Source organism: Lepisosteus oculatus, chromosome 7 (assembly GCF_040954835.1).
Source record: "Lepisosteus oculatus isolate fLepOcu1 chromosome 7, fLepOcu1.hap2, whole genome shotgun sequence".
Taxonomy (NCBI): Eukaryota; Metazoa; Chordata; class Actinopteri; order Semionotiformes; family Lepisosteidae; genus Lepisosteus; species Lepisosteus oculatus.
In genome coordinates this window covers 51,140,338-51,700,007 of record NC_090702.1, presented here as the reverse complement: position 1 = coordinate 51,700,007, position 559,670 = coordinate 51,140,338, and the positions used below count along the sequence as shown (strand labels likewise).

The window sequence follows — 559,670 nt, the reverse complement described above, 5'->3', positions numbered from 1 at the left end:
GCATGATAAACTCATTGTTAAGTCATATACTGTATAATACTGACGCAGTTACCCACCTGAACTGCTTTATATATAATACTGTACAGCTTATAAATTTAAACTTAGAATGCACGGAATATACCACCTACTGCCAAGTCAATTAACTAAATTGTTAACTCTAAATTAATATAAATATGTGGGAAATATTGTTTGTTTAATCAACATTGAATACATTTATATTTTTCCTGTTTTGATTATTGCATGACAAAGAACTAAGTGTCATTATTATGTTATTATTACTGATATATGGTGTCCGGAACAATTATTTCCTCTTTCCTCCTTCACAATGTAACTATCTTCTTAGTAATCAGAAAATCCTGTACAATGTGTGTTCTGGTCTGGTCTGTTTCAGGGCCTGCGCAAGGTCCAGATACATGTGTTTGTGTGATCTCCATTGACTGCTTGGTGTTTTGTCAAAGTTTACTGTAACATGTGGTCGGGTTTTGCTCATTTTAATCTGGAGGTGCTCTGTACATCCCTGATGTCTAGTTAATAAGCCTGTCATACCTTATTTAAGTAAATAGCTTTATGAGACAGCAGTGTTAGCACCTTTGAGCCTGAGTTAGTCAGATTTCAGAAGCAAGGCAAGCTAGACTTGGTCAGTACTGGGATTTGAGACCTCCAAGGAAATCTACATTTCTACTGTAAGTGTTGGTATACAAGTTAAATTTCTGGCCCAATACCTTAGTATGATCATTAGTGGAAGCTATGCTGTAGGAGACACTGTTCTGCAGATGAGATGTTAAAGCAAAGTCCAACTTGGAGATTTAAGATAAGAGTAAATGTGTTAACCCCAGTGTTCTAGCTTAATTCCACTGTGAGCTTGCACAATATGTCCTCCCCAAAGTTCCCATTGAATTAATTTGGAATAGCAGATTCTTTCTTCTCCACCTGATTTGCTGTATACCAGGGCTGCTGGAGTCTACTGGCTGCCAAGGTTTCATCTAGGTGGATAGAACACTTCCATGACCCTCTCCTATAGCGCCGACAAATATGGAAATTTCTTAGTTTTAACATGATAGCGTACTTGAATCAAAACCAGTCTTTATGTAAATATTCAAATCCTAAGGGGTTCCTAAAATTTTTTCAGCGCTCTATTGTCATCCTCTGCCTAGCTGGAGAGCCACGGAGGGAGCTAGCATTGCCATGGCACATGGCGCCGTCTCTTTTCCCTGTCTGTTTTGCCCATTGCCATGGAATTACAATCAGACAGGAGCTCTGTATAACCTGGGGCAATTTATGAACACGCCGGCATCAGGTGGTTCAGGTTGCTCAAAGTCTGCTTGGACTAAGATCAGTTCTCTGGTGTATTGTTTGCATGGATTACTGGGTTCCTGTCACGATCGTAAACCCCTCCTCTTAAGGACGCTCCAGCCCTTCCTTGTTTTATACTCATCTCCCACACCTGCCTCCGGTTCCAACCCCCCGAGCTATATAAGCCAGACGTTCCTGCCTATCGGGGCTCAGTTTGGAAGATGGACGCCCGGAAGCCTGCCTATCCACGAGTCCCGGAGCGTCTCGACAGCACAGGCTTCATCACGATGTCCTGACCTACTGAGTCCGGGATTAGGGAGTGTCTGGTCCTGTTACCCCCCCTTTTTAATTCCCCCGACCCTCCGCCGGATCCCGCTCCGGCTTTTATCTCTGTTTGTCTGTCAGGATGGATTACCCGGTCTTGGACATTTGCTACACTCTTGGATTTGCCTTGGACTCCCTTGGACTGTTTGCCTCGGCCACACCTCCCCCGAACACCAGTGCACGATGGACACGCCCCCTGTTTTCCTTCCAGCACCTTGCGTGTCTTTTTTCCCACGTTTTCTTCACTCCCCCCGGATTGTGTTGTCTGCATAGGGTCCTGAAAGAACGCTTCGTGACAGTTCCCCAGAATCTGTTTTCCCGACCGTGTGCTTCTCTTGGATTCCTGACCTCACATTTGGTATTTACTATGCCTTTGGATTTCTCTAGCACTCTATTTCTGGCTATGGACTTGGCTTGTGTTTTGACCCTGGCTTTGGATTTCCTTGGTGCTTTGCTTCCAGTTCCTTATTGGTTTTGGACTCTGATTTCTATGCCCTTTGACTGTGTTTGCCTGCCTGTGTACTTTGCTTAGCAATTCCTTTGCTTACTGGCCACACTACGCTGCCTGCTCATGCCTGCTTGCTTAGTTCTGACTGCCCTGCTTCATTACTCATCTTCCCCTGGGTTTACCTCTCGCACAACAGACTGGTGCTTAATTCCATCTTAAGCAGAAGACATTACGTCTAGACAGTATGTGAAAGCACTATGGGACTCTTTAGGATGAAAAGGGCTTTACCAGAGCAAAGAATTATCATTATCATTTGGCAATAGATCTTCCATCCCGGTTCTACCTTCCCTGGCTTTTAAATCAGCAATGCTGAGCAATAGTCACCACTCATTGGTATTCATTTTTGTGGAGGTAGATTCATGTCTTTCCATCCAGCTCATTCCAGTTTATATTTTGGGTATGTTTTTTCAAATCAGATCCATATCCAATCTATCCGTATCAAGCAAGAGGAAAATGGGCTGCCAGCTCTTAATGTAGAAGTACTGTGTTGACCTAAGATGAAGGCCCAAAGCATCCACACAGATCTTTCCTTAAGTTATTGGGAGCCCCCTACAGATTCAGAACATTTTAAAATTGAAAATAAGTAACAGGTAGACATTAACTGCTCAGTGCTTGTGTTTATTGTATTTAATATTTGACATTTTTGACACTCTTTATTCCTTGTTTGCCTGAAAATGGAAATAAAATAAACACTGACTTAATTACTTGTGCGCCTTTATAACATTAGAAGCGCATTCAGAGGATGATTTCATCTACGGAACGTGTAAAACGTTTTAGGTCTATCTTTTCATTCCAGATTGAAATAAGCAGCCTGCAGAAAATAACAATAGCAAGCATTCTTAGGGGCCTGATGAAAATGACAATAGTAGGCATTCTTAGTAGCCTGATGAAAATGACGATATCCTTTGTGATTGCTTCTTTATGAATGCTGCACTTCTTTTAAATCGCTGGCAGTGATTTTGTAAGATATGCAATGAAAACAGTATATGTAGTGAAGTTTTTACAACTGTATTTCTACACTTCTAACCTTTAGTATAAAACAATGGAATTATCATTTTATATCGTTAATAATTTATTTGCATTGATACATTTTAATTTGTAAAATGTAACATTACCATACAATGCACTCATAAGACCTCTTTAAGAATGTATTACAAAAAACATATTGCTGCTCTGACATCAGCAAAGAGATAAGTAATTGATCACTCAAATGCACTCATGAGAGACCAAAAGAACTTTGCAGTCTTGAGCTGAGAAGACTATAGACCTGATTGAAGTATTCAAGGTCCTCAAAGCATTTCAAGACCCAGTAGTAAAACACAAACCAGAGGACATACAGTACGCAGAAACTAGAGGGATGTGCATTTAACAGGAGGCATGTTTTAAAAAAGTCTGGAACAAGCTACCCAGTCATGCTGTCAAAGATGGGATGCTCGTGTTTCATTGAAGATATGTGGAATAAGATACAGCATCGAATGTATCTATAGTTGTGAATGCATTATTTGCCATCTGATGAAGATCTAGTGGGCTTATTTTTACCCACCCATCCATTTTTTATTTGGTTGCCTAGTAAGGTTTTTGGTGGCCTATTTTATAAAAAACGATCAGCATATAAAATTACAATTAAAGTCCCCTACCTCATTAGATAAAGTACAATTCTCCTGTCTAAATGAAGTCAAAGAGTAAATGCATTTGCATTAACAGTATGTTAATAACTTACATTAAAGTCAAGATTAGGGCACAGGGAATCTCCTCTATGGTGTTTTGGAGGTGGTGTACCATAGAAGCTGCCAGGTTTTGGAAGAGATGTTTGATTATATCAACAGGAGTCTATAGACTCCTCTGCACACTGCAGTGTACTGTGGTAAACAGGTTAGTCTAGTACTATGATGCCACTACTGCAGTTGATTTAAATGGGATTATTGCCACCATGGTTTCAAAATTAGGTGTCCTGTCAAACTCTCAAAGACACCAGTGTGAAGTGATGTGATGGTTCTGGTTTGAAAGCTTGCAAAGACAGATTCAACATCATCACCTTGGTGACCATGAGGTCAGGCCTGTGGGAGCACTGTCGCTCTGCCTTTAGTGTTAAACCTGTCCTCCTTCATGTAATTTGTTCATACACCTTTACTGACGTGATAAATTCATATTCACACACTTATTCCTATTTGCCTTTCCCTCTCCAGTATGGATTTTGCCTTGTGGAAGATATGAATGAACTTTATGGACCCCACCTGTTCAAATAGAAGATGTGGAGTCCGCAGTAGCAGGAATCGAGCTAGGTGTCTCATGCTCATCAACCTTATTTTGTGTGGAAATAATCTTTTGAAAAAATATAATCGGTTACAAAGAATGAATTAACTCATTTAAAATGGAAAAAGTACAAACTGTAATTCTTTATGGATTACATAATCACTACATCAAGTGGGGAAAAAAGGACATTGGATAAACTCGATGAAAACATACAGTTTGAGTAAACTGGGCGTTTATTTTCACACGGGCTTCCCAAACGTTAAATGTCAGGGGGAAAAGGATACAAAACGCATTTTACACACACATTTATTCGTAAATTGTTTCGGTGACCCAAATCGCATTTTAGAAATCGTTCCTAGACCTAGCTCTTCCTTTATATTGCTAATGTGAACGTCCAAATACATATTTTATTGATATATCTGTTGAAATGCAACTTCAGTTTATTTCCTCCGATAGCAATGTGCAATGTTGTTGATAATGTTTAATCTTTAAGCACCTTAATCCTCTGTGACAGGGAGCGCAGCCTGTATTCCATATTCATCATGGCGAGTTCAGAAGCCGCTCCAGCACCGGCAGCCTCCGCGGCGACGCACAAGGTAAAGCAATTAATCTAACAGAAGATCTGTACATTTACCGGCAATTATATTCCGTCACGCCTTGTTCCGCTATGGAATTTATTGAATTCTTGGCATAGGTCAAGTAAAATCGTAGCCGATACATAAATCTACAAGGTCATGTGTGCACAGTGGGGATTAAGTGCATTTTAATCTGTTTTATGAGCTTGGTATCTGCAAGGATAGAATTTGTGTTTAGAGCAGTAGGTAACAGTTTTGCGCTGAAGGATTTTGTCGTTTTATATTTTGTAAGAAAAAAAAAGAACGGTTCTCTAAAATACCTCAGTTTGTAGACCAAGCATCGAATTAAAGGTGTTATTTGTCTTTCCATTTAGTGACAGTGTTCTGCACCACAGCCTATGTTGATTTTATTTTATTTTTTGCGATTTACCGATTAAGTATAGGGTTTCATATTTTATAGGTTCATATGTGATTATGTAATGTGACTGTGCCGCACTGAGCATGCATAGATACCAAAATAGATCGCAGCTGCTGGGTCAGATGTCCTGTCTGTATGTTCATTTTTGCATTGAATTCTCAGCTCATGCAATGCTTTTGCACATTGAAATAACAATCTTCCACTGCAATATTCGTACTGCGGTACACCAGTAACCCAGCAATTATTACACATATATTTAATAATAAGTGCATCCACTGTGTATGAGCCTGCTGTTCTGTATTTATTTGCAATAGTACTTTTGAAGTTCCTTGCTGCAATGTTAATATTCAACTAATCTTTTATCCGAAAATGCAAAATACTTATTACAATTATAATTAATCTCACTTTTAATATAAGTTTTGATATATATAATATATATATTTTAAATCTTTGTAAAATAGTATTGGTTTTCCTCTGCCTTGGATTGTTGTTGGACAATGGTAAATCTTTCTTCTAGAAAACCTAACATACAGCAATATCACTGAGGTGCACAAATTCCTTGGGATTAAAGGTTTTAAAGAGAGAAAAACCATATCAGTCACGTATTGAAAAAAGCCTGTTTCTTTTCTGTTATAAAGTGCTCAACCCCAGAATGGGATCACAGTGGGAACGTCCTTCCAGATGCTCTGAATTAGACAGATGAGACTCCATGCTGCTAGGACACTTGATTTCATTAGTATTTATCCAGCAGCTCCTTCTCCCTTCCTTCTTAAACTGTAGTTATGATTTTCCAATTACCGATATGAATTAAGGTTGCCAGTGCCCTTTTGCACAAAACTCAATATGGGTTAAATCACTCTTTGATTTTGTTTTGAATACATTGTGAATATTTAATCTTGATTTTCTCTTTTTCCAGGGGTGCACCAAAAACTGTTGTGCTAATGATGCCCCAGGGTGCAGTATGAGTGAGACCAACAGCTTCAAGGTACACTTAGTGATCAACTAAGCTGTATGGAGTTCACTAACATGCTGTACATGCTTTCACAGGAATTCTGTGTCTGGTTTCACTTCCATCTAGTGTATGTCTGCCATAGGAGCTCCGTAAAAACTATTTAAAATGTAAGCACCTGCAGATCAACAATTCGAATATAGAGGGTTTGAAGTACAGGTAATATACAGGTCACTTTCAGCGAACAGTGCTTTGTAGACATTCATTGAGGTAGTTTTTCATCTAGAAGTTTATATTCTGTACACACTTTGTGAGCTAGTTTAATTTCTAGATGTGTATACCAGTTGAAGGCCACAGTGCCACAGAGTTCAGCTCTATTATCATTCTCTGTAAATGCGGAAACATGTTTCAGGTCAAATGTGGGATGGAGAGTAGACTATTTAATTAAGTCTTCTTGAATAGATAGTGTAATTGAAAGTTATAGCCTATTATTACTTGAAGTTGTATTACTAATAGCAGAATGCGGTCTGATTTGATGTTCCATTTCCAAACACTTAATATTAGGAACTCACAACAATGGAAATTTCTCCCGTTCATTTTCATGGAACGCAGCTCTCATTAAAGTGCAGTGGGTGCAGATTATGTTATGAGCTGTAATGGTAGAAAGGTCACTCTTCCCCACTTTGGCTTACATAACCAATTCTCTCAATGGCAGCTGTTTTCTATCTTTTGTATGACAGATGATTATGAATTTTTGCATGATTAGAATCTATTTCCACACTATAAGGAAAACAAACTAATAATTTCTGACGTTTTGTGTTAATGACATTAATCAATCTAGATATTTATTCATAAAATCTGTGATTTGGTATTATTATATATCAGTAATGGTCATTACAACCTGCAAAGCAAAGATGTACTTGCCTTTGGTCTTAGATGCAGGTGTTGCATTTTGCAAGTGCTCAGGTGAGGCTTGCCTGGTATGAAATCAACAGCTTCCCCGAAAATGGATCCAAATTCATCTAGATGGCTCATAGGATGTAGCTTACTGGGGTGTTCCCAACTGCACAGTCAGAAAACGAAACTTGGGAAAAGTCAAATAAGAGCGTCTAAGTGAAAAACTGCAAAGCTGGACAATTTGCTTCTTCAGGAACGCCGATGCACTGCTCGTGGATTGTAATCCATAATCACCCCCTGAAAATCTGCACAAAACGGGATATGTGAAAGTAAAATTGATATGGAAGCAGTGCTTATCAGTTGTCCTTGCGTCTCCTGTAGTTGACAGTGGATTTGAACAGGCTTCCTTGAGGGGGAATCCACCTTCTCTGATCTCCATAAGCCGGTGCCAATCAGGATTGGAGTGTTCCTGTTGCTTTTTTTCTCATTGACTATACTGTGGGCTAAGATTAAGATAATGCTGCTGGCATGCAACAAGTTGTTGATTAATGAACATGAATTTAATATTTTTGCAAGGCATTTTGTGTATGGACTGTGTTCAGTCACATGCAGTGTAGACTTGAACAACATTCTTTCACATCTTAGTATAATTCTAATATTTACCAGAATAGGAGCTTACTAGGAGCTGTAGAGTGCTTATTCTGCTGAACTGTCTTGCCTAGAGAGCAGTATTACACACTCACTGTTGGCTTTGGGGAAATTCTATACCGTAATAGACACTTCAAAGGACAAAGCTTCCCCTGAGGGTGAATAGTTTAAATCCAGTCAGAGGTGCCTGTGGTGTCTAGCTCTGCTTTCTCGTAATTGTAAGACATGTGCAACCACAAAAAATGTGTGGAGCAACACACTAAGCAAAACAAAGAACATCTGTTAGCACATTTTGAGTTTTTATTATCTTGAACACCTTTGTCCTAATCTAACAAGCTATCAAATGTCTATCTGACAAGTATGGTGCAGGTCACTTAGCTACTGCTGTAACTCATTGCCAGTTCACTGAAAACATAACCTGTGTGCATAGATGTGAAATGACCATCTGTCTGATAATAATGGTGCTAAATTGATGTCAATTACTAAGGTTGCCTGTGTCACAAAAGACTTACTCCCACAGCACAATTGGATGTAATGTATTTATATCTTAAGCAGCAGGTGTTACCCACTGTGCGGGTGTGCTAGAGAGGATGAAGAAATCTTGATCTTTAATGATGTTGAAACATTGTGTCACCATAACTTTGTTAGTGGCTGTCGCTTCAATGTAGATGACAACGAAGGTGGCTGGAAATCATTGTCCCAAAGGTGGCTGGAAATCATTAAACATCTCTTGTTTCCTGTAGCCTTTATATGCTCTTCTTAGAGATGCAATGAAGCCATCTGTCGGCTAACTGAAATCGTCTTGGCCAGAATGTGTTGACAGAGGATTTGTGTCATCTAATGTACTGTTAGTCTGAGTGGACAAAGTTCACTCTGACAAAAGACAACTGGTCTGTGGAGTCTTGGGGATCAACTGGTCACCACATTCAATCAAGTAATTCAAGACAGCGTTATTACTAGAGTAACGGCAATCTCCACAGGAAAAGATATTTGACTAGAGCTACTTTTTGTGCAGATGGCTAAATTCCATCGAATCAAATTGATCATAAAACAGGACAACATGATTTAGCATGGAATTCCTCATTGGAAACCCACATACTATATCTATAAAAAAAATATCTTTGCACACCGCTTGCGCTGAATTGTATTTAAGTTGTCTGTTATTTAACTTTGTTGTTGTTGCTGCTGCACTGTGTTTAGGTTTTGGTGTTTCCTGTGTAGGACTTTGTATTGGAGCATACATGCAAATAAGAATTTCACATTTCATTGCACTTGTGCATTTGACCAATAAACTGAACTGAAATATTGTTCATTTATTGAATCCCCACCTGGTACTTATTATGTAGCTGTTATTTAATTATTTTTCTAAAACAGTAAAGTGGATGTTAAACTACAAAGAAAACTAGAAGTGGCAGATTTATTCATTTTTTTTATAACATTATTGGAAGGAATGTGTGATATTAAAGTAAAACATTCTTGCTGCATACAAAATGTAACCGTGTTTTCCTGTAGCTTGTGAACATGTAGTAGCTGTGTCTGTTTAGGAAGTAGAGTGGAATAGTGATTAGAGCTCTGGACCACAAAGCTGGGGGTTCAAAGTCTCTCTGCTGTTGTACCCTCAAACAAGACACTTCAGTCAGATTGTTATTGCAGAGCTGTCCTGATGTACAAATGGATCTCCAGTGTGTCATAGTAAATGAGAATGAACTTAGTTAACTTACTTACTTAAGGTAAAAACACTAGTCATTCCTCTATTCCTCAATCCTTTGTTTTAAAATTAAGGACAAACAAGGTAGAACAGTATGCAGGCACTTGAGGATACAGGTAAATTAATTATCCTGTAACTATAATACATGTGTGTTACAGGCAAATTGGAGTCAAACATAAAATATGAAGTTATACATAAATTACTGTAACCAAACATGTAATAACAAGAATCTTATTTAAGAAGAAAACCTACATGTTCCTGTCTTGTGTTGTAAATACGTTTGTTAATTGCATATTAAATTAATTGTAAAATACATTATTTTTGCTGTGAACTTGCTGTATCTGTATTATGAAGAATTTCCCACATTATTAATTCACTAAGAGAAGCACAGGAAAAATAACTAGTGGGTAACTGGCTGAATTAGCAGTGACATTTGAGAAATATGTGGGCCGAATCTGAAATGGTAGTTGGAGAATTGGAGAATTGGAGAGTTGGAGAGTTGGAGAATTGGAGAATTGGAGAATTCCATTGTTTAAGTCATGACGACTGGTTGGATTTGGTGCACTTGAATGTTTTCACAGAAAAAGTTTCAGTCTTGCATCCTCCTATGTGTGACTTTGAAAACGTCCCAGGAGTTGCCTCAGTATTTGGAGCGCTCTCAGCACTGCTTAGACAGGGATGGTGGGCCACCTGCAGCAAAGTGCTTGACTCAGCGAGACACATCTATCGTGAGATGTGAAGAGCAGCACGCTTTAATGTTATGCAAAATGTTCTTGCTAAAGGTAAAACACTTTTATTTGAACAGACGTGCTTTATAATTTCGCCTGGGTGTAAACACAGAGCAAATCCCATGCCAGAGTTGTTGTTTGATGTAGCTGCTACAGCCAAGTCGCCCTGCATTAGTGTCATTTAGTTCTGGCTGAAGGAACAGAGTTGAAGAAAAGATGCATTAATACTGTACAAACAGCTGAAGTGTATAGAAACTGGCATGGCTCTGTACAGAGGAAAGCATATCAGTCTAGACAGACCAAGAGTTTGTATTTTCATAGACATTAAAGACAATTAACAGACCAGAGTCAATGATCTGAGCTGCAGAAGTCTGAATGAGGGAATATATCAGAGATTCACTGCATAAGCATCCCGATCTGACTTACAGTATCTACATTTTAAAAATGATAAAGAACTTGAAGATAATTCATTTTGGTAGTCATGGAATTTCTATCCACTGCGCCAATTTTCTCCACACATCTTTTTTTGTGAGATGAAAAAAGATGTTTCTCTTTTACACACAGACAAGCACTCAGACACCTACATGTGTATGTATAACAGGTAGTATTTAAGGATTGGGTCTTCTTTAAATGTGCTTCATAATGTACAGTACATGTCTAAAATGCATTTTATAGCAGGGGAAAATAATTGTATATAACTTTCAAATATGGATATAAAATACAAAAAAATAACATAGTTGGACAAATGCTATATTTTGCTCTATATTTTTATGTATCATACATTTTGCTGGAGGCTGTCTCAGAGCCATTGGGCACTAGTTAGGAAACAAGAGCAGCTGAAAATCCAATGATTTTGGGATTGTCTCTGGGGTCTAATGCACAACGGATGCATAAATTCTAAAGTGTAAAAAAGGTTTAGGTATGTACTGTATTTGTTTTAATATGTAAGGTGACTGTAGTATATATTTTTAGTTAGTTTTGGACTTGAACATGACAGTTCCCAAAACGAATCCACAGTCACACAATTTTATAGTTCAGGTGCGTCGCTGCGTCAGCATGCGTAGGCTGCAAAGGAACAAGTGATAGGTTTATTCCCTGCTGAAAAAAGAAGAAAGAAAGAAGAAAAAAAACACAGCTCACACCTACAGAAGGCTCCACGGCCGAAACGTTGTGTTTTCTTCTTTTTTTTCAGCATGGAATAAACCTATTACTTGTTCCCACACAATTGTATTTCTCCTCTGTTAGAAAGCATGTACAGGGATCACTGCCTACAAAAAAGCAGTTATTTTTCTCTCCCCACAAGGCAGCGGACACTGTCATTGACTTGGCACCAACGATGAAGGAAAAGCCCAACCCATCAAATCTAGTGTTCGGAACAGTCTTTACTGACCACATGCTCACAATCGAATGGACATGCTCTGGAGGGTGGCAGAAACCTCACATCCGGCCGTTCCAGAACCTGTCTCTGCACCCAGCGTCCTCCAGTTTACATTACGCTGTGGAAGTGAGTATGAGCTCCAAAGGGAATTTATTTCTGTCCAGCTGTGGCAGTCAGAGTCACAGGTTATTAAAAACAGTCCTATGTTATAGTGAGTAATGAATATAATTGTGTTATTGTTCAAAGGTCACTGATATATGATATTGTAACAGTATTCCATTTGAGAGCTAGAACACATTCTTTGTTTTACTGGTTAGATGGTTAAACTATACGACCAACTGAACTTGGAAGCATAAGAAAAATACAATGCCGTTTTACCCCATCATTTAGACAGTACAATGACAAATGCAGCATTTTACAAATGTAATTATTAGATATTTACGGAGCTTCACAATGTATTTAAATCAGTTATATACAGTAGCAGCTGTAAATAGCATGAAGAGTTAATCAACTCAGCCTAGTGAAGATGAACTTGCACCACATTATACGTGTTTGATCTGTGTCCAGTATAATTTTGGAAATTAGAATATTAATCTCAACAAATCAATCAATAAATAGTTTTCTGTGATAATTATGTCCTTGATAATTCCAGCACCCATCCCAATGTGATACGAGTGAATCAGCCATTCATTCTTTTCTTACATAATCATAAAGAGTGACTTACTTCTACTGCTGCTGGAGTACAAATATCTTTTCTAAACGTATTTTTCCAACAAATAATTCTGTAATATTTTCAAGAGTGTCCTGGAGTTTGTTTTTAGGTCTGTTTTAGGGAACTCATACTGTTTTATGTCGAATACTGTACAGTAGATGTATTTTATAAGTGCTTAATCATCTTTCTTTTTCAGATTTTCAATGCTGAAAGGCACATAGAAGAAACAAAAGAAAGCATTTGTATACAACTCTATTATTTGTCATTCATTTTAAAACATCTTTAACTTTAAAGGAGTTTAATGGAGGAACAGAAATTAGCTGTGAGTCAAATTAGCTGTAAGTCATTTTAAATCAAAAGCATGAGGTTGCTTTTAAGTTATTGTAATATTTATATTGGACTAAAAAATCTTTTTAAGGGTCTTTTTAAACTTTTTCTGTTGAGTTGTTATTTGTTTCTGTTTCCTGAACTGCCTATCTCCTCCCTCCACATATACTGTAGGTGGCAGTTCAGTGTGATTGATTATTACTCGGTCTAGACAATGGCAAAATGGGCGATACAGGCCAGAGCAGAAGTGACAGTACTGAAACAGGTATATTTGCACATTTAGGTATCACTTAAAAGATAAGCAGCTTTCTTAGCAGCAAATTACAGAACAAAAAGGACACATAATGTTAACAGTGGTAATTCGTTTTTTGGTAACTGTAACGCCTATGAGTTTCAGCTGAAGTACATACTGTATTTGAGCTGAGTCTTGCAATCCCCTGGTCAGCCACAGGAGGGCCATGTGTCCTGCCGTGCCTAGTGCCACAGGACTTCAGATGTGTTCTGTAACACCACAGCAGTGAAGTTATAAATGAAACATAAAGGTTTATACATCTGCATTAATGCTGCTCTAACTGCAAGCCATTTTTTCCTACTGTTCAGTTATTTGAAGGTTTGAAAGCCTACAGGGGACCTGATAATAATATTCGACTCTTCAGGCCACTGCTGAACATGGAGAGAATGCTGAAATCTGCTCAAAGAGCATGCTTACCTGTAAGCAAAAGAAACTATTTAATAAGTATTTTATGTTTGTGTTTTTTAATCAGTTCTATAAAAGCTTTAAAGTTGCAATTGCATACCTGTAGCAATATGTTAAAATTTATTAAATAATTAGAACTCTTATCTTGAACAGCCCAGCACATCTCTGTGTTTACACATAAAGCCATAATACTTTAGAAGACACTGACATCGTCCAGCAAGTCAAAAATGCAAGGCACATCCTTTCATTCAACGTCAAATTCCCTTCTTATTTCTCCATGAAATGAATGGAAATGACGAAGGCAGAGCTTCAAAAATCTAATTACTGCAGTTATTTACTGTGCTTCACAATAGATCTCAAACAATTTCTTGTTTCCGGGTTATTGTTTTAGCTAGTGTATAAATGAGTGCCTATATAATTTATGTATCATTCATAAGGACAGAACATCCTAATGAAATATAACCACAATTAGTTCTGGAAAGCAGGAGCAGGAATTTTGCCTAACTCAGTTTCTTGCTCCACCTCAGAGCTTTGAGAAGGAGGAGCTGCTGGAGTGCATCAGGAAGCTTGTTGAAATCGATAAGGAGTGGGTGCCTTATTCTGATTCTGATAGCCTCTACGTCCGCCCGACCTTCATTGGAACTGAGGTAAGGAAACGGATACTGCATCTTATGCCTGCCCTCATACGGGGTTATCCCATCGTTAACTTGATAGAGCTCATTAATAAAACAAAATAGAATCCTTGTAAGTCACAATAAACCTCTATACCCATGAAACATTGAAATCAGAAAGCTCTACTACATTAATCCAATGATTTTTTTTAGCCCTGTACATGTAAAAACACATTTTTATAATAGCAGGTGGAGTTTTAAGATAAATGTTTAACTTAGCAGTTCAGAATTCAGAAGTAACTATTTAGGAGCTACTGTTCACTTTTGGAATAGCCTGTGCTCCAGACAAATGTTAAGATAAGATTAGCCATATACAGTTTCTTGTAATAGGAATTTGTCTTTTTTCACATACCCCAATTTGGTCTCCATGAGACACACAGACAGGGAGAAAAGCTGGGGGTCAGAGCACAGGGTCAGCCATTTATACAGCACCCCTGGAGCAGTTGGGGTTAAGGGCTTTGCTCAGGGGCCCAACGGAGCAGGATTCCTCTGCTAGCTGCAGGATATGAACCGGCATCCTTCCAGCCACAGGCACGGATCCTTAACCACAGAGCCACCGCACTGCCCAATAACTATATTTAATTCAGATCATGATTATAACGCGAATATTTATGTCATTGTTTTCTTAACCCTTTGCCATTCAGCCTTCACTGGGTGTAAAGAAACCTTCTAAAGCCCTGCTGTATGTGATCCTCTGTCCGGTTGGACCTTACTTTTCAACTGGGAGTTTTAACCCTGTGTCCTTGTGGGCGGATCCAACATACATCCGAGCCTGGAAAGGAGGGACTGGAGACTGCAAAATGGGAGGGTAAGAAAGAAAAAAAAGAGTAACAGCCTGAAAGACCAACTGATTAGACTGATAATACATAAATAGCTCACTTTCATGTTAATAGGCAATTCATGCAAGCAGATAGGAAAGATTGCTGATGACCTCTCCCACCCAGGTTACCACCTGTTTCTTAAATGTCCCTCAGGAAGATGCTACCGGCCTATTAAAACCAGAAACACCTGGTATTTGAACAGTTTCTTTTCTAGAGCTGTGTTTGTGCTTCACCTGTATTCCTAGTTGTATGAGCACTGTCTTAATGATGTCTATTGCCTCTAATGTGCATGGTATACAGTGCAGTATACAGAACAGTTTTGCAATACCAAGCACACCAGAGTAAATTTCCTGTACATTAAATGTACTTGGCGAACAAAGGTGATTCCGATTCTGATTCACAGTCAAGTTCTGGAAGTGTCAGGTAGGCTTTCTCACTTGGAGATCTTTGTGGTTTCCCACATCTTCCTGGGGGAGAGCCAAGGAGCTATGTAATGAATTGGTGTGAAGTTGGTTCCTCTCACCACAACAACTGCGCAATATGATTTATTACGCAACAACATGTATCTTTTAGAGAGTCTGGCATTTCTTCAGAACGTTCAGCCTTTTAAAATCCAAAACTGGGTAGACAAACAGCTTTTGAATTTTAACTTTGCAAATGCTATTAAATGGAAAAAACAGTGGTAAATAGCTCCAGAAATCATCATTGCAAGTTTTTTTGGACCTTCATTCTACTATAATATTCTTTCAAAAGTTCCCTGGAAAATATAAGCATGTTCTAAGCCTGTAGGGATATCGTATTTCCATGGCAAAAAACAAATAGTTGTTTTTTGATTAAGCACACAAAGTTAATAAACTGTAGACGTACAATCGTAGTCTTTTGACATGTGGCGTTTTTCTGGGACAGGTGTAGTGAAAGCATCAAGGCTTATTCATGCAGACTCTTGTATGTATGGAGCACAGCCATTGATACTACATGACCTGATTATTTAACCATGGCCTTGAAAAGAGTCAGCACTTGATAAATGTAGTAAAAGTGCTGTGCCCAAGTATTATGGAGCAGAATGTGAACTTTAAAGTAAATGCAATTATGCAGTTCTAATCCTGTGATATATTACATAATTTTAATTCTCTTTGTTAAAAAAACATAAGTGTTCAGTGAAATTAAAACAATTCATATCACTGTCAGTCCTCAGCAGGGGTCTCATTTCCCGGAAATATAATACTTGCTTGTTGAAAACTCAAGTACTGTAATTCAGTGGTCTGAGTGGTTTTATTTCACCGGGCAGTTTTGTAAACCAGCTGTGAAATTGAAGTGTACAGTATGTATTTCTAAATCCAACATAAACATGTTATGACACTGTTCTGCCCTGGGGAACATTGTGGCTGCGAGACAGACTGAGGAATCCGATTGATTGGTGTGGGTGAAGATGAGCAGAGGTGAGGAGGAGGTGTTGGACAGACCGACAGAGCAGGGAATGTGCTGCACAGCAAGGCAGAGCAGTGGATGTACTGGACTGACAGGCACAGTAGGGGATGTGCTGGACTGACAGGTAGAGCACAGGAAAGGCTGCACAGTCAGGCAGATCAGGGAGATTGCTCCCTGACCTGATTGTACATCAAGTCTTGATTCAGATGTGGGATCAAAAGGCTATGACATTTTCAGACAGATTGCAGGATAACTTTCAGGAGCACTTCAATTCCCTATGGGTGAAGGGTGAGTGTCCGCTGGAGGAAAGAACAGGGCTGATAAATATCCAGCCCTGATAAAATAATCACCTGTTACCCGAGGGCAGGTGGCATGGACAGCTTTCCTGACCGTATTCTCACGACACCAGGTGCTGTTTGACTCCACCGATGAACAAGGCCAGTTGCTATGGAGACCAGAAACTGTGAGCTTGGCATTGCCCGGGTGTAACAATATCCCAGAAATATTTCATAAGCAGGTCATTTGTAAGACTGGAGTTTTTCTTAAACTTTTTAAAATATATTCCTCTGTTCCCTCCCTGAATCACGTTGTATACTGTAATATATGGAGAGACATTAAAAACAAATGTTATTTGTACTAAAACTCATCTGCATTTGTGAGGCCTCTCAGTATGTAAAGAACAACTTTTATAAGATAATTAGATATAATTAGTATTTGTGCAGGGGCAAATGGGATGAAGATAGCTGAAGTGGTTTGGTAAGAGACTCTTGGTGCCCTTTCTGGCTAAATCTTGATGAGGGACTGTGGATATCCAATCCTGATCCAGAGAGCTGGTGTGTCTGTAGGTCTACTGTGTCTCTTTAAATCAGCTGCAGGTCTGCTGTGTCTCTTTAAATCTGAAGAACCTGACAAATAAACCTGATAACGAGCTGATTTAGGTGATTAAGAGGCAAAATTAAATGGAAACCTGTAAACTCACAGTCTCTGCAGGACCAGGAGTCAAGCCTTGCTTGGGGTGGTCTTCATACAGATGTGAATTGATGAAGTCTGAAGATGACAATAATATTATGAATATGGGCACATCCCATATAGCTGCATCAGCATTGGTAACGTGTATTTGGTCAATGGATAGGAAACAGACGACAGACAAGGGATGTATGCTTAACTTGGGGATATGTAATTAGTGGAGTACCACAGGGATCTGTACTAGGACAAATGTTCTACCTAATATATACAGTTTATCAATGATCAAGATACTGATGTAATTATTAAACTATTCCAGTTCGCATATACATATACATATACAAAAATAATGATTACCAAGCAATTTAAGAGCAGCAAATTAAATTTAAAAAGATTTATATAATTGTTGTGTGCAAAAAGTGGCAAACATCTGGCCAATGACCCGTAATACAGACTAGTACAGAGTATTATGTACATGTAGCATATAATAAACCATAGATGCACTGAGCTTGACAAGGGTACTTATGAGAAAGACATAGGTGTTTACATTTGACATTTACATCTTCTATCTAGACAATGTGGGGAAGGAATACAAAAGACAGGATTTTATATAGTAATATATAAAGTTACTACTGTATATAGTGTAGGTTAAACTTTAAATGGGATGTTGTATTAAAAATATACACTGCATTTAATTAGAATATGGTGTGAATTTTTGGTCATCATGTTACAGAACGATAATGTAGCTCCAGGCAAGAACAGCCATGTCCAGGTTTAATGAAGGTCCAGCTTCAATGGGCTAAAAGATGGCACCTCTTGTTTGTAATTGTTCTTATGTTCTTACTGTCAATTAGAATGTATTTGAAGAAACTGTGAGAACAGTTTAAAGACATCTAATAGAGCCAGTGAATTTGTGGACAATAGCACAAGAATAAATTGTTCTGTCATTGTATGTTTATTATCCAGTAATTTGCTCATCACATGATCCAATACACATGCGACACAGAGCTCTATTTTTCGGATTCTGATTTTACTTTTAAAGGAATTATGGCGCTTCCCTGTACGCGCAGTATGAAGCAATGGAACGTGGATGCCAGCAAGTCCTCTGGCTTTATGGAGAGGACCATCAGATAACTGAAGTGGGAACCATGAACCTCTTTCTTTACTGGATAAATGAGAATGGAGGTAATAATATTTGTTTTCCTAAACTCAAGAGAGAACTGAAAGCATATTGGACATTCAAAAACATTGACGGCCATGTACAGTAGTCATGAAAGTACCTTGTCACATTCTGATTAAACAGTTCACATTTCTTTATAGTTTCCTGCCACAGGCAGAGCCCCCGCTTTCCCATTTTACAAAGAGTATTTGTTAGAATGAAAATGAAAGAAATCAAAAGCTATATAATGTATATAACATGAGCTACATGATCCAGTTTAAGGGTAGCTCACATGTAAGAACCAATGCTACAATGTGAACCGTGATATCTACTGAATCATTAACAGTTTCTAATTAACATCAACCATTAAAATTATTTGCTGCAATGGCTGTTAATCTGTTAACTCTTCTATGGTAAGATTATAAGCAACAACATTGGCCTAAATATATTTAGCTGATTTCTTGCCTCTATATTGTGGATAAATCCCACTAAGCCTCCTACAGATTCAAAGTGTAGTTGAGAAGAGTTTGCAAGCAGTTGTAAGCTGATACAACAGAGTGTACTGCCAAAACTGAAACGTGATGAGAAAGGCTTGGGTACAGAATTCCAAGGCACAGCTTCATCTCCACCTGTTGAGTGGGACAAGCCAGTCAAAAAGACAGGGCCCATCAGACGATACTATCGGCATACAAGAAGATTAGTCTGAACGCCTTTTCATATAATCTTCCAAGAGTGATTACAATTAAAAGGAAAGATCTTTAAAATAACAAAATGGTCTTCATTCACTTTTTATGTAAAGATCTTTAAATCAAATGTGAATTGTAGCTTCTTTTTTTGGTTCTATTCGAGTTTGGCTTTGTATAAGGTCATGTGCATTGTATATTCCTTCCAGTATGGAATTGGCAGCCAGTAATTGAATTCACGACTAACCCCTGCGTGCTTTCTCATACAAGAAAGCTTGCATCATGGAGCCATCTGCTTCTTATTCACACTCACAGTGGCTTCAGGGGAGTGGGCATCCACAGCTGAGGGCTTCAGCTTTCTCTTAGAGAAGCCAGGGGCATCCTGTCAGACTGACAACAGTCAGATGCTCAGAACAGCTCTACGTAATGGAGTTTTAAACGAATGATGGGGAGGAGATCCTCCACTAAAATTTCTCACTTCCATTCACCAAAGTATCACGACTCCAGTGCACCTGCTGGTTCGTTTTTCATCCCTCTCTCTGTCTTCTGCTGGCCCTCCATGACTCATCCCCTGTAAATCGATGGGGCACTCCAAAAGCCTTGTCCTTACAGTCAGGGTACTGTTCCCTCAGCCAGGTTAAGCCAATAAATCAGTTTAATTCAAATTATGTCAGCTTAATTAAGGTTTAGCTGAATGATTGAATAAAGATTTGAAGGCTCACAAACGTGTCCTTACAAGTGACTCGGACGTGTCATTCCAGGCCAGAGAAATCCAGTGAAAAATATCCATCTATCCATTCACAGCGCTAACCACTGCGCCAATGTGCCACCCAAAAATAAACATTTGAAATAAAACGTATTCCTGGTTGAAAATGAAAAACGCTCAAATTATTTTTGTCATTACTCTGACTCTCAGCTAAATTATGAGTCTAAAGTATATGCTGGTTCCCTAAACTCTGCCCTGTTTAGAGAAGGCATCCGCAGGGAAAGATGTTTCAGTCACGCCGCTTCAGAATTTCACTGTTCGCAAGGTACTGTGTAGTTTCCGGCATTCAGAATAATTTTTTATTTTTCGTTAGAGGAAGAGCTGGCGACTCCACCATTGGACGGGGTCATTTTACCTGGTGTTACTCGACAGAGTATTATCGAGCTCTGCCAAAAGTGGGTAAGGAATGGTTTTCTTCACTGAACAAGTCCGAACTTCGTGACCTGGGGGAGAAAATGTCTCCTACTGGAGAACTAGCGTTATGCACTGTGATGTAATCAACTTCTGCATTCACATTGCCTTCAGGAATTAAAAAAAAACACATTTTAGACTGAAATATCATAAACATAGCCTTGCCTTTCACGTACAGTCTTGTGGAATGTTTTTATAAAAACGTGAGTCTCGGTTACAGTTGTATTCATTGACAGAATGAAATTTCCCCTTTTGCTGTGACACATTAAAACAAAATGTAGAACTCTGAGCATTGCGTCTGTAGTTAAGGTGACAGCTAAGGACATGGAAACTCAGCGATAACATGTATTTGATAGAATCGTGGGCTGGAGTGGTGCATTGATTCCCCATTTGTCCATATGAGTGGTGAGTGGAAGATGGACTCGCTTCCTTGACTTCCTTCCCTGCCAGATACACATATAGCACAGAAGATACTAGATGCCTGTCTTTTGTTGAAGCAAAGCTTTATTAATTTGGAAGAACGCAAATTTTGTACACCTCACTGTTCAAGAACAAAGACATATGACTTTTTTGTGAGAAGTGTGTGACAGTGGGGATGCAGAAGCTTTCTGCTGCTAAGCCATGAATTACCTGGATATGATCAGCATAGAATTAGAGGAGTTCTTTATTGTTGGAGATTATACAGTATATTCAGGGCTAGGTCATTGGTTGACTTCATTAGTATTTCACTGATGAGCTCTTCTGTTAAAACTTCTATGGTGGACATAAGGTGTTGTTGGATTTTTAAATGTGGTCTTTTCAGGGTATAGTGAATATGTAATATATCTAACATCTACTGTCGAGAGATATCCCATGTATTAGAATAAGAATAACGCCATGGTTCTGGTTAAATATGACTGAATCCGTTGGTGGACCTTTTTTTCTTTAAATTATTGCAGAGCTGTTAAAAGTGTTTGTCTAGGACAATGGTGTATCATATAAGCTGTAGGTGGAAAGATATGTGCTTTTAACACTACAATCTGATGCTTCATAGCAGAGGTTGAGATACAGTGGGGGTGTATAGAAAAATTGGATCAACTACTTGCAAGATATGTTTGCTTAAATGCTTAATGTTGCTCTTTGTGAAGGCACTAAAATTTAAAATATGAAGGAAACTGTTTTTTCTTTTTTTTTCTTATAGTATACGTAAGCCTTATCATGAGAGTATTTAAAAAACGTACAAGGAGTTTATGGAAAGATTGGGGATGGCAGATATGCCAAAAGTATTTTTCTGAGGAAGGAGCAGCCGTCACTGACAGAATGAAACTCCTGCCCATGTGGCTGATACATAAAGTCTAGTGAGATGAACTGTAACATCACATTTCTGGAGATATTTCAGTCTTATACACTATTTGTGTAGTGTGCAGAACAGATCAGCACCATGGATAGTACCATAAATATATTCTACCATTCAATACAAAAGTACATTACTAAATAGTAATCATTCTGTTTTCCTACAGGATATCCTACAGTGGATGCAATTCTTAATTTTCTTATATTTCAAAATGCACATATGCGCCCATTGGAAACAGAGACCATGCTAATTGGGAAATGTGCAACACCATGCTGTTGTGATCAATGCTGCACAGCATATTGAGAACGCGGTGACCTCTTTTGTCACTCTCCTTCCCAGGGTGAATTTAAAGTGTCAGAGCGTTACCTAACCATGGCAGACCTGTTGACTGCTTTGAGAGAGGAGCGAGTGAAGGAGATGTTCGGCTCTGGAACGGCCTGTGTAGTGTGCCCAGTGGGACGCATACTGTACCAGGAAGAAGTAAGACATGGATTTATCGCTGCACTGAAGATCAGAGCAAAGGGCAAAAGTCAGATTATTTGTCATAGAAATATCAAAGACGTTCCGAATTCCTGAAGATAGCCTGTTACAAATCTCATAGAGCACATCAGAAGAGGCTACAGACTCAATTAGCACGTAACATACTGCAGTGGTTCAGACAGATCTAAGTAAGATGTTATCATAGAAGCAATTGATTAGATTTAGATTTTTCTCACCTACCTCACTGAGGGATCAATACGCTGGCCGTGGGGAGCAGGTTGCCAGAATCCCTCTGGTAGGTACTTCTACCAGGGTATGGAGGGGTGTGAGGCAGTGAACATCGGGACCTGATGGATGAGAAGGGGCAAGGTTATGGCAGTTCGAGTGGGGATCTGCTTCAGAAAGCTTTGGCTGCAAAGAAACAAGTCAGGCTTATTTCCGTGCTGCAAAATAGAAAGGAGAAACGCAACATTTCGCTATTTAACCTTCTTCGGCGTGAACTGAAGGAGTTTCAGCAGCTGAAATGTTGTGTTTCTCCTTTCTATTTTTTAAGGTTAGGGCTGCTCTCCATTTTGAACTGTCAAGAAAAACTCCTTGAAGTATGTCACTAGAATTTCGTTCATGTTGAAATGCCAGCAAAAACAAAAAAACACCATACAAGTACATTGGACTTCCTCATGCCACATTAGAGTAAAATACTCACCATAAAGATGAAAGTAATTCTCCCCATTCTTATTTCTAGAATTTGCATATCCCTACTATGGATAATGGACCAAAGTTGGCAACAAGAATACTGAAGCAGCTCACAGACATCCAAGTAAGAGTCATGTTCAAGATTTTTTAAATTCTTTTCCAAGGTTTGAATAATTATTTAATCTAGAATTTTTTTTTTCCGTTTAAAGGGACTCCTTCTGTGATTTATAATTATTCATGACAGTATACTCATTACATTGATGGCATTGCAAAGGTGCCGTTTACTACCTGACAATTGCATATGTATTGACAGCTGGCCTGTTGCTGCCAGTTTGCTGTCCACATCTGAAGGAGAAACAGTCCATAGAGCTGTCAATAGTAATGCAAAGTGTTAATGCAGAAAATGTGCTTTAAACTAAATTAATAAAACTGTTGAGGCATATGTGCTTCAGGATCTAAACAAAAAACTGTCAGGTCTATAAGTGCACATCTTCTTGAAGACAAGTTAAGAGTCTGATATCTGTGCTTGTTCTTTCATGCTTTCATGATAAATGAAAGTGAGGGCAGATATGCCAAACAACATACGACAAACAAAGAGCCCTAGTAATTATCATATCTTTTCTTCTAAATCACTCTGTTGTTGGGCTCTGGATTTATTGATGCAATCTCTAAGCCTCATGCTCCAGCTTTTTACCTCCTCATCAGGCTGACTTTGAAAGGTTAATGTTGTATTAATAGTTGCCATGGGATATCAGAGAAGAGATAACGGCAAACATTGCTCTTGAAAGCCGATATTAAGCACTAGATGTAATTACAAAAAGTAATTATTGTTTCAGCTTTTGTGAACTTCAAAGCAAAGATGTTTCAAATGAAGGCATCGAGAACAAAGCCGCATGAAAGGCTAATGAACAATAAAATTAGTAAATCACAGAAAAGAGTGGGATAATGTTAAATCTGTTGACATTTAATTTTTGATGGAAACAGAATTCATCCCTTCCGAAGACAAAGCGTTGTGCAAATAAATTCTGTTTCTCAGGAAAGACGGTTGATGAAGGATTGTTTTCCAAATGCGGCTTTTTGTTTTGCTTATGGTGCTTTCATGTTAATTGGAAAATTGGATTTTTGCAGACAATTATTTAGTTTTTCTTTCATTATGTAGAACTAATTTACCATATCCAGCAGAAATAATTTCCACAGAGTCTTTAATATTTGCAATGTTTATATTTCTCTATCCCTACCTTGTATCAGCAAAAATGCTGTAAGAAAAATAGTTTTTTTTCAGAGACTTAATAATCTCATTTATTTATATTTTTAGTGAAAAGCTGTTCTCACACTTGTACAGTCGCTCTAAATAGAAAACCTCAAGATTGAATTTACAGTGACTAAATTGTAGATTTAAAATCGAGGCAAGATGACTCAAAACAATAGAATTTGGAGTCTGAGTTTTGTGTTTAACAGTATTCAGCTCTGTAACCAGTATGTACTCATAGTATTTTGTGGTCCTTGGCTGCATTATGCTTCTATTTCCAGGTACACCCTTCTGTTGCTTGGGATAAAGTGTATGAAGCCCTCTAACATGTAACTCTGAGAATGTTTTTGTTCATACTTTGTTTATAAAAGTATATGTTTTCTTTTATTTTAGTATGGTAGAGTTCCGAGTGACTGGACAAACATGGTGTAGTGAAGATGGAGGAGGCTGGGCTGAGTTCTCTCACACGTGTACTGTATGCACTTCTGCTGAGCACAGTGCTGAAACATTCAGCCAAAAGCACAATGCTACATACTACACACAGTAGGGTAGTTTTGTTAACTTTAACCTGAAAATACAGTGGATTTCCTCAAAGTGATGTTACAGTAGATGTAGTTTGGTATATAATAGTTGTAACATGAAGGCCATATGCAGTTCCTCCAATTTTACCTGTTTAAGACACATGTAGAATGAGATTACCTGGTGAAACTGATTAAAAGTAGATTTAACATGAAACAAAATCAAAAACGAAATCTGAAAAGTATCATGGGTAAAAGGAATAAGTGCTGAGAATCAGTTTACATTTTTTGTAGAGTATCAGACATCTTGTGTATCATAAAAGTTTATAACAATAAGTAATAATTTTATTCTGCCAGAATTCTGTGTACTTGTTTCATCCCTGGTCTTAGGCAGTGGGGAGCCAGTTAAGTAAAGGCTCTTCTAAAGATGGATTTGAAGGAGTTTAGAGAAGGTGACTCTCTGATATCCTTGGGCAGAGAGTTTCAGAGCTTTTGGGCATAACAGGAGAAGGTTTTGTCACCCATACAATGTACAGTAGATGGGCTTGGGGGACTACCAGAATTAGAGAATACCAGAATTAGAAGAGCGAAGGTTGCGAGGTGTAGAGTAGGGTGATAAAAGCTCAGACAGGTACCAAGCCATGCAGAGTGTCACAAAGCAGTTCCTTCCGGGCCCTATGTGGACGACGCGATCCAGAATAGTGAAGATACACGAGGGAAAATGTCATGCAGGAAAGGGTCAGGATACATAGGGGCGTGTTCAAGGTGAGCTGGTGTCCTAGGGAAGTGAGTCCGGGTGAACAAACAAAGCCGAAGTCCAAACGGGGAATCCAAACGGGAGAGAAGAGTCCAAAGCCAGGAGATCCATCCAGGGGTTAAAACCATGAGCCGGGTCGGGACCAGCGGGGCAGGGGATCAGGAACAGAAAGTTAAAACCATAACGGAGCCAGATGTAGCAGGACCCCGGGTCTGGCTTTTAAGGGGGAGCGGGAATAGGGAACAGGTGCAGACAATGGGAGGGAACAAGGAAGGGCTGGAGCGCCCTTAAGAGGAGGGGTTAGCTATCGTGACACAGAGCCTTAAAGGTGAGCAGGAGGATTTTGAAGTCAACACGAAACTTGACAGGAAGCCAGTGCAAGGACTCCAGGATAGGAGTAATGTGATCACTTGCACTAGAAATGGTCAGGATTCTGGCGGCCACATTTTGGACATGCTGGAGTTTGTTCAATTTGGATTTAGACACCTCAGTGAGTAGAGCAGTACAGTAGTCAATTCGGGAGAAGACAAATGTGTTGATCAGCTTTTCAGCCACAGTTAGTGATAGCGATATTTCTGAGGTGAAAGAAGATTGTTTTAACAATATGCTGCACATGTGGGTCAAATGTTAATCCTGAATTAAGTATCACCCCAAGGTTTTTCAATTTAGACTAAAGCTCAAGTACAGAACCATCCACAGACAGGGTTACAGGATTGGCTTTACAAAGTTGCTGGGGTTGCAAATAAGCATAACTTTTTGTCACAGTTAAGATGAAGGAAATTTTGAGTCACCCAGGTGTTTATGTCAGAGATGCAATTATATAGAATTGACACAGCCACATCAGTGTCAGGTTTGGTATGGATGCATATTTTAGTATCATCAGCATAGAAATGATAGTTGAGGCCATCTGATCTTGAAAGCTGACTAAGTGGAAACATGTGAATGCTGAAGAGCAAGGGGTCCAGTATTGAGCCCTGAGGAACACCAGACTTAAGACCAAATTCTGACCTAAGTCCGCCAAGAGAGACAAAGTGACAGCGATCAGTGAGGTAAGACTTGAACCATTTGAAAGCATTGTCAGAAACTCCAAAACACAGTCTCAAGGCGAGAAAGTAAGATGTCATGTTAACAATGTCAAAACCAGGACTGAGATCAAGAAGAATAAGGATAGAGAGAGAACCAGAATCAGAAGCTATTAGAAGATCTTTAGTGACTATGACCAGGGCAATTTTGTTGCTTGAAGTTGACAGATTGAAGGGGTTCGAAAAGATTATTTACAGTGAGGTGGTTGTGTAATTGAAATGTGACAGCATGTTCTACAATTTTTGCAAGAAAGGGTCAGTTGGAGATGGGGTAAAAATTGTTTAGATTGTCCAGAGCCATGCTAGGCTTTTTTGGCACGGGGGTAATGGCAGCAGTTTTGAGGACTGTTGGTACTGTACAAGGGGTTGGTTGGTACCAGTGCTCAAGGATTCATTTATTATATTGAGGACAATGGGGCAGAGAGAAGAGAAACAGGACTGAAATAAAGTGGTGGGAATGGGATCTAAACTAGAATCAGTGGTTTTCATGTGTGAAACTAGTTTACTAAGGGATGCAGTCAAGAAGAGAGAAGTTGGAGAGAAGGGAACCAGAAAAGTTCGATAAGCAGGGAGGAAGTGTGGGAATTATACTGTATGTGTTGTGAAGAGAATGTGATGCTGGATGTTTGATCTTGGAGCTAAACAAAATCTATTGTATTCTTATATTCAGACAAGCGATCTTTCCAAGCCTGATAATATACATTTAGGCCAGAAAGACGCCCCCTACGCTCAAGTTTCTGGGAGGCTGCCTTCATAGATCACAGATGGTCAGTGTACCAGGGGGCAGGGCGAGAGAAGGAGATGGTTCGAGTTTTTAGAGGAGCAAAGGTGTCAAGGGTAGATAAAAGAGCGCTATTAAGGAAATGTATTTTGTCCTCTAGAGGGTCAGAGGAAGAGAACCAAGATAAGGAGGACAGAGCAGAATTTGCAAACCTTGAGTGATCAATTGATCGCCAGTTGCAGAAATTTACAGAGTGTGAAGGGATAGTGTTAGAAACAGGTAATTCCAGATTGAAAAGAATGGCTAAGTGGCCAAAGAGGCCTAGTTCAAGAGAAAAGCAGTGGGAAACAAGAGTCATTTGCGATGATTAAGTCTAGAGTGTGTCTTTTGTTATGTGTAGGGCTACGAACAAGCTGGGTTAGATCAAAGCATCCCAACAGAGCTAGAAAATCCTTAGCCAAATTGGAAGACCTTGAGTCAATGTGTACATTAAAGTCCCCAAGAATAAGGATTCTCTTCAATCTGAGGCATAACAATGAAAGTAAATCAGCAGACTCACGTAAAATGGCTTCTTTAGGTTTGGGTGGTCTATACACTGTGGCAATGATAGTAGACTGGAGGATAGAGACATTTAAAACAAGACACTCAAAAGAAGAAGGAAGAGGTACAGTAATGGGACTTAGATTGTAAAGGAGATTATAAATAACAATGATGTCCCCACCTCTGCCTGAGAGGTCAAACAACCTGTACCCAGGAGGGACTACTTGGTTAAACAGAAGACCATCTTTTTGTCTGTGGCAGGTTTCGGTTAAGCACAGAAAGTCCAGTTTTTTATCTGTAATAAAGTCACATATAAAAAGAGCCTTATTGTTCACGGAGCGGGTGTTTAGTAGCGCTGGACTGGCTAGTCTCGATGATCTGGGGGGCAGCGGAGTGGGAGGAGATTTTGGAGGTCGGTGCCGGTGCGGGATGGACTTGCAGTCTTGCGCCAAGAGGCAGGGACACAGACTCCGCAGGTAGACGAAAGAAAGAAACGGTGTCCTGTGCCGCGATCGATGTTACGCAACGGTCGTAAGATCCCAACGTTTACGGCAAAAATCAAATATGTCTTTTACCAGGAAATAATTCAGTTTCAGTTGCAGCAGTTGCAGTGAGGTGTACCTTAGAAGCATGTTCGATGAATCCTCAATGATGCAACAAGACGGGAAGGAAATCCTGAATCAATGCAGTGGTAAAAGTCCTCAGTTGAACCATTCCATCAGGGAGTAGTCGGCAGTAGAAGCAGCAGTCACAATGCAAGTGGAAACTGCATTTGTAAATTGCAACCTGAAGCGGATAAAAATAAATGCTGCATTAAGGTATTTTGCCTCCAAGATTTGGAGGACAAAAAACTTCTTGCTACTTCTTGTTCATCCCCATCCGGTTAGTTTAAAATTGAAATTCATATAGCTGATTTTCATAAATAACAGGTCTGAATACACGTTGTGGAACTTATTAAATTATTTTTGCAGTGCCACATAATGATTTACTGGACTCCCATTGCTTATTACACTGATGTATCTGGAAAGTACTGTACAGTACATTGAAGAGTTTTCTCCTTGATGTTTTGTCCTCTCTGACCTATTTCCCTCGTGGAGAATACTCTGGGCTATAATCTTTCTTCTCTTCAATTGAATTGTTCTGTCTGCTCTGATTAGTTGATGAGATGCAATATGGTTTGTAAAACAATGCAGCAAATTAAATAAAATTGCAACTCATACAGTCCTGTTCCGGCATCATTGAGGTCCAGGTCTCTGGTTTGGAGTGTCACAGCTTGGAATGAACACTAGAAACTCGGTTTGTGTCTGTAATGACAAATATATCCAGTATATTTTATATTTGTGTACAGTAGGAGATGGATGTGTTCAGGGCAAGGCAGTTGATGGACTACATACTATTACTTGCTATTTAATTTTGACACAAACAGCAGAGCTTTTACCAACTTCCCAGATACTCACACAGACTCTTCTGTGTTGTTTATAAAAACTTAATGAAAGCTCTTTAGTCCAACTCTCAGTTTCCTATCCCTTACAGCTGTTAGTTGTTCTATCTGTTCTTGATTCCTAACACACAGGATACTGATACAGAATGCAATCCTGCACTCCTTGTCCAGTGTTTCCAAAGTAGCACGTATTCATTGGTTTGGCTTTAGCATCAGTGAGTAGTGTTATTGCACACCAGGTCGATGAAACGTGCCATGAAAAAATATACTTATGTTTACAGCGCAAATGCTGGAATTCATATTCTGATATTAATATCAGTTAATATATTAATATCGGGTGGAGTGGTTGCTCTGTGGCTAAGGATCTGCGCCTGTGGCTGGAAGGTTGCTGGTTCAAATCCTGCAGCTGGCAGAGGAATCCTACTTCGTTGGGTCCCTGAGCAAGGCCCTTAACCCCAACTGCTCCAGGGGTGCTGTACAATGGCAGACCCTGCGCTCTGACCCCAAGCTTCTCTCCCTGTCTGTGTGTCTGTGTCTCATGGAAAGCAACCTGGGGTAGGCAAAAAAATGAATTCCTAATGCAAGAAATTGTAGAGGGCTAATAAAGTGATGTTATGTTAGGGATAATGGATAGTGCCAGGCTTTACACAGAAATTGCCGAACCCCTGTAATTTACATTTATCCCAAGAAGTATTGTGGTAAAACATTCAAATCTGATATTATGAAATATGAATGTCAAGAAAAGAATCTGAAACATAACATTTAAAAAAGCAAAAAAATGAATTAGTGACCTATATGTATGCTTTAGAAATGAAAGAAATATAAAGCTTTTTTAAAATATTTCTTAGCATATTTCTGCTTAATTTCAGAGGTTTTACATGTTGGCTCTTAATAGTTTTGAGAAGCCATTTCTATTATGAAAAAATAATATTTTTTAAATGTATGTAGAAGTACTTACCTACCATTATTTCCAAAGTGTTATTAAGCACAAATTAAATTATTTGTAAGTTTTAATTATTATTATTGTTGTTGTTTTTTTACACCTTGTTAAAGGCAATTGCATAATTAAACATTAAGATTATAGTACATAAGGAGTGAAAGGAAAAAATGAGAAAATTGCATATGGCCTTTTAGTATTGTTTGTTTAATGTTGTGGAAAGCAATAAACGTAAATACAGTTTTGGAAGTTTCTTAATAATGCCTCTCCATCCTGTTGTGCCTGTACTTTCAGATATCTACATTGGCTAGCTGTGTATCATGTTTTATGGTATACTGAACACTTTGTAAGACTAAACCACTAACAGTAGTTAAAGGGATGGTTTACTGTTTAATCTGTTTAATTATGTATGCAGATTTTATAAGATCAAAACGCAAGATGGTTAAGAGTTTGTTCTATACCTAATATAATATCTAAAATATCATTTTTGCAACTACTGTAACATGAATGAACAATTAATTTTTTTAATCAGATTTCCATTAAACAGCAACAGCAAATAGATTGAAGCACAATATACAGTATACACACTGCATAATTTGTAGTGATTTTCATTTTCAATAATATAATATTTCACAGTATGTTTTTGGAATGTTTAGTTTTACAGAAACATTAAATCAAGGTACTAGCAATGAATAGTGGTTTGGGCTTTTTATACATACAAATACAAATCTGTTGATTTGAATTGTCAGTGGGGCTCTAGTATTGTACCCTTGAGTAAGGTACTTCACCCAGAATGATTAAGTAAATGTCCTGCTATAAGTGATTATAATTTTCAGTGGTAATTTGTTCTGTTTGATTAAACAAAGGCCTATTATTATTTTTAGATTTGGATGTTTGAACAAGTTTCCTGGAGATGTACCCAACAATAATATAAATAATATTTTTGTAATTTTCAGTCATACAGTAGCTACACACACAGGGAAATCTCTGATGACTATCAAATTATGGGCATGATTCTACAGCAACCCTTTATCTGATAATCATACAAATTCCACAGATAATTATAGAAGTCATCTGAAGACTTAATTATCTTTAAATATATTTTTTTAAATAGTGAGGATTTACAGACAGCAGCACACAGCTTTAATCTAAAAGATACCCCAGCTTTCATTTGGAATATATACAGTAAAGTGCTGCTTTGTGTGTGGAGTTTTCCCTGATTCAACAGGACCATTTTGACATAAGGACCATAATAAAACCATAAACTTTCTGATGCAAACTGAGAGAATAAAGTAATGTACAGTAATTGTAGCACACTTTCCATTTAAGGTGGAAACAAGGGATGGCTGTATTTCTCCTTAAAAAGCAACAGTTTAAAGGTTTTTTGAAAATTTAAACTGTCTTACTGAATGATTATAACATTTGTTTCTATGATGGGTTCTATATACATTGAGACATGTGATTCACTATGTGCTTCATGAAGGTTCTGAGCACGTGAAAGCTCAATGCATTTGAAACCTATCACACCTTTTTTCATCACACGGTTTCACCTCCTGTCATTGTCTTTATATGTGATTTTAGTAGGGACCCAGTACAAAACAAGGCAAGAACAAGAAGCACCTTCCTGTGTTTGTTGTAGTGGTGTCTGACTGACAGACTATAGGTTTACCACACTATCAATGGTATAGAGTGTATTCCCACAGTTCACACAGCAACTGTCCAACCGGGCCGTGCTACTTTCTATTCTCTTGCTTTTGGAGATATTGGAACTTCGCATTTGAATTTCTCTTTTTGCATAGTGCACAAGGGACATGAAATAAACACATTTAGAAGCAGGGATGACACGTTTGTCTTCGTCTTAGGTGCTATTTGCATAACTTCACATCTGGACTGATGTGAAAAGCAGTTTATTTTACCTTTATTGGCCACAAACAGATGATTTAAATCAAATTATTTCCCTTTTTGCAGTTTAGTAATATTAGATACAGACTTTTGCTTGCCTGAATTCCAACACAAGGGCAGATGGAGACAGCTTGCCAGTGGGCTATGGTAAGAATGCAAAAAATTCAATTCCAATCTTAAACGCAGTAAAAAGCACTTATGAGCATAATTAAATCACAAGCAGTGTCTCTTCTTTGTGCAAGCTGTTTAGCCAGCATATTTCTTTGTTATATAGGAAATTATTGTCTTTGGAGGCCAAGAATATGCAGGTTTCCAATATGATTTGTGTGCTGTTGCATTAGCAGTAATGCTTGAGGGAGTTTTCAGGCAGCACACACAAATGTCTATTAATAAATGGATATAAAGCACCCTACAATGTTGATTTAAATAACAAAATTCTTTTTAATATGAAATATGATTGGTATGTGAATTACAATAAAACCCTAGAAAAATGAAAATGGAAATTCTCCAAATCTATACAGGAATTCTGAAGATATTTTCTAGGAACAATATGGAAATCTGTATATTGTTTGCCTACAAAATCCCGGATGCCTTGATATGCATTTGTATTGCATATGCATTTGATATGCATTTGTATTGCATATGTTCCCAAAACACAAGGCTAACGTAGAGCTTTCGGAGAGCCTTGAATTTATGTACCTTTGTGTGAGTACAATAGTAGCCAACAATACTGTTTTGCTTGTGATGTTCATCTAATAAATAAAACATTCAAGACCCCGTGTGTTTTACACTGTTTTAAACATTGTTCTGCACTGCAGTCTGAGACTTTGTAGAGTTGTTTGTTATTAAATACCAATGGATACAATAAAAAGGTTTGAATTAGAGTCTGCTTTGCATTTGTATGAGTGGTGTTCTTCTCATACATTTCCCGCTACGCTGCAGTTGACATTGGTGCATTACAGAAGTATAAAATGGAGAGTGTTTTTCCACCTTCCAGGCTTGATATAATTCTCTAAAATGAAGAAAGCCTTCTCTTACAGTAGTCTCATGTCTTTGCTGTTTTAAACTGAAAGCTATCAACAGGGTTGCCTCCTCATAGGACTAAAATCTCCCTTACTTCATGGGATGTCTCCACAACCTTGGTTCCCTGGAATAGGATGCAGGCACAACCCCGTTACTGATGTAATACTGTAAAACTGAAACCTTATACCAAATTAGTCAGAAAGGACCAAACCATGTAATTCTGGGTGTCTGCTTGTTCTCCTGACCATGGGATGGCGATGTCTGCTCTGTGCCATATTAGCCAAAGAGCAGGCAGGCTGGCTGCTGAGAGAGACCAGGTTGATGACTGCAGTCCTGTGCAGGAAACCAAGGCTGTGGTTGAATGAAAGAGGGAATGAATGATGACATGAATGCTGTCATCACCACATGGTGAGTGATGACATAACGAAGCAACCATGCGCAGGCAGCTTGGTTAATGTAGGGAGGCTTTGAGGACTCTGACTCCAAAAGAAGGATGGGTAGCATTTTGCACATTGTGTTTGCTGAGTGAGGATGGAGAAGAGCATGTACCTGCCATGCAGATGGTCACTAGGGCGGTGTCATGGAAGAGAGACCAGGCGAAGGCCAGGGCCCTGGAGAAATAAGCCTGGAGGGATACTCAATTTTCCATATGAGAGGAGATACACAGGATTGAGAATGAGATCCTCAGTTTTAAGGTTAATGTTCATGTCATCAACAGCCATTCACTAAGAATAAGAACACCAAAGAATTGAATCTACTGAAAGGATTATGCAGTGTATTAAGCAGAGCAGTGGGTCTGTGGCAAAGGATCTGTGCCTGTGGCTGGAAGGTTGCCGGTTTGTATCCCGCGGCCGGCAGAGGAATCGTACTCTGTTGGGCCCCTGAGCAAGGCCCGTAACCCCAACTGCTCCAGGGGCGCTGTATAAATGGCTGACCCTGTGCTCTGACCCCAAGCTTCTCTCTCCCTGTCTGTGTGTGTCTCATGGAGAGCATGCTGGTGTATGCAAAAAGAAATTGTGCTGTGTGGAGTCAAAATTTGTCTTAACCCACTTGGCTGAAGTTAACCTCCTGGTCAGAGGACGAGGAGGCTGGGACCCCCCTGCAGAGTGAGGAGTGACCAAGGGGCAGCTGCAGAGGTGGAGATGGGGTGGAAGTGGGATACAAAAAGACATACGTGAGGGAGAGAAGGTGATCACATATGAACACTGTATTTACAGTGTTTTAGGAGAGAACATTATGTCAAGAGTGATTGTGAATTACTGACAGCCAAGTCTGATTGAACCTGGTTGTTGTCATCCCTCCCGATCTTTCGTTATAAACTCTGTTGATCTCTGGGTCTGAGGGCATCTGAGCTATTGTCAGTGTCGGGGATGGCTAGCCTCAAGAGGCCTTGCAAATTCATTGGGACCACAGTGAAGTTCGAGGATGGAGGGGCAGTAAGACCAAGGTAGATATCTTTGAGGTTCAAGGTGGAGACCAAGCAAGTGTTCTTGAAGTTGAAACTACTGTACACAATAATAAAGTGAAACGTGCTTATCTTCAGGGTTGAAGTTCTTGAGGTTAGCATCTGGAACCCTTACAGGGGCCACGAAACCAAAGATCGCTAAAAGAACTAAAACACAAGTATTATATTAGAGGTTTGTAAAACCTAAGATAAACCCAGTTTTGCCTACAGGGAGCCCCTCTCAGAAGGCTTAAAGTTAAATTATGGCAATTTCCACTTAAGGAGCGTGGATTTGAAGGGCAAAGTTGTCTTGACAACACTGAGGCAGAAAGAGCATAAAGTAACCCCTGCTGTCCAGCCTTACAGGAAAGGGCCAACACATGGAATGATGTGGCTGGGTTGTTTTTCATTCATTTGATGCAAGGTCTCAGTATTACTGTAGTGACAAGGTACATCGTCATCCTGCACTTTGCACCTTAATCAATAAGGTGCATCTCTACCAATATAAATGACGATAGCAAGCATTGTTACTCAGCTGACAAGTAATATTTGACAAAAATAGCTAAAAAAAGAGGTTTCCTCTAATGTGTAACACTTCAAACACTTCAAACACAGAAGTATTTTCCTACTCAGTGGGGTTTATATAATAATGCTTCTCACATTGATATGTAAAAAGTATACTGCCATTGCCACCAAGTTTTCACAAGCACTAATGTTTGGGTCTTTTTGTCTTTGTGAAGAGACGGCCTATTTGTATACACTGTATACAGGATCAGGCAATCCAGATAATGTTTACAGTCCAGTTAATGCTTTAATATGATAATAAAATTACATCCAAGTAGACTTATTGCATGCATAGAATTCAAGCAAAGGATTACAGGTTTTGAAGACTACTTTCAGTACTGAAGTATTCTATACATATACATTTCAGAACTTTATTTTTTATTGCCTGCAACTTATAAATGTAAGTCATTTTTGGACATTTCAATGTTTGTCCTGGAAGCCGTTTTAAATAGACATTGCTGACCACTGCTTAAAAGCGGGTCTGCCTGCATGCTAATTTACTGAGCTGATTGAGGATTTCTAGAGGCATGAAAACCAGTGGAGAATTAAAATCAAGGTTAAGAAGTTGGAGACAAAAGAACTGAAATGTAGTGTAGGGCCCACCAGACAGATGCTAATGGGAATCCTAATGCTCTGCTGGAAAAAAAAGCAGCCCATTGAAAATGAAACAATTCCCACAAACAGAAATCCATTCAATCCAGAGGGAAAAATACCCAGTCTAAAAATACAGGAATCTGCTGCCACAGGGTAAATATAGACTTTCCACAACCATGATTAAAACATGGCCTATTTTAATTAGACATAATTAATTAATTTGCCTTGATTCTAAAACAAAGTTTAAGGTACCTTGAGAGTTTTAGAAAAGTACATAAATATTCCAGTGCTTGTGTTATAAATGCAAATATAAAACTTGAGCACTGTATAACCTATATTCTAATTATGCCGAAGAAGAACAATCACTGAAAACTGGATATTGGATATTTTAGATTGATCCCCATACCAATAATATCTTTAATTTCCACTCGTATTTTGAACTGGTTAATTCTTTAAAGATGAATCAAAGGTTTGGCCACAATTTGAAGAGTCTTTAATTTATTTTTGACAATACTTCTCAATGTGGGATTATGTTTAGAAAGTGCTGTGTAAATGTAGTGTTTTCATTCTAATGACTACATATACAAAATATGTTTCAGGACTTTGCTAGTTTACCAGTTTTTCAAAACTTTTTTTATTTTCAGAGATTTAACACAATAAGGTATTGGTGATCATTTAATAGGGTTTATTTCTGAACTGAAGACTAATGTTAAACTTGAAAAAATATATAAAATTATATTTTGATTTTGGAATGTATGCATTCATGTGCACATCTTGCTCTGAATCATGACATTTGGTTCGAATGATTTTTGTCACATGTTCTTAATCAAACTACTGTAAACAATCAACAGACTAATAGGGGGAAAGAGTGTCTGTTATTGTTGAATGTCCGTTAAATCACGAATGATGTATTTTCAACCCCAAAACACACTATTACATGAGACGAAATCTATCAACTATAGTATATATATACTTTATGAATCGTCTGACTTATTTTGTCAACAGTTACAATCAACATAGTCAATGAAAAATGTTCAATTTTTGTCATAAACACGAAAGCTCTTTGTACGTGTCATGAATGTACAGTATAAAATATATCATATATTGTATAAAATTTGCCGAAACATAAACACAAGCAACACTCATTGTAAGCACTTGACTTACACCATTTATATTGATATGCTGTATTTATTTTTGCTTTGTTTTATTATTTGTACATTTCATAGTTAGTGCAGGGAAAGTTTGGTATTACCGGATTTTGTCTATTAAATTAAAGTGAAGTACGGTGAACCGATAATCCGTTATGTTCAAACATCATTACAGCCTGTCTTTTTTGTTTTTAACTTTAGAAATAGTTGAGCAGTGGTTCATTTAATCTGTCACTTGAAATTCAGTTGATGCAATTAAGGGATGGCAGTAGACACAGTCACACCAGACTGTATCTTTCTGGAGGGCTTAGACAATCAATCAACACAAAAATTACCTTTTTTCTGGATAGAATTTAAAAACTTGTTTTGTTCATTATGGGCTTTAGTTGGCTTCCTTATGGCAGGAACTTTAAGCTAATCCAGCCCAGAATATGTTGTCTTAAATTCAATATATCAGCCCAAGGGCACTGCTGTCCACACATAAATGAGTTGCCTAGAAACATATCTGCACACAAAGTTACCCCTAAAGATAATAATTTTATTGTCACTTTTCATTAGGAAGTGAGTAATGCTCTTAAAGACTGTAAAGATAGAGATAACACTGAAAAAGAGAACATCAAGTCATCAAGAAGATATTACAATTCTAGCATTTTACTGGAAGCCCTTTGTATTTTGGTATTTCCTGTTGAAAAGAGCTTGATCTAATTTGACAAGCGCTATGCTGTCATCTTAAGTTTGTCCAATTTTAAATTAAAATTAATTAACTCGTGGCACTTCACATTTTCTTTCTTTCTTTCCACGCATCATTATGGTATCATTACGAATTCAAGATCTATGTTTTTTTCCATCGTGTTTGCTAAATTGGGCTCATCTGTTGCAAAATTCAATCAATAGAGCCTTAATTTAATCCTCGAAAACAAGTGTATTAAGTTCGTTCTCATAACTGCCAGGGAAAAAATAAGAACTTCATTAATTTTTTTTTCACTCAAGCCATTGAGTTTAATTTACCACAGAAAGGTCACTTCTAAGTAAACAACAGTACGTGTCTAATTTTGAACCTAAAAAGCATCATTCTATTCTCCACCACATTTTAACATTCCTCTGTTAGCTCTTAGATGTAAATATGGCACTGGAGCATTTCCATACAGCATTAGAGAAAGGTTTTACTTTTAGAAGACACCTCTTAATCTTTTATGTACCTCGATTTCTGTGTATTTCTAATAAATTTCTATGTATTATGTATTTATGAGTTTTGTCTTCCCCAGCTTTGAAAGAAACAATTGGTTACATACAGTACAAAATGTGTGATGTGTGATTTCTGACGTGTAGCATTGATAATTGTAGTTGCTGAACACAGAAGTCTAATAAAGCACCTGAAGGAGTATCTGTGAGCGCATTAGGATTAAAATACCACCATGTTCCTAAATATCTAAACTGAAAACCTGCACTTTAGGGGATAATTTGCTGCAGTCAAGTATAGTATGTCACAGGTTTTCAAAGTTTCTTTTATTATAATTCATACCCTTTAACTCATCTGATTTCAGTGCAGTAATCCAGAGTACAACTAGACAATGAGAAATCAATATGATGTAGGTCAATAACCAAAATTCTATGTGGATGCCTGTAGGATTGGTATGTAATGACTCTGTATGGGTTGATGTCTTTTATGTAATGTTATACTTATTTTGAATGTGTTGTTTATTGCATGATTTTTGTAAGTGTCTGTGTGTTAAACATAGCTGCTTGGATGCAAAACAAATTTCTGATAAATCAGACATTAAAGTACTGTTACAAATGGAGGGCTACGAAAATGGAGAAGCTCAGGAACTGACCGAATGGACTAGTCAATTCTAAAATAAATATAACCCTTAGTTGTAGATATTTTTTTCCGAGAATATACCTGAGCAGGTGGTGTAGTTGGAGCCACATGAATCATTTTTTCTCTGGCACAGCTTTGGTGAAAAGAGTAATAATCCAGACAAACTTGGTTAAACAAACAACAGTGACACACACTACACACAACATAAACTATACAACACACTATACAACACATAAAGTTTCTGTACTTACAGGTTGACAGACAAGATGTTTCAGAGACCTAAGTCAAGTCTACCCAGAAAACCCCAGGCTGTTACCAAGTACAGTACTTGACTCTTAAATAATGCCTACCGAGGCCAAAGAAGAGATAAGCTGCCTTCTAAAACTATAGAGAAAACAAACAACTATTAAATCTCTGTCTCTGTCTCCATTAAAAATAAATGGGAGCCTATCTCCTTATTCTAAAATGCACCCACTTGTAATGAAGCGTTGGTCAGGACCCTATGCAGACGATAGAATCTGGAAGTAAGTGAAACGGACATGGGGAGGAGACGACGAGGAACTGGACTGGTTGACAAACAGGGGGGCGTGACGACTGTGCACTGGTGCTCGGGGGGGGCGTGGCCAGGGCGAAGCAGTCCAGAGGAGTCCAGGGGGTAATCCAGAGAGAAGTCCAAAAGTCCAGAGCCAGGTGACCCATCCAAGACAAAATGAGACAAGGTTTAAAAACCGGAGCGGGATCCGGTGCGGGGACGGGGAATAAAAACGGGTTAACGAGGCCAGGCGCTCTGAACCCTGGATCCAGATGGTCATGACGCCGTGGTGAAGCCTACGCCGTCGGGTCACTCCAGGACCCGCTGGTAGGCGGTATTCCGGGCGTCCATCTTCCAATGCTGAGCCCAGAACAGAGTGAGCGTCTGGTTTAAATAAGGAGAGGCTGGATAGGAGGCAGGTACACATAATCAACTATAAAGTTAAAGATCCGGAGTCTGGAGGAGGGATTACGATCATGACACACTAAACTGGAGAGGCAGTGTTCTTCACTCCAGAACTTCAATTTCCCTAAAAGCTACAGAATAGCAAGCTCACTTAGCTCCAATCTGTTTTTGTGTCGGATGATCATGAAGAGGAACTCATAAGCTGCAAGTTCCACCTGTTTCTGTCTCTTTTCTTTTGTGTGATCTGACCTTCTTTTTCCTTTTTGTTTCTCCTCCTGATCTGATCTCATATGGTGTGTCAGGACTGTTGACTGACACTTAATCATTTACCCAGAGCTTAAGTAAACTAAGGTAAACTTAATGCTTGGTATGGGCAAAGACTTTGGACCTCCTACTGTACATCTCAGCAAACATTCCCTCTGTTTGACTCTTAAAATGTTTGCACTGCCAGGTGTTACACACTTATCTAGATTCTTAGACACCTCCTTCGTCATCTACTACCTACCTACAGTAGCTTGTAACGGTATTATCAAATCATATCATATTTTATTGTAAAATCAACCCCTAGGGGACACTTAAGACAAAGGAGGTCATTCAAGGGGTGATGAGAAACAATAGATTAAAATTCCCATTCTTAATCCTTTTAAGAATGCTCAAACTCTTTACCACACCTCAGTAATTTAATCAACTCCATCAGGGTTAATACTCCCCTGGATGCTGCTGCTTACTGTATGTATGTCTATCATGTAAATTATATATGTAAACCAGTCTGCTTTTCCACAGCTTTAAAAAAATGTCTACACATTCACCATTTGTTTCTTGTAAATCCTTTCCAGTGTGACACAAGATGCTCCTTTCAAGCTATTTTATTCAACTGAACAGATTGTACCCAAAAGCTAAACTTTTCGGTTACCTGCTTCCTGAGTCATTATTTATCAATGAGAGATCAAATTTTGCCTTTCAAAGGAAATCGTGCAAGGCAGTATCACCAGATTTAAACTGATTGGTGGACAGCAGTCATTTTGAACTTGGGGTGTAGAATCTCAATATCCTATGACTTCGCGATTAGTGGTTTCAGTTAAGGCAGGCAAGCCCATTGTTTTATTTTCACTTGATATGGAAATACTAGGTTACATTATCTTCTGTCATTATATTTAATTTCAAAAACAGATATCTGATTGATGGATAGGGCAAACATGACACAGGATGAAAATACCGCTGAGCTGAGCATCAGCTGTGCTAGGCAAGATGATCAATAAGAATGCTGGATGGCCTTGTTTCAAAACAATTCATACTGGTCAAACCAAACCAAGGCAGGTCCTTCCTTCATTGGAAACATACCCTAAAATATACAATTAAAGGCTGATCCTCCTAGCCCCGGGCAGCAGGAAGTCGTACCACAGAAGGCAGGCTGGAAGAGAAGAGGTGTACAGTACATACTGTAGGTATGACTAAACCACCAGGTAGTCCAGCTGTGGTCACAGAAGTCAGGAAAAATAGGATGGGTGCACAAATACAGTGACTATTTCCTGAGGTGCTCTTGTGCACTGAAAAAAAAATATTTACAAAAGAGCAAAGACAAATCAATCAATTTAAACAAAGATAATCTGCAGTTTCTCTGCAAACTTTTAACAGTTTAACTTGATTCGCTTCCTATAGACCAAGCTGTGTCACAGCAGAGAAATGAGTATACAACCACCACTAAGAGTAGACCCGATTCATTTCTACATCAAAAGTTCCACATTAAATACCCTAAGCTCCACCTCTGGCTCTTCTTGATGGACAGGTAAGCCTCTATTCCAGCCTGTAACCCAACACAATGTGATAGAACAGTCAGGAGACAAGGAAAGCACTGTGGATCCACAACAGGTAAGACAAATACAAACAATAACCAATTTACATATGAAATTAACAACAACAACTATTTATAATAACAAGCAAAATATAAATACAAAGACATGATGTACTCTGTTTCTTATATCCCAGGATGACAAAGATGACACAGGTAAATAAATATGAATGAGTGCTTACAACAGGCATCATTATCATTGGGATATACTGTACCTGAATACTCCTGAATCACAAAGACAACAGTTTTTCAAATAAAGACATAAGAGTAAACAGTCAAACATTGTCTCAATGATAGTATTTCATTTCAAAAAGTGGTCACCACAATGCGGCTGCAACAGGATATTACCTATAGATGACAGATGTTTTAATTATTTTCCCAATATTCTTTTTCTGTTCGATTCTTTGTTCAATCAAAGATTTAAATTAATGCGATTGCACATTCCATTTTAAGGGAAACCAGATTCAAGTATTTGTATTGCTTGGCAATACAAATGAGAATTATGAGGGAAATGGCTCAGATTATTCTCCTAGGAGTTATTTTGTTCGTGTTCACCTCATCCTGGCAAGACAATGACTGCGTGATGGCGATATCAAAAAGGTACAGATGTGGTCAATGGTCAAGGTGTCCTGTCAGACAGAGGAAGGTAGATTTTCACTGTGCATTAGAAAACACTTTTGTGTTTAAATTCAGAACAGTCCTGTGTTGGGTCATGAAGCACACCTGTCAAATTAATGTGCCTGGAGCATTAGTGGTTTGCAAAACATAGTAATCACAGCCAGAAACTCTTCCAGTGGTTTCCTTATTAACCACAACAGTGTAACTGCCCAGTATTGAATTTGTCGAAGGAATTAAAGTGTTTCAGTTCACCAGGTGATTTGCTTGCAGCCTTTTAAAACATAATTTATGGGGGCTAGCACTAAAAAGAAGATCACTGGTGAAGTATTTATGCAGAGAAAGGATTAGTTTAGGAAATAATTTTGAATGGGTAACAACTGTCATTGCATTTTCAATTTGCTCTTGGAAACATACGTATGCAAAGTTTTTAAATAATAATAATAACAATAATAATAATTCCTTATAATTATAACGGGGTAATGGGGATCCCGTCCTCCACCACCAGTGTGCAGCCCCCACCTGGATAATGAAATGGCAGCCATGGTGCACCAGTATGCTCCCCACACACCAGTTACTGTATCAGTGGGGAGGAGAACAGAGTGATGAAGCCAGTTCAGAGATGGGGATTATTAGGAGGCCATGATTGGTAAATGCCAATGGGAAATTTGGCCAGGACACCAGCTTAACTTCCCTGCTCTTTTCCAGAAAAGCCCTGGGATTTTTAATGACTACAGAGTCATAACCTCAGTTTTATCTGAAGGACAGTGCCTTTTTACAGTATAATGTCCCTGTCAATATACTGGGGCATTAAGACCCCCACAGACCACAGGGTGAGCACCCCCCTACTGACCCCACTAACACCTCTTCCAGCAGCAACCTTAGTTTTTCCCAAGAGGTCTTCTATCCAAATACTGACTAGGCTCACACTGCTGAGCTTCAGTGGGCTGCCAGGTGTGAGTTACAGGGTGAGTTACAGCAGGTAGCTGCTGGCATTTTGTTGGAATAACAAAAAGTCACTAGATTTCCATGGCAGTGCGGTGAATTGGAATTGTTGAATTTTTTGTGAAAAAAAAACTGTTGGTTTATGAACTGGTCCTGTGGAGATATTGTATATCTTGTGGTTTTAACCAGTCTTTGAGCAGGGAGCAGCATCATTGTGTACATTGTAGGGTAGCAAGCAGAGGTTGTTAATCATTTTCCAAAAGGTTTCATACAGTTTTAAATTGCTAACAATTCACTGCATTAAACTAATTGCAAGCCTGAGCTTTTCTTGCAACCATTTATACAGAAATTTAAAGTGACCATCTTTAAACAAGACCACGGTGCTGGGAATTAAATGTTATTTTTGGCATATTTGTTAAACCACAACCTTCTGGTGCCGTTCTGTCACAATATTTTGGAATCCTAAGTAGTTGTTAATGGCTTCTGTCTTGTAGCATTGCATTATAATTGTAATCTGGTTTTTAGATTGTAAATGCAGATTAAGCTGAAAACACTGCAGATGGACGGCTTTACTGGGGCTATCAGGCGTTCTCTACTCTTGTGTTAAGAAACGGAATCGAAGTGAATGTGCTGAAAGGAGGTCAGAGAATGTATTCTTTTTTCTAAACCAGAAGGTGGCACCAGTGTTAAAGAACTATACAGTAATGGCAGAAAGTGGTCAAACTGCTGTACGAGGAGGAACGGTTCTAACTTCTCCTTTTGATTCATTGTGTCTGGATCAGAAATTTACTGTACATGTTTGAATCGTTTAATTATTATATCATATTATAATATATCATTCAGTTAAATAAAAGCAGATAGCGAAATGCCAATATAATTTATAAGAGCCTGTCATCAGTGTAATTGCATTATTTAACATATTGGTACTGTACGCTTAGTTTATATAGTCATTTCGTGTAACTGAAAGATTTACATATTATTGTCTGTAGTCATATGATACCTTATTTAAGAAAGTTTAAATGTAAAAGTATATTCCTCTGGTGACCTGTAATTGCTGGACACAGCAATTTAAGTGATCTCAGAACACAGTTTTGTACAAACCAATTGCACTTTATCAATCACTTATGTATATCTGATGTTGATGAAACAAAATTACATAAAATATGACAAAACTTTGCTGATAAGCAGTGTTACTGTACATTAAAAATATATAACACAATCAGGGAGAGAACATCTTAAAAACTGATTTAATAATGTTCTCCAATAGAAGCGCAGGAAATAAAAACAGAAACATGGCAAATTGTTCAAGGTTTTCTACAACGATTCAAAAGATGTCTGAAGGGGATTGTGATTACATGAAAGAGGAGTTGTGGCTCATTGATTAGGTGTTAAAGAACAGAAATCAAAATGGCTAACACATTCTCTGCCCCACCTCTTCATGTTACAAATTTATTTGCACAGAAAAACAAAAGTTACTCATAGTTTCAAGAGTCACATCCTAAAAGAGAGCAATTAGCTCCAAGGTCTTTTCAACTCTTGCCTTAAGTGGAGAATGAGTCATGAAAAAAAGCTTGCTTGTGTAACCATGCAACACTGCCTCAGATGTGAATAATTACAGGGAAAAAGAATTTAACTGTAACAGCCTAACCATTATGTGAAAATTTCCCCTCTTTTAAGTAAAATATTATTGAGCCATTAATAACTTAACAGGTGTCTAGACATGAATATATAAGGTTTTGATTAATCTAATTTTGACTCACACTCTGCAACTTCCTTGACACAAATTCAGATTTATACATCATGCCACTGGATTTATACTGAGGTTGGTTTTCCACTGTCTAGATCAGGACCTACAGGGGTGGTGTGTCTGTGGGGATTCATTCCAACTCAGCTCTAAATGACCTACCTGTAAACCAGCTGGTTACTGTCTTAACACCAACGTACAGAGCTGCTGTTTTGAAGACACCTTGGAAACACACCTGCCCTCCTGACCAGAACTGGACACCCCTGGTCTACATGACATTTTTACATTCTTGGCACTGGGCCCCAACTGAGTGTGCCTCAATAAAATGGTATTTGGCAGATTAGTGTGTGGATTTTACAGGCTCTCTAGTGCCCACTTAACTGAGTGAAGTCTGAATTGATATTGGAATAACAGTGTTTCATTATTTATAATTTTCACTGTGAAATCAAGTAATCTTAATATGATCGCCTCCTGGCTCCAAAGGAAATGTGTGAAAATGGTATTCTTTGGACGTTTATACAAAAATTAACAAGTAAGTTAACAACTCAGTGGAGATCACTGGAAGATATAAGACAGGGATACAATCAGGATGGCTGCATTTGTTTTAAAGGCTTTATAATTAATGAATTCAAAAACTTTTGAAAAAAAAGAATTGCAAGATCATACTGCTGCTTGGAGTATTTAAGTATTTAAATAACCTCTAACTGGTAACAGATTTCTCACTGCTTTTGTATCTGTTTTGAAACTGCAAAGGCAATATTGCTATGGAGAAATGCAAGTATCATCCACAGAGATACAACATCTAAAACATATGTTCAATGTGTGACTAATTGCTATTTACAGTAAAATAACTTAATTTGATACATTCAGTAAACAACCCAGACATAATAGCATAGAGAAAATTAATGAATTATATGAATAGAAAAAATATATAATTTAAACCATTAGAATTGACACTTCCTTAAAGAAATGTTAGTGAAGGAGGATGATTCAATGGCTTTACAGAAATACTGTATATGCAGTACAATACACTGTATACACTGTTTTTCAAAAAGCTAGGAAATCTTAGGCACAGTTGGGCAGTACAGTATATGTACATTATAAGTATCAACAAGATACACAATGCCTCCGCTGATGTTTTCTACTATTTTAACAACTTTCTCATTAATACAGCTTAGCATGTGATGAGAAAAGAAAAGCAGGCTTGGCAGTCTTTAATTCACATAAACCATATCACAGTCTTCAATAACTTGATCATGACACCTCCACAAAAAGTATACATGAGCAACCAGTGTCAGATGTTGTAGTAATTCATCCCTAAAACTCACTCTTCTAATTGACTCACAGTCAGGTTTTGCTAGACATAAAATATATGTTCCTCTATTCACATCAACGAAGCTGAAGGGCTATCTTTTTGCAACAAAATACAGATATAAGAGAATTAACTTCAAAGTTTAAAACAAAATTGCAATTTTAACAGAAAAGGATTGATATGGAATTGTGGTTCTGCAAAAACTGAAGAAGTGCAGAACAATGCAAAATATCGTACAGTAAGACTTTTGAGCAGCCTTGTGTATATTATATAGCATTTAAGAACATACTTTACTATTTGTATCAATTTTCTGTTGAACTCTGCGTGTTATGGAGTTTACAAGAAAAGTTCTGGGGGAGGTCAAGCCCTAATCTTGCCCACGTCCACCTATCAGTGTTCTAAAAATAGAACGCTTCTTGTTTACTTACTAACACATTTTCACATTCGCTGCTTGATCTCGCAAGAGACGAAACACAACATGGAGCTCCCGGTGGTTCCCCCTTTATCTTCCACCTGCTCAAAGGAAACCCATCTCCCAGCGGCCCCTCCGCCTCAGCGAGATCCTGAACTCCAGCCTGATATCGGAGCAAATTTCTCCTCTGGCCTTCCTGCAGATCTCCCGGCAGTCGATTTCTTCACTCTGCACTCCGTCTCCCTATCCAGTCACACCAGCTGCTTGCAACTCTCCCAGGAGCTTAACCCACCTCCAGTCCAGTGCATTCTTTTCCCAGTCCTCTAACATTTAGCATCAAATACACATCCTTGCCGCTCCTCCATTACCCACCTGCTCTGCTTCCCTTTTCCTTTCTCTTTTCACCTTCTCTTTCACTGCTGGGTATCGTACCCATCCACACACAAGGCACTGTCTTGTCTGCTTCCCTTCCCCCATCCACCTCTTTCCTCCACCTGGCCCCTGCTACGTGCTCTGTCTCCGAGTGGACGTGTCAGGTCTGGGCCCTACTTTGTCCACCCTTGGTGCCTCTGGGGGCAATGACCCCCCTGTTCACTCCATTTCATTCATGGAGAGCAAGCTGGGGTGTGCAAAAAGAGAAATTCCTGATGCAAGAAATTGTATATGGCCAATAAAGTGATCTTCTCTTATCTTATTCCATCCTGGCATCTAAGATCGTTTGGTGTCGGCCCCCTGGATCTCTCGCTGCATCTTAAAGTCCAAGCCTGCATCACGTCTGGCCTTCTTTTCTATCCTGTTCTTGGGAATACTGGAAGAGACGGGCTTGGTTTAACCCGCCTAGATAACGTGCAGCATCTTGGCCATAGGACAAGATGTATCTAACCTCATTCAAAAGGAATGAACTAAGGAGTAGCTGCAAGCTGGAGGTGGGATGGAGGAGGGATGCTTAAGACACATGCAAGGGGAAGCATTTATATTTGATATACTGTATATACAGTGCCTTGCGAAAGTATTCGGCCCCCTTGAACTTTTCAACCTTTTGCCACATTTCAGGCTTCAAACATAAAGATATAATTTTTTTATTTTATGTGAAGAATCACCAACAAGTGGGACACAATTGTGAAGTGGAACGAAATCTATTGGATTTTTGAAACTTTTTTAACTAATAAAAAAATGAAAAGTGGGGCGTGCAAAATTATTCGGCCCCCTTGCGTTAATACTTTGTAGAGCCACCTTTTGCTGCGATTACAGCTGCAAGTCGCTTGGGGTATGTCTCTATCAGTTTTGCACATCGAGAGACTGAAATTCTTGCCCATTCTTCCTTGCAAAACAGCTCGAGCTCAGTGAGGTTGGATGGAGAGCGTTTGTGAACAGCAGTTTTCAGCTCTTTCCACAGATTCTCGATTGGATTCAGGTCTGGACTTTGACTTGGCCATTCAAACACCTGGATACGTTTATTTGTGAACCATTCCTTTGTAGATTTTGCTGTATGTTTGGGATCATTGTCTTGTTGGAAGATAAATCTCCGTCCCAGTTTCAGGTCTTTTGCAGACTCCAACAGGTTTTCATCCAGAATGGTCCTGTATTTGGCTGCATCCATCTTCCCCTCAATTTTAACCATCTTCCCTGTCCCTGCTGAAGAAAAGCAGGCCCAAACCATGATGCTGCCACCACCATGTTTGACAGTGGGGATGGTGTGTTGAGGGTGATGAGCTGTGTTCCTTTTACGCCAAACATATCGTTTTGCATTGTGGCCAAAAAGTTCGATTTTGGTTTCATCTAACCAGAGCACCTTCTTCCACATGTTTGGGGTGTCTCCCAGGTGGCTTGTGGAAACTTTAGACGAGACTTTTTATGGATATCTTTGAGAAATGGCTTTCTTCTTGCCACTCTTCCATAAAGGCCAGATTTGTGCAGTGTAAGACTTATTGTTGTCCTATGGACAGACTCTCCCACCTCAGCTGTAGTTCTCTGCAGTTCATCCAGAGTGATCATGGGCCTCTTGGCTGCATCTCTGATCAGTCTTCTCCTTGTCTGAGCTGAAAGTTTAGAGGGATGGCCAGGTCTTGGTAGATTTGCAGTGGTCTGATACTCCTTCCATTTCAAGATGATCGCTTGCACAGTGCTCCTTGGGATGTTTGAAGCTTGGGAAATCTTTTTGTATCCAAATCCGGCTTTAAACTTCTCCACAACAGTATTACGGACCTGCCTGGTGTGTTCCTTGGTCTTCATGATGCTCTCTGAGCTTTCAACAGAACCTTGAGACTATCACAGAGCAGGTGCATTTATACAGAGACTTGATTACACACAGGTGGATTCTATTTATCACCATCAGTCATTTAGGACAACATTGGATCATTCAGAGATCCTCGCTGAACTTCTGGAGTGAGTTTGCTGCACTGAAAGTAAAGGGGCCGAATAATTTTGCACGCCCCACTTTTCATTTTTTTATTACTTAAAAAAGTTTCAAAAATCCAATAGATTTCGTTCCACTTCACAATTGTGTCCCACTTGTTGGTGATTCTTCACATAAAATAAAAAATTTATATCTTTATGTTTGAAGCCTGAAATGTGCCAAAAGGTTGAAAAGTTCAAGGGGGCCGAATACTTTCGCAAGGCACTGTAGATGCTTTCATAATGATGGGATTAATAACTTCCATTTAAGGTTTTGGTGTTTCTAAAGGATTTTTTTTTCATCCTAATTCAGAGCCTAATCTCTTCCACTCTGTTTTTTTTTTTGTTTAATGAATATACTTTCCTAAATGCATTTTGTTTGCTTTGTGGAATATGTGGCTTTTTTGCATTTTCTGAATTGTTTGTGAATGCTAACTTTTGTGTAGACAGTTGGTAATGTGGTTTTCAATTGGATTTTGCTACCCCATAATTCTACGCTTTCTTTTTACTTTGTTATGTTTCATGACAGTTCAAAGTTTTTTTTAATCAGTCTATTTAGTTTATACGGCTGGATAGGTTGGGATTATTCTAACATTTTCAGATTTTTATGCTACATTTAATGTATTTATTGACAGTGATTGCAACTGTTTGTTCAGATTTGTAAAAATGTTCTTTTTAAATCATCCTTCCTTTGGTGTTGCCTGTCTGTGTGTATTGGAAGTGTGTGAGCTTGAAGGTGTGAAAGTAAACATTTTTCTCTTAATTTTTACCCTCATCTTTTTCTCTCTCTCTCTAAGATTTTATCTGTGTTGACACATTAGTGTTTTCTTTAGGTTAGGCTGGGTCAGGTTCCTTTTTTAGGATGGCATGGTCAGAGATGGGAGACCCACTCTGTGATTACACATCATTTTAGAAGGCCTAACACACAGGTGTAGTGTGTGGCAAAATTGTAGTTGATGCCCTGGTTTCTGCAAAACAACTCATAATGGCATTAGGGGCTGAATAACCATCACATTTGCCCCTATTATACATGAGGTAATGGTGCATTTTCTAAATAGAGAGGGAAAGATGAAATTAAAGATTAAAAGATTAAAATTTTGCTGAAAGGGATGGTACTTAATTGCACATTAGTGTGAGTTTTGTCCCAGCAAAAAAGGTAGCATTCCACAATTTCCTCCTTTTCTGAAAAAAAATATCTTCTTGTGCAGAAACTCAGCCATCTACAATGTTGGATATCTCTCTGATTCCTCTAGCTGCAAATCTTCACTGTTGAAACATGTTGTCTTCTTTCGGAGACTAGTGTACCTGTTCCTCAATGATCCTAATCTGATCATTAACTGAACTCTGAACATCACTGCTGGGTTTCAGAGTGAGGGCTGTGACTGTCGTTTTTGCTTCTTCTGAAAAACTATAATGTTTTAACTGTGGCTGGGAGGGACATATTGCCAGGAATTGTAAAATGATTTCCAACAGCAGTGAGAATGAGAATGAGAAAGAGGAGATTTCAGCAGCAGATTTGAACTTGTGGTGAAAGAGTCTGGAGAGCATTCTGAGACAGAACGCCAATCTATCGAGAAGAGTACTTGGGTTTTGGGTTTCAATAAGTAAAATCCTGAAAGTCATTTACCAAGTCAATTTAGGGGAGTCCTAACACAAGACGCAAGAGGATATTCAAATTTAAGACCAAAAATGGGAGACCCTCTTCCAGGAGAAGTGACTGATTCAGCTGGACTCTTTATAAAAGAGATAGAATTTAATAACATAAAGCTACTAACATAAAAACAAGCAAAGAGTGGTTGAATACCCCCTCTTGTTTGTCTTGTGTTCTGTGTAGATTTTTGTGTAAGAAACATACAAATAGGTGACTGAACAAGAAAATTAAGTTTATATGTTGTAGATCAGGTTTAAATGATGAAAAACATGTGTTTCAGAACATTTTAAACAAAAGTCGTTCTTTAGTTTAATAGGAAATAAAATAGCCACAGTGCTGTTTAGTAAGTTTTTTGGTTATTTTTCCCCAGTCATAGTTTGTCTCTTTATCTCTTATTTCTTTTAGAATTATTTTATCCAAATCTGAAGTAATGGTACTTTTTTTTCTATAACTGCATTTCTTCAGTACGTTATTGTTACTTAAAGAAGTGGAATTCATTGTATTTCTCTGAGGGAAAAGGTCTTGACCTCGGTTTCCTTTTTTCCTTGTCTTCACTGAGGGTCTCCTGAGCTCAGCATGAATAATAGACATGGATGCCTCTAGGCTGAAGCTAGCTCCACAAAGACATTACAAAGGAAATGATTTTCTGTTAAGACCATGAGGTGCCATGAGAAATACAATCAAGAATGATTGATTAATTGATGGGCTGATGAATTTATTCATATATGCATTTGCTTCACTCTACAAACAAAGCCATCTTAAAATTTGCATAAATGTAATTACTTCATGAGAACATATGAACAATATCAAACAAGACAAGACCATTTGCCCCATCAAACCTGTTTGGTACTTAGCGGCTAATTGAGCTAAGGATCTGATCCAACCATTTCTTGGAAGAAGCTGAGTACTGGCTGAAACAATACTGTACGCCTGAGCAGTTTGTTCCACATTTCCACAACCTGGACCAAGGACTGAACCACAAGGCTTATTCAGTATAAGTTTGATTAACTCTAATGATCACACTACAGCTTTCTTGCTATTGCTGTAAAGACGCAGTTCCAAGATCATTAAAACAGGTGGGCTGTCATTGTTGTAATAACTAGTGCTTTTTTTTTTGAAATACTGGAAGGCATTTAAAGTTTGTACACAACATGTCTCCACATAATATAAAAGCACTCTGAATGATACCCAACTGTTCCTTAACAGGCTCAGTAAAACATGCAGATGTAAAGTAATGATTTCTTGTTTTGCTACAGTGTGCTCCAAGTAGATCTCAGAACACTCTTTCAAAACTTGACAACTGATGTTGGTCATAAAAGTGAAAATGATTGCGATTTCACTGTTAAAGATGCATCTAATTTTCTATATAATGCACTATGTTTTTTTTCCAAAGCACTTACTGGCTTACAATTTATGCCATCCCATAATCCAGATAACAAGTCCAGATCAAAGTTGTTACAAAGCATCATTTTATTAATAAACAGTGTTTCTTTTTATGTTCCAGACATTAGAGCTATCATCTTGAGTTGAAACGTGATTTAATTTTTAATATGCAGTCAGCCTATAAAAACCCCTCTGGAAAGGGCTGGTGTCATAATTCTCTTGTTTTACGTTTATGATGAAAAAGTGAGTAAATTACAGTTTTACATTCAGAATTGTTGTGTTTTGAAATATTAGAGCTTATAAAATGTTACATAACTGTCATTTACTCTTTGCATAGGGTACAGTTCATTCATTCAGAACCACTTTGAGTGGGTGATTTTCAGAGCTTTTTGCTACAAAAGTTTCTATTCTGTTTGAATACAGACAGTCGTTTCTGTCCTTAGTCATTGTGTTCAAGGTTCAGCTTTTGGGGACTTTATTTAATCTCTTTGGCAGAATACAGTCTAGTCTCCAAAGTCTGGACCACCTCTGTAGCTTTTCAGCATCTGTGATGTGCACGATTTGAACTTCCTTGTCTCTTGATAAAGTCTAAAGAAAAGCTCGAAGATGTCTAATTGAAATGTCTTTAGTTCGCTAACCCTGAATGGCACACACAAGAAAAAGTTCAGATCCAATTTTGCTACACCAATAAGAAAATGGGCTTGATCATTGTGTTTTATTTCTTTTCACACAAAGATAAAGATACCCATGGAATTTTACAATTCCATGTCTTGGGTGAGTGTTGAATTTTTGTTTTAGATCCTAGTTCATACAGTATATACTGAATTTCCCACAGTTTGTTGGAGCAAAAGGGTAAGTATTTCATGTAGGTGGAACTAGAACTTGTTTTGCAAAATCATCCAAAGTCAGTTATTTTGCAAATAATAGAGTAAATTATTTTCTTGTTATTATTAATAATATAAAATAATATATTAATACTTTTATTTAAATCTTAGTACAAACATCATATCATAAATACTACACATTTTTTTCTTCCTTTAATATTCTGAGTTTATCATAGTATAAGAATAGTTTATGGATTTTTTAAACATGTTGCCTGTGAATGGGCAATGTGAATATATAAACTAATCCGTATGTCAGGACATATTATGCAGAGATCTTTTGATAACTAATAAAATAGGCATATTGAGTTAATGGATACTTATTTGGGTATAGTTTAAAAGAAAATAAAAGTGTATATGGTGACAGATACAAACTTGTAATCACAAGTTTTGAGACCTTCAGCAACCTGTCAGTTTTATCATTCTCTGAAGCTTTTTTAGACTGTAAGTGGAAGCCCATAGTGAATGTATTTTCTAGTGTATTTTACATGCTGGTTAAGTATTATTCTGTTGAATAAACCATTAATTGACATACTATTGTTTCTGAATGTACCACATTGCCCCATATAACTGCCAATTATGTTCTATCAATAATAATAATGCTTATTTTATATGGCATGTTTCATGGTACATCATCTCAAGGCTCTGTACAATAAAACAGTCAGTAAAAGAGACAAAAAAGTGAAAGATAGCAAATTAAATTAAACAGAATTAAAAGCTTGAGGACAAAAGAATGGTTTAAGATGAGGTTTGAAATGCTAACTGACTTGCAAGATCTGATGTGGGATGGGAGATCATTCCACAGTCTTGGAGCAACAGAACAGAAAGTACAGGAACTCCCAGTGTTTCCCTAGGAACTTCTTGTGTTCAGAGCCTCAGTTTGGGATCTGAAGGAAAGTCAGAATCCGATGAGTGCAAACAGCATGTTGCAGAGGGAGTCAGTCAGTCAGGAGTGAAACCATTCAAGACATTCAAAGGTAGGCAGCAGTATTTTAAATCCTCTTCAGAAATCCTCAGGGAGTTGATGCAAAGGAAACTTGAACAGGTGATATACAGTTTGTTCATGCATTTTAGTTTTAGTTAAGCTTCAGGCATCTGAGTTCTGAAAGTGCTGCAACTTATTTAGAATCCTATTTATATAATACAATACAATAATCAAGGCTGGGAAAACCAAAAGCATGTGTAACTGTCTAAGTAAGTATTAATGCCAGCAATAGTTAATACTTAATGCTGCCTGCCAAGACTTATGGGTTAACATCAACCATAAGGGATACGGACACAAAATGATTGATCACAGATGCAGCTTTGGCTAAAGAACTAAGGTCCCCACAAAACCCACTGGGGAACTTCCTGAAGGCATCTACGAATATGTCACGAGTCCCTGTGTTGCCTGACTTTGGTGATGCCCAGTGTGTACCTCCCAGTACTGGCAGCTTCACTGTTGGTCATTTGTTTACATTGGCATTTTTTAAAAGTTTATTTTCTAAAAAAATAGGAGGGTTTCCAGAGGTATTCACAAGTCAAGAGTACTGCAAGCTTGTAGTGTGGATCTAATTACCCACTTGTGGGAGGATGCTACTGACTTCTGTGCTGCCATTTCTTCACCTGGTTACACATGCATTAGCTTTTTTGCATTAGACAGATATGAGATATACATAAATAATGTCATGAAAATCAACAAAATACATATACTGTACACGGCACTGAGCTTCAAATGCATTACTCAAGTCAAAATTGAACCCTAGACTCATCACCTTAGTCCACTGACACATTTGTGGTCTTGGTAAGGAGAGTCAACTAACATAACTTCAAGCTTGTCACAGTTCAGATGCAAAATGTTTTGTTACATCCATTTATAACATCATCTAAGCAGTGTGACAAAGCATTCAGTGCTTGGCTAATGGTTTTTCTTGAACAGAAATTTCATTGTCATAGAAATGAAAGCCAACACCACACCTATGAAGAATCTGGCCCAACAGTCACATAGAGATACTAAGAAGAACTTGACCAAGAACAGAGCCTTCACAATACCAGATGCGACTAACTGATTAATTGTTGAAAAAGAGCAGTGACTTGAACAAATAATTTTCTTTCCAGTTGCAGGAATACCAACAATCTTTTCTTATCTATTCATCAAGATGGTATAATCAACAGTGTCAAAGTCAGGCCTAAGGTTGGTAAGACAAAAATGCATGGAAACAATAAGTCAGTAGTCATCAGCAGATCATTGGAACTTTTAACAAGAGCTGTTTCTGTACTATGGGCTGTTCTGAATGCAGACCAAAGAGGCTCATAGAACTTTGTAGACTTAAGTGGGTGTGTAATTTAACAGCAACTGTCTGCTCTTTGCTAGAAATGTTAAGTTATGTATTGGCTAAAAGTTAGCAGGCTGCAGTCTAAATTCTGCTTTTTTAACAGAGGGTACTAACGCCAAATGCAAGGCCTGTGGGAGCAATTCCAGATTTTAATGATTAATTTAGAACATACAGTATGTAGGACAGTTGGAACAGTGAGAAAGAGAGTTGCAAAATTTGAATAGAGCAGGCCAGTGGGGTCAGGATCCAATGAACATGTAGTAGTTTTCATTTTAGTGATTTCATTTAAGTAAATGAGGAAGAGGGACAACATGAAACTCTACAAGAAGAGTTGCACAGAGAATTGGATCCATTCTTAATTGTACAGTCACAAATTTTTAATCTGACTCCAGATGTTGCAAATTCAGAAGAACAATTGCAAATGATTAGAAACTCTTCTGGAGTCCTGGATTTAAGAGATAATGAAAACTATAATGATCTAGGACTACTCATCTCTTTTCTTCAATTACAGTAACTTCCCAAAAATGATGACCTTGTGAAAGTAAGTACATTATTGTAAGATAGCTGGCGCTACTTGTAAAGAAGTAAATTAACAAATAGGCCTATGTCCCTCAATGTACATTCACATTGGCACCCACGCGATCTCGTGGAGCAAAGATTATTGTTGTACCTGTAGTGTGTAAATTATTTCACTTTAGATTTTGCATTCAAATTGTAAAACATAATGGAGCTCCTGTCTAACTGGTTGAATGAAACTGATAGATGAAATTAACATGGATTGAGAAAGCAAAACTGAATAGATAGATTTTGTGAAACGTAATAGCAGTCTTAAGTTTATGAATGGACAGAAGGCCCTCCAGATCAAAACCAATGGCTAGATGATTCAAAATTCCCAGTTCAAGAACATACTGGACACTGACGAGCGGACTCCATGTGATAAAAAGGTATGTTATACTGTATGTCCTTTATCACAAGCGGACATATTAACATGCTGACTGAAGTTAAAACAATTTACAGTAGGAGTGTTCAGACTTCTACTGAAAATGAGCAGTGTGGAGAGTCAATGTGGATATCAAAGTGCATCAAAAGTGAAGCATTATGAAGGACAAAAGAGTTAAAAGACGTCAATATATGCTGTCATATTTTTCCCGTATGTATTATCAATTACTTGGCAAAATACATTCACCCTACTGATGATACGATTAACATATGGCAAAATGTAGTTTCTGTATAAACCATGATGGTCACCTGACCTGCATTTGGATTTCAAAATTCAAGCTACTGTTGTCTTGGGAATCGTTGCACCAACTAGAAACTTTCATTACCCACACACCAGTTTCAGACTTGTACCTTAGAGGTTGCAAAAATACACTTCATGGTTTGCATTATAACTACGAAGCTCCGTACCATCTCCAAGCTGCATCTGGGAGTGTTTTGCCAAATAGGTGATGGCCCAGTGAAGACATTATGGCTCATACCTACCCTGGGCCATTATAGGCTTGGCAAAGTGCAAGCCTCATCACTCTTTTTCACAAAACATTGGATCACTTAACGCCCAAGTTAGTAGGTATCATTTTTGTGAGGATACAATTCCGATATCATGATGCTGGACTTGTGTGTACACCAAGACAGTTTGACCACCATTTATTTTGAAATTTTCAAAGCTATCCCTGTCCCAGGTACATCAGCATGAATGCTTGTCAGTTTCATCAATACTCAAACCTGCTTCAGACTTTCAGTTAAAATGTTTTTATGCCCATACAATGCTGTCACCTGCTTGGTGATACAAGGCTTACAAAACAAGTTGGTCTGCAAGGTGTTTCAGCATTTACATTTATTTTTGCTCATGTTAGTTCTTGCGTTGCCTCAGTGCTTGGGTTAGGGACAATCTAAGAAGCCTGAAAATCATCTTGCAGTTTATTTATCTACTTTTATTAGTCTACATTATTAACTTCTGTAAGCAGTATTGCTACTTACTGTGGCATGCTTTACGTGAATGCTAGTTTAAATGTTAAATTGTGATTAGAATACAGATTAATATTGTATGATTTGTAAAGCACCATCAGTTATCTTTTAGTATATCTGTATGTTGGATGTGATCCTCAGTATACAGTCCACATAGAAGACTTCCAGGACACCCATGAAAATGACAGGTTCCAGATGAGGTATTAAAAAGAAACACATAAATAAAGTAATAAGAGAAGCAGTTTCTCAAGAAATCTTTTTTTCTTTCAAAGATCCTTTCTATGCCCTGCTACAGCAATTGCATGTGAAAGCATATAGTACATACTACATTCTATTATAAAAGCATAAAATGAGAAGACTATTGCTTAGGTTGCATAGATTTAAGGTTTAGTTTTATCACTGCATTTTGATATTTTAAAGTAAGGAACACCATCGCGTTTATCTTTTCTTAGACAATTAATCAAACACAGGGGTCTCATGGTGCATTAGTCACAGTGAGGGGCTTGTTCTGCTTATGTTATTTTTAAATTAAATTTAGCCAGTAGATATATGTTACATGTTTTATCCCACAAAATACACAGGATTGAGAAGGCAAACACTGGGCCTATATGATGCATATTAATGCCAAAGAAAAAAAATCTACCTGGCCTTAAGGAAAGTTTTATGGTCAAAAGTTCTTTGTCATTGCCAATGATCTACTTGCATTTTATTCAGAAGGCTGCCACAAACCTATCAATATTTCAGAGGGCCCTGGGGCAATAGGTGTGTTTGTGTGGGACTCCCCTCGTAAAGGGAATATATTTTAAAAAGTCAGTGCCCCTGCTGAGATGCAGCTTTATGCAGGAAATCTTTACATTAAATATTTTCTACATCCTTTCTCTAAGTAACACACTTTATTTCAACATAAATGGTGATTTAAAAAGAGTGAATAAGACATCAAGAGTTCTGCATGTCAAAACAACTGTTGTAGCATTAAAGGATGCTTACGAAGTCTAAAGACCAAAAATGAGCAGAAGGAATGAAAATATTTCAAAACCACCTCTCTCCCGTTAGAGAAAGCTCTGTTGTGAAACAAAGGCCTGTGGTTTCAGGGTTATCAAAGCTACAGTAACACAAAAGAATAGGCATCTGGTATACAGCAATTGTTATACCTTTCCCAAGTATTTGAGTAAGTGTTTTGGAATTATGTCACACTAATATAAAAATAAATGTTTGAAATATACCTGTTCCAGAATGATCAGATATCATGTTTGGATCTGCATATTGCGAGCTATGCATTTTTGAGTAGAACATTGCTTTGAGGAAACAAGAAGCCGTCTCTCATACTCGCTGTTGCTAGACTTATCTTTGTTGCTCCTGCCCCTCTCCTACACTCCCTGCCTGTCTCCCACCTCATCATCTCCTTGATCTCGCTCCTGTTCCTAGCACAGCCTGACACAGTGATCCAACCACTCTTCGCCTCTTCCATGGTAGGATGGAAGTAATGTTCTTGCCATATTGGACAACTTGGAAGAAAACAGTTCCCCTTTCACCTCCCACAATGTCTGCTCATTCTTCCAGTTCTCTTGATGTCACCTCTCTCCTGGAGCTCCAAAAGAATCATGGCTCCCCTTCTTTCCCCACCCTCTATCTCTTCTGCAATCTCTGCCCTCATAACACCCCTTACACAATCTCTGCTTGCTTTCCTCTCGCCTGCCTCCTCTTTCCTATAGTCCGCTCACTCTCTCCTTTTCCTTTCTTTTCTGTTTGAGAGTCCAACTAACTGCACCTACGGTCCTTGCCTGTTTTTAATTTTTTCCCCTTCCCCAATTCACCCTTCTGCTTCCTTCAGTCATGTGAGCACATGGCATCAGTCTGTTCTGGGTCCAGTTCACCTTGTTTACAGCCCTCACTGTCCCTGTTCACAGCCTGGTGTGACAACAACAGGTTCCGTCCTACCCCTGACCCACCTGCTGATGTCCAACTGGTGCGGTGTCAGTCCTTGACTCTTTCTCCTCACCTAAACAGTACCACTCTGCTGCATATTCCTTCATTGATAAGTTGGATCTTTCTTGATTTTTTTATTAATTGTTGCTTTCCCTTCTAGAACTCTTTCAGTCTTGTCAGAGTCCTTTTCAGCATGGAAAAAAATCAGTCTTCCTCTTTGCATCTCTAGGGTTCATCCTCAGTTCTACCTTTAGCCATCATCCAAGTTTGGGTGCTTTAAGTCAATTTCTATGAATTTCTTATTCAATGTGAGCTTTTAAACTACACTGTGCTATATGTCTCTTAAGGTCTGCCAACTATCCTCTCAACCATGCCTCCAATATACAGTAACATCTTTGTACTACTAAGTTTACTTGGAAAAGAAAATGTTTGTGACTCCCTGACCTCATGAATCTCTTCAGTTTCCTCTGTAGCATTTTGAAATCTGTACTTTATAGTAATCTCCATTGTTCCTTATTAAGGGGTTATCCTTGGAGCCAAAATGTGTTCTGATCCACTCTTTCATAGCTATACAGTGTACAACACATTAAATAAGAGTGCTTTAAATCTCTGTGTATTACAAACCTTCCCAGATGTCTCACTTGGTCTCTATCTGCAACCAAATCTTACTGCACACTGCAATTTTTCTATAATTCAGTCAAGACCATAGGCTTCCCCCTTTAGAAACATAGGATTTCTGATACCACAGTCCAATATCTCTTCCTCTGTATGTTGCATGACCTTCTTAGGTCAGGGAATTCTTTGTATAACGCATTTACGTAAACAGTCTTTTAAACCTCACTATTTCCACTACCAGTTACATGCATCTCGTAAAGGCATTGTTACGGACGTCCAAAGGGACTAACCGTGGGGAGTAGGAGAGTGGAAAAAGACCCATATGCGTAGCGGCGAGATTGGAAAAAGGCCCGGGCTCGTTAGTGCAAAGAGTTCAGGAATGCCGTATAGAAACCTATGCCCTCAGGGAGCGGACGTGGGGCGACCTGGTGCTAGGCGGGTCTCAGGACATCCGAACGTCAATGCTGAGCGAGGACAGAGTGCAAGACCTGGAAATATATAGCCCAAGGGAAAGAGAGGGACAGGAAGGACAGCAGACCAGAAACTAGGGACAGGACAGAGAAGGAGCGCCCTCTGGCTGCAGAGGGCGTGACAGGCATCCCTTCCAACCCTCTACACTTCGACAATCAATGGTGAATACACTCTATTGCACTTGTCGTGCCAGCTAAAGGTGGCTTAAGTCCTTGTCATTGGCGCAGCATCTTCTACAGCCCATATCCAAATATTGATCTCCACTTTCAAACTCTGGGTTGGAGGTCTTCGGAAGCCTCTAATACCCCTAATATGCAAACCAATCCAGCCAGTTTAAGATGGTGCACATTGAACCGTGTTATAAAGAATTCTGCATTTGTGCTTCTGGGGGTTCCGGTTGGTGGTACAGGCATCGTTGTGCCACACAAAGCTCTCATAAATTTCGTCTCTATTATATGCAGTATCTATTTTATGATCTGACAGGACTATTGAATCCTGGTTCAGGGCACAAAGGTGTTTTGTGAAAAACATAGGAAGGACCTTTGTTGGATGACATATAATTATTACACAACATACAGTTGTTACACTACGAATGAAGACATTCGTAGAGACATTACTAAAATAGAACACACAATCGTACTCTCCAGATTCTACAACAAGGGAAATCCAATTTTCCAAACGAATAAGACAGAAAGCTCTCTTCTATCATTTGTTTTACCAAGATTCTTAGAAACCTTTTGATCATCTATGTCTTAATTTATTCCTTCATTCTTACTTGACTCTTGGCCCAAGGACAACTTCATAAGTACAAGAACTACTGTACATAAATACAATAAGTATAATACAATTGTTCCAAACCTTAAGAATAAAGCTGTCTAGACAAGAAGTGTAAACAACCTAATGCCAGATGAAGCAGAGATACCAACCCAGTCAAAATTGTATTTTTGTTAATAATTTGTACATTACCAATATAGGAAAATTTGAAAGCTTTGACTTGTCATTTTCTTTTATGATTGTTTTTTAATGCATTAGTGCTGCAGACTCCTTAAACAAGTTTTTTTTTTTGCTATTGTATAGCCACAATTTACAGTTCTTACATACGGTAAAAGCAGAGCCTGAAAAAAAAAATTCTTAGTTGTTAAAAACAACACAAATCAGATTTATTACAAGGAAAACTCTTTTTTTTCTTTTTCAACCATATTATGCCCTTCTATTCTCTATGTACATTTCTTGCTTAAATTCACCAAGGCCTAAAAGTTATCTGCTGAGTAGAAGCAGATGTCCTCACCCAGTTTTTCATAAACATTTTAATGTCTGTATTGAATGTTCCCAATCTCCACGGCCTGGAAGTCACGGCGTACACAATGTTTTGTAATTGAACACAGAAGAGGTCAGGCTGCCTTCCTTGAAGCCTCATATTTTTTTCTCATGAAAGAGAAGAAGTGAGTAAAAGCAAGGCACAAATAAAATTCTCAGACAGGGCACTGAAGAATACTGAAGTGTCACAAATAATATTTTTCACTGTTTCTATATTACTATAGAAAAGTTTTAAAAAAGGTTACCGAGTATGAATTTAAATATGTATTTGTGCTGTACCAAAAGGTAGAAATACCAGTATTGCAAGTTCATACATTTATTTAAGTTTTATATTTTTATCTTCACTCTACCCTTTTGTTAAAAGATGTATTTACAGTTTACTGTACATTACCTATATTAGTTATGACCAAATGTACTGCCTTCATTCCAGAATGAATGGGGAGTATAAAAATGGAAATCTAAAAAATTAATTTATCAAATACCTTTTTTCACATTTGTCTTTGCTAAACAACGTTAGAACATTCCTAAATGCCTGTCTGGAAAATTGTAGATCCTTTAGCTTATGCCTACTTCTGGTATAAAAGGGGTTTTACTCAAGGAGCCAAACTGGTAGTGAAGGATTACAGAAAAGCCTATTTATACGGATTGCATGCAATCAAAACTTAATCTGCTACTGCACAGTGAGTTACTGCTGCATAGCAACATGAAGTTCCCCACAGCTAAACCACATCATTGTGGGTCTACCTGTATTTCACATGAAATATTCCAGATTTTTTCATCAGGTACTCTAAGACAAGGTGTGGTCTCTGTGAATAGTACTAAATAAAAATCAGGATTTTTCATAAGACAAACCCTACTAAGCAATGACAAAATATTTTAAAAAAAATGTTTTTTTCTTATATTTCTCTGCCTTATAGGCTAATTCAAATCTAAACATTCCACAGTGGATTTATGGCCTCTGTATCAAAATATTTCAGGCTTAAGGTGTACTGAAGGACCTGCTATCATATTTGGAAAATGTACTGCTAATATGTGCAGCGTCTGGCTCCCATAGTGCCCTTATGTACTTGAAAAGCACCAGGAATCTGGGATGTGTTGCATATGGTTTGCAAAATCAGAGGTAATGAAATGAGTATACTGTAGGTGGTGACATCAGATGTACATCTGTTAATTGAGCGCTGTCACCTTTGCTGAAAAACGTGGCTTGTTTTGTTTCTTACCAAAAGTCTTCTCCGTAATATTTCCTGATATAAAAATTAGTTCACATACTGGTGCACACTGTCATTGAAAACAACAGACTGTTGTAATTTTAAGATTTATGATTTAGAAAGGCAGTAAATTAACCTTTATGTAGATATGTTTTTCTTAGCAGGCTCATGGAATTTCAGACTGTTGGATTAACTGGTCTCCTTTGCATTCACCAGTCTGTTTGATTAGGTGAGCACAGTTTTATATTCCCTCTTGGAGACCTAAATAGCAACTATTTCCTAACAAAACAGTGTTGGAAACAAAGGCTCCTTTCACGGGCTGTGGACATTTCTCAGTGGTCTTTTGTGTTGTATAACAGAGCTACTAACTGAAGGTACAGCTAAAGAGCAGAATAAGTTAAGAGACCTGAGTTTACTACACAATTCTTTACTACTGAACCTAAAACATACTGTACTAGAGAACTAGAGAAAATGAATACATCCACTTTAAATTCTCTAATGTTTTACAAGTTGATCAAGAACGTGCTTTGTATTTTGCAAGATAGCATAGTCATACACTTGCTGATAAGGGTCCTTTTTCCATTACAGGGGGACTGGACACCGCTAAATGATTCTGTATTAATTTATACATAATAAGGACATTTCTACTTGCTAGTTACCAGATGCACTCCAAGTGAAATATTCCAAAAGAGGTATTTTTTTTCTGTAAAAAAATAATACTGCATTTCCTTTTGATAGAAAAGACAATTACGAACAAGATGCAAGCTAAATTAAAGATTTTGAGACAATTTTCATTTCTACGAAAAAGGACCAATTTTGTGTTTCGCTTTAAGAAATAAGAATTTGTCAGAAAGTTAGCACAGATAAGTGTAACCCAAACACAAAATAAGGTGAAGCAGAAATGAAAATGTGATATTATTTGTGAGAAAAAATCTTTTCAAACATTTTTAATATTTTTGCACTTGCATGGATTGCATAGGCATTGCTATGGGTTCTTCTATGAATTTTGACATTTCAGTACAGCTGGTAAGAGAAAGCTGCTTGTGACTCTTGTGAATGTGAAGTGTTGATTAGCCTGACGCGAGAAGAAACAGGACTGGGATCACGCAAAAGTTGTCTAAGATCCTGTGGGAGTTACTGAAGTGCAGTTTCACCTGGACAAGGTGGCTGGGTATGAGTCTGCCAATAAAACAGTTTGACCTAGAAACCATCAATTGATTTCACTACAGTCCTTGCACTGATAGGACACCTGGCTTCAACATTGTTTTTTATTTTGCTATTCGTATTCCTGAAAGTAAATAGTTTTAGTATTTGAATTAAAAAACCCTTAGAAATAAAGTAAGCTGTGTTGAACAGATTAGGAGATTATGCCACACTTTGCTCTGTGTTATGTATTATATATTCTAAATATCTTGGCCTCAGCTATACTGGGCATCTAGTGTATATCCTAACAAAAAATGGCGGTCATCAAAACAAAGATGTACTCATCAGTTGGCAGTCTTTTTAAAGATGGGACAGAGCTGAAAACTGCAGCAGAGATGCAAAGCACTTTTCTGAGTGTGTGTCACCACTGAGGTCTGTGATGGTCTGACAATTTGGACAATATGGAATGAGAAACTCAGCTCCAAAGCAACGGAATTGTTTTTGGAATTATTACATTCCTTGTTCCTATTTTAAACAGGGATGGAGATACATTTTGGGATAAAAAAAGCTTTGTGTTTTTCAGGTTCTGTATGGCTGCATATCTGATGTTATTTGTCGTGGAATAATCTGGTTCTTGGTTTCACTGTCTCGCCCTCTGCAGCCAGAGGGTGCTCCTACTCTGTCCTGTCCCTAGTTTCCTGCCTGCTGTCCTTCCGGTCCCTCTCTTTCCCTTGGGCTATATATTTCCGGGTCTTACACTCTGCCCTCACTCAGCATTGACGTTCGGATGTCCTGAAACCCGCCTAACCACCCAGGTCGCCCATGTCCGCTGCCTGAGGGCATTGGTTTCTACCTGACTCCTGAACTGCTGAGCCCGGGCCTTTTTCCCGGTCTGCCGCTACGCATGTGGGTCTTTTTCCACTCTCCTGCTCTCCACGGTTAGCCCCTTTGGATGTCCGTGACATTCACTGGGTGACGTTAAAGATCATTCTTTCCTGGAATGACCCAGGCTCTTAGCAGACCCTTAGACTTAAATTATTGGTATTAACCCAAAACTAGGACATTTACAGTATTTGGTACTGTGAGGTCCAGGAGGCTATTGGATCTTTCTGTAACTCAGGGCTACACAGGGCTTTGTATGAAAATGTGACAGTAGAGTTGGTGTTTTGCTCTGCCCGCCCCGGAGGTTTTTATGGAACTGGGACAAAACTGAGTCAGCATTTCAAAAGGAAGGGCAAAATGTTTTTCAGAACCACTGTGAGAACACCAAGACCAGAAGGACAGTCCAGGGAAAACAGGACCGTTGGTATCCTGAACCAGAGCAGATGATTAATTTGACTTGCAGAAGACAAAAGATTAAACTGTTTATTCTTGTGGAATTTTAGATGATATAGTACATTTTTTAAACATTTTCCTCCAAATGTAATCTTGAATAATATGTAAATATCCTGATTGATGTCTTGATCATCTGAATGTCTATACAAGTTTTAGAAAACATATATAGGAGCCATATGCCATCAGGCTGTACAGGAATGCTGAATTATTTGGTAAAGCCCCCAAAAAAATAAACATACCTTGAAATAGCCTTTATAATACTCTTTTGTAGAATAGCTAAATAATAGCCAAAACACACACTAGCGAAATCAGATTCATGTTCAATCCAAGACTTCAGAGGAACCTAAAGTAGGGGGTTATTTTAGGTAATTTTTAGCCATTTTTCTCAAGAGATGTATGATACCGTAAATGTTAGTTGGAGGACAATAATCTCTGAGGAAAACTATATTTTACTGGCGAATGCGACACAGTTTGAATGAAAGCTCTAGATTGATGTTATTATAGGAAAGCTGTAGAAATCTCACCTCTTTATGCAATGCTTTAATTTTCCATTTGGTTAAACTACTCTTAATCTGATGGGGTTTTTGTGTCAGTGAGTAGTCAGCAAGTGTTAAATATTTGGATGCATGTGGTGGCCGAGGTTTAAATAAATTGTAAAAAAAAATCTATGCTACGAAAAAGAAAGTTTCAACAGAAATTTGTCGGAACTGCAATGAATTAACAAAGGTAGTAGCAGAAATAACAAAACATTTTTGCAGCATGTGTAGGCTGCAAAGGAACAAGTAAAGGTTTATTCCATGCTGAAAAAAAAAGTGACACAACGTTTCGGCTGTGGAACCTTCTTCAGGTGTCAGCTGATATTCATCTTCAGGTGTATTTTTGCAGCAGGTAAACAGACTTTGTATTAAAAAGACATCACAGAAAGACAAGATCATAATGCATGTTAACATTGATCACAACAGAGTTGATGAGTGCTACAGTGATGAGCTCTACAGTGTGAACTACAATAGGAAGCATTGCAATGTGTATATTTTGTAGCAGGCAGCATAATTCTATCCTACTCCTCTTGTACAGCCTGGAAATGCATGTTGTTGGTCACTGGTATCTGAGCTTCAGATACCATATGTCATCCCAGCTTATCCTACAAATGTTCAAAAGAGCTCAAGATTATCCAACAGGGCATCCATAGCATCACTGCTACATTTGTATCTTACAAGACAGCTGCTGTTACAAGAGCAGCACTAGGCCCTGTTTGTACTGTGGGAATGTTGTCACAGCAGTATGAGCACACAGGAAGGTGAGAATGTAAGGTTCCCAGGACACACCAACACATCTATCTTCCAGCACGGCCCTTGTTTAGAGTTATTCTCCTGATCTTGATCTCTGGGCATGATATAGGAAGAGTCATAGCTAGTGTTCACTTGTTGATTGGAAATGGTGGCACCTTCTCCTATTGAACAGGTGAGCTGAGCTGTTAGAAGGTCAGAAAAATGTGCTGCTGCCAGTGTTATAGCAGCTGAAAAAATGAGGTCTATCTTCAGCTGTCTTTACCACATTTTACAGGTGTGCTATTGAGAGTGTGCTCACGTCTGGTATTACAGTGCAGTTTGGCAGCAGCTCGTTGTCTGACTTGGAGGCATTACAGGGTGTGATCAGGTCAGCCCAGTCCATCACTGGAGTACAGATCCCCTCTACTGTGGACTTTTTTAAAACGTGCTCTCTCAGGAAAGCTGGAAGTATTGCTAAGGATACCATTCATCCTGGTTTCTCACCTTTGTTCCTGTATTCCCTCTGGTAAGTGTTATAGGGGTATACAGGCATGGATTTCCTGATTCAGAGATTTCTTCCCACAAAACTGTCAGATTACTGAACTCCACTGAACTTTACTGAATTTTGATCCTTTTCTGTTTCACACCATATAAAATTACTGTATGAGTGTGTCTGTGACAGTAATTCTCTATCTCCTTTAGTTCTAGCTAGATTCTTATAATTCCCCTAAATGAAACTGTACACACAGACTGCATGGCACTGGTAGTTCCTGTGCTCTTTACTAAACTCTAAATTAAGGCTGTGGGATTATTACTAGATTTGTCTGACTCTGGGAAAGCAAATGTCCTTAGGGGATTGCTTGAGTGGTACTTTCTACCTGAAACAATATGAAACACCTCGTTCTGTGTGTTTTAGTTTACATATCAGCTGCAGGAAGCAGAATTTTAGCTACTTCAAACAATAACCATTGTTAAGCATTGGGATGGAGTGACCTCATATCCAGGATACAGTTGGGGGAACTTGGACAGCAATAAAGTCTGTACCTTTAAGCTGCAATAGTGATGAAAGATTTGTGATTTTAGAGCTGAAAGCAAAAAAGATATAAATAGGCCTTGTACTGGGCTTTTCTTTTCTTGGTGAAAATTCTGATATAGAATGCAAGGCCCTTGTAATTCTCCTCAGAATCGTTTTAATTTTTGGCCATGCTGGGTATATTTAAAAAAGATTGTTGACGTTGCTTGGCTTTAGATGATAAGGAATAATACGTGAAAGATCTAGTTTTCACTCAAAAATACTAGAATTACAAGGTCAAATAAATATGAATCGTACAACCTAATGTCAGGTATAATCAGAAAGTGATCTGTTTTAGTACCCTGTGATGCTCTTTCATTCTGTGCTAGTGACTTTGTGGAGGTGTACTAGCCTGATTATTGGACGGGTAATAGGAATGGAATAACAGGAAGTTAGAAGTCTTCCTGGCTGCAAAATTAATATCAAAACATTAAATTAGCAATACTTACTCTTTGATTCTGAATAGCCAAATGGTTTCCTGATTTTTGCCCTACCTGAACTCAATTAATGACTCAATTAATGGTCTACATTTCCATTTCTTCCTTGTGCCTAAAATGTCCATGACACTCCAGGTCCAAGACTGAGTGCCCCTGCCTTCACACCAACAAAAGAAAGTAGCTTACATTATTACCACTTTGTGCCATATCCTGCAGGAGAATACATTCATACAGTACACAAGAAACATGAAGAGAGGGTGAATAGCAAACAGTTTTGTGCTTTCAAATGTAACAAATCAGAGATGAATAAACATTTTGCTCTCAATATTATTATATAGCCAATTCTGTTTTTTTTTCACAGAGCAGGAGAAATTCCTATAAAGGAAGTATTCATCCATTCTTGCATTGAAAAATACAATTTTTAAGCTTTTCAGTCTTAAGTATTGCAAAATAGGTATTTTTCCAAATGTGATGTACTGTATGTTAAACTGATGTCACCGTGCTTACAGGGGGGCTAAAGATTTTTCAGACAATCGGTGTGTGATTTTGATAGCCACTGACATTTAGTAGCTTCGATTCTCACACTGTGGCACTAAGCAAATTGAAGAAATTGTACTTGTTGTAGGACTGTGACACTGGGCAGATGTAAGAAATTAGTGAAGTCAGACATGATCTTTGCATATGGGAGAAATAATGTAACACTCACTCCATTGCAGCTCTCTTACTTGATGTAAGCTGATCACACGCAGTATTTGAACGGGATTTAAACTACCATGGGGGAAAATCTGAGATTTATCTGTCTGCCAACATGACTTTGTTCAGTGCCTCAACTTTTCTTTCGCCCATGGTCATTTTGTCAGACTTCCTAGAAGCTGGGTTGTAAAGCCATGTTTATGTCATCTTTAATGATTAGTCATTTATTCTGTGAAGAGGTGACTTTTTGGTGAAGTAACTAAATCATTTAAAGGTAATAAACCTTCAATGATACTGACATACGCTTTTAAAAAAAATCTATGTATAATCTCCTGGGACAATGGGATTTTTTCCATTTGTTGACGAAGATAAAATGAAGTTCACAGCGTGCCATCAATGCAAGTAAAATAATTAATATATTCCTCTGGCTGAGATAAAGCTGATGATTGATCTACGAGTAGTTAAAAGGGGATACCTAAGGCAGGGGCTACTAATCATTATCCTGGTGACTGCACACCTGCTGGAGCTCTTTATTTAAACGAATCTCTACTTGAGCCAACAAGATTCCGGGTTTAAACCATTGCAAGTATTTTTTGTCCGCTCGCAGTTTGGAGATCTTACGTTTCTTATGTAAAAACAATGTAAAAAGAAAAATACAGTATAGTAATTCAAAACATTTAAAGAGTTCAACTTATTATAAGGGGTCAATGCAGCTGTGCGGGTTCCCAGGACCTGGACGGGGAACTCTTGACCAAAGGAAAAGGTCTTTTTCTTCTAATAACTGAATATTATTACTGAATATATATCCTAAAATTTATTGTGGTGGGCATACAGTATCACTACACTACAGTAGCTGTCCTTTTACCTTAGGGTAGGAGATTCCCCATTTTTATAAGCAACCTAAGATCTCTGATCTTTGAATGCAAATTAAGATTACAATTACAATTGCAAGACTCCAACCAGGCAACTTGTGAGTTCAGTTAAAGATTATTTTTCATATGAAATTAAACATTCATTTCAGTTGAGCTCTGCTGCAGTAAAAATCTTTGGGTTTAATGCCTTATTGTCATTAGCTAGGAACCTAGTTGCTCAGGTATGATTGATTGGCCTAAAACCTCTTTGGACCCCACCAGTGCACTATGTTACTTACAGATTTGGTGGCTGAGAGTTGCCAGCACTCTTATCTTTCGCATCATTTTCAATTAGCGTTCCAATAATGAGAAACACTGAAATGGCTTGCACTTCATTCAGTCTCTCCTCAGCAAGAATTCCTTCATGGTGGAAAAAAAGTGATTTTCTCAGAGCACTGCTTTTCTTCTGAGGAATTGGAACACTTTATTTTATCTTCCTGAAGGTCAAAACAAATGTAATACAGATTTTTACAGGATGCAGGACATCTGATTAGGCAGTTTTTCTTCTTTGGTGGAATGTTACTGAACTCTACAAGCTACAACAGGCAAATCTGAAACCCCAAAGTGTCATTTCACATAAACAAAGCAGTCTGGGAAAGCAGCAGTATGTTATCGTGGTGATGAAAAGTGCTACTGTACAAATATCTGATGTTGGCACAATAACTGCCTCAGACGGGACAGGAAGAAAGTTTTGTTGTCAAATCCAAAGGCCGAAGCTGTGAAAAATAACATCTGATTTGTTTCTAGTTCCTGTACTTTATTTTAGTCAGAATTGTATTTCACTCTCCCGCCTCTGTCCCTTAGAATTAGAAACACACTGTTCTAATTTTAAAATGCTGCCATAATCCGTCTGATGGGAAGTTAGATTTAAGGAAAGAGTCCTCAAAACACATCAAAAAGACATCACCCCTTTCAAAACCAGTGAAGCCCATCAGCAGATACTGCCAAGCTACTAAACCAAGGCAGAGGCTGCACTGTCTTAGCCAAGCCGTCTTTTAACACAGTATAGGCTAAGCAATACTGTAAGTTTCTTGAGCGTCTTGTCAGGAAAATGTTAACTTTGGATTTACACGAACCAAAGCTGTTTTATTTCTGACTTCTATGATATTGTGTTGGCCAGACGAATAATTTCTGAGATCCTCAATTCATCTGTACGGTAGGTTAAGTTCCTGTGCCTGAAAGCTCTGTACGATGTATTTTGCTACCTCTTCCCCTCTTCCATCATTCCTTTTTTCCAGACTGCAGTGTTCACTAATATTGTATTTTTCACTCTCACAGGCTCTGTAGATGTGACTTTGGAAGGATTTGATACAGGTGTCTTGTCCTCATCTTTTCATGGTGAATCTTTTCATCTTTTCACCAAACCTCATCAGTTTGGTTGCGGTTTTGCTAGAACCACGCAGATTGTGCACCTAGCATGGAACAAATGAACAAATGAAAAGCATGCATGACTTAGTCTTCATCTAGTTTGATCGAATAGATTCAGATATGCAGTGAATGAGAATCATGAAAGGTGCACGTGACAGTATGGAGGCCAGCGAACAGGTGGCAGCACTAGAATCTAGCAGCAGACTGGCTACCTTAAACTGAGACTTTGTGGTGTGCAGCTGTTGCGACCTGGAAGAATACCTTCACATGAAAACATAAAGAGAGCTACTGCTGAGGTGCTAGCCACCGTCTACCTTGAGATTGAAACTAGACTGTGGTGGCCAGCGGAAGACGTGGCAGTGACCTGGTAGAGTGCCCTGATGTGGAAATAGGAAAGAGCTATTGCTTGAAGTTTGCTGGATAGAATGGATAAGAACATACATGAGAAGAGGCCCCAAAAGAAGAAAGAATTTGCAGTTGGAAGCTTTTGGAGGGAGAAGAGTCGAGGGCCAGACCACACCAGTTGGACGCAACCCCCTAAAAAATGTAGATGGAAAGTGGATGCAGCGCCATTTGTTTTCAGTGGAGGGTTGTGGCCTGAAGAGAAAGCAACTCCAGTCCTGGATGAACACGATGAAGATAAAGTCCCAGAAACACCAACACCAAATGAGAAACGTCTTTGTGCAAAGAAGCTAAACGTCAAGTTCTTAAAAAGATGTGTGCAGCATTGCATGCATCCATTTGCATTTGCAACCACTGCATCTTATCTGTATTGAAGCAGAAGGGGGAGACCGGAATTTGACATGCAGCGGAATTTCTGTTCAATAGCACCATATTGTGAAATTTATTATAGTAGTATTTTTTATGAATCAGGCAAAACACCGTCTCTGCATTAAAATGACAATATTATAATACTAAATTTTTATATTCTGTCCCCTGCTGCAATCCTTTTTGCGTACTCCAAAGATGAGCCTCTTGATACAATTATTCAATACAGCAAAGCGATATAGTTAAAACAATAAGTAGTTTTCCAAAACACATTGATCTTATTAAACTTATGAAATGTGTTCCATTAATTTAAAATGTTTTTTTAGACTTTTTTTGTGGATCTGAATACTGAATATCAATCTGGGTGAAATCTGACTGGTTTTATTGCCATGTCATTAGTTTGTCTAGAAAAAAAACCCTGAAGAGTATAGAGTGGAAATTGTTACATTATGAGATGTATTAAAAGGGGAACTACAAGGCTATATTTGTAGAAGGAATTGGCATTAATGTGCATTTCAAACCACAATGAAAGTAAAATGTACAGAGTAATGTGTAAAATCTCCAAATCATCACAAAAGAGGTTAAATTGCCAGGTATGTGCAGAGCCATATTGTGCAATGGAGAACGAGGCAACCAAACTTCTGGTGAGGTGAAACGGCCCTACGACACTATAAGCAAGCAGGCTTGTGAATACTTAATCCAATAAAAATATTGCAGGCAAAACCATCTCAAAGTCGATATGCTGAATTCAATTCATTTGCACTCATTCAAGTCAGCAGTCTAGATAAACCATCTTAAAAGCTTTGCCTGTGGCAAACGGAACAGAGATTATACCTCATGTTGCAACAAAATGCAAGGAAAGGTACAACTCCATACCAGAACCACAGCAGCTCATTAAAACAGAGGCCATCCTGGTGTCTGTATAAGTATTCAGAATTGAGAGCACACGGCTCCCTAGACTGGACTCTGGTCTATCGCTGGAATACCCCCAGCAATGCTGGTCCATACTTGTTTTTAGTTAGGTGGACAGGAGCAACAGGGGTAAAATACCTTGCTCAAGGGTATGACAGCAGTGACTGCGGTAACCCAGTACATCAGTTGTTAGTTATAAGTTCAAAGGCTTACCCATTGCACTATGCCAGCTGCCCCCAAAAGGCAAAAATCCTTAAATTAATTAGGTTGCTCTTGATTTCAAAAGTGAATTAAAATCATTTTTGTAGCCAAATGACCTTATCTCAGCTCATTTACGTATTTTATTTTATTTAAATTTATTTTAATTACAGTTCATTGTATTCAGGTGAAAGGTAATGCTGTATACAAAAAATATGATTGAAATGTATATACAGTATAAATTAATTATTATAATATATATAGAAAACATGAAGAAGAGCTTTATTCGGTGTTCACATGCAACCTTTACATTCCCCTTCATTACACCAATAATCAGAAAGAGCTACGTCTGTCACACCAAGAATTTCCATAGCAAATATTGGTCTCCTTGCAATGCTGAACACTATCTGAAATGCTTTCTGCTCTGGAAATCAGATAACCTTACACTGATATTACTGTCAAAGGAATATTGCTTCTCCCAGCACATGTGACTTAATGGATATAATCAGATCTGTTTTCTCAGATAAAAAGCACTGTTTTGCATGTAAGAAAAGAATATGTTGTGAAGTCTTAACAACTTAACTTGCAATGACTTGTGTTATATTCTATTAATCTGAACAAATCATGCAGAGTTTTGCATTCAGTCCTGGTCTAGTTTTTATTTTAATGTCAGTCTTTCTGGATGCTTTCTGTGAAATTATCGTATTATGTGATAACATATAATTATGTTATCGTATTCTTTCAGGAGAACAGGATTCACAGGAAAAGGTACCGTCAGGCAAAGCAAGTGACTACACCAAAGTGCCTGAAAGGGAAGATCTTAAAGTTTTGAAGACCCATGGAACTCGGTCCCCAGCCCCAGTCAGCGACTGCATTTCACAAAAATGAGGAATGAGTGCTGCCGAGGATGATGTCCTTGGAGTTTAACACTTACACTGCTAATGATTTAAAACAGTCCAAAAACTTCAAACCCCCTCCACTTACAGTACTCGCTGGTGTTGTGCCCAGTCACATTTCTCTGATTAAACAGAAGTTGGAATCCCTGTCTTTTGCAACCTTCCTTGCCAGATGTCTAATTTTGTTCCACTGGGACTTCACTGTCCTGTCTTCGCCAATGAATGGGTTAGGGACAGAATGCAATTCCTCCAACTTGGAAAGATCGTTTGCAACTCGAAGGCGGACAGATATTTTTTATTCAGCATATCCACCGTTATTGCTTTTTAAAATCTCTTTTCTTTTTAAATCTACAGCTCTCGATGGACCTCTAACAATCAGTCTCTTTCCCAAGTTTAATTGTCTATGTATTTGTTATTCTGTTCTTATATGTTTTCTGGTTGTTGCTGTTTTCTATTCTTTCTTATTGTTTTGCAAACACACTCTTTACTGTGAATCATTTTTTTTCATATGGATTAATCATCCTGTAATGATGATTGCTATCTATACATAGCTAATAAAAACTATAATAAAAATAGTTTACAAAACTGTGAAGTGTACAGTTGCCCGATCAAATGTCACTGTAAGTTTAGTTTCTATTTGTAAGCAGAAATATATATGAACTGTATTAAATATTATGAAGGAAAATAATCCAATTATAATCATAACACATTGAAGTCCAATTAAACCATCCTTCATATTCTAAAGTTCATCTGGTAAGGCAGACTCAACAGTTAAGAAAAACTCTGTATTTCAGAAATTCTTCGGGAAGAATGACACTATGTTACATCAGAAATCAATGCAAATTTTGAAACTGAGCTGTGCATGCAAATAGACATTAGGCAGACAGTTAAACCCCAGAGCACATTTGCTTCCTAAGCAGTGGCTTTGTTAAAGCGTTTAGGACATATCAATAACTGCTTCAGTTTATGTAATTTCTTACTTAGACGACACATTAACCTTAAAGTATAAATATTCGTGTCTATGGTTTTGTTAGCCAGCTGATAATGAAAGTGCAAGACATAAGCTCATTGCTATGATGTACTATTTCATTCTCAAAGTCTACCTCTTTGCTGCAAAACCGCGTTGAGGTCTACAGAACCACTTCTATCAGAATTCTCTTGTGCCTTGTTTCTTGTCTCTCAAGTGTTGAGTGCTGTGAAGGGTGGAACATGCCGACAATATTGCAGAAGCTGAACAGGATGCACTGCCTGAACTACATTTCCTTCATTGCGCTTTGTTTAACTCCAAGTGCTTTTCCCCATCCTCTAACAAGAAGTATGAGTGACACATCCTCATTTCCGACACCAGCCACTTCTGGTGATTTAGTGCTTCCAAAATAAAATTCATCAGACGGGTTGTGATTGCAGAGTAGGAGCTAATGCAGCACTGTCATTGCAATTGAAAAACATGCTTCTGATCTGCTTGCATCTTCTGGACACTAGAGGGCGACTTTTACCCTCGCCTTAGTGTGCAATAGTGAAAGGCTCTTTTGAATAGTTGTAATTTGAACACGGGCCGAGTGAAGCTTTAGAAGATGTAACATTTTCAGAAATAATGTAAAAATATGTTTGTTAATGTTATTGATAATGTTGTTGTTGTTGTTTTTTGGAGTAATTTTAAAAAACAAAGTCTTTTTGGATTCTGTCTGAGCTCAGCCTGAGTTGATCACACCAATGCTTAGCTTACATTTACTCGGGATTTCCACATAATATCATTCCTTACTGTATTCTTACTAATACATCAGTTAAACCTGTTTCTTAAATATATTTCCAATTCAGGAGATGCAGCTTAAAATAAACTGAGTGAAACAATACCACCCCTGTTACAGATGTACTTGTGCAAGTGGAAAAAAAAGGCTTGTTGGTTTAACTTAAACTTTTCCTCCTGAACTGTTATGACTGGTTCCTTGAAGACGTCCACATTAATTTACAATACAAATACAACTCTCCCCTCATATATCTTTATATAGAAACTATGTAAGAAGCTATCATGCCAAACATTACATTTGCTTTACAGACTTAAAAAACTAGACAATTGGTTTAGAAACCAGTCATATAAAAAGCACAGTCAAAAAATATATTTACTGTATATTTTAGCCTTAAAAAGAATAAAGAGCATTTCTAATAACTGGAATGGAGCTACACAACTGGGGAATACAACAATTAACAACTCTAGCCCCAGAATTTTGAAGACAATGGAAAAATCCAACAAGTTTGTATTTTTTTATCTCAGGGAACAATCTGGAATGCATGCAGTTATTAGATCTTGGATACAGGAAGGCCCAGACCCACATAGGCCTTTAGCTTGGTCAGATGTACAAATGTACAAATTGGAACCTTCAAGCTAATTTAGAGCCCTTTGTAATATTTAATATTACTAATATGTTCAGAGATGTAGATGTGAGGGAGTAATCTGGAAACTGCATTATGTACAAGGTAAGGGATATCTCTAGAATCAAGAAAACAATTGCTCGAAAATGCCATTTTGATTGCAGAATGCACATTCAGAACATACAAGTTCTTCCTTCTCGCGAGTGGTAAAATTATAGTTATCAAAAGCAATTGTAACAGGCCTGAATAATATACAGTTATTTCTCATTTAAGAGCCGAATTACTGAACTTCCACTGTCAGGATATTTTATAGCTGTTGTTTTACCTACCCAGGACTAAAAGTGATACAAAAAATGTGTCTACAGCAGAAATATGAAAATTATGTGTGTCCTTATAGTATAACAAAGTCTGAGGTTATTCACTAAACAGCACGAGGCAAAACCCAGAACAGAACACCAGTGTTTCCAGAACCGTATACGGGTCATATCTTTTTTAGTCAATTGACATATGACTGCAATTTTCTTTTATCAAGAACAATTTCACTTTACAACTTGAGTTTTTATCTTTACATGTGCCACCTTCACCCTACTTACACCTCACTATTGCTTATAATAGTATATTTTTGGCCATTGTCCAATGATATTTCAAACTAAATATTCGACTTCTAAAGCATAGAGTATCACCTTGAAGTACAGTAATTTCTATTCATTCATCTTTACATTCATTGGTATGCTTTCAGACAGTAAGGTGCAAAAATCACATATCACCTATATTTCAAAGATTAATTATGTGTTAAGATGTTAATGGAACAGGCATGCTTTTTAATAAATCAAATACAATTGTCTGCAAGTAGCCTATATACACTGTGTGCTCTTCTGTTTAGTAAAAGTAAAAGGTTTCCTGACTTTGCCTTATGAATCTTGCAGTGCTGTACTGCAGCTAAAATGACACTGGAAATCTTACTGCTGCCCACATTCTAGGTTAAACCACATTACATCACAGAGATGGAATCACAGATTTTTGAGGACTGTCCTGGAAAGAGACTGTGGGTCTAAACTGGTCTTCATGGCAGCCAAATATGTTGCTGCTGAGCTGTGTCGTTCCAAAACAGATGAGCCAGTTTTGCCACTACAGAATGAAATAAAAATGCAGAGCAGTGATATATTATACATTATATACAGTATATATAATATACTGTATATATTGGGGAGCTGTGACAGTGTACAAGCAGCGAAAGGAACAAGTGGAGGTTAATTCCCCACTGAAAAATTCATTTTATATGGTGTAGATTTTATCTCATATACTGTAGTTTGAAAGGAAGACTGTGACTGTGACTGTAGCACTGGGACTACAGTATCTAAATAAAATCATTTGCTGCTGTAAGTCTTGTTGGACAAGCAGTAGGTGTTCTTTTCTGCTCCCTCTGGACTAGAATTTCCAGACCAGTTCCACAGTGGTGACGACGCTGTCCTGTAGGAGATGTTGTCCTTCAGATGAGACATAAAATGAGGTAAAATAAGGTTCTGGACTACCTGGTCATTAAACATCCCTTTGTTTCAGTCAGGGTGTTAACCAAGGTGTCCTGTCTAAATACCTCTCTGGGCCGGAACAATTTAATCTTCCCAAAGCTCCCCTAGTAAACCAATTTCTCACTTTTCCATCTCAAATTGAATGTAATGAGGCCGCTGAAGCAAAATGTGTATACTGGCTGTTTTGTGTCACCCAGGCAGGCACTGCTCTATATCTTTTGTTGTGAATAGCACTATTTAAATTCAAGTGAAAGTCAGAGTATTTATTTAACCACTTGTCTATTTATTAATGTAGACTTTAACTACAGTACTTGCCTATATTTATCCATCTATTTCCGAACCGCTTTGCCGAATACAGGGTTGTGCAGGAGCTGGAGCCAATCCCAGCAACCAACAAAAAGGCAGGCTACACCCTGGACAGGATGCCAGTCTACTGCAGGGCACACACAGACACACACACTCACCCCACACCCCACAGCCAGTTTTCCTGGAAGCCAATTAACCTACCTTATGTCTTTGGACTGTGAGAGGAAACTGGAGCACCTGTAGAAAGCCCTTGTGAACATGCAGAGAACATGCAGACTCCACACAGACAGCACCTCGGGTCCAGGATTAAACCCAGGGCTTCTGAGGTGTAAGGCAGCAATACTATGCTAACCACTATATGATAATTACATTTTGATTTCAGTTTTCTTAGTTATTTTTATTTAAACATTTTTTGGTAACATTATTTTTCTTACACACCAATTTCATTGAAAATACATATTGCTATGAAATGATAATTACTTACAGCCTCAGGGGACACTACAGCCTAAAGGATTACAGTTTAGCACCATATCATGTATTTTGTGTTAGCTAATGCTAATAAGATCAGTGACTCAAATGTATATTTTCTTTTCTTTGTGTAAACATAAAAAATTAAAATAATTAATAACTAAGAATATCCTTAGGGTTTAACCCTATATACTATTAGTTTTAATATGCAATAGAATTCATACACAGTATTAACTTTTGTATTTTAATAATTTGTGGCAAATTACTTTATTCTCTGTAAAATATGGCCTTTTGTTCCTATGTTCCAAATACAGTATATAAGATTATTAATATATATATAGTGTATATGTCATACATCATTTATTATATACAGTACTTTTTTGTGGTAAAACGAACCATTTGCCAAAGCAACATTCATTAACCACAATGTTTTATATTATAGTATTAATTATACTTTCTTAGGAATTATTTAAATGATATTATGCCATATTATCTGAATCCCTTTCAAACTTTAGAGCCTCTTGTCATAAATGTATCAATCAATGAACTAGATAAAAATAAGTCAGTTGCAGATTAAAACAATTTTTTAAGGGAGAAATGATTGAGGATCTCAAACACTGATATTTTCACAGAATATTAAAAGCAGATCATAGACTCAAACAAAGAAACTAAAAAGCAAGTATGCGTCATGTCTTTGTTACAAATTATTGCAAAAGACTGAACATTATTGAAGCGGATTTCCTCAAAGCTAGTGTAAAGCAAGGCACAATGGAAAGAAGAATCAAAAGAATAGTGAAGAATGCTTCACCACTTGAATGAAAGGGAAACTTCAGGCAGGCCATGTTGTTGAAACCCTAACTTGAGTAACGTGAACTATGGGAGTTGACAGCTCTAGTACTAGCAGTGCCATCCTTTAACATCTCATGTTCAGAAAGGTAACTCTTACGACTGGTGTTCCTGGTCTCCAGACTGTTTTGGGGGGAATTCTGGTGCAGTGGAAACGAACCACCAGCATTTACTGCAGCAACCTAGTTTTCCAATGCAGTAGTGATAGGGCCCAAACCTGATCAGCTGAGATCTCACTCAGATTAGGCCAGATGAAAACTCCACTGTCATAAGAAACATGTTATACTAAGCCGTGAACATGATCCTTTTTAATGCAAAAATAAATAAATGTGGAATTATTGTGATGGACTTGTTTCCCATTCAGGGTGTGTCCTACCATGTGCCTGTTGCTTGCCAGGTAAGGCTCCAGCACCCTTGTGACTCTGTATTGCATAAAATGATTAGAAAATAGATGGAGGGAAATAACTATAAAATACCCAAAATCCTAAAATTAAAAATGTACAGTATGTCATTTTACTGTGTGCCCTCTCTCAAAAAGTATACTTTTCACAATCATTATTGTCCACAGTCCGAAAAAGCTTTTGCAAACTCTGTGATGTAAATAATATACCATATTTAGCATGTACTGCATGACCAACATCAGGGATTCATCTGTGTGTAATAGAATTCATTTGTCTGATAACACACAAAGCTTTTAAAACGCAGTGGAAAAGCTTGACATGTTGGAAGAAATTAGATTCAATAATAAAAAAAAATCTGCAATGAATAGCAGTGAAGAGATTCTAGACAAATCTGCACTTTGTCTTAGCTGAAACTATGATCCACAGGTTTGGGGCATGTTTTCAAAAGCCTCAAAGTAAGTTTAGACATTGATGACAAAATAGGCTACCGTCCCACTGTGGTATGCGGTCCTTGTGGCAATACAATTTTGCCAGGCGGACACTATAGAGTTGCATTAGGTGTTTTTTATTAATACTAATGGAACGGGTGATTCAGTTCAATTCAGACACTCAAGAATTGGCTACACAGGTATGGAATCTACTCCAGGCAAATGGTTGTTTGTGTGCCCTTACAGCCAGAACATTTAAGGAGATGTTGACAATAAAGAACTTTCCATGCATCTTGGACTCGGACCATGGAGCAATGACGTTTTCTTCTTTTCACTGATGAGTCATAGACTGCAGTCTGCAGAGCAAATGCAGAAACATAATGAGATGATTGCCACATAAAACATGATTCAATGACAGTACAGCACATATTCTACATAAAAGCCTGCAAGTTGAATACATACTGTATATCAATATGAAGTATAATACATACATCAATCTTTTGTACAGGTGAGGTGCAGATTTATTATCATTGTATGGAGATCATGTGACCATTCATAATACTGTGATCTCTAAAAGACATTGTCACACGAATTTTTGTAATTTGTAAAATTGTACTTGAAGAACCTGTCAATATTGAATCTATAAGAGCTCTAACATGCAGGGGAAGCATGATTATCATTCTTCATATCTTTTGTGATGGAGAATAATGCTGACCATGACCTATGCTGGCTACTGTCTTTCTTGGAGCTGCAGAAAGCAGCAGGAGGAACAGTCGTGTGATGTCACCCGGTTTTCAACAGATTGGTCTGGGGTGGTACCGGGAAACGTGAGGCACTCAGCGACACCCCTGAACCATTTTACTCCTGCACCTGTTCCGGCTGAGAGGGGCATGGTTGAAAATCGCACGTCTTTGTCATTACAATGGGAATTTGCCTGGATGCTGTCAGGAATGTGCTGTAATTTTGCATGGCCACACCACACTGACTTATTAACTGATGTTCAGGAGGGATAACAACAACAAGTCAATCTCGCCCAGGTGATTCCAATAGTGATCATTAATAATAATTAATAATTGCTTACACTTATATAGCGCTTTTCTGGACACTCCACTCAAAGTGTTTTACAGGTAATGGGGGATCCCCAGCACCACCACCACCACCAATGTGCAGTCCCACCCGGATGATGCCACAGCAGCCATAGTGCGCCAGAACGCTCATCACACACCAGCTATCAGTAGGGAGGAGAGCAGAGTAATGAAGCCAATTCATAGAGAGGGACTATAATTGGTAAGGACCAATGGGAAATTTAGCCAGGACGCCGGGGTTACACCCCTAATCTTTTCGAGAAACACCCTGGGATTTTTAATGACCACAGAGAGTCAGGACTTCGGTTTTACATCTCATCTGAAAGACAGCACCTGTTTACAGTATAGTGTCCCCGTCATAGGACCCACATGGACTGCAGGGTGAGCGCCCCTGCTGGCCCCACTAACACCTCTTCCAGCAGCAACCTTAGTTTTTCCCAGGAGGTCTCCCATCCAGGTACTGGTCAGGGTCACACCTGCCTAGCTTCAGTGGGCTGCCAGTTGTGAGTTGCAGGGTGATATGGATGCTGGCCATATCATTTCACTTCATTACTGAAATGAGCTACAGTATACCGTACACCAAACACAAACACCTCTTTTTAAATTTGCCTCATGTATCCCTCTTACCCCAAATTGCCACCTTGCTGCTACTCCTTGGTTAACTCCTCTCTCTGAAAGGGATCATGTCTCCTCGCCCTGTAGCCAGGTGGCTACCCTCCTATCCAGGCAGTTTGAGCCAAGTCTGCCGTACCTAAAATTCTCTGATAGTCACAAAGCTTCTGATTCTTGGATAATGTCGTCCCTCGGGGTGGTCCTTACTTTTTAATTTTTTACAACACATTTTCAATTTTTCTTGCGTGATAATTTTTATTTTGAGTGTGTTACCAGCCACATTTCAGATCCGGTTGAGTACTGGACTTCAGTGGTGAACGAAGTGGGTCAAGCACTTTGGGATGAGAGGTGCTACACAAATGTGACGGAATTATAATTTTTTTTTTGCGAAAGTGTAAAAATAGTAAATATAAACCAATGATTCAGTCCCTAAAATGCTGATCATAGGAAAAAAACTAACCTTTTTCTACAACAAGGTAAAGTCGATAGAAAAAAGTTTCATTTTAGAGACCTATTGTCACTTCTGAAATAGTAAAGGTATCTGGATGAAAGAAAGCCAAAGGCAACAGATGTAGGGCACGTAAGTGAATACTATTTTTACAAACTGAAAGGTGAGAAAATCTTGCACTTCCAATAAAAGATAAAAAGTAGAATAAGAATGTGTTCAAGCCAAGCTGATGAATTTGAATGTCCACTCCTCTCTTCTGGTCTTATTTGGTTGTCCATCCTGTTGTGAGCAGTGTACGGAGCAGACGTATACAGTTTGCCCTTTTCTGGGTCAAATCCTCATCTGTTTGACCCCGATATTTTCAATGCGGACTTAGATGGGCTGTTTGCTGGCTACTATGGTTCCTTGGTTTAGGGGTGAAATATTACCAGAGAAGTTTGTCGTGTTAAACTGCCACAGTAAAAAAGCCAGTATATCTGGCAAGCTGAAACACAATCTGCTGACATCAACAAGAGTGGTCAAATAACAGACCTTCCTGTCCATTCTTTGGTATAACCAGTGATGTAATTATGGAAGTAGCTATGAATTACTTGAGCAATCAACAAGCTGACTGGGCCAAATGTAAAATGTGGAATGGAGTGAGATCTCTGGTGTTTGATGTTGCCTGGCCTTCAGTATCCACGTACTGGGCTGAGCAGGAGAAGTGACGTTTGGGGTCCTTCATCAGATTTTCCATGCAGGGCTTCATGCACTTGTGGGTTTTTCCACACTGCAGCAGTCTATAAGTTGGGCTTTGCAGTGAAAAACGAAACAGAGGAAATTAAAGCCACCGAGTTTGCAGTTAACACTTCCCTCGAAAACGAGACCCATCATGAAGCTTTTCTGAATCCCAGGATGATTACTTGAGGATTTCAGCATTACGGTTTAGTTTTATTTTGGGTAATTTAACAAAGGACATTTTGAAATAATGATCATAAACAACAGATACAAAATGAAAAAAACCCTGGAGGATTTCAACATTTCACAGTTTGATGTGGGCCTAAAGATAATTGTGTCTTTGTTGTAAGATAACAAGTGGGATTTTCGATTTCTCCAACAAGTCACTGTTGTTTTGACAACCATAAGTGACATCCTTTACATAAATATACCCTGACAGGGTACAGATGCTGGGTTTCATGTCAGATTAATCTATTGTAACTAATACAACTCAGAAATTTTACAGATGTGTTTTAAAAGCCAACACGAGCATAAAGACGCTTCATGTCTATGTTATATTATTGGCCTTGGAAGAAGCAGAAATTAGGTTTTGTAGGTGAGAACAATTATTTTACCATAGTGGGGAAAAAAACTGAAGTGTTAAATGTGATACAACTGTTGTTGCTCACTTACAAACAAACAAGTCAATTGGTACAAAATGAAAAGGCGTTTTAAATTTCTCCAAAGCCTGAACAGAACACAATTATAATAAAAGTAATTTTGAAACTGCTAAAGTTAAAAAAATGATAGATGCACTCGAGTCTCATAACTGCTGAATTCTTCTTTTGTGGAAAATTTGTGAAGAACCTGACTTTTCCTACAATATTAGAGATTCCGCCCCAGGATAGACATGTAAGGTGACTAAGGGTCTGCACAATAGTATTCATTCTAGCGCACTTTATAAATATACTAACAACAGGGAGCAGGGTGTTGTCCCTGAAGTTAAGTGATATGCCATCGCAAAAAAATTATTTGAGATAACATCTTTTTTTACTGTACAGACATCACATTAAAAAGCAAAATTTATATTGTGTAATCGAGTTTTACAGCAGGAAATATCCAGAAGGGGGGAGATCTCAGTTTATATACTGAATATATATTTAGTTTGATCATTTATTTTAAAAAATAACTTGGTATGAAGAGTTATTTTAAAGCTTAATGTCAGTTTATTTTTAACTTCATTTGGTCTGTTAAACATTTCACGCGGTGACATTTTTCTTTTCCTTCCAATATACTCCCACAAAACATTTAAATAACTGTGTACAGTGCTACTAAAACAAAAAAAATGTATTTTTGAATTGGCTAACCCACATACCAGGTTACTGGGTGTAACCATCCATCCAGCTGTATGTACAGATTAATATAATAAGTATTTTGCGTGCTTCTCAGGACCGTTTTAATTTTTTTTGTACAAATTAACGTTTCACTAATTGTATGCTGTAACTTTAACTAAATAAACCAATTTCGCACATCTTTGCCGTTAACTGTAACAGCTTATTCTATTTGCTATTTCTGCAGTTGGTAAACCGTCTCAACCTGCAAAAGAAGACAAAAAAAAAAAGGAACTTAACAGTGGAGTTGAAACGAGCCCACTGCCACGTTCACAGGCGTCTACGAGGAAGTCCAGATGAGATACGGAGAAATTAGCGCTACACTGCAATGATAGCTTGTGCAACTCAACAGATGTGACGAGTAAATTAGAACAAATAAGCCATCATAAGCATTCGGGAAAACATTCATGAATGCCCCGATCCAATTATAGAGACAGGAGCGTGCGAGTACACATTAACACCTGGGGCTGTCTCGTACTCCACGACCAGGTACAGCCAGCACTTTCACACAGTTCGCTTCTCACTTATTTAAACCTAAAGTCCATGCGAAATCATGAGCATACCGCAAACTGCATTTTTAAACAGAGGGTTTTCAACGCCGAAAAGGGAAAGGGAATTTGGAGTGACATCCCAGTAATTGGTCTTGACATTTAAGAGGCGCAGCATTTCATGGGCACTGTATTAACACATGAGGGCTATCCACTCCGGACATCGCAATGAGTGTATTTTAAGAGAGGGACGTACAAGAGCATCTAAGGACGATGAAGAGCGGAAAATAAAGTGGGTCCTCGGTTCTTTCAAATACTGACATATGTGGCCAGTTTATTTCTACGTGCCACCCGCGGTCGCGTTTCTCTTTCTCCTTTTAGGTTAGCTACTGAAACCTGCACATACATGACAAAGTCTCAAGAGATGTTGCCCTCCCGTACGGGAGGGGAGACTCGCAGAGATTCCTGTATTGGTATAGCGCTTCCGAGGTAATCTGCGAACTGTGTAACAGAAAAGGACAAGGAAAACCTCCTCCCCCCCTCTCGTTTCACATCTTTAGAGCCTTGTTTACTGTGTCCTGTTACCTATCGCCTTTGACTCGTGTTGCACCACGCACTCTGCTATATAATAGAAAAAAAAATCTTCTTTTGGACTCACAAACACCCAAGTTCCAGGAAGGAAATATACAGTAGGTTGTCCTAAAAAGGGTCTCTGACAAGAACTAAATAAGTCCGGGACTCTTTGGATGCTAGGGTTACTGGTCTCCAGAGAAAGGTTTTTATTTTTATTGTCCTTCTCCTCCCCCATTGTTTCCAGTCTCTTTGCCTTTTGTTATTTGCTCTCATATTGTTTGTCTCTGAAGCCGCCTGATGACCAGCAAAGGGATTTCACCTCGTCCTTGAGAGCAACAGAAATAAACAGAAAAAAAAAAACACCCGATCATTTTCCCCCTCTCGTTTCGTATTGGTTCTTGTCCTATGCACCACGTAGAAGAAGCCATCAAGAAGATTCGGTAAGTGTCTCGAAACATTTTAACTTAATATGCACTAACATTTTCAGAGGAAAAAAATAAACATACAGAGGCGATAGCATGTATTATTTCTCGCACCGCCACTGCACTGCAAATATGAACGGGTACTCGCTCCGCACACTATCCGCTATAGTCTGCCTTTGCAAACGGAGCTCCGTGATTCTGAACTCGCAGTGCCCATCTGGGGTTTTAAGAAGCACCCTGCCAATAAATCAGTAACTTCAAAAGCAGGGCTGTGTGATCTGGCGAAAGGAGAAGATCAATTTCAAAGGCAAGAATTCGTTAAACAGGGATAGGGAGTTCGCTCAATGTGAACAAGAAAGTTGCCTACTCTCAAATAATATTGCACGGGCTTTTCCCCCCCCACACACAAAACTAGCATATGGCATTCTTAATTAGAAGGGTGGGTAGTTATTTAAGCATCACAGTTCTTGTTTTTAAGCAGTCACTTTTTAAAGAAATATTTTTTTTTCGGGGCTGAAGCATTTAATTGTCAATTGTGGAGGTGGAAGATAATTTTTACCTGCAATGCGTCCGCTAATTTAGGGCGATTATTTCACATTTGTGAACAGATGGAAAGTAAAGAAGAAGTAGCATGAAACAACACCCAACAATAACATTTAGAAGAATGCAGGTGTGCACGTTCTTGAACAAGTCCTTATTGGCGTGGAGTAGATGTTGTTCTTTTTAAAGCTGTAGAAGTTTTTTTTTTGTAGCTAACACGGCCTCGCTTATGTCTTAGTTTATAACTTGTGCGTTACTGTGCCTTTGTGTAGTTTGTATATTTGTGCAGCTCTGATCTTCAGCCCTTTTGTTTTACAAAAAAAAAAACAAAGTCATTCTAGCAGCAAGGCTATGAAGCACGTAAGAATTCCTATCATTAATTGGTGTGGGTAAACTGTCAGCTGTACCTATAGTAATTTACCTTAGGTGATGAATGCAGTGTGTACTGTGAGAACTGAACAGAGAGATAGGAAACAGGAAAGGGTCAGGCACATGGTGAATTGTCTTTGCTAATGAACACACATTTAGTCATCACATGGCAGGTGTTTATCTGAAAACCCACAGGTCCAGGTTCATTTGCTTACTGTTTCTTCTTAATTTTACAAAACAATGCACTGGAAAGAAGTAGTGACACCATGAGTACTACTATAAATTAAAAAAAAAAACACTGGAGGGATGAATTTTCCTACATGTTTAAACACGTAAAATATGTTTATATGAGTATGTCACTTCTTTTTTTTTTCACCTGAAGAAACATGTTCATAGAACCAAATATTTTTTATTCAACATGTATGCTTGAATGCGTGAGTATGGAGTTCTGTTAGACTCACTGCTATATATTCTCTGAGTTTTGTGGTCATTTAAATGCCACAGTATATGTGAATGCTATTTTTTTATGTGTTCTTTCATATCTGTTTGAACCCTTATCTGTATACAGTACATACAATATATATAAAGAGCTCTATTGGGAATCTCTATTTTAGAAAGCAACTATTTTATATTAATACAGAATTTTAGATGAAAATATAAACAAAAATAATACCCTTTCAATTAACTTCTTCAGCATTTTTGTTATTTTCTTAGTCTAATGTTAACTGCATTTCTGTTTTATCCTGGGTGGTTTAACATTATATATTTGGTTTATTGGAAACCAAGATGTGTTTACAACAACAGAGAGACAAGGTGTAGGAAAAAGAAATGATTAATACAACTGGAGAATTCATAAGAGAGTAATTAAATTTGCAGCTGGTAATGTTTTATGAATGCAAAATGGGAGAATTTATCCTTTTTATGGATGTGCATTTATTGTATTACTGGCTGCTAACTAAAATCTAACATGGCTTGGTATTTTAAGATCCATTTTGTGAAGGACCAGCTTGTTAGATTGTTTTTTGCGCTTTAAAAACTTGTTTTTTGTTTCAAAAGTGTGTATGGTGCTAGATTATTCTGAGAAGGCCTTTATGAACTGACACAACAAAGAAATGTTCACATGTACATGATTTCTTAATCAGTTAAAATAGCAGAGAATTGTTATTTTAATTATAACATTAGTTTCTATGGCTTGGGTGTTGTCAGTTACAGTCCACTTTCTAAGCAATTCTTACATTAGAAACTAGTTCATAAGTGTAAAAATATTTTTTTGATATATTAAATCAAAAATTGTCCTCGGCACCATGCACGGAAATGCATCAAACAAGACACTACAGATTACATTGTTTAATTTCCTTGCAATTTTACAAGAGACATGGGTTTATTTGGCTCAGAATGAATGACAAGAGATAACCAGCAATCCCAGGTACCATGCTGAAATTCCTCTTAAATGATATGCTTGGGTAAAGGTTCATTTGTACTGTAATTTTTCTCTTGCAATCTAAACATACTTTTATACTGAGTGTGCACTGAAACATGTGATACATTTCTTAGAGGATGTCACTGTCAAGCACAGAGATTTGTAGAGAAGCTGTTCCCAGTAACAGTCGAAAAGAAAAAAGATAATACAGAAGCCCATTAGAAAGTTCGTGGAGTTTGGTCTTGATGGATATGTTTACAGCTTATTTTCTTCAGGCAATTAAACTGGGTGTTCATCACAGGACAGGAACCAATAAACAAATTCTGTACATGTGGCCACTTGCTGGGTCATACTTTCATTTTAAAAATGTTTTCCTGCTGTGAGCATTTAGTGGAGCTTAAAGCAACACCCACTATTTGCTTGGCAGCCAAACCCGCTTTGTGATTTCTGACAGTGTTAAATAATATTTGCCAAGATGTATGAATTATAAGGCTAATGGGCTTAAGAGGCTTGTCTTAACATTGTCTCTTTTTTTTTTCTAGAAAACTAAAGCAGGCTTAAACTAATATCTAAATGTGAGGTCAAGATAGGAACTCAAGATCTATTTTGCAAGTATTTAACAGTCTCAAAAAATGGACTTTAATGGGTAGCCAAGTTTAGAATACCGTATTTTTAGTTTTATTGTATACTCTACTTGTATGTGTAATGCTCGTACATAATCCAGATTATACCTTAAAGATGGAATATTTGACACTGAGCTGAAGATCATAATGGGGTTTGTTCTGAATCATTTTTTTTTATTTATAGTTTTCACACGTGCTGAACAATGCAAAAAATTGAAATGTTGGAACTGGAATATGCATTGCAGTTTTTCAGCAGCTATACCTTATTACCATTGTACTGTATGTCAACTTTCTCTGAGCTGTTGTTTGAAAGACATGCTGTATTAAAGAAAGCTCAGGACTGAGTGGGGTACTGTAGCTGCACTGCACTCAGTGCTGTCCCTTTGTGAATACACAATAGATTCATTTGATATTTGTGCTTCATAGGAGTCAAGCATCATATTTGCTATAGAAAACGGCGATTTTAATAGGATTTAATGTAGCAGGGAGACAGGGTAAAGAAGCTTAATATTAGAAAAAGCATTGTAACAAAGTGCTTTGTAATTAGGAATACGTTTCCCCAGCCTGAGCCCAGGTTTCTCTCACCACGCTCCCAGGGAGAAAAAATAACACAGTGGTGGGTCTAATAGCATGTGAACAATGACTTTAGCAGTTTTCATTTACTCACTGTCCCTGCACAAATAAAAGCTGTGACAAAAGCTCTCCAGCCTGAATTCTGAGTGATTCGTATTCTCCACTGTAATGCGAGTGGATTGTACTGATTTGTTCTTTCCGACTTTTGATTACAAACCCCCCCCCCCGAAAGAAACATAGCTTTGGTCAGAGGGCTGTTCAAATCTAGAGCAATTCGCCTACTAGAGTCTACTTTTAACCAACTGTAGATGCCACTGTTAAGGGTATGGACATTTGGTGTTTAAACAGAGATCTATAGTTTTTATTCTAAACCATTTATATAATACCATTTCTGTACTTTAATGGGTACCAGGAAGGATTTCATGAAAGTCCAGATTACTTTATGAAGCTGGGCATATTGATCATTGACTGTATTTTCATGGAAAGTGGTTATCGGAAATGAGAGTTTTGGCATGCTTACTGTAGGTAAGTACATGTTGAGCTAGATTGGACAAAACACACTGAATTGGTACTCTTCAAGCTTGTATTGTGACCTAGAGGCACGTGAAGTGTTAGGGAACTACATTGTTCCAGTGGAATGATGCACTGATGCCCTGTGTTTCATACATTTTGTTTGGCTTGTTGGTCCAGAACACTTATATTCAATTCAATTCAATAAAATTCATCTTTATTTGTCATTATACTTACACAGGTGCATAGTGTAGTGAAAAGTGTTTCTCATTAGTCTCTCAGGTGCAATATATAAATATAAGAGCTGACAAGACAATAGACAGAAATACAATAACAATAACAGTATAAACAACAGTATGGTGCCAGTGCACAATTGTCAGAAATTGTGCAAATGCACAAACAGAGAAAAGCATACAAACAGGACAAAAACAGTGCAAAAGTAATTCAGCAAACAGTGCAAAAATAATATGGTGATTAATAAATAGTACAACTAGTACAGTTTTAGGTACAATTTCGGCTTACACTCAGTTGTCGTGTATGTAGTGGTGTTGGAGTACAGTCATTGTGGGTACAGGAAGAAGTGAGGAGAGATCATAGAATGATGGGAGGGAGTGGGGGCGTCACCAGCTTGACGGCTCTGGGGAAGAAGCTATTTTGGAGTCTTGTTGTGTGCGACTGGAGCGTCCGGAACCTTCTACCAGATGGTAGGGGGACAAACAAGTTATGACTAGGGTGAGTGGGATCAGACATAATTTTGGTGGCTTTTTTCAGACTTCTGGTGTTATAGATTTTATGGATGGATGGTAAGGCACTGCCGATGATGTGTTGGGCAGTTTTGACCACGCTCTGCAGGGCCTTACGGCCGGATGCGGTGCAGTTGCCGTACCAGACTGTGATGCAGCTGGTCAGTATGCTCTCCATCATACATTTGTAGAAGTTGGTGACGATCCATGGATGCAGGTGTATTTTCTTCAGCCTCCACAGGAAGTACAACCGTAGTTGTGCCTTCTTGATGAGACTGGAGGTGCTGAGTGCCCATGATTATATGAGTAAACTATATTATTAATTCAAAGCTCTATGTCCCTGTTGTTGAATATCCAAGCCCTTGTGGAGATATTACGATGTTCTGGTGACTTGCAATAAGTTTTGAATTTTTTTTTATCCTATTCTTTTGGTGCAAAAAGTCTGTTCAATTTTGGCTGATGCGTTACTTCCACTCTCTTAGTGATTGCATCAGCTTACCTGACTTGTGCATTATTAGCATGACTCACCTTTTGGCCATCAGCAAATGAAACTGTTTTTGGATTGTATCAGTAGTCCTTTGGTACATAAACTTGAATCATATTTTTCCTTGTTTCTATAACAGTGCACAATGTAGTTTTTCGTACCATGATAAAACACATAATTCCCTCTCTATCTGATTAATTTTAAATGGTTTGAGCTGGAAAGGGGAAGTACACGGTGATGTCATTCCAATTCTAATAACCAAGAAAGAATTTAAAGCGGTAATTATGAGAGCACAATGTTTTGGAGTTCTCTTTATGGATGGATTTGCTATAACTGGGCGACAAACATTCCAGTTAAAACGAAATAGTATAAGATTGGGAATGTCTATATACACATTTACCGTTGCGAAATAAAATCTAAATGTAAAAAAAAAGTTCTATTTTTATTTTAAGTTTTTGTTGAGACTTAAAATAGGAACTGTGGTGTTATATCAAGCAGACTAATGACCTCAGATAGTTCCTCCTTCTGGTTTTATTTTAATGTTTTTATGCTGTTCTTGTCAACTCAAACCACACGGGCAGAGTGAAAAAACAATTTTGCGCTTTGTAGAATGCAGGTATTTAACTGTGATCGCACAGCCATGAAGTGCGTCTCCAAAGGAATCTACAATGGGCATAGATGCTGTCTAATGGGTTTCTGCCCCATTCCTCTCATCAAGCCTGGACCGATGTTTGTCTGGTTACTGGGCTCTGAGCCTTAGATGCCACACGTTGTCCCAGCTGGTGACAAGAAAGCCCTGCTTCTTACACAAGCAGCGTGAGTAGGTGTGTTGTCCTGCTGTGATGCTGGCAGCTCAGAATCAGCCCACAGGAAGGGCAGCAGGTGAGGCCCCTGGATTTGATGAATGTAGCAACGTGCTGTCAGCCTGCCATCAATCACTCCAAGTGGAGTTCTGGAGTGACTAGGCATTCCTGCCCAAGCCATCACACTTGGAGCTCCCCATCGATTCGTCTGCAGTGCACAAGAGTTAGTGTATTGATCTGCGAGTCTGCACCCTACGTGCATTGATGTCCATCAGGATGGTCTATGCAAATCCTTGATTCATTGCTAAAAGGGACTTGGCTCGACTGCTGATGAGCCCATCTGAGGTGTAGAGCCAGCATGAAGATATTATTCTGTTGACAAGTGTGGCATATTGACTTCATTCTGTCTTCGTCTTCGCCAGGTTTGACTTTCAACAGGTTGAAATCGCCCTATCCTCTGTGCCCAATCAACTCTTTAACTAATGAGGTGATTTAGTGCTTGTGCAACAAGTCACTCAAGCGTATCACTGTTACTTATGAATTATTTTTTATCAGTCAAAATAACACAAAAATGGTTAATCGGCATCCACGGACTTTACACTTTATTGTTCTAAAAACATACATATAGAAATAGAGCGCTCAAGGTTGTTTTGATGCACAGTATATATTTAATAACAGGGATGGTATGGTGGCCTGGTGGTTAGCACTGCTGCCATGTGGTTCTTGTGCCCTGGGTTTGATTCTGACCAGAATCACCTCCAGTGTGGAGTTTGCACGTTCCAGCCCACGTCTGTGGGGGCTTTCTCTTGAATGCTCCAGTTTCCACTCACAGTCCAAAGACCTGCTGTAGAGGCTAGCTGGCATCTCCTAATTGCCACCTCTGAATTGCTAAATTATGAATGTGTACATACAGTATGTGACTGCCACACAATTCACTATTGAGCAATTCAGCTTCTAAGATAAATTGAACTCTCTAAGGATAAAGCGGTTACTGAAAATGGCCGGGTGGATGGTTGGATACTAGCAATAATTCGTGATTTAGCACATGTATTTACGCCAGCCTACCAACAGAGACTAGGGCGTTACCTGTGAATCGCCATTTCCTTCTGCAGTGGTGGATGCTGTTGGACCTTGGTTTAATTTCTCACTTGAAGAGTCAAGCCATGTGGAGATAATTCACAGTAAATTGGTGGCAGACTGTGGATTTGAACTGGCAACCTCATATAACAAGACCTCTCGTTTGGACACCAGGCCAGGTAATCTCCATAAATAATTTAGAATTTGTAGTGTTTCCAAGCATTTCTTCACATGTACACCAAGAATTATTGCCTCTGTTGAGGATGAGACTGAATTTTGGAATAAGACAGAATAAAAAGGCTGACAGGTTTAGGGAGTTGTGTGGGAGTTTGCAGATAGTATGTCTCGCTGTGATACATATAGACTGTTATGACATGTAGTGTCATTCACTGTTTATTTTTTGTCTTGTCAGTTAATCACTAGGTAGCAATGCCATTTGTTCCCCACACAAATATCTCATTATTTCAAGAGTCCACAAATGTTACAGTATTTACTAGGAGACCCATCTGTAACAACTCATTTGAGAAGTATGGTACTGTGCTCTTATTTGTTTTTTCTCTTTTGTATAATAAATAATTCTCTTGAAGACAAGAAACATGGTAAATTTATTTCCCATCAGAGAGTTAACAATTAATAAACTGTCAATGTTTCACTGCTTCATGATGACAGTTACTAGGTATTCCTGAGTGATAAGCAAACGACTAGGAATGGGCACTTTTAACATTAAAGCTCCAAATTGGTGGTTTAAAAAATTCAAATGTGCAAATATGCAGGCACCTTTTCTCTCTCAAATTATTTTTATTTGTCACAAAGCCCTATGACTAAAAAAACATTGAAGACACATTACGTTAAGGAATTTCTGCACTTCCTCATTGTCCTTTAAATTCTTATCCCACAATCTGGAAATAATCATATTTATGGCTTTATTCCTGTAAGGGACAAATCAGGTCAGTACTCAGTATGTAGAACCAGGAGACAGCATTTCTCATCACATTTGTATGTATTGGGCACGTGTACACCACGATCACAATTTCTGAAACACAACAAGGAATAGCTGTGTGAAGTCAGCTAGGCCTCTTAGAAATACAAAGAATGCAAATCCGTAATTATCTTTTTATGGAGTTTGTATTTTTATGGAGGTCAAAGTGTTATCTTACGATCAATATCATATCTCCTGAGCAAGTTTTGCGCACATCTTTTCTTGCACAAGGCATGTCCTCTTTCCTGACACAGTCCCGGTTCTCCATCTCTGACTTTTCTTCCTCCATTGTTTCCGTAGCATTTGGCCCCATTGCTCATCTCCCACCCCTTATTTTCTCATGCTTCCAGCTTTTCTTGCACAGTTGGATCCAAGTTGCCTTCTTCTTCCACCTCGAACAAGCAGTTCTTTGACTTCTGCTTCTCCACAGCTCTTCACATTTACCATGACGTCCACCCTTCTTTGCTGGCTTCTCCAGAACAGCTAGTCACTTCCCCACTTTCTTTCCCCTTCTTTCCATCTTTTCGGAAATGTCCCACTTTGTCTTTCTCATCTCACTGTCAGGCGTCCAACCCAGGTGTTCCACCCACTGCAGGCGTCCAACCCACCACACCTTCGGGACCAGCTTATCTCCAGTGTTCATCTCTTCCTCTTCCCCGATCGTCATTTCCTGCTACCCCACAAGGAGACTTCCCAGCCCCGATGCTCACTCCGTCCTGTGGATGCAAATGCACAACATTATTGTGCATTACATCTGGACTCCCCATGTGTATGACCCAGGCAGTGGCAGCAACAGATTCTCTCTTCCAGCCCCCCAGCTGGCATCCTGGGTGGGGTGTTGACCCCTGACTTCTCCCCCTGCTCCCAAAGCTTTCACTCACATCCCTGACAGAGGGCCTCTCAAGCTTACCCAACTCCTGCTTGCCCTCAAGGATCATCTCTTTAACCACTTTTTTGGGGGGTTCCCTCTGATACCTCTCCTCATTCTTTCAATTATAGGAAACAGACAGACAGACCAAGATGGCTATATTCAGTACAACAATCTTGATTGTGCCATTAGCCCTACAAGTCACTTTATTGTTATTACTCCCTTTGCTGTTTTCAGTCTGCCATTCCAACCGTTCACTGCCGAACATCAGCAAGCTGTCTGCTCACTACTCGATCCTAGACCACTTCTGCATATGGCAGCCCAAAGACAGCCACAGTGCTGTTGGCTGTGGGTTACTTGTTCTGGCTAAGTGCAGAAACTGCAGTCTTTGTCTCTACCAATCAAACTCTAAGCTGTGTTCCTCCAAAACCTTTGATATCTGAACCAATCTCGACCAAACAAAACCTTGTGCACCACAATTTCCGCCATAGCAGAACTCTGCATTAGCGTTTGATCTCTTTTGGGGATCTTGTCAGCCTTGGTCAAACTGCTATTTCCCTCTGCCAGGCATGTTGCACCAAATTTTATGAACCCGTCCCTATAAATTCCCATCATCTTGTTACCTTCATTAGAATTTGAATTACTGAAAATGAATTAGTACACAGAAAATTGGGCTTCCCTTTTCCACCCCATCTTTGCTCATTGGCTCAATCCTCACGAGCAAGAGGGGTCCTGTCAGCCTTGACCTTACAGTCAGGCTACCATTACTTCTGCCAGGCAGGTCATGCCAAATTTGAACACTCTGTCCCTATACAGCCTGTCACCTCGTCACATTAATTAGAATTTGACTCAGCTATTGAACCTGCACTATGGGGAAGTGACCACTGCTTAATCGAAGAGTATATATAAATTTAAAAAATCAATATAAGCACACTGGTGCTTCAAAACACTGTCTCTGTTTAAACTTCTTACTATCAGCGTTCTAATGACTTTGCTCAGCATGGTAAGCTTTCTAGTGCATAGTTTGGTTGAAATAGATTGGTTGCATAGATTTGTGTCTGTTATTTACTACATATTGTCTTGGTGTGTCATATCAAAAATAGTTTAAAGATTCCTGACGTTCTCAATGTGGTGTGGCCATGTTTGTCACAATATGTAACCCACAATGTGTAAACCTCTTCTTGAGTTGCTCGCGTGTTACTGTATCACAACTACAACAAAACATAAATAAAGAACATGACGTAATTGGCCATTGGGATTTAACCTCATTTGGTCCTATATGAATAGAACAAAACCTCATGAGGTGTGTTCAGTGAGTCATTTGACTACAAAAATAAGCCTTCACTTGAATTAAAGTATCCTATAATCTGAGAAAAGTGTCGACCTCTCCTAAACAAATACCTGGAATAATTTGTATCTTTTTAAAATGTTTTTGTTCAGGAGGTATAACAACATCCTATCAGGAAAGGTGTTATGAATGTTCCTGCACAAAGTTGGGATCAAAGCAAAAAGACTTAACCTGCTTGGCTGTGGGCCAGTCGCTTGGCATTGGTCAGGGAAGATAGGACCCCCATTCAGAGTGAAATTAACTCTGGGGAGCGGCAAAGGGGGAGAGGAGAGATGCAATGCAAAATGAATCTGAGGAAGAGAGGGGTTTACTGCGATTTTTATAGCATTTCGGGAAGTGACATCATAAAGGATTACAAGTTAGAGCAGCAGAGTTGAAGGGGATTTTGCCATCATTCCTTCTGAACTTTCATTACAGCCTTTATTAGTCAGTTTTACTAATTGTATTTGCCTTGTATTGTGTTTTGCTGTGTTTCGGGTGGTTGTCCCTTCACAACTCCAAAGAAGTGAGGCGGTAGTATTGATCCGTTGCTCACTTTGTTAATAATTGATAAGCTGTCCAGTTTGTCATTCTTGGACTTCTGTGGTGGAATAATAACCCCGAGCAGTAGAACAAGGCAGGTCACAGGAAGCAGCAGGGATGTGCAGAGATTTGAGGCAAAGTCAAGGACATTACTCTGCACATCTGCAGGGTTGTTAGCAATCTTACTATATACTATATAGTATATACTATATAGTATATATTATACTATATAATACTATAAATTGGAATGAAATGGACATTGTGATTGCCACTTCAGTGGAGGACCTTTAGGTGACACGTTTCAATGTTTTATGGCTCTGGGGATTCGGCATGGTCCATCGGTCACTCGAGGTTGACATAGATGCTCCGTGATTGTACAGAACCTGTTTTTAGCTGGCCATAGCTGGACAGTGGAAAAAAATGTACCATCACGGCAGAAAGTTTGCTCACTTTGCTATCTTAAGAAGAAAAAATGCCTGCAAATCATGACAATTATATTTAGAAGAAATCAAAAGTATAGATGAACATACAGCAGCAATTTTTCGGGTCAAAAGAGTTACAATGTAAAACAGTTAAATAATAATAAATGCTTTACTCTGTTGCATTCTTTGAGCTGCCTTATTATATTTTTAATTACATTTTCATAGGTGTAAAACATTAAGCAAGCAATTTCATTTCTTAATAATATTTTTTATTTCTTATTAAGATCTAAGATTAACTGTAACAAGGCAGCACTGTGGCACAGTCAAAAGTCAGAAAAGAAGATATTTTCCTATTCCATAATATGAACAATCAATATATCAATATATAATATACAGTCATGCAGGTTTCAGGTATGCACTGCTGTTATGCATGACAAATTGGGAGATATTGCGTTCTGGCGCACTATGGCTGCCGTCGCATCATCCAGGTGGATGCTGCACATTGGTGGTGGTGGAGGGGAGACCCCATTACCTGTAAAGCGCTTTGAGTGGAGTGTCCAGAAAAGCGCTATATAAGTGTAAGCAATTATTATTATTATTATTATTATTATTATTCAAGAAAGTGGGAGTGACTTTATACTGTCATTGATATACTCCTGTACTATCAGGGATTCCCTAAGAGAATATAGATTTGAATGATATATCTACAGTATATATCACTGCACCTCACAATTGACTAAATACACACAGGAATTAATGAATGAAAAACTGATGCTTGAATATAATTTCATTTCTCCTACTGAATCTGTTTTCTTTTACTTTGTGAGAGAATACAGATTCCTTGTAAACTTTGTATTACTATCACAAAGGCCACGGATTAGAAATACAGAGAAGCCTGATTTTGTGATAAGTATTTAGATCCTTTGTTTTGTTACATGAAAACAGTGTATGATCTTTATTTAAAGTAATGATATACAGCATATTTTATTTTTAACACGTTCCAAATGAGCCCTTTGTTATTGCTTGTATAGACTATATATGCAAATTTATATATATATATTTAAATGTAGTCTATATTCTAAAACTGCTTCCTTTATCAGAACCTGGCAGAAATAAAATATAAATCAGGTTATCAACCCTTTGTCCTTTGTTACAGCTTAAATATTTAACCTGGGGGTGTTTATACTGTACATCATAAGAGGGATTGCAGATTCAACCACTAAAAAACACACTTGGCGATCATTAAACAATCAATAAAATGAAAGAATTACACAACCTAAAACATCTCTTTTAGTGTTTCAGAGGAACAAAGTACATGCTAATGCTGTGAAATGAACTGTCACAACACATCAGTCATTTGTGGCTTTATTTTAGCTGGCAGTGTGACTCCTTTTTTGAATCATCTTGGGTACCTCTCAGAAGAAAGGGTAAGCACCTACAGTCATCCTGCCTTTTATGACCACTAAATCCAAAATAATTGATAAACATAAATTAAACTATATCAATGTTATTCATCAGAACTGACTTGAACAACATTGCTTAAGTTATAACAGTCAGAAGAATGCGATTCTTAAAAAGGCGAGAATCATGGACATAGAAATTTGTATGGCATTCAGGCAGGCTTTAAAAGAGTGATTACTTTGCTGTCCAGCATTTAATCTAAATTGCCAAAGCATTCAAGTTTTTCTAAAAAACCTTTTGATCGGCTAGGTCATGTTTCCCCTGCCACGTGTACAGACTGTACAAGAAAAGTTTGAAGCCAACTGCAAAAGTGCTCTGTGTTGTTAAATAATCTGAATGTGAAAATTAATAAATTCTATCTGACCTCCTCTTTTCATTATTTTCCATGATGCATATTTTAGTTCCTTCCCTGGTTTTTGCTAATTGGTGGCTATACTGGTTCAACACCAATTGTCTTTGATCATCTCAGATCATTACATTTACCTCATTAATTTACTCGATGGGATTTTCTCCAAATTTAAGGGTTCACATAAAATTGGATTAATAATACATCATATGAGCCAGGAAAAAATTCCTTTGTGATTTTTCTCCCTCTCTTCCTTTATATATAGCTCACATTAATGCCAGACTTGGCGATGCAATTCCTGATTGTATTTCTCGTCAAAGTGTCCAAATCATGTGATTAAAGGCTTTTCTGAATTTATGTCAACACTGACCTGAATCCATACAGAAAACAAACAAAGCACTTTAGTGCACATTATCTGTGAAAATAAAAATATCCTTAGGTGATTCACATCCTTCTATTTTTAATCTTCAGTATTTGAAGTTCACAATGTTTATAAGTTGTCAAGAAAAGCAGAAATGCTGGCTGAATACTCAAACCCAACTTTTTCAAGAACTAATTAAGTTTTTTAATATTTATCCTTCACAATATTATTTACTTTTATGTTCTAATAGTGAATAATTTGGTATAGCAAAATGCAGTATGCTCTCCTATGTTACTCATTTTTTATTGATTCTGCTTTTCTTTTTTTCGTGGCTTTGTCTTAATTGTAAGTTACTGTGTCTTTGCCAGGTTGTCATTAGAAAAGTTCTCAAGTGACTAATCCTATATAGTAAAGGATTGTTATTGTATTAAACAGTAAATATCTGTCATTACCCGACAAACTTGTCGTGAAGTGGTTTTTGTGTTTGGAACAGAAACATCCCAAAATGAGTCAGTTATAAAAGAAAGTATGTTTTCCACACCTTGGACTAGTGTTTGGAAATAAAATAGGAAATCATCCAGTGGTGTCATTTTATGATGATCAGCCTCACATATAGTAATGAGTTCTGCAGTGTATGTCGACGGTTACTTCCTGAAAATGCCAGCTGGCCATGCCCTGTGTTTTTTCAGGCCCTGTGTGAGGTCATCAGAAGCATACATTTCAAGCCACACAATAGAGCTCTGTGAACTCCTGGCTTCAGTTGGGGTGGCAAGCCTGCCTCAAAAATAACACAGACAGTCTTAGTTTAGCATTGCCTGTGTCAGACCAGGGGAGGGTGTGTGTGTTTTTTTCAAAAAGGGGAGCTTTGTTGTTTTTTTAAAACTTCCTGTAATATTTGCTGGCGCTACTGAATATCATGCAGTTACCAGTGTTATTTTCTTCCTTTATTGTTTTTGTGTGAACAGTAGCTGCACATTAGGCTGTGCTCTAGCTGGTAGTGAAACATAACTAAATGCTGAGCTCGAACTTATAGTACTTTTTTACAACTGGATGCATTTATTATTAAACTGCCTTAAGTAGTCAATTTCATTTGAGTTTTCTTATGAGCCATAAATGATAGTTATTAGAGTGTTGGTATGTTTCTTAGGTAGCCAAATGTGCTTGTTTTGAGCACTGAAGACCACAGTTTACATCTGGCAAAGGTGATGATAAAATCAGTCTGATTGTTCCCTGGGCCTCAGTCAACAGCAACAATCTGCCACTCAGCTGGGACTGACATTCTTGAGGAAAGATAAGATCACTTTATTGGCCATATACAATTTCTTGTGTTAGGAGTTTGTGTTTTCATATACGCAACCTTCTCTCCATGAGACACACAGACAGGGAGAGAAGCTTGGGGTCAGAGCGCTGGGTCACCCATTTATATGGGGCCCCTGGAGCAGCTGGGGTGAAGGGCCTTGCTCAGGGGCCCAACAGAGTAGGATTCCTCTGCCGGCCGTGGGATACAAACCGGCAACCTTCCAGCCACAGGTGCAGATCCTTGTGCTACAGCCAGAAAGCTAGTTAACTTTCCTTAGATTTTGGTCAGGCTAAACAGGTAACAGGAAGCCATTTATAATTTTGATACTCCTGGCACTCTCAAGCTTTGTTTCCACAACATTGATAAGACTTGTTTTTTAAAACCTTTGTTGCCTAGGATTTTGAAAGGATGTTAGCTTACCAAACCAGCGGTTTTTGCTAGTCTTTACATGTACTCCAATGCCCTAAATTACCTGCTTTAGTTAGATCCCATTAGCTACTAATCCTCTTGTATTGTCTGTCTGAGTTCTGAAAAATCGTTGGAGGATTTACAGCTCTGCACTGGGATTCACATGGATAGACTGATATTGTCTGTGAGGATTGGGTGTACTGTTCTCCTTTGGCTTTGATATGCAGTACTCCACCATCAAAAAGACAAGGAACCGAATCTCTGTAGGGTAATACAAGGTAACATGCAAGATCATCAACTTATGCAGATCACTGGTGTATGTACTGTAGGGAATAAACATTCCTCTGCCATGCAAAGAACCAGCAAAGAAAATACTTCAAATCTTTGAACAGCATGTTGAAGTGCAACAGATGTGTATGTTTTTGTTAGCAGTACTGTATATTAATACTAAAGTACTGTTTCAATCCCTGTCTTAAGTGTCACAGAAATAACAGTACTGACCTGCGTCTTACAGGCTTTTGTTAGAAGGGACTGTACTGGTGTTTGACATATTTTGTCTATTCATTTTTACTCCCTTATTTAACCAGATAAATAAATCCAAAACAAATGTTGATTTACAACAACTACCCGGATAGTACCCGTTTATACATTTACAGCAGCAATTTGAGTGAAGTACCTTGCTCAAGAGGACAACACAGGATTTGAACCATCTTCATCAATCAATCAATCATTTTCATTCTCATATACTGTCTTTCAATATAGATCATTCTTAAGGCACTTTATTATACTATAAAAACCATTCTGTATACAGAATATACAATAAAACCAGATATACTGCAACTGAAAATTGAAATAAAGAAAGCAAGAGTAATTGGAGAAATATGTTCAGATTTGTTACTCTTAGTCCACACAGTTCTGGACTTCTGGTCCAGAGCTCCTTTATCATTACTTCACACTCCTGTCAAATGCAGTTGGAGTCAATTGTATTGCATATCACAGAAATCAAAGGACAATTGTTTAACAGGTCTCAGTGCAGTGCAAAATGGAGAACCTGAAGCATGTTTTGGTGTATATTTAATTACATATTTTGAACGCAATAATGTCGGAAGTATTCTTGGTGTCAGTATTATTTATTTGGATTTCTTAGTAAATTCACATGTGGAGAGGAAGAGGGGAAAATGCTTTCAATTAGTGGCCCTCTAAACATGGATCTGTTTCTTCACTTGCTGCTGCACACCATGGTAGTTAAGGGCTGTTCCAATGTTTTCTGTAGGCATTCATCATATACTGTACTGTATATAGGGTTTTGCCTCCTATTGCCAAATATGTAAATTCCCATACAGCCAGCACCATTCCTTCTTTTGTAATGTCCCGCTAGTGTAACGAAACGTTCTTTCGGGACCCTATGCATCCGGGGATGAGTGAGGAAAACACGGGGAAAAAAGCATGCGGGAGTTGGGAATGAAAACAGGGGGCGTGTCCATAGTGTGCAGGTATTCTGGGGGGGTGAGTCCGGGGCAAACAATCCAAAACAGAGTCCAATGGGAAATCCAAGACGAAGGCAAAAAGTCCAAAGCCGGGCGATCCATCCGACACAAGGACAAATAGGAATAGAACCCGGAGCGGGATCCGGTGGAGGGTCAGGGGGAAAAAGGGGGAATGGGACCAGAGGCTCAGATCCCGGACTCGCCTGGTGCGGAAACCAATGCAGAGCCCGGAACAGAGTGAAAGAGCCAGAGCGCCTTTAAGGGGGAGGGACTACAATCATGACAGCTAGATCACTCTTGGATTCTTCCTTTGACTTTTTTATTTAGCTGGGAATATAGCATTCACCTTTGCTCTGCACAGATGGCCACTCTGTCCCATTGTGCCCATTCTGGATTCTTCAAACCCAGCGGAGGCTGGATCTCCAGACTTCCATGCCTGTAACTGTCAGTGTAGCTGCAGGGCCATTTCATATATTCTGCAAATTGCACACAGATGAATGCATAAGACAATGTCTGTTATATTTTTTCTCATCAAAAAGTTGAGTTTGTGGTTTGCTTTCACAGCTCTAAATTAAAAATGGTAAAATAACACCATGTGCAAACAAAAGATTTCAATCAATTGGGTTAGTGTAAAGTGTAAACAGCACATACTTCTTGCAATGTGTACTATAATATGTGTCTTACCAGCAACGAAACCAGAGGAGTCATAGATGGCAGCTTTTCCTTAAGGGGGTCTAACAGTCAACTCAAGAATTATTGGCACCCTTCATGAAATTGAGCAAAAATTATTGTATAAAATAAACAACACACATAATGATTCAAATGTTCTGCTCAAACATTTTGGGAAACTACTTACCTTTAATAAAAGTTATTCTCATTAAAAAAAGTTTTTAGTAATATTAATTTTTCTCAAATGCATATTAGTCAAAATTATCTGCATCCCTAGAGAATATTAAAAATTAAACCAAAGTGGCATATTTTATGAAATTATATGCTTTTTAGTTGTTCTCAGTCTCCAGGAACTGTATTGCTGCCTTTTTGCCAGTTCCTGTTTCCCTGGGGTATAAATATAAGGTGCACGCATGTAAAATCCCTTTGTCATCCATCACCATGGGTAAAACCAAGGAGCTTTCAGCTGAAAAGAGACAGATGGTTGTTGATCTACACAGATCAGGTAAAAGATATAAAAAATATATTAACAGTTGAAAATACAACTCTTTGATCAAGTCAATAATAAAAAAATGTCAAAAGTCTGGAACAGGAAGAGGACGCATGTGCATATTGCCCACAAGCGCAGTGAGGAAGATGGCGAAGGCAAAGAAGAATCCAAAGATCACAGTTTCAGAACTGAACAGTTTAGTGGGATCTTGGGGTTATGAAGTTTCAAAATCAACTGTTAGACACCACCTCCATGTCAACAAGCTTTTTGGAAGGGTTGCACGAAAGAAGCCCTTACTGAGCGCAACCCACAAATTGCAGCTTCCTGTACTTTGGCAAGCACTATTGTAACTACAATTGGAATTGTGTGTTGTGGTCAGATGAGGCCAAAATTGAACATTTTGGCCATGCACATCATCGGCATGTTTGGCGACAAAAGAGGACTGCATACAAGGAGAAGCACCTGATACCCACAGTAAAATATGGTGGTGGGTCAGTCATGCTTTGGGGCTGTTTCAGGGGCTCTTGTTAAGAATGATGGCATAATGAATTCCACTAAGTACCAGCCCAAGCCCAAAACCTGGTTGCCTTCAGCCAGGAGGTTGAGACTTGTCTGTAGGTGGACCTTTCAACAAGACAGTGACCCCAAACATACATCAAAATCAACACAGAAATGGTTGCGGGAACACAAAATCAATGTTTTGCAATGGCAATCTCAGTCTCCGGCCTTGAATCCTATTGGAAACCTGTGGCCTGAATTGAAGAGGGCAGTCCACAAGCACAAACCTAAGACTCTCAAGGATCTTGAAATGTTCTGCATGGAGGAGAGGTCCAAGATCCCTCCAAAAGTGTGCTGCAACCTCAGTGCTGTTATCCTCTCCAGGGGAGGCTTCGACAAATATTAATTGTAGGGGTGCCAATAATTTTGAAACCAATGTTTAGCAGAAAAAAATGATACTACTCAATAAAATGTTTTGTTTTTGAAAAATTATTGTATTAAAATGAACGTTTACAGCTTCCCCATATGTTTGAGCTCAAAATATGATTTATTGTACAGTATGTGTTGTTTAATTTATACATTCATTTTTGCTCAGTTTCATGAAGGGTGCCAATAATTATTGAGTTGACTGTATATGAACATTATAGTTCATTTTAGAAAGAAGTGTCTTACAAGCTGAGTTTGCACTTAATATAGAGATCTAGAGATCTATTGATCTAGAGATCAGGGGTGATAGACCTTGTGGTGGATGGAGGGATATTTTAGTTTTAGCACGCAGTACTATTGGTACAGAGGAAGCTGTTTTAATCACTTTTTTTGTGATGGATTGCTTATTTGATTTATATTCTGTATATATGTAATTCAAATCAAGAGATGTTATGTGAAAATTGTACAATGTAATAGTTAGGCCTCATTTAGAATATTGCATACAGTTTTGGTAACCATGTTACAAAAAATGTATTGCTCCTCTGGAATCAGTCCTGTGAAGAACAACCACATCCATTCTGGGACTTAAAATAATTTTCTACACGATCATGCTGAAAGAACTGAATCGTTTTAGCCTTGAACAGAGAAGAGTAAGAGGGGACCTGATACAAGCATTCAGAATCCTCAAAAGCCCTGACTGGGGCAACCCTGCAAATTTATTCCGATTAAACAGTGAAATGCAAGTGGGACCAAGGGGAAACTACATGGAACTTAGGTTCAAAGGGGTGTGGGAGCCTTGAACAACCTATCCAGCCATGTGGCTGAAGCCCACAAGTTTGGCTTGAACAGCTGCATAAGACTCTAGGAACTGAAAGCTACTGACTTCCAACTTGACTAGACGGACTGAGAAACCTTCTTTCTTATGCTATTAATGTTATTAATATTAATGTTATTAAGATGAAATCTCACTCAGATCATTTAGTTCATGTTTTAATTGTAATTATGATCCGTGTCAATAAGTATTGAAAAGCAAGCTACAGTATGTACAGTAAATAAAGGAATAGTCCACAATATAGTTAGACTCCGGTCCTTTCTGGTCAAAACCTTTAAAACATCTTATAGCTATTCTTTTCTATTATATGCTATTTAAAGTCATGTCTAAGAAATTAAGTGAATAATTGTTTAATATAATTTATTATATAGAGTAGTATGTGTTAATTGATACATAGTAGTATTTCTTTGCCAAATAGTAACCAAGTTATGTTTTTGAGTGTGTGACTGCATTAATCTTTCTGTACTTTGTAATATAATATCAGTGTACCGAGACATGCAATGCTAGTCCCAAGTCATTTTTGATTATTTTCTTCTCAATGCCTAATTTAGTTTTTTTTTTGCCATCCACAGTTAAGTCCACTGTCTCCCATTTTCTTATAGAAAACATCTTAATCATATTTCAAGTGAAGGTATTGTTAAACTCTCAGCTGAGGATTCCCTGCTGATGTTATAGGCAGTTATCAGTTGATCTGCATGTTTTTAGCCTAAGCTTCCCAGTTGATGAACTAAAGTACCAGTACCTGCCCTTTGGTTTCAGAGTGGCACTTTCCTTTTTCCTGTCAGTATTATTTATTAATTGCAGTCACTTTTGTGAAACAGCAAAATAACTTAGTGTGAGCTGTTAAATATTAAATATGCATGAATAATTTAATGTAAATGACATACAATCTGAAAAGGGGTTGATGTGGCAAGTAAAGTAGTTTATTAGCCCATCTTGGTACAGAATGCCCAAAATGCTTAATAAACATCTTAGCTATATTTTTCCCTCTAGGTGTGCCATGCAAGAGTTTTAGGCAGCACAACTCTTCTAGAATTCCATCTGAGTCACAGTATCACACAAGAATTGCGGTAAGTCGTTTATATCCACGCACTAGAGTGCAAACAGCATTGTCTTTATACTGAGCAAATCCACATCCATCTCTCAAAAGGGGCTGAAATGAACGAACAACTGCCTTTGCTTTTTTGGCAACCTCAATTTTGTCCAAAATGTTGTACTTTACACTTAGGTGAGAAAACTTTTATCAGCCGCGCAGAAATGGGAGCTTTCCTATGAAAACGGTAGGCTAGACTCTGTAAAAATAACGCATTTAATAAACCAAGTGAAACCAAGTGTTTTCTATGCCAAAGAGCTTTCATTGGGTAGCATGTAGTAGAGAATTACAGCCATTAAAAATCTCTTTGCGTGACGACAATGGCACACTTGCAGTAGGCTGTCAACCTCTGTACTAGTAGTGAAGCAAAGTTAGTGGTTTTAGTGCCTGTTGGCTATGAATCGCAGCTAAAAATGAGATTATGAAGCTGGTTTACTATATATTTAATGGAAAGTTCAATATTCTTGTTTGCAGTTTAAAATGTTTAACCAGTCTTTATTATGTACCCCTATTGTTTCAATATCATTAGCTCTCATTGTCTTTTGTTGGTTTTGATTTGATTGCTTTTTTGATAGGCAACCTAAATCATATTTCTCCTTTTGCATTAAGGTGTCTCCTCTTCACATAGACAGAGGAGAGTAATGATTCACTAGGGAGCTTTAGGGCGCTCTGCAATGATAACGTACTTTTACTGAAATCATTAGCATGACATAAAACAATTTAAAGAGAAAAAAATAACATGTAATCACACAAATTAAGACTTATAACAAAAGAGCAATAAATGAGATTTTTTCAGCTATGCCTTCAACAATGTTTTTTTTTAGCAATTCATTGCTGAATTGTTTTACCCTCATACACAAAGATCGTATTGCAATAAAGATCTCTTTCAATTCCTGTTAAAATTCATAGTAAATCAGATGTCCTATCTAATATATTAATTCGTATTTATTTATTCCACGCTTCATACAAATCTCTGCTCTAATAACTCTGAAAAATGTTCTTTGTAATATCTATATAAGCCAATTTCACTGGACAAAGTACAGCTATACCACAATGATGTATTCCAACATCTCTTTAGAAGTGATGCAAGTTGGAGATTATTTTCCTATATGCTGTGATATCTATGCCTACATTATTCTTGTCCTGAAGTGTCATCATTGAGAAAAGCGAGCAGGAATTTGCAGGCTCAAGTCCAGGACAGTGAAGAATTATGAAATTTTAAAAATGGAACTGTAAGTTTAAATACTATGAGCAGGTTTACTGGAATTGCGATACCAGATATGAGCATTTTGAGGTCTTAGAAAGTTGCATCACTGAATACGTTATGCATGTAAAGGAAATATACATTCTGTATGTTTTTTTCCATTACATTGTTTCTCTTATTTAATAGAAAACCTCTAATGAGGACTTTGCATTATTGAATATAATAGTTGTAGCAAGCTGCAGTTTTTTAAATTGTTATAACAAACTGACATGGAGGTTGAATATCTGTCTGATATCTAATAGTGTAACCAATAGATATTCAAGCAAGCAATGATGTGGAGAATTTGTATCTTGTAAGCTGTTGTACAGACATGAACGTTAAGATGGAGACAATGAGTCTTTATCACATAACCAATCGCCACTTATTTGGAAGACTGTGTTTGTCTTAACTTCCTCATTTTTTAGCACTTATGGCAACAGCAAACTTTAACTCAAAAAAGGAAAAGAGAACCTCATGTCAGAACATCTTTTGTAAAACCCCAGTTATGCGTCCCTAAGCTGAATCAGACGTACATGGCCTGAAAGTCACTGTTTTCTTTTCAATGATGATAATTTAAATAAAAGAGAGAAAAATGTCAATTTTTAAAAAGAAATATGTCACTAAATAAATCACCCACTCATTTTAGTTCTGTTACCAGTAAGGGAACTCATTCTGCTTAGTTACAGTTTTATTGACTCAAAAAAACAAGAAATAAGAAAAATATGAATACTGGGGAAATCCCCGAACATGTAATGTACAGTATTATTTTCATCTGGTAGCAGATCCCAGAATAGCCCTGAGGGACTTGCGTCAAACAGGAAGACAGTACTTAAAGCTGTAAATTGTAAAATGTGACTGGTCTAGTCAGGCTAACTGGAAGTGCAGCATCCATCTTTTCTGTTACAGCACTTTGGTGGTTTTGAGCTGGTATTTGAATTAAAGCATAAATAATATATTTTGGTTTCGAGAGGAAGGGCCCAATGTGTGTTAAAGGAGGTAGAGCTGTTATAATGTTGAAGAGTCCTGATTGTATGGGAAAGGACCCATTGGTAGAGTTGTATTAAGCATTTGCTAGATGATGTGTTTATTCGACCGTATGGCTATGACATTTCAGGCACATGAAGTAAAGACACTGGGATGTGTCACAGCAGTCGATTATTTTGGCTTTTATGCAAAAGTCTGCTCTCTGGTCCTTTATTATTAAAAATGACCTCTTACATTAAACCTTCCTATTTACATTGTTACATGAAGACATGGTATTTAGAAGTACAAGGGATTAATAAACTTCTGCGGCCTCATTATTGCCGAACACCCCCCCCCCAAAAAAAAAAAATATCCAGGTTATCCCTTTTAACCTCGTGAATTGTATAAAGGGAGCTGCAGCAACTTTAAGTTTGTGGTTGGTATTTTGAGGGGAAGCTCTAGGTTTTTTTTTCCCTGCCATTTACAGGAGTGTTCCAGGCCTTCATCTGGCCCATTTCACACTGAGCGTGCTTATCTGCCTGAAAGGCGTCTGTCTGATCTTCCCTTTGCGTGCTTTCACTTTTAAGATCTTCCCTTTCTTATGTAAAAAAGGCAATTAGAGTTGTGTCTGTTTGTTTAAAACAAAATGGCTTTTAATTAGTGTGATCAAAAACCTCGCCTTTGTAGGCCCGGGGTTTCACTTTGTAGTTTCTCCCTGGATTGCATATGGTTTTGATGCCGACTGATAGAACAGGAAGACAATCTGATAGGTTTTAATGAATATACTTACTTTTCCTGCATTGCTGTCATCCCTTTTCTTTTCTTTTTTGCTCCACAGATTTTCAAATTAGAGTGTTATATTGTCCCACCGCTGAATGTTAGGATGCAGCTGCATTGGTGATACATATTTTGTGTCCCCCTGTAAATAATTTTGAAAGAGGCAAATATTCCAGGAGTAAGATGCTGGCCTTTATTGCAAGAGCTTAGCAATGCTGTTGGCAGGCAGCCAAAATCTCTAATTCTCTAAGTTAGGGAAGTTAGGGTTAACCATGAAATGATTTTGGGAGATAGTGATGTTAGAATAATTCTAAAATTACCCATTCCATCAGTGCATTTTCACACAGTCAGTAGTGTGACATTATGGCCAGAACTTTTTACTGGGCCTTAGCAATCTGTAGGTGATAATAAACAGTATAGTAATTAAACATCTTCAAACTGGACGCCTAGCAAGATCAGTTAGATTAACAAATGTATCACTAGATTTCTGTCAAGTGCTTGTGTGCAGTCATTTTAATGCTACTGGTTGGCAGTATCTTACAGATTTAGTAAAGTAGGGATCAGTTATGCATGTTCTCGGGCTGAAAGTGCAAAACATGCTTTGAAAATATCACAACTCTCTTCCCACCCCTAGAGGGCGCTCCACCTTTCTGTCCTGTTCCTTGCTTCCCCGTGCCTGTTCTTGTGCTTCCAGTGTATCTGGTGGAGGTGTGCTGTTTACTTCCAGTCTGTCCTCTCCTCCTCGCTTGCCTCACCAGGCCCCCCCACGCCCGCTGCCTGAGGGCTCATGTCTCGTCCCTGACTCGTTTTTTCTGGTTTCCTGGCCACCCCGGCTTCTGGTTCCGTCTCCCTGGTCTTTTTATGTGTCATTTGTCCCCATGGATTTCGTGGTTTTATCGGCTGTGCATTATTTTTTTTATGTGTTGTTTGTTCCCCTGTTCCGTCAGGGTTTATTTATGTTGTGGGTAATTTTTTTTCATGTGTTGTTTGTTGCCTCGGATTCCCGGGTTATTTTTGTTTACGTTATTTTTTACATGTTTTGGCTGGTTTTTGTCTCTGTCCTTGGGAGGCCCGCCCGGTTCCCCCTTCCTCTACTAATGAAGGTTTACCCCGGTGGAGGGGGTAGCTCTCAGCTGTGGACTCCTGGAGGTTTCCTTTCAGTTCAATTAGGTTTTTCCTTCCCCCAGTGCAGCTTACTACGTTATGGGGGTCCGGAGTCGCCCTTGAAGGGAGTGGTACGGTCACGACCCTCTTCCTACCCTAGAGGGCGCTCCACCTTACTGTCCTGTTCCTTGCTTCCCTGTGCCTGTTCATGTGCTTCCGGTGTATCTGGTGGAGGTGTGCTGTTTACTTCCGGTCTGTCCTCTCCTCCTCGCTCGCCTCACCAGGTCGCCCCACGTCTGCTGCCTGGGGGCTCATGTCTCATCCCCAATTCTGCCCAATACCTTGAGCCATTCCTGCCGCATTGCATAGGGTCTCGCTGGTCTCTCTCCACAGCTTCCGTGACAGAAAATGCACATTTCTAACAGCTTGATTCTGGATAGAGAGAGAAAATAGTAGTAGCAGAAAAAAAAACGACAGTAAAAATTTAAGTAAATCCTTAAGAGCATGCTATAAATCACAAAAGTGCCTTTTTAAACAGAACTGCTTTATGCACCAATCATGCAACCTGCTACCAAACCAGGTATATGGTTTCAGTGTGGTATAGACGTTAACCTGGGTCGCTGTGGACGGGTCAGAGTGCCAACAGGAAATGGCCTTCAAAAAGAAACCATGGCGTTCATGCCCATGGTTTTCTTTTGCTAATCAAGATCACTGGACTATTCTAGTAGTTGCTCACATCCTTTTTATTTCAACATATTGAATTATGTTTACAGACACTAAGTGTGAATGTCTTAGTCAAAAAGCTATTGGTCAGTAATCCAAAGAAATAACCCATCTAGACATGTTAGACACTAATTGGCATGGGAAAAGAGAAATAAAAAAAGAAATGGAAGGCTGACATTAAATGACATGGCTCACGGACATTGGAGCAGAACATAGAGGCTCAGCTAAGCTGGATGTGTGAGTCTGGATTGCTATTAACCTTGAAAGCAGACTGCACTGGTATGTCATCTATGTGCAAAGCCTTTTAAGCCATGCAAGCAGTAAACATTGAATATCATATTCAAAAGGTGGCATATATCAAGGAGTACCTTTGAGCTAAAATAGTGGAAGCCAAAACTATGCACCCTGCGATTCACTCCTCTGATTTGATCAGATAATGGATACACGGACATGCTGTAACTAAAGTCCTGTGAAATTCAGGGGGCACATTTAGATGACTAAGTGACACTGTTTTCTATTTTAAAACCAAATTGTCAGTCACAGCGCTGCAATAAAACCTACCTAAAGAATAGGAAATTGCTGACTTATCAGCCGATAGTCAATCATAAAATATTCCCTATCAGCAGCTGGTGATCTTGTAATCGTAATCATAAGCAAATGAACAAGCAGAATAAATTAAAGGGTGGAAATAAAAGAAAGAAAGTGTTCGGTTTTGATTTGACTGTTATTTTTCTGTGCTAAATATCTGCCTCTCTCCCAGGTACAGCACTAATAAAACTGTTTACCTGACAAATTTCCCGAGGAGTTCCTGAGAGAGACAAAGATAATAGATATTTGATGGTCATCTCTAACAGAACTGAGAGCTGAGGACATACAGTAGGAAAGGTTACAAACAAGAGGAAGCCATTTGCTCTATCTAGCCCATTTGGTAGTTAGTAGATAATTGACCCAAAGATCCAGGTTTTGTTCCATCAATTTTTTTTCTTAAAGGGAGTCAGAGTCACTTCAATATGCCCGAGTATCTTGTTCCATTCCCTCACAATTCTTTAAGTGAAGAAGTGCTTCCTGTTATCTCCTGTAACATGAGAATTCTCTTCCTTGAAGTCTGTGTTAATTAGAATCATCTTGCCCTGTGAATTGAAGTCATGCTCTTATCGAATGCCCTTTCCTGACATTTTTAATTTGTTTTACAAATTAGCCATGACCCATGACCTGTATTACTGCGAATAAATAATTTACTGTTAAAACAGTAAAGAATAGGAAATATAAAGATCTGGTTCAAAAATGTTTCCATATTCCTTTTAATTATCAGTGGTACACGTGGAAAGTGTAAAAGTATGTGACTCTAGCACAATGATTCCCAATCCACGTCCTGGAAGAACGCTGTTTATTCTGTTGTTTTTTTTTGCCCCAGCCAAATTCTCTATCATAGAATAGTTGATTTCAGTTCTCAGTTTCAAGGTCATGTTTGTAAAAATTTTGTCAGCTCTTAAGCGATCGAGAAGGATTTGTAATTGGTACCAACCCTGTGTTTCAGATCTGACCTCCTGCAGAAGTGTTGCCTGAAATGTAACCAACTGGACCTCTGCAGAAGAAAAAAAAAAAACCGCTCGTTGGGGGTGTGTCTGACACAGTGTCCTTCCCACCTGTGCCTGTTTTTTTGTCATCAATTGATCGAGTAATAATAGTCGTTATGTCAGAAAATAACGCGAAACAAGGTGAGGAGAGACATTGTAAAGTTGTTGCAAACAGTCCCCTTGAAGTTGAGTAGCACTGACACTCTGGACAGACTGAAGAAGCATGTTAGATAAAAGTCTAAACAAGCAAGCAGATCAATCCAGTCCTCAATTAGCACTGGAATGTTAGAGCCCAGCAGGGATGAAAACCAGCAGGCATATACTACATAGTGCTCAACAGTCGTGCGCTTCTATGTTTATGTTCTTTTGAGCAGCAGTGGTCTAAACTTTGACAATCGTTTCCACAGAATTTCTTAATTTTACACTTGCACGTGTTCACTCCATCAGAAGTTGCAGCTGGGTGCAGGGTGCTTTGGTTTCCTTTTTATCTCAATGAGTTTCATTCAATCAAAATATTTTAAGAACCACAACAATGATAAAAGACGTCCCTTTAAACTGAAACAGGCACCGAAAAAGAAGTGGAGAATATGGTACCTGTACATCAGGTGAAGCAAACCCTATGAGGGTATTGAATGGGTTTTTCTGTGAGAGAAACCTCTCAGAAGTGACTGTTTCTACTTCAGTGGCCATTTTCCCTTTGGTATTTTCACCTTGCTGGGGTGACTCACTATACCATACTTAACAGTGTGTATTTTGTGATTAATAATAATCAGGAATATTCAAAAAGTGCTATTTTCTGTAGATCCACTTATGGGTCTCTGTGCAAATACAGCCTTATAAACTCATTTGCAGTCAAAGAGATGTGCCCTGTAAGTACAATTTTTCAAACTTATGTGTGTCTATACCTGGCATCTAACCATAGCAGAGATGTTTTGTTAAATGCATCAAATTCCAGAAGATTCCATGTATCAAAATAACAGTGGGTTATATCACCAGGATCATTCAATAAAACACAATAAACAATAAGCACGTTCTGGCTGCCACAAAACAATTTTTTTTTTTGGCAAACAACTATCATCTTTCTGGCAGCCAACAAGTTGCAAGAAAGAAGAAAGATTTCCACCTGCATTTATTGAGGGACAGTCCAAGACGCTTTGTAGTATTTCTGTTGGCATGGCAATGACCTCTGTGTTAATATGAGCAGCACTTAGTGTAGACCTTAGATTTGCCTTCATTTCCATATAATTTGATTTACTCTGAAATGTCACTTCCATTCCATTGATTAAGCTTCATAGCTGCCACGGAGCCTGTTCAAAAGGTTAAAGGGACAGGATGGTAGCTGTCACTGTAACAACCCTTTGATATCAATACAGACAGCAGCGGCCTTTTGAAAGGATAGCCTTCACGATGCTGCTGCTATCTACAGAGAAAAGGACTCTGTGCATGAGTTTTCAGTAAAATGCAAACGCAAATTTTTTTTTCCGTTTCGTGCAGTAATTAAAACTGGGAGGGTTAGTTACTGAAGAGATGATTGAAAATTATACAGAAGCGTTATCCAAAAGCTTAATTAGAAACCAAGAAAAAAGTGTACCAAAGCATTTAATATTGTGTTAAAGCAACAGCTTATTTTTCCACTGTTTTGCCAAAATGTTATCTACCTTTTTCCAGTAATGCCTGGCCATGAGTGTTTGATAGCAGTTCTGATTCTGGCGTAAAATAAAATTGTGCTGTCTGCTCTAGAGAAATTGAGCCTTGAATAGTACTCTACAATCTCAGTTTGATACTGAGGTACTGTGTTTCTTTCATGTGGTGAGGAGGAGGGCAAACTTACTGCTGGGGCCTGTGAGTACTTTCCATGCATCACCTAAAAAATGCAGGCTATATCAAAGTTTGCCCCCTCCCACCAACTTACCAAGCCCGTGATTGCATTTTGTAGTTGAAGGAAACCTGTGGCAGCCAAAAACCCACTATCAAGATTTCAGTTTTGCAATTAGGGGGTCCAGGTTTTGATTTAATCTGGGCCTTAGCATCACCAATAATAATAATAATAATCTGATTTGGACAGATGGATATCTTCTAGATGGATTTATTTAGAAACAAACCTGACTTTGACACAGCAGCACAGAAAATAGTGTCCATTTTGAAAGGACAAGCAAATGTCCACGTGACACGAGAACAAACTGCTCTTTCAAAGGGGCTTAACTATTGGCAGTTATATGCCAGGGTAGGGTCTGGGGCACCCTTCTCTTCTGTTCATTATCCCCCTTCCTTCCTCCTCTTTCTCCCCTGTCTGCCTGGGTCTCTTTGTCGCTCTGGTGTAAGTTTTCAGTATTCAAAATGCTTGTTAGATGAATAAAGAGAGCAGTGTGCCTTTAAATGCAACGAGTTAAATATTTCATTTGCCTGCTTAGTTGTCTGTTCCAATTGCGTTCCCTACTAAAAAGGAGATGTAATGCGAACTGACAGCAACATCAGTTTTATGTGCTGCAGTCAAACTGAACACGACTCCTTTAACATAAACACCATTTATATGGTCAGGCTTAATATACAAGTGAATCAGTATTTTCATTTCAGTGCAGGAACACAGGCCAGGTGTGCAGCGGTCAGCACACAGACTCAAATATTTAGTTTGGGACCCAGACTCGCCTGGCTGAAAAATCTGTGGAGACCAGATTTTTGCATAAGCTCAAATCGCTGGGAGGAAAATCTTTTATTTTGCTGTTTCGCGGGGGCAAAATGCTCTTCACTTGTAAAACTGCTGGCAGATGACAGAAAAATTAGAAACATTTCGTTACTGACAAATTGTTTTTTTCCGTCATGAATGCTTTGTCGGTCTATTTTCAGCTGCCTATCCTTTGTGTGTAATAAGTATTGGATACATACTGTATTTATGAAGTGTGTATAGAGTGTACCGGGATCACTTTTTGCAGTAAGGGTTAAAAATGGAAAAGAATGCTAAAAGAAGACTTGAAAGCCACGAAGCATCTGCTTTCTGCTAATTGCCTCCCTCATCTTATTTCAATAAGATAAAATAGTTGTATAATCCAGTTTGAGTGTGCTGACATCTTGCTTCTTGACATACAGTGTGTAGTGAGTCTGAACACAACTTACTTTGAAAACACTCGAGTGGGGTTTTTCTGAGCTGTTTTAAAGTAAGTAGGAGAAAACTACAGTGTATAGGTAAACTACTATATGCCTACCCTAATTATTCTAACGTAAAAAGTCAGATTCTTACTTTAAATGTTTTCATTAACATCAGTGAAAAATAATACATGCTATTTTTTTATAATTAATTGTATATACACTCTCACTATATAAGTATGAGGAAAATCTATGTACTTAATTGTAGGTATGAATAAAAGATTTGTACTATATTTCACTGACTTTTAAGTGCTACATGTTATTGTTTCTGTATTGTTGTGGCTATTAATAGCTTTATGCTGAAAGTTTTTGGCATTGAGAAAGTTTACTGATAGAAGCACACAACATGTGACTTGAAACTGGCCATTAATGTGTAACTTGACTCTATTTTATTCTTCCTGTTTGCCAAACACATTTAGCTGTGGTATTCATTCATCCAAGGACGAATGGATTGAGCTGGTGACCAGTGACAAGTGGCAAGAAGATTTACATTTTTCAGTTTTCAGCTATCCTGTTATAAATAGTGCGACATGCCATGAGTTTTCATTCATTTTTAAAATGGATTATACAATGGCAAGAAGCAGTGTTGATCTAGATACTGTATGGGCTGTGATGTTGTCCTGTCATGACATCACAGATAAAGTTATGATAGGTCTAAAGTGCTTACAATACATAGTTATACACTACACCTACTGTACAAAACAACTACAAGTACTACAACACCTACAACAAGACAAATTTCCAATTGTATTCAGTAGATTACATTTGAAAACGCACAAAAAGCTTGTACTCAAACAAACCATTGTACAATAAGAATACTGCACTTAGGGTATGTGTCATACTGGGACAACAACATTTCTGGGCTCTAGACACAGTGCACCTGTGGCCACATGCATTGTCACATCAGTTGTGATCTTATTTAAGTCCAAATGTAATGATGTATAATTCAATTAGATTTGTTTTTTAAAGCTACAAATGTTTCTCAATAATATACTCCTGTCTTCACAAATGACTTAACCTATAAAAGACTGATCTGCTCATAGATATTAAACTGTACAGTGTCATTAACAGGTCATTTCTCTGCCCTTGGGACTCACATAGAATGGGTTTGTGAGATATCTATGATATGTACGAGCTCCCAAGGCTATACTGTATTGTAAAATAAGCTATCTAGCTATTTGAGGGACAAAAGTGTATCATTAAAAATGTAGGCTATTCCTGAATGTAACTGTCTCAGAGAGAACTTAGGTACATCTGTAAGACTATGAAAATATTTCAGTTGTTAAATTTGATTTAAACTTTGTTCAAGTATAACCCAGGATGTTTTACTGAAACAACCGCATGGAAGGACATTAACTATGATTTTCTGTTTTTTTTTCATCCCAACAAACCTCAGAACTGTAGACACATGCACATTGTCAGTTCCTCCTTACAAGAGTCAGAAATAATTTTTAGTTAAAGTTAGTTTTCTGCTTTAACAGACCTCTGTTCATGGACTGCATTTATCCCTTCATAAAAGGTTTTGTTTTTGACTGTGCTAAAGGACGGCTTTGGTTTTGTGTCTTAATTACTCTTTTTAGTTGGCTTCAGGAATGTCTGAAGGTGCCTCCTCTCACGTGTGGTGGATCGCTGAGACAGGTGATGAGGCTGTCTTGAGATGACACAGAACAGTGACTGAACTCTGTAAGAGCGCTCACAGCTCTTACACAAACAAGGTGTTCCAAAGTGAAAGGCTAGCTTCACCAGCAAAGTGTTTTTTTTTTTTGTGGTCATAGCCTTATTTTCACTGGCTAGGAGGTTATTCCCTTTGTCTCGCGAAACAATTTGGTGAACGGTGAGTTCAACAAAGAAGAAAGAAATGAAAGAGCAGTCCAAAAAGGCCTTTTATTAAGCAGGCAGACCTCATGAAGGCATACAGCACAGAGCTTTCTTTTACTGGGTCAGCACACATGCACACAAACAAAAAAAGAGATCAGCACTTGCAGTTTCTAGGCTTTTCTAGTCACTGTGTTGGAGTTACTGAGATTGGCTTTTAAGGGATCCCAACATGTTGGGTACCCAAATCAAGCCCCCAAAATACAGCAGCCCAATAATGATGTCCAATCAGTAATTGTTGAACTGCCAGTCTCTTCTACAGTCTGCCTACAGTATTCTTTCCCAGCAATATTGTCAAGTTTTTTAATCCTTCAGAAGAAAATATCAATACTGATTTTAGAGGCAAAAACACTTTTTTTGTGTGAAGTTTATTTTGTCTAAACCTGATTGTAAGTATGAGTTATTCTTCTCACAAATGTTTAATTCAAACACTGTATATCACTAATGTAGTGGGGGGAAATGGTTAAATTATCTAATGGTAAACGATGTGTTGTACTGTTAGGATAGGGCTGTGAGGCTCAAAATCCAGGATTTTCTGATCTAGCCGCCTGGTTATCATTTACTGCTACTTGTCTATTATAAGTGTAATAAAACAGTCATCAGAAGTGAGTGTCTGGATGTAACGTTTCAATACTTAGTTCAGACTCTGGTTTAGTTTCCCTGGCCTGTGATACGCATTGTCCTTTTAAGCTTACAGGACGCAGCAATCTGCATAAAGGACTTCTTTTCAGTTGGCTTTTACGCTGTGAAGAAACTTTAGAACAGTTAAGAAATAGTCTTAGCAGTCCACCATCACAAAAACCTATGTTGTCATAGCAGCAGAATTACCCCTCCTATAATATTGGTGGAAAATGAAAAAGTACCCTTATTACTGGTAGTCAAGGTGATCAGGTTTATCTCACAAATATGTAGTACGTACAGTAGTAAATTGCGGCAGCACTGTGAAGAATACACTCATATAAAAACTTCAATGGAAATATTTTCTAGGAAAGCAGTTTTGTATATTACAAATTAAAATGCCTTTTCATGAGTGCAGTGACACTCTTCAGGATTCCTGAAGCTCTGAACATGAACAAAGCACTCAGTGATCTTTTTGTAACTCATACTGTGTGTCATGTGGAATTGCTTAAGTGTTCCAACAGACCTCATCTCAGAAGCCACCTTTATCCAAATCACATATTCCATAAGCAGAGTTCATTGTTCTTTTCATTGAACCCTTGCAAAAAGCACGTAGAGTTTAGACATTTTCAGACTTGACAATGAATATGTATGTCTTTTTACACATTAAGTAGATTATTATTTCAGACTTTAGATGTCAAGGGAAAGAAAATACGCTGTAAAATTGTTCTAAAGGACTCCCAGCATGCATAATTGTGCATTTGCTGGGGTAATAGGGTGACTGGATATATATAAAGTAACCGATAACTGGAAAAATAATAAAAATAGAAATAAAATAAATCCTCAAACCAAACTTAGATTTATTCTAAAAGATATTTCTGAGATCAGATTTAAGGGATTAACTCTTTTGTGGCATTTTTTCATCTGTACTATATTTCCTTTTCTTCACAAAATACGAAGATTAATCCTCTTGCAGAATTAATGTGGTTTAACTAGAATTTGTTACCATGCTGTGAAAGAATTAAAACGATTAGAATAGTGTATCCATGCCAGAAGTACCCACAGAATGCCTGTGTTTTCTTCATGCATTGTCACTATTTTGTCAACTTGTTTCTTTTAAAAATGTGACTTTTTTCTGCTGGATGTCTTATTTTTACCGAGTCTGAGGTTTTGTTCCTTTCATGAGACTTCAGTGAGGCTGGAGTAAAGGGGACCATTTTGGTAGGCAGTAGAATGTACCATCTCCTGGACCAAAATTAACATGAAAAAGAAGTGGCCCTGATTTGGGTAGGCGCTTTCAAGAGCAGGCACATAACCAGCAAGGCTGGAAAGCCTTGCAATAATTTGCCTTTTTTAAGCTTCAGTTTTGTTCCCTCTTCTTTCAGGTCAAAAAGTGGAACCCTCAGCATGATTTTAGATATCCGTAGTAGAAGAAACAGCGCAGATCAGATGAAAATGAAAGATTTGTAAAGATCTTGTTGACCTAGTGTGGCAAAGATATTTATTTTTCCTTCAATATGAAATATATTGTAGCTTGTAGCTGTCAAGTCTGGAAAACCTTGGCAAGAGCCTGCTCACTGCCGAGCTGCCCCTCTGCACTCAGGCATACACCAAGTGTCTCACCGGGCCCAGCCTTCGTCTTCTCTTTCCATTGTGTGACCTTTTAAAACCACACATGCAGACTGTGCTCCAAGAACATCCATGAAATTGAGTTCTGTGATTATGAACGGAATGAACAGTGAAACACGAACCACAGGGCACTAGTGGGAACTACGGGAAAGCTCATTGAAAAGCATGAACAGGGGGCACTTGTTTACCCAAAAGGGAACAGGCTTTCCAGCCATGCTGTTGAAGCCAATACTTTCAAGAAACAGCTAAAGATCCTCAGACCAACTACCAAATGGGCTAGATGGACTGAGAGGCCTCCTCAGATTTGGAATCTTGAGTATCCCGGGTTCGTATCCCGTGGCCGGCAGAGGAATCCTACTCTGTTGGGCCCCTGAGCAAGGCCCTTAACCCCAACTGCTCCAAGGGTGCCGTATAAATGGCTGACCCTGGGCTCTGACCCCAAGCTTCTCTCCCTGTTTGTGTGTCTCATGGAGAGCAAGTTGGGGTATGTGAAAAGACAAATTCCTAATGCAAGAAATTGTATATGGCCAATAAAGTGATCTTATCTTTTTAAATGAAAGTTATTATTTTTACATGCACAAGGCAGTAAAAACTTGGAGGGGGGACACTGTAGGCATGTCACCACCTCCTATAAAAACGCATTGTCTAGGTTAATTGGTACCTTGAAATTGCAGCCTGTGTTTGCATGCCCTGTGATGGACTGGCATCCTGACCAAGGTGTGGTCTCTTCTTGCACTCTGTGCCTTCTTGAGAATAAAGAATAAGAATAAAGTCATAATGGATGATTGGAAATCACCAGGTGAGCGTAGTCCTCTCTCACTCAACATGATTTCAAGGTAAGGAGTCAGAATACAGTATAACTTACCAGTAAATAGGACTATAAAAAGGTTTACAAAGCGACTTTTATGAATGGGCCAGTGACTCGATTTCTTGGATCCAACTGTTTTTGGATGATGTTATACTGTGTATTGCTTGAAGTAACAATAGAAAAAACCCTTGATAAAGAGAAAGTCTCATTGATGCTATAATATTTAGTAATAGTGAATTTGGTTGTTGTACAGTATGTTAGGTGGGAACAGCTGACTGAATGTATTTTCCTATGCTAATTATTCTACAAATTTGTTTTTACAGATTTTTTTTTGCAGAAGTGAGCAAATCTCACAGATGTACATGTAGCACAGCTGTCCATTGTTTGTATAAAAGTGCAATAAGGGAAGGTTTCTATCGTGAGATGACACAGCTCCAGAATACTCATACATTTCCTCTAAACTTTATTATAGAGCTTACTTGTATGCAAACTTAGACAGTTCTGGCCTTTAAATAGAAAGGCAGACAGAGTAGGTAGGCTTTTTCACCAGCTGAGTAACTGAGGCTGAAAAGCCTGTGTGTCACATAAGAATCTAATATCTAATACATTTTCATTTAATTGTACAAGAAGACAAACAAAACATTTGGAGTCGTTGGGATAAGTCATGCTTTTGTTACAGGAATGACTTCATCATGTATTTCCTTAATGAATGTGACCTTACATTTCAGTGATTTTGGTATTGCTTTATTACTCAGCAGTATGAAGATAATAAACGGTATTTCCCTAATTATATTGCCAGCTAATACACTTTCATTTACTCAGAGTTACAATCATTTAAAAATAATCCAGATGATTCAGCCATTCCTACATTCAGGATCATTACGCTAAAGCTATAGTAGTTTTCTTTTCAGCTGCGTTTTAAATCTGTTATTTCCCCAATAAATCAATTACAGTTAGACTTAAAAGTAAAGCCTACTGCATCATCCCATTGCAAATACTGTTTTCTTTATTTGTGTATTTGTGTGTTTCGGGATTTGTGGATATATGTTATCAAAAACAATACCAGGGCTCCTCTCAAGAGACAGATGAGATCCTTAGATCACTTAGCTGCTGTATGCCACTCCAGCAGCTATATCAAACTGGCAATCCACTAAAGCCAAGCAGGTGTGAGCCTGGCCAGTACCTGAATGGGAGACCTCCTGGGAAAGCTGGAAGAGGTGTTAGTGGGGCCAGCAGGGGGCACTCACCCTGTTGTCTGCATGGGTTCTAATGCCGCTGTATAGTGAGGGGGACACTATACTGTAAAAAGGCACCATCCTTCAGATGAGACATAAGACCGAGGTCCTGATTCTCTGTGCTCATTTAAAATCGCAGGGTGTTTTTCGAAAAGAGTAGGGGTGTTACCCTGGCGTCCTGGCCAAATTTCCCATTGGCCCTTACCAATTGTGGCCTCCTAATAATCCCCACCTAAGAACTGGCTTCATCACTCTGTTCTCCTCCCCACTGACAGCTGATGTGTGTGGTGAGCGTTACTGGTGCACTTAGGACACAGCTAGTCATTTTTCCAAGAAAAAATATTTTCCAGTTATTATTATATGTGTACCCATTTATATTATTAGAGTTGGGGTGTCAGAAAGCCAGTCTGTAGAGGGCCTGTTGTTGCTCCATCCTGAATAATCAATTAAACACTTAATTGTGTTACTTGGATATATATGTGTCTTCACGTCTCTTACAGTTACTTGAAAATTCATTTAATTAAATGCACAGTTACCTATAAAATGCCTCAGAGGCCCATCAGAAGTATTAGAACAATGAAGTAATTAATTAGATCAACAGTGGTCTGGAGAATTTGGGTAGAATGTAAAACAGATGATACTTGCTCCTCAGGAATTTAGTCTCAACACTCCTGTACTTAAGACCTTTATGTCTACCAGTCCCTGAGGTCAAAGGGAAAAATGTTAATTCAGATTCTGCCCTGGGAATTGTTGGCTGTAGCCTTTTAACATTAACTTATGTACAGTGTGCAGTGTCCAGTCACATCCTGTCCTGCTCCAGAGGGCATGTTATTTGCAGATAAAACTCTGTGAAAAGCCTTATGTCTTCACTTTGATTTCTCTGTCTGTTAAGAAGACCAGGCAGAAGAAATAAAAAACAGAAACCTGTGTGATGGTGCCAGGAGTATAGGAATTTTTATGGCATAATTCTTAGACAAGGAGCATAATTAACTACCAAATGGTTACACTGTTTAAAGTATAACAGATTTATAGCTCTTGCTATGTACACAAACCTAGTGGCTTTTATAAATCAGGTTGTTTTAAAGAGTAAAATGATACACAAATGTTAGTGCTGCAGATCTCAGTACACTATGCAGCCTTCAGTACTTCACCTCTAGCGCATTAACCCTTTAGTACATACTGTATGACATGTTACATTAGTGAAAATACTGCTTATCACCTATGGTGCAATTTTAAATTACATGAAGGATGGTATCTCACATGGATGCCCTTGATTCCATTCACCAGATCTAATTGTTGTTTTATTATTACCACTTCTTAACATTTTAAACACGTTTAAATCAAGGGTAGTTAAAATGTCACAGGGTTAATGTAACAAGGAAGTCAGTGGGATAACTTCAAATGTAAATTCTTCGGTACAGCTGTCAAGAAAACAAAACAATCTGAAAAACAGTTTTCAATCTCCACATTTCAGGGTGGCTAAGAGCACTAGGGACTAATCTCTGAAAACTATAATAAAAGCTTGGAAAAACGTTTGAGAAGGCTTTATATGACAAGTGGTTTATTACTGCACAGATATTTTCACTTGATTTTGTTAACAATGACAGAGGACACTTCTGCTTTGCTACAGTAGGTCTGTTCTGTAAGAAGCACAATTGATGTGTTCTGTAATGTAAGCCGTTTTACATTATTGTTTCAGTGCTTTACTTTCGTTTCATTTGGTTTTACCCGTCTTCTGTATTTCTCATGTAACTCGTTGTATCATGGTTCATCGGTCTCCATTTGCGCTATTGGTTTTTGATTGCTGAAAAGGTTGCAGTAGCTGTGATAAAGAGCGGCAAGTGAAGTAAAATAGCGAATCAACGAAACGATAATCAGACAATAGCTGGTTGTTTCTGATATTAAACATGCAAGCAGGCGGCTAGCCTATTAAAGAACATTTAGCCTCCTGTTCCTAATGTTGTGAGAACCACACCGAGGGAGAAGATGTGAAACGCTAGATACTGGGACGGGGCAAAACTGAACTGAGGATGAGAAGACGGGCTATACTGTATATAACATAACGCATACACGATATGGAGAGCAGGAAGTGTTCGAGCTGAAAACAAGGGGTACATGCTATGGTTGAAGAATCAACCAACTTCTATTTGGTATATTGTAACGCAACGTGGTCGGCCGTAAGCGTTACAATATCATTAATCAACTACTGAAGAACATACGGGCCTGTCAGTGTATTGTTCATGGTTTAAGTGACAATTAACTTGGCGTCTCGACTTCGTTTATTGCCATTTGATGCATCTCCCGTTTTCTAGTTAAATAAAGGCTATGAATGGATGATGAAGTTTGTCAGCACAAGAAGAGTGGGTGACACCACACATGCCTCTGTAAAGGTGCATGACGAAAATCTTAAGTGGCACCATTTAGTGGAAACTCCTGGAAACCAGAAGTGGAGCTGTAATGTCCGTTTTTTGTCCGTTCGGCTTATGCAGGCAATATGAAGAATAACTGAGGTAAACGTTTGAAAAACAGATTAATGAGATTTCTTGCAAAATGGATTGCGAAAAGTGCCTGGTGTTCATTATTCTCATGCAACTACCAGGACAGAATTCCTGTCCTCGGTCGCATTGGCTCTATTGCTAAGAGTAATTTCTGGTGTTACCCTTAAGCATGTATAATGTTATACAACCTATATGTCCCTATGGGGGAAATAGGTATTATCCCTTGGTATTATCGTTAATAGGTGTCTGTCTAGGGTGCCCTGCAGTTTAGCGGGTGATACACTGTATTAAAAATACGAACTCCTGTATGCATATCATGTGGATTCGCTTAGCAATCCGTTAATATGCAGCTTTTTGCGACGAAAGCACTCCGGCGCCGCAAACTGAAAGTTGTTCTCCAAAATGTGGGGAAGTGTCACTGACATGTTGAGGAGGGTGTGCGTAAAAATAAAGGAAGGTTTGGGACGTTTTTTGTCACTAAATTTGTAGACACCATTATGTTGTTTTCAAGTCAGATCCAGGTTGCTGGCTCTTAAATAACTGTCTTTTATCTGTAAATAACGGAAAAAACAGAAGTCTTTAAAACCTCCTGGATTTCAGTTTCTAGAAAGCCGAACGGGAAGGCGATTCATTTTTTAAACCAATTACGGATACGGAATTAGTTTAGCTAAAAGCACAAGGAATGTTTAAAGACGTGTTTTAGGATCAAAAGCTACACAAGATCTGTACAGTACTACTGTACCCGAGGAAACACACAGATACTGTACGCGTTGAAAGACCAAAGTTAGAATAAAATGCAGCGCCTCAATTGGAGTGTAATCCTTAACGTTAGACATTAACATTTGTCGAAAGACCAATAATAATTCCACCCCAGAAACGCTGTTGTAAAACCACCATTTAAAGTTACTTTTAATTTAAGCTTCCAAACAATCGGTAACCAAATTTCAAGCGTGCTATTGGCTAAATACAGGAGCATGAGAATTATGTTCCTATAATCTTAATACCAGTTGTCTGCCTTTGTCGCAGGGTGCTGGTTCGAAATACTGAAAAGTTTTGTTGCAAATTTATGATGGTAAAGTCACTTTAAAGAATACCAAAGTGCTAAATACGATTACGTTGTAATTAATCAAATCTGCACCTTCGTCTTTAAGTGGAGTTCAGCTCAATTGAACAGTTCATTACTTCTGGGTTTTTGGAGAGTTGCCGTTCTCCATCTCATTTCTAATGCATCTTCTTTGAAGTCTGTGCATTCTTAGAAAGGAATGTGATCCCCCTTGCTGTATAATTTGTGTCCTGCAAACAATGTGTGATGTATTAAGACCCACGGCTTCTGCCCACAGGTATGGTTTGCTGGAACCTACAGTAAGTTATGCTAAAAAAGCCAGACAGCTCCATCCATCTCTGCAAGTCTACTTGCACTCCAGCACAGATGTGTTTCTTTAATTGCTTTTATGAGAATAGCAACATGAATGAGAATCATGCTATTGTGTGTTTACTTTACAAACTCTCAACTGTCATTTTTTAAGAAGTAATCTTTTAACAGTATTTGTGAGTTAAACTCTTAAACACCTGGCTTAGAATGATCCCATCTATCTTATCTTATCTTATCTTAGAAATGCCTTACTTTTTAGAGCCTGTGGTATTTTTAAATTTAATTTATTTTAATTAATTTCAATGGTTAACAGCCTACAGCCGTGACTGTGAAGGTAAACATATACGTTAAAGAAATCCTCAGTGCCTGGCTGGAACAGCGACATTTATTTTAGTTTTCACAGGAAGAAACAGGAGTTTGGATAATCACCTCATTATCAACCGAACTGAAGCTGCAGTCATTCACACATTTCGTCACCTTCACAAACCCTCCTACTGTGTAGCAAGTACTTGTAATCTTTAATGCTTCATTTTCAATTGGACATACTGTATGAGTAGCCAAGGTATCTGTTATCAGAATTGTGGGCATAGGATGAGAGATCTGCTTACTTTGTAAACCTTTCCATGGCTGCAAACGTTCAGTTTAAACATTATACATAGACAAATTTATTTAAGCATTTTTAATTTATCGTGGCATTTTCAGGACAACTTGTAGAATAGGGGAGCAGTCTTGATATGCAGTGAAAAAATGGTTTACTAATGCTCTCATTAAAATGGTCAATTCTTAAGCAAATTCTTATCAAAGCAATCTATTAGTATCATACTATAGACTTTTTTTTTAGTTCAGTCATTCTTTTCATCAAGAGGATTTCTTGGCCATATCACCCTGCAACTCACAACTGGCAGCCCACTGAAGCTAAGCAGGTGTGAGCCTGGTCAGTACCTGGATGCGAGACCTCCTGGGAAAAACTAAGGTTACTGCTATAAGAGGTGTTAGTAGGGCCAGCAGGGGGCGCTCACCCTGTAGTCTGTGTGGATCCTAATGCCCCAGTATAGTGATGAGGACACTATACTGTAGACAGGCGCCATCTTTCGGATGATATGTAAAACCGAGGTCCTGACTCTCTGTGGTCATTAAAAATCCCAGGGCATTTCCCGAAAAGAGTAGGGGTGTAACCCCGGCATCCTGGCCAAATTTCCCATTGACCCTTACCAATCATGGCCTCCCAATATACAGTATCCCCATCTATGAATTGGCTTCATTAGTCTGCTCTCCTCCCCACTGATAGCTGATGTGTGGTGAGTGTACTGGCATACTCTGGCTGCCGTCACATCATCCAGGTGGGGCTGCACACTGGTGGTGGTGGAGGGGATCCCCATTACCTGTAAAGCACTTTTTGTGGAGTGTCCAGAAAAGTGCTATATAAGTGTAAGTATTATTATTATTATTATTTGTTTTTATTATTATTATTATATGGTAACCTGTTAGATGAAAACCACTGTGCAAATGCAAGAAACTATTATCAGACAAACAACTGACCACATAATGATGGACACAAGGAGGTTTGATGTTGTACTACAGGTCTATGGAGAAAGAAAATTACGTTTTATTTTTAATTATATTCTGGACTTTTTTGCCTGTCGCAGAATTACTCTTTGCACAATATGCTCTATAAAAGCAGCTGGCTCTAACAGCTGTAACCAGTTATCTGGTAGCATGGAGTCACCACAAACATCTTAAGTGGGCGTAAACCCACAGGCATAGACTTTTAAGTACGAAAGGTTGATGTCATTGATTCATCCATCATTTTCTAACCGCTTCATCCTATTCAGGGTTGCGGGGGAACTAGAGCCTATCTCAGCAAGCAATATTGGCAAAGTGGGGTACACCCTGGATGTGACACCCTGTCACAAGGCACACACACACAAACACAGATACACTCATACCAGGGACATTCTTCCCAGAAGCCAGTTCACCTACCAGCATGTCTCTGGACTGTGGGAGGAAACCGGAACACCCAGAAAAAACTCACACAAACACAGGGAGAACTTACAAATTCCATGCAGATAGCAGCTCAAGTCCAGAATTGAACCCATGGCCAAAGTGCTGTGAGGCAGCAGTGCTGACCACTGTGCCACCCTGATGTCAGTTACATTTATTTTTTTAATTGGAATTTGTGTGTTTTTCACAGTCTGGCTCATCGCTACAAGCCCTGTGACCACACAAAGGGGAGAATGAGGAAATGTTGGCATCGTCCTCTGACGTGCCCACATTTTTGCCACCCATGTTTTAATATATCACAATCATACAGCACCTTGCAGGTGGCTTATCAATACCTGGAGCAGAGGCACATCACTTGCTGACAGCATCAGAAACCTGCAAGAATTTAGGAATCTACAGAAGTCGCTGCGTCAAGTTTATTTTAAAGCCAACATACTGTAAGAAAAACAAATGACTCTGGCTCATAACTCAATGTTAGTTTGTAGATCATTGCTAAAGAAGCTTTTTTTTCACAAATGCCTTTTCTGTAAAAAGAAATCCTAGGAAATGCTGACGAAAACAAGTATATAGCAGAAGATTAAGACAGATATTGCAGTGAAAATTGGAAACAAGAGGACAGAATTCTTTACCCAAGGTCATGGGGTGAGACAGCTGCAGCCTGAACCCAACACTGTTCAATATCTACAGTATATCAATGAGTTACCAGGAATTTTGGAACAGTCTGCAGCTCCTGGTCTCACACTACATGACACACAGATCAAGTTCCTGCTCTATGCAGATGACCTGGTTCTGCTGTCACCCACAGAACAGGGGCGGCAGCAGAGCCTGGCACTGCTGGAGCAGTACTGTCAGACTTGGGTGCTGACAGTCAATCTGGACAAGACCAGAGTCATGGTTTTCCAGAAAAAAGCCAGATCTCAGGAAAACAAGTACCAATTCACACTCAACAGCAACACATTGGAGCACACATCCAGCTACACATACTGTACCTCAGTCTGACTATAAGCACATCTGGGAGTTTTGACCTGGCAGTGAAGGCACTGAGAGAGAGGTGGCACTCAGGGTTTTCTTCGCAATTAGGAGGCTTTCCAACCCACCGACAAGAATCTGGCTCCAAATATTTGAAACTGTAATCCAACCCATTGCCCTATACGGCAGTGAAGTGTGGGGTCCACTCACAGACCAGGATTACACTCAATGGGACAAACACCCCATAGAAACTGCACATGGAGATCCTCTGTGTGCAGAGAAAAACATCTAACAACGCGTGCAGGGCCGAACTAGGCCAATACCCACTATTAATAAACATACAAAAGAGAGTATTAAAGTATTGGCTACACCTAAAAAACAGCGACCAAAACTCCTACCACCACAAAGCCCTACTGAGAGCTGAGCCCAACAAAGAGCCCTCTGAGCCAGCTGATCTTGAGGCTCACTGGCCCGTGCAACACCGACACTAGCCAGCCTCAGGACAGCACTGCTAGAGCACCACAACACAGACTCAGCCACATCACAGCACAGTTCAAACACCAATATCTCACACACTGGGACACACACACACACAACATAAACTGCTACAGAACCCTAAAAAGACAATACACACTAGCCGAATATTTTGACAAAGATAAGAAACAGCAAAAAAAAACAGACCCTAACTAAATACAGGCTCAGTGACCACAGCCTGGCCATAGAAACTGGGCGACACAGGCAGACCTGGCTGACCAGAGAGGACAGGCTGTGCTCCCACTGCCAGCGGGGAGAAATAGAGACAGAGGTACACTTCCTACCGCACTGTGACAAATGTTCTGGGATTAGAGAAACATTCTTCCCTAAATTTACAAATCTAATCCCAGAATTTCCACAGCTGCCAGAATCACAAGTCCCAATCCTACTGGGAGAGGGAGGAGGGAACTCAGCTGAACTGGCAGCCCAGTGTGTGATCTCCTGTCACAGCCTGAGGAACAGCGAGCCTCTCTCCCAATAATGCTCCATATGTCTATACAGTATGGAAATATCTTATAATTGTATCTTTATTGTAAACGTGTGTAGATTTTTGTTTTATGTTAATTGTATTTGTTTTGCTTTGGCAACACTGATTTTACTAATTGTGCATGCCAATAAAGCACCTTGAATTAAATTGAAATGGAAAATATTGGCTCAGAAAAATGTAGGGCCAGTTTATTCAAACTCAGCTCTTTAAATGTGGAAAGAGAGCAGCAGTTACCACACTTGTGTTCTAAGATATTCTGTTAAAGGGAAGTTGAAATGATTGAGGCTATTTGAAGACAAGAGAGTTGCCTTGCTGTGTGAGCGGGGGTATAATTTAGCAAGCTGACAGTGGGAGTGAAATATCTCCTCAATATCTGTGTTTGGCAGACGAGATGAATGTATACATCAGGAAACAATGTTTAAGTGTTTTATTTCCTTATTCCCGCCTGTCAAGCTGTCAGAGTAGCTAATGGGCATGAAGAGAACGAGAGAGACAGCAGAGCACGAAGGGCAACAGTTGGGAGAAAAAGAGCTGGCGTTTTCTATTTTTCTCAGTGAGAAGCTGTTGCCCTTTTTAAAGAAACATGTTTACCCCCTTTTTCAAGTGCAAAGCTTTACAAAAAGGGTTAAATATGAACAGGCAAATCCCAGGAAAACATGACATGACACATTTGGGCAATTGGTAAAAAAAAAGCAGCACTGTACAGTATGCTGCTATAATATGGTGTCAAGTCTAAAGATCCCAGAAGCTGTGGTTTGATGAACACTTTTTGTTTTATTCATCCACTTTTGTCCTGTATACTGTGGACAACCCACTGTTTCTCATCTTTCCTCTTCACTTAGCATTTCCTTTAGTAGGCACTGTGGATGTGCCTTTCAATAAATAAGATGTATATGGCAATCCAGATTAATCAACCAATTGAGATGGTGTGTATAAGAGATTTCATTTTGTGAGTACATTTCTACTGACATTTTCACAACTTTTCAAGGAACGCTTAGAAATCTCACAAGAAAAGAGATTTAAAAAAAGAATAATGTTCAATAGTAAAAACAGCTGAGAATGTGTTCTGGCATCTCCTGGAAAATTGAAAAATGTCATTCCCAGGCAGTGACGTGAGAAAATCATGTGAAATCACAAGATAATTGGTTTAGAAGATTGACTTTTGTCTACAGCAAGTTACTAAGAAAGTTAGAAAAGGCTGTTGAGATCTGAAATAAATTAATGAAAGAAAAAATGGAGGAAGAGGATTAGGTGTTTGTAAGTGATAAGGAAAATGCTATGATTTTTCACAGAGAATATAATAACAAATTTGAATATGTTTGCATCTTTTCAGATACCATTTAGAATTATGAATCATATAATGATCTGACATTTGCAATGTCTCCAAAATGTGTAGATAGTTACTCCATCGTGCTGCCATTTTGTAGCATAAATTGAACATTTCTGAGGACAGAAGCACAATGTGTTTTAACTTAATGGAGTCCAGACTTGTTCAATGTCTCAATGATGAAAAGCAGTACAATGAAGTTCTGTATCCTGAGGTCAGACAAGGCTACTGTGTAAATAAAGCCCTTAAAATAAAATTAAAAGAAAACAAAACGGCGACTGTGATTTCTGTGCAGCGTGACTTGGACTGGCATGCAATGCCTGATTTAGGTTCTCAGTTCCTCCATCAATGGGGTGTTATGTAGTTGTATCACTTACCATTCAAGTGAAAGCCAGTTAATATAAAAGGAGAAGATTATCTTGATAGGAATACAACTATCAATATATATGAGGATAGGATCTTTCTTTCTTATTATCTCTACATTTTCTAATATACTGGCATCCTTAAGCAGCCGTCTTCTCTTTTATAATATACAGTACAAAAGGTACTGAAGAAAAAGCTCTGCAGTGGCAGCCTAACACATACTCTTGTTATTGTTGATGGTGTATGTATTGTGTGGTGACTCATCTTGGTAGGCATGAGGGTTGTACATATTAGTTTACCTGAACAGTTTCCTTTACCTTAACATTATTGTGAAGGGTTAGAAACAATACGATAACTGTCCTGTACAGTATTTAGATGAAACAACACATTAAAAATTGAAGTCCGGTTAGGCAGTGCACACACACTCCTGCTGTGACTTTGACGTCCACAGGCTTGTTACTAAAAGGTAAAAAGAGGCACATAAATGTAGGGCAGAAATCAGACCTACTGTATATCAGTGGCTTTGTTTAAATGTGATTTGGAAAATCCAGAATTATCCACCATTATCTTAAGAATGCGTCATATAGAATAAATGTCAAATCACAGGGAATACACTTGCCAAGGTTTAGTGATTCTAAAATCCTGTTTTCCCACAACACTAAACATATACAGTACAGTATATGGCAACACGTGTGTATATTCATACACAGATTGCGTAAGCATGCTTACCTAGTAACGTTAATCCACTTCAATTGTAAAGTGATCGGGACCAGATGACAATCAGAATCAAGTCAGATTAGAGATAAGGGTGTATCTGTTCACAACAAGCTTACACCATGTTATAAAAGTAATGTGGCTCAGGGTTAGGATTATGGTTAGATACAGCAGTAATCTGTCCTAGGCCATTTTAAAAGCGGACTTGATTTTTCTCTCTTGCTGTGACATGTTATAAAATCCTTTAATGGCCATCTTTTCATTGAAAAAAATACAGCCTCCCTTGCTGATGTGTTGCGTCTTTAATGACCCCCCTCAGTAGCTTTCTGCTTATACTGTACCTGTTTGCCTGGAATGTGTTCTTCACAAAATGGAATAATTAAAAAAATAAAGCCACAATCACACAACACTTCACTTTGTAACTGAAAAAGTAACAGCACCAAAAGTCTATTCATTAATTTTTACAAGCGATGCAGTTGATTAATTTCTCCTTCTTCTCTATGGAAACAGACTTTAATATGTTTGTTACATGGCTTAATGAAACGTCTGGTGGTTGTTTATGCATTTAGTATAAAACAGCAAATTTACTTTTGTTTCACAAATAAAAACTACATCTAGCAGTATTGTTATCAGCACCTGTCACATCACTTGACTCATGCTAATCTTTCCTCATGTCTTTTTATGTGTTTAGCAGCCTGATGATAAGGGGGGGCAGCAGCCATGTCACCCTACAACTTACAACTGGCAGCCCACTGAAGCTCAGCAGGTGTGAGCCTAGTCAGTACCTGGGTGGGAGACCTCCTGGGAAAAACTAAGGTTGCTGCTGGAAGAGGTGTTAGTGAGGCCAGCAAGGGGCGCTTACCCTGCGGTCCATGTGGGTCCTAATGCCCCAGTATAGTGACGGGGACACTATACTGTAAACAAGCGCCGTCTTACGGCTGAGACGTAAAACTACGGTCCTGACTCTCTGTGGTCATTAAAAATCCCAGGGTGTTTCTCGAAAAGAGGTATAATCTCGGCGTCCTGGCCAAATTTCCCATGTCTCCTAATAATCCCCCTCTATGAATTGGCTACATTACTTTGTTCTCCCCCCCCCCCCACCCTGACGGCAGGCGGTTGGAGTATTCTTGGTCACATTTAATGTCAGCTCAAAGATTTGGTTCAAACCACCAAATGGAGACGGGCATGCCGACAAGCGGACCCTGCTGATGCGGGATTAACGCTAGGATGAGAGAGAGCAGCCTGATGATAAGGAGACTGTGCTCTTAGTCCGTGAGGGAATTTCTCATTAACTCTCAACTGGTCTCCTCTGGGATCTTAACTTTCCTGTTGGTCCCCTTCTGGGTAAGAGAGGGTCTTTTCCTTCTCTCAGGTACAGACCCTCCCCTGCTAGTTCAGATCTCTCGCGATCTCTTAACACATTCTATGTCTTCTCACTGATCGTCTTTGCTGCGTAGTGTATTTTCCAACTCACTTTCTTTCTCTCGTTCTTTTCACTAGTACTTCAAGTCTTTCAACTCATTCTCTCAAATATTATAACTCGCAAGATTTTCCTCTCTTTCACCCCTTTGTTTTCCTTTAGAGCGTCCTTGAATGTATCTACGCAAGCTGACACACAGTTTAGTGAGTCTCTCAGGTGTGTTAGTCGGCTCAACCCAGCTCTCTCCCTTCCAGATGATCCGCTTTGGTCACTTTCTTCATAATGGCACCCCAGACAGGTGGAGCAGTGGCTCTGTGGCTAAGGATCTGTGCCTGTGGCTGGAAGGTTGCCAGTTCAAATCCTGCAGTTGGCAGAGGAATCCTACTCCGTTGGGCCCCTGAGCAAGGCCCTTAACCCAGCTGCTCCAGGGGTGCTGTACAGTGGCTGACCCTGCGCTCTGACCCCAAGCTTCTCTCCCTGTCTGTGTGTCTGTGTCTCATGGAGAGAAAGTTGGGGTCTGCAAAAAGATGAATTCGTAATGCAAGAAATTGTATAGGGCTAATAAAGCAACATTGCATTACATTGCAGCAGTGGTTTGATAAGTTGTTTAGTTTTTGCTTGTGTCTAAACACAGACCCAATGGCTGTCTTTAGGCTGCTGCCTTATATCCCTCTTCCTCATCCTCAGGGAAATGACCAGCTCCTCAGCTCCTTTCACTCACATGGAATTCCAGTCTGTAGCCTCTTCCAATTACTGGTCCGGTAGCCATCTTGGCTCAAGGCCACACTATGGGTTTAAGCCAAGATGGTCATTTGCCTAGGAAGCCCCCTCTCAGTCCATGATATACCCCTAACAAAGGGCTGTAAGGTTGCCTGACCGGAGTTGCACACACATCCCTTGTTAAACGAGCACTTTACTTCAGAGTTCTCACTAAATCAAGCAATACATACAGAGACCTATTTTTGCTAGAAGAATGAACTTCCCCCACTAATATGAGCTAATATGAGTGTAGCTGGTTCTTCCCCAGTTATTTTTCACACCAGTTGGTGGTTGTGATCTTATCTATTTTAACATATATCGCCAGGGTATTATACTAGTTATGTGTAGAATAATATTTTAAATGCATAAAATAAATAATAATGATGAACTGATTAACACATTTTAACAATTTATACCATGAAATGTTTTTTTTAATTATGTGCACTACGAAAGCACGTTTTGATATGACTGGTGAGAGACAGTTTGATGCTCTATCTTACTTTTACAGATATGGATTTTATTCTGTCTTTGACTGAACAGACTTATTAACTAACAGATTAAACAGTTTTTGTTTAGTAAGAGATTTGAGTAGTTCATGTCATATTTCTGGTTCATGCGTACTATGATGATCATGCAGATTTTATTTCTGCACATTACTGCTTTACAATGCATTTAAACATAATAGCTTGAATAAAAAAGAAGTGTTGGTAAATTATACTTTAAGTAACATGCTGTATTCTTAACAACATATGGTGTCAAACATTTCAAATGCATTAAAAAGTACCCTTACTCAGCTGGTTTAAGTCCATTTATTAACACTTGGGATGAAATGGAGAGTTTTACATGAATTTTAATGAAAATGCAGTGTTGCTTTTACATGTTTTCACCTAGAAGCAAACGTTGACGAACCACTTGTGCTGATATAGTGAGGGATGAGTGTATTAGATGAGCCTGAAAGTACTGAACACCTATAGCATGTGATGTTTAGTCAAAGTCCAAGATGTGTGCAGTTGTTAGTTCATAGTTCATACTTCAGGCTGGCCATAGCAAGGCTGACACAGTAAAACCCCTTCTGCATGCTAACCAAAGAACTTGTTTAAACATTTTCAAAGATGCTCCTAGATGCAGTGTCTCTGAAACTGTCAAACTACTTCAGTTCGTACTTCACCAACTCTAAAAACTTAAGTACATGAGTATAGAATATAGTACCCATCACCCTCCTCTCCTTACATCTGTTTCGAGTTGGAAATGACCAGACCAGAGCACAGAGACCAGAGCAGGGTCCTGCCTGTCTGGGAGGTGGGGGGGGTGCATTTAATTCTGTGTTAGTTGTGTGATAGGGAAATCGTCCCTCAGCCAGTATTCTGGGGTCAGAAGGTGAGATTCTTTATGAAAATCATGTTCTGTCAAGTGAGACGTTTCTTAATTAAAATGATCGGGTACTTTTAGTATTGTAAAAAGCCAATATCATGCAAAATGGTGCCCTAGTCTATTTTTAGTGTACATAACAACACATTATACATTAATATGCTGAGAAATTCATAAGAGCAGAAATAAAATGTACAGATGCGAGGAGGCTTTATTTAAAACATTACGCCTGCTTAGCTGCTAGTGATTAACTGATCCAAGTATCATATTCAGCTGTTTCTTGATAGATCCCAGGAACCATCCTCAACAACATGGCTGGATAGTTGTTCCAGACACCCAGAGCCCTTTTCTAAGTCCTAAATTCAGTGCCTTATAGCCACCACGTGTGCTCTTATCTGCTTGTTTCCATGCTAAACTTAAAATATTGAATGCGCACACTTGGTTTACTTCATCCGTGACTTTCAAGTTTTGTACATACAGTACTTGGATTCAATGGCCTTATCACCTGTTCTGCTCAGAGCTGAAGAGGTTTAGTTCCTTTAGCCTTTTTCTGAATGACATTTCTAATACAACTGGAAAGACCCGTGCTGCTCGTCTTTGAACTTTATGCTTAACTGTTTATTGAGCTTGTTGCTAGATTTGTACTTTTACTGTATAGAGACTGTCTAAAACTCAAATTTGTGTTATAGCCAAGTATGTCATTTGTTCCCATTTTGACCTGGGACTAAATTATGTGCTAATTAGAAATCCTTGTCTTGGAAACATTGTATCCTGATACTGCTGGAGTTTTTTTAATTGTTTCCAACTCTTTTCCCAATTGTTGGCCTAGGTTGTTAGTTAGCATCCCACACTACTTTTCTAATTGCACTTGGGTTAAATGTTCTTCTATTGTCCCCTTGCCATGGCAGCAGAATTGCAATAGACTTGTTGATAGACACCATAGCTGATACTTGTCTGAAATATTTATTTATAACCATTATTGAGGTTAATATTATAATACATTACCTAAAACGTTTTGGACAGTTCTCCGACGTTCCCCAAACACAATGTTCTATGCTGTATTATGTTTCTGTCTTCAACATGTTTTGATACTTGGTGATGATCTAGGTGACTTCCAGAAGGTGGATATCATGCTTTCATATTCACATGATTAGACTATTTCACTGTTATGCTGGCTATAATTACGTAATAAATAAAAATGGAATTAAGATTTCCTATTTTATTACATTTTAATTCATGTTTAAAATGTTTTATATGACACTGCATTTTCTGTGCTTTTTGCAGTAGTTCCTTCAGGGTATGCAATACTCTTGTGAGCTGCAATATGTACTAAGACAATATTGTTCGTACATGTACAGTATGTATACATTAGTTTTATTTGTGATTGCATTTAAGAAATCAAAAGCTAAGCGGTATTTCTAAAAGTCTTAAAGTGCACAAGTACAGACTGTCTGTCCCTTTATCTGCCACAGCCTGACCACGTGGGTCATGTATTTTTTCACTGTTTTATGAAGTTTCACTTTTATTGCTCTTACCATGTCTGTTTAGTATGATATGCACTCTTAAACGATATGTATAATACAATCTGCAGTATTGGACAAAACCATACGTTGAAGTTCATAATTAAATGAATTTCCAGCGGGCTATTAAAGTGCCTGGTCAAACAAGAGTATGAGTACCTGGTTCCCATCGAGTTCAGAACAGAAGTAACATGAGTGTGCAAAAATAGTGAGTGACATTCACTGACATGCCGGAAATCATACTGCAATGGTTTGGTGCATATGTGTCCTTCTGTGTACTAATACCACTCTTCAACATTTTGAACATGCCAGGATTACTTCAAAAGCAATTCACAGGGTACATACAGTATATAGACATCAAGTGAATATTTTCAATGCATCTTTGTTCCTGACACTTGTTTATTCATGACACTAAATGTGTGGATATTATGACATCTGATCAGTGCATGCTCTAGTATCAGAAGCAGAGTTGACATCTTTTTCTGTGTCTATATTAGGGGCTGGATTACACAACAAGAAAACAAAGCTTCAAAGCTCCAAAAGAAGCATTGCTCAGAGTGATAGTCTGTGAATTAAGTTAACGGCAAGCCCACTTCAGAAAGCATGTACAGTAGTATACACTGACATGAAGTGCATGAACTTGAAGACATTTCTTGTGAGGACAAGTATGCGACTTTACACTTTGATCACCAAGACGATTCTTAATGTGTCACATGTTCCCGGTATCAAGGCGGGGTGTGTCATCACGCAGGGTCTCTGTCTCATTAACTCATTTGCTTCGCTGTCTTACCATGACACTGTCAGTAGTGTTTCTGTGGCTTGTAAACACTCACCAGGTTGCCATTGGATGTGAAATTACACACTCTGCTGAATTAGTTATTGTCTGGTATTGGAGGAAAGAGGAACAACAACAAGAGGCTGACGCAAACCACATATGAAGTCTGTAATAGTGTGTGCTTTTCGCCCAGCTGTGTAGGTGATATACTTGCTTTGGTAAATGAGGACAGTGGCTGTCCAAATGGGGTACAGGGTCTCACGGTGTTCCTGAAACTTAGACAGTTTGAAAGATTTCACACAGTGCTTAGAAGTTCACGTTAATAGTGATACTGCATAAAGAAAATATGTCAGAAGAAGTTCAGGAATACAAATAAGAAAATACAAAGTTCCGGGGTTTGTACTTAAGGATAATCTGAATGTTTCAACAGATACCGAACAAAGTTCTTTTCAGAACATTGTTATTTAATTTTTATGGCTGAAATCAGCTGTTTTAGGGTAATATTTTATTAATATTTTTTAATACAAGGGATGTCAAAAACAATATTGAATATATTTATGTGTCACATTCGAGTAAAAGTTCTGTTTCACAGCTGTTAATGTGCCATTATCACACAGTCTGTTATTCACATTAAATATGACACCACTAACAATAGCTTTGTGTCTCTGCTGGCCTTATGAATGCTCCAGTGACAAGTTTCAGAGTTAATTTTAGCCTCCCTGCGAAACTGTCTTGCTTCAGCCATACCATCTTAAAGCCACACTTAAACAGAGCCAAACAGTTAAATATTGCTATTATATTAATGGAAATAAATTGTTTAGTAGATTAAAATTGCTGCTCCTAAGATTGTTCTCACTGTTTTGGGTGCTTTTAGATTTCGAAATGTGCATCTCCATCGATGTGCTTTTTTAATGGAAGTAGAAATACTATAAGCTTTTGAAAAAGTAATGATTAAATACTATAACCTCTTGAAAAAGTAATTATTAAATCTCTGTGTGAAATGGCTTTGTTGTTGAAGATGTGCCATATTGCTGGTAGGGCTAAAATACATTTTGGAAGCTCTCTACAGATTTGATACTATTGCCCTTCAAATATCTTATGAAAATCCTGTTTTGGTTATAGAACAGGTTTAATTACATAAAATGAAGATAATGTGGCATTAAACCATAACATTAATGGGTTATTTTATTGTTCCGTCTGAATATGAAAAACTTTGCAAAGTTTGTGTTTTCTAAGAACGAAATGTGAATATGAAAAGAAAATAGTATCAGTGATTTGTTTGAATACATCCAGCAACAGTTTTATTAATGTTTCAATACGTTTTTACGTGGCCTGAGGATGTTTATTACCTTCATTTAAATGTGGAAAGTACTTTGTGCGTTGTCATGTGTAGAATAATTCATACTCATCATAACTCTTATACATGTTATTTAGATATAAGCAAGTTTTGTGTGTTTAATTAAATTTTACGACTTAATTTAAAACGATTCTCCCAAATTATTACTTTGAATGTACTGCTACATTTAAAACACGCTCTTTTGCTTTGAAGTATACCTTCTGTATACATTTCTGCATGGCTATCAAGTTAAGGCAAGGAACAGGGACACAGCAGCCTTAACTCCATGATGTCTGACAAAGACTAAACCTAATTATTATACCAGAAGGAAAGCACATTTTTAAATTGCACAGCACTACACATACATGCTACAGATAAATATTTATTATTGTGCATTGACTGAGATTGTGATTAGAAGTTGTAATGACCTCCTACACAGACCACCTCTATGAACAATCCGCCTTTCATTAAAAAATCTGTCACATTCTGAGTGTATAGAAAATGCTTATTAGATTACAGACGGGATGCTGTGGTTAACTTTTAAGGTGAGGAGGGGGCTGTTTGTGTGTGTGATGGCTGTCTGAAAGTGAGGGGAATCATTCAGCAGCAGATGATGGTGACACAAAACCACTGAAGGTTTGCTTGTCTGCTCTTGAAGGTTTCAAGAATGCAGCAGATGCAGCACCTCAGTCCTGGCAGAGTGGAGTGACACAGATCCCTGAATACGAGCAAATTACATTTGAAAGTGATTAGCAAATGTGGCAATTATGATTATTGTATTAGGGAAATGAATAGGCTGATTGCTGAAAAACTGATTAAAAGTGTCCCAGATATGAGTAGCAGATCACAGTGCTAATCCCAGGAATTTCTATAAATGCAAATCCAAGCACCATTTGTACATTTCTGGGAAACCATTACACAATGGTCTCCTTTTTTGTTGCATCACATGTCAGGTTTTTAACACGAGATGAGGGGCAATTATCACAATAGTGTTATTTATCTCAGGTTTATCAGGAGCAATCTGACAGTGGCTTTATGGGATAATATCCTCTTCACTTCCTTCTTTAGTGCTGGGATTTGCATAAGGTTGTGAGCTGGAGTCTCAGCAGGAAGCCTTAAGCTAGTGACAGGAGTGCTTTAAGTTTCCGGACTTTTGGTTGGACTTGGCTGCAATGTGAATGTCCTTGGCAGTGAAAGTTGGAGCTGGTGCATCGAGGCCGTCTGTGATTCTAGACATGTCTGTGGAGCACGAACTGTTCCTCCGGACAGAAAATGTTATGAACCAGTGAAAGGTGAAAAGCAAAATCTCGGATTAGGAAGAAAGGCGCCAGTCTTTCGAAGCCAAACTGCAGGTAAAGGGTAAAAAAGGAGTTTGGTTGTTTACACAGACAAATACCTCTTCCACTATAAAGAAGAAATGCTCCATTTTTATTTATTGAGCATAAAAGCCTTTGTTGTCAATTTATAATATCAGATGGCGGCACGGTTTGGGTACGGAAATATTTTGACCAGAGCAATTAGTCAGCTTTCCAATAATTAATCCTTATAAGAGTCTTTATTTAGGCATTATTTACTGTACATGGCAACAAGCCTACTTGAACTATCGTACTCTATAAAGTAATGCAACATTTTTAACCAGTGTCCTTATACTGCCAATATTGTTCACTTACATAATGACACATAAAAAACAGCTGTGTTCTTACTTTGATAAAATCCGACATCAAGCTCAAACGGTTTATTCAGAACTGCTTTTCAAAATGACTCCTAGATCAAGGAAATTGAAAACAGTGGTCATCACTGACTGGTTATGAGATTTGGTCTAATAAGGCCCCTCCCCTTCAGAATCAGAAGGAAGAGATGAGAAGAAGAAAGTGCTAGTATCTTCAGTAACCTCTGCTGTAGAGCTGCATGGACAGTTTAGATATGAAATGCAGTATGAGAAAGACATTACAGTTTTTCAGCTGTTGTAGCAATAACAGTTGCTTGAACAGACCTGAAGGATTGTGAGGAGTATTCATGAACCATGTCAATGCTTTTAATTCATCTTAGCTTTAACTTCTAAAGGCTTAGAGATTGACATGGTGAGACATAGAACTCTTGTTTGTGGGAGGTTTATGAAAGACCTTCATACACAGCACTAAGGTAAAGGTATTATCTTTCTTAGTTTTCATGATTTCAGATAGAAGATCATCTTTTATGCTCCTTTCATTGAATTTTTACTTTGTATGTTTTCTCTTGAGTGTCATTATCCCACAACACATGTGCTCTATCTTGACCTGCAGTGCGTGATCACTTTAGGTTAAACGCTAAGCATTTTGCCGCATGAACATCATGATTGCCTTACAGCTCTGTAACTGTTTTGAAAGTAAATCTTCCTGGATAAAGACATCAACTTTACAGTATAACAACAAAAATATTTTTAAGATTATGTATACCAGCTTAAAAAGTGAACCCGTCAGCGGCATTACTGAGGTTATTTAGTAATATTCTATATTTGTATGTTACAAGGAAGCTGAATGAGCTTAACAGCTCTGCATTACTGCTTGTTCATTATCATTGCTGGTTTTCTGTCACAACAAAGGTTGACCTGCTTCTCTTGAGAGACCTGTTATATGAAATTAAGGGTGACATCAGAAGTCCAAATGGCTTTCATGAAGTATCGCCCTCTGAATGCTTTTACACGGTTATTGATTCTCATATGAAGTCAGTTTCTCAACGCAAACCTGTTTCGGATATCTACCATTGACAAGCGGTCACATTGTGGAGAAGCAGCTGCACAAATTGTGCAGGTCAGAGAAAAAAGTTGTGTTAGCGATTTCTAGAAACATTTTGGTGTTTCACCTTCTTTTTGGGGTCACTTTTTATTCCCTGTTTGTTTGTACATTTCCACGTTCCCATTGGTCGCCCAATATTTAGCACCGGCCCCGTCTGTTAGCATGTCAAGAGTACTTCAGGCGCTGGATAATTAAGAAAATAAATAAATAATGCTAACGACGATGCCTTGCCCGGTTATTCCCTTCCGCTGTGCCATCCTTGAGCAGGTTTCTTGTCATTTGCCGCGCATTTGCATCACCTATTGACAGCCAATCTTTTAAACTGCTCATTGTGCTGCTTTTGTTGAGCCGCTCAAGAGGAGCAGCAACACAAAAGCCACCAGCCTCAGCGAGTGGGTTGGTGTGTGTGTGCGTGTGTGGGGGGATTTGCATGCGGCTGGCATTGCCTGAGAGAAAAAAAAATAATTGCTAATACATATTTATGTGGCGCAAATTTGCCATTTGTTTATGCATAAAATTATCAATAGCATGGGGCGCTTAGCCAGAGAAAATGGTGACCTTTTTAAATTGTAATAAATAGCAATAGGCTGTTGCTACAGAGAGATGAGTGGATTTTTTGCTGCACCGGGGCGGCTGCCAGCAAACCCAGATTTTGCAGGTGATATCATTGAAATGGGAGGTGCTTGACCTAGTGGGCACGCTCTATGATACTTCACTGAATAAGGGATAAATTATTCGCTTTTCAAGTGACTCTTCCCCCCTCCGCAAGCACATTTATTTTCTATTAAACAATGAAATATTTTTGAAGCAGAAGTGGGCTGGTTTTATACCATGCCTCTGTTGAAAACTCAGAAGGTAACTTGTCTACCCCTGAAGTTGCATGGTTGTTTAACCTTCTTGATCCTGAGTACCACAATAACCCTTGTAGTAAAAATCAGATTCCTAGAGTGTATCTATTAAAAAGCCGGCAAAGCTTTCTGCAGATTCTCTTCTTCTGCTTACACGCAAGTCACTGATTGAAACGGAACATCATTTTCTTGTTATTTACATATTGAAGAGTCTATGTACTTATAAATGGACAATGAATTAGCTCCGTGATATAAGTATCTTCAAACTGTTAATTTATTATTTAATTGAGCTTTTTTTTTATTTGATTTTTTTTCAGCTTTCAAATTCATGCAGATGGGTTTTCAGTCCAAAGTCCAGTATTATCAGTCTGTACAATTGTAGGTAAGTAGTTTTTGCTCTCTTCCAGGTCATATACATTCTTTTATCTAATCAGTACTCATGGAAACTTTACAATAATAACTGGTGGTCAATTAAAATTGTTTTGGAAACTTCAAGATTGTCCCCCACTTCCCTCAATCCTCTTCATTATCGCTATCATTGGTGGGCACCAAGTTTGAAATGAAACAATGCCTAATAATTTAATTTGGTAGACAAGTGTCATGCAGTAAGGATTTGCAGCAGCAGTGCAAGCCCCATCACTATCCCTAACCCTGACACCATTGAGCCAAGCAAAAGAGCAGTTCCTTATATACAGTGTAATCTCAAGACATGACAGGATCCAATGATGTCAGAGGAAGTGTGATGTTACAGACCTCATTCTTGTGTTCTGGAACTGTCCATGTCTTAACATCCAAGATAATCATTTCTCACTAGCATTTTTTTTCTCCCTAAGATTAATTATGTGAGGTTTTACAAGTTTAGAAGAGCAAGGAATAATCATTTTAAGACTAGAGGATAAAACATACAATACATAAATATATAACAATAATTCCTGAATGTGTAAAAGGGAGTCCATATTACCCTATGGACAGAGTATTCATAGAGAACTAAAGAGAAGTTTAATATTATAGCATAATAGCAAAAGGAAATTTAAGTTAATCAGTCATTGATTAGAATTTTTGGGAGCTGAATATATACTGATGGAAAAAAGAAACGCAACACCTCCTCCTCCACACTCTGGCCCTCCCGTCTGCGTGGAACAGGCTGAAGAGTGACTCATCCGTGAAGAGAACCTGATGCCACTGCTGATGAGTCCATCGCAGCCTCTGTCTGGCCCGAGCCAGTAGGTGTGACGTCTAGGAGGTGTGAGCAGAGGGCCTCTGACAGGTCGCCTTGCTCTAAGGCCAGCAGCATTGAGCCTCACTGTCCTGTCACTGATGTGGGCATTGTGTCTGCTGGCAGTATCAGCAGCAGTACGGGTGGCAGATCTGATAAGACCTCTCAGACGGACCAGTCTGATGTGTCGGTCCTGCTCTGCTGTGGTCACTCGAGGGCGACTGTCCTGCCGGTCTGCTGAAACCTTCTCTGCAGTTGGGACGCAGTGGAGCAGCTTACTCCATAGTGTCTGGCATGCCAATGGCCCTCTCCCTTGCTTCTGGTGACATTCAAGGCATATGCACAGAAAACTGACTAAGTGTGGCCTTTTTCTTGCAGTGACCTAAGCTTTGAATTAAGGCCTTTTTAAAGGTGACCTGATCAGGCATAGTTCCACCTGGACCTCGTTGGGTAAAAGTGCACTTAACGAGCTTTTGTGTGATTGGCAAATTGCAGTGCCTCACTGCACAAGCTGTATTGCTAGCAAGAGGGCTTAAAACAAATTGACAACTTTTTGTGAAAGTACATGAGCTATAATTATAGTATTCTAATTCCAGAAAATGTTGTGTTTCTTTTTCCATCAGTATATATTGTCAAAAAATGTTTTGGTAATTTTTTAGATTAGGGGTTGGAGATACTACTCTACACGGAAGTTCTTTGTAGAACAGATTAACAAAACATGAACTTTAGTTTTAATAACATAATAGCAGCTGGCACCTGATGAGTAATAAAATGTATGAATAGTATTAAGTGTATCATTAATTATGAATGTGTGTTTTTAGAACAATAAAGTAGAAAGGTTTTGGGTGCAGATTAAAAGTTTTTATTTTGATTAATTATTCATAACTGACCGAGATACACTCAGTTGACTTTGTTGCACAAGAAATAAAGTGCCTAGTTAGTGAGAGAGTTAATTGGGTACAGGTGATTTAACCTGATGAATATCAAACCTAGTGTAAATCAAGAAAGCAAAAAAAAAAACAGGCATCAATATGCTGCTGTTATCAACAGAAAAATGCCTTTGTGCCATCTGTATATTGGAGCAATACTGCTTGTGGACAGCAGTGGAGCCAAGTCCTCTTTAGGGAAGAATGAAGGCTTTGTCTAGACCACCCTGATGGATATGAGTGAGTGTGGTTCAGACAAGTAGAACAATACACTAATTGTTGTGCACAACAGACCAATCAATGGAGAGGTCCAAGTGTCATGGTCTGGGCAGGAGTGCTTAGGCACTACAGGACTGTAAGGTGCTATGATAATCAAGACCAAAAACTTCACTTGATGCCAGTTCTGCTGGCTTGTCCCGATGTGAGGAACAGGGGCTTTCTCTCGAGATGAGAATGTGAAATTGCTGCCCATTGAACATGCATGGGATGAGCTGAGGTGATGTGTGGCATCTAGGGCTCAGAGATTCAGGCTCTTAAAAAGAAATGGGGAGAATTCCACGAGACACCTTCTGCAACCTGACACAAAGCGCCTATCACAGATGAACAACTTTGTTTCCTCCAGTGGGCGTATAAACTACTAGTTTGTGTCTTTCACAGCAGCGCCCACTATTAATCATCCCTGTTGAGTACAAATGTTAATCACTCTAATGAATTTACCTACTTATGTCATATCTGTTCAATAAAATGTCAGTGCATCTGCTTCAAAAAGTATTTTCCTGCACTTTGTGCAGTTTGTAATAACAAAGCTTAGATTGTTTTGTATACAGGTTCTGAATTGCTAATGTTGTGTATGCATTTATAAAGTGCTGTTTTGTAACTCTTAAACTACGATGTCACTGAAATGTCTTAATATGTAACATTCAAATCTTTATTCCAAATAGTAATACCTTCTCAAGGTCTGTAAGAAGCCTATAATACAAGAAACATAAATAGAGACCAATCCCCTTGATTTAATTTCTGAAATCCATTGGATTGCGTATTGGGTATAGCAGCCTCACCGCTCGAGGTCCAAGCATTACAGAAAAAGTTGTAGGTAAAAACTGAAAGAAGAGCACAGGAGCTTGTATTGCTATTATATGTCCATGAGCAAGATAAGACCATCATTATTAAATTATTGACTGCTACAATGTGAATTTGTTCATATCTCCAAAGTGGAGAAGAGCAAAGGAAATTGCCTGTAATTACTGTTTTTGAAAATAATAGTAGAAATAGTAAATAGCTATTGACAATGTAAGTATTTTGTATTTCTGAAAATTAGATTAATATGAATTATCAGAAAACGTAATACATGTTTGTTTGGGTAAATACATTTGGTCATATTAGAACAAAAACATTTTTTGTGTTCAACCCAGTGATTTCAAATGACCATAAATATTTGGATACATTCCTTTTAAGTATTTTAAAAGTCTCGTGGGTGTTATGACTTCAGCGACTTCAGACTTTGTTTCTGCATGTAAATTTGAAGATTGACTTGGCCTGTCTAAGATTTTCCCCCTTTTTCTGTTTTTTTACGTATGTAGATAGATACGCTGCCCAATAAAAGTGCAATAATTGTGTTCTACATAGGCAGCCAAAATGTTTCTGTAAATTGCAGAATGCCATCTGCTTCTGCCAGTATTAGTTATATCACCCCAGCCATGACTTCCACCATACCTGAAGTAAATTCTTTGGTTGAGAGGTTAAACACATACAGTATTCAGTATCTTCCATACCCAGTGTCTGGACATCTGTCTACTTCTGTTTATTGCTGCCAAATATGTGATTCATGACAAGATTCATATCTGCACCCAGAATCACACCAATTTCAGCGAGTTCCAGCAGAGACTGAACCAGATAAAAATATCTGGTTAGAATATAATAAGGGGCATAAACTGAAATATAGTTCTTATTTTACCTGAAGTAATAGTTTCAATCTGTCATTTTTCCTAGTTTATCATCAGTGGCTAGGATACTGGCATAGATATTTTTATTAAACTTCATGGACAGGTGACAGCAAAATAATTATTACAGAAATGTCCCCGCGTCATGTAGTTTTTTGATATGTGAATACAGAAGCTTATAAATAACAAATTTAACAATAGGATATAACCTTGATTACTGATCAGATCATAAATGGTCATTTTAGACTCTTTTGTGGTTACAGTTAGAGATGGTTTTATTTCCAAATAACGTTTCATAGCAGAATTATTTAAGAAATGTAGCAGAATGCTAGTGCAGGCAAAATGTACGTTAGTAAACCTCTGTGGTGTGAAACATCCTCAGTCCTTGCATTGAAGAGCTCGCTCACTTCTTTTCTTCTTTTCACCTTCTCGATTACAGCCAATTCAAGGCCTTGCATGATTCAACTCTCTTTTTTGCAGCTTGCTTTTCATTTGCAGTGTCAAAGACAATTGCACGCTGTACAAAACATCAATCTGCCATATTTATTTAATGCTTCCATTGGGTGACTCTTACTTCTTTGCAGTTGTACTGCAACTTTGCTATTCCTTGAAATGTTGGTGCATTGATCAGTTCCAGTGAACTCTATTGTCTAAGCAATTATTACCTGTATGATATATACTGTACATAAACTGCAAACTGCCTTAGTCAACATCCATGAGAAAAAGACCATCATCTGAGTCTTCCAAACTATTAGAAAAATATAATGAATGCGTCAAACGTAACTATGGAAATGTTTTCTAAAGATATACATTTAAAGTTTCAGAAGAAATACAAGGTGGTCGGGTGTCATCATGGATGAGATAATAGACATAGAAAAAAGTTACTATCAATGAGATCTCAGATCTCAGGGACTGTATCTCCACAGATAAAATCAGAAAGTTTCAGAAGAAATACAAGGTGGTCGGGTGTCATCATGGATGAGATAATAGACATAGAAAAAAGTTACAATCAATGAGATCTCAGATCTCAGGGACTGTATCTCCACAGATAAAATCAGAAAGTTGAAGATCAGGTGACATTCATGGCCAAGCCATTCCTGAGCTGTTGAGCCCGGGAAGCCAGGCTTGAAAGAACTCTAGTAAAAGCTTGGTGCAGAAAGGTGCATCACAAACATGCTACAGTATGTAAGTTTCTTTGCACAATCACAGAAGCGTTCTAAATCCTATGATGATTTCAACTTGAACTTTTTTTATTCATACTTAATGATTCTGTTTTGAATAGCACCCACTGTTTTGGGTTCTAGAACATATTTGTTCCTAATGATGGAAGGATTTTGTGCCAAATTGTCTAATGCACTCTCCTTGATAGGATAGTACAATCAATACAAAGGTACCTTTAAAGTCTAAAACTTCTGTGATAGAGCTTTAAGCTTCACTGTAAAAATGTTCCCAAGTGCTGCTGACTCCAACACTCATACAGTATGTTTCTCATGTCTCTCGGTATACTGAGGCATCTGCCTAAGCCTTATTAGTTAATGGTTGAACCACATACAGTATAGCTATAATGCTAAGTAAAACACTTTTCAAAATAAACATTCGCTTTCAAAAATTCTTTACAACCTAACTTCAGATTTAATGACTTACATCTTTATTTTCAAAGATAGATGTATGCACCAAAAAGTAATACGTAAATGTTAATTTCATGCTGAAAATTAAAAAGGAGAAACACGATGTTTTGACTGTAGAGCCTTCTTCAGGTGTCTAGGTTCTAGCCAGTGCCTGTTGACACAACTCTCCACTTGAACATATTTGCATTATATTTGAGTATTTACAATGTGTGTAAATAAAATGTAAGGGTTCACATTTGCTTATTGAAGTTGGTTTTCAGAAATAATGCAACCAGTAAACTGCTATGTTCCACTAGTTTACAGAGAAATTTAAATGGCATTTCCGCACAGGTTTTTATTAAAGAAACCAAGAAACTGCTATGATGTTTTGTTTTCAATAAACAACAAATTTGAAAAGACTTCTGCTATTTCAAGGTTTTTAGAAAATCCCAAGAAAGAAGGTTTTTCAAAATTCTAAATTAAAGGTTATTCAGTCAACTTCTGACCAAGGCTAAAAATGCTCCCGTATCTTGACTTCAATAAAACTCAGATTGTTTCCTCATTTAAGTGGTGGTAACATTCTGTTAATGTGAAGAGAGCACTCAAGGACATATTTTAATTGGATTCTTTTTTCACAATAATGTGCAAGTAGACATTAAAAACTTGGATTACTGCTGTATGCATGAAGTGAAATATTGTAACCTTTTAGGCAAACATCTATAAGCTAGATACTTTCACTCTTTGTGAACATTTCAAAATAACCAGTAAGATGGTCTTATCTAATGGATTTATTTACACTCCTAAACTATAGTTTACTGGATTTGTTTATAATAGTTGAGTTACTACAAATAACAAAGTGGTTGAAAAGCAGCATGCTCCAAAGAATATTCTCCCTCTGTTTCTTCAAGACTGGGGTGGGGGGGGGTTCCCTGCTTTTGACTGAATATCAAAACTGATTTCACAGAAATGCCACCAGAGCTCCACTCCCTCCCTCGCAGCAAAACTGTGCGACAGGAGGAGCTAAATCTGGTTTCCATGACTCCAAATACGATTTCTCCCACCCTTTGGATAGGCAGCCAGCCAGCCAGCACCAAAGTATTGTTTTAACCCAACATCCACACTGAGCCAATCCCAGTTGGAGACTTAACCTCCCGTCTCCTGTTCCTTGGGCTGTTGGCCAGCTGGATGATGTGTTGTGCCTTTTGTGCTGAAGACCAACAATGCAGGACAGCTGAGAAGGCTTTCTGTGTTCAGGACAAAGTACAAATGTGGGACTTTCTTGCCCCTCCTCTGCCTTCCCGAAAGAACTTTTTCTAGCCACTTGTTACAGAGTTCAAAATATTTTTTTCAAGTAATCAGAAGTGCGCATGGTCATGACTCTAGATTGCGCACCTGCATGTTAAAGCCATTGGTAACTCCTGCGTCATGCTTTTCATTTTACACAACTGAACAATGTAACTTTCAGTGCAGAAAATAACTATAACCCATATAGTTACTATAACCCTTAGAGTCTTGGAAGGAAAAACACTGAAACATCAAGGCACAGAAAAATGAGATGTGTTTGCCTGAATATGTGCAGAACCAGAAGAAAGCAGTGTAATGAGCTGTGAGCCTGTCTGATAATCAGACAGGTACCCGCATCTAGTGACCTGCAAGGAAAGGTTTACATTTTCACATCAGCACACTCCTGCTGTGCTTCTGAGTTTTCCTTCTTCTTCCCAGCCTATACATGCCTTTTAAATCTCCATCCCTTTCCTTTGCATGCTAGCCATCACAGAGTTTATTAACCAACGGGTTTACCTTGAAGAGCTGAGTCTAAAGTCATAGAATGCGTTCTAAGTGGGAAGTGACTCATGTATTGATAAACAGTGCTTTCCTAAAGTATTGGGACAGAACTGTAAGGATGTCTTTTTTTCTTAACATTCAAGCAATTTGGGCCATTAGATTTATATGAATGGAAGTCAATAACTGCATGAAACGTGTGACCCATTGAGCTCACCAAACTCATTTATTTGTGGAATCATTGATGATGATTTGCTGTAGCTTTGATTTCTTGCCTATTATCAGGTTGTTATGACTTCAACAGCGTGTTTTTTTGCTTGTACTGTATAATGCACACTCTACTAGATTTAAAATAAATTTCACTTTTTTTCTCCTGATGATCTCCTTGGTTGTGTTGGCCTTATGTTTTGGGCCATTGTCCTGCTTTTTGGTGAAATGCCACCCTACAAGTATGAAACTACTTTCCTTGACATAAGCAGACAAAATCTTTCTGTAAACGTACAGATCCATTCTGATACTGCCATCATTAGTTACGTCTTGAATGGAGACAAATGAGCCAGTTCCAGGGGTGGCCAGGCTGTGTTGCAGTTTTGGCTGCTGCAGAGCATCTCAAATGATTACACAAAGAGTTTGGTGACCTCAATGAGTTGCAGACTTCAGGCAGTTATTGCCTTAAAGGGAATGTTCAAACAAATAGTGACTTTTCCACTGATATTTGCTGTGAATGTGTTCCAATGTATATGGTTGTTTGAAATGACTAATGTCACATTGAAAGAATTTTGTAAATTCTGATGATTTTGGTTTAACATAAATTATATTTTTGCTCTAATATGATCACGTATGCATGCAATTCTCCCGCCCCAATAAACTGTATTTTCTTCTGTGATCAAAGGAGTTTGACTATAAGGCAAAAATAACATTTTTAACTTTGCTCTCCCCATGCTTTTGGAGGGCACTGTATGAGTTCACTAAATCATTTATCTCACAAGTTTACAAGTTTTGCAGACTGAGCTACTGTAGATTTTTCTCTTTTTTCTAACATGGAGAAACTATAGCAACCATTCTGTGGTCTGATACCATGGTACTTATGAGTCTGTTTTTGATACAATGACCTTTTGACTTCTATAGCCTTTGTTAACTGTAAATTTCCTGTATGCTTTAGCTATCAAAAGTATAAAAAGCCTGCTGTGATAAAATAAGGTACAGTATAGTGGGGAAGAGTTCCAAACGATTGACTCATCCAGACAGCTGCTACCCCAGAAGGAGCTTCCTTAAATAACACTATTTGTTCTATGACAATTTGGATGACTTTGCAAAATACTTCTACCATATAGTACACAAACGTCACAATTATCTACAATGTGTCTGCACTATTTAACTTTATTCTAACATGTTTACAAAATATTTGTAAGTGCTGATATTCTAAACTCTTAAACATTGATCAACGGTGCATTTGCAGATGTTTTAAGCAAAGCAAAATATCTTTCTTCTTTCCCCACTGAGAGTATACAGATGTCGGCTCGTTAGTATGTATTAACAAATACCATGTTTACGCTTTTTGTAATGATGTAAATATGTTGTAAATTATGTAGCATTACAATCAACATTAGTATACAGAAGAGTCATGCATTCAAATAGTAGTTTATACAATTTTTGGCCCCTGCGCGCCTCTTTGATAAGGACCTGCACTGAGGCCTTAATCCATGCTGGGATGAGGCATTTTTAGTTTTCATGTTCATTTCCTTAGCATAATACGCAATTGTATCCTAAATACCTTGTTGTGCTGTAAAGTCAAAAGACAGACTTCATAATTTCAGTATGAAGTACAGTAAATGTATCTTTGTCTAATAGTCCATTTTCTACTGTGCACTTACCGAGGAATAAATGCTTTGCTTATATCTGTAGATATGTATGATCGTGCATTTTATTATTATCCTTTAAAATTCCATAAAGAAAAGGAAAGTGGAATAATGTTTCTGCTATGGATGTTGTCACATGTTTACTTTTCAGCATGGAATTGATCTGTGCTTATTGCTTTGATACTTCCCAGTCAAACCTCTTTAAAATAGAAGTTTTAAAAGCAAGGTAGAAAAATAAGCATTTTTAGCTTTTTGTCAAGCTGAGAAACACTCAGTAACAAGTTGACTTATTGTATCTTGTTAAGAGCTGAATTTCAATAAAAACCTGCAGACACCCCACCCTTCTAGGATCAGGATTGGATACTAGTCTATAGTATCTACTGCTCGTCTGATAGGAGGTACCTGCTAACTGAGAATGAAGAATTACAATTGAGATTTTCATGATTCCAATACATTAAGAAGCCTTCAGTAAAAATGCTAAATTAAAAAAATGAAAATATTAGTGCTGAAAATATTGGTGCTAGTAATTGCATAGGCAACTAACCTAAGCTATTGCAAAAAGATCTGCAAGACGAATTATATTAATCTGTTCCCTGCTACAGTATGTACAACCTTGATTGAGACTGCATGCAATCTACAATCTTCCTCCTGTTATTTCAGCTTCCCATTACATATTGTTCTATTGACAAGAGAAGGCACTTCACTTGAATATATTCAGTTTAAAGTGTTTATTTAGAGTGCTGGAATATTGGCACTAAAGAGCAATGAATGGACCAAGGCCTAGGAAGGAGCTTTTCAGCCAAAGGCCAATTTTTTTTTTCATTTGAAACCATAACACATTCCTTCACCAAGAACAAACACATCCACTTCAACACAACCTGTATAACTCTGTTTCCTACATAGTATTCAAAACCGTTTCTTGGTGTTGATCAATGCAAAGGTCGAAAATTGTTTTCGGCGCGGCACAAGAAAATATCAGTGAATTCCCGGTTTCATCTAATTTCAACCCCCCCCCAAAAAAAAATTTAACTTAAAAGCTGAATGAACAACATCTTCAACTGTAGCAGAAAAAAAAATCAACTTGTCGGGTTTTAAGCATTAATGCAACATGATATAACTTCTCATAATCCGTACTGTGGCAGAAATCCCTGTCAGACTTGCGGTCTTGCGGTAGGTGGTCGATATTCTTCCCATTTTGTTCCTTTCTAAAATTAATGTTTTCATGGACACCTTCAGCTCAGGTCCTTCCTGATAGCTAAGTTAAGCAAGTCCGTACTCTCTGGGGTTTAAACCTCACTGAAATCCATCATATGGATCAGTCCACAGCAGCAGTTCTTTAAAAACAACACAGAAATTCATGAAATATCCAAAGACGTTGCATACGAAATGTCCAAGTTCACATTGTGCATTTTATTGCCTTCAGATCTCCATCAGATAGAGATATCCAAAGACCCCCAGATGCCCACTGTAATAGTAAAATGGATTATTAAAATGAGGGATGCAATCAACATAATTAGCTATCATTGTGTATAATTACACATGAAATTTGCTTGTGCTGTATCCTGTTAACTGTGAGAAACAGTCCCCTATAGAGCAGGGGTTCCCATTTCCAGTCCTGGAGGACTGCATTCCTATAGGTTTTATAGTCTCTTTAAATCTTCAGCATCCAAGGAGCTGGGAAAATCTGTTAAACTGCTTCAATTAAGCCAATAATTAGTTCAGTTATATAATTAAGAGCCCATAACCCTGCAGGATTGTTTGGGAACCCACTACTGCTATTATACCATTAACAAAACTGAGTTTTGTCCTTCATAAATTTTTGTTAGATTTTCATAGATATTCTTGCGCTTAAAAGTGAACCAGAAGACTCAAAATAGAATTTTGTGTTTGCGTTCAGTAGACCATTTCTGTTTGAACCTGATCCTACTTGCATTTTTACACATAAATGAAACTTATGGTGAAATGTGTTTTGGATGTATATTGTTATATAGCTAATGTCTTTGTAAAAACAAAGTTAGACTCTCTCCAGACAGTAAATCCCAACAACTGAATCCTAAATACCTTGTTGTGCTGTAAGTCAAATGACAGACTTCATCATTTCAGTATGAAGTAAATGTATCTTTGTCTAATAGTCCATTTTCTACTTTGGAGTTACTGAGGAATTAATGCTTTGCAAATATCTGTAGATATGTATGATCATGCATGTTATTATTATAGATAAATATGATTAACGTCATCACGCTGTGTGTCAGCTGTAGATGTCTTTAATCCAAAGATCTCTCTAAGGGACTGTTAAAATATTTCTTTCAGAAGTAGTTATGAAGATATTTACAGAAAATCACTACATGTAAAAACACATTTCATTAGTTTTCATCAAACTGACCAAAGGGCATTATTCACATTGAAATTACAGCTGTTATTCAATATATATAGTGGTGGATACTTGTGAGACTCAATTTTGGTTTGCTGGAAATATGCTGTCCATTTTTTTGTACATTACATTTTAATGTATGGGGTGATCTGAATAAAATGAAATAAAAATATTTACCAGTATTAAAACACTGATTGATATCTGTTAAAGAGAGTAGACATAGTATATCCAATCAGAAGCATTACAGAAGTCATGCTTTTAATTTGCAAAGAAGAAGAGCTATCAACACTATTCAATTTTGACATTCTTCATATTACTGTTGTGTAAAATCAGTTTGGGATTATGATTGTAAAGTTAATATTGACCCGCATTAGAAAAGGAAAACCAAATTTGTTTCCAACAGTTAAAGAATGAACATGTCAAAATGTGGGAAAAAAAATATCTTCACTTATAGTTAGACAGAAGGCATGGATTTATGTGTAACACATTTAATTCTTAAGTGGGCATTGCATTGTTGCACAAATAGCCAGTAGGGATATTGATGATAATCCTGTTACAGGTAATATTTGTATAATTACTTAGTGCCATTTAACAAGGTTTATGAAAATAAAACACTTGATAGAATTAATGAAGGTGAGAACAACCGCACTATCAACCAATATATCAATAATATAATGCGTTCATATCAACCTTTTGGTGACAAAAATAATTCAAGCTTTGTTCTTCCATATACAGTAGCTACAGTATTGAAATATGAATTTAATAAAGTGTTTGCATTTATTACCAGGATGCATGATTTGTTTAGTACTGAGTTATCGGAAATATATGTATATTATTCGAATACAAGATCCTTTTTGTTGGAATTAGGTGTTTAGGGATCTCATGGGTAAACAAGGAAAACTTTGTTTGTGGAAGGCGAGTTTAATGCACTTTTGTAATGCAGTTTTGAGAATATTGTTCAAACTAAATGGGTGAAATTCTCATGTGAATTAATTCAATTTATAACCCTTGGAGACTTTGAACAAAGAAATTAAGGTAATTGTATTACTCTAAGACCATCCATTAAAACCCTGCATATATTTTAATCAATTAAGCCAATTAAGCACAACAAAACTTCACAAATTATTAGAGTAGATAGTATACACAAAGTAACTACTTTAAAACAATACTCATGGGTGCACACTGAAACGGGGGATGTTAATTATTTGAACTTCTTTTTGTGCTCATCTTATTGACTGGGATGTTATGCTGTATTTTGGGATATTAATTTGCCAAATATGTGATTCTCTGTTTATATAACAATCACGCGTAATGCATTTGTATATGTTTGAAAGCATGCCTCTTTCTAATGCCCTTGTGCTCATCTTCATTATTTTACATTATAATTGAATGTGATTATTAGTGACTTTAGAGACCCTTGTCAGTCTGTTAGGAGAGTGGAGTGATCTTTCTATCAGTTTCTATCAATGCATGCTGAAATACACCCGGCATTACCCAATACAAGGAGAGTGTAAGAAAGATAAAATATTTTTTTCTTTTTAAATTATATGTATTTGTTACCGTTTGTTTACTTACCATTAGATCACAGTAGGCTTGTGTTTTTCGCAAAATATTTTTGGGCAAATCCGTTTGTACACCGTCATTGAAGAAAAAATAAATGAAAAACAAACAATGTGGGACATTTCCTGGGATGGCACGCAACTGAGCTATGCTTTGGGAGCTAGTTACAGAGCCTACAGCACGCTGGTGGTTTCTTTATCTGTGTTTTCTTTATCCTGCGACATCACCCTCAATATGGCTTGTAAACTGTAAACAGGTATGAAAGGGTAAAGAAACAGGTATGAAGGGGAAAAGAAGTCAAGAAAAGTGCCTGATTTGGAGTTAGAAATCAAGATTTTGAGTAAGTTAAGGGGTGGGTTCAGGGCCAGCCCTAGCTTTTTGGGGCCCTAGGCAAGATCTTGGAAAGGGGCCCTTCCAGGTCACAACTGCACAGACACTGTTACTATCAGCTCCCAGCACAACCGTATTTTACTACTTAGAACCATTAAATAAATTAACTATATAACAAGAAAACTTTTATTAACCTGCTTTGAAGATCACGTAATAATTTAATAAACAAGAACAAGAAGCACAGATACAAGGACAGCATGTACTTTAGCACTGAAAGTAATAAATAGGAACGTTAATAACAATAGTGATAAGCAGGATCTTACTTCAAAATTAGAACAAATCAGAACTTGCAAATTACTGCATTGAAACCGTTGTAGAAAGGAATTGTAGAAATAAATATACATTCAAGTAAGAAGTCAATGCACTCAATAGCAGGGGAGGTAAGATCGGTAAGGCTAAGCAGATGGGAAAGTTTTATAAAAAGAACATTCTGTAAATCAATTCGACTGGATTTTTGGGAGGCAATCATCATTATATCTTCATAAGATAGCAGTCGGCCACTATGTGATTGATGCTTATGATGGCCTGCCCACTGACATGGTCATGACTGACCTCAGGTATGTTTTAATCAACTTGAGCTGTGAAAAACTGCTCTCTGTTCCCACCGCTGTTACTGGGAGACTGACTGCGATCCGAAGGGCTACAAACCCCTATGTAATGAATTGCAGTAGACACTGCAAGGAAAACAATACATTTTAATGCTGATTACGTATAATCGCTGAACGTTATTTTGTACTGTACATTCACTTTCACGCTTTGTTAACTTTTACTTAAACAGTTCAAGTAGTCTACATTATGTGTTTGCTAGCTTAAAAATGTGACACTTCTACCGATCGATAGGTGCATGGATCTGACAGACTCCTAACCAAATGAACTACAAATGCATTATTATGGTGACTTCCTTTGGCGTTCTGTTTTGAGATCGCTTATCCTGCTTTTTCTGTGCTTGAGAAACATACTATGTCCTCGATTCTGATTGGTCAGGTGTTGACTGGGCTTCCAGTAGGATGATCCACAGCAGCAGCATTATAGTGAATTTGTTCTCTCACATTTGAATGTGACAGTACACATTGAGGGGGCCCCCTGGCAACCTCGGGGCCCTAGGCAGTGATCTAGTTCGGGAACAAGTGAAGGTGTATTCCATGCTGAGAAGAGAAGAAAAGAAACAACGTTTCGGCCGTGGAGCCTTCTTCGGGTGACCTTTACTTGTTCCTGTGCAGCCTACGCCCGCTGATGCAGCTACCTACTTGAACTACTACTTGAACAGTCACCTAGGGTGGAGTGGTGGCTAAGGATCTGCGCCTGTGGCAGGAAGGTTGTCGGCTCAAATCCCGCAGCCGGCAGAGGAATGCTACTCCGTTGGGCCCCTGAGCAAGGCCCTTAAACCCCAACTGCTCCAGGGGTGCCATATAAATGGCTGACCCTGTGCTCTGACCCCAAGTTTCTCTCTCCCCATCTGTGTGCCTGGGTGCCTGTGTGTCTCATGGAGAGCAAGCTAGGGTATGCAAAAGATGAATTCCTAATGCAAGAAATTGTATATGGCTAATAAAGTGATCTTATCTTAGTTCGCTTAGAGCTGGCCCCGGGTGGGATGATGGTGACCAGTTTGGCATATATGCATGGCAAGAATGAATCTTCGCTTCATGCTATTAGAGACAGAGAGAAGGCTATTCGTGAGAGCTATGCATCTGCTTTGTTCCTCCCATTTTATTATTATTGCATTTTATTTTATCTATTTTGTATAGTGTATTTGCTCCATTCCTGTTTTCATAATACTTTAAACGATATTATACATACTAAGATAAGTTCACTTTTCGCAAACCCCAGCTTGCTCTCCATTACTCATACTAATACACTTAAGAATACTTGTTTAAGGGAGGAGAACAGGAGGATCTAAGGTGGGGTGTTCTGATTATACACGAGTTTGGGAATACAGGCAATGTCAGGCACCTAACTACCACAGAAAACGCAAGTCTGTTGTAGTTTGCTTGCAATTAGAATTAAATCCAGATAAAGAAAATTAATTTTATTAGGTTGCATTGACTGCAATAAATAGAGGCTCCGGCATTTAAAAAAATATTTTCTGTTTTCATATCTTCAAAATGTAGGATCAGAAGCAAAATACATCTGATAACTAGCTGTCAAATGTCAGACTGATACAGAGGGCAAGTATCACTTTGTATAGCCCCTGTAGATACCTTGAAAGGGTTAAAGGCAGTTGGATGCTTTTGCAGATGGGATAGCATATGACATTTGAGGGTATGGGGAAACAATGGGTTAGTTCATCCATCTGGAGTGTTTTAAGATCTGCTGTCTATTTCTTATGTACTAAATTCTCTTTCAACATGTTTGGCTATGTAATTCAAAGATAAATAAACCCATGAGTAGGACCAATCCATGTAGACATTAACAGACTCGTATGCTTAACACCTTTTTTTTCCACGGGCTGTGTTTTATAAAGCCATTTTTGTTTCTGTGTTCTACCACGAGCAAGATGAAGCTGAAAAATCATCTTTACTAGACTGTCAATTATTGTACAAGATTTTTACATGTGAAAGGAATTAATTTAGACTTAATGTCTTGTGGTCTTTTGTCCATATGGTATATTTTTCTGTATGTAAACATCTTTAAACCCAGGTGCTTTTATGTAGCGTATTTTGTTTTTAGTGTGTTCTCAGCAATTAAACATATCTATATCTATACCTTACTTGACGGCTTTAAAAATATGGATTTTTTTTTCGTGTTTGCCAATTCGCTTAGAGTGAGAGCAAGGCAAGCCCTTTGCTAAAAAAGTGTTAAGAGCGATGAACTGGATTGTGCTAATTCAAATCCAAAACAAAAGCCCGTCAGACTATTTTAGTGGCTCTCGAAACAATGAGAGCAGCAGGGCCATTCTGTCTAATTACTCCAAGACAGGGATGCTAAAGAGGAATTAATGATAGTTGACAAGTGCAATTAATAATTAAAGCAAAGCCGGGAGTCATGCAATAAGCAGATGACAATAGCAGGATAACTGTACATGACAGCTTTCATTCGTTTTTATCTAAGGGGGCCTTGTGTACAATGAGGGCAGGAAGAAAGGGGACTCCTGTAATCCGGTCACTTATATGCAGTAGTGCCCCCCCTCCCGCAACACACACAGTTCATTCTGTGTGTTGTACCCCTCAGTCCCAACCCCCGCCCCATCCCCTCCTTGGTCACATTACCCTGATAGCTTTCACTATCAGGTGTTGACAAGACTATTTAAAATTCATGTCGGAGACTGGAAGACAAGGGAAGAGTGAAAAGAGACTGGGGGCTGGAGTTGAAGTGGGATTTCCATATCAAAGGCAAAGGCTTTGGGTCCAAATGGTAATTAAACTGCCCATATTTGGTCTCACTGGTTGGATCATAAAAAAAAAAATTGGACAGGGCTTTCAGGTTATGTTAATACAGTTCATCTATTTAATTAGGGCTTTGGCGGGTCTTTGTTTACAACTGACGTCCTTTCTAGAAAGGAGGGGGAAGAAAGGCAGTTAGAGAGAATCCACAAATGAAATGAAAATCGGGTGGTTTGTGTTATAATGAGGTCCGTTGTGGATGGACCTTTGATGGTCCTCACCGCCCCCTCCCCTTCCCAGCACTCCCCCCAGTATCCCTTTCTAAAACAGATTGGGGTGAATACGAAATGAGTGTGGCCTGAGTCCTGAGTTGGTGAAACCTAACGGACACTTGGGCTTTCATTTATCATGGAAAACTGGGAAGAAACTGCAAGACGCATTTGTGCAGTTTGGAAGGACTTGCCACAGATTGAAACATCAAAAGGCCCTGTAATAGAAGATTTACAATAAGATAAAGCTGAAGCACAGGCTGGAGCAGCACAGCACAGAGCTGTTCACCAGCTGTGCGTGCTGCCGTCAGTGGAAGAAAGATCACGGGGAAGTATTGTCGGCGGGGAGAGAAAATTGATCCTAGCTCTTCTGAATTGGAGATATTTGTAATATGCATTTTTGGACATTCATTAATATCAATAATAATTTAACATTTAGGTTTTACTGCACTAGGTCAAGAATTTATGTATACCATGTCTAAACTGGATGGTAGCTTGAAATAAAAGTTTGTTGAAGCATTCAGTGAAGGCCTACAGCTATTAGTGGGTCAGCACAGGCTGAAGATGATGATATAGATAAATGCATGCGTACCGAATATCTATACAGTATGGTTTATGTCATATTAACATTGGATACATAGCGGGCTTTTGGATTGCAAACTGACCAGACCCATCCTTACTTGGCTTCTGAGATCTCGTAGGTTGGGGTAGTAGGTAGTCATGCTTGTCCGTTCGATTTCACTTACATTGCTCCAGCAAAGTAAAATCCGTATACATGTCAAAGTCACTTTGGATAAAAGCACCAGCCTGATAAATTAGTACTTGTGCTGCTACTATAAATAATAATTAGGTTTTTCCCTTTTTTTTCCACCTTTAACAATTCAAAGTACATTGTTTTCTTGTTTTAAAGAAAGGCTCCAGGGTCAGTGAAACTGAATTGTGTAATTCCTTTTTTTCCCCATTTGTTATCCTTGATTTATCAATGGAAGGAAATTACTTGCAAAGAGAGTAGATGCCAGTCAGGATGACATTTATGTTTTCCTATAACCTGCCACTCCAGCAGGACCCTCTGGAGCTCTGATGCCTCAGCTGTAAACGGTCTTGTAAAGGGGTTTAGTGCTTTGATTAGATCATATCAAGCTCCTTGCCCTTACATCGGTGGGAGCAGTTTGAGGTTAGTGGGTTGATTTTTCACTCTAAGTCACGGTTGAGAATTGCCTGATAATATTAAATACAAAAATGCCCTTTTGTAAACTTTAGACTTCAGAACACAATAAAAAGAAACTCTATAAATCACATAGGCCATGCAAGTAACAGAATGCAATTCATTTCTGTGGTGCCCACCCCCTATATGTCTTGTTATATTTTTACTGCACTTTAGACAATCCTTTTAAGGAACAAATTGTGTTTCTAATACAACACAAATGATCAAGTGTGAAAAACATAAGAACAAATGGAAGGAGTCTGTTCCATTAGATAGTGCTTTCTTGTGATGCCCTGTGTGGTTCTGTTACTTCTTCACATGTTACCTTCTGTGCATTTGGAGTTTGTTATCAATGATGTTCTGCAAAGGCAGTGGTTAATCGAATGGAAACTTTTATTTAGTGGTAATTGGTAATTGCTTGAATGCGCATTCAGGGTTTTTTTTTTCAGATGTTGTCTCAGAGAGCATTTGTTTTGCATTATGGTTTTAAATATCGCTCTCACCCCCTGATTCAATGTAAGCAGCACCAGTTTTGTGTGGTTAAGAGGTTGCTGATATTGTGGTGGACTGAAAATCCATTCAGGCTGTTGCTAATTAAGGATTGCCTGTAGTAACACCAACAGAAAAGCCAATGCACATATTCATTGTTAGTTTTTTTTGTTGTTGTTGGCTATACTGTTATGAGTGTTGCAGATAATTATACTACAGCAGTTAGAAATGTGTTTATACATGTGAACCACAGAGACATAGAACACACTATTACTAGGAAAAGTCTTATGCTATTATTGTAATAAACTCCATTTTAACACTCATAATCTGACTCTCTAAGGAGTGAGGAGGATCTCTGCCTGTTACAATGCAATTAAATGCTTAAAGTACAGAAGAAAAAATGACTCGCTTCTAGAGAACAGGTGAGGAACCCACAGCGACTCGTAGGGAAAGCTGAAGGTACTTTTAGGGATTCCCAATCATTCTCCCCTTATTAAAACACATATTAACATAGCAAATAACGTGGAAGACACAATTAAATTGTGTAAATTGTAAAGTTACATTCTCTGCGTGTTCTTTTCGTTTTCAGTCTGCAGGTTATTCCAGTGTCATTGATGGTGAGGAGAAAGGCATCTTCTGACAGAAATTTAACTCATCACTAGGAAAACTGTCAGCATTTCTTTCTGCTAAACAAGATTGATAACTTTACTGATTGGTGTGATTGTAAGAACTGAATCGCTGCATTTAAATATGGAGACAGATAAATTGTTTATTTCACTGTAATGCAAGCTGAATGCAATAGCACACATAAACACTGAGCAGAGAAATTAACCTGTAAAATTGACCTGTCTGTTAGAGGGAAGTTAGAAACAGACCACCTAATAGTTAATCGAGCTGTCTAATTTTAGCTTGTCTCACCCATCAGTGAAAGTGAAACAATGTACAGATTGAAAATCAAGAGAAGGGGAAGAGAATATACCTTATTAAGATATTTTCACACTTACTGTGTTTTTTAATTGCTATCTGCTATGCTCAGATGTGTTTAAAAGGCAGGATAATCAGAAATCACCTTAAATTAGCTTCAGCTTCTTAGCCCTCATACACACTTACAGTGCCTTGCAGAAATATTCACACCTTTGCACCGTTTTCTTATTTTGACACGAAAACGTCAAAAAATTAATTGTTGAAGCAACAATTAATATTAATATTATAAATATAAATTAGTATTAATAACAATTACACAACCCACTACAGAAATTGAAAGCAAAAAACGAAAAGGTACATAGATAATCTGCAAGAATAACAGTTAGGTGAAGAACCACTGCTCTAAACTGAGCAGCTGGGCAAGAAGTACACTGGTAAGGGATCATAATGGGAGGCCAATGACAACTTTGAGACACAGAGATCAATGAATCAGACGGAAGTGAGAAGTTCCCCCGGTCTAGAACATTTAAGAAAGCTTGCCGGTACAGCAGGATGACAAGAAGGGAGCCATTACTGAAAACAACAGCAACAAAATATTTAAGTGATACAGCAATCGTGTGGAAAAAGGCTTTGTATTCACACGAGACGGAATTGAAATGTTTAAGTCTAAATGTGTCAAAGCGTCTAATGAAACCCAAAACAGTGCATTATGCAGTCAAGCAAGCAAAGTGGCAGCATCGTGGTATAGGCCTGCTTCTCATCATGGGGAGGGGGTGGGAAGCTATTTGAGATTTGTGGGAAAATATAGGCAAATCTTAGAGGACAATCGGCTAAAACTGGGATGAGGATTCACCTTTCAGCAGGGCAATAGCCAGACCTCCATTGTCTACAGGGGTGAGTGTGTGCTAGCGTTCTAGCTGCCATTCCTCATTACACCCAGCCCATGACTCGCAGCACCCACCCCACCGGAATCTGTGTGTCATTTGAGCTGGCATGGGGTTGTATTTGTTTCTGTTGTTGGATCTAGCACTCCAGGGACTCCAGAACTGGGCATCCAAAGTTCCATGGCTTCCATCTTCTCTGTGTGTTTGTCCGCAACAGTCTTCCAGGGTTAAAGAAGCTGTCCAGCACAATCACAGGCCAGGTAAAACACCATGTGAAACTTGGTGGTCGGACAGCAGTGAGAACTAGGCTGTAGAATGAAGAACAGCAGCTGGTATATTAAGACCAGACACCTGACCACAGCAGAGATCTGGTTTCAGGTCAAATTTGAACAACACAAAGGAAACAAACAGAACTATTACAAAGGTAAAAGGCAAGGCCAGCCGAGAATTCAGCAAGCTCATTCCACTGTAAATAAAAGGTATAATGCAAACAGTGATAGATTAAGTGTGTCACTGAATACAGAAATTCAGTGATGCACTGAATCATGGGTATATGAGATGTACAAACCTGTTCACTTCATTGAACCCACCTTTGTATGATTTTGGTCAGCTCCAGACTCAGTAGGGTCCCTGGTTTGTTAGCTTGCTGGGGGTGATAGTCATGTTTCCAGTGAAGGAAAGCTGCAAATCATTTTTACTTGAAATGATATATGACCCCATCCCCCTCCAAATCTGAAGTAAGATCTGTCTTTACTAATAATTTGGAAAAAAAAGAAACTATATTGACTGAAATATATATAAAAAATGAAAATGTATTTTACAAGTCAAATTTCAAAAGTAAAATATGTCCATGCATTAATGTGTGAGTGTGCAGTGAACCTCCATCCACAGAAGTGCTGAGAGGTTGAAGGACCAGCAAAATGAATTCTTATTTTCTCAGTGGGAGAGCTTTTTTCTCACTTGGTTCATCTGAACTACAATTAACTACCCTTATACAGATTCAGAGGTGAAGACTAAGAAAGTACTGTATGACAGTAGGAATTGAAACATCTATCCTACATTGTATGAAGGAGGTCTAGATTAGGACTACTGCTCTTTATAAATTTTAGACTCTGGCATTGTTAGTAAACTACTGTAGTTAGAAGATGATATCATGATCTGATCATACGGATGAAGCCTCAAAGGAAATTGAATCAAATTGAGAATAAATTAAAGACTGCACAAACACCTTGTAGTGTTTCATGTTGTTTTTAAAATAGACAAGTGCAGGGTGTTGCATGCAGGTGGTAAAAACATGAACTACTGTATATGTATGATATAGGAATTGCTCAGCTTGAAGAGACTACTTTTGAAAAAGACTTACCAACATTAGGTTAAAATCATATGATGCACTACTAAGACCTTATTTAGAATACCATGTGCAATTTTCATCACTGTGTAATAACAAAGATATTGATGTTCATGAGAAGAGCAAGCAGATACATTCTTAAAAGAATGTCATATACTGACAGTCTGAGAAAAACAAACCCTTTGGTCTCTGACAGAGATGACTATGAGGGGATCTGATCCAAGTATTCATAGTAGTGACAGAGAGGAGAAACCCTATGGACTTCTTCAGAATCAATAATGGAACATGAACCAGAGGACAGGAAAGGAAACTGATGCCATCTCTTCTTTCAAGAATAAAAGCTGTTTGAGATTCTTGGATCAAATGAGTACTGACAAACCAAACAAGCTGCATATCTGAAATCTGACGATAGGGTGAATAGCCTCCGCTCATCTGCACATTTTCTTATGTTATTATAAGATCAATTCCCAGATTGCAAGTGGAAGCCTTTCATGGAAATGCATGCATGTGGAAAAGGGAACTTTAGGTTCTCAAAGAATTTAAGAATCCACCATATTGCTGGGAAAAATACATCGATATCCATTATGCTACATTACTTAAAAATCACATCCAACATGTTTCTGATTATTTTGATATTTAAATTCTTATACCCTTGGTGTTGATGCAGCTAGGGAAAGGAGGTTACATTATCGCCAGCTTTGGTCTTCCTCGGTCTGAGGGTGTGTTGCAGAACGGAGAAGCCCTCCTGGTCATTCTCAGTTCTGTGTTGGTTTGGTGATCATAACCAGCTTCCACCTTTTCCAGTCTAAAACTTACTGTATCCGTGTTTTTTCTTGGCTGGCCACATTTTTTGCTGCCTGGTCTCATTCCTCATATCCATCAAATATGATGACAAGATTCTGTTCCATGTTACCCTTTTGGCTTGGAACAGATCAGAAACCTCCCTGGGAGCTCTCACTGTGCCTCCTGCTTGTGATTTAGTTTGAGGAGGAGTCCCTTGCTATCTACACTAAAGAGAGTGAGGGAGACCAAATCGAGTAACATTCTGTTATTTCCATTGTTTCTCAGAAACTCATATGATGTATTGTGATAACTGCATCATAATTTTGGAATGTCTGCTCAGTGCCGGAGTCTACACTGGCAGTGTATGAGGTGTGTCAGCGCTATAGTCTACTCAAGGTAAACTGAGCATAAATACACATAAATGAGGTACAGTATATGATGCAATGTAGAGTTTTTTACTTTTCATCATACCATCCCAATATGGTTTACCAACAGTCCACTAAAACCCCCTAAAATTCTAGGATGCTTGAAGGGTGTCACGATTGGTATCCCTCCCCCTTAAGGGTGCTCCGGCTCTTTCACATTTTAGTTGATTTTGTGCACCTGCCTCCTGTCCAGCCCCTCCTTAAAAGCCAGACGCTCACTCTGTTCTGGGCTCTGCATTGGAAGACGGACGCCCGGTGGCCCGCCTACCACCAAGTCGCCCTTCGTCTGGGACTTGAGGGCATAGGCCTCCTATCGGCGTCCTGACCCAGCCGAGTCCGGGACTTGGAGCTCCTGGCCCAGTTACCCCTTTTTTATCTCCCTGACCCTTCACTGGATCCCACTCTTGTTTTTAACCTTTGTCGTTTTGTCATCTCTTCTGGATTTCCTGGTTTTGGGACTATTGGACTTCGTCCCGGTTTTCCCTCTGGACTCCCTCGGACTTTATCGCCTGGACCATGCCCCCCCAAGCACCAGTGCACCGTCGTCACGCCCCCGTTCATCTACCAGCCCAGTTCCTCGTCGTCTCCTCCCTGTGTCTGTTTCACGCCCTTCCGGATTCTACTGTCTGCATACGGTTCTGAAAAATGCTTCGTGACACAGGGGTGCTTGCCAGTCCAATTGCCACAAGTTTTCCCAAGGCTGAAGTGGATGACCAGTTGAGGAGGTCGTGACCGAGTAAACAATGATAAGTCCAGCCATGTCTCTGATCCCATTTGTTTTCAGTGACAAGTTCCAAGAATCATTTCAAAGACGTCACAATTATTGTTCAAGGATAAGAAGTGCAAAAAGCCCAGTGACCCTGGGTGGCCTTCAAACTAACATATGGTCTGCAGTTCCATCTCACCGACTGTCGGTGCATGGTGTGAGTGTTGCATTTAATAAACTACGGGACAGCAACATAATGAGATTTAAAAAAACGAATTTCACTGATTAAATAGCATAATATGTTGTGTTGGCACGTAATATGTTGTTTGTTTATACAGGTTTGGAGATATTTGTGCTGCTTTGTTGACCACACAGAAAGAAATGGTGTAGAAGATGAGGTGCTTGTGTTATTTGTGCAACAGGCAGTGGAACAGAAAACTGCAGATACAAAGAGTGTTGATCACCAGCTTTGTATAAAACACTGCATAAGCAGAAGGCACACATATGGGAAGCAGTACAGATTCAGCTTTAGCATTTTGTAGCTTGTAATGGTGTTGTTCTGGGAGTGCTGCAGTAAAAGCAGACTTTATGATACCCATTTCAAAAGTGCAATGTAGTCTGCCCCATACAGCAAAACATGTTATAGATGTTTTGAAAGTGCAATGTATTCCTCGAGGTACAGAATCATCGGAAATTATTAAATGTGATTTGATTTCTTTCTCCTTTCTTTGTTGATAAATGACTCAAGGAAAGCAAATTACACAATGAAAGCCATTCTAAAAGTGTTGGATATGATGTTGTTGGTATTGTACACATAAGAGTAGGATAAATGGTAAATAGTCTGATTGCTGTAATTGTGTAACATTTTTCTTTGTGTTTCTCCAATATGATTTTCTTTATGACTGAACTTTATTACAATAGTGGCAATGCAGCAAAGCACAGCAGTTGCTAGACTACCTTGGTAAAGCCTAAAGAAATATACAGACAGCAACGATAGTAATAATGTGTTATCCAGCATAGGAATATGGCAGTTAGCACCGTGGCCTTACAACTTTTGGGTCCTGGGTTCAATTCTGGCCTTGAGCATCTGGCTGTGTTTGCATAGGTTTGTGCTGGGCACTCTGGATTCCTCCCACCTTCCAAAGTCCTGCTGTCTGAGTAAATTGTCGTCTCTAAATTTTTCCTATGTGTATATTGTAGGTGTTGAGGATGTGGTCTCACCATGCATCCTGTATCCCATGTTTCTGAATGTGTGCCACCACTGTTTCCAGAAATCCTCAGGTTTCTGATAATGGATGGAATATAAAGCATTTCATTTTCATAATTTAGAATACACATAAAAGCACAATAATATTAGGTCCATGATAAATGTAGTGCTCATGCTTTCTTTCATTTTTATTCTTATGTGTTCTGTTCTCCTCTGCAGTTCCATTACTTTGGTGATAGGTGGATGGTGTGGAGTATTGGGCAATATTCGAAATATCTAATATTTAAAAGAAAAAAAAATGTCTTTATGTCTCTACAGTTAGTAAATTGATAAATACGTAAGGGTAATATTTTAAAAAAAATAGGCACTGCCATCTAAGTGTTTTCCCCCTGGCACAGAGATATTTTGAGCTTTTGGTTGGAACATCAAGTTTTTTGAGAACTACAGTAGAGTGCTTCTCTTGAAATTGTTAAGAAGTCTTATCATACAATTCACAGGTGTTTGCTATTTGTAGTAATATTCAGACATCCACAGATTTCTTAGTGGTTGTCTCAATCAGAGTTTTTTTTTTTTGGTGGCTACTCAACATTCTTATTCATTTTGCCGAACACCTGCATATGTTGAGATAACAATTTCCCTCTCTTTTGAGAATAAAGGCTGTGGTCTAGGTGCCAATAAATTATAAACAGCTGTGAAATTAGGCAGGTTTAAAACAAATGTAATTTACTTTTACTGAACGTTCTCCAAATTATTTTTTTTCTAACACAAGTAGAATGTTACATCATTTACACTGTATATGCCCACGGACGTACATATCTTTATCTACTTATTAATCTGCACACAGTTTTGAAGAGATAAAATGTTTTTGATACATTTTTTTAAAAAAGGAGTGAATTGAAAGAGCCAGGTCTTTTTCATGTATCAATTACACTATTGTAGGGTACTCAGGCTAGGGAGCGCAATTCTGTTTTCATAACAGACTGCAAAGGCACTGTTTCAGGAATCATGAGTGGTCCTTTTCAGTAGAAATATTTGTACAGCATAGTGGTGGAAAAATAACTACAAGCTTCCCTTGTTAATGTAAAAGCCAGAAAGGTGCCTGGTTAAAAAAAAGTCTGATTTTGTGCAATAATAAAACACACACATTATTATTATCTACTGACCCCATAGCCAATGTACTATAGCAGTGACCTGTCTAGGTTACATAGACAGGACTGTATCAAAAGGCTAAGGGTTTTCTACTAAATTAAACAAAAAATAAACTCTTTCTTCCTCATGGGCACTATAGGACTATTGTGTCACTGTTAAGAAGGCATAGAGAACACAGTTGTGGTGTCTGCTTTGTGGATAGTGATTTATATTTTAATTTGAATTGGATTTTGGCTGAGCCCTGCAATAATGTTTTATTTTTCAGTTTTCACTGTTTTTCACTAAAGTATAACAGACAACTTTGTACACTGTGTGTAAACTTTTTAAGACATTCATTTTTCACAATTTCTGAACCTCGTATACAAGGAAACATGACTGTTGCACCTCTTCAAACAGTGAACGTCCACTGTATTTGTACTTTGCTTTATTCATTTTTTTCCCTTGGATGCTAGCAATAATATTGAAACAATCAAGAACTGTATTCCTAATTTTGTATTTCAAATTTTGACACTTAAAGAAAACTTTCATATCAGGGTTCAGAAATTTTCCTGTGGCTTAGCATGCCTCTTGTCAAGATGTTTGAATTTTGAAGTCCTCCATCTTTTGTGATCTACTTCCAAAATGCAAACACACACAAAAAGCAGCTCAGAATTTCATGACCTGAGCATGACTGTACTCAGTCTGTCCTGGAAGCAACAAAGCTCTCTGCTGTTTCTTATATACAGTAGAATGTGTTACCAGTATCAATGGTTCCACAGAATGATTCTAAAGTTAGCAAGCTTATTCAGTGTTCCAACATACAATCTGTGTAGTACATACAGTATTACATTTCTATGACATTAAGTGGATGTGAGAGTATTTGACTCCCCATTTATACAGCTGTATGGACAGAACTGGGATTAGGCACCTCACTTGAGGTACAATAGCTGGAGCAGAAGCCAAACTTAAAACAAGAGACTTACCCACTATTCTGCAGTTCCATCATATCAAATAATAAAACGTACTGCTTTCATTAAACAGTCACACTTCAATTCAAGTCTTTCATCAGCCTCTTAGCTCAGTATCTGGGTTGCGGTGTTCTGCAGGCAGTGGGCTTAATATCTCATTGAAAGATGGAGTCTTTGGAGACTTGGGGAACACTTATTATATTTTCCTTAATTAATTATTATACATTGTGTTTTTTTAATTTGCTTTTAGGTATTTGCAAAGTATGATGCTTCTACATATTTACAAGTTCCCTCCCTCAGGCTGCATTCAGTTGAGGCTGGACCTTTGCTCACTGTACCCAAGACTAAATCTTAATAGTTTTGGTGTCTGTGCTTTTTCTATCTCTGCTCCTTTGTTATGGAATGTCTTTCCTATAACTATTTTTAAATCTAAACTTAAAACTCACCTTTTTACTAGGGCCAATGCCTGATTTGTCCAACGTTCTTGTTTATTTTTTTTCTTTTATAGCATTTTTATTTTCTCATTTTCTTTTTTAGCACTATGTACAAAATCCTTTGGTATGGAAAGGCGAACTCTTATGAAGAGAGGTCTCATCTGTCAAACATCAGTCATAGCTTTGAGGGAGGTCCTTCTTGACATGTTTTGCAAGATTGTTACCTTTGGAGGAAAATGCACATTACTGTATGTCCTTTTTAATGTATGTAGGTTTTGCAAACTGGAAATAAATACCCAGTGAGCACTCAAAAATGTTATACCAGGATTTTAAAAAGCCACAGTTAGATTGTGCCAGAAAAGACAGCAGAACATGAACCCACAATGGCTGTTTCTATTTATACACATCATCAAGGCCCTTAGCTGCATGGAGAACAGTCAGCAAGAAAGCTCACAATGAGGATGCCATGCTTAGGCCCAGTGAAAGGATGATGTCTAGAGGTCTGGCCTCACTCTTATTCAGCAGGTACTGTGGCAATACAGCATGAGCTTGTCAGTATTTCTAAAACTTGCATCTCACATACCACAGCTGTATCAGCTGTGCCAGGACACTGAATACTTACAAGTCAGAACAACTGGATAAAGGAGAGATGGGAGATACCCTTCCCAATTGATTATTATTACATGTAGTACACATAATGCCAATAAAATGGCATGTTTTCTGTTTTTTTTCTGTGTGAAAAATTTCCCCAATTTGGATTAAAGATCAGCAAAACAGTAAAGAAGATTAATGTCTTTTACTTCAGTAGTAGTTTGGCCAAATTCTAATTACAACAAAATGACTATGAATATAAAGGAATAGCATTCTTAACACTTTGCTTTGCATTAGCTCGCTCTGCAAAGTAAGCACTTATGAGGAATGATCCAGGGAGGCAGTTGCAAGGGTGTAGTTGGGGTAGATGGAAAGGTTCCAGAAAAGATGCATGCAGATTTGTGGAGGACCAGCAAATATTTATACAAAAGAGAACAGAAGTGTAAGATTACAATTTGACCTCATTCCGAACTTCTGTAACAACTTAATGTTCTCAAAGGATGAAAGCCACAGGATATAGGTGAGCTGAAGTGAGCTACTGTTCAACCAATGTGACATGCATAAGTCATCCTAAGATCCTTGTCAGCAAGGGGTTGTTTCATCATTCCTTTTCTTATCCCTTGGGGCACAGATGATATATTTCTGCTCTCTGTGGGATTTCAGTCAATGCAACCATTTGACCTCAGTGAGTCTTATCCAGAGACAGTCCAGTGCTGCTAAACCTGACACAAAACACTAGATAGCAGGTTCCAGTCCAAGAAATGGTGCTTAATGAGTTGCAAGAAGAGTTTAAACAGGATATTAGAAAAGCCAAGAGATAGATACAAAAGAATAGTGTAGTGGAAGCTAAAATAAATATTACTACAGCAAAAGAATAGTAAAGGATGAAGGGTCCTTTCAGAGATTATAATGGGAAACCTTTAGACAATGAAAGCTGGTGAATTAAATTAATATGTTGCTCAGGTTCACTAAGGAAAAATCTGCAATATATATCAGGCTGAGCAAAGACGAAGTTCTGTATTAAATAATATAGAAGAGGCAAAAGTGTTACATAATATGATACAAGGAGAAGCACAAGATAAACAAATCTCCAGGGCCTGAAGGCATTTTAGCAATTGCATTTAAGGATTTTTTTTGTTAACCAAACCCCTCCAGTAGTCACTCAAGACTTGGGTAGTGTCATTGACTGGAAAATTACTAGTGTAGTACTTATTTATGTAATGTGGTAGTAGTGACAAAAAAGAAAACCAAATAATTAATGACTAATAAGTATGTCTTATGATAGTATTTGATCCTGTAGAGTTTGCTGAACCTGTTGAATAAGACACAGCTGGCATGAATTAATAATTGGCACTCAGGAGCAAAATTTAGTAAAATGTCATATGAGGGAAAGGAGGCAGTGGAACAAGCTCTGTGTGGTACTTGTTGTTACCCAACAGAAGGTACCTGATCAACAGAGATCCAGTTGCCAAGAGACCAACAAAGTTCAATTTTGTTCTGATTGACCACAAAAACCTTTGCCACATATTTGCAATAGCAATTAGATGTTTTGTTGCAAACCATTGTTTTAGATTTTTTTTTCAGCTCCTTACAAATTCCCCTTACTTACGTGACTGGGATACTGTTGACTCACAGACATTATCACAGCTGCTGAACCCTATGACTCTTTCAAAGTCATGGTTGGCCTCAAGGTGGTATTCCTACCCAGTTACCTCCTTGCAAAAGTGCTATTGTACATTCTGATCTAGTTAGTACTTGGGTGTCTTCCACTTTTAAGTGATCAGCTTCAATACCCGGGGATCCTGGCCAAATATCCCATTGGCCTCTACCAATCATGGCCTCCTAATAATCCCCATCTATAAATTGGCATCATCACTCTGTTCTCCTCCCCACTGAGAGCCGTTGTGTGGTGAGTGTACTGGCGCATTATGGCTTCTGTTGCATCATCCAGGTGGGGCTGCACACTGGTGGTGGTGGAGGAGAGTCCCCATTACCTGTAAAGTACTTTGAGCGGAGTGTCCAGAAAAGCACTATGTAAGTATAAGGAATTATTAAAGAAATTATCATATAATCAAGATATTAATGGGCTATGAAATATTCCTATATCATTCTCCAGATCTGTGTCTTTCTATAATATTATCCCTAAGCTGTTTACAAAGTTCCTCAGTCTACATTATTGAATCTTTGCTTGAAACTCTCTACCTGACTGTGGGGCCTTACACAGGCAGATGTATTTATTCTGAAATAATGTGAACCGCTATTATTGTACCCCCTTTGAGTGTGTGGAATACATGTACTGTAGGTTACAGGTTATGACTATAAACCTTATAGTAACAAAAATGTGAAAACTGTGCAAGGATCCAACTATTTTTTGTGAAAAACTGTATAATAGAATAGAAACCTTGGTTTCTGATTTCATTTTATTTGTTATAGTGTGAATGATGTAGATTTTACCTTCAGGTTATTTTTTTCATTAATATCCTGCATAATTCACTCATTGAAGATCAAACTGTAATCACCCTTCAAGATGTACTCACTATGCACTGAGCTCATTGTCTACATTGGAGGACAGTTTCAGTTCATGCTCCTTGGTAGTATTAAGTGTTTTTGATATTTGCGTCAACCTTTTTACTGTCACAGAATAGCATATGAATTAATGTAAAATGTGTTTGACATATGGACATCTAAGATTGAGTATATGATTCTAAGAGATAATCACAGAGTTTTGGCATGGCATTTTTGTGATGGCTTGCTTTATTGCTTTTGCTGGATCTAACCTGCACAAAGAAGCTTTAAAACCTAACCATATGCATCCATGATTGAAGAACGTTAGCCGTACATTAAGAACTGAGTTTTTCCATGACATTGTGTGCTGTAACAACATTCCTTGTTGGTGAGGATGTACGCCTTTCATGAAAGATTTACCTGAGCACTTTGCATCCTTCAGAGGTGTCACACTGCAAAAAAAAATCAATGTCATACACACGCTTTTCTCCTTTTTTGTTGTGCTTCAGCAGCTAGTTCTGAATAGCTGTTTGAAAACTCGTCTGGGCCTACACTCAGGGGTCACATTCCTGTCAAATACTGTATTTTCAGATGGAGGCAGTGAAAAAGTAACTTACTCAAAGGCAAATATCAGATTGTTCAGTCAGACAATGACTGCCATAAGGTCTGCTTTTTATGGAAAAACAGAGATGAGTAATCTTTTTCATTTGAACAAGTAAAAGGTTTATTCCCTGCTGAAAAGAGGAGAAAGGAAACATAACGTTTCAGCTGTGGAGCCTTGTTTGGGTTTGAAGGCCACCCAAAGAAGGCTCCACAGCTTAACTTTGACTTTTACTTGTTCCTTTGCAGCCTACGCACGGTGATACAGCTCCCTGCTTGAGCTATCTGTTTCATTTGCTGCATACCAGTAAGATAGTATGTAAAGAATACATTGAGAGTAACACAATGAGATGAAAAAATATGGTGGGTTTGCCTCCAACTGGATAAGCCGGCTTCCGCATTTCACTGTCACTTTACTGTGCTGCCCCTTATTTCATTTGACTTACCTTACTTCACAGAACACGTCTCACATGACCAAAATTATCCCCTTTTTTAAATTTGTGCATTTTTCAGCATTTTGTGCATTTACAAGCAATTTAGAATTGTTGCCCAAGTTTACACAAAGTCCTGTGATGGAAATTAGCCTTTGACTGGTGTGCAAAAGAATAAATCACATAATACATAGATTAAAAATAATAAAAAATAGTAAATGATTTAGCATTGTATACTGAATTGCTTACATTGCCTTAATACCTGTGAAACCACAAAACAAATTGTGTCTCGATTCTATTTGCTTTTACTATTGTTAGATCATTAGCAGTTTCACTCTGTTATTAATTATTATATTAAAATATTAATAATAAATTATCAATTATTAATATTAATATTAACAAGAAGGAAATATTTCCTTGTTTTCAATCCTGAACAGTTTTTCCCCTTGACTAGGAATTTAACTGTTGAGAACTGTTATGAAATCTGCTGTCTTTGCATGTGTGTGTAAGAATAATGAGATATCTACAAATTTATACTTTTACATAATTAGAAACCTTCTAACTCATGTGTATTTAGTCAAGACAAGCACCCACAACGTCTTCTCAGTTATTAGGTTTCAGTGTGATATTTCTCCAGTTAAGGTAGAGTTATAAACTTACGGCGTTTATGAGAAAACACATTTAGAGTTAATGTTAAGCCAAAAAACAGATTTATTCCTCAACTTTATTTAGATATCTCCCATAATTTGTAAGGCTTTTTCTTTATGTACCCATAAGATAGTATGTAAAATTGTTGTGTCACAGTTGCAAACAGAAGGGTTGTTTGAAAAAGATAGGAACCTGAGGAATCACTGTTACATCTGCTTTTAGTCCTCCTTCTCTGCTGTGTAAGCAAACAATTCAACCACCAAAGATGCTAAGGATCCTGATTCTTTCTTACTAATTGTAAGGTTCACCTGCATAAAACAAAAGTATAAATGTAGAATCAAGCAGTCTAAAACACTGTGATGTGGGCTCCTTAAGTAATTTTTTTACATTTATGTAATGGTTTTCATCCCAATGGGCTGAAGGGGACTTACAGCATCCACCCCTGAAGAGAAGCACTCACTGGACCCTGTATTTTCTCTGACCCTGCATTTCCCTGACCCCGCCTTACAAAAAGGCTTAACTACAATAAACAATATTTAGTATCACTAAAACAGCATAGAAAATGCCGAAGCAATTCATGAACATCTTTTATAGAAATGTTTCTAAGCGAATCTGTTGCATGTAATGCCAGAAAATTCAGCTGGCAATTTATTTGGGATTCTTTTATGATACATGTCATTCATATGCGTCTGAGGTTTAATTAAAATCTAATTTTTAGATATAGGCTAAACATCTACTAAGATATAAAATTGTCTGAACCACTTTTATTGTGGTATCTGTGGTATTATCTTGTGTATAAAATACTCTGCTGTATTCCACATCTTCCTTAGCCTTGACATTTACAACTCAATGCACATCCGTATTGACATCTGTCAGGTTCACAAAAGCAACAGCACACTGAGCAAGTTCTTTGAAGGATTTTTTTACCTTTTAGAATTCTTAGTCTTAGGCAGATCTTCAACAGCTAGATGCACATAGATTTGAACAATGCTGTCAAAAGGTATTTTTTTAAATACGATATTGTGGACTAAACTGAACTGGTTTTCATAAATAAAAATAAGTGTTTTTCTAGTACCTTCATTCTGAATAGGAGACTTTTAAATAATTCACTATTCATATATTTGGCATGAGAAAACAGTATTTTCCTCCTTCTGGTTTCATCTTAAGGTTAAAAAGTTTGTCATTGTTTCTATTATCACAGCTGTTACGCTAAAGCTTAACTGTACTGTACATAAGAGTGAAGAACAATTCTGATACATTTTAACACTGTTTTTAGCCAGGAGTGTGGATTATCTGTGTGTGGAGCCACAGTTACAGAGAAAATAATGCAATTGCAGGCACTGGGAGTTTGATGAAATGTTGCAAACCTAATTGGCTAGATTACCCTGTTGCCTGCCGATGTGTTTCAAAGAGTGCTACCTTAACTTTCCTTGACTGCTCAGTTGGGATTCCAGTGTCTTAAGCACGTCAGCTCATGTAGCCATGCATCGCCACACAGACGGGCATGGTGACATGCTGATGTAGTTGTGGGTGGTCTCTTTCCTAAATGAGGTCCCTGTCTTTGTGTTTGTGTGTAGGGTTGTGTTTGTGTCACACAGGCAATAGCAGAGGTTAGCCGTAGTTGAGGCATGCATAAATACAGATGGCATATCCATAGACTGTTATAATTGCAGGGAAGGGCAGCAAGTATAGATAGAGCTGTGGGACAGCATTTGTGCCACAGAGAAAGGCCTGCTTGAAAGAATAGGCCAATCCCGTCTGTCTCTAAATAGCCTGCAGCAATTAAAAGCCTAAGCCCTTCCTGTTTAAGGCATAACCTGTGCACCTTTATGCTTCACTTTGTATTTATATTGGAGACTCACCAGGCATCTGTCGGCATGATTATCAATGAGTTATATTAAACAGTACAGTTTCATTGTTCCATGTTATTGTATTTGTGTGTATTTGTGCATCATTTTGTTTCTCATCCTCTGATTGATGTGATTAAGATTGTCATGCTCCCTGCTTTCTCCATATTAGGCGAGTGTTTTTTTATCTAATTGTTGAGACCACTTGCTTTGTACTAAAACTAAAAGACCATAGTGTAGAAAACAACTTAAAAAAAACACACAATACAAATGCTAATAAAATGAATAAGGACAATCATTCATCGATTTATGAGGACACGACATGATTTTGATTTGATTTTAAAACACAATATTGGATCTTGATCTTATGATATCCTTAGGACATTGATGCCCTTCTTTTGTGGTTTTCTGATATAAAACTAGATATTACTACAATTTAAAACACATTTGTAGTCAGCAGCATTTTCCCCTGTCCAAAACAACAGGCTTCTTTTAATACAGTTTGCTTGGGCATGCTGTATCCATGTGTCCCCTGTCAGTCATAAATTAATTAAAAGTTGAAGTGAGCCGCAGTAGAAGCAGATCTCTCCCTTCTTTCTTTGTGCTGGTAAATAGCTAATTCTTTTGTTCCTCACAGCGTTATTTCATTTCTGCTGTCATTGTCCTCATTGTTTTCTGTAACAGAGGGGGTCTGGGCCTGGAGCGGCCAAGGTCTCGGCTAATGACAGGAAGTCTTTAAAGTTCGCACCGTTTTTCATCTTCTCGGCAGGAGCCAGTGGCCATAGCCAGCTTTTGATCCCCACCGTGCAAGGATTGCTTCTAGTTAATTAACAGATCCCTTATTATGCACACTCATCTCCAAGCACAGAGGAGGCCTGTTTGAGCAGAATAATTCAAGGCCAGCCCAATGCGTCTCCAGAACTGGAAGAATTGCTCCTGTGTAGGTTTTTGTTTTTCTGTCTCATATCTTGGAGAAAGTAGGCACAGGCCATGAGTATGAAGCAGAGGAATATCTTGCAGAATGATAGTAGCTGGCACATGCTTCGTGTGTGTCAGATAACTCTATATGACAGGGCTTGGTTCTGTTAGCAGGGTCATGTTTATAGCTGCTGATTTAATAGCTTTAAGGAAAAAAAGGCGTAAGTAATTAAGCATTAAAACGCCTTAGGAATTGCTAAGATTTTTTTTGTGCAGACAATCGTGCGCCCAATAGTTTTTCATTTATTTGTGTTTACCCTTTGAATTTTTCTGTTTATTAGCTTTGATCCTTTGGGGATCGAATCACCACATTATTTGAGAAAACAGAAAGGAAAACAAAATGTAAGGATTTATATCAAGGGCTGTTATGTTTAAGTTTTATAATGCTCTATGTAGGCCTCATGAAAACATAAGAAAAGTTGGAAATGAGAAGAGGCCATTTTGTCCATCTAAACTATTTGGTAGTAATTAATTGTACCTGGATGGGAGACCTCCTGGGAAAAACTAAGGATGCTGCTAGAAGAGGTGTTAGTGGGGCCAGCAGGGGGCGCTCAGCCTGTGGTCCATGTGGGTCCTAATGCCCCAGTATAGTGACGGGGACACTATACTGTAAACAGGCACCGTCCTTCGAATGAGACATAAAACCGAGGTCCTGACTCTCTGTGGTCATTAAAAATCCTAGGGCATTTCTCGAAAAGAGTAGGGGTGTAACCCCGGTGTCCTGGCCAAATTTCCCATTGGCCCTTACCAATCATGGCCTCCTAATAATCCCCCTCTATGAATTGGCTTCATCACTCTGCTCTCCTCCCCACTGATAGCTGATGTGTGGTGAGCGTTCTGGTGCACTATGGCTGCTGTCTCATCATCCAGTTGGGGCTGCACATTGGTGGTGGTGGAGGGGATCCCCATTACCTGTAAAGCGCTTTGAGTGGAGTGTCCAGAAAAGCGCTATATAAGTATAAGCAATTATTATTATTATTATTATTATTATTATTATTATTATTATTATTATTATTATTATTATTATTATTATTATTATTATTATTATTGTTCCAAGGATCTCATCCAGTTGTTTCTTAAAAAAAGCCAGTGTTTCAGCTTTAGCAACATGGTTATGTATTCTGTTTCACACTCCTGCAACCCTTTGGGTAAAGAAGTGTCTCCTGTTCTCAGTTTTAAATGCACTTCCACAACTTGTGAAACACTTGTTTGTTTGGATGAAATTCACTGAATCTCAAGTGTAAAGTCCCTTTGTAATCTTCTTTATTTTTGTACAATTGTGGTCGCTGTGTAATAGAAAAAATGTATTGTTGCTGTGGAATCAGTCCAGAGAACAGCAACCAGATCTGATCTTTTTTCAGTTTTAAACTGACATCTCATTTCTGTTGCTTTATGACAGGCTGAATGAGTGAAATTTAAATAAATAGTGGCTGAAAAACTATTTGCTATGTTAATGAGAAACCACTATGTTAATGGCACTGACATAGCGGTTTCTCATTAATGCCTTTTCGTGTGTCAGTTGATGGAAATGTGGGATTGAAAAGTAACAAAGGTGGACAAAATACAAACAAGCATGAAAAAGAAATATGGAGAAGGAAGAAAATATTTACGCGGTGGAATATGAGAATAAAGCAAGTCCTTCAGAACACATTAGAAAAGATGAAAGCTAATGTTTGAGAACTTCAGAACTTACAAATTCCCAATCACGGTGTATCAAACCTATGCTGATCAAGCCCTAATGAATAAGCTGTCTGTTTTCAATTGATCAGGGATAGTAATGGCCCAGTAATCACAAATTTTGGAGGAAATGTAGGAGGAAGGGCTTGAATGTGTAAGATGAATAGAAGGATTTGGTTTACTGGGGTACATCCATTCATACTTTTACCCTGAAATGTTTTTATCAGATATTGCAGGTGTCCGCTCTGCAATAACCCTTCTATGTGTTTTACTATGCTGGATAATGGGAAGACCATTGTGTGCTTTAGTAAACATGTCTAAGAAAGCTATGGTCCAGCGTAGTAAAAGCACTGCCAAGGTGTTGCCTGTTGGAAGTGTAGGAGTCAAAGAATGACTTTTTTAAATTGTACCTGCAAAGCATCATGGGCTATCTTTGTCTGCTAATGAATCTTAAGTTCGATGTAGACGTAAGTGTAATTTCATACCCTCATTCATTTGATTTCTTCATAGCACTTGCTCTTTTGTAAGATGCAGAAGTCGATAACACCTGTTGTACCTTCAGTAACGTCCACACTTCCATGCCAGGCTTGGGTAGGGTGGGGGCACAGTCAGCTCGTCTAATTGATTAACAACTATAGCAGCAAGCCCTAGCAACTCAATGGGCTCTGTCCGCATTACTGCCATCAAGGAGGAACTCCACTCCTGCAACAAACAGTCAAGACTCTCAGCAGCTGCAGACTGGTTTTGCCTTAATTGGGTTCATCAGTGCAGCATAGCCATACAGTACTTTGACAGTACTCTTGTTGCTGTTTCGTCATTCTTTTGAACTGCCCCCTCCAGTCATTGCTAAAGATGAAAATACCTAGACGATTGTAAATGGGCATCAGGCAAGCTTGTAATAAAGGCTTCACTCCCTTTATGCAGTGCAACTGATCCTTAAATAGTCCCAGGTGTTAAGATGTATGAATTATAAAAACATTGATTCTATTGATAAAATAATATATATCTGACATACAATAATGTTTTGATCTTTTTTAAAGTGGTTTCTCTGATGTAACTTAAAAATCAAAAACCTAAATGAGGTCTTCTGGAATACAAGCAACAGCTGTTTCACATTCCGTAATAGTGAGAGACCTTTGCAAGTCATTACGGCTAGGTCCATAGCATGAAACTACACAAGTTGTGAATGCTCGCTGATTTGTTGACTGTAAAGTTGTGCAATGAGGCCAATTACCTTGAAGCATGACAATATTTATGGTACTGTGAAACAGGAAAATGTACAGGAATCTCTGAAACATGCTGAGATGGCTACCATTTAATGACAAAGGTTAAACCTGGTAAAGGAAGCTTTATTTATTACTAGCCTTACATAGTTTAGAATGGTGAATGATGGCCTCAATTCACCCAGGGAGTTTTATTTAATTCTATATCCAAAATAGTTTACCCCAGACTTCCAGAACATTTATCTTCATGGATTTCATTTTGGAATCCCAGTCCATTTTCTGTTCCTGCTCCCACATTTGGAATCGTGGAATCAGAAACAGAATCAGCTTTATTTGCCAAGTAAAATTCACGTGCATGGCATTTACTCTGGTGTACTTGGCGCTGAAAAAGCTTACTACATTAATCATTCACAAACAAAAGTAACAGACATCATTAAGTGCACATCTAAGTAGGAATTCTGTTTAAGCGAAAAGACCCAGGTTCTAGTTTTAATAGGCCGGGAGCATCTTCCTGAGGGAAGTTTAAGAAACGTGGTAACCTGGGTGGGAGGAGTCGACAGCAATTTTCCTGCCCACTTCCTTGCCTTGGAATTGTACAAATTCTGAAATTGTGCAAACCTGTGCTTATTCGCTAACACATTGGGTTGAATCTCTTCGAGAAAGTTGTTGTTGGGGCCAACATCAGTGCCCATGTTTATTACCCATCTCTTTGCTAGTTAAATATCCCTTGGCAAAGAAAACAGTTTGATTTTCTGCTGATCCAATCCACTGTTTTGTGTGCAACCACTGTGTTCTGCACTGCCAAATGCTCGACAGTGAGGCATCACAAACTTGTTTGGAGACAAGTTCCCTTTTTGCTTACAGTGACTAGTGAGCAGGAAGGGCCGATTTTACATCACAGTTGTCGCAAACTCTCACTCCCACCCCTGGCAAGACTGGTGGTTTGCGACAACATGGCGACCATACGGTACTTTCACATAATTCACGATTTTGTGGTGCTTAATTCAGAATACGTAAATATTTGCGATGACATCATTCAACTTATGTTGCTATTGAGGTTTAATTACTGGTCTGAGACATTGGGACTGCAGTTTCCCTGTAATTGTCATATGAACCACATGCGTTCTTAATTCTAATTTTCTTTTTCATAATGCATGCCCACAGAACAGCACAGTGCAAGTGGATGGAGGACTGACACAGCTCTCACTGATATTAATGCAGACTAAGTGTCTGAAAGGAACCAAGACTGACCCTGTTGTACAGTGCTGTACAGCTAAAGACAGGACCAGCTGGCTTGTGGGCACTGATTTGCACTCTGAGTGTAGCAGAGCTAGTTCGGATACAGTGACGTCAGCGCCCTCCCTGGCGTAGCAGGGATCTCAGCTGCCTGGGCTGAGGGGAGGTCTCCTTTAGCTCATGCGGCTGGTTCCCTGTTGCGTTACGCTGGAGACCCGGGTTCGCGGCCCGGGTGCTGCAGTACGGAACGGGTGGCGGAGGGCACGACACCGTGCGGAACCGCGACAGTCACATGAGCAGAAGAGATCTGTACCATTTGAACCACTAGTGAGATCTAGGTTATTAAACATGTTCAACAACTTTTTGCAGCACACTTTGTCAAGCTAGGCTTTTAAGACTTTTCATACTTTTGAAAGATGAAAGCCTGAAGGTGGTTTTGGGAAGAAATGTTTATGATCAATGTCATTTACTACCATTTTGTTTTCATATTTTGTTAAGATAATAGAATTTAATATATATGATAATAGAATAGAATTGATCAACAATCTGTACTCTTGAAAGGTCCATCTCATGAGCAGCATGACCATTGTGAAAACACTTTTACATACAGAGTGCCCCCTTTTGTCCACCATGGAAGTGAACAGAAAATGGGGATGCGCTTTAATATAAAATACTTAAGTTGGCTCTTTCAGTGTATAGGCTAGCTGACTGTTTACTAATTCTTCCAAACTATGTACTTAGGAAATGCTTTTTTAACATTTGGTATTAATAATGCATTGTGCATTGACTACAGCCAACAATAGAAGTGATGAAAAATCAGTTTTTTTTAATTTTTTGTAACTTGTTTAATTGGTAGTCTTTCTTTTCAGTATTTAAGCTGATGATGAAAAACTAAATAGGCTTTACAGGTACAGTAATAGCACCATGCAAATTCAGTCTAAAGCCAGTCAGATTAAAATCTCCTGTAAGACTCAGAAAGCACAATTGCCTCTTCAGTGCTGTTCAGGCCTTATTGTAGTTTTCCTTATGCTCTTACGTTGCTTTTGAGTTTTTAATACTTCCAGTGCATTAGTCTGCTTTTTATTTTTGAACAATCCATGATTAATGCCATCCGATAAGTCCTAATATGAAAATAAGAGAAGCATCAACTCTTGTTTTTATTTTTTAGCTTAGGAGAAAGCAGAATTAGCCTAATAGTACCGGCATCCAAATGACCTTATTACCCTTTCAGTACCCTTATATCTATTATATGCACAAAGCAACTAGTTTAAATCTTGAATTGTCTCTAAATGGAGACTTAGCCTAAGTAAATTGCTTTAGTTGAGCAGAGTAGCATTAAAAGCCTTGTCCAGTAATTGAGTGGAGAGGCTTGAGTGAGGCTGCCTGCCCGCTCTCATTATGCCATATTTCCATGCTGTTTGTCATTGTTTGCCACTGCTCTCAATCTTACTGTACTGCCGATGTAAATTAACAGTAATTCGTTCTGACACAGCATGTCCTTTTGGTAAAATAACAATATCTAACTAGTGCCACTCCCCCCTCCTTTAGCCCTCCATCTATTTGTGCTAACTAATGTTAAGACTTTTGTGGCTTGACTGACAGATGAGGCAGGCTCAAGCGTCTGAGGAGGATTTCCTAATATTATTCAGGTAAGACAATAAAGCCTTTTGGTGTTGCTCCTGTGCACTTTCTATTGATTTATATAAACCTTGTCCTTGCCTATATCATATAGTTCTAATTTACCAGATGTGTGGTGCAGCTGCCATTTATAATTAAGGCCTTCACCTTAAACAGTAACATCCCCTCTTTGGTTTTACAGCTATCAATCTGTCTCATAAAAGTAATCTGTATAATGGTGAATTCTTCCTTAACCTTCAGTGGTCTATTGTAAGATTACAATATAAGACCTACAGTATATACCTTTACCAGTAACTACTATAAGCTTGAATATTTATCTGCATTTATATAACCATGATTACATTTCCATTGTTCGTGGATTTTAACTGTTATATGTGATTTGTATTCTATAATTCAGCTTATTAGAAGGAGAGCTCTGGAGTAAATTAATCTCCAGCAACTGTAAATAGAAAAAGAGAAGTGGTTCCTTGCCATTTGTTTTTCAGTGTCATAATTGTCTTGCAACACGCTTGTTTCTGGTTATACGGTTCATGCTGGGTACTGGCATGGAACAAATCTATGAACTGCCACAAGCGCTAACTTGTCACCTCTGCTACGTAGATGCTGACAAAGCCTGACTGAAAAAAAAGCCTACAGAAAGGCCTTACTGGCTTTGGCTACTGGAAAACTTAAAGCAGTCAAGGCTGTCATTGCTAGAGGTTTAGATATCTCCACCGATGAGCTACATTATAAAAACTATTGGTCTCTGGATCTGCTTCAGCTTTTGTAAAATGTCACCTGTTTGATTAAACTATTATTATTCCCTGCATGAAACCATACTTACTTGATGTCAGTGCTAATATTTCCTTTGTGAAACTGTTTTACGTCGGGTATGTACAAAATGGAATTATGAGTCAAGATGGAAGTCATTTGAAGTCCATTGAATTTCTTATAATTATTTTTCCACATTGCATTATTGGTTGGCTCCATTTTTACTGGACTTTTTTTGTCTTTCACGAAAAAGTAAATTATCGTTTTAAGAGAAAAGAAGGACAATGTTCAAAACATTGTCAAGGCTTTGCCTATGTGACTTCATTGTGTTGGCTCAAACGTCTTACAAAGATACATTTGTGAACAGCGTAATGTGGTTATTTTGTTTTCAGCTATGTAACAGCACATGACACTAAATCAATGATTTCAGTTATGTGTTTCTTGGTTTTAAGGTTCTTTGTTCGGATTTTGTTGATCTGAATCTTAATTATTTCCTAGTGGTCAATTTCAAAGGTTGAAGTGAACAGAAAACAGGTCTTATTTTAACTTTGTTAGAAAGAGGAAACAGTACACACTGTATGCATATTGGATATTCAGCTGTTTTCATTGCAGAATGCTGTAACCCAGGAAAATATTACTGTCACTTAACAATTGTGGATACTTCACTAAATGGAATGTAATAGTCTTTCACAGTAATTTATTTAAGGATTGAAAAGAAAAAGTTGCAAAATCAAATAGAATTCCTTGGTAGTGGGAAGCATTAGCGATATGTTTTCATGTCTTGCCTTTTTAAAACAGGAAAAGGAGGGCGTTAAAGAGAATAATTTAGAACCAATTGTTTTTTTAACATGCTCTTTTACTGTAAATGTTGATATGTAGCAGCAGTGTATTAAAGAAGTTATGCCATCACTGCTGGAGCACATCTAGAAAAAAAATGAAAGTAATTTTCCTTCCTTTTTTAATTAAATGCTATTTACAGTATGTGAAGAACGCAAGTGGTGGGGTTGATGTGATTGGAAATAAATAGTTGTATTTTTTATGTGTATTTTATTTACCAATTTTATTTCTTAAGTATGTTTTCTTCGACAAAACACTTTTCCAGCACTTTTTATTTTGCATTCGTAGGACAATTGTTGAGTTCTTTAAAAAATGTGCATCGTGCTATGCTGAAGTGGAATGTCAGAAATCTAAAACTACTGTTCTGTAAAAGGGTGTTTTAGCTTTTTGTTACTGCCATCACATGATAAAGAGCATTTTCATCATCGGACACAGAGATAATTGTTTTGCATAGGGAGAGTGTGCTCTTGAGTTCATGGTGCAGTGCTCTGAATTTAGATGTCTTGTTATCACTGGTAATCTTATGAACTGTTTGCCTCTAACACAGTTAATTTACTGAGGCATATTCTGCTTAAGCAAATGTGGATTTCTAAACATCATTTTGCTCAGATACATCAATTTTGGAAAAAGTTTCAGAACAGCATAAAAAATCAGGCAAGGAGAAAACAAGGGGATGTTAACACAACATCAGTAAACAAGAGGAAGCATGCTTTTCAACAAAAGAAAGACACATTTTACTACATTAACAAGTTGAAACCACAAGTGTAGAAAACCTAATGTGTCTGATAAAAATAGGCAGCTTACAGTTAAACTTGACGAAGTGTGGCACAGAAGTGTTAACCTAGTGGGCTGAAACCTTTAATATAATACTTCTGCAATTTAATACTGAGATATTGTGTAGCTTATTAAGCCTTATTTATTATTATTACGGTATTTTTATTGAACTCTTTTTACTTTTCATAGTATATCATTTTAACTTCCTCTCAAAATATGGAGTGACTGATCAAAAGCTTGTGCAATTCAAATTTTTCAAAATGAATAAAAAAAAACAATAAAACAATTCAACAAGTAATAGGTTTATTCCCTGCTGAAAAGAGAAGAAAGAAAACACAACGTTTTGGCCGTGGAGCCTTCTTCGGGTGTCACACAGGTGTCAAGGCTCCACGGCCGAAACGTAGTGTTTTCTTTCTTCTCTTTTCAGCATGGAATAAACCTATTACTTGTTCCTTTGCAGCCTACACATGCTGATGCAGCTGCCCACCTGAACTACATTAAACAACTCAGCTGCTTTGACTATTAGTCTAGACTTTCGTTCAATTCTAACATTAGATGTAAGTATTTACTTCTTGTTTCACATTTCAATATATTGTACCTGTTTATATTGTTACACATTATATACTCATGTGGAACTCATGAGGTGGCCTCAAGCTCTCCCTGGACCTGCAACAATTGATCTCCTGCCACTGTGGATCATAGATGAAAGGTGATTAATTGACTGGAAAGAAAACTGGAAGATAATTACATCTACAGGGTGTCCAGGGCATAAAGACTGTCCATTTCCAAAGACCCTATGGCTATCTCCCCAAACAAGTAACTAGAGTGCTTTATGCTTTACTTACAGCACTGTTTTTCACGTGCCTCTTGAAACCTGTCTCGTAAGGCACACAGCACTTGGATTAAAATGTGGCCAGCAGCCATATCACCCTGCAACTCAGAACTGGCAGCCCATTGAAGCTCAGCGGGTATGAGCCTGGTCAGTACCTGGATGGGAGACCTCCTGGGAAAAACTAAGGTTGCTGCTGGAAGAGGTGTTAGTGGGGCCAGCAGGGGGCACTCACCTTGTGGTCCATGTGGGTCCTAATGCCACAGTATAGTGACAGGGACACTATACTGTAAACAGGCGCCGTCCTTCGGATGAGACGTAAAAACCGAGGTCCTGACTCTCTGTTGTCATTAAAAATCCCAGGGGATTTCTCAAAAAGACTAGGCCAAGACTAGGCCTAGCCAAATTTCCCATTGGCCCTTACCAATCATGGCCTCCTAATAACCCCTATCTCTGAACTGGCTTCATCACTCTGCTCTCCTCCCCACTGAGGGTACTGGCACACTCTGGCTGCTGTCGCAGGTGGATGCTGCACATTGGTGGTGGTGGAGGGGATCCCCATTACCTGTAAAGCTCTTTGAGTGGAGTGTCCAGAAAAGTCCTATATAAGCAATTATTAACTATTAAAGCTTGTGACTTCTGATCTCAGGCTGCATGGTCCAGATGTAGAGTGAGAATGAAATGACACATGAAAACTAGTAGTAAGTACGCCTGAGTCACAGAAGCTAAGCTTCAGTCCCACTAACAAAGTGGGTGACTAAGCATCTTCACAAATGTGAAGGGCTTAAAAAAAACAGTAAACGGGCAAGCTGAATTTCTTCAGAATTCCATGTGAAACCCACCGACATCCAGGGTCTGGCCTCCCTGAACTCCCCCTTCAGAATAGACCCCTTCCAGGTCTGCTTTAGAGGCCAGATTAGTTCAAACCATGCTGACGTGCATCTGTACATTCAGGAGGGATACAGGATACAAAAAATCTTAAATTTATTGTTCGCTTCTTATTGATGCAGTATGGTTAAGCCTAATTGTGTGTGAAAATGCATACATGTAATTGTAAAATCATTATTATTGAAAATGATTAATCATCACTTGACAAATGCAGGTGATGAACAGATGAGTTTTGAGTTATTCCGGGGATCATACAAAGCAAAATGAAGTTTTTAAAAGGCCGTAATAGGAGATTGAATTAGATTTCTAAAGCTAGCCATTCTTTGTAAAGCTGGGTTCTGCACAACAGATTGTAAGGGCAAACTCGGGCACTGGGCTCTACTTCTCAGCTGACCTTAGGATAAGTTAAAGATTCTAAATTGATGAGACATCTCCCAAAAGGTGCGACCAAGCTTTCTGTCATTGGAGCCCTGACCCACTACAGGAGTACAAGTTGTGTTTCTCTGTCCCAGTGCAGCACATTAATTCTCCATCTAAATGTCACAATCGTCCATCACTCCATCTCTAATGCTACTCACATTTCCTGTCCTCTCTCACTTTTGTAGTTGCCAGCCATAAAAAGGTAACCTGGAAAGTAGCAATAGATGCTTAGTTTTCAGACCTCAGTGCTTCTGTCCTGCTACATATTGTATATGTCACCGTGATAAACATCCACCTAGGGCAAGCTGTGGTGATTCATCCTCTTGAGGTGTGCTGTATATTATTAATTATTGTAAGAATTAAGGACAGAAGAATGGTTACATTCTTGTAGTATACACAGTACATTTATTCGAAAAAGGTACCAGTTACTTGATCCAAGGATCTCTATTCAGCCTTTTCTTGAAAGAAACCAAGGTATGTGCATTAGCTCCTGTTCTTAGTTTTAAATGTACTTTTACTTGGGTTCTACATCTGTCCTCCAGTTCATGTTCAGTAGTTAAGATCCATTTCCTTTAACTCAGTTGCCCTGTCTTATTCATAGCTTGTCATATCATAGTCAAGGGCATTCATAATGAAAACAGAGGCCCGGAAAAGAACAGAAATGTCTAATTCTTGCAGCCAGTGGGTGCTATGCCTGTATGAATCTATACTCTATTTTGCGCTGCATGTGGCTAAAATGATAATTTTATTTTTGTTGTATCATGAGGAATTAAATGTGAATGAGTCTATTATTACTGCGTAAATTAAAGTCACAAGCTGTGTTGTGATTACAGACTTTGTAAAAGGCGTTCATTCCTGTTCGCTGTATGAATTGCATAAAAAAAATATTGAACATAAAATTACAGCTCATTCCTTGTTTAAAGAATGATTAAAATTTTACAGAACTTTAATAGGTGAAGCAGGCAAATTAACCCAAAAGGTGATTTTTTTGTATAGCCATGGAGGTAAATCAAATCTGCAATGTCTGCTGTTTCTCATTTGTGCTAGTCCCACAGAATATTCTTAATGGACTTGCTCACTAAGATGAAGGACAGCACTGGTCATGGGGAGCTGAAATCACCTACAGCCTGTCCTGTGTTTTAAGAGTCTGAAAACAATTGTACCTCTTTATTCTCAGTTCTATGTAGGGGGTGTGGTACGGTTATTTCTGTGAAAGGCAAAACTTCTGGTAAAGTTATCCTGTTTGCTGGTGAGATCACACACCTTGCTTTTGTATTTCCTCTCTGTTCTGTAAAATTAGCAAACCCTTTGTCGTGTGTTAAGCAAACATTGCAGGGCTATGCTGTGCCACTCTTGTACGTAGCAAATGCTTTGAACTTTCATGAAACTGCTTCTACTGCCCAGGTAAGTTTTATAAAGAGGAGCTTAAAGTAGGCATATTCACCACCTGCAACCAATGTCTTTATACTGGGACACGAGCAAATTCTGCCATTTTTTTTCTGTATAGGCAACATGTACTGAAAAGTGTTATGGTGCAGAATGAAAGCTGTATGTGTTTTGTAGTCTTTTCAATAGTACTGTTGTTTCATAAATTTTTACCAATTTGTAAAAACTATTTTTTTGGAGTGTTTCAGACTACATTTATATTGTTAAAATATTTTCTTCACAAAAAAACACAATACTATGTAATCTTTGGAATATTAGTTGGAATGTTCTAGAAAAGCATGGGATAAATTTGACAAGAAACAAATGTGAAAACAATCATTATTTACATAGGAGAAGGCCAGCTTTAGCATTGTAGTAAAAAGGCTGCACAGTATAAAATGCGGGTCAACATTGCAACAAATCTCATAAATATGCTGGCACACCCGTTATTACAAGTGTCCGATTGAAGGTTGCAGAGCTAAATCATAAATATGTTTGATTTAAGAGGTGATAGAGCAGTTACTTCCACCAAGGCAACAAAATCTAACGCTGTTTCCGCATGTGTTATGGACGTCAGGCCCAAAGGCTACTGTCTGCCTAATCATTCAAATCAATTGCCAATTACTGGGAATTTGTTTCTTTAATCTACTGTATGTGATGAAAATACATTTTTCAGGCAGAGAAACGGGGAAATCCCTGCTTTAGATAATATCATCAAGATCAAATCTGATGGTTAAATCAGCAGCTGCCAACAGGAATGTGAATTTATGCAAAAGCATGGTACACTTATGTAATATGTTAGTAGAAAAGCATGCATATAATGAATCTTCTAAGGCTGAGCCCTTGGGCAAGGTAAGGACGTTACAAGTATATTGATGCTATTAATTTATCAGAACCCTGTGAGAGAGCAGATTTCATAACAATTGACATGGTGCCCATTTTATTTCAATTCAAAGTAGTAACCCTGTCCTAGAACAGATGATACATGCTTTTCAGGAGGCAGAGGGGCTCTCGTTGGTGTGTTCCTGCCAGGTTCAGATGAAATGTGCCTCTTTGATGATGCTCAAATTGGGTGCCTCTTGGTGCTTTGCCTGTGCTGACAATGAGCAGCGCAGTCATGTTGAACATGATAACCAATTTGCATTTGTAAAACAGGGAGCTAATTGGTGTTTTCAATTCACTTATCACCTAAATTGGGAGCTTCTGCATTTCACCACAAGAGAACCATGTACCAACTGAGGAGTGTATTGAGCACCTATTGATGTGACCTATTCATAATTAACTCAGTCTGCATACTTCCAGAATGCTTGTGATTTCCTTACTTTTATTCTCATCTCTTATCGATCCACTCTAAAGGAACAGTGCTGCAACAGAAAACCATTCCTTTCTAATCTGTTTTTTTTTTAACTAATTGGATCTGTAGATCATAATGAATTCAGCAGTTTGACTGACATGTAGCCCATTTTTAAGGCAGGGAAGATGAGTGATTTCTTTAATTGTGAACAAGGAAGTACTAGAAAACACTCTTAGGGCAGAAGGTTTATTACTGGCAACAGAATAGGAGCTATTTAGGCAGAAGCATTACCACCCTGTAGTTTGATCTTGTCATATTTTAGAAGCTCAGCAAGGCCTGAACTCATAAGGTTGCTGCTATAAGTGGTAATGGGGGACCAGTAGGTGGCACTCTTTTTTCAGAATTGTCTCTCCAATGATCCAGTTTGGTTAGGGGGGACACTGTTTAGGAGGTGCTATCCTTTGAATGAGACATTAAACAGGTCTTGACTAATGAAGGAAAGATCCCACAGGACTTTTCAAAAGCGGTGTTAATCCTGGTGTCTGGCTAAATTGGTCTCTGGGCTTGTACAATCTTGCCTACCTAAAGTTTCCCCTTAGGTACTGCACTTAGATGCTGCACTTAGAAGTGGGTCCACTCCTATGTATAAATTGTTTCAGGATCCTTTGGGGTGAAAGTGGCTATAGAAATACAAGGAATTATTATTATTCTGTGATTACCATTGTTCCTGAAGATGTAACAGAAAATAACAATGATGTCACGACTATGGGCTCTAGATTTCAAAGTCGTTCCATCATCATCTGTTGATATGCTCTTAGTGGAAGGATTTGTAGTGAAATGCAGTCACTCACGAACGAGCAGAAATGTGTGCCCCATTGTTGACTGGGTGCCTATGAAATTCTGTGCCTTGTGTGCAAACCTGAATGAACAAATGAGTACACTACAAGAAACAATAGAAATTTAAAAGTCAAAAACCTCAAAAGCCAAATATTGGTTTATTCCCGAGGCCTCGTCTAAAAACTATAAATCTTGTTGTGAACTCCAGAGGTATTCTTCAGAGTGAGGCATCATGTTCATTCCAGCCTGTTAAGTGACTGGTAGTAAAAGAAACAGGCCCTCCCAATGTCTTCAGGGTCAATAGTGGTGGTTGAAACTATCTTGGTCACAGATAGCTCTTCAACGTATTGTTCTAAGTGGAGACTTTAGAAGATGTATCACTTGGTTGAACAATCTGGGGGCAGTAGCATGGCTTACTTTGCTTATTGGGACTGATATCCTGAGCCCATCCTTTTTTTTGATCTGCTAAGAAGGAGAATGAAGTCTGACATACGCTGTGCATTCCTGGAAGAGGATGATCACAAACAATACAAGCAGTCTTACAACTGCACCCTCAATGCACACAATGTAATGCTTTCAATTATTTTTACAAAAAGAAAATGAATTTCTGCATTTTAATTCTCTTAAACTACTGAAGGAGCTAATTTCTATTTGGCAATAATCACACTTGGGCTTCAATGAGGAGAAGAACAAAAGGGGAAGTGTTTAAATAGTGTAAAAGTGGTCTCTTTTATAAATGCAGTTGACACATTTATAAATATTGTAAATACTGTTTAAAACCACATACGCATTGTAGGGTTTTGAATTTGAATAGTTCAGTGAATATGATGTTTTAAATCCCACCAAAGGGAGTCTTTATTCTCACTGATGTAAAATATTCTTAATATTGTAAGAAAAAAATACTTCAGATATGGTCACAGATACACAGAAGAACCATACCGGTAAAAAAAAGAATAAATCCAGACCTTATTTTTGTGTGAATTCACAATGTTCATTTAAAGACACAATTTTGTTCATCCTTACAGTTCTGGAAGAGAGAAAGTGGGAATAGTCTGTGAGAAATGAAGAAAACACAGTGTCACATGTCAATATGATGACATGGCAAAGCTGATATTTCAGTACACCTATGATTAATCTGGCTGTCGTTTTTGTTACTGATGGAATAACCTAAAGCTCCCAACATTTAAAATAATATTTTTAATTTGAAATATTTTCATACAGGGAAATTTCATGATTACCTTCACACTCCCACAGTATACCTTTATCACATACATTATATTATTTTTTATCTTTTACAGAATGATACACTATGCAATGCTAGGTGTCTGAAATGTAAAACAGAGAAATTTATAGCACATAGTTGTAGGGTGTTTACAGCATTCATAAGAGTTCGGTAATAAATGTCATTTTAATAGGAAACAATAGCTGTGGTCTCCAATTTGTACTGGAAGCTACAGCATATAATTAAATATCCCCATATACGTAATTTGATTAAAATGGAATGATTTGGTGTCTTACTGTTTATTAACTCAGGCATGCTGAGTTGTGCTTTATTAATCCAATAAAATAAATTCTGTATTGAACTCCATGCCGTGCATTTTTTTAAAATTTGACACAATGTGTGCAGTTGCTTTAAATGATGCTATGGTATAGAGAATTCCATAGGTATCAGCTTCTATAAAAACAGCTTACATTTTGGATTGCTGTCGCTATAATAGGATATGAAATATTTCATTGAAAGAGGATGGAAAAGACAATGGGGGATATTAGGTGAGGCAAGATGAAGAATCAAAATCAAAATGTAACCATTTCATTGAGATATTTTCAGTAGCAAGAGAAAGTAAATATTATTTTTACATGAAAACTAAAAGCTAGTTAGAATGTCAAACTCCTTGTGTCCTGGCCTGAGCAATTATGAGGTAGGTTTCTAAGATTACATTGTTCTGCATTGTTCCGAGTGCAGTGAAGCTTCAAGAACTGTATGTATCATAAATGAAATCTGCTTCCCTAAGGGGAATACATCACCATTTGCTTTAATGTTTCTTGATGGTTCACTCATGTTTCATCGGAGAAGTTAAGCCCAAAATTGACAGCAAAATTAAATGGAATTTGTGGTGCAGTCCCCCCTGAGGAGTGGAAAAACTTCAGCTCTGAAAACAGCTCCAGAGATGCCCTGCTTGACACAGCATCTCGATAGACAGGCTATGGTCGGATATGCTGTACAACGTTATAAAGAAGGCACCTGCTTCTGAGTTGAGTTTAACATACAGTAGATGCACATCACTTACAGGGAGCTTTGGTGTTCTTCCATGAGAGACAATGGCTCTTTCAAAAGCTTTATGTCACTCTAAGCATATATTTTGGCAGTGAAAGAGTACAAAGTGCAAACTGTACGCTGTAACTGACCACTGGAAAGGCCAAGTGACCACCTTTTGGATATTGATGTGAGGTTTTATCATGGACTTTCACTAGGCTTGTCTTAGGTTGGGTCATGGCACACTTAGGGAGAGCTCCTTAAACTTTGCAATTTTTTTTTACTGCTTGTGGGGTTCACGTTTAAATGTTTTAAAACTATTGAATTTAAACAAGCTTCTGTATACAAATTGGTTTCTCTACTGTTAACATACCAATACTGATAACTGGTGTATTTTCACCTTTGTGGGCCAAGGAAAAAAACAAATTAGCTGAACATTTTTTTTCTTGGGTCAGGTTAAAAGTGCAAAAATGATCAATTGCTCATCTTGGACAGATTTCATTTTTACACTTTTCTAATTTTCTCATTTTAGTTTTCTATAATTCCTGAATCAGATTTTGTATTTGTGCTACATTAATTGATTAAACATACTTTTGAGGATCCAGTCCCTTAGCACTGAGGAACAGGAAGATTTACCTTATATTCAGTCTTATATTCAGAACCGTGAAGCTATAAAACATAATTCATAGAGACTGCATTCTTTTAAAATATACCATAAACCTGAAATATCTTTCCTGTAAGATATGTTCCTTCATCTTGTACTTTTTAAATCATTTAACAATAGTAATATAACAGTTATAACAATTATAGCAGTTGTAAATACATCAGCTGCTGTATATATACTGTAGAGAAGTTCTAATATTACATGCACATTTATGAGAATATACACTTATTTTTCATAAGTCCATCAATGGAGTTCAGTGGACTCTGATAGGTCAATGATTCTCATCCCTAGGTTTCTACTGTACTAATTCGTATAACCTGTGTTATTCCATCGAAATGTTACAATGGTAGGCTGGAATTGTCAGAACAAAGGGATCATCAGAAACTGATGTGCTGCTATCCTTTGATAGGATTATTTACACGTCTTAATCACAGTTATGTAATATAATAGTCTTATGATTTAAATTGCCGTCAACATATTGCAAAAAAATAGCAGCTGAACTGTCTTTATCAGCCTTCACAATCCCGCTTTATTTAAGACAGCAGGAAACAATGTGTGCTCTTCTGTCGCCAGAAAGGTTTTCTGACAGGACAGCCAATTCAATACACTCCTGTATCATGATTATTATGTCTTTCATTTATTAAATCATTGCTTTATTTTGCTGCTGTTACATGAAAATAGCATTCTGCCATTGTATCTCTGTACTTTACACTGTTTTTCTTACCCCAAAAAATAGAGGATTGAAAGTAACAGTTGTTTTGAAGCTTAGAGTTGCGTGCAACTGCTGTATATCAATATGACTTAGATATAGAGTCTGTGAATACAGTAATTTGTCTTCTCGTAAGTCCCCAAAAATACCAGCACATCACCACAGTGATACAATGCTCTGAACATTAAATAGTATTGCATGCATAAGCTGCAAATAGAGAAGATCACTGTATCACGTAAAACATACAGTATAACTGTATTTCAGCCAATGTAAAAATACAACACTTGTCTCAAAATAAAAGGCTTAAAGCTTTGTGTGCTAACAGGACAGAGAAATAGCCAGGGAACCAAGTGTTTTGAAATGGCGTTATTTTTAATTGAAAACACATGGGGGGTAACTTGGATTAGCCTGCAGAGATGAAATGACCTTGCTGCTGTTGGGTTTTGTCTTAACAGCTTTGACCTGAACCGTGAAGCTATAAAACATTTTAGAGGATGTGTGTATGTGGGTGTTAACAAATGAAATTTAGTGATCACATTGCCCGGGCTTTAAAGAAAAATGGCACTAACAATATGGTTCTGATAATGATTGAAATGACAAGAAATACGTGCCGAGGTCTCGCTGCAGAACTAACCATGAGAGACAAGGGAATCCTTTGTTCCCAGTCATTACAGCCGAAGGTGTATCGAACCTGGGTCAATCATTAAAAGAAATTAAGTTAATTCAATTAAAAGACTATCACACATTTGTTTTGTAGGGAAGGCTAAAAAAAGTTATTCACATTTTTTTACACAAATATGTTACTACGCACAAATTCCCTAACTTTCTGTTTATTTTTATTATCATATTTTGTTTTGTGACTTGAATGTGAATGCTTTGATAGTTATATAAAATCTTAATGTGATTAAAACATATATACATGTATATAAACGCCTACGTTCAAAGTGCCCAACCTCTTGCATCATCATGTGTGACAATAACTGTGTCTAAATGAAGGAGTAATTACAGTACTGGACAGATTATTGTGGTAACCACTCTCTAGTACATGTTTCCTTGTCTACATTTTTTTATTAATAAGATATGCAAGAGGGTGTCTTTTGCATGAGTGCATCCTTTTCAACAATGGCCACATATCGGGATATACACTACTGTACAAAAACCTTATGCCCATTCTATTCAACCCTTTTCACTCAGTGGTTCTCTGCTTAAATCATAGTCATTTTGTTAAGAGGTAACTTTCACAGATCTGGATTTTGTTAAAAAAAGACCTTGAGACTTTTAAAGATTTTGAACATCATAGATGTGTACAGAGTAACAACAAATTATGTCAATGACAAAGAGTCAATTGGAGAGGTCATGAGCATGTGACGATTCTGATCGACGTGAATTAAAAATTGCCAAATGACAAGCTTGATTGTTTTTAACCTAGATAAACCCTTATAAATAACAGCCAAAGTTATCGTAGCATAATACACCAGTGGAGGCTTTGAGATAACTGTTAATTAGCATAATTTGTAGAAAGTGCAACTCCTTTTTTGTTAAAGATTCTTTAATAGCAGTGTAAAGTGTAGAGTATTAAAGTTTAAATACAGGTGTGAAATATCTTAGAATTTTATGCAAGAAATTTCTGATTAGGGAGACATAGTGGCACAGTGGTCAGCATTGGTGCCTCACAGCTCTGGGACTCCGGGTTCAACTTTCTGCATGCGGTTTGTATGTTCTCCCTGGGTTTCTGTAGATTTCCTCCAGATGCTCTGGCTTCATCCCACAGACCAAAGACATCCTGGTAGATTAAATGGCTCAAGGGAAAATTTGTCCTGGTGTGAGTGTGTGCGTGCTTGTGTCTGTGTGTGCCCAGCAGCAGACTGGCATCCCAGCCAGGGTGTAGCCTGCCTTGCGCCCATTGCTAGCCAGGACAGGCTCAAGCTCCCCAGTGACCCTGAATTGGAAGAGATGGTTAGATAGAAGGGTGGAATATTCTGATCAGGTCTCTCCCAATCAAACGTTAACATCCTTTAATAAGTGGCCTGATGTGATTCTTTAATCATTAAGCTATTAGCTACCAACCCAGCATAATGGACCCATTGACCTCTCCCCATTTGTCACCTTTCTTATGGTTTTGCGTATTTTAGGAGTTAAATCTTGAAAGGGTCTGTGTTAGTCTGAATATAAAAATAACATGATGATGCAACATGTTTTTCATATTTTGTATGTTAACGTCTTGCTAAGACGTATCTTGCTCTCAGTGAGAGATTTAGTTTTTTTAGATGTTTTCTGTCTTTGCATTGCTGAGCCGTGAAGGGGTTTTGTATTATCAAGGTAGTGAAAGAAAGAAAAAATCAAGAACATATCTCTGGCTCCATCCCTTCCAAACACCAATAAGTATTTCATCCTGACTTACACTGGATTTGCATTGTTTTGTGGTTTGACCATGAACTCACTGCAGCTCAGCAAACTTTATCCTTAAATCCTTTCACAAAACATGTAGTGATTTAGTACAGCACTGAACATGTAGCTGTTAAAAGATAATTTCTTGTTTCAGCTGTATCTATTTCTAATATACAATACAGATATGCATCATGATAGAAAAAGCTGTATTGCTTTGCATTTCACAGTATTGATGGAAGGTTGCTGAAATAGAGACTGCATTTTCCTGTGCTTTCAACATTTTTAAAAAATACAGCACTTCATTAGAAATGTTCATTCTTCACCCATTCATTAAAAGTTCACGGTCAACTTAAAATTCAAGTTCAAGTTCAAAAGACAGAGTTTTGCACAAACTAATAACATTATGCTGCTTTTATTTTAAAGGCCAGTCACTGCTTGTGTCACAAGCAATGTTATAAAATACTGTATGTTAGTCTAACAGCTGCAGGAAGTCTTATAAACTCTGCTACCTGAAGAAACTCAACTGATGTGAAACACCCTTTTCCAATATTTTGCCCTTTTGATAAAAACAAAAGACAGCATAACCACACACAGTTTGGTTATATGTTTACATGTCTCTGGAGTCACAAAATGTTCCAGGGAAATTCAAGTTTGACACAAATGGATTTTCGACAAGAGGAGTTTTGTATCAATTTCAAAGTCTGTTTCTAAATAAGAGTAAATATACATGTACTCAAGTTCACAGCTTGATTTAGGCAAACGCTGTTCAGGATAACTTGGCAAAGCTCCATTTCTCCTTGTGATTTCAAGAACACTTGATCAGAACTGCATATTGATGTGTCTTAGTATCAAGAATCATAAGATTTTTTTTCATGATCCCAACTGAGCTTTTATTGTGCTGTAACAATAGTTATATTTCTCTATAACTGCATGTTTAATATATTTAGCTGTTGTGAGGGTGTGCTACATCTATGAATCTCACAACTAAGATAATAAGAAGGAGTAGAAGTATACAGTATATGGTGTTGAGGAAGGTAGGACCAAACAAAAGCTCAACTCCTAATCAAACCTTATGACAGGAAAAACTTCTAACTTCTTACTGGAACAGATACATTTTAGTGTCATTTACTTCCAGAAATGTTTTTTATTTCTGGTGTAAGTGCTCTAAAATCATCATGGTGGCAGCCCCATATAACTGCTATTCTTCCCTTCCAACCAGTTGTTACTATACTATAGTTAGTATTTGTCTTTGCTCTTTCAGTGATAGAATTTTGATGAAAGAAGAAATATTCTTATACATTGGTTGATTTATACCACCACTTCATTGAGAATTAATTTCTTAACATTAATGATAACAGCTTGATATCCCTTTCTTTATCTGTAATGTTGTCTAATACGCATATTTGTCAACAGTAAAATGAAAAGGTAATTTCATCAAGCGGGTTTTGTGATTGATTTGGAACAACATTAAGTCTCTTGTCAGAAAAAAAAGTCTGGTTTTGAAGTTCAAATATTCAGAAGTAGGGCACACCAGTAACATATTATCGTTATTCAAAAATCCCATTTGCATCACCATTATGTTCCAAGACGATCATAAAAATCTTTTGAGTGTGCATACCAATAAGAGGACTACATACGGATTAATTTGTTAGTCAAGTCAATGTCACTAATGGGGAAAATCTTCTTCCTAGTTTTCCAAGTACAGCAATCAAACTTTGAAGCATATCCTCTAGTCTTCATAATTGTTATCCTAGCATACATGCTCCAATCTGTAACGGCAGAAAAAAAACTTAAATCTAAAAAGGAAGAAGCATTTTAAATAGCATGACTTAAATGGAAGTTTATACACCACAGCCTTCTATATGATGGAATGGATAATCTTTAAAGGTTGATTCCATTCTTCTTGTCTGAAGGCTGTCATGAAATGTTGTGATCTTGCTTTTGACTTTTCATTTGTCAGGTTTGAATTACATTCTACTAGTTTCTTTAGAGCTCCAGCACGGATGCAGCTCCCCCTTTCTAACCTCTTCCTGCTGTGAAGGTTCCTAATTCTGTTCAGTGCAGTTAATTAATAGAAAAATAGCTTTCCTATTGTGAGCACTGTTAGTGTCTTTCTATTGTTGTTTCTTAATAGATGTATGTTTTTATTAAATATTGAATTAGTTTTTTTTGGCATTGTTCACTGAGCACAGCATTATAAAAGTCTGCTTTGAGTCTCTCGAGTGGCTCAGCTGGTAAAAGCTAGAAGCACAGGCTGAGATCAATGACCCAGATGTTATGAGTTCATGCAGGTAGTAAAAATGTAAGCTATGTAGGTACAAAAGGGGAAACGCTGAGCTAGAAGAGGCTATGTACAAATAAGATTTAGGTGTTTATGTTGACACATCATTGACATCTTTAAGACAATGTGGGGAATCAATTAAAAATGGGATGTATAGTTAAAAGCAAAGTTAAATGAAAGGATGTTATTTTAAAATAGTGTAACACACTGGCAAAGCCTAATTTAGAAAATTGTGTACAATTCTGGTCACCGCATAATAGAAAAAATATTGCTGCTCTGGAATTCATCCAAAGACCAACCACATAGATTCCAGACCTTAAGGAAAAGTTCTGCACTGACAGTGTGAAGGAAACGAGATATTTTACTCTGGAATAGCGATAACTATGAGGGGACCTGATACAAATATTAAAAATCCTCAAAGGCACTGACAGTGTCAGTCCAGTGGACTACTTCAGAATGAATAGTGAAACGAAAACCAGAGGACACATATGGAAACTATGTGGACGAGAATTTCAAATAAAAAATAGGGAGACATTTCTTGATCCAAAGGGTTGTGGGAGTAAGGACCACTTTACCCAGGCATGTTGTTGGAACTAATGAGATGCTTAGATGAGTTAACATCTCACTGCCAAACAGGAAAGATGGGGTAAACAATCTCCTCAGGTTTGTAACTTTTCATACACCCGTTATCTTCTTACTGACTCACCAGCTGTGGTTAGGAGCAGTTTGCCTCAAGCAGCAGTGCAGAATTAAACCAATGTAACGAGTGGGAGCATTGAGAATGAGTTGGCCAGGGGTGTCTTAGCTCTAGGTGAAACACTGGGAGCTAAATGGCTTTGCAGTTGCCTGCAGACTTGTGGTGGTGACATCAGTGAGGGACATGCCATTCCACTGGGCTTTAAGCATATTTTTGTCATTGGGGAGCTTATAGCAAATCACAAGCTGAATGCCTTAGTGAGTTGATGGCTTAGAGGAACCTCCCCATTGTCCACAGAGAGATGAAACTTGTAGTTCCCAACTGAATGGCATAGACTTAAATTTTTAAACACGTTTTTAAATAAAAGACGTTCTTCGCGTTCACCGGAAGAAGTAAATTATCTCCTTTAATGAAGATTTGCTAGGAAAAGGCTTTCTCAGTGGGCCTCAGAAAATGGCCTGACTCATACTCGCCCACATCGCACGTCCATGCTCCTTTCTTTTTTTGTCTTTCTTTCATACTTTGAAATGTTGAATTACCAAATGCGACAGCAGGAGTAGGACCAGAACACAGCTACAGGACTGGGAAGGCATCATGAGAAGGGACTGTCAATTAAAACACGTCCTTTAAAGTTAAGAGCCAACAGAGAAAAAACAAGTCTGCTCATTTCTCTTTTACAGGTACAGTGCAGGTGGACGCAGAGCTGATCCCTGGAATAGTGCTCACCTTGTGATTGACACCTGTTCTGGAAGGGCTGCTCATTGACTAGAGGGTAAAAAATAATTTTTTTTATTCCACTGGTGCCACACCTGATACCGATGTCACAAAAATGACAATTTGTTTTTTTTCACTAGAATATTAAGTCAGGGATCCACTGCAGTTATATTCCATAATTTGTAATAATAAAACAAAATGTTGAAATACATTTTGAAAAACATCAGTCCAGTCAGTCCATCAGTGTTTTCCAAAGCTCTTTAACTCTTGGTCCAGTGCAAAATACTGTAGCATAGAATTTAATAATAATAATAATAATAATAATAATAATAATAATAATAATTATTATTATTATTATTATTATTATTATTATTATTATTATTATTATTATTATTATTATTATTATTATTGCTTACACTGATATAGTGCTTTTCTGGACACACCACTCAAAGCGCTTTACAGGTAATGGGGACTCCCCTCCACCATTTAACTGCAAAAAGAGTTTTAATGTGCAGACCAAAAGCATATACACTAACAGGGAATCCAAAGCTTCATCTGATTTGTATGTGTAAAACTGATAGTACTTTAAACATTGTCGATTAACTGTAAGGTTTTCCGTATCTTGCTGTTGTGGAATAAAGGGATCTGGAGTGTACAGTAGCTCCAGGAGAGGAACACTAGAAGTGTAGGAACACTGCAGAGAGAGAGAGGAATAAGTCAGGACTCAGATTCCTCACAAAAGTATTAGTAAAATTGGCCTCAGCTGTCAGCAAGCTGATTTTGCACAATTAAAAGATACTATATCAGGGAGACGGATGACTGATGAGAGTCAGGGCTAGATTGGTCAAGTCGCAAGTTGCAGTCTTGAACGGTACACTGTACCCTTTAGGTTTTGAGGTGAAACTCATTGAAGACAAAAGTGAACCTTTAGGTTCAGAGACGAACCCTTTACATTTTTGCCAAAGTGAAACCAAATCTCTTGATATCATCTTCTGTTGTGTCGAGGGCAGAAGCATTGCAGGTTTAAACTCTGTCCCTAGCCAAACAGCACCAGCTGGTTGGATCTAGAATTCTAGTAGGGGTTGTATTTATTACACTAACAGGAATAATAGGACACGGATGTTAGCAGAACCAAACCTGGGGGAGAAGATTTGAAACATCATGGTTGGTATGACCTCAGCCAGTAAACTACTTTCCTGATTCTAGTGAAAGTATGTTTTTTATGTACAGTATTAAGGGTCTCTAGGCCTAGATCTGCTACACTTGCATACAGTAGATGATATACAATTCCATATCACCCTTTTGGCATTTAGTATGTGCTTGTATGATATCTGTGATTCTGCCTTTAATAGCTTAATTAAGTTTGCTATACCATACCTCTCCTATACCATGCTGTTTACTCTGGATCCAAATCTACAATGAACATTCTAAACTCATCAATGTAGTATCTACTGTATAAATAACATCTTTTTGGCCAGACCATGCTGTCGTTTGCTCATTCCTACTGTATGTCTCCAACTCACAGTGTGTCTCATCCCATCAGGTATTGTGGATTATAGTTCCATTTATTGTATTATGTTTGGCATCCTAAATGGATCTAAGAGATAAAAATTTGTCAGAATTAATTCTCCTTTCCAACTTACTTGAGTTGTAATCCATATTTTTACTGTTTTATATATTGTGTGCATCACATATCAGAAGTGTTAGATTTCTTGCCATTGTAGTTCAAGCTCTTAAAGCACTGTGATACTAAGATTTGCTGTCCAGACCAAGAATGTGCACATCTGCAGATTATCAGTGTCAGACTGACTGGGGAACACAAAAACGGGCTCTTATGTTCTAAAATATTTTGTATGGGGGCAACACAGTAGTGCAGTGGTTAGCATTGCTGCCTCACAGCACTTTGACCCAGGGTTTACATTTGGGACTTTGGTGCTCACGGTGTGGAATTTGTATTTTGTCCCCATGTTCACGTGGTGCTTTAGTTTCCTCCCACAGTCAAAAAACATACTGGTAGGTTAATTGGCTTCTTGGAAAAACTGTATGAGTAGATGTGTGTATTTGTCTGTGTCTGTGTGTGTCCTTTGATGGACTAGCATGCTGTTCAGAGACTGCCTTGTGCCTGTTGCTTGGATAGGCTCTGGCTCTCCCACAACCCTGTATTGGATAAAGTGGTTAGAAAATGGATGGTATATGGTTAAATATGGATAAAAAATGAATACTCATTTATAAAAGCGCCTCAAAGACCTTGATTTCTTTATCAAGCTGTTATCCTCTGCTAGCAAAACATATCCTTCTTCCTGGGTGCAGAGTTGCTCACCTGAGGCAGTGTAACCTGTGTTACACCAGGCTTGTGAGCTGGCCATTGTTGGGCCAATGTGGACGACCCCTCAAATAGAAAAGAAAATATAGATGTTTGCATTTCAATAATATAACTGATCGGATTTATTAAACCTCCAGTGAAAAAGGAACAAAAAGTATTATAGAGCACAATAAATTATAGATTGAATAATGGGCCTTACTTAAATCTAATAATATGATGCTGTGATCATAATAGCATTCCACAAAGTCATATTTATCATAATTAATTGAATGTCAGAAAACAAGTGGGTGATATTTATTTGCACAACAAAGTTTTTAAATACAATTCAACACGAGCAAATCTACATTAACATTTTGGTCTTTGAAAGAGCACTAGAAGCCTCTGTATAGGCATTACATTTTTCCTGTTTCCATGTGTTATGAAAGGAGTTAATGCATGAAACACATTTAGGAGTAGCGTGCATCATCATAGTTAAGGTCAGGGAGCTCTTTGAAGACTGCAGGCAAATGATCACTGACCTTCACAACCTTCCTGGAAAGAAAAGGACTCTGGTGTATCTTGCCACCACCGTTTGTGAAATGAGTGGTTTGGGAGGCAACTGTTACAGCAAAGCAGCAGTTGGAGATCTACAGTAAACGCTGGCATCTTCAGGATGCAGTGTGGTGAAAGTTACCATTCAATGTCATCTGCACACATGTAGCATCCATAGCTGTGTTGCGAGGAAGGACCCTCTTCTGAAGGTAAACTACAGAGGCAACTCATACATACCAACACTATTGCCAATTGAAATAATGTCTGATGGTTAAATAAAGTAAAAAATTTAGCTTTTTGGACATCTCATCAACATAAGTGCAGCTCATGTTCAGAGAACACTCGTGCCCACTGCGACATATGAAGAGATCCATTGTTTTTTGCGGTTGTTTTGCATTTACAGGTCCTAGAGGCCTTGTCAAGACAGGGAAAAACCTGAACTCCAACCCTTACCAGGACATTGTGGCCAGATACCTGGTTCTGTCTGACAGTAAGTTCATGTTTGGCCAAGACTGGACATTCCAGCATGACAGTGATACACAGCTACATCCAAATCATCAAAGGAATGGTTAACCGCACACAGAATACATGTTCTTGACTTGCCATCCCAATTGCCAGACTTTAATCCAATTGAATATTTGTGATCCTAACTCAGAATGGCAGTTCACTAATGGAAACCAAAGGATCTAAAGACCAGAGCAATTCTATGGAGAAGTATTCATAAATTACATCTCTGTAGTGCCAGCACCTCATAATACACTACAGGAGGTGTCTAGTCAGTGTAATCTCTGCCAGAGGAGGATTTACAAAGTATGAACTCCAGGGATGTGAATAAATGTGACCTTTGAGTTTTATTAAGTTTATTAAGTTATGAGAAATATAACTGCTTTGTGCAGTGCTATTGAGATTATTCTTAATTCTTAATATGAGATTTTTAGACATTTTTCATCAAGAAACACTGTCCTATTTGTACATGTTCTTTGAATTATTTGTTCTTCTTATATTACGAGTATGAATACATTTAGGTGGTGTTGTATATAGCACCATTATGTTTAATGATTTATGTTGATACCATAGTTTTAGGAACAAGATGTTACAATTGGAAAGAAACTAAGGATATTTTTGTTTCTGCATGCCCCTTAGAACCTGTTTTTTTTTTCTCCTGCTCAATCCCTGGAATTTCATACCTACAGCATGGAGGCTGTATCAATATTGGAATCCTGTGTGAAGCAATTTTCGTAAGGGGGTTTCAGTACACTGCATCTTAAGTGTGAATATACAGTAGATAGACATGTCAGTAGTCAAAAATTAAGATTAAACTATAGAATGTATTACAATTTTCTTCATTTAATGTGAAGATGAGCCATAGAGTAGTACGTCTAAGTCTTCTTTTTTGTAAAAGATACAACAGAGTTCTTTTCAGGACATTTCTCGGAAGCAGTTATATTCCAAGGGAGCTGGTATCCCTTTCTCCTGCCTCTGCTTCCAGTTACAGCAGGTGAGGCAGCTGCAGCTCCTTCACTTTACATGGTGAGCAAGGGAGAGAGCCGTTTCCTGCTTCTGGAATTCCTGCCAAACTCTGTCATTATCACAGGATGCCGCTGCATTTAGATCTCACCTAAAAGCATTTTAAGCTCTATTTTACAGATTTTAAATAACAATAATACTATCCATTAGGTGCTTCAGCCCACTTGGAAGCCTAGTTTTAACGGGAACTGTAAAGACATACATTGTATTGCATCATACTCAGGTTTTCATTTGCCCCTACCAGTATTCCCGTGTTGTACATTGCACAGATTAGCTCAAGAACAGTGGGTAAGCACACATTACAACCAACAGAAGGTGGCTTAATGTTCTTGCTGTCCTTTAATGGAGACAATTGCCAAAGCAAAAGGCTGTGAGTAGCTTTTGGTCTTCTGTGCTCCATTGGTTTATGGGAAACTGATTGAAAACCATGCGTTATTTCTCCCGAATGGGACTAACTGGTGCAATTAACAAGCACAACTTGCTGGTGGAGACAGAGAATCGCCGAGATTAAATCTTTTGTTTCCCATCAGATCATTATTTGTTTTGACCAAGCGACCACGCTAGTTAAACTTCAGTCACAGAGCGCAGATGAGAAGTGCAGTTCTTTAATTTTATACAAGACTTTCAGCCTTTTTTCCTCCCTGTTTCTCATCACTTAATGTATCAGCTTGCGCTTAGTCAGTAATAGGCTTCTTGGTTGCCCACGACTGTTATGATCATGTAAATTTATTGGTGCTTAGAAGGAGCGAGCTATTAAAACATTACAACAGCCATTACAGTGGGCACGTGTTGGCTTCCTCTCCTAACGAACATATGCTTCCAAACGAATGCCTAAACTCTTATTTATGGATTTAATTTAATGTGCGGGAAGAATTCAAAATTAAATTTGGTGTCTGCCTCCGGAGAGTGTCAGTGTATAATAACATGGTAATTTTTACACATCTTTATGAGAAATGGGAAAATTAATTCTTTCTGACAAGTTGTAATTATTGGACTTGGAACAGTTGCAGCTGAGCAGTTTGCACGGCTGCCTGTTGCCTGGCACTGCACTCAGCTGAGAGGTGTCTGGGCCTGCGAGTTTGTTGCTTATCATTGCTGAGGTATAGGAATAATGTATTACTTTGATGCTCACACATACATGCTGTCACACAGTCATGCATAAACTATAAGGTTAAAAATTTGTGAATTATTTGCTTAAGTCTAGTAAATCTTGCATTTTTCCCAGCTGCAATTTATATTTTGATCAAGGTTTTTGTCCAAGCTGCAACACTGCCCTCTGAATTACATACAATGTGAAGTCACACTGATTTGATATGGTAATGATAACAGCAGGCATTCTTTGAGGTTAAATCTGCCATCTGAGACCTATATATAGAAGTGTATGTTCCATTTTTGCTAAAAACACTGATAATAGAGTGGAGCATATTATTGATATCAGCAGCGACAAGAGTGTGCAGTTGTTATTGTAAGGGAGTGAAAAAGAGAAGTCACCTGTGCTTTTCATTCTCAAGCCCTTGAAATGTATTACTGGTAAGTCTGCTCTCATGTGGTCAATGCTAATTGACTATTTATTGTTAAATAGTTGTTCAGAAGCATTTGTTCCCCATAAACGTCAACCTACATCTAAAAAAAAAGTATATTATTTTAAAATATAATCAGTTAAGTAATAAACAATTTAAGTCCGTTTGCTGGAAATCTAATTTCAGATAGCCGAGGGAAAATAAAAAAAAAAACCTTTTTTTAAATAAATGTTGTTTGAATTCTACACAATTGTAATTCTACACAATTGATGAAGGTTATAGTACAGGCACGTGTTCCACTCAGTTTTTCATTAATTAGGGATTATCCTCTTACATATTTCAACAGCACTGTGTCTTTTTTCATCATGGATCTAAAGCCAATTCAAGTGCAGAAGGGCCCAGCAGAAACTTGTATGCAATTGCACTTAAGTTTGTTTTTATTAATTCTCATGTATTTCAACGGTTTGACTTAAAGGATTAGTTTGTATCATCTGTTTTTTTTCTCTTATTTCATTTCATACTTGTTTCATTTCCTGTTGTAGCTTCTCTTTAGTTATTTGCAATTTTAAAACCAATTCCAGCAGAAGATTGCAGGAACTGCTGAAAAGGTTTCTTGGGGAAGGGAAATTTGACACTGGTGGTCTGGCCTAGTCCATTTGTGTGGTATACTTCACTTCAGTAGTTCAGGTGGATAGCTTCGTCAGCATGCGTAGGCTGCAAAGGAATAAGTAATAGGTTTATTCCATGCTGAAAAGAGAAGAAAGAAAACATAACATTTTGGCCGTGGAGCCTTCTTCAGGTGACACCTGACAGCTTGCCAGATTTATGTCAACTTGCCAATTGCATTTGCAAAAGCACAACCACAAAACCAAAAGATCGCATATGAATTAATAGACCTGACCCATCTGGAAGAGTTTTAATTTTAAAATATTAAAGCCTCTAGCAATGATATCAGTGGAACTACCAAGTCCATGTAGGAATGTTGGATGTAGGAATCAACACTGATATCATTTTCAGATGATGTCAGTAATTGGGTCGACCACTGTCAACAGTAAGGCAGACTTGGCAATGGTCTCTCAAGCCTCAAGCAATCTGGCTCAGCTGCACTCCAGGGCTATGGTAGCAGATCCTGCTATCCTCCTGAAGAGCCAAATCCCACTTCCTCTAGGTTCTAAGGATGTGAATGATGCTGTCCCTGGGATGGGTTTCCTAGGCATGTTCAGTAAGTGACAGATTTAACAGGCTCTGTTTTTTTTCACAATTGGCTGTGGAGCTTGTCATTCACAGCGACCCCAGGCAGTATTTCCCCAGAAACCAAATCTGCCCACCAGTCACATGACCAGCATGTCAGAATACCAGCCTGATGATTTCCTGTTGCCTGCCACCCCATTTTGCGTGCTTTTGTTACGCCCCTTTATGATGTCTCTGTTTCGACACTCAACTGTTGAGTGTCATGTTGAACTTGCACAACTCACATGTTGAAAAACTTTCACGTAGAAAAAGTTTCACCAGTTGGACAGTCAATCTCTTCCATCACTCTCTCCCTCCGGTCCCATTTGCATACCAGAGGATCCCTAGTCTGTATCCAGATAGCTGATAGAAGACTGACCCAGAAAGTCTCTGCTTTCTGTTTTTTAAAGCATCACCCGACCAATTGTCGTCTGGCAATAGGCCATGGGTCTACCCACAGTATTCTGGGGAATGTAATTTAGACAATAATATCCATTTTGGATGATCCCACTGCCCTCTCACGGGCTGAGTCTTCAAGAATCGTTTTCTTCAGTCCAGTCCTTTTTGCTGTACCCTACATTACTGAAAACCCTCCAGGCTGGTGGATAGTATCTGTTTACCTCAGCACTGGAGGAAGAGTTTGATGTATCTGAAGGGACTGCAGTGTGAAATTGGATGGAGTAATGCATGTATTTTTGAAGATATTAATATTCCGTGTGACATTCCTTTATTGTAGCTGTGCATGTAGATAAAATCAGACCTTTTATTCTGTTTTTCTTTTTGCTTGTGTGCTGCATTTCTTTATTAGTGTGTGAGTTGGTATCAACTCAAGTTCTTTTGGTGGTACTCCTCATTGGGAATTGAAGCCTTATCAACTTCAGCTTTCTTCTTTTAATATTTCATCCGTGGTGACACGCCCTTAAAATATGTTCGGATTCTGTGTAGCACATGTTCTTAGTTGTGTATTATATGCTCATAATTGTTTTAATGGTTATGAAGAGTTTGTTTCTTATATTAAGATTTTTCCCTTTACTGTGGGGAATTTTTTTGTCCTGATGATTTTAACTATTGTGAGAGGGGTATTGGTGTTTTGATTTTGCATTTTGCATGGGTTGGTAGGTAGCCCCTCAATATTATATAATCTAAGGTTTCATTGAAGATAATTCTACTATTTGTAGATGATACAAATAATTCTGTATTTGTGTCACAAGTGCCTAAGCCTTGTCTTACTGAATTGGAAATCAGGTTGGTCTTTCTAGATCATGCTCAACAACTATCTTTTTCTGAGTCACTAAATTGCAAATCTTCCTTGTTAGAAAAGAGCTACGTTATCTGATTAGACATTTACCGAATTTCATTATATGTAGATTGAGGCAGAATTATTATTTCAATAGCGGTCGACCGTGCCACTTATTAGCTCTGAGACTCTGCAGAAATGAACACTTTGAAGATATTCCTGCTTTTAGATCATCACAGGGAGAGTTATTATCATCACCCGTGCAGATAAACTCCACATTTGTATTCTAAAACACACACTTCAGAAACTCAATAAGATTAAGAGAATTACCTAGTCTTTCCCCTGCAGAGGTGACTATACGTACAGTGCCTTCCAACAGTATTGGGGCAGGAAAGTCAAAACTGTTATTTTTCCCTTAGAGTCAACACATTCACTCAAAATAAATTTCTTATTGTAAAAGTGAGTATTTGCTTGCCTGTTCCTTTGAGACAAGTCTACAATCGGCCAGGTTCAACAAACTCTATACTCTATCATTTGAGAAACTTTGCAGCTGCCACTTCTTCTTGCCTGTTATCAGGGTGTCCTTAGGATGTTCAGACTTCAATGACTTTCAGTCTTTTTAACATCTAAAGTGCAGTTTTAGTTGGATTTATTTGCTTCTGATTAACTCCTAGGCTTCACTGGACATATGATTTGGGTCATTGTCATACTGCTTGGTGAAGCACTGTCAGTAATTATGAAAGCCTTTTCTTCTACATAAGCAGACAAAATGTTTCAGGAAGATTCAGAACTCATTAAGTGGCCAACAACATGGTATATATCACCAGACAGGCTCAGGCCACGCTTCACGCATGATGTGCTGATCTTTGAAGCATCACTTAGTAAAGGTGTATGTTAGTCCCATCTGCTTATAAAACTTTGTGACAAACCTCTCCTGGCTTGTCTTTGTACTTCTAAGAGGAGTCTAAAGTGTGGTAGAGGCAATGGCATGGACTGGACACAGCACATCACCTAGTCAATCACTGGTGGTGGCAACATCATATAATTGTAAGGATTCTCCTCAGCAGGCACTGGGAAACTAGTCAGGATTGATGGAAAATCCATGGCGTAAAGCAAAAATGATTACTAGAGGAAAACCTGTTTAAGTCAACCAAGAAAAGATAACTGGGTCAAAAACCACATTGACCACTATGACGTTAAGACCTTAAGTCCACTGAAGTAGTATGACAGAAGAGATGAAATGTCCTTGAATGGCCCAGTCAAAGCCCTGACGTGTTGACCTGAGCATGTAGTTAGTAAAAGATGTAACATGGGCAGGCTTTGAATACTTTTGCAATGCACTATACCGATTTTACATAAGGGGCTGCTCGTATTAAGAAGGAAGCTGCATTGTTATGGCCTAAATGTGAGCAATGCTTCCTGTGCTGTGTGTCTCCAGGCTTCTTGTGCTCAGAAACATACTGTAGCAGTGGCACTTCGCCTTTTGTCTTTGCTTTGATGTCTGCCATAGCCAGAATGACTGAATAAATACTGTTTTTTAAAAAAGTATTATTTAAAATTAAAATTTGGAACTGTGTTTTTCTGTATCCCCCAATTTGGAATCACCAGCTCTTGATTGTCTCGGCTCGCTGCTACGATCCTAAAATGAAACATTCACAAGTGTTAGTATGGACGAAAAGGTTGACCATGGTTGCCTACAATGTAACTTTGTTTGTACTACTAGTCTGAGGCCTCCTATTATACAATGTTTCTAAGGGGCTTCTGAAACAAATAAACATGCTTCTCAGCCTCCTGCAAGTCTGGTGCCAGTTGAATCGAGGAGGATGGGAAGGGGTGTGTTCCCCTTGGGTGAGGGGGAGGTGTAGGGGGTGTGGATGTGGATTGAAATGACGTCCAGGGCTAGGCTTCTACTAGGTGTCCACACACAAGTGCGAGTGCTCTTTTTGGTCAGATCACATCACAAACAGCCACTGTATTAAGAACTATACCTAAATTGTTTTAATCCAAATTCATGGGCAGTTTCTGAATATTGTTCACTGGCTTTTGTTACATTTATGGTTGATAGGCAACCCTGGGATCAATGAAACTCTGACAGCATGAAAGGCCATAGTTACCATGCAAACTCTAGAGGTTACTAGGGTCACCCTAGAGGTGATATGCTTATCCTTAGGTAAATATCTTCAATATAAATATATGTTCACCCCAAAGTCCTACTCTAGTTTTGTTCTTGTGTTATTTTGACATTGTGTTGTGAAATTAAATATTCTGTACTTTTACCATGTACAATGTATGTTGAGGTTTCCTCAGTTTTAAAATGGCAGGACAATGGAGTTCTTAACAATTGTCAGTGGTTAATCACCTATACAGCATAATCACACCCACCTTCTAACTGTTCAGGCTCATAGATCGGCATGATATTGCCGTCTGTAGTTCATGAGGATGACACTCATTGCTCCAGAAGGGTTTGGTGGGGTGATAAGATTTATTGGAAAATTACAAAGGTGCACATCCAGCCAGGGATAACATAGATGTGAAGAAGTCAACAGGTATTTGCTCTATACAGTATATGATTAACAAGATCTTCCCATGGACAATGATAGTGGAGACTGTCCTTGCACACAGTCAAGCTGACATGGACAAAAACTTGTTTTCCAAGGAACCATGTATGTCCTGACATTTATCCAAATTTCATTATCCTGTTGTGCACAGTTTTGAAGATATTGTGTAAATAGGCCAACTAACTTTATAAAGACAGACTACACAGGAGATGTATTATTTCTGTGCCTTTCCTTTCTTTAATTTTATCAATGACATGTGTTTGTCTGGCACTTCAAGATATTATCCCCAGAAGTAATTAGCCATTATGAAGAGATTGCTTCATCGCTAAACAATTAGACGGTGCTCAAACACCTTAAGAATGTAACACATAGTTAGGCAGCACTTTGATTATTACTGCTCTCATATTTAATTAAGTTGTGAAACAATTAGTTAACACTGTGCTTTTCAGATTCCTCTGCAGGATTCCTGATTTGTTCCTTTGAGGCAGCATGGCCTGCAGTTTTGACTGTTTGTTTGAGGTCGTATGTAAACAAGGGATTTTTTTGTCCTTTTAGCGGCCCGTTGTTTCCGCGAACCGCATTTCATTGTTCGGTGTTTTTCCTGTGCTTTGATGTACCACACACCAGGTGTTCAGGTCCTGGATTACACATGAAAGGGACCCTCTTTCCAGTTCTAATTAACCAGCAAACTGACGCTGTGCAATTGTGTAGGGGAAAATAGCACCTTCTTGATGGTTTTTGAGCCACCAAATTAAATGTCTCCACTTTCATTTGGCCTAAGGAATTGCTATAGCGAGGTGCAATGGTAGAACTCTAGGAGATTAAATGAAATGAAGCAGAGGACAATCTGAATGATGGGAATCCTGTTGTTCAGACCCTTCCCGTCACATACAAACAGACCTTTTCACATCAGGGTCAGTAATAATTAATTGAAAATTACTTTTTAAGAAGTACAAATGTAAAACCAAGGCTATATACAGTAGCACAGTAAAAATGCAAACTTCGGGTAAATGCTCTACCACACTTATATTCTTTGTCACCAACTTACTGCAATGAACAATATTCTTATATAATAATATAATAAATGCAATACAACTTAAATAAAAAATAATAAAACATTCAATAAAAAATATTATACTTCTTGAAATATACATGAGTTATTATTTTCATGGATAGATTTATAAAAAGCCAGTATGCCCCTCCCCCCGCCTTCCTATATCTTATTTATAGCTTTATAAACAATGCAGGGTTTCTTCCTTACCAAGAGTGAGCAACAGCCTTTCTTATACCTTTAGTGAGAAAATAAATAAAGATTGCATAAAAAGAGCACCCTTACATAACAAATTAAAAAAACAGACAAATATTGTTATTAATACACAATATGCATTCGTGAAAAGTTTAATTATGACAGCTTAATGCATTTAGCCATGTTTTGTTTCTGTAAGCCCAAAACAAATTAAACCTGCTCTATCAAAATGTACAGGCAGCTCCTAATGGAAGAGGCTTTGTTTCTACATGTCGATGTAAATTAGTAGTTAGTATACCATTGTTTCTAATGGCGATGCCCTTCATTCCCTTGATGTCATGGCACAAAGCTTGCTAATGCCACAGAGAGCAGAATTCAAAATAGACATCAAAATGGGAAAATCAGGTGGGTCTGTCCATGTTTTCATTGACTACGGAGACTCTTCTTCAGAATTGTTAAGGAACCAGCGGTGTTTGATGTTCTAAGTAAAACAAGCTAAAAAGGTCAAAGTGACACCCCCAAAATAAAACAAGTGAGCAGAGGCACTTGAGGAAAACATCCTTTCCCATCTGCTTATGGTTTCAGAATAAAAAGCTTTTCTTTCCAGGCAAGGATGCCTGTTGACTCATGTTTGTACTCTCTGCATCTGTGCGTGTATGTGTTAGCAGGCACAAAAAACACATCAGGCAGCTTTAGTGCAGTGCAGTAGCTTCTCAGTCCAGCTATTTTGGAGTACACCTGAGTCAATAACAAGAAGTGAAATGACATAAGGTCAAACAGTGAGTCAATTGCTGAGATGGATTATGGACCTTGCATCATCCCAGGCCTCAGGGCTGGACAGCACGACCTGCTGTGTTTTCGTGGCAGTGCATCTTCTCCCACATAGTTCTTTTACTTCAAACTTGACTGATCATAAAGTCATACAAATAATGGTCAATGTCAAACACACATATAGGAGAATGGTGATTATGCTTGATTAAAGAAACAACCCAGATATTATTTAAAGCAAAAATATATGTATTTGATATAACTAATATTCAGGTACACAATTACAACAGATGTGTTGCAGCAATCCTGCTTGTTAATTAATTCAAACAAATGCCCCTGAACCTAGCACTTAATGAAAGAAAGAAGATGTATGCTTGAACATGCTTTTTGTACAGTCAGATTGACCTGCAGGTATTTTTAAGTATGCAGTATTTCTTTTATTGGAGCATTATGTCATTTTTTTATCTTTCCATTTGTGGTTCTACAACATTCTTTTCATTTTATTTACTTATGAATTTATTTCACTTCAATGTTTTGTCTGTATCATCTGCTATTGATTGAGCTCTGTGTTGGTAAAATGAATAACAGCTGGCCCCTTCATGTCATGTCAGAAGGTTGGATATAATTGGCTTCAAGTGAAAGGCGGCTCTTAATCAAGACTTCTTACACAGGACCTTCTACAATTCACATTGTATCAATTCAACTGAGAACTATCATGGTGGCATGAATAAACCTTGGCTGTCGGTCAATATAAGCTGCACTGAAAAGCCACGTGAAGCAGTCTTTTATGATACCCCACTTGAAAATATCCTTCTTATTTTTCTGTGCATGAAAGTCTTACACATCTGACACATTGATACAGTTCTTAGTACTTCTGAATTTCTTGACAAGAATTGAGAGGATAATGCTAATTATGTAGCATAAAATTAAATACATCACAATTCTTTAAAAAAAATCAATTTTAGGTTAAATTTATATTTATTTAAACAGTGCATCAATATCATAGGGAAATTACTGAAATCCTATCTGTGGAGAAAATCTAAGCTCAATATATTGGCTCACATAAAGGTTTCATGTCCATTTCAAGAAACAATAAAATAGTGGATGCCTTTAACTAGCACTTCACTTTAATTCCTTTGGAACTGTTACCCTTTTTGTAACAAGAAGGTACTTTCCACTCTCTCAAGCTTCTGTCAGCCTTCGGGACACAGCATATGGAGATCTGGAACAAACCCATGGGTGATTTGAAGGTAGAAGAAGCCTTGGAGGTGATTTTGAAGGAACCCAAGACATGCAGATGTGATAAACTGCTAAAGCTGTGTGACAGAATGCCAAGAACATGCAGCAGTGATTCCTGAAAATGGATGGTTTTTTGCCGCATCTGCAGAGATTTGACGTACAATGGATGTTCCTTCAAATTTAACGGTATTCACTAAAATTTCAACTAAAGAAGTCTGTGTTCTTTTTATCCGTTTGACTCATTTTTGGATGATTTTTAATTCAATTTGCAGATGTGGTGGTCTGGTCAGCTGGACCCGCACTCTTATAAAAATGCATAAAAGGCTTCAATAGGAAACACCCTACTTAAACGTACGTTTGTGTACTGTAATTTCTGTATTGGCAGCAGTATCACCATCTTGTAGCCTGCACTCTAAGTCTCAGAAGATGAGCATAGTTGAGGCTGTTTTGCTCACCGATGGGAGACCTCCAAGGAAATCCATATTGCGGTGGTGTGGATCAGTAGGTGTCGCTCATCCCCTTGACTAGAATTTCCAATCAAATGTCACAGTATGACAAGCAGGAGCTGTGCTTTAGGTGGTGCCATCCTTTGGATAATATGTTTAGTGTCATCTCACCTGACTACTTGGCACTCCCCTTTATAGTAGGGGTGTTAACTCTGAAGACCCCTAGTACCCCAGTGAAAGTTAATTCTGAGCTTGTACAATCTAGCCTGCATAGAGTTCTCTCTGATTTTGATTGGGGAAGTAATTTCTCATTTCTCTGTCCTATCTGCCGTTTTGTGGGACTGCTGGCACAGATTGGCTGTTCCACTCTTTTTGGTGGCCAATGAAGCGGGTTTCCTCCCACTGTATGTGTGAAGTGCTTTGACACTGAGATGAAAAGCACTGTATAAATAGAAGGGATGGTGATTCGGATGATGTCGATGTTGATGATGATGATGATTATTAGGTTGCCTGCAAAGGAACAAGTAAAGGTTTATTCCATACTGAAAATTATTATTATTATTAAGAATCTGATAAGGAAGGACTTTTGATCATTTAAATAGATTTCAATTGCTACTAAATACTTCCCCTGTTTATGAGAATTATCTTAAGTACACAAACTTCTCTGAGAGATTTTACATTTAAAAGAAGCTAAACCCAGATTGTTATTAATTTTCTTTCTTCCTTCTTTCTTATTGAAAAATCAGCAGTTTTAAAGAGAGAGCGACTTCATCTGACATAATTATTATCCATCATTATTTATCAGCACCGTTTTACCTGCTGACACCTCCTAGGTCATATTTTCTCCATTCCTGAAAGTGTTCAAAGATTTCAGAACACAAGCCACAAAGCTAACAGACTTGTAACACATAGGAGAAAAGAAAGCACTAATGTAAACGGTACATGATTACATGGTGAATTATAGATGTAGGATTCCTCACCATACATTTACAGATAGTGTATGATTTATTTATTCTGAGACATACAACCCTTTGAAGAAGCTGGAGTATCTTGCTTCCTTGTGGATTCCTGAAGCTACATGAGGGATTTGTGTTTTCCCAGAGTCCATATCCCTGGAATCTAATGAAAGTTAACTAATATTGTGCAACTGCAGTTCAGAGGCTTGGAGCAAAGGCTCACTGTTGGCGAACTTGTAAATAAGAGATGAACACAGTGCTGAGTGCAAATCGGAGAGACATTTACTGTATGTAATACTAATACTGTCTTGCAATAAGCACAGACTTTCAATGAAGCTCTAGATCTTATCGGTGTCTGAATTATTTTGAGACCTTCAACCACTATGTTCCTTACTGTACACTGCATAAAAAATGCTGTGCAGTGCTGTAGTTCAATATTGATACCAGCATTCCATTCTAGAGCTCAAAGGTGTTATACTGTACTGTAGATCATCAGTTCGGTCAATTGAAAGACCGTGCATGTTGAAAAAAAGCCTTGGCCCATTTCCTTCAGAAGAACCCAATAGTGCTACAGTAGGTAAAGCTTACTTCTGACTTCATTTGTCATTCCAATATTTATCATTTCTTGTTTCTTATTAGAATTTGTTTTTCAAAAGAGAAAGAGACAGGCCCTTTCCCACTAATATGGTGATTGTAGATTGTGCCCTTGTCTATTGTTTGCTACTTTTTCCATGAGAAGAAAGAGAACGAAAAAGAAAGACACATTTGATAGAGTTGTGGAGACTGTATGAATGGGCATTGAACGGCGGCCATTGTCTTCAAACGACCTCAATTTGGTACTGTATAGCCCTTTTTACAGCACTGTCTGGTGCCACAATACTTCTATTCTACTCAACTTACTTAAGAAAGAGGGATTAGTAAAACAGTTGAACTGCGTGCACAGATTTCCAACGATGCAGCTGAAAATAAACAAAAGAACACTGAGATGTTTTGATTTTTGTTGTAGTTGTTATTTTAGTTTAACTAATTTAGGCATTTTTAAAAAAAAAACGCCATTTATTTTAAGACTCAAAATGATATAAAAATCTGCCCCAGATTTCCTGGGCTGAGAGGAATAATTATTTTACTCCGATTTCTCAACATTTAGTTCCATTTTTAGTGCCATGTATGTGATTTTGTAGTTCGATTGCTCTAAACAACATAGCATGCTAGCTGAGGTAGTGCAGATAGGTGGTATTTAGTAACAGATTAAGTCTTAAATGAAATGTGATATCACTTTTAAATACTCTACACAATAGTAATAATCAGTTGACCATATATCTGTTGGCTATATACGTTTTTAAAAATAGAGAAGCTTTCAGGATTCCCCGTTAGAATTTCAATCCTTTGAGAAACTTTTGACAGCTTTAAGACTTGCCAAAACCTCTCTAATTGTCTTTTCATTCTGTCTGGCGATTATTACATTTATTTGCTGTCACACCTGTCTCTTTTGGCATCCCCTCTCTGCAATTAAAGATACATTGTGATAACTGATGTCTTGAGGGCAGTGTGCAAGCATGACAGTACTTGCTGTAACTATAACAGCTTAAAAAGCACCCAAGATTGTTTCACTAAGAAACCACATAACCAGCCTAATGTGCAGGTGCAGTGCCAGGTGATACATCAAGTATTGAAAACATACATGTGGTCTTAAAGTTTCCAGGAATTGTATTTGATATACTAGAAAGATATCATTGAAAGAAGTAAATAATTATCCTAATTAAAGCTTAATGAAAAGTAATCCAAAAGTAGTGGCAGAAGACTGAAAACTAAAAACATAAGACCACAAGATTACAAATGAAATGAGACCCATTTCACCCATCTAGCCTATCTAGTAGTTAGCAGCCATTTGATTCAAGGATCTCATCTTTCTTGATATTTTTAGCCATTTCTTGACAGAAGCCAGAGTATCAGCTTCAATAAGATGGCTGGGTGTCTTGTTCCAGACTCCCACAACCTTTTGTGTAAATGAGTGGCTTCTGCTCTCAATGTTAAAGGCACTCCTTAAAGTTTCCACTGATTTGTGCTTCACTGTTGATTCTGAAGCCCAATGAGTTCACATTCTCAGTGCCTTAGAGGATTTTGAATATTTGGTCAGGTTCATTTGTAGTCTTCTCTGTTTGACACCGGAAATATTTACTTCTTTTAGTCTGCCAGAATAAGATATTTAAAACAACAAAGGTTTATGACTATATTTCTCTGGATTAATCACAGAGAATTACTATCTCTCACATTTCTTGCAATGTGCTGATCAACATTGTACACAATATTCTAAATGAAAATTTATTTGTACATTGTAAATATTAATATCACACCCCTAAATTAAGTTCAGTACTTTTCTATATGATTATGTAGTGTATTTCTATTTCTTATTCACTTTGTGTAGAAGGAAATAATGTGTCAACATCAACACCTAACTCTTCTTCATAAGCATATTCTCCAAGCTCAGGCTTTCTCAATTAATATTTTTAGATTATGTTGTAACGACTTGCATGGAACACTCTGTATTTGTCCACAGTAATCTACCAGGTATTATGCAGAGTTGAGAATTTTGTCCAGCTTTTTGTAGAACTTCCTTTGTAACTTCTAAACATAATCCTCCTATTTTGGTATCATTTGTGAACTTGACTAATTTACTTAAAATACCAAGTAGTAAACAGCCTTTGACAGTTGAAACTCAAAATGGAGAAGTATGCATTTCTCTTTATACACAGAAATTGATGACCAAATATGCAACACCTTTCAGGAGATGGTTTTACTACTAAATTGAATAAAATGAATTGTTTTCTAGAACATGATATATTTCCCCCAAATGTAAATATATATGTTGCAAGGTCTATCTTAGTCATAACTATAGGGTTTGCTGTTATACTCACAGCTCAGTGCCGCTAAAGTCTGTATCTCTAGAGGACGTCTAAAAACAGTAGCATCAACCATAGAAAGAGTTTTTATTGTAACAATTGAATTTTATGCAGTGGTATAAAATAATTGCCCTAGTAATGAATCTATCCATCCTTGTTTAATCATACCACTTAAGCCCATAGAAGGTCAAAATTAAGATTGGGCTATTTAGAGACTTTGGAGTAATGTAGAGTGCCTACAGAAAACTTATACAGCCGTGGGAAGAACATGCAAACCCAGCACAGAAGGCGACTCGGACCAGAATCAAACCTGGGACCCAAGAGCGGTGAGGCAGTAATGCACCAATTATGAATTATGAAGTAATATTTTATCGCAGTTTCAACTCTACTGTATCAACAAGGCACATTAAGATTAAGAATACCTTGTTGGTGTTCTGGTTCAGTATATTGTTTTGGTTTGGAAATTGGCTAGTTGTATAAGCTGTGGTATGTGTTTTGCGAATTAGTAGTCCCTGAACTATGACTTTACATTTACATATAGTCTGTTTTTTCTATCCCCTTCATGGAAGTGTTCCACATTACTCAAATTAATCAGCACACTGAAACACAGACATGTATTTTTTTCGGGTCATGTTGCACAGTATGCAAAGGCCTGTATAAAAATGATGCCTTTCAAAACAAAAAAAAGTTCTATGTGCACTGTGTAAGTACAGTATATTAAGTTGTGATTAAAGAAATTCTCGGTGAGTGGTCAAGAAAATGAAGTCTTTGAAGTAACTGACAGCAACTGCTTCTCATGTTGCCCAGCTGATGACTTTGGAAGGAGACCCTCAGAGAGATGACCATTCTAGCTAGGAGTTTCCAACACTTCTGAGAATGCCCGGATCCACAGCTGCATTCTAGTGAAAATAAAATATTAGTCTACCTTATTCATCGGCTTTTAACAAACGTAGAATACTTTCAAATTTTTGTAAGTGTCTTTGAAACAACCTAAGACCAATAGTTATAGGTTATCTACTTAGTTTGGTTCAAAATCTGGATGTTAAACTATCATTCTGTGAACTGTTTGGCCTGCTTCACACCAGTCTGTAATTTATAACCTTTAAGATGTCATCACATAAGAGATGAGAACTGTTGACTATATTAAGCTTTAAACATTTTTCGACTTTCCTCAGATTCAAGTACATACTCATTCCTTATTATTTAGTTCACAGATGTCTCTTGTCTGTGGGAAAAATGGTTCATTTATGTTAACCTTTAGTCTCTCAGGACATACAGTTAGGCCTTCTGTTTGTACTGCTAGCCATAAATGGAACTACAAGATCCCATTATTTCCTGATGCCTTATGGCAGGACATGAATAAGATGGGTTGTTACAGGGCTGTTATAGACATGAGTCTTATGATGCTTTGCAGTAATTGTTGTAGACAAACAGAAAATATTTTTATCTTACTGCTATTCTTATCTGAGCACTTCGGTGATCATTTTCATTTTTCTTTTCATGCTTCTCCGTTGATCCTTTCCTTTGCACAATCCATCCATTGTGCAACGCTACCTACAGCTGCAGCCCTGCCACTGGGCTCGGGGAGATGAAGATGCCACGTGCTTTTGTGCGTGGTGTGTTGTGTGTGTGTGTGTGTGTGTGTGTGTGTGTGTGTGTGTGTGTGTGTGTGTGTGCACCCCCAGATAAATGTGCTTCATTTTGCTTTGAAACTGCAGGTCCGGTATGTAAACAGCGGGACGTTTTTGTTAGGCAAATGATGGACTTGGCTTCTGCTGATACAGCCCTGTCCTGTGGATGCTCAGCCAATGACAGGGGTCACCAAGCATTCCTTAATCAACCCCACCTCAAAACAGTCCTGGCAGCACAGGGTTAATTGCACACTGCCCCTGAGAGCTCCTCGCTGTGCATTGCACAGGGCATTTCAATGAACGATCAACTTGTGCTGCTTCTACGTTTTTGCAAAATAAGTGCACTAAATTGTTAGATGTCCAGTAAACCTAGTGGAGGCCTTTTGCACAGAAACATGCCCTCATAAAATCCATTGGAAAGAGTGAAATGCACGAAACTGCATTGACTACTTTTGATCTTAACTTCTTACAGGGCTGATTGAAATGCTACAGAATGTAATGGTGGGCCATATGAAAACAAACATTCAAAAATGATTCCTTTAGCACTTCCATTATGTTACAGGTTATGTTTGATGTCATTGTGACTTAAATTTAGGCCATTCAGCCCGGGAAACGGTACAATGGCATTTATAAGCATAACCTTTAAATATCTGAAATTAAACGTTCCTTCTAATACATTGAAAAGAAAAATGGCCAGGTGCTTTTTAAAATTGAAAATGAATTTTTAACTCTTTACCTTTAATGATAAAAAACATGAAGATTTTCAGATGGCTCTTTAGGGCACATTTCCATGAGCAGTTATATTTAGGGAAGGGAAATGCTTTCCATAGATTGAATAAACGACTACACAGAAGGATTAAGTTCATTCTCATTTACTACACACATGAGCTTCAAACATACAGTATGTAAGATGAAAAATCCATTCCTATTTTCACATAGAAATATGCACTGCTTTTAATCTCATGATATGTCTTCAGATTGCAGTATGTTATCAGCTGCAGGGGTAATGCATTCCTAACCTGTACGTTAGCTACAGTATGCATGGGCTCTGGTTTTCCATCTACAGAGGTATTGATAGTGAAAGTTCAAAGGTTCTGTCTTCCAAAGTGAAGGCGTGACAGCCACTGTGCTCAATCGCGTCTTTCGTTCCTGTTGGGGGATGTCCTCCTTACATCTTTATCAATTTCTGGGTCAGGGAGGGGGTACAGTTTAAGTCATGCTCTTGCATCTTTTTCCACTTTTTTTCACCTTTAAAATCTTTTCCGCTTCTCGGTGGGGTGCTTAGCGGACATTACGGAGAGGCAGACATGTTTGAGGGGAAACAGGCGTCACCACGGCTTGGAATTATATGTATAAGGTGCTAAAGCTGTTCCACACCTCTGAATAGATTCCACATCTCTACTTCCAGGCAGTTAGAAGTAGCAAGACTGGACAGTTATTATTTACATTACGAGTTTTTGTTTGTTTGTATTACGTTTATTGCTCGGGACATAAATTACCTGAAATATGTTTCAGAACTAATGACATTTAACCCAACCAATTAGGTTTTTTAAAAAGAAAAAATAGGCATGAGCAGTTACGACAAGTTGCTAAACAAATCTGGATGTGTTGTTTTAAGAATATGCCAGCTACAACGCTGAAATCAAATACAATGTAACCAGATACGCGGCTGCTTGATGAGATTTTCTTGAATAGCCTTGTGTGTTGTAAAGGTGGAATACTTTCAGCGTTTGTTTCCAAAAACAGCAGAATAACTTCTAATTGGTCCTATATATCGCTAATTTTAACAGCGATCCCTCTGTTTCCCCTTCATTTATGAGCTTTTTCCAAGAAAAACAGTATGTGAGAAAAAAGAGTCAGTCTTATTTGGATTGAGTCAAGTGCCTCAAGGAGAACTACTGTATAACATATCTGTATATTAAACAGTTTGTGTACAATTTAATGTCAATTATATTAGATCTTTTAACTTCCTTCATACACACGAAGTTAAATTATTAAAACCAGCGTATTGTGTTTGCATACAGGATCATCTAAAATCTGCAACATCTTAATAAGAAGAATATTAGACGTATTTATAAATGGAAACATAATGTAATAAATAAATTAAACAGAATTTAAAGATAATGCTTTAAAGTAAGTTTTAAGACAAGATTTAAAAGTGTTGACCGACTTGGAAAATCTAATATGGGTTGGGAAAACTTTCCAGTGCTTTAGAGCAACGCAGCTGAAGGCATGGTCTCTCAGGGCTCTGAGCTGAGATTGGGAATTGAAGCAGGCCAGAGTCCAAAGAGCACAAACATCATGTAGGTATACTGTATAGGGAGATAACAGTTCACTTATTCTAAATCCAAAGAGAGCCAGGGTGAAGAAGTTAAAACAGGCGAGATATACTCTGCATTTCAGATACCAGCAGCTGAGCTCTGAACACCTTCAAGCAATGCATCGCAATAATCAAGCCCGGAAAAGACAAGCATAGGAACATAAGAAAAAATGAGAAAAACACGAGAAAAGACCATTGAGCCAATCTAGCTCATTTGGAAGTTAGTAAGTAATTCTTCCAAGTGTCAAAGATGGCGTTAGGAGCACCTGGTTGGACCCTATGCGGTGCTGAGACTGAAGGCGATTGCAACCGATTGGCATCCAAATCCCAAAAGCAAAAGGCAAAAGTCATAGTCAGAACGAGAGAACTAGGTCAGGTACCCAAAAGAGTCAGGTCGACAGTATTCGAGGCGAAGTCGAAGCAGGAGAAAACAAGGTCGCGGAGCCGAATGTCAGTTCGAGAGTTGTAGCCTGCACCAGAGAAAGCCGAGGGTTATTCTCACTAGTGAGCGGGGACTGAGTGGAGTGAGAGAGTATAAACAGGGAAGAGCGTGAGGAATGACAATTGAGTGTGTGAGTGTTGGCGGTGGGAGGTGCTCGTAGGAATGCAGTTCGTGACACCAAGTATCGTATTCAGCCTTTTATTGAAAGACTCCAGGGTATCATCTTCACAACATGGCAGGGTAACTTGTTCTATACTACTCACTTGAAGACAAGAAGTGGGCAAAGACATACCTCTCGGTTGTAAATGCACTTCCACATGGTTTCCTCTTGTGCCCTCTGGTCCGTGCGTTAGCTTGTTGCATCGGACAGGGAGAGATGTGAATGGATTTGAGTGTTGTTACGAAGATGAAAGAAGACACCTTCACAGCATTGCCGGAGTGAAGGAGTTCTTTATTCATCAAAGAGTGGTGTTTTGCCATTGAAAGACATGATAGAAAACAATCTGTGTCATGTACCAAAGTGAACATTATGCTGACCCTGGCATTGTTCTAGCCAGACAATAAAGGAGGTGAAAGTCTGATGAAATCTCCTTCACCGTGGAAATACCTTCAGTTCAGTTGAAGGTTGCCTTAATAATCAGCCAATGCACTGACAATGTACTGGATCCAACAGTTTTTTTTTCTATTCCTGTGAGTCAATCCAGCAGGACAATGGAAGACCACACATTGTGGTATCTTGCTAAGGCCAGCTCTTTCACTGCCCTGAACCCACTGGAACATCAGTGGGAACAACATGCCTGTACCCCTTAACAGGAGATAACTAAGCAATTTCCAGTACATCAATTCCATCCCCCAAACCCTTTCCATTGATCGCACAGAGATACAGCCTACACATATGTAAACTAATTAGTCTATATGCATACATCCTTCATGTTCTTTAATTTAATTCTGACTTGTTCTTCTGCATAGTCTTCTGCCTCTGTTCCCCAGTGTCCAACTTTCTTCTTCAAGGCCCCTGCTGCTCTTGATGTTGTCTTCTTGGCCCCAAGTCTGTCTGGCTTCCTACCTCTGGGTCAGTCAGCAGGCGTCCTACAGCTCTTGATGTCTACCTTCTCTTTTTATTGCATTGTCCACATTTCCATAGGGAAACTGTACATTTTGTAAATCTCTCTTTCTGCATTGGTGGTTTTGGGGTTCACCTGTTTCTTCTGGGGGTTAACCTCTCTTGGTACCTCTCAACCAAGTGAATTCAGCCAAAACTTATTACAGTATATAGAAATTATAACCATTCACAAGGCATCGGAGTCTTGGATGATGTTATTCTTCATGAACATCTCTCCTGGCATTCTGCCTGGATGTCTTCAGAAGTAATTCCAGATGTATTGTGTGACAATAAGACAATCGAGTGTTGTGTTTTTTAGCAAAAAATAAACATGTGGCATTGTAACAGCTAATTGGTATTGGTGGTGTCTGAAAACAAGAAACGTGCTATTTCTTGTTATTTTTTCATTATTTCCTTCATGTAAAAGGGTTTTTTTATGGTGTTTATGATGGATACACTAATGGTTATTTATTAAAGCTGCAATGCAGAGAAGTATCCCAACTCTGAAATGATTTTTAAAGGATGCTTGTTATTTAATGCATCTGAAAACACATACTGTGAGGTCATGCTGTCTGGTCAATCACTGTGTACAGTACCATATGCAATATGAGGAAGTTGATTTTAACTTCAACATGCAGCACTTACTGTATAAGGACTGTTTTTTGTCTGTTTTAGAACATATACTATATTAATACAGCATGTCTTCTTTAGAAGAAGCTTGTATTAATTTTACTTTGGAACAGTGGGACACTTGGGAGCAGGGAACATTATTGATGGTTTCCTTTTAAACATATGATTAGCGTTATACCATAACCAGAATCATAGTTTTTATCTACTGAAATAAAGTAAACCTACTCAAAGCTATATTTTTTGTTTTTATTGCTCTCTGAACCTGGAGTTAATTCTGACAAGAGTTCATATAAATGTGTACATTAGTGTGAGCAATGGGCTTGCTTATTCAGGTTATTCCCCCTTGGGCTTACAGGGTTCTTTTGTGTTGTTTGTAGTTCCACATACATCTTTTTGTGGAAGGATTGGATACTAACACATACCTGGGGAGAAATACTTTTTTTTGCTTCCAGCTGCTCCAATCTGCTCTCAGCATGGCCTCTTGACATATTCAGGGAAAGCTTTGTGTTCTGTACTGTGTTTACAATGAAAGTCATAGGATGGCTATCATTCATCCAAGAGCTACTCGCCAACCTGTTTGACTAAAGCTAATCTTTCATTTGTTCATTATGTGTTTTGAGAACTGAACAAAAGATCTTCATTCGGAGATACAGTAAGTTTGAGGAGACATACGGTTTATACTGAGTACATTTTGTTTTCATTCACTGGGCTTTGCCTTTTGTGTCCATAGACTGTGTTTGGGCATACCACAGAAAATCAGTAAGATTCAGGGGACGGAAGAGAAGAGATCTCTAATTCTGAAGAAAAGACATGGGTTCCCGTAAGAGGATGATTGCATATATTTAGATATATGAGTTAGTCTATATGAGGGCTGAAAAATGTTTTGAATGTCCAAGTTGGTTTTGCACTTTGCACTCTTTTTGCTTGAAGGGTTATCAGTAAAAGTGTGTACACAAACCCTTTCAATGGTAATCCTGTGAAGACCCAAAGTCCAGTGTAAAGGAGAGAGGTCACAATGGGTTGAGGCAGTGCTCCTGCAGTGGTATAATGCTACAGGAATAACATGCCTTTTATAGACCTTCACCCCCTGCCTCTGCGTTTTTAATAACCTTCAATGCATACCATACTCTCGTGATATTAAATCCTTGTTCAATGTAAGATTTACTGTGTGACCTGGGAAAAAACACTTAACCTTCTTCCAATTTGGTCCCACCCAAATGTAAAAGTGATTGAAAGCAGGACCCTGAAAAAAATAAATAAAAATAGCATTTCTGTTTCTGTTCAGCTGTGAGAGATAAGTATGTTTTATATAGCCCCTTTGATTGGAACATATGAACAAAACATCAGGGACATACTTGAGGAAGAGCTGGTAATTAATTGTCTTGTGTGACAAAAAATGTTACTTAATAGTTTAAAGACATCATGTGCTCTTGACACATTTTAATGTTGTTGTAACTGATGTTTCACTGATAACAGTCATCCTCTTTGGTAAGTTGCTTAGCGATAATATTGATTCTTACAGAAGTCTGTTTATTTTCTTGTATGCTTATCCTACAAATCAGAGACAGTCCTAGTGACTATGAGTTGTCATTTTAGCCTCATTATATGAACACATGGTGAATGGAGCACATTTGACTGTAATCTTTAATATTTTTAAATATTAATATTTTTAATATTTTTAGTTTTGCATACACAGCTGCCACTTCTCATAACGTATTGACATATACTGAAAATAAAACATATCCTCTTGCGTTTTCATTACCAAAAAATAAGTTTTTGTTTCAGTTTGAACTGAACGTAAGGTGTGCAAAGCAGCAGCAACACCTTGAATAGTTCGGAACTGATTTTGGAGCCACCAGAGCTGACAAGCACATGTCTACTGAGCATCATAAGAATGACATGACAAGTATAACAAATTCACTATGTTAATGTCAGGAAAATGATTAATCTTTTTTTTTGTCACAGGTTCGCTGACATTTTATTGAACAGACATGACAGGTAAATTCTATTTATACTGTAGCTGATTAACACATCAACAGCAGGGCTGATGAACAGGGGACTGCTGTAAAAGTTGCAATGAGTGTGGCCCTGCAAGCAATGCAAGTGATTCATTCCTATGCAATAAATGCATTAGACCTGGTTGGAGATACTGTATTGTGGGATTCTGTCCCATTCCCATTCATAGAGCCAGACAAGAATATGTTTGTTCACTGGTCTCTGAGCCCTAGATACAGAACCACATGTCATCACAGCTTATACCACAAATATACCATGGCTCTGAGGTCTGTGACTCATCCATTCTCATCTCACAAGATAGCTGTTGTTACAACCGTTGTTGTTTTGCCTTGTCCCGCTAAAATGTAAAATCATCTTAAGACCACAGGGTGAACAGTAGGAGGGGTCTGTTTATGCTCCAGGTCTGATCAATGTAGTGCTGTGCAGCAAGCTCTCCATCAAGCACTTATTCTGTACTGATCAGACATTCCAGCCCAACCCATCAATCTTGGACCTCCCCAATCGGTCTGTTGTACACAACAATAAGTGTGTCATTTTGCAAATCTGTGCCACAATCACTGATCATAATCCTATCAGGGTGGTCTACACAAAACCAAGAGAACTTGGTTCCAGTGCTGTTGAGATGCTCCCACGTACAGATGGCATGAAGATGATGTTCTCTTGATATGAAGGGTCTGACAGTTCCTTTCTGTGTTATTCTTTCTTTGGCTTTCAGCAAGTTTGACATCTCCTCATCATCTCTACCTAATCAACTCTGTAGTTGCTACTACTACTAAGAATAATAATTTTATATAGTGCCTTTAAAAGCAATCATTTCAGAGTGTTTTACAATACTTAAAAACTTTGTACAAAGTGAGACAAAGGAAAATTACAGAGCCAAGTAGACAAAGCTCTGAAACAGAAGATACAGAACAAAAAAAATCATAAAAGGCTTATCCAAAGAAGAACTTTTTGAAACTAGATCTTAAAGCACCTGATGAGTCTCTGATTTCTTTAGGGATGGTGTTCCAGAGCTTTGGGACATAACACCAGACACTAAATCAGAATCAGGTGAGCAAAGGTCACATGGAGGAGAGCAGACGGATAACATATCAGCTAAGACTGGATGCTGTGTGGACAAGTCATGTGGAGTGGAAGCAGAATTTTAAAATTAATTCAAAACAAAAGGAAGGAGGGCTAAAGAATTAAAGACAGTAATGATGTGATCATTTGTACTAGAATAGCTGCTACATTCTGAACATAATGTAATGTAAGTTAGGGCTTTTACATTTTAGAGATAAAATGTGTAGAGATTTAGAGATTAAATGTTTTTAGCTACAGACACAGACAACATGGGAAACGTTCTGACAATGAGTCACATAGAAAAGTACTTTCTTTACAGTATTGTGCACACAAGGTTCCAAATAATCCAATATTATTTATTTGCTCTTTTAAACAAACCTCTCTAACACAACACACATATATTGCACTCCAGAAACAAAAATGCAGAGATAAAAAAACAAGAGTAAAACTAATTTATTGATTAACAGTTTGAATGAAACAATGAGACATTTGCCTTACTGCACTACGACCACCAGGAAGACAACAGTCACTCACACAGATGTTAGCGATTCTTTTGTGATTTAACTTGGAGGCAAGTGCTCTTCCATGCTAACTGAGACATAGAACCTTGAAAACTGGGGTCACCTTGAAAACACCACCCCACAATTATCCTGGGGGCTGTCTACCATGTTAATGCTCTAGCGGAGATCATGTAGCCCTGTGATGCTGAGTGCTAAAGTTAATGCCGGCATCACACTACACAACTTTTCATGTAGTAAATCACAGCTAATCATAAGAAAATCACAGCGAGTTATAGAGAGTTGCAGCATGCGCCCGTTACCATCAGCTGTATAGTTGGACACCCCCAGCAACTCAGTCATAGCGCTCTTAACAGCCCCTATGACTCTTTGCGACTCGCTACGAGAAAATCAAACTGGATCCAATGAGCGCTCAGCCAGAATGTGCCGGAATATGTACAGCGCATACAATTCAGCTTCAAGGAAAGAAGGAAAGCGAGTGTTTTGGTCTGTGCAAATGGAGGAGAGGCTCATCGAACATTAGAGCTAGCACAGACGTCTGTTCGACGCTTCGTGTTTGTTGTTTGTTTACTTTCGTGCGGTGCTCCTCCTCTTATTCCGGTGTGCTCCACGTTGATGGGCTGCCAACATGAGGCGGCCTCGCAGTAGTTTCATGACACAATGCGAGATTTGGAACTGTGATGAAAAGTCGTGAGGGAATCGTGTAATTAGTCACCCCCTGCGATTCCTAGTCGTATAATTTGACACCCTCTAGGACTGAAAAGGCAGCGAGGTTCAACACTGCAGTTGTTAAATTTGACTTGCTCTCCGACTAGAAGTCGAGTCATGTAGTGTGACGCCGGCTTAACACTGGAACATCAGTGACTGTAATCAGATCTATGGGCTTTACACAATACCCAGTTGTTGCTGTTGATTTTGCAGTAAGATAGCAGTCCTTCGAGTGATTCCTCCTGGGTATTTGCATGAAGTTGATCACAGGTGCTTGCTTTCTTTCAATTGGCAGTGTGCTGAAGCCTGCTGTTGGCAGATGGAGTGACCTGGAGAGCCCTGCATCATTCTCACGGTGTCTTTCCTTTCACTTTCACTAAACTGTTGCTTCAAATGCAAATATGGGCGGTCTGGGTGTACAGTAATTTTCAAGCAAACATTTCTTGTCACAGACCTTGTTACACTTTTTTGCCCTTGATGATAGTTTCATTTTTTTTTGCTTCGTGCCTTTCATTCCATGTCCAGAAGACAATAAGAGAGGAAGACATTTTCCTTATGCTAGTGGTTTTCAAACTGTGGTACATGAACCACTCGTGGTACATGGAGCGCTGCCAGCTGGTACGCCATATGACCTGGAACTGTGTTGTGTGTGCTGAAAGATCAAGACGGGTTTTCATATTTTCTATTTTAATATGTGTCGAATACGCAGCCTACGTACTACAATACAGCGTGCGCTAATACTTGAGTGGACACAAGAGCTACAATGCAATTCTATTCCATTCAATAGGAATGCGTGCTACCAACGTAAGTGACCAATTGTATTTAAAAAAAGTTATCTCCAGCAAATAGGGAGGTAGAGAATATGCGTGATTTTGGAACAATGCCAATGTTGTAAGCACAGGTAAACATAGAAATGCGTACTACGAACGCTGGCAATCTTGTGAGCACAGGAAAGTGTGATAGATAACAGAGAAATATTTAAGAACTGTTCTAGGTTAATTTGAGAAAAATACACTGAGCGTCTCTGTGTTACGCTCCCATGCGCATGAAATAACTTCTTTTAACTTCTGAGACGGACTCCTGAAATGGAAACGGGGAAAATTGCAAGCTTGCAGATTGCTAAAGCAGGGAAGCCCAACACTATTTTTGAAGAACCTTATTTACCATTGGCAAAAGAGCTGACATGTATTATGTGTGGGGAAAAAGCTGCTAAGCAGCTTGACCTGCTGCCCCCTCCGAAAGACACAGGCACTCATAGAATTATTGATATGGCGGATTATATCAAAAGTACGCTGATAGAGCGCGTTAAGATGAGCAGATGCTTTTCACTGCAATTAGATGAGTCTGTACATGTCGTCAATTCGGCCAGTTTGCTCGTTAGATATGAGTTTGAGGGCATGTCCCAGGAGGACTTTCTGTTTTGTAAGCCGCTACCATCAGGAACTACAGGAAAGCACATATTTCAGTTTATGAATTAATTTATTGAAGAGAATGGCACCGGCTGGATAAAATGCGCCGGAGTTTGTATAGACAGTGCTAGAGTGATGACAAGCCGACACAGCGGTGTAGTTGCATGAATTAGAGAGGTTGCTCCAAAAATGAATGGACGCATTGCAACATCCACCACGAGACCTTTGCCATCAAGAAAATGCTTGGCGATTTAAAATTTGTTAGACTCTGTTGTGAATCGTATCAAGGCTCGAAAAATGAATTTACATCTGCTTTGCTCGACTGAACAGGCTCACCCCTCTCACTGAAATGGTGCTTTTTAATTGTTTATTTTTAATTGTTGTTGTTCCTGTTGTCATTCTGTAAATCACTTTGAGAAGCCATGTTTAAAGGCACTATATCAAATACAGTTTTTATTATTATAATATTTATTATATGTGTATGTGAGTGTGTGTGCGCACGTGCGCTCATGTTGGTCATTGAGAATTTCTGGGGTTCCTATGAGAAGATGACTTGTAGGTGGTACTTGGATGCTTTGGTTTGATCAGGGATGGTACTTGGTCCAAAAAGTTTGAGAACCACTGCCTTATACATATCACAGCTTCTCATATCACACAGACATGTCTGGCTCTCTCAGAGCATCACAGAGCCTGACCATTGACCTGAAGAGTAACCATTTTATAGGAGGGAATTTTACTGGAGCAATCTGAAGACCTCCCTCAAGGGTGTAATGTAAGTGTCTCATCAAGGATTTGAACCCATAACCTTCGATTTACAACTCTAGAGCCCCTAACCACTAACCTATAATATGTTTAGATATTATATCACTATAAACTTTTCCTTACAAAACCATCTTCCATTAAATATATATGAATAAGTATATTTTATGTTGAGGGAAACAGAACCAAGAAAAATGTATTTCAAAGTATTATATTTCCCAAAATTAAAGAAAACAAAACAAAACTGTGAAGCGCCTTATTACTATCAAAATGTGCTGTATGAATGTTTCCCACTGTTGTCTGAAATTTGCAGACACACTTTTTTTTTCCTGAACAGGTCAGGCTAGCACGATTTCTTTTTTTGGAGTTTGAGGTTTTTTTTTCTGGTAATTGCCATGTGAAACTAGACATATTCCCTTCAGAGCCCTGAAATTAATGAATTCCTTACATTTATATAGGGCTTTTCTGGACATTAAGCTCTTATTATACGTGAATGCCCAAATGGTGGCACATCATTCCTACATGTGACACAAGACATACTGTTCAAGAAGCCGGAGGCACTGTCAAAGCTGGGGCAATGGTGAGAGATGTGTGTTTGTCTTGAGTGTTGCACTAAGGCCTTGGCAAACCGGATGGCATTTGTCATTGACCACATTTCCACCATGTCTCCTTCACAACTGCTGTGCTCACTTGAAGTGTCGAATCCACAGCTGTCAAGGCAACAACATGCAGTCAACAAAGTAATAGGATCTTGCTTTTAATGCACAGAAATACTGGAGCCCACTGATGAACCTGAATTGTGCAATTGCTGCAGTAATGTTAGAAGACATTAAGCTATGTGATTCATCTTCATCATTATTTTCATTATTGTTGTAAAAGTAAGCAATATCTAATATTTTTAACAATATTAAATGGTTCGGGTATTTTTCACAGTTTACCTGTTTTTAGGTTACTACAGCGAACAGTGTGAAACTGAGAAGTGCATATATATTATATTTGTAGTTGATCACTTTTTTTTAAATGAGGTAGACTTTTGTACTTAAATTTTAAATCTAGCTGTGACAGTATGTGCTGACGAGGATGATCACCTGAGAAGACAAGAAGCACACAGCTTTGCCATTGGCAAAATACTGTATCTCATGTGTAAGACTGGAAGATTGTCTCAAGCACTTCTGACCTCTAGTATTCCAAGTACTGTAACAATGGCCTAGTCTCTGAATAGGGTGTACATTCTGTGAAGTCCTGAAGCATTTGCATATCTGGAGGAAAAGCCGGTGATTTTATTTTTCAGAATAGTAGGGGAAAGTTTATTTGGCCCTACAGTTGGCTAATTTGAATATCAGCTTTGTGCCTCTTCCTTTATTTGCTAGATGTTCGAAGGCAAAGAGCTTTCCCAGGATATTTCATAGAAAATAAAAAAGGGTATAAGGGAGTTTCCAGTTCCCCTTGCTGCAGGTGTCTAAAGTGAAAATAGAAGTCACATGGAGGCCCTGAGTCAAAGAATGAAGCTGGATAAAGCAGCATGTGGCTGAAGCACTATCAGTGAATGGAAGATGTATGGTGATGGCATGCGAAACACCCGGGGGGTTTCGAATCAATAGCTTAATTAAAAGACTGTACTGGAGCACATTTTAACATGCCTGAATCCGGACCTGCCGATCTGAGTTAATCGACAGTATCGGGGGTTTTATATGATTTCTGGGTACAGAGGACTGCAAAAGATTTTAGCTCTTCCAAAGGGATACCTTGTAAACGGAAACTGTAAAGTTACATGAAATAATTCCAATTAACAATATACAGAGGTGTGACGCTGCTGCTGCAGCTGAGGATGATTATGATGATGATTATTGTTATTTTGTCATCATCAAAAAACACAGCCTTATTATTGTGGCTACCACACTTATTTTGTAAAGGCAGAACCAGAAACTGTATGAAATACGACTAAACGTAACACTGTAACACTCATTATCATTTAAAAAAAAGATTTTCTTCATTTCAATTCGTTTGAATTATCAGCAGTGGGGGTGAGTCATGCATTCTTGTCATTAAATTACAAAAGAGATGTGTCCCTTACATCAAAACCATTAATAACATGCTAATTAATAGCACATTAAACATACGGAAGAATCGTTCAGTATGATGGCTTGTATAAAGACGCACGTCAGACATGCAGATCTGTACAGGGATCATAGACTTTGTTGTCAGAGATAAAGTGTTTGTGGTGGAATCATGCTTTTCTGTAGGGCCATGCATAATAGGATTGCTACTTTGAGATCGTGTAATATGTTGTCACAGATATACTCACATGTTTCAGAAGAATCACTCACATTGTAGCATGAAAGATGCAATTACAGAACGCACTGTGAAGTTAAAAATCACGTAATTACTGTGAGTTGTCACAAGGACACATCCAGCTTCTACAGTACAGTATATGTAATTTCTAGCATAGTCAAAAATACTCAGTTTTTGCCACTGTAGCTTTTGGTATTTTGTACTACATGTTGTCTTATTGAATGAAGTAATTTTGAAAATGTGGTCGTAACTATTACAACTGCAAGATCACAGTAGAAAAACAACTAGAAAAACAACAGTAAATGTGCCAGGTTGTTGTTTTGCAGTTTTCTCTTTTGGGGGGAAGTTTTGGAATTTTATAGGTTATAACTGACCTTCAATATGATTTTCACATCCATCTTCATTCCTAGATTTCTGCAGAAAGTTGCAGGCATTTTTTAAAAGGTACCCAACTGTACATTTGTAAAGGTAACCGTACGTGATATCATTATCTGGCTTCTTTCACGACTGATAATATCAGATGGTTAATCATATTATTCAGACACATAAATTAACTAAGCTATATAGATATCACAGAGATCTAAAGATAGTTTCACTGAACTCTAAAAAATAATTTACTAATGTTAATTGCCAATCAAAAACTTCAAAAATGACTAAATGACAATGGCACAGGCATTATTATAATCTGGATCCAGTGTTGGGAAAGGTGCTCTACAATTTCACAGTAGTAAATACTCTTACCCCCAAAATTTTATCAATAGTGACTTTTTATTGATATTATAATATTGTAAGTATACTATTGCATCGCGTCTCTTGTTTGCAGGACAGGATCCAGCTTGCCCTGAAATTTACGGGAAAGAAGTGTCTTTCTGAGAATGCACAGATTATGAGCGGTAATTCGAATTCTGTAGGAAAATGTGTTTTATGCGTCGCAGGGTATTCAGCTCTTGAACTGCAAAAGATCAGACGATTCTGAACAAACAGAAAGCGCGACAATTGCTGTTGTTTTGCTGCTTCACAACAAAAAATACGCTTTTTTTTTGTTAAAACTTACTCCAGAAGCTGTTTTCAGCTGATCCTGTCTGGTGTGCCTAGGGTTTCAACAGTGATGACTGCAGTTTGATAGAGAAATTGGATTCCTCCGTTTCACTATGTTATTACCTTAAATGTGTTACAATGCCAGGTCTAACTAAGCGGACATGTCAGTTTAAATGAAGTAACACCAGTAGTCAGGAAGGAACAATGCAGAGCAAGCCAGATAACATAAATCTCCTTTTTCCTGTTGAGAGACTCTGCCAAGTGCAGGGACAGAAGGAGGGAGAAATACAACAGAAAGCACAACAACACTGTTCGGTAACCAATTACATAAAGACAGAAGGAGCTCCAGTTGCTACTAAAACAGTTTCCAAGCCACACTCTCACTTTTCTTCTCCTGAGGATGTACACAAACCGAAAAAATCAAAGCCTCAGGTTCAGTAATATTGATTTTTGTGTGTGTTTGTGGACTCGGTGAGCTTAGAAGGAGAGTAAATTGAGTCTGCTATCAGTAGCTTTTTTTTTAGTTAAAGATGTTTTTATCACAGTCCTATTTACTCCGTGTCTGACTCCAGCTCCTGGCGACTCAACTTTTATATACTGTATACGGATGCACAGAAGAAATGCAGCTCTCACACCCAGGTCTAATTGATTTGATCAAATATTTTAAATATAAATGTAATCCCAAATCATAGACATTGTGAACAAAAGTTCCTAGCTTTGGCCTGATTAGCACAGAGACAGACTGCTGTGCGATCGAACTCCACTCTCCCAGCGCAGATGCAGTCAACTTTGCATTTGTCTGATTTAAAGGCTTAGCAATTACAAGGAAACCACTCCGTATTAGACACTTACATGGGCTTTTATTCATAACTGATAGAAAGGAGAAGGTAAATGTATTAGATTTGCTGTGCTGGATTTCCCCTGCCTTTATTAAAATGAAGCAAAATACAAGAACTGTCTAGTGTTTTAGTAGTACTTCTGTGCCCATGGTATAAAGAGCCGTGTTCTGTCCAATCGTCTATATGAGACCTTGCTTAATGCAGAAGGCCAGGAGGCTGCATCCATTTGCGTTTGACACTGCTCCACTGACCTCTTGATATTTTGCAACTGTTGTTTTATATCTGTGTCAAGACTGTTCATTTTAGGGTTACTAGGGCTCTGTAGTTGCAGTAAATGAATTGATTGATATTAGAATGCCTAAATGAACAACGCTTTTTAATGGGAATAATAAGATAATAAATACGATTTATTATCCTTTAATGGTGGCTTAAAGAATTCCACAAATTCTGAGGTATTGAAAAACCTCATAAAGTCCTAATTAATAAACCGACATGTTTTAATTATGAAACATTCTTTTTGGTATTTGTTTAATAAAGTTCTGCACGTAAGGAGGGCTGGATACACATGATTCAAAAGCACATAGAAAACTCACTCGGTAAACTCTGCTTTTTTATTTTTGATTTTTTGCACTATTGAACAATGAATGTCAAGCAGCTTCCCTGTTTCTTTTTTATCTTTGAAGACCTTCGTCTGATCAGTCAGTCACCACTGGTGAGCAAAACAGATTGCTCAAAAAAAGCATCACACAGCATGTCAATAATGATGAGCCGCGTGTCTTCTGGAGCATGATATGTGTAGGCCACACTTGAGCTCCAACTCGGCCTTGCTTTTGCATTAATTAACCTTTTAGATAGAAATAGTTTTTGCTTATATAAAGCCAAGTCTATGAATCTACCTGATAATTTGAGGTGTTGGTGTGCAAGCTGTAATTATGTTAATCATTATGTTCTATATTGTTGGTTCTGTTTTATTTGATAATGCAAGTGTGGAGCAAGTTTTTGTGAAAATCATATATGTTTCAGCTCTATGTGTTTTACTGCTCAAGCCCGATCTTTTTGTGATGGAATTTGATTATATTTAGGTTGTAAAGTAGAATAGTTGTTTGCTGAAGAGAGAAATACTAATGATGTTTTAAATAGTCCGGTTTAGAGTTGGTCTTTAAAAGCACAGATTAAAAAATCAGACAGTAAATGCTGGGATCAATCTTTAGTTGTTTAGTAATTGTAAAGAACAGGGTCCACAAGGGTTCCCTTGGTGCCTCTGCAATAGCTGGGACAGTCGGTACTGAGATGGGAGACCTCTAAGGAAAACCAGGTGGCTGGTTTATGGGACCTGTAGGTGTCAGTTTTCTGGTCCAGCATTTCCAAACCCGTTCCCCAGTATGGTGACAATGTGGAACAATGTGCTGTAGGAGATGGCCTCCTCCATGTGAGACACTAAACTAATGTTCCAGTTAATCAGTGAAGACTCTGCACCAATTTATGTAAGAGTGGAGGTGTTAACCCTGGTGTCTTGGCTGAATCCCACTTTGTGGCATGCATAGTTTGGTGTTTGGAAATTTCCCCCTTAATTTAATTAGTGAAGCAAGTTCACAGTCTTCATCTTATCTGCCGTGTAGTGGAGCTGCTGGAGCAGAATGTCTGCTGTGTATAGGAGAGACCCTATATACAGTAATATGTGAAGCACTTTGAGGTCCTTTCGGATGAAAAGAGCAATAGAAATGCTGTCTCCTTCCTCTTCTTCTCATTATCATTAAAGCAGCACTATCTAGACATTGTGGAGCTTCCTTTTGTCATTTGATGTGTTCAGGTCTTCAAATTCTTTACACACCCATTATTCAGCGCATTAATAAGAAAATGAACAGACTCAAGAGAAATCACATATAATACGTTCTCACGAAAAGAGATAAATGAAAGATTCAGATTATATAAAATAATTCTTTAGCAAAGAGCAAAAATCTCACTGCAACATGCTTACAGTATATGTAGCTAAAATGATCACTTAGAAGTATTATAATTGTCCTTATAATTGTCCTGAATAAATGTTTAAACACTCAAGAAATATTTTCCTCAATTGGTGGAACATTCCAGTTGTAAAGATTTGCAGAGATATCCGGCAGTGAACAGATTAAAATGACATGTCAGATGTTCACACCCTGAATGTCCTGTTTCTATTAATGTCTTTTCTGGTGGATATTTTAATCTGGAGTCATTTGGGATGTGACAGAAGACAGAAAGAGAGTTTGAATATTTGTACATGTTTTTTTTTATACATCGTATTTTACATTCATACAAAAATAATATATAATGTAACAAATCAATCCAGCTAATATTTACAGAAAGCGGCAGACTAATTCTATAAAATGTCATGGGACCGATGCCATTGTTTTGCACATTTTTTGTTAATTTAACTCGTCAACCATTACGTAAAGAGGGTCAATTAAAGCAAAATCGTGAACCAACTGCACTTGTTTTTGCAGTGCACCACAGGCAAGCAGCACAGTTAGTTAACTTTATTGAAAAACTGTTTCCATGCCACAGATCATGCTAGAAACAGAAATCTGCAGATGGGACTTTGGGTAATTCTGCCAGACATCCTCTGATCTAGATGAAGTTTATTATGTTGTTTTTTTACACATTTTGAAATATAAAGTTTGTATTTTTATCATTTTGATTATTTTTTCTCCTTTGGATAATCATATTGTAAAGTATAAGATTATTGGGCAGTAGTGGGACCTCAGATAGTGCTTAAATCCTCCTATTGTCTAGTAAAATCAGCATGTACTAAAACTGTGCAGCTTTCCTGATTGTTGAGATAAGACCAGCAGGCTCAAGGACAGCACCCTCTAAAGAGACAAGAAGGTATTACAATTGCCAGTGGGGGACTGTGACAGGAACACCAAGCTGGATCAACCTGCTCTGAAGGTGCTAAAGACATTTTAGAAAATAAGATTAAAAAAAAATAAATCACCAGACAAAAAATAGAATGGGAGAGACAGCGATCCATCCATCCATGTTTTCCATCCATTTTTCCTTCACATGCATTCATATAAATTATGCTTTATATTTATTCTTTCGAATCTGCATTTATGCTCTACTTTAGGAAAATGTAGAATATGATTTAAATGGGAAAATCAGTTATCATGATGAATTTAATATATTTCAGGTGATATGTTCAGGGCTGGCACTGTTATGCAGTGGTTAGCACTGTTGCCCCGCAGTACTGGGACCCCGTTTTTAAATTCTTGAGGTACTCTCGTCTTGGAGTCTGTACTGTACAGGATGTGCTTCCCATATTCGCGTGGGTTTCCTCTGGGTGCTCTGGATTTCACCCACAGTCCAAAGACATACTGTACTGGTGGGTTAATTCGCGTCTGGGAAAATTGGCCCTTGTGTGCGTTTCAGTGTCTATGTGTGCCCTGTGATGGACTGGCATCCTGTCCAGGCTGTATAATGCCTTGTTCTGATTGCTTGCTGGGATAGGGCTTCCCAGCACCACGGTACTGGATAAAGCAGTTAGAATTAGATTATTCATTCAGTATGCACAGGTACAGTAATATGTTCTCTGTAATATGTTGTACTTTAAGTTGAGGTGGAACACTTTAAAACATAAAGCTTATGCTGTTTGAAGGCATGAAGGCAATCCTTTGTTCTGTCCTCTCGTTTTGAATGGAACATTTGTTTTTCTCAGGTACAGTAACTTCAAAACCAAGTATATCACAGCGGGCTGAGTTTAATGTACGTTTTTAAAACTGCTCTTTTGGATAGTGCCGTAATGAGAACTCGCAGATTTGCACTTGTTTCTAAGAAATAAAAGATTATATCTTTTTTTTTGTTCAAAATAAGTTATTGGCTGCCATCGGGAAAACAACTTAAATGTTAAGAATCATCCTAGGACTCTAAAAAAAGGCTATTTTGTGTGGCTAATCATTGTATTTGGTTTTCTTTATAAGGTCTCAGTTTTAAATGCGCTTCTAAAATACAGACGTGTTGGGGTGAAGTTTCTCATGATAGAAGCTTGCTAGTTTTCATCTGTATTAGTGTGTTAATTATGTTACCCATTTAATATTTACATGTAAAAGAGTATCCTCCACTGTTAATTAACATTAAGAAAATTCTATTGTTAATAAAAGTAATAATAATATCTGTTTGATGTGCTGTTATAAGGGCTGAAACCCAGAGGCTAGTCACCACAGGCAAGCAACAGAGTCTCTTGGTTTATATCAGTCACGGTGTATTCACAGTTACTGTAATGAAATATTCAAAGCACTGTCATACCTCACCTCTAAAGTGATAAGCACTTGCTCATAGGAGTAGCCCTTGCTGTCCAACAGTGGGCTTTTTCAATTAGGGGCTATCACAGCTAGTTAAATAAATAAACAGGCTATGAAAGTTGTTTTCGCAGCATTGGGGGAATTGTTAAGACTGTTTTCAACATGAAGGGAGCGTTTGTTTTTTTGAGCAGCCTGTGTGAGAGCTTGAACAGCAGTCGGAACTAATTGCAGCGCGCTCAGGAAAGTCTTCATTAGCACTTGCCACACATGGTTACCAGATGTGTTGGAGCTGAGAATGGACTGCAGGGTTTTTTTTTCAACCTAATAATCTGCCTTTTGTTTTCAGGGAGCTATTGTGCATTAAGTCTGAGACTGCCTTGCAACAGCACTGAGTTCTGTTGGCTGAATGGAATTCTTTGTAACAAAGAAAAAAAAAAGAGGGGAGGGGGAGAGATTTTTGTGCATTAATCTGAAATATTTATGGCTTTTATTTGCAATTTAAAATTCAGCCCCTGAAACATATACTGCATGTGTGTGTGTGAATCATTATACCTTCGACAGACACTAGAAGAAATAGGAGCCATTCTAGGAGACATTAAATACTAATATAATACAGGCATGAAACAGTTTACATAACGACTGCAACAGAGGTTCAACATCATAAAATGTGATAAAACATAAGTGTTAAGATCCCAAAAGCATAGTGCCATTGACAACAAAAATTATACAGTTTTCTGGCACTTACAGAACTGTGTGCACACTACAGCATGTGCTTACTGTGCATTATAATCTCCTGAAAATGAAACTATAAGATTGAATATAAGCTTTCCGTTTTGATCTTAAACTCTTTTGAAAAAAGTGGCAGCATTTGTTGAAACGAAAACTGTATTTGTTGTGATTGTGAATCGAAATGACTGTGATCACTTTTTGTCTAGTTTTAACACATTATGGAAGACCAGAAACCTGTTAATGTGGTGAAAGCAGCTGCATAGTTGTACTGTATGTGTATTTTTGAAGAGAGAGAGAATGGATAATTTCCAAAAACAAATGTTTGCGAGCTTTGTCAAGGCTGACAGCATTTTTTTTTTCTGTAGGATGCGGTACTGGATTCTATAGTGCGAACCTTTGATTAGAAAATGAGAACTAAAATAAAAACAGATTGGAGAAGTGATTCCGTTCACTACAGATACAAGTAAAAGCTACCTTTGGTGTTTAATGAGAAGGAAAAGATGTTGTAGTCTGAACAGAAACATTCTAACAGCAAGCAAGAGTGGAAAAAAACTGTAAATAAGTAGTGTAGTGTGATTAGTCCTTAATTATACTGTCTTCCCTTTGTAAAAAAAAATGTCATGTCAATATGCTGTTTAGCTTTACAAGCTCTTTAAGATTCTCGGTATCAATATCAGTCTTCTCCAAAATAGAAGGAAAACAGCAAAGCTCAATGACAAATGAGGTAGTGGAAATGTAGCTATCAATTGTGATCAGAAAAGCAGCAGGACACTGTCTGCAGACATGATAGGAACAAAAAAAACATGACAAAGTAATAGCACGCGACTTTAGAGAAATAAGTTTCAGCTACTGTAAGCCATGTTAGCTTTTTTACTTCTTATTAATAGAGAGGAAAATTAACTTATTGCTGTAAATGAAATAGTTAACTGAGAAAATTAATGAGCATTGTGGGTAAGCTTAGAGACTCATGACCGGTGGGTTGTGGGTTCAATGCCATGTTGTAGACATTGCTTTTGTCCTCTTTTCAGAGGTACTTTACCCCAGTTGCTCCAGTCCTCCCAGCAATATAGTGTTTTATTTTTACACCTTGTTATTATATTATTTTCCTGAAAAACAGGAAGCCCAAACTGGGCGATTTCCTAACTTAAAACGATCAGCAAAATATTACACTATTATACAATATTACAATATAAGGAACATCTTAAATACTTAAAAGTATCAGAGTATTGAGTACTCTGTTAAATCATTAGTTCTTCATCCAGCCAAAAGAGGTATCTTGGAACTCATATTTAGGACACTTTGATACTTAAATTGCTTCTTATGGGTTTTTAACGGCCTTGGTGTTTTTAATAAAAAGGTTCAAAATTTGTAGAAACGTGGATGACTGTCAAATATGCAAAAGAGTATAGCTTTATGAGCACACTTTAGAACATTTAAGCCATGTTGTATAGATTACCATCTATTTATGCTGTGTTACACACTTTAACAGATACATGTTTGTGATAATGAACAAAGAGGATTGATGAAGTAAGATAACCCTCTGTTATCTTATGAGGGATGGTGACCAGACCGGTTGTTATGCAAACTTTAAACATGTGGGTTCTTGGACTCTGGGATCTTGAAAGAAAATGGACTTTTAGAGGTTAGTGTTGTGTCATATCCTGTGCAGATGATCTTGTTTTGGTAGATTTTCACAATGTCATTGACTTACAGTAAATGTTTGTCAGTACACTAGGCAATGATTTGTCACTCCAGTTCACAGATTCCTTTCAGGCTTTGCTGTTTTGGCATTAAGTTCACCTTTCCACAAAGTTTTATAAATTGCCCCACCCTTAAAATTTGCTTCATTTCCTTCAGGCCTTTACTGATTTGCTGTTATTTTCCTACAACCCGCATGAGAACAAAAATGTCTTGCTAATATCACTTAATGTCTTATTATAATGGAATAGTGGATCAATTATTCAACATTATTTCTCACACTGAAATGTAGTTGATGCAGTCAGATAAAGTGCACAACATGAACTCAGAGAATCTTTGTAGGCATGTTGGACCATTTATACTATGAAGTAAAATATTTTTTACTATACTTCCTAGTTTACATCAGGTCAAAAGGGGTCTATGGACCAATGACGAATGTTCTCAACCAGCTTGTGCATTTCTTATCCAAGTTCACTTCCCTGATTTAGACCTGCTTCAACTGTGCTGCAATGCTTTTGGTTTTGGACTTGATCCATAAGATAACATATCAGATAAGTCTGGACAAACTAGGCAAAATGTATTGAATATTCTTAACATAACCATTCATTAACACCGTGCTCACACTTTTTATCTTAAAATAAAAAGGCTAAGTTATAATCTCATTTATATCCTTAAATGATTCTTTCACTTTAAAGTATGTTTAATGTCCTCTTTTGTCTTCTTTGTATTATACTATACCGTATATATACTGTACAGTATACACAACATGGTGTGTTTGTATATGTCAGGTAATAATGTATCTCAATATACTGAAATATTTTGGAGATGCAACACCAGATTCAACACACATTAGATTGCATATAATCAGGATGATTTCTTATGTTTGTGACATGATTTCATAATCTATAAGCATGTCTCTGCAAATTAAAAAGCTATGAATGGGATAGGCACCCCAACACCCCTGTGCTTCCAACAGATGTAATGTTGCATCAATCGATTTGTAGAATCCACATGCACATTGGCAATAGAAATGTTCCTGCATTGAGTCAGAAAAGCAATGGTAAGGATTGAAGAAGTATTGAAAAAGTTACCCATTATTGTACTTGTATTTTTGAAGCTGATACCCTGGCTATTTTCAAGAAACAGCTGGATGATTTCCTCAGATCAATTCCTGGGCTAGTTAGGCTGAATGTCCACTTCTTGTTTTTATGACGTCAGACATTGATGTCAATGTTGATGTGTGCATTGATCAAACTGAAATACAGGTGCAAACTGACATGGTGTCAGAAAATGTTCTGAGCTGGTCTCCTGGATTGAGATTTATCATGTTGCAAAATGAGGGGGTGGCATTCATATTATTTTTGAAGATGTGTGATGACAAGAACATGTAATGATTAAAAAAGCACCAAAGCCATTGCATTACCAACACCAAAATATTGTTACATAGACCACAGTGAATCCTGTGGTTTCTCCCATATAGAAATGCTGAATTAGCATGATTGGGCACAGGAGCAAGATGTAGCCCCCAAAAATATTACTAATAAGGAATGAAATTAGTTTCTAAATTGTCAGTATATATGTATGTAAGTTTAAACCTTCCATTTTATGAAAGCTTTTTTTTAAATATGCAGTCTGTTTGCTGACTCGGGTTTCTTTTTTTTAAAAGCAATGCATACTGTATAATGAAAACATTTTTAATTACATTTCCAATGTCCGCTTTGTGTTTATAAGGTATGCCATTGTAGTTATTTGGTATAATCAATTGCCGTAGATCTACTACATTTACTAGCAAAAGATGCTAAGCTGTTGCTGCGGTCAACAGACTCATATCTTTTGGCATTTCAGGAGAACTTGCTAAAAGCTGAATTTCTTGCTAGAAAATGATTTTGTGAATGAGCACTTTTGTGAGCTCCCTCACAAAGTCCCTACAAAGTCTTCCTACAGTACCTTGATACGTGGGCCTTCTGTTGCCATGGTGATGTTTACAAACAAATTTCTGCCTTGGTTTTTCAACCACAAAGTGGAGCCGCTTGCGGCTGAGTAAGTGGTATTGATTGGGGATCAAGCCCACGTCATCTTCTTTAGAAGCTAATGCACTTTCTACCAAAAAAAAAAGTGTACTGAAAGACAAGGCGCTGAAGAATAGGGCACAAACAGAAGTTATATAAATCATGAACACTGCAAAGTATGTACACAAACCACTCAACAAAAATGTATGAAAGACTATGGGATACAATAAAGTATTTAAAAACATCAAACTTCTCTAGTGTTATTTATAATTCACAAAAGGGTGTGACTCAGTTGGATCACTCAGATAATTTATGAACTAAGTTTTATGCAAGCAAATTACTAGTGTTAGTATTTTCTAGTTTGTCCTGTGCTTCATTAAGAAATAAATAAATATTGGATAATATTAAGTGGATAAATGAATAAAGTGAAATATCCTTTTTTTTTTAATGCGAATATTGTGAATACTAAACCTTGTGGAAAATCGTGAAATTATAATATATTATGCCATCCTTTTGGAAAGTTTCCTCTTAGTTCCCCAAATTTGTTAGAATGGAGAAATTATAAAACATTTCTGTGGGCATGAGCAAAATAAACATGAAATAATTCCAAGGCGTTTCGATGCAAGATAGTTACCTTCCTTTAAAATACAGAAATTTAACTAATAATATATTTTATGAGTTTTTTGGGGGTGCAATATTATTCATGTTTAACAAGTAAAAAATGTTTTCAGAAAGTAAAAAAAAAACTCATCTATGATGTGTTAATTAAATCATTTTTAATTGCTCTGCATTTGCATCTCAGTCTTTTTTTGATGCATACATTTATACTTTCTAATTTTTTTTCTCATTTATTCCAAGACTGAAAGTAACTTTATAAGTAGCCTTGGCAGCAGTAATGTCCATAAATTCAAAATGACACTTCTGTCAAGATGATTCTTAGCTGTTCTACATTCAGTAATATTTACTTTATCTTGTCTTCTTAACAGGTCGGTACTGAATACTATTCTGTCCTCTCAGTAAATGCCTTATGACAGTGTCAAAGTACCCCATGTATAACTAAAATATGTTTAAGCTATGATATATGATATCTGGGATGTTACATTCCATAAAAGGCAAGGCAACCTTTAAAATACACTCCCTAGACTTTTCCACTGTTTCCTCATCTCACTGATTCTGGCCCTGCCTCAAGGAGAAGCCATTCAGAATGTTAAGTAAACACTAAATGAAACATGTTTTGCTCTCTAAAAGGGATGTGTACAGGTAATTAATGTACACGTTAAATCATAATTATACTTTCCTGGGGGACACTTAAACTGATGCTAATTAAACTGATTCAATCTTTTGGTCGTCTCTCACACTGTCCCAAGTTAGTGGCTGTTTACAGTTTTGACTGAACAGGAATGTCAAATTAGAGGGAAGGGATGAAAATTATCCATTAAAGGACAGATTGCTTTTGTCTGAGTGATTGAAGAGGCCCAGTGCTGCAGGAGTGTGGGTGTTGCACATTAGTTGGCCACGTTCATAAATTCATAGTTCTGAAACTGGGTGTTGTACATTAGTTTGCTACGTTTATAAATGCCGGGGTCTGAAAATGTAACTACACACATTATTGATTTCTCTTCCTCAATCCCTCATTTCTGATGTGCTGTTTTTCCTCTCTCTCTTTCTGAATGCCAAAGGGTCTGGTTTGTACAGGGATGCAGTGCATATTCCAAATGAGTTGTGTAATTAAGACCTGTTAGCTGAAATTAATTACACACAGACATAAGTTCTCTACCATTTTGCAGCATTTTGAAAGATAAGACAACTCTGAGTGTTTTTTTCCAGCTTGAGAATTGATAAGGGTTTTCTATAAATCATCCCAAATTCGTAAGTATTTCAAAATCCAAATTTCTCAAAGTCACCAAGGCATTGACAAAGCCGACGTGTCGGATTTGTTTAGGATCAGCAATGAAATACCAACTGAGTGACACAAGTGAAATGACAAGGGGAAATGCTTTTAAAATGGAAATAGGATGCACTTTTTAACACATAGAGTTTTCGGAATCAGGAACAAGATGCCATGTTGTCAAAGATGATGCCCAGGATTCTTTCAAAAAACAACTTGAGTTGTTCTGGTCAGCAACCAATTGATCTACAGTACATTCACCTAATGACATCAAATGCGTAAGCTTTCTTATGTTCAGAGGTTCTTGCTTTTGTTTAAGTGGGCTTTCTTATTTAGCTGTGGTAATTCTCTTAACTGTAAAATACAGAAAAGTTGAAAGAGAAAACTTCCCTACCTTCCAAAAGTAAATTTTATATTGCAAATCTTATAAAGTCCAATACAAAACAAAAGCCGTGCTAATAATATCCTTTTTAATTCTCAAAGTTATTTTTGTTTTTGAAACCATAAATAAAGTCAAATAATAGTTGGGAACCATCACGCGGGAATCCCTCAGGTCTGATGACAATGCTACAATGGACTGCTTTCAGACTTACATATGGTCGTCCTTTCCAAGGGGAGTTGATTAAGCGACTCCGGATGAAATTGAAATCCTGTGATTTGACCTTTGTCTGGCCCGGGAGGGCTGCAATTCGCATAACAATTTCCTTTTGTTCTTTCGTTGGAGTTATTAATCCAACATGAGCTTCGAATTAATCAGGGTAATGCGTCGTTACATTTTCTAATTCACAGCCCCACTGTTTGTGTCTTTTTTAATTAAGGCCGAACGATAGCAGGCCCCAGCGTCAGCCTTAGTCTTGATTACACACATAGCACACACTTAGAGAAAGAGAGGGTAAGTGTGCAGGATGGGATTACCACAAGGTTCCATTTAATTGTTTTCTTCCTTGAAGTAAAGAGCCTTGACTGAGCATGCTAATTTCAGGCAGGGGGTAGCTTTGACAGGGAACGTAGCATGCTCTAATGGCTAGAGGGGCCATACAATAGGAAGGCCTTGGCTATTGATTTAAACCATACCTCCCAGCATTCCTTTGCGACACACAATGAGGTTCATTCTCCAATAAGTCCTTCTTGCTCCCCCGCCTTTTTCAAATTCATTCATCCTATAATGTCTGCTGTGAACACCAACTTCTCAGCACAAGCCACAAGTACAATGTAACACCTCTAACGCAAGAGCTGATGTACAGCAGACAGGATGTGCTGAGCACAAGTGATATTAATATATATATATAGGAGGCCCAGATGGCTGTCCTAGCAATAGAACAAGTCATGTTCCTGGCCAACTGGCAGGAGATGAGACCTGGGGATTGTTGGATTTTTTTTTGGAAAGCTGTAATTTGCCACTCGTAGAAACAGATGTGTGATGACAAGACCACGTAATGATTATTCTATAATACCATGCAAAAATCTGTCTGACTGTTTTGTAACTCACAAATATGTAACAAAGGTCAATGAAAAACAAAGGAGGCATGGCTTTTAATTGTTGCATTGTGGATTTAAATGGCCACTGGCAGTTCATAAAATACAGAATAATTAATAATAATCACCATATATACTGTAAGTTAGTAAATTGTATTTTTATTTGTATAAATAAATATGTAAAATGTATAATAATAAAAATAATAAAAATGTACCTAATAGTATTTAGGTTCTTTTTGCTTTTTGGAACACGCATTTTTCTATATGGCTATAGGTGAGCATTTGTTTAAATACAAAAATTAAAAATTGTTAGTATTTAACATCTGCTCGATTAAAAAAGTACCACCTGGTTATATGACAGGTCAGAGATGTCTTTGACATGCAAACCTGTGCTTGTGGCCATAGCATTTTGAAGTTTATAATAACTATTGATTAATTCATATTATTATTCTATTAACTCTGTCTTGCATATGTTTGTTTTGGGCTTAGAAATGCCAAAGTCGCTAAATGCTGAAGTTGTCATATAATTAAACCTGAGCTTTGTTTATTATTAGATGACAACTAGTGCATGTTGTGGGCACATTAATTTAGTAAATTAGACTTTCTCTCAGCTTTGAGTGAGAAGTGTGATAATTATGATGCCGATAAGGTGTCAGTTAATGGCACCTTATACCTTTATGTGTCAGACAAATAACATGGTAATGAACAAATGGGCCTCTAATGTTCCATTATTCGAGTATTGCGGTAAGTGATGTTTTTTCATGGTAAATACCTTGCAAGAATCACCCAGTAAAATAATGCCATGTTAGACAGAGTTGCTGGAGAGCAATGCAGCCTTTATTTCTTAGCAGGCATGATCATGACTGGATTGGAATGACACAAACCTAAAACCCTCGGCCCTATGGCTGGAGTGTACCCCCTTTAAATAAAATACAGAACAATTAATAATAATCACCATATATAAATATATACCTTTAAATAAACTGTTACCTGATCATTTTTTAGTCATGGTGTCAAATGCATTTATTCAACTTGGTTGTTTGGCCACTGGATTTTACTCTTATGGCCTGAGATAAGGCTCATTTGAAATACAACCTTTGAGAGAGGCATGTATGCAAAAAGGAAAAGTAAAAAGGAAAGGTAACTAATGTAGGATGTACAGTAAGTGTGAACGGGTTAGGTCCGATTTACCTTCAATAAAATCATGACACTCCATATGCACTTTGTGTCATGTTAAAGCTTTGCATGCTGCAGTTATAATTGATTTTATTATGATTCACTGCACACACTGTACAATTGAGCTATGCAGTTTTTATTTCCTCTATATTATCCTTACAGAGTTTAACCACAGGTGTCATTTATTTCGAAGATGCTGTGTAGTGGTCGTAATACTGCTGTAATTTTTGTTTTTTAAATTCCTTTTTATCTTTGAGCTGATACTGATAATTCTAATGTCCAAGTGTTTGCAGATAACCGCGTGTCAGTCTTTGATTGAGGAACAACAACAAAACAGGTTGCTGGAGAATAAGTCAACCAATTGGTCGGTTTTGCAGTTGTTCATTATTTAAAAAAATCTTAGAAGTCATTGTTCCTAATTTGCCTAATTTGTGATATTGGCTTTAGGCACCACTCAGCATTTTCCATTTAGTTACTGTATGATGGAGACATAATTATTACATAGTGAGGTTTTTGCAGTGCCCAGCCTCCTCTGAGCTGCTGCTTGTCCTAAGAACTATGCCTCTGATTGTCTTTTCCTTCTCTTCTCTCTTCTTTTCCTGGTTGCAAAGACAGGGAGAACATATGAATGCCATACAGACAGCACCCCTGGAATTGAAAACCAGTGCTGTGAGGCAGCAGTGCTAACCACTGTACCACTATGCCACCCTTTAAATAAGTGTAAAAATAGTTTTGATGCACCACGCTTTATGTTACAGTCAGGTAACAAAAGTCTTCTATTGTAAATAGAACATTTTAGCAATTGTGATGAACTGTGTTGGGTCACACAATATACAGTATCAATAGAAACTGAAAATCCATTCATCTGCCATTAGAGAGCCACTTACTTCTGGCTTAAATGACAACCATTGCAGAATTCCAGAAACCCATCCCAGAAGTGTGGAACACAACCTGGGACAAAATCTGAAACTGCAAAGCATAACCTCAATCACAGATTCATATTTCATACACTAGCAGGACAGAGGGCTTGCAAACTTGAGTGCATTATCTTACCTCAGCCACCATCATTTTTGATGAATATTCTTATGAATAATACAATGAGGATTGTGGGGAAATTGTTCTTAATAATTAATTTAATTTGAAAAATACAGTACCAGTATTAATTATCCCTGCAGTTTCTCATTAGTGTTCATATTCTAACCCAAGATTGCTGCTTATTACAATAATGATGTCTTTTATCCAAACATCCCTGGCGTTTTTTTAATGACATGGCATTAATAACGTAAAGTGTATTAACCCAGATTTTTTTTCATTATTCAGTTGATAATTTTTTATAACCTCACAAAAGATAAAAAGAACGTAGGAGAGCACTTTCAGAGAATTATGAATAGAAAAACAAATATTTGCAGGTCTCTTTATTGTAATTATTACAACTTCCTCCTGAATTGGCCCCGAGAGTGTTTGGTTCAAGACTACCATCCCAACTCCAGGACAGGATGAAACATTGATTCATTCTTAGCAATCAAAAGTTAAAAGTGTAAGTTAAGGCACTCTAGCTATTTGTTTTGTGAATGAAATGTTATTCTAGGTTGCTTTGCAATTTAGTTTGTCTTTCCTGGTGTGTCTTTGGAAAGCAAAGCAAAAACAAAAATTATATCTAAGATCAACACAAATGGCAGGGAACAGATTTCTCTAAGCAAATTAATTATTTGAAAAACACAATGAGCAAAAGTATTTTAATATCACAACCATATTTATTTACTGTTTCAAATCTGGGACTGTCAATTATTTTGTCTTATAAACCTGCCTAATTTGGCTTCTTCAGCTTTTTTAAGCCGCAGCTCTCTGGCACTGACTTCTGCACCTATTTTGAACGAGACTTGCACAAATTCTTCTCTGCCACACCCACAAGCAGATACACACTGCATTCTCCACACTGTTTAACAGGAGACTTAACTGATTGGAGGAGTGGTATTGCTCTCACTGACATCATTGAAAGCACTGGTACAGATAGCATAAATGAGTATTATCCAGAGATCCAACAACATTTAGAAAGCCTTGTAATCAATGTAGGTTAAAACAGAAACAACAGGTCCGATTACAAGTGAAAGTAAAATAAATTACAGTTAAGGCAAACATTAAATCCAGGATGTAGAGTACTTCACATACAGTAAACAAAATTAAAAAGACATACATTAAGTAATATTAAAATTACAACTATAAGGACAGGTACTGTGGTTAAAAATCATTAAGGTATGTGTTATGAGTTTTCAGCAAATAAATGCTAAAAGTGAATTACATCACCAAATTGAGACTAAAATGCATTCACTTTAATAACATGAAGCAAGTAGTTGAGAGCTGAAGTTTATATGCGCTGACTAAACAGATGCGTCTTGAGGAGGAGCTGAGAGAAGGTCGAGGAGTGAGCAGTTCTGAATCCTGTCGATAATTCACCCCGCTACTAAAGAGCAACGGTGGGGATTGAATGGGTTCTAGGAGCTGGACACCAGGGTCTGGTGGAAAAGGGGGAAGGGAGGAGGTGAGAGGGAGTGTTAGGATTGATAAGAGTCTGAAAATAAAAAAGAGCAGTGTGTCTGAGAGGCAGCACAAGAGTTTGAATCACTCGCCTGTGGCAATCAGGAGCGAGTAGGGGGACTAGAGTAATGGAGGTGCGACAATGGATGACAAGGTGATCAGCACAGTTCTGGACAAGCTGGAGTGGACAGATATAGATGTAAGGTGTGCTGCCCAAGAGAGAGTTACAGTACGTTATGCGGGTTTGGAGAGTATCTGGACCCAGACTAGAAAGCTGTGTATAATACCTGGTAAGGAAAGGGCAGATTCCGTGAATTTTGCTCAAGAAGAAGCAGTAGGAATATGCCAGGGGGAAATGTACAGCAACTTAACAGTGGTTCTGTCTTCTTGAATCCTCCGTTATGCTCCATTCATATTACCTATCCCAGTAATCATTGCCTGTAGAGCACTTCTAAGAGGCCTGGGAGTAACATTGCAGTCTGTAATCATATCATTCACATTGCTGGGGACCTCAGGTGATGTAGAATGCATTTGTTTACATCAATATTTAAGCAGATAAGCTGAATTCTGTAGTGCAGGTACTGTATGTATGATGCTAAATGCTGGAAATGCTTTTAGTCCAGTTCTGTCATTGAAAGCTAGTCAACACTTACTGCAAAAGTGTTTCCACTGGATGACCTTAATGCCATTACAATGGCAGATCACTGCTCTTCCACAGAGCAGCACTGAAATATAACTTTAATCAAGTAAACTGAGCATCAACAAATGTGTTCAGTGTGAAAACATTGAAAAACATTAATTACACAGGATCAGCAAAGATAAGTTGATTAGTGAAGGGCAAATTTAAATTTTAAAGTGAGAATCCTGGTGCTAAACTAATGTGGAAATCTTGTACTTGGCCACCCCTGTATTGTCACGATTTGTAATTGTAATTTTATGCAGAATATCTGATCTTCGTCTATTGGAATTCAATACTCTACTCTTGGCACTCATTGGGTAAACTGATACTTTTACACACTGTGTCGACCTTCAGTACACAGCTAACCTTATTGTGTTTGATTGTTTTCATATATTATTTTAGTGGAAATAATTATTTTTGAGAAAATTTCGAAATTGACTGAATATCTGACTGGTGGGAATAGGCAAATGTGGAGATTACTGATTGGGAACTAGCAAAAAAGCATCACAAAGAGACTCTTCAAAGTTGGCATCTGCTTACTTAATAAGGGTGTTTATTTTAATGAATGAAACCTGGTTTAATGATGGAGAAAGAGACTTCAAAAGGATTAATGCACATGCAATGTATGATGAGTTTTCAGACCATTTAAATAGAGGCAATAGAGGCCAAGTGTCATACTTTGGAATTGCTATATTGTGTTTTTGGTTGCTCTGCGCTGCATGAGTCTTCCTCCAAACTCAAACAGCATGTTAAATGAACGCAGAACAGTACTGTATGTAATTTCTCTAGATGTGCTGTACATTGACTGAGCCGAGGTAGCAGATGAGCCATGAATGTTATGTTATATAACAGCTTTCTGAAAATACAGGATTTTATCGAGCTCATTTTCAACCTGTTTACATGCATTGTTTCAGGAATTAGTTTGTTTTCAGACCCAATCACTTCATCTGTCTATATCAATGACTGCTGACACAAAAGAAGTCTGCTTTATTTATAAAAATAGGGGACAGAAAAAGCTATCCAAACTCAGTAACCTGCTCTCTGAATTGGCAGAGCAACTGGATCCACTCTTTATTAATACTTCAGCTGGATATCATTCCAAGTCCATTTTTTTTACCTCAGAACTAGGGCCGTACTATATTTCTGGTATGCAGCACTTCCCTTGGTTTTCTGAGTTATCGAGAAAAACTTTAGACGTGTGTCAGAAACAGGTCTTGCCTCCGTGTTTATCATAGTAACCTTCAAGGGTCAAAGTCAATGTGAATTTAGGATGGTTGTTTGGTCTTGCTAGTAGCACGCAGTTATATAGGGGACCATAGTGGTTTCAATTTCCCTGCCCTTGGAATACTTTGGAAAGCTATTAATATTTCTTTTATCTGCAGCCCCAGTGTGGCTTTAATTATGATAAGCAAGTTCTTGCTCTAGTGTTCACCAAGGTGCTCGTATACCTGCAGAAGAGCAGGTCCACTGCCTGTCTTTTTCTCCTCCCTCCCTGCTTTCCCTCTGCCATTTCCCTGTGGTCCTGTTTGATGTGATAAAAGCAAATAGTGTTGCCTAACACTCTGAAGGCTGCTTAATTTGAGCTAACCAGATGAAAACAAATGTCGTACGTCATATTTCATTAGCGGGCCTCAGCTTTTATGCCTTTTATTCTATTTCTGTGTGCATCCTGATTCGAGACATGAAGATGTGTGGCTGGATGCACAAATAATGTCCACCCCCCCCTCTTCTTTTTCCTTTTTATTGTGTTGTAAATTACCTTTTTCTATATTAGGCCCCTGCTAGTCCATCAGGCCAGTGGTCTCTGCTCAGATACTTTTTTTTGACTACTCTGTATACATTAGCGGAATGGAGATCATTATGTGCCCTGTATTTGAGTCATTTTTATTTAAGATGCCAAACAATAGGCTGTTGATTGAGGGAAACAAGAGGCAAACAATAGTGTTCTGTGCCACATAATGCACCACCATTTTTCTAGCTCTGCTTTAGAAGGGCCCTAGTCATTGTTTTTGTATAAAAAATGGTTCTTAGGAGGAGGAATATTTTGCCGAGGTATGTCATTATTTTGCAAATTTCTATTATCTCATCATGTTGTCTTCATTGTAATTGCGGCTAATTAGGAGCCTAGTTAGAGCCCCGGCTTTGAGGCTGGCTTTTCTCTGAAAAGAGACCACCGATTACCGCACTACAAGAGAGGAAGGGAGAGAAAAAGGAGATTAATCTGGTTACCTAGGCGACACTCGCTTCCATCTGTGAGGAACAATACATTTTTGTTTCCTTGGATCAGTTCAGATCTGTTTTGTTTAGAGGAATAGAACGTGGTTCCCTCCTGTAACAATGCTGAATTCTGTCTAACTAGCCAAAGCCCCCACCCCACTCCGACCCCACTCCCTAACCTAAAAAGCTTACCGGCTTCGGCTCTACTGTGAGTTAGGGGTCTCAAAGGATAGTCAGATGAAAGGAAATAGCTCCAAGGTTGTCAAAGGTTGCGACCTTGCTACACAGAGCCAGCAGTTTTATTCCTAAATCCCCATCTACTGAAAAGCACTTAATGAAATAATATACCATGCTCTCTCAACACCTCTCTAGTCTTTATGAAGCGAGGGAGGCCAGGGATGTGGATTTTAAGGCCTTCATTTATGAAAGAAAACACAATGAAGCAGTCAATGAACTGTGACTTGTACAGTAGGGGATACATTTTTCAAAAATACACCACAGCTTTTCATTTATTCGCAATACACAATGGGTTCCAAATCACATCTGAACCATTGTTGTATGAGTTTATAAGATTCAGTCAGGTCATTTGATCTACTTTTCCTGTGCTACTATTCCATCCCGCTATAGAAGGAAACAATGCAGAGCCCATTGGAAACATCAGCTCCCCTGGGTAAAATAATAAAATCAATGTATATTTTACTTGCACACTATTTACGCAAGGGAGCAAACCTGTTGCAGTTCATTGAATTCTCAGTAGGTGATCAGCTTGTGTGTGATCTGAAAAAGTAAGACTTTAGAGACTGCTGAAAAAAAATCTTGTCTCTGTTCTGAATTTTTGAAACCAGTGTGTCCATGTTATTAAAGTAAAGGCCAGGCAGCCCTTTTTACTGCTGTTCATGAAGCCTCCAGCACAGAGGTCTTTTGTTCTACCTGCAGGAAGCAAAGCCTGGTCTTGTTAGTCTGCTCTTTATGGCAGGATCTCAACGTGCAGTCCCAATTGTGTCAGCATAGGCTCTTACTAATTTATTCGGCAGACACTTTTATCCAAAGCAACTTACGTTTCACCCATTTATACAATCGGGTATTTTACTGGAATGGTAAGGGAGAAGCGCCTTGCTGAAGTGTACAACAGCAGTGTCTTAATCTGGGATTTGAAACGAAACCTTTCAGTCCAATGCTCCCCAAAGCTTCTGTCAAGCTGTTTGCATTATTATTGTTATCATTCTTAATAATAATAATAATAATAATAATAATAATAATAATAATAATAATAATAATAATAATAATAATAATAGAGCCATGGTAGCTCGGACGGCAAGCGAGTCTAGCTCCTGACTGGAAGGTCCTGGGTTCAATCCCTGGGGCAAGCAATGTAGCTTACTCTAATTCTTTCCAGATGGCTCCCAGGTCCACTCAGCCTGCTTTCCAAATGACCTTCCTACCTAATAATAATAATAAATTCCTTACACTCATATATTTACAGGTAAGAGCACTTTACATTCACCTGGATGAGGCAGTCATAGTGCATCCATATGCTCACCACACAACGGCTCTCAGTGGGGAAGGGGAACAGAGTGATGAAGTCAATTCATAGATGGGGATTATTAGAAGACCATGATTGGTAAAGGCCAGGGGGAAGTTTGGCCAGGACAGAGAGGTAACACCCCTACTCTTTGAGAGAAAGGCCCCGGGAGTTTTTATTTACCACGGAGAGTTAGGACCTTGGTTTTTTGTCTCATCCGAAGGGTACTGTCTCCATCACTGTACTTTAGCATTAGGACCCACACAGACCACTGGGTGAGCGCTCCCTACTGGTTCCACTAATTCCCATCCAGGTGCTGGCCAGGGTTACTGTGCTGCAGTGGGTTGCCAGTTGTGAGTTGCAGGGTGATATAGCTTATACCGTAAGCATCTCTAAATTACTTCATTGTATCAGCAGAAATAGCTTATAGGGCCAACAGTATTCCTTGATAGGGACATTTTCAAGACTTCTCCCTGCTTTAACCATGGATGTTTGTAACACAGAGATTCTCACCCCCGTGGTGCAGCCATGTATACATTCCCTGGCTTTTATTTAGTGCTAAGATACTGCACATTTCAGGAATGGGAATTCAGAAGGAAAAGACTTCTATTAAAGGACCGACAAAAATATCTGAGTGGAACATTTACTATTATGTTTAATGTTTTGTCAAAGTGAATTACTGATGACACATGAAAAGGCAACACTCTCATTTTACATGTCATCTCTTTCCAAATCACTTCAAAGTTAATACTGGTGCCAGAAAGAGAAGATCTTCAGTGGTGCCAGACATCATCCTCTAAATAAAAAATATTTTATAAAGGCTATACAATTTTAATTTAAAAAGTTGCAGCCTTCCAATGACAAACATCTGCTGCATGCGAATACATCTGTTATGTTCGAATTCCAAGCTCCAAAGTGCTTGAACTTAAATAAGAAAAACACTCATTAATGTTTTTTTCACAATTTGTTTTCTAAAAGCCAGATTTGCTTCCCTGCATATGTAGAATTTTAACATCCTTCTAACACCTATTTGAAATCAGAAATCTCTTCTCTTCTAACGATTGTTTGAAAACGTTTTCTTGAATTGTTTTTAGCATTTGTTTTGTCGTCGTGTGTGAGGTTACTCCTCAGTATCTGCTGCAGTAATTCATTTGTGAGTGGACATTTGTTAGTGTCAATGTGGGGACAGATTTTGAGAAAATGTTCTGTTAATGGCAGTAACTCCTGACAAAACCAAATGGCATCTTCTTTTAAATCTTAAAGCGCCAAACATATTGGTTTCAGATCTACTTTCTCAATGCACAGAGTTTCAGGACAGTGCAGTGAAGGATAGAAAATAAAAATAGAATGTGAGAAAAAGACCGGTCACCATAAATTGGAACAGGGAGACTCTGCCTCCTTAAAATTCCCTCAAAGAGCCTAAGAAAATCGGAAGCTTAAGAACGTGAAGCTGTTCAATGCACCCATCGTGATAGGAAGGGAACAAACTTGCCTTTGTTGATAGTCCTCTTCAGGAAAGCTAGTGATTTTTCATAGGGAGACATGCAATACAAATGCATTCACTTGGATCTTACCCAAATGGTTCAAAGTTTGATCTGAAAAACAATCAAGTTCAGCCATGTCTTTGGTGGGCATTAGAATCAATCAGTCATGTCTTTGGCAAAGGTTCTGGGTTTTCCTGTTGACTGAAAGTGAGGAGCACTCAAGCTGTGTTTCACTCAATGTTGTCATGTTGGGACTTGACTGAAATACTATTAAGTGACGAGCGTATTGCCCAGAATGCATTGCTAGCACTTGGGGAAGGAAGAAGGAAGTGTGGATAGGAAGGGACAAATGTACACACCACTTCACACTTACAAAAAACACAAGAAAAACTTGGCTGCCTTTCACAAATCCTTGGGTGGAGAAACCCGAGGAGTGCAAAACTGGGTCTCAAACAAGAGCACAAACAAGCAGCTGTACAGGGGATTTACTGAACCTTTCGTTTATAAAAAAGAACAACAGTTAGAGACCTTTTCAACAAGAAATTGTGCAATTTTCTCTTTCTGTTAAAATATATAATTTCATATTTTTATTTTATATAATATATATGTATTTACATTATAAATTTTTCAATATGTCTGATTGTTGTTATAGTAACAACATTTTTTTAAATGTCTATTCTTATGATTGCATATACTGATTTGTATACCTTTCAACAAAATGAATAGGCTTATGAATACATGGGGGAGTACATCCATCTACTAAAAGTTAGCTTCATAGCTTGTTTGCAAGCCACATAAAGACATGATCATGGAGTAGCTAAAAAGTTTAACCCTTGAACAGAATGAGCAGGAGGGCAAATTAAACATATTAAACCATGTTTAGTTCATGAGATCTAGCAATAACACCAGGCTTCCCCAAAATGATATTTGAGCTCAATTCCATAAGCAGAACCTTAATTTAACATCTCATATTCTAAAACACAGTTCCTCCTGTTTCTAGTCTGTAGCATTAATAAGACTGTGTCCCTGTGCCTATGAGGAACTGGAAAAGCTTTTTTTCATCTAAAGTGAAAATTGCTAACATTTATACTGTAAGTCCATTTAATTGATGGACTACTACATACATATTTTTTTCTGTTTTGACCTTATTAGATTTTGCTAGTGAAGATAATGGTAAGGACACTGAGAGTCACAAAACAAAATCTGAAGAATAATTTAGTGAATATAATCATGTTTTACAGATGAGGATATTCCTAGCCAGAAAAGTTATTACAACTGAAAATTTAGCAAATTAATTATAATTTCCAGTACGCAGTGCTTTGGAACACTCTGAGGTGTCTTGTGCCTGAAATAAAATGATATGATATTAACAAAAAGATTATGCTTTTCAAATATTTACATTGAAATAGAACCTCATGCTGGTGCATTTTTCATTATACCGATGAATGAAACAGAGAAAAACAGTTACACTCCGATTTTTCCATGTGGTTTCCAGATAGCTAAATTCTCAAAAATACCATGAAGATACAGAAAACTACAACTGTCCGCCGCTCTGTCATTTAGTGGTAAATGTTTGCTAAATTTCTGTGATTACTCTGTTATCTGTTGATATGACAGAAACACATTTCACTAATACTACTGTGAAAGACCACTGCCAAAGTTCTGCATTATTTTGTGTTCTTTAGAGAAGAACTACTTCAGTGAGGGCTGTCCAGCACAGGTATGTTAATAAACAGCCAAACTTCATTTAAATTGTTAACCTCAAATGTACTGTAAAAGTTTTAATGATGGAGCTTGTGAACAGAGTGTCTGTCTGCTCATCTCCTACCAAGATAGCCTCCAGTTCTAGTGTCAAGAGTTCAAGATAGTATCCCCTAAAACTGTGGCCTGCCATATTTAACATTTCCATTTATTTTTCTTATAGGACTCACTGTAGCAATAGGTCATTTGGACGTGACAAAATACTGACATTAGATAGATGAGCGGACTAATTATTTCGTACTCTCTGGAGTGATGCAGTAGTGCATAATCCAGTACTTACAGTATTTGAAGGCATGGTAATAGTTTAGTGAAAAGGTCATTGTCAAGTTAAGATGTAAGACTCTAGTTATGATGCTATTTTAAAATTGCAATTGCAATCTACAGTACATTATAACCTTAAATGTCATGGATAAAACATGGACATGTATTAATTGACCATATAAAATAATTAAGCATAGGGATTTATTCTCTAATCTAGAATAAAGGGATTCATTTGAACAGAGAAATATTAAGCCTTATAATCTGCAAAAATGTAGCGGCGCAAAGAGGAAGCCTGCAGGTTTCCACTTCAGGAAAAGTTGGTCTACCCAGACACTCGAAGTGGAGAAAATGGGGGTGTTTTTTTGTTGCTGCTTCTGATGGTTATTTTTCGGCCCCCAACACTCACTCTCATTTGACCCCTGATGGCAGCTTGTTGCTGTAGGATAACTCTCTTCTCATGAAGGATCCCAGGCTACAATTTAATTAAGTTAATATTAATTTGACTGACTATAGAGCTTTCATTTCATTTCTTTCCAGTGACAGATTATGTGGACCCAGGCAGTACGAGATCAGTAAATCCTCCCTGGTCGACTGCCAGTATTTAAACAGTTTATTACTGGGAGTGTAGCAGTGGCGTTTTTGATCTCGGCCGAATACAGGGAAGTCAGTTGTTTGGTTTGACTCCCCACACCACAGCGCCTCCCATTGTCGAAGGGTCAAAGATCTTTGGCTTCTTGAAGACTCTTTCCAACAGTCACCTTTTTTATAAAGAAAAACATTCAATAAAAACAAGTATGGAAGGAAAACCTTTTTATGGAAAGCGGCATTTACATTTAAAGACTAAATAAATTTAACCTCATACATGTGCAACACAAAATCAGGACAACCAGTGAGCAGCGCAGTGTGACAGGGGTGAAAAATATATTGCTATGCAAAATTTAAAGAAACAATTCAAGCAAATGGAATAAATCAAAGATACTGAATTGTCGGAGGTTCCTCTTCTTTTCCCTGAATGGTGGAACTCATAGCTGTCATGGGAATAAGAGTAAGAAACAAGAATTAGCAATGACACAGTGTGAGTGATTACCTACTGTACTTCCTTTATTGTCCCAGAGGGGAAATTCGCTTTTGTAGGCAGGTAAAAGACATAATTCAACCTGTAATATATTTAACACAACATAAGTAACCCATTAACAAATAAAAAAAAAACATGTATGCATGAGATGGAAAAAACAAGTAGCAGTTTAAGTAATCTAGGAGAAACAAAGGAAATGGTTTATTCCATGCTGAAAGGAAAAGAAAAAAGACACAACAGGCTGTGGAGCCCTTTTCAGGTCAAGAAAAACAAGTTAGCATCTGAAGTAATCTTGATTGGTCTAAAAGCTTATCTCTTGGCTAAAAGGTTGTAACAAAAAATGTATTAATGTAGGTAAGGAATTAAAAAATATGTTGCCTACTTTGGTGAAATTCAAAAAATAAATAGCATGGGTTAATAACAAGGAAGGACTCAAGGGACATGCCAGTGCACATGGGAATAAGCCATCATTGAATATCAAAGAGATAAAATGCACGAAACGTAGATTATTGCTAATGAGGGGATGCTACTTTACACTTTGGGGTAGAGGCAGTAGAGCACATGTTTGCAGTGGATATACAGTATTGACTGAGCTTTTAAATAAGGCAAATAATCATAAGTCCTTCAACCTGCTTTAATAGGTTGCCCTGTTCTCAGCATCTAACTCATGCCTACTGAGAGAGAGAGAGTCTTTATGATCCCCAGGGGAGCAAGTTGGTTTACAGCAGCAGTCTTGGTGTACAGATGGACAGAAGGAAAAAAACTGAAATATGAAATAGATAATTCAGATTTTCTTTTATTTTTTATATTTATTTTAATGGAAAAATAAGGAATAAATTCAAAAAGAATAGTCTGTGTACTGGAATATGTACACGGGCTATTCATTTTGAATTTAGCCCTGCATTTTGTTTTCTGAATTTGAATCCCATAGGCAGACAAGTACTTTTGAAATTTGACCTTTGTCCTTACAGATCGGGCGAAATTGTGCATTTCTCACACTGCCACCTATTTGAAACGAGGATCCTGTTGCCTCTAAGCATCACAGCGATAAACAAATAATACAGGGAGGTAGTTCGATGAGTTTGGAGTGGGGTGCTGTACCAGCAGTGGGACAAGCAGAGATTAATCGGAGATTAGTCGGAGAAGAAAAAACAAACAAGATTTAGGCTATTGAACGTTCTTTAGGCATGAGGGGAAGAGAGGAAGGGTGAAGAAAATGACAAAGAACAAAAGAAAGAGCAGGTGAGAATAGCCTCTGCAGGTAACAAAGAGGATCCAAACGAATGGAAATCTGTGTAAAAAACTGAAATGAATGGAGATGATTTTATGAGAAATCAGTCAATCCCTGTAAACTAATGGAATGTGTGATCCTAGTTTGAGGGTTATCTTGGCCTCTGATGTATGTCTGTAGTAAGAGTCCTGGATTCCCTGTGAAAGGACAAACAAGGGTCAGTTTCATCTGAAATAACATGTGCAACAACTTGGAGAGACCATAGTGTTATAACTATATCAAAATATTAATATACTGTAAAAGAAATGTCAATTTTACTTTTAAAAAGCCTTTCTGACTCACTAAACCATGGGAGGAACCATGGTTCTCTGCTTACAATGGGAATCAGTGGGAATGGTGCTCCCTCAGATACAGTAGCCATTGCCATATTGTTTCTGTGTCGTAACCTAGTGCTCATGCCCTCTTAACCATCTGTAGCTCCCTGAAAGCTCGCACCCCTCCCTCACCTCCCACCAGCCTCCATAGGTGGGCTTAACCATCTGTGTGCCAGTTTGGGATCAGAGGATGGAAATAAGGCCAATGGCCTGTGAAGTGGGTGGGGTGGGGGTCTGCAGTACTGATCAGAAAGACAGAGAAACAAGTGAGGAGAGCTTTTGGAGGCTGAGAGTCAGAAAGAGGGACAGGGAATGAGAAAGGCAGATAAGAAAAGAAAAAAACAAAATGATTAAACCAGCAGAAGATGTATTTATGGGATTACATCAGTGAATGCAGTAATGCACATTCCTAGATGAATAATAATATTTTTAGGATAAGCATCAGTGGGGCAGTGCGCCTTTTCAACACTGCTAATAGCCGCATTCAGATATACTGGGCTAAAGTTGAAAAAACAGCTGCTAACATTGATCAGTGTTACCACACAGAAAGTCTAAAATAATATGTTCCTGTGATAAATTATGAATAGATTTTTAACTAAAAACACGTGACGCATTAGCTGTTGCCTTTATTGAACTGTCTGGTTGACGAAGAACATTTCCTGTTTTCTTTGCCCAGCAGATGAAAAATAAAACCTTTGCTCTGCTCCATTCATAAAGCAGGACAATGCAAGTATATGGAGAGGGGTTTCATGTCATGGTTTTGGCAAGCTAATGCTTTATAAATATGGTCCAGACTGTCTCATGTTGTTCCTGGAATATGACATGTAGGGGTGTGATGAAGAACAATGCTTGGTTCCATAATAGGCTGTTTAGCATCTTCAAGCTGAAAGAAATCATCTGTTTAAGGGAATCAAATGGGCTTACACAGAAGTGATTCCCTTAAGAGGATTGCACAGCAGCTGGATTGTACTAAAACAGGTTTTACCTATGTTGCCACTCATAGTACCCAGTGTTTTCTGGCTAGTGGGAGGTCAGGAAAGCTTAAGCTTTTTTTGCAATAGAGCATAATTGTGCATTATTGTAAAAATGTTTTTCTAATTATATAATCAGGGGACCCCAGGGGACCTGTCTTCCTGTTTTGCATATTTGGTGCTATTGTGGCACAACTTTTTAATTTTTAATCAAGTTTGTCAGCAAAGGGACGTTTTTAAAGGTAAAGCCTTCTTTTATCCACAGCTTGTAACCAACTCTGTCATTGTTTGTTTTTTTTTTTAATTCTAAGCCTTTGTGTCATTTGGTTTATTTATAATGCTCAGGATTAGCCCTGGGAACTCGTAGTAATGTTGGCATAAACTGGAGGACTGAGTAGGAGGCCTAGACATTGCACTGAGCACTGGAGACGAGGAGAGAGATGCAGATGTGTGCAGAGAGAGGGACTTGGGAGAGTGGACTGACAGGGAGAAAGGCTGGGTGGAAAAGGGATTAGGGACAGATTGGCTGCTCCTGCCCAGAATTTGTTTCTTGGCACTTCACAAATAAAGCATCTTACTATACTGCCTGCCTTGGAATTTAGGGCATTTATTTTGAGTGTCAGTGTGGTCTCTCTCCATGCTTCGCCCACCTACACCTACACAGTCCTTGATAGACTCCAGCAGTGCAGAAGAATGTGAAATGCATTGGTCCTTCTAGACTATGTTCTTTATCTATCACTCTGTTGAAGAGAATCTAAAATAAAACGGCATTAATTAATTTAATTAACAAATCTTTAATTATGAAGGCACTTGCCTGCCTGTATCTTTTGTCAGATTTAACTTGAGGGCAAGGGCAACAACCTTTTATGGGTGCAAGTAATTTCAGTGTGCTAAGATAATAACTGTACGAATCTAGTTAGCCAAAATTGTTCACCATTTGTATCTGAGGGAGTTTTCAGTTGGATGGTTAAATCTTTACTACCTAACACTTGTTAATGTGTTAAGACTGCCACGTCCTGTTATGTTATCTACTGTATCTATGATTGTTCTTTAGTCTCTTTCACTCGCTTTGTTTTCCGTACAACAATCGTGAGTTTCTTGGCCAGGTTGTCCGGAAATAAAACATGATTTTTTCTAAATGAACTGGTTAAATAAAGGAATAAATAGAACTTGAATAAAAATTGGAAATATCCAATGCACAGCATTTGGGCCATTTGTTTTTTCGTGTGAAGGATTATTAATATGTATATATACAGTATGTTTGACAAGAATATCTTTCAGGATTTTGATGTATATTAAGAGTAAACAGAGTTTCTATTAAATATAATAATAATAAACTTTATTTTATATAGCTCCTTTAACTGTGGCTTCTTAAAGCTCTTTACAGAACAACAACAAAAAATACACAAGATATACAGTACACAATGAAAATACTCAATGAGAGGAGACAGTAGATAGGGGTACTGAATAGGTAGGGGCAGAGGGGTAAAGAACAGAACCAGTTAAGTAAAGGCCCTTCTAAAGAAGAAGGTTTTGAGTCTAGAACATAAGAAAGGTTAAATGAGGGAGGTACATTTAGCTTAGATCATTTGGTCACTAGTAATTTTTTTACCTGAGGACCTTATGTGGATATTTCTTGAAAGAAACAGACTTCAAGTGTAGGATGGTGTAGCTTGTTGCCGACTCCCAGAAACATTTGTGTAAAAATGCTTCCTCGTGTCTCAGTTTTAAGTACACTCTAAGAAACTGGATGTCAGTTTGTTTGGGCAGGAATAGGCTGATAAAGTATAACAGGGCAACCTGGATTCCTGGGTTTGCAGAGTTTAAAATGCAAATAGAAGAAACTAAACAGTTTTAGTAATTAGTTACTAATTACTACTACTAACTAGTAATAGCTAATTTAGTAATTAGCTTACATGTCGATGTTAGAAAGAGATGATTAAAGGATGACATTGTCAGGAATTGAAATTGCATTGTGTTTTGAAATCGTGGAGTGATATCATTATCAATCTTAAATTTGACGGTGGTACCAAAAGGTGGTTATAACTGCAGACCAACATAAAGTTTCTGGAATAATTTTAAAAATACAGTGATTGTGACAGTCTTCAAGAGAGAGGACAAATGTGACAGTCCACTGCAGGCAATGTCATTATAAGAATTCTCCTGAACCATCTCATTCCTCTTGTTGAAGAACATCTCCCAGAATCCAAATGTGGGTTCAAAGCCACATGAGACATGGTTAACATGATTTTTACAGTCTGTTAATTGCATAAAAAATGTTGGAAACAATCCCAAACTCTTTACGTAGCATTCTTAGACAAAGACATGACTCTGTATGTAAATTATGAGGGACTAGGGAAGATCCTCCTGAAATGTAGATGTCAGCATTCTCTGATTGTGTGAAGATCTGTGTGAAGTAGTCCCCACTGATGTATCTATAACTGAGCTCATAGAATTCCACACAGGATTCAAATGTGATATCAGCCCAATTCTGTTTGCAAGATTTTCTGAGTGCAATACTTCATTTGATAACAATCTCTCTGATGAAGTGAAGTTGACTTGCCAAAACGGATGGTAAACTATTTAATCTCCAACAACTCCAGTCCAAAATGAAATCCACCCTGGCTCCAATATACTGATGATGCTGGCATATGTGCCTTGACAGAAATGGATCTCCAGACAATTGTCAACATATTTACTGAGGCATGTGAGAAGATGAAACTTACACTTCATATTCAGAAGACGAAAACACACCACCAACAGGCTCCAAATGCACCATTCAGATTCCCCAAAACAGAATGCACACTGAAACACCTCCCTTGCCTTGGGGAGAAAATCCCAATCCAGCTTGGCCTGAAATCTGCAAGTGTAGACTTTGTCCATCTGAGGAAGCAGGTGTTTGGAAATTACATCATCATAAAAACTGAAACATAAATTGGTGGTCTACCGTGCAATCTTCATTCTTACTTTCCTTTACAAGGTTGAATCATGGCTTCCATGCAGAGACTTAAGAGGACTCTAATGTCCCAGTGATGTCTGCAGAAGAAGGGAAACATTTGCATTTTCTTCCAAGTAAGTGACACAAGCACTGAAGCTGTGATCATCTGCTGGTCAGGTGGTCTTCTCTCAGCTTAGCCGAGGCAGTCACACCCGAAAAGACCAGAAGAAGCTCTTCAAAGATATGATAAAAGTAAACATGAAGAAGTGCAACATTGTTATCAATGCCTGGGATATTATGGTTATTGATCAAACCACAAGGAGTAAAAATATTTGGGAAGTTGTCTACTATTTTTGAGATGCAAGAGGCGGCAGTCTGTGAAAACATAGCAAGAGTGTCAAAGAAAGCTCACTGTGACACGACTGCAGATTTTATGTCCAGCAACCTACTTTGACAACACCTACATAACTTGCCAGAGAATTTGCAGGTTTTATAAGTCACTTTCAGACAATCTTCCTCAACCTTGACAGATAGCTAATGCCTCAATCCAACCTACTCTACAAACACTAGATTGACATTGTATAGAACACCTTTCCAGGTAAGGGTGAGAGTTAAGATTAGCATTTGCAGTGTTTTATGGGTATGTCTGAGCTCAGGAAAAATCAATATATAATGAGCTCTTCATCCAAAAACAAAACTACAAGTTTTAGAATTAGGAACAAAGGAACAGTTACAAAGAAGAGAGTGCCACTTGGCTCATGTAGCCTGTTTCGTAGTAGGTAACTAACTTATTCATGGATCATGTCCAGACGTTTCTTGAAAGAAGCAGGGTATCAGTTTCAACATTATGACTGGGTTGATTGTTTTAAATGTGCTTCCACGTTTAGTTTCTACTTTTGTCTTCTTGTGGTTCGTGTCTCACTGTTCATCTTGAAGAATGATGTTGAATACTAGTATCAGGTCCCCAAGCACATAATCTTCTCTGCTCAAGAATAAAGAGATTTGTGTCCTTTGGCCTGTCAGTGTAGGACATTCCCTTAAGCCTTGGAAGATATCTGGGTGTTCTTCTCTGGACAGCTTTCAGAGCACCAATATCTTCTCTATAATGTAGTGACCACAATTGTGCTCACTATTCTAAATGGTTATTAGTGCATGACAGAATTTTAGCATAACATCAAATTATATAAATTCTACACTTCTAGGTCTTAACATTTATTTGCCTTTTTTATTGCTTCCCCACATTGTCTTGAATATGTAAATATTGTATTGTATAACATCTATGTCTTTTTCATAAGTAGCCACTTTTTGTAGAATATTTCTCAGTTTTTATCATTTATGTTTTTACTGCCTTAATGCAAATCCCTACACTTGTCTCTGTAGAATGTAATCTGTCAGGTATTTGTCCAGTCCTGAATTTTGTATAATTCTTTTAGAATTGCACTTTCTGTCTCTACAGTATGTTGTATCATCTACAAACTTCAAAATGTTACTAAGTGCAGCAGAATCTAGACAATAATTACTGCAGGACGAACATGGGCTACGGCATATATTTCTAATAGTACTCCACTAATTACATCTTCCCCATTTGAATCAAAGGTAGCTCTGGGTTCAGTGCAGCAGGTAAAGCAAATTATGGGCATAAATATTAATTAGCTCTTCATCCAATCACAAAGCTGCTTACAAAAGGACAGCATGAGAAGTCTTAAGATTGTTCTGTTTGCTGTAGTGATTATACATGTCTACAGCAGACAGATCTTCAACTTAAAGGCTGCAGAGTTTGTTCAGAAGCTCAGATCCCATGTATTTTAGTATTGACAGAATTAAATATAATATTACATTTATAATATTTTTAGATTATATATAATAAATATACTGATAGTATTGTAGTACTCATATTTCTGATACTATTGATGTAAGAGCCTTGCTGTAGTATATAAGGAGTATACGAGGAGGCCATTCAGTCTGTCTACAGTAGCTTGGTCATTGTTAATATCTAATTGATTCAAACATATTATCCATCCATTCCTTGGAAGAAATCAGGATATCGGCTGCAACAGCATGACCAGGTAGCTTGGTCCAGACCTTGTGTGCAAAAAACTGCATCCTGGTCTCAGTTTTTAACGTGCATTCCCCTCAATTCCACTTGTGCCTTCCAGTCTGTGTTTCGCTGTTGACTCTGAGCACTAACGTTTGTGAAAAGGGATGTCCCATGGATGGCTTCATAGTCATCACAATACATTTCAAATATAGAACAATTCCCGTGAAGCAAGAATTGCGAAGATGACAATCAAAAGCAAAACAGAGGAAAGCAAGAAAGTCGTTCACCCAGTCAGTTCTGTCACAGTCTAGGGACACAATAACCAGACTGCAAATAGAGATCACCCACCACCACCTGCCTTTAGTGTCTGTAGTGTCTGAGAACAATCATGCTTTTTCAGTCATCCATTTTCAAATCTACTGTATGTGTGGCTTTGGCACTGGATGACAATATGGAGGAAGAAGAGGGGGAGCGCAGGACTTGCAGACGTGACTCAGTACACCAGACATTGCAATACACAGCAACTACCACAATCTGTCAACATTTTTCAAACTCGACATCAGACGTTCTCTGTTTGCCCCATCAAAGTTTTGTCAGCTGTACCAGTGTGTCTGAGATACTTGAAAACAAGCGAAACAATACAGTGATACAGGAACAGATTCATCCATACTGGCAGCAGCTTCTAGCATAGGATCAAAATAAAGGTGACTTGATCTGAAATGCTGCCATTCTAGTTATATTGGCGGGCTGTCATATTGATCACTCTGAAGCAGTCCACAAGCCAGCTGGTTGATGACAGTTTGAGATCACGGGGACAAATCATGATTAAGGCTATGGCTGAAATGCATTGAATTAATTTGTTATGTGCAGAGAAAACTGAACCGTTTGCTGGTTCTTGGAAATTCTGCCTTACTTCTTGAGAGACTGCTAAATAAATTATTGAAAAGAGTAAATTCTGAAGCAGTTGGTTTACGGGAGCGAACAATTCAATTTTTCACCTCTTTTGTTTGAGGAAAACAGTTATATAATGCTAGTAGATTATGTGTTCCACCAAGAAGAAATGAAGTTACAATATCTAATGACCCAAACTGGTGGAAAGAAGCCAACTGTATTTTCAACAGGTTTTGAAAATAACCTGTACAAAATGGTGGAGTGCAGCAAATAAAAAAGTCTGAATAATGGCATTTAACTCTAGTGAAAAATATCTCTCTTTTCAGTTCATGTAAAGATACACTTTTAAAGTTTTATGTTTTTCCCTATGATGGTGAATATATAAAGTGCACTTTGTATATACTGCAAGAATTCTGATATAATGCACTCTCATTTCTCTTCATAATAAATCTCCCACTGAATCAAATAGCCTTTGCTCAGAAGTGAACACCTGAGAGGCTTCTTAAAATAAACCATTTAAGGAACAAAAAACATCTGAACTTTAAATACATGTTTTTGATGCCATTCTCACAAAGAATATTGAAAATCGAGGCAATAGCTGAAAGGATATTCGTGTTGCTGGAGGTTCAGTGAAATTTGACGTGAGAATTAGGTGTTTGCTCAGAGAGAAACAGCTAAGTTTTCAGATACAAGTGACTGCATCACCATCAGAGCTCCTGTGGAGCCTCATTGGAAATCATATGAGCTTTAATGATGCATGCATATTTGCACTCAGACTTTATGATTTTCATTCCGATTGAGCAGTTCATTGAGGAAAGCTTTTTAGCAACCCCATGAAGTGATTTTTGTGTGATTCAAAAGTCCAAAAGTCTGGTCTTTAAGGGACCCTGGCTCTTCTAGTTCTTAATCCACCCGAGCTCATTCCAAACAAACCCACCTTTGTTTGTGGTTCCTAAGGAGGTGAGTACAATTCCATAGTGCAGCAGGTTAAATCGATGTTCCTGTTAAACTATAATGAATGTATCACTCCATGTCAGCCAGGTCTATCTGTAGTATTTGTTCTTCATTTGTGTTTTTTTTTACCAAATTAAAGTATAAATAATATATGCAAACCTCCACTAAAGCACTTTAGAATCACAACACAATGTCATAGATGTGCGAGAGAAAGAGATAAGACATTCTTTGAGTGCAACTGTGATGTTGTTGCAATTGAACTGTACGAATACTACAAAACAATAAAGAACAATGGAAATTGAGAAATATTTATATTTTCAGTATTTTAAAAGTGCTTAGTAAAAGAAATTTACAAGTACAGTGAATAATGAGGCAACTAAGTAGATACACTGTAGGGGGTGGACAAAATAATGGAAGCACCTAACAATAAATGAAAATGTATTTACTAATAAGGAGTTCTTCTTGGAATACTGTTCTAGTGGGATATTGAACCTTTCATCAAGAAGGAAAGATTCCATTTCTTTCAGAGATGAAGAAAGTTGAAGTCTATTCTGCACCTTACATTACCAAACTTCCCCATGATGTTGGGATCTGATAATAGACCCATGGAAGGTGTTTGACTTCATCCCAAGTAGGAATCTACTTAGTAGTACTTCAAGTAGGAATCTGTGTCAGCATGCATAGGCTGCAAGGGAACAGGTCAAGGTTTATTCCATGATGAAAAGAGAAGAAAAGAAACACAATGTTTTGGCTGCGGAGCCTTTTTTGGGTATGAGAAAGAGAGGAAAGTCAACAGCTGACATAGCCTGGGAGAACAAAAGCCGGCAGTGTAGGAGATGGGAGCATGAGGGAGGCAAGGTGGGCACTCAGGAGGTTCTAAGTCAAGAGAGGTGAAGAGAGGTGTGAAGTCGAAACCTGCAAATGAAGAGAGAGGATTAGAAGGAAACGAGTCTGACTTTGAGAGAAGGGGGAAGGTGTGATCCTAGTTTCAGGATAATTTTGGATGTCTTTCAGCAATAGAAGTTGAGAAATTCTACTTTGAGAATGCAAACGTTCTTCTCAAGAGCTCAGGTTCTTCTCTTTTCAGCATGGAATAAACCTTTACTTGATCTCTTGAATCCATTTAGCTGTGTGTAGGGTGGCGTTACCATCTTGGAATAGTGAAAAATCTAGAGGAATCAATGTTTCCACCATAGAGTGCACCTTCTCACCTAAAATGGCTTTGTATTCTTTGGCTGTAATTCTGCTTTACAGAGGAATGGTCAGACCCAGTGACTCCCATACCATACCGTAACAGACCAACCACAAGTTGGACACAGATAGTGTGGGCTAAAGGCTCCATTTGGCCTTCTCCAAACCCAAACCCATCCTTATGTAGGAGCTAAATAAAGACGATTCATCAATCCATATTAATTTTGTCCAGGTTTTGTGATCAATACACCAGGATATGCATTGGTAACAAGCATTTGTTACCAATGTATATCCTGGCTTTGGTTGGTTTTGGTAACAAGCATGTTCTGAATGGCAGCCCTACGTTAAATATCAGCTTTCACGATGAAAGGTTTTGTCAAGACTGGATCACGTTGCTGTAGATTCAATTCTGTTGTCATTTTTGAAGCTGTTGTTGTCAATGCAGAGCTATGTGGGAGGTGTCTGTTTCTCTGGCTCAAGGAGGCTGTTCAAGACTTGTGAATCTCCTAGAACAGCTAGCATTTTTCCTAGATTTTTTTTTATGTTTGGCCCTAATTAATTAATATACTTATTTAAAAAAGATCAAGATCCCTCACTTTGTAAAAACTACTGTGACACTGTACTGATTCTCTTGGACACCAAGCAATATACTGTTTTTGCCCAAATTAATTCATCACACTCAGTCAGGATATACTAGTGCCTCTGAAAGCATCCCATTATCATTTTATGCTCAAAAGCCTTTTGATTGGCTTGAATGGTGATTTTAAGAACATAAGAAAAGTTACCAGAAAGAGGAGGCCATTCGGTACATGTAGCCCAATTGGTAGTTCGTAGTTAATTGATTCAAGGATCTCATCTAGCTGTTTCTTTTAAAAAGCCAGGGTATTGGCTTCAACAACATGGATGGGTTGAGTTATCTCAAAATGATTGTAACTTGTTGACTGAATTTTTGGGGTCCTTAGGTTCAAACCTGGAAGCTAGTACCACTGAAGGAGATGGGTGATTGGTGAGTGGGATTTTTGTTGGGTTGGGAGAAAAATGATTAAAAGTTTAAAACCTGTACCTATTGTATAAGATATTTTTTGTTGTGGATTAGCATTTTTTCTGCTTTTGTTTTTAATAGAAGGACATTTTCAAAATCAACCTTGAAAAACACAACAGAGCACATAAATAAAAAGAAATTAAGGCAAAGCATGTTTAATACTGAAAACAGGGGACAAATCCTTTCATGAAGTGTTTTGAGAGACCTGGTAACAAACAACCTAGATTCATTAAGCTACTAACAACCAAAGGAGCGAATGTGGTAGGACAGACTGGATTCTTGTCTGTACTGTAGCTCTTCTATGTACCTTTCTATGTTTTGAATGTCTTCTTCCATGAGCTTTAACACAAATTTGAACAGAAAAGTAAAGAAATGTTAAAGTAAAGAAATGAGTGCGTAAAATCCAGGAAATTTAAGACAGGTGGTCACTGCAAACTAACACATTTTGAATGCCTAATCAAAAATAATAAATTCTACATAAAACTTACCTGGTAGCTCTACAGAAAGCTGCAGCAAATTATGATTGTCATGTGTGATTATTTAGGTCCTATTACGTGTGATTAATTTATTTTTCTCTGCTGTCTTTGATATTTGTGGCCAATTGGTATGCTTTCAGGTACTGCAGTGGTATGGCATTTTCATATTTTCATTGTGTTTGCATGGTTTTTCACTAGGTGCCCTGGTTTTCTTCTGCTGTTCAAATACGTTGGGTTTGTTAAGTTTGATTGGCTCTTCTAAATTGTCCCTTTCTCTGCTTGGCCCTGAATTGGGCTGGTGCCCAAGAAGGGAACAGTTGAGCGCTCTCTGTTTGAGGATAGACTACAGCTTCCCAAAGCCTTAACCAGGATAAGTATAATATTTGGACCACATGCTTCATTTTGAACCTGAACTCTGTGCTATTTGTCTACAATTGAAAAAGCACAAAACATGGACACCGTTTTGTAAATAAATGTGATACGGACATTTTTTACTCTTTAAGCTTTCACCATTGTGTCTTGTTTTTTTCCTCTCTGATTTTGATAGTTGGATCACTGGAAGAATGTTATACTTTTTCTGGATTGGTCTCCAGGACAAACGCATGTAGACGGTTTTACTTGCTTGCCCAGAAATCTTACTGTGTGAAAACTGATAATGAATTTAAAGATTTTCTCCATATGTGGGGAGTTATGCAAAGCTCTGCAAATTGCAATTTGCCTCCTCTTTTATTTATCTTGGAAACTGGTATTGGAGTATTTAACGTTATTAACAGTTAAAGAACAGAGGTCACACAGTGAAATGTTATCCTTTTCTTTGGCTGAGGCTGGGTACAAGTTAAGATATATGTGTTTTTGTACGCCTTGGAAAGACGTGCAATATGGCTCTCCACACTGCCAGTTATATTCTTTAACAGCCTCCTCCGTCTTGTGGCTTAAAATATTTACATAACATACAAAGTACAGTTGTACACAGCTTCATTGCATTCAGATGACCCTTAATTTTAAAAGAATCCACTGTTTGATTTTAGAGTGTTTGTGTCAGGTTACAGGAACAGTGATGCATTTAAGCTGATTTGGTCAAACTCTTGGTGTGAACTGGGCAGACTGTGTTCATCAAGACGTGTAGCCTTCCAATCCAGATAACTGCTGTTTTACCACCAATATTCTAGCAGAATATTTGAAAATCAAAGCAGGTTGAGATAGTGAATGGAAACTTTTATTCATTATTTATTTTGACCGCCAGATGCCTGAATGAATGCATATTTTGTGGGGGTTTTTAACCTTGTTATATCGTGTTCTGATAACATATAAAGTCGTTTAATGTATGGGTGTTCCCTTTACCTATCCAGCAGTGCTGTATAATGCAGAACATGACAGTACAATAGTTTAATTTTCATCTTCGGTGGTGCGGGATGATAAAGTTTGCTTAGGATAGATGGGTCTGGCCGATTTCTGTTCAGATGATTGTACTTTAGTCGGAGGGGAAAGGTTATGTGCAATGTAAAGACTCAGGAGAGTCGTGTGGAGTATTTACTCTTCGCTGTTTGCAGTGGCATTGCAGCGTGTTGTCAGCTGACAATGGAGGCTTCTCTTTCAGCTGGCAACCGTAACCGTAGCACCACTCACCACATATAGTCAATATTTACTGATTCTTTTCACAGTAATTGGAAAAGATTCCACTTTTGCTCTTTGTAGAGTCCGCTGGCTTATACAGTCACTTAATGTTCTCATGGAATACTACCAATGGATTTTGAAGCTTTTTTTCACTTATTAGGCACAACTTCAAAGCCCAGGTTTATTTTAACATTCTACAATGAAGTGTTACATACACACTGACATATGATACAAATAAACAGAACAGAAAATTCTGCAATTTTGAAATAAGTATGCCTCATAGCAGTGTCCAAGCCTGTGGTACAAATAACAGACATTTCCAACACCGCCTGATTCAAGTTATTACATTGTACACAAGGCCTACTGTAGCTACCAGATGTGGGTGAGCTTGTGACTGCTCCATTTTGTGCTTGATATTCAGTCTTAGCTGTGTGAACTCCTGTGATTTTAAAATGACACACCTCTATGAATATTTAGATATATGCCCTTGCTACTAAACTTGTCCACTGAGATTTATATTTATGGATGAGCTTGTAAACAGATGATGAGAGGAGAACTACAATGTTCATTGCTCTTTTCCATTTTTACTTTGCATGGATATACATTTTGCAGCTTCACTGTGGATTAGAATTTTATCTGTTGGCCAAAATGACACTTGTCTTTTGTAGTGTCTGAAAACTTGTTTGTCAGCACTGTGCTGGAACTCATCTTATTACACTTATTACAAGTAAAGAGTGCATTACTCTCCTGTGGTTTCTACCTTTAAAAATGAACACTTGTGAACTAATTCAACAGAAGCTGTTTTTGCCAAATTTTACATTACGTTTCCCCTGTACGTTGTCCTTATGCAAAGAATACCCATGATTATGGTTCCTTCCATTCCTTAAATTGTTACACACATATAGGGAGAATTAAATGTATTGCAAACAGTTCTTTAGATTGCTTTGTTTCCTAAATACAGAACTGTGCTTAAATGTGAGCAAAAAAAAAAGTCTCTCATATCAAACTTTGTTTAATGCACAATTGTTACTGAAATTTCAAGCATCACAAAATATCTGTGAGGAATTTGTTGCCTTAAGTTGATCACTCTTCAATTAAAGTTTAAATCTTGCAGTTTCGATCACTGGCCAGTCGTCACCAGTGGCAAAGATACATGAAAGCTAAGAGCAATGAGGATAGTTAAACAGTTCTCTGATTGCTCTCTGCATGTGCTTTCAGTCTGTTGGTGAAAAATCTCAAGTCAACAATGCAGAGCTGGTGAAGGTATTCTGTACTTATCATCAGTGAGCAGACTTAATTCCTCAATGGTAACATTTAAGCATCACAGAGTTTTTTATTTTATTTTGATTCATGAGGACGTTATTACACTGCGAGGCATTAATAATACAACAAATGCAATACATGTATTTCTGAGTCCTTGCTCTTTCTGACCACTGTATCTATTTCTGTTAATAATTTGGGTTTGTAATCTGTCTGAAGTATTTTATAGTCAGTGAAGTATTCTCATGGAATTTTAGGATGGTTTCAAACTATGATTTTTTTTTTAAGATGACAGCTTTATTAGTGCATTATTAGTCAATCCAGTATAATTCAATGCTCTGGATTTTTTCAGTTAGGAATAGTAGGTTATTATTAAGATTAATTCAATTAAATCAGATTTTAAAATATAAAAAACAGACTTTGTGCACCATTTCTTTTACACTGTAGAATTACACACTTTAATATTATGTGTATTATTAAACCCATACAAAATCTTTATGCAAGCTGAGTAAACAATATCAAAACATTTTAAAACATTAAATGAAAGAAACATGTAAGGTGTATATAAAATGGACCCTTTATGTTAAACGTGTACTGTACTATTATGTTTTTTTAGCTTTTAATTATGTTATTGTACAGAATAAATTCTAGTCTCAGTACAAAGCAACAGATTTGGCCTTATTTAGTTTAGCAACTAAAATCACTGCTTATAAACTTTAGGAAGAATACACTTTTTACAGAAAACATGCACAGATTTTTTTCCTAAATGCTTTGTACTGTAATTTGACAAAAGGTCAAGGAGCTTTACAATCATATTATAGTTTTTATTGCATGTTTTAACTCTGCATTTAATTTACTTAAAACTGAAATAGGTTATCTACAAATAGTTAAACCTTTTTTTAAAAAAACAGCAAGGAAGGCGTTCTGACTTAAAGACAGTGTTGTGAATAGGATTTCTTTTAGTCAGTGCTTATAGACCTTAATGAGTTTTGTTGACTGGCACTCAACCATCAAAACCCAGTTTTCCTTTTTGAATTCACTTGACAAAGTATAAAAAAATCAAGCATCTTTCATGTTTCTCAAATTCCCAAGTGTTATTTCAGTATTATTGCCTGTGTGTTCGTAGTTTCCCTCAGTCACATTACATCATTTCCTAATGTTCAATCTGCAAATGAAAATTATTAAAACTTTATTTCTGTTTTACATGAATATAGAATATTTAATTCTAAAGGAAAATATAGGTTTAAATAAATATTGAACTTGGACCTGACATCTTTTATGTAGTATTTTCCCAATGAATTTATTATAGGTGCTTTTATTCTTCATCTAATAAAACAATTTACCATTATGGCTATAAGATTTTATTTATGAGGCAACCAATAAAAGAATGAATGCTTCCACTAAAAGCACTCAACTATCACCATTTTAAGTTCTTTCTTATAAGCATCTCTTGTTTTTCAAAACAGCCAAACCAAATTATTGTTTAGATCAAACTGTATTACCATTTTTAGATATTTTGATATTTCCTAAATAATTTCTACACTTCCAAGTTAATTCAACTTTTCAGTGTATGATTTAAAATGTACTTAACAAGATTCTTGAGATTAATTTCAACATTTGTTATTTTAAAAATTAAAAGAATTAAGAATGAATTAAGAATTTTGAATATATATATGGGTTGTAATGTAATGTATGACATACACATATCTCTATGGAATGATACAGGATGAATCAGAAAAAAAGCTGTTTTTAAATATCTTAAACCAAGTTTGTCATATCATAAAATAGAGGCTATTCTGAAAAAGAATGAAGAATTACTTTGAAATAATTTTGAGATAATTTCAAAGTGAATATGAACAGGAAGTAACTGGAAAATAGAGCGGAGGCCGGAGCCAGAGAAACTTGCAGTTTAAAATGGAGAGGGGTCAACTATAAAATAACTCATTTAAAATGATTATGATTAAAGTACGATATATAAAAATGAAATCCAATAATGAATTCAACATATTCTAAAAGGAACATTTTGAGATTTTGAGATAAGGAATTATTTTGAGATACCATAAAAAAATTGTGACTGATTTTGTAAAAGTATTGTAAAAACGTGCATTTAATCATAATAATAATAATAGGCTTGGACAGCAATTCAGGATATCTGAAATACTGCAATACATATCCACAATTTCTTCTGATAACCAAAATAGTCACAACATCTTTTTTTGATTTTAAGATTCTTTGAAATATTTCAAGAGATTAGATTTTTAAGAAAACTCTAAATGGTCATTCGGCTTGCAGGCTACACTGACTTAAAAGCCATGAGACTACTGTAGAGCTCAATACTTCTAACATTTGTGAAAGTAACCTCTAGGAAGCATAACGTTAAAAAACTGAAGGAAAACAGCAGTTTTTAACACTATAAAAACTTCAACAATCTATTATCTTGAGACTTACTGTATAGTATCTTTAACCTAGCCGTGTTTTTAACTTTTTTCTGTTTCGGTTTGTTTCAAAACTGTTTTGTTTCGGTTAACTAGGAATCTCCAAACAGTGGCATTAAATCACAATTTAGTCAACGTAATTGGGTCTTTTGCTCTTCATTTGGATGTGTATAGTTATAATAAATAATGTTGGGAGTGGCAAATGTTTAGTTAAATCATGTAAGTAGCAAGGGCTGAACAATGCATCTACTGTGAATTTAAAACTGCTGCAAAGGAATCAAATTAGTGTCAACACCTCTTCCTCACAGACCCCACTGCTTGTGGAGTCATACCTTTAGCACTCCTCCTCACCCCATAGCCCTGTTCCCCACTTTGATTTTGGTTTCCAGTTTTATGGTTTTTGTTGCCAGACATTATCCCTGCAAGCCACATGTGGGACTCTGTGGCCACAAATCTTATAGCTTTATCTGGCGGAGATTAAAAGCCACACCGTAGGGGCTGGGAAGAGGTAGTCTGTGGTTTGAAAGATGATTATTGTTTTTTGCGACAAATGCATCGGGGGAAGTGGGCTTAAATGACTTGGAGCTACTTGGCGTGTGTGGAAGAAAGTGCAATTGTTGTCTGCCTGTCGCCAATAAAGTGGACTGTAATCAAACTACTGCAGGGTCAGGCTTGTGGTCTCTAGGCCTCTAATGTTACCCAGCTGTGCTGCAGAAGGGCAAAATAATGGATGTCTGGGTTTAATTCCTCTGAAGATCCAAGGGGATACTCTGACACACGTGTATGAAATGGGTTAATTGTAGTACTGGGCATGATGGGGGAAGGTGTAGGGAGTTTGACCTAACGTTTACAGACTTCAGACCAGTTTTTAATGTGCAGTGCTATGCTACAGTACTACAGGCTAACTGAATGTCATTTTTTTTCGGTACAATTTCAGACTTTAGAAGCTACTGCTTCCCTCATTGTTCTTTGTCATTGACCTGTGCTAAAACTTGGCTGATGTTATATTAAGCCCTATGTAAAATACAGTGCTACCTCAATGATTTTGTCTCATTTGATTGCCAACACTTACCTACAGAAAACTTGACAACACAATGTGTTCCCCAGCAGCAATATAAGTGTAACCTTGAATTGCTAGCATCTCTGTTTCATTATTTGGAGTCTGCTTTCACTCTTTTTCTATCTGTAATTTTATTAAAGCAATGTATCATCAATAGCAGCTTTTAAAATTCATTAATTTTCCGATCTCAAGAGCAAAGCTAAATGTGCACCTCTTTGGAGAACAATGCCCTTCCCTTTTCACTAACTAGCTGCTTTTGTTTCATCCTCAGTGGTGTTTCTAGACTTCTAGCTGAAGTTTTTTTTTTCAGTTTTGCTTCTTTTTTAATACAACAATCGACACTCCTTATCCCTCTCAACTGTCCTTGACTTTAAGGGTTGTTTTTATATTTAACTACACACAATTTATATCAGAATAATGCTAATTAACTTGTAAAAAAATGGATAAAATAGGCCTGGATTCTTTACATATTTATAAGGACATTCTTTTTCTACATCCTTTTTTGAAAAGCGATTTGAAAGACTTGGCAGATTTGTACTGTAGACATACTGTAGTTCCTTAATTATTGGGGACTTTTCAGTATTGTCTTAAAAACTGAAGAATAGATAAAAAATAAACCATGGAAAATAAAATTAATAGCAGAAAAATTAATAGCAGATACTTTGGTATCTAGAGATATCTGTATCTCAGGCTTAATGAACTTCTGTTCAAGTTTTTGACCTAATGTTTAACAGAGTAGCGGATATATTATCTGTCTTATAAAGGGTTAGATATATTCCCCTTTTATGTAAGTACAAAGCTGTAGAGTTGATTAATTAATCCAGACTACATAATATTTTTTGAACATGCAGTTTTATCATAATATCAACACTTCATTACAAACATGCATGCAAACGTACAAAAAAGGCAAAGGAAAAATTAATAAATAATACTAATAAAGAGAAGAAACAATTTGTCTGCTCAAAACAAACAAGGTCAAGCACTGTGGCGTAATTGGCTTTTGTGGCATCCTCAAGAATTCAGAAATAATAAAGATGCAGCTGTTCTTATTTATTTTATCATTCTAATTATGAGTTATATTGTGATGCATTTATAATCACAGTGTTTGAAAAATGAAAGCGTGAATCTTAAATTACTGTTAAAGGTGCTGTTGTGCCAATGTACAATGAAAGGTAATTAGATTATATAAAACTCAAGAATATTTAGGACCTTTGTAATCAACTATTTTATTTTGCAAACATAGGCAGTCTATTCTATTTTTTTTTAATAAACTGCATATCTGTAAAAATAATTTGTAGAAAACAAAACCATTTATCTAGCACAGAAAATGACAGCTTGATAACCACTTTGTTTCACAGAATATGTTTATTTGCCTTATATGCTATATATGTATATTTATAAAAACACTTAATGTAGTATTTCTGTTTCAAATAGGTTATTGTACATCATTTTTATTGGAGGCAAAAAAAATATTTTTATGTTTTTCTTACAAAGCTGTTTTCTAACGTTCGTTTGCCTTAAGAACAAAATACATGTGCAGTAGTTCTTTAGGCATTGATAAATATTTTTACTCTGCTGCAATGTGTACTCTGCCATAGCTAATTTAATCTTTTTCAGCAGTATCAGCCTGTGAACATAAACCTTGACTTGTTTTATTGCAAAGTATTTTGTGTCAACTGATGTTTTCTAATGTTCTCCTGAGCATTCTAGCTGGAGTTTTATCAGACCAATTACAAACATGCTGTGATTTAAGTGCAGGAAACTGAAGAGGCTGCTCGGGCTCTGATGTTTGATATGGATATTGTTTTTGACCACTAACATGCCAATGGAATCTCTCAGTTCCCAAACAATCTTCAGCGCAAGCTCACTTTATGTAATAACGCAGTCAATAATTGGAGTAACTCATTTGTCTGAAAACTTGTATATGATATATATCCCCAGTACTCCACAGTGCTCCTATTACTTATCCAGTCAATAGCCAAGTTAAAGCGTGACATACTGTATTAAAGATTATGGTACTAATGAAATTAAAGTGTGAATCTTGAACTTTTGCTTAAGTGTCCATTGAATCCTAATGTACAGTAAAAGAAGAATCAATACAGTTAAAGGCAAAACATGCCTGGTCATACAGTATGTACTGTACAAAATCTCAGACTTACAGTTTCTTGAAAGCCCCCTTTCCACTTTGCCATTCATAGGTTGTATGAGATGGTACACGGTTTTCATTAAAGCTACTTTTGTTTTACTCATTAAAGATTCTTCTGTGTATGTAGGCTGCTGGTTAACAAACATAGTAATATTTTTCTAAATGATAGCTCTTGTACCATCTCTGCAATGCAATGTTATCAGACTTCTGCCATTACTTGCTGTATAGCCAGCCCATTTAGCAACTGTAGACCATTCATGGAAAGATAGTAAGTTGGTCTTTCTCTTATATGATAAGAACATAATATTTGTTTTCAACTGATTAACCACATGGAATAGATAAATATTTGTTTTTCCTTTGATCAGTTTTGGTTTTAGAAAATTGTTTTATTTCACAGATGATTTGTCAGTACAACTAAAGAGAAAATGTATGGACTTGCAGACTTTGTGGCATGTCTGTCTTAACTAAGTTAATTTACCTGGAATTTCTGTGGCTGCACACTACGATGAATTAGTTTCAGTGTACTTAAAAATGATAGCATTAATAAATGTGTGTATATGTAGTGAACAAATGAAGTGCATTTGCCTTTTCTGCAACTAAGTAAGTTTTCATTGCCTGGATTTACTGAATGAAATGGACTCAATGTTAATTCTCACGTTAAATTCCATTATGCAATGTTGTTCAAGGGCAGCACAGTGGAGCAATGGTTAGCACTGCTGACTCACCATTCTGGGGCCCTGGGTTTTATTCCTAGGCTGCTATCTGTGTAGAGGTTGTGTGTTCTGCCCCTGTTCACAAGTCCTCTCGCTTTCCAAAGTCATACTGGTAGGCTAGAAGACGTCTGGGAAAACTGGCCAGCATGCATGTCTATCTTTGTGTGCCCTGCAGTAGACTGGCATCCCACCCAGAGTGCATCCCTCCTTGTGCCTGTTGCATGCTGGGTAAGGCTCTGTCTCCCCAATAACCCTGTATTGGATGAAGTGGTTAAAAAATGGATGGATGAATGCTGTTATGCTTAAATCTTAGATTAAGCATTTTCCAAAATTTATTTTAAAAGGAAGGTTTGACGGTACATTGGTTTAAACTCAAAGTAAGTCATTAAAAATGGGCTACTAAAAACTGGCCTTTAAAAAAATAAATCTCCCTTTTAGATTAAGTTTGGTCAATAATTTAATCTTAATTTTGGCACAAAGAATGGTATATTAAAATTGGAAAATGACAAATGAGAATGTGCCATTTTGCCCATCTTGTCTATTGGTAGCTTCTTGTTCTAAGAATTATATCAATTCCTTTCTTGAAGGATGTAAGAATCAACTTCAAACGCATGTCCTGGAAGATGGTTCCAGACTTCCACAATCCATAGTGTTTCTTTTTTGGTCTTGAATGGTTCTAAATGTAAATATCTATGTGTGTCCCAGTGGGCTTGTGTTGCTGGTGATCTTGAAGGACTCTCCTGAACTGACATGATCAGTTCCTTTCATGGTTTTGAATACCTGAATTAAGTCCCCATGTAATCTCCCCTGCTCCAGGCTAAAAAGATCCAGTTCCTTTAGTCTAAGTATGATATTTCCTCCAGGGGAAACATCTAAAGCCAAGCATGCCCTATGTCAATAAAACAAGCAAATAATATGATCTAGCATGCTTCTTTCCTCATTTTAGTTGCAGAATCCAGCACCCTCTCTCTTTACCCCAGGAGCTTCATCCAACTCCTGTAAATCTAAAAGAGGTGTGTCTGGCCCCAATTACCTTGTCACTTGAATAGTCATTAATCTCACAGCCACATGGATTTAATACAATATTTATGTAATGTTCTATCAACCTAGTAAATCAAATCCTTATCTACTCTTTTTCTTTCCTTATGAACCTCGGAATGTTTATAGTAGGCATTATATTTATCAAATTTAACTGTTTTTCCTATTTTTTTAGTGTTAGCCCTGGGTGGACACTGCTTTTCTTAGCACTATCGAACCATTGTCTGCTTTTTTATTTTTCCCTAGAATAGACCCCTTAGTTAATCACTTTGGCTTTAAAGGGAATTTCCTCATGGAATTCTCTGCAGCAAAATCTAATCAACTGACCTACAACAATGGGAGCCTTTTTTTTTTTATTCAGGGCGGGCTCTATACTGTAGCCTTTTGTGCAAACTGAACCCTCCCAGTAGGAGTGGATAGCCAGTCAGTGTGAGTGTGGCTTTGTGTGTGTGTGTGTATGTGACCGCAGTGTGTGGAGAGTCCTCTGTGTGTGTGGATACTCTTGACCAGATGCTTAGTGCACTGGGCAGTGAGGGACTCCCCCTGTGTGCGCCTCCATCATCTCATGTCAAAGGACCATTACCTGATTACCTTCCTTGCCTGCCTAGATTTCCATCAAGATAGACTGATGGGGGGACTATTGTGATGGGTTTTTTATGTTCTGAGCATGCTCACAACTAGAAGGAACTTAACAGTTTGAGTATGTGCCTCTTCTGCCTTATCAGTGGTCAAAGTTGAATCATAAGTTAAGAGAAAGACAGAGAGGTGGGAGGGAGGGCAGAGGAGAGAGAGGGGGGGTTACCTCCTGCTCATGTTTTTGTTTTCTGTCTCAGACAAGAGACTGCTGTTTTTTTTTGTGTGTGTGTGTGATATGTTGGCTTCAATTTCTCTCTCCGCTGTGGTTCACTTGTATGGAGCTTTGGTCTAAGGTCTTGGAGTTCTCTTTGCCAGCGAGTTTGCTCCACTTTGACTAACAGCAAGAGCTAACAGAGAGACTGACAGGGTGAGTGACAAGTTGTTTACAGGTTTCCTTGAGAGGGCCTGCTGCTATATTTCAATCTGTCACAGTTGCTTTTCTTTCCACAGAACAATGCCCGATTGCTTTTTCTAATACTATACAGGTTCCAAGCTCTTAGTGGTGAATGGCACTGTTAAGGGGTCTCTGCTGCCAAAAAAAATTGTTTGACTTTTTTCTTTTCCACTGCCTGTGTATAGACAGAAGTGTGGGCATGCATGCAAGTGTGTGTATATATGTGCATGTTGAAAAAGACGACAACAAAACATAAAAGATAACCTGTTTTGCCTTATATAGTTTTTTGGGTGCCACCAATATCAGAATGCAACAGGAAGGGAGGTGGAGCTATCTGAAACAGAGTTTATAACTAAATGTATTCTTCTCATTAGCGGACCAAGGGAAGAAGAGTTTAATCTGATTTGAGAGTTTAAATGTAATAAGGGTACACTGATGCTTAAAGAATTGCCTGATGAAGTTGAGAGTTTGTAAAGAACTAAGAGGAATACATGCAGCAGGATAAAGAATTTCATCTTAAGAAAGGGGGCAGTACTGCTGTATCTATGTACAGAACAGGCTACATTGCCTCAAATGAGAGTGGATGGGCATCCAGCACAATATAGTCAAAGGTTTTCACAGCAGCGAGCTGTAGATGTGGAGGTTAGTAGTTCGGGTGCTTCGCTGTTGTTGTTTTATTGCTAAACACTGGCCCTTTAAGAGGCTTGCAAAGAAGTAGCAGCTTAGAGAGAGAGGCAGAGGGAGAGGGAGAGGGAGAGAGAGAGGGAGAGAGACAATCAGTTGTTTCAGAGGTTAGAGGATCAATAGACAGGTTTCTTTGGAGACTATCGGAACTGCATGTTGTGGAAAGGAACCCAGAGAAAAAGCAGTATATTCCAGCATGCTTACTGATCCTGATTTACCTCAGGAGTTTAAGAGGTAAGTTAAAACTTGGTAGTGGGTTGATTCTTGTTTGTCAAGGTCCAACTGTATTTATAGTAAATACTCAGAAGTAAGCTCCTTTTTTTGCTTACAGTGGAGCCTTTAGAGCACATGTACTGCTTAAGCAAAGTTGTAAATGTCAACTACCTTGGCTCCCAGCATTCAGATGTGTTTTGATGTCAAGTCATTGGATAAAAATGCTTAAGGAGAAGTATTTTCTGGTTTGACAGGAGGCACATATGCTGACAGTTTCTCTGCAAACCTAAAGCATAACCCCAGGCTCAGTGTGTCCCTTCAATCGGCAAGGCTTGTCAACTTTTGTGTTTTTGCTGAACAATTCTGCTTTTCCACTGAGATGATGAATAAAAGTGTGTATTCTGAAATGTGCACATAAAAGGTGTTTGTTATTATATTTAAATTGTTTGAAGAGAAAACTTGGATAAAAAGCAAGTCAGACTGCTCAACATGTTTTAAACCATTTATTTATGTTTTGGAGTGACTTTACATCATATTATAACTAGTGTTCTCACTTCTGTGTTTCAACACTGCTGTGTGACTTGGGGACAGAAAACTGTGATGCATGTTTCAGTGTTAGTGCTGTGAAAAAGATTAAATATGAAAGCCCATGTGCTGTAAGTGTTGACTTTACACAAGCATTTTTCTAAAAAAAAATGACCTTTTATCTTTCCTCTGAATTAACATCTCACCAGATGAGACTAAATCTTTTGTTCAGAGATGAATTATGGTTTTATCCATGAATTAAGAACACATTTATATTTTACTAAATGTGTCTTAATAAAGCATTTATCCGCAAGAGAAAAAAAAGATAACAACAGATATTTGGAATTAAAAATTTAAAGGATTAGACTCAGATAGGCAGAATGTATGGAGATAAATATAGGGATTACAATGAATTAGTAAGCGGATAGTTAAAACTCTGCTTTCTAGTAATATGGTCTATTAGTTTTCAAGCAGTTTCTCGGACAGTAGTACTGTGGAGTTCCAGAGTTCGTACCATCCTGACTAAAGCAGACCTTATGTTGACAGCTTTGACAGAATTGTAAGTCTTCAGGTTATCTATAGCAAACTGCTTTTAATTTATGAGTGAATACAGATTTAATTTCATTGAGTGAAAGATTGTCTTTTTAGTTAGAATGACCGTTTAGAGTGATTCTGCTGGAAATATTTTCATTGATTTATGAACTGCTATTTTAGCTATGTAACTTAATTTTTACAATGCTTAAAATATTTCTTTTTAAAGCAACAGCTTATTAAGAATTTCACATTTGGTTTTAGAAGTTCCTGTTACCCCGCTGTGCTTTTTTATGTTTGTTAGCATAGACCTCGATCTTTTGTTTGAATTAACATCAGTATTGAAGGAAAGCATTTTTTGTTTCATTCTTATTGGATACATAGTATGCTGTGTTGCAAAGATACTAAAAAAAGTGATAGCACCGCATACTCGTGTAAAATCAAACGGAAATCTGGAAAACAATCTGTTAGCAGTAACTTTTCTTGCAGTAGAACAAATGTCAGGTGCACGCATGCCAGTGATAGTGAGGGCTAACCTCTTATTCGCTCCATTGTGTGAAAATGTTTGACAAAAATGTATTTACATATTTGGGCATATTTAAATTGTGTTTGCTCATGTAACTGTCAATAAATGTATAAAAAATACTGTGAGAGAGATAACAGAAATTCAAAAGGTTCTCATGGGTTATGAATGTTATGGGTTGTGAATGTGACAGAGCTCTGAGTATAATTAGTAATGTGAAGTATTGTCTTAAACTATCCTAAGCAATCGTGGTGCAAAGTAGACACACATATATATAATAGGATCTGGCTAATTCATACTTAATTGTACCATGCTTTTTTATGCTCTAGAAAACAAAATTGAATTGAAAAAATACCCATTTATGAAAAGTCAACTTTAGGTTTGCAGTGATTTGCATCCATTTAAATTTTCCTTAACAATTAACTGTGTGTGTGTAGTGTTTGCATTTGCATTGAAAATATGATGATGAAAGACGGTTGAACTTTAGCTACATTAACGGTTTCCGAACCTTTGTCTAAACAAAAATAAATCAAAGGGTACAGGTAATATGTTACAAAAGCAAATAAAAGTCTCTTTTATCCTGGCAGTTAAAGATAATTGTTGAAGAATTTATTGATATATTAATAGGAAACAATCCCCTTTTCATTACTTTTGCTCTGAGTGATCGCATATGTTTCTGACTTGAAGCTATGACAGTCACATGGAGTGTTCAGCTTGTTTTACAGTAGAGCTTATTTTTTTCAAAAGAACACTCATTCAACTTAAAAAAATGCTCTTACAGAGTCTTACAGAGTAGAAAGGGATTGATTTTGAATGTGAAAAATTGACAGATTCCTTTGGGTTGGTGATAGTACAGGGAGGGGGAACTTCTGTGACACTTTAACACTTAGCCATTTGTCCTTCCCCATTTAAATGGTAAACTATCCGTCAGGCTCTTGTGTTATTAAACTGTTTTTGGTCTCAGTTGCCTGAGCACTGATGGAGAGTGAACTCTGTTATCTCCTTTTTTCCCAGTGAATTTCTGAATGCGTCATTTGCTGTGCCTATTTGCAACAAACTGCCTCATTGTCTCACCCATATTGTTAGCTCTTGAGAGCGAGTTGATAACCGTGTCTCCATGTTAAAAAAAAGAAAGAAGAATACCAGAGCAGAATGCTAAATTGTCCCCCCATCTAGACCTCCCTAGTGTTGTCACCTGACCAGGCCACTGACCAATAAGGCACCAACAGTTGTTTAGATTTGTTTTGAGGCTGGAATGCTTGAAGGCTAAAGTTGGAGGGTAAATTCCTATTCTGCTTTTATTCCAGTGTTTTATTCCAGTCTTCCAGTGTGCCTTTCAAATATTTGCAAATATCTTCTTTGAAAAAACTCCTAAAAGCTTTGGAGTTTACGCCTTTTGAATTTGGCTTGGTTAAAGCTTTCTTTGCCTAAAACAAAAGTGGTTTCTAAACTTCCACCAAGGGAAATAGTTTTAAACACGATATGCAACACTTCTGAATCTTCATCTGAAAAAAAAAGAGAAAATTCTCAAAACTCTGTGATGGTGTCTTAACTTGAGAGAGAATATATAGGTTAGTCGAGTGGTTACAACATACAGTACTTTTTACACTTGACAGAACAGTTCTAAAATGTTGTCCCTTAATATCACTTTACCTTCTTTACAGATATGTTGAGCAGTTAATTTTAAACCAATATTCTGGATGCATGTAGTATTTTATTCATACAATGTAGAAGTTGTTTCTTGATAAATGGACTTGATAAATACAGTAGCGAGTCTCATTCCTTGGTAAATTCTACTGAAAATTGAAGTTTTACCAGTTATCAATAGATGAGATTCAAAAGTACTGTTCTCCTGTCGACTTTTCCAGTGCTACGTCGTAGGTGGTACGGGTACATTTTTCAAAGGAGAGGAAAAGCCTGATCCAAGTCAGGTATCATTTATAACAGTGCAGATGCAGATATGGTCTAAGACAGCTGTGTACATTAGATGGACAGTGAGCTGCTGGCAGCTTTGAATGACCCTCTGTTAAAGAACACTGAGGAGTATCCCCAATAGAATGTGCATGTGCCATGCTATTTCAGAGCATTGAGCAAAACTCAGCATCATCTGTGATTGCCTTTATAGCACAGTTTGAAATGCAGTGAAGACTAGGCTTCAGAGCTACAAATACAACCAGTTATTGATGAGCTGTTGGCTCCGGTATTTCATGACCTTGCGTCCGCTGAATTCTTAGCATCTGAGCTAAAGAAGAAAGAGGAGGGTTATGTAAGAAAAAAAATAAAAGTAAACTACCATAAATAAATCGTTCATTCTGTCTGATAATTACTTCTTCTGAAAAAAAGCAATCAATTAGTATTGGAAACAATAGCATGTTTTGCATTTTTAATGCCTCTCAGTACATATTTCCTGCAGGTAAATTCCATTTATTTCACTATTTAAAATAGTAATAATTTATTATTTTACTGTCTACTCCGTCAATTAAAGGGTATTATCCTTACTATGGGCTGTATTGAGCTTACGAAAATCCAATATATTGTTATTATTATTGTCATATTTGTTCATATGACATTTGAAAATGTTCTTTGAAGCCGGATGTCAAATTACTTCAGATGAGATTATTACAGATACATCAATGCAGAATGAAATAAAAGACCAATTTAGCCTTTACATATTGACAAATCTGTTTTTATTGGCTGAATGGTCAATTTGTTTGGAGTGAAGGTGTTCTGCATCTTTCTCACATGACCATATGAAAACCTTTTAATTTAATTGAAAACCATCAAATTCCTTTAATTATACTGAGGCTAGTGTGTTTGAAATGAAACAGCCTAGTTGCCTAAAGATAACCAAAACATATTGCAGTATTTCTTCTTATTCACTCTAAATCTTTACATGGAGCATATCACTGAAAATAATAGCGTGTAGTGACTCAACCACTAAAACATAATAATAATAATAATAATAATAATAATAATAAAGGAAGCTATGTAGACTGTGCAGCAAGTGATGACTAAAATGCTGTCCATACCAAACTGACTTTGTTTCACAAGTTGGTAAAATTCTGCTCTGAAGTAGAAAAAAAAAGAAAAATGTTGTTAGTTGCCGACTGCTGTGCTTCTGGGGACATTCTGAACTTGTTGATACCTTCTGTGTTTTCCATCAGTGAAGACACTGCATCTCTAATAGAGGCATTACATTCCTCATCTTCCTGTGTGTGCGCACCTCCTTCATGTTCTATTGATAATTGATGCCAGCGTGACATTAGGCACTTTGTTCTTGCCTTTTGTGGGGAAGTTGGACAGGAAGCTTTGTTGGCAACCTCAGGCTTTGAGGGGGGGAACACAAGGATTGCTTTGGTCTGTCTTAAGGAGATCCAGGGCTGGATGGGGTTAGGGGTTTTATTATCAAGGCAGAAAATAAAGGTGCCGGTGGTTAGTGGGATTTTCATTCCTTTAATTCACTTTAATTGCCCATATATTGGTTTGCTGCTCATGACTGCCATCTGTAATATAACTCTTGTGGTGGCTTTTTTCTTTTGTCTTTTGCTCTAGATGTTTGGGGTTATTTTGTCAGGAGGCAGGGAGGGATTGGGAGGGGGGTGGCAAAGTAGGGGGGTAGATGTGCATGACAGATTTTTCTCTCCTCTAATTAGTTTTTGTTCATTTTTTAAATAAAAAAAACTCAGGTTTCGGATCTATTATGTCAAGAAGTGTTGCTTTTAACAACTTGGAAACATAGAGAGATCTTGTAAAAGAATGTGGTGACAAACAAAAGGGAGTGGACTGGTAACACCTCTAGCGTGTCAGAATGACTTCTGTTCAAAGCTCAGTGTAAAGGAAGGGGCTGATAATTTATGTGCAAAGCCTGCTTGTCTAGTGGCTGTTGAGCTGTAAAGGGTTTAAGGTCAGTGTACCTGGACTTACCTGCATGTTACAGATCTAGAACGAACAGCAGTGGGGTTTTTTATAAATTCTAGCTACAAACAATCCCAAGTAAGTAATTTCGGTTGAGTAAAGTCACTTCTATCAAAAGCCACGTGCTCCTAATGATATAATCAAAGGATTGTCATCTGCGCACAAAAATATTAAATCTATCATTGATTAATAAATAGCTATTGAAAGGTTAACAGAAAAATCTATTAATCAAATAGACTCTTTGTTGTTACGGCCATGTCTTCTGTTAAGGAATGCAAGTCAGAAAATTATGCCTTGTACAATAAGAAGTAAATGCAGTTCTTTTTTCTTTTGCTAGTCATTTTGTGGAATTTCTCCTGAATTAAAGTGAGGAAGAAAGGCACTTAAGTAAACTAATCACCTCAGTTAAACTATTTCCATTTTAAACACATTAAATATTTTAATGTATACATTCTGGTACCACCTACTGGAAGTATTTTCATTTTATTTTTGGATCCGTTCTGATATAATCAGGCATCCCAAAACCAATATTTCCACAATCCAACACTTCTAAAGAAATTACCCGCAGAATGGAACTAATATGGACGATCTTACAGAAATAGGTTACCAACTTTAGTCGCTTTGCAGAAATTGAAACCTATTATGCTCGTTTTATTCCAGTAAATTAATCTGTACTGTCTTTAAATAATTTCTGCCGTGAGAGGATGCGATGACGAAGGTGAACAATGATATTGTAGTAAGAATGTTTGCTTTTATGTTTCCTCAAGATGTCTTTGTAAATGTAAATGTTGTGAGGTTTTAGATTTTTGAACTCAGTTCTTAGTGCATCAGGGGCTTAAATAACATACCGTGTTTCATTCGAAGTACTGTAAGGGCAATGATTGAGTTCTTATAGCCTCACATCAAATACTGTACAATTATGAGTAAAAAACACTATTTTTGCATTTTTTTCAAGTACTATTCTTACATTTAATAACAATTTCGTTATCCAGGGTGTTAGCAGAGCAGAACTATAGAACAGACAACAGTCACTTTGAGAATGTTCCCTTTACTGCTTCTGTATAAGACAAAAAACCTCTGGTGTTAAAACTATTTTTGTCTGCAGAATCACATTCTGTATATATTAGATTTCTTTGATTTTACCTGATTAAAGGGAAATGCTTGAAATTGCTAAGGAGGGAGAAAATTATGTATTTTATGTAAACGTTTGCCTTCATAGGAACAATTCTTAATTTCTGTTCTAACCGACAATTATAATTACTATTTAATACATCAAGATACAGTTATGTTATGTAGTTGTTTGAGAGAAAAGTACTTCTTTTCTCAGACCAAATTCGTTTCTCTTATCTGATTTTGACCTTTTTAATGCTGTTTTGTTAATTGTTTATTTTTTTCTAACAGTTCTGTGCACTTTTTTTTTGCTTCTGGTCAGTATTTTGAGTAATACTATAATATGTTCTGGGGGTTTCTTTTGAAATATGTGAAGTAAATACGTAGGGCATGCACTCTATAATGTGCCTTAATGTGCAGTAATACCCTCGCTCTGAAGCTGGCTTTAAAATGCACATTAGATAAAACATTTGGGATAAAGTAAAACAGCGAGATATCTGGCAGATTACTCACTTAACAGTAATGTACAGTACCTATTTGATATTCATGCACAAATAATCAGATTTAAGTATAAGACAAAACTCTACAGCGAAAATGGCCTTGTAGATAGTTTTAAGATTAAAATAAACTATTCTGGAGTTCAACTACACGGCAAGCAGCGCTAGATTTTATTTACTGTTCAGCTATGTATGTGGATTGTTTGGCGTTTCTAGGTTTGTTATAGCTATAGCAGGACAGAGTAAAATTATGCTAATGGCTGCTAATTATGACCTTGGAGACCATCCTTGCTGCCAATTTATTGACTTAATAAAAAGCTTCTTTTTTATCTGTACATCACTACATGCCTTAAATGTTTTATGTAGGCTATCCACCAAGACAGGTCTGCCAACTTTAAATAAATTGCTGATATAACCCCTCCTAACCCCAGGGATTCAAAATTGTATAGTAATTATACTTCAAAGGGGTGGAAGAAAGTACAGATTTTATTGCTCAAGCAAAGCTGTGAAATGTTTCCGACAACTCACATGGTGAGAAGCTTTGGCTGTTTTTTGGTATAAACAGTGGACCATTTAACAGAAGTGAAATGGATTTCTCTTTCTGATAAAGGTAATATTAACCCATTCTCTACATTATTGTAATTGCTGGCATTATTACTTTTTGCTGTCTTATCACTGGATGCTGATATACAAAGTTTTGGGATGCTTTAACTACTTGTAATGGTGATATTGGTTTTTATGGGGGCAAAAATAAAACTATCTGCATGTCCAAATGACATACTGGTGGAATTGGCTTCTGGAAAAATTGGCCCTGTGTGAGTCCGTGTGTGTGTTTGTGTCTGTGTGTGCTCTGCAATGGACTGGCATCCCATCCAGGGTGTATCCTGCCTTGTGCCTGTTGATTGCTGGAACAGGTTCGGGCTCCCCCGTGACTCTGTGCCAGATAAAGTGGTTAGAAAATGGAAGAATTTGTGGATTTACATTCAGCCAAACGTGTATAACAAACAAAGAAGAGTAGAGTGTGACAGGGTTCAATATGTAAGAATTGAATTATGTTATTCTTCATGAGGTTTTGTACAATTTTGTTGATATTTATCTATGTGTTCAATTCAAGACTAGAGGAACTCAATAGTATATAAATCAATAAACAAGGTTTGTTTAAATGTCCCTTAAGGAGCCTACATTTTCTGCTTTTCACTTGTGATGGTAGTTATTTATTTGTGTGTAAACAAAGGGATTCTATGTGAAATAATAGAACTGAGAGAGGGAGTTGTCAAATAGAAGCTTTTAGATTTGTGTTCAGTAATGAACTGCCACAAGATTGATTAAATAGCTTTGTCTTGATTCAGAAATGACCATCCTTAGTACACTATCATAGTGCTGCATTGTGATCAATAGGTTGATTACCATCTAATTTAACCAATCAAGACTTTAAATTAAGCAATGAAAACTACTTGCAGTAAAAACAGATAATTACATCACTCAAAGGTAGGATTAAAGCTTTAAGTCACTTAACATCCATTATATTTTTTAATTGTGTTTTTTTTTTAATAGAATACATCAAAACAGATCTGAACAGAAACCAGAGCTGAGATCTAATAGTTTATAAAACTGATCGCTGCCCTCATTCACCACCCTCATTGCCATTAAGAAAGACGTTTCACTCTTTCAGATGGTAGATGCAATATTCGATACGTGGCTGTTCAGTGTTGTTATTAACAGATAAACCTATTAAGGTGCAGCATTTATAGTCCCTGCAGGCATGGGAAAAAAATCCTTATTTGGTCTTCTATCTTTATATAAGATTCAAAATTAATATTGGTAGATAATTGGCATGAAGATCAGTTACTATTTTTTCTTCCTGAAAGAAGTTAGGGTATCGGTTCCAATCAGGCTGGTTACTTTGTTCCAGCCCCCCACAATCCTTTGTGTAAGACAGTGCCTCTTGTTTGCAGTTTTAACTTCCCCATGAAATGGACTTTGATAAAGTGCAAGCGTTATGTCATAAAATCCAATCTTACCCCACATCATTTTTTTTTTCTGCCAAAAATCCAGATTCACGTTCTACGCAAACCTGGAGTAAGAAAGAGAGGGGCTGCTTTAAATCACTAGCTCTTTTTTAAAAGGGCAGCATGAACATGGAAAAGAAATGGCCTTTCTGCTCACCCCCTCACTGCCACGCTAAGCAAACTGGCCTGGCTAGTGCTGGTACCTGAAGTTAGAAGCTGTCAGCGGAGTATTCGTGATCAGTTAGGAAATTCACATGACATGAGTGGATCAGAAATGATCTTTCTTCCTCTCTGCTCTCTCAATCTCCGCTACATTCTTGCCTAAAAAGGATGCAGCACCTTGAAAGAAGCAATCAGGGTATTGCAACCCCGCTCATCTGCTACTGGGCAGTGTGCGAAGCTGAATCTTGACCTCCTGATGCCGCTGAGCAGCAACACCCTGGGGTACCCATGTGCTGAGCCAATGTGCCAAACATCTTTCAGCTGTGTTAATATTTGATAGCTCAGATTGAAGTGAGATTGTCAAACAAGTATCAGGGAAGTGAGCAGTGGGACCCCCAAGGCACAAAACAGCCTTTGTTCAAAAAAAAATAATAATACAAGGCAGAACTGAGTCACATTTCAGTTTGTGGAATAGGGTAATATTTCGGCTGTTTTTCTTTTTAACGTTTCTTTAAGGAGAAAAGAAAGGGACATTTTAGGAGGTAGAATGGCAATTTCACCCTGTATGGAACTTATTTGGAATGATAGGGCGTATATTCGGGTCCTGCGCAAAAACGGCTTCCCCCCCGGGTCAGCAGAGAAAAACAGACACGGGTGCCTATTCCCGTTAAGAAGTAATGACTCGGATCATAGCGGGTTTTCAAAAATCCCATTTAGTTTGGAAAATAAGCGCGCGCCCTTGGGAAAGTCACTGATTTGTTGATACAAAGCCCCTGTGTCACTGCAGTGACTGACATCCGGACAGATAGGTGTGGCTGGAGGTTGGGTGTGTGTGTGTTTTCGGGGGGGAGGGTGGTAACAAAAGGTTCCAGTATGTGAGAATGAATGGAGGTAAAATAAACAAACAGAGCTGGGGCCTACCTTGTAGCACGAAGGCTTCTCTCCTTCCCTCTCAGTGTGCTTGTAAGCACGCTGCTGGCACTCTTTGAGGACAACAGTTTATACAGCTGGATTTTCTTTGGAGCTTTTTTTTTCCCCTTTTATTGGTAAGTGTGAAGCAACAGACCAACGAGCAGACAGACCCCACGGAGTGTTTCCACGGAGTGGAAAAAAAACACGAATCTTTGAATAAAATGTCCTTATTGTGTTTGGGCACCTAAATAGCACCGCAAAAGGGTCGCTTTTAATTTCTTTAGAGTATCGCACAAAAGCAGTAAACCATGGCATGGAAGTTGGGGTATTAGGTGTTCAGGAAGGATAGGATCAGCGTACAGTGTTTAACATTTCTGTTGAATCATGAGCTGTATTTCACTCTGATTTAGCTGTGATTTCTTTCTTCAATACTTAAATAGTGCTTTTAAAATTTTTGTCTTTGCGCTTTCCTTGCATATCTAACTTTTCTATTTAATTATTAAATATTGGCTTTGCTGCTTTAACGACAAATCTAATGTTAATAAGAACAGGCCACAGTAAATCATATTCCGTATGTGAATGTCAGTGTAGTAGACCAAATAAAAACCCTGAAAGCATCTCTTTTTACAAATTAATAATGATCTCCCATTACAGCTCAATAATAATGTAAAAATATGAGATATTGTTTTTGCCGACAGCAAAAAGACAGCGACGCTCCCATGTGAACATTTAGGTATGTTTTTTCAACATAAATTTGGAGATCATCATGTTGGCATTGATCTGGCATTCCCAGAGATCACCCTCTGGAGGAAGACAATCAGATCACACTAGCTTTGAATAAAAGGAAGAGCCAAGGACAGGCATTGTAGGCACCCGGAGTAGATACAGGCTAATTTTTATAGGAAAGTTCTCGCTTGTCACTATACAAGGCTTCATAAACACTGCAGAAAGATCGAAATACTGAAGCACTGAAGAAAGAAAACAGGCATTTCAAATCAGACATCAGAGAAGGCTTTCAGGGTCAAAATGTTGCCACATTTAACAGGGAGTTTCAGTTCCTTGTAAAAAGTCTGTCCTCATTAGTAGCGAAGTGACATGGCAAGCTCTGAGAAGTTCTTGCTGTTATAATTAAAGTGCATCGTGTACGGTGGCATTTAATTTTAATACAAATAAAACAATCTCATATTAAAAGATTGTTTATATACCCTTTTATAGCACAGATGATACAAAGTTTTTTTTATAGACACAATTGGCTTATCTCCAAAGTCCTATTATGGTTATTGGAATAATAAAGTAATATCCAATCAAGATGTTCCCTTTCCCCCAGCAAAACCTTTGAACTTTACCTCTATGCATTCCATAAGTTGTTATGCAAGCTACCAGATCTGTGCAGCACAGCCAGGCAAAAGCTGTTTCTTTGTGAGAAATGTGCAGGGAGGTACAGTAGCTGCACAGCATGGCTGTTTTAATTCTTTGTGTTTGTTTATAAGTGGGAAAGATACATAGTTCCAAGGGTGATAGTGGCAATAGCTTCAAGGCTGAGGGACACTTACCCAGGCACTTTGAAGTGGAAGACAAGATTAAATATGTTCGTGTAATATGTTACTACATTATATGTTAATATGTTAGACCCGCAAGTGAATGCATTATTGACCTTTACGCTGAATATCTTTGATATGCCTGGTACAAAAGATGGAGTTTTGCTCATGATCTTCATTTGTCATCCACAGCACATTTATGTAAACATTCCTCCTCTGAAATAGCCCTCTGTTTGTCAGTTATACTCGGGCTGGATTCCATTCAGAGTTCTTGATAAAAGTGTGTTCTTTCTTTTCCTAATTTTGGAGCAAATATGGGGGTTTTGATTGCCAAAACCGAAAAAATAATGTTGTTTATTCTACTACTGATAATAATACTTTTTTTTATTTTCAGATAGACATAAGTGTATGTGCACCATGCACTTTTTCTGTTGATTCATTCTAGTACTCTGAGCCTGCACTGGCCAGCTGCAGTACAATTGGTGACTCCAGCCCTCTTTTTCCTGCAAGGAAGTACCTTTTAAATACTAGACGAAGCTGAAAGTAAGATGTTACCAACTCTGAAAACTAAAATAAAAAGACTGCTCAAACTTTGTCTTGTTTTGCACTATAAAATAGTGCAAATGAGGGCGCAAGGACACAGACAAAAAAGTGCAACAGGGATGAAAAGATTTTGTTTCATGAAAAACCCAAAGAGAATTAAAAATGAAAATGGCAGGGAAGCAGATAAATACCTTTTTCATAGTTAGGCATCACGTTAGATATTTGATGTTGTGTTGCTGTGGGCCATCGTGGTCTATTTTTTTGCTTTGCACACCCTTGCTTAGCTTTCATCCAGGATGCAGTTTCATCTACAGTGTGTTTGGGATTGGTTTCTCAGCTGTGCCGATGCACAAAGGCCCTCTTACTACAATGGCACTATAATGCATTGGTCACAATACGAGAATGTCGATATTTCATACTCCCCCCCCCCCCTTTTTTTTTTGTTTCCAGGATGTCTTCCAAGCGACCAGCCTCTCCATATGGGGGAACAGATGGAGAGGTAGTCATGGCGACAAGCAGACAGAAATTGGAAGATGAGGAAAGTGATGGGCACCCTGTCATTCACTTACCCCTGAACTCCAGTTACACCACCAAGCTTCACTCAGAAGAGTTTCAGTCACCCAACTCTCTGGCCAGAGAGAGTGTAGGCCTTGACAGTCCTCCATCTCTCCACAACTCAATGGTAGGAGTATTTCTAGGGGACGGATAGCGGGTTAATTTTACCTCTTTTGTTATATCACTTGATTTTCGAACGATGTTCACAAACGAACAAATTATCTTTTTTTTTTAATCCATTTCAATATAGATGAAATTGCCCAGTAAGGACCACTATGGAAATTTCCATAGTACGCAGAATCTAATTGTGCTTTCTCAGATCCAATAAATGAATTGTATATAATAAAAGAATAAAAAACTAGAAGGCTTATTGCAGCATTTGTTCCTGTTTTCATTGAGTAAAGCAATTGTTATTCTGCTGTTAACTTTTTATTTAGAAAAACGTTCACCAACTCATCGTCACAAATAAATCAGATGCATTCATTTATACAAGGAAAAACAGATACCCTGTTTTTGTGTCAGAATAGAGCTCTGTTAATTTAATGGGCCCTAGCAGAAAAATAGCTACTTGGCTGTACTGCCTAAACTAATGACAAGCAGGTTTCATGTGGGTGGATGCCTGAGTTACTATTAGGCAATGAAGAACTGAACTTTCCACCAGGTCTGCTAGCCTGCTATCTCTCTGATAAACCAGTGTAAACAGATGAACAAACCTCAGAAAGGAATGTTGTACTAAAGCAGTATACATAATTGTAAAAATTTATATTAACATGTTGATTGTTCCATTGCTGTAACTGGATTTAAGGACTGTCTTGGGAATTAACTTTTAAATTTCCCATAATGTCTGGAAACAACCTGAGGTGATCTGGGATTTAGAAACTGCTGTCACTGCCTCTCATAGAAAAAGTTTTGTTTGCTTCCCTCTTAATTATTGTCCTCTTAAATTATTTAGCTGGTCAAAAACCTTTTTCTGCTGGCTGTTTTGTGTTTGATATTTTCCTTTTAATTCATCAGCAATTTTTTTTTATCAAAATGTAAGCTATTACTTAAATCTGAAATAGTATGCATGATATATTTGCGGTTAACTAGTTGCATTACATTAAAACCAGTATTCTGTTTAATTTAAAAAACAATCTATAATTCACTTATTAGAAGTTGTAGTGTTCCAGGGTGTTTAAATGTCATGAACTGATTCAGTTCAGTTGTTAATTTAAAAAAAGTGTTCCTGAAGACTTTTTCTTTCTCGGAGTGAAATCTTAATCCTTATATTTATTTTTGAGAAAAAACACAATGTATGAAGTTACGTCAAGTAAATCACATTAGTTTGTGGGATATTAATGTAAAATAATGCCAGTCGTTGTGCGCGGATTTCTTTACCAAACTGGCAGTATACGGAGTGGCTATTAGCATTCTACAATCCATATTTCCATCAGTTTCCTTTCAGCTATTTTCCCTCATTTTTTTTAGATATTTACATATTTTCGGTCACTCCGACGACACAATTAGCAAGTCTAATGCGCACCAAAACTTTCCCATTAGGACGTATCATAAAATTGAATCTTTTTTTTTTTCTAAGAGGAAAAAGGAAGATCAACTAACTCATGAGAATTTTTAAATCCTCAAATCTCAAAAACACGAAATGCAACTTAAATCGGCCGGATGACAACTAAAATGGACAGATTGTCGCCACACACACACACAAAAAAAAAGCAAGCCGTCCTGTGTGGAAGTGGGATCAATGGATTATTAAGTTCTAAACATCTTCTCTTGGGTTGGATTGCAGAGCTGGTTGGCATGTGTAAGATGTTAAGTTTGCTAAGGCTTTAGCGCCAATCCGATCCCCTCTGACTGGCAGCAAAGTTGAGTGAGAGAGAGATTTACATGAGAGAACTCAGAGGGGCTTTGTCACGGCAATTGTATAAAGTGATATACAGTGTAAATCGACTCGAGCGTGTCCCTGGATAGCGGGTGGCTTACAGCCTCTCGCAAGCAGAGATTACTGCTTTATCTTGTCATACTAAATTAACACGGCAGCGCACAGTTAAACAGTGGTGACCTCTTCATCTGTGGAAATTGCTGCTAAGAGTGAAAAGGAACGGTATTTAAATCTTTCTCTTCTGCCTGTGCGTGTGTGTGTGTGTAAAGTGCACGCGTGTGTACATCTTTCATGGTCCCCAGCGTTTTAGGGTAAAAACTGAAGCATTTAGAAAAGGGGAAGGCTTTTACACGCAGGTGATAATAGCTAGGTGTTAATTAAGCCTTTGTTGTCTGTTTAATGAGTAGTACATGCCAAGGAGAAGAGCACAGAGAGAACTTTTTTTTTAATCGCACCTTATCCGCCCATTTCATGTCCAATTTGTTAGTTTTGTTTGCTTCAAGGATGAAGTGCAGCCTTGATAGATTACAACTCATCCTGCGAGATAACCATTTATTTTACGAGTCTTAATTAACCAGTATCTTTTAACCGTTGATGCGACCTTTTTTTATTTAGACGGATCTTGTCTATAAGGGTTTATTGTACAAGTCGAATAAAAGTGATACATTGAATTGCAATCTTTTCAAAGCTAAGCTTTTGCTCTTGAATTTAGCATTATCGGCGAACTACATTAAATAGCTCCATTCAGCCAGAATTCATACTGTATGAGCTAGCCTATTTGAAAACGTGAAAACAACTTTATGCTCAATAATAATTTTATTTCAGCGGAACAGCACAGTGTGGTCAATATTCACCACAAACATCTAATCAAATGTGTCTGTCAAAACTGCATAAAAGGTGTTCTTTAAATATGTTCAAAATAAACCCATTTCTAAATATTAATTTACACATAAATATACACATATGTAGTAATAGCAATAAGAAGATTAATATAAATATTTAATCATTCAGTTTTATTGAAATTAAAAAATACAACCGTTTCTGAACAGTTTTGTTCAGAATTTTATTTATTTATTTTTTTACAGTTTTCATATTCCAAAAAACATAATTGTGTTTATATAATTTTCCAAATGAGCAATTTCCACACCAATGCCCCAGTATAGCAATGGGGACGCTGAACTTCCATTCAGATGAACACGTCTTGAATTAATTGGTCAGTCAAGATCCCATGGCACTGTTCCGAAGAACAGTAGCGTTAGTGGCAGTGTGAGGCTACAGGCACCTAATGGGTGTCATGTCTAATACAGGTGCTGTATTTCAGTGGTAAATGAACTAGGTATCCTCCTGTATACTGTATATGGAAACATCTGGTGTGAAATGTGCTCAGTATACAGTAAGTGTGTTTAATTATTTTTAGCTGTAACTTGAATCACAGTTTTTCTCAAGACACGCTGTATGTTATACCTTGTGCAGATCATTTTATAAAATAAGTGTGCTTCCTTGCTCTTAAGGTTTTCGGTTGTGGTTTGGTTGTGACCTGCAGTGTTGAGATCTGTATGCTCAGCTGAAAGTCCTCAACAGCTTAAAATCGGAACTGACAAAACCTTTTTTAGCCTGGTGCTTTCTTAGAGAATTTGAAATGTGTTTGCTAATGGTCAGAAATGACTTAAATTGACAAAATATGTGTAGTTATTTGGATGAATGATAGCCTCTTCTTAATGAATAATGTTTTTGCTAAAATCCTAATCAGTCTAGATTTTATGTTGTGTTAAATTATTAAGGCATCTCCTCTGTGTTCATTAATTATTTTTTACAAGTGCCCATACAAGAAATTTGGCTTTGCTTCTATGCTGTATACTGGGATGAAAAAATAATAGCTTCTGTTTTTGGTATGAAGAAAAAAAAAGCAAATGTATGTAGATTTATTGCCAAGTGTTAAGTCTGTTTAAATATTCACTGTTCAGAGAGGGGCTTAAAAAAACAAAACTTGCTTTAATTCTATTTCCATGCTTAAGCTCTAAAAGGATAAAGTAAAATACTTGAGAGTACAGTTTATTTACTTTGTTAGAAGTGATGTAGAATAGAATTGACATTTGCAAACTAAAAGCAGAACCACCTACACTCTTAGTAGTGCACATCAAATGCATATATATATATGACACTAGCTCACAGCAATTGAATGTTTGACAGAGAAATAGACTGCTTTAAAAAGGCAATTCTTGTTAACAGTGTGAGGTGTAAGTGTATAATCTAGCATTCCACCTGGACTGGCAACATTTCAGCAATTGTAGGTACTGCTGGCTGTTCCTAGCCACTTTAATGTTCTTCATAGACAGGTATCAGACTGTGTTTTTATGGTTTTAATGAATACAATTAATTTTCCCATGATGTGGAATCGGATTTGTCTGTTTTAAGTTTTACACTCTGATTAAAGTCCCCATCTTTCTAGTGTTGACACCCCAAATTTAATTCTGTGTGCTCTTGAATCCAAAGGAATGTGTGCATAAAAGCTAGCTTAGGGAATGAGAACCTTAGCATTTTAATCCGTGAAAACACTTCATTAATCAATTTAGCTGTCTTTAAAGACTCATGTTGTTTTAACTGTGTTTGAGTAAGCATCTTTGTTAGGAACTCTACTAGTTATATAGCCTGGAAATTTGTCTAGTGTTTTTTTTTTGTTTATTTTGTTTTGTTTTCAAGACAGTTTTGAAAAAGAGTTCTTCTTTATAAGTAGGCTATGGATTAAAGAAATTTGATATGACAGGTGTGACATGATTTTTTAAATGCATGCTAGGTCTAATGTGCTGTATGTCAGAGCTGTACTATAAAAAGTATTACTGGCTTGATCAGTAGAGTTACAACTGATATTCGTTTAAAAACTAGCTTCCCTGTGACACAGTCTTTAACATTTAAATCATTGTAAAGTTTTATTTCCAAACTAAATTTCTGAGTACCAGAATGTAATCATGAGTGGCTGTTTTGTTACAATACATAATTTGTCATTTGGCTGAGAGATTATATGATCAAAGGATAAATCATGAAAATCATATCTAAGAGTGTGAGATCATATGGCATCATCTATACATAATATTTTGATGAGCAGAAATGATCCCCATAATTTTATGAGATATTTCTTTCTTCTGTTGGTTCTAAACACATCAAAGACAGTGATTTATAAGAAAATGTGTCTATTTATTTATTTTTAATGAGTCTCTAGTGATTTCAATATGAATCGTTTTGAAGTGATTCGGAAGCAATAACATACAATGCATTTTCTTAATTTGTTCATTATAAGGGTAAAGTTCTATATAATAAATTTAATTAGTCTCTTAATACAAAATAATATAAATAGATATGTTGTCATTGTAATGGTATATTTTTTGTAGAAATGACTAGTGTAGCTGAAGTCTAGTACAATGTTACGTCTGCTAAATAAAAGTAAACATCTTCTTTTCTAAGATGTTCTGAAGTGAACTGAGAATTGCTCTTTTATTTCTGTCTGCATTGAGAAATCTACTGTCATTTTCCAGTGATTAATTTTTTTGCAGGCAGATATACATTCCATAATATACTGTAGATATAGTCCAATTAGCAGCATTTAATGTGTACTAAAATACACCAGTTAGGACATTAGTTAATAGTTAATAACAGATTGCCTCAATAAACCAGATATTAGCCTTTTTGGGTAACTTTGATTTGTGGAGATAATTTATATATAAAAAACATTTGTTTTAATATTGTAGCCACACATATAGGATCACAGTAATTATGGTGTTATTATGACTGTACATTTCACTTTTGCACCTGAAATTCCTCACATTCACTTACAAACCAAAATAAGGACAATATAGGGGAAAAAATGCTTTAAATGTGTTTTTTTAATGTAATTGTAATAATTGCTGTTAATTATTCAGGGTTCTACAAAAACATAGGAATTGAATTGATGATCTCTCATTACCAAGACAAAACTCTTTGGCGGCACGTGAATATTTTAACTTAACGTTTTTGTTATTTTTACAGAACCTACATTTTTTTATACATGCATACAAACTACAACTCCCAGCTACAACACAGTGGTTTAAATGTGGCAGGTATTTAGGTGAAATGCTGTTTCAATGTCAGAGTAGCAGGTGATGCAAATATTTGATTCCTCACAATCGGATAGGGGGGGTCACTGACCTTGAGTCCCCTGGACAAAATGATTCTCCTCCTAACTCTGCAGCTAATCCAACTTTCTTTTGTGCCATGAAGTGAATATTCCAGTTCTGTGAGTAAGCATTGCTACTAGAGTACATATATATCCTGTTCAGAGACAGGGTAGTTATACCAGAGACGAAAGCAGAAAAAAATGTACGGGTATTGGAACCATCACTGACGGCATTCACTCTTACATCAGACCACTCTTGCCGTTTTTTGGAAACGTGCTTTTCTTTTTCTCCGTCCTCCGTTGTGCTACCCCCCACAACGGGCCCCCTTGCTTACGCCAGGGCTTCTACAAGTTGAACAGTCCCAACCGAAATGGAAAAAAAGAAAACAAATCGGTTCATTTCCGTTCTTCACATGGACACGGTCCAAGTAGCTGTGCCAGTTCAAAAGTTGCGTGTTTGCGTGGTCTTCCGAATGGTGTGAGTTTGGCACTTCTGAATTCTGTTTCCATCACGCCAGGAGTAAGATTCTGGTGTGTACATTGCTGTTCATTATGTTCTTTTGTTTTTATGGATATACAGTACATTGTGATCTTGTAAAATTACCTTAGCTTAATATGAATTATAATTGCTTGTTTTTTTTAATAGATTTGTAGTGGCAATTTGACAAACTTACATTAGGAACTGACATTACCACAGGACAGATCCGTGACGTGGTGATTATTTCATAGCTCCAGGCCTCGGGTACCATTCCAGACTTACTCGGCTGTCTGTGCGGCATGATGCTTTTCTTCATCTCTCTCCTGTTGAAAATAGTTCTGTATTAGGTATGGATTATAGTGAAGAGAGCTAATAAGTGGAAGTTTCATTAAACATGTCTGGAAAAATGTAAGTTTTTGATTCAGTTCCAGTTCCATATGTTGTGGAACACCCTGTGAGTCTTAACCCTTGCAATCTTTATCTGTAAACTCTGATCACTGAGTGTAACTGAATACATGGCAGTCGACAGTAAAGCAACCAGCTCATTTTCCATTGGCCCTGTTTTGTGATGGAGAAGAACAGTATGAAAACGGTTCGTTTACCATGAAAGCAAAAAAAAACAAGTAAATAAAAACTTCTTTTTGCACTCAAGTGAAGCTGCCACAAGCTCAAACTGGATTATTCCATTGTCTAATGATGTGACTTTTCCTGTCAATCACCAAGGTGCTGTAATAGATAATTAGACTAGATTAGGTGAAGCTTAACCAAGATTAACAAAGGAAGACTTATTGACCTCATTTGCAAATATCTGCCTTGTTTTGTAATTAAACCTTTCGATAGATATCCCTGGTTTTGGAACAGATCCAGTGAGACTGCAAAGACAACTTAAAGTCATGGATTTCTAACAGTTAAAACCAATAAACACACTAGACCTGTTACCATCATATGGATGTTCTTCTGTTTATACCAAGCTTTGTTCTAGCCTGCAATTGAAAATTTAAAGGTGATACCACATTTTACAGGTTTTTTTTTTAATTTGATGAAAATGTGAAGAAGCTTTAATATATTTGTTTACAGTTTTGATTTCTGGATTTAAATGCAATGATGTTTTGCCACTCCTGTGGAAAAATTAAAAGAATATTCAGTCCACTGCATACAAGTTTTTATTTTTTTACGGAACAGTCTTCTTGATAGCCATTTTAAAGTGTACTTTGGACACATTAGTGTAATGCCTTGAGGTGAAATGTTAAGTTTGCACTCTGGTGTCAATATATAATAGTCAGCCTAATCAGATCATTATACAATTGGTTGTCAAAATGTCAAATTCTTAGGTGGGGGCTTAGAGTATTCATAATCAACTCCTTTAATAAAAAACAGCTGTTGGAAAATAAGACAACCATGGGTTTTTATGGGTAAAAATAAAAAATCTGAAAATTTCCTTGCTGGCAATTGTATATTCACATTTTTTTAAAAAATTTGGTAATCCAGTTGGTTAACCCAATAAACTAAACAACTAAATAACTTAGTAAACTAAGTAAGAAACACAACTATTTATGCTACTTAGAGGACATTAATATGATAATTGATTTTAAATGTATATGTACAGAAAAAAAATTGTAGAATATGATCTAAGTAGCTGTAATATATTTGCAGTGTATATTTAATACTAGCAGATAAAATATAACAAAAAGATTCAAAGTGCAGAGCCTATGTCATCTTTTCTTAGAACAAAATAAATGAAGATAGGCGCAGAGCAGTGTGTACAACACTTAACGCTTACACCCTCTTTCCCTCTCGGCTGGTTGTCTTGTCAGGACCTAGATGGCAATAAGGGTGCGTCTCTGAGTCCATATGCTCAACGCAGCTCATCTACCTCACCGACCAAGATAGACGAGGGCGTGCGCCAGGGCAGCGACTCGGGCTCCAGCACAGCACTGGGCACCCCAGAGAGACGTAAAGGCAGCCTGGCCGATGTGGTAGACACGCTGAAGCAGAGGAAGATGGAGGAGCTTATCAAAAATGAGCCTGAGGGTAAGTTCAGGGCTAAAACTTGTATTTCCCCCCTCACGCTTCCTGGAACATGGGTTTGCTGGCCTGCTCCTGGAAAGAAGCAGACCTCCAGGGTTTATAGGTAGCTTGAAGTGGCTGGAGAGTATAGAGTGAAGAATATACCTAAGAGGAAGCAAATCATATGTCTAGCAAATCATTTTTCACCCAGAGATTTGTCACAGTACAGAACAGAAGGACTTATGGCTCTTTCAGATCATGGCTGTATACAAAGCTCCTGTCCCGGAGGTCCATCAACATGTTGGTCTTAGAAAACGTCTCTTTCCATCTTCACCACCTAAAGAACTGGGAGAAGGTGATAAAGTGGTGCAGTTGATCCAATAATTGGATTAATTAGCTAGTTGAGAGCTCAGGCCCTTTGGAGTTGTGTATGTCTGCCACAGATCTTTGTTCTAGAAATATGCGTATGTTTATCTAAAATTCTGTTAGAAAAAATCATTTGAGGCTGCTGGTGAATTAGTGGAGCTTTTTGGGAAGGGTGCAAGACTACTCATGGGAAGCTTTTATGTAGGGGCGTAAGGTTATGAGGTGGATGTCATTGCTGTAATTTGCTGTAAGGGTGAAAGCAAGAATTAAATAAAGCAGATTTCAATACCAATCGAAATGCTTTTTGTTCCCACATAAGGAGTTGATAATTACCTGTGGCATATTTGCCAGCAGCTATCATTTCCCACACATTTGTCCCCTCCTCTGTGTTGTGGGTGACAGGTGGGAAATTGTACAACCACCTGTGCTGCTCTTTACCAAGACACTCTGAAAGTGATTAGTGCTTGATTTTACCATACAGCTGGAAGTCATGTGGTATAAATAGGATTCATTAATTGTGAGCCCTGGATTACTAAAGTAATCCATCTCATGGTGGCAGACATGGGGTGCACACTCACCTACAGCTCACAACGCATGAAGCCCAGAAGGGCCCATTCCTTGTGCACACTTGTGTATTGGAATCCCAGGACTAGTAACACAAGTCGGTAACACCTGCTAAATTGTGTATTTCTCCTTGAAGTCTAGCTTGTTCTTTATGTTGCTGTGTGATGCTGTATTGTTAGGCAGTTTGTTGTAGGAATCTATCCTTGCAGCTGAAGCTTTTTGATGTTGGGGAAGATTTTACTCTTTTGCTGAATGTCTCAGGTTTTGTATTTTGTGCTAAATATTTCTCAATATAATGTGTGGAACCACAGCTTGTGGTTGTTGAAAATCAGTGAATAGCTGCAGCACAATTTATTGCTTGGTATCTGAAATATGTAATGGTAAAGCAAGAACAACAAAGATCATTTGGAAATGCTGAATAACCTGCCTAATCACATCATCAGTGCTTTTCATTTCTGACTAACAAATGTGTGTAATGAGGCTGCAGCAAAGTCACCTCCTTTGTTTTAAAGGAGAGAGCATCAACTGTTTGTAACCATTGTCTATAGCACTTTGCATATTTATTACAAGTCTGATTGTGCTGGAGCAATTTGCCTTTTTAATGCGAAGTGTAAAGAGATTGCTATCTTGTTCAGTAGACTACTGCCCGTTGTGCAGCAGAGTTAACATTAAAAAAATAAACTGCATGGCTCTCTACTGCAAACTCTGCGCTAATTCTCAATAATGTTTTTTATCATCATTGCCTAAAACACTTAAAACCGGTGGTATATATAACGATTATGCTGGCTTCCTTATACTTTAATTACTGTCTCATGAATGCCAGAGATTGTACATTATTTTCGAACACTGAAGGACTCAGTCAGGCTTCATCTGAGTACCAGGCAAGAATACAGGCAGCCCATTCTTCACAAATATCAAACCGAAAGTAAAGAAAATTAATGTTCTTACCTAAAATGCTACCGGGATGTGAGGCATGGCATTTTGTGCAGCAGGTCACACAGACAAAATTTGTTTTGAAGTTAGAAAGAGCAATCCTTGTAGAGTCAAAAAAAACTCAGAGGCATCTTTCATGTCTCGATTCCAAGAGTGTTCTAATTTTAGACACAAGAGAAAAACTAAGCAACAGTGTAATGAACACACTCAACTAAACCACCTCAGCTCATACTGAACCAAATTGTCACTATACTGGGAGGACACTGTCGATGTTTTAGAGCTCTTGCTTTGGCTGTATATGTTGTACATCACACAACTTTACAGTTGATGTAAGATACAAATTAGTAAAGAAAATGAAAGAAATCATATGATTTGAGAGTCTGTCATTGTCTATTATATTGTTGGCATTTTTTATCGGAAAATACCATCATTTTTTTTTCATTGAACATATGTTCCTGTCTGTTGTTTTGTAGTAGTATTGAAACCTGATCTGTTGCACTACTATCCTCTAATAGAATTCATATACAAGTAGACAGTGTAGCAAACTAGCTGGCACTAAACAAAAATGTAGCGTTCTACAACCACCATTTTATTTATTTCTGTCAAACAAAAGGACGAATGTCATAGGATAACATACCTAATACTTTGGCATTAACTTGCCTGGCCAAAGGTCACAGCACACTTATGAGGAATGAACCAGGGAGGCAGCTGTAAGGGTGCTGTTGGGGTGGAGGAAGGGGTGCTGGAAAAGATGGGCTCAGAGCTGTAGGTAGCTGGCAAGTATTTGAGTGGAAGTGGAAGAGAAAAATTACAAACAGACTTCCTCCGGAACTTCTGTTAAATAACACCATTAATAGAAAGATGCTTCCATATTAAATATTGGCAGACATTGGGAGATAAATTCTTTGATAAAGCAGCAATACCCAACTGAACTCCATTTATAGTGAATGTGATTTCTGATTTGTATTTTAAAATGAAGAATGATTCATCCTGTGTCTAGCAGAAAGCAACTGGAAAGGATGCTTTTCTACCTACTTTCTTTTTTACTGGATTCATACAGTAGATACTGATCAGCTTCTACAAAAAAGCTTTTAGTTTTCTTACCTTTTATGATGCATAAATTGCTTCCTGCAAGATATTTTTATAATACTTTGTGTACACCTATTTAAGCACTCCACTGCCCATTTTCTTGCCTGTTACACTTCCACAGCAAATCAAGGAATTGCATCTGTCTTTCACATATCTTGTTATCGGACATATATGATTCTGAGACGGTGATCTATCTCAAATGGAAGGAATTAGTGATCTTTTTCTTTAAACAACACGCACTGGATGCACATTCTAACTAAAAATACAACAAATGCATGTCTTATTCCAATGAATGAGAAGAGGAATTTGTGTTACAAACATGTTACAAACTTCAGAACTTATAGATCTTTTATTCTATATAACAAGAACAAGTGTTTAATTGTAGTTGAAAGCTGTTTTTAAGTCACTGAGAGGCAGTCATTGGCTTGCAATCTATGTGTTGGATGATCCCTGCCATAGAGGAACGGAGTTTAAGACAGGCATGAGGCATAGAATTTAATCATCTTTGAAAGATAAATATTGTAATCAACTTCTGCTCATATATGTGTATACTGTATGTCATCACTGGGTTTTCCCTTTGCACACACCCAAAATGTGATACTGTATAAGCTAAATTTGTGATTTTTAACTATATGTTGTTGTCTATACAAGAGATAAATTAAAACATCCTGCAATATTGGTGCAAAACCTGCCACGTTCATCATACTGTAAATGAAGACACACAAGTGAGGCCTGCTGTAAAGCTTTTACAAAAATAGTTGTTTCATGTAAAACACAAGAAATGATTTCAAGGGGTATCTGACGCACAAAAAGAGAAACGGGAATGAAGTTTGCAGACTTCTTCCTGGGTTTTTTTAGACTGGAAGAGTGGTGTTTCCATGCATCATACTGTTTGTATTAATACTATGAAATATGCAGGGGAAAAAGTAAATGTTGTTCAGGGCTGAATGAAGCAAAAATATCTGTCCAAGAGCAGATGATGATCAGCATAAATATCTGCAACTCAACATTCCTCTTACAAGATATGTCTGCTGTGTTCTTGTGAGGCTGTATCTCTACCCAAATCTTAACCACATATCATGACTCAACTGCGAGGATTTTCATCAAGGCCTAGCTGTTAGCTCTTAAAGCCATTAATTGGTCATCGCAAACATGTTGAATGTGCTCAGGTGCTCTGCAGAGCCCCTTACACTGTACAAAAACACATAAAATGGCATGAAAAATGGGCTGGGTGAGGGGATGGGGCGGAAGACTTTTGGAATTAGCTTTGAAATGCTTGATTGAACCAAAAAGAAAAACTCCCAATTGCCGGACGTCACTCACAAAACCCCTTTACTTCGGTTTCTTATATTTAGGTTTGAGAAATTTACACAACCCCTGTGTCCGATTTCACGACCCTACCTAAGAGTTTAGACAAGGGGGGCTCTGTGAATAAACTGTAGAGCTTTTCAGCTCAGCACTCCAGGCTTGAGGAAGGGGAGGAGGTGGGGGGGTATCCAACAATGAGCAATATTGAATGATATTGTGCGGAGCGGGAGGCTGTGCAAGCTCTAGAGACTCCATTAGTGAAGGTTACAGTTAGACATTAGAATGGTTACTGGGTCCACACATTACCTCTGCGCTGTTAAAATGAAATGTGCAAACAAAGGACCCGCAGCTTCTTAAGAGGCTGAGAGAAAGAGAAAGAGAGAGAGGAAGGGAGAGAGAATGTATTGAGCTTTACAGATGTACCCAGCAGAAAATCCTTTTTTCCCTGCTTGCCATTGTTTTGTTCTGTACTTCTCAAAGGCCATTAACAGTGAATGGCAGGTTGTGATGAAAAATTAATTAAGGCTTAGTTTAATCATTATGAAAGTACTATATTAATTTTTTTTTTCTCACACATCCTCCGATTTCACGGTTTCAAGAAAGATCAATAACACAAAAAAATAGTTAAGAGGTTTGAGAAAAACAAGAGCACAAAAATGGTATTCAAAACGATAAACATCCTTAGGTGAGGTAATACAAAAGGGCGTAGGTGTATAATACACTCTTTGATAGGTTCATGTCTACTGCTACACTTGTAGACTGTCAAGGTAGCGTGTCATGTCTGTCAGTACCTAATGACAAAATGTGAGTTGATTTGAAAAGGAATCGTTTTTTTTTCTTTGTCAGCTATATGAATTGATGAGCCTTTACAGTGAATCATTTTAAATTAAATAAAGCTATAATCAAGGTTACAGAAGAACATTTTTTTATTATTTAATCTATCAATGAATCGTATAGCAAATTATGTGGAGAAATGAATGCTCGTGCAACATGGAGTGATTTCACAGGAAAGACGGAGCAAGGGAAGAGGAGAGATGGGGCTGGCCGCTTCTGTAAACCCTAGTCATACGTTAGTTCAGCCCAAGGAAAGTTAGAGAAGAAGTTATGGTGTTGTCAACCTGGCGTTGAGTTCCTGAGGCTGTACGGCACCGTATTCTCATTAACATATGCCAGCCAGTGTTTCTTTATTTAGTTTCCAGATAAATTAGTAACTACTCCTTGGTTCCAGTTTTATAAGGAGTTGTTTATTAAACCTGCAGCCATTGAAGATACTGGGTCATCCCAGCATGCCTATTCCCCAGTGCAATCAGCCCAGCCTCTTCTTCTGATGCAGTGCCAACATTGCCAGCACAGAAAGCAGACGAGGCTTTGCAAATACTTCAACAGGGTAATAAATTATAACTGCCTGTGTCCCTAATTGACTACATCTAACTATCAATCTAGCATCTATTGCTGGATTTGTAGCATGAGATTTCTGCATGTAGTAGATCTATCGATGTGTCTGTGGTAAATACAACATGGGCATGTGTGCGGTGTTCTCATAAAGAGCAACAGCACAAACAGAGATGACAAAGGAGATAACAAAAAAGCTATCATTGAAACTCCATTCCAACTCTTTTGGCTTCCTATTCAGCTTGTGTTTATAAGAATGGATACTTGAGAATTTTTGCAACTTGTGTAGGAAATAAATAGTTCTAGAGTCCTGTATTTAGGTGGCACTCAGGTATTTAAGGAAAATTGTTTTTTTGAATTGGCAGATTAATATTTACTGTGACTACCACAGACAATTAGTAGTTGCTGGAATGGATTGATGAGATCCTCAGAACTTTTATTGGATGAGACCTTTGTCTTTCAACTTTTTTTTTCCTTTTATGAGAGGTGTCTCATTGTACTGTCTCATGAAGTGTTCTAATTGTGAATAAGGGGATTCCAGAAAGCCAACATTCAAAGCGAGGTTCTGGTGTGAACGAGACAGATTTGAATGTGTTTTGTTGCTGTTTTGTAATTCTAAAACATTCTGATTCATTTAAAATTATTGGAGCTCCTCCATAACCTAAAGCAGATACACATAAAACCTAAATTGCTAAGACAAATGTGGTTTGGTAATAAATATTATACACTCACTGTGCCATTAAAGCCAAGAACAACTCACTATCAGGAAGAACAATTCTAAAAACATGTTCCAATACAGTGTTTTGAAATACTGACTTTAAATCTCTTGCACAGTATATTTTCTAAAAATTCACAGTCCTTTCTTATGTGTGACTTTGTAATCAGGCTACTTTCGATAAAGAAGTTAGACAAATTAATGAATTACAATACCGTCTTCTGTAGCTCCAACAAAGCCATAAACGTTTCAAGAGGATGTAAAACATTAAGAGCCAGATGTACTCAGGAAAACCAGAAGCAGTGCAAAAATATTGAGATTTGTGGTTGTGTTGTGACAGTTCACAGAATAAACACTGAGTCCTACAGTATATGCTGAGAGAAAAAAAATGTTAATGAAATAAGCTGTGGTATATTCTTTTAAATATCTGTTACTTTAGGGAGAGAAGCACTGCGTGAGCTTTGTGGCAAGTTTCCAAATGAATAGCGGTAGATGACTTGTGATTAGCCTGACGTGTAAGGCTTACTGTTGTCAAGCAGAAACAAATACGTGTTGTGGAACAATGTCCCGGTCTGTCTTGCCAGGACCACAGCCTGGCAGCCACAGGGAAGAGGAAGGCAGGAAAAGAAAACTCAATTTTTCTGACGAGGTGCTGGAAATGCAGCTGTTCTCAAGAATTAAATTGTCACGAGACACTAGAGGTATTTGACAAGGGTGTTTCTAATTATTAGGTTTGAATTACATACTACCTGCACGTTCATAGAATAGGTGTTTCCTGATTCTGTATCCATTCTGGGAGTGAGCTGGAGGTTTTAGGAACGCAACACTACAGACTGTTATTTGCAATACATTGGAGAAACCAGAAATGGCTCAAGAAATTTCTTTTTTAGCTCTTGTGAGTCAAACTTGCTTTATGGAGAAAATAGGAATCTGTGCATTTGTCTCAATAAAGCTTTACAGTAGGTGCAACTGGCAAGGCATGAGAAAATACTGACTAGAAGCAGCCAGCACTTGCCACTCCAGGCCCCTGAAAAGAGGCAGGGGTAAGATATGTGGGGAGGATAATAGTTTTACCACTGCAAAGATGGCATGACCTCTGTGAGAGAGTGGTTCCAGGTCAATTTTAGATCATCCAGCACCTGTTACTGATTTGATCTTCACATTGTTGAGAACACTAAATAGTCTCTCTTTTCCTGTTCTACGATTCACTCATTAGTTCTGAAGTCGATGACTCCCTCTTGCTACTATTACACCATATAAGTATAAGTAGTATTCCACATTGCCTTGTAAACGTTTGCCAGTCATGATGTTTGAGGACATGCTTTCCAACGTTCTCACAAAACTGTGTTAGTTTTAAGTGTCTCCATTTCTGGCAACTTTACAATTTCACTTAAATATTTGGGTGACATCATTTGCACAAACTCCATTCCGGTCCTGTGATGTCTTACAAGAATGCCCACAATTACTGTTTTTATTCATCGGGGGCTTCGTCACACAGCTGAATGACATCAACCAAGTATTTTTGTAAAACGTTGCAAAAATAAGTGCAGTTCTTTAGAAAATGTCATTTGACACTCATTGGCAACTGGTTGGCCACTTGTATAACCAGACCCCTCCTTTTCTACACTGGGCCATAAGATTCAGATTCCCTTGCCAATAATAATAATAACTATAATAATAATAATGACAATGTGGAGAAAGGATAAAGCAGGTTTGAAATGATAGTATTTCCATTTAATTTCTCAAAGCAAAACAAATGAGTGCAGTAAACATTATACCTCTATCTTGAATCGCGTATAGATATATTTTGCTGCTGTTCCAAAGGCAACACACAATGTTGTAGCAGATGCTGAGGAGAAAACATAAGCACCACTGATCTGCTCCAAGAGTTTGTCCTCTGCAGCTTCTGGGACCTTATTTGATTCAGGTTGAAGAGGTGACCACCTGTTTTTGAGCCTCCTTGTGCTCGGCATCAAAGGCTGAGTCCACTGCTGAATCAGTACTCCCTAATACAGTCAGCCCTCATAGACGAGGCTGTACGTTTATTGCAATCAGATCTGACAACTTAGCTTCCAATTTCTCCTTTTTTTTCTCTCTTGTCCGTGGCAAGCAAAGGGGCACTTGTCAAGATCGGCCATGTTTAAATTAATCAAGACTCGTCGGCCTCATCAGCTGTGTGTCTGACCTCAAGAGGCAGATATCAAATGCCGGTTGGGCTCTAAGAGGTCCTTGTGTGTGTTTGTTGTAGTGTGCGTTTGTTATTATTTTTAATATTGAGAGTGAGCCCAGTTGACATGTCTGCTGCTGGAGTGCATGGAGAGCTTACTCCAACTCTTCTCAACCACCTGCGCTCAAGGCCTTAGACTCTCTGTGACTTCTGTTTTCTTTCTGAGGGTAATAAGAGGATGCTGATTAAGATGCACTAGAGGAAGATTTATAAGACTGATATGAGAGTGGACTATCTCTTCAAGTAAGTGGCGCTAGCCAATTTTATGAGGTAGTATTTGTTTCCTCACATGGTCCTTGGAGTAGTGGTATTTCAAGGTAAGCGTGTTCTACAAGCTGACTTGTGAAGCACCTGGAACAAAATGCACACTGAAGTTAATCTGATGCTTTTCAAAAATGTTAAGATGAGTGAATGGACACGTTTTGAAAGAATTTAACCAACGAAAGATCTGTTTTTTTCTTTCTTTGAGAAGACCAAACAAAATGCAAAAAACAAATGTTACCGGCCTTTATAGGACTGAATTCTTAACATGGGCAAATACCTTTACTAAAAATGCCGGAAGATAAAAATGAAATACAAAAGTAGTGCACCACCAGTAGTGCTGGGGCATATGAATTGCTGAGTTAATTTAATTAACAATTATTCTCATCACCATTCTTATTTTTATGTTAATAATACACTATTCTTTTTTGATACTGAAATAAATAAACATGTGCATTAAAGTTTTCTGTTTATATTTGTAAGGAACAGAAACGTGCAATTGAAATCATTAAGGTCTGGTTAGGTAGTCATATACACATCATTGCAAATATTCCGTGCTCTGTGTGGAAAAAAGCTCAAATCTAAATATTTAGATACTATAGAAGCATACTGAAAATAATCTAGCAGTTTTGTGCTTCTGATGCTTTGACATCATCGATATGGATTTGTACTGCTTTGTGTGAAGCCTAAGCGAGCAGCATTAGCTCCAGCTTCTGTACTGGAATTTGCAGACCATTCTGAGCTTGTGGGCGTTTTCATCACTTTGCATAGTAACGCCTTCAGTCTTGGACCCAAACCAGAGGCAGTCAAGTGTACCAAACTGTCTTTTGTGTATTTTGATTTGAAAAGCCTCCACTGGTATCTTTTTTTTGGGGGGTGAAAGGAAATGTGTGTGTGTGTGTATGCTGAATATCCTTTCGATCATATCATAAGTGCATGAACAAGGACTGTTGGTTTTATTTATACAGTTAGTCATATCTAATGACTGGGTAGTGCTGATTGGTATTGTACTCTGGCAGTTTGAGATGTTGTTCTCTGCTGTTGCATTTGATCTTTTTAAATTGAGATTCATTATTGTAAAAAAAGAATTTTGTCAAACAAGGTTAGTATTATTCAATGAAGCCTGGTTTGGTAGAAGAGATATTTCCTTCTTTGCTGTAAATATTAATTTGTTCTTATTACAAGCAAAGATAACTGGGCTATGTATTTGTGCTGCTGGCTGTGGTTTTTATCTCTTTCCATGTGCCCATCTATGTTTCTCTGCTTTATTGTCATTTGAACATGACTTCTTTCATATTAAGTTAATGATTTGCTTTGTCGCGCAAAGGCAACAAATCTCTTAAGATGTTTAGCCTGGGTTTAATTTGTTTTTAAGTTCTGCACGCCCGGTGCATTAACGTAATGTCAATGTAAAATACATTGCATGCTGTAATTACAGAGACTACTGGAGGAAAACAGACGGTAATTGTAGGCACAGTTATACATTACAGGAGGACAGGGCTCCTGTGCTGTTATTTAAGAAATATACAAGTAAGAATTGATTTGTTGCTTTTAAGATGAATTTGGTGGCTGGTTGATTTTTTTTTCTTTGTGTTTGCATACTATAATGTTGCATTAGTCATTTCAAACAAGGAAACAGGTTAATCTAAAGAAACAACAGCAGTTTTATAAAATGCATGTACAGTATGTGCATGCTCGCCTTTTGGAGTTTCTTAAAACATTTTTAAATATTCAGTGTGTTGGCTAGTCAGAAGAGTGCTGAAGCATTCAGAGCTGGGAGCCCTGAGACCTTTATCTTCCAATGAACTGACCCAGTGTCTTTGTTCCAGTGCCAGTTTTCACTTTCACTTTTCATTTATTTTAAGACATACCAGCTTTCTAACCCTATTTCCTGTGGCAACATTTATGGGACCTTCAAACAACTTTGAGCTGCTATATTGCATTCTGTCTGACCTAGTCTAATCATGAAGTTTTCAGTAGCCTAACAAACCCAACTGTAAATATATATGTTGTAGTCTCCTTTTGAGGTTTGTTTTTGTTATTTCCGGTATGCAAACCTAGCTGAGATAAGAAAGAGCTGGGCAACCAAAGTAAAGAGAGACTTATGAGTTACAGGCAATTCAACAGCTTAAGTACTCTTTCATGGGTTTTTTCTCTCTCAATAGCTGTTTAAGGAAGGCATGGGATTTTTATTGCAGGGACCAAGTCCTTTGTGCTCTTGACCTCAACACACGAAGAGGTGTAAAGAGCTAAAACATACATTTTATCTGAATTGACTCGCCTCTCTGAAGGGGGAAACTTCACTGTGTAAAAATGAAATTGAGCACTGTTACAGTGTTGGTGAATAACTGATTCAGCACATTAGAATTGAAATGAATAGCCTCATATTTTGGAACAGCACCACAGTGTAATTTCTCTGTGGGAAGTGACAAAAATGTTCCCAGTATCTGACAGTCGCTAAAAGTACAGGTTGAGTGCTATCTGGCACATTCAAGGCCCTTAGCATCTGCCACTTCAAATCTCCTTGCAGTCTGTGGTATGGGGGCTTGTAACCTTTGATGTAGGCAGTTAATTGAGTCGCTGTGCAGATAATCAGAGACCCTTTTATAAACAAGGAAACAGAACTTTTGAAGAGGTCCCTTCTAAATGTCCACACATGTGGAATAGGTCACCTCTGAATTAGCCTGGTAGAGCGCAGCTGACCACCAGCAGCAACAGTATTTCATTCAATGTTTTGCATCATTCCAGCTGAGGTAATTCTGTTTGTGTCTTGTTTGGTGAAAAAATTAAACGTGAGCTCACCCCAGCCCCGGGAAAAACTGCAAATGTTCAATTACCGTGCGCTTGAAGACAAAATCCTGTGTCTTTTGCTACTCTGTATGTTGAACCCTACCACTCTGTCCCTGTAAGTATCATATTAGATCTTTTTTAAAATGATAAGCATGTTTTAAAATGCTGTTGTGTGTGCAACAAGAAAATAAAAGCAGTGTCATTGTACTAGAGAAATGCAAGCACAAAGCAATTGACTTTTTTTCTGATTGAACATGAGCTGCTTGTGTAGATTGATAAAACATGTCAATAATATTTGTTTCAGTTCTAACGTTAAAAGAAGGCATAAATAGATTTCATTCATGCCTTTTTCCGACAAAATGTTTTACTGTATGGCAATGTAATGTATAAAAAGCCAATTTGTTTTGCAGGTGTGGTGTAAATTGGATGTATCTGTGTCTCTGTATGTTTTCCTTGCTTTTTTTCTCTCTGCATCTGTGCAGTGTAAGAAAACCTGTGAGTACAGGTACGTGACAAAAGTTTGAAGAGTCTGTCACTGTACGATAGTGTCCATATATATGTAGTCCTTTTAAAGAACGAGAGCTTGAAATTCATTTTGAAATCTTGCCCACAGTGAAAGGAAGTGGAGCGTTTTATAGGACAGCACTTAACTGCTGTGATTTAGAGAATGAATGTGTCACAAAAAATGCACTCTTACAGACTCCCTCACGCTTCCATAGACTTGAATGACAAACAATGGAAAGGGTGGATATATTATTCCATGGAGTAAGAATAAGAGAAAAAGAAAGGAACTTGAGAATTTTAAACAGCAAAGCTGTTACGCCTTAACTAGTTAATTCCCCCAACCTTCTCTAATCCCCCAAACAGCCCTGGTATCTGAAACAATTGTCACTGAGGCATTTCAAACAGGAGACAGATAGCTGTTGGTTCAGAATGTGAGCGTGGGAGAGAAAGGAAACTTCCATATGTGATTTTTACCATTTGTTAGTAATTAGTCTGTTGTATAAATTAACATTAAGTACTGCATTTTTTCAGGCATTGTTTGTGATTATCTCCGAAGTTTGACAAAAAATGCTTTCTAAAAAGAGAGATATTGAAATGTTGAAAGAGAGCACTTTGCCACCACATTGTATAAAATAAATAAAATATTTGTATTACATTAAGCAGAATGGAACACATAGACACAAAGGCTAATTGGCTGTAGGCTTGTTGCTAAACTGAGAAATCTGAAAAAAATACACATGTAAATTGCTTTGCTTTCTTGTTGGTACAACTGCTCACACAAAACCCTGTTGTACTGAACACAGAAGTGCGTGTACTAGACATGTTTCAGACGTTAACTATAAAAAGGTGTGTTCTCTGTGGATAAGAGGTGCTTTCTGTGTGACAATTGTCTCCTTTAGCAACTTTATTTTCCTAAAATGTTGGTCTCTTTGCTCGAATCATATAGGCAAACAGTAAAAACAAGATTAATACATAACATTACCAGATGTCTTTGAATGTTTTCCTGTTTGGATTTGAAGTGTACCATAAGACAAGGTGGATTACGTTTATTAAGCGGTTTAAACTGTAGTCGCGTTTTCTAATTATTCAGCAAAACAAGTTTCTCAGGAAAAGGCTATCAGGAATGAGAAGAGATAAATACCTTTTCACAAATAAGAGATGGCAAGAACCTAATAATACTCCGTCGATGGGGTAAATCAGTCCAGCTCCTTTTGTTTCTTACATGTGTTTAAAGATTTGTTGACCTCCTGGTGTGTTATTTAGAAATTTTGCATAAGCATGAAGTTCATGAATTGCGCAGCATTTACATAGCCTCAACATTAGAATTCCATCATCATTCAAATGCTGTTTCACTAATAGTGCTTGTGTAATGTTCGCCTTAAATAAAATAAGCTCTTTTAAGAGCTCAATTTAAATATTATTCTACAAGCTGCTACAGTTCAATCTTAAGTATAGCGACAGATTTTGTTGATTGACAGGCTGAATAAAGAAAGCAGTATCTTACGTAACCTTTAGTAAAATTAATATCAACCTGTATTATGTTTGCAGAAACAGTATATTTTGAAAAAAATGGGAAAACTTTAGAACAGTGAATTATTAATTTATTACTAGTAAGTTATTAGTAGAAAGTTGTAGAAGTAATAATAAAAAGACAGGATACATCTTAATAAACATGTAGCTAAATTGCAGCCAGACTCATTAATTAAGAATTGAAGAGCATGTTTACACTATGTGGACTATTTTTAACTTATGTCATGATCCTACAGTCATTGTTTGGTTCTTTAATGTCTCTTAAGACATGAAATTGCAGATTGCCTCTCACATTTCCATGTAACTGTGGCTTATGTAAACCAGGCTTATGTAAATACCAGCTGATAAAAATGATTTGTCTGTAACGCACACAAAGTCCACATGTAAAAGCACCCAGGCATGTGCATGACACAGTTTTCTTTCAAACACAGCTTATTACTTAAATGATCATGAAGTGTTCAGAATTAAGTGAGCAAGAGACAAAAGTGGCTTTCATCCAAGCATACCGAAGATAATGCTAGGGAAGACTTTGCGGAATTTTCTACAAGGGATGCAAAGAGTTGGCCTGCAGATTTGCAAATCCATTGCATGTCCTGAGGCAGTTAAGTGAAAGCACCTGTTTATGATATGTTTCCTGACTATCGAAAGCCGAAAAGAAGAACATCAAAACAGATCATTATTTGCTTTGCAATTTTTCTTTTAATTTGGTGCCGAAAGAAATTAAATATGAACCTACCTCAAAGGAAATGTCAATATTAAACGTCTAATTCATTTGCTGCCATAAAATAGCTTCTTTTTTTCAAAGAGATAAGTTGTACATGACTCGAAGCTTTCTAGTTCCCCTGTATTTTTATGAAATGTATAAATTTCTGGTAAAAAAGGAACTGTATGATTGAGTGTGCATTCTTCCCCTTCTGAAAATCCAGTAGTAGATTGCCCCCTCACCCTCCCCCACCTCAAAGATGAACAGCTGTTCACAGTATGATAATGGTGAAGCCCATCAGAAGTATCTCTGTGGGTTGTACTGGGAAAAAATGGGGAAAAGCAGCATTTGTAATTAGGGTCACTTAACTAGATTTTAATAAACCGTCTTCATAGACTTCTATTTCATGATGTTTGAAATTTTCCATAAGGTTTAAATCTATGCTGAATTCCATTTGTGGATCCATTTCACACAGTAATTCCTCCTTTAAGTAGGGAATTGATGTTTATTCAGGATTTGGGAAAGCAAAGGTTAATGTAGTAAAAAAAGTTTTAAGCAAGTTGATAAGCAGATTATACTGAATTTGTTGAGTCCTCAATATGGATTTTAGGAAATGATGCAGATTTTATTAAACAAAATCCCCTGAGACTCAGGACAAGCTTTCAAAAAACTGAAGGGTTATTAACAGAAGCATGGCAAATAGGTATGGGACTATAAATGTCCTCTGTAACCTTTTCTACATGAAGGGGAAAATCTGAAGAACAGTGTTAGCCAGATATCAGTGTCCACAAATAAATTCAAACCCCTCGACTTTCTGGACTCAGAACATGAAAGAAATACATACATTTAGAAATAAACACAGCCTAGAGTAACAAATCATTTTGAATGAACGATTTCCACACTTATCAGCACTAAACTTGCAGAGCCTGATAGAACAGGAATTACTCAGGGGCTAAAGCGAGTGGCTAGGAAACACAAAGAGAATATATTAATTAACCCAAGAGAGTTGTTGGGATGTCAGAGTCAGAAACTGTGGCTTTGAAATGATGTGATCTTTATCCGCTATTGGGTTCGGGTCAAGGCCCTTGGATAAGAAGAAAAGAAGTTCTTATTTGAGCCAGATGTTCGGAGACGGGGAAGGTTGCACAGTGCCCCCTCCCATTCAGTCCTCTCCTCAGTTACAACATTCAGCTTTAAAAGGCCTGTCTTCATTCCAGGGAGACCAACAGAGGACAGGAACAAAAAACAACAGCAAAAAAAAAAAAAAATCCTGGCTCTGTTGTGTGCTTCGGCCTACCTCAACGGATGGCCCAGGAAGACTAAACAGGTGTTATCTACTTTTGATTTCAGTGCATTTAAATTAATCCTGTCAGCTCAGCTGTTAAAACAACTGTCATCTCCAGCTGTTAGTAATTTTCGACTGGATCTTTTACAGGTTGCCAATTTCTGAGTCTACATTGTGTCTGCTGCTAAAAGCTTTATGGTAACACTTTCTTCACCCATTGTAATGTTGGCAAAGCAATTCTTAGTCTTGCAATAATTCATTTACTGTCATTTTCTTTTGGTGTATTTTAATTTAAAATTGCAAGATTATGAGACGAAGAATAGCAGAAAATATGATCTTCCAGCATTTTATCTTTTCTGCCATTGCAGGAGTAAATGTATTTGTTCAATTTCACATAACGAGGAATTGGAAAGTCATTTTAGACACACTGTGGCTTAAATTGCTAACTTGTTAATTTAAATTTCACTTGCTGCTTTTAATTTACCACAGCAGTTTTTTTTCAAATTTTTGGGACCAACAAAATCATCTACAACCTCTAATATCTTTGAAAATGTTCAAAAATGTATTTTGTTATGTGCAACATAAATTATAATAACTGAGAACAGTGAAGTATAATCTGAGTTATTTGTTTTCTGTTTCCAATGGAAAATTAAGGCTCTGTTTGTGAACTGCAATATTTAGTTTTGGATCTTATTGCTTTAAAGTTCTTTTTCTTTTGACTTTATATTTTTAAGCCTTGTGTATCTTAATGTTTTTTATCTTTACTCCTCTGTCACCAGGAATGATAGGTTCATTTAAATGAATACAATATTTGTTTCATCTGTCTTGTTTAGTGCAGCATATTTCTTTAAGGTCATACTGCCATTTGGAATACACTGATTTCTGCTTATTTACCTTCTAAAGTAATATTTTACTTATTCGTATTGCTACGGCTGTGTGTCACTTTTGTAATTTTTTTGTACAGAGTTTGGTTGGATATGAGTAAAAGCCATTTTTAATGCTACGTGCTGTGTTGTTTATTTTCCCCAGCAACATGTAGTGGACAACCCAGCGATCCAATAGCATTATATTGCATTGCTCTGAATACCTGTTTGCAGCAACAGTGAAAAAGTCCCATCTGCCAGATATGGGTTTAGACCCTAATTGGGTCTAAAGCCGAGCCCCTGTCCCTGGAGTACAGATTGCATTGTACAACTCTTTTAGAACCGACTGAACGAACGTCATTCTCTGCTAGGGAGGCTTCATGCTTTTCTGCAGCCTTGATCCCTCAATTGTTTGTGGAACAATTAGACTTTGAAACCGTCTTGATTACAGTCTGTGAAGTGGAACATAGAACCCCCCCCCTCCCCTCAACCCCCCACCAACTTGCGGCTCCTGTGAGAAAACGACAATATCTCTCCATCACAATACCACAGCAAAATTCCATTTTTCATGCAAAGAAACTCAATTAGCCCTGTAAGTCAGAGATTTTTTTTTTATTTGGCTTCGCTTCTTTTCCCTTACCAGGCTGTGGATATTGTGTGTGATTGTTGATGGGGGTTTTTCTTTTCTGTTTCTTTTATCATATTTTAGAATCTGTTAGGAATAAAGGGTAGTGTGTGTCTGGGGTGTTAGTGGCACTAGGGGACTGGATAAATGAAGAGAGTTGAAGCGACCAGGCATAAAACGTAGCTTAACAAATGTTAAAAAAGCCCTATATCTTACTAGTATTTTGGGTATGAATTTGATTAGATGGTCAAAAGATTATTTTGTAAAACCCACTTGCCAGTAACTACAGACCAACTGAAAGATAAAAAAGAAAATAGACTGATAAATCTTCAGTAGAGATACATCCCGTCAAGTGAAACTACTTCTTTAGACAATGGGAGGTGAATGGTGGAACTATCAATTTGCGTATTTAGGTACAAACATTGGAAGAAACAGTATTGATACAGTACATGCACAAGGGATTAAGATGCATCGTTTAAAAATAGGTGCCTCCGTCAGCTTCGGCAGGCTAATATACAACATGTAACTTGTGTTACATAATTTCAGGTATTTAAATTTTAAACAAACAAAGGCTATTTGAAACTGAAAGCCCAATTTACAGTATATGCCGAGTGTTGTCTTGAGCTGTGCATTCCAGTTGGAATATTGCTGTCTTTTAGAGGGTCTTGATTAAGGACATGGGATATGAAAGAATTTCGTTTTAACTACTAGGTACAAGTATATAACTATTTGGGGTTTTCAAAACCTCTTTACTGTGGGTTGTCTGAACCAGGATATCTAAAAAGGAGAGAAAAGCTAATGACAACCCTTCAGTAGCAAAAATTGTTAGGTGTAGTTTCCTGTGCAGCGTCGTGCATTTTTCTTTTCAATTATTTCAATCTTTCACACTAATTTTCACTTTTATGGAGAACATGAAATACACAGAAGGACAACTGCAAACAAGGGGGTGTGTTTCTAATAGTAACTTTGATATAGTGCACTTGCTTTGCAGGATATGGGGGGTGTATGGTTAAAGGCAATTTTGGTTTATTTTTTACAGATGAATAAAGTTCCATGATAAAACACACCCTGTGAGTTGTTAATACACAAAGACTGTTGGAGCTAGACCTAACCTGACGATGTTAACATATAGTACAGATTGTATTGGCTAAGTATGCCATAACTTTATCTGTAGAAATGGAGTCAAAACCTAATTCCCCTTGCACAGTCTATTTTGATGGGATCATTTTTCAGTGTTTTTTAATAACCCTGTTGACTGAAGCACACCATCGTCTCTGTTTAGCTGAGTGACATCCTCTTTGACAGGGCAGAACAGCCATCTAATTGATTGTGTAATCTCACTGGAAGTCTGAAGTGCTTGTTGTAATAACTTATTCTAAACTAATATTATCCAGTGCATTTCCATAAGTTGCAAATCACAGTTAATTCAGCACAATAATGAAATGGGCTAATAAGGTAATGGTTTCAAAATGCCCAAATTTGACTGGGGATTTGGGACCTACAGCATTCAGATAGCATATAAGAGGCAAGGAGAACAGAAGAAGCACTCTTACATCTACAGTATGTAATATTTTCATTTTTGAATATTTGAATAATAATATTTAAATCTTAATACATAAGTTGCGTCTTTTTTCTTCAGAGTACATCTAAGAGCACTGTTTTGAGCAAATACTAATAGTTTTACTAATAGGTTCAAAAGAGGTTTTAGTAAACACAGCGGGCCAAATATTCAAAATAGTTCAGCACTTAAATCCCAGTATTTTCACGTTTTGATAGGATTTTAAATGATTTTTAAAGAGGTAGTATAAGTGTGCTGGGTAAATCACATATTCATTCTGCAGAAGCCGGCATTCCTCTCTTTCTCAATGAAGAAGCTAATGTGTAAAATCATTTGTGCTGTGACTTTGATTTTACTCAGGGGTAAATCTGAGTGTTTGGATTTGTCTCTCTGCTCCTGTCTCCAAGGAGGGCCGTGATGGGGGAATTTGTTTTCTTATAAAGCGGCATGACAAAAAGTGCAGCACATTCAACCTACCTGATTACTGGTGTGTTTGTCTGCTTGTAATCCCGTTTGACAAGATACACTGACACTGTCTAAACTCTCTTGACAGGACTTTGACAAGTAAAACACTTGGATTTTTCAGGTGGTCTTTTCCCAGTAAATGTCAGGTTTGCATGCACTAATTATATATTATCGGCTTGTTTATAATTGCACAATATTAGGCTAGATATGAACTATTTTTTTTGTATCTGAAGGTGAAATGTCAGTATTTTTATTTGCAAAAGATATATTTGTGGTGATTTCACCATTCTTATGGGGGTTTTAACATCGTCATCATGTGGATATACAGTATGTGCAACGATTTACAGGAGTTTACAACTGGTGGTAACTAATTTGTATTGCTATATGATGTGTAGAATAGAATGATAGATTTCTGATATAGCCTCTTGCGTTACAGTCATTTCCATAAGATTGGAGATTAATCAACATGCAAAAAGAATATAAATGTGATGAATACCACAGATTTTAGAAACCCATTTATAATCCTTACAAAGTGGTCTTCAGTTTGCAAAGGCTAATTAAATTCACCTACTGTTGAATACAAGAAACAATGAACTGCCTAGCAAAAAAATGGCCTCATCTTGTTGTCTTTCTTATGTTCTTAAGCAGCCTACATAACCTTAATGTATCAGGTACTTAATACACTTATGGGCTTAAATTGCCATATAAACAATGGGGATTTAAACACCTAAGTGTTTTGAATATAGAACACCAAGTGTCCATCACCAATAATTAGCTAATTTTTTGTCTGCTTTAGAATCATAAGAGAAAACACTTGGTTTGCTTTCAATTCATCTTACATGCCAAATTAATCCTCTTTTTAATATTTTATACTTGCAATTTACAGTCTTAAATTAAATAAAGGCTAATGCATAAAATAAATCCAAATACAAATATTCTTTCCATCTTAGCCATCTAAACACATATCAGTCTTTTCTGTCTGCTCTCAGACACTTAAGTATTGCTAGTGCATTACTTCTGAAACTTTTGAACACAGCAAAATTGCCGTTAATAAAATACAATACTTTGTCTACCTTAAAGTGCAATGCATTCTTATAAGCCAATAAGGGTTTGATCCTGAATCGTGAATAACTGGGGAACACCGCTTTTGTGCATACATCAAAAAAAGGCTGCTTCTCACAGGACCAAACACTGAAACATCAGCGTTCCAGAGCATTCCTGCACAATTTAAACGCCGCTAACAATAGCATAATGACTATCACATGGCTGCCAATATTTCCGAGCTTTAGTTGGGGGACAATAAGGACTATTCTTGTAGCGATTGGATGGATTTTGAGGGCAAGCAGAACATAGATGAAACACTGTCAGACATGTACTCCCTATGACTGCTCAGTTATTAAAGAAAATGTTTTAAGTTCCAACGTGACGAGTCTTTGAGGACTTTGTGGGTGGAATATGTGTGCTTGTGTCTGATTGCATGTGTGTTGTGAGGAGATTTTTTCAACTTGGGCTATCAATGTCTGACCATATACATACTGTATTATATATAAATATGTACATATTTTATTTATATATGTGTATCTGGTGTACCTAGTTAAAAACCTCAGGATAGCTATTATTGTTGCATTTTGGTTGCACAATGAAACAATCTTCATTTATTTTTGTCTACATGCTCTTAAGCTGTTAAGTAATTTTGATCATTTTTGGATCACAGGATAAAAGACCCTTTTAACCTTGTTACAGATACTCCCATGATAGAAAATAGTTTTTTTAACATTTATACAGAAACTGTGGACCAATGAATAGTGGTTCAGTGTAAAGTTCATTTCGGGAGAGTTTGCTTTCAAGCAGGGCACAAGCAATATAGAATGCCTCAAACAGAAACCTCAAGGAAAAAGAAAGTAAACAAGTTAATAAATGAGCATGAAAAAATAACAATATTAATATTGATCTGTCAACCACAAACTCTAGAGTAACATTAAAATGCAGTTGCACATATTCTATTCCTATTTTGAATCTTTTCATAATTATAAGCTAACAGTAATTTGTCAGGCAAGCAGGGTCCATCACTGGTTGTCAGGGACTTTGACAGGCGAATTCTGAAGAAAAACTTGGAAATGAGCTGAAAGCAATTTGCTGTACAGGGATCCTGTCCACTTTTTTGTGTGTGAAAACACATCAAGAATCAAGACAAACAGATTCTATTCATTTGTTGTCACCTTTAAGTGATGTAATAAAACATTGTGAATGTAGGCCTTTGACTGTGGGCCCCAGGCTATGACAACTGCTGGATAGATTTGCACAATTTGAAGGACAGAGTGAAGAGGGGGATTATTGCCTACTAGACAGATTGAAAGTATAATTTTCCATTATAGAGGAGACAAGGTTGTACGTTTCGAAGCAACAAATATGTCTTTGCCTACTTTACTGGATGCTTTTGATAACAGGAATTTGCACATAAAAGGGAGTGCTTTTAACCCTCACCATGTTGGAAGATCGGCACTCTGTTTCTTGAAAACAAAAGTTTTCAGAGGATCAGAATGCTTTCTGCATTCCTACTCTTCATACAGTTGCTACCTAACTGATTCCATTATAGTGCTGCTGAAAGTGTTTCACTGCTACAGCCAACTGAGTAGTATTCTTTCTGTGTCTTGACTTCCAAAGCAAATCTTTTTTTATACACTTATGCAAATACAAACCTTTATTGGTACTATATTTAGTGTAGTATGCTTCTAGGTATGAAAAGGCTGTTTTTGTTTCTGTGTTTGCCTTGTCTCTATCCTGTAAGGTAGAAGCGTTTCTTTCCCATTTACTGCAAAACACATATTATGGTTTAAAACTCCACTTTGAGGACCCACTGAAGTATCTAAACTATCACTCTCTTGTTAGTCTAACAACTGGAGACACAGTTAGGCTGCTGTGACTAATTAGCCCCAGTCAGTCCCCTCTGGTTCCAAGCGCTTTACAAGTAGCTTCCGTTCAACTAGGATATTCATTAGGTTATGAAAGAAACTAAAACAAGCAGTATGTTCTGATGCTTTTTATAAGAACCATCTCATCAAGGTCATTTCATATAATTTCATATACTTTCTGCGTTCTTGTGTGTACCACAATTTATTAATTCCCTAATAATAATAATGAAAATAGAAAAAAGGCAAACATTAACATTGATTGAATTCAACAGAGCAACAATAATGAACATATTTTTTTAACAAATTAGTTGTTTTGTTTATATTTTTGGATTAATGGCAGCATACATTTTTGAAAGAAGGAAGACAACATTATTAAATTATAGTTCAGGTGGGTAGCTGCGTCAGCATGCGTAGGCTGCAAAGGAACAAGTAATAGGTTTATTCCATGCTGAAAAAAAGAAGAAAGAGAACACAACGTTTCGGCCGTGGAGCCTTCTTCAGGTGTCATAATTATTAAATTATGTAAAATAAAATATTATTAAATTACCATGTGGTATTTCTTTCATATTTACTATGTTTAAACTGGTAGTGTCTACTGAGTTTATATTTGTCATAGAGCTAGTCAAATGTAGTACAGAATAGTTTAGACTAGTTGTGTTTGTTCTAAATTCAAATAGTGTTAATGTACATATCAGAGCCTAATCAAAATAGTCGCAATCAAAATGCAATAAAAACTTTAGAAAATCACAATGAAAGGAGTTCAGAGTGTCCAAATGTTTTAAAATGGACAACTTTCACACCTGTATTTTATTTATATAATAACTACTGTGCTGTTGGTAGAACTTAATTTAAGAATGATACAATAATTGATAAAAAAGTCTATTGTACAGTACATTACTTCACCTTCAGGCAAGAGGTTAATATAAAGCTATATAAAATCTACTCTACGTAACTGTATGTGCCTTAAGGATGCTCTTCAATGCATTGTTTTCAAAACAGGTTGAATTTGCACTAAATTTCATAAAGTTGTTTTAAAATAGTGACAGCTGCACAGTATGATACCAAAAGCTATTCATCTCTTTACACACTCCGCTTAATGTTCTGGATGAAGGTATCTTTCATGACACTGAATCATTTCAAGGAAAGAAATAGGATCACAGGAAAAGTGAATGAGTCTCTTTGGTACCACTGAATCTGTATGACACAGTACTTTGTAAAATGATTTATGACAATAAAAGAAAAAGGTTCTAGTTATGTATTTTTATTGCATTTGCCTGTCTGTCTCAGTATTTATCAGGTAGAAACAGAGATATTATTTTCAACATGGTTAAAATTAGGCACAGGTTAATACTGTATTATTTTCTCCTTTTTTATTTTTCTCTGCCCTGGCTCTTGACAATCAACTCTCATATGGTTATCATTTCATTTTGTTTTATGTTTATCAGCTGGGAACAGTGGTATCATTACTGGCAGATTAGAAGAACAGACTGCTTTTAGGTTTGCTGACAGTTGGTTGGAATTGAGATTAGAGATAAAAGTCAATCTTGGGAGGTAATAGCAGGAATACTACAAAGGCCAGGATGTGAAGCCTTAATAGTTGGGTAAGGTAAGGGATGGATCCTTAATTGACTAGGTCTATATCAGACACTGACTGGCAGGTGTCACACACTAGCCATAGGCAGTTGTGTTTTGAGGAAACTGGTAAGATCAATGGAACTGACAGTGAAAAAGCATATTTTAAAAGATTCAGATAACTGGCATCTCATAGTTTGTATTCTCTGGGCGGATGCTGAACTCCATCTTTCAGATCCCGGTTTGTCAAAAGCAAGGATGTCTTATGGTTGAGGCTGTGGTTTTTCAAAATGAATACCAGCAAAGCCTGGCAATATTTTTTTAAAAGGTGGGCAAGAGGGAAATGTTGCATTTTCTGTATTTTTTAACCTAAACAGTTATATATATATATTATATATTATATAGTCATAACAAATACAAAATAGTAATTGTACGATTCTCACAAACACCTGCAGGTTTGTATTCAACATGAAGAACAACACATAAAGTCCACTAATTTATTTCTGACAAAAAAATACAGTATTAGTATCTTGTTGCAATTAAATCTGAGTTTTGAATCCTGGAATACAATAAAATAATGAGAGTATCATCCATCAAAATGCATGATTTATTTTATAAATACACTTATTATTTGCAATACTGGAATCTGATAAGAGGTTGGACAGTGAATTTAAATGGCAATTTGTCACTACAACCTCCAAGCTCATTTGAAGAGTCTGAAACATACAGTCAGGCATTGTAAGATTAACAGGTGACATGGAAATCTTTTCCTGTTGCTACTGGTGTTAGAAACTCAAAATCAAAAACAGCATTGATATGCACTATGCATTTGCTGAAGCAAAAATGTGCCTGATTAAAAGGAATTTGGAGAAGCCAGTTGGCTTTTTATAGCTAATAGCTGTCATATAGCTCTTACTGTACACACACGTTATCCTGGCCACGGTGCTAATAATGTCAGGATATTAAAACAATATCAAATATGCATGATGAATTATATGTTAAATGTAAATGCCTTGTAAATAATAAATTGTGGGTTATATATATTGTGGACATTTTTTATTTGCTTTTAAACGTTCAACCATTTTGTATTTTAAAAGATATTAATTGTACGCATAGTGTATTACTAATAATTCAGTAGTCTGGCTACATACTGTTCAATGCAATATTTGTCTGGAATATTTGGTGTAACCCTAGCCTAGGTTTGGGCAGCCTAGTTGTGAGGATCAGCGAAGGAAAGTCCTGGGTGCGAGACTTACATATGCAGATGAGCAGAAGTGTGCAAGATGGGACGTTTCTCCCCAACTTGTGTTAACTATTCCATTGAGCTTGTGTACACTTACAATAAAAACACGAAAGTTCATGTGCTTGTGCTGTAATAGGAAATTCTTTCAGAAATGCCAGTTGTGTTCAAAGAGGGAGGCCTGAAGTCCAGAGGTTGTAAATAAGTAAATTTGGATGATCATCTGAAAAAAGAACATGAACAGAACGTGCTGTCTGTGTTTTCATGTTAAGAAAGGAACTTGGGATTCCTTGTTTTTCTCTTGCTTCGATGGGACTTAGCTGTCATACACTGAGAGGATAGGGATTTTTCTTATTGGTGCCAAGTATAGGCTTTTTAGTTAAAAAAACAAGTTGCTGCTCTGGTTTATAACCAATAATAATGTTTCAGCCTTGTGATTGAATTGTGCTGGGAATTATGTGAATGCCTTTTTTCCTTGTTTTTCACTAAAAATATAAAAATAGTATAAACACGTCTTTGGATTTCTGTGTATTCATTAATTTTCTTTGTCAGCAAGAACATTGTCACAGGAAAACATTCTAACACCCATTTCTAAGAAAAGTTTGCTTTGTTATTCTCTAATTCTTCTATATAATGTTGTGGTTCACACATACAATTCAAAGAAATGTTTTCAAAGAGTTAATCTTTTTATTTTCAGAAAGTATGTTTAATGAGAGATACTTTGAGGGGAGAGATCCCTGAATAGTTTTTGTTAATTTAACATTATAGAGTTAATCATATTTTGAAAGAACTAAGGTTATTTGTATACAAAGGTACATATCAAGTAAAATTATTTAAAAACAGAGATGGAAAACATCTCTGTCTAAATCTTCTCTTTTATGGTTAATGAAATGTAAAGATAAATCCCTTTTATAGATTTTGATTCAAGCACGGTATTTGTTTTTTTTTTAGGTGTTGTATGTAAAGTAATATCTTATACATTTACTGAAGGACAATAAACACACAAAATATGCTTAAGTAGATGCACATCTACACGGAAAATGCTCATCTAGGATTTCAAAACAAAAAAAGAAGCCCTTTGCCTACTTAGCTTGTCTGAAAAAGGAAAAAGCATGTTAATTTCTCTTTAGCTCCAAGAATACCTAACAGCAAAGCTGAGGTATTAAATGTGACAGTATTACTACCATATAATTCTCCTTCATAATGTTGTGACATGTAAATGGAGCATAAGGGGGGATATGACACCATATCTGGAATGGGATAAAAGTCACTGTGAATACTGTACTATTATAGCAGTTTGCAAACCTTAGATAAACTCAGTCAGTGCTTGTATAATTGGTTATTCAATCCTGACCCCTGTTCGCAGCTCAAAGCCAGGAACACTGGGTCCTGTTGCCAAGACGAGTCAATGTAGTAACTGTACTCAGTCCGGGCCTAATACTGGAGCCAGGCCTTTTCCTGTGGGCTGGTTTCCACTATGTCTGGGACTGGCGCAGTGACAGAGACCCTTTTGTTGTACATAAAGGGCTGGCTGAATCCCTGTCTTTTTTTTTTAAAACCGAAATGTCTACCGGCTTCACAAATATGAGATAATAGGAAAAATGGACTTAACTGTTTTCAATGAGTCAGGGTGAATGTTTAAGCAAAAAAAAGAACAGCGAAGGAAAGTAAATTGTTTATGAAGAAGGACCTACCTCAGTAAAGTTGCCCTTAAATGGTGTTTTTAATGGTGTTCACATATTATGGGGACCTGTGGTAGCTCAGACGGCAAGGGCGTCTCGCTCCTGACCAGAAGGTCCTGGGTTTGATCCCAGGTAGGGGCAAGCGATGTAGCTTGCTCTAATTCCTTCCAGAAGAAACAGCAGAAACAAGGAGAAGCCTGCTTTCCAAACTTCCAAATGGGAGTTAATCCTTCTGGGGGTAATAGGTCGACCGGACCGTGATGCTGACCACATCACCTCCACCTCCAGCGTTGGATGGTCAAGAAAAATGTTGGCCCTTGCACCCCCATTCCCCCTGGGCCATGATTATGTAGTACATAATATAAGATATGCATATTTATATAATATAAGATAAACATATGAATCAGATATGTATTTTCTTTAAAGCCAATAGCCAGGCTTCTTCTATAAATTACCTTGCGTCTGTAAATAATGACATTTCTTGAAATAAACAGTAGGCTAAGTTGACATTCTGATCTGCCATCATTGTTGTTCAATGTAACCAGCCACCTGAACTACCTTTTGTTTAATTTATTGAAAGTAAAAATAATTATGAGTTACACTGGTTTACGTGAATAATCAAGTGAGAATTTTCTCTAGACCTTTGTAAAAGTACTAAAAAGAAGCAGTCACTTTGCTTTTCTCCCATTACTTGCTTTATTATAAATGAGGCCTCAAATGAAGTCCTGTTGTGATGCTTGGATTGTACTCTCAACTGAGAAAATTTTGAAACTTGGGTTATTTGCACGAGCCATTCAGTGTCACATCTTTGTCTGTGTGGCGAGAGATAAATTTTAATTTCAGCGGTACAGTGAATCATTTTACTGCATAAATCAAAACAGACATTAATTAAATGGAATACATTTGCTTCAAAATTGTCAAGCAAATGTGGCTATTAAATGTGGTATTATAAGTCTGTGCTTGATATGAAACTGCTAACCATCAGTTACTGCTGCGTCTAATTGAGTTAAAAAAAACATCTCTTTGAAAGACAGGATCTACAGGTCTGAGGGAAAAGGATGGTCTGAGCGCAGTAAGAGCACATCAACCCTCATATCAAAAAGTACAGGATACAGTGTGCAAAGTGTGCTCAATTTTCAAATTGAAAGAATTCATTTTCTGGGCTCCTCGCCCCCTGTTAAAAGTTTTGTTTTGAGGGAAAAGAAGCTGGCAGTTTATGAATGGGCTGTTTTTATACCACCATCACACCATAATCATATATTTTTAGTGCTTTGAACGGATGGTAGAGTAAAAATTTACTTCAAACACATTTCAGTTATATAAAATGGTGTGGCTTTTCCCGCACATTTGCATATGTTAAGGTCAGAACAAGCTTTCTTTTTATTTTATGTTGTAATACTGCTACCCAGACATCAGTTGATCTATAAAACCACGTGTGGAAAGCAAAACTGTGCATTCAAAATGTAAAAATAACAGGAAAAAGAACTTGAACTTCTGTATGATTCACTAGAGCAAAGCCCACACATGGAATACGCATACTTCAAAACTGGTGTCGGATTCCTTTCAGTATAAGTTAAGGTTCTGGTGATGTTTGGAGTATTTTTAACTTTCTTTCATGTTTTTCATGTATGTCAGCATTTTGATTTAGCATAAACAATTTTTTTTTTCCAATTTGTCTTTATTACAAACATAACATGCCGTGTTTAAACGGGTTCTAATTTTTACTACAGAGCTTGTAAGGTCTGGAGCATGTTTATTACCCGACGTAAGCTCCAGCATAATACAGATTCATTGAATTGGTCATATGAAAAGACGTCCTTCATATCATCAGTCTTGGGTAAAACACTTAAATACCCACGGAAAGCTTGTGGGACATTATGAAAATATCTTAGAGAGCTCCACGAAGCCATTCAAATAATATAACATTGTATTTAGTGTACCAAGGGTTTAAACATTACACTTTCTGTTACTGAATGGGCTGTGGCATTCCTTTATGTATTATTTAAAAATCTAAAAATCTGTTCTCCAAAGCAGGCTGACCATCTGTCTAGGTATCTAGCTCAATTATAAAACATTTGGCAAGGGTTCTAGACCTAACTACTCATTCCTATCAGTTCTGAAATGGAGGAGTGGTAGCATCATTGATGGAAAATATGCTGTTGAGACAAATTACAGGGATAGGTATATAACAAAAAGTCTAATCAGGTATTAGGAAGTGTGCAGTATTGAACGTTTATATGCAATGGAATAAATAGCACCAACAAATAACCCTTACCCAGTTTATCAGTTTAAAAACTGCAATAAATGATAGTGTAATACATGTGCAGGACCTGCATTTTTAATGTTGTGGCTGGCGATCATAATAACAATAAAAAGCTTTTTTCTGTACATATCATTTGATTATATTAAATGGGTTCATGATGTTATATCTCAAAGTGCTTAACATTAAACCAGTCAATGAAAGAGAGAGGTATACACAAATTAATACAGAAAATGAAACTGAATTAAAAAGGCTAGATTATAAAAGTAGTTTTAAGTAAGGATTCGGTAGGGCTGACTGACTTGCAAGGTCTGATAAGATCATTTCACAACCTTGGAGCAGCAGTATTTCAAGCCTCGATTTGGTAACTGACAGAAAGCCAGAGTCCAAACAGTGCAAATGATGTGTAGATGTATAGGGAGTTAACAGTTCACTGATGTATTCAGGATATAGTAAGGAGCTGAACCTTTCAAATCCATAAACTTGAGTAGCAGTGTTTCGATTTTTGTTCTTAATCTCACAGAGAGGCAATTGAAAGAAGCCAAAACAGGTAAGCTTTATACTCGCACGTTTTACGTTAAGATCCAAGCAGCTGCTTCTGAATGCACTGCAACTTGTTCAGAACACGTTTGGAAACATGCCAGAAGGTGCTGTGTTACAATGCTGGAAAAGCACGTATTAGCTTTTCAGATTTCAACACCATAGATATGAGCAATGTTACAAAGATTATAAAAAGACACCTTCAGAACATTATGAGCATGTAATTCAAATACAAGGCTTGGATTAAAGATGGCACCAAGATTCTCAACCTTAATATTTGTACTGATTCCAGGACCATTGACAGTGAAACAAGTACCAAAAGGATGACACATTTGTGGAGCTGATAAGGAGAGCCAATCAGCATAACAGAGGTTTAAAGGAGGCTCCACAGCTTCAACGTTGTGTCTCTTTTCTTTTCCTTTCAGCATGGAATAAACCTTTTCCCGTTCCTTTGTAACAAAGGTCTTGTTAGATTATGGATGTACAAGGTGTTGTTGCATTTTTTACCATCATCTAAACAGTGTGAGACGACAAAGTGTTTGATCAGTTTTCATGCAAACAAAGATTTTTGTGTCATAAACATAGAAATGAAAGCCATTTTCAAACCTACAAAGAATCTGATCCAGTGTTACAACATAGGTACTAAAAAGCATTGGTCCAAGAATAGAGCCTTGATGGACACCGAAAGAGACCAATTTTGTGTAGGAGGAATGATACCCAATTTGAGCAAACTGTTTTATATGAGTTAAATAAACTTTAAATATCAACAAAGCAGTTCCAGTAACACAGAGAGCCCCATCTAATCTATCCAGACAAAAGGTATGATCAACAGTATTAAATCAGCACTTGTTCAGCAAGACAAGAATGGATAAAAAATCTGAGTCAGCAGTCATCAGCCGATCATTAGTAATCCTAACAAGAGCAGTTTCTGTACTATTCATTGATCTCAACCTAGACTGAAATGGCTCCTACAGCTTATTTGCAGATAAATGAGTTTGTAACTGAACATGTTTGCCTGCTGGGGAGCTACAGTGATTCCAAACTGTTGGGAGCGTGGTGTATAAATAATGTTATTAAACCTCTTGTTGATGTATTTTCTCTCCCACTGATTTAATCAAGAGTATTTGTTTGCATGAATTTAATTGATTTTCTCCTTTTCTTTCTGCTCCTCATGCCTACACAGGCCATTCAAGTTGCTGGCCAGGTGAATTCGTCTTTCTTCGTCTCCAAGACAAAAGCCTTCAGCCAGCACTTTTTTCTGTCCTCAATTACTCAATTTAGGAAAAGCATGATCAGCAGATATTAACTAATGTGCCTGAGCATTCATCAGATCCATCAGATCAGCATGATGGGCACCTTCATGAAGTCAACATACTGCCCCACAGTGGGCAAATTCATTCTAGCACAAGACTGTGCTTTTTTCCAGGCACAATATTTATCTTACACCATAGAGAATTTAGTTCACAAGGTAGCCTTACATGTTCCATGGATTAGGCCATTTGTTGTTCTGGTATCCCATGTGTCTATTCACAAAAGGGCTTTCTGAATAATGGCCTTGTTTTCCCAATCAGTGCCTTTCTGATCTATTAAATTCCTTGTAACACTAGTCCACAATTCCCAATTCTTAGGTGATCCTGGAGTTTGCCCTTGTCACTCATCAGGCATCTTTGGTCTTGAAGTAAAAAAAAGAGAGAGAAAAGGAAGAAAGGAAAAGCCTGTGTCACTACAAAAGCTTTTTTATTGAAACCCTAGTCACCCGAGTCCTTGCTGAGTTCAAAACCAAATTATTGCACTGTCTAATGTTGAACCCTTGCTATAGTCTTTTTTTTAAACAATGCAACTGTTTACACAGATGTGCGTAATTTAGTTAATGCTTAATTATTTCTGGTTAAACCAGTGATAGGTAAAATGACTTTGAGCTTTGAAGTTTTTTTTCCAAGTCAAGAGGACAGTATTTAGGTTTAACAACTTTGCTGCTGTAGGAAGATACTTTTTTTTCCGTTTTGTGAAGCTGTGTGTACATACTGTATGTGAGTATTTTTCAACAAGCACAAATTCTAAAAGAGAACATCTTGGTTGCAACGCTTTTTTTTGCCGAGTGTTTCACTATGTACGATGAAGCACCGATAAGATATTTTCTGTCAATGATAGCGATCACAAAACGGTTACATTGTTAATATCAAGAAAATACAGCCCAATACAGACTTTAGTGCACATACTATACATTCGAAGCTTCAAAGTTGTTTTTGCTCTTTGTGCTGACTAGAACAAATAGTGATATCAACAGCCTGAGAGTTATCCTTTAACTACTGAGGAATTCTGACAGTATACTGTAGTTTGCTCTGTAAAAATATATTGATATATTAATACATATTATTATTGGCATAAATGTTAAGGCTGTATCCAAAATGATACCAAAATATTTTTATTTATATTTATATTACTTTATCTTACCTATAATAAAAAAATGTAATGACCATTACTAAAGGAGAATTTGGAGGTCAGCAGAATACAATGTTCATAGAAAGACAAGTTTGTTGTGTCTGTAGATTAATTGGGTCTAGGTGGGTATAAAGTGGTTGTTGGCATAGATCTGGATAAGAGAGTTCCCTGATGCCTCAACAGTACTGTTATTACAGAAGGAGAAAAGAACAGAACCCAGGGCAGAATCTAGTTGGACTGCCTTAGTAACTGGCAGGAGCTCTGAATCAAATCTGACATATTTCACTCATATTGTGCAAATAGGTAGCATTGCTGTCTCTCAGCGCTGGGGTCCTGGGTTCAATTCCTTGGGTGATATTAGCATGGCGCTTGTGTGTTCTCCTTGTGTTTGCGTGGGTATCCTCTGGGTGCTCCGATTCCTCCTACCGTTCAAAGACAAGCTTGGTAGGTTCATTGAATTCTGGGGAAACTGGCCCTGGTGTGAGTGAGTGTGTGCGTGTCTGTGTCTGTGTCTGCCCTGCGATGGACTGCTGTCCTGTCCAGGGTGTATCCCACCTTGTGCCCATTGATTGCCAGGCTAGGCTCTGGCATCCCCCGCGACCCTATATTGGAGGAAGCAGTTAGAAAACGGATGGATGGATCTGATAAGTGATTCTGTAACCATGTTAAGGAATTTGTAGTCAAGACCAGTGCTACAGAACACTTCCAAAAGTATATTTGTGAATACACTCAATAATGCTCTATTGTGTCACGCTTTATGTGGGACAGAACTGGTTCTGGTACACAGTGAATACTCTACAACAGCAATAGTAATCCATCTGACTACGTCTTAACACACATCTGAAACAAATGTTTTGTTCTTTTGCTAAAAAAAACTAATTCTCTATACTTCGGCAGTTTGTGTACTGCTATTGCAAAAAATTGAATAGTTGTTCCTGAACAGTGTTGAATTCTTGAGCTCAGTAAGATCCGCATCATAGAAATATCTCAACTCAACTGTTTCTTTTTTCAGTAAAATGTGATTCATTTTTTGAAAGCTCAATTTTTTCTTTACACGAGACAACTGTTCCTTCCCATGTGGTAATTCTTAGCACTGCGCAGCAAACTAGGGTGTTGGACTGCTATGTTGCCTTTTTCATCTTTCTTTGGCCTGTCAATCTGTCTTCAGTTTCCATCCAACTAAGACTATTGAAACTGGTGTAATACCATTACTGTCTCTTCTAGTGTAACTGCAGCTAGTTTAAAGTCTATAATCTCTGTTATTGCTGCCACGAAGAATGTAACTTTCAAAGGTAGACATTAATAAAAATATTTAATGTAGCACGAGGAATTATTTTGAATTATTACAGTTGTAATTTTAATGTTTCCCAGAGCCCCTTTTACACAAATAAAGAGCATACATAGATTGTACCAGCCAAAAGCCCCCCAGCTCCACTGCTCAGGTACATGTTGCCTTGGCATTTGAAATGCCCCTGTCTTATCTGCTCACATTCCTGGTTACAACATCTTCAGCCACCTTTATCCACAGTATAAATTATCCAGTTTGAAATGGACAGCATTCATTAACGTTGCACTTTGCAGGCCTCCCCCCCCAAATAAAAAAAACTGCTTCCATTTTTATTAATAGTTAAAATGCCCCGGCTGTCACTGGGGACAATGGCAGCAATGTTAATAAATAAAAATAATAACTATTACTCTGGGCTGCAGAGAGACCCCAGGAGAAAAGCAGGGCATAGCCATTTGTTGTTCCCTCTCACTTGTCAAAGCTCTTTGGCTTAAAAGCCTTTGCCATTGTTTGACAAGGGGGGGATATTGAGAGGAGGAGGGGTGGCTAATAGCACCTGTTGGGATGATAGCAAGACAGCTGTCAAGAGAAAAAAAAACAGGAGCACTGCTAACTATTGGTCAAATAATGTGGACTCTAATACAGCTGCAAGAAATTCATGTTTTTTTTAACTTGAAAGGGTTAGGCCATCTTCTGTCCCAGTAATAGAATATTCTACAGCAGCCTCCCATACTCCACCCCCTGTAAGACTGCTGACAGGAGAAGATTGTACAAGGCCAGAACTTACACAGGGATTCCTTTAAGACTGAAGATTGGAGGGGAGTGTCCATATAGCGAATACTTCACTCCTTGGCGGAAGTTGTGGTTTCTGGCAAGAGGGATGACTTTTTTTTCTTTTATTATTATTGTATCCTCACTGACATGAGCAGCAGCAACAGCGGCAATCGTTTATCTGTCTCTGAGGCGACAATTTAGGAGAGAGAAAAAGAAGCGTAGTTGTTAAAACCTGCTCTTTCTCGGGAGGAGTTTTGGTCTTCGATCCAAAGGGGACTAACCTTGCTTTAAAACAGCTTTCTTGTAAGTTGCTAAGTTATGTGTGTGTATGTGCATGTTTTTAAGAATGTCCTTAAACACCTTTTCCCTAACTCACTACTGCACCTCCCCGCAATCCTACTGCTAATGATAGCCCAAAAGAATAGGATCTGTCTTAATTTGCTGGACAACGGAACCTGTGTTTAGAAACAAAGTCAAGAAATTGCTGTATTTGTACCATTTACCTTTTTTACATTTACAGCGCACACAATAATTTGATGGTGAACCCGAGAATGTTATTTAAACATTATGTAACAACATGTATATGCATGTATATTTATTATTTGTCTTTTATGTTAGAAGCTTTATTTCTGAATATTAATGATGAATTAGTATTAGAATTTTAATTCATGACACTCCTAAGTAATGCAAGGCGATAGCACTGTCAATAAATGATAGCTCGGCGCAGTTTTGATTCTTGCTGATGACTGAATAATGTGCCATGTATATGGTTGTGTGCATCTTTTTCAAGAGCAGCTTTTTCATGCTTTCATCTGTGTGCATCTAAAGACCAGACTAAAAATTCCAGATCTCTTTCTCTCTGTTCTATGAAAGAAAATGTTGTCTGGCTACAGGGAAAAGCTTTGTCACAGGCATTGAAGACAATGGTTTTAAAAGTAGAATGGCCTGCCTCTAGTGCCTGGAGGCTTGATAGCCCATTGTTAAATTGCTATAGATTTTCAAGAACCGCCTTCTCGCTTTGCAGAGATTTCTTCGCTGTCTTTTAGAAGACTGTGGCCCTCCACCAATGGCATGTCCAGTTCCACATTTTATTTTTTTCTTTGACAGTTTTCCTTTTTGTTCAAGATTTTGCTGGAGACTTTATCAAAAGCATCAGAGCATACACTTGCTATTTTGAGAGTACAAAAGGGCTCCTGTCTTGGAAATCCCAAGAGTAAAACTTACAAAAAATTGCTAAAAGTGCCAGAAAAAAATATGAATTCTGCTTTGTCTTTGGCAGCACTGTTCTGCATTTGCTGTTACTTTTAAATCTTAATTGTGTTTATTTTGAATTGCTTACTCTTTCAATGTTCTCTTGTAATATGAAAAGAAAGATTGAAAAAAAACAAGTATGAATAAGGAAAAAATGTTTTGTTTTCTGAATAATACATTCATTTTGACTACTGTTAAGGCAGGCTATAAAACAAGAATTGTTAAAACAATGATTTTGTTTTATTTTGACAAAAAGCTAAATGTATAGGTCTGTACACTATACTCACTATGTATTAGGGAGACAAACCAATAAATTATGCTGCATTATATAAAGTGAAAGGCAACTGTCATTAAAAAGATACTGTAACAGTGAAGGGGAATATGCAAATTCCGGAGAATAAAAATATGCAAATAACTGAAATTGTGGCAGGGAACGAATCCAGATGATACTGTTAGAAGGCTACATTATTGATTTTTTTAGTGAATAATTAAGCAAATGGATAAATTTTAAACACAAATTCCTCATTTTGAGAGACTAGCAGATTGGTGCATTAAGAAACTGTGTAGGTGAACACTGAATTTTGTATGACATATGTTATATTAAAAATAGATGTCCTTTGAAGGCTTAAACAGGGGGTATATAAGTGATTAAAATAGATCATCACCAGCTTTAACATTTCTAAAATCCTTATAATATTTGTAAAAGTCTCCTTGCTATTATTAAGAAATCGAATTGACGTATTGCGATCAGTAAAGACTATTGATTATTTACAAGAATATTTGCCTGGTAATACCTGGTACAATAGCTACAAGGCATTGCCAACACTAACCTGAAACTTTTACATAAAGTCTGCATGTGTTTTTTATTATGTATATTGGTGTATAAAGACTTGTTGAAACTGATAAAGAGTTTTCTCAGACATTTTGTGCAGGTGATAAGAAGAAAGTATTTTTCCTGACAGTACTTGGTACTTGGGGATACTAATGTCTGTCACCACTGGAGAATTTTTAAAGCCTTGATACTTTAATGAAATTCGCCCCATAAAAGAGAAAATTGATTCTTTGCATTGCAATATCAGCACAGCCTTTTTTCTCTTTAATTTTCTTTTAGCTCTGTTGATAAGTTGTCCTTGGCAGGTTAGCAATTAGAAAAAAAGCAAGACCTTGCATCTATTAGAAAAACAAAGCGCGGCTTCATAATGTATCCATTGTCATCCTGCATTAACAAGAGCTTTGTTTCATGGAAGAAGGGGCTAATGATTTTCTAACAGCAGGTGATAAAACATGCTTCTCTTTTTTCTCTTATCTGGTTGTTGATGAAGCCATTAGCAAGAGGAACTTGGGGGGGGAAATAGTGTTTATTACAGCAAATGGACTTTAAATGAGCTTTATTGTGATGTAGTCCATTTTAATTTTTCTTTATTTCTTGTTCCTTAGAAACACCCAGCATTGAGAAGCTTCTATCAAAAGACTGGAAGGACAAGCTCCTTGCAATGGGATCAGGGAACTTTGGCGAAATTAAAGGTAATTTATATTTCACTTACAAACCTGTCCCACTGTTAATATCTGTGGGGGTTCCCTACTTTGTGCAGGCTGCTGTATGGGAGAGAATAAAAAAAATAAAAATAAAAAGAAAACTGTGTGTAGCTGAGCGGAACAATAGAAAAATCGCATAATAACACAACAAATGCTGAATTAAAATAAATTGTGTATGTTACAATAACATTAAGAGAAAATATAACAGTAAATTAAAATATAATAGTAACACTTGAGGCCTATTTGATTCTACAGCAAAGTCTTAAGGCTACAGTGAAAGTTCATATTAATGGAGATCTGGTCCCAATAAACTGAAAAGCTTTCATCAATGAAGCATTTCCTTTTTTTGTCCATTTGTACGATTTACTAATTGATTAAAAAACTGCACACAGTATTCCTACTGTGATGACATTTTATTTGCAGACGTGTCCTGCTCAGTTTAGAAAAAAAATACCAGCTGGAGAAAAAAAAACGAATGGAAAGTCAGAGAGAAAGAAAAATCTTTCAAATAAATATTTTTTAGACAGCCATGTATTATTTTGAAATGATCCAAAAATATGCTGTATTCATACCAACAACGTGGAGCTGCATCCAAATCATGTAGGCAGTTTGTGAGTGAAGCACTTGACATGAGAATGAAATCTGTTGATTTTTTTTCCTGCAAAAAAGATTGAACTGGAGATTTTTTACATAACTCTACAGATGATGATGAGGATGACGATGATGATTGTAATGAACAGTACTATTGTTCAAGGGAGATGTAGCTTTGCCAAAGGACATAGTTTAGGAAAAAAATATCTCTCGCTTGTACAGTTGTTTGGCAGTTACAAACAAAAGCAAACAGCCACACTTAATACCTTACAATGAGAGGCTGGTACTGTATCACATGTTAAACTACATTTCCAGCATAGGTGTGCTGTGTACCTCTTGGAGTGAAGGCTTGAGAGTTATGGTATGGCTTAGAGTTCATCTGGTATAGTCACAGAGCAATCAGTCTGACAAATCTGAAATAATGAAATAAATAAGACCCACAATGAAAGCAAAATGCCCACAGCTATCTTATAGCACTGTTGCTATAAGGAGTTATCTTTTAAGAACAGACATTAATTAGTTTCTTGGGGTTTTTGACAAGTATTACATTGTTACAGATTGGTTAATTACTATGGAATGGAAGCAGCACTTAGTTATATAACCTGCCTAAGGATATTTGTTAGTCTGAGGAAACCAGTTATTGATCGGCTAGTCAAGTGCAAAATGGTTATGAACATTCTGTGACATGATTGATGAAGAAGGTCTTAAAATTACAGTTTTTCGAGGCATTAATGCAATATTTATAAAAGTTCTGGGGAAATTTATATTTATATTCTGTTTTTTTATTGTTCTATAAAAAAGATTGAGAATAATTTTGGGGGGTCTCTCAAGAAGTTAAAGTACTCACCTGTTCAGTCCACTCCTCTGGCAAGACGTTAGTTTCAGAGAAAACGTTGCCTACTTTTTGTGTTTCAACAGATCTGTCTTTATTTAATCTCTTGTTAATGTTACAGTTGACAGAGTAATGTCTCTCTTGGTTGCCTCTGTGACAACACGCTGATAGTTAAAGTGGCAACACTCTTAAACTGATATTCCTCAGTGTCTGATAAACTACTTTGTAAAGGTGGTAAGGCTGAAATAACTTAGATACTATTTGGACCTCGCTGAAAGTGCTTCATTTGAAACATTGTCATACACTATTTTTTATTTAACAAATTCTACTTGCAGTAAATTGACCACTTTAAGAAAACATTTTGCACACAATTTTGATATTTTAAGTTTGAGAGTCATAGTTGTCTATAACATTAATTGAAACAGGAAACATATATTTCTCCATATATGCTTGGAAATTAAATTACCATTTACTTAACGAGCTTCTAGTTTGGAACTGTTTGGTGTTGTGGAGATCAAAACCCTAGAACTAAATCTGATCTTGAATTTCTAAGCAGCATTATCCGGTTCATTGTGTTATCACTGTTATGTCTTTAAAATGTTTCTCTTTCGGGGTTTGTATGAAGGTTGTAAGTTATGTGAAATAAAAAAAACAAGGTATCAATGGACCTGGAAGTGATTTTGTGTTTTAGCCCACATTAAATAACAATCATATCATTGTGCAGTATTGTAATGTGCAAGTATGCCTATCAGAGGTTAATAAAAGTTGAAATATGTGCTAGAAAAACAAACACTGAACACTTGAACACTGAAACTTTATGGTCTAATGAGGAACTTTTGAACCGCAAAGTTTGATGGCAAAGTAGATTGCGTGGAGGCATTCGGTTTTAACTTCAGATCATAATTGGGGACCATTCATTTCAGCACGCTCCAAATGACAGAAAACTGAGTCAGCGGCAACCAAGACATATTGTGTTAGATTTATGAAATTGATTGAATTTCCTTATGCTGGATGTTGACAATCATTTAAGCCACGGCTGCTTTTACAGGAAAGAGAAGGGGATTTAGCATCAACTGCAGCAGAAGAGTTTTGCACTAACGTTGTGTGTCCTCACTAATTCCTTCGGGAGTTAAAAAAGGACTTTCTGAATCGAAAATGTGCAGCCGAGCGAAATTATTTTAAAAACATTTATCCTTTCCTTTTCCGGCACCTGCAGAATGGGAAGCTGCCATATGATTTAATTGATTTTTTTTTCTCCCAGAGCTGGTTACCCGTAATTGTAGATACTGTAGATGAAATTAGGTGGGGAGCAGAAGAATGCATGTAGGATGAGCTGTACACATTCCACATGCAGGTAAAGTTGCTTTGGTTCTCCATGATAAGAGGCACAGTATGTGCCCAGATCACATTAGAGCAAGTGAAAGTACTGGGAAACAGAGCAAGGGAAGCAGGGGGTGTTTAACAGACAATAAATCACAAAGTCCCTGTGATCTTGTAGTGCCATGGAGAGCACTCCTTTTCTCTTCAGGTTAAGCATGAAAGCAGATTCCCTGCGAGTTAACTCCAAAGACAATCCACATTCCTCCCAGCCTGGCTGGGGGACTGCCACTGAAAGAAAGATTTCTTTTATCCCTCCTCCACCACCCCACCCCCCCCCACACACACACATCACCCCCCTCTTTTCCACTGCTTGACATTTTTAACATAAGGTCCTTTCTTGTTTCAGTCATCATCAAATGCACACACATCTGAAAGGTTCGTCAGTAAGCTGTTAAAACAGCCGCTAGTTTATTTTTCCTGCAGTCTGCCATGACAGTTGCATTTATTGTCCATTGTTGGTGGTGGGGTTGTGGGGAGGGAGAGACCTCTGGGGACAAATGGATTTCACTGGCACCTTCCTGTGGGGTCACTAGGGCTGTGCAGCCTGCTTGACTCTTTTTTAATGCCTAGGAATGTAGCTTTGCTGAAGGTACTGGCTTTTAAGCTCTCTGTGAAACAATGGGTGTTTGTATTACTGCAGTCGAAAGATGGAATAAAAAGGAGAAGGTGTACATTTCAAGATGGCCAATAAATTTAACACAGACACGGCATATATTTCTGTATGTTATCTGAGAATAACAGTGTTAACAGGCTTTTTTTTTATAGAAATATCTGCACATGTTAAGGGTAATCACACTTTAATATATCTTTTTTTTCTTTTGGTAAATGTAAATTATATTGAGGATAACGTTGGATCTGCCAGTAGTTTAAGAAAGTTCAAAGGTGAACATGTGTTATTTGCTGTTGTGGGTTATAGGTCAGTTCATGCTAAACATATGCTCAAGGGCACACTAAAAGGTAAGCATATAACTGGAAGAGCATCTTAGTTAAGATTTTGTCAGAACCACCCAGTGAGATAGTCTTCCTGAGCAATTCTACAAATTTGAGGCAACAGTAGGATAAGATTTAGGAAGCCAAATGTATATAATTAGAGGAAACCAAAAGATTATACAGAAACAGTAACGATATGAGCGGTACAAAACTGTTTTCACTTATCAAACATAGGATCCTACACTGTGATTTTGTAAGTGTGGTTATTGAAAACTTGTAGTTGCTTTTTGTAATATAGTACTTTGTTTTCTGTGAAACAATAATTTGCTATTCATATAACATTTCTCATCATTTGCAAAGGATTGGCAGTGCTAATGAGCTTTCACACCTTTAGAAAAAGGGTTTCACTTTTAGATATACAGTATAAGCCCAACAAACAAGCAAACATTGGAACAGCACATTACACCATTCTTAACAGCAGAGATATAAAAAATCTTTCAAAATGAAAGTTCTAGGGATCTAAAGGAGCTGCTTTAGAATCTTTGTTTTCTAAAGGAACAGTGCTGTTGTTTGTGTACTAGCATTTCTGTGTGCTTTTTGTCTTTGGTTGGGCTTTGATTTTTCTAGTGTCTGGGATAAGCTATTTTGAAGATGAGTGAAAGTGAAAAAGAGCATCAGAAGCAGAGATGCACTTATAGGCATTACGAAATACGATTATGTGATTAAAAACAATTAACAACAAGTTATTTAGGTTCTGTCATTAATTACATTCCTTTCTCTTTCTTTTATAGGTGAATAATACCAAAGCATGTAGTAGTTGGTAGCTGTAACAATGGCTTATTGGTGTGATAACTTGTTATTTGCATTTCTTTCTGCCATTGAAATTGTTAATATAACCAGATGAGCCCATCTCAACAGCAGCAGCACAGCCAGAAGAGAAGTTGAGCCCCAACTTTATTCAACTTCGCACTGCTGATTAACACCTAGTTCTGACCTGTACGTGTTGGAACATTTCAAAGAAACAGCTACCTTGTAATTGTGGCACAGCTTAATTCGGTTGTATTTATGCTTATCAGTAGCTTTCATCCTTAATTTTATTTCCAGGATTACCTTCTGTAAGGTCATACCTCACAGCACAGGTGGGAGGGAGAGAAGGGTTAATCCAGCCCCCCCTGGTTATTACCATCCACCCGCAGAGCAGTTTGCCTCCTCAAACGTGCGCTTCCTTGCAGGGACACCAGAAAGCCTAGCGGAGAAGGAGAGGCAGCTCATGGGCATGATTAACCAACTGACCAGCCTGAGGGAGCAGCTGCTGGCAGCCCACGATGAGCAGAAGAAGCTCGCTGCGTCACAGATCGAGAAGCAACGCCAGCAAATGGAGCTGGCGAAGCAGCAACAGGATCAAGTGAGTCTAGAAAAAAAAGAGAGAGAGAGAATTTCAGCTTCAGACTGTTGCTAGAGAACTGCCACTATCACAGTCCCTGGACTGTAAAGGTGCACACTTGTGATGTCGAATACCTCGGTTGCCAAATTTTCCAGAGTGCAAGGGAGCAGGGGAGGAGTGAGTGCATAGGGATTCGCCAGTTGTACTGTTAAAAGGCCTAATAACACCTATAGGAAACTGGCATTGCAGTTATTTAAGGTGTGCAGCACCTGAAAATGGAAAAGATCTGCCACTACAAGTACAGAAAAAGACTCAGTTCCATCAAATAATTCTTAAGCTATGGTTGAATGTTTTTTTTTTCATTTATAAAATATGCTGCTCAAATGGCATGCCTCAGGTAATATTTCTGAAAAAAAAAACTCATGCTGTAATAGTTTGGGTCTGGTATCTGTGTCTCCTTTAGCGACCTTAATCCTTAAACTCAATCTTTTGTAAGGATGTTTGCATAGGATTAGTAAAAAAAAATCATTTTTAACATAAGATACAGAGCAGGGGATCTATAAAGATGCAAACATTTCTAACACATCATTGCAGGAAATGCATCATTGCATTCTTTGAAATAAGCAGGTTTTTATTTTTTTATACATAAATGCCTTTTCCTGAGTTTGTAAGCTCCTTCATTAAAAATCCGTGCTCGTGCTTCTTTAAAAATAGTAGGGGTTCTAACTTTAAAATTATATTTTGGTCAACTTGATGTTTGCTTTGAAAGCTGTACAATGTACAATTTGTTTCTTCCAAACTGAATTCCTTTATCCACACAAATGAATTGCCTTGTATATTGCAGCAAATTGTTTGTTGTTTCAACTATCAGATCTGATTAGGGAAGATATAAATAACATCTTGTGTTGATGACTCAGCAGGTAACATATTTGACTCTGAAAGAGAAGGTTATAGGTCTCATTCCTGGCTACAACCTAAACCTGAGCATAATCCCATCTGGTAATATATAACAAAGTGAGTGAAGACATAAGTCTGTGGGTGGCATCCTTGCAAGTACTTAGGGATCTAGAACTTGATTCACTATTAAATTATATACAAGTGTCTGTCCTTTAAAACAACAGATAGTGTCTATGTATTTCAACTAGCACATTGTGGGCATGGTGTCTTGTTAATGAAACCTAAACTGGGGAAATCCTGTTTTCTCTTTCCTTGTATTTGTGTCCCACAGATTGCAAGACAACAGCAGCAGCTCCTGCAGCAGCAGCACAAAATCAACCTCCTTCAGCAACAGATCCAGGTCAGAGAGGATTGTTTGCATTAAATGAACAGTAAGGTCGTACGGATGAGACAAGGGCATTTGGCGCACCTAGCCTTTTGGACTTTTAGTAGCCAAGAGATCTGAAACTCTCATTTAGCTGCTTCCTGAAAGAAACCAGGGTATTAGCTTTGACAGCATAGCTGTTTGTGTAAAGAAGTGTCTCTTGTTTTCTGTTTTGATGCACTTTCCCACTGGAGCTCATACTTTGTATTACAGATTCTGTTAATATTTAGTTACATTTTCATGCATGTTTCCTGTCAGATCAAATTTGAAAGTACTGGGGATGAGCTGATATTCAACAAAGATGTTTTCATTTTGTTCTCTAGAGCCCGATAACAATGTCACAAGCATAACATGGCTATAGTAAGCCACACAGAACATTGTAGGCACAGATGTTAGAATAATGGCTTTAGGGTGGATGAAACCTATTTGGCTAATAGAGTCAGTGAAACTTAGTTGCCTTGAAAAGTACTTCTATTATTCTGGGTAGTGTATGTGCCAGACATTGGCCAAAGCCCCAGATATTGCAGGAAACTCTAATCACTAAGACTATTCAGTTGACTTAGATAGTTTCAGTATACTGGATTGCTGCCACCTTTTTTGTCTGTTTGATAGAAGCCTTTCTCCTCTAAATGTATTCTAATTGAGCTGAGAACAGAATTTCTCAGAGAGGGGCTCTGCGACTTGATGTTTTTGTGTGTGTGTGCTTGTGTATACAGTACAGTACATGTGTATGTGAATATGAGATAGAAAAGCTCACCGAGGAAAATAAAAACTAAAATAAAAGTCCTAATTGAAATTACAGATCAATACCCTGTAGGCCGAAGAACATTTTTATAAGACAAAAAAGGAAAACAAAAAATAATCACATGTCAGGAGCAGCTGTTTTTGTAAACTTGTAAATACCGCCCTTCTTGATTCACTCCAGCATGGTCCACTGAGACAAAGCACCCTTTTCCCATGACTTTCCAACCTTTTCCCAAACAACTGAGTTTGCCAGTGACGAGGCAGAACAATTGTTTCTCACAGTGGGTTCACAGCTGATGTCTCTTTCGTTTGTTGAGCTGAAAAGACCAGCAGAATTATTCAGAAAAGCCAAATAAATAAATAAGACAATCCACTGGCGTTACAGGAAGATTGAACTTGGTTCTACAGAGAAAAAATAATTCCTCCAAACATTTATTTGAACATTTCTAGCTTAAACTTTTCGGATGAGGTTGGAAAACACTGTCTTATACTTTTAGTTTATGCCTCTGTCCCCATGGCCGTCACTGGATATCAGGATGTAGGATTGCTAGCCCTCTAATAAACTAGGCAGGAACCTCACTACTGCTTTCAAGGGATGCAGATAATGTTTATAAACTATAATCACATATTTACCCCAAAGAACTGGCACTTTCTCGCCCATTATTTAAAAGAATTATCCACGGTGAAAAAAATGCAGTGACCTACATGCTGGCTAGTGGAATAATTGCCTTTTACCACAGCATAGTTGCATTCTTTCAGGCAGTTTAAACCAATGTATTCAAGAATTTTGTGCAGGTGTTCGTTTGGGGTTTAATTAAACATTAATTAAGAAAATTAAGCTTAGAAAATTGCTTCAGCAAGGCTTGTGGCCTGTTTCTCATGTTTTCAAAAAACTGCTGCTGGGTGGCTTTTCTATTTGAGAATTGGATAATTGGTTAAAAAAATAACATTTGCCAAAAAACATCAGTAAAATCAAAACCTTATGAACATAAAAAAGCAACTTGTTCTGTTTGGCATTACAACCAGTTCTAACAGCTGCTAGAAGTAACTTTTTGTTTCACAAGTGCTTTTTTTTTCTCCTCTACTTCCGAGTTCCTTCCTAACACATGGGCAAAGCAAACTGTTCTACTTCCCTTTGATACGCTGAAGAAAATATTGGAAATTCCAGCTTGAGAGTTAGAAATGCAAATCACTCTGGTTTTTCTTTCTTCTTTATCACTGGCAGAAAAATCAGTCATTCGGTAGTCCAGATGTGTCTGTGCTGAGTCATTTTCTCAGAATTGCTAATAACTCCAGGGCATTATTCTGTCATAACAGAAACAGACGGGTTATGCGAGCCAAAAATATGTTTACAAAAATTATTTGAACATCTACAAAGAGACTGCTGAAATTGTCTTTTAAGGAAAGAATTTAGTGAGAAACTGCAGTTCACATCGGCCATTAAACTGGATTCGTTGTATGAAATAGCACGAGTGTTTTAGTGATCAGGGAAAAGGAATTCACTGCAAATTTCTGACCAGTTTCCGGCATCACAGTTTCATAAACAAAAAGGATCTAAAAGAACCTGTAAACCTGTAAAGATTTACAGAGCTGAGATCATGTACTTTATGTGGGTGAAAATAACACCAGTTATGTATAAGTATCCAAGAACAGGTGAGAAAAATAAAAGGTGGTGATCTGGCCCTGAGAGATCTAGTATAAAATTAGAAAAGGCTACTGCAGGCTGTATACGTGTAGAAAACACTTTCACTTTTATTACTATAACCACAATTAAACCATGAAGTCATATTTTAATCAACATTATATGCAGCATCTCCTAGTGGCTTGAAGTCAAGAGGAAAAAGTGAAACCGCATATTCACGAATGAACAAATCTGTGCTCTGTAATGTCTCGTTTTTGTGTGGCCTGTTTCATGTGCTTAAATTGCTGAAGTGAAAACTTCAGTTATTTTACTGGTGGATATTTCAGTGAAACTATTCTGTGTCATTCTTTGTTCTATTAAACATACAGCAGGATTGTCTATAGTCTATGTAGTCAATGTCTGAAATCCAAGATTAAACAGATGTATGTGAAATGATTAATATTAAGTGCCCATTGTAATGGGGCTCACTGCATATAATGACCATATTAAGGAGACATCACTCCCCTTAGTCCCCAAAAGCACTTGTGCCACAAAGCTGTCCTGTTGGCATAACAGGTTTCAAGCTCGTATGGGTTGGCTGTTAGGCCTGCGTGTCTAGAGGTTAGTCTGAAACAGTGGTTTGACTCTAGGTTTTGATTGCACATGTTGCAGTGGTGACTTGGCTCAGATTAAGCAGATTAATGCGTATCAGTGAATGAGGTTGCCCTGGTGTTTGTGGGGGGGGGATAGGGTATATAATGAGCTCGCTTTGTTGATGTTGTTCCCATGGGGTCTTGGCAATGTTCAAATTCCCTGAGTCAGTGGGGACGGTCTTCTGGCTTGAGGGGTTTTTACATCACTTGGAGCCATTTAACTGAGGTGTTTTTAAAGTGTGGCTGAGATTTACATTCCAAGGTCTGACTCCATATGCTACTACAAATAACTGCAGTATTTGCTAGGGTTTTTTTTTTTGTTGCAAATATGTACTGTAAGCATTTTGTTTTTAACTTAACATACCGTGGTTCATCTGCTCAAATCAAAACTATTAACTCACGCATTTAACAGCAATTTGCTTTCTGTAGGCTTGTATATAAATGGTCACAGCTGCTGAAGCAGATTTTGAGTGTATTGGCTAATGAAATAGCTTTATCTGTCTTCATTATTTGTTTTATAGCTGTACTTTCCAACTTCGTATGAGGTAGGATAGTAAAAAGCAAGACTTCCCAATTAATAAATCAGACAGTAGTATTGCTACTTCTTAGAATGCCTTATTCATTCAAAAAGTCAGGATCTCTGGCTTGTTTTACCATAAGCTTTTAAGAACTACACTGGTTGCAATTGTAGGTCGTGTGCTGCGTGGCATTAATGATTTGGTAGTTTTTTCAAATAGGTGTTATTGGAGTAATTAATGGAGAAAAAAACATCTATTTATCAATTAAATTCAGCATCTATCTTGTTCGTTAACCTTCCTCTTGGGAAAGGGTCTTTGCTATTTGCTTATTTTTTCTACTGAGTGCCTTTCAGCTGGAAATTTGCAAGTGAGCTCTTTTACTCTGTGAGCTATCAACTGTACTTTGAACATTTACTGGTGCTGAGGTCTGCTCCTTTCACCTACTGTACTCACTGGGAAATGTCAAAAGGGCATTTATTGAAATGCTCCTCAATGACAAGTTAACACTGACCTTACATTTATGATAATTAAACCTGTTCATAAGAACATGTCCCTCAGGATTACTTGTTCACCATAGCCATGTATTATATTAAGATTTTTTGCCTTTTTGATGTCTTCATAAAAGAGAACAACTGCAGAGCTCTTTTGCATTCAGGAAAAAAGAACTACATCATCTACAATTAATCCATTATGCATTTCCATAGCTAATGAGCTATTATTTACAAAGCTACTAAATTCCTTTGTCAAATAATCATTCTGAAGATGAGTCTCCCTTATTCCTATGATGCACTGTCCCCATTGGGGAGAATGCGGCTCCTTTCCCCAATATCATTTTTGTACAGGACACCCTGTAATAAGGGGTAGGCATTGCTTGTTTCATATTCTAGATATGAAATTGCTTTCATTTTAGTTAGATGTAGGTAAACCTTTTAATAGACCATGAACAATAACTTTTGTCAGCCAGAAAGTAAGCATTGTACACACTTTTTAAAGCCACGCATTTTTATTTTCATTTTATGAACACCAATAAAACTTGAGGGATAACTTCATTTTCAGTGTCACCCGTAAGACATGTATTACTGCTTTTTTACAGCTTAATTAATGCTGATAAATACATGGCAAATGCATGTCGTATTTGTGAAATATGTTGGAAATGTATTATTGTAACTGGAAATCATTTCCAATTATGAGAGACAAAAGATAGCTAATATCTGGTTAGGCTTTACAAAGGGGTTGTCCTTCATTTATCCAGTGGTAATATATAATTTACAAAGAACTTCTCATTGCTTACAATTGTCTCCTAAAATACCATTTTTATCTTATATACAGTAGTGTTACCATTAAAAGATATTCATAGATATATTGTATTGTGGATGGGTGCAATATGTGTAATGAAAGATACACTTTTCAGGGTTGTGGTGTTTTAGAATTAACACACTATGAATTATGTGAATATGAATATTACTTAGTTATGTACGTACCTGTGAAGGTTTTACAGCACTAAAAGCAAATCCATCTACACCGACATTCAATTTCATATGCATATACTGTATAACGTCAAAGCCAATAATGTCAGAACAGCTGTCTGTGGTTCCTAACTTGACTTTATATTTATAATGTGTCATCTTCTCTTTGAACAAGTAATAGGTTTATTCCACGCTGAAAAAAAGAAGAAAGAGAACACAACGTTTCCGCCGTGGAGCCTTCTTCAGGTGTCACAAAGAAACGTTGTGTTCTCTTTCTTCTTTTTTTCAGCATGGAATAAACCTATTACTTGTTCCTTTGCAGTCTACGCATGCTGACACAGCTACCCACCTGAACTACTATCTTCTCTTTGATGCTTCTGCTTTCTAACATTCCAGCTAGATAAACGTATCTTGCAGGAGTTAAGTTTTAAACAGCGCTGGATACTTTTTTTAACAGAAAAAAAAAACGTCTCTTTTGGTTTTTCGGAAATCGGGATCCATTGCATTGTGCCTGTTTGTTCCTGCAGCCATCCTGTCATATCAGTTAATTGATCAGGAATAAAACTGTTTTTCTTTTAATAAAAGGAGTGAAAGACATGACAAGAGCTGGATGGGTAAGGGGTTCATTTGATTCATAAAGCAAAAACATTTAAGCCAATAATATTAGCATAATATTAACCCAAACAAAACAAATATTTAAATTGGTCAGGCCAGTCTGATACATTATCTCAATTAAAGTGGGAGCTTGATGGTGTGTAGGGTTATATGGTCCTAGGGGAAACTAACATGTGTAGACCTGTGTAGTAACTTCATTTGGAGGCTTCATGATTACAAATTAATTTTCCAGTAGACGCTACAACTTTTCAGGATTGCACACCAGACACATACAGCAGATTAGTTTTTATAATTCTATATCATTTTTTGTCTCATTCCATATATGGTTCTCGAGTCCTGTGTGGCCTGGGTAATCTCTGTAACGTTTCTCTCCCAAGCTAAATAAGGTGTTTAAATGTAAATTTGATACATTAGTAAGGAAGTGCTATTTATTCATGTCATAATCTGTTATGTTACTGTTTAATTGCAATGTGTTTACAGTACAGCCCATGTCTGGTGATTTGTAATATCTGTACCAAATATTTTAAAATAAAAATAGTTTTAAAAGGTATAGACATCAAGCGACCAGATTGTACCAGCATGTGGTAGAATTCCTTAAAAAGCTACAATAGCTGTGGAATTCTTACTGCATCCATCTAACTTCTTACTGCTGTATCTAATACAGAGTCATGCCAAGACCTATCCTAGCAAGCAACAGGCACAAGATGGAGTACAGCCTGGATGGAATGCCAGCCCATTTCAGGGCACACACACACTGTGGGAGAAAGAGCTCGAGAACCCAGAAAAAACCCACACGAATACAAGAAGAACATATAAATTCCACACAAATAGCACCCCACCTCCTGATGTGACAACTCAATCCATCTTAGTCAAATGTGTTACTCTTGGTTTAACTTCTTGATATACCTTTTTTCTTGCCGAAGGATGAAAGAACCAACAGCTCTCTTACATAATGGCCTCTTGCTTAACAACACAGGGAAGCCTTCGCTCAGGCCTACCCTATGTTTCCATTTAATGGAAGCTATTTGAGGAAGGACAGCTAGCACAGGCTATAGCAGATGGGCACAAAGCTATGCCCACCTACAGTGTAGCTACTGACGCACAAGCAGCGCTGCCACCTAATTGATGGCTAATATAAAGGAGTCAGCATGTTGCTAACTCGCCACTTGATTTGATTATGAGCTAATCAGTGAAAGGTGCCTTTGCCGCACGAAAAAGCTGTTTACGTAAAAGATTGGAAAATGCTAAAAAAAAGAAGAAAGAAAAGGTTATATCACCCAAGCTTTTGTTCTGCCTTCAGATGTTTTTATGGACTACCTATAGGCCTTAACATGATTAAGTAGGGGAAATTGGAGCCTGTTGTGTGAATAAAAGGGAAAATGTCTTTGTTCCCTGAGACAAAACCAAACTACCATGCTTCTGTACTTCAGTGAGTATGACCAAATATGCTTATTTAAACATTTTTTTTTCTTTGTGAGCTCTGAAGTTAATGTTTAATATACACAAGACTCGCTCTTTGGCCTCAGAAGTTGCGTGTCTTCAGTGTGAATTTCGCTTTGCCCACTTTTTTGTTTGCTTATGCATTCATTCTATGTCAGAAATGTTGTTGGGCGTGCAGTTTCTGGCTAGCAAAAGCAACTTAAAAGCGGTCTAATCCCACTGTCACTTTAGACCTAGATATAACATTTTGCCAATGTGGAAATGAGAGTTCAGAAAAGAACAATTTTAAATAGTACAACATCTTTTATTTATGGAGTGTTTTCAGCTGCCTGTATATTTTTCATATAACTATGCTTATAACTTTAAGATCTTCCTTCAGGAAAACACACAGTTTCACTATTCTACCATTTTCTAAGCAATTACATTTTATTTTCTGAATCAAAATATTTCTTGCAGACTACTCTGGTTGACATTTCACCTGTTTTTGCAAACGATAAAAGAGAGTGTTGGAAAGTGGGTTTCACACAACGCAGCCCAGCTCCCACTGCAGTCTTTCCAATCATAATGAAACAAACTTCATTGAATAATACCATGCAGTGCTTCTTAGTGAAGATTAATTACCATCAGGTCAGAAGGACAGAATGGCTGTGGGGTTTAAAGAATGCTTACTGTAAGGTATAGAAGGTTTACAGTCCATTGGTTCCAGCAAGAAAGATAACATTGATCTTCAATGTTTTTTTGGAAATGTGCAGATTAAAACATTGTCTAATTATCAAATTGAAATGAGGGGGCCTTCTAAGTTCAGCTGGCAAACACAAGCTGAAATGTAACTCCAGGAATGAAGATTAGACTAATGATGGCTAGCTCAGTGCACGTGTAAATCTGTATAATCTCTTATATATGTTAAAACCAGAAACGAAAAAACATATGTAGTGTCTTTTAAGTTTAGTACCTTTAGGAAAGGTAATTTGTTTGTTATGTATTGTGCTTTTGCTACTTGAAAATGAAAAAAAAAAATTGTATACAGATGTTAAATCTTTTGAGCTTCTCATTTAATGTCCCTGCTGTCAGAGCTCAGTACGGTACAGTGTTAACCTGACTCATTGTGGGCTTTCAGAGGTCCATGTGGATACTTTCACTGGTATAACACCTGCCACAGCACATGGTGGGAACCTTTGACCTTGCACTGTTAATGTATTATTAGTTAGAAACAGGATCGTCTGTAAGGATGAGCCTAAAAAATCATCAGGATAATTAACGTAACATCAGTATGCCTGATGACTTCCCAGCCTGGTTTTGAGGATTGAATTTCCATCACACATTTAGCAATGACAGTGGTGTTGACAATGAAAAACAACTGACATTTTTCTCAAGGGCAAATATGATACTGTACATGCCAATAGTGTGAAACAATAACTTAAAAATATTAAAAAGGAAGCAGGGCTACTCCAGGAACAATATGATTTCAAACCATCATAGAGGCATTGTTGTTGGCTATTTAATTTGACGCAGAATGAAAACATGCACATCAGATCTTTGTCTAATGAAAGTGATCGAATGAAAGAGAAGATTTTTTCCATCACTACAATGTTTTGCTTTTTCTCAAACGCTGTCAGTTCATTTTCGTGAAGTCAATGAGTTTACAGTTAGCGAAGTGATTTTACTGTGCTTAATTTTTAACAGAGATTTAATGAAGTGAAAGAAGTTTAATGAATAGCGGGGGGTTTCACATAATACATTTGTGAGTTCTCTTTTGTTCACAAAACCTCCAAGGGGTAAATTAAAAAATTCCCACCAAAACCAGTGTGTCGCCCGAACTGGAGATCGGTTAGCCTGCTATTCCAAGGCCAAGTGCTTTATCTGACTGTTTTGTGCCGTCCATTGTGGTATCTAGGTTGTCAGCCACACAACAATAGGAGCCATTCTGTTAAAGTTAATGGAATATTTCTGACTTGAGAATTATGTTTGTTAAGGAGTGCTCTGTGTGCGTACTACCTCAAAATTAATTATTAGTTATATCACTGTATTGTCCCCCCTTCAACAATAGGTCACGGAGGCTCTGCATTAATTGCTTGAACATATGGTTATTAACAGATTTTAGCTCTGAGACCCATACTTTACAATGTTATTTTCCACGCAGTCAGATGTTAGCCATATTGTCCATGCTGGCAGCTATTGTTTCACTCATTTACTTCACAGAGCTAATTACTCCCTAATAATAACTTTACCTTGGAGTTTTTCACTTGCGTGTGCCAGCAAACCTGTTCACACTACATATGTTAATTATCAGCACATCTTCATTATGTTAAAAAAGCTTTAAGTTCAAGCTGTGCAGCCTGGCTTTCAGTGCAGAGCCAGTTGGCTGCCAAGTTTTTACTTTTTTATTTTTTAAAACATTTTTTTGCCTAATGAAAGTCATTAAAAAAGTTTAATTCCGCTTGTTTTTGCTTCAATTCAAGTTTACTTTTTCTTGTTTCTAAGGAACGGATTTTAAGACACATGAAAACTGTCTTTACACACAGGTTTGTGCGTGAGATGAATAGATTATTTTTGCTGTGTTTTCTTTAAGTTAGATCTGAAACCAAAGTATTTGAGTTCAGCTGCTTTGTTCTTAGTACAAAAATATACGTCACTCTCTGTATTACAATTCTCTTTTGATTAACATCTAGTTTTTATCAAAATATGCTATTACAATATTTTATTTAGATACTTTATTGGTCTCACCTTTAAGAAAAACGATTGATATTTTGTAATATCACCTCCATTAAAGGTAGAACCGAGTGTCGTAGTCATTTGGCAATGACAACAGAGTCCCCGAGTCTCTCGTTTGATTTGCATCCAAACTGGAAGTGTTTGAAAGTGGCTTCAGTCTCGTTGTTAATGAGGAAGTCTGTGAAACAAGTTCTGCAGATCTCAGCGCAGGTCCGACTTGCCAGGTGTCTGCATCACAGAGACATACGTAATTAATGTGAACTCAGACGAGCTCAAATGTTCTAAGATTTTGCTTTATTGAATAGTTACTGTTCAAAAAACAGTAACACTTTGGATTGAGGTTCGAAAGTTTATTTTTTAAAATTCATAATAATCTGTAACATAAAATTCTTAATAGATCAGAAATGATTTATTACATATTAACAGTGGATTATCCTCTTGTATTGTATAATAATTTATTATCGTATAGGTCATTGCTAATAGCCTGTTTGTTAAGAATATATAAACTGTGGTTTACATTCCCTAAAGTATTCCCCCAAAATCTAATCTGTCCAGAAAACATTTGGTACTACTGTCTTAAAGCCCCAAATCCTCAGTTCTGTTGAGAAATTTGAGTTTTGCTTTGAAGAGCATTTTTTTCTCAATTGGTTTTAAAGGCATCACAGACTCCTTTATAAAAATCCCCTTTGCTGATTTATAAGAAGTCATTGTCAATGGATATGAAGAGCACATTAGTGTCATACTAATAAGTCCATACCTTTCCTGGGGTTCCTTTTAATCTCACTGTTGAGCAATCCATACCACGTCTTAGACCATGATGTCATGGCATTCTCTCCTTAACTGGTTAATCCTGAGGGGACCTGCGAGTCAAGACTTTTGCACACAAGGTGGTACAAGAAGGCAGGCTCAGCGTAATTGTAACCAGGGGGGGAAAAAATCCTTCCACAGAAAATAGTTTGAGTGTGTGGAATCCGGGTGTCCAGCTGTTCTTAGTGGGATTAGTGGGGTTTAATGGAGAGCACAGATGGACCCAATGCTATTGTCCAGAGTATTCAGGGGCAAAGGCTAAATGTGAAGGATGATCAGTGATGGGATGATTGAAGGGAGGGAGGGGGGGTGGAAAAAAAATCCCTCCGTTTCCGGAAAAAGCTTCTGGACTAGTGCCGTCCAATGGAAGGGCAGGGGAAATGTCTCCTAAAGCTTCCTTTCGTGGGTAATAGGCATTGTCGGCAATGGCACAGGTCATGTGCGGTGAGCAGCTGTTCCAGGGTTCTCACTAAACTATTAAAGGCTTAGCTGGCCCATTATATTTTAGTTTAGGCGGCTTGGCTGGATGTGGACGGCTGCAATTGTATAAACCCCCTTTGTATTACATCTAAATTAGAGACTCGGGATAAGCCAGCTGGGCAAGTTTGAATTATGTGCTGTGAGGATAGAACTCTTTTTTTTTAACAAACTGCTTAAGTGTCACCTTGCAAATAGGTCCCGGGGACTCGATGCACTCCACCCCTAATTGGTGGCTTTTTCTTATTATATTACTATACCTTTGCTGAATCTGAACGCCTCGACTAAAGACCATTCCATGTTGGCGCCGACTCAAAGAGTACCCCGCAATGGAGGTGGGTATTTCCCCACCCTGCAAACACACAGATAGTGAACGGGGACAGTGTTATGGTCTGGTGCCCCTAATTTTCATCAAATACCCATTTGCAGTGTGTAGGACTTAGCTGCAATCCCTGATAGTGGGTAATTATGCACCAGAAGGTTGTGTCTTGAAGAATGACTCAGGCAGTAATTGTATAGCTTAAATGTTGTTCTGCGTGTTATGTTTCTTGAATTAAAAATTGAATTTTTGAAAAAGGATAGAATTTTTTAGAGTATTGATTTTCAAGCAACAAAACATCCAGGTTGTGACTAAAAGTAGTATCTTGAGCTTGTTTTCAGCCATTCCTGAGCAGCATACTTGTTTATTGTACAAAGAATGTGCACACAGTGAGGTTACAACAAACATGTCAACCAATAAATAGATACAGCTACCTACAGTACAGCATATGTCCAATTAAGCCTGAAAGCAAGACGAAAAAATGACTTGTCTCTGATAAGTCACCGCAGGGTGCCTTTTTAAGCGAAACAATAAAACAGGCATACCTTGTGATCGCTTTGTAGGGAACGTGGTATTTATGGTTAACCAAAATTGTTTAGTAATTATTCTGCGGTTGAAAACAAAATGTTGAATCAAACTATTCCCTGTGCAGTGATTGTGTGATTACAGTGTTTAGGTTACTGGGCACAGGAGCAGACAGTAAGTTTTACAGAGGAGTAATTACCATAGATGACAAACATGTCTTAAGAAATGCATTGCCAGTAGATAAAAGCGATACTGTTTAAAAGTAAATACCTGAAAAAAATAGTTTTGTAATAAGTCTCCTGGATCTGTTATATTTATCAAAACATTTTTTATGAACATAGTGGCTTACAGTACGGATTCATACCTTTTTATTCTTTTTAAAGTGAATTCAATTTAATATACTGTACTATGTTTTAATTTATACCCTTAAAGGTACTAGAATTATATCCCAATGCTTCATTTCCGTTCTCTGTCATAGTTACTCATATAAGAGCAATTTAAGTGTTCGGAAACTTTACAGACCAATGGAGTAGGTACACAAATCAGGATAAAACTGACCTATCTTACCATATAGGTAATCGGCAATCCAAATCAAAGTAGTGCAAACATTATTTTACACATAAGTAACTTCTTTGTCAAACTTTTCAGGATACATATCAGCAGTTGTGCTGCGAAAGTATCAAATGCTGAAGAAAGAAAAGACTTGGTTTGCTGGAGTCAGTGTCAGAGGACATTTATTCGCTCTGTCACTAGACATAACCACATTGTGAGCAGTTGTAGTCCTTTCACTTGATGTCTTTCCTGACAAATATACTTGTTCAGCCATTACTGCGCTTCTCAGCACAGATGCAGTGCTCCTTTCTGACTCCTTCCCCTTCTCATGCAAGCTAGAGGGCACACGCCTGCATTGCTTTTGCTTTAACTGTTTAAGATTCCGATGTGGCGAAGTGCGACAAGACTGTGTTGTCGCAAATAAAAAGGAAGGAAGCGACATAGAAAAAACAGAGACAGCCCGTCATTTTGTGTGACAGCGCATTTTCCTTTTGGGTCTGTTAGCAAATTCTTCAGTGAGATGTTTCAGTAGCGTGCCACACTCCCTGGTGAGGAGGCAGCTGGGATCAAGCGTGGACTTGCGATATGCAGTAATCTCCTTCATTATTGACAGGTTAGGGTTTTTGTGCTTTGTTAGCCCTCAAGGCAGTCTTAGCACTTGCAACGCAGACGGGAATGCTGAATTCATCCTAGAAATTTACAGTCATTTTCAATAACATCACTTCTGGACTTTTTTTTGGCAGAGAAGTCCTCTGTGGAACCATCTGTCTTTTGGTTCTCTGTGCCTGTTTTTGAATCTCCTATCATGCCAAAGTCACTTTTTTTTAAATCTTGGAAACCTTCAGAAGTTGCATGGCTTCCTGCCGACTTGAACACTCTATAAAAATACCACACAGCTGTTCCTGAGAATTTGGAGGATTCCACGTGATTCTGTCTTTGTCTCATTAATATAGAGGACAATCCTATTTAGCCAAAGTACCATTGACCTCCTCATTAAATTTGAATTCATTTAATTGGACAAGTCCCTTACAGTTAAATGACTGCATGTTGTCATTATGATGCCTTTGGCTGATCTGAACGTTGTATTTCAATGTGTGTGAATGTTTAGTCATTGCCTCTATTCTTCCATGGTATACCAATAATGTTTTCATTGCTGCTGATACAATTGTGCACTCAGGTGCAGGCATACCTCAAGGGCTTCAAGGGAAATTATTTTTTAAATGCTTTGTTACGTGCCTGTAAGATGGAGGCTTATTCATTTTGTTCTCAGCCTCTGAATAGCACTAGATTACTGGGTACGGCAGGGGTGACATTCCTTCCTGCAAGGAGGACCACGGCGTCGCACTTTAAACACAGGACACAGACCAAACTGTGGAAGCGCAGATGTTTATACCTGGTGTTGAAAACGTATTGTCCATGTCAGAATGGGTAGAAAGAGAGACGCAGAGGTATAATGAGATAAGGCATTTTTCAGTGCTGCAGTAGCTTGGGTAGTAAAGGTCTTTATTGGCAGGAGAAGCACCTAGAGGGCACGTTTTGATGGCTTATTCCTTCCTCTCGTTTTCAGCAGGTTCAGGGTCAGCTGCCTCCATTGATGATTCCTGTGTTTCCTCCAGACCAGAGGACTCTGGCAGCAGCAGCTGCCCAGCAAGGCTTCCTGCTGCCTCCAGGCTTCAACTACAAACCCGGATGCAGTGAGTATAGGCGTCAATCACGCGGTAGATGCGTTCGTGTAAAACCTCATGCAAAATCTCACAATAAAAAATAACAGGGCTAATGGGAAAAATAGGGTTAGGGGCAGACCACTCAATAGCTAACCAAATGCCTAACCAAAGCTGTGCCAAATTTATTAATTAATAATTACCCTGATAGAAATGTTAGCACAGTTTAAATACATTTTAAATCCATTATAAATAAAGAAATACTATAGTAAATGTACGGCTTTACCTTGAAAAAAAGTGAAGTTCACCACCTGAACGTTTATCACCAGCACGCTTCTTAGACACATTCTTGTCACCTTGTCCACTCATATTTACGGCTATGCAGAAGATTTAGTGAAAATAGCACGGAGCAAATAAAACGAAGCACGTGGGACAGCTGAGCATCATGAGTATTCCTCCGCCGCGTTTAGTTGTACAAAACGTAAACATGTCAGGGATGAAATCGAGCATAAGCCAACGTGAGTTTCCCGTTATATAGACGTCTTTCCCCTATTTCCCAATTGTATATGAGCCAATTCCTGTTTTGGAAACTCGCGTAACAGCAGAAATCACTGTAAAGTGCTTGCTGTGGTCCTGTGGCTTCCTCGGTCCATGTGATCCGGCAGCGGAGGCTAGCCCCTGCCGGTGGGCATTGGTCTCTGCACTCTGGAGTGTTCCTCAGAGGAAGGGGACCAAAGACATCACACATTAGACACAGGCAAAAGCAGTCAAAAGGTGATCCTGAAGTCACAGATATGTATCCCGAGCTATGCACTTTTTCTTTTAGAACAGCAGAAAACTGCAGTTTGTCGTAACACGCTCTTTGAATCAGTCTTCAAAGCTGCCATGCTGGGTGAAGGATTTTGTCTGATAACCCAAACGGAGAGTGAAGGGCATTAAATCTAAACAAACTGCACAGAACTGGTGCAGGCTAAACAGGCCAGCATGGTGATAAGTAAGAACAAAAGCTTCTCAAAAATCTGCTTCAAGATAAGGGTGTCATAAAGTTAAAGTGTTATTTGAACGGCTGAAATGCAGAGCTTCAATTACTGCACATTTAATATGTTTGAGATCGAAGAGGGACATTTTTTAGAATTCTTATTGTCATCTTTGTTTAAAGGTACACTTTTGTGCAATTGTACAACGTGTAAGGCAATTGTTTCCAACCGTTTTATAAATCCTCTGTTTTATTTAGATTTATTTTTGATAATTAAAAAAAAAACCTTTTGGATTTTTCTTTCCTTGGAAGTTGCCTGACCATAACTGTCCAACTGTGAAGCAATGTGTTGTTTACAGTGAGAACAAGCCTGCTGCCAGGTTTTAGCTAAATAACGTTAAGACACAGGGGGGTAAAATGACCTGCCCCAGGTTTCCACAGTATAACAGTATAACAGAGGCCAGAGCCAAATCCAAGATGCTCTAAGTCCCCAGCCTCAGCTCTACCCACAGAACTTCACAGTTTCCAAAACAAGTACACTGAGATAAATTCAATTACTAGTTTACATATCAGATTCTGTTCTACTCTGTCTTCGATACTTTCTGTAGTAGACATTGCCCTATTCCATGTTTTAACCATCTGGTTATTGACAGATTCATTTATAATAATGTCAGAAAAAAGGGTTCATACCTCAGTAGCATTTGGCGGTTTTGTTTGGTATTGAAATGCACAAAATGTTAATTTTCATATAAATTCTGGATTTCCTTTGGACTTTAGAAATCTGTCTTAGTCTTCCTAATTGCTTTGCATATGATATAACCACGTTTGATTGTTGGAAAGTGGTAGGCGAGTTGGAGTATTATTGACTCTTTACAAAAATTGCTTTTGAAACTGATAGGGGGCATAGAAATCCAGGTGCGAGCATACAGTCTTTGTAACACATCAGAGAACAACTATATTATATATATTATCTGTTCATTTTGGAGTTATCAGATTTTTCAGTTTGGGATTTTTTAAAATGCAATGTTTGGGTTGTTTTTTTTTTTTAAATGACATCTGGGAAGGGATAACCCTGACTTGCAAAAGTGAAGTGAAATGATTACATCTTTCACTTACACATAACCCACTGGAGCTTGCTGGAAGGAAGATCGAAAGCTGGAGAATGAAGTTTTGAAAGTCATTCTGGCCTCTCATGCAGTGTGACAGCTATTGCAAACACAGAGAACAGCCGCTACATTGCCCTTTACTTCACTAACCTCAGATTCCTCTGTGTCCTCCACAGTGCTGTGATTATTTTTCTCTCCAAGCCTTTATCCATTGATTGATAACTAAATGCCTCATATAGAAGCCATCTGCTTGCTGACCGGTGGCCAAGTTAGCAAATCAGATTCAACTTCCTGCCCAGTATAAGAAACAAATGTGATGGTGGGGGTTAGAGCAAAGTTGAACTTCAATTAAAAAAGGCGGATGTTTTCAGAATTTCTGCTTCAAATAAATCATTTTCAGAATTTTAGCCATCACAATTCCAAAGAAAACCAAAATCCTAAATATAAAATGAGGAAGAAAAAAACTTTCTTACTTTCTGTCATATTAGCTACATTGTTTCACAAATACTTTAATTATAGCCACTTACACAGTATCTACTTATATTTACACTATATTTATCCATTAACTCTCTAATCTAATGGAGTTTTCTTGTGCATCTGCAGCTACCTGACTCGATGTCCCAGTACAACACTGTCACTTACTTTAAACTTGCATGAAAACCACCTTATACGGACTTCAATACTTTTGCCAAATTCAGCTATTCTGCTTCTTTTTTTCTTCTTTTGTTAGAACAACCCACAAGAGAGGCATTAAGTATCATAAATACATTTGTTTATTTTGTTTGTTGAGGACAAAAAAATCTTCCCAGCATGCACCCTTGAAAATATTCCAAATCCCGTTTCAACCTAGAAGCCCTATGTTGAGGGTTATATGGGAAAAACATGTTCAACAGTAGCTTGACAGGACCTTCTGTTTTATTACTTACTGAGACAAAGCATCTGTTATGTCCTGCCTAGTGCCTGATTCACATGTACAACATACCCTTGCAAAAACAAGTCCCATACAGATTTGCGATTTACTGGACTATGTTTCAGTTATTTGAGCTGCTTTTATCCTGACCACAAGGCAAAGTTAAGTGGGTTCTTATGCTAGGAACGATCAAACCGGCGATGGAGACATACAGATTGTAATGCCATCTGAACGTCTAGAGGTGGTCATCCCTGGCAGTTCCATTCCTTGCCATTACAGGACTTTGAACCTTCCAGTAAAGTGATTACCGAATTGATCCTTAACTGCTTAATTAACTCAGATACTGAAGATCATTTTGATAATTAAGGATTAGACTTGTAATGGAAAAGATGTGCCAGGGATGGCTACCCCTGATCTAAAGCGTAGTCAACACATACCCAGGGCAGCTGATAACATGCGATTCCGTTTTTGAAATACTATATGCATAGCAAACTTTGCATTTAAAGAGCAGAATTGGAGCCTGTTCATCTTCTCACATTAACACAATGGGGTGTAAAGTACTGCATACATCCGTACCGAGTCCATAACAAATGCAAAGATGCACATCAAGCCAAAAGTGCAATTATTCCATTGAATTAACACACATAAAAGAATGGCTTTTTTCACAAATGTCACAATATGTTAAGGGTGTGCACCTTGTTTTCAAACATTTTTGTCCATAAAATAATAACCTCTATACAACTGACATCCACAATTTATATATAAAAGCTCTTTTTTCATGCTTTCTACATAGGACGTCTGGATAACTTGTAAAAAAAAAAAGACAAAAACTTTTATGAGACGTCTCCTCATATTGCAGACTCTGACATTTCCTTTAAACGCTTTAATTAAGAGGAACCTATCTGAAACTCCGGAGTGATAATTTTTATAATACTCTGATTCATCAGCATGTAACAATTTCTCTCAGTGCTGCACGTAAAATAAGATGAAGTTTCCACCTTAATTGCTCTGTGCCTTTTTATCACGATCCACCTTCAGTCAGCTTTGTGAAGAGGGTATTAGTAAAAAGGGCTGCACAATAGACGCTTTCATTAAGGCCTCAGGAAGGCACACAAAAGAAGGCTTTGGAAGGAGTGAATAGGAGAGTTTGGTTTGCAGGTGGAGAGAGGATAAAAGGTGCTGACACTTCTATTGTTCTGTGTTTCAGGTGACCCTTACCCTCTTCAGCTGATTCCAACTACTATGGCAGCTGCTGCCGCGGCAACGCCAGGCCTAGGCCCACTCCAGCTGCAGGTAAGAAGCAGAGCACTTGGAAAGTGTGAAAGCAAGCAGGAGGGGGGAAATGGTGATGTATTGTTGCAGTACCGCTGTTATTGTTGTTTTTTGTCGTTTCCCATACAGCAGTAGAATGTCGTTTTCCCAAAAAAGGGATCTTTTAGGAACATAAAATGAGAAAGGATTTGAGACCGCACCCCAAGTGGTCTAAAAAGTTTGGGGAAGAAAAGTAGCCATGTCCTGGGTGCTCCCCGGTCTGCCTTGACAGAGCCTGCATTGGTGCTTGCCTGGCTCCCTGTGGAGATAAGTCACATTAAAATGAGCCCAGAGTGCCGTGTGCCATTTACATCAAGCAGCTGTTGACTACATGTGCTTTGAGCCACGGGCTGTACTGTAGTTCATGGTTTCAGAATCACATGAGTGGACTGCATTCCAGTCCTTGCGCTCGTCATGTCCTCCCAAGACCGTCACATGGGACCTCAGAGATGATAACTAAAACGCAAAGAACTGGAACAGGGGTCAAGCTGGGAGGCGGCAGATTGTAGGTCCAAGGCAATTGCAAATTTGAGGTTTTAATGTTCTGTTGAGCACAACCTATAGTGTTGACTGAGTGTCTTTCTTCCCTGACGCTGTGTATTAGGCTGTGAACGTGATCATCAAAAAGATTTCAAAAATTCTGCAATTTTTGTCTCTACATGGTGTTAAAAGTCATTAATAAAAAAATATTTTCCATAATCCAGAATGTGAAATCTTTTACTCTATATAAACTATGATAATGTAATTTTGTAGTGGTTCCACTAATTTGCAAATTTTTACTATCTGAAGTTTACTAAAAAGTACTATAGTAGCTTTCCCTTTGACTAGTTCCTCTGGACGAGTGTATTTTGGCCATGGTTACTACTTCTGTTCATCACTGATAAAAGATTGGCAAATGTGCTCCTACAGTGTGTGTGTTTTTTTTTTAATTTGTTACACTGAACCTGGTTTGGATCAAATAGCTTCTATGAAAATAACGCTGTACAAAAAAATAAATTTGGAGCCATAAAAGGATACCTTTACCTTATTCCTGGAACTATTTCTCCATCAAAAGAATCTGTAAAAGAATCTTATTGGTCGTAAGATCGTATTTAGCAGAGTTCTAAAACCAATGAGAATGAATTTGCTAGTTACCTAACATGACGTGAATCATTTATCTGGATTTTGTTGGCACTTTTCAAACTGTAAACAGAACAAGGAAAAGGAAGAACTTGTCCCATGTGCGAGATGTTATCGGAGAGGCAGTAGATTTGACTACCACACATTCACCGCCAGCGTTCTCAGCATCAGTTTCCCAGAGAAAGTGTCATCCAGTTGCTTGGTTGATTTCAACTGGTGAGGATCAGATAATTCCTACTGGAAAAAAAAAAAAACATCTGGTCCTACACTCTGCTTGGATAAAACATCTTTAAAATTCCATCCTGATCAGCATGCATTTAGAATAAGTGGCCTATCGTGATGTTAATCCTAACCCCAGCCTGCTGTTTGCTAGCAGACCTCTGTCTGCATGAGTGAATTTTCTTGTAGGTTAAGCGCCTGTATATTCTCAGTTCTAACCCCACCCCCACTTTCACCACCCATTGGAAACACATAAGCCTAAAGGGTGAACCGACAGAGGCACACATATGATTAATACAGCACAGCTGCAAAGAACAACTGATTTGCATATGTATTAATAGAGGAGAAGGCAACAATTCGATTACATACTGAAAGCCTCTGTGTAACTGAAGAAAAAAATGTGCCAAATTAATGGAAATGTGGCCATTCTTCTTGGTATTTATTCTGTCAGTTCAAGCGTCAGCTCATTCCCAGCTAATTCAGATTTGTCCCTCATAAGAAAAGCCATTTGAAGTCAAAGTAATCACACCACAGAAAAGAGCTGGTCTGTCATATTTTATACACATCCTCATTTGACTGGAGGCCTCAAGCCACAAGAAGGGAAAAAAATCCATTTGGACTGAAAGTATAAGAACCCTTCTGAATGTGCTGAGTAAATGCAGACTGGTACACTTCATCCTGCCCGATTCTCGGCATCATATTTGTTTAATATACAGTATTTTACTGCTCTGTTTCCATTGGGATGCAACATCTTGTTTGGAAGACATCTAGGATAACTGTGCATCTTGTGCAGCAGACACTACATACGGTATAATTAACTAATACATACATCTCAAGTACAAAATAGAGAGCCTTCTGGTATAGCAAAAAAGATACATGCATCTTTTTTCTCTTTTTTTATCACTGCTTGAAAATACTGGGTGCTGATAAAAGTCACTGATCAAAGCACAGTCTTGAGTTTATAGAGCCATCCAACTGGCTACGATTGTATTATACTCAGTCTTTGTTAGAGCGTTTCATATTATATTTTTACTGTACTAACATGGTTTATTTGAAAATCTCTTATTGGTTGGGTTGGAATAGAGCTGTGTAAAATATTGAAAAGACAGGCCAGCAATATACTTCAGATCTCTACAACCAGATAAATGTTTTTTTTACAAAGAAATTATTTACTCAGGGTAACCCAAATACAGATGTCACAGTGTATTGTATTTCCTTTGGGATCTTCTTTGTGCTCAATTTTACAACCGGGTGCGCTGAGACACACATAACAATTACTTGCCCCCAGGTCACACACAGATTCAGCGCTAGAGACGGGATTTAAAGTCAGGATCTGCTGACTGGTGGTCAAAATGAACGTTGTACAGTCTAGATGCCCGCAGTATGCTGGTTAATATTTTTTTAATGAGCTGTGTCTCTATAAATATGTATTTGCAATATTTGTTTATTGACATCCACTAAGCCTCTTATACAGTTGCCTGGTGCTTGCTTAGTATCATTTTTTATTGTTCTGCTGTAACAGTGCACATTAAAAACTGAGCACAATTCTGTCGTGTGATTTAGGCAGGACCCCTGTTCACCAGCAAAAGCCTAGTGGTTTGTATGACAGAATGCTCCTCTGCCTCCACATAGTCATTGTCCACTCTCTAAGGAGGTTCCAATCATTTTAGAGAGGGTGACAAACACATTTGAGTATCACATGTCACAGCTCTGTGCAATAAACAAATTCTGAAATTTTAAAGAATTACCATCTCTTTTATTGAATTTCCCCCTTTTTAATTATACATGTAAAATAAACATTTCAAACCTTTCTTTATTTCAAGCAGAGCTATTTTTTTCCCACTATTCTGCTTTATTGTGTATTATTTTTCTGATGTGGGTTGTCATTTTTATTTTCTTAAAATAATTATCATTTTACTATCTGTATGTATTATGTAAAACCTAAATACATTCATGCAAATTAAATCGTCAACTTCGACGTGCAAGGCACATATACTTGTGTTATGTTGCATAGAGAAACGCAGATTAGTCATGCTAAATGTCCTTAAAAAGTTAGATATACTGTATAAGTAAAAGCACATTTATTTTTTTACATCTGAAGTGTTCATGATGCATCATGGATATAAATATTAATAAGCTTTCATCCAATCCCAGTGTTGAACCAAAACTTATTAAGACTCTTTTTGCATATATAGTATTAAAGTTAGGAGCCATGGACAGCTGGTCCGCAGGCTCATTTAAGCTTATGATCTGACTAAAGTTGGCTGAGGTTTTGAATGTACCTGTTTCCTTCTCCCATAAAGTTGTGATACAACAATATCTATTAATCCAGATTTTGAATTTTAAAAACATAAAATACAGACAAAATATGACATTTCATTTGAAAACATAACTGTTACTGCTTTAGTACAGAAATGCCTTAACAGGCAAATGGCAATAAAGGAAAGATAAGTTTAGTGTGCCTGCTCTGGAATATTGTGTGAACTGTAATGTCTTTGAAATCAATGAGAAAACTCCTGGGTGGCACTGCTGTTTGACATGCATTGTTTTTTCATCAATATCTGTTTTGCTGAATAAGATTCCAGGACTGCATACAGTATAGTACAGAGGAAAGGCAACTTATGCAGATTCTTGCACTTAGTTAAAGCTTGTATTGCAATTAAACACACACAAAATGAGCTATGTGCACTCTGATGCAGCTTGAAGCATTTATTGTAGATCATCCCCTTGTCTGTCTCTTTGAGTTACCTGATGGCACATGCCTGGAAATCTAATTTAGTCCAGGTCACCACCTTCCTTCTTTTATGAGTTAACTAGCCCATTATGCTTCAGCTGAAAGATAAAACGTGAACAAAGGAGCATTGTAGTGCGGACACATTAAACACAAAGCATGTGTTCATAGGCTTATGGTGAAGTGCATTTCAAAGTTGAAGGGGATAAAACCCAGCAGAAATTACTACTGTCACAAGCATACCTGAAATCCTAAAAGAAAAATTTAATTTACAAGTGCATGCTGCCTTTATTTCCTAGAGTTGTTTTAAATATGTCTCTTATGAGAGATATTATAAGAGCGCTAAACACATTTTTAAATGTATCCAATGTTGATTTTTAATGCACACTCAACAGAATGTTCAGATGACCTTATTTTATAAGTTGTTATTAGTTTAAAGGTGCAAACTAAAAAGCTGTGAGTCATAGGGTTTGGTCAAAATAGCTTTTCTCTCCGAAAGCATGAGTACATGGTCGATTTTATGAATAATATATTAATAATCTTGTTGCCCGTTTTCAGAACATTTTTTCTAGTTGATGAGTAAAAATTGCCCATCCATCAAGCTCAGTGCAGCATAGATATATAAGCATTAGAAAGAATTGGAGCCCATTTGGTCCATATAGCTTGGCTGGTTACATTGGTTTAAATTTTACACTTTTAACTAAATATCTGTGCATTTTGGGGTTTGTTCTTTCCCATAGTATTAAAAAGATGTAAACAATGTAAAGCATAAAACACTGCTTTTCCTGAAGCAGCCTCTTCATATTTGGTGTGGTTCATCTAACATTTCTAAGATATAATTTTACTAACCACATGCGCTGCTCTTCAACTGTATAGAAAATGTGGTGATAGCAAAATGATATTTGATGAGGTAGCTTTGGTTAGATTGTGTTTTTTGACACTATAGAGCTATGAATGAGGCTACATAGTACAGAACTCTGTGGTGGGCATGGAGATTTCAAGAAGGGAATGACAGTCAGTACATTTTTTAAGTTAAAAGGAGTTTCTTCTTTAGAATTAGAAGCCTTGACTGGTCAGTTCAAGTACCCCTTACCCAACAACACAGGTGAGAAGGAAGTAGGAAGTATGTCAAGGCCATAAAGAAGATATTAAAAACATTCCATAATACCAACAAATTTAAAACTGTTTAACTGTATGTTCTATAATAAGTATTATGGTCTCTATACCATAATGTACTGAGAGCATTATGGCTGAAACAAATATTGTATGTACAGTACATGTAAGTGGTATATAAATTCACTCAGTAACAGCTCACTCCTACTGTTTAATTATTACCTCAAAGTAAAGCGTTTGTCCACTGGTTATATTTATGACATGGGATTCAATAAGCATTTGCATTTGCTGAAATAATTGTTGAAATATTGTATAGTTTGTTCATTCACAATTTTCCTGTGTTTGGGAGATATGAGGGTAGAATCAAAAGATCTACAAAAACAAGATGGCACCATTCAGTCCACTAGCCCTCTTGGATTTTAGTAGCTGAGCGATCCAGGGATTTCACCCAATCATCTTGAGCCATTTAAAAATAAAGAAAACAAATATGGCAAAAGGTGTTTTTGGATGTGCTCATGACATTCCACAACAGACAACCTTAATGACATAAAATAATGGAAATTTTATCAACCAAATGCTATAAACCGCTTTAGCTTACAGAAAGGTGCAAAGCATGATAAATTAGAACTGTCATGCTGTGGAATCACATTGTCTTCTTGATTCAGCCATTTCCCCTTTCTTCATTGCATGGATGGGCTTCCTTTGCAAACATCAAAACAGCATTCTCACCTGGGGTCAGTCCATTGCAACAGCTCACGCTAGTTAATATACCCAAGATGCAGGATCAATCTCCCGTATTGACAGGCAAACAGCCTGATCCATGGGTTCAGTTAACTTTGACCCAGAATCAAAGCAGACTGCCTCCAAAGCTGAAGGTGCACTCCAGGCATAATTTTTCAGACATTTCCATGGCTCTTAGTAAGCAAATGCAGCATTGTGGAAGCTGCTTTTTTAGGATTTCTTGTTTTTTGCAAAAGCAGCTAAGCCAGCCACTTAAGTTCTTGTCATGGGGCATTTTTTATAATTGTAATCCATGCCGATGGTAAGCTAGACCCAGCAGGTTTTGGAAATTTCCGCCTTCTCTCATACTCATTCTCTGAACATCTCTCTTCCAGATCGTATTCTTTTTTTTTTACCATCAGGACAATTTGTGGAGTAGAAAGGCACACTATATTCAGAACAGAACTGCCTCATGGAGATCACTCCAGGCAGGTCTGGCGCTGCACAGACCCCATTTAGCGGGGCTGACCTGAAGATCTTGTCACATCCAGAGATCGGGTCATCCAGGTTATGAGCCACATGTACCATCCATCTTCTTTTCGGGGGGCAGGGGGGGTGGTACTGACAGCAACCACCCTGCTGGGCCAGTAAACAATAGGGGAATGAGAAAGGAGGAGGGGTGTAGGGCAGTCATAAACAAGCCACGTGCTGGAAACCCAGTACAATCTTCCACTTTGACACTGGGGGAAAAACAAAGTGCTGCAGGGTCCCAATATACCACTTAAAAAGAATTGTTTTAAAGAAAAGTAACACAGAAAGGGCTCAGAACCAAGGGTTTTCAATTGAAACAAAATGCATGAATGGTATTACTATGAAATGGTTTAGTTTGATCTTGTGACCTCTTTTTTTTTCTGGAATCCGGGTTTGTCACTGCAGTGCCCTTTTAGGTTATACGATTTATCTCCACAAGGATCAAAGGATCAATACAATTTGGAAATAACACTTTCCTTCAGCAGCCATCCCACACAAGATCGCCTGCATGGGATAAGCTATTTTTTCATAATATCAAAATAGACATAGCAGTTATCTGTGTCAATTTCATGGGTCCCATTGGAGGGGTTCGGTAGACACCGGCAGGCGTAATTTGTATGCATGAGGGCCAAGACCTTACAAGAAAGGCAGTGTTTTATGTCATGAGCCTATTTTAATCTCCCTTTGTCTGAAACAGTGGCAAGTACTCTGCCTTCTTTCAATCATAATCATTTTCTGTCTGACTTTTCTGGGAGGGGTAAATTAATCAGAGCCTTGACCTGTCACAAGAGAGTAAAAAGGAATGGTAAATAAAAAAAGTCATATTTATCAATGAAGACAGAAAAAATGGATACATATTGTGTCTACTGCTTGTTAGAGAATCACATCGCTTCCATTGTAGGAAATTAATAAGCTATTTGAAATTACTGAAAAATGTATTAATTCAAAACTAAATACCATATTATTATATGATTCAGATTTCTTTCTTGCAACCCTGTTTCCCCTTATGTACCGCATATACAGATCCAGATACAGATGTATGAGCTCTATGGGGACATGGCAGCTTGGGACGCTGCTTTACAGCTCTTGCGTGTTGGGTTCAGTTCCAATCTAGGGTACATTCTGTGTGGAGTTCGCATGTTCCCTCCTAGGCGATTGTTCTCTGAAGGTTTTCTTTGTACGCTCCAGATTCCTGCCAACTCCCAAAAGCGTTCTGGAGCGGCCTGATGGGAGATTCTGAATTCTGACTTTCAGAATATCCGATCAAGGCAACAGCGGTCATGCGACGTGAGTCCCACTTCCAGGATGGGCTTTGGATTGCCAAGGCTGTTTCCAGAGCAAGCAGCTTTCTGGGAATGGATGGATTGAGAGATATATATGTTGTGTTGAAAATCTGGCGATGGGGTGTTAACACAATGACCTGTTTAGAGGATAAATGTCTGTGTTAATTGAAGATAGCAGTAATAAGCAGTTAATGCAGATTTTATGAGGCACAAATATCATTTTAGACAGCTTGTGCATCCCATTCTTTGGCAATATAAGCTGGCGTTGTTTGTAATGGGTACATTTGTTCATGGGATTTAGTGCATTGATGATCTGAAATTAAAGGCCTTTTTTATCTACCTGTACCGCTGGCGGCAGCTGCCTGCAGCAGTCCCAGTGTGAAATGGAGTTGTATTTACTGGTTTGCTGACCTGGGGAAGAGATGAGTAGAGCGCTCATCCGCCATCAGTAATGAACAGCCATGCTGGAGAGGTATAAAGAGGGTCAATCGAATGGGTCATGCATCATATGGGGAGGCAGATGTTGGAACATATTGTAATGGATTATAGTGCTGTACATGGGAATGGTTTGTAGTGCGAGAGAGGCAGAGAGAGAGAGAGAGAGGGAGAGACGAACAGAGCCGATCACCCGATGGCTAATACTTCCACTAGAGGATAAATTTAGCACATTTGCTCTTGCGACTATGGGGAAAAAATCCCTTTTTTGAGGGATTTAAGAAGAGATAACAGCACCTTTAAAGGATCTTCTCAAACAGAGGGAAAAAAACTGCACTTTTGTATTAAGATGAGTAGCCATAAGCAGAAAGGTGTATACCAGAGGAGAAAATGCCAGCCTTTTTTTTTCTCATGTACATTGGGAAAATAAGTAGCTTGTCATTCAGAGGATCCTTTCAGCCTGGAAATAATGTGTGTTGGTTTGTCTACATGTATTTGACAAAAGAGCTGGATAGTTAGTGGTTAGTGTAAAAGATTACCTACTAATAATACAAGAATGGTTTCTGCATATAAACTATGTTACAGTGTGAATATGTTTGTCCATGCATAGGGTTACCATATTTCAAAAGTTACTGTGACATGACTAAAGAAATGTTGTGTGGACTGATGATACCATTGAATAATATAATTTTCTACCTGGAGATGTGAGCTGTCATACAATATACCTATTGAAAAAGCGGTCTGCCTTTGCTAAATATGTGAAGTTGTTTCAGGTAATCCCAACATGAAATATTTTGACACAAAAAGTCTATGTTAGAACTAAAGCTAAAGTTGACGAGAAACCTGAAATTAAACTTTGCAGGATTTACAGCATATATACAGCTGTAAACCTTGGTGCAAATATACAGTAAGATGTTTTGGATAAAAGTGTCAGCCAAATTAATTTTGAAATGGTTGTAGTGCTTTGTGTACATGTCTTACTATCACCTGGGAGTCTTTTTGAAAATTAATGTGGTCTACTGTGCAGAACTCCCAAAGTCCCTCTCTATGTATGAAAGAAAGAAATAACAGACTTTGGCCAGAAAAATACTTGAATTTACATTAACCCTATTTATTCATAATGTCAGTTTTTGTTGATAAAATATCATGACCAATATATCTTAATTTGCTGTTAATTTGCTGTGTTGCTCTTTAATTTAATACCTTTTAAAAATGGACCTTCAATACATTCCATATTCTTAATGTTGCATAGGGAATTTCAGTACCTTTGTTTTAATTTTTTTAATATTTGTTTTCTTGATTGAAGTAATTTGTGATGCTTGCCTCCAATTTATGCAATGTTTTCCATCTTTGCAAAATAATGGATACAGGTAAAAGCCTACTTATAGTTTCTAGTTATGGTTAGGCTTATAAAAAATGTATACGCTTCAAGTTAAGTTAATTTAATTACATCTTAGTATTTTCGATCTTTAGTCATTAGTCATTACAATGATGGGTACATTTAATTTAGCTTGCTATTATTTTTTTAACAAATTCATATACCAAGTATATATAAATGTGTGATCTTACAACAGGTATCCAAAAGTGACAAAACATCCTTCCACATGCAATCTTATTTCTGATGCAGAGACAAGAGTTCCCGGAAATTATTTTACTGATACAAGTCTTTGATATACAGTAGTTCAGGTTGGTAGCTGCATCAGCATGTGTAGGCTGCAAAGGAACTAGTAATAGGTTTATTCCATGCTGAAAAGAGAAGAAAGAAAACACAAAGTTACAGCTGTGGAGCCTTCTTCGGGGGTAAGAGCCTTCTTCCTCACACCTGAAGAAGGCTCCACAGCTGAAACGCTTCTCTTTTCAGTATGGAATAAACCTGCTTGTTCCTTCGATCAATACAGGCTGAGATACGTCGGTCACCTATATGGCTTTGAAAAAAAAAACCTCCCAGTTCATTCCCTTTGTAATCAAAGTGCAAATGACAATTGAAGGAGAGTGCTGCTAAAGCCATCATGACCTTTGACTTCTGTCTTGATTCAAGAGGCTAGGTGGAAGGCCTATCCTGAGAATATATCAATGTGTTCAATAAAGGGGAGAGGCATAGAGTGTGAATTTGCAACTCTGAAAGCATTTCTGGCTTGCATTGAAAGAAGAACTTTGAACTGACTCTTTCAAATCCTCATGCTTGTCACTGGATTTCTGCCTTTTTTAAAAGACAAATCTGTATTCCTTGTAGGATCCATGTCAATGACATTTTTCTGTACATTTTCACAGTGCCTCCCACTTCTGTCACTGAAGAAGCATCTTCGTTCTCTCCAAAGCCATTTACTTCACCTCTATTTTCAATGTTAGTGGCATCACCACAATTTGGTCGTTACTCCATGCAGGAAAATGTCAGATGTGTGACTCCATAAACCTCAGCATTGTCAATACTTGTAGATGAAATATCCTGACAGCTCAATTTGACTCGGTTTGATTCCTTCACATCACTTTCATGATCTGTTGATGAAAGTTAGGAATAGCTTAATCCTGTTTCTCTTGCAGGCAAAATTTCAAAACCATTGTGACAACTCTAGTTTAATTAAGTACTGAATTTGTCAAGACACAAGACAGAGTATTAGGTTAAAAGAAGGACTGAAGTAAAAAAAAAACTTAAAACTTTACACAAAACACTGTTTGCCAAATTAAACAATAGAAGTGTTCTGTGCTGAACCTATTGGATTTGGACAACAAAGTCCTTAGTCAGAACACATAATCTTTCTAAAATAGGGGATTATTGACTTTGTAAGATGTCTGCTCAAACCATCCAAAACAGCATACAAAAGAGAGACAAATCTTTTCTAACTGCCTGAAATTACATGTAAATTTTTGTCAACTCTGGGAATAAAAAGGGCTTAGGAAGGTTTTTTCGTATGCATATGTCAATAATACTAAAGCTACACAATCACCATCGTGTTTCAACAGGAGATTGCCAATACTGGGACGCAAATCAAAAGGGAAGCTAAATAACAGATTTTAACCTTTTGATCTTTAGCTGAGACTAGCTGAAGATGGGAGGAGATCTGTAAATATTGTGTCTATCTTCCCGGTCAACCGCAGGATCCCAAACAGGGAGACCTGAGCTGCTGGCTTTGTTTTTAGAAGTGTGCGAAACTTGAAGCTACATTAAAAGCTTAAGCAAACTAAAAGGTTTTTGAGTTCAATCAGACTCAACCAAACGTTTGAATTTCTCGGCATAACCAAGGGAATACAGTATCTGTCAGTCCTGATTAGCGCTTTCGTTTCTAATGAGACACACCAGAAGCGCCCCAGAACCACCCTGGAAAATGGTACATCTTACAGCCTTGCTAACGGGTGACATTTAAATTCTTCTGCCTTGCCACGACCCAGTTATTATTTTTTTTTTTTGCCCACTTTCATTGTGCTTTTTTTCCCTTGAACATGCCTATGGCTGCCCCAGGGGGCACAAGTGTCACTTCCTTTATCTTCATCTGCATCCTTGCTCGAGTCCCTCTCAGAGCGCGCTGCATGTTGTAAGTGTGTAAGTGGCTGTCACTCGCTTCATGCTTCTATTCAGGCAGTTTGACTGATAGGCGCTGGCCCTGTAATGGAACTCAATTCAAAGAGCAAATAAAGCCCTTTGAACCAGTGGTCTGAATACAAGATGTCAGCAATTTTGTATGCATCACCTCACCGGGGGAAGACGCCTGCGCTTGGGCACACAGATGACCAAGGAAGCATCGTGGTAACGATGGAACAGAAGTTACCATCAACCACTTTTTTTTTGTTTATTTGTTTGTTTATTGATGGGTGATATACAGTACAGTAAGTGACATGAAAGTGTTCTCTGGAAAATATCGGAGAAGAAAGTTAGATAATAAAGCCTTTGCCATTTGCATAAACCAGCTTTTGTTTCCCACAATGTGGCAGCCAGCCAGTCTGGAACAGAAGGACATTTTCACTTGCAAACACACTGATTTGGTTTCACGTCTTTAAGATATATCCTGGTCTCGCCTTTAATTCCCCCATGAACGAACACAAACAGCAATCTAGTTTTACTGATGGGGTGTTTGCTTAAGAATGCACATTTACAACACCATAAGAGTTAAAAACATGGAATTAAGGGTTTTCATCTGCGTTTTAATACTTGTTGGAATAAGAATGACTTTTGGCTAAGAGTGTTTAATATGATAATCATAATGTTAAATCTAAATCCTCCATTTTTTCACCCTAAGGTAATTAAAATGAACAAAGTGTTTTTATGTGGTTATTTTCAAAAACATTTAAAAACAAAGCACCTACTTTGATCTCAAGAATTGAAAATACAAATATAAATTTGATGTAAGTTCATGGAGGACATAAATAGTATATTTTAATTAAATATGGTAAAAAGCACAGTGTTATTCAGTTTGTATCTTAAAAAATAAAATCAGAACTTAATAATAATTCTTTACACTTATATAGCACTTTTCTGGACACGCCACTCAGAAATTGTCCTCACACACACAAATACAGTATAAAAAGTGTATATACTATGTACATATATGACCAATAGCTACTTTTAACCTTGAAGTGTACTTTGAAGTGAAGGATTTATGGGTACTGTGGATGGTTTGCAATTTTAAGCCAACAGAAGTGACCCGGTGGCATCCAGGAATGACGCTCAATATCTCGTGCCTTGTGTTTGCTCCTCTCCCACAATGCACTTGTTTGGGACATTTCTCATTCATGTGTGATGTTTGTCAACTCTCTGGAGAGACGATTCGCCAAAGATGAAGTGACAGCTCCCCGCCTGAAAAGTGCCGGCCTGTTAAACACAGCAAACCATCAGACAAACTAATGGCTACTGCAGCTTTTTAGCTGCATCTTCTTTTTGTCTGTGTCATGTGTTTATTTATTCATGCTGTCTCTTCATTTTCTCGTACTTTGCAGCAACTTTACGCTGCCCAGCTGGCAGCCATGCAGGTGTCCCCCGGGGCCAAGATACCCAGCATGCCACAGACAAACCTGGGCAGCACGCACTCACCGACCAGTGTCCAGACAGAAAAGTGCAGGAGCACCCCTCCAGCTAAGGCCAAGGTACTGTGAAAGATTTTGAAAGAAACAGAATACAGATGAGGGCCAAAGTGAAAGGGAAAATCATTATTCTAAGTTTAGACACACTTCTCAATGTGGCCAAGTCGCAAAAAAGAGTGCCCTTTTTTAAAGCAAGAGCTGTGTTATTTTCCATTCAGTGGCTTGCGACAAACCTTCTTCAGTAATAACCTTAACAGAAAACATTACAGTTTGATGACCTTTGTTTTAAAAGGTACTTGTGCTGTTATACAACATTTTTCCCTGATGTGCTAGGGACAAATTATCCATGACCGAGTAATACAAGGTATTTTGTAGCACAAATATAATAGAAAACATTTGTATAGTTCTTTTTCCTTGTGAAGTTTTTAGGTAAATGGCAAATTTAAACTCTTCAGTTTAGTGGTTGCAAGTGACATTGTATAAAGGCCCATCATGCTATTAACATTAGAAATACCAATCATTATTGATATCATTAATGTATGACGATAGGGTAAAATTATTCAAATAAGATTTTTTTTTTCAAATAAAATATCTGTATATGAGCATTCATTAGTTGGGTAGATCCTAATAAATGAGAGAGGATGATGAGAGAGATACCCTTTAATGCTGAGGCTGCCCAGACCCCCTCTCTGTAATGAGAGGATTGAGCCAGGGAGCTGCTACAGGGGTGTAGATGGGGTGGCAGGAAGGGTACAGGAAGCCCCAGTGTGAGACTTTTAACCTTGAAAGTGTACTTTGAAGTGAAAGATTTATGGGTACTGTGGATGGTTTGCAATTTTAAACCAATGGAAGTGTCCCAGTGATAGTAAGGAATGACACTTAATATCTTGGGCCCTTGTGTTTGTTCCTCTCCCACAAACAGAATATATGTAGGCAAGCAGAAGTGTGCAAGATTAAGGATCCAACCTGTTAGAATTTTGTTATAATTCCAGCAGTCTTCATTTTTCTTATCTGCGTTCGTTATTAAATGCTCTTAATCATCAGGGATCAGTTACTAAATGGTTATTAAAACAATGTTAATGGCATGTTAATCTACTACTGTATAAGTTTTGAAAAATTTATAAATATAATTTGCATCCTTTAAACTGAAGTGTTACCCATATGTTACACAGATTTCTAAATTAAATCTGAGAACTTACTAGATACTGACTTACAAGTCATTCCTTCCATTGCTTAGCATTAAGCATTTCTTGACTTTTTTATTTTCTATTTGCTTATTTTCTATTTTGCTCCAAATTTCCATTTAAACCTGACTATTTTCATTCTTCCCTATGAGTGCTTAGTGATGTTAGCATCATCTTTTTTGAACTGTTACTTCTCTGACTTTTGCAAATACAGGTGCAGTAGCTGGTCATGAATCCTTGTTCAGTTGAACAAACTGTGCCAATCCAGTCAAAGCACTGAGAAACAGCATGTGTTCCTACCTGCTATAGAGAAAGAGAGCAAATTGGAAAAATTAGGCTCTGACTTTCAGAAAAAAAAACTGCAACCCCAGCCTGGTTAGAAATGGCCACTCAGCAGCATGAGTCCTAAAATCCTATTTCTTTCTACACGATATAATCAGTGAACTGCAGGCAGCTTTTAAATAAACTTGACTTGAATTCTTGCCTTTTTACACCAACTACTGTCAAATCAAGTTGGGAAAAAAATATATAAATATATAGGCTGACATTTATTTGGATTATGAAGCACCTCCAAAAACCTAAGGCATGACAAGGGGGAGAAAAAGAACTGGCATCAGACCAATTGGCTTTTTAAAAAAATAAATAAATAAGGGAAAATAAAAACACATCTCTGTTGTCTTATCCCAGTGATTTCTTGCTGAAACCTCACAGAAAGACAGCAGGATGACTTTAAAGATTAAGAACAATCATTGACCTCGGATCTTGGCCTGAGATCTAAGCCATCGATTTTACTTGGTCTCCTGCCAAGCAAGGTGTCAGAGTTCAGTTTTAATAAACGCAGGAGATGCAGTTCTTACAGTGACAGAGGATGACACATGTTTCTCTTCCTATTACATTACCATATATATGGGGAGGCTGGTGCAGTCATGTGACTGGCCACTCTGTAGATTTGAAGAGATGAGAAATGTAACACCTAGTGGTTGTAGAACTTATAAACATATTTTGATGTAGCGGATGTACTTAGACAAACAGAAATATATACATATAATTAGGTTTTATATAATGTGCACTCCAGAAGTGTCGGGACAACCATGTCAAAACTTGTTTGTGCTTTACCGTCAAGGAATTTGTATTTGTGATCATGATTAATTTAGGTGATTAGTATGATGTAATATGCCTTTTATTTTGAGATTATTTCATGTATTTATGTGATCAGATTAGAATAAAAACTTACTTTGTGTTCAGTCCAGTGATTTCAAGTGTTCATATTTTTTTCATGTGTCCATAAGTTTTGGGACACATTCACTTTCTGTACATTTCAGTCTGTAAAAGTCAGTATTTTGTCACTTTGAATTCTTACCTATTCCTGCAGCGTTCTAACTTCAATTGTTTTTAAGCATATAATGCACTCCAATGAACCCCTTGTTTGGATTGGACATATATTTTTATATATTATCATGCTGCATGGTGAAGAATTTTCTTCAACCTCCAAAGAGTATGGAAGCATTTTCTTCAACCTAAGCAGACAAAATGTTTCTGTGAGCTTCAGAATCCATTCTGCTGCATCCATCATTAGTTACATTATCAATAAAGACCAGCGAGCCGGTTCACAAACTGGCCATGCATACCCAGGCCATGACATTAGATCCTTCATGTGTTGCAGGGGTGTTCTTTGGAGAATCTGCAGAAACTTTCTCTTCACTTTAACCTTTCATCACTTTGTCAAAGGTTTATTTTTTTCTAACTCATTCTGAAAAAAAAATGTTCTCTAGCTCTCCTGGTAGATCTTTGTACTTCTAAGCACATTCTAATCTGTCTTTTCTGTTCTCAGTGCTGATGAGAGTTTAACATCTTGTGCTGTAGGCTTTGAAATTCTGCTGTCTCAGTCTTCTGCAAACTGGACTCTGGTGATTTAATTTCACCAACACTTTTTTTTACATTTACAGCTCTCATAATGCTTGTCATCAGCTGCTGTTGATTCAGTGTTTTTCTTGCTTAATCTTCTCGTGGCTGATTCGTTAGCATACCTGGATTTATTATTTAGATTTGGGAATTTGGTATGACCAATTTCTGTGCTATGGTTTGAAACTGATTTCTTATTTTCTTTAAGCTTTTAAATTTAGTCTATTTTTCTTTAACAAATTGTTAAATGTCTTTGACAATTTAACTTTTGACTTCAGAGTCCGAGGACTGAAATCAAGTTTAAGGAAGTTTGACACAATGATCGCAGCCCTTTTATGATTATCTAATTTACACACAACAAATACTTGCTCAACAAGAAACACTTGCCAGTCACTTGTCCCAATACTTCTGCATCAAAATAAGGAGGTTCAGCAGTATCAGTTTGTTAATTGACTTATGAAGCTAGAACTAAGTTAGTTTTGTTAAAAATACTTCTTAGTAGTTTTACTAAACAAAATGTGCTTTTAAATGAAAAATATTATTAGTTTTGCCATTCATAGCAAGCACACAGTTTAGACTTCACTGTCCCAATACTTGTCACTTTATCATAAAAGATCTGATGTCTCTCTTATTTTCCCAAGCACATATTTGAAGAAAAAAGAATGAGGCAGTATCTCAGACCTTCGGTTTTTCTATTGAATCTTTTCATCTGCTTCCTTTGCTGACTTAGTCTTTTTGTAATCTAAACCTGAAATCAGCTAGCATGTATTTTTAAAGCAAAGAGTTCCTGAGGAAATCCCAGCTGGGATTCCACACCTCATTTATAGAGAAATCTCACTGGTTCCCACAGCTGTTTGGATTGAGGCACAAGGTGGTAAAGTGATTTGCCCTCAAGGTTGCAAAGTAAAATCAGGTGCTGTGCTGGGATTTGAAACAAGGATGCCCTGGCTTTTAGAAACATGCAACAAGGCAGAATAAAAAGCAAGTCAATGTATTACAATCTTGGAGCCCCACTTACTGCACAAGGCATAAATGCATACAAGATTAACTGGTTTTAAAAGCTTTGTATACATGCTGTCTAAGCTCTTGCATGACTCTGAAAGATGCCCTTATTGATCGTGTTTGCACTGTCGCAGGGTAGTATATGTGGCAGCTGAGAATGCAAGGTATAAATCTTATGGAGGTGACCGATTGGTGACCTGCGACCTGCCTACACCCACATGAAATGAGTCAGGGTCATATTGATAAACTCTGGCTCTACCATAAAGCAGAATGAAGGCCTGCTTCTTTTGGAGTGCCTCTGTATTGCTTTCTGGATTCACAGATAGCAGTGGTCCAAATGAATAACAGCTTTGCACACTGTTTCGTGGTAATTGAAAAGTCAGCTCTCGGATAAGATACTGGGCAGATGCTGTATATTTGTGGATGTCTTCTTACAAACCATGGATTGCATTCTACCCTCATTATAAGGTTGTCTTTTTTAACACTATTCTGATAAAAGGCCTTCTTTCATATTAATTTTTGCTGCATCAAACTCATTATGTTGCATCCTTTTATAGACAAGATGGAAGCCCCATTACCTCTTGTAGTTGAACATTAAGATGTTCTTTAGATTTTTGTTGTCTTGCTTCAGTTTGTAAATGGTTATGTTCCAGTTACTGTACATGTCATGCAAGTATAGATATTGAGTTTTTTTCACCACGAGCTATGGAGATTCGCAACTCAATAAATTGAATAGAAAAGTGCTTCTTCAGCCTTCATTCTGTTTGAAATGTAAAAGGTTTTCACCTGGTGTGGTAAAAGTGGAAAAGAAATCCGTGCTTCCTGTTCAGATCCAGCTATGTTTTTCCCTACCATGAAAAAACGAATTGTGTGGAACAATTCTGTACTTTTACTGCTCTATACTTTGAAAGCAACAGAGTAGGAATGCAGTAATGTTCATTGTAAATACTTGATCTGTCTGTTTTAGTGGAGAGAACATCAAATAATTAGATTAAAAACAGACTTAATCCCTTCCAATGCACTTGGTAGATTGGTAGATTTTGCATGAGTATTTTATTCAACACAATCCAAATTGGAAAAGGGTACAACCTGTAAAAATGTGCCACGTATCTTTATCTGTTACTCAGGGCACTTGTATTGTGAATGAAAGGTTGTAATTGTTGGTCACTCAGCATTATATCTCCCCTAAATTTGAACATGAAATAAACTTTTATTCTAGACACTTTTCTAAGATGTTGTCACCGCTATACAGTATTTTTTTTCCAGTGTGATGAGTCTAAGTGTAGCTATTCAGTGAGAGCGCATTTTATAGCAGAATTCCCAGAGCTGATTTATCAAGCCAAATTTATTCTTCAGGTTTTTTTCATGCTTTTTACTAAAAATATAAATTATTTCCACTGTAAGATATACAAGAAAATTAAAATGAGCCACACTTATTTAACAGTTCTGGAATGAAGTCATTTTGAAGTAGAAAATAGAAGGAACTGCGATTTGTATTAGTCTTGCAAATTGTCTTATTTCACAATTAATTCTAGTGACAGTGTGATGGCAGATTTCTTTTTTCTAGGTTTAAAAAACTAAGCACTTTTACTCAGAACTCACCTGGAAATCATTTTTAAAACTCTATGCAAGAGGCGCATCATGTCCAATTACAGAGGGTTATGCTTGGCTGTACTGTATGTGAATAATACAAAATTGAAGCAAGCACAGTGTAGGAGCTGCTTCCTTTCTGCACCACTGTATAAATGTACTGTCCTGAAAGCTAATTAGAAAATTAGTTTACAACAGCTAATTTGGAACAAATCACATGTTTTGGACAGTTTTGTGCACTATTGCTAGTAGGTCACCATCACAGTGCTGACATATTTTAAAATTAGCATATTTTATGCATGATATAATAGGTAAACTACACCTTTTGTGGGTTTTTAATCTCTAGATTCAGCATCTGAAAAGTATATTAATGTGAATCCAGGAAGGGGTGTATTTCTGTATTTCACCATTGAAATGAAGAATCTAGGTTGTCATATAGTAAATTGAATGAGCAGCCTAGATATGCACAGTTGACCATGATATTCTTACTTTCTAGCCCATTATTATGACATCAAGTAATGTTTAGCTAATGTGCTAGATCTCCTGTTGATGTTCATTATTATGTTTTGAATCAATGGGCTTACGGTATTTATTTGTGACTTGGTGCAGTACTGTAAGGTCAGCTTTACCTGTATTCATTCTTTTGAAGTTCCAAAACGCACCTAAAGATTTCTTTTCTTTTACGTTTTAATACATTTACAAAAAGTGCATGAATCACACCTTACACATTTTTTTTCTGGAGGTCTTATAGGAGAAGTTTTCTACCTGCTGTTTTTCTGATCGCAGACTGAAGGCATTTGGCTTAGAATGTAATTACGCCGTTCCAAGTGAAACATGCATTTCACACAAAGCTTAGCCAATCACAGTAATTCCTTGTCAGTGGCATTATTCATATTGGCCAACATCCCACTCAAGGATTTTCTTCTTAGAAATTTCAAGAGCAATGGGATGAGGCATTATCTGTAATAAATATTCAGGCTTCCTTAACTATTCAGAAGCAAATCAAAACAATTTGGGGTCAGAATTCAGTGTCTCAAACCCTCTATTTCTTGTTACATTCCATTAACATATTCCATTGTTTCAATCTTAATGATACCAATCCCGTTAAACCCCTATCATGAAATTATAGGCTAAGGTCTTAATCAAGCAATTCATTTTAAAAGCACAAATAAATTGTGAAGAGATAATAGGTATCAGGGAGATGGGTATCCTCTTTCGACCTAGGAAGTTGAAATCTTACTGATTTGTTTATGTACTTGCTTAAAACTTATTATTATAATCATCACCATTATTACATCAAAAACATTTTTTTGAAGATTGAAGAAAGTATCTTTGTGAAGTACACCATATAACAGGAATTACACATTACACGTTAATGGACACATTATTACAATCTTAGACATTTTATATCATTCTGCTCTTTTCACTTACTGGTTTTCCTTCATTGTGCAGAAACACAATTCAGTTACAATTGAATTTGATTGGTACAGTCAATGAGCTTCTCTAATACTTCATATTGACATATTGACAGGCATGGGCTCCAGAGACAAATGGAATACAATCCCATAAGACAGCGTCTGGAAGTAGATGCAACAGATTTTTTGTTGACCCTACCTGTTGGCAATAATTGTTTATCAATTAATTAACCGCTCGTGTCCGTTCAATCACATGCCTGTGCAAAACAGACAAAATATTTAGTTATTTACCTTAGTCTTATCTTATCTCTTATCTTAAAACAGACAAAAGATTTAGTTACTTTCCTTAGAATAACTTTAGTCTAGTTATAAGTTCTAATTTTCTTTTGGTGCCCACCATAGCAGTAAACACTGGTGGAGGCCTTAGGTAAATACTGCTCTTAAATTCTTAAAGAAATTGTATCTAAGATGTGTAAGACTTCTGCACAGCAGGGTGTATATATATATATGTGTGTGAAAATGCATTTGCAAGTATTTAATTTGCAAGCAAACAGTCTTTTATGTATGCAACACAAAACGTTTAAAATGCAGATCTGGTTCTCCCAGACAGTAGCACTTTTCAAGATGACAAAAGAACATTAAGGAAAGTCTTCAAGTATGTTACTATGATCAATGTATTCTTGTTTTAGGGCACATTGTAAGTCAGTATTCTCAAGCACTTCTTGTTGTTTGCAACTGTGTGTTTCTGAGATAATTAAGAATGAACTATATTACTTTTCATATAATTACAAGCCAGGGAAGGAGCCCTCTCCCACATATTTCCATTGGCTCCTTAAATGAATGTCTTACTTTGACTTCAAATAACATGCTGACATACTGTAAGCAGTGTAGGGGAAACCTTTTTTTTCATGGTAAGTGGCAGGGCAGTTTAAGATCCCCCCCACCCAGGCCTGTGTCCACAAACAGAATGCCACAGAAGATCTAACAATCTTTCAGCTGAACCTTTGCTGTAGACTAATTGTGTTTTCCCTAATCAGAGAGGGAGTGTGTGTGTGGGTGCAGCTGTGGATGAGAATTATCTAATTCAGCCATCCTGTCATGTGAACATCCCCGCTTAATTTAATGCAATTATTTCATCAGCAGGGATAATATCAGCATCGTGATTAATTTCTACAACATGTTTCACAACTGCCTGCACTTCTCCGTGCCATTATTATTTCTTCTGATAACTTTGTAATGTACTCTGCCTGTGAAAAATCTACCAGCTTTTTTTTATTTTCCTTTTGTGTGCAAAGCTGCAAACTTCAGAACACATTTTGTTTGCATTTCCTTAGTTCCATTTGCTAATGCCATCAGAAAACCCAGTTACACTCTGCAAAATACAGAAATGCCATCGACACCTAATCACAAGTTAATGCTGGTAAGGGCGAAATGTTTATCACTCACATATTCAAGGCCACCTTGTTTTAAATTCCTATTTTTAGCTAAGATAAATAAGCTAATATAAGCTAAGATAATAAGCTGTTCTTTATTCTTCAATTTGTTTCTTTTATTCTAACACCCCTAAAGAGTCCTGCAGGAGGCAAACAAAATTCAATGGTTTCGGCTTGAGTGCTGCACATGATCAAATGTGCTGAACCAATCTGGAAGGATAGAAGAGATGTCCTCCTTAATCATGGTAAAGCTATGCAGTTCCTGAATACGAGGAAGGCTTTTGTGGAAAAAAATCTCCAATATGATAGGCAGAACCAGCTTGAAAAAAAGTATAACACACATGTTTTTGCTTTCCTCAGTTTCTTCAAGTGGGGGTATAATACTGTTTTGTGTTGCATCAGTTATGCTAAATGCAATGATGGTATGCTTTCAAAAAGCAACAAACCTTAATATAATCAAAAATCCAAATGTTTTTTAAAGTTATCTATAGCCACGATCCGCCTCTTGAATGGAATACAATGTCTGTGGCTTTGTACCGAAATGTTCTTTGGCAGAGTGGAATTGCTAATTCTCGCTGAGGGTGGAGGTGAATGGTAAAGACAGGGGGCCCTGCTGTTGCGCTGGCTCTCTTCCTTCCTTCATCTATAATAAGACATACCTTCCACCCACCTTAACAACATAATCAATGAGCACTGCGTATAATAAAAGTGTTTTACAGATGGATCTTAACAATGAAAGCTTTATTTTGTGTGTGTTCTATGTTTTGCATTAATAAAATACAATAGGGATGCATGCTTTGTACATTCTTTCGTTCATCTTGCTATGAGTCTCTAAATACATCATATACTGTATTATACACAGACCAAGCTACACTAGATTTCCAGAGAAAAAAGTCTGTTTTGCCACTTTAGGGATGCCCTTTCAATGGGAGCCTTGAGAAACTGTTTGATGAGATTCTTTGATGAATCAGCTAATTAACTAGTGAGGGCGAGCAGAGTCAGATTAATGGACTCTCTTCCATTTGTCCCCTTTCTTGCCTCCTCCTCTCCGTTCGTTCAAGAAGTTCCTTCATCTGCAGGAGGTTTCTTTTGTACTTCATCCCGTACTCGTTGTCTGTTTCTAGGACGAAGGTGCGCAGCCACTGAACCTGTCGTCCAAGCCGAAGACGTCGGACAGCAAGTCACCGATGTCCCCAGCGTCTCCGCAGGGCCCCACCCTGAAGATGAATGCCAGCTCCATGAAACACAGCATCCCATCCACCATGGCCGGGCCCCCTAACAGAGTCAGCTCTATAGGTACTTTCCTCTCTTTAAATTTCCTGCTGCGGGCTGTAATGAATTTGAATACATCACCTTCAAGTGTACTGGCCAATACAGTACATACTGTATACCTCTCAGCGTGCTTATGCACAGATGAAACCATATTACCTTTATTATAATAATAAACTTTATTTTATATAGCGCCTTTAAAGGTGGCTTCTCAAAGTGCTTATTATTACTGATAGTTGTTGTATTTACAGTAGAAGAGTAGTTCTAGCAGCATTACAATAATGCTAAAAATGTGACTATAAAAATAAAATGCAGATCAAAAGATATCTAGATAGAATTCTTGATACAGCAAGGGACATTTGAAAGGGTTCAGATGTGTTCTTACGATGCACGGCACAGTTTGTAATTCTTTAGCTCGGACTGAAAAAGTTGCCATTTTCCATCTTCTTTTATCAGGGGGCTCCTAAATCATTGTAAGAGCCACATCCCTGAGGCGTAGGGTTAAAGGTGGGATTATTTCCAAGATGGGACACTAGACCATCGCAGAACATACATACACTAGAGACACCAATCGACTTAGTCAGCATGCCTTTGGGATTTTGGGAGAAAACAGCAGCACCCAGAAAAAATCCCATGAGGTCACAAGGCAACCATGCAAACTCCACACAGATGGTTCCTTGGTCCCAGGACACAAAAGCAGTAAGGAACAAGCAGTAACCACCAGACTACCATGCTGCCCTGTTTATGATTTAGTATACTTACTGTAGGTCAATTGCTAACATGTCTGCACATGGACGATACATATCATGGACACAACATTGATATTTAAAGGTAATTTTCCTTTTAATTGCTTATTTTCACTTCCTGCTGGAGGCCTTCTGTATTTTATACATCTTTTTAGGTTGTGTAACCTTTCCTTTGTTTTGGGTTGCAAAATAAAGTCATACACTAAAATGAACAAAACAAAATTGTACAATAGCTACCAGTAATAACAAGTAAATAATTATACTTCAGTACTTTCTCAGAGTTTTGCTAAATTTTTGTTATTGGCTATTCATAGATCCTTTTTTTTTCCTTTTTTAATTTCTATCACTAAAAACAATCTATTGACCTCAATTTAATTTTCAAAAATAAGCATTTTACTCTACTACCAGATTCTAGATGATATGCAGCAGTAAACAGAGGTTTCTTCCTTAAGAGGATAGTGAGTGTGATTTTATCAGAGCAATTTCTAAAGAGCAGGAAAGTAATGTCACTCATGTTCCAGGGACTGGTTGGACAGCAAGTCCTGCTATCAAAAAATGTTACAAAATCAAGCAAGTCAAACAAAACACTTCATGCTGAAGGAAAAAATCAGTTGATACAAACAAACAAAAATCAATAAGACAAAACCCAAGAACTGTTATAACATTAAAGGTATTGAACTACATTTTTACAACATTTTTAATGAAACAATATTATTTTTAAAAGTATGATGATAATAATAATAATAACCGTTCAGAAACAGGCTGCTTTAAAACACTTCAGTTTGTATTTAAAGGCAGTGTCGTGAAAGGATAAACAATCCTTATTGCCAGTGTGCAAGTGGATAAATCAATAAGTTGGGTGTTCAACAAGTTATATTACAGTGCTGGCAGTGATTTTAGTCTCACCGTTGAAAAGGCTAGTGGGGACGACAGAAGCTTTCATTAGTGTGTGTCTGACACCCAGATTGCGATTAGGGCACAATCTGGACATGAGCCTGTGACATGGCAGAAAAGGCTGTCCATCACAATAGCTGGTATTGCAAATGCTCCTTCATTAGATACGAATTGCTATGGCAACCAGTTAGCTGATTGTTTCTCTTGCTCACACTAAAGAAAACATTGGCCTTGTCTGTAAAAAGATTCTAATATACATAGATTTTTTGCTTTTATACATTTAGAAGTACCCTTGTAGGTGAAATTGAAGGGTTTTTCATGCTTTAATTGAATATGTGAAAGAAAAAGATACAGCTGATTGAATAAAGAACTAAGATGACTTTTTATATTGGAAAACAACAGATCAAAAACTTTGGAGCCTTCTGTGAATTAAGACCCATGCAGAATATGCTCTTTATGAAATGCAGTGAGGAAGTGCTTCATGCAGTCTATTGGCAACTTGGAGTTAAGAATGAAGACAAAGCTTTTGCATTACAAGCAGGATGTGTCATCTGATGTGATTAGACAAGGCTCTTAAAGAACTGTACTTTCATGTTCAAGACAAAGAAAAAGCATTAATAACAACCCCCCTCCTTTCTGAACACAGCAGTTAGCCATTTCAGACTTCCTTTCTTTAATCTCAGTGTTTTTCAACAAATCATAGGATTTAATAGTACGTTTTGCCAGATTAGTGGATTTATAGCCCAGATGTTTTTTGTTCTGAAAAATGGATTAGGGTGTAAAGTTTGTTGGAATCCAGTGGAACATGTTGAGGCAAGCCGTTCATTTTGTATGCAATTAGTATCTGCCTTCTGTCCCACAATCTTTCCATCTGTTCACCAATATTTATCGGGTCAGATTAAGATTCATAACTCCACTAGAAGTTACGGCATCGTTGCAAGCATCAGCATTCTTGTCTGTAGTCTTCTGGGGGTACTAATTGATTGATTGATTTGTTATTTATCTAAGCAGTTCACTATATGTCTAGGACCTTATACAGTACATACAAATGGCACAGGAGTGATCAGCATGTATATTTAAAGATGTGAAATATCTAAACTGAAATCAGGCTTACTTCTTAAACGCGAAGACTGCTATTCCCTTTTCCACTTGAACATTTTCCCTGCGCGTACCGTCCCTTGTATAGGATTGCTCATCTCTTAGAGAAGATGCTTGAAATTTTTAAGGTGTAGCAAAGAAATGCGAAGGGATGGTGATCATATTAAGGCAAAGAAATATCAGGGAAAAGATCAGAAACAATTTAAACAGCAAATGTCTGACACGCTGCTGTCTGAGGCTCTGTTTCTGGAATGAATTGACTACAAATCAGCTACTGTGCACAATACAGCATCTCCAGATCATTTTGATTCTTTCATCTCCCTTTTGTCCCGTTCCACTCTGGGAAGTTGCACTTCTTGACTTGCTCTTTAATCATGTTTCAATATTTGGGACAGTCCTCTCGTGACTGTGTCTCTTGCATCTTCTCATTCTGTTTTGCTCTTTTATGAAACCGTTCTGCAGGTGAGAGCAGTGTCTGTCTCGGTCCTGGGGTGTCCATATATAAAACCATTCCCATGTTTATTTCATATTTGCATCCTTTTGGCGACACCGGAATGCTGCTCAAGTTTATTGTCTTCCCTTTCAGGTACCTGGTAGCGCCCTAACGGGACAATCAATCAAAAATGTATTTGACTTGATATTTCAGGAATTGTACCTCCATTGCACATAAAGAAACCTATCTCAAAATGAAATCCGTGTTCAAAAGAGAAATGTAAGCTTTATCAGATATGCTCATTATGACTTTTTGAAGAGTTTACTCCTATGTCATTACAAATCTGAAAGCTTAATCTGGCCTGAGATGGCATTTACTAGTAGATTACAACAGATTAAGAGCCATAAGCTTCCCAAAGTCTTTGTTAGATTTAACCCGAGATAGGAAGAATGATAGCATGGCTCCCGCTTTTTACACCAGATGTAGGGGACATTAATATTTTTAAGCTGCTAGTAAAATAATAATAATAAAAATAATAAGGAAGAGAATTATTTTTTCTATTTGCCAGATGTTTCTGCCTGTAAATTAGCAAAGCTAACCAGTTTTCATAGGTGTAATCTGAGTAATGCAAAGCAGAATACTATTTATTGCACTGCAATTTGCCTTGCTATTAGGAAAAAATAACGTAAGCATTTCTGAAAAGCCACATAATTCCCTTTTGTAACTGATGCTGAACAAAATGCTGAAATTTTAATTTGGTGGTATACAGATATTTTTGTACATTGATGCAAAATTGCACCTTGTATCAGTTTAAACCATGGCTTCTGTTTGTCTTGTGGCCCAAGCAGGTGTGTGCTTACTTCTCTCAAAACTGAAACGAATACGATATCCGAGATAAAGCTTTGTCTAGCACCAGTCCAAAATGATGCATTTTTTTTCCAGAAATCTTACTTACAAAGATGTAGTTTGCTCATATCCTTCTTTAAAACACTAGTTTTGGTAGCTTACTGAAGATGCAGCATAATCCAATATATGGGTGGTAATTTGCTGTTACCACCCATATGCAGCCACACCTGAAGAAAGCAGCTTGGGCCCTGTAGCTGCAGAAGGCTGAAGGAATTAGACAGGACCACATGTCTAAGTGGACAGCCTCACCATCCATCCAGTGGCGGCTATCCTCATGTTTTTCCTACATATGCAGCAAAGGTGTTTATCTGACGTTTTTCTTCTTCCAGACATCCTGTCCTCTATCACCTCCAGCGGTTACTTGAATGATCACGACGCTGTCACTAAGGCGTTCCAGGAAGCCAGGCAGATGAAGGAGCAGCTCAGGAGGGAGCAACAAGTTCTGGATGCAAAAGTGGCCGTTGTCAATAGTCTGGGCCTGAACAACGGCAGGACAGAAAAGGTCAGTGGTAACGCCTCACTTTATGAGATTCACGCACTGTAGGAGATTCTCCATTTATTTCGCCTGTTCACAGAAAATGTATGAGGTATGTAAAAGAATGATATAATTGAAAACATTAAAGAAAAAAAAAACTTTTAGGCAGGGCTTTCCTACAGGTTTGTGGAACACAATTAAAAAGCTCGCGCATGTACAGTGCACGTAGGAACGCACGAGTCAGGAATGAAAATGAGAAAACGGGGGAAGGGAGGCGTGTTTGCAGTCTTTTGCAGATCAAAATAAGCGACTTAAAACAACAAAAGGTAAAGTATATAAAAAAAAATCCATTCAAATATTTAAGCTTTCTTCAAGGAACGCTCCGAGCAGAAATTCCTTTCCCTCGCTTCTTCGGCAGAGCCGACTTTTAACACTCAGCCAGACACTAATGCAAAGTGACTCAAACTGTTCCTTGGAAGCTCAGCTAAATTGCAGTTATTTGTTAAGCACACTGAAGTCAGCTGTTGGATACGGCAGTTTGGAGAAGCTTAGAGAGCATCCATACTGATGGCATTCACACCCCCAAACTCAAACCAGGGGACATGCCTGTTGTGTTTTTTCCTTTTCTTTCGTTTCCTCTTCCGTGAAGCCGAGCTGGGAATTATCAAGCGACAACCGACCAAATCCTTTTGGACAGGAAGCCTTCATTCTAAGTTTTCTGTACTTGCAAGGCAGGCCTTGTGGTTTGATCGGGAAGCCCATTAAAACGTCTTTGATGGCATGGAAATTCATTTTCGTGAAGGGCCCGGCCCCGCGCCACTCTCTTTAGCTGTGGTTACAAATCAGTCATTCAAGTCTAATGGCAGTAATTGTCCTGACTGCTTGTATGCTGATGGAGGTACATTAAAATAATCCAAGCTCTCAGCCCCAGCACTGCAGCTTAATCTTCTTTAATGCAGATCAGCTGTTTTTTTAACACATGACTTTAGGCTGACTTTAGACACTGCCTCTTTTTTTTCTTCCTTTTTTTTTGGTTTATAAGCTTTGAAGATGTTAAAGCGCAGGGCTGGAGAATCAAAGCAGATTCAAGTTCTGTGACCCTTAATCAGTCAAAGCAAGGTTGAATAAGGCCTTTAGTGATGCCCTAAAGTGGCATCACAGTAGCCTGGAATTTGTACAAAAATACTTCTGCATGCACTAAGGAGAAAGAGGGGAGGGAAATGTTAATGGGAAGACACCACAGGGTAGAACTTGAAGAGGATGCAAGTTTTTGGAGGATTATTGCTGTGAACATGCTTTTAATTTTTGCTGCTTCCATAGATTATGTATTCGGTTTTTGAAATGCAAATTCTGACAAATACCTGAACATTTCCCTGGAATTTTTAAAGTGCGCAATAATACCCCAGGATTTCAGTTCTAATTTGGTCACGATATTAACAACAAAGCAATTAGCTTTTCTTTCTAATCTGCAATGCTTTCGTTTTTTAGGGATGTAAATTCAGGACAGCAGTTTTTATATATGAATTTTCCCACTAGTTTAAGTGTAATCGATAAATAGCTGTCCTGCTTATTGTGCACTTTTCAGAATTTCCCCACAACATTGCTAGGATATGGTGACATCAAAATAACAGGCAACTGAAAATTCTTATTGTCATTAATATCACCAATTATTTAGCCAGTTGTTGTAGTGGTCAGGAAACTTTCTATGTGCATTTTGATTTTGTAATCCAGCTAAAGTCCAAAGACAGCTGAATAAAACCGAGTAAGACTAGCACATTCCTCTAGCATGGTTACATACGGAGAGCGGAAATAACACTTTTCTTACCTGACATTTGAGAAAGTTACCATGTTCACCAAAAAATCTTATTGTTTATGAGGATTTTGCAAATACAAAGCTGTACTATCCTACAGCAAGCTCTCCTATTGTCTGCATAAGCTTGCTTCCTGTGTAGATGGCTTGCTCAGATTACACATCAGAACAGTGTGGCGTCTTGCACCAGGCAGACAGTGCAAGAGTGCTTCTCCTTCTTGCCACTTGGAGAATGTGGGTTCATGACTAGTAGGGTGAATACCTTACTGTTATTTAACTTAGAGTTTCATTGAGTTAATAAAACTGCCAGTTAGCTTTTCTCCAAAGGTATGCAACATCGGGATTCAGTCTTACTCTTAATTGTGTGTTTGTCTTTCTTTCCCTTCTGTTTTCAGAATTAAGGGCCTTCCTTCTATGGTGATGATTGATTGTCAGAGCCAATTAGTGCAGCAGTTTGGTTGAAACCCACAACAGTGTACTTTTTTTTTCTTCCTCTCCAAATGGCTGCCAAACCTGTTGGCAACTCTTGACAAGAGAATTCTCTCAAATGTTCGGATTCCCAAGACTCCATTGTGTTCCGGTTGCAATTCAAGCTGAATAGTCTGTATAAACAATTAGTATTCAGGCTTATGGTTTTCAGATTTATTGGCACTAAAATGATATTTTCACAATTTAACAGTAAAGATGGGGTGGCGCGTAGAAGAAGGAGAAGAACTGTGTTGTTGTTAAGTGTGCCAGACTAAAGAGGATACAGCATTTTCAGTGGAGATACTCAGACATTTAGGTATGGCGTCTGTGGGGAGTGGTGACAAGACAGGCTGAAAAGACGAAGGGAATCCAGGTTACTTTTCAGTTTTGATTTAAAACATCTGGACAGAACTATCAGGCTCAAGTATGTGACAAACTCAAACACATTACCTATTAACTGAAGTTTATGTGTTTTATTTGGCTTTCTTATATAAAAGGTATAGTCACGTAAATGAAAGTGTGAATATGTGAATATTTAGAACAGGAACGTGTTTAGCAAGGCAGATGAGCAAAACACTGGTGAGTGCGCCGGTGCCATACACAGTCTAATGACCAACTAGGGCATTTCTTGCATCACTTCACCAACCTTCACCTATCCCTTTCATTTACATGTAACACTCCTCCATTTCTGAACAAAGAGCTCCCGATTAACCATCCACAACTCTGAACGTCCGTCTGTTAGAAACTACTGACTCATAGCTCACTCCTGTACAGCTCCTTCAACCCCACACATACTCAAAACTCTCACCCTTTTTCACAGTTCCTCAGACGCCGACTACTGTGCAGTGAGGACATGGACTTCCATAACCAAGCCCTCAAAATGCAATCTTCTTTCATTAAAAAAAGAAAGTTCCATGACTTAGCCTCAGTTACTTAGGTGATTTGCAGCAGCCATCATACTGTAGTGAGCAGATCCACTGCAAATTATATCAGGTTGACAAGTGAGGGGTCACTTCATCAACTAAATTAGGGGAAAAATTCAGAGAGGCCAAAGTGGGTGTGTCCAGACAAAAACATGCAACTACAGAGATAGATGGGCTTGGCACATTCCCAGGTATCTGTGTGATATTTCCAGGCTGTGTATTGATATCAGTAGACTACCAGAGCTCCACATAGACATGGCATTTCCCAAAGCCTAGAATATTTGGAATTCTGATTGTGGAGTCTTGCCAAATTAAATGTTATATCATTGTCCAATCTATTGGACAAACATAAAAAGTGTGATCAAAAAGGTAGCTGAATAACTGCTCATTAAACAATGCTTCAGGCACAATTGTGCAGATAATTTCTTACTTTGGAGCATCTTCTTAGTCTGCAGTTTTGAGAGACTTGCATGTAGGTGCCTTCTACTAAATCCAGAATTTTGAATTTTTTCAATTACAAACAAATACTGTATGTCATGCTCAGTATTTAACATTTCTTTGCTTCTGAGAATTTGACACTGTTTTACATTGGAACATTTTTCATACTACACACGAAAGAAAGATATTATGATGATATTTGCAGCTTTGTTCTATCTGTAGCTTATATTGATTTGGGCCAATTGACTTCTGAACAACAATATGGAGTCCCCTCCATGCATGAACTGTCGGACACAATATATACTAGCATTACTACTGCTTCTACTGTTCCAGCTTATTAGTGCTCCTTCCACTATTAACACTGCTACCACTAATAATTAAAGATGAATGTATTTCACTGATTCTTTTCTTCCTGTTTAAATTGTGTTTGTTTAGCACATTCATTTAAATTCTGAGAATTAACTCAGAGGAACAATTTAATTCCATCACAGAGAATAAAATAATGCATTTCATTACAGATTCACAATTTACATGGGTCACATTCTAATGGAGGGGACAGTTTTAAGTGTATTTTTAAAGATGCTATAATTTTGTGATGTATTCTAATTGTATAATTAAGTTGTAAATGCAACTCCAGGGCTGGAAAGCTGAATATATATTAAAAAAAGATAGGGGTACTGAGATGAAAATTAGCAAGATGTCTGCATTTGCCATGTAAATGTGCCGTAAATCTGCCTTTGATTGAGTGCAATAAATATAAACTAGGTCTGTAAATCTTACTTTGAACGCGCCCTCTCTCGCTCCGAGTTTCAAATTAATGTCAAAATGGTTTTGAAACGAGCAGGCATAGTGAGCTCTGCGCACTCGCACACTAATGTGTTGATCTCCGGCCTCTAGAGTTCACAAATTTGCATGGCAACACAGCTGCCTGTGTCGAGATCTGAAATCACCTCAGCAAAGCTGAGTGCCGCTGTGTCTCCAAAACGCTAGACAGATGGGTCACTCTCTTCAGTGACGAGGTGAGCTCTTGTCCTTTGAAAACGATGACAAATCAGAGCATTTTAATGCTTACAGCAGAGCTAGTGGCCACATTGGGTATGTACTGAATGAGCCTCGGTAAACAATACCCACTGATTTTGAACAGGTTCTATTATTTAGAAAGGAATGCGCCTCCTTTGAGTCTGCATTGCTCACTCCTGGGTCACACCCCTCAAAGTAAATAGCTTCACTCTTGCATTTAAAAAAAATACAGTTGTGAATTTTAGAAATTACACCTCTGGTTTTGTAAACATGCAGATGGAGAGCAGTCTTAACTGAACAGCGCTGTGCTGATTTTTGGGTGTTGTTCCGGTCCAGTGTTTTCCCTGCTCAAAGACCAGCTTGCAGATTGGAAGAGATTGTGTATGCTTGTAGGAGGAGGGAGGTGATTGGGTTCTAGATCTGCCTCTTTCTTTGCTAAGAACAAGGGAAACTTGCCTCGGTTGAGTCACAGTTTTATCAGTTACTTCAGAAGGAGTGATGCTTCTAATGCTTTTAAACCAGGGCTCTGGCTACAGTGTGATACGTATAATTGAAACCCAGTTTGAGCTGTTCGATATATCTTACACGACTGTCATCATTATTTCATGGTTTGAAGAAATGTTTCTGACTGTCCTGATTTTCTGTGAAAATCAGATTCTTACATTCAGTCTCTGCGTAGTTCACAAAACACTTCTCCTTTCTGTCAGCTGCAGGGCCTTACAGCATTTCATGGTTTGACTAAAGAGCTATTTGTAACATTATTTATTCCAGTATTGCTCTTCCGCTTTGTCATTCCAGTACTGCGAAGCGCAACCTCCATGTTACTACAGTAACTCTCCTGTCTGCCTCTTAACAGAGCACTGAACTGGGGATGACAGTGACCGATGTTGGCTTAATGTGGATGTTTAATAAAAAAGTGTGTCAGTTCCAGTGTTAGTTACAAATGGCAGAGAGTGCTTTTGGTGGCAGCCACATAATAATTTCACATCCATCATTCATATTGATGCCTTGCTGCCTTGCCTGATGGATGAAGCTAGCAGAATTAACCATTTCCCTGACCGAAGACAGTCTGGTTAGTCCCATCTTTTTACGTCAGACCCCCTATGACTCACAAACATCTATCACAAAAAGTGCACATTTTTAATCTTCAACTAGGCAAGTGATCATTCATCTGACTTGTGAATTTGAAGTTCACTGAATTTGCATCAAACTGCTACAAAACAGAGCCTTGGGAAAATAATTAGGAAATATTATGTAATATTCTGACTATCTGTGGTAAATTAGACGTACTATACTATAAAAAGCTTCAAATAAAATTGTGATTAATGATAATAACATACAATGTTTAACAACGGTGATGTTAGTAATGTAACTACCCTCCAAACAGTGTATCCTATATTATAATAAGTTTATTTTTGATGGGAATGGTAATATGTTTATTGGTTTATTGGGCATTTCTGAAAATACAAAGTCTGATTTATCTCACAAACAAAACGGAAATTCCTTCTCATGAAAGAGAAGTAAAAACAAGCTCTTGTACTATACTGTATGTGCACATGATTAGTGTATCATGTAATTGTGAGCTTCTTGGTAATTGTTCATCCACAGCAATACACATTTGTTAATTCTGTATCAGCAGTTATGACCCCCTTACTGTAATCTTTACTCCCTCCCCCATGCCAGTTAACCTCTGCTTTTCTCCACTCAGTATAATTATAGTCAGATACATCCCCCTCTGTGATTGAAGGTTAATTTGAGTCACTGCATAGTGATACACAACAAAAGCACAGCTGACTGTTTTGACATTCCCAGAATAGAGTTATCCTCTGAGAGTTTACACAATTCCAGCTTTATTGTTATAATCGAATTATTTCATTACCCTTTCTGTCTTGTATGGGAAGAGAGATATGGGTCAGTGCTGCAGCAGACACTAGGCAAGCTAAGAATTAAACAAAAAGTGCTGTGCAAACTGGTAGTAAAACTGGAGCTAAAAAAACTTGAATTTCTTTCAATCGGGTGAATTAAAGCATCTCATATGCTTTAGTCATATGTGTGCATAGTTTTGATTACAGTTAAGTAATTAACCGTAATTAACTCATTAAAAGCAGTACCAGTAGATAATATAGGTTTTGGACGTCTGCTCTCTCTCTTTGCCTTACTACTTTATTGTGTACGGTATGTTCATGATTTGCTAGTGGGAATAAAATTGTGGGGGAAAAAAATCCCACCCAAGTCACTTTTTAACAAAAGGTTTTTTAAAACTGTATCCTGTTACTGGAAGTTGTCACACTTGATATTTTAGCGAACAGCCCAGGAAGTCAGAAACACCTTGTAAGTACTAACAGCAAATCTTATCTGACCATAACAGCACCATGCCAGTGGAGTCCGCAGACTCTGTATCAGGCTTTCCCAAGACAGAACGCGCTCTTGTTGAAGTGTCAGGGCTGCACCCTGGTGGTCTTTCAGCAGAAATGCATGGGATAAAAGCTCTCCCAAATTTGACACTTTTAACTGTGGAGGAAAATGTTCTAAATGCAATAAGCAATTACTATCTGGTTTGTTTATGGTTTGATACAATGCAAAAGTTTATTTCACTTAAAACTCTTTACATTTTCAACAGATTTGTTTTCAGGCTGTGCACTCTTTGAAGGCTAAACATGCAACACCTCCTGTGTTTTCCCTTCAAATTATTAATCAGAGCGTGATTAATGGGATGTCCTCAGCACTGTCTTCAGTCCCATGCTAGAGTTATCGAACGAGCCCTAGTAATGCTGTGTATTTCATTACAGGAGAAGGCGGCACTGGAAAGCCTGACACAGCAGCTTGCTGCAAAGCAAAGTGAGGACGGCAAATTTAACCACGCCATGATGGAGTTCAACATGAGCGGAGACTCAGATGGTTAGTATCAGGTGCTGTTTGCTCAAATTAGGTTTAACTGGACCCTTCAGATCATGTCAGCTTGTTGGTTATTTTTATCCCGCTCGGAGATAAAGGAGAGGAGCAGCTGTTCCAACTCATATGTAGTATTTTCATTTAAATGAAATAATTAAAAAAAAAACAATGGCCATAAAATGGGCTTCAGATGATTGCATGGTCCAGCATTCGATATCCCAAGACACTCTGAGGCATTGTGGCTCAGCTGTCCGCGGCTCTGGGTGAAGTAAATTTCAAAGAGCTTGAGCTGGCGCAGGTCGGCCATTTTCTCTCCTGCAGGAGCAGGGGGATCAAGCGGGAACCCTGGTCTCCTTTCGCCAGCATTGTTTTCTAACCAAGCAGGATTTGTGTAGAGAAACCACACTAAGCACTAGAAGCTGATCTGAGCAGAGGGCTCTCATTTCGACATATGTCCTCCTGTGTTGGGGTATCTTGGGATCATTCCCATGGTTCCCCTACCCAGGTGCCTTCATTAAGCTGTCGCTATTCATATTTTTAGATTTTCCCTTCTGTGAGCGCATTCTGAAAGCAGAGAGTGGAGGTTTATAATGTAGAAATGGAAGAAATGGATCTATATGTAAAAAGATAAAGTGACAAAGAATTTTATAAACAAATCTAAGAATGTTTAAAGCCTATATGTGTTTGAAAGGGCTAATTTCTTTTAAAATATTTCTGATTTTTTTTCTAATTACTTTTAAAGTTTAACTTACACTGCGGCGTATTAAGAGAATAGACAGGGAAATGTATTGAATTTATGCGTTTTAGCTTGGTGCTTTAGTCATCTGAACATGTTTTTTGTTCTATACACTTCTCACATGTAGTTCAAGAAAAGAAATACATTCATTATTTGATTAGCAGTCCAAAGGACTAACAACATTTTTAGATGAAAAGTGCTAATAAAATGGCACTTCCCTTGTTATCTTTGAAACATTATGATTAAAATACCTAATTTGCAAAATTATATACTTTTCTACTTGAATTTGTCTAACTCTTTTAAGTGCATATCATTATTTATCATTCTTATGTAGACTATTCTTTTGTTGTTTTTTTATTGTGGATCTACCATATTCATGATAAATATTTTATGATGCAGTTTTCAGTACAGTAACACAGGTGTTACAAAAAATCGAAAAGATATGTTCACTGAGGCATGTCCATAAAAGGTCATCCATAGAGACTTTGGATGAAGTTGAACAATTACAGGACAGATGAACTCCAGTAAGAGAGTAAGACTTAATTTTGTCTTGGCACAACAGGGACTAAAGACAGCTGGTTTGTAAAAGCTGACTAAACTAATCGAATAGAACTTTACATCATGGTCTCCTCTCCCATCAATTAATTAATGTCTTCTGGAGTAAAATTGTGAAAGGACAATTTTCATTTTATAATTTGCTTTAAACTGTAAATTATTTTCAGAATTAGCTTTCTCATTGCTTTAACTGCTACCTCACAGTTCTGGGTGTCCTGACTTTGTTTACAGCCTGGGGTGCCCACAGTGTGGACTTTGAATGTTTGAATGCATCCAAGGGGGTGCAGGCCTAATTTCCTCCCTGCTTCCAGAGATGTGCTGGCTAGGTTAATTGGTGACCCTGAATAGGTCCGGTGTGGTCCCACTAAGAACCGGTGTCCTGCCCAGTGTACTGCCACCTTGTGCCCCCTGCTGTCCAAAAAGTCTCTTGGTCACCATGGCCCTTGCCAGAAATAAACAGCTTTCCCGTAAATAGATAGAAGGACAATTAATGTAAAAAGCCTGACTGCTTCGGTTTCCTAAGAATGAATATATTAAGTGTGTGTCCTAATATTCATGTCTTAATGCACCTCTCTGTATAAAATACACCTTTACAGATACATTCATCTGGCAAGTGCAAATAAAACACTCTTTTTTTAATTTTTGGGAATAAATATTTCGTATTTAATAAAACATGTAATCCCTAAAATAGAATAGCACATGGCGACAGGTTTTAAATCGCAAGCGCTAATTGTTTTGTTCTTGTTCTGCCCTAGGAAGCCCTAGTGTTTCCGACTCCAGGATGTTTCGGGAAGCCCGAGGCAGGGGTAACACTGAACCTCATATAAAACGTCCCATGAATGCCTTCATGGTCTGGGCAAAAGATGAGAGGAGAAAAATTCTCCAGGCCTTCCCTGACATGCATAACTCTAACATCAGCAAAATCCTTGGTAAGATAACTTAAAGAAATTCTTCTTAACCAGATTTTGTTTATCCCTTATGTAGCTGATCTGCTTTTTTTCCACTTGAAGGAGCTTTAAATATCCAACACAGAAGAACACATTTTATTTACTTCAGCTCGAGACCATGGAAATCAAATCCACTATGCATACCATACATGTATACATCAACACAGTCTGTGGAATAATTTCCTCTTCCTTTTTATCCCAGTATAGAAATTGGACAGTTTGTTTAGTTACCTCAGTGGCCCAGAGCAGTTTCTTCTCCTTGCTTGTGAGGTGATTCTCAATGACATAATCTATTGTCCAGTTCTTATCTCTATTTGCCGAGCTTGTGTCAGAAATAGCAGGCGTGTGCACCTGGTATTCCTTGGAGGGAGATATCAGAAAGAAAAAGCTTAGATTACTACACTCCTTGTAAGCAACATTTCATTGTATAACTAACAGTTAATGAATTGTTATGGAGAACAGACTCCAACAATATGATACTAATTCATTATGCATTAAACAAGCACTTGAGTTAGTCTGACATTTTATGCAGACCCCTGGGATTTCTTTTGACATTTTAAAGAGCTTCTAAGCATTTTATAATGCACTGAAATCTGGTTTTAATAAGCCACTACACTGAATTGTTAACATAAGGAATTTCCTATTACAGTTTTGGCTGCATGTGTTGGGGGGCAGTGGTGACAGCTTTTTCTGATTAAATATACAGTAGTTGGAAGGAGAGTGTAAATTCATTGCACATACTGTAGCACAAATAGCACAGTGGAGTGCTCTGCACATGTTGCCCAGTTTGCCCAGTTGAAAAAAAAAACATTCTGTGTAATGAAGGGAGAACAGACAGAAATGCAGAGGGTCAACTGCTACCCAAGGGCAATTTCTCTCTGCACTGAAACAATACTAGTAGATGCAGTTAATTAAAAATATGTATATTTGAAAAACTTGTCCAATTCCCCAGTTACCGAAGCGATAGAACCCTTTTAAGTATTTCCATTGAATAAAATCAATAACAAGAGTGAAATAGCCATACAAAAGATCAAAAGGCCACCCGCAGAACTGTTACGCATAGAAGCATAGAGCTGCTTCCAATATTGAGATTTAGATTGACTTGATTATAATTATTTGTCTGATACTTCCATCAAAACTGATTTACACTGGGCCTTTAATGAAGCAATGTGAGTGAAGTACCTAGCACAAGTACCTAGTACAACAGTGCTGTCCCACCTGAGATTGGGACCCACAACCTTCCGATTCTAAGGCCAGAGTCTCTGATCTCTACTGCACGTCTGTTACATTCTATTACATTGTTTGAAGTCTAGACTTCAACTTATGCCATAATAAACAGTGAGAGGCAGTTAAATTGAGTTCCATTATTTTAAACACAATGTGCTGAACCTAGAAATAATAATAGCACATCGCATGTAAGGTCTTCTGAGGACATTGACTCTCTGATGCAATGTGGATAGACCTTCACATAGATAATGCAGTAGTGACTGTATTCATAAAACGATTTGAAAGATCACATGTTCTACAGTATGACAACTGAATTTCCACTAAGGATGTAAGATGGCTTAAGTGCGTATTATTCCAATGAGAAAGTCACGGCATATACAGTAATTATTTTCTTAAAATTATCATGACACAGGTAAAGTCTTATCTTAAAGAGCTCACCAGCAGGGCTTTATTTAGTATAATAATCCAAGACTGGAAAATGCAGAGAAAAGATAAACATATGCAAAGGTATGTGATAGGATATGTGATAGTAGTTAATTCTGGACGGACCCATCCCCCCCCACTTCACTCACAATCACACAAATCCTTGTTTCCATTACATACAGGGTCTCGCTGGAAAGCCATGACGAATTTGGAAAAGCAGCCTTACTATGAGGAGCAGGCCAGGCTTAGTAAGCAGCACCTGGAGAAGTATCCCGACTACAAGTACAAGCCAAGACCCAAGCGCACGTGCCTGGTGGATGGAAAAAAACTTCGGATCGGGGAATACAAAGCCATCATGCGCAACCGACGACAGGAGATGAGACAGTACTTCACTGTCGGGTATGAACTCGTGATATGCGATACTTTTATTTCAGAGCAACTTTGAAAAAATAACTAATTTGAATTAGCTTAGGAAATCATGCAGGGTAGATACATTTCTTTTCAGGTGCATATTAACCCTTTTTTCCCCAGAGATACTTATTTTGGTCCATTGGTTTTCTAGAATGTCTTGGGTAATTTAGGATTAGATGCATAACATTTGTGTAAATACTTTAATCACAAATTTCTTTATGGCAAATGCATAACTCTTTTAGACATAACAGAATTAGCTGAATAAAGCTGACATTTAAAATATCATTAGACAAGTACTCAGTGATAGGAAAAATATGTTTCATGTTCAGGAATTGTTTTTATTTCAATCCCAAGGATGCTACTGTATATTCAGATGCAAAGGAATTGTTCTGAAGGAATTGTTTTGTATCATTTGGCTTACCTTCTGGGTTGTCCTGATGATTTAAATAATCTTATCTCAAAAATGATCAGAACCCTATGTGAAAAATAGTGAGATTTATAAAAAGTGCTACTCTACCCAAGTTAATTTGGTACGCCTATTTTTATTTTTAATTCTGCTGCAGTATTTGAAAATGAAAGGTAATTAATGTTTGTAGTACTGCTCTGATGGACACAGTAAATAAACCAATGTGAAATGCATGTGAAAAGGCTTTGTATTTAAATTGCCTGCATCTCTTATAATTATATATAGAAGATAAATCACACAGCTGTTAGTACTACAGTCTGGGGGGCAAAAGCCCCAGAACTCCAGTGCTCCAATCTGATTATGCAAAAACTTGATTCACCACAATAAGTTCTCAAACATACTTTTTCACTCAAAATTGTAAACTTCTTTACAGCTCCTATTTTAAAACTTTGCACTCGAGCCAAGCCCCCAACGCATCGGCAGGGTTTAGATCGTCAAATCCTGTTCGCCCAGATATCCAAATAATAAACAGAGCCTCCTGGATATCCGTGAGCTCGGATCTGAAACGAAAGCTGGAAGAAAGAACCCCTTGTGTCCCAGGTAAAAGCTGGACTTTGGTATCGTGAGTCCTCATATGTGTGCCTTCTGTTTTCTGTCCACAGGCAGCAGGGTCAGATTCCTCTGACGTCGGCAGGAGTGGTGTACCCGGGGGCCATCGCCATGGCTGGCATGCCCTCCCCGCAGATCCCCTCAGAGCACTCTAGCATGTCCAGCAGCCCGGAGCCCAGCATCCCCGTCATTCAGAGCACTTACTTGCACAGCATGAAGACAGAGGAGCCCCGCGTCAAGGAGGAGATGCAGGTGGACGACAGCAATGGGGACGTGTACGAGGACTTTGATTACGAGGATGACGACGCGGACTACGGCAGTGACAGTGAAAACCACATTGCCGCGCAGGCTGACTGATAATGGTGGGGGAGCCGAGGTGTTGACCCGCTTCACGGCCACAGCCGCTTCTTCACCAACACAACCTCTCCTCCCTCCCGTTACTCGCGCGCCCTCTCCTGACCAGCCCCCACCCCCTCCAAGCCCCTCCAGACTCTTTCAGACAGGAGCTAGCCCGCCTCCCTGACCCACACCTCTCCGGTGTCCGAATACCAGCAGCCAAGCACATTAACTTTTTGTCATACACTGACTGTTACACAGAAGAAGAAAAAAAAAAAACGAAAGTCTTAAAAACTTGTCAGGACTTCACTTCTGCTGAATTCTAGACCTGAGTCTGCGAAGCAGAATCAGAGAAAATAAGAAGAAAACCGAATAAGCTACACAGAAAACACAAAGAGAAAAGAGATGCTAGTAATTCAGCTGCTATACCCAAGCACTGAAGTCTTACCCTTCTGACCTATTTGTTGAAAAATAAACTTTAAACGGCTGTTTGTTCTTCGACGTTCTAGAATATTCTCACTCAGGTACACAGTGCCAACAAGTGGCTTGTGAATGTGTTTTGTTGTTTTTGTGCTACAGTTTTAAGAAAAAAAAATCTTTTTATTTTTTTTCCTTTAGTAAAAATGCACCTGACAGGAACATTTTAAGGCTTCTCTCAAGTTTTTCGAGGGACTTATTTTATTGAATTTCAACGAACTGTCGTCGCATCCTTTTTTTCTGAGGACTTTCCACCTTTCATCGCACACCAACATCGCATCTTATAGGAAGTGCCAAATTTGTACTAGGTGTTGAAAATAGGTGACCTTTTTTAATCCTTAACGTCTTAAGTTAGGAAAGTGTTGTGTCTTAGACAATCCCCCATACGGTCCTGGAGTACCAGCAACTTGTTGTTTTTATTCTGTTTGGGCTTCATGTGTTTGTTTCATTTTCCTTAAGAAAACTGTAGGTGCAGTTCTCAGGTGAAGAGAGACTTCTGAAACAAGAGAAATATGTTTTCTTTTTTAAAACTTTATGTGTAAAATTTTTGTGTGTTATGGTACTAATAATGTGTTGGACCATTATTAGCAAGTCAGCTCTGGGGATGAAACTTCACCTTTTCCATCGTCGTGCTTGCACATTGGCTATGTTTGTGCTTTTTTTCATTTATATTTCCACAGATGTTTAATTATATAACAGTTGCACTTCCCATGGAAGGACATGGTACAGTACTCACTATTTGACCAAGCAGTGCACAAACTGCAGAAATCTCTGAGCTCTTCACAGCAAGATGGAATTAATAATATGATAATACAGATGTTTATAATGCTGAAAGCCTTCAAATAAAAAGTAATTAGAATGATTTAGGTCAGGTAATGTTGCATAATAGGTTTTTGGAGTGTTTCTCTCAAAGTAGAATATTTCAGGGGCAGTCTAATGAGGGGTTAAAAAGCTTCTTAAAAGGGTTTTCTTCTTTTTTAATCATTTTTTGGCTCAAACGCTCAAATGTCCATGCAGATTCCAAAAGAAACAGACGACAACTTTCCCAGAAAATAAATGTTATTACTTTAGTGCCCAAAACATTTCACATGTCAGAAAGACCCTGCTTTTGTAATTTACTTAAGTCCACATCTAAAGAGTTTTTTAAAAAATACCCAGAAAACCCAAAAGCACATGCTACAGGTATTTAGAGTCCACATCAAGTGCTCTGTGGTCAGCCTATAAACCACTGAATATCAGTTTTCGGTAGCCTGTTGCTGCAGTTTTATGATTTAAGAAGTTTATTCAGTACTTAAAAATGAATTAGGTATTTTCATGATTCAGTCAAAAACCGGCGCAAATAAAAAAAGGATCATTAGCATATAGAAATTCTTCTGAGCTCAGTAACAAAACAAAAAGTCATACATATCTGGTAGACCCCTTACCAAATTCAAGGTTTTCACCTGTGTCTCATGTCCTTAAATACTTTTCATAAAACAGCACGCTTATTATGACAAGACTCATGAGAAGACAACATTCCTGCATTCTGCAAGTGAGAAATCCCTGTCCCCTTTTGTATTGATCAAAAAAATCAGAATGACGGATGCAGGCCATCCTCAAAGATCTGTGGATTACGAACATTGCATCAGCCAAAACGTTAGACGCAGAATCTAGGACATTTCCGAGATACTGTACTGGACATGTCCAGGGGAAGATTATCTTTGGTCAACTACTACAGTTTAAGGTGAATGAGGTGGTTGGTCAGTGATGCAAAGCTTGTGTGGTTACTTTTGAACTTATACCAGCCACTGGACTTTTGTATTTTATCACAAATGATGAGATATTTGTGGGATTTGGGCGGTACATGTAGTGGCTGGCTGTTTGCATCGCTTTATGCTCAGTGCATGGGGAAGAAAATTAGTGATAATGTTAATCATTTCTGTTCCTCTGACCCACATTGGTTATCGTCTCAATTTGCCTTGCCCTCCTACTCCCCTGTTGCCATGTCACAGCTGGTGTTTCTCTGGGGAGAGGCTTTTGACTCCCTGCTGGCCTCTTCGGTAGGCCATATGGCAGAGGAGCTGGATATTCCAAATAACAAGAGCATGAGCCCTTAACATGTAAAAATCGCAAATAAATGCATTGAATCCAAAATGCATTAGCTCACTACAAATGGGTGCTCACTGCTGTGTCGCGGTACGGTCTGTGTAAGAGTTTGTCATTCTTTCGCGTGTACAGAGCCCCTTCTGTCGTTGCTGTTTTGAAGATTGCGCTTACAGTGGTGTGGCAGTGTAACGGTATGGGAAGGGATCACTGTGGGTTGCTGCACAGCTGATCACCGTTCCTCGGGCAGAGGTAGCATGACTTGGCCAGCATGCAGCCAATGTCGCTGTGCTGCTTGTTCCCTCTCAATTTAGCGTACTCGTGCTGGTCAGTGACTCCTTGAAGAAAAAGAATTCGGCAGACTGGCTTGCTGTGTCCCCATGATTTCATGCCCCTTTTGCTAAACCGCCCTCATGAAACCATTTGGCAGCTGCTTCCTACCCTGAATGGACATCTGAAGACAATCTCAACGGATTCTCCATGACATGGTGAATACCGGCCTTGTGCTTCACCTCAGAGTACCCATCCTGTAGTGCAGAGTGTTCTGTACATCCCAAAGGTTGGGAATTGGATCCTTCTCCTGGCTTTAGTAGAAGTTCACCATTTCCTCTGCTCTATACTTCGTAGCTCAGACTCTTTAGCGTTGTTGAGCATTTTTAATTTAAAATTTGAAGGAAAGGGTTTGTTTTCTTTCTTTTGAGAGAGAGGTGTCATATTATTTCTCTGTGCATTTCACTCAGTGGTGTTATTTTATCATTTGCAGAAAGTTTATTCTGGCTGGACGATGCATTTATGATGTGCCACCGCGAATAAGTCCCTACTTGCAGATGTTTATGTGACGTGAATCAGGAATTTCTCAGTTTAATGTTGCCTGTTAAATTTCGTTAGCCAAAGGGTATTAAGGGCAAAATGTTTGGAGAAGAACAAAAATAGACCTATTGGCACTTACCTTGGAAATTTAAAAATGGCTCAGGAAATAAGATGTCTTGCTTGCTTTTTAACAAATATGGACTAATGGCAACAAAAGTCAGAATTCCAATTATAATGCTCCTATATTTCTGCTGGAAAGCATTTTGGTCCACACTTTCACACAGTTTTCTTTAACAAGAGTGATACACTGTGTTTGAAATCTGTATGAAACCTCCTGCATTTCAGAACTATGACTGAACCCAAGGAATTTCACTTTTGGAAACAGTAGAACTTTCATCCCCTTCATTTTTAAAAAAGTTCTTATTTTTGTGAAGTCAACTCTGCTGTGGGTGTTTGGAGTAGCTGACCATATTCTGCATGTCAGTGTTTTGTTTGTATTTGAAGACTGTATTTTTTCAATCAAACTGCCTCTAGTGTAATAATATTATTAATAATTATAATTATGGTCAGCTGTTCCTAAGTTAGTAAGTTATGTATAATTTATTTCTCCTTTATGTTTTTTTTTATCTTATGAAACTGCTCAGCAATGCAGGATTACCTTTTAGCTATACAGTAGGTATTTAAACCGGATATTTAGATCTAAAATGTCTTTTTATTTTTGGTTTGCTTTTTTTGTTTTGTCTGATTTTAAATCCTTTTTTTTTTGCTCAGAAGGAGTTAAAAAGATGGACTGGTGTTGCAAGTGGTGGAGACAAAACTTCTTTCTTACACCATGCATTTTCATTAACTTAACTCTCATGTCAGACGCATTTCTTAAAGCACTCTGTACGGACGGGGAAAGAAGAAAGTGTTTTTGTATTAATTAATGTATAATGTGAAATTTTCCTTTTTTTCTTTTTTAAGGAAAGAAACAACAACAACCAGATTGTTCCCCATTTTTGTGAACAAATGCACCCTGCTCTCTTTTGCTGGGATGTTAATTTGAAACATAATGGAACATCATTAGGATAAAATGTATGATTGTTGCAAAGTCCTTTTATACAGGTACCTCTGAACTGTACAGTGGGTGCAAAGTCCCATAATCTATACTTAAGGGGCTAGAAGATTAAACATCTCTTATGTTAAATACAGTGTTTCTTTAGCTTAGGATATGCAGGTAAATTAAACTGCATCTAAGGGGATACACCTTCCTTTGAAAGTCACAAAACCTTCTTACATCATGATTTGATGCTAATGATGTTCCATTGTGTTTACCCTGCTATGGAAGGCGATATGTTTTATTTATGTAACTGAAAACCTAGGAAGACTACTTTGTTTTAGCTCCAAAACATGGTGTAACCATGACCGTTTTTTAGTCAGTGACTTTCAGGTCACCACATGGACACAGGATGTAGTGCTGGAAGGTTTTCCTCTGGCGCAGCCAGCAGTAACAACATTCTGGGGCCACCACAGAACCAGCTCCTGACTTCCATCAGGTCGCACTTCTCAGTTTCTTCTGTATGACGCAGAGTTAAATTAATAGACTGGCAACTGCTGGAGACACAGGACGTCTAGGAATATAAAGCAGACCGCTTGTGAAAGGTGTAAGGCTGGGCATTAAAACAATCAGCTGCAATGTAAAATTAATTCATATTGTAGTTTAGTAAAGGCACAGCAAAATACTATATGCATTCTTCTACATGCCATGCTTACTTAACTGAAAGCATACTGCTAGTAGAGATGTTGAATCTAACTGACAAAGCTTCCTATTTAAAGGGCCCAGTTGATAACTGCACTAGACACTTGGTGATGTGCAGATCTTAAAATAATACGAATAATTAATTTCATTTATGTAATGCTTTTCAACCCAAAGGATCTGAAAGTGCTTGACACGTAGGAGGAGACTCAATTAATGTGCCACTGAAGGGTAGCACCCACCTGGGTGACACAATGCAATCATTCTGCACCAGCAGCTCCACTATAGAGCAGGTTGGATGGAGAAGTTCCTTTACCTTTTGAATGGTATGGATCGGTATTTATATAAGAATGATCTATCAGTTTCCTGGACCCATAAGTATTAGTCTGCACTTGTTAAAAAAAAACACAACTCAGTTCCCAATTCATAATGTCACTGGCCTCTGCTATTTTCTGCCGAAAAATAACACGAACAATAGAAACAAATAAAAAATGAGACAATCATGAAATTATAAATGGAGCTTAAAACAAAGTAAAAGAAAAAAAACGTATCTTACCATCTCAACTTGAAATTAAAAATAAATTATGTAAATATAACATAGAGTTATAGATTTATATTTTGTTCATAACACATAGTGTAATATAAGTTGTATATTTCTTTTTTTTCTTTTGTTGATGTTATTCATGCCACAATAAAAGCAGGAGTTGATGTACTCTTAAAAAACACACAAAAAAACTAAGACGTGGGTTTCCACCATCTGTTTTTGAGTTCACTTTTTTCAGTATTATTGCCATTTAAGGCTATAATAAAGACAGCGATGTGTTCTGTAATCTTCAGTGTTTGTGATGAATAATTTCTACTGTGTCATTTACTCAATGGGGTTTACTGTATATGAGATGTGGGAGAAAGATTAGATCCTAAGCTTCCCCACTTCCTCTCTCCTACTGTACATATACTGTACATATTTCACCCTCTATACTTCCCTTTGCTCACTTCTATCACATCGTCCCTCCACCCCATCTACATCCTTGAAGCAGCTCCCTAGCTCATTCCTCGCAATAGTGAGTTGTGGTTTGGGCAGTCTCATCCTCGTGGATAGGCTGCCATTCCCTCAGTTAGAGTAAAGGGAACTTTACATATTTTGTCCAAAAAATATACTGTACATTCACACAAGCTTTCTTAAAACCCGAGATACCGAAGGAGACCAATCCTATTTATGTTTTCTATGTATTATTTAAAATTAAAGTAATAAGGAAATGCAATAACAGTAATCAAATCAAAATGTACCTAATGTTGCCCTGAAGAATGGATCTGTTACGATACACCTTTCAGGACCCTATGCAGACAGCACAAACCGGAAGGAAGTGAACAGACACGGGGAGGAGACGAGGGGCGTGATGAAGGTGCTCGGTGGGGGAGTGATCCAGGCAAACAGTCCAAAAGGGAGTCCAAAGGGAAATCCAGTGCAGGCCAAAGTCCAGAGCATGGTGATCCGGTGAAGGGTCGGGGAGAAAAAGGGGGAACGGGACCAGGCGCTCCAAGTTCCGGACTCAGCTGGTTTGGAACGCCGATAGGAGGCGGATGCCCTCCGAGCCACGGACGTGGGGTGACTCGGTGGTAGGTGGGCCTCTGGGCATCCGTGTTCCAGTGCAGAGCCCGGACCAGAGTGAGCGTCTGGCTTATGTAGGGAGGCTGGAACAGGGAGCAGGTGCACAAAATCAACTAAAATGTGAAAGAGGCGGAGCGCCCTTAAGGAGGAGGGATTCCAATCCTGACAGGATCATTATTATACAAGAATAAGTTCCAGATCAGTTTTTGTTTTAATGTTTATAGTACAGTATGTGCCTTACTTGAATGCCATCATAATAACATATAGATATTTAACATTTTGACATTGAAAAGTAAAGTCTATTATGCTGTTCATGATTTGAAAATAATATTTTTTTTTTAGATGATGGGAACAATGTACAGGCCTGTAAAAATGTAAGCCAGGTGATTTTTAATCCTGTTGTGTCACTCTTATACACTTAAAAATATTAAAAAAAAACATTTAGGAGGAACAGTTTAATGGTTTATTTAACTTCAAAATGCAACCATTTTACTTAATAGTGAGTCACGTTAAAAAAGACATTTACTCTGTACCCAGAATTCCTCAAGTGATTCTTGAAGGCATCTCCAATATGGTGCTCATCAGTATTCTTGAGCTTTTCCAGCCCTCTCCATCTCATTAAGATGAAAAGATTAGATAAAAATAGCACTAAACAACCAAATGAGCAAAATAAAGTAGACAAATTCATTGTTACTCAGAGACTAATTTTACTTCTTAATTATATGATAATTAAACTTTATATACTTCCTTACCTAAAGACTTGATCCAGTTGAAAATCGCTTTGTGTTGAATCTAATTACCAAAGTAGTGCAGCTGATATTTGAAATCCCATGTGAGTCTAAATGCTTCTATCTTGAGGTGAAGCAGTTCTATATCTTTATACCACCTTTATCCACAGACTTGGATCCCACGAAACCTTTAGGATAGTAATGGCCAACCAAACAAATTATCATTCTATGGAGACAAAACAATACATTTTAATTAATTTCTATTACGGTTGGTTTCCTCAAATCAAAGCCTCTGGAAATGTAGAAGGTCTAGATTTTATTTTGTGTCTAGGAGATTTCTTTGAATGAACACCAGCATTGCAAGGGAATAATCCCTGCTAATGACCAGTGTCCTGTCAATGGGTCCATCTTTTTATGCTAACGTGAAATATCCCCTTTTATGGCAACTGCTCCCAATGAGCTACAGAGGAGTATACAACCCAACCTGTATCAAAAGTGTGATCCATCCACTAGTCAGAACATACACACCATCACCTGAAGGCTGCTTTCTTTTAAACACAGACTCATTGCTTCTGCCTGTTATTAAAAATTCAGCTAGGAATTCATAAATACAGGGTGGGTCCAGGTTTCGATTTTTAGACTTAGATCTACAGTAGGTCTTGCTTTTCTGATTTTTCAGATTACACTCCAGTCTGGGAATTCACATTCACTGCAGACCATCCAGTTGGCGATGCACATGAATTTTGAGTAATTCTTTTACAATACAAAAAACGGTTGGGAGCTCTTGACTAATCTATCTTGATTAATTGTGCTGTATCTCCTGTCATATTCATGAATGTACATGTGGGAGAAGAGAAACCTGAGATGTCTCAGTAATTCTGAAGCCATCTGCTAAACAGTCAGAAGCAAAGAGGTGATGATTCCGAAAAATGATTTATAGTTATCTGCAGCCAGCATGACTGAGTTTTTTATCAGTGTAGTGGGATGGTGACAGGGGACGCTGTGCTGTGGGTGGGGCCCTCCTTCAGATGAGATTTTAAACAGAGATCCTGAATAATTAGTCATTTAAGATGGCTTAGGACATTCCATGCCGATTCCACTGTCTGGGGCATGCACAACCTGGCATACCTAATGTTTCCCCTTAATTCAACCGCTGAAGAAATGTATTGCTTCTCCATGTGATTGGCTGCTGATTCAGAGGGACCTGAGATGTCACCCCTCAGGAATGGTGCACTTCCAAAGTGGATGAAATGGGTTCCAGAGTTTTGGGATTCTGTTGGATGCAAATTCAGGCAGTCTATCCTCATTGTTATTGTTTTTTGCTATTTTCATTATTAGGGCTGAATTCCAGCCTACTGCATCCCCTTTAAGGATGAAGCACTTCCTACAAATACAGTAGATGGATTATCATGATGGTGTTCTCCCTGAAGACAGACTTGTATGCTGTGCTCTTCTCCTTTTATGTTCCTGTAAAAATGGATAACGTATCCTCCCAGAAAGACTTTGTAAAGAGGCCTCCTCAATTCCAATTACTTCATAGCTGCCGACCAAACAGTATTTCATGAGCAATAACAACACCCATGAATGAAATGTTCGGAAAAATGTTTAGTCATGGAAAATTTGGCTTAACCCACTTGGCTGAGGGCCACTGGCCACAGCACAAGGAGGCTGGGACCCCCTGTGGAGTGAGGTCTGAACCAAGGGGTAGCTGCACTGGTGGATATGGAGTAGAGAGATACAAAAGACAAATGCAAAGGAGAAAAGGCTGATGTACACTATAGTTTTTTTTATTTGGAAAAATCACACGAATGCCAGGAATGATTAAGATTTACGAAAGCTGTGGCACATTATCATCCCTCCCAAGCATTCATTGTAAACTCCATAATAAGAGAAGAAAAGCTGATGGGACGTTTGCTATTCCTCTTAACCAGAAACCTTAGGGAATGCCAGATTTTTCCGAAACAATCAGGAAAACAAATCCCAAATTAATCTTAAAAGGTCTTTATTTTGCAAGTGACAAAGAGAATGGGATCCTAGGATATAATCTCTTCCCCCATTATTAGGGTCGTGCTGCTGCTGCGAGATGCTAACAAAGAAATATTAACCAAGCTACGCCAATGATCAGCCCCAGCAATTAAAAAAATCTGCTCATATCCTTATTCAATTGCTGGACAATGCGTTTCCAAATAGAAATCTCTAGGATACTAATCCTCACATACTGTATGATTAGAATGCCGGTTTGCTGCAGCTGAAACGCAGGCCCCAGTACAGACTCAAGAAGCGCAGCTGATGCTTTTGAGGCAACAGTGCATCTTTCAAGCAGCTGAGGTCCTGCGTCTCAGGCGCAATATCTGATCAGAGTGTGCCACAGAGGGCTGACCTCCTGTGGTGGGCTCACTGATCTGCTCCTGGTGCCAAGACACTGCAGCCTAGGAAACACAGATACCATCAGAGCCATGTCAGCCTTGTTTTTAAAGTGCAGTAACGTTATACCAACCTTGCAAAAAAAATTAATATTTTAATCACTGCATCCAAAGCATCAAATGAAGGTTGATTCACTAATATTATTTGAAACAAGTGGTCATTTGAATAAAAATGATATCTCTGTAACCACTGTTAGTTAGAAATTAGAAGTAACTTTCTTCCAGTCAAGGTTAGTGTGTGTGTCAAGGGCATACATATGGGTATGAATATTAATTAGCTATCACCCAATCACAATGTTACTGTAGAAGGAACTTTTATTCTGCCATTTTGGCATTTTTATGACAAAAGACTATTCCGCAGCCTTGTGACTACATAAATTTACTAATGTGCATTTACAGTACGTTACATTAATATAACCTTTGCTTCAGCGTGTTAATTACAAGCATTTTAGTCAGAAGAAAAATAATGATGAGAAATGTACCACACAATTGCCATTGGTCATTACAAACCATGTGAAGCTTAATTTGATATTTCTTTATTTAAAAAATTATGCGTAATCTTTAACCAAAAATAATGTGTCTGCACAGTACAATACCTGCCCTTTTGTTGGATTACAAATGATGTACTCATATTGTTTAAAGTGAATATTTTGATTAAGAACTTTAGAACATATTTTAGTGTTCTGCTCTTTTGTTGCACATATTTAACCCATAAAAGTACTCAGGCTGGGAAATTAAGTTTTAAATAGAAGAATAGAAAAACATGTGAATACATCATTTCTAACTCAACAAAATGGGACATCACTGGAAGAACATTATTGTTCATGCAAGACATTGTTGTGTAATAAGGGACAGTAGAGCTTTTTCTATTGCAAAATCTGTTTTCTTCTTTTAAGTAGGTCTGCTGTACATTTATATCAAAGATAAGTCAAATTACAACAAAACAGAGTTTCCACACTCAGAACAAGTATCTGGCTGAGAACTCTTCAATACGATCACAGTATAGTATAATGATTATGATATTTTTTGAAGTATGAAACCACTGGTTAATGAGATTTTCAAGCTGTTGCAGTGAACCACTTGGCTGAACAAATAATAACCCACACTTCAGTCAAGAACATCTGCTTTCCAAGTGCACTGTTCAGTAGATTGTGGATTACTTCCATCTTACTGGAAATGTGGAGGTGGAGAAACATATTTGCCACTGATTTTTAGTTTCTTAAATCTCAGCATAATACACCTGATTTTCTATCCACGCCATTTACAGTATCACAGGGCCAGGAATGTTGAGGAACTGTTCTTAATCCCTTTGTGAAGCTGGATAGGCCTAAATGTGATTCTCTAACATTTTAAGTGGAACAGAGAAAGCCCTGCAGGTATCTGAATCTTCAGAAATCCCAAGCAATTTGTGTGGCATTTAAAATATATTATAGTTATTTATTTAAAATAAATGTAGTCTTAAATTCTAAGCATAAGAATTATATAGTACTATACAGTATATATACACACTCAGGAGCTGCACTATAGCTGCAATTACACAGTAATATTTGAATGGAAATAAACATACTGTACAATGCACAAGAATTAGCAGGGAGTGGTTGTCTGAAATGTGTCAAATGAGAAGCATAAGCATTTTTAAAACACCATTTTATTATTCTTCCTTTTTTATGAACAACACAAATATGACTATATAATAGCAAATCTCTATAGGTCTGCACTTGAGTACATATACTATACTGTATATAACAGTTGTACAGTCTGAGAGTAGGATATTTAAGCAGGTTTGTTTAAAAATGTTGCTATTCTGTTTACATTCATAATACAAAGCTTTGCAGATCTCGAATACATTTATAACAGTGTCCGTGCTCTCTTAAGCAATACAATACCATAATAAATGTTAAGAACAAATAAATAGCAGCCCAGAAGGTTATCTTTGATCAAATTAAAGGAAAATACACTACTTTAAGTGCCCAGTGCAAATTGATCTAGAATTTACTGCAATTGAATATAACTGTGATTTAGTCATTAGTGCAATTTTCTCATGAATCCTGTACTCACTTGTAATTATACATACTGTTGTGACAGCAGTATGGAGGAGAGTTCAAGGCTCTTGATACTGAATGGAGAGTTACAGATTCAAATCCCATGTAGAGCACTGCTGTACTCCCTTGAACAAAGAAAACATACATTTCAAAAGCAGTACGTAAAACACTTTAAACAATATAAATTGCTTATGTTATCCAATAAACAAAAATTCAATTCTCTTCTATTTGGCATAGGTATTTTCAGAAGAACTGGGCCAAAACAAAAGTATCTGAGGTCTTCTTTAGTCAGAGTGGCAGCTTTTTTGCATTTTTATGTCAGCCACAGTATCTTTTCTCCAACCAGCTCCAATTACTGTTTTTCCTAAAAGGTCCATACCCAGACACCATGCTCCACCAAGAGCATAGGTACGACGGGTTGGCTAAAGATATGATTCAAGAATGAGAGGAATACTGCACATTTGTTTATTTGTCTCTTACTGTCTTAATGAAATATATGTCATTGACTTACTGCTGTTCATTTTGCACCAGAAATATTGTAAGTGGAATTATTATATAGTCAATAATAATATGCCACTTGGAAAGAATTTTGATGTTTTGCCTTAAACGTTTAGTCTTTATATACAAAGAAGAGTTGAGCCTGAGACAGTTAAACTAATAAATAATAAAGGGAATAATTGTCTCTACCGGACTTTGACTTTTATTTCAATAGAAGGCCATAGCTCTTGAAGAATATGCATGTTCTCAGCATATTTTGAATGTCCACATTATAGCCATGGACAGAGTATTTTATGCCTAATTCCACACCCTGGGTGTTCAAAATTCACTAAAAACTATTTCACATTAATGATTTAATGCATTAAAGGATGTGATATGCACCAAAGCCTCCAGCTAAGCTCTTCTAGGGCATTTTCTTTACAAATATGCATCACAGAGAAGGTATTAAAATGAATACTCAAAGCTTCGTGCAAGCTAAAAGGTTATAGAATAAAGTGTGGTGTAATTGCTGTGAGACGGCTTAGTAGATGATTACAGAGATGGTTATAATTCTCTTCCTGATTGTTTTAAATGGCAGAAATAAATTTCACCAGGCTGGCTCCTATACCTAACACCATTGAAATTCATATATCTTCATCCATTTCAATGTGTCATTCTCACTTTCATTTGATGTTTTTTGTCAATTTTTATAATAATATCCCATGTCCACAATATTGTTCTTTTTTAAAAGTAAACAGTATTACAGGATGGCCTGAAATGTTAGTTGGTTTCCTCTCAACCAAACCGCATTTATCTGTCTCAAATATTTAGTGACTTAATCCTCCATTGGTTGTCTTTCCAACTGCCCTACTTATTACAATAATTATTCAAAACCCATTAACTTTTTATCCTTTCTTTCACACAAGGTTAGCTGTCTTTAAGTAGGAAATCATTGTAACTGTGAATTATTTATTGCCAGATATGTTCATTGGCTCAAACAGTGAAAAAAAATAAGGAACAGACAGTTTGCACACTGCACAGAAGAATCCAGACACCCTGACACCCTTTGCTAAGAGGAGATAAGCCAAAGAACATTTCATGTTGTGGCAGTATCATTGGAGAAAAAAATAATCTAATAGTATGCACTCTTCAATAGGTAGGAATTTGATCTGTTGATCATTTTATTTTAGGAACCCAAATTCAAATCACAATCTCAGGTGTACAGTACCTTTTAGCACCTGAGCTGCACTGCCCAACCACTGACAAATCTGCTGAGTGAAAGGAAAAGTTCCCTGACAGATACAATTTAAAAATACCTATTATTACATAATCTCCTAACATCTACAGTAGGATTCCAGCAGAGTGATCTCAGGATGAAAGTCAAGGGCACTGAGCTACTTCAAATGATGTATAAAATAATGTATTTTCTTGTTTTCAAAATTAACTATCTCTTTATATTTCCATACAGGAACAGAATAATTTGATTTAAACAGATCAGTCTAAGAGAAGTTTTCATTTGAATGTGGTTAGGCTACCTAAAAGAGAACAGTAATATATTGATAGTTAGCTATTTAAAAAAACATAATGCCATCCTTTTGATAGTATGTTCAGAATAACGCTTATTATATATTTCTTACCCTTGCCATTTCTAAGAAGATGGTCAAGAAACACTGTTTTCATTGCTATAAAATCATAAATTCAATCAAGATTTAAAGAACTGAGGGGCATTTTTGTTCTATAGCACTTATCCTTATTTTATCAATTTGTTTTTAAAACACGTCTAGTGTGGAGTCTTTTTTCACTCCATATTAACACCAAATGTACACTTGATAATGATATGCGCTGTGAATAAGCAAGCCTGCTGTTACAAGTGATTGTTTCAAGCAGACTGGGTCACCTACTGAATAAGCTGCAAATTAACTGAAAAGCAAATAAACAAACCCTTTTAAAAGGGTGCAAAATATAGCTAAATACAGATTAGTGGGTGCTTGAGGCATTGGTTAACAGAAGTGAAGTAATAAGTTAAGTTCAAATGCATTTGTCTAAGTGAGAGCAATTTTTGTTACGCTTTGAAACAATTGCTCTCTCCATTTATTACACTGCCTACCTAAACTTAAGTATTCAAGATAATGTAATCACAAACAAGTTATTTTAAAATTCTGACAATCAAAGCAAGACATTCTTAAAGCCTTCATTGTGGGACGCAGAGAAATAACAGCTTTATCAAGATAATAACAGCAGAAATCAAGCTCTAATGATCCACAGATCCCTTGCAGAGAGAATATTCCATAAATGTCAGTTAATCTGAATTAAAAACAAATGAAAATGTTCCAAAGGCAAACTGCATTTTACAGGTAAGCATGTAACAATGCAATTGGGATCTTAGGAGGCTCAGCCTAGCACACACAGTGTAAAAAACTAACTGTGAGAATGTAGAGATTCTGCTCTTGGCGGTCTCTGTCTGTCAACCCTAAGTGTAATGTGGCAGCTCTTTTTTTTATTATATACCCACCAGATTTGGATTTGCCAAATTTGTTTGAATACTCAGCTCTACATCAATGACTCTGGTACCCACTTGGGAGAGAATGAAATATGCAGATACAGTATGCTCCTCCGACAAGCTGCCATTCCTAATTTGACATGATATAAGTCCTACAGTTTGTGACACAAGCAGTAGTGCCAAATGGAGGAGTGACGCAGTTTTCTCTGATGTTCACCGAAGTTGCGAGAGACACTGTTTTAGAAAAAGGTCAGCTAATTCCAATTCTTCTTTTACTGTAGCCGTGCTCAGGAGTTGTGTGCTGCCACCTGGAAACTCCAGTCACAGTGAGCCAGCCTTGAACCTCCAGCGTCTGGACTGCGAGAGCACCGCAGCTAGTCACTCAGGGGTCTCTTTCCTTGGTTACAGGGAGTTTCACCAGGCAAGACAGGAAGCTCTTTGCAGCTTACTTTCTCCCCGAAACAAAAGAAGCCTTTTTCACAGCCTTGAATGCAGAAATGTTTGTGCAATTCATATTGAACCTGGAATGAGGAATTCTGAAAGGAGATGAAGAATATTTTATGAATATTTACTTTGTATAATTAATCATTTTCCTCATAGTAGTGTTACAGATTGATGTTACATTTTATTTTCTCATCTTCAAGGTTTGCTAAAAAATATTTTTCTCCTCAGATGTTTCAGATATGGGGCTGTGCATCTGGTACAGTATGTCATCTATAGACAGTAGCAGGGTGGTTCTTCAGAAATAAAGTGCTACTAATACAACACATCTGATGGTTTTACCTGTAGCTGTTCCTTTTTTTAGATTTGGGTTTGAATGTTCTGGAATATGTTAAATACCCACATTGTCTCTTTCTAAAGATGTTGAAATTTTGTGTTATTGTTTTTTTGTAAATGGAGTACGTAAGATGTCTAAATATTTTCTATATTTGTTACTGCCGTCATGTTTTAATGTTTCAGAATGTTACCTATAATGTCTTCATTAAACTGAGAAAATTAATTGAATTAAAGCAATTTTGTCTATTGTTGGGCTTTTCCAAGATCATTTCTATTCTTACGTTTAAGCAGTAAACGTTACTATTGCTGTATACTTAGTGTTCTCTAACTTCATGCTGTTCCACAGTGGTTGTGATAGCTTTATCTTTGCATTTTACAGAGTGTCGTATTTCAAGTACAAAGTACAGTTTCATTTAGTATGCCTAAGACATGCTTGCAAACTCCTAATGTGTACCAAAGTAATTGTGCTGAGGTATTCTGATGACTACAATGTTTTGCCAGGAAGCTTTTTTTTTTAAAAAAGTACTCTTCAATAAATTTCAGAAATACTGGATGGTGGGTATCAAAAAGCAATCTGAAGCAACAAATGTGCTGAGTGGGCATTGTTTCAGAGATGATGACTGATTGCACACCTTAACATAAAATCTAAATAAAGTGCAACTTATATCTGAATCAAGTGGTAAGAGCAGAGCATTTTAAATATTCATGAGTGGCCGCTCAAAACCATAATGCAGCATTATTATTTCTGATAGAAATAAATCATCAGTCATTTACATCTCTCTCAGAGAAAACTTTAACAAAAAAGAACTGTGCTCCCTTTTAACCACAGAACTGTCAGATTCCATTATATCCAATCAGGTCTGACAAGTTTAGGTTTAATTTCACACTGAGTTGTGCTCAGGGCTTAATGTGCATTCATAATTACAAATGTACTTTACACTGCACATGCTATGGATGAAAATTTATCTTTGTCTTATTTTTGAATACTAAATACAGCCTTACATTTTACCTAATAATTTAAAGAAAATGCTTAATGTTTATGTAGGCAGAAGGTCTCTTCTCAAATCTCTGTACTGCATTCTTGATACAGCTCCAGTATTGCCAATTAATTTAAATAAAGTATGACTGTTTATATAAAATACTGGTAATTGTTTATTTTGAAACAGGGGCACCAACAGTATCTTCACAAAGTTAAGTCCAACAGCTGCCAAAAGCATCGTTCTTCATATATTTTCTACCTGCCCGATTAACATCTGTAAATTGCCAGATGAGTGGTTGCAGATTTTTTAGTCCCTGACATAGCAGGATATCAGTTCAAATGTGTATCTAAACAGGGTTGATGATTTTTAGAAGAGAAAGTAAAAGCAAAATGTGATTGTCTCAGTACCGTGTTGCATGTCCTTCACATGCTTTAAACCCAAAAGCAAAAGGCTGAATGTTATACTGACTCTATTACAGAGTAAAAAGTGTTTGGATTATTGTCCATTAACATTTCTTATCCCTGCAAAGCACCCCTTTACTCAAGTCAATCTTCAGGCAATGTCTGCACCGTTGAGACACCCATAGGCAACCTATCTCCTTCATATCAGCTCCAATGTTTTCCAGCAGTTTCCTTTAACTTCATTTTCCTGCCCTCTCCAGGCCAAGACAACAAACATCACAGCCACAAAGCCAACTAATCCCTGAGCTATTCCCTTTCAAATTAAGATTGGGAGACACTTAACTTGTGAGACACTTGCATCTTTAATTTGCCCCAGTCATTTCGCTATAACATCTCTGCCCTAGATCTCCATGTGCTCCTTGGCATTTGTATTTATTTATTTTTTAATACTTTTCCTTTTTGGAAAGGAATCATCCCCTGAGGCAGGAGACACAACTTAGCTGGCTGCATTCCATGTGTAGTCTGAGACCAGCAATAAAGTACTTTCAGAGTGAAGGCAATTAATTTTCGTTGTTGACTTAAACTGCTGTTGAGAGGTACTTCATTTTCCTATTCTTATTCCTATAAATAGTTTAAGGGTTACATGAAAGTCAAGCTGTGCTCATTTGTCCGCTCTCTAGATAGATTTCCCATGACTGTTCATCCATCAGCTTCCCTTCAACAATTTTGTTTTTTTCCCAAAAAAATTAACCCCACCCCCAACTCTCATTTGAATTTTCTGGCTTTGAAGGAAAGCCTTCATCCGCCCCTTATGTTCAATATATAACTGCTGGGTCACATTTCTTTGGGACCTGTTCTGTTTCACAGCAGTTATTGCCAGTCCTGGTGAGTATCTCACAAGGAAAACGAAAACTGATTTTGATTTCTGGGACTGCTTGTTAAGAGGTTCAGACTGAGGAAAAGTGGCTTCAATTTTCATTTGAGCTGAAGAGTTGCTGTTTTTTAATTTTCTGTGAAGATCAGGATGATCAGAACTGATAACCTTAAAGCATGGTGCCCGGTCATATTAAAATAAACAGCCCTGAAAGTGCAGCAAAACTCATGACACAACAAGGAGTGCAAAACAAAGCAGAGACTTTCACGTCTGGAACTGCTTGCATATTAATAAAGTATTATCTATCTATATTCTCTGCAGGGCCCGATGCAGATGATTATGTGAAAAGCTGATTTTACTGAAGGTTGAGAGATAATAACATATTTAAAAATACCATCAGGACTACATGACACCTGTAATCTAATCCTCACTGAAGATCAGGGCAATTACATTAGTGACCTCGGGTGTTGCATTTACTGGTATTTTCAGCTTGACAGGCACTCAAAGGAGATAAGTGGGCTGTATTTTAATGTGAATAACATCAGAACATGCCCATTGGATATTAAGGATTTGCAATAACATTTTTAGGATTAATAAGGAGACAACTGTTATCTGACCAGGATTTAGGTTTAATTTATATAAGAAATAGATGATCTAATTGTAAGGATTGAGGTCCAATCTTTCTGTCAGAAATCTGCTTAACCCAAAGATTTCATGGCCGACCACTCGTTTTGGGGGCACATCCAGTACAAGAGTATCACCTGAGTTCGCTCTGAACATTGCTGTCTCTTCTTTTCCTTGATGCTGTCTGTGTATTTAGTTGAGAAAACCAACATGGAGATGGAGAAGCTTTGATCACTTTAAAAAAAAAAGATTGTAACATACTGTACCTTCTTCATCTTGCCACAGACTGGAGGGTTAAGCTTAGTTGATGTAGTTATGACGCAGTCAGTGATGTCTTATTGATCCTGATGTAGCTATAATATGAACTGAAGATAACTCAAATTAAAAAGGCAAAAGAGTTTGGGCAAATATCACAACACAGTAAAATATGAAAAAGTTCGGTTCAAATTGTGAACTTAATAGCAGCTGAGAGACCAGGTCTCTATTTGTTAACTTTTACATCAAGCTAAAGATATCGTGTACCATTGGAAAGGCATATTACAAAAACTTTTTAAGGGTAAACCCGTTTAAATATGGTGAAAGTAACACCAGAAAATAATTGGACTGCTGTTATTTTACAACTTAAAGATATTAGTGCTTTTAGGCCTAGAAGTGTGACTAAAACTATTACACATACAGTACCTAATTGTTTGCTTTACTGCTAGAGTTTCAGTGTTGAAGAAACTGCGGTAACTAAAGATTATTAAAAGTTTGCCACTGTTTGAGTGATATGGTGGAATCTAACTACAGTACTATGCATATGAATGGGACTGTTTGCATGCCCTTGGAAGGCATGATTGTCAACAGCTGTAAAATAATTGTGAAAATGTTTTGGCATGAATGGGGCTATGTGCCTTTGATGTAAAAATAAGGCTTATTCCTAGATAACAGATGAAGTAATTTTCAAACAGGACTATGAGCAAAGTGAGTTTGTAGTGAATGGTATTATTTTTAAAGATCAGTAAATAAATTAGTTTTTCATTCTTGTTTTCTGAGACTTGAACAAGCTCCATTTAACATAAATATATTTAAAGTTTCTTTTCTGTAATTTCCCTTTTTCCATGCAACATGTTATTTGAGATTATTTGAGCTTTAAATACAGTCAATAACACCCCAAATCACTCTTACATGTATACGGAAACAGCATTAAATGCTAAGAACATTATGAACACAGTCATATGAAACTATAAAGAATTTGTGGTTATTACACAGCTTACGGATTATGTTTTATATAAAATCTCTTACAGTATAAATAATTTTAAACCCCTTTTACCATGCAATATCTTTCGTTTAAAAATAAAGTAAAATCATGATTAACATGTTTACAGTGCATTTATGTATTTCTTAGTTCAATTCAATTTGGAATTTTGGAACCTAAAACAGTCTTTCACGATGCAAATGTTATGTGTCGCATAATATAAAATCAAACAAAATCATATGCTAACATCTTTCGGTCATGGCAGCTTGATAGACTGTAGTATATTTTAGCATGCCTAAGATTTTTCTGAAATAAACTAGAAGCAATGCAACAGAGAAAGCTATTCACAGTAGCTTAACAAAATGAGTACTATAGTGTATCGCTGTTCACGATCTCAAATACAGTGCATAATAAGATAAGAATATAAGAGTCAAATAGTCATAAATAAGATGAAGCCATTCAACCAATCTAGTTTGTTTTTTAGTACCTTATTGATCCAAGAACCTCATCCAGTCCTTTCTTTAGATAAGACAGAATGTCAGCTTCAATATCATGGATGGGTAGCTTGTTCTAGACCTCCAAAACAACCCATAGTGTTATAAACCCCCTGTTGTTGATTTTACATATGCTTCCCCTTCCCTTAATTTCCACTTGTGTCCCCTGGCTTCTGTTTCATTGTAAGTTCTAAAGTCATCTTTAGAAGGGTTGATTTAGTCAACCATTAGTCAATACCTTTGAGGACTTTTAATACTTGAATCAAGTCCCCTTTTAGTCTTCAAGACTATAAAAGGATCAATTATGTTGCCTGTCAGAATTGGGCAATCCATTGAGCCCAGGAATGTATCAAATTCTACTCTCCGGACTGCTTCCACATCGGCAATATATTTTCTATAACACGGTAAGCAAAACTGGACGTAATATTTTAAATGAAGTCTTTGCACAACTCATTACTACTGCAAATACTGTACATAATATTTCTTATTTAAATTCTACATTTAACTATATATAGCTAACTACTGCATACCAGAATCCATATTATTAACATAAATATAGAAAAGCGATATATCTTCTATAGATCCCTGTATACTGCACATCACCTCAATTTGAGCATTCACTCCTAATCTGTGATCTGATTATTATGCAATAGCCAATTTTCAATCACAGAAATGCATTTCCTTGAATGTCTAACACCTGCAATATGATATTTGTTTATGAGAAATAATATATGGTATTTATACCATATACAGTAAATGTACCATATCATAGTGTATGCTTTTGTTCTACCCTTTACTGCAGCTACAGTATGTGTTCAAAGAATATAAATTAAAGGACCTGCTTTTTCAAAATATATTTGAACAGTCCACTTGATGTCAGTGCCATATAGACAGATCTCTAGATCTCTAGTGTCCAGAACCATACAGGTAACAGAAGTAGGACTTATAAATCTATGGAAACTTGGTTTGGTTTCAACATGTTTTGATGGATGATAACTACATTAGTAATGTTCCAGGCAGTTAGTCTTATCTGTTTCTGGAGTACCTATTGGAAATTCTATTAATTTCATACAGTACATCACCCTTTTCCCTTTTATAATCAATATGTTTTGCATCTTTATCTCTGAGATACTTTACTTCATCCTTTACGATTCTTAAGCTATTGTAAGACTATTTTTTTAAAATTAATGTTAAGATTTATTTTTCTTGCATTTTGAAGTTCTCTTTTTTGCAGTTTACTTTGTGTTTGCAGTTCGTTATATTATTTTCATTACCATTTTTTTCTTTTATAAATTTTACAAAGTTTCACCATAAATAGTTGTTAATTCATTTGTTTAACCATGATAACCCAGTGTGTGAAATTGTAATACACCAAAAAGGTCTGTAATTGTATTTAAACATAGAAGCCAATAGTAGTGTTTGTCTGTAGCCCGGAAAATTACCTGGGCAGTTTTACATTGGCCAAAGAGAAAAAAAATATTAAAAAGACATGTTTGCTCACTTAATGATCCAAAGACATGATGTATACCTATCACAAATTGCTTACTGTGCAAATGCATAATGTTCAATTCTTTCATTCCAGTTTTCCCTGAAAAGCATCATTAGTAATACTACATTACTAATGTTTTATTTTTTTTTCCAATGTCTTTAAAAACACATCTTCAGATATAAATAGTACACTGTATAACAGTTGCATATTTCTAAAACTTATCATGGTTTTATTTTGCCAAACAATGGTTTATATGTTCTCATTTTGTCATATTCCTGTATCATTCTAAAATAACTTACAGCGACTTGTAAAAAGCATTGAGGCCCTTTCTATGGTGGGAAGGCCCATTCCTGTTTTGTGAAATTATAAAATTATGCTTTCACATTTTTTTAAACTGAAGTATTCTTAGGATAAGATCAGCTACAAAAATATCAATATCAGTAGCTCTTTAAAAGTTGTCATTGGCCTCAGTGGCCTCCATAACCAGTTTCTTTCTTGTCCATCTGCTTAGTTTGGAGGGATCTATGGAGTATCTGAGTGGTAAAGTGCATTTTGCTTTTGTTTATGCTCACGGATGCTTTGATATTTTTGTATCTTTCTCCTGATCTGTGCCTTTTCAATAACTTTATCTCTCACATGGTTTGAAATCTGCTAAGTCTTCATTGTTGAGTCTTTTCTTTAAATTCACTACCTAACCAAGCAATGCCACAGACACAGGTGGTTTTATTTTGAAATCATGACAACCCAATTATTGCACACAGACAGGGGCCCACTAATTGATGGCTCATTAAGGTAAATTTAGGCACCTAAATTAATTGCGGTTTGCCACTGCAAAGGCTTTGAATTCTTACGCAATCTTGACTTCTTGTTCCATTTTTCTTTCATAATAAGTATCTATTTACTTCTCTTTTCTTTGCTTTGAATGTGTGAAGTAGGATGTGTATCTAACAAAAATTAATTGCTACTTACAGTATTTGCTGGGATAACAGTGTAAACACTGTTAATTGTGGCAAATAAAATTTAGTTTAGTTGACTTACACTTTGTCTTTTTGTGTTTCTGTTAATGTTTGTGAATAAAAATGTGTCTTTTAAGTTTACATAATCATTGTTAATGGTTTACGTTTTCATTGTGCCACTTCACAAGGCCAGGAACAAATAAAACAACTGATTACATTATTCGCACTGATTTGAACTTTAACTGACTTGAACTAAAGATCCATGAGTCCAACTCCTGAAACAAGGCCTAAACTTACAGTATCATTCACAAAGATGAGTTTCTAAAAAAAATACATTCAGGAATATGAAATTAAACACTTGTCTTTGGAGTTTTCTTTTTATCCCAGGTATATGAGGATGCTTGGCAAGGAATGGTTTAAAAGTGGATCCCTAGTGACTCTGCATGGTGTGATTAAAGAACAGATTACTGTGCCTTGCAGCTCAATCATAAGAAATAATAGCCATCTTGAGGACCCTCATCTTACTCAAACTAAGGTCAAATTAACATCAATAAAAGTATAGCTTGTAATAGTAGAAACTCTTATGTGTTAGTGTGAGTTTTATTGCTCAGTAACAAACACTTCACACATGCATGGATGTGGAGCACAACACATAGTACTTAATAACTTAAATATTTAATGGTCAGAAATCACAACTTTATAACAAGCTAGGTAGTAATATACTTTACTTCATGCTGAACTTACTCTAGAAAAAATATAGAAAGACCTGAAATTGTATAATTAATACCAGAACACTGGACCACTTGTGTTATTAGGCAACTAGCTAGAAAACCCGCAGAGTGGGGAAAACTTGAATTGCACAAGAAATGTTTTTGATTTTTGTTTTTAATTAGAGATCAAGGCGGTATGGTGGAAAACCTTCCAAAACCAGACTAAACCTTCTTGCCACAAGACATTTTAGGTAATTACAGTATATAACAATTACAGAAATTGGGTATTACCTGAATGACTCCTGGGCGTGGTGTTAAGTCGGCAATACTGTCATGTAGCTTCAGGGTCCAGGTTCAGTTCCAATACTGGACATCAGTCTGTATGTTGTTTGCAGGTTCTCATTATCTTCTCATGGATTTTCAGCTGGTATTTCTCCCTCTCCCAAATGACATACACATTTGTTTGGCTATTATGAATTGTCCTTACTCAAGGAGCTTGTTTCCAGTAAAGCAAGTACTGGCAACAGAACTACAGAGGAACAGAACCAGTGGTCTCAGATGGTCTCGTCTTGTAAAGTATGAGGCCTTTCTGTTATATAAGGGTGAAAGAATTAAAAAGGTGAAAGTGGGTGAACTGATGAATGCTTGGCTTTTCCTATTGAATTATGTATTTTTGTGAAGATGTGAATCTAAGGACACGGCAAAAGAAAGTGAGCAATGTCTTCCAAGTCTTATATACTGAATTACATTAAATGTGCAACAAATGGTACTGATTCCAATACTCTTACACTACATTTTAGTTCCTCTTAGTATACTGTATAAGCCCAAGAAGCATCATTTACCTAAAAGTAGGCATCCTGTTCTATTTTCCAAGAAACAAAATGGTACTAGTAGTGTTTTCATCAGAACCCTGTAGACATTTACTCATTTACAAACGTATAACATGCAAAAGAGAGCAAATGAGTTCTAAATATCAGTTTAATTAGTCAGGGTTTTAGTAATGTATTTTACTTTAACTCACACAGCTGTAACATGAGGGTAAAATCTGATATTTGGAAACTGGTGCAAATGGTGCAGGAATCTTAATGATCCATTTTATATCCAAATGTACACACAGATTTAAAAAACAAGTAATTCATTTTAACAGTACAATACTAAGTATTGACTTTGTAATCAGAAATCATGTTTTGTCTGAAATCTTCAAAAATAGTATCTTTTTCACTTGTCTTCTGGTTTTCCCCCCTAGCACATCATGTGACCACAGACTCTAGAACATTATCTACATTTCAAGTCCCTATTTTATTCAGCACACATGTGACACTTTGCATGATGCTGGCCCCCTTCCAGTGATGCAATGTCAGATTGTCCTGGCAGGCTGCCACCCTCCACAGAGAGACAGCATGTTTCGTGGTCTGACTCCCAGCCACGGCCCATCATTCCCGGCTGACAAATGAGTTTATGTTGGCAAGCCCTCCTTCCTCGCAGTTGTTGTTTTCTCAAATATTTGATCGTCCGATAGCTAGGATTAGGCTGAAAGCTGTGGAGGCATTGTCAAGTGTGATAATATCCACATTCTCTTGTAGCCTGGATGCAGTACGTACAGCAAATTGAGTAATATTGCTACCATGTGGGCATAGGTACTGTGTATTGAAAAATGATATATACATTTTCTTGTGCCTTTTGTCTGCCAAGTGAGGTTATTTAAATATAAACGTGCAGACATGAGTCTTATGGTGACCTGAATTTAACAGATTTGGCTGAAACTTAATGTATGAACTAAAATGTTTCTGTTTCATAGAATTGATTTTTTATTTAGACTCGAAACTGTTCTGCTTATTGTGTCAGAGATGAACAGTTTCAGAATGAAACAGACTTCCAACATGCAACACCACAAACCATTCAAAACCACAATATACAGTATAATGCACTTAATAAAGTTTTGTGCAATAAGACACTTGCACAAATTGGTCTTTGAATAGCATATATTAAATTGCATCTGCTGGCAGTGTACAAAAAGGGTACCCTTTTTCTCCTAGTTTAGAGAAATGCCTTTTTATAGAGTCCAGAGAAGTTATACCATGGAACAATTTGAAGTTGTTTTTTATTGATGTTAGAGAAAGCAATTATTTTCGAAAGATCTGAAGAGTCATTTAAAAACCATAAAGCCTATCTTTATCAGGATTGCCCACTCAAAATGAGCATTTTGTCTGTCAACAACATCTGTCAATAGGTGTGCAGTCAATTGTCATTATTTGGTAAATGTGAGTTCTAGTACTAAGCTAATGCATGAGTTATGTTTAGTACTTGCCTTTACAGCACTGGTGTTTATGATTTCTGGCGCTTCATTGCCGGGCATGCTCATTTAATGATTTTTAAAAGGGGTGAATAGTCTTTTTCATGTTAAAATATGGACATCAAACAAATGAGGTATGCAGCCACACTGTAGCTAAATATGCTGCTGTTAGAAAGTCTTTGTATTTGACAAAAATAGAAAATTGAAAACGATGAGCCTGTGATCAAGAACATGGCTGGAGTGAGATCAAGAAGACACAGAGGTTCTCCAGGTACAGTGTTGCCAGGAACTGTGTAGCCCCTGTGTTGTGAATCCCTGGCAGAGTCATTTTTAGGCTCCAAGGTCTAAAATGGTCTGTCAGGTGTACTGTGCTGTACTGTAATTTACGACTCCTAATTTACGGTTCCTATGTACTGTATGTAGCTTCACATAGAACATAGATAAGAAAGCTCTGCTCTCTGCTCAAGACTTTTCTCAGAGCTATTGTTTGGGTTATGGAGTGTTTTGGGTTCATGCTCTTCCATTATATTTTCTCTGTTAATATACTGCAGGTAGCCCACCCTGTGCCTTTTGAAACTCACACGCCCAAAATGAAAGGCTTCTTTACAGCAAATATTTTTATGTAGCTGTATTACTTTGTGTGTGGCCTGTGCAATCAAATGTAAAATATGTAGATTTTGCTTTGCAGAATTAATACAATTCAGATTCTTGACCTATAAGATTGGAGCTGAGCCATAGCTCTCGACCTTGGCCATTCCAACTGAGCCTAGGCAAACAGATACCTATAATCCAATTTCTTGCTTCACTTGATAATTTAGGAGTTGGAAATACTTGAAAAGAACAATAGCAAAACGAGCTTTATCCAGTCACAACCCTTGCCCAGAGTAATAATGATAATGAATGGATGAATAGGTATAACGTTTGATCCATTGGTCTTCAAAGGCTTATGTCTACCTTATTTCAGCTCTTAATAGGAGACCAATCAATGATGTCCAGACATGATTGGGAATCGCACTGTGTCAGACAAAAAAAGGTTAATTGGTACTCTGCAGAGTGAAGGTACAGTTGCCAACATTTCACGCACCTTGATGAGTGAATGTGGATGAGCTTCAGAAAATGGTTCAGGATTGAGTTCCCTTTAGGGTGGAGGTCTGAGAACTACTGATCTAGTACAAAAGTTTTGAATCAAAGAAAACGCTCAGGGGTCCCCAGAAAACTTTGAATTCAACTTTTACAGTGTGTAAAATTAATACCGCCACACAGTGAATCAATGGTGAGTTGATGGTCTTACTGTATGTGGGATTATTATGGTCTTATTGATCAGCAGGTCTTTTTAAATATTTTATTATCAATTTAAGCATTATGTCTATTAATTACACTCTTCAGGATGATTTGTATTAATTGGCAGCCCTTATTGAAAGGAATTAATTGAAAAGAAATTGCACTGCCAGAAAATATTAATCTAGGCGAACATTATACTTTAATGTCAGATCAGCAGTAACACGACATTACTTTTTGACAAAAACCCTGAAGTCATTATAATCATTATTCGATTAGAGACATCATCCAGAAGGAACACTTAATTTGAAGAGGGAATTTCACTGTTAATAATAAAAGACAAAAACAAGAGATCCCTTTCCTGAATTTAAAGACATCTGGACACGTGCAAAACATGTGTAAAAATGTGCACACAGTAGCCCCAGATTGAGAGTACTCAGGGGAGCTGAATGAGTCTTCATAAAATACTGCCTATAATGGGGCAAATACACCCTGTGTAGGATGTGTAAGTGGATCATTTAATAGTTATAGGTTTTGAAGATAGAAATTGTATTTTCCCAAACATTGTCCAGAGAAATGGCCTTTTTTCAAGTTCCTTTTTCAAATAGTTACTGCTGCTTAGTGTTATATGAAACCTGTAATATAAAAACATAAATAGAAAAAGCCAATTCCTTTATTACTGCTGGGATCAAACATTGGGCGTATAGACAACTTCACACCCCAGGGGACAACACAATCGTACAATCCTAAATGGAGACATACTGTAGATCTAGAAAGTAAATTCCTAAATAATGCAAGAAAATGCGAAAGGTTACACCCATTTAACCTGTTTGGTAGTTGTTAGCTAATTTATCTGAAGATCTTAACCAGCTTTTTTGTAAAATAGACCAGGGCATCAGCTTCAACAACATGACTGTTGTTGAACCAACTCTTTGGGAAAAGAATCAATGAGGAAAGGCAAATATCTGGAAAGATGTAAATTATTTTGTCACTCCAAGGTGAAAAAGAGAAACAAGAAAGGTTTGTTAGGAGTTTTGTGAAAAATGGAGAAAGGAGAATGCCATGTCTTTTGTAATTTTGTGTTTTTCTTCTACTGAACGCCAAGTCTTAATTATTGTATGTTATATGTATCCAAAACACAGTTTTCAATGTCTAAGAGGCGTCCAGTGTAAATTAGATCTTGAAATGTTTATGACGAGATCGGATTTTCTTCAAGTAAAGGACAAGATATAGGAATCTCAGACTTTGACTAAGCGGTCATTGGATGAAAAACTTCATTTGAAAATCTAGGAGTCAGACAGAACTTCCACTGTCTCTTCACTTCCCATGTAAACTTACAAACACTGTAATGTAATCTATCGCATCTGCATAATCTGGAAGAAAGATTAATCATAGCACTAAAAAAAAGGAATTGAGCAAGGAAGCATTAAATGCAGTACATAAAATACGTTTTTTTATTTATTGTATAATTTGTAGCTTGGCTAGCCTATTGATTACACAGGGAAGCTCTCAATCTGTGTCGCTGATAAAAAATTTTCACACTTCTATATAAAGTCAAACATTTTTGACCAAATTGCGGTAGCTAAGAAAACAAAGTTAGATGTTTACTCATTTCAAGTTTTTGGAGAGATTGATATGGATTTTTTCAACATAAAGATCGTACTTTTTGTTCTCTATGTTCTACCCTGAACTGGATGATGAAAACTGGGCTGCAAAACTAATGCTTCTAGCCGACATCACCACACAAATGAATTAACTCAATCCCTGTCTGCAGGGTGCAGATCCAACTGTTATGGGTCTTTTCGAAATGTGGAAGGTATTTCTTGTGAAGCTTGCCATTTTTTTCTTGAAATATTCACATTCAGTTTTGGAATATTTCCAATATCTTGAAAGAACTTTCAAGACATTGTACAATGTGCGTGTTGCTGAGTGTGCAAGGACTGGCATCTGAATTTTCTGTCAGATTTCAGACAAATTTCCAGTGTTTTGGACCAAGGTTTTCACTTCTGATTGAACCAGACAGCTTTGGTACCAGCAACATGGGTTTTTCGGCAACATGTTGTTTTCAGAGACATGGAGATGTGATCAAGGACCACACTAAATGGTATATAAGCTTTAACTGACTAACTTTAGATGTTACTATTAATTGATATTAATTTTCTATTAATCAAAATGTAAGTAAGGCTCCTATAACTTCTGAAAGGCTGCCAACCGCTCTTTTTAACATTCTGGAATCAGTTACTTTCATGCCCCGATAAAGCAATAAATTCATTGAAGTAGACAGTTAACAAATGAGGCCAAAAGTGGTTAACATACAGTACGTACCTTGCAAAAGTATTCACTTTAATGTAAAGTTTCCACATTATATTGCTGTCTAAGCTTGCAACTGTGGTGCATTTTAAATCTGACTTTAGAAGCTACACAATCGATTATAGAGTGACGACATTAACAATTGTGATAGTGTTTAAATAAATTAAAAAGATTAGAAGAATTGAATAAGCATTCATCTCCTTTGTTAGTATAACCCTAAATCCATTCAGGTTAAAATAATCGCTTAAAAGGTCACAAAATGAGTGTAATGGTCTATGTCAGTTTGAAATCCAAGCGGTTTGATTTGACTTCTAAATGCTCACAATACATGTCATTACATCTCCTTAAACACAGTCTGAATTTATTCAAACATATTGATATGACAAAATGTACCATGAAGACCAAGGAGCTTTTGAAACAAATCAAGTCAACAGTGACTTTGAAAGATCTGCCAAGTTTTATGTATTCATATTAAATTCTATGTCTTGTATTTCCTATATGATTGATATCTCAGTTCCTACAGAAAGCTAACCTGTATGCGCGAGTGGCAAGAAAGAAGTCTTTATTCAAATGTTCTCATATTAAATGTTATGTGTGACTCAGCACATCATCCAATAGGCACTGTCCCAATTGACAACACAATTGGCAAACTGACAACATAAAGTGGAAACAAAGCAGTTGGTGGTATTAGCTTTAGTGTCACATTGTCTTAACATAATCCTGGCTGTATGATATCCAGAAAATAGTCGTCTTCACTTATGAAAGTATCACTGTGTTTTACGGCTCACAGCAGAAAGCTATAGAGTTGTTGCCTCATCATTGCCTCTAAAGGGATATTTGTATCCTGTTCCATCTTGTTATTATTTGCATGGATCATTTGATTGATTCATGATGATGGTGGGAGGATAGTGGAGGCTTGGATTGCTGCTGCTGAGGCAGTTGAAGTCTTGTGTGCATAGAGGTTTCAATATAGCTGTTTGACCAAATGTTATGATCCTTAGGTAGAAACCAAAGGAGAAGTCTAAAGGGGTTCGTGTGGGGTGGGGGGTTGTTATTTCAATTATTGCATTTGTCACGATCGTCATCCCTCCTCTCAAGGGTGCTCTACCCCTTTCGTATTTTAGTTTATTACGTGCACCTGTCCCCCATTTGGATGGTTATTATTTAAGTCTGGGACTCCCGCTATTCCTGGCTTAGCATTGGAAGATGGACGCCCAGAAGCCTGGAGAGACCCAAAGGCATAGGCTTCAGAATGGTGTCCTGACCATCTGAGACCGGGGCTCGGAGCGCCTGGACTCGTTATCTTGTCTTTAACTCCCTGTTCCTGTTCCAGATCCCGTTCTGGATTTTAACTTCGTCTGTCTCTGATGGTTCTCCCAGTTCCTGGACCCTGGACTGCGCCTCGGATTATCCCCCTTGGACTGTTTGGACTTGTTCACCTGCGCCACGCCCCTCCGAGCACCGGATCACCGTCATCACGCCCCCTGTCTGTCATCCCATCCTGATCCTCATCATGTTTTCCCAGTTGTCCTTTTCCAGATACTTCTGGAATATACCATCTGCATAGGGTCCTAAACTACATACTTCATGGGAGCCTGGACCGGTACCTGTGACACAATTGTATTGTATTTTTATTATCCATCAATTTTCTTTTAAGTTTTTTTTTAATTCAAGGTCATGGGGGAGCTGAAGCCTATCCCAGCAAGCAACACAGAGTTAGCAGGATATAACTTGGGTGCGACGCCAGTCCATCACAGGGCAGGAACACAGACACAAACACACACTCACACCTGGGGCCAATTTTCCCAAAAGCCAATTAACCTATCAGCATGTCTTAAGATTGTGTGAGAAAACTGGCGCATCCACAGAAAATCCATGCAAACAATTGCAAGAATATCTTGTGAAAACTGCACCACAGATAGCACAACAGTCCAGAAACCAGTGAAACCAGGGTACAGCGATACTAACCATTGCACCACAGTGCCACCCTGGATTTATTGTTTGGGAAAAACACAAATTTGACAAAAAGGATATATTCTTCTGATGAAAAGAGTAATGCATATAACAAAGTTCATTATCATCATTATTTCTGTCTACCAACTTTGCAGCTACAATATTCCTGCTCACGCAAACCACTGATTTCTGCTTTAAAGGGGAACTGTAGTCCCAGTTTCTCAGACTGGGACTACAGTTATTACATTTCTGCAACAAAATAAATTAATTAACTGGTATACAGTATAAAAATACCTAAAATAATTAACTTTGTGGAAGTACTGTAAGTTGCCATGTTGTTGCAAACCCCTGGTCTTGCCATGTTGCCATGTTGTTGCAAACCATGGGGGAGATCAAGAGTTCCCACAAATTGTGATGGTGCCCTTCCTGCCCGCTAGTCACTGTAATGACTGATGTATATGCTATGTACACGCAAATAAGTACAGACTGTGGAGCTGACATTTCACCATTGAAATGATCCAACAAGATCTGCATGCAGAGTTTAAAAAGTCTCGAAATTAAGATTAAAACAGATGTGTTTACAAGCCTGCTTCTTTACAATGTAATAGGGCTGCTTCAGGTCATTGGAACTTTTGTTGCCTCGTTTTGAATCACAGAATATGGTGAGGTGTATACCTTGACATTTTGTCTACTTTGCGATGTAAGTTGGAGGTTTTACAAGGTACTGTGTACATTTTACTTTTATTGCAGTTTGAAATTTACTCATCAATGCTGATTCTTTCTAACCCCAAATTGTAAAAATAGCGTTGCAGTTCCCCTTTAACTCAACATCCTCACTTATGAGTTCACCCATTTTTTCTGAGGTCTTCCTCTACGTTTCTTTCCTTCCACCATCATGTATAGCATCCCTGTATGGCCACCTGTTCCCATTCAATCTATTGAGGCATCCAAACCATCTCAGCCTTCTTACTCAGATCTACTTTTTTTTTTTAATTGCAGGTCACCGACTGCTGTCTTTTTTCCTGGATCTTTGTCGGCTTACCCACAGGATCTTTTTGGTGCAGCTCATCCCTGCCACCCAGAGACATTTCATGTGTCTTTTTATTTTCTTTGTCTCCTATCCAATCATGAAAATGTATTCATTTCTTACTGTCCCCAAGATCTCTCCTTCAGAAGACAATGCACTCAACATTTAACTATTGGTATGCAATATTCTTATATGCTTAAAATGTGAAATCCAATTAACTGTGTTTATCTTCTTGCTGCAGTCCTAAATAATATCTTCACAAAGATATAAAGAAAATAATACATTTATACAAATGTATAAAAATGTTGATTCCTGTTTGTGTATGCAATTAGAGATATGTTATTCAGTCTTTTTTCTGATTTAACAAATGCAGACAATGGCCCAACCAAGATATCAGGAAAGGCTATATAAAAATGTGAGATAATTAAATATGTTTGGGTTTCTGAATAGATTTTTAATCAACCAGTATTTTTTAAAACATATGACTCACACAGATAATTAATTTTAATTAGTTTTAATTTGTGAATGAAACATGGCTACTGCATGTATCACTAGGAACAAGATTTATTTTTACTTTCCAACAGAGAGAGATCCATTTTGAGAAATTAATTTTGAAATACTGAAATAAAATATTAAATAGATGCTTTTATTGTTTTGCAATTCTTTAAAGTATTACACTATCCCAACTAACAAGCTTTGTGAGTAAAAAAATGTTGTTAGTCATCAAGTTAAAAAAACAGCAATAGTAAATGTCAGTGTAAGAGCTTGTTATGGGAACGTCTCTTACACAAAAGCTAATGTATTTTAAATTAAGTGGTAGAAGGTTATTGAATACTAATACAAAATGATTAATTTTCATATATTATAATAATCATGATATCATTGCTTTTGTTATCTTTTATTTCATGCCTATAGAATATTTTCGATAAATATGTTCTATTAATTTTAACAGGCAAGAAGTCTTAAAAATGCCATACGCTATACTAGAAAGATCTAAGGTTTATTTTGCACAGTACTTCTACAAACTGTATTTGTCCCTCGGCTCTGCATTCTAATCCTGAAAAATACTTAAGAAAAGTCTCGATATCATATATAATGTGTGCAAGACAAATACAGACCCTTACACAGCCTTCCAAAGACAGGTTTAACTAAAAGGTCATACTGTAGATAGAATCTGTCGGAAGAAATAGATTTTCTAACCCTGTCAGAATGACTGTGTCTTGCTGCTGAAGCCTCTCAAGATGTCTTGTCACACGCGCTTTAACCTCTGCTTAAGAAACCTAGTAAACATTCTGTTGAAACAGATCCTTGCAAATTTCTACACCAGATGAGGCATCTGTGAAGGAGATGCCTGGGCAGCTGGCAGCTCTGTTAATTCGAAAGAACCCGTAATAATGAATATTTCAATAGCGTGTACGTGTTGTTTGTCTTTGTTTCACTCTAAAACACTGGGGATACCAATCATCTGAGCCTTTAACAAGATTGTCATAAATTAAAGAACAATGAACAGCCCTTGAGATGCTCCGACAGTCAGTGGTTAGCGTGTAATCTGTCTTAGGGAATCTAATTTACAGCCACAGAGAAGCGTCCTTGACAATGCACTAAATTGCGTCCAAATTCTGCTAAATCAATTATTAGGAAAGAATAGTATTCCCTGCACGAGAAGGGTGAGGAGGTCAGCATGTCAGGGTGTTATACAAAATATAGGAATGAGTAAAATACTGTTTCCCCTCACATCTCAGGTGGGTAGCTGCATCAGCATCTGTAGGCTGCAAAGGAACAAGTAATAGGTTTATTCCATGCTGAAAAAAAAGAAGAAATAAAACACAACGTTTCGGCCGTGGAGCCTTCCCGGACGAAATGTTGTATTTTATTTCTTCTTTCTTCAGCATGGGGTAAACCTGTTACTTGTTCCTTCAGTACCAGTAAATGCTTTCCAAGGCTTGTGTAAAGCTGATATGTACTGTCATCCATAGTTCAGTGCAGGTCAGCACTAGCTTTCACAAAAGGGAAAGTTCTGTGGATTGTTGAATTGTGCGTAGCAGAAATACCTGATGTATTATATTCATTACATGTAAATATACATTATATGCAAGAGGAGATGATTATCTTAAAAACTATAATAATTGTTTTGTTTTTTTTCCATTAGAAGTATTTTCTAGAACTGATTTCGGTACACTGAGCAGGACTCATCATATAGGGGCAAGGTACGCTCTTAGTCATGGAAGCATTAGTAGTTTTGACAAATGCAAATTAAGAAAGGGAACAGTCATGTGACCATAAGCAGGTGTGAGCCTGGTCAGTACCTGGAAGGGAGACCTCCTGGGAAAAACTAAGGTTGCTGCTGGAAGAGGTGTTAGTGGGGCCAGCAGGGGGCGCTCACCCTGTGGTCCATGTGGGTCCTAATGCCCCAGTATAGTGATGGGGACACTATACTGTAAACAGGCGCCGTCCTTCAGATGAGACGTAAAACCGAGGTCCTGACTCTCTGTGGTCTTTAAAAATCCCAGGGCTCTTCTCGAAAAGAGTAGGGGTGTAACCCCGGTGTCCTGGCCAAATTTCCAATTGGCCCTTACTAATCATGGCCTCCTAATAATCCCCCTCTATGAATTGGCTACATTACTCTGCTCTCCTCCCCACTGATAGCTGATGTGTGGTGAGCGTTCTGGCGCACTATGGCTGCCGTCGCATCATCCAGGTGGATGCTGCACATTGGTGGTGGTGGAGGGGAGTCCCCATTACCTGTAAAGCGCTTTGAGTGGAGTGTCCAGAAAAGCGCTATATAAGTGTAAGCAATTATTATTAAGCAATTATAAGGATAAGGCTTCTGGGACCCCCTAAAAAACACACACATTTATTACAAGAGATAAGCAAGCCAGTCTTAAGTATTTTCCTAAAATTTAGTTTTTCTTAAAACTAAAATGAAAACATCTTAAAACACAACTCCTTCCCCAGCAAACAAAAAAAAAACATCACTATCAACTATCGGTTTTGTAGCTTGTGAATGCCAAGTGAAAATTATTTTTGATTAAGTTCAGAACTTAGTTACGTACACATATAATTGCATTTTTTTTTTGCGGGTCTACCCAGTCTGGAAACCACACATCGCCCAGGAAAATTAAATTAGAAAAAAAAATGAAATTCTGGTACTGACAGTTCAAATTGTTTGGCTCCTTGGGTCACAGAGAGAAATTGTCCACAGACCTGGCCACTAGGAATTGATATACAGACCTCAGGGTTTGAAACAGGACCAAAAAACATCATATGAAAGCCTGAAAACTGCTCGAGGCCTGTAGAGGAAATTATCTCCAGCCAAGCTTTATAGACAGAAGGCTCAAAGCTGTCCATGTGTTCAGAACCTGGATTGACAGTCCGTAGAGGAAGACCAAAATGAAAGAGATGGAGCCTCACAGCAATGGCACAGTAAGAAGGAAAAGATGCTCTGTGGGGATCAAAGTCCTGCTACACATAAAGAGTAAATTCAGTCTTATTTCTTCATAACAGACAGACATCAGTCCCGAGCTTAAAGACATCTCTTCCCTTCCCTCCATTTTCATGGTGTCATTTTCTTCATTCACACCATAAATTGACTGAAAGACACCGGGTTATTTTAGCAAATTGAAAAAATAAAACAAATCTGACGAGAGAAACTGTAAGCATGGGCTAACACTTGTCTGGTGAGGTTAAGATTTGCACACATAGTCCTGTTTATTAATTTAACATGTATCAGCTCAGATATCATGCTAAACTGGAAGTCTTACTTAAGAAAAAGAGAAATTGATGGGATGTCCCTGCTGGATTTCAGCTCACAATGTGCTATTCCTCTCATTTCCTATTTCCACAAATCACCAAAATGACATTTGGGAGCAATTTGAAGTGCGTTGCAAAAGGTTGTCAGGGAATTAATCTCATATCAAGCTGTGGTGAAAAACACTTCTTCCAAGAATTAAATACAATTTACCCATCAAGCCAGTTCTTTCAGAATCTGAGACAAGCGTAAATAATATCTCTGCAGTCCAGATTTTCTAATTTATGGGCTTAACGTCTTTTAAATATTATTACTTCTGCTGACTGGGTTAACAGAGCTGCTTCTGGGAGTAATTTGTTATCCTCACATACAATATGTATTTGCTTGAAAGCTGTACCTGATGCTTTTCCTCAGTGGAGCATACTTAATGGAATCCACAAAACAGGATGGGGGAACTGTTTTTTTTACTGTTAATGTGGTATATTGTATGCTACTAAAATTAGTTAAGCATTCTCAGTTTAATCCTTACTGGAAAATGAAACTACATAAAAATGTAACTGCATTGTCTATTAATTCTGTTTATCAACAGAAGTGCTCACGTCAGTAATACAGTTACTGTGTGAGTCATTTATGATTATGCTAACCTGTAAGCTAAACATCTTTAATCAGATACATTGTATTCACAGGACCTGGAAACAATTCTATTTTAGTTGCTGCTTGGCAACTGAACCATACCACAAATGTACAGCAAAATAAATAAACATAATTTGTGAAAAATGGGCGCAAAAGAATTCAAAAGAATTTAAGACATTATCTAAAGACATTTGACACTTAGCTTAATCAGAGATTGGTAATGGATAGCAATATATATTATTACTTTAGTAATCCATTATTCGTTGGTAGTTATTGGTCAATATTTTTTTGCTGCCGTTGAGCTCTGAGTGTTGTTACTGTTGTTTCTCAGTGCATCTATTTGTTTCTCATTGGAAGGTCAGACAGCCTTGTCTTTCTCACAGTTTAATTTTCCAGGGGGATTTGGCATATTTTGCCGTATTGTGCGTCCGGGTACAATGAAGCTCTTTAGAGCTGGTTATTGTTTTTACATTGGATAAATGTGCTTGTTTAAAGGGGTGGGAAAGATTTTCAAAAATTCCTTTTGAAACAACTGGCAAGAGAATCATTTCAGAAGCTTTATTTTTAAACCACTATAAAGCTTTTTTTGAATTTATGTGCTCAAGCTCGGCTAAGACTAAACCCTTTATTATTTTGTGCACAAAACAGCGAACAGTGTCACTGGCCTTTTGAGATAAAGAATAGATTGTGGTCAATTAGTCTTAAAATGAAGGGCCAAGCCAAACAATTGATTTAAACAGGATAGAATTCAAGTATTTCAGAAAAATGTGCTTGATGTTGTGATGCTTGATGTCCCAACCCCCCCAAAACAGGAATCATTAAAATGATAGATCAGGCCCAAGCAGTACTCCTGTTGCCTGCCCATCATGGATGACAAAATGAATGATTAACCAGTCAGTCAAAAACTTTCATTTTTCAGTTCGACTATACTGTATTTAAAGGCAAAACAATTCTAAAACATAAAAAATCATCAATTTTAAATAAAAGGCTACTTAACCTTATATACTTTCCAATACATTTTACATTGTAAATGACTTTAGGGACATTTGTCTAGGATTTCTCACTGTAACTTACTAATGTGACCACAGACCACTAATTCCACTTCTACATGTGTCACTATATGATATTTTTATTTTCTGTACTATTGACCAGTTTTGTAATTCTCCTATGCAGAGAAAACAGCAACAATAATACAATTTATTTATATAGTGTTGCACTTTTAAATGTGGCTTCTCGAAGTGCTTTATAGCAAGAAGAAGAAAGGGAACAAAAAAAGAAGAAAAAATTAGCACAATTTAAAAAAAAATTACGGTTCAGTAGAGCATGCAAGGGACAGACACATACACGAATTAAATAAAAGGCTTTCTTAAAAAGTAAGTTTTGAGCCTGGATTTGAAAGTGGGGGAGAGAGAGAGCGTCTTAATTATCCCTGGGAGGGGGCAAGTTGTTTTTACAGCAGCAGTGTTGATGTACAGATATACAAAGAAACAAATGAGAGGAACAGCAATATACATACATATTTCCATAGAAGCTCAATTGTTGAGTAACGATATGGCTACAGGTATGAAGGAAAACTTAAATCTGTTGGGTTTGGAGTTGGGTAGTCAGTATCTACATTCTGATGGGAGTAACTGGAAATTATTAAACAAGGGGTACTGTATGTAGGATCATCGCTGATGGATTTTGCTTTTTGCAAACCATGTGAATGATGGAGGAGAGGGCTGAAAGATCAGCACCAATGACCTTCTGACATATTTTCATGAGGCTGCCCAGTTTATTCTTGCTTCCCAGATTTAGGTTGCAAAACCAGCAGATCAGGGTATAGGTTAAAACAGATTCAAGGATGGACCGATAAAACAAGGTCAACAGTGAATCATTGACCTTAAAATATTTAAGCTTCCTTAAGAAAAAAAGACGCTGTTGGCCTTATCTGAGGATCAGGTCAGTATTGGCTTCAATATTAATCTTGGAGTCCAGAACAGTCCCCAAGTACTTGTATTGTTCTACTATCTCCACCGAATCTCCCCCAGTGTAGATTAAGGTGGGAGTGGGGGTGTTTTTCCTGAAGTCAAGTGTACAGGGAAGGTGACAGTCTGATATCTGTGGGAATAGAATTCCAGAGCTCTGGAGCATAGCAAGAAAATGCCTTTTCACCGGCAGATTGGGGATGAGATAGTGTCATGGAAGGGACGAACCATGGAATGGCAGGAGAGCAGAAAAATACCCTATGCGTAGCGGCGGAACAGGGAGTTAGCCCAGGCTCAGCAGTGCAGGAGTTCTGGAGTGCCGTATAGAAACCTATGCCCTCAGGCCAAAGATGGAGCAGCGACCTGGTGCGAGGCGGGTCTCAGGACATCCGAACGTCAATGCTGAGCGAAGGTGAATGAGAGACCCGGAAATATATAGCCCCAGAGAGAGAAACACCGGAAGAACAGCAAAGCACAGGAAACAAGGGACAGGACAGAGTAGGAGTGCCCTCTGGCTGCAGAGGGCGTGACAGATAGGAGAACACTGTCAGACAAACAAAGGCTTTGACCAAGATCTCTCCGGAATATCAAGGAAGTCAAGAAGTAACATCTCGAGTAACATTCTAAATATCTGCAGCCCTCTCTGCTGTAGCTTATCAGTGCTTATGCCTCAACCATCAAGAAAAGATCCAACAGAAATGGATTCCATGGGAGATCAGCCAGGAAAAAAAATTCTTTGCCCCCTAAAAAAGAACAGTTTAAGTTCACCAAAGAGCACCTGGTAATCCACGGGACTAATGGAAGAATGTCCTCTAGTCAAAAATTGAAGGCTTTGGCCACAATAGGAAACATTTTAGGAGGAAAAACCCGAAGGGGTCTTTTCCAACAGAAAAACCTCATGAAGACCGTCAAGCATAGTGGTGGCAGTATAATGGTTAAGGGCTGCTTTGATGCCTCAGGACCAAGATGACACCAACATTGACAGAATCATTAATTTGGCATTGTATCTGCAAATTCTGGAGGAGAATGTCAGGCCATCCATTAATCAGATGAAATTGAGATGGAAAATGGCTTATGTGGTAATTGTATAACAGAACGACTGAAAAAGAAGAAATTTGGCATTTTAGATTGACCATCACAATGTCTGCTCCCAAATCCAATTGAAATGTTATGGAAGTACCTGTAGTAAGTAGGCAATCTTCAAATATACTGACTTGATGTGGTTTTGTGAGGAAGAATAGTCCTTGGGCCAAATGTGAGAGACTGATTAAGAGTTCATGAGGAATGACAAAGCCCCAAAATCGAAGTGTAACGAACTATTGGGAGTGAATATTTGGCTTAACCCACTTGGCTGAGGGCTGACCACCTGGCCATAGGACGAGGAGGCCAGGACCCCCCTGCAAGGTGACCAAGGGGCAGCTGAAGAGGTGGAGTTGGGATGGAGGTGGGGTGCAAAAGTCACACACGAGGGAGAGAGATATCGCATTTGGTATTTATAGTGTTTGGTGGAGGAAGGACGAAAGGAGTGATTGCTAATTACTGACGGCTGGGGATGATTGAGCGTGGTTGTTGTCATCCCTCCCGAACTTTAGTTAAATAAACTCCATTTACAGGAAAAGTCTGGTTGAAGTTAATGACACTTATTCACACAAGGATATATACTGTTGGATTATTTTGTTAATTTTGTAATCCAAATATATTTTATGTTTTTGCATTATTCATTTAGTCATTATTATTCATTTTTTATTAAGACCTGTGAATATTGAGAGTCATGAAGATCCAATTATATTTTAGTATGCGAATACAGACATTTTTTTCTCACTACATTGTATTACTGTACATTAACATTATTGTATGCTGATTAGAAGGAAGGAAAATCAGAGCTCATACCCAGAATGCCTATGGTGTTCATCCTTGTAATGGCAATCCTAAATTAGGTCATGAATCAAAATCACACGCCAAGTTATTTGGCCGCCACCTTTGTCGTAGCCATTCACGTGATTTCAGGAGATAAATCAGCAGTTCCTGTTGGCTCGTACTGATGGTTAGTGAATTATAAGAGCAAAGACTCAATCTTCAAAACCAAGGAACCTTCAAAAGAATTCTGAGAAAAAGTTGTGGAAACGCACAAATCAGGTGATTCCCTTCAATTCCCTTCAAGACCATGCTTAGATCAGACTATCCATTCAAACTGACTGATCTGACAGGCTACCAAGAGGTTATGGCAAGTTTTAAGGAGGTACTGGTCAAAGCGCACATGTGACAACAATATCCCAAGCACTCCACAAATCTTCATTAACCTCTTTGTAAAATTTAAAATCACACTCTAGCTATTTAAATTAAATTAAATTTAATTTAAATAAAATTGTAAATATTTGAAATATATTGCTTTAAAATTTATAATCTTGTCACACTTGCAAAAGAGAGGAACAATGATCCTTTGCCTTCTCTTAATTTTAATTTTAATTTAGTATCAGTTGGGTGTAAAATAAAGGGAAGGTTAGCCTAGTATGTGCTTATTTTGAAATAAAATAGCTATGCATTTTCTTTATGACACGGCACTCTCTACCATTCTAATTCACTGCAGGTTTGCGGTGATAAATTGCTTGCACATGGAGAGAAAAATGTATTTTGGAATTCATGAACTAAAGTTGTAGAATACCTGGCCTTAAACTACAGTATTTGGGAACTTGAGTCAGTGTTCAACTATGCATTTTATACATTTTGCATTCTTTGAATAAATTGTAGTATGTGTGGTCTGCTGACCTTAAAGGATTAATATAAGCCCTTTGCTCTTAGATAAAATATTATTACCTATTGACCAGGATTACCTCTGTTTTTAATATCTAATTATTAAGTTCTAAAAGTACATTATGTGGTTCAGTTTTTCATAAAAGAATTAATCTGAAAAAGCTCTCTGCCTTGACCACAGTGAAAGGCTCCCTGTGAATGCTACTGTATATATTCCTTTTGCTGAAGAACAATCCACATTAAAAATGCTGCTCAGGAAACTCAAATCCATTGAAAAATACTAATGGCAAGCACAGGTTTGTGACAGATCTGATAACCAGTGCTACCGCATCATCACATAGTCAGGAGATTAAATAGCGCCATGTTTGTGTTCATCTCTAGTTCTGTGTGGGAGGTGGGAGCAGGAGAGCACAAGTTTTGTCAGCATGCAGTTGGCGTGACCTCCATGTGGTCACTTCTGATTGTGCTACCCTTTTGTTATCACCCCAAAATGGTGAGATAAATAAGAGAGGGGAAGGACTGTCTGTTACCTGATGTCATTCCAGAACTGAACCTGTTAAACCTGACAGAAAGCAGCATGGTTTCATCACTTTATATTTAATAAATAACATTATCATGATTATTTAATATTTATTAAACAATAAAAGTGAAATATATTTTATTTTGCAATGCAATTGCAATCGTAATTGTTTCAGATAAGCTTTTGTTGGACATTTGTATGTGGTTACACTTCATTTAACATTCTGTTTTAAAGTATCTACTGCTTTATCATGCTTTTAAGTGATCCACATCAAAAAGAGGACTGCAAAACATTCCATATTGTATATTTTATATTGTTACACACCACTGTTTTGGATTCCAATACAACACTGAATTACATTGGTATAAATTTGGATGACTTCTAAATACAGTCCTTAAACTCATGCACTTCTGCAAAGCTTTTTTTTAAAGTTAAGAATGCTGCCAAATAGGATCCACTTACTTTTTAAATTAAATTACTCTTTAAATTAAAATTATAAGAAAGAAAATGATTATGAATAAAAATGTTTTCGAACAAACTGGGTGGCATGTTATATGGATTATAAGCATGCAAATATGCAGTTTTTGAAACCTTGTAAATATACTGATATTTAAATATTCTCAGTTATCCTAACACAAACAACAAACAAGCTACAGTATTTCGTGGGTATGATATTAATTATTCTGATTGTGTGGTAGACAACACTAAAAATGTTTCTGAATGCAAATCTATTCAGATACCAAACATGCCATTAAGTTTAAATGATAATCAAAATCAGTATATATATAATCAGTATATATTTAAAATGTATCCCATGCAACTACAGCAAATTAAGTTATGAGGAAGTTGACAGTATTTTTTGTTTCTAACAGGTGCACTACCCTTTTTTTGAACAGACGCGGCATATGTAAATTAATTATGTAGATTAACAGTTGTCATCAAGAGGGCTGATCAACAGAAAGCGCACTGTGAAGGTCGCAGGTTCGTATCATGTGTGGTCATAGTTGGAAATAACACAATATGTGCATCTGTGATGCATTCATTGCACCAGGTTTGTAGGTGCTGTCTTGTGGGATTTTGTCTGCAGAACCTGGACAAGCATGTGTTAGGAATTAGTAGTGAGGACCCTATGCTGAAAACCAGGGCAAACTCCAAAAGGCATAGTCGAGAGAACAATCCAAGGTCAAAAAGCCGTAGGTAAACTAGCTGATGCTAAAGTACACAGTACACCAGAGGCAGAGCCATAATCCATAAGGGAGCCGAGAGTCAAAACCAGAACGAGAGCAAAAGTACCAAAACCGAAACTAGGAGACGTAAACTGAGAACCAACCAGGGTCAGGAAGCCAAAAACCAATTAGTGAATAACAGTAAGACTGGGAGTAGCTCTGGCCAGGAAAACCCTCATACCGAGGCAGCATTAAATAGGCTGGGGAAAAGGGCTAATTGGGAACTGTGAGGTGGAATGCCGATTCCTCCGGGGGCGTGGCGTAACAGCATGTGTCTGTTCATTGGTCTCTGAGCACTAAATGCCATAAAGTGTCCAAACTTCTCCCATAAGTAGCCAAAGTGACTCATGTCTGGGGAGTAGGGTATTCATAGAGTAACGACCACAATCTCATCTAAGAACAGAAAACTGTTCTTAAAGTAGGCTTGAGGCGCTGTGTTGTCTTGCAGGAATGTTGTCATTTATGAATAAGCCTACAGAAAAGGCACTAAATAACATCCTTGATTAATGTAGTGACTTGCAAGCAGGCTGCTATCAATCACTACAGGTGATGTTCTGCAGCAACTAGACACTCCTGTCTTTACCATTCCTCTAGGACCTCTCCGTCAATTTGTTGTACACAAAAACTAGTGTATAGTCCTGCATGTCTGCTTTGCACTCACTGATGTCCAAGAGGGCCCTGGCTCCATAGTAAGCAACAGCGCAATAGTTAGTCCAGCCTCAGACAAAACGGGTGGCTCAAAGGTGTCGTTCTCGTGATCACTGTGGCAAAGGGGTTCCTTTCTGTGTCATACCTGGCATTCAACAGGTTAAAGCACATCCTTCCATGGGTCCGATCAACTTTCTCACCGAGGGGTAGAGATCAATTAGATGATTTAGTGCTTATCCAACTGTCAGAGTTTCTTAAATGTGACAGTAATAAACAAAAGATAGATTGACCTGTGTGACCATATGAAAGACACATTATATTTAGACATCTTTTTTAAGAGTTCTACCCCCTTAGCACTGGGAACCTGTGAAAGTTAAGGTTATATCCGTGGTGAATGTGTGATCTGAACACACACCATAGGCCTGAAAGGTATTACTTGTAAGATACACATATATATATACTGTATTGTACATAAATCTCTGGTGTCCATGGCTGCTAACTTTGACTTTATACAGTATATGTGAAATCAGATTAACAGTCTCACTTTCAAAAGTTCCTCTCCCATCTGCATTGTGAAATGGCTAGAGCTAATTAATATTCATTCTCATAACTCATAGCGATTCTTGAAACTGCACCAAAAACCAGAAAGGTGTTTCTTGTAAGATACATGTATCTTATTAGCCTGCTTTATTTGTCACAGAAGGCTTTGCACATTGCTGTCCTTTTGAAATTTTTAGTCAGACTCAGTATTCAAGAGATATTCAGTTCAGTTTTTACCATTTTCCATTGAATACAGTTAGTGGCAATAAGATGTGTGTCATTGGAAATACAGAGAACCACACTCCAGAAAACTCCAATGTCATGGCAGGGTCCAATATTTACTGTATTTGCAGCTTTATTTCTAAAGCTGGAAGTCATTAACTTACTCCTTAACGGGATGATCATTAGATCACACAGGGGAGTGCATTAGAATGACAATAACCACTTTGTGAAGTTCACTGGAATTTGAAGAACCAAAACTCTCTAAAATAAGAATATGTCAAAAACATTCTTAATATTTTTTATCCAATTTAAGTTATTGATGTTTCTTTGAACACCTCATACTTTTCATCACTATTTTTGATTACATGTACAGTAATATAATATGTTGTACTAGACGCAGTTCTGGACCAACAAAAGAGCAGTTGCTCACAAAAGATTCATTGTTGCTCACTGAAGATTGAAATTGTATTCTTCTGCTTGTAACAGGAGGATTTTTCACACCCTGCACTTGTTACACATACCTGAAAGGTATACCCGTTTCTCTTTTAAGAATGGTGGGTCCATAAGCTGTAAGAAGATACACAATGTGCTTGAATCTGTATGCGATAGTGAATTTACTACGCTACAGCAAGTAATGTGTGTCAGGGTGTCAACTTACTGTCATGAGGTCAGTCCAGGTGTCTCCCTTTCTCCCAGCAGGAGGCCACTCTGTAAGAGGTGCGGCTCAAAGTCAGCAAAGACAGGGGGGTGAGGACTGTCAGCTACATGTACCTAGAAAGAGAGAATCATTGCAAAGGTTGTGAAGGGATGAAAGAGGAAGAATGAAACACATGCAAATGAAGGCTTGATTCTGAGCCTCTGAAAGGTGATTAAGCAAGGCTTGACGGGGAGAAGCCCTTGTACCATCACTCTGGGTTATGCCAAGAATTCAAAGGAAGAAAAGCACAGCACCCCCAAACTTAAAACCTGTACACTGGATGCGGTAGAAGCCTGTCTTACGAGCAGAAAGGGATTTTCTTATGATAGGAAGATCTTTTGTGGAAAAAATGACTAAGAAAATCGCTCCATACCTGTGCCACTTTGCGTATCGGCTTTCTGAAGATCTGCATGTCTTATGAGAGAAACCGAACAGATTTAAACATTGTGCACTTCAAATCAAGTTAAATAAGCAACATATTACAATGTTTCCACCACAATAGGCTGTGCTTTTGAAACATCTCTGTGTTTCAGGTTTTATTGTGTAAAGCATTGGCCATTTAAAATAATATAAACCTTCTTCCTAACTCTAAGCTTATTATTGCATGAATTTGTCTGAAATTAGAGAATCATTTTATTTTCTAAGCATTTATCAGGTTCCTTTAATATTCCAAACACTTCTATGGGCATTAACCACATTAGGTTTCCAATAAGTACCTCAGTAACCAATACTGTTTTGGCTTTCTGTCATGGGTGGCAAGAATCTGGGAGGTGTCTTAACCAAAAAAGTACAACACAACCCCTGGCTGAGACATTACTTTAAGAGTGTGGAATGTGAAATTACAGAGCAGGAATGTCATTCGATTAGAGCAAAGTGCTTTTAACCTGAAGCTAAAAGAAAACCAAAACTATTGCTTTAACAATCAGGCTTGGAGTCAAATTAAAAGGGAAAAGTCAGTCTTACAAAGAATCTGTTGTGGTTAAACAGTAATGGTCAACAAGACAAATGAGGGACTATAGAAACATCCAGGAAAAGAGGCTGCCTGTGTAAACCACAACAACTAAAGCTGTGAAACAGATCATGTTTTGTTCAGGTCAACCTGGTTAAAAATGAAGATCCTTGCTTGGTCGTACAATAGAAACTATAGTCAAGAGTGACTACTACAGAAAATGTAAACACAAATCACTACTGTATCTATTTCCCATGTCAAATTATTAAATGTCACAGGTAATTAGCAATTAGGTAAATAGATTCTCAGAAGTTTGTGGGCGGTGCAGTGGCTCTGTGGCTCAGGATCTGTGCCTGTGGCTGGAAGGCTGCCGGTTCTATCCTGCAGGGGAATCCTACTCCGTTGGGCCCCTGAGCAAGGCCCTTCACCCCAACTGCTCCAGGGGCACCATATAAATGGCTGACCCTGTGCCCTGACCCCCAGCTTCTCTCTCTCTCTCTTTTTCTGTGTCTCATGGAGAGTATGTTGGGGTATGTGAAAACACAAATTCCTTAGACAAGAAATTGTATATGGCCAATAAAGTGATCTTATCTAATCTTAAATGATGTAATCTCTTTTATTCCAGCAAATTCCATCCACATTGAATTTAGGAGGTAGGATTTGTCCAGTTACATTACATTTTAGCTAAACCTATCACATTATCCTCATAGGAATGTCACAAACAATATTTGTTTTGGGGTTTTCTGTGAGAACGTTGGTGTAGCAGAGTGGTACGCATTGCTGTCTGACAGTGCTGAGACCCTGGCTTCATTTCCTTGGGTGCTACTGTACCTTCATGAGGTTTGTGTGCTTTCCCCATGTTTGCACAGTTTTCCTCTGGGTGCACCAGTTTCTTCCCACAGTCCACAGACATACCGGTAAGTTAATTGTTTCCTGGGAAAAGTGGCTCAAGTGCGTCTGCATGCCTGTGTGTGCCCTGCCTTGGTATACCCCGCCTTGCGCCACATGCTTGTTTGGAGAAGCTGTTACAGAATGGATGGATATGGGAAATTGCTCTTTTGTTTCATTGTTGTAATTTTTTTTTCCAAGTTGCAATGCCAGGCCACAGAAATGTCCGATGAATCCCCCCTTGCTATCATCATTAGAATGAAAAGAAGTTTGCAAACGCAGCGCATGAGGTTTGCAGTAATACCTTTTAAGGATGAAAATGTTTCACAGAGGCTGTGGGCCACGATGGGATGTGAGGACCATCAAAGTACCTAAGCCTTCATTCCCTGTTGATAATAACTCACCAACATCTGCTGAAGCTCAAGGCATCGTGATTTGTGATCACTAGCTTTTGCACAAATGCTAGCTAAACACTCACCAATCGGGATCTTAGTGAAGGTAATTATTAGAAACCTTACTGTAAATGAGGGCACCTCATAAATTGCAATAGAGAATGAAAATTAACGGCGATGTTATTAAAACATTCCTTCTGGTATTTTTGTGTTGTTTACTCAGGGGATTTGAGTCATAGCAATAGACTCTCACCAGTGCCATATTTGGGAAATTTTGGATCTGCCTGTGAGCTAATCAGCAGACATAATAAGAATTAGAGTAACTTTGACAGTGAGGTCATAATGTGCACATATCAGGCTGTTAATCATGCAGTTGTAATCATCAGGTTTTAGACAGTTTCTTACCTAATGATAATACAACTGTAATATTGTGACAAGAAAGAAAATAACCTCATATGCTTGCATGTTTGACTCTCAGCTAAAGACAGATATGGAAAGTTAATATTGATTTCCATAGCACAAGTCATATGACAACGAAATGACCAATAATTCAATAGGTAAAAAGTAAGTGAAGTATTAAATGTTGTTTATGTCGGTCTTATCTGGTCTGTAGCACATACAGTAGATCTGTTACAAATTATTAAAAAGATAAATATTCAGCAGCTAAAATCTATAACTACTCACTAATGTGCTGCTTAAATGCTGTCAACAACAGAAAATGAAGATTAAGCTGTGATTAAGTAAACATTAAGAACAAGTTGAAGACATGTAAATAAACAATACATTAATTTAATTGCTGAGTTGTTAGCTTCAGATATCCTCATGCTTTGTAGTCCTGACTCTGGTAATGGATTTCAAGTTATAGCATTAGAACACACATTAAATTGGTTTATTTGCAAAACATCCATTTGGTTATTCAATTTATTTCAAAGGCACATGATGAAATGTTGTATGGAAATATACATGTAACCAATGACTTATGGCTATTAATATTAACGATCTCATCACAATAACAATGGTGCAGTAGATCTTTATTTGGCGAAATGATGGTAGAAGTAAGACTTCTGTCTCCTTTAGCATTGCAATTGGAGCAAGAAATGTTCATCAATATCTGTAACTTAGAAAGGTACTATTTCTAAAATACTGTGCTTTGCAAAAGTATTCAGACATCTACAGTTTTCATATTTTGTCACTTTAAATCTTGCAGTCAAGTATATAAAAATATTGATTGCATTTGAAATAGTAATCAATTTTTGTTACATACACAACATACACAACTTTCTCCACACAAAGCAAGAAAATTCATATCAAAGTAATAATTATATTATATTCATATAAAAGTAAAAAATTCACATAAAATGATTGTTTAAGTCTTGTTGTGGCAACAACTAAATTAACTTCCAGTTGTTTGTCCAGGTTCTAATAATGATAAAATGAAGAGATAGCGTATTTAGTATTTTGGCTGTAACTCACCTGCCTAGGGAAACTGCAGTGCTGGTCAGGGAATCAATGCTGTCACTGCTATACTTCTGAAGTATTAGCCAGGGATATTGCTGCAATGGTAATGTTGGAGTAGAGGGAGCTGCGTTGATACAGCGTTCGCTCAGGGTGCTGTGTTCATCAGAGTGCTATGTTCAGAAAGGGTGCTGTGTTCAGCAGAGTACTATGTTCAGAAAGGGTGCTGTGTTCAGCCAGTTAGCTATCATGGACAAGGAAGTGGACGTGCAAGATTAGAATTTTGACCTCCACCCAAACTTCTATTCAGTAACACCATTAGTTGCATAAAACTATCATAAACAGACCCCGCAATAAGTTGAGTGGCCTCCGTCTTTGTGCAATTCTAGTGGTTCATATTCTGGATAAATATACAGTACGTGTGAAGTCATACAGCTGCTGAGGTGGTGTCATAGCAATAACCTGGACTTGAATGTTCGTAAAACAAAAGAATGAATAGTGGACTTTCAGAGACACAGGCCGCACACACACAGCCCACTCAGTATCGATGGAACGGAAGTGGAAACAGTCACCAGCTTTAGGTTTTTGGAAATTCACATCTCTAAAGATCTAACCTGGACTGTGCACACGGACTCTATCTTGAAGAAGGCTCAGGAGCGCCTCTATTTCCTAAGGTGCCTCAAGCGATGGGGGATGCCAGTACCAGTGTTGGTGAACTTCTACCGCTGCACCATCGAGAGCGTCCTCACAACACCTTGTTTACATGTCTGCATTGTTTACATGCAAACTGTTTACATGTACAATGTCTACCGTTTGTATATTGTCTTGATGCACTGTCTGCACTTTGTGTTTTTACACTTTTTTAACAGTTGAGAGACTTTCTGTAGGTAAGAATTCCATTGTACCAGTACATGTACCAGTTACATATGGCAATAAAGTTCAAGTTCAATTCAAGCACCTGTCCTTGTAAAGTCCCTCTGTCAGGTAGTGAATTTCAAGCAAAGACTCAGCCACCAAGACTACAGTATGGATTACAGTAAAAATCAGCTAATCTGAAACAATCTGAAATATGTAGATTGCACACATATTCAGACCTGTAAACATTGTTCTAAATGAAAACTGTTTTAATTCAGACGTAAATGTCTCAATTTTATCTTGTCAGACTGCAAGACCTTTTGCCACATGGTTGAATTGTCCCTTCAATCCTTTGTTGCAGACTCCATGTGGATGTGAAATGAGTTTGCCCTCATATACAGACCCTACTATACAGACCAGTTTATTTAACTGTTCTGGCTATTTCTGACTGATGCACATTTTCTCTTAACTCAGCAACTGAATATATTCAGAGACTTCAGTATTCTATTGGTGCCTTTCTCCCGATCTGTGCATTTCAATAACTTTATTTGACTACATGACTATATTATTCTTGCTTTAAAAAGCTCCTTAGTTTTCATCAATGTGTGTCACGATATTAGTTCCCCCTCCTCAAGGGTGCTCCAGCCCTTTCACTCTAGACTTTATTCTCTGCACCTGTTTCCCATTCCCAGCCCACCTTAAAAGCCAGGCGCTGACGCTCATCCGGGCTCTGCATCTGATTTCCATATCGCGCGAGTCCGGGACCTGGAAGCGCCTGGTCCCGTTTAGGTTTTAACCTCTGTTCCCGTTCCTGTTCCCCGTCCGCCGGTTCCGACCCGGCCTTCGTGGTTTTTAATTCTTGTTCTGATGGATCTTCTGGTTTTGGACTTACCCTTGTGTTTTGGATATTCCCAAAGGACTACTCTCTCGGATTGTTCGCCTCGGCCACACCTCCCCCGTGCACCAGCGCACCTTGGACACGCCCCCCGTCTTCTGCCCCGTATTCCTGCATGACGTTTCCCCAGTGTTTCCCCACTCCGTCGGACTGTGTCGTCCGCATAGGGTCCGGAAAGAACTGTTCGTTACATGTGTCATTGCTTGAAATTCACTACCCGACCAAGGACCTCACAGAGATAAACTTAACATTTATTTTGAAATCATGAGGATCCCTATTACTGCACACAAACAGGGGCCACTCAACTACTGTTTTTTGTGGCTTGTTAAGATAATTATGTCTACCTCAATTAATTTGAATACTTATGCAATATTGACTTTTCCATTTTACTTTCATAAGTTATCAAGCTACTTTTGGGTTTTTTTTTGGTTAGGCTTGACGGTGTGGAGAAAGTTGTGTATATAATAAATATTAATAATAAATAATAATTCAATGTGTCATGGCTGCAAGTGTTTGTTGTGAACACAGTGCAAGAGGCTGAACTCTTTTGTAAGGCACTGTATGTAAACACACAAATGTGCAAATGTGTTTTAATAGATAAATACATTATTTTACATATCTTTATATCATTAACTGGCGGGTTTGAAAACATAATTAGGTGACTACATTACCTTCTTGCATTTAAAAGGAGCACAGGTAATACTTTTGAAAGACAAACTCTAGCTACAGTACCAATCCAATTAACATGCTGTCTCCAACATTTATGCAGTTTAGTATGCCTTTGCTCCCACACAACCCACTTTCTTCCGCCAAGTAGCACAGAACATGGCAGTGTCTTAGGTGTGCCGAGTATTAATCACAAGCTGACACTTCACTTGCAGAACTCAGCTGCAATCTATCACTCCTCTCACCTTTGGTTCATTTACCATCTGCACAGTACTGACAAAAACTACTGCCAAGAGCCTCCTCCTACAACTTCTATGACAAGAGAAAAACTCCAAAGTTTCAGGAGTTCTCTTGATGTGACCAAATCGGCCTGACTGCACTCCTCAGACACTTCAGGGTGAATACTGTATATTTGTATGCTTTAAAATATGTTTTAAAATATAGGTGTGTCAACAAGGGTTTTAACGTAAAGTTTTTTTAATGACATTAACTTACTGCCTGTGCATTGATTTGATAGAGAAAATTGAGTCAGATACTGTATTTTATGCTACACACAACTCATGTCTTAGGAATTTGATATTGTACGGATCTACATGTTTTCCCTCTTCCAAGTTTCCAAATGACCAATAAAACATAAAACATACATTTATCAAACAGTGGATTTTGAGACTTAGTAAAGAGCAATGCAGTGAGGCTAAAAATGATAAAATTGCTGATGATAATATTCAGAGAAGACAAAAACTTGCTCAAATAAAAAATGAGCCAACTGCAAACAAGTATGACATTTGCCCTTGTACTGTATAATTAAGAATGTGCGACTTTTTTCACTAATTCTTTGAACGTCATTATTTGTGCAACCTTCTATTTGTCATGTAATGTGCTTAAGCTTACCATTTCCGTAAATATTGCAGCCAAAATTACATTGGGCTTTTTCTTAATTGCTTGCCCTGCTAATGCAATCTGCTTTTGGCTTTATGTAACATCATGCATTAGTTAATACGAGCAGCAAATTGGCACGCAATCTGCTGAAAGAAAAGAAGGGCTAAGAAGATAGAATTAAGTGTTGAGGAGCAGGAAATGCTACCCTAGGAGATAACTGATAACAGCAACAAGCTGTTCTGCAGCAGGCAGCTGCTATGATTGGAGACAAAAATCCTGTCAGCAGCTTTGAAAGAAAGTGTATATGACTTTTAAATAGTTGGCAAGATTAAATGGGAAGGGATCAGGAAAAAGTTCAGGGAGTGAGACTTCAGGCAGTTTCATTTATGGGATATATAAGGCAATGGGAGAGAGTTCAGGGGTCACTTCATGTCAGATTTGTGATCAGAAAAATTGTTTTGCAATCGCTGTCTTCATGAAGAAGGGACTTGATAGATACAGTCTGTTGTTGGAGATTTTATTTAAATGATGATGGTACAGTGTCCTTCTTGTACACTGAACACTTCAAGGTTAAGAGAACTATCAAAGTGAAAGCGCACTCATACTGTTAAATCACTATTATTATATTAAAAATTAAAAGCGACTAAAACAATGCATTTTGTTCCTGTTGAGTAAAAATAATTTAAAAAATAAAATTCAAACTTTTACTCTTGAATCTTTTACTCTTGATCACAGGACACACCAGACCTGGTGCACATTCACTTCAGAACTAAATTTATGTATCTCCCATCTATCCACAGTAATAAACTTTACTGAAGGATAAAGATAATCAATTGATACAATCACGACTTTCTAATTACATAATACCAACCTACAGTATAAGGACGTACACCTATGGCCAAATTGAGGCTTGCTGTTTCCTACAAAACACTGATTTCTGACATATTTTACACAGAAACTTTTAATCAAAGATTAAAGTCAATCAACTCGTGCCTGGTTGATGGAGGTGGAAAACGTTGTCTCGGGTGTCTTTCCAGATTATCACATAAATCCTCAATTGGGTTCAGGACTGATGACTGAGTGTCCCACTCAGTGTCACACTCAACAGACTGGGCAGGCTCTGTGGATGAATGGGAATACTGACATCCTGAAAGACACCCCTAATGGCAGGGACAATGGAGTGAAGATGATCTCTTAGTACCGTAAAGTAGCTATCGCCATTGACGTTGCCTTCTAAGGGAATGAGTGCTCTCAAACTATGTGGGGAAAATGTGGCCCACAACCAATACCAGAGCCCTTCACTCTGTGCTCTAGACTGCAGAAGTTTTTAGTTTTGCACCACGTGTATTAGACAAGAACATGGCATGGCTGACTCATCCGACCATACTTCACTTCACGAGGAATGACAACGCCCCCAAAATCAAAGCATAACTAACTATTGTGGAGTGAATATTTGGCTTAACCACCTGGCCGTAGGACGAGGAGGCCAGGACCCCCCTGCAAGGTGACCAAGGGGCAGCTGCAGAGGTGGATTTGGGGTGGAGGTGATGTGCAAAAGTCACGCAGGGAGAGGGAGAGAGATATCGCATTTGGTATTTATAATGTTCGGTGGAGGAAGGACGAAAGGAATGATTGCTAATCACTGACAGCTGGGAACGATTGAGCGTGGTTGTTGTCATCCCTCCCGAACTTTAGTTAAATAAACTCCATTTCTCAACTGATCAGTAGTCCATTGCCTGTGCTCTTGTCACCACTGCACTCAAAGATGCACATTTATATGCTGGTGCAATGAGTAATTTCTGCGCCGCAACCTGACTACAGTCCTGCTCTGTTGAGTACTCAGTAGAAGTTTGTTTTACAAAACTGATTGCTTGTACAGGTACCTAGGTTGACATTTACATTGAATTGACCTGAAGGTGTTTGCCTACTATGCCTTGCACTTTAACGAATGCACAAAAATCACAATCCTCTGCTGATGTTGTCTTTCCCCCAGAGTTCCATGCTGATATCATCTCGGACACCAATGCTCGTAAAACATCAGCAAGATGAGTTTCATGGTCACCAAAGCTCCTGCTAAACTCTCCCCAACCATCAGTCCTCGTTCAAAGTCACTGAGGTCACCTAATTTCAGAAGACAGCCATGCTTCACGAGGCTGGTATTCCTCCCCAGATTTTTTCTGACAGGCTGTAAAATCATGTTGGACTGAACCCACACTGGAATTCTGTGAGAAGTTCTTCAGCAAGAGGAATTAGACAATTCAGGAGAGTTTTTGGAACTGACCGTGCACACAATGGAGATCCCCCTACAACTTCCAAAGACAGACTTGTCTGCTTTCATAAAGATTGTCACAAGGCAACAAGGAGTCTTTAGAATCATCCAGGATTACCTTTCCATTCCAGATGTGTATGATGAGAGGCGATAGTGTTAAATCTAGCCCACCATGCTTAAAAAGCTCAGCAAGAATTTCATTACCTCCTGCTGCGTTGCTTTCTTCATTTGTGCAGTTGATTTCATCACCTTCTTAAGTATTGGTAAAGTTAATGGTAAGCTCAGCTCACTAATGTATATTAGCATAAAAATAATAAATAAGAAAAATATTTGCAGTTCATTACTGTGACCCACAATCTCCTTCTGCATATATTTCAATTGTGGGAATTAATATGCAGAGCTAAGAAAAATTGGATTTGGTTGTGAAAGGTTGTTTACAATAGAATATCTAGACTTCTTCCTTTAAGACATCTAATTACACCTTCAGGTGCTCAAATGCTGAAACATTGTGTTTTTTCTTTCATCTACTTTTCAGCGTGAAATTAACCTCTGCTTGATTCTTAGCAGCCTTCACACTGATGCACCTCCCCACCTGAACTTGGAGGTCTGGAATGCTAAATGAAATAGAAAGCCATATAGAAAAAAAGGAAACAGACTCCTACTGTAAGAAATGGTAATTATTTCCTTTATGCTTTTATTTAGAACGCTTATTTAGCAAACACTGTTATTTAGCGTTTATTTTAAAGCAGCAGCTAAGAAAATGAGGAATTACTTTAAACACAGAAGAGTAATTTTTAAGAAGCAGTCAGATATCTTGCACTATGAAATAATGGTAGAGTAAGTCTATGATAGAGGAACATTATTTTGTTGTCCGTACTGTGATTCACTGTAGACCTTAGCAATACTAAGTCTACATATAAAACTTTATTTTCCACGTTTGTGTGAAAGTATATCCTTTGTCTGGTAGGGCAAACTCTTTAGAAAGTTGTACCCTGAAGTACTGAAACTAGGTCAAAATGAATGAATGCAAAAAATATTTCTTATTTTTAATTGAATGTCAAAATACCCAACTTTAATCTTTGATGTAAATGCAAAAGCAATACTGTGGTAGAAGATCTGTATTATGCAATCTGTTTTATTTGTTATTGATATTTACGCTATGTCACATCGACTTACCCCTAGTAGTCAAGGATTAAGTTTAATAGCAGTTTGCTAACACTAGTACATCTGCTTATCATATGAGACTCTTCTGTAAATGAGCTCTTCAACAAATGCTTAGATAACAGATTCATTCTTCCTTCATTTTAAAGTTTTTGGCTGCATAATCAGACCATCTGAGCTTTTGTCTCCTTTCCAGATATCAACACTCACGTTTTAATTGGCAAATGTGTATATAAAAGTTTTACATTGATTGTCTCATATTCAATTCACAGCTTTTATATTGGAGAACTGCTCTGTATTAAATTCTAATTTGATATTTTCAGATGGTTGTATTTTAAGTAATGTTGCAATGTTACTCATCTATTAATCAAATTCATTGCATTTCTAGAATAATAACTACAATCTGGTGATCTCTGTAGTTTTTTTTACCAGTTGTCTGCTTGCTTGTAATTGAGTCATTTAGCCAGGAAATTCAGTTCACAGTAAGCAAAGTAATTAGCAGACATCAAACGAGCTTCTCAATTTTTACTATTAACCATTGTTATTATTCTTATTAATAATTAATAATCACAATTAATTATATTTATTCAGTGTTTAATTCTATCTTATTTTTTTCTTGTCCGATGTAATGGAAGTTGGGTTTACTTTACAAATTATACTTTATTTTGGAATCCCAGTTACAAGACTACAATGCAATGACACCCTCAAAATATATGTATCATTTCTTCATAGCAATGACTAGCTCTAAAATTCATTTTTCTAACAGTTCTGTGAATTCTTATACTTGGGAAGCATGAAAGGGACTTAGATTGCATACATTTCTCCTGCAGTTCATATTCCTCTGAATCCTTAACTCCTTGCTTGCTCTGAAGGTTCTCCATCAAAGCTGGCCAAGTTCTGTCAGCACAGACTGTGATGTCAGCAGCAGACTATAGTCTACATGGTTGGCAAAAACATTCTTGAGAGTGAACCACCCACCTCCACCCCATACACACAAGAAATCCCTACCAACACCTCCTCACAAAATATTGTGAAGATAAGCAATTGACGCATTTGTGCGAACTACAAAAAAGCATACCAGAAAGCTAGAGTTTACAATAAATTATTTCACATGTTTATGTGTTTTACAAACTATTCCATAAACGTGCAGAGCTACTGTAAAAACTGTTCTGTTACAAAAGCTAAGCTGATTTCAAAAGATCAAAATACCCATTATCATTTCAACTCATAAGGTATTTTTTGAGTTAAGGTGGAGATTAAAAAGCTTTCAGAACTGCATTGTTTTTATTGTCTAGATCTGAATCTTGCACAGGCTATGACATTTGTGTAAATGAAGAAATGCATCTGTGTGAATTAATGTCTTTCCAGGGCATTGGTGTGGATGAAATTATTTTGTGGTCTCAAATTATGGTTGCCAAGAGACCTATTTCTGTTAAAAGTACAAAACTAAAAGATCTGTTTGAAATGTGCGGTACAAAGAGTTTAAACCCTCAGATGACAGTCTGCATACTCTGAATCACTAAAGATCATCATGGAACCACACTGTAACTCTTCCAATACCATAAGAAAGTTTGCAGAAAAGAGACCATTCAGTCCATTCAGGTCTTATGTTTTTAAAGTGATCTGCTTCTAATGGCATAGGAGAAAAAAGTAAAACTAAAAGCTTGATTTTGACATTTTCGTTGCCATCCGGGCAAAAATGAAGCCTAGACTACCATATAAGGCAGAAGTGCCAAACACATGGCCCACGGGCCCGAGTCCTGCTCATTTGTTCAGCCCATGTGGCAGAGACAGGCAGAGTCACGGCCAGGATTCAATTTGTGCTGCCTTTGTCTGACCCTGCCTGTGTAGCCCACACAACCAGCAGGGCAATGTTACTGCAACATTTGTGCATACATAGCACCCTCTGTGCTTCTCTACCAATCTCGGGGCTATGAACAGTAGGAGAAAAATTGACACCTGGAGATGTTTACACTACCTCAGAGACTGATTCACCACTGGTCTCATAGAACCAAGTAAATATGGCACCGGAGAGTCGAGACATTGCATTTTGCCCCTTGCCTATACGTATTTGTCTGTTTTGTGTTTTGGGTTGTTGTATCCAGCCTGCCTTTTCAGCAATTATGTCGGATCGACAAGTGCTAGTGGACATTGAATCAAGAATCACTGATTTAAACCTAGATATATGCTGTCTGGACCTGAATCAGGTATCTTGCCTGACTCTGTGAAACACCACATCTCCTGGGTCCCACTCCCGAGTGATCTCTTGGCCATCGTACAATCCTTGGCGAACAAGATGGGCGAGCTAAGGGGAAGGTTAAGCCATCATCGGGACATCAAGGACTGCTGCATTCTCTGTCTCACCGAGACCTGGCTGAGCCCAAATACACTTGACTCAGCTGTTCAGCTTCATGGCTTTTCCACCTATCCTATGGATCGGTTGGGTCCAGCTGGTAAGAAAAATGTTCTCTATTGGGGACATTTTTACAATTTGCTGTCTCAGGAAGGCCAGGAGTATTGCTAAGGATAACCATCATCCTGGTTTCCCACTTTTCTCCCCATTGCCCTGTAGTAAGCGTTATAGGAGCACGAAGGCATGGATGGTCCAGATTCAGAGACAGCTTCTTTCTGCAGGATTTCAGATTATTGAATTCTGCCTCTACTACTGACTCACACTGATGTTTTCTTGCACACTGCCTGTGCTGTGGTCTGAGTTCAGTATTATTTAACTCGCTTCTTTTTGCTGCTGTTGTTGCGTGTTCAAAGTTGTGTTTCCTTAATATTTTTGTATTGGAGCATTCATCCAAATAAGAATTTCATTGCACATGTGCATGTGACAAACTGAACTCTGAACTGCACCAAATTGATTTTTTAGTTGTCTTACTTACTGCAACTTGCTGAAAAGAGTGTTAGGGAGCCCATAGAGTAAAAAGTTGCAGAAATGAAGCCTTGATATTATAAATGGATTGATAGAAACTGCCTAATGTGAACAACCTTTCCAAGGTGAAAAAGATGTCTTAATCAATATTTTATGTGGGTCAGGAAGACAGGAAAAGATCAAGTGCGAGTCCAAGATTCTTGACTATGGCTGACACCTGAATGGGGAAAATATTCACCATTCCAGCGAAACTCTTCAACTTTTCCAGCTGGCATTTGCTTCCCACTAATAAAATTTGTGAAACAAGGAAAAGAACAGCAGATGGAGAATGTCTTGCTGGTCAAGAAAGTGAGGACTGTGGGAATGGGACATGTTTGATTTCTACACAGCAGGTTGCAATAGAGCAATTAAATAGTTCTATAAATGGGTTAATGCTCTTTTAATTTATCCTTCTGAAATGTAGTAAATAAACAGCGTTCCATGTTTTCAGGGGTTATTTTTTGTCATGCAGTGCCCCTTTAACCTTGACTTTTGCCCATTCTGCTTCCTATTGAGAAAGAGTAAAACTCTGCTCATTATGAAAGAAGGCCAAAGCTGCTTCTCTCTTATCATCACAAGGGTTGAATGTTTGTCTTATCGTTCCCTCAGGCAGAGTTTACAGACAATTCTGACAGCTAACCCCAGAGTCAATTTTGCTTGCACGTCAGTACAATAGTTTACATGTATATGGAAGCAGATTTATTCTATTGAGTTATTGAACGAGATGTCCCGACAATATTCTGCTTCACAGGACAGAGATCTATGTAGTGTACAATAATCACAACAATAATATATTAGAAATGATGCTTAATAGTGGTTAACTGCAGGGGTTAATGATTTTCTGCAAAATAGGATCCAGTGAAGACACAATGACAACTACTGCAATTACTGTACATTTTAAAGGGAGGTATGTCAATTTAATTAGAACTTAAACAGAAAAAACAAAACATTACAAATAAATAAATAATACTTTGTTAAGGTTGTATGTACAGTAGTATTTAGGTAATTTATGGTATGTATGGCCCATGGAAATACATTTAAATCAAATCTGGCCCAGCACAGCAAGTAAGACTGACACCCCTGCTATACCCATTACTTCCCTTGGTTGCTTGGTTGATTGTCAAGTGTTTTTTTTTTCCTTTTTTGTAGAGTTTTATTACTTAGAGGAGCCATCTAAATTCTTCTTTTTCTCTTCCCAAATCTTTTATTAAATGACACCCCTACTGAGGCCAGTAACATCTTGTACCGAGCACAAATTGTCATTTCCTGCGAACCTTAAATCTTAAGTAAGTTATTTCAAATACAGTCATGGCTCCTGTACATCATCAAATTCCCTAAGCAGCCAATGTATGACAGTGGGCTATATTACATCCTATAAGGGCTATAAGAGCACTTTTAGATATATGTGGCAAATACATTAAGCGCATTTTCATAAACAAACCCTGTTACTCTTAACACATGCAGGTGGATTTAGATAGAGATAGATAATACTTTATTAAGCTTTTCAGCTTTATTAAGGATTGTCCAGTATTTGATCCATGCACAGAGCTATAGTGTTAGTCTTTCACTGTCCTTGTCTGTTCTCTTCCTGCCATTATAATTGATAGTATCTAAAGTCTTATAATTTATATCATTGTGATCTTTTTTTTTACCCTATTACTGTGTCTGTAGCTTTTTCTTGTAAAGTGCTTTAGGGACTTAAAGTGATACCAATGGCACCTGTCTTTTTTTAACCCCTGCATACACAGCGCATTGACAGATGCTACACTGATTTCTAATGTCATCCCCGTTGAACACTGATGACCACACCATCAGTTCCATCTCCTGAGATCTTGCAGTTTGCACTGGGCATTAGGCCAGAGCTAAGCCCTGTGTGTCTCTTCTCTGCCAAATAACTTACCATAGAAGCTTTAGCAAAATAATTTATATTCCAATCTGATTTTACTTCCTCACATATCGCATCTTCCCTGAGGCCAATAACAGCTTGTGCTAATAAAAGCACCTTCCCTGAAGACCTTACCTGGACATATTGATTTTTATTTCTTTTTTATTGCGTTTTGTCTGTACTTTATTATATAAGAAGTTTGTACTGTAAATGTTTCAGTTGGAAAATGTTTGAGTCCTAAGTTTAATTTTTTAACAGCAGGCTTTGATTAAGTACTGTATCTTGCAACTTCCTACAATACATAAAAACTTAAATTAGAAGTGCAAGTATCCACAGGACTAAAGTCTTTAATTATATGCATTTCTATAATGATTTAACTCCTGAAATGGTTATTTGAATGTGAAAAAAGTAGCGTAGTCACGTCAATAATTTCCGACAATTTTCTAAAAGCTGATTCACCTACTAGTATGTCTTTGGCCTGTGGGAGGAAACCAGAGTACCCAGAGGAAACTCACACAAGCCCAGGGAGAACATGCAAACTCCATGCATCTAGTATCCAAGGTTTGGAATTGAACCCAGGGTTCCAGCACACTAAGGTAGCAATGTTGACCATTGCACCACCATGCTGCCTGTAACTTTTCTTGTTTTACCTTACATATGTCAAGCATATAATTACTTGATCGTGGATAATAGAGGCTCACTGTCACACCCTCATCTAACCAGATTCCCACATGGAAGCACACTCGTGCTAATTACACTCCAACCCCTGGCACTTCTTCCAAACGACACCGCTCCTGCCAATCAGCCAACCACGACACTCCTTCAATCAGCACACCTTCCTCCTCTCACAATATTTAAACCTTCCAAAACCCTCTGCTCTTTGGCTGGTATTGGTCGCCCTTCGGAGCTCCTACCTCGCCTTTGTTCTCTTCACTTTTCACGTGCCTTTGACCACGTCTCTCGTCTAGCCCTCGTTTACTCTGGAAGCTACCTGCTTGTCTCCTGACCACCTAAGGTACCGCACAGGGTCCATCCTCCCGTTTGCTCAGCGGGTCATTCGTGACACTCACATGCATGTATAAACTCCTTATAACCAATAATATGTGAAGGAAATAATAATACAATGGCAAGCAGTAGAGTTTTTAAAGGAACAAGAGGAACAAGATCAAACCCTATTTTTGACGGTGTCAGAAACATTTCTCATGTGTATGAATATGTTCTCATTAAGAAAACCCACCTGCTTATCTCAAATGTTCTCTTTCACCACTCAGCCATCAAAAACCACAGACTTCCTTAGCACTCCTCTCCTCCAACCTTGTGAATATTCTTCCACTGTGATATGGATCTCCATCTGTTTTGCAAGGATGATTTCCTCCCAGATCTCAACTCCCCCAGGGCGTTTATTCCTCAATCAGACCGTCTCCTAATCCTGCCCCCTGGCCTCCACAAAACTCCCTCGTTCATCGTTCACCCCCCTCCATCCTGTCATCTCCACTGCAGTCTGTGCCAAAGCTGGGATCCAGCCTGTCATTTCCCTGCACACTCCAGCCTTCCAAGCCTACTGGGTCATCCCCAATATTCTGATAATCAATTGTTGCCTCCAAGTCAGTCACCCCACTCAACCTCACTCCCATCCCTGCCATTGTGACTGGCAGTTGGGGCCAGCTCTAGGTTTTTTGTCAGCCCATGAAAACAGTTTTTTTTGGCCATCCTGTACCCTTTATACATTTTTTGCTGGTTTTTGCAAATGCCAGCGCTTTGCAATTTTTTTTTTTGCTTCAAATTTACGAAACGAAAACAAAGACAACTCATAGTGAAATAAAACAATTTCTTACTAGTGTATTAATTTCATTTGAACAAAATCTCAATTGCAACCATTTATGGTTAAACTGTTTATCGGCACACTGTAACAAAGAAAAACATTAGTGTCTTCCAGTGCACTCAGTTTCTCAGAGAATTTGTTAAAAAGTGATTACATGCACTGAATTTTTCTACTTTATATACTTAATATTTTGGTTAAATCTAACATTTTTGCTCTGGTGCTTTAAATTGATTTCAGTGCTAGTCCTGATAAACAACTTTGGGACATGGTGGATCTCGAATAATTTTTTGTTACTTTCGATTTGTAAAAAACACTCACCAGAAGCTAATGAAACTAACACAAACACTTTTACAGGAGAATTTTGTAGGACTTTTTTAGCTCAGATAAAGATGTAAATTCCTCATACATTTCTACTCCACCAATGTCTGCAGAGTTATCTCTTATCTTTGACATTTTGCAGGGTAAAATATCCCCCTTTGCATTCTTAGCTAAAATAGAAGAAATTACAATTTATTGAACAACATTTATGTTTACATTTATATTACAATTAAGGTAAATATGCAGAAATATTAAAATAGAACTGTACAGCACTAACCTAATAATGACGGTGATCTGTTGTCCTGTCAAATTCTTGAATGAATCTGCATTGTATTTTCAAAATATTTTAGCTTAGGATGCAAGTTTAGTATAAACAAATTCTTCTGCCCCCCAATTTGAAAATAAAATATGGGGGTGAATATAATTTTCTTGGAGGATGCCAATGTTGGTCATTATTGAAAATACCCAGTGATATTGAATTAGGCATTTAATGGTTTATTCATTGTAGTTCGACACATGCAACACACTTGCAAATGATATTTTCTGAAAATATCAGTAAGGTAAAGGTTTTGTGGATAAATTAATTTAAACGTTATTGGAGAGATGATGTTTGAATAAGAATATTTGAAAGGATTATCTTTCTACAAAGAAAACATTCCACATCTGTCCACAAATCTTTCTAAAGGTATCATTTTCAGGGCGTAGCAGCAAATATATTCGAACAGACCATGGCAGGCTCATCTTTGGGTGTACCATTTTTTTTTTAGATTTGGTAATTTTTCCAGAAAAAAAAAGATGGCCAAAATGTCACCCCAGGAAATGTCCCATCCGAAGCACGTGCTTGATTTTCAGGTGCCTAGAGCCGGCCCTGCTGGCAGTTCTCTCACCCCTCCATCCATGGATCCCAAAGCTCAAATGTCCCCCCGTCGAGCTCTTCTCCACATCCATCGCCTGCAGAATGGCCCTCCTTTTCCATGGCTGATCCTGTCTGCCTGACATCTCACTGCGAAGGACCCTATGAGAATGCAGAATTGTATTTTTTTATACTTTTTCTGTCCTGGCTTTCCCCTCTCTCTCACCGTCTCACCAGAGATATCTGCCCTTCCACCTGGACTTGTCCCAGTGGTAGATTCTCACCTCAGAGCTTCAGTGCAATCACACCGCCCGAGGCCGCGGCCTCCCTTCCTCGATGCTCTTACTTCTCTCACTGCCCTTTCTTCATTTTTGTGCATAGAACCAACTACACTTTTTGAGCACCTTCTTTGCCTTTATTTTTACACTTATTTATAATGTGAAAGGTGCTACATAATATCATATTATTTAATTGTTTTCACACATACAGTCTTAACATTTCTTATCCCAAGGATTAACTAGCTGCAGATACATGTGGACAAGAATTTGCAACTTGTAGTGTATCTTGGCACCCTGGAACCTTACCTCCACCCATCTATCCATGTTCTTACTGTTTTATCCAATATAGGGTCACCAGGAAGCTGGAGCATGTTCCCGCAAGATACGGGCACAAAGCAGGATAGAGTCTGGATGGGACACCAGTGCATCACAGGACAGACACAGACACACACTCCCTACAGGACCAGTTTTTCCAGAAGCCAATTAATCTACCACTATGTCTTGAAACTGTGGGAGAGAACTGGAACACCCAGAGGAAATCCCCCACGAACATGGGGAGAACATGAAAACGCTACGCAGATAGCACCCCAGGTCCAGAATTCAAAACAAGGCCCCAGCACTGCAAGACAGCTAGCTGTGCTTACCACTGCGCCACTATGCTGCCCAGGGCCTAACTTTATAAATATCATTTTTCAAGTCCAGTATTTACATATTTTACATTTTAATTTATTTGTTAACAATAATTGAGCTATACTGGTAGTAAGTGAAAATATATAACCTCCAGGTAATGTGTAATGCTACTTTTTGTAGCATATAAACTGAAATACCTCCACCAAAGGTTTTGTTGAGAAATGTTATGACAGAGAGCAATAAAATAACTCCTGAAATCTGGATTCAGACATCAAACCAGCTCAGAGCACTGGCACCCACTCATTGACCCAGAAAGACAAACAAGGACGAAAAGATCCCAAAGGAGATGTAAAACCACTCTCAAGGAAAAACAGTCAAATTCCTTCAAGCTGCTAAAAAAAGAGGCAGTGGGGTATATCTGCTGCAGTCTTTGGGCTGCAAATCCTCAAAAACAGCTACAATTATTCTTCAAAACTCTGTATTCATCAACACTCACTTTGGAAGCTAAAGTATCTGCTTATCTGATTAATTTCAACTCCTTACCAGACCTTAAAACTTGGAAAACCTCACATGACCTCTGAACAGGCTTATTCTGTCTACACTCCTACTTTTTGCTTCTCGTATCACCATTGTTTAAGAGCCTCACCCTATGTAAAAAAAGTGATTCAGAACCTAGAAAATTCACTTCCCAGGAAAACTGTCGAAACTGCCACCCCTCAACACAATTTACTGAATCTTTAGCCTCTGGACCTAACCCATTCAGATATGAATGTAGCTATGCACCTGAGAAATTGGTTTGTATGTCTTTTTCCAGCTTTCATACTGACTAAAAATGAGGCTCAAACAATATACTTTTCCCCCTGTTGTATTCTTTGTATTTTAAAGTGTCAGCTGTGATGAAACGAGAGCAAACTTAAGTTTAATGCACTGCAGTTTTTGGACTTTACAGCACAAGGATGCAATTTCCCCTGTGTTCAGCTATAGAAGGGCAAATGTAATGGACTCTTGGTTTTAACTTAAGAAAAATATTGAGTATATCTCAGAATACCATTGGAAATGTTGGAATGGATGCCTGCTGCGAATGGGTTAATTTCACAGTAAAGGAAAAATACCTACTTTGGCAGCCTAGGGAACTCCCTGCTCCACACTGTATCTCTTATTACTCATTCAGTTATGTAACTCCCATGATGGGCACGGTCAGGAAATGACTTTTAGAGATGAAAAGAATAATAACAGAAAAAGAGAAAATATCCTTGGTTCTGGACTACTGATACTCTCTACAAATATTCTTTTGTGCCTGCTATTTATCCTTAATTTTGTATCCTGTAACAACTCCCAGCAGTCAAACAAGACGCTTTATATCTCTGTTTGTCTTTTGGTTAATACTGTCATCACAGCCACCTAGAGGGATGGATAAAACAATCGACTGAAAAGACATTGTATATAGCTTTACTGATAATGACATTTTCTAGGGCTACTCTTTATATACTGTAGCTTCGATGCATTCTGTAACACACATTGTGAAATAAGCTAGTATAATTACCACATATTTAATACTGTATACTGTATTAAATATAATACTGTATATTTCGTATTCTTTTTTTCCCATTATATTTTGACTAATTAATTAATAGGCCTTATCGAGCTTCAATATCCACCCTCTACCTTAATAAATATAAATATTATAATTTCAATCCTTCTCTTATCCTTACAGGCCTATCACAGGTCTTAAACAGGCAGCACTGCCATTTATTAGACTCTAGTTTCAATTGAATGAACTTTAAAACTAATATTAACCATGCAGTATTCTCTGATCTAAGACAGCAGTGATTTGTATAATACTGTGGGTATTCTTTTATGATTTCATGGGAAATTGTCACTTCAAGGACACCAGAAAATATGAATATATAGTACCACATCTTTTGTCTTAAAGTGCAGAAATATCTCATAGGACAAAAGAGCTTAGTTTTTTCTTTTGTAGAGACAAAGTCGTTTTTTTTTTTAATCTAGATTATATATTATATTTCTTCTACATGGATTTTTTTTATTACCTGTAAGATAGAAATGTGCTTTCTGGAACCCTTACACTGTCTATTCTATCATTTGCATTAAACAGAAGAGTATGTGCTTTTGCCTTTGACTGTAGTTCAAGTGTGTGAGGTTCATAGTGTTACTGTTACCATGGCTTTTTGTCACTGGTACAAACTCAAAAGTCCTTCTGAAGAGACAAGTCTCTCAAAAGCGTCTTTCGTGAATAAAAGATCAAATTTCTTGTTTTGCATTTCAAAGAGGCATTCTGCATGTCTTCTTTGTACATATATTTGTCTTATGCTCTTTATTCTTTTAATGCCAATGCAATTTAATAGAGGATGGTGAAGAACAAAACAGCCTTTTCTGTTTCCATGTGATTCCCACAGGCATGTGGGTCAAGATATATTCAAATTATCGACAGAAGCACCAGAGTATTGACTATCCGAAACCCTTTTTATAATAGAAAATCAATTACTGTAACAACAGATTCCAGGTCATCTGAAGCATGTCCTAAGACTGAAGTAAGGGTAAACCAGTGAACATGAAACCTAGATGTGCATGGATGGACACCCAAGATCTTTATTTCAGAAAATAACATATTTCAGGTTAATTAAATTTAATTATTGCATAATGATTGTATGTATTCAATGTATTGTTTCTATAATAACATTTTAATCCTGAGCAGACAATCTAACCATCCATATATTGTATGGTTAGAAAACTGCATGGTTTTAGTTGGGATTTTTAAAATAATGCCAAATCAAAGGGATTCTGGTTTATATACATTATCGGACAGTGGAAATAAACAGCCATTTTGTTGACTTATGGTTGTGAATTGCTGAGAATGGTGTGATGGCAAGTACTGCTACCCACAGCTCTTGGGTCCTGGGTTTAATTCCAGTTTAGGGCGCTTTGTATATGGAGTTTGCATGTTCACCCCACATTCTTGTGGACTTTAAAATAAGATCACTTTATTAGCCATATACAATTTCTTGCATTAGGAATGTATCTTTTCACATACCCCAGCTTGCTCTCCATGAGACACACAGACAGAGAGAAGCTTGAGGTCAGAGTGTAGGGTCAGCCATTGTACAGCGCCCCTGGAGCAGTTGGGCTTAAGGGCTTTGCTCAAGAGCCCAACAGAGTAGGATTCCTCTGCCAGCTGTGGGATTTGAACCAGCAACCTTCCAGCCACAGGTAGATCCTTAGCCACAGAGCATCACTCCACCCAATGATTTCACTGAATGATCATGTTTCCTCCTACCTTCCTGTGCATGTGTGTGTACATGGACTAATGCCCTATCCAGGGTGTTGTCCTGAAACCCTCCAATTGAGGAAAAGGCTGCAGGTTGTTACAATCTTTACCAGGAACAAGCGGTTTTCTAATAGGCTAACATTTCTAACATAACTTGGAGGTTATATATTTTCATAGGTAGGCAGGGCCTAGGATCTGTGGTTATTGTCCACAAGCACTATGGTATTTTGGCACTGAAAGACAATGTTTTTCAAAACACCTTTTCTCATTTTAGGGTGTTGGCTAAGATGTTACCCCCAAATAAAGAAATGTTCACCTTAGGTGATCCCCACATTGTCTTCTCCAGGTCTTCTCCATCTCCCAGAAGATGTTTTTGTAGTTCAAAATCATGCTTGTTTTCTGTTTTACAGTAGTTACAGTAGAACCATCTTCATCATAAACATTTAAAATACTTAACTTGACTTAACTTAACTCTGTTCTCTTAGCATTTGAGTCCCAATCATATATTTGCCTGTCACATGGCTAAACATGTTACAGTCATTACTTTGGTGTTGAAAATTATGCTAATTATTATAGGCAGGAGCAGAAAAATGAGTATTCCAGAAGTTTAGATAGATTTAATCATTTTTGTTATTATAAAAAAACATTATTGTTATTGTTACCAATATGTCTGTTACGATCTCCCCTGGTAAGGAAACGATGGAGATAATACAGCGCCCAAACTTTCAGATATTTTTCTCTAAAATAGGTGCAACAGGCACATCAGAAACTCAGAAATTATGTTAGTGTATACATTTTCCATTTTGAAAACAGAACTATTTAGAAGTTTAGCAGTTTAAGAATAAAAGTCAATTTCTCCCTTTGAGCTTGGCTTGCTCTGGGCCATATACCGTATTGTTGTAATTGAGCCATACATTCTAAAGAGGTCCCTCAGAACACTTCATTCACTGACGTTGCTGTGCTCTTGAATAAGTGCACAGGACACATAAAGAAGGTCATTACTTTGATTACTTTGACCTGAGGAAGGCTGAAGAAGGCTCCACAGCCGAAACACTGTGTTTCTTTTCTTCTCTTTTCAGCAGGGAATAAACCTTAACTTGTTCCTTTGTAGCCTATGCCTGCTGACGCAGCCACCCACTTGAACTACTTCAAGACACAACATTACACATGCAGTAGGTAAATGAACTCTTTAAGTGGCATTACTTTATCCAATGGAGCAAGGTTCCCAAGCCTTTTTTAACAAAGGGAATTAAATACGGATAATTAATTTCCTGTCTAGAACTCGTTAGAAATGGTGTGTACAGAGGTGTTAATAAATTAGAGCTAAGATTAACTGTCCATATTTACAGATTTATAATGCTGATGTTTGATTTTATCTTCTTGTTTTCTCATATAACCACATAACCATTTCCTTTACTACATTTCTGCTAAGAACTGTATACCAGTGCTTTCTGCACATTACTGCTTATCTGGTGTATGTCTGTTATATTTCCCTTAGACTCTGTATTGTCTCTGTATATCCTCAAACTACAGCCTTTGTAATGTAGGTATAAATTAAACACATTGTTCAACTTCCTATTCACCCCTTTTCCTATGATAAACTCAGACATATCTTATACTTCTTTATGCATTTCTACCACTTCCATCTTCATGTGCCAGCAGTTTCCTCATTGTGTCTTTTCATACTGGCACTTAACAATTTTCTTCACCTCATTTTTACAGAGCATTTCCCACAGAAAACACAGCAGCTCATACAAGCAGAAACTTGTGGAGAAAAGCCTTTACTCAATTGACTGTATAAAAGAGGAATTTTACAGTACCTTTCTCATTATTTTCTCTCTTCATTTGCATCAAACATGTACAATAACATGTTAAAGACATCTTTCATTAAATAAACATAAAACTTCATATATCATTGAATCACATTGCTTATTGTTGTACATGGTGAATTTTTTATCTGGGTATGCAGAAAAAATGCTGATTTACCAAAACATTGCTTTAGCATTGGGCTGCTGCTACCTCTGCTACTGCTCTTTAAAAGCACTATGCCAAAACAACCGAAGATTGGATTATGGCCTGTTGCAGTTGATTATTTTTGTCAGCGTGCTGACCCAGGGTGCCCTATTTCTTGTGCTGTTCCTTCTGTTTCCATTTTTCATGTCATCTAGCTTTTCATCTTGTCAATCTGCTTTTGACTTCCTGATTAAAGTGTCTGTCACGGGAGCAGGCTGGTCTCAAGTCACTTGTTTAATTTGTTCCTCATGGCTTCCAATTGAGTTATTCATCTAGCCCAGCTGTTCCCAAGTGCTCCTAGCATCACTTTTCATGTGTTTGGGTTTAACCTCTTTCCCTGTGTATAGCACTATGAATTGTGCCATTCATTGTGTTGACTGCACATTGCTGCTTCTATTTGGATGATGTGTTTTGCTGACTGTAGAAATGCAGGTCTGTTCAGTCCATTATTTTTTTTTCTTCCCGTGAATTGAGTGACATGTATATCCTATAGGGACTGCTTCTGGAGGCTCTAAATTACATAAACAAATGTGCCCGGCATGCAGATGTCTGTAAACCCTGCTCATGTGCTCTATCATTCAAAAATAAAACAAAGGCTTAAAAACAGGAGAAATATTTACAATCTTAAAGATCAGCAATAAATTCCTGGACAAAGGAAAACTGAAACCAAAAAGCTCATGTATTGATGGCCTCACATTTTAATTACACATCCTTGCTTAAATAGTCTTTCATTCCAATATTATCATCTTCATTGCTAGATCATAAATCTCTTGAGGTATCCGTTTAGACTCGAAAACAAGACTACCAAGGCAGTCTGACACTGATTTCTTGTCTTTCCTTTAATACCCTAGGAAAGAGCACTAGGGACATACTGTAGGTGACCAATATGATCTTGAAGTAGATTTGATTAATTCTGTGGGCTCTAGGTTTTCTTACATATTACTAAAATTGTGGGTGTTATGTGAAAGTATTTTTACATCTTACCCAATTAAAGAATATCTGAATCATTAAATCAGGACTACAGTCTCCCTTTTTACAGTTTTGATGTTCCTATACATAGCTCTCCCCTAAACATATCGTATTTCTTGTCTTTGGGGAAACGGCCTCAGATTCTGGCAGTGGTTTAATTATTAAAGTCATGACCATTGCAGGAACAGGAACTCACCTAAAAGGCTCAATTAGCCTTCAAACATTGTTTGCATCGGTATATAAACTGTGCGTTTCCCTTTCTGCAAAATGAAATTTTTCCTGCTCTCTTCTGTCTTAAAACTTGGTAAAAATATCAAATCAGTTACAGTATATACTGTGCATAGAGAAATAAATAAAGGTTAACTCCACATTGAAAAGCAAAATAAATAACATAAACAACAGCAGTTCAGTTATAGAGCCTCTACACATCTAAAGTTCATTTTCCTACAGGCAAAACATTGTCTTACTTTTTAGATATTGTGTTGACGTACAGTATGAAGGCAGTAGATTCAGGCAATATGGAGATGCTCAATCACGTGACCAGTTCTGAGAAGATGATTGGATAGGTGGCTCTTTAAAAACCAGCAAGCTGAAGCTTTCTGTATTGGCCGTTATTTGCTGACTGGGACAGTTTTCAGATAATGACTGACACAGAACACCACAGCTTCCTAATCACCTGTTAAACAGGTCTCCTCTTTAAAAACCAGGAAGACCTTCTTTCTGGCTCATTGTTCATTTTGAATGTTCGTCCTACTATAACTGAAGGATTGGCACCACACGACACCGTTTTTGTGGCATCACAGAGGGTCTGCACACCTCCATAAGTTGGTAAGGAATTTAAGTTTGTGTCCTGCTCTATGAATGTAGAAATCAAATAACTCTGTGCACCTTAGTTTATGCAATGACAGACATCTTCATACTGATAGTTGTCATTGCTACAAAGATGGAATGTGTTCCAGTGTATGCCTGACGAAGTGTGTTTCAGCAACCTACCTATTTAAACCTGAGGCAGTAACACATTTTTGACTGTGGGAGGTCTTGTTACTTATTGAAATTCACTCTAATATAAAGAAGACGTGATAAAAATAGATTAGCATTTCCTAATTGTATGGGAAATATAATAACTCACTCAACAGACTGCAGGAGTAGCAGGATACCATTCTCGACAGAAACAGATGTTTGCTTGCAGTGACCAATCAATCTTTATGAGGTGTGTTAATCAAAATTCCTACTGGTAAAATAAATGGGCAGCCAAACAATAACACTGCTGAAGAGAACTTTCATCTCTGGGTCAAACTGAAGAGGGAGCAGGCAGAGCTTTTACCTACGTTTCAGATCACAAAGAAAAATTGATCAAGCGTTTTATTGTAAAATGGGAAACCTTTGCAAACAATGTTTTTAAAACAACATTTAAACATGTTAACTTAAATTAGTACAGAGGTTTAGATTACCAATAAAGGTTAAGTTTAGAAATATTTTTCTACGTTGTTCCATCCAATATATATATATATATTTTTTAGTGCAGCCGTTAAGAGTTGATGGTCAGCTGCCCTTCACAAAGAAGGTTACTGAAAGTGCTCAATTAAATTAAAAAAAAACGTGTTTCCACCTGGTAGTCTCCCATTGAAAATAAATGCATAAGTATATAAGATGATTATTATAATTCACTGTTTAAATGCAATTTTTCTTTACTAATCAGGCTTCAACACTTGAATCTAAGTGCATAAAATATGTCAAGAGTGTCGTATCAGAAATGGGCAATCTGCCTCATGGGAAGTCTACTCACAGCAGACGTGAAACTGTACAAGCCCTTTAAGGCGAGCACAAGCATTATTAATCTTATTCTGAAATTTTGTTTCGATAAACATTGCAAACATAAATTTGGGAGTTGTCACTGTATGAAGTAAAGCTAAGCCATACCTAAAATCAAATCCAATGGTTAGATACCAAAATGAGGCCAAGAAGAGAGTCTTCTAGGATGCCAACTGTGACAAAGTTTGTTGCAGAGGAGGGGGAATAACTGATATGAATAAATTATTTATGATCAGTTAAAACTTAAACATAAACCAGTTCAAATTCTCCCAATAAACCTCTAATCAGCAGGAGGCTAAAAGGTCTAGTAGGACATGAATGGATGAAAATGTGAGCAGTCATCAGCTGATCATAAGTCTAATAAGAGATGATTTCGTACTATACATTGATCTGAATCCAGAGCAAAAACATTTATACAGTTTATATACACATGGGGAATCTCGCAACTGAACAGCAACAGCTTGCTGTTGTTCTTAATAAGCAGGATCAAGTCTAAATTCTGTTTAGTTTAGTTCTGCTCAGTTAGTTTCCTAAAAAGATTGTGACAGTCATTGCATTATAATAGGATTGCTGGTGTTGCTTGAAGACAGGTAAATGAACAGACAGCCCAGTGTTCCTGCATCTGTGTTCAAATTTACACCCATGAGATTTTATGGAGTGGAGCTGGTTGCTGTGCCAAGAGCAGTGACATGTAAACGATGCTTCTCTTTTTCTGGAGATCTTTAAGATGTTGAGACACACAGAGTGAAATTGTAAAGAGTAAAGACATTCTTAAGTCAAGTTGCCTGAGGGCCGCTGACAGAAGTCAATTCAGTGAGAACTGAATTGAAAAAATAAATTTGAATTCAGAGACCTGATGAAACTGTGAGGACCAGTGAAACTTAAGAGTAAAGTTTCTCAGGTTTGCAGTAGTTTTAGAACCTTCGGATCACACCAAATGATCAGATGATCTGAAAAGCCCCATTTAAAGATATGCAGGTCACTAACAGGCAGGTCACAGGTGATAATGTCCAATATGTATGTACTGTATGTCAGAAGTGGGCATAATCACATTCTGTGTAATGCCAAAAATATTTAAGACATCTGCCAAAAAACACATTGTGGTGATTCATTATGAATTTTAAAATATTTGTGAAATCATACACCAAGGATGACAAATATAGCTCTAAACTGAACTAAAAAACAGAATTCTACCTTGGTGGCCTGTCAAACACAAGTGCTAAAATCAAGCTTCAGTGCCATGCATTCAAATCAATTAAAACTGGTAACTAAACTTTGCGTTTCTACCAGAAGGTCATGAGCTGTGTTTGGCCCCAGAATTGAGACAGAAGGTATTTTATTTAGAGGGGATGTTGTTAAAAGACAATTTACAGGTTCTGGAAGGTGCATCTCTATATTCGAAATTGAGTGGACAACAATAAAGCCACTTTTTGTACCTGTATGTATGTATTATTAATATATGTATTTAGTATTATATAGATTATTTTAATTTTGACATGTCACAACCATGAGGTCATGCTGTTTAACTAGTTTGGCCAACTATCCCAACAGACCTGTTTTTTGTCACGCTCTCACCGTTTGCTGCTCCAAGGAGTCGCGGCAGCAAGTGACATCATCATCAACTTGTTTCCCTTTGCTGGCTGCTCCAGTATTTAATCATCTAATCACCTCGGTCGAAGCCTTAGTGGAGCCTCGGTTCCATTCCAGCCATCCATTCATCCATCCATTGTAACGCCTGGGCAACGGAGGTCCATAGATCCGATCTTGTATGGCCATGTCCAGTGGCGTGGTTCCATTCCTTTAATACAGTGGATGGGGAAGCATCGCCGATCTGCTGAACCCATGTGCGACGTGGGCGGCCCGGCAGCCTCCACCAGCCGGGTGGAGTGTGTCTCTTTGTTCGGAGGGCAACAGCGCACGCCATGGCGCCAGGGGCAGGGGTGGAATTGTCAAGACATGCAACATGGCTGAAGAGAGCGAGTCGGCGACGGGCGACATTGTTTAAGGAGGGGTACTGCCACACTCGCCCTAGCTGCTGTTATGAGGGGCAAGCTAGCTGCATCAGGTGTTTATTCCGGATAGCACCTGGAGTCAGTTTACAGCCACTCCAGGTCCAAGTGCTCCATGTCTCCAGGTGATTAGATCATGTGGCAGCCGGCGAAGGGAGACACGTTGACAATGACATCAGCAGCTGCTACAACTCGGCAAGGTTGCTCCACAAAGCATAAGGAGTATGTTTTTAGCATGGGGCAAAACAACCCGTTCAGACACAAGAGCACCATCCATCCATCCCACACAGAGACCAAAAGCTCTGTGCCTATAAGTGTACATACCACATGTCAGGAAAAATACCCCTTTGCAAAGCTGGACAGGTAAATGTGGTAACTATTTTTCCATTTTCCCAAGGGGAGGCACGATGTCGCTGCAGATACAGCTCCTAACATTTGGCTTCAGCACTGAGGAGTTTAATGGAGGTATTTAGAATTTTGGAAAGTTAACTAAAAAAATAGTTAATGATGGTTGGGTTCAAAATCATAGCCCAGGTGCTACAGTTCTCACAGCAGTCAAGTCATCTCTTGCTTTTAAACACAATGTCCTTCTTTGTGGGGAAATTTGCATTTTAAACCAAACAAATTAGGCAATGCTAAGTACTACAGCTACAATATTAAGCGATTAAATCCCTTTATCTACTGACTTGTTATTTTAATCTAAATATGTATACATTAAAAAAGGTGGGTTTAAAGTGTTTTGTGGATTTATCCCAGTATGAAGAAACACTGTTAACAATCATATACTTTTTTGTTCTTACACAATGTATATAAATCTTTGCTGAGTAAGAAGAAAGATTTCTTTTGTGCAACCTGTGATATCAGATCTTGTGAAAGTATATCAGGACTCACTTGCTATCAAGTCTGTGATGTGAATCCTTCAGAAACTGGACACAGCAAATTCACCTATGGCAGAAAGACTAGCAGCCTGGTCCTTTGTGGTTTGCTGCAGTGGGTGTCTGTGAGTGTCTGTGATCGAATTCCATCGGGAGCAGAGCTGCTCAAGTTTGTGAAATATTGCTGAATCCTGGTTTCTGTGATTGTTGCTCACTGTCAAGTCTACAGTATATTGTATTTTCTGTGATATTTAAATATTACTATTCAGGAATAAACATTTTGAAGTCCTGTTCGAAATACAGGGGACAGTTGAGCACACTATAATCCTGCTTTGTTTTGTAGTTTGCTCTTTTGCTCATGCATGAAGAATAAAACCAGGGCCTCAGTTTTGCCAAAAAGCTGATTTACTTCAGCTCTAGTTATAAACCATTGACAGGACTGCTGATCCGTACAATACAGCACTTGTCAAAAGTAACATAAAATAATCTGATCAAATAATATACAGTATACTCCCCACAAATAGTATTCTAAAATAATAAGTACCAGGCCCACACTTGCCCAGCCTCAGAAAAATGTTTGTGTAATATAAAAAGTTTATTTTCAGGCCATTTTCATGCTTAAATTCTTATTTTAAGCAGCCAATGATCTATTTTAAATTACCATATAACCTTCTCTTATAATTCCTTATGCTTGCCGTGTTTGTGCAAAACGCACTCTTATTTCTGTATTATTTCATTTCAGTTACACAATTCCTCACTCATACACTCTACTTTTTTTCAGAATTCAAAATACTCATATTCTTCTGTATTCTCTTTTGTTATTAGAAGGAATTCCATGTAAGTTAATATGTTTGGAATTTTATTCTGTTTACAGTATGAAATTATTAATTTGTATAAACTGATGTTATCTAACCTATGCAGGTTAATGTATTGTCTTAAAATAGATTAATTAAGAACTCATGTAAAATAACTCAGATTCAACAGTTAATAAACAGTCTCTAAAGCTGCAGTTATATGTTTTTGAAGCCTGCATCGGTATGTTTATTAAATTGGACAATTTAGTACAATATTCTATCTATACTCCTTACTGGGATAAATGACTGTTTCTAGAAGTAATATTTATTATATATATTAACTATACAAACAATCCTTTCAGAATGCACCAGTGATTCTTCCATCTGGTCTACTATGATACCTTTTAATTTTATCATGTTTTTTTTATCATTTTTTTGTTGATTTGTCTAATGCAGGCTACATTTTGCAATGCACTTTATTTTTTATTCCATTTAGATATACAGCAACGTTTTTTGTTGAATCAGTCTTGTACAATGTAACATAGTTATGTCTGACTATGAAAAAACTTTGCCCTACTTAACAAATGGTAATTATGTCAGTAGCCTTGGATAAAGGGGCCAGCCAAATAACTTAGGAGAACATGTGGCTCATCTTCCTCGTTTAGTTTCTAACAGGAAAGAAGCTTCTTACTTAAGTAATTAATATTAATAATGCCAGAATCTCAATTATCATAATCTAAAATCAGCTGGATGTATTACTTTTGATAAATATCTTCTGACCACAACTGGCATTGAGTACTGTATATTGTGTATGTGACTGAACATATTTTTTCACAAGTTGTTTCCATATATAGAAAATATAAGAAGCTCCGTTTTTTAAACCTTCATCCAAAGTATAAAACATTTCAACAAAACATAAAACTGAAAAACACTAATCTAAACCATTTTAGAAAATATTTGGAAAACCGATTTTTAAAGAATGGCAAATGTACAGTATATAATATTTCTGTTATTATGAAACAATTGCTTCAGGCACTTCAGGCATAAGCATAATTAATGAATCATGAAATCAAAAATCATTCCCATTGAATTTTATACATAGACACCATACATGATATAAAACTATTCTTCAGACATTGTTGTCCAAACACAATCTGAATCCTGGAAATCATTTTTTTTTGTTGCTTCAAGCTCAGAAACCTAGTCTTGATTACTTAATAACCATTATTTCTATTGTGCAATAAAGTGCTTATTTCTCCAAAGCACATACATGTGGATATCCTGGGAAATAAGAATCTGTCTTCTGCTGGGCTGTACTGCATATCTACTTCCAAATATACCTAGTGGGGCTTAAAACATCTATGTTTAAATCAGTTCCTTGTTGTGCATTCATCCTGGTGGACTAGAAGGATTTTCGTAAATCTCTGGATCAATATATGCCATGCATGTCAAAAATCCTATAAAACACAGTGAAAATAGTGTTCTTCCCCTGTTTCGAAATTTCTCCCAACTTAGCTCTTTAGAGATCACCTCATTTTTACAGCTGGTTTCCACAGGGCATTTTTCTGAAGTGTACCTTGAAAATTGTGTGTGTAATGAAAAGAAAAGACTGGGTTCTGCTTAGCTGGTCTCTGTGGAATCATGAATGTACCTTGTTGATGAGAAGAGAAAAAAGGCCTATTTTAAAACTAATGTAAAGCTCCATTTATGTGCCACAGGAACTATGTATGCGGGCCCCTGGCCTAATCAAAACCAGATGTGTGGAACAATGTCAGTTTATGGACCATGTGCAGGTGTAGGAAAATAAATCTCTTTCTGCGGGGCCTTCATTAATTTGACCAGTGGTTCCTGTGGACTCAGAAGAGCCATTTTTCAATTATTTTTTTACAATAGCATTGTTGTTCCATAAATTAGGTCATACAGACACAAGCACAATAGGTTTTACATTTCAGAACCGTCTGTATGGAAATTGGAATGACAAGGGTCAAGTCTCTCTCACAGGAGACTTACTGTTTATAAAGAATATTATACATTTGAGCTTCAGGTTGCATTAGGATTTAGTAGCAAAGGGTTTTACTTGTGCTCAGGAGCAAATACTCTGCAACATTCCTCAAGGGCATGAAGCAGTCTTTACAGTGCTTTGTTGCAAAGACTGAAGCTCACAGTTACAGGGATGAAATGGAAATTGTTTAAGAATAAAAAATGCTCTAAAAACATTGTGCTCTCGTGTGTTCGTGGTCGGGATTTAACGGTGTAAAATTTTCCTAATTTCTGAATTCCTTTACTTTGGCAAGTCTAAACTCTAATTAGGAGAGTTCTGTTACAGAGTTAAAAAGAGTTCATGAAAAGGTTTTCTGTATAAAATTAATTTTAAAAAGTGACAAATATCTTGAAGCACTTAAAACCTTCAGCTGTATGCATATGATTATTTTTTATATTTTTAAAAATGTTGATTAGAACATAAAGAAAGGTTAGAAATGAGAGAAGAATATTAAGCACATCAAGCTCATTCAGTTGTTAGTATCTATGTGATCCAAAGGGTCTCAGTCAGCCATTTCATGAAAGAAGGGTATCAGCTTTGACAATACAGATGTACATGTAACAGGCTATCACAAACCTTTGGCTAAACACATGCCTCCTGTTGTCAGGTAAATACACTTCCATGTAGTATCCACTTATATTATTTTACACTTTTATTTTACAGTTCATTCTGAAGAAGTCCTCTGGGTTGATATGGTCAGTGACTTTGAGGATTTTTAATATGTGTATATCTTCTCTTAGTCTTTTCTGTGTCTGAGGCTACAAGGGTTCAGTTGCCTCAGCCTGCCAGTGTGTATGACATTCCTTTAAACCCAAGAACACATCTAGTTGCTCATGAACTGGACTGATTCCAAAGCAGCAATATCTTTCTTGTAACATGGTGACCAAAATTGTACAAAGTATTCTAAAAGCAGTCCTACCAGTGCTTTATATAATTTAAACAATTTAATTTAAATTCTACCCTTCTTAATATTCAGGTTGCCTTTTTATGGCTTACTGGTGTTGTCTGGGAGTTAAAAAGGATTAGTCAACTGAAACCCTAAAGTCATCATATGTTTTGTGTGCTTGATAGATTGTATTGTAGTGCACTCGGGTTCACGTTGGTATGCACCCTCGCTGCTGCCACCTCAGGTCGGCCCCCCCACCGCTGGGGACTCGAACCCGGTCCTCCAGCATCACTCAACAGGGACCCAGCCACTTGAGCTAAAGGGAAATCTCCCGTCAGCCCGGCAGCTGTGGTCCCTGCTATTCACAGGGAAGGGCAGTGACATCACCGAGCTGGTAAGCCGGCTCGCAACACCTCTAATGTCAGCTGTATGCATTACAGTGTTCATAAATGTCATATGCACAAAATCTATCTGTCACGATCACAAACCCCTCCTCTTAAGGGCGCTCCAGCCCTTCCTTGTCTACCTCATTCCCCGCACCTGTTCCTCATTGCAGCCCCTTTTCAGTTCCCCCTTAAAAGCCAGACGCTGATGGTAATCTGGACTCTGCATTGGTTCCTGCATCATGCGAGCCCAGGACCTGGATGCGCCTGGCTCCATTATGGTTTTAGTTTCTGTTCCTGTACCCGTTCCCGTTTCCCCTGCAGGTCCCAACCCGGTTCTGGTTTTAAATCTTCTGTCCCGGATGGATTGCTTGGCCTTGGACTTTTGCCCTGTTTTCAGATTTCCCTCTTGACTCTCCCCCTGGATTGTTTGCCTCGGCCTCACCTCCCCCGACCAACAGCACTCCTTGGACACGCCCCCCCCCCATGTTTCATTCCTGTATCCTGCATGATTTTTTCCCTGTGTTTTCTTCACTAATCCCTGGATCATGCCGTCTGCATAGGGTCTGGAAAGAACTCTGGAAAGAACTCTTTCTGACACCATCACTCTTACTCATACATTTCACACATTTCACTCATATACAGTAATTTATAACATATACATTTAAAATGAACAGCATTGACTGCAAATGTTGCTGTGAATAAATGACATCATGTTTCATAGTTTTGCCAACTGGCACAATTTACACCATATAAAGTTTCATTAGCTTGGCTTACAAATTGCTTTCTTTTTTAAGATTGACATTTTGAAGACCTCGTGTAACCTAAGAATAACTTTTGGAAAGTTGTAAAAGTAACCACATTCTATGTATTATTGTTATACTGGCTTATGAACGTAGGTCATAGGTCAGTGGCTGAAAATCAGAAATTACTGCACAGGTTCGTCTTTCTAAAAAAACATTTAGCAAAATTCAAGAGGCAGAATTTGGATAGAACTCTGGTGCAGCTACACATTACCTCATGCAGTGTCCTGTTTATTTAAAAAAAACAGTAATCATTATTTAGGAACTTGGTACTAGAGAATGAGTTATACATGTAGGTAACATGGTTCTGCAATACAGGTATTTTATTTTAACTGTTTTCTCACATCAAACATGATATACAATTGAGACTGCATAATCAACTTAAAAATATAAAACTACATTTTTGAAAATATCAAACAAAGCTTTTGGGTTTTTTGGATCCCAAGAACAGGAAGGCTGAGGTGAGAATTCAAGGTTTCAACAAATCTTTCATCGAGATTTGGTCTTCAAAAATGTATTAGAAATGTCACTAAGTCACCTTTTCTTCTGCATCTTCTGGCTGTCACTAAGAAACTTATACACATTTATTATTGTAATGTATTTATCTTTGGTATATCTAGTCTATTATATCACAGCTACAAATTATACAAAATGCTTCAGACAGAATTTTATCAAATGGTCAGGATTGACTTTAAAATCCTACTTATGAGTGAGATGCTCAGAAAAATTAGTTACCAACATCCACATGAGTTTTATATACTGAGTAGCGTCCCCTTGCTTGTAATCTTTGTTATCATTATTATTACACACTGAGCTAAAAGGCCACATGATTTCATAAGTACATAATAATTCTCTTAGGTCATAGAATGCTGATCCTGTATTTGGCCCCTAAACGATATAGTGTTCTGCCACCATATTATGAGAAAGGCTTCCTCTATTGAGGTATTTGCAGCAAGACTAAAATTATATTTTTACCGCTTGGCTTTTAAAAGGCTGTGACTGACTCTCATAACCGGTTAGTGTGACAGATCCTACTCTCAGGGAGGGCAGTGCCAATCGTCTGACAAAAACATACAATGGCCAAGAAAACTTAAGTCCCAAGAGTCTTAATTGTTTGCCTTAATGTCAAATGTGGAAAAAAATAGCACTGGTAAAAAAAAAATCCAGAATAGCCACCCTTTAAACACAAAGCAAAAATCGTTTTACTCCCAGTGTGAAAAATGTAAATTATGTTAATGTAAATCTAAATTCTTCATAAAAGTTATTATTTTACTAACAATTACATGATCAATCCCACTGTGGCTATTTACAAGAATTAGTATAGCGGCCTCTGGTGGCAAGTTGTCGGTAACTGCAGCCCCTTCTTAAACTAGCCTGTCACCGATAATATTGGGTTTAATTGCGTATTGCATTTTATTTACTTAAACGGCGGTTATATCATTTTATAGTCTGAGCCGTTAGGTCTTAGAAGCTATGCGAGTTTGGGCTTCGTGAGTACTGGAATAGCTTCTATAAATGGTATTGGTGGACCAGTAGGTGCTGCTCAGCCCTGTTGACCAGAATTTCTAAGCTAATGTCCAAAAGTTTCTCTAAAAGAGTAGAGGTGTTACCCCGGTGTCCAGGCCAAATTTTCCATTGACCTTTACCAATCATTGCCTCCTAATAATCCCCATCTATGAATTGGCTTTATCACTCTGTTCTCTTCCCCACTGAGAGCTGATGTGTGGTGAGCGTACTGGTGCACTATGGCTGCCGTCGCATCATCCAGATGAATGCTGCACATTGGTGGCTATATAAGTGTATTTATTTATTTTAAGTGTGTTTATTATTATTATTATTATTGTTATTATTATTATTATTACTGAAGCTAAGCAGGTGTGAGCCTGGTCAGTACCTGGATGGGAGACCTCCTGGGAAAAACTAAGGTTGCTTCTGGAAGAGGTGTTAGTGGGGCCAGCAGGGGGCGCTTACCCTGTCATCTGTGTGGGTCCTAATGCCTCAGTATAGTGACAGGGACACTATACTGTAAACAGGCGCCGTCCTTCAGATGAGACGTAAAACCGAGATCCTGACTCTCTGTGGTCATTAAAAATCCCAGGGCGCTTCTCAAAAAGAGTAGGGGTGTAACCCCGGTGTCCTGGCCAAATTTCCCATTGGCCCTTACCAATCATGGCCTCCTAATAATCCCCCTCTATGAATTGGCTACATTATTCTTCTTTCCTCCCCACTGATGGCTGGTGTGTGGTGAGCGTTCTGGCGCACTATGGCTGCCGTCGCATCATCCAGGTGGATGCTGCTTATTGGTTGGTGGTGGAGGGGAGTCCCCATTACCTGTAAAGCGCTTTGAGTGGAGTGTCCAGAAAAGCGCTATATAAGTGTAAGCAATTATTATTATTATTATTATTATTATTATTATTATTATTATAGCAGCCTTACTGTAGGTCCAATAGTCTTTCTTTTATCTTTAATATTCTAAAAAAATAAACATGTAAAATCAAGATGTTTTAAAGCATCTGTGCTGTGCATGCAAGGCTAAGCTTTTCTGTATACATACAGTACCGCACAGCTGTGTATGGTCCCACAGGGAACAAAGACTTTTACATTCCTCGAGTCTGTGCCTGGGTAGGAGCACTTCTGGTTATATCAGACATCATTACAGGTTGCATGACACCAGCAAAAGGTGTCCAAAGATGTGACTCTAGCGTGTGGAACAATAAAGCACAAAGCAGGTAGTGCATAATATGTGCAACACAATCTACAGTAACACAGAAAGTCCTTAATGAAATATCTTGCTCAGTTTCCACTGTTTGGTATTATTTCAGACTGAAACAAAACTATTTAAATATACTGTATATGATGTTTTCTGATGGCAGCACAAACCTAATGTGAATGGTGCTCAGGCATTCTCACACCATTCCCCGGGGTACAAGAATACACAATAAACATAGTTTAGTTTTAAACGTAATATGAAGCCTTTGCCAAAAGGTCATACACTTGTTATTATTTACACTGTAGTCAAATTACAGGTAGGACATGTTGTAAGCCTCTATATCAGATTGCTACTATAAAGATATTGTACTAAAGAATGTAACCCAGTTAACTCAAGATATCCTCAAGTGATGATGAAATGAAATTAAAACTACATCTTTGGTTTCATTATTGCTTCTTTGTTCCTAAATTAACTGTGCTCACAGAATGGGCTCACAGTTCCACACTAATAATGGATTATTAACACTTCTACTGTTTGTGAGCGCAGAACAATACACGCAGCACAGAATATCTACCAAACACTTCTGTGAGGGACACTAAAATGGTTCCTGAACAAAATATGTAAGCAGACTGACCCTTACTTTGTGAATACATCACCCTTTTATGGGTAACCTTCTGTGAATTCTTGGCTTTTTTCAGGAGCTGAATCACTTCATGATGTTCACAATCCTGGTCATCTGGTTTTGTTGCAACATGAATGATGCAACATCCCTCCTAATGTCAGCTGTAATCTGTTCATTTTAAAACATATCGAACATCCCGTTAGCAATATCTGAAATTATCTGGGCAAGTCATAGGTTATATTCTTTAAATAAAACAGGGTGAGAAGTGAGATTCTTTTAAATAAATGGGCCAGGGGTCAATTTTGCTTTGGTTTGTCGAATTCAAAGTGGGAGAGTGGAATGTGTGATAAGGAAAAGAATCAAATGAAGTGTCTAAGAAGCCTGAATTTAATTAAATATTTATTTTGAGATAATGTATTTTGATGACTTATCAGTTACTCATCTACTATTAATCATAAAGCATTTACTTAAGAGGTATATTTCTTACAAGATATTTTGAGCAAGCATTTGGCTTAAAATATAATTATTTCAATTTGTTTTAAATATCACACCAGACACCACCATCACCTAAATTAGCAGTCACATAATCGATGGAACCATTTTTCACTGTAAGTCTAAAATACTTTCCTTTTATAAAATATTTGACAACAAACTGCAACTGAAGTGCCTTGCACACTGGTCTGTAATAACGCGAACAAATAAGCAAAAACCAGGGCTTAAATAAGGATTGAATCTAAACATGGTAGAGTTGCTCCACAAGTACTGTAGTTATTAAGTGTTCAAGAAGGAAGCAGCACAGTGGTTATGGTTTATGCCTCACAGCTCCTGGGACCAATGTTCAATCCAGGACTCTGTGTCGACATGGGACTTCTCCCAATGTTCCGGGTGTCCTCTGCCTTCCAAAGACATGCTATCGAGGTTCTTTGGCATCTCAATGGAGTGTGTGCCCCTAATAGATCGGCGTCTCTTCTGGGGTGTATACCTGGGATACCTCCTGGGAAAAACTAAGGTTGCTGCTGGAGGTGTTAGTGGGGCCAGCAGGGGGCGCTCACCCTGTGGTCTGTCTGGGTCCTAATGCCCCAGTATAGTGACAGAGACACTATGCTGTAAAAAAAAAGGTTTCTTATAGTTTATTATTTTAAAAATCCCAGGGCGTTTCTAGAAATGACTAGAGGTATAACCCTTAGCATCCTGGCCAAATTTCCCATTGGCCCTTACCAATCATGGCCTCCTAATAATCCCCATGAATTGGCTTCATTACTCTGCTCTCCTCCCCACTGATAGCTGGTGTGTGGGGAGCGTTCTGGCGCACTATATAATCATCCAGGTGGGGCTGCATACTGGTGGTGGTAGAGGGGAGTCCCTGTTACTTGTAAGGCGCTTTGAGTGGAGTGTCCAAGAAAGCACTATATAAGTGTAAGTGTAATTATTATTATTATTATTATTATTATTATTAAGGGATGAGCTCCAGGATTCCATGACTCATAGCCACTTTTAAGCAACGTTTTGGGGAGAATTTTCTCCTGAAGTGACTGAGCAAGCAATGGCTACAAACACAGTTTTAGGAGTGAGTAAAGGTCCTATAAATTTTAATTTGGGAAGCTGTGACAAAGTGGTTAAATATACAGAGGAGAAACCTTAACTAGGACAACATACGTTGTGTTTGTACACTTCTTATCAAGGTAAAAATAAAGGCAACATACTCCTCAAACAAAAAGGATGAGGTATAGCAAAGCCTAGCAACTGTGTTATTTGCACAAAAAGGCCATTTGTCATGTGTACTAAAGCAATACACAATGGGATTATTATATTCAAACCCTGAGCAAATTTACTCCACCTTTCATCTGTGCCTTCAACCAAACAATACTGGGCTGGCAACACTGAATAGTTCTCCTTTTTCAAAGCACTGCATAAACAAGATGTATTGTTGGAGTCATAATGTACACTGACATTTCAATGAAACAAAGAGAATGGTTTGCTGTGAAAGACAAAGGGGAAGGAAGTCAGTTGTAAATAGAGACAGAACATGTGAAAACTAGTTAATCTCAACCTGCACAGGAGCCGATTTTTAGACCAACAAATGGGACGGTAGTGTACCCACCAAGCACAGTGCTTGTTTTAGTTAAGACAATCTGGGGCATTTAAATTGAAGATGGGGAGCTGCTTCATTTGTCATAGTCAAAAGGGTAGATGTACAGTAAGTGTAAGAAAAATGAGTTTGAGCCTCTGTTTATGCTTTAGGTTCCTAGACATTCACAGACAGGAAAAACATTACTTATTTACAGGATGTCATATTAAGATACAATTCAAAAACATGGGTTGTACAGTACAAACATTGCATACCCTTTTAAACCACCAATCATTCAGAAGAACTAGTCAATTCCTATATAATTTCATTTGATCCATCTAGTTGCATTCACATCATGCCACAGCAACCTAACAGGAAGCTGTTTAAGTCTGCAGGATGTGTTGTAGAACATATATTTTAAATGTTCTACAACACGTAGAACATTTTGATTGGCTTTGTTTGATTAGAACACCTCTTGATTGGCCTCTCTTTCTGTCCCCTGCTCCCGCCTCTCACTCCTCCTCCCTCCCAACCTTTGTTCTCCCGCTACTTTACCTTTGCCTACTGCCCTGTCTCTCGCACACCTGAAGAAGGATCCACGGCCGAAACGTTGTGTTCTCTTTCTTCTTTTTTTCAGCATGGAATAAACCTATTACTTGTTCCTTTGCAGCCTACGCATGCTGACGCAGCTACCCACCTGAACATATATTTTAGATGTTAATGCAATGTGAATGACCATCTCAGGTTTTTCTGATATTCACCCCAGGCGGCTGAAAGGTGAAAAGAAAGCAGGTCGGGTGTCCTACAACCCAAAGTATTCTGCCACTTACTGTAGGCATAAACAGTCTGTATCATCACCTGAAATAAGTTAACAGCAATTGCAAAAGCAATATAACTAAACTAAAACAGTCCATGTAGTTCGGGTGGGTAGCTGCATCAGCATGCGTGGGCTGCAAAGGAACAAGAAACAGGTTTATTCCATGCTGAAAAGAGAAGAAAGAAGACACAACCTTTCGGCCGTGGAGCCTTCTTCAGGTGTGAGAAACTTAATTAACTAAAACAGTTCATAGTGTTTAATATTAACAAAAACAGTTAATACCTATTTATTTCGGAAGGAGAGGCTAGTAACTATCTATTTACCCATTACATATCCCAGCAAGCAAGGGGCTCTAGGTAGGTTACACCCTGGACAGGACACCAGTCCATCGCACGGCAAATACTGCATAGACACAACTACACAATCACAACAAGGCCAATTTTCCTAGAAGCCAATTAACCTAACTAGTACTGTATGTCTTTGGACCGTGGGAGGAAACTAAAGCACCCAGAGGGAATCCTCACAAGCTCAGAGACAACATAAAAAACTGTATGCAGGTAGCGCCGCAGAAATTAGGCTCAGGGTCCCAGCACTGCAAGGCAGCAATGATAACCATTTTGACCATGTCAGCCACTGAGGACAACCGCTCTGTGGAATTTCAGTTGTGGACAGCCCTTGAATTTCTGCAATGTTATTTCATAATATTTCAACACCGTCATTTATACAAATAAAACCATTGGATGTAGCATCTTGAAAGAACCTCAAAGCATATTCATGCAGTAGCAAGGGAAACAGCTCGTTCCAGCTGCTCCCCTACAAGTAATGTAAATGTAGATGATATCACATGGGTTGGCAGAAGGAAAATAATAAATGCATTTATAACAGAACAAGTAATGAAGGAACCAGAGTCCAGCAATGTTTTCTGCTATCTAGTGGACAGTGAATGAATGATCCTTAGTGTGCAAAGTATTGATGGTAGTCAGGCCTTTCGTAGAAAGAGACAGAATAACACAATACTTTTTCTAGGCAGCTTTTGGACCTAGTTACGTTGTGTTTTGTACCCCTGTGAAGTGTCACACACAAGATAGGAATAGATTCCTAACTCTAATGTTAAATTTGTTATGGTATGCATTCCAAGGGAGAAATCTCAAAATAGCTCTGCTAATGTTAATGTGTGCAGCCTGGGGGCAAATACAGTGTAGGAGGCTTTGGTGGTGTGTCATTTTTGCATATATATATTTAAAAAGATATACTCTTGACATTGTGCAAAAAAAAACATTTTGTGTTCAATAATTTATTGTGGGAGGTAATGCCTATTATTTTGGTGTGACATTACTGTTTTAAATTAATCAATTATACTGTTCTTAAGAAAACTTTTAATTAAACCATATGGAAACAATCAGGAAAAGTGGTCTCAATTCTGAGATCTATTGCATAAGTAAAAAAAAGAACTATAATGACAAAAAAAATCTAATAATTAATAAGTAGAATTGCTTGCCACTGTGTAGCAGATCAGGTATAATAGTGAGAATGATTTTGATAATCGAATTAAGGGGGAGCTTTAGGAAGGCCAGATTGTTCTGCCTAGAGTGGAATGTAGCCAGTGCTCCAGGGCTCCCATTCCCACTCTGTTGAACAGAGTCAGGACCTCAGTTAAACTTCTCATTTGAAGGACAGCACTGTGTACAGCGTTGTGTTCCCAGTCACCATACAGGAAACTGTGGTCGGGAGAAAGAGCATCAGACATGGGCTTACCAACACCCCTTGCTGCAGCAGCCTGGATTTTCCTTGGAGGTCTCCCATCCTGGTATTGACCAGGCCCAACTTTGTTTAGCTTTGGAGATTTGATAAGATGAGGCTAGTCAGCAGTCATACTGCTTTCAATGGAAAATCAAATTAATTAAAAAGCAGGTGGTGGTTAAGAAAATAAATGTACTGAAACAGAACAAGAGGATATAAATCGTACCTTGTCAAGCAAAATACACGTGTTATATAATATCAGGTGAAAGGAATAGTTGTAATATAGTAGTAGCCTTGTTTACTTGATGAGTTTTGACCTTTTAAACAGAATACTTTGTTTTGAGTCAGTTTACTTCGTGTGTAATGAACTGAAGTCTAAATAAAAGCAAAAAATATCTAAAACATATCTGTGATGGAGTAATCCGATGCTTAATTAAAGCCTCTTCCTTTTTGGGAGAAAATTGGACATACCTGTCATGATTTATTGATATGCCTCCCATGGAATGGAATTCCCCAGGCAGAAGAGGGATCAGCTGGTTGGCCCTGTGCATGATTTGACTTTCCTCTGGAGTTTCAGCAATCATGGGGAGGGGAAGGAGCTGCATCTAAGCTGCTGCAGGTCGGGGAGGGAGAGTGTATTAGTATCCTGAATTTTAGAGCATTTAGATAGCACAGTAGTTTTTATCCCAGACAATTCTCACCCTGGGAGTTTTCACTGGTTGTGAGCTCACCTTGGTGTACCAACTGTCCCAGAATAGACATGGGACAGGTTTCCTCCCGGTAAAGGGAAGATTGGATATGGATGGGAGAGACCAGCTGAGCGTGCCAGGGGTTCCAGGGAAGGAAAAGAAAGCTTATATGTTGCAAGGAAGTGTAACGAACAGTTCTTTCCGGACCCTATGCGGACGACACAGTCCGACGGAGTGGGGAAACACTGGGGAAACGTCATGCAGGAATACGGGGCTGAAAACAGGGGGGCGTCTCCAAGGTGCGCTGGTGTACGGGGAGGTGTGGCCGAGGCGAACAACCCAAAAGAGTAATCCTTAGAGTATCCAAAAAAACACATGAGTAAGTCCAAAACCAGGAGATCCATCAAAACAAGGGAATTAAAAACACGAAGGGCGGAGAGGGAACGGGAACGGAGATTAAAACCTTAACGGGACCAGGCGCTTCCAGGTCCCGGACTCGCACGATATGAAAATCAGGTGCAGAGCCCGGATGAGCGTCAGCGCCTGGCTTTTAAGGTGGGCTGGGAATAGGGAACAGGTGCAGAGAATAAAGCCTTAAGTAAAAGGGCTGGAGCACCCTTAAGGAGGGGGAACTAATATCGTGACAGGAAGAGGGTGGTGGGGAACTGCGAGGAGTTTGAAAGGAATTAATCTGTCCCAGCTCTTCCAGCAGAATGGAGGATTGAAGAGTTATTCCACAGAAGAAGAGGAGCTGAGCATCTTTCATTGACTAATTCCTCTGTGATGGACTTTTTTTGAAGGGGGAACTAAGCAGGCTTTTCTGAAAGGGGATTACCCTTACATCTTAGAAACCTGGATGGGTTCAGATACAGTTTGTGGCTCATATGGTTAGCATTCATCAATATCCATAAAAAACAATATACTGTACATATAACAATTTATTGTAATCTTACAGGAGGAAAATGCTTTAAAAGCCAAACTCACCCTTCTAAAAGTTTTACACAACTTGAGTTTACATTTGCAGAAGGATATCAGAGCCTGATCTGCCAATGACAGAATTGATAACACTTCTGTTCCTAATAAGAGCTGAATCAATAATCCAGTTCAGGAATGAATTAACAAAGGACAAAAATGCCAATAGATTTCCAATGAGGGTATTTCATATATTAAGTTACAAGAAAAGCTAATCTCCAATATATGTTGATTGTTTAAAATGAATGACTATTAATTTTCAAATATGTTCTGCAATATATTTTATCTCCAAAACCCAAGTTAATTCATGGACAATTCACAGGAAAACTGCATATGTGAATTCCAATGAAAGCTGTGTAATCTCTTGATGGTACTAGACAAATCAGTTAAAGTACCACTGACATGAATATTATTTATAATATTTTTTTTATTTTGGATCCTGCTTGTGTTTTAGCTGTATGGTTGTTGGGTTTTTTTTTTCCTGATTCAGAAGTGACCTCACAGTCCTGGAAACATTTTTGACTTTGCAATTGTGGGAAACTTGGGTACTTTGAAGTCTCCTTGAATGGTGAAGTTGTGAACGTGAGACTTACTACCTTATGGGAAACATAGGGGATTATTTTGTGGCTTGTTAAACCAACATTTCTGCAGTAATAATATTTTTGTTCTGACTAAATTGTTTCAGAAATACTCTTAATATTAATTATCTTAATACTCATGTTAATAATAATAAAATAGTGTTACTTCGTATTTTTTATGACAATGAATACTGTAAACTTAAAATATTTTATTGTATTGTAAATATTGTAAAACAAAATATTTTCCCCTAGAATTCAAGTTATTGCATGTGCAAATAAATTAGATCACATTTATGTTATAGTAGAGTGCATTTTCTTTTCAGTGTTTTAATTACATCTAGAAATGGAGAAATATTCATAACCTTTGTTACAGTAATAATAGACAGAGCAAATGAAGTGTAGTCACTTTTCATTCAACAAACTCATTCTCTTGATTCTGCAGATTACTTCTTCAAATTTCTTTTGCTATAGTTTTAAATAAAATAAACTCTGTGGTCACCTATTTTATTTTGCAGCAATATACTCATAGGAATTAGACCACTGAGTCACATACTGTGCCGGCATCACTCTCCCAACACATCTACACACAAGCACATCTAACGCTTTCCTGACGGAAACCGAATAACTAAAGCATAACCCATGATTCACTGGCACATATATAGTACGTGTTAACTCTGTTATATTAACTTTGTTAATCAAGTTATGCCTTTGCTACTATATATACTTGGTCTCTGTACTTAACTATAGAGACCAATGCAGGTCAGGTGAAGTAGATCTGTGAGATGAAGATGAGCGAGTGGATGCCCACATTTACTACCCTGTACCCATTTTCTGTGAAAGGGTGAATTTGGTCCACGAATGTGGCAAGAGTGGTCACTAATAATTTTGCTCTGGCCCAATGAGCTTTGCTTTAACAGATTACAGAATGCCTTTTCTATTTTAGAGAATTAGAGATCTCTGTTGATCTAGATCTAGATCTAGATTAGAGATCTCTGTTGAAAATATAGTCTATCTGGACATCGGGTGACTACCCTCAAACCAAAGGTCTGGTAGAACGTTTCGACAAGATCCCAAAAAACTCCAATTGTGCCATAGTTTTGTCCTGGAAATCTCCTTATGGCTGAGAAGAACTATAGGGGTGACTCCATGATCACAGTACTGTCCTGGACTGGTGCCGAAAGTATCCATTTGCAAGACAGAAGGGAAAGACATATCAGGGCAGAGCAAGACTGGCCCTACTCCATTTACTGTAATATGTGTGGGGAAACTTGTTTAGTGTGTTCACTAGAGGGGCCAGATTGGTGGCAAAGTCATTAATAAATTGCCTATAAAGTTCCTGCCGCTTCGCATAATTTCTCGCCAGTCTCTCTCCACGGCTTCCGTGACACATAAAGTTTATTATCTTTTAGATCTTCACCTGTGCCCACATGGATTCTGCTCCTGTTCATTTGTTCCTGCTCCTATGTTCCAAAAAGAGGAATTTCTTTAATACAGAATTATTTTATCCCACTCTTCCCACAAATAGCGCACCTCTTTGTGAGGTTTAAGTGGTTCAGCACCAAGAAATCCAGTGTCTTCACCCTTCAACTGTGGCACATGGCTTTGGAAAATCCCTGAGGAATCCCCTGTTGTGGAAATGTCACCTGTCAATTAAACACCTGAAATAACAGTTTTCTCAAGAATAACGCATGCCCAGTGCTTTTTTCTTCTAGAAATAGTGATATAACAACAAAGAGAAAATGCAGTAGCTTGCAATCCCATGAACACCTTCATCTCTGTGAAATAAAAAAGTAGCACAACCCACCAAAGCATTTTGAAAAACTGGAGCAAATTTACTGTCAATACCAGCCCTGGGCACATCATTGTACATGGAAGGTCTGTTTCTCTGTTCTAACCACATATGATGCTGGTGAGTCCTTTAATTGCTGGGAAGATGGGAAGGAAAAGATAATAGGTAGAACGTGCCACTTTAACACATGCCACACTGCTCCACCCCTACCAGGTTTCGATCACAGTTGACTGTAGGTACAGAATACTCTGTGTTACGTCCCAGTGTGTGGTCTGTGTGTGTTTTTTGTTATGTTCCACACTGCTGACCTTTGATTGTTCTCCCTCCCCCATTAGTCCACCATTACACCACTGTTCCGTATGACATCATCATCAATCAGCCTCTCAGCCAATCAGACTGCATCTTATTCAGTATATAACATGGAGGTTTTCAGGAAGGAGAGGCCTTTTGTTTGACTTTGGTCCTGCCTGGTTTTTGCTTTGCTTCATTTCGCTTTGGTTTTCGCGTCGCGTCGCGTCGCGTCGCGTCGCGTCGCGTCGCGTCGCGTCGCGTCGCGTCGCGTCGCTGTTTTGTTGTTTTGTTTTTGTGTGAACTTTTGTGTGTAGGGTTAGTTTAGGTTGTTGGGTACATTCTACACATTAAGTTGATTTTGTATTAGTCACACTAGTTTAGTACGGGTGAGTGCCATTTGTCTTGTATGGTTTTGGGTAGTCAGTGGAGGTTAGCTAGGGTGTTGAAGACGCTGAAGACCATGTGCTTCAGGTTTTCTTTTGTTGTTAGGTCAGCTTTCCCTCACTTTCCTAGCCAGCTCCATTTTGTTTGTTATTTTCTTTTCTCTAGTTCCTTACCCCTGTGTGTTATTATGTCTTACCAGTCACTTATTCAACTTAAAATCATCACTTTTGCACCCACCTTTGTTACCACGCTTTCTAGTCCCTCAACAATACCTACCTGCTTCCAAAATAATTATCCTAAATGTTACACCCCTTTACCCCTAGACACTTGGGGTCGTAACACTCTGCCTTACCAAAAGACTGGACCTTCTGCCAGTGAAGAATTCTGTGCTCTCCAGGTATCAAAGGGGGTGGTGTCACTTCTATCATATTTTCAGTGCTACTGAGCCCTGTTACTTAGACATAGATACAGTGTGTTAAGCACAGCTGACAAGTGACTTCTTGTGAAGCTGTGCTGCCTGATCAACACCCTTGAGAGGAGTTGTCTTGTCACAACATCAAGTTGTTTTATTTAAACACGTGTCAAATACAGAGACAGAAGAGTCTTCATGGACTGGTATATCATTTTTGACGACAAAAATAAATGAAAGGGCACAAAAACCTGCCCTCCCATGCACACTAAAGATTAACCACTTTGTAGTTGGATATTTCACCTACTGGTGTGGGTTAACCATGTTTCACCACGTTCCAGAGCTGAAAAGGTCAAGATGCAATCATACTTCAGTCAGCCAAATTCTAGTACCCACTCAGATCCTAACACCTATTAAAAATCTAGTACCAAAAAAAGTTAAATCATCCACACACTTTGACTTTGCTGTAAATGCATAAGAGAATTGTTCAAAACCTAAAGAACAGAAAAACTCCCACACATTGCAATAAACAAAACTAACATTTTACTTTGGAAAGAATATGAAGCCAACATTCTGCTCAGAGACCTTCATCTGAACATTGCGTTCGAAAATCACCTGCTTGCAGTACTTGTACCTACTGAACAAAAGCATGACAAATTCACTGATAATCACTATTCGAGAACTTTTAAATCAGTCAAGTAGCAATAAAAAGATTTGGCAATCTCCTGCAACACGTATAGACCTGGAACATAAAGAAAAAAAATATTATTCAAAGCCACCAGATAGTCTCAAATACATCTTTAACAGACAACTGTAAATATTGCTACAAAATGATAAACACATTTGTAACATTTAAAAATCATATAAATATAATAGTTTGATTGCCTATGTTTTACAAATTTAGGGAGGATTTACTATTAAATAAAAAAAATGTCTCTTTGAAGACACACTTAGAAACAAAACTAACACTGACTCCCAGTGCTACAACAAAACTCACAATCTTTAAAAGACACAAGATTTATGCTAGTGTTCATCACATTTGTCTAAAGGCACACTTTATTATGATTAAAGGTTAAAGCTTTCATGGGGTTTGGATCTGAATTATGATGAGAATTTATGTAGATTTTGAGTTTTCCAGAGCAATCAAAAAGGGTTAAAAATATTGTAAAGCTTAACGTTAAGTAGCTACCGAGCTACCTTAGTTTACTAGCCTTATTTCAAATATATTATTAACACTGTACAGTAACAATACAGTATGTCTCTATTTTAATTGAACAGTATCTTATTTAATATATACCATGACTGTCCCACATTTTTCTGACTTGACAATTTGTCCTATATTTCCCAACTCTTTGTGTCCAATACCTCTCACAATTAAAAATATAGCACCATTTTGATAAATGACTGATGTTCCAGAAACACAAAATATGTATGATATACAGGTAACTACAGAAGGTGTCACAAAAATGAGCCTATTCATTCAGTGTGAATGAATTCAGTTCTAAAACAACTTAAGGAATTAATATAGGGGCAGGGAACAGGGAATTAATATATCAAACATGTGGGGACACTCTTTAATCATTTTTGGTTGTTAAATATTTCTTTGAATGGATAAAAAAATGCAAGGATGCTGAATGAAGTATGATGAATTGTTGAGTATTTCCTGTTTCCTTTTAAGCAAAACACATAAAATGATCCTCTGCCAGTAGCCTCTGTATGTCACCCTGCAACTCACAACAGGCAGCCCACTGAAGCTAAGCAGGTGTGAATCTGGCCAATACCTGCATGGGAGACCTCCTGGGAAATCTAAGGTTGCTGCTGGAAGAGGTGTTAGTGGGGCCAGCAGGGGGTGCTCACCCTGCAGCCTGTGTGGGTTCTAATGCCCCAGTATAGTGATTTTACTGTACTGTAAAAAAGTGCAGTGCTTTGGATGAGACATAAAACTGTAGTCATTAAAAATCCCAGAGCGTTTCTCCAAAAGAGTAAGGGTACATATGCTGCATCCTGGCTAAATGTCCCCCTGGCCTTTACAAATCATGGCCTCCTAATGATCCCCATCTATGAATTGGTTTTATTACTTTGTTCTCCTCCCCACTGATAACTGATGTGTGGGGAATGTACTGGCACATCCAGGAAGGGCTGCACACTGGTGGTGGTGGAGGGGAGTCCCCATTACCTGTGAAGAGCTTTGAGCAGAGTGTCCAGAAAAGCAAAATTATTTATAATTAAACAGTTATTATTTATTATTATTATTATTAGATGCAAATAAGGGCCTGCTTACCACCCCATGTGCCACAGACACAGTTTCAGATCTTGTGATCTGATCTTGTGTACAGTATATTCCAGTATTCCAACTGATTAGAAAACTTCACCGATTAAATTTAAGCCTGCACAATCCAAGTCTGTCATTTGCAAAACATCGGTGTTGTCAATCATAAACAGTGAAACTACTGTGTGATGTGGAGGAGTGTAATCATGTAGGCTTCAAAACAGTTGCTTTACTTTCCAGCAATTGTTATTAAAGGATTCGGGCAATCGGGCACTCAGGAAAACAAACCCCTATCCCTTCGAAGGTTGATGTCGCTATGACACTTATAAAACATATTTACACAGGACTAACAATGCAGATAAATTATTTTCTTCTTCAAAACTAAGAAGTAGTGAAACAGTCATGTTCATACGTTTATGATCCTTGTTGTAGAAGCTTTATTAAGTCCATGCATTGAACACAGACAGAAATGAAAAAAAAAACAAGTCTTTTCTTTGGCTGAAAGCCAAAAGCTAATTTATTCTTTATTGTGGAAGTGATTACTCTGTGGTTTCTGCAGCAGAGACGACAGGACTAAGCTAATAGAGTTGTAATGTAAGGTAATGCATTTCATGACAGGGCAATTAATTATAGCAAACCAGTGTGAATCAGTTTGTTGGTTTCTGCACTGTCATTAAATTGAAACAAAGATCCCAATAAACTTGTTAAGTATATTTAATTACCCTCTTGTAGTTCTTAAACCTATATGGCAATTGATTCTACTGGTCGGAATATTCAACACAAATAAAATGCCAACAAAAATTAGAATGTAACACTCTTTGTGTGCCGTTGCACAGTTGTACATAATATCAATACAGCTTTTCCTTTACTGCATAGCTTAAGACTAATTATGTTTTACTGTTAACACAGGATCGTCTTGTAAAAAGCCTTAGGAACAGTTTCACTTCAAAAGGGAAAATGTAAAATATTTTCTGCAAATGAATTTTTAAACTAATCTCATGTGCTGCTCATGAGGAAAAAATAACAACAACATGTTTTGGTTGATATTTCACCTTTTCTTCATTGAAAAGTGTATTCAATACTTTTGGTTGCCTGAAAAAAACACTGTACAATCCAGACACCTTCTCTGATTCAAGAACATCACTGGATCTTTAGAACTGTTTCCAGCCTGTTCCAGCTCTGAATCCAGATGATCCCAGAGACTATAGTTTTTCAATTCAGCTGAAATTTTACTTGCTAAATTAATTGATTTACTTAACATTGTTTTTTTCCACCTGTGGAAAGATCAAGTTACTTCATTTATAAAACTAAAAGCTATTCAGCAATAACTAGTTGATTTAAATTCGTTGGTAAAACTTAGGGTTCAATTAAATAATCATAGCTCACATGGGGTTCACATATATCTGGACCCACATTCAAAACCCAAGACTCATGCTTCCGGTACTCTACATATTCCTAACTGCAGTTTGGTGTTTGTCCACCCACGTCTTTGTGTTAATTTGTTAATTTGTTCAACTGCATTGCCTGAGTCTGTGCTTAGCTGCTCCCCTCTCTTCACGGATATCCCCAGCTCTCTCGGCACTCTTTCCCATTGCCCGTGGCCCTTAGTATAAACCAGGATTTGTTCTAATCCAGGTCTGCTTCCGTGTGCAATTCCTTATAAGCACTGTCTACATACAGTATGTATAAAAATAATGGATTAGCAACCGGAAGGACTGTGAAACAGGGCCATCAGCGTCACTGAGGCATACGAATTCAAGCTTTTGGACACTCTGTCCATTTTTCGTGCATGTGGTAAGGGCGATTTCTTTATTTTGCCGTTACAGGAAAGGTGGCACGACAGTTAGCATCGCTGCCTCACAGCTCAGCTGTGGCCTAGGGAACACTGTGTGTGGAGTTTGCATGACCTCCTCCCTTTGCTACCATGGGTATCCTCTGGGTGCTTCAGTTTCTTCCTGCCTCAGGCTACATGTAATTGGCTATTCTAAATTGTGCATTTCTTCAAACCCTGAAATAAACAAATGTCCCAGTTACCAGGATGAGAGCCATTATGTCCTCTCAGTACCACACTTCTTCCTTTCAGTCCATGACAGGCTTTAAGGTTTGCTTCGACCCTTCTCAGGACCAGTGGCTTTCCCACGAGGGAAGGACAAATCTTTTCATGACTCATATTAAAGTCATTCAAAATACTCTGTGTAAAGTGTTATCCGTATTCTTGGGAAATTCAGACATTTCATTAATATTACCTAACATAAGATCTAACAGTTCAATAGGCTGGATAAAAAAAATAATGCAGTTTACAGATCTGATGGTACTATACAGGATGTCTCCACCTTGGTGCTGTGTATTTAGTCGCTGGGTGTGCCGAGTTAAGTAAGTGCACTAATTCTTCTTCCTATGCTTTTAAGGAATTTGCGTTTTTTTATTATTTTGCAACCTTGCCTACTACCTTTTTAAGTTTTTATCTTTTCCATCTTTAGGCTGTTTTGCAGGAGCGGGGCAAAGGCAGTGGGGCAACAGTCCAAAGGAAGAGTCCTGTCAGCAGCACAAAAGCCCAGCCAAAAGCCTCAAAAGGCAGCAGCCGAGTCCTTGTGAAGGAGACCCCTGGCCTGAGGCCTCAGTCATCTGAGAGTGATAATGGAGCCTTCTTTGTGTCTTCTTCAATGAAACAGCTGACAGGCGGCCTGGCCAAAGACATTGTTTAAAAGCATTACTTGCTTATTTAATGTGCCAGAGTACATGTTGTTGAAATCCCTTGCTATAACATATGATAAAAAAAAATATTTTATTTTACCTTTTTTATTTGTAGAATAAAGCTTAGATGTCAATCCATAAATTTGTATTTCTTCAAAATGTCTTTTCATGTGCAATGAATGAGGGATTTAAACACACCAGACACTTGCAGATGAATGGGGCCAAAACAGTGGCAAAGGTTTTTAAAATAATTCTAGATACCAATGAATATTTCAGAAGGTAGGGGAGATATCTCAAACCACAATAAAAGTGAAGAACACAATACAATAGTGAGTGTAAAAATGAACAAGGACAAGGTGAGCTTAGAAATATTAAATTTGATTGCAAAAACTAGAGAAAAATTCAAGACAAAGAAAACAGATGAAGATAGAAAGCATTCCTATTAAATGGAACAAAACACTTTTGAACACAAAACAGTTGAAAATAATTATCAGATATTGTTCTGATGCTCTCAGCTTTTTTGTCAAGGACATACACTACTTATTTTAAATTAGATTGATTTTCATGCTTTAATAAAACTTTTTTCACTGATGGTCTTATGAAGCTCTTCTTGAATTAATGCAATTGAAAACTTGTGAAAATGTGAAACTAGATAAAATATATTGTCCATTAAGTTTTCAGTTGTATATTTGCATAATAATTCATATAACGTTTAATAATTGTTGTGTCATTTGAACTCTGTTGTTTGTTTCTTTGTTTCTTGGAGTAACTGGTTCCAATCAACACAAAGTTGATTAGTTGAGGGTTTGGGGAATTTATTATATCAAACAAAAGATAAATGAAAAATAAGTGTTTTCAGAGTGCAGGTTCTGACAGGAAAAGGTCATTCTTAATTATAAGTATAAAACAAATTGCTAACAGAAGAAAGTTATTTTGCTTGTTTGATTTTGTACTGGCTTAGCACTTTAGCTCAGCAACAACCAGGTACAGTAGATCATAATCTTTGCAAATAAGCATTGTGCTTTATTTGTTACTGGACAGCTGGTTTAGTTATGTATTATCACTTATGTTGTTCACCATTTCAGATGCCAGTTATACAAATTCAGGTGCTGTAACGCATATCTCTTCCTACGGCATTTTTTTTAATACCTTTTAGCACTCATCTGTCTTTTTTTATTAATAGAAATGCCTTTGGCTTAACTGAGAAACCTGTCACATTACTTATTCTGTTATCCTGTGGATTTTCTTTGTAGAAACAAACCAACAATATAACTAGCTCCAGTATTTTTTATGTTCCTCAAGTTATCCTCATCTGTTGAAACTTCTATAGATTTAATAACTTCAGGCTATATGAAAATCAATCTTATGTTAAAGCAAGGCATTTATAACTGCAATGAAGGGATAGGTTTTTCATTTGTCTAAATTTATTCTTCCCTCTTATTGTCTGAGCTACTGTATGTCAGATGATTTTTAAAATTGCATCAGGTATTTCCCATTTCTCATGAAAATAATGTGAAAGGACCAAGTTAAACCTATCTTTCAGTATCAGTTAACTGCTGTCAATATGGAGTTCAATCATTTTTTTGTGACAGTAATGTATATGTATTCAAAAATGTATTTTTCTGTAGAAGAGAACCACAGAAACACAGGTGACTGGCCTTCAGAATTAATGTTCTTTTCACTGTAAAAACAAATCCTGAAAATATTTTTTCTTGACATTCTGATACTCGGATTATGATCCCTAATTTAATATGCAGTTAGCTAAACATCTGTGGATCTGTATCGTGCCATGTCTGACTCAGCGTGACTTTTTAAAAGTATCCACTGATGGCCTTTGTAATAAATAAACAGTCTGTGCCCCTGCAAAATGCACAGTGTTGTGGGCAGCAGTTGTGCATCAGCGCAGAGAACGGTTGGGTATTTGAGTATTTCATCTGCTCAGGAGGCTTTTTAACTCCTTTCTTCTACTCGGTGACATCTGCTGTGTGCTGTCCCCACTGCTCTCAAATTGTTGACGGCTATGGTACTGTCCTTGGCACATGGGCCCAGAATGTTTACAAATCAGTGATTTAGAACAGATCACTTTTAAGGACGCCTTGCAAAAGGCAACATGCCCCACTGAGTTTGTGAGTCCTATGACTTTTACACCCTGGTCTCAGTACAGAAAATGAGTCTTTTGTCCATATTGGTTGAGTAATTCATTAAGAACTTAATTTGGCGATAGCCCAGGTTCTTGCAGCGTAAAAGTAGCAACAACCATGACGAGTTTCACAATGATGCTTTGGGTGAGCCTACCTCTGTGGCTCACTGTGGATGTGACAGCTGAACTTTGGAGAGCTAACCTGAAAAAAATACAGACTCTTTGACATTCAGTTTATAGGTTATGTGTCTGTTAAATATGTGTATAAGGCAAAACAGAAGGTGACAAGTACTTTTAATTTGGGGTGCTGGAACCCTTTTTTTAACAGATTTCTATAGATTATAAACCTGTTAGGATATAATTGCTACCATACAAAATAACATCATATACAGTACAATATTAGTTGAATCAACAACAGCTTTAAAAATACACTGTAAACTTATGAGATTTGTGAAGAACGAATCAGAAATCAGAGAAATCAGAAACAAAATAAAAATGGGACAGAATTGAAGTTTGAATTGTCTTTCCTGTCCCAACAAGTCCTTGATGTCGAACTGGAATACAGAGAAATTTTTAGACCTGAAGAATAAGAGGTATATGAACAAGTGCAACGGTTGTAGATTAATACTGTTCTATAATTTATATTATTACATTGTGTAATTTATTTCTACATGATTTTTATTTTATATCCTGTTTAATGCAATAAATAATGTAGTTATAGAAATGGACTTTTCCTCACAGTCTATATTTCTGAATAAACACAAGGTGGTGTTAACCTCTTTTCATATTTTAATTAAAAACAAATAAAATAATAAAACCAACTGACAAACTGTACTCCTTTTCCCACTACAGTAATTAATACATTAATACATCCTCTAGAGTCCCCTGTGTATCACTGAAGCTAGGAAATTAAACACAGAAAGACCAACATAATCACATTCATTTAGACCCTGTATAGACAGAATAGGAGGCCTACGAGCTCATTGTAAAACACTGTGAGTCAGAAGTATAAAAATGTTCAAAATAAATAGAAAAAGATAAGCCTTGCGTTAAAGCCCTTGTACATTTTTATGTCAAACAATAATAAGCTTTCAGCCCTACTATTTAATGATTTATGATTGCCCTTAATTATTTTAGTAAAAATAATTCAACATACGTTAGGTGTTCACTTTATAAAATTAATTCTGTATTACAGAACAGGAAACAAAATTGTCTTTAAAACAAATTTAAAATAAAACCCCAAACCTTCTTTGTTTAGTTGATTACTATATACTGTAGCACTGATTCAGAGGTTGCAAGTGAAAGCAAATATCACCGTTTATGATATCTCTCTTAATTACCAAAAAGTTTTCAGACTTGCTCTGACAAAACCATAAATTATTTCATCACTGTGTTGAAGTTATCTGAAAAGAGGGGGAATTCGGTTATAATCCTTAACAAGGATCACAATTCCATTGTATTATTGGCGTGTTAAACCTGGCACTAAGGCCTCATGAATCATATTACAGATTTTCGAGCAATACCAGAAGGTGGATCATATTTTTTGCATGTGTATGACTCACATGGTGAGTGGGTTATGGTAATGAAAACAGCTCACACAGTATGAATCTTGCTAAATTACTATAGGAATACAGATGTAATTACCACAGATGCAACTGTAGGGGTACTTTGCACGCATTCCATCGTGTATCAAACATTAAGAAACTCCATTCACTCCTATCTTTTGCAAGGAGAGGGTTAACATAAAACATGCAGCAGGATTTTGCAATGACATTGTAATTGGATTTCAGTTAATGTTAGTATAATCACAATGGTATTGTCATTCTTGTGAATCTCTCTTTTTTTCTTACGCTTAGACACGGTGACGAAATAATTCATGGTTTTGTCCAAGCAACAGTTTGAAATGTTCTGCCACTGTATTGTACAGCACTGGTTCTGGAGAGTCTGAAGAAAATCGGTGTTACTGCTACAAGTGGTGTTGGTGGACCAGTAGGTGGCGGTCTTCCTTCTGGGCTGGAAGTTTCTAGCCAGTCACAGTCTGAAAAATATTCCCAGGTGTGGTGACTAGACAGAGACTGTGGCAGGAAGTGCAGTGCTTTGGATGTGCAGTTGAACCTAGGTCCTGACTACTTGGACAACTGGCTAAATTCCACTGTCTTCCACTCTGGGCAGTACAATCTGGTGTAAAACTACTACTGCTACTACTAATAGCTATTATTATTATTATTATTATTATTATTATTATTATTATTAATAATAATAATAATAATAATAATAATAATAATTATTATTATTATTATTTTTATTATTATTATTATTATTATAACTGGATTTATTTCTTCTTCCAATGGTCCTATTTTTTAAACCCTCTCCGGAAAGTAATATAGTCACAATTTAGTTTTTCTCAAACTGAAAACTAGCTGTCCGAACTCCAGATGAACCCATAATCAACATGAGTTATTGCATTTGTGTTTGTCACCCCGCAGATGAAGATACATGTAGATTAATTCACAAACACGTGAATAAACAAGTGTTCATTGCATTATGTCTTTAGAATACATCTTCAGGATGGATAGATATGTAACTACAAATTCTAATTATTTATTGTACATATGTTTTATGTTTTAATATTCATTTGCTTACCTCATATGATTACCTTACCAAGCAGAAAATACGAATTAAAGCATATTTGTTTTAATTTAACAAAGTATTTGCAGGAATACTACTTAAAGTGCATGCATACTCCATAATTATGGTTTATAGATTATAATTAGAGAACTTAAAAAATCCGATAATGAGTTTTAATAAACTAAAGATTAGTAAGGTAAAAATGAAAAGAGCTAAACATGTATGGCAGAAATCCAGCTATTAAACAGAACGGGTGTTGTACTGAGAAATAAACTTAATAATATTATATATTCCTTATAATTCTCTTTATAAAATTCCTGAAGGTCTGATAATCTAAAAAATTTAAAGCCAACTGTTTTGAGAAACACAGTTCTTTTTCAAATTATTATTTTATTTAACTTATTGTTTATGTTTGTCAAATAAATATCGATCAGATAATTGCTGACTCATTTTCCTACCTGTGTTGCATTAACTATTTGTTTTCTCTTGGACAATTTATTATGCTTTGGTGAAAAACATTATTTTTGCAAGATAATAAAATAAGTGTTGTACTTTATAATCTATTAAACAGCCAGGCATTCTGTAAGGCAACAGAAGAAAAGGGTAACAGATTTTAACAGATTTTAAACTAGTCTGAATAAAAGGCCTTTAAAATTTAAATTACATTGACAGTAAAAGCAGATGCAATATAAAACACATTATGTTTCATGGTGGTATGGGCAGCCAGCACAGCTTGCTTAAGAGAAAAAAAAAATAGTTTTATAGAAATTTTCAAAGATTTAATTGATCTCGGTAGATGTTACTGTTTGTTTAAATATCTGCTGAGAGACGTCTTCTGCCAGACAAGATGTATCTTTTAGTTTAGATGTATAATGACTGAAATTAACAAAACCAGGATTGTTTAGGCCATAATTTAGACAATCTTTCTATTTAACTTTTGGAATAAGAAAAATGTTAAGCTCATTAAGAACATGTTAAGTATATGTAGTAATATCCTCAAGATCTTTATTGTGAACTGAAACCATTTTTCTATTATCCTTCTCAGGCATGTGGTAAGTATACCATTTAGATTAATTTGAAATAAATCCTCTTTAAAGAAATTTATCATGAATGAGTGCTTAAGATGTGAGGAAGAATGACACATGCACAAACTGAAGTGAAAACATTTAATTGCAGTTTTATAATTTGTATAAAAATACCTTAGTCTGACATTATGTTTGATATCCTATTGTCAAATCAAAGTAAAAAGTTGATTCCTTTGTAATATTATACATCAGCCAGATATCTGTCTGATTATCAGCCATTGTCACATCAGCAATTGTCACGTCATCTGTCTGATTATCAGCCATTGTCATGAATTGCCCTTTTGTTTAATTCTTTGTTAAGATCACTAATAAGTGGCATCTTCATTATTCCCTTCCTGGACTCTCTTGTCACACTATTATATAAAACTCTCTTCCTTACTGTAACAGAAAGGCCCCATCTCCATACAGTAATCCATCCAGGCATTGAACAATCTGAGCTGCTCAATCAGAATACAGTTGATGCTTCACTGCATGTGAATAGTGCAAAGAACTCATACTGATACTGAGGTCTAACAAGCTGACTGATGACACCTGGTGGTCATCTTGTTCTCCTTCACATATCAAAAACAAATTGAATGTTATAAATTTGAAAAGGTTAAGCCCTGTTTCATCTGATCTATTTAACACGTTGTTGTAAAATATGAATAATGCCCCCGTGCTACAATATACAAAAGTTAGCACAACATTCTTTAAACTAGAAAACAAAACTAATCCACTTTTGTGTGAACATTCTCTTTATGTTTAGCACATAAATGTGTGCAATAATACTCAAGTCAAAACCAAGTAAAATCACCTTGTATTTGATACAACGATAGTGATAGTGTTTCTTCCTCTCATATACAGTATAAGCTTTTGTTTTTAATTAGAAGATTATCAATATAGGAAAAACACTCCTGGAGTTTTTCCTCCTGCATTATCTTTATTCCATAATTTTCTTTCACATACTGTATACAAGGATTGTTTCATTTTTCTGTTTTTCAGAGTCTATATCTTCTTTGTTTCTCTGCTATGAAGGAGCAGAATGGCATGCCTGCATGTCACATGGATTGAATGCTTTGAGAATTGAACAGATTCTGGTATCTTTTGCTTTTTTTTTTCAGATCCAGCTACTTCAAAAAAAACTTGCATTCCTGGGTTGGAAAGCACTCTGCATGTTATGCTGTGTGGTAGTATGCTCATAAAAGCCTGAAACTTTGAAGAAGTAAGCCACCAGAGCAGGAGACAGCTGTGTTTGGTGGGTGGTTTACTGGAGTAAACTGTCCAACAAAAATAAACAGATTTGAAATGCTGTGCAAACGTTTTATCTTTAGTGCATAAATAGTTGTCAATGAAAGTAACAAAAAGTAGCAAAAGCTGAAAATGAAATTTGAGTTAACCCTGCCTCGTTTTACACTTGGCTAAGCCATTTGCATGCCTTTCTTTGTCCTATTTTCACCTTCATTCCCCCTTAAAACAACACAACCACACCACTCACAATTAATAACACATTTCAGTAAGGAAAATGTCAATACTCAATACTCAGCTAAACTGATCAATCAGTTCTAAACAAATTCCGTACAATTTATATACATGTTAATGAGGAATTCTTCTCATTTTAAAATAAAAACAAGGACTAGATGTCATGTAGATGACAGCTGGAGAGGGTGTAAAGAGTATGGGCTGCTCTGTATTCCTTATTTTTATTTTGATATTTATGATTGTTCCAGTTGAGAAAAATGTAACTGCAGTACAACATCATATGGAATTTAAATCTCACACAAGGTACAAAAGAAATGTTTGATAAGGGGCACGGTTACTCTCTGCCTCACATCGCTTTTTGCCACTCCTGTTATCTTCTTCACTTTCGGCTGCAGCTCCTGGTACCAGCTGTAAAATTGTGACTCGCCGAAAGTGTTTTGCGTTAAAGACCTCACCACTCAGGCAGAGACGATGTTTTTTCAGAGGGATTTGTGTGTTTTATATTGAAGACAAAGCTCTGGATGGAGCAGCGATTTATTCCCTATTTCACAGGCCTGCATGAGCTCTGCAACTTGAGGCTGTTTCTAAAGCCATGAATTGTTAATGTCCTTTGCGCTTTTCACTTGAAAATATCCTTGCCAGCATTAAAAAGGAGGAGAACCTTATCTCCCGTTTCCTTAAAAAACAAAATGCAGAGTCAATGGTTTATGACTGTTATACAGGATAATGGCATGAAGAGAGACGTACTGCTGTCCCCACTCCTCAGAAGCACGCTGTCATCTTTAGTTGAGATGGCTGGCAGCAGAGCCCGAGCCATGTCACAAGCCATATACATCTCCACACTCTCCAGGAGCAAATCCCTTTATTCTGCTTTGTTCTTTTTTTTGTGTCAAACAACAGGATTCTACTTTCCTCCCCATGCTGCTATGTGAAGCACTACAGTATGCGATTAGATGATTCTTTCCTATTTGCATTTTTAAAAAGCAATAAGCTGAAGCAAACACCTGGAGATCACAGAGCGACCTTATCAAATAAAATATAAAAATAAAACTCATCAATCAATAAATCACAGAATATATTGCCTGTTTATTTGGTGGGTTATTTAGTTAGTTCTCATTCATTTGCTTATTCCAGTGGGAGATTTCCTTAGAGCCACGCTGGCTTCAGGGATGTTTGCTTTTTCTGTGGGGATTCCAGCTACGCGTTCTGCAAGCATCTGTTCTCGTCTTTCTGCTGCTTGACATGTGACATTTACAATTCCCTCAATAAAAAGCCTCTCTGGCTGAGTGAATGTGAAATTTCGGACAACCAGGGACAACAAAGTATATAATCCTCTGTGTCTATTTTTAATGTGCAGTTTAGTTTTTGTTTCACAGATTCCGAATTATTGGACTTATAAATGAGTGTATGCTATCATAAACCCTAGACGATGCAGTTTTTGCTTTCTGATGCATGTACAACATCAGTGCAAATCTGATGAGGTTCCAGCACAGCACCAACAATATTCCATGCAGCACAGTATAATTTATCTTTCAGCTGCTAGTACCCTTTATTATTTAGTCATTTGTGGAGTTTCGTGTAGAAACACAGTTTGAAAACCGATCTCAGGCTGTCGATACATAATGTCTCCTTGGGTGGTGCCACAATGGATGGAATAATACAGGTGAACCGGAGGCCAAATACATCATTCCTACAGGCAGGAGAAAATGTTGCTGGATTGACTGGGATGCAAAAGGCACTGCTACTGTACAAGTGGTGGATTAAGCCTCCTCTATGTCAAAGGAAGTACGGAGTGTTGGAAGTCTCCGATGCTGATCTTCTTGTGAGCCGTGCATTCCTGAAAGTGTGAGAAAAGTCCTACGTGTCCCTTTACACTCGGTCGGTCCTGTGGCAAAAATAAACCCCACCAGAAATAAATATTTACTGATTTTTGCATCAATTGCACACAGATCCTCAATGTATCGAGCCCACCCAGAGCTTTGAGATGCCACTCTTACACCAGAAGAGCTAGGCTCAGCTGCAGATATTGACTTCCTGTTTGCTTGACAAATACACAGATACCATTGGGAAGGTTTGCGGTGATTATTGTGTGAAAAGAGTAGCCACATTAACAAGAGGAGGGGGAACATCAGGAGAAAAGCACACAAGCTGCTTGAACAAGCAGTGAGTAGTGTTCTCTTGATGAAGTGCTGTAGTGAGGATTATTTTTATGATTATTTTTATTACTTTGCAAAGCTAACGGGTATTTTTTGTGTGGAAATGTGTGTTTTCTCATCATGCAGTATCCTTGAATTGAAGACAGCATTTTCGCTTCTAAGTTGTGTTCGCTTTTGACTTTACAGGTGAATGCAAGTGAAACAAAAGCAGACAAAATTGTTTGATTTTTTTTTTTTTTGGCTGTATGTGAGAAAATCCTCAGATTAATCTGCTTTTCCAATTTTTTTATCTGCATGGGTTAGAGTGGTAAACAAACCAGTGCTGGCAGAGCCTTAGAAAATCACCAAGGCCAGGAATATGCATATCCTTCACCACAAGTACCAGTCTGTGATTTTTCAAAAATGTGTATTTCACTGAAAACTCTCTGAGCAGAATATTTATTGTATAGAAAGCGGATGTTAGTAATGTGAACAGTGTTTATATTTAGGGGCACCCTAATATGATGGCGAATGGCCAGGAGTTCCTCTTGCAGGGTAGAATATAAGGACTGAGAAAGACTGCTAATGCAATTAATTCCTGCAGTAGCTGATGACAAAGATTGCAGGAGGGGTATCTGAAATTATAGTGCTTCTGGGGCTGGGGAAATGGCAAACAAACCTGGAGTGGAAACATATAAGTTCAGTCTGTGTAAAACAATCAGAATGAGAACAATAAATTACTGCAGGAGTCAGGCAGGGGTTACTAGGAAAGCAAGGACACAGAACAGAACTGAATGTTTAAGTTTATCTGTTATAACCTAATTTGAATTGGTCATGGAAACCAGGATAAGTTCTGGGCCATTTGGACATGGAAATGGCCTACCTACTGTGACCTCAGCCAGTTTTAATAGTGCAAAGCCACTGGATAAGTCCTTTTATAAGGCTCAACTGCAGTATTCAGAGCAGAATTATCTTCGTCATTGTCTTCTTCAACAATTGTTTACAGACGCCATTTTTTTGTATTCGAACAATAATTGATTTATCCAGTACTTTGCACGGAGACCTACTGCAGCACTTTTCTTAAGAACCACTTCTCTTTATCTAAAAAAGAGTTATTTTATGTGTCCGAATCTTAATTTTCAACACTGCATTGGGTGCCCGTACTAGTAACCAAACTGCATGGAGGGCTGAACTACTTCTTTGGTTTGTGACCTTTGTTCACAATCTGATTTGCAGCTTTGTCTAGCCTGACGAACGTTACCATGTTCAAATCTTGCAGATCCTGATTTTGTCTCAGTTGTTTGATTTATGATCAGATGTTGACTTTCCAGCTGTTGTTTGAATAAAACAATAGAAACCCTAATCAGGTCAGTAAGAAATAATGTAATAAGGCAAGCTGTATACTATTAGCCAGAATATAAATACACACCTTGTTTCAAACTGAGCCATTTATCAGATAAAAATAGTCTGCAACAAGAATGTCATGATTAATGAGGTGAGACTTCAGCTAATTACTGTTTCCTCCAGAAGTAATTAGGTTGGCATTGCTAATCAAGATGAATGAGCACTCTGACCCCCTTTTTTAATGTAAAACTATGAGCCGCTCACAGCTTCTGTTGCAATAACATCATTTAGTTCAGGCAGCGTAGTCTTTATTAAACTTGTAGTTTGATTAAATTCTTTTGTTGCAGGAGGTTTTACATGAGCACGTGGGCAGATGAATGCCCTGATGTTCCCAGTGCTTTTACTCTTAATTAAAGATTTGAAAGGCTCATTCACAGGACAATAAAGAGTACAACTTGTAGGGCTGGTAGTTGTTAAGTGGAGCAGGGTGAACAAGTCAAGGCAGTGAGCTACTGCTTCTCAAAAGGAAAATGAATGTAGAAATTGATGTGAGGTGTGCTCAGGATGAAAAAGTTTTCTTTTTGTGTACATTTAAGACTATTATTGACTCATAATCAAATTATTGAACCTTGATACGATGTGAAAAGAAGGGGCAGCCTGGATATGATGTTTTGATTCCTAGTTGTGCTCTTTACAAAACCACACAAGGTCAGTGAAGTAGGATGCCAAACCTGTCAGCTGCCCTTGGATCTGCTTTGTACCTCAAATAAAAGGTGTACTGGTTTACTTGAGTTATGACATCCGTTTAATGTGCTTCACTATCACAAACCAGTTCTCATTGGCTTGGCCATCATCCAGACCACAGGCCAAGTTTCCATTCCTTCACACCCCATCGTGGCCTCTTTGACACTGTGGGATATCTGCTGTGGAGAGGGAACACCAGAGCCTTCCCCATCTGGTACAATCAAGCTGCAGCTAACTAGAGTAACAGAGAGCTACTATAGTTCAGCACTGACTTGTACAGAAGGCATATCTGCCTTGCCAGGCTCTGTTCTGAATTTACAGTCATCCATCAAAGTGTCTCAGGATGAAGTGTGAAAGGCCCACTGCTTGCCATGCCTTGAAGCATTCAGGATTGGCTGGCTAGGTCTTTCATTTTTCAAATGTGATCGTATTATCTCAAGTTTGTGAGGCCATGAGGACACAAGAAGGGTCCAGCGGCGCTTTTAACAGGAGTCTGATGTAGGGATTGACACTGAAGGGTACCAAAAACCATTGTGTTCAGCTGTAATTGTATGTCCACATCTGCATTGAGGTGCATTCAGTTTGATTTTAAAAGTGATATACTGTATGATGTTATTGAACAGCAATTCAGGAGGAGGTCAAACTCTGATCTTGCACTGCTGCTTCCTTGCACACGAAAGCTCACTGGATAGGACTCGGCACTGTGGGCTTTCTTTCTAACATTCTGGATCTCACTTTATCGCAGACAGGTGTTTCTCACATTCAGCATTGCTGGGACCTTGCCTTCCTCATGTCCATCCAGGACCAGAGTCATTTTCTAAAACACTCCACCAATAACAAGTGACTCTGCACCCACCATACCATCTGCGTTTTTCTTTCAGGTATCCTGATGTCGGCAAGCCTTCCAGAAACTTAGAGCAACTGTGGCAGCTGTCCCTAAAGCAGTCTTGTCTCCTTTTCCCTTTCCACTCTCTCTTCCTAATCTCACCTGTTGCATTCTCCTTCTTTCTCCTGTTCACAGAGGTGTGATCGTATGGTGGTCTGTAGCAGATACGGCCTTCCTCATTTACCCCCATTCTGTCCCTAATTTGATATTAGGCTTCTAAAGTGATGGGTTCTGCCCCCCTTTTCAGTTGGTGTCCAACTGGTTGGTGTCCTCGAAATCTTCTGCCTCCCAAAACCTCCAGCTGCATACATTGTTGTCTCTTCTCTTTTTTGGGGGGTTCAACTTGAAATATGTTCTTATCGTCTAACTAATTTCAGAAAAGGGCAGCTCTCTTCCATTTTCAAAGTCAGTCTTCTCTTACAGGCTACTGCAGTGTCTTTCTCTGCTCACCACAAAGTTTCAGTCTTAAACTAGCCAGTGCTGCTACCTTCTAACAGGTAGCTCTCCACTTCAGCTTCAAACGCCTCTTCTAGTTACCACAGTATCTTCCTCTGCCCATAGTAGAGTTCCTGATAGCAGAGCCAGCTGGACCTGCAACTGCTGCTAGCCCATGGGGCTGCCAAATTGATGGAAATCTGCAGTTTACTAACTCGTGTTTTGTGACCTGAAGCATATGTCCTTCTCGTGCGCTGCACCCAGATCCACTAGCTCAAACAAGCACAAGCCTGGGTCATAAAAGATCTACATGTTGCATGCTACATGCACCTTCCACTTTGTTCCAGTGAAACCATAGGTGAACCAAATCATTCTCAATGAAATCTGCATCAGTGATTTGGGGGTTGCTTGGGGGGCTGTGACAGCATTGATCTCAAACTAACACTCTCATTTCCTCAGCCGGGCAAGTTAAGGTCAAAGCGCTAAGCACGCCATCTCTTTATAGTCGTCAGATCGTTTTGACAATAGAATTTAAGATATAAGATAAGATCACTTTATTGGCCATATACAATTTCTTGTATTAGGAATTTCTCTTTTCGCATACCCCAACTTGCTCTCCATGAGAAACACAGACAGGGAAAGAAGCTTGGGGTCAGAGCGCAGGGTCAGCCATTTATATGGCACCCCTGGAGCAGCTGGGGTTAAGGGTTTTGCTCAGGCCCCCAACAGAGTAGGATTCCTCTGCCGGCTGCAGGATACAAACCAGCAACCTTCTAGCCACAGGCATGGATTCTTAGCCTCCGTACCACCAAACAACTGAAATGGTGCCCTTCAATAGAAATTAGGGCTGGCGTTAAATTCTAATTTAAACTTCTGCTTCCCTGTGTATAAAAGCTCAATGTGCATGTTTCTAGTACCTCCACCTGGTTCATAACTCACAAGTGAGGAGTGATCTGAAAACACTCATCTCCGTCCAGCACTCTTATTTCCTCATCCAGGCAAGTTAAAGCCAAAGTGTTAAGCACTCTACATCTTTATATTTGTCATGATTGTAATCCCTCCTCTTAAGGGCGCTCGGGCTCTTTCACATTTTAGTTCATCATGTGCACCTGCCTCCAATCCTGCCTCTCCTTATTTAAGGTGGGCACTCTCGAGACTCCCGGCTCTGCATTGGAGGACAGATGCCCGGAGGCCCGCCTACCACCAAGTCGCCCTACGCCCGTGGCTATCGGTGTCCTATCTGAGTTTTTCTGCCCTGTCCCTGCACCGGTTTTTAAACCTTGTCTTGTCTTTGTCTTGTTTGGATTACCCAGCTCTGGACATTTGGACTTCACCCTGGATTACCCCCTGGACTCCTCTGGACTTGTTCGTCTGGACCACGCCCCCCCGAGCACCAGTGCACACTCGTCACGCCCCCCTGTTCATCTACCAGCCCAGTTCCTCCTCGTCTCCTCCCCATGTCTGTTCACTCCCTTCCGGATTCTGCTGTCAGCATAGGGTCCTGATTAATGCTTCATGACAATATTCATCAGCTCATTTTGTCATTTTTCGAATTTGAAACATCTTAAGTGCACCTCAGCGAGTAGTTATTACATTTATTGAGGAAAATTACCCACCATGGACCTGGAAGACTCAACACCAAGTCATTTTGCTGTCATTTATGGGAATCATGAATTTGGTGTTCTATCAGCAAATTCTGGAGAAGAATGTCAGGCCGTCCATTTGTTAGTGGAAGCTGCGAAGAAAGTGGGTCATGCAGTAAGACAATAATCGTAAACATACAAGCAGATGTGCAACAGAGTGGCTGAAGAAGAAATGTTTGGATTTGTAAAGTCAAAGCCCAGACCTAAACCCCATTAGCAGGATCTGAAATGAGCTGCTTGTGCAAAAAAACAAAAAAACTCCAACATTTTGAATTGGGCTGTAAGGAATAACTGTACAGAACTTCTAGAAGCCAATACAAGAGACTCATGAACAGTTGCAGGAAATATCTAGTTGAAGTCATTGCTGCTAAAGGAGGTGTAACCTGTTTCTAAGGATTCCCAAATGTATTCATACAAGAATATGTACTGCTGGATCTGTAACATTACAGATTCAAGTATTCCACTATAATCTTCCAATTTAACAATGATTGAATTGTACTTATTAACTTAATGTGGTAGTTGTATTAGTTAAAAATACAGTCATTTTTGCTATAACATGCATTTCCATAAAGCAATTTGGCAATAAAGTGATTGATTTATTAGGAAATGTTCTTCCACAATGCATGTGCCTGATGGCTATAACATGATTCAAGTATACTAGGACTAGTTATATGCATCTGTGTCTGCAATGTGGCAAGGATATGAAGTGTCCTGCTACTGCGTGTGGTGCAAGTGAAAAGAGAAGGACAGCTATTATTCTGGAACAAAAGATTGATGTTATAAAGCGTTATAAGGGAAATAAAAGAACATAGCATATCATTCGCTGTACTAGGCTTAGTGGTGTGTATTGTTAAAAAGTATCTTTCAAAAAATGGTATTTCAACCTTCTACACTGCAGAATTTCTCAGCGCTTAACGATGTACAGTAAGTACTGATGCATACTATTTTTGTAGTTTTGCATTGTTTTCTATTTAAGTGATCACAAAAACACATATTACAGTATGTAGAAGTAATACATTCAAACTAATGATATGATCAGTTACTATAGAAAACATACCTATGTTATTGTGAGTTACAACTTCCAAACTCTCTACCCCATAACCCATTAATTTAGTGATGTAATGTGTGTGTTTTCCAGGAACACAACTCATGCGTTTAAGCAGAAATGCCAGCAATAGTAACATATATGGAAAGTTATGTTAAAAAATAACAAATGAGTACTGGAATCAGTGTACATACAGTGGTATAATAATAATAAGAATAATAAACTTTATTTTATATAGCGCCTTTAATGGTGGCTTCTCAAAGCGTGTTACAGAGAGACAGAGTGGAGACGAACCAGAGTTAGAAGAGCGAAGGGTGCGAGGTGGTACTGAGGCGCCAAGCTATGCAGAGCCTTGTAGGTGAGCATGAGGATTTTGAAGTCAACATGAAAATTAACAAGAAGCCAGTGCAAGGACTCCAGGATAGGAGTAATGTGATCACTTGCACTAGACCTGGCCAGGCTGGCTGCCAAATTTTGGACATACTGGAGTTTGTTCAATGTGGTTTTAGAAACTCCAGCGAGTAGAGCATTACAGCATTCAAGTGGGGAGAAGACAAATGTGTTGTTCAGCTTTTCAGCCACCGTTAGCGATAACATAGGATGTAGTCTAGCAATATCTCTCAGGTCAAAGAAAGATGTTTTGACACCAGCCAGCAGCCATGTCACTTTGTAACTCACAACTGGCAGCCCACTGAAGCTCAGCAGGTGGGAGCCTGGCCAGTACCTGGATGGGAGACCTCCTGGGAAAAACTAAGGTTGCTGCTGGATGAAGTGTTAGTGGGGCCAGCAGGGGGGGCTCACCCTGTGGTCTGTGTGGGTCCTAATGCCCCAGTATAGTGATGGGGACACTATACTGTAAACAGGTGCTGTCCTTTGGATGATGTAAAAATGTCTTTGGTCATTAAAAATTTTTTGTCCCTCACCAATCATGGCCTCCTAATAATCCCCCTCTATGAATTTGCTTCATTACTCTTCTTTCCTCCCCACTGATGGCTGGTGTGTGGTGAGCGTTCTGGCGCACTATGGCTGCCGTCGCATCATCCAGGTGGACGCTGCACATTGGTGGTGGTGGAGGGGATCCCTATTACCTGTGTAGCACACCTGTAAAGTGCTTTGAGTGGAGTATATAAGTGTAAACTATTATTATTGTTACTATATTGCACATGTGAGTTGAATGTCAAGCCTCAATCAAATATCACCCCAAGGTTTTTCAATTTAGACTGAAGTTCATGTACAGTGCCATCCACAGATAGGGTTACAACATTGGCTTTACGAAGTTGATGGGGGGTGCCAATAAGCATGACTTCAGTCATGTTACAGTTAAGATGAAGGACATTTTGAGTCATCCAAATTGTTATGTCAGAGATGCAATTAGATAGAATAGAGACAGCCACATCAGTGTCAGGTTTGGTATGGATGTAGATTTGAGTATTGTACTGTATATATATGAACAAATAATAGGTTTATTCCATGCTGAAAAGAGAAGAAAGAAAAGACAACATTTCGGCAGGGGAAGGTCCCAGCAATGCTGAATGTGAGAAACATCTGTCTGTGATGAAGTGAGGGAGTTTCTTAACTCCTATAACAGAAAGACATCAACAACTAAAATGATCCTTTAACACCTTCCCCCATTCTCTCAACGACAGACTTGTTTTCTTCTAATTCTCTCTGTTCATTTTTGTTTCCCACCTCTCCTCACCTCTCTCGACCTCGCACCACTTGATTGGCCACTCTGCCTCTCCCCTGCTCCCGCCTCCTCCTCTCTCCACCGCTATATCATCTTTGTTGTCTGCCCTATCTTTCTTACATCTGAAGAAGGCTCTACGGCCAAAACGTTGTGTTTTCTTTCTTCTCTTTTCAGCAGGGAATAAACCTATTACTTGTTCCTTTGCAGACTACGCATGCTGAGGCAGCTCCCCACCTGAACTACTTTGTATATATACAATATACAGTATGTTTGAGTTACATATATATGTATATTGTATATGTATACCTGAAGAAGGTACCTGAAGAAGGCTCCACGGCCGAAACGTTGTGTTCTCTTTCTTCTTTTTTTCAGCATGGAATAAACCTATTACTTGTTCCTTTGTATATGTATATATGAGAGTGTTTTTATAAAATAACAAGTGCTCCCCTTGTTATACATTTAGCCATACTTTACTACAGTGAAACCACTCACAGGGCTATGGAACCTGTTATTTTTACATGCACTTTCTGTTTGGGGTATGTCCCTCTGTAAAACCAGGCCATTGAGTCAGGTGCAGGAACAAATCCACATCTAGCTCCTGAAGCCTTAACTTTGTGGAGCATTTTGTCGGCTATTTTGTCCAAGTATTGTCAACATTTTTGTTCAAGTATTCATTTAGATTCCACGGGATGTTACCCATTTAAGTTATAGTTATTTTTCAGTTTTTCTGAATGTTCCAGGACTCTAACTGTGCACGTATGCACATCCGTTGTTGCTATTTTAGAAAAGGGGAAGTAAGGCTGATCGGAGCCTTTGCCCTACAAATGATTTGAAGGTCTTGAGTGAGTATCTGTTTTAACATTGTATGGCTTGAGTGCTCTTCATTTTATGAACATTCTGCAATGATTACTGAAGTTTTAAGTGGGGTTTTACTTGACCTTTATCAAGTGGAAATACGAAGTCAAGGCATGAATAGCATATATTGAATTCTTTAATTAAAATGCAGCTCTTAGAAGAAATAACTTGAGGGATTCACTTTAATTCAATTACTAACGCTGCCTATGGTAAGTTTCAGTATTCACAGCTTGATTATTAAACATAATAACATTCATACATACTAAGAAACATATAGAAATGATCCTTTTACAATTATTCACATCCTTGAAATAAAATGTGAGAAAAAGAAATAATCCTTTAAGCAGGCAGTGGAATATTTACAATTTGACCTGCTGACCTTAAGCTGAAAAGATGAAAAATGCATCACAGAATGTATACGTTGTAGTCTGTACATTGCAAACATTCATACAATGTATACTGGACAGTAAGAAATCACTTCATTTTTGCGGCATCAGTAACTGTGACCCATGAGCAGTCAATAAAATCCTTGCCATAATGGATGAAACCCACTGGCCAAAATCTAGATCCATCACTTCTAGTGTATAGACTTCTGTCGTATATGAAATTAGTTCCAAAATACTACTGTATTAGACGATTCCTCCTATCACCTCAACTGGAGAAAAAACAGGGCTACAGAGTGAACAGAAAAAATCCTCTAGCTTGAGGGTCATCTTGGGTTGGGCAGGTGATCTTCCTATGACATTCTGGGACCTACAGCAGGTGGGCAAATGCATAAGGGTCTTCTGTCTTGATTTAACGTGATGAATCCTTTTGAACAGCAGACACTTAGTTAAAACTGGGGTGTACAGAAACAGTAGCACGCTAGCAACTCCTAAAACATTTCTTCAAATTACTTGTAGGCTGTTGTTTAAGACAGCGTGGGTTTCCTTTTGAGTCTCGGTTTTGTGTCAGCATTCTTTCAGTTCCCTCCGCTTCATGAACCCATAGAAAATCAGACATGTTCCTGTTTGCCCCCCAGTTTCTTTGTCCCTGCCCGCACGGCAGCCTGCCCCACACGAACGGCACGTGCAAGCAATTGTGTCCCAACCAAACATCCTCATCCCTTGGCCCTTCAGCCCACACAGGATTCTGTCTCCTCCTCTGTAATTTGAAGTGTGCAGTAGTGGGCCTGGTCCTGCTGAATGGCAGCCCTTCAATTACTGGTCTGTGGTTTTCCTGGGAGGACTCCCACAGAGCAAACAAAATATAAATATATAAAGAGGAAAAAGATGGTCAGACTGCTGTTTCCTCTGCAATTTAAAGAGGCTTGATAAAAACATGTCAGCTGAAGGTTCTGCGAGGAACTTGACCTGATTTTGGGGCGACTCAGCAGCTGATGTGTGGGTAAGAACTGCTGGTGCTGCAATTTACTGTATTTATGTCTTTGTCGAAGTCTTGCATATTGTTCTATTTGCTGTAGAGCTGTACCTCAAATATGGTCGAGAAAGGACGTTTCAGCCCAGTTTATTGGTTGGGTTCTTCCCATGTAACATTACAAATAGCTCTGCCCCCCCCAGACAAGAATCACAATTGAACATACTGTACAATGTCAATTGTGAACAATGAACATAGCTTGTGGTATTAATTCTAAAACCATTAGTTCTAGTCAGAGTCAAAAACATTCATGTGACTTTATTTCGTAACAGGCCATACAGGACACAAGACAGAATAAAAACCAGATGGTGATATTGACAATAATGAAAATACAATGGCGTAAAACAGCCTAATGATTTCACTCTTTTTTTCTTAACATGGAAAGAGTAGTTCATCACTGCAACACAAATTATTTTAACACTATAAATTTCAAAACCAGACAGTCACAGATCTCTCAGTTCAGGACACTGCCACAGGAAACTTTGGTTCAGCCAGAAAGGAGAGCATACTTTCATTAATAAAACAATACATTTAATTAATTTCCTGTGACAAAAATGCTTTGTTTCTGATATTTCCACATTTGAGACCCCAATATATCCTAATATATGTATACCGCAGAATTAATCCTTACATTTCTTGTTTGGAGGGTGGCTTGGCGGCACTGTGGCTAGCATTGCTACCTTGAGCTGAAGTACCGAGTTCAATTTCAGACCTGGAGTGCTGTGTGTAGTTTATACGTCTAAGGACAAACTGGTAGAGTAATTGGCTTCTGTAAAAACTGTCACTTGTATGAGTGCGTTTTTGTTGGTGCCTGCCCTGTGCTGGACTGGCCTTGTGCCCAGTGCTTCCTGGGATAGGGTCTAGGCCACTGTGAAACACTTTTGTGTCAGAGTTACTTCTGTCCATGGTGAGATCAGGACATGAAAGTACCATGCTCCAAATTCTCCTCAGCAAATACATCCACCTGCTCGAAGTTCTCATTCAAATTCTTTAGACAGTACTAAGTTCAGTGTTCTTTTCCATATTATCAGATGGAAGTCAGAGTATAAAATTAAAAATAGTAATGAAAAAAAAGTTTTAAGCTGCTTAAAGGTGTTAAAGCACAATGAACACCTTAGTTAATATGCATTAGTGTGTTCCATATTTTCAGAAAGAAAATAACTTTACTGTTTTTTTTCACAAAGCTGTTCAGCATTTTTCCATCTGCTGCACAACATCTACTGTAGACATTCAATATTTTGGTTCAATATACAGTAATGTTGGAAGTCCAGCTGGTGATATTCTTCCTCCTGGACTGGAATTTCCACACCAGTGCCCCAATATGCTATCCAGGACCACTACAATAAGACACGTCATCCTTCAAACCAAGTCCTTGAATACTTGTGTCATTAAAGACTCCAGATACAAGGGTCCTGCATTCTTGATGAATCTACTGGCTACTGTGAGTCATCCACTTGTAAACAAGTGTATGCTGATATTCAGTGGAAGATGAGTGAGTCCCCTCCTATATTGTAAAGTGCTTTGATATCCTTTGGGATGAAAAGCACTATGTAAATGTAAATATACTTTCAGTCGTTTGTTAGATCACAATGAATGTGATAAAGGAACAAATGTATTAGAGGTTATTTTGTGTACCTCACCTAGCTGAGGGAATGGCAGTCTATAAGGACAAGGCTGACTGAACCTGCCTCACGTTTGTGCTGAATGAACTAGGGAGCCGCTGTAAAGGTGCAGAAGGGGTGGAGAGAGGGGCGTGAGAAAAAATACATAGAGAGGTAAGGGTAGGCGAGATTATGATCCAACCTTCCTCCCATACGGTTTTAGACTAAAAATAAGTTTAGTAAAGATGACAAAACTCAGGTTTGTTTAAGGTTCTCAACCTGTCCATGTTGTATAACAGCAACAGTGCAAAGTGCTAGTTAATTGCTTTGAAAACATTCTCTCTAATGTGCACTATTTATTTTCACAGGTTAAAGTGTTAATGCAATTATCCTTTAAAGATACAGAACAGTATGAAAACTGAGCAGTACATTTTTAGAACACCCAAAGCTTGCATAAACGCTACATTGCTTGTGGTATTTATTCTGAAACACTGCTCTTTATATAAAATTCCAAGATTTTAGTTAAATTGTTTTAAGATTAATTTCATACACAGTGCAAGAGAAGTGAACATCAGCAATGATAAAAAAAACACAAACTTAATAGATTGATTTATTTCACTTTTGTAAATTCTGTCTCAGAAATATTTCACAGTTTCATCCAGGCTTTAATTTGATTTTTTAGAAAAAAGGGATATACTCACTATATACAATAATTCACATACCCAGCTGGGTAAGCACAGACACTTAGAGCATCTTACACCGTTTCTGAAATACATGTTATATTTGTATAAATGCTACAGTTTGTCCAGTATGTTTGCAATATTCAGCACTTTACAAGCAAGCACATCAGCAAAAGTAAAATGGCTAATGAACACAAAATGCATTTTGGTTTCCAAAATTAAACACGAGCCTTAAAATACTTTTTAAGGTCACAGTGTTAAAGGTTATAAACGTAGCAAGGAAACAAAAGCTTATTAATATGTTCCAATATTCAATTGCAAATAATTTTGAAGTTCCTAAAAGGAATGGTATCAGGTTTTTTTCCTTACAGAATTTTCTTTCAAGACCTTTTCCTGTTGGGCAGCGTGGTGGTGCAGTGGTTAGCATGGCACCACCACGCTGGGTCCGGGGCTCGGGCACGATCTGTGTGGAGTATTCATGTGGGTTTTCCTCCAGGTGGTCCGCTTTCCTCCCACAGCCCAAAGACATGCTGGCTGCTTAAATGGTTAACTGGGAACGGTGGGAGCGTTTGTACGTGTGCCTGTGATGGACTAGCGTCCTGCCCGTGGTGTGCACTGCCTTGTGGCACAGGCTCCGGCTCCCCTGCAACCTCGTACTGGATCCATCGATTAGAAAATGGATGGATGCCATTCCTGTAGTATACGGGATATATCCATGCTTTTTTTTTTCTCCCTAACAAACTAAATAGGCAGGGGTTCACTTTAATGCAATGTACAGTGCTATCGATACAGCACATACAGCTATAAGAGGTCTGTGTGGTTAATAAGTCAAAAGCCATGACACGTTTCTGCCGCTCAAGAAAACTTATCCAATTTCACCTCAACTGTTTCCAGGGATATGTCATGTACTTACAGGCAAAAAAGTGCTAATAAGGGATACCACTAACATATTGCTTTGTTTCTAGATTTATAAAAAATAAAGCATAAACAGTTTGTACCTGTGCGTAAAAAATGAAAAATAAATATAGAAACCAAATGTATTTACCCTATGTTTTGTACATTAAGGCATTAAGGCTATATAACGCATCTTTGCTTTTACTTGGTAAACTGTTTCAAATCTGTAAATGTCCTAAAACATGGAACATTAAACCTTTCCAAGGTTCCAAAAGTAGCTTCAAAATCATTTGATATTGATATATAAAATGAAATATCTACATACAACTTAAATGAGCTGAAAGTATGATGTGCTTATTTACAAGCAAACAGTTCAGTACGCTTGTGTTGACCACTATTTTGAAGATTTACATTAATGTAGCACCAGAATAAAAATGAGAAGGTGCAGAATAGCCGTTACCTTCATGAAATCACCATTTTAATGGGAACTACTAAATCAGCATAACAGTTCTAAATTACAGTTTTACTCTAACTGGAAAACAACCATTAAACAATAACATAAAGGACTTTGGTCCCTAATTTCAGATTCACTGCAACTGTACCAAAGAACCTGAAATATAGAACAATCTAATCTGGGACATCAAAATTATGAAAAGTGGCCAGATTTAGGGGGCAAAACTGAAACTGTCAACCACGGAGAAGAGATATTAGTACATGTTTTATACCACTGTAGCGTGGTAATTCACAAACTTTTTCCCCCCTTTGGAATAAGGAAACGTCAGTAAATAATTCACTTCTATTATCATATGTAGTGAAGCAGTGGAGCTTTCTTCTCTTTGCAGCACCTGTGCAGACCTGTTGCTTTACAGTACAGATGTGATCCTTGTAAGCTCCTTCCAATGCAGCCACTGGAACAATGTAATGTGCAGATATTTTTTCTGCAGGGATGATTTTTTTCTATCATATGCACAGTTAAAAGAAACCAAAGGGAACCCAACACGGTAACCGTTACTCCTGGAAGGATTTTCTGAATTGCCATTTTCAGAAAAGAAAAAACTGAATAGGTATTCTGCTGGTTTATAATGGAAAGTTCAATGCCATTACTTCGGGTTTCATTTTGAAGTACTGATAAAAGCGGAGAATTGCATACCTAAAAACAAAAAGAAAAAATACACACTTGTTAATAACAAAACTTGACAATTTGCAAGAAATGCAAACAGTCTCATTAATATTACAGTTAAACGAAACCTAGAATCAGCCCTATTTTCCTTTTCAAAGAAGAAAAAAACTGAGGAGACGGTTTAATATCCCAACCCTAAAAGGTCTGGAACAACAAAAAATAGCATCTCACACTGATTTAAAACAAAACCACCATCGCATGTACTGTGTACCAAACACGAAAAATGTGTTTGTTGAATACGTATCTGAGGTCTTGCACTGACTTTAATGCCAAATTTATTGGAAAGCAACTGTGATCATAAAACACGTTTCTTGGTTAAACAGGTCTCTTTCTTGTTTCGTTCTTTTACCCCAACAAGAGCTATATACTCACCCAAGAAAATCAAACTCAATAGTGGAGTATTTCGCCTGGATTAAAGCCCACAGTCCCCAGAAGAAATGGGAGGCCTGAGGGAAGAACAGCAATACAACCATGAAATTCTCACCTTCAGTCAGCACTGTACCAGCTCATTCGTTCCCATGTCCATTTCAAAGAAAATGTCTCCGAGAAGTACATTTCAGAACAGCAAAACTAAAACAAAAGAAGATGATACCCTGGCTACTTTCAAGAAAAGGTCGGATAGGATTCATTAATTAATTAAAAAAACAATCAATCTTTTATGCAAACTCAAGGTTCGGTTTTTAAACCGTCTAACCTCAGTGTATTCTTCGGTCAGAAAAACATGTGAATATGCAATGTATGGCTAGATTTTTACATACCTTTTACTGTCACTTTTTTAGTATTGCTGAATTTGTGAATATACTGGTGGAATCTTTCCTTAACATGTTCTTTGCCCAGACAAAAATAAGATACTCAAGCAATCTTTGTAGACATGCAGGTTAACTCTAATAAAGCAATACTTAAGCTTTGGTTTCCAATTTTATAATGTTTGAATATTTTGTGTCATGTTGTTGAAACAGATTCCCTGGAATCTGTGAAGAAACAGCTGGACAAGATACTTGGAAAAATACAAGCTACAAGCAGCAAAACGGTCCAGATGGCTTCTACTCATTAGTAACCTTTTTTATTTTCTGAAACACCATAAAATATACAATGTGCCAACAGCATGGGGAAAAAAAGGAGCTTTGTTTTTCTTTAACAGTAAAACCTCTTATATTATAAACAAGGCTTTCTATGCTTTAAACAAGAAAAAAAAAATTCACCGTCCACACGTTCAAGGAAACAAGCATATTTGCTACTTGTAAGTGGGCACAATGCATTCAAGAAAAGACATTTTGATGGAAGGAGTATTCAGCTGTGACCCAGTGTTTGGTATGGCAGGTCACAATTAGGTTGTGTCGAGCCTGTTTCTAATTAACACAATCACCATCATCCATCCAGCAGACTAAACTAAAATCCTGACTCAAACAATAGCTCCTTTGAGACTTTAGATCAGAAGAAAGACCAGTCTACAAATACATATAATTCACGATAAGGTAGTTTAATGAAACTATTACCCTGGTTTCATTTATGGTAACTGAATTAGAATGCTTTCTGTACTGAATATTAACTAAAGACGCAGACAAATCAACGTGAAACTCAAGTCTGGGAATTCAGCTATGCCACCTTACGAGGCCTTTCAGTTCCGGTGATTTAGCTGTCCTGCTTTGAACAGAGAACACTTGTGTCTTTTTAAAATGTTTTGCTTATTACAATAAACTTACCACAAATATTTTACATAGTGAGGTCTGCCATCTATACTATGGATAGTAGATACGAACACTGAATGCTGCTTTACTCCACGGTTCTCATTAAAAGTCTCAACCAGTTTATTATTACAGCGTTGCTAAATCTTACCAAACACACCAGCACCACCTTGTGGATACCGGTGGAATTACAGTGATATAAACCACAAAGCTCCAATCTCTTTTTTAAACTGGACCTAGTTGTAGAGGAATCCCAAGATAATTAGTAAGCTAGCAAGGACAAAGGCTCAGTGCAATAGGCACCCTATTACTGTGCACACCATTACCAACTGAATACTTCAGCAGGGGGGCTTTCTCTATTGCATGACACTCAGAAATCAAGTCAAAAGAAACAAAACAACACTGTACACAGTTTTTCTCAATATGCTCAGCTTACTATGATTCAGAATATTTATCCAGCTCAACTGGCTCCCTAAACGAGGCTTGTGCTGAAAGATAATAGGATAACTGGCATAACCCTGGTCAGCGCTAAAAAATTGTTTTTCATTCTCATTGCCAGCAATGTTGTTTCTATTGTCTTCAAATGTTCTAAAATTCCAAGTTTAATCCATTCTCTGCCGTTTCAATTATTTTTAATTGGGAAAGTGAAGTGTGTGCTCTCCGCAGCAACAAAGCCATTGTCACATTCAATTAAGATATTTACAATGGCCAATTTTTATTGTGCAAGGGCTGCTTCTTTCAAGGTGCATTCAGGAAAGCACAGAGAAGATTAAAGTACTTTCTTTTGAAAGTATGTTTTCCTCTTTTATTTTGCAAGGGGAAAAATGCAAGATTTTTTGTGGTGGTTTTTGAAAGAGGTCTTAATTTGCAAGTAAAAGAAGGCTCTACACAATGAATTACAATGCCCAAACTGTTAATTAAATGGAAATGATATACTACATTTATAATTTACTAAAATTGTATAGGCATCAATTTCATTTAATTAGTATTTTGTATAAACTATTATTATTGCAGCTTTTAATGCTCATTTTTCATAAAAAAGGAAAACGATAGTGAATTTTAAGAAGAACATCAAAGAACAGGCAGAAAACACTAGCCTTTGAGTCACCCTTGTTTGGGAACTTCAAAGTAATACTGACTTCACCGAGAGAGCAACAAAAACACTTGCAGCAACACTGCCACAACAATATTTAAGACGCTAGTGCAGGAGATGTATTCTAGGCAGGCAAAATCGTTTCACATCATACACAAACAAGAGAAATGTTAACGGTCTAGTTTCAACTAAAGAAAGCGAAAAACCAGCACATAAAAATTTTAAAATAAATGCTAGTGCCCCCCCAGACACAATACACCATTCCCCCAGTAGGAAGAGCACACTGTCCTTAACAAACCAAATTCAGCTCAATCAGTGCTGTTTAATGACACTGTAAGGGATAGCACAGGTAAGCTCTTTAAACACTGGAGATATAAAATGATCAAAGTATCACCAAATAAGATTCTAACTATCTACAAGATGGAAAAATCAAACCATAAGCTGCCTACTACCGCATCTGAAAGTGGTTTTAATTAAAAGCAGTTACTGATGAGAGAGAAACAATACAATGGCACAGTTTATACACGCGTCTCACCGGCTTCCTGCCTCTGTAAGCCTGTCAATTAAAATCCTCTGCAATTTTCTGTTCGGGCTGTCTGAAACACTTGACAGATTATGGACCGATCATCTTTCCAGGATACAGACATGGGGGTCTGTACTACAGTGAGGTCCTTCCTCAGTCAGAAGTGCAGTTGTCTCTAACCTATAGAGCACAGTCCAGCAACCTGGCACCAATAATGACCCCCCACCTACCCCTTGTCTACATTAGTTAAATCTGAAGGCTACCAAAGTCTTCTAATTAAAGACAGCTAAAGTAATGGACGTCTAAAAAAGCTCAGACACTGGATTTGAATCATTTTCCTCAAATCGGCCCAATTACAGCTTTGCTTGCTAGATCGGTCTTTGTAAACGCTACACGTTCTCTGGTTTCTCCTGCAAGCTGTAAAGACGGTCTGTATATTTAGAGGACAATTAGCAGGGAACAACAGGTACACATAATGAACACACAGGCTTTCTTCTTGGCAGGATCAAAATGGCAACACGGTAACAAAGAACGTGCATCTGGCTGACACAGTAAATCTAAGGCCCTGCTCACATATGGCTGCGACAGAGTAAAATAAGGGAGCAGTACATTTCGCATTCACTTCTAAATGGTTATTTAACGCCACCCTCACACTGCACGCTGTTCTTCATCTTGATTTAATTTAGTAAGATGATCCTTTTGATAATGCTGATTACGTGCAAAGGAGGTACAAACAAGAAGCCTTTGTATTTCGATTCTCCTGCCAGAGCCACCATGGAAACAAGACAATGGGTTCAATTTTTCATTTCAGCAAGTCTAGCAAGGGCCCTTTTCTTTTCCCAGGACATTCTCTGCCCATTCACAGAGCATCTCCCACGAGCCTTAGCAATGCATCCGCCATACAAGTCATTGTCACGTCCCGCATGGACTGAAACAGTGCATCATACTGTAATAATACCACACGTGTCTTTGGGCAGCTGTGAACTTCACTCTCCATCATTTACGTTTTCATAGGTCCACGCAGTTTCATAAATAAATAATGTTTAAATAAATAACATTAAAGCACAAGACTCTCCCTGGCAAGACATGAGGAAGCCTATTTTGGGGGGAAATGAGAAAAAAAGTAGATACTAGATAACTTTACTTGAAATGGTAACTTACACTACCTTTACAATTAACACTTCAGATATAGCAGTGTTTCAGTACACCTAGGTACAGCTGGATACACCTCCAGCAACTGGAGGACAAATACCAAAAAGCCACTGCCTGTGCTTCTTCAAGCTACAGTAGGTCTTGGAAAAAAAAGCAAACTGTTAAAAATGAAAGGTAAACGTGGAAGAAACTCTTTGGAGATTCAGTAATGAGAAGCGATTAAAAGCAGGCAGAGCAGGATATGAAATTAACATCAAAGTGGGTATAAAGAGAATACTCCAACGCATTATGGGATTTAAGGATCCATTGATCTGCAATCCTCCTTGTTAATACTATTTGTTAGCCTGACATTTCCTCCTGCATTAGAAATTATAGCAGATTACATCCTCTGTTACAGGACGTAGTTTGCATATTAGATGCACAAAAGAGCTCACTAGAGTTAAAAGCTCCATGGACAGCAAATATTGATTGAAATGACATAACCTGTCTTCTCAAAAATGGACCTTGTCAGTTTCCAGAATATAAAACAGTGATGTGTAGTCATACAGTCCATCTTGTATACCTAGCGAATTAATTTATAAGAAGCAGCATAAACATGATTAGTAAATGGAAAAAACAGTGGCAATATGGATATAAAAACCTTTCCAACATCTGCATACCAAACTTTATATCAGCACCCTCAATTAGGAACCTTACCATTTTAATTATTACTCTATGTGTACTGCATGTATATGACTAATGATTACAGAATAAAGCACAAACATGCAGTTAGTCGTTATTCTTGTTTTACAGTCCTCCTGTGAGCTAGTAACAAGTTATGCTTTGAAAGCCACTAATGAAAGGGTATGTGAAATATCAAAGCCACTGTTGCTGAAAGCCAAATGGTATTATAGCTTTGACTTAAGCCTACTTACCAGAGCAAATCGGTTGACTTGAACATAGAGAACTTCAACTTCTTTGTCAGAAACCTCAGAACTGTGAGTCTTGTACTCTTTGTAAGCTTCAAGATAGGCTCTTAGCCATTCCATCTGCAGGCTTTTGTCAGGATAGCAGCTGTAGTCCACATCATTTATACCTGGATGAAATACAACAGCACATACTTAGTGAACTGAAGGGATCATACTTAAATAAAGAAAACGGAGAGAGATTTTAATAATTTTAATAAAGGTTTTAGAATAAGCCATGAATGGCGAGGCCTTATGGATTGGGGGGAATTATTGTTTTTATAATTTTTTTATTGTCTTTAATGCTCTTAATCACTCTCAACAAAATAAAAACTAAAAACTCAATAAGAGGTAATACGAACAAAACCATTATAAAAATGCTGGACACCCCCGATATAAAAATCCCAAAACTATATTAAGTGTAAGAAATTCCTTTACTTTTAAGATGCAAGCCTAGGTAGGTAATTAGGAGTATACAAGGACATTTTTTTTTTTTTTTTTTTTTTAGAGTTCCAGGTCTTAGAAACTTGACCAAAATGACCAAATTCACTATAGAAATAATTAACCTTAAACATGTTAATCACTACCACATATGAAAACAAAGGCATATAAAAATGTGAACTCATCCTGTTTGCTTACCTGCAAACTCATTAAAATGGTTCCCAATGTCATAGGCCTGATGGTTGTAGCCAGTATACTCGTAGTCTATGAACTTTACTTTACCTATGTGCGACATACAAATAATAAAAGAAAACATTTAGAAGAAGTTTGTGAAAGTTTTGATAAAAGTCACAGACATCTCCAGACTGTACTATGTATTACATTATCCAAAAGAAATCCAATGAGTTTATGTAAACAGTGCACATGCAGTTTAGTTTAGGGTAAGATTTTGAATTTTAAAATTAAGAAAACTGCAGGTCTGTGGTAGCTTAGTTTAAACTAGCCTGGACTGAAACAAAACTCTGGCTCAATAGCAGATCACAAATTCTTAGCCAAGAGGTTTCATGTGACTTTGGGTTGTCAGAGGATTCCTGTGCTGCAGTTGGGAGCTGTGTTGGAAGCTTTTATTTAATCCAGGCCTCAGTCTGTCCTGAATATGCACAATTCAAGAGCAAAACTGTTCATATGTATACACGGACATCTAGGTCCAGAATATACTGAGGTACTGTGCATATACGACTCCCACAGAGTGAGGTTTGCAGTGTTTAGACTGTCTGAACTATTAAAAAGGGTAAGTGTGCCCTCTTGTGTTAAATGTTGAGTAAAACATCTTTCAGTTGACATTTGTTTCCTGATACTCTAAGTATTAACAATAATAAAAACAAAATCTTACCCAATTTCATCACAAGAAATTAAATACAAATTTTTTTCTCTTCCTTTTACAACTTTTACAAACAATCCTGAGTCTTCTAGATCTACTAGCATTTTTACTTAAACATCTTAAAACTGTCATTTTACCAAAAATAACTTGTGCAGTGGTATTTTTTCCATACACTAGTAATGTTTGCTTCCAAGCACATTCCCGTTTTACTTTACATGGTGCACATAAAGTAGCTAAGAATTAGATGGGTATTAGGTGGTTACCAGGCAGCGTGCTGTCCTGAGGTGGGGAGGCACAAGAGAACAAGTGGTGCCAAAGACCTCCAGTCAGTGCGCTAAAGCAGCTTGGCGCAGCTGCCCTGGGGCAGCAAATTCAAACCTAATGTGCAGCAGACGAAGAGAATTCGGCAAACTCACATCTCACAAAACAAAAAAAAAACTTCACTTTACAATGCTGTATAACACTTGGCGGTTACCACCAGCTCCGCTCTGTTCTGCACACTAACCAACTCAGAAGAGCGTTTAATCTCCCTGTATTACAGGAGCAGAAGCCCTTAGACACCTAACCTGAAGACCATGTGGCTTACTAACACAAAACGTATAGTGTATTAACAGGAATTTTAAACAATAGCAATCGCATCCTAAAGTGAAGAATCGACCTTCGTGATTTGCATTGAATTTGACTGGAGCACGACGCAATTTGTTAGTGCAAAATGCAAAACACTACGATTAGCGAGCCTTTTTTAACAAGCTAAACTCAGTGTACTATAAATGAGAAGCATTCTTTACGACAGTTCAGGTGTTTGGGTTTCAACCTTAAATTTAATATTTTGTGCTAAATGAGTTCAAGGTTTTGCATTACATTATGGCCAAGAATGCTTCCAATGTTCATCAGGGGTAACATCATAGCACTTAGAAATGGTGATACAATATTCCAATTCCAATAAATGTCTCAAGAATATATGTAGTATATATGTTATTTTCAAAAATACTACAAAATGTTTAGATAAAAAACTAAGAACATAAACTGGCTTCCCTTATAAAGGAAAAAAAATAGGACTTTTTAGCTCATCTCCTTGAATTTCAGTTTAACTAGTTATAAATATGATCAATAATGAGAAACCTTAATGTAACAAAAACACTTTTTGTATTAGCTAAATAAACTGTACAGGAAATATTAAAGTACAATACTTAGGGCTTAAAATAAATTAACCTTTTTATTTTCAAATTCCTCCTTTAAAATATTTGATATTAGACAGGCAGCACTTAAAATGGGGACAATATCTTATCAGAATGAATGCATTTCAAAATATGATTAGTTTCAGCTAGCTTTGGTTTAAACTTTTTCTCAATAAAAACTTCCACTGCCACAAACTTTAGTTTAAATTATTTGATGACCAGGTCTGATGTTGATTCACGTTTGCTGCAGTAAGGACAACAAAACTACACTGCATTTGGTTTGGTTTGATAATACTGAATGCTGTAGCTTCCTTGGAAAAGTAAAATGCACACACACACTTTGTGGGTGAACAGTAACAAGTGTCAGGACAGAACTACTATACTTGAACTAGTGTATAGATTTTAAATGGAACAAGAAAAATGTTACAGATGTGCCTGGCCGGGTTTATGCTATTCAATAAGATACGGCATAGAATGTGATGCTTATTTTAAATTATGTACATGACTGTTGCCACAAAACGTAATAGGCATTGATGATCACGCATCTACAGTGAAGCAATATATGATTAATTTAGAAGGCAGGAAAGACGTTCCTACATGTAGAACTATGCAATGTAACCTGTACTGAAATATCATTATACATCTCACAGGGTACAAAGAACTTGAGCAGAATGGGCAGAGATTCGAGTTACATAATAGCATTAGGTTTTTTAAAATGTTTGCCTCCATTGTAAATGACACCTGTCAGTGATTATTTTAAAGGATAAATTTGGAACTATTAAGCAAAACTTTTAGTTTTAGAGTGGAAATAATACGTGAAAAACGTTCAACATTATTAAGTATGGATTTACAAAGTTTTCAGGTTTAAAAATAAGTCATGGCTTTCTATGAGGACTGAAAAGGCCAAATTAAACATTTAAATTTAAGGTTGAGTCACTATACCACAGATATGTTCGGCAAAGAACCTTTACATGATAAATTAAACTTGTAAAGTAACACACAAGTCCAAGTCAGTTAATAAGTGAAGTATTGAGGTTTGGTTATTGAATTCAAGTTAGTACACACTAACACTCAAGTCCATATAAAAAAACACCCCCCTTGAACTTTAAAGTATTACCTTAACAAAAACATTTAGAAAACCATATGGTATTTGCTTGTCTGGTTTGATAGGTGGAAAAACACCTATCACACAACATGACTGTCACAACAGACATGCATTTTAAAAACATTTTGTTAACAGGTTTTAAAACAGGTTTTTTTCATGGTTTTCTTTTACGATGTTCCTCTAACAAAATAAGGTCACAGATTTTTCTGAAGCAGTAAGTCCACATTATGCTCTTTTAAATGATTCGAACTAAACAATCATCTAATACCTAATTAAAAGGGGACTTTAATAACTAAGAGTTACCAGTGTGATGTTTGTTCTGGAACTTAAATTTCTCCAGGCAGTATCCAAGAGAACAGAGGTCTACTGACAAATTCTAACAGATTACAAAACTTATGACATACTGTAGATAAAACAGTTCTTAAAGGGGAATATCAAGTTTACCAGAAAATGTTTTTATATGTTTCTAAAAATCAAACTTGATCTGAAGAAGTCTTTTAGTTACATTATAAAAAACGTTAAACTACTTGTCTATGACTGCATGAGAATAAAACATTAACTGAAATCACAGTAACCAAACCTCAAATCTTTAATGGACACCAAAATTGTATCTCATAGAAAAAGTAATTAAAAAAAATCAATGCCTTTCTCTTATCTTTCATAAGCCAAGAGATTGTTAACTTTTCTGCACTCTGTAATAAATTTGAAGAAATACGGAAATTAAGAGACAAAACCAGTTAAAGTACTGGACCTGCTCCAGACAAGATTTAATAGAACAAGTCAGTTCTACTTTCTCCAGTATTAGAAGGGAGACTCCAGCACCTGGAGTCAACAGCTGTCCCACTGGACTCCCGCTTTCTCCTGCCGGTCCTAGGAGAGAAAATCTAGACAGAAGGAGCTGTGAAAGTGCTCCCTAAAACATCTACTAGGGGTAGACATCTTCCCCTTTGGTGGCAAGTCTTGGCGCTTAAGTGCACAAAAGTATCGGAATGTGGACTTTAAAATACACTGTGCGCCACGTGCATATTCATTGTCTTGTCTAACATACTGTATGTAAAACATAATGGATTAGGCAGGAATAAAATACATTGAAACAAATTACAATTCACAGTGCCAAAAAATATAAAACTAGGGTGTTGTCTTGTAGCAGGCAACTGCTGAGATCCGTTTTGGGGGATGAGCTAGGATTTCATCACATATCTTTAAAGCTTGATTTTTCACTTTTAAATCAGGAGATGTTTTAATGTTTGTTAAGAAAACAAAACAAAAAAAAAACAGGGAAAATCTGAAATTTACTTGTCAGTTGAAAACATATGCCCAACCAAGCCAAGAAATTTGACATTACACTGAGAAAAGACACTGTTTGACATAATGCCATTTTTAGAAAACATTGTTAAATTAAGCCGGTTGACAGCCTTCAAAAGCCAAATGTATACTGTATGTAAACATACTGGATGATTTAACACTTAACCTGCCAGAGGTAGAACTTAAAAAAACACAACTAGGATATTTTTTATGTAGTGTTTTCTTATGAATACTCAAATTTTATACTATCACATAATCCTTCAGTACATCACAAATTCCTGTTGTTTCTCTTACTGAGCAGGATTTCTATTGCAACAACACATCATCAGTAGAGTATGACTAGCCTGCCTTACCCGAATATTGCACATAAGATTGTTAATATAGTCTCTCTCACTCACTCTCTCTCAAAGTCTGCTACTGAAGCATGCTTCATACCCATTAAGACATACTAAGTAAAGCTGTATCTTAACTAAACTTGACTGCATTCTAGTTTAACGCTTCTCAACATTTTGCATGCCAAAGGAGCACCTGCTTTAATGAAACCGAAATAATTTTGTGGAGGTGCATTGGCAAACAGCACATTTTTTCTCAAGGCTCAGAAATGAGCAATGCCAAATTTCCAGTGTTTGCCAGTTTAGATGTTCAACCCCAACTGAATGATTTTTTTTAAGATGAGTGAATCAGTGAAAGCTGAACAATGCTGTTATTTTAAATACACAAACCACACCGTGTTGCTTCTTGTCAGAATCTCTAGCTAGTCACAAGAGAGAAGAGTTCATTTGAACGTTTCCCAATAGTTTCATGCAAGTCTGAAGGTTATATTAATTTGATCTTCTGGCAACATGCATTTTGCTGATTTTTTATTCAAAGCCAAGGATCAGTGTCAGGTCTTGACAGGAGTGTATATTTTAAATGAATTATACATCTCCATATAAATGTGAACTCTGCTGAGGCACATATTCACCATTTCTCTAAGTACTCTTAAACAACAGTGACCATGATCCCTTTTTTATACTTCAAAAAGTGATAGCAGTTGTTTGCTATAATTGTGATTTGGGAATAGACACAATCCAATCACGGTGACCTTTATTTTTTGCCATTTAAAGTTCTCATTTACAGTAGCTTCTAAAATCTGTTTTGAGTCTCTATTTACATATTTGTCAGGTGGCTGAGATGAAACGCATCACTATGAACCTTCTGAAAACCATTCGGAAAATTAAATCAAGATATTCTGGTACATAAATCAGACTTTGAAAGTCATTTGCAGCCTAGTTTTTTTTTTGCTTCTTTTTGAAAATTGTACTGATCAGGCCTTGTGAAATTGAACATTTGGGTGTACTGTTTACAGTAAAATATATATCCCTTAGATGTGGAAGATCATTCAAAGTCGGCTGAAGAAGTAATGAACTGAATAATGAGTAATCCTTAGTTTGGATTCTGTCGTTCAAACCAAAAACACACTAGTTTACTCTGCTACCCAAATGGCCTTTTTCGCTTTGGGATATTGTTAGGACTCTTAGGTGTTCACCAAATTTAGTAGGGAACTGCAACAGTGCCATATATAATTTATTTTTTCACTAAACTGAGTCCAAAATGTCTACAGGCTAAGCCCTGTGCTGTTTGTAGGTACAGGTACAAGTTTTACAAGTACCAAAAAAAATGCTCAATAGTTGAGACCTGAAAACTGAATTTAGACCAACTGAGTGAATTAATTCAACTAAGTTTGAGAGCTGAAGTTCACCAGACACTAGAAGGCCCAGGTTTCACCACCCCTAGTAAGTAGTTTCATTGACTTAAAGCAAGGTTCGGCATTTTCTAACATGTTGCCAATGCACTGTTAGTGTTCACAATTAAGGGTCTCCTTTCTAAATTTTTGGGACAATGAAGTTTATCATATTCTTCCAGCTCTTAAATGTGACTATGAAAACAGAAAGTATCAATACAATCTGGCAGCGAACGTTTATCCTTTTGACATACAAAAATGGCAAGATATTAAGATCCAGCACTACAGCATGCCAAAACTATTTATACATAGGTTTCGAAAAGCCGCTTAATTGATAGAGATATTAAATTTATTTAGGATGATCGATTTTGTATTTCCCAAAGCAGGAAATAATGTAAGAACTGTAGTTATAACTGAAGTCACCGTGGCAGGTTAAGTGTTAAATAGTGAATCATGCACAAAATTGAAGAACAAGTATTATTTCATTTTACCCAACTAGAAGGCTATATACCCCCCAAATGCCCAAGTACTACGATGTAATATCTTCAGCTAATAATTACTGTAATTCAGGCACTAGATAAACCTGATTCAGACACTGCAAACACACCTATTTAAAACAAGCATACAAAACCAGTTCTGCTACTGACACTCACCTTCCTTCTCATTGAAGATTATGTTCTTACACAAGAGATCATTGTGACACAAAACCACAGGTGAACCTAGATCTGAGAGACTGTTCTGCATCCAGGCCATCTCCTCCTTGAGCTGTGTGGGACTTGGGATGTCCCGTTTAAACCTGTTTGGAAAGAAGATAAATAGTTATGACTTAAAGTCAGGGTTTTCCTTGTGCATTATCAAAACAATGTACGCTTTTCAAAGATTGAAACTGTAGATTTATTTTGCACAAGTATCAAACCAACATTTAGAATAACTTTTGTGAAACACAAAAGTTGAGTCTTTTTAATCTATAGGAAACCGGTTTACCAATAAGACTAGGTCATTTGGGGTCACTTTTGTCAATGCCTTAGGGGATTCTGAATACCTGAAACAGACATTCTCTTCATCACTTCTTGAAGTCTTGAAGCTAATGCTTTTGTTTATCAACTTTATCGCCTGTCAGAGTAGGACACTCCCTGAGCCAAGGAACTTACCTCACTGACCTTAACTATCTAGTAAAGAGACCCAAAACTGAACACTGAATGCCAAAGGAGGTTTCACTCCAATTCAGGCTTATGGTGGCCTGGATATGCTGTATAACACCAGCATACAAATGTCTTGATTTTAATAATAGGAGTTTAGCTATGGTAGGCATAGTGGCTGAGATTAGCATTGGGCACCGGGTTTTAGTTCCTGGGGTTCAATCTGGATTGCGTATTCACATGGTTTTCCTGCCACAGTTCAAAGATATACTAGTAGGTTAACTGGCTTCTGCAATAACTGACCCTGATGTGAGTGTGTGCTTGTTTGTGTGTCTGAGTGTGCCCTGTGATGGACTGGCGCTCAGTGCTTTCCAGGCCACCATGACCCTGAACTGGATAAGCAGTTTCTGAAAGTGAAGAATTTAACCACTTGTTCCTATACTGCAGCTGCTTCTTTCCCTGCTCCTCCACGTCGTGAAGCAAGCTCTCGTGTCCCATTCTGCGTGTAACTTCCTGTGACTGTCAACATTAAATATCTGTCAGAAACATGCTCAGTGCCCAGTCCCAATCTCCAACTTAATTTACCTGTAGCTATTACAGTGCTTACATATCCTCACATCTACAAAAGTGAAAGAAATTCAAAAGCTTTATGAATATTTCACTTTATATTCCAAATCAAAGCAGCATTTTATGGTATTTTAGTAGTAAAACTACATGGCAGTGCTTATTCAGTATGAGAGCCAGGTTGCATGAGAACACTCTAAACTCTCAACATCACAGTAAACTGAGGAGTCAAGGAGACAGCTGGTTTTGTTTGCATAACACAGAACATGAATTAACCACTTGGATGGATTCAACCCAGGCTCCGGTGATCTAAACAGGACCTGTGGGAGATTGCTAACAAGTGTGTGTCCAAAGAAGAATTAAAAAAATAGTAAAAGTTCACACAAAAAGCAGCTGAAGTTGGAACGAATTTCTTCTAATATAGTGATATTCTCAACAAAATGACCTGGGGCTGCTAGCAAAACATAAATCTCTCCTAAACCCAAGGGATTATCGTGCAACTCACGGTTCAGAACATGAAATATAAACCATATTTTTTGTTCCCAACCATGTATATGGCAATTGGAGAAATCCTTTAACAACTATGATAAAATTGATAAAACAGAGAAGGGACACAACTTAGACAGTTTGGGAGCGACAGATGTGATTATACATATAATTAGACTACTAATTTTTAGGTTTACCCACATGTGGAGGGAAAGTGTAGAGCTCTTAAAATCTGTTTAGCTGCAACTGTGAGGTAGGCAAACATGCTAAAGATCAAATACATTTTTAACAGATTTTAAAGTGCTGGTTAACCTCCTTTTAAGGTAGACAATACAAATGAGTAATGAGTCACTTTTCGGGGAAAAAAAACCCAGAAGAAATCTAGATGCCTTATATTATGAAATACTGAACATGGAAGTGAACTTTGCTGACATTTAAGTATTAAAACTGCATCAGGGCTGCTGATGTTTAGAGTTCGTATACCACAGTTAACACAATGTTTCCGTTAGCCTAACAGCAAGGCTTCAGAGGTTAGGAGAGCATCTCCCCAGTGCCACACCTAGCCCCATGCTTGATCACATTATTGTTTTGTTCAAAATTAAACTATTGAAAAGGCAGGGTGATGGCGCAAACTGAGGCTTGGCTCAACCCTCCACCTGTCTGATTGAAATAGGACACGCCTGTCTTAATTGGCTTAGAATCGTGTGGAAAGAAATTCCATAGGTGGTGAAATATGGGTTCAGTTTTGTTTTGTGCCTCGGGGTTTTGGCATTCATCGGAGTTCTTTAACATATGCATGTGACTCTAAAAAGAAACAATGAAATACTTCCTGTAATTCAAGGCCTTTTCTCCAGCTTTCAAATTGACATGCACATAGCTACTTTTTTGAGTTTTTAATTCACTTACCTAAGGTTTACTGTCTTGTCTTCAAATTCAGTAGGGACTAAGGAAAAATACTTTCCCATTTTCAGCCACAAGTTAGACTTTGGAACCCAGCCATTGTGAGCATGAATGGTGTGGTATTTAGCCATCTGCCTAGCAATAAGCCTGCAGAGAAAAGGAAAGAATGAAACTGCTTACAGTACTCTTATGATTACAGAGCCATCTAAAAATGATAAAGACTACGTTTCTCCAGAAACGTTCTCACCAATATATATTTAAGAGAACAACTAAAAGGTCTAAAGTAACTCAACTTGCTGAAATGAATAATTAACAAGTGTTTTACATTCCATATACAAAGTCACTTGTAGGGTAACAATTCGACGGCAATAATAATTCTGTTCAAAACACAAGACACCTTACCAATTTGGCACTTCAGCAATTTACTGTAGTTGTGGATAAATGCTGTTGCTTGGAGTGAATTCCAGGCATAACGTTTACTGAGTAAATACTCTGCTGGTAGAGGGCTACACTCAATGTAGTCCCCAGCCATCGCCTTGCACTATGTAAAGCTACCCATACAGTATTAAGAGTACTGCAGTGATCTCTCTGTCTTGCATGATCATCTCTCAACCGCCAAAAAAAAAAACAGATTTTGTCCACGTTCCAGTATTAGGGAAGTTTGGGCCTCCATGTAGCATTCTAGATAGCAAATCCTTTTATTGGCTGTTCACTGAGCTGACCACTTCCAACTTCAGAGCTAGAAGTGTTCTGTTAAGCAAAACTGTGTTTCGGGTTGACCTTTGCCGAGGCCCATCAGAGAAATATTTCTTTGATGTGCAGCCCAGCGAATTATGAGAAAGGGCTAATGCCTGAAGCACCGTTCGACCACTTGAGCATGTCGTGAGTGTTAGTGTCGACAGCGGGCACTACTGTTATTCTTCTGAGCAAAAATGGGTTCCCGGTGTGGGAAACACGCAGTGCAATACCTGAACATCTCCGGGCACCTGATGTGCTCAGGATCCAACGCGGTCCCCTGCATGAACTCGTAACACAGGCCATTGTTAAAAGTGCAGTAGAGGTGAGGCGCACACTTGTTAGCGTGCAACACGCGGAAGCTCTTGACTTCGTTCTCCCGATCCACAAACAGCTCCGTCTTGTTCCCATAGATCCTCACAAGCACCACGTCCTCCATGACCTCGCCCACATAGCAGCCGATCAGCTTGTTTGTAATGCCATCTGTAAATAACTGTAAAACAAATCAGAGACCACTGTAACTTATCACGTAAAAAGCAGAGATCAGTCAATTATATCACAGTCATTTAACTAATGCACAAAACCAGAGGACTGGTTAAGAGGCAGGGATATGTCCGTGACTGCATGGATTCAGTACTTCATTCTGACCGGAATCCAAACAAGACTGCCTATTCAGTAACAGACTTAACTGAACTCTGTAGGTTTATTCAAAAGCATTTATTTGCTCACAGCATAAAATCTACATTTTTAATGGTTTATTTGTAGGCTTTCTTCACATTTAAATCATAAAGCAACCATTATGAAACCAGATTGCTGTCTGTTGCCCTCTTTAATTATTGGGTTAAAGATTACCTACTGTACTAACATTTATATAATGTATTGAATAAGTTTACTAAGGAAGTTCAGCACTTAAGATGTGCCAGGCCTGAGAGAAGTACGGACCAGGAAGACCCCTGTAGAAAGACCTAAATACCAGGCTAATACTGCAATCCAGTCCAGGTTTGCAATCGTGTACAAAACAGCTAAAACAAGTCTCCTGAATGGCTCAACAGCTAAAGGCTCTCACGTGAGCAGTCACGTGAGCAGATTCATGGTCGCAGGTTCGAGCTTGGGTCAGGTCAGTAGATGGCTAGGTCACCAGGTGGCTGTCAGTGCAAGTAGGGGGAGCAACAGGAGGGGGGCACCAGTTAGCCAGGGTTTTTCCGGCCCTCAGTGTCACAGTGGGCCCATGGCCTCCTGGGAGCTAGCAGGCATGTGGGTGTGGTCAGTGATGGACATGCCTCTTATCCAATCACAGCTGAGATACCCGTGATGCGTTAGAAGACAGGTTGCATGAAAGTGGGGGGGCAGAGGAGTGCATGTACAATTCTTCATTTTCCCCTGGGTGACGTAGCAGGATTCCAGATCAATAATTCCAATCCGTGTAAAAAAATAAAATGGGTAGAAAGAAAAAATGTGCAAAAGACAACTACCAAATATTGTGAAACTGCTGAAGGTTAAAAGGTTAATAACTGATATTAAAAGATAACTGTAGACGTCCACAAGAATAGTTTTTCCAAATCATTAAGCCACCTCAACCAGTGAGCAATTCATCCATAAAACAATACTCCTTTATTTTCTCTTGGGTCATATCTTTAAATGTTGTTACTGCATACTGCTTCTCACGATGGAACATTTCTTCATACTTGCCTTTTGGTTAAGACTGTGACAGAAACTCTAGCCCTGGTTTGTATTTTTTTAAATCAAGCAAAGCCAAGCAACCAAGTAATAACAGATGAAAAATGGAACCACAGTGATCATGAAATACTAGATCTTCACAGCAATGGCTATACCAAATTTTGGGAGTTAAATTTGGAAAAAACAAAAAGTAGAACCGAATGATTTTTTATCAGTGTGCTTTGTCCTATTTTGAAAACTTGTAGTTAATTTTAGTCACTTATGAGTACGCTCAACAGGGAGAGCCAACATTCCACTCTTAATCTGCTACACAGCTTACCATTCAATTAGGGCAAAAGGATTTTAAGGAATTTTATTTTGCCAATGCCAAACATTTCAAATATTTCATGATCTTGCAGTTCTCTAATCAACAATGAATGAAGCTGTGAGAGAAACTGCTTTTTTCTGCATGTTAGAGCAGCACTATTTTGTTAAAGCAGAAACAGACTAGGAAATATTTGGAAACCAGCCCCGTTTTGTGACAGGTGGTTGTTTACCGCAATAAAGTGAGCTTTTTTAAAATGAAACCATGTTCTACCCAATAAATATGTAACTGTATATGGGGAAATAAGCATCTTGCAAGATTTCATACTTCACAAAAATTGCTGTATTTTATGGTGGAAAATATGTATAAAACATTTTCAAAACAAATTCTGTTTTTGACAAGGTAGAATTTTTTACATTAATCAATTTATATAGGAAACTTCATTTCAATTTACAGTATTGTCTTAATCACCCAATTCAGTGGTAAATACTTCATGAACATTCCATGCTGAAAAGAGAAGAACACGAAGAAGGCTCCACAGCTGAAATGTTGTTTTTCTTCTGCTTTCAGCCTGGAATAAACCTTTACTTGTTCCTGTGTGGCCTACACATGCTGACCCAGCTCCCCACTTGAACTACTTCATGAATATGGCTCATAGAAGCAAACATGCTCACATTTGGTCTAATCTGACAGACTGAAGATGGACGCATGGCTCGTTTTATCAAAGAGCAGTTGAAATGGATTATTGATCAGATGCCGATTCTCCTGTGTATTAACTGGTGCTAGTCTATTATTCCTAGTCTAAGATACAACCAAGGGAAACCTGTTGTGTTAGTTTAAAACAGTTCTGCATTTAATAATAATAATAATAATAATAATAATAATAATAATAATAATAATAATAATGATGCTTACACTTCTATAACACTTTTCTGGACACTCCACTCAAAGCGCTTTACAGGTAATGGGGACTCCCCTCCACCACCACCAATGTGCAGCCCCACCTGGATGATGCAACGGCCAGAACACTCACCATACATCAGCTCTATGTGGGGAGGAGAGCAGAGTAATGTAGGCAATTCATAGATGGGGATTATTAGGAGGCCATGATTGGTAAAGGCCAATGGGGAAATTTGGCCAGGACACCAGGTTTTGAGAAGCACCATGGGATTTTTAATGACCACAGAGAGTCAGCACCTCGGTTTTACGTCTCATCCAAAGGACGGCGCCTGTTTTACAGTATAGTGTCCCCGTCACTATACTGGGGCATTAGGACCCACATGGACCACAGGGTGAGCGCCCCCTGCTGGCCCCACTAACACCTCTTCCAGCAGCAACCTTAGTTTCTCCCAGGAGGTCTCTCATCCAGGTACTGACCAGGCTCACACCTGCTTAGCTTCAGTGGGTTGCCAGTTGTGAGTTGCAGGGTGATATGGCTGCTGCTATTTGGACCATTAAACAAAACCTGAAAAGGTAATGACTTAAAGAACTCCCTTCTTCCTTTGGAAAGTAAGGACAAGAAATGGAAGACGCCTCTTGATACAGAATAGTTCAGTACTCGGGAACCACCTCCCAAGCTTCAGTGTTGAAGTTGACTTGGTGGTCAACCTCATGGAATCACTGGGTTGTTAATTAGCAAGAACCAAAATCACCAAGATGGGCTGAATAGCCTCTTGCTTGCATCTTTCCTTATGTGGAAGGCTGAAGCAATAGCAAGTATTATAGAGGCATTTCTCACCAAAAGATACAATGAATTGTTTTTAAGAGACAACCGCAATACATGAGGCTTACAGATATCATACACATGTACTGTACATAGGAGAAGGTCACAAATAAGAGGAGGCTATCCAGCTCATCTAATCTGTTTGGTTCCTAGTAAATAACTGAGCCAAGGATTGTCATCCAGGATATTCCCTGAAAGCTGAGGAGGCCTGTGAGTCTGCCACATAGACAAGCACCTCCAAGGCACGGTGAGAGACCAACTGCCCTGCAGAAGTCTCTGCTCGTTCTGCGTTACGTTTAACGTCAGATAACAAAAAACATACTGAGCAAGAGTTAATTCCAGAAAGACTGGTTCAGGAATGACGGAGAGATGCGGCGTTTCCATTTCAACAAAAGAACAAATAAACACCGCAGCTCAGGTGCAGAGTATTTAGGAGAGGAAAATAATGCTCAGCTCACTGAGGGAGGAAGATTGGACTTGGTAGGAGCCTTAAAGCAAGTTAAATCAGAGACTCCTGACAGTCAGCAGAAGACCGTGAACAACCAGCTCAGTGTCTGCCGTGGTCTTTAAAAAGCACACCACAAAATATCCCATCTGGAGCATATGTATTCAGACACGCAAAATAAAGTGCCTCTAGGGTTTGAATGTGGGATCCTGAAGCGGTCAACATGTTTCACATTACAGTCTACAGAGCTAGATTAGATGTTACACTACTACTAGCTAGGCCACAACTAATAAACAGCTCCGACAGGAGTTCGATCAATCTCCTGACTAATTCTGACATAGTTTTGTTTCTTTCATTTTAAGAGTGAACTGATATACTGTATATTCCTATTTGTCTTCAATCTAAAGGGTTAATCATCCAAGCCAGAGTAATTCTATCCTGCAGGACTCCCAGTAAATCTGAATATTCAAACTAAGGTTCCAAGCAGCCAACTTCAGTGTAGAACACAACATGCTTTTATGCCACATAATTCAATCAGAACTCATTTTGATTATGAACTGGGTTGACGATTATTTTATTAATATAATCTATGTCGTAATACGCTGATAAAATTATTAACATAACTAAACTATCTGAAGTTGAATGTCTCCACAACCAAGGACAGAGCAACTGATTTCAGGAAGAACTCCCCACTCAAACCTGCAAACTGGAGTGAATCAGTACAGATAGCATGCCTTTTACTGTATCTGCTTGAACTTTTATCCTGATTTGCTGATTTAGGAATCTGAGGAGTAAGAACTACATCAGATCGTCATTAGTGCTGATCTTTAGGCCCACATACAAAAGAACCCTGCACACCCTTTGTTTAATGAATTCCAATTACTATCCTCAGAATGTAGACACAGATTTCATAAGCCTATTTGTTCTTACATTCTCATTTATACCTCAGGCTATAACCCCACTTGACACAATTACAATGATTATTTTATGCACATACTGTATATGTGGGCTGCTTGTTTGTGGGTTTTCGTGATATTGTCTGCTCTTGTTCGTAGCTTGCACAAACTTGCGGATTGGCACAAGAGTGACAGAAAACAGCTGTAGGGTAACATGGGTGAGGCAAACAGTATTTATGACATCTATTACACTATTTCTAAAATGCATTCAGTAAAGTTATCTTAGGTTTTATGAATGGGAAAAATGTTCTCTTTAAAGGGAACAAAACAAAAACTAGAGAACACTGATGAGTAGTGAATAGAGAATTCACCGTATCCACCCTCAATCCGTGTGTAGTGGAACCACTCCCTGCAAATTCAATCTGTGCCATCACTGGAGAGGCACAGGTGTAAGATTACATGATCCCTTTCTTCTGACCTCTTCAATACATCGTTCCATCAGGAACAGATTCTAAAAAGTAGGACAGTTAAGTCTTATTCCCGTTTTATATCCGAGTTACATAAACTCATAAACTATTAGTTTACATACATACGCAACATAACTTTTGTTATGTTTCACACCTGAAGAAGGCTCCACGGCCGAAACATTGTGTTCTCTTTCTTCTTTTTTTCAGCATGGAATAAACCTATTACTTGTTCCTTTGCAGCCTACGCATGCTGACGCAGCTACCCACCTGAACTATAACTTTTGTTATGTTAGTACTTAACAAACGTTATTAGCAATTAACTTAACAAAACAAATCTCTAAGGTTCAATAGTATTCCAACAATTGCATTAAAGGAAACTTAGACAAGACTACAAGTGTACTGTACCTTAAAGTTGAAACGGGGGAAATACATACAAAGCTGAATGTGAGGTAATATAGTCATCTCGTTGAAGCCAATACTCTGGCTTCTTCCAAAATTCAGCTGGATGAGATCGATTACCAACTAAAAACCAAAGCAGATGGATCAAATGCCCCAACCCATCTGTTAGTCTCATGTTAAGATGAAATAAAACACCAAGTAAAAAATAACTTGGTGCCTCTCAATACAAAACTGAATGAAAAATCGCCCTAGACGGTGATACATTTCTAAGTCTCACGCCACACACACAGAAATTGTATTCATTTCACATTTCACATATCACTTGTGACTGCTCATCTAGCACCTGATTCCCGCTTGTACATCTCCAACTTGTTACCTGTGAGTAAAAGTGTCAGATTAATTTGTGCATTTATAACATTAAAGTACAGTAACTCTCCCACATTCATTAGAATGTGTCCAGCAGTCTGCAAACAGTAAGATCTGAATGATCTACTGCCAAGGCAAAAGTCTGGACCAGTGGTCTGGGCTCAAGACTCACGACTGTAAGGTTAAAATCCTTGGTAAGGCACAAGTGTGTTACTCTTGAGAAAGATTCACTGAAGATTACTGCAGTACAAACCCTGCTGTATAAGGGTGTTAATATAAATCACTTTGGATAAAAGCATCAATTAGCTAATATAATTACAATTAATAAAAATGTAGCACCAGCCTTACATTTTCCGTCTTCAGTTTGGAATTATTTTATTGCCTTCTTAAATTAAAAAGATAAGATCATATCTACAGTTTAAATGGGAATCAAAGCCGTCAGAATTAAATAATTGTGCCCCAAGAATACCAAATATAAAGATACATTAAGATAGAGGGAAAATAAATGAAATTCATGACTAAAGGAAATCTTTTTTTCCTGGTAGAATATCTAAAGAATCACAAAATATCAACCTGCTCTATCAAAAGATATAGCAAAATTTTAGTTTATCAAGAATACATTTGCCAATAGGGAGTTTAGTATTCAGACTCCACTGATAAAACATGACACTGACAATGGATATTATTGTTATTTGATTTGAATCTAAAGATAAACGTGTCCAATCCTACGTTAACAAAATATAGCACCAACCTTAAATACTTCAGCAAATGTTTGTTTAATGGAGATTGCTTACACATTTAATTCCTGTTTCACCTTTAACTTCAAACACTGCAAACAATTGTGCTGCATTGAGCTTCTGAACCATCTGAACCTAGAAAACTGATAAGTGGCAAATTAATTAACGGAAACCGTTAATTACGGTAATAAACTGACTAAATTAAAACTGAGTAGCTCAAATCATAAAGAATTAGCCAGTTTATTACTTTTATGCTTATGGCATTTCTTCCTGTAGATAGGAAAAAAATCAGTCAGCATGTCTTTAACTGTATTAAACTTAAGACTTGTTTTATCGGTGTATTGCTTAATTAGAAAGGTAATCCCTTCCAAAAGAATGATAATATAAAAAAAGATGTTTAATAATACACAAAGCAGATTCTCATGTTTCAATGGGAGAAAAACAAAACCTGAAGCGATCTTACTCCAGCATTTTGTTTCTAACCGCAGCTTCTCAAACTTTTCTGGGTGCACAACTCCCTTGTTTGGAATTGTTAAGTCTCAAGTTATATCAAAGACACAACTAATGTTTTGTGAGGCGCCAAACTGTCCTTTAGCCCTGCTGCGGTAGCTGCCAAGTGTTTTGCAGGAAGGAAACAGCAGTGTGGAAGGCAGCTGTGGGAACACACCGAGGTCAGTAAATGTGAATGGAACCCCTACCTAAAAGCCGGGACCTTGCCATTCCAGTAGTGATCCAGCTACCATAGCCCATATTTTCATTTCACTTTGTCATCTTTCTCTACTCTGGTGACAAAGTTTTTCTGGGGTGCTCCAAAGCCTACGTCACTCACCCCACACTGCCTCTTCAGTGCTTTAATCTTTTGGCGAGAGGGGGCAGACCGTCAATGTTTGCCACGGTTTCGGCTGCCAGCGCGCACAGGTCACTGCTGCTATAGCAGCAAATCTGTTGCACCCATAATCTTTCTAAACAAAAGGCAGATCAGTTTACACAGGTGAAACACGCCGAAGTCAGAGGGATGCACCTGTGTGCAATGCCATCACTCTTCATCAGCTGACCTGCTCATTGTATCGTAGTCCAAATCTCTCCTGTCAAGGAAACAAATGACTCATCGTGAAGCTTGTGCCAGTTGTGAACCTCCCAACAGTGAGAAGTGGTGAAAGGGAGAAGAGGGAGTGTCCTTGTTAACTTTTGTTTACTGTACTACATTCCGCATTTCGATCACATACTGTGGGTGCGTTCTGGCACCTGTCACCGAGATTATTTTCTATTGTTGAGGACAATAACAAGGATTTCCAGCAGCGCAGTGTGACAAGCTTAACAAATTATTAACAAATTATTAACAAATTATTGTTGCTTAACTTAATCATCGCAATTAAGTAAAACACATGTATTTTTCTTCACCTCAATGCTAGAGAAACAGGCTATAGAAATAACTTGAAATGCTGCCTTGCTCTGAATTCCGATCCTGCTGAATGTCAATAATCCTGTTTGACAACGCAGTAAAGAACTTGGACAACGGCGCACTCAAATTATACGACTCATGAAAGGGATACTCCGTAATTCTCAAATAGGAAAAAAAAACAATATTGCAAATAATCATATACTATAATCATTTTTAATGTAAGAAAACACAAACAATTTGAGTTTTTAATGTTGGGGTGAGGACTCATTTCGCCCGTGTGCTCTTTCTCCACCTGCGTTTCTTCCCACTTACAGAGCTGCGGTCTGCGGTGCGTCACATGCCACAGAGACCCTTACCCTTCAGTGATGTAAAACTACATCACTGTAACGATGTCCAGTCAGCACAGCAGGTAATTTCCCCAAACGTGTGCAGTATGCTAATGAGACTTTTAAGCCGGTCCTTGGTCATCCACGATCCCGTGGCACAACTAAAAGAAGCAGGGGTGGTAAGCCCTATGTTGTGGCTATGGGTCACTTAGACCATCAATCTACGACCGTGCATTCTTAAAGAGCCCCACATACAAACAGGGGAACAGTTCCTCCCTTCTCTACTTGAGCTGCTGTGTAGTGGGGCGAAAGTGATTAGGTATCCTTTAGGATGAAAAGAACTATATACAGTAAATCAAGAATTATCCAGTCCCCTAATAGGGAAGGGATTGCCGGATAATCATCTCAAAGTTTTATAGTAGCCTATTTGTGCAAATCCTCAGTGCTTTGAATTTGTCCCAGCTGTATACAAATGTTGGAAACGATGCAAGGAGCACTTAAAAACACACAAAAAGGCTGCATGCACAATGCAAGATGAAGAATCAAAGTGTTGTACAGTACACACTTCAGCTTGTTTCACGAAAAGTACATTGAAAACGTACACCATTTAAGAAGAAAGAAGATATTTTCTAGATCTGCCCATGACCTCCAGAAAATGTTGGAAGCAGTTGGATGGTGTTGTCTCCATTCTGTGTTCATAGAAGGTTCAATTTGACCTTAACATGTTTTTAGATAATCTAGTAGTTTAGTAATAAGATTATACATAGTGGTCACACGCTGGTTATGGGTGAATATTTTTATAATAAAAGTGATACAATTTTTACAATTGTAATCTTCATTTCAATGTTATAATTACTTCAAGACTCTCTAAATGGGAATTTTGTATTAACTTCAACTCTGCACAAGAAAAACTTTGGGAAGTCTCTGTGAGTTTTCTCTTATGGAAATGTATGAAACAGAAGTCAAATTTTCTATGCAGGATGCCAGTATCACTGCACATTGTGGCTCGACCTGTTAATTTCACAAGGTTTGGTTTTTTTGACTTAAAATGAATGTTTAACAACCAGTTTGAACAATTATTAACCTATATTTACATGTTTTTAACGATCAAATGTTAATCAATTATGATCTTGGGGCACCCTTTGTTATTTTTTTTTAAATCAAACTGGAGAAACTGCAGAAGCAAAAGATCATTAATGAGGGGAACACTGCGCTCGGGTCATAAGGCGTACTGCAGGACATACATTTCTGTGAGGAACTACACAAGAGGGAATGAAGAGAAACTTATACGACTTATGAAATACGACTAGTGATGGTTAACCGAGAAATCAAAACGTCCAGCAAATCATTTTCGGGGCAGACGTGTTAAATCAACCGGATCCGAAACAAATAAACTTGGGGGGAAAAACGCTCCTGGAGTAAAAGATTTTAAGACAAACTGTACGAAACTGATCAAACTTTTCCAGCCCCGAGGACGTGCGTTCATCTTTAATCTGCAGTTTGGCTAAAGATCTGCGTCACTAGTCTAGTCACCTGCTCTGCATCCGTTTCTTTCGCACACCGCCGGTAACCTGCTTCGCGAAACGTGAAATATACATCAAATAGCATATATATATGTACAGTATGTACACGTGTGTGTGTGTGTGTTAAGCGTTACCATCCGGTCATGAAAGGGACGCAGGAAGAAAAACAAAAAGACCGAAAACCCGGCACAGAAATGAAGGTTGTCGAGACAAAACCCCCGACGCAGAACACCGCGCGTCTGCAGCCCACCGAGCAGAAACGACACGCACGACTTTACACGTCACGGCCCGGGGGTGAGGGATCGGGGCGATTCCCCCCTGCACGGGGCGAAGGAGGCTGCACCCCCCCGTGCAGTGTGCAGTGTGCGCAGTGTGCAGTGCAGTAATTTAGGGGAAAGCCCCCCCCCCAGGACACGCACGCCAGCAGACACGGAGGCCTCTCCGACCGCCCTTCCCCATCTGCGGCTGGCGTCGCCCCGGCAGTCTCGGCTTTCATTGAATTTCTCTAAAACGTCCGGCATCCTTTCAAAACCCTGCAGCGGGTCACTGCCCCCCCCAAACCACGGTTTCGCTTAATAAAAAAAAAACCCGCGCACATCCTTCATTTCGCGTACGAAATTGAGAAATATACCTTCATCTTGACATCTGTCTCTTTCCAGTGGGGTCTCAGTTCCTTGATAAGTTTCTGGGCTCCAGCTCTGAAATCGTGCTCGTCTACTGTGACATCTAATTTGGGGACTGCTGGGGCTCCCGCAGGGACGTGGATGTAGTCGGCCATGATCACGAGTACGGTTTTTTTTTTCCCCCTCACTTTTATTAACGGCTGTCAAAGAAAAGACACGTTTCAATGGGCTGTAGACGAGCTCCCGCGCGTGCCTTCGCAGTTAGAATCGCCTCAGCTGGTTCTGCTTCTTAGAACGTTCCAACCCCTCGTAAAGCAACCCGCGCGCGTTGCATGCTGGTCCCGGGGTGAGTCACAGCATCAGGTGAGGCGTTGCCTCATTGTGACAAGGTTGCCGCGACTGTGACGTTTTTCTGCCGGCAGTGTACTGTGTGCGGGCGGCGTCGGGTATTTCAAGTGAAGTTGCTGGATTTTTGTTTTTTATGTTTTAGTTTTGTTTCATTGGAATACGTAATAAACACTCCCCCGTGCATGGCGATACGCAGTAATAAGGCCCAAAGCTCATTTGCTCTGCAGTCCGCATTTATTTTCCTAGTCGTGTGTAACACTTTGAATTGGCAGGGACCTGGGCTGCTCCAAGCCAAGAGCTTTCAAAACCCCGGCAGCCTTTTGGAAAGAGGAGATCTAATTTTAGCAGGCAATTAATCAGCTACCACACATCGTGCTGGTTTTATGCGAAAGAAGGTGTTAAAAAAAAACACCGGCTGATGAGCAACTTCGTAGAAGTTGTTATTAGTTACATAGTATTCCAGAATGGGAAGAGAGTTCTAGAACATGCTGGATATAACCGGGTGCGACGCTCCCTTCTTCAAACGGCGTCATCACATGCACTCACACCCACTCTTGCTCTCTGTTAAAAAAACAAGGTATGATCATCCTGAGGTAGAGAGAGTTTGTATTATCGCCAAGGGACAATTGATTTGAAGGTTAAAGAATAATTTTACGGTAGACCTATAGAATGTGGGTTACAAGCAGTGATTTTACTATGGTCTTCTGACAAAATCGAGTGCTTATTTG

At 37.8% G+C, this 559,670-nt stretch overlaps 3 protein-coding genes and 1 long non-coding RNA gene across 13 annotated transcripts; 3 read left to right on the top strand and 1 right to left on the bottom strand.

Annotated features, from left to right (window-relative positions):
• Positions 1-4,529: 4,529 nt before the first annotated feature.
• bcat1 (branched chain amino-acid transaminase 1, cytosolic) lies at positions 4,530-73,650 on the top strand. Of its 2 annotated transcripts, none has more exons than XM_015352047.2 (11): positions 4,530-4,974; positions 6,288-6,356; positions 11,605-11,805; positions 13,319-13,429; positions 13,943-14,062; positions 14,731-14,894; positions 18,341-18,483; positions 20,220-20,305; positions 21,990-22,130; positions 22,873-22,947; positions 73,353-73,650. In XM_015352047.2, exons 1-11 carry the CDS (start codon positions 4,921-4,923, stop codon positions 73,437-73,439), a joined length of 1,251 nt encoding a protein of 416 aa, XP_015207533.2. In that variant the 5' UTR covers positions 4,530-4,920; the 3' UTR covers positions 73,440-73,650. The 2 variants fall into 2 exon arrangements, with proteins under 2 accessions (XP_015207533.2, XP_006633247.3); XM_006633184.3 differs by lacking the exon at positions 73,353-73,650 and adding an exon at positions 24,466-32,854 and having other exon boundaries at positions 4,551-4,974.
• On the top strand, positions 62,268-63,232 carry LOC107077969 (uncharacterized). The gene is made up of 3 exons (XR_001478946.2): positions 62,268-62,414; positions 62,664-62,731; positions 63,091-63,232. It is a non-coding gene; the product is annotated as an uncharacterized lncRNA (long non-coding RNA).
• Positions 73,651-85,015: 11,365 nt separating the features above from the next.
• On the top strand, positions 85,016-415,678 carry sox5 (SRY-box transcription factor 5). Of its 7 annotated transcripts, XM_015352121.2 has the most exons (19): positions 85,016-85,584; positions 106,119-106,195; positions 143,294-143,358; positions 201,818-201,909; positions 205,109-205,195; positions 298,897-299,128; positions 307,317-307,533; positions 344,083-344,169; positions 349,147-349,319; positions 350,527-350,595; positions 364,636-364,762; positions 368,929-369,014; positions 382,113-382,259; positions 391,847-392,018; positions 396,398-396,570; positions 403,992-404,100; positions 406,141-406,314; positions 408,165-408,381; positions 409,462-415,678. In XM_015352121.2, exons 6-19 carry the CDS (start codon positions 298,898-298,900, stop codon positions 409,763-409,765), a joined length of 2,286 nt encoding a protein of 761 aa, XP_015207607.1. In that variant the 5' UTR covers positions 85,016-85,584; positions 106,119-106,195; positions 143,294-143,358; positions 201,818-201,909; positions 205,109-205,195; position 298,897; the 3' UTR covers positions 409,766-415,678. The 7 variants fall into 7 exon arrangements, with proteins under 7 accessions (XP_015207607.1, XP_015207608.1, XP_015207611.1 ...); XM_015352122.2 differs by lacking the exon at positions 205,109-205,195; XM_015352125.2 differs by lacking the exons at positions 85,016-85,584; positions 106,119-106,195; positions 143,294-143,358; positions 201,818-201,909; positions 205,109-205,195 and adding an exon at positions 285,025-285,257.
• Positions 415,679-529,696: 114,018 nt separating this feature from the next.
• Positions 529,697-559,017, bottom strand: etnk1 (ethanolamine kinase 1). 3 transcript variants are annotated; one of them, XM_015352058.2, is made up of 9 exons: positions 558,603-559,010; positions 547,940-548,199; positions 546,978-547,118; positions 544,536-544,678; positions 541,677-541,724; positions 537,890-537,973; positions 537,221-537,381; positions 532,226-532,299; positions 529,697-531,823 (listed from the first exon to the last, which is right to left on the bottom strand). In XM_015352058.2, exons 1-9 carry the CDS (start codon positions 558,747-558,749, stop codon positions 531,751-531,753), a joined length of 1,131 nt encoding a protein of 376 aa, XP_015207544.1. In that variant the 5' UTR covers positions 558,750-559,010; the 3' UTR covers positions 529,697-531,750. The 3 variants fall into 3 exon arrangements, with proteins under 3 accessions (XP_015207544.1, XP_006633248.1, XP_015207545.1); XM_006633185.3 differs by lacking the exon at positions 541,677-541,724 and having other exon boundaries at positions 558,603-559,006; XM_015352059.2 differs by lacking the exons at positions 529,697-531,823; positions 532,226-532,299 and adding an exon at positions 532,306-532,423 and having other exon boundaries at positions 558,603-559,017.
• Positions 559,018-559,670: the final 653 nt, after the last annotated feature.

Coding starts and splice junctions, on each gene's coding strand:
- bcat1 (XM_015352047.2), top strand. CDS start 4,921: ATGGCGAGTTCAGAAGCCGCTCCAGCACCGGCAGCCTCCGCGGCGACG. Junction 6,357..11,604: donor GTGAGACCAACAGCTTCAAG/GTACACTTAGTG, acceptor TCTCCCCACAAG/GCAGCGGACACTGTCATTGA. Junction 20,306..21,989: donor TCGAGCTCTGCCAAAAGTGG/GTAAGGAATGGT, acceptor TCTCCTTCCCAG/GGTGAATTTAAAGTGTCAGA.
- etnk1 (XM_015352058.2), bottom strand. CDS start 558,749: ATGGCCGACTACATCCACGTCCCTGCGGGAGCCCCAGCAGTCCCCAAA. Junction 548,200..558,602: donor AGACAGATGTCAAGATGAAG/GTATATTTCTCA, acceptor TTTGTTTTACAG/TTATTTACAGATGGCATTAC. Junction 544,679..546,977: donor GACAAGACAGTAAACCTTAG/GTAAGTGAATTA, acceptor CTTTCCAAACAG/GTTTAAACGGGACATCCCAA.
- sox5 (XM_006633158.3), top strand. CDS start 286,165: ATGCTTACTGATCCTGATTTACCTCAGGAGTTTAAGAG. Junction 299,129..307,316: donor CATCTCTCCACAACTCAATG/GTAGGAGTATTT, acceptor TTGTCTTGTCAG/GACCTAGATGGCAATAAGGG. Junction 364,763..368,928: donor CAACTACAAACCCGGATGCA/GTGAGTATAGGC, acceptor TCTGTGTTTCAG/GTGACCCTTACCCTCTTCAG.